Source organism: Anser cygnoides, chromosome 3 (assembly GCF_040182565.1).
Source record: "Anser cygnoides isolate HZ-2024a breed goose chromosome 3, Taihu_goose_T2T_genome, whole genome shotgun sequence".
Classification (NCBI taxonomy): Eukaryota; Metazoa; Chordata; class Aves; order Anseriformes; family Anatidae; genus Anser; species Anser cygnoides.
The window spans coordinates 47,541,698-48,010,724 of record NC_089875.1 but is presented as its reverse complement, the minus strand read 5'-3'; the positions used below and the strand labels follow the sequence as shown (position 1 = coordinate 48,010,724).

Sequence of the window (469,027 nt, the reverse complement as noted above, 5' to 3'; positions counted from 1 at the left end):
TTTAGGTGCTTGAATCTGCTCCTAATTAGACAAATGATCCAATGTAGAAATCAAATTTACTGTAAGAGGAAATAGTGCTAACTTTTAACTGGTGGAGGATGTACAATGTATGGTTACTTGAAGAAAGTAGGACAGAAGCAACTGTAGATTTTTGGAAATAAAAGCTAATCTGTTGACAAAGTGGAGAGCAATACTGCAGAAATATTAGCTGAAAGAGGCTGTATCGTGTACTGCCTTCCAACATTCATTAAAAAAAAAAGTCCTAAATGGGAAGACAAAAAACACAACAGAATCACAGAATCATCTAGGTTGGAAGAGACCTCCAAGATCACCTAGTCCAACCTCTGACCTAACACTACCAAGTCTCCCACTAAACCATATCACTAAGCTCTACATCTAAACGTCTTTTGAAGACGTCCAGGGATGGTGACTCAATCACTTCCCTGGGCAGCTCATTCCAATGTCTAACAACCCTTTCAGTAAAGAAGTTCTTCCTAACATCCAACCTAAACCTCCCCTGGTGCAACTTTAGCCCATTCCCCCTCATCCTGTCACCAGGCACATGGGAGAACAGACCAAACTCCACCTCGCTACAGCCTCCTTTAAGGTACCTATAGAGCGTGATAAGGTTGCCCCTGAGCCTCCTCTCCTCTAGACTGAACAACCCCAGCTCCCTCAGCTGCTCCTCATAAGACTTGTTCTCCAGACCCCTCACCAGCTTCGTTGCCCTTCTCTGGACTCTCTTGAGCACCTCAATGTCCTTCTTGTAGTGTGGGGCCCAAAACTGAACACAGTACTCGAGGTGCGGCCTGACCAGAGCCAAGTACAGGGGGACAATCACTTCCCTAGCCCTGCTGGCCACACTGTTTCTTGTACAAGCCAGGATGCTCTTGGCCTTCTTGGCCACCTGAGCACACTGCTGGCTCATGTTCAGCCAGCTATCAACAAAAACACGTGGAAACCTTAAGAGTACAAGCAGCAGCTAAACTTAAAATCCGTGCTCATAGAATTCAGTTAAAAATAATAATAAAAAACAAATAGTAGAAACATTATATCCCATCAGAAATCAGTAGAACAGAGGTCTTTTTGAAATCTCATCCCCAACAAAAATAGGGAAATGCTTAAGAGTTATTGGTGTAGTTATACCCACATTAAAAAGTGTATCACTGTTCACTTTGGCAGATAGCTGGTAGTAACTTAATAACAAGGTTTTCACTGCATACACAGGCAGCTTTACATATTCTGTTTTAAATTCTCTTAGGTAACTTTGACTAATTTCATCATATGTTTTTTTCTTTTTTTCTTTTTTTTTTCCCCCGATAACAAGACTGAGATTTAATTACAATATCTTACTACTATCCACTTCTTGCATTTCATTTTTGATAAAAATAAAAAAGACTGAATACACCAACTGTTCTAGGTTAAATAATTTGATCACTTTGGATAATGGCTTAATTAAATAGAAAAACAACATGGAAGAAATGCATGTATGGCTTTGATTGTATGTCATGTCCAGATTTTTGTAATGACTTGCGATAAGTAAGCCATTCCTGGCAGCTAGTTAATGGGGAATTACTTGCTCCTTTGAGAGCAGTATTGTGCTAGAGTCTCACTCACATAGAGTACTAGCATAGGACACATTAGCTTTGTGACAATCTAAGGAAGCAAAAGGAGCTCCCTTCTGCTCTCAAGTAAAGGAAAAGGGTAAGCCTTTTTTGTCCACTGATGCAATTTGCCATCCACAAAGTTACTATTATGAGTGGGAAACCAAGATTTCCTGACACAAATGAGCCAAGTAAACCAAGAGAAGATAATTGTAGAACTGAAAAATAAATAAATAAATAAATAAATAAATAAAAATTCTGTGGCACTGTGTAAAGACAAGCACTATATAACACAAAAGTGATAAGAAAAAAAAAAAAAACAAACAAACAAACAAAAAAACAACAACAACACCAAAAAAACTTCCTGGGGTGGATAAGAAATAGATATGAGTTAATAACCCTACAGAATGAACCATCAAAAAGGAGACTTTCTTCCCTTTCTAATGAATCCAGCCCAGAAAAGTCTTCCTCACTCCAAAGCCCTCTATGTGGGGTTCTGCCTTTGGAAGCAGATGCTCTTCACATTTTCCTGTGTTTTGCTGTTACAACGCACCATGTGGCAGTGACCAGTCTTTCTCTCTGCATCAGTTGGCCTATGATACTAAACTTGAAAATGAAATCCCAGTACTGCTAGCATGTTGACGAGAGCTTGGTCAGTTAAAGAGTTTTGCTTTTATTTAAAGCAAACTGCCTGTTGTTAGTTTTGTGTTCTTGTGAGTATTCAGAAGCCTTTGTCATTTCTATTATTTAAATGATGTTTCACTTAAGCAAAGGATGCAGTCTTCTCCCCCCATTAAAATGTACGCTGGAAACCTCTTGTAAGGCAATTCTCCTTTTGAAGACTGCATGAGGAAATCAGCCAAATGTGCTTCTAAGAGAAAGTTGTATTTCAGAAAGTTCTAGCTGTCTAACAGTCAGGAAAGTGAAACACATGATGAGGCAAGCCACAGAGGGTGAGAATATACTTCTCTATTTTTAAGATTTTAAGAACGGGATAGACAGGTGGTGCGAAGTCAAGAATCATGAGTACTCTTCCAGGTCTAGATTTCTATGATTCAGGCACCCAGTTCACTATTTTGATTTAAAAACCTTGTGAGTTTGAACTTGCTGGATAAGGATGGTTTGCCCTATCAGGATAAAATGGGGTAAAGAAAAAAGTAACCATATAAGGCTGTATCATCATTGACAGGGTGCAAGTAATGTTGACTTTAAACTTTGTTCTTCTTTCAATATGATTTCTTGTTTAATAAATGGCATTTATAAATTATTTTCTGGGTGCAGGAAAACAATACATCTGAGAAGAAAATGATAATTTTGCTACTGAACAGAAATATCTCTGTTTAAGAAAAGCTCCAACAGTACTGTCCATTAGGTCTGCTCTCCTTTGACCCAATGAGAGAAATATTCTATTTTAAGGGCCTGTGGAAACTTCTACCAAGATCTTGAGAGTTCACAAGAAGAAAATACTAATCATATAGGCAAAAGAGGAAATAACAAAAGACACTTTATAAGAGGTACAAAAATATGCAAAACAAAACAAACAAAAAACAACAACAAACCAACCACAACTCATTTCCACTTTGCAATAAGTTGGTATCCCAGAAATAGTACCTGCATTACAAACACTACTATAAACACCATAAACCCAGTATGAAAGCAGAGTGCCATGTCCACATCCAAGGTGGCTTTATGTTAGTTTTTTGACGCACCATTAAGGTAAAGAAAAGCTGACTAGAATACACAGTATTTACTAAGTGTCCATATTCTAAATGACAGTTATTTCTCCAGAGATTGTAGCTAATGTGCTTGCTCCAAAAGTTCTGTTTTGGAATATGGCTGGAATTTCTTACCTTAGCTCCTTAATCTCTAACACTTGGCTACAGACTCTCTTCTGCTAAGTTGCTTTCAGGCCTGGAACAGATTTCATGCTTGCAGAATGCATCAGAGCAGTCTTTTTTCTTTTAGTACTTCACTTGCACTTCAGACGGCTTATCCTTCCATTCTTACCTTTATCAAAAATCCCCTCTTCAGATCACCCTCTCTAGCTGATATCATGAATATTTTCTAATATTTTCCAAGGAAATAATATTTTATTTCTAATATTTTCCAGGGTGCTTAAAGAGCTGGCTGACATCATCGCGGGACTTCTCACAATTATTTTTCAGCAATCTTGGGAATCTGGAGAGGTCCCATTGGAATGGAAGCTGGCAAATGTTGTGCCAATTTTCAAGAAGGGTAAGAAAGAAGACCCTAGCAATTACAGGCCTGTCAGTCTCACGTCAGTGCCTGGTAAAATTATGGAGAGGATGATCCTTGAAGTTATTGAAGCGCACCTGGGGGGCAATGCAGTCATTGGTCCCAGCCAACATGGGTTCATGAGGGGTAGGTCCTGCCTAACAAATTTGATTTCTTTTTATGATAAGAGCACCCATCTAGTCGATCAAGGGAAACCAGCTGATGTCATCTTTTTGGACTTCCACAAAGCTTTTGACACGGTTTCCCATAGGATCCTACTGGACAAAATGCCCAGCATACAGCTAAACAAAAACATCATATGATGGGTGAGCAATTGGCTGACGGACAGGGCTCAAAGGGTTGTGGTAAATGGGGCCACATCAGGCTGGCGGATGGTCACTAGTGGGGTCCCTCAAGGCTCCATTTTAGGGCCAGTCCTCTTCAATGTTTTTATAAATGATTTGGATGTAGGACTAGAAGGTGTTTTGAGCAAATTTGCCGACGACACCAAACTTGGAGGAGTTGTGGACTTGGATGAGGGTGGAAAGGCCTTGCAGAGAGATCTGGACAGATTGGAGAGCTGGGCGATCACCAACCACATGAAGTTTAACAAAAGCAAGTGCCGGGTCCTGCACCTGGGATGGGGCAACCCTGGCTATACATACAGACTGGGCAATGAGACGCTGGAGAGCAGCCCGCAGAGAGGGATCTGGGGGTTGTGGTTGACAGCAAGTTGAATATGAGCCAGCAGTGTGCCCTGGCAGTCAGGAGGGCCAACTGTATCCTGGGGTGCATCAAGCACGGCATTGCTAGTCGGTCGAGGGAAGTGATTGTCCCGCTCTACTCTGCGCTGGTGCAGCCTCACCTCGAGTACTGTGCGCAGTTCTGGGCACCACAGTACAAAAAGGACATTAAACTGTTGGAGAGTGTCCAGAGGAGGGCAATGAAGATGGGGAAGGGCCTAGAGGGGAAGACATATGAGGAGTGGCTAAGGTCACTTGGCCTGTTCAGCCTGGAGAAGAGGAGGCTGAGGGGGGACCTCATCACAGTCTACAACTTCCTCACGAGAGGGAGTGGAGAGGCAGGTGACCTATTCTACGTTATCACCAGCGATAGGACCTGCGGGAACGGTATTAAGCTGAGGCAGGGAAAGTTTAGGCTGGACATCAGAAAGAGGTTCTTCACCGAGAGGGTGGTTGCACACTGGAACAAACTTCCCAGTGAAGTAGTCACTGCACCAAGCCTGTCTAAATTTAAGAAGCGATTGGACTGTGCACTTAGTCACATGGTCTAAACTTTTGGGCAGACCTGTGCAGTGCCAGGAGTTGGACTTGATGATCCTTATGGGTCCCTTCCAACTTGGGATATTCTATGATTCTATGATAATTGTAAAAACCAGAAGTTTTACGCTTTCACCAGTAATTAGATATACCATTGTTGGTCTGAAAGGGGCTAAAAGTAACACAGTAAAAACAAACAAACAAACAAAAAACTTACAATGGAAAACTCAAAAAAATAAAGTTAGTAATCAGTCTAAGCTGAGTTGTCAAGTGTATAAGAATCCACAAATCCACAATAGGAAAAAGCAGCTCCTCATCATCTTGGGCATACCTTATCAACCACTACCATAAAAATATTTGTAAGCTGAAAGGCTACTGTGCAAGCAAAAATGAAACTAACTGGGGAATATGAGCATAAGGAATTGATCCAAAAGCTCCCATTGTCCTGTTTTCAGTGGGAACAAGTCTTACAAAGAACCACAAAAACTTATTTGTGCTTTGCTTGCTAGCATTCTGTGCTAGCAGCATACACAAATGTTAGAAACAACCAAAGGTGATGATAAATATTTTCTTTAGCTATAAATGCCAGCCTAAGTATGCAAAAGCTTTATTAATATACAGTGTTGCCAAATTTTGGATGATTCAGAGGAAAAAGAAACAGCAACTTAGTCCATTAAAAACAGACTCAAAATGTAAATAAACCATGTGGCAGCATGCTTACTAGTTAGTCATGAGTAAGGAACTGGGAGACAGTGTGAGAACTCTTCCCAAACTACTACATGATCCACACCAAGTTATTTAACTCCTATTTATCTATCTGTAACATGGGTGCAAGAAAAGTTATTTCCCAGATGGCAGTGTGGTGAAAGTTAATTGATGTTTGTAAATTTCTGCCAGAGTCCCTGATGAAAGGTGAACAGAAAATAATATTACATTCACCTTCTGGGAGCCCCTATATTTATTTCATAAATGCAATAAAGAGAAACTGAGGGTTACAAAAATTATTAAAAATCTGCTGTAATAATTAGTGATTTCAAAATGCACATTCTAGTTCACAGAATATCAATAATTACTCATATGTTAATAGAGAACATTTCTGGGTTAATGACAGTTTTATACTGAGAGATGAATGCATAAATTTTTACCAGAAGAAAGTTCAAATCACATTTCTATCCTTTCCCCTGCTGTGACTTCATTGAAATGATCAGATAGGCTCCAAACCACAGGGAGAGAGAGAAAAAGAGATTAAATATGGAATTTGGGTTTTGTGGTTACTGTGTTTTACTTTACCATCCTAAAGTATATTCCTGGGTAATCACAGCTGCTCCCAATTTTCCATCTCTAAAATAAGGACATGGGAATTGGCACCAGGGACCCAAATTCAGGAAGCATTTTCCACAGAATTCTGTCTCCAGCAGTGAGCAGCACCATATGTTGCTACATGAAGTCCCCTTCCTACTCCACAGATTAGATATTACTGAGGGATTCTGGCTTACTTCCAACTTTCTTTCTGTTTTAAACAGGAATTGTTATAATTCTGACTACTCTTGTTACCTGTAGAAATTTCTATCCTTCTAGCACTTCTTGGTAACAATGTCATTCCATGGCAGGTTTCCACAGTCAACTGAAATCTTAGGCGGCAAGTTGTGAAGATAATAATACTATCTTTCTCTATTCCTTTTTCATCATGGCTTGTTTAGTTGCTCTTTAACATGGACGGCAAAAGAGTGCAGATTCAAACAAAAGTAGTTCACTAAAAGGTGGGAGAAAATGCTAGGGGGGGATATTCTCCTAACCATTCCTTTTCTTGTGCTCTTCCTCAGGGAACAGACTAAAGGGTCTACATGTCAAAAATAAATACAGGAATAAATAGCATATTTTGAAATACAACTCCTAGGACAAGCTGGAATCCTTCTCTGAGATGTCCATGTGTTAAAGACAGGGACAGTAATGCCTCAGCAGCATATCCCATAGGAGTACAATGTGACTACTACAGAATTTGGACTTCATGTGTATCTAGTCTTAGCAGCTTGAGACAGAAGGAAGCAAAATATTTATTTTTTTTCTGGCAGCTACAGAGTTTTATGGATCTGCACCTAAAGAAAGGTTAAAAAAAAAAAAGTCAGCTCTAAGAAGTAACTTCTCCAACCTGACACCTTGCAAAGTCACCTACTACAGTGACAACCTACTCATTAAATTTGATGAAACCACCTTATTAAAAAAAAAAAAGGCAAAAAGTAATTGAAATAGCCATTAAATTTTCTCAAATAAGAAAAAGCTTGAAGAAATACCAAGACCCCTGTGTTGGGGGTGGTTTTTCTTTTTTTTTTTTTTTTTTTTTTTTTTTTTGGGTGGTCATGGTGGTGGTGGAATGGTGAATTTGGTTGTTGGTTTTGTTGTTGGTTTTAGCTTGTTCTTGTTTTTTGTTGGTGCTGTTCATTTAAAAAGTCTTCTCATAGGTTGCCAGCAGTAGACAGGTACCTTGGTTGAACTGGGATGTACAGTGTATGAGTCTTGTCACGAGTGTGTCTGGATTTGTCTTGCTTGCTGCTAAGTGTGAATGTTCTCATGACCCCTTTCTCTTCGATTTTTTTTTAAATTAATAATAATAAAAAAAAAATCCATTTTCCCCAGGTTGATCCTGCATGGGCCTAAAGATGTTTCTTTAGCATGGATACAAATAAAAAAAATTTGGTATAATCTTTTTCCTTCCTACTTTTTCTTCACATTCATTCATAAAGATAAACAGAACAATCCTCATAACATAAGTTGAATTACTGGTATTCATAACTTCCCTTCCAATAGAAAAGGACTATTTCTTTTCTTTGACTTGTTTTCTCAGACTTTCTGTGAAATCAGGCAGGTGCCTACTTGATCTGAACCTGACTTGTGCTTTCACAAAATTTCTGCAGCCATAGTCAGATTTCGTAAAATGAAAGCCAAAATTTGAAGATCCTGAAAAGGCTGACAGAACTGATGCTCATGTTCCAGTACATGTCACCATAGTTCAAGGCCTGGTTCAAGATTAGTATTCATGTCTTATTTAGAAGATGCAACTTCAGTTTACTTAAATAACTTCCGGCTGTGAGTTTTGTCCTGGGAGTTTAATACCTGGTATTCCTCTAGAATTAGTTCCTCTAAGTAGAGAATTTATGACAGGATGAGGGAAGTGTCTAGTGAAAACTTCACAGAAAAACACAGCTAGTTAATTAAACCATTATTAGCACTAGACGTTTCCTTAAAACGGTATATGGAAATATCTTGTTATGCAGACGGTATAGCAATCAACAATAACGTATGCAAAAATGGAATCATGTTCCCAGTTTTGAAGTTGTGTTTTAATATTGTATTCTAAGGTCCAACAGTACATTTTTCATGCCTCGGTTCCACTTGAACAACTTCAGGATGTTAAGAGTCCTTTTGAAGGGGAGAGTATTTATCTTCCTTTACTTCATTACTCTTCTGGATTTTCAGAAACTCTGTCTTCATCTTCAGGTAACAAGAATTTCTGTATCAGTTCCCATAACTTCCTAAAAATATATGGCATATAAACAACAAAATCACTGAGTAGAATCATCGAATGGCTTGCGTTGAAAAGGACCTTAAAGATCATCAAACCCCAATGTCCCTGCCATGGGCAGGAATGCCACCCGCTAGATCAGGTTGGCCAATGCCCCATCAAACACCTCCAGGGATGAGGCACCCACAGCTTCTCTGAGCAACCTGTTCCAGTGCCTCACTACCCTTACAGTGAAGAATTTCCTCCTAATATCTAATCTAAATCCATCCTATTTTAGTTTAAGACCATTCCCCCTTGTCCTATCATTATGTACCCGAGTAAAGAGTCCTTCTCCATCCTTTTTATAAGACCCCTTTAGGTACTGAAAGGCTGCAAAGAGGTCTCCCCAGAGCCTTCTATTCTCCAGGCTGAACATCCCTAGCTCTCACAGCCTTTCGTCATATGAGAGGTGCTCAAGCCCTCTGGTCATCTTTGTAGCCCTCCTCTGGACTCATAAAAGCAAGATCTAAATCAGTGACAGCCAACACTTTGACGAAAGTACAGACAGCATTGGGGAATCTTCCCATTATAAGCCATACAAAAGGAACTAAGCCCTATCTCACATAACTTCAGATACCTGCAGTTGCTTATACAGAGAGAGAGACTCATATCCATAGGGAGAACGGTTCATTATTCCTAAAATCATGCTACCCCAGATGACCAAAATTGTTTGGATTGGATCGGATCTAGGCAGAAAGCTACCATACACCTGCCCAATCTTCTCAGTTGGATGCATAAGGTCTGAAACATAAAGATGTGCTGTGCCCCTTTAGACCTTTCTAAAGAATAGAGGCCAAGAGAGCAAACTTTTCTAGATCTGGCATTCCTTGTTGAAAACAAGAACAGTTTATATTCATGGCACTGGTCCATGTTTTTATCATGCTGAGTGTGGATGTCGTCATATCCACAGCATAGCTTGCTTGCCAGCTGTATCCTTTCCTACTCTGACTTAGACATTGATCAAGCAGTGCTATTAAAACTTGGAAATAAATATAGTGTTTTTTTCCACATAAATATTCACTGATATTAAAAAGTACATATTTCATCTCATTTTTCTCCTAGCCACCTTCTACAAAGTCTTGAGAGAGACAATTGACCAACACAAATGCGAATGGAAAGCTAAGTCCAAAAGGAATTTCACTATTTACACTAGAGCTGTGGGTACATCCCATCTAACCAGGAAAACAAGTAAAAACATGTGACTTAATCCATCCAATTACAACTTGAGAACAGAAATTAAACTTTTGTATTTTGAATATTTTTATTTTCTTAATGGAGTAGTAAAAGTGTTTTTAATTGGCTGCTAAGCCTGAACAAATCACATCCTTGATGCAGAAAGAGTAGAAACTAGCCTGAGTAAATTGTTTGCTGCAAATTATTTATTTAGCTGCAGACACAGGCAAAATATTTGCCCCCAAATCACTGGACAATCTCTTCGCACCTAAGGGAAGCTTCTACTGTAGATATTAAATAAGTATTAATCCATGCTTTGCCTCTAATTAAATGTCATCTAAGTTATCTTATGTGCATTAAGGGCAAAGGATGATACAGTTTTGACTTCAGTTAATTAGACTCCCTCCTTTAATTATGCCTCAAGATAGACTTTGATTCAGGAATCACATGCTACTGTCAATGTTTTAGTTTCCCTGATCTGTCCTGGAGAAAGAGAATAATGTCAACTCTAGAAATATGACTCATAACATTAGAGGGGAAGAATTTTGGACATCCATTTTATAAAAATTTTATCTTATTATGCAATTGTCCCAAGACAGCGTACATCTTTGAAGTGTTTATACCTAAGATCCACTGGAAGCAAAATGTAAGTCTTTCTGTTAAATTTTTTCAACATTTAGTGAGTGTGCTTCTTTAAGTATCCTAGGGCTGATTACTTTTAATAATTAATATCATAAAAATGTGACTAATTAACTTTGTAGTCAACTATATCTACTACTAATTACCTTGATTTTTGACTATCAATAGCTAACAGACTTCCGTGTTATTTTGCATAAAGATCTGTAGCTGTCCATTAGCTTCTAGATTCTCTAGTACTCTGCTCTGGCAAAGCAAGGCTTGCAGCTTAAAGTAGGAAACCAGAAATATGCCACTGTCTGGAATCTGCTCTCCTTGCTCTTTGTGGGGACATGGTTTATTCAGATCACATACATTGCTTTACTGTTCTTTTCCAATTCCTCCCCTTCCCCTCATTAAGCTAAATGAATGCATCCATCCAGGAAATTTTAACAACATAATATACAGTAACTTTATATCATAAAGCAGGTTACTTTCCATGTTTGTGAAATTATCGTATATTAGTGGTCTTAGATCATTAGGTAGCAGCTCTTGAACTGAGAGCTATTTGCACTGCCATCCTCCAACAACAAAATCTACTGTGTCTGTTCATTACCACCTTGTGAAATCTGATGTTGGCATTTCTCATGTTAATTAGAGAGCCACAAATGTAAAATAATTGAAGCTTAACCTTAATTTTAGAAGTCCATAGACTTCTAGAATTCATTATTTTCTCTTTTAACTTAAAACTTAATTGGAAATATTTATACATCGTAAGATCTGAGTTCAGGGTTCTGTTTTGCTAAAGTTTTTAGAATTCTGTGGAACATTTTTATTTTTTTTTTTTTTACTTTTCTAATACAATTTTAAAAGTAAAAAATAAATCTGCCTTTGTCAGCTAATAAAACATATTCCCTTTAACACCAAATGTTGGCAGTAAGTTCAAAATAAAATCATTCTTATCTGTATCAATGGATCATTTTCTTCGGCATATATTGGTACTAATTTGGATTTTTATTTTTATTTTTTACCAACAGTTTCATATGTCTACATTAAAGCATACAGCTCACAGATTTGTTCTCACACACACACAAGAATCTGCAGTGATTGTTCTGGGTTATATGGCACAAAATACCACCTGCCATCTAAGTTTGAGAAACCACTCCCTTACATAGCATCATGTTATAACAACAGGAAACAATTCCACAATGTCTGCTTGAAGTCTGAAAAACTAAAAGGCTAATCCAAAATGCAGTAAGGTCAGTGAGCCATTCCATGCGTTGCTCAGGCCTTTCACTAACCTGTGACATCTGCCTCCAACTGATAGATGAAAATATTTGCATTGCACATGCAAATATCACCTAAGAAATTAGTCATGCATCAAACTAAGAATATAAATAGGTTACAGCCTGCCACTACCCGATTTGCTTGGATGCAGTGATTTCTTACATGGATAAATTGTGACTGCAAGAATCCCTATGGACATTGTCAGGACACAACTCCCAAAAACTACCTTAGATTCTGACAATAATCTAGAATTTTCAACTATTTTATGGATCTATTTTTTCAATTCATATTAAGCTTTATGTCTGATATTTACTCAGTTTTTGTAAAACTGTATTGCAGGTCTTAAAAGCAAACCTGTGAGCAACACTTCCAACTCAAAATCAATCCAATGCTATCCCACACATGTTAAAGCCTGTACTAATCTGTGTTTGTGCATTTCATAGCATTAACAGTAGGAGAATAAGTAGAGACAGCCTCTCTTCCGTGCTGTTTCATCTTGAATGGCTCCTCATCCAAGCTTTGGAACATTAAAAACATAGTAAGAAAAAACAGTCTTTGGCTAGACCTAAATACTGCAAGCACCACAGCAGCAAATACATTTAGTATTTACTTTTAATAGGTGGCATCAATAAACAAGTCTGTATTCTTTAACTTCTTAAAGCATGCTAACTCTGTTGGCTTGAGACTGACACATAATCCTTATAGCCAAAAAAAAAAAAAAAAAGAGAGATGAAAGAGAGAGATGTGAAGCAAGTCTGGGAATCTCAAGCCAGTTCCCAATATGAAAAATTCCACTTCGAAAAAATTATCTAAACTGACAGTAGTGAACAGTGTCAGAAGAGACAAGAAATGGAATTCCTCCATGTCAGGTGCGGAAAAATATAGTCAGGGTACTGTCAGAAAACTTAAAAGGCTTTAACAAGTACCATAGTGTGTCTGTTCTATATGTAAATAAACAGCTGAATCAATCAGGGATGTTAATCAAAAACTATACATAATTCCCATTGATAATTTTTCTCAGTTTAATTCTCTGGGCCTTATCTAAGTCAAAACTATAATCTCTGTTTCTGTCTCCCTGCTGCTATTGTGTGTGCTATATAACTAACACCTGAATGCAGCACAGCTGCTGTTAATAACTAATTTGTCTTATTTTAGTCTAACAAGTTGTTAGGACAGGCATTTGCATCACGCTAACACTTTTTGTATAACCACACTGACATAGATATTTGAACATTTCAGACTCACCTTTGATTTTCCTGAGTGATTCTGAGTTTATCTAAAATTTCTGTGGTATGTCCTTCAACTTCCTGTAAAAAATAGATTCATTTTTGAGAAATATCAAAATATCCTATTACATAAGAAAAAATCTGCAGTGATACTAATTGGCAACACATCTGATCAGCATTTAAAATACTCCAATACTTTTTACTCCATTAACTTTGACATAAATTATAGTAAGTGGTTCCTGTGTGACAGGAGTTTTAATTTAACACTACATCTCAAGTTACACACGTCTTTGAGACTGACATCAAGCCTCATTTCTTGCCAGTTCTTACACCCTGAGGGAAATCCAACAGACAGTAAAACCAGGTCCTACTGTGTAAACAAGGAAGGGTGTTTATAGCATTACTTTTGTTAAACCAATTACTTTTATATAAATGAGCGGACTTTTGTCTTTCAGCATACATGTCCTTTTCTGGCTCTTAGATTGAACTGGTAAAACAAACTCTGTTTGGGTGTAGTGAGTTTTGTATTTCACATTTCACTGACATCTGAAACAATGCCTGCTCTTTTGGCTACTAACACAGAGCTTCAGGCTTCAGTGTGCAGTGGAATATCAACTGAACCAAAGACTGTTTTATTCAAGCTATTACTCACTTTTCTTTCCTCAAGACATCTGTTAGTCCGTATATTTTACAGAAATCTGTCCAAGTTCTTCTTGCTGAGCTGTTCCATGGATTTCATATATTGGAGTTATCTACCACAGGCTCTTTTACCTCATTCCAGTGCCTTCAGTACAATTGGAAGCAGAGAGTTTTTGCAGCTTTGATTTAGATATTCAGATCAAAGTACCTTAATAGCTTGTCACAGTAATTAAAATGATAACAACAATAACAATAATTAAATAAAAAGAAAAAAAAAAGTGGAAATATATCCAGTACATTTCAACATTCTAGCTGGTAGCATATAGCAGGCCTAACCTGGAACCTGCTGAAGCCAAAGAGAATCTTTCCAATGATGTGTTATTAGAATTACTGAAGGTAACTCATGTACAAACTAATTTGCACTGTGCCTGAAGCACAATGGGTTCTAAGGAAATAACTTACTTCTATTTGGCCTTGGAGAAACATGTGTGATGCATTGATTTTCTTAGTTTCAGCCTGAAAAGACAGTAAGAGATCAGTTAAATTATCACACAACATAGCAGCAAAACCAAATGCATCAGATCCACGTATCTTTAAAAAGGAAAAATGCAATCTGTATGGGAACGAACACGTTGTACTTATGTAGCATTACAAAATCATGTTTTTTTAAAATAACAGGGAAACGCACTAGTTTAATTAGATTGCTCTTCTTAAATGATAATGGTCTTGTCCTTCCAAATAAAAGATTTTAAACTTTGAATTGTTATTACAAAAAACAATCAAAACTCAATAAGTCTCCACAAACATTCAGCCAAAGTATACTTAGAGGGCAAACTCTCCACTGGCCTAGAGCGACCGATCCATTTTCTAGATAGGCTACTTATGGTGTCTCCAAGATTTCCCTGCCTTGCTGCTGCGACTATCTCCTGCTCTAAAAACTATACAATATTGCCATCTGCTGACTCTTCTTCTTCATTACAAACACGACGAAAGCTCCCCAAGCCCCTCCAACACCCTAAAAACTAACCATTTACATTTAATACCTTTTGAATGTTCGTATTAGATAGATTTAAAAAAAAAAAAAAAAAACACGAAAATGAACAAACAAAAAACACCAAAGAGAAGAACTTCTCAGCTTGGCTGCATCTTTAGAGGACCAGATTTCATATACACATTTGTTATTATGTTTTGGGAGGGTATCTTACAGGGTATACAGTCTTAAATTTCTGAAGGCACAGAGAGCATATGAGCTCTTGTTTGCCAGGAAAAAAAAAAAAAAAAAAAAGTTGTGAAGATTCATTGCTTCTATTCATTGTTCTAATAGCTTGATAGCAAGGAAAATTGTCTAAATTAATCAAGAGTTCACCTCTTCCCCCCAGGTTTTGGTGCTGGAGGCCTTATAAATATTTTCGAAACAAGTGACAGACTTCTGTCTTGTACTCTAAGGTAGTAGTGCAAAAGGCTATTTGAAAAAATTTACAGGAAAAACAATGAGTTTCAATATATCAATTCAATTTAAGGGCAGTCAGGTATGGTACAAGAACACAACAGCTGTATCTATACCTGAACTTGTAAAGACAGAAATACAGACTTGGGGCAATTTTGGTTATGTGTTTTTCTCAGCTTTCCTGTGATTTTCTGGCAGCTTGGCTCTACTCTCTATACAATTAATTAATCAATTTGATGTTCTGTCAACAGGTAATAACTCTGCTTCAGGGGACAGAAATTTAGAAGAGATGTTTGACCTTTTAAATGCTTATCAAAACCTAAGATCTATGTAAACATTTTGCTGTTTGCCCACCATTAAAAGTGACACATTATTCCCTGCTCATGTGGACTGTACTTTTAGCATCTATTTAGCTACATGAAATTACCTCCTTACTTCACACAGCTGGAACACTTATTAGCATAACCAGTGACAAGGACAGGTTAAAAGTGGTTTTAGTGAGATCACGTGCTATTTCTAACTACACAACTGCCATTACAAAAGGTATACTGCTTTTAACACTGAATCTGTTAACCCTGCAGAAATTTGTAAGCATTTAACTTTTATAGTTTAAGTGGTCCTCACACAAGCCACTCTCAGTATGCAAATTTTAGCACATAAATAAATTACTTCAAATTCTGTACATTGGATTGGATTGCACAGTTTTCAATACAAGCCTGTCTCCTACTGTTTGCTTTGTACAACACCAATCACAATGACAGCTCAAGGAGTAACAATAGAGCCTAGTGAATTCTCCCCCCCCCCCGCCCCCCCAAAAAAAAAGCAATAACACTATTCTGTAACAAATATTCACACTAGTATTTGTACTTTTATTAACAATCAGTTATTTGATATCAATGATACATCATAAACCTCTTCTTCAGTCTAGAATTAAACCTGGCCTCCTGCCTGTGTTCGGAATGTGTTCACAGATATGGTCATTAAGATACCCCTGTGAATAATTTGCAGTCACATTCAGTTATTTGAGCATCTAGAAATCAGATTTCAAAGATAATCAGAACTGCCCTATCTTTGCCCCATTGAAGTTACCAGGTATTTCAGAATTTCGTTCAAGCATAGATGAGTTAGCCAACTTGGGATTCCTAAAAGATCCCACCTGGAAGCATCCCATTGATAGACATAGTTAGACCTAGTTATTACCACTCTCCAGGCCAAGAAATACAAGAGGTAACAACTAACGATAATCTAGTTATTTAATGTATATTTGGTTACAAATGCCCAAAGTTGCAATATAAATGCAGAAACAACCTCTGTGTCTGTAGACCATCATCTGCCACAGTTGGGATAAAATTACAATCCTCCTATTTCAGGGGCAGAGTCTGGACACCGTGGTGATCACAGAGCACCTTATCCAGGTGCTCCTGTGCTCTAAGAACATACTACGTTCCTAGAGAAGAAAATGAAGAGTGCTGAGTGCCAATCTCAGTTCTAAAGTTTCCATTGTTGTAGTACCTAGATAACAGTATTTCTCAAGAAACGATGCTAGGAAAGGTTTAGAAGAAGTGATTTCTTGGCTCTATTTCTTTAAGGGTGTTTTCCATAATATCTGTTATCCCAGCATAAACCATTGTTTCTTTCTTCTTGGTCTCTAGCATTTTCATTTCCTCCCATTTACTGAGAATTTTACACCTCATAGATTCATGCTGTTCAGAAACAGAAAGAGGTTTTTGTGCTCCCTTTGTCTCCTGTCGTCTGCAGGTTTCTGGAAGTATAAAAACAGACACACACAAAGACGTAGTTAAAAGGACAGAGCTGGGAGTGGAAGTTACCTGACATCTAAGGCTGCATCCATAGCGCTTTCAGCAAGCATACCCAAGAACAAGATGGAGTTAACCAAGCCAAACAGTACAGGACAGGAGCACCCACGACATTGCCCTAGCTCAGCTGATGCTCACACCCACTGTACCCACACTTAATTTCCACCTGCAAATGTCTGAACACTGGCACATGAGCTAGGCCACTCACCTTTCACTGTCATCCCAACCAAGGCCCTTTAGCACTTGATGCAAAAATATGGTCAAACTCTGCATAAAATGAGAACATAACCAAGGAGAAAATTCCTGCTTCCCACACCAGCATGGCAAACTGATAACAGCATATAAGGAGCAGAATAAACATGCTGTACTCCCTTAGGAGTTCAGAAAACACACCAGTATTTTACAGGCCGACTTCACTGCCACCACATCCATTCACCTCACTAAAACAAGTAAAAGTGTGATCCTACAAGATCCTACACAGCCAGCTCATGGTCCTGCCTAGCCAGGGTCTCACTCAACTCAAAGCACTTTTCAGCTTTTCATAGCTTATCAGTGAGCTCATCTGCAGCCCTCCACTGTCTGTTCTGCTGCGGTGGGAGCTGCATTACAGCTGCATTACCAGCCACCTAGCTCCTCGCTATACATCTAGGGAATGAGGGAGTCTGCAGGCACAAACTAATAGCTTCCTTCACTCCAAGGGTCTGGTCTAATACAAATAAATGGGGCAGCCAGGAAAGGTGTCAGGGTGTGTGGTTATACCTCCAAGGCTCTGCAGTTGCAGAGTAGGTGGAGAGAAGAACAAAGGAGGAAGGGAATGCACTGGCAAAGGGAACTGGAAGGGGAAGAAGAACAACTCATCTCTCCACTGTATGAGACTTCCTAATGGTGTGGCCTGGCTTGTCTGACTGGTGCAGTGAGCAGATCAAGAAAATCCTAGTGACTCAAGGGCTACCCTGAGACTGGCAGGGGCTTTTGAAGTCCACCATAGTTCACATTAGGCATGTTTGAAATCTAACAGTTTTGTGCCATGCTGTCTATCTACTTCAGGACTACGCCACTGTGTTGGGTAATGAGGATGTTTTAACGATTAAAAACTGCCTGTTTTGATCCCAGAACACCTACATTTCCTGCTCTCTGAGCAGCCTGTCAATAGGCAGCCAGCTCCCCCTGCCTCCCTCTGGTCTGCAGCGCAGTATCTGTATGCAATCAATAGGTTCAGCAAGAGCTGACAGCTTTGATGGAAAGCGAGACAGCGTGGAAGAAGAGAGTGTAAGCCTGACTTAAGCGATGCACTGACTTGTGTGGGAAAAGTACCATACCCTGCTGTACTTCCTACCTCCCCCCATCCTGGAGGCTAACAGCTGCTAGCTTCTCAAAAAGTCCTTCCCTTTCATGTGAGCCAGTGAAAGTGAGACACAGAATATCCTTCCTGTGGATCAAGATGGCTACTGGACCTGGAAGGACTTTACAGAAATGCTACATTGAGAGAATCAAATAATGCCTTTTTATTTAGAAAAGTTTAGGAAAATGTTTTATTCAATTAAAAAAAAAAATCCCCATTTTTTAGTCTGGAAAAATCATAAAATTCTCATTTCAAGTTAACTTTGAGTGAATACTTTTTTTGATTGCTTAGTATCCCACCTCCCAAACCAAAAAAAAGAAAATAGTATTTTCAGAGCCTTGTTCCCTGAAGTGCCTGCACTTATGACACATTCAGGCCCCAGTTTCATGGCTGAGGCTTCTAAATACAGCTGTAACTTAAAAAGAAGAACAGCAACATTTACATCCTTCTGACATGGCTGGTTTTGATTCCTCAATGTGCAATTAAGTAAGGTGGGGAGGGGAAGTATGATGTTAACTGATTAAGTACTTTTGAAATTAGTACCTGGTAGGGAGGAGAAGGGGAGAAACCTTTACCCACTGTTTAAATGTCTTTATATCATTTTATGTAAAACTATTCCTCAGAAAAGCATTGGCGTAGAGAGTTCTGATTGTTTTTATTTATTAGTCCTGCAGGAGATTTAGAGCAAATGACTGCTTTATTTATTTATTTATTTTTAGTGGTTGTGTGCAAAGCTCTGAAATTCAAAACCTGTAGCATGCTGTAGAAACAAACATATTCAGGGAAGCTGCATTAAGAAACCCATTCACTGACGTGAAGACAGTTATACTAGGGAGGAATTTGGACCATTTAAATGCTGAGGGAAGGAAAAACAAGAGCAAGCAAGCAAAGCAAGCAGAAGCTGATTTGATTGTTCAATCATTGTTCCTACTTAGAGTGTGTTTGTAAAAGTGAGTTAGATGCCAGTAGTAGGAGCTGCACATGGTGAGGTGAACAACTGCCCACAGCCTGGAGTAGGACAGTGGCACACAGACACTGAGCATAAAGAGTATTTATATCTTTCTCTTCCCTCTAAAGGAAATGCAGAAGACATTTCATATCACTACTTTAACCGCTATTTCCTTTTTTACCACCTTATAATTTGCAAACTGGCATGTTCTCATACTCTAGAACAAAACTATACTTTGAGTACTTTTTTCAATAAAGGCATACAATAAAGGTACAGTGTAGTCTGAGTAGTTATACTGTACTCTATCCTAATGGAATTTTGCAGGATTTCCCAGTTCATCATCCATTAGCTTTCTCTTCACCCTTCCAAAACTGTCCAGATTTACGTATTTTATCTTACTATGGCTAATTCAAAGATCCTGATCCAGATTCCACTGATCGAAAGCCTTATCAAAAGACGCTGCTTTCTCAGGCAGCACATAAACAGACTATAAACTTCATTTCTGTTACTGAAACATAGTACTCTGCAAGTATCCAAAAGAGACTGGACAATGTTGTGACTCTAACAGCGACAGAATCAGTCACAGACTCAGAGATGACTTGGCAGTTCCCTAGGTTCCTTCAGTGCTAGAAAGTCTCCCATTGACATCTTGCAGTTATAAATAAGGCCAGGAGTGAAAGAAATGTAAGAAAGATGTCACATGACTAACTTCATTAGATGTCAGCACATTTTGATCATACTAACAGGAACAATCTCAACAGCTGAGGATATTTTTTTCCAGCCATTTAGAACACCTTAGAGCCACAATTTGCACCATATTTCATCTATACTTTACTCAGAACTGTCCTATCCCTTACCTGTTTTATCCTCTGAAGTCTGGCTTATCCATAGCACCATCTCTAATTCATTCTTCAATCTAGAATAGAACAAAAAGGAACAAGAGATTCACAAATACATTTTCAAGATCCTTTACAAAATATGTGAGCACATAGTTCTTACATGTAAGGAACGTTATTATACCTATGGCTAGTGAAATTGCATGCCAAGCCACTTTCAATAATTTACCAGCAGTTCTGGCTAACTGTGGAGGCCCCAATTGACTGGAGTTCGGCAAATATGAGGGCAGTAAGGATGATCCAGGAAATTACAGGTCTGTCAGTCTGCCTTCAGTGCCAGGGAAGGTCATGGAGCAGACCATCCCAAGTGCCATCACATGGCACGTACAGGACAACCAGCTGATCCAACCCATTCAGCATGGGTTTATGAAAGGCAGGTCCTTCCTGATAAACCTGATCTCCTTCTATGACAAGATAACCCACTTAATGGATGAGGAAAAGGCTGTGGATGCTGTTTACTTGGACTTGGCAAGGCATTTGATACTGTTTTCCACAGTCTTCTCCAGGAGAATCTGGCTGCTCATGGCTTTGACAGATGTTCTGTTCACTGGGTTAAAACCTGTCTGGATGGTCAGGACCAAAGGGTCATTGTGAATGGAGTTAAATCTGGTTGGCCACCAGTCACATGGTGTTCCCCAGGCCTCAGTACTGGGCCAGTTTTGTTTAACATCTTTATCAACAGCACTGATGAGGGGATTGAGTGCACCCTCAGTTAGATTGCAGACAACATCAAATTGAGTGAGAATTTTGATCTTCCTGAGGGTAGGAAGATGGAACTGGATAGGCTGGATTAATGGGCCACATCTAATTGCATGACCTTCAACAAGGCCAAAGGCTGGGTGCTGCACTTGGTTTCTCACAACCCCAAGCAGTGGTATTAGGCTTGGGGAAGAGTGCCTGGAAAGCTGTCTGGCAGAAAAGGACCTGGAGTTGCTGGTCAACAGCCAGCTGAACATGAGCCAACAGTGTGCCCAGGTGACCAAGAAGGCCAATGGCATTCTGGCCCGAAGCAGAAATAGTGTGGTCAGCAGAACTAAGGAAGTGATTGTCCCTCTGTACTTGGCACTGGTGTGACCTCACATTGAGCACTATGTTCGCTTTTGGGCCCCTCGGGATTTAAACAATCTCCCTCTGCTTCATTAAAACTGCAGCTTCTTTTCATAGGAGAGGAAACTTCTTGCTCACTGTATGAAAATACTGAAGCAATTACACATTACCTACACACATAGACGGGCAGCACAATAACGTAAGTGGACAGTTTAGTTCTGTATATACTTTAATATTCTTACTTCCCCTCTCCTTATCAGATCTCCAAAATCCTATCAGATATTCTAATATCTACTAACCAATGTTATTTACAAAACAAAAGACATCAGTCTTGTATGAAAGTCTTTTCTTCTGCCCACCCTTCAAGTTTCCCTTCCCACATGGTCCGTTGTAAGAAAAATTTGGTCTTAGGCTCCCAGTAGCAATTAATGCATGCAAATATTTCAGATTTTGATTGTTAATTTTCCTGCAAAGCTTGAATTTTATCATTACAATATAGCAAGATTCTAAATTTCTGTGGTAACAGATTACTATCCAGAATTGAAAGGTCTTCTAGGGTATTTATTTATTTATTTAACCAGAGCTGTCAAATCTCTCAAGAACTCCACTAGATCATTCTAGGATGTTTATCATTATTCTCTTTCAGCCCTTTGGCAGAAGACAAACGTCGTATTTTCCCCCTTACCTTTAAATACTTATAAGACCTTGCACAAAAATCAATCTCTGTAGCCTAGACAAAATTTATATATGCATGATCTATAAATATTCCATACTATGCCCTGACCCATCTTAACTTCATGCCAGTTTGACTTTATCCCACAGTACTAGGTAATAATGCATTCTCTCTGTACAGAGAAGTGTACATGTGTAGAGTGCTGGACCACTATTATCCTCCTGTTTAGAATAGTAGAAACTAGGGAACATGAGCCTCTTTCACACTTTATCTCAAATGCAGAATCATCCAAACTACATTTTGAAAGCACAATGTAACACTAATGTGTACACACCAAATATTATGGAAACAACAACTGCAATGACTTAAAGACCTCTTAAGTCATCTAGTCTAGTTAGAAAAATGTTTACAAGAAAAAGGGATGGATAAGTCAGGCAACCACCAGTTTAGTGAAAGAGTGATTTCTGAATTCTTCAAGCTGTTGAAAGATAGTGAAGGGGGAAACAAGGGGAAAGCTGGTAGGCAAGATCTCCTGCAGGATAGTTTTCAAGCTTAAAGACTAGAGCTCTGGGATTAACCAGCCATAAATTCCAACACTGAGGGCAGCAAGCTAGATCAGAGTTTGGAGCAGGAGAAAGGAGATTTAGAAGCTTTAATGTATAACATCAGCATCATGTAACAGAGTCATGGAAACACGGGGCCAGTCCAATGATGGCAGAGTGCCTGAGAAGGTCTGAGAATTAGCTAGTCAAACCAAGTCTTGTTTTAGAGGACAGGACACAGGCAATCAACAAAGCGCATGCTTTGTTGCTTCCATTATAAGGAACAAAGTCGGGTTCCAGCAGAAGTCACAAGTCTGAAATCTCATGATGCAGGCTGCTGCCCATGTGGTCAGGAGACTTCTCTGTGATGACATTAGCTCCTTGAATGGCATCAGTCAGGAATGGCAAAAAGGGAAACACTTTGGGCTTCAGAGCCTTAGCTTCGAGGCTAAACTATGTCCCCCCAGTGTGACTGGTACAAAAAAAAAAAATCAAAAATATATATTAAGAAAGCAGAAAGATATTTGCCTAGAGTAAGCCATCCACAGGGTCTAATCTTTTGAAGTTTCTGAAAACTTCTAGAACTCTGTTTATTTGTTGCTGTTTTAGCTCGTTTAGGTAGTTGCTACCAGAGGGGTAGAAAGCATTTGTAACACACTTACTCTTTGCTTCTTTCCAGGGCAGTACTAACTTTTTTTCATTAGAACCTGCAGGTATTTCCTGACAGACTGCATTTCTGAAGCCCCTGAGGACATTGTTTCCATCCCTTTGACCTGAGACTTTAGAGCCTGTAAGAATGCATAAACAAGAGTAAAATGTCAAGTCATGTAGCAGCATTACTTCCTTTGCTAAACACGCAGGTTCTGGTACCATTTTTAAAATTACATTTTTAGTAAAAATAAATTCTGATGAAAATTTCTGAATGAGATACTCATGAGACTAACAGCTAACATAGCCAGGCATGAACGAAAAAACTATGGCAGGTTTTAGAGTTGGCCAAAGAGTCTCTTTCCATTTGTAACTAGATTAAAGGCTTGTAACAGATTATTAATAAAAAAAAAGGAATATGGACAATTATACAGACAATTTCTTTTTCCTTTGCATGTCTCAACCAGCCAATATGAAGACTCAGACCCATGCAAACCCCTAATTTTCCAACAATCCTTTCAGGTGCTTTGCCATTGAGTGGCACGTCACTTATGCTAGATGAAATGTTTATGCTGTAAGCTGTGCTGCATTCATCATTAACTTTCATTTTCATTTCAACAGACTGTCAATATCACAGAGAAGCTCCCAGGCTCAACACCAAAGAGAGTGGATAACTTAGGTGAAATCCTCAGAGCAAATCCAAATGGTCTACTCAGGGTCAATGGAGAACACCAGCCTAAAAAGCTAGCAGGGCAGAAAGGGGCTAGTTTTAGAGTAGGGAAAGTTAAAGAGGAAGAATGCAAGAGAAGGGAGCAGGGATCACAGGTCCAAGCTAGGCTAAAATGGGGTCCTGGCCACAGGCAGGGTGGGAGGAGACCCTGGGAAGGCTCAGCAGGGACAGTCAGGGCTGGTAGCACCCAGTGTCAGGGTCTGACACCTCCTCTGTGCTTTTCTTCTGTGGTGGAGCACACCTTTCCTGGTGCCTTTTCCTTTTTCCAGAGATGAGACGATACTGACAAGGGAGTTAGGAGGAAAGGGGGGTGCACAACCCTACTCCTGGCAGCCTGAAGCCAACGTCACCCCCTGTACAGCATCACTTCTGCAGTAAGCCTGACATGGAGCCACTGAAGAGAACATTGGATTGTAATAACCACACATCCCTCTGCCACATTCATCGCATGTCTCCCAGCAGAAATTCAAATTTGGCCACCTCTACAAAGAACAGAGAAGACATTTACCTGAGGCCTCCTCACTCTATGTGCCTTCAACAGCTGTCTATATGTCTGTAACCTGCCTATGTACCATAGCCCTAAAGGTTTGGACACAGAGGAAAAGCAACTTTTCACAAGGTTGAATGTGCCTGTTCTAGGGTTGAGAGTGAAGCCACTTATTCTTTTCAGAGACCACCAAAATAGTGCTCAGGCCAGCCTCTTTATCTATTATTAGCAGTGGGGGACACATGCAAATAAGTAATAAGTTTGATACAAGGACAATAGGTCTGATACTTCAGAAATCCAGCAAAGGCTATTCAGCCAATTCTCTGCTTATTCTGCAGCAGCTACTCTCTCAGTTATTATCCCTAAGGGTTGCTCCTACAGAAACTGTAAGTACTGAAGCAAAGGCACTAGATCTCCCATGTCAAAGGTAAGTCCAGAAAGTGCCCATGTCTGATTTCAAATACTTCGTTTCTCTGTAGCATACCCAAAGAAAAATTCACAACTGTATGTGAATCTGAAGACGCCTATTTTCAAAAACATAGTCCTTAGGCCTTATGGAGTAATTAGGAGCAAAGACTGATAACCAAATACTACCTTGTATTGTGCTATAGGCAGAGAGTCCAGAACCATCGTTATGTACAGCTCATACTCACTCTGAACAAATTGAGAGGAAAGAACATCAGAAAATGTTTAACACAGTCCAGAGATTATAGTCTTGTTTCACTTTGGTTCCAGAAAAATCCTAACTTTTGTGCTGGCATGAGGAGATTACTTCTGCTGCCACATATGGTTTTATTTAAAACACAGAGTTGGTATTTGCCAGTGTTATTCCCAGTACAATTCAATTACCCAGCTAGCTCCTCTTCCTCAAGGATTTCTTGCTCGTAATACCTATCTTTCCCTCACCTATAACTGCTGGATTTCAGTGCGTAATTTTTTGTCAATAAATATAGACGAATTACGTTTTTCTCCTCGGTTCTTACTGAGAAAGTTGATGTAGAATTTATTGTCATTAGCAACACATTACAGTGTACAGAATCAGTGTAACTTCATTTTTATCCTGAATATTTTATTTCTGTTTCACAGGCAAATTACTATCTTGAGTGCCCAAAAAGAGAAACAGATTTGATTCCCACAGAAAAGGCTTCAAGCCTCATCCTTCAGCACAGTGAAAAATCAAAAAACTAGGAAAAAATAGGAAAGTCATTAATATACATCAGGTGAGAATTATCACTCCTCACATGTAACTGTCATGAGTGAGAGGTAGAAAGCTAATTCACCTGTAGGTTACAGCTAGATTTTTTTCCAAAATATTTTATGGACTTTAGAATTAGGGCTAGAGTTTCAGAAAAAAAAAAAAGTTAGTGAAAGTTGGGGCTTAGTTTGTTTTGTTTTTAATAATGTCTTTTTCAAACTGTTCAAGTTGTAGCCAAGTGTTTTTTGTCTGTGCAACTCACGCAGTAAATTAGGGGAAAACCTAGAAAAGAACTTACAAATCTTTCCCAAAAGCTGACTGCTCTTCCCACCTGATCAGGTACATTCATCTTATGTTGTGCTAAATCTTTGGAATAATTCTTACTTTAATTTCCTTGAGAATATCACCAAATATCAGAGAACTGTTGCATATATCTTCAAAAGCCTCCTCAGCAGCCTGTAGTCGCTTGAAATTAAGGGGATCACAGCCACAGATGTTCTGAAGCTCCTGGTAAAAGCATCAAAATAAACAACTACATATCCACATGTGCAGAAGGTGCTCTACAGCAGTTACTGTCAGAATAAGTTATTCAAGTTCATGTCATTTCTCCTGATAGTATGCAGTAAGAAACCTTATGAGAATCCAGATCAAGTTCATAGTCATAGCATGAATACTGCATTTTGATCACAGTAAGAAGAAAGATCACATTGAAAAAGACTGGATGTACTGATTATCAAAAAAACTAGTAGAAAGCAAAGAAGTCACTGATTTATGTTGCAGAAGACAATTATGACATTATACCTCAACCTATTGTTGAATGTCTTGCTTACATATTTACAGCCAACCCTCACATAAGCATAAATTAGTTTCTCTACTGATTTCAACAGATCATCTCCAGTTCGGAAGAAACAGACCTTGGAACATATTGCATCCCTTAAAGCAACCGTGGTTAGCTTAGAAAGACATAATTAATATATAAATAACCTGATAAACCCTATCTAAGGAATGCAACGCTTAAAATCATATGCTTATAATCTCATGGTTTTACATATCAGCTCTGAGTAATAAACCTGAGACGGCAAAAGAGTCTCTTAGGAAACCTCCTCTGTCATAAAAACTCTTTCTCCAGAGTGCTGATGACATCACTTCAAAGTGCTCTGTTCTTAAGACTAACTTTTTCACAACAAGCCTCCTAGGTAGATAATCGACTGTGGCAGTTTTTCACTTTGTGAATATCCTTATTTCAAACCCTTATCCTTATTTCAAAAAGAAATTTTGACCATTTAATCAAAGGACAAAGATTGCCATCACTGTGCAAGGCTTACCCTATCTCACAAAAATTTACTGATTCAAAGTGTTTCTGGGAAAATGTTTTCTGGGAAAAAATGTTTTAAAAAATACAAGATCGAGCTATTACGCTGCTATAATACATCACTTTGCCTTAAATGTTTTTCCCGCATCCCTTCTTCCCTTTTCTCTGGCTTCTTAAACCAGAGGCATAAGAGAATGTTTGCTTGAGATTATTTATCGGGGCAGGAAGCGACCCTTTTGGCCAGTTGCTTAACTGCATGACAGATAGACTTCACAGAATTCACTGGAGAATGGAGCTCTCACTCACATTACCTGTTTTGTTAGTTTACCTACCCTAGGCTGCTTTCATTAAGTTCCACCGCTAATTTCTATGACTCCAGAACCTTATTCTCACTCCCGCAGCTGTTTCTAAGAGATTGCTAATGGTTACCCCAGGGCAGTAACTTGGTAACTTCTACAAGGTGTATTTGCTTTACTCACCATATTCAATCCCCCATTCCACCCATCACAGGAGGCCAGCCAGAATGCAGCAAATATCTGTGCATAAAGACAGTCTACAGCATGCACAGAGAAGGTAGCTTTTACAGTTTATCTTAAACATGCTCCTAGACAAGAGGTAGAGCTGCTGCCAAATGATTTTCCCATGCAGATCACTAGCTTGCAGCATCCTGCTTTACTGCTTTACTGTATGCTTAGCATTTCCACAAGACAAGAGGGGGAAAGAGAAAACAGTGGAGTACAGTTCTGGTTCAAGGTTTTGGAACACAGAGTAGATGCACCTTACAAGAGGGCAACTAAGCAAATACATGCAATTAGCTCTCTGAAAAGAAGCAAGAGGGTGATTTTGTCTAGACGCATTCATTCAATTTTCCTGGCACACACATAACCAATCTACCTAGAAAGGTAACCCAAAATTTACTTTTCCATCAGTTTTGGAACTCTCTTACCTTAGCCAGCTTCCTTTCGTGCTGTTCTGATACTTTTTTTCCTGTGAAATCATTCTGTAACAATTCATGCTTTGCTATGAACTCCTTCTGGAAATGTAGGAACTTGTTAAACTGATCAGTTTTAGTTACACCAGCCAAATATAAAGGTATGAACTGGTATTCTTTGGCAAGCTCAGCAGCACACTGTCGGCTGTTCTTAACTGGTTTGTTTTTCAGCACCATAATCTCTGACATATTTAACTCCTTTCTTTTCAGACGCATATGGAATCTGTCAGTTCCCTCCTCCACTTTCTTTTTCAGTGCTTTCAACTTTAATATTTCCGGTACAGTAGAACTTGCATCTGCTGAGGCACCAACACTGGTCACAGGTGACTGTGGATGTCTGTTGTTGGGGAAGGAAGATTCAGCCTGTGCCGGAAGCAGAGGAATGCTGGAAGAAAAGTTACCAGAACAATTTTTCATCTTCCTTGTTCTCTCATTTTCAGCTAGGAATTGATTTCTTTCTGTCATGAAACTAGTTTGCTTCCTGGCAGAGTACCATCATCCCTGTTTTATTTTCTCTGAAGTCTTATAAAGCTTGTTACGATTTAAGTGTCCTGAGGTGTACAGTTTAACATCTGTTCTGTAGGCCAGTTCCACACTATTTAAGAGATGAGCCAGGCTCCTCACTTCCCAGTTTCTCTCCATGATGAAATGGACTCTTGTACCACGCACTTAGAAGAAAGAGGAAAGATGAAATACACTTGAAAAAGGGAAAGCTTTAGATGACCAAAAACTTTCACAGATCAAAACTCTCCTAGTTCTATAACAGAGCATTTTAAACAGACATGGCCTACAAAACTATGCTACCTTCCTTCTTATCCATAGCAGTATACAAATAACCAAACAGACCTGGACACACTGGTAGGTTCCTGCTAAGCTCAGACTCTGCTCACACTGCTTGGTAACTGTCTCTGATTTTTTTTTAATTTGATTTATTTTTATTTTATTTATTATTTTCTTTTTGCCAAGGGCTCTCCATGCTTTTGCTACTCAAGAAGCCTCTTCTGCCTATTCCCTAACATTAGACCCATGGTTGGTCAGATTCTACTGTATATCAAATAATCCCTTTCACAAACTTTCAACATTCTCATTAGCATGTTGCTTTAGAAATTCAGTCTTCTAATTTTAAAACTTTGTTGATCGTCAGATTATATTTTGTTACATGCTAATCTTGTCCCAGTTTCTCTACTTTTAATAGTTCTCCCTGTTATTTATTCCTTACTGCCTTCTACAGAGAGAAATATTATGGCTCCTCTCACCCTTCCTTTTAGCTAATGAAAGAAACCAAGCTGGATATATAGTTTTGTTTTTGTTTTAAATCTATGAAGTAATTTTTGTGAGGTAGACTCACAATTCTTCTAGTTATCTCAATAATGATGGCATGTTCACATGAGATCACTGTTAAAAACTGCAAACTTTTATGAAACTCAATATTATTGTACTCTGGCACAAAATGATCTAATAAATGAGTCACTGTTGTGCTCTGATGTATTTAGTAGTATTTAGCCTTATGTACACATATACCCTGCTCCTGCAGGACCTCGTATCCCTAGGGGATGAGGCAGTGATGCCCACAGAAGCAGAGTTAGGAAGACAAGAAGTTTGTGAGCTATCTCAAAGGGGGAAGCAATTTGGAGGAAAACAGTGCAACTCCTTTCAATGCGGCATAGAGACTGAGTGTCAGGAGGCAACCAAGGGGCCTATGGGTGCTTAGGACAGCTCTCCATACCTGTACACGATCTTAAAATGGCCACACAGCCTGACAGATACCTGCACGATATATGAAAGCAACTGGTACCTGTAGAAGGCCATGATAGAAGGGCAGGGGACCTCAACATCCTGCTCCAGAGATCCACTGGCCACCCATGAGAAAGCCAATGAGAAACAAAACAGTGCATTTGTATTAACTGTCAGCATGTGCCAGGGTGACCAGACACTTGCTGTCAGTGCTAGCAACAGCAAGGCCAGTTACAATGGACTAATGTTTCCAAGTAGCTCTTCTTTTTGTCTCCTTAGTACAGCCTGCCTCACCTTCTCAAGATGGTGACAACCTAGTATGGCTAATAGAGGTTCCTCTTAGCCCCTCCTGCCTCCCCAGCCAAGCCAGTCTGCCTATGGCTGCTGGATTGGTGGCACAACACGTTTTTTTTCCTGGCAAGCTGTCCCTATCCAGTGGTGAACATGGAGGGCTTAGCATCAGTGCTTGTAGAAAAAGGACCTTCAAGCCGGTGAGCGAACATTGCCAATACAGTGACACCTCCAGCCAACCATCCTGAAATAGAAGGACACATCTCCTCATGGAGGGACACAGGGCCTGCAGAGAAACATACAGAAGCACCACCTTTGCATTTCTACCAGTACAAGACACCATGATTAAAATACATTAACATTAATGGGTAAAGCAAAGAAACATGGCCACTCTGTGCAGCAGGGAAGGGAAAGAGGGGGGCCAAAAATGCCAAAGTAAACTTTTATCCTTCACTCGTCACTGAAAAGGGGAGCAGGTGGCTACTACAGGAAACATCAGTGAGAGAAGGGTAAATAAATGTTAAAAAAAAAGTTATAGCCTGAATGAACAGATTAGACAGTACTTAGAGTAATGTGTTGCTGATTTGGCTGAACCTGATGAACAGCTGTCTAGAATATGAGAAAAACTGCCTGAAACCGTCTCAGATGCATTAGCAGATACTTTTGAGAAGACAGCTGGAGACAGATGACCCACCAATGACAGGAAAAGCTTCAGCACAGGGTCTATCTTTAAAAGAAGTGGGGAAGAGATAGCAGAGAGGAGTTAAAGCTCAGCAACTTTACCTTCAACTTCCAAAGAGAAAAAGTATCCTGGAAAAATAAACTTGCTCTGAGAACCTGAACAACGAATGACGAGCTGAATAACAACAGCATGGTGGTTTAAGGGTGTTAGTGCAGGGGAGAAACAGCAGCAGCTGTGTATTTTGACTTTACTTAGGCTTTTAGTATTGCCTTGTGCAGCGTTCTCCTAAGTGAGAAAAAAAAATCATCTAGAAGTAGGTAGGCTAGCCTGGGTGTAATAAATAAATAAATAAAATAAACTAGCAAAAACCACCAAAATGTGTAAAATTATATTCAAAGAGGAATTAAAAAGTTTCCTTATTCAAATGGAAGAGGTACCAAGCAGTATTCTGTGAAGATTCGCCCTGAATCTGGACCTAATTTTCCCAGCATTTTTATTTATACTGTGGATGATGGAATACACAATATGCTTGTTAAATTTACAGATGACATGAAATGGAGAGGGATGCAAATAGTCTTAGAGATAGGGTTGGAACTGAAAATGCTCTTGATAAATTGGAGACATTCTGAGAACAGCTGCATGAACTTCAATATGTGCAGAAACAATCAGCTGCCCAGCAGCCAGCAACAGCTGGTTCAGTAGAAAATTATTTAGAAAATATCTTGGGAATATGGTGAATGATAAGGTCAACACCAGTCAACAGTGTCAGTGTGGTGAGCAAGACAAATGCCATTCTGGGATGTACAGACCACTATTGAAGGTGAAATACTCCTGTCAATGCGAGCAGCACAGAGGAGGCTTCAGCCAAGTGTTGTGACCAGTTTCAGCCACTGCTCTTTGGGAAAGATTTAGAACTGGAGGACTCCAGACAAGAGTGAGCTGAAACCATGACTGAGAAGAAAAAGTATGTGGGTGGAGGAATTTAATTTAGCCTGAAGAAGAGACTGTATAAAGTCAGAAAGAGCAAAACCCATCCTTATAGCATGGCTGCTCTTGCTACCCAGGAAAACAGACCTAGGAACTCATACACACAATCAGAAAGTCAAATCCTGACCCATCAGCTGAGATAGCATGTTAACCACCAGGATTCCCACGCTGTTAAACAGTATTAGAAGCCCATATTTAAGAGTGATGCAGTCAGAGCCTTGACTTACATAACAAGGAGCAGTAAATTTATATGGGATAGGCTCACTGGAAGAGGGTACACTGGGGAGAAGTAGGAGAAAGAGTATAGATACGCATAGGTTTTAAGTAGTACAGAATAAACGTTATAAACTGACATTTACTAAGGCAGACCATATCATTCCTTCAACGACAGGGATGCAGGGAGTGAGGAGTGGGGGAAATAAAGCAGTTAATTTTCCCTTCTTGCCACTCCAGTTATTTCTTAATTTCTTCCTTTCTAAAAAAAAAAATAAAAAATCTTACTTCTAATTCAAGAACCATTTAATTGTTACTGTGATTGATTTGTGCTGGAGAGATGGAAATGAACATGATAATAAGGTCGTGATTTTTTCATAAAAACATGTGAGAGAAAAAAGAGCATATTGCAGCATGCTGAGTGGAAGAGAGGCAGTGGCAGCTGCTACTGAGAAGGATCTGCCTAACTGGTTATATTTGCTCCCCTTTTCTTTCTTTAAGCACACACACAAACCTCTTGTGAAAGTTACCTTTATTTATTCTAGAAACGTAACAGTATGCTGGCTAGGTGTAGAGCAGATAAGGAGACTTTTTTTTTTTTTTTAGCCCATTCAAAATAGAGCCTGTGATTGCCCTGAGGAGACATCTAGAGTTGGAGTGGGATAAGTTCTTACTCAGATGCTGTCCCTTAATTTCCTCTCTGAGCAGACCACAGTAGTCTCAAAACCTCGGTAGAGGAGCAGCCTTGAGTTCAGCCCTCTTATAAGCTGAGGCTTTAAGCTCTAAATGGATGGGAGATGAGGCAGAGTACAAGGTAAGGCATGAAGCAAAAAAAGCCAGATGTTTGTAATAAGAGGGTTTTCTTGACCTGACCAGAAGCAGGAATTCTCAAATTTGTCTCCCTAGTGACTATATCAATGAGCAGATAGCAAAGATGAGCACCTCAGGGCCTGTATTTCCTGCTAGGGGACAGGTCTGCATCCTATTACCATCATTTCTGGTGGTAAGTGGGAGGGTAGTATGACTAGTGTACAAGTGTCCAAAGGCACTGAGCAACAGGCTGGACAGCACAGGACCTTCTCTATCCAAAAGCATCTCTACTGCAGTTAAGTGTAGGCTGCTTCTAAAAACCCATCCCACCATGCCTGTTCAGTTTATAGTAAAAGAAACGCTGCCTTGTGGGGGAACAAGGTCTTTGAACACATTTATATAGCATAAACACAAGCACAAGAGGCTGGGGAACCACATGCTTAACAAAAATTGGGGGTTGAAAAAAAAAGTTAGAGACCTTGACAGGCTGAAGGAACGAGCCAACAGAAACTTCTTGAAAGTCAATCAATAAAAATGTAATGCCTACAGTCGAGGATGACCTAACCTCACAGAGCAGTACAGGCTTGGGGTGAACTGGATAGATAGCAGCTTTGCAGAAGAGTACCTGGGGGTCAAGGTGCACGAGCCAGCAGTGTGCCTTGAAACAAAGAAAGCTAGCCACACACCGTGTTGCCTAAGCAAATACATAGCCAGCAGACATACTAAAGTGCTTGCTCTCCTCTACTCCACACCAGCAAACTGTGTCCAATCTTAGGTACTATAGTGCAAGAAAGACATTGATAAACTAGAGAGACTAGCAGAGGAGCATTGAGATTTCCAAGAGATTGGAGCACCCCAGAAGGACTCATTTTGTATAGACCAGAGATCAGACTTCTAAGAGGAGGCAGGAAAAAAAAAAATAACGTAGTCTCCCACTACCTCAAGTGGTAGAGAAGCAAGAACCTCTTCTCAGAGGTGAACAGTGAAAGGTCAAGGGGCCGCAGCTACATGATACAGCAAGGGAGAAATAGGTTGGACATAAGAAAAAAAATATCTTCACATCAAGAATGGTTCAGCACTGGAGCACGTGCTAAGAGAGACTGTGAAATCTCCATCCCTGGAAGTACTCACAGCTTCACAGAGTAAGATCCTGAGGATGTCATCAGAATTTGTTAGCCCAGTTTGTCAAAAGGATTGGACTGGGTGACTGCCAGAGATCCCTTCCAACCCAACTTTTTCTGTTTTCAGGAATATTTTCAAGCTTGCAAAATGAAACAATGGGAAAAAAAAAAAACAGGAAATACCCCAATATGCCTTCCCTCATCTTCTGCCTTGTGCATTCAAGTTGTGCACTGCAGGTGGCAGAGAAGCAATAGGAAAGAAGTGTTATTGTAGACACAGTGCCTGAAGGATGTAACCAAGGCAAGATCTGTAGGACGAGGCAATCTCTTTTATTAGACCAACTGATAAAGTTAGAAAAACTTGGAGATTGCAGGCACGCAAACACTTCTTCAGCCCTAAAATAGAACCAGTCCACTTCAGTGCTAAACACAGGTTGAAAACAGCCTGAATTTAGCTGGCTATATTTATAGCTATATATATAGACCATCTGAGTGGGGAAAAGAAAGGTAATTGACACTTGCGGAGTGGAAGAGATGTTAACTACATTTTCAACTCCTCTCTCAATACCTCCTGAGGGAGGCAGAGGGATATTTTTTGCCTGCAGAACATGAGGGTGGAAAAGAGTTTTGAAGCACAGTAAAACACTTCAGTACAGTTCAGCATGGCTTCCCAGACCTGGGGAAATTCAGGCTGCCTGTAGTGAAACACATACATGCACTGGAGCCTGGTGTGATGTTTCTGACAAGGTCACCGAGGGCAGCAGCCCCATGGTGGCATGCACCACACCAGTGATGCTTGGCTTTTCCCACTGCATAGGAATCCCGAGTTGGCCATCAGGCTGGGTGAAATGGCTTCCCCACCTTACACCAAGTGTCCCAGCTGGCACTTCAACAACCACCAGCTACCTCCAGTCCACCAGGGCCCAGCCATCACCACAGACACCAGCCGGACACCCTGCTGACCCCAGGCCCCCGCCCAGCAACACAGGCCTGTGCCTCACCCTGCCTCAGTAGCATTTCAGTCCAGGCCATGAGGAGGGAGCTGGAATTGTTCAGTCTGGAAAAGAGGAGGCACAGGGGCAACCTTATCACACTCTACAGGTACCTTAAAGGAGGCTGTAGCGAGGTGGGGGTTGGTCTGTTCTCCCATGTGCCTGGTGACAGGACGAGGGGGAATGGGCTTAAGCTGTGCCAGGGGAGGTTTAGGTTGGATGTTAGGAAGAACTTCTTTACTGAAAAGGGTTGTTAGGCATTGGAATGGGCTGCCCAGGGAAGTGGTCGAGTCACCATCCCTAGAGGTCATTTAAAGACGTTTAGATGTAGAGCTTAGGGATATGGCTTAGTGGAGGACTTGTTAGTGTTAGGTCAGAGGTTGGACTAGGTGATCTTGGAGGTCTCTTCCAACCTAGATGATGCTTTGATTCTATGATTAACCTGGGACCAGCCCTGCATGGGGCTTCCCCACCATGGCCCCAGCAAAGTCACCTCCTGAGGGCCCCCTATCCCCTCCCAGATCTACTGTGGGTGCCCTCTGTCCCCATGCAGGCACTATCCTTTTGTTACACACTGTCCCCTCCCCTCCCCAGCAGGTCCTCCCACGCTGCACAGATGCAGGCCCACTCTGGCCCTCCAGGCACTTCTCATGCTAATTACCACTGCCTCCTGTGCTAATTACTGCTTTCTTCAGTTTTGTCCAGGAGCAGCCCAGCTGACATTATTTCAAACCCCTGCAGACAATCATGCTTCCCTGGTCTAAAAGAACAGGTTACCAAAGAAAAGAGAGGAATGAGAGAGGAACAAGTCTGCTGTCCTTAAATACAGGTAGTACATTTGCTATTTTCCAGTTGGATGACGACACCCTTCGTGTGATACCCTTTTTTTAAAAAAAAAAAAAAAGCTCCTGTAATTGTAACCCTGCACCCCTGCCCTCCCCACCATGAAGTTTCAGCCTCTCCCTTGCACATGAACGAACAGCAGCGCTTCCCATTCAGGCAGGCTGACTCCCTTCCTCTTCGCTTGTGCTCTGCCCCTTCTCCTCCCCTTTCCCTCATTTGTCTCCATTCACTTCCTCATTTAAAGAAATCAAAAAGGCTGTGACAAAGTAGGCCTGACTCAATGCTGCTGAGCAATGGGGCTGCAGTAAGTCTGAGGCACCCAGCACCCACTCATGTCTCCTAGGCACCCCCCCGCTGCTTGCTGGCACCAATTTCTAGCACAATGGTGAGACTGGAATCTAACAAGCAAAGGAAGCTGAACAACCAAGACCTTACATCTAATCATGTGGCAACTCTTTTGTTTTCCCTGCCATACTGTCTGACCTCCAAAAAAATATCTGTTCTTGTCTGAGGGGGTGCCTTTAGTTCACTGAGCACCAAAACTTTTCATTATATATCAAAAGTATTTTAACTTTCAAGGAAAGAGGACTTCCTACTTTACTCTGCTGACAGCATTCAGGGACTGAAGTCTTTTAGCCCTGGACTGAGCTGAGGTTTATAACCTGTTAATAGATGCATTCCCATATCCTTCCACAGACAGGCCAGTATCTAGTGAGAGACCTGGATGCAGGATGAAGTCAAGTCACAGGCTTCTCCAGGAACTTGAAGTGACATGAGGTAGATGGTGTACCAGAAGGACCCATCACATGGGATGTGGGCTGCAGGTGAGTCTGTACACCAGGAAATGGCCCATGGGAGAGGGTGAGAAAAAAAAAAACAAACATAGTGGTAGTCTTAAACAGCATGATACCTAGCAAAACCACAGCCAAAGCGGAGCCTCCCTAAGTGTCAGACCAGAATCCGAACCTGCACCAAGTCATCAAATCAAAATACAGGCAAGCTGATGACCAGGGAAATAAGGGAGAAGCTAGCCTTTCCCTGACAGAAAACAGCAGGCACGTCTGATGGCCTATAAGACCATATGCAATGCCTCATCATCTTATGATGGCCATTCGGTTACATATCCCTTAGCTTGAAAATCATATACTCTGTTCCCAGTGCAAGTAGAAAGGTAGAAATTAAATAAATACCACCAATGCCTGTACATTAATCCCACAAGCATACTTAGTGAAATCCACTTCTCCAGAACCTCAGGCAATATCAGACTACGTGTCCGATTCCTGGCAAACTAGGTGACAAGCACTTTGGTGATTATCAAGCACAGCACCAGTCATCACATCTGCCTGACTCAGAAAGCTGTTCTTCAGTTGGTAGCCATTCTGCAGGCCTGCACACAACAGCCTGAGTTCCTCCTTCCAAAGGCTCTCTGGTTTATGCTCGGGAGACACAAATGAGTTGGATCCAGCTATAGTTTATAATAAACGTGAAACCTCCCATCTGCACAAGGCAGTGATCACTCCCAGCCAGCATTCCTATGTATGGTGACCACAAATCTGACTAATTCAATATTGCTTTGTTACTAGTGAAACATGTAGGCGCCAAGCTGCAAAAATCTCTCTTACCCCTGAGCTATTGCTCCTGCTCCTCAAGCCATGTTTGCATAAATGGAAAAGCTGCAGCATTCCTTCCATTACTGTTGGTACTACAGCGGGACTTCTGTTTGCAATGAACAACAGAAAAAGCTGCCAAGAAATCAGATCTATTGCTACAAGTTTTATGGCTATTATCTTTCCCCTCAAATGCCCTGAAATGCAAATATCTTACAGTTGTTGCATACTTTGTCACAGTAATGAGTTCCATTTACTTTAATTTATATAGTTATTATATAAAAAGGCAGAATCAACCAGAGTGTAGGGGTCTGTGTGAGGAGCTTGGAGCATTTGTTCTGCAAGCTTTCGCAGGGACCTTTGTAGCAGCCTACTGCAGCAGGAGCGACCCTGTACTCAGGTCCATGGGACCTGGACTGGGTAATTCAAACCTGTCTGCTGTGCAGGACAGCCTGTATACAAAAGGCAACAGAACCCTTAAGTCAAAGTGTTTACAGGATCTACGAACACCATCACATCAGTACCACCAGGAAGGCTGGTATCAACATCAGCAGGCTCCAGGATTAGATTTAAGACAGTTTATTAACCTAATTACTTTAAAAAAAAAAAAGCCCTTAAGTCAAAATTTAAAATCATTTAGAAAAATGTGTTACTTAGACGTTTGTCTCCATCCCAGTTTCACGATCACACTTCACACACTTCTGTCTCAGAAATATAACCTGTAGGTAATCCAAAGCACTGCACTCAGTCTTGAAACCCAGTTTCATCCACTAGGAAGTATTTTTTCCTGCTGTAGACAGCAGGAAAGTATCTATAAATAAAGCATCTTAAACAGAAAAAAACAAGGTAAGCTCAGGCTTGTTCTGAGGTACTGCAGGCAAATTGCTTTGTTTAGATTGTGTGTTAGGAATGCCAGAAATAAAAGCTTGCTGGTATTCATACAGCATGTAGGGTTTCAATATATCTTTTTCTTTTACCATAGCTCTACATTCAAAGTATAAATTGTAAAACAGTCTGACATCTTAGGTGATTTTCTAGTAATATCAGGCAAGACCTCGCTCTCTCCCTGGAACCTTCATTCTCCTCCCATAAGGCTATTGAATTTATTGGCTGAATTCATCAAAGCTTCATAGGGGAGCAGTCTCAAATATAATGAAGTTCTATGTTTCATAAAACTGGTGCCTGTTTAGAGAGACTGTTGGGGGTCCATCCTGTAACTTTTTATTCTGTACGTCAGCTTCTACAGAACACAGGAGTCTGCATATCACAGCCAAAGCCCTGACTTCATTACCCCCCATGGTGAAGAGGAGCACTGTCAAGGTTCAAGCCCTTTAGGTAAGCTTTCAGATCATCTCCAGTCTTGTAAATTTCACCATCTAATGTTGCTGGGAGCAGAGGTAAGACCATGGACTCCTATTCCAAACTCTTTTCTGCACAGATGTATATTTGTTTGGGTGCCTACTGTTTATTTTGGTGACTGGCAGGGATTGCCTTAACAGCGGTACTTACCTCTTCCTTGACAAGCAGGGAGGACTGCATCCAGTCACACTGAACACCCTCTGATCCAATCAATGCAGTGAAAGGCATGCAGAGCAATTTAATGGTTAGATCACTCTGAACAGCCCGTGCTAAGAAGTGAGGTGCAGTATCTCACAGCTGGATGTAACTACAAGAGAGAAAAGCAACTGCAGCTTCCTTAAAATTTTCCCTTCCCTGCCAGCACCCCATTTCCAACAAGCTGGAGACACGCTACATGCTAAGGGTGGTAGAGAAAGTTATGTCTCAATATTTCAATATTTTAAAACACCAATGTTTTTCTTGGTGTAGTCCATTTTATTTTTCCTGGTTATGATGTTTGTTTCTGTGTGTTCCCAATAAGTTATACCATGTTGAGTTTACATTATTTCCAGTTTTCATAATGGCTGTTCAGAGTCTATACAACCTTGAAAACCAACATCAAGGAAGTTTATTATCAAGTTAAATGCAACATTCCTCATCGTAAAAATGTCACTCTCTATTTAAGAGTTTTTCCACAAGAACCTCCCTCTTACCTTTTCTTGGCATGGAGAAATTATAGCACGTTACATTTTTCTGCTGGGCTACTTGTGTTTGAAACAGATAGCGAATGCACCATAGACACAGTGCTGGAGAACCATAATGGCTGTGGGAGAAACATATATCTTAAAGATTAATAATTAAGCAGTTCATTGAGGATGGTCAAACACTGGAACAGGCTTCCTAGCAAGATGGCTGATGAACCATGCCTGTCTGTCTACAAGAGGAATATAAAAATTTATATATTATGCCCTAATATACATATATATTTATGCCCTTAATTAAATGCTTTAATTTTTGGTTAGCACTGAAACGGTCAGGCAGTTGAACTATATGATCTTTGTAGGTCCCTTTACAACTGAACTATTCTACTCTACAGTTTCTAATCTTATTGCAGAATATGACACTATGCAATACTGTATACAAATTATTACTTTCAGGGCTAAAAGCAACTAGGGTTTAAGGTCTCCTTTCCACAATTCCAGCCCATTAACTCAGTGTTTTGTACACATTTTGCGGTTTATATAAACCTTGGAAACATAGCCCTGCAGAAGGGCTTTACACTTTTAATTCCTGATCATGGGGAATTAATAAAGACCAAGAAGTAGAGAGGGTAGAAGAAGCTGTAGAGACGGTGGTCTGATTTACTCATGGAGTCCTCAAAGGTAAAAGAGAAATAGAAATTACTCCACCAGGAAAGCAAAATTATACAACAGAACGGAAAAAGGCAACAGATGAAGAAACTACCTTATCAGCAAATCCTACATAATAATTTCAAGGAGTTGATTTAGAAACTTTCTGATAGCAAATAGGACATTAGTTTTCTGTGTGAAGTTTTCTGTACAGTCTGCAATTCAACATAACACTGAGATTGATGGTCATGGGACTTACATATCTTGTGGTGTAGGACAGAAAAAGGCTTCAACTGATGCACCACCAGCTACAATGGTGACTATCTCTGAACACTGGAATGGTTTGATCAAACTCTGATCTGTTTGCATTGGTGGCTAACTCTGATGGCAATACAATATGCAGGAAGAAGTCATGAAAGATAGCTTTCAAAAAGAATATATTCTGATTTTTTTTTTGTGCTATTTTAAATACATCCCAACAACAACCAACAAGAAAAAGGGTATTTATTCCTTAGAAACTTTAGTTCTACCACAGGCATGATTCTAGATTACCTAGAAGATTTACTGGTAACAGGACTTTTTTTTTTTTTCTTTTCTCTCATTTCCATGTTTTTAAGCAGTATTTATTATGAACTTATGTTGTTTCTCTAACTAGCATAAAGACAGCTCTAGGAATAGAAGTAGCTCTACATCGTATTCTTACCTTTATTCACAGGGTTTGCATTGCTGTGAAAAGTGATTAAGGCCAGCTGAACGTTAACAGACAATGTGATGAAATTTGTTCAGCCGTTTTAGTAACATTATATAAAAAAAAATAATAAATAAATAAAAAATCTTTACCTGGTATAACTCATTCTTTTCTCTTCAAATATATCATTTGATCTGATTCATATTCTTGACTCTCAGGCTCTTTCCTTTAGAAGACTTTTCTTTTGAACAACAGATCTTATGCACATGCCAACTAGCTTCTGACAACTTTCTCTGTAGCTCTTTCTTGACCTAGAGTCAAAGCTCTTCATCTTTGTAAGCAACACCTGTAACACAGGTAGCACTTCCTAGAGCACTATAAACAGAACCATTTTGAAAACAAAACAAAACAAAACAAAACAAAAATTCTCCCTAACCTGAGGAAGCGCTTGCAGACTGAGGAAGAAGAAATAATCCTCAGTAATTGTCTTCAGCAAAATATGTACAATGAAGTAATCTGCAACACCTGTTGATCAGGTGAAACTCATTGAAGCCATCAGCCATTACAATTGACTCAAATGAGCACAGAACCTTACCGAGAGCACTTAGCTACTTACAATAGAGCCTGATTCATCCTAGTTCATTGAAACTAGGATGTTCATTGATTCAGCCTACTTCATTGAAACTAACAGTTCCTCCGCAGGTTTTAATAAGCTTCAGTGGAGGTCTTTTACATTTACGTTTTCCAATATCTACAAGGGGATATATTCAGGTATTGTTTTAATAATTTTCTGGTGATGTTTTTCAATAACAAATGACAAAAAATATTAGGAAAAGCATATAGACTGTGCAGTGACCATCAATGGCAAAGCACCATGCTCTACTACAAGAGCTGACTGCACGACAAGCAGAAAAGTATGAAAAGGCATGAAATTGACTGCCATCAATTTGCCATCAAATTACTTGACCAGAAAGGGATTGACTTCACCCCACAGTTCCTGGCAAATATCACAGAAACAGGTAAAAAGGACCAAATTAATAGTATTCACAGTAACATTCCTCTTGTATTACCAGTCCCCCCAAAACATTCGGAAAGTTTAACTTAAATGAATTATCCCTAACAAATGCATTAAATCTCACTGTACTTTGTTTCATCACAAGACTTAGCCCTACCAGCAGTTTCCTTGCAGCAAAATTTTGTGGAAGTGTGGGCCATAATAGCACAAATCCAGGAATACTTTGTGAAACATGTTTTTGACAACCATAGGCAGTAGCTAAACAGTTGCTCTGGAAACCTCTTTCTGGCCAAGTCGTGCTAGCAATGCTCCCGGTTCCTTCAATGGGGAGAAAGACCAGGAATATTTGGAGGCTGTGCTGAGAACAGGAGCACAAAGTCTGTCTGGAGCCTCTTTCCCAAGCACAATGTCTGTCGCTGAGAATGGAAGGGTCGTGCAGACTCATGATGACACAAGACAATTTTGAGGGCTATAAATGGTGAATATCCTGTTTACTGAGCATGAACAATACAAGGAATCTTTGAAGCAAATCAATACGCTAAGTAGATAAACACACAAGATTTTTTGTTTTGGTTTGCTTTTTATAAATATCTGCCAATGTACAATTCGGAACTTTATTTTACTGTTCTCTGAACCTATCCTGTATTTTCAGGGTATTGACCATTGTCAAAGCCCTATATCCTTTTGGGGTAGCAAGCATTAAAATTTGGGTGCAGAATTATTTTTCTAAATTCAGCATCTGAGTATCTGCATAATTCCCAAAGGGTAATAAATTATTCTGCATTAGCTACATGCCCATTTGGCAGTGCCAAAGCAAGGATCTATGTGAAATTACATCAACAGCAAGGTAAGCTCTCTGGCAGCTGGAGAGCAAATGGGAAAACGGATCGTTTTGCAGTTTGTGACAATGTAAACTCACAACAGGTGATTACATAAAAAAAAAAAAAAAGAAAGAAAGAAAAAAAAAGAATGTGTTTATGTTGGCAAACATAAATTATGGGACTCCATTATGTTTTGATTCCATTTCTCCTGTGGTTTACTTGTGGTATATGAACACATACACGTGCGCACATGCGGGTGCGCGCACACACACACACACACACACTTCACACCCCTCACTTCCACTCCCAATAATAGCAAAAATAAACATGAAAAATAATATTAAAAAACTCTGTATTCAGTAATATTCACACCAAAGAATATGTATAGATATATCCATTAAAATTATGAACATTTCTAAATATATTTTATGTATCATACATATATTTATATGTATAATTACATATCCACAGAAGTAGTCTTGCTGTGCTAAAGCCAGCAGTAAAAGCAAAAACAGGTTTCACAATAGGACACCCATATATGCATATGTACTGGCTGTTTGGTTTGTGAATTTATTTACAACTTAACTATATCATAATAAATGCTTACTGTTCTATTGTACAAACGTAATAGTAAAGGTTTAGGTTTGTTTTTAAATACAAAGACTGCAAATGAATACATGAAAAAAATTACACACCATGTACAGTATTTATAATTTATAAATGCAAAGTTAAGACCTCTTTAAATTATTGCACTTGCATATTTTTTGTTTTATTTTTACAAAGATAGTTTATATGTATCATATATATATATATGTATGTGTAAATATATATATATATAAAACAAATCTTTCAGCTCACTAAATGTAGTAAAGTTGAATGTTACCTTGAAGTTCTTTCTTATTCACATAACAGCCCAACCTGAATTTTGAATATATATGAATCTACTCTACAAATCAGTTTGACCTACCTTAGAAAGCAGTCCATAGTTTTAGGTTGTGTTTTTTGTTGTTGTTATGTTTTGCTTTTGTTTTTTTTGTTGTTGTTTTTGTTTTGGCAGAGTATACACCCGTATTACAATCGAGCACAGTTTTTGGTCAGAAAGGAAAATAAGTGTTGTAATGTGCCTTTGCTAGATTGGGATATATAACCTAAAGTTTGAACATGAACTTCCTCATAGTAGTGTGCAGAAAGTCTCTTCTGTATTTAGAATGAACAAATGAATTGTACCACTTCACAGAATTGTTCCTGTATCACAGTGTTAGAGGCAAATGCATTATTTCAAGAGGGTCATAATTGTTTTGAGCATCTAACAAACTCTGTTTTTAACATGAATAGTGCTATTTGCAATCCCTACGATTTTAACACTAAACGGTCTAAATGCAGTCACAGCAAACTGATCACACTATTTGAAGTTTAAACACACGAAAGAAGTCTGTGCTACACAAAAAGATGAATTTCACACTGCATGTCTCCTCCAGTGTAAATATATTTTAGCATATACTCCTACTAAAAACACTATTGTGTTTTTCTAATGGAATAACTTACTAAAAATAGATCACGTATTAAAGAAAGTACTGCCATGAGTTGAACCATTACAGCAAGATGTTGTACTACATTACAAAATTCATAGACTAATTATAACAATGGAATTTCTGACATTGCTGTAATAAAATATGCAACATCTCAGATGAATATCATGCTATGTGAACTATTTTTCTCTCTTAGTGCATATCTTTCAGGCATCATTTCACAATATATTAGAAATGCTCAGATATGGCTTCAGATAGTCCTTTTACTTCTCCTGGGCTTAGAAGCAAAAATCCATTGAAATCACTAACAAAACTAATGCTGTTCTGGGAATACAAAGTCTAACACTTCTAGGAAAAAAATCTGTGTTTGTTGTTGTTGTTGTTGTTATTTTTTTAATTACTTTTTTTATATATGTTCTTATTGACCTTGTACAACATCAGGTTTTAGCAGGATAAAAATGGCTTTTGGCAGTTTAACTTAATGGGCAGATTTCTGAGTTCAAGTTCACGCTTTTGAACCATTAAATTTCAACTTGTACTTGAGTTGTGAAATTCAAATTCAACTTCAAAGTTTTAATTTTTGGTGGGTTTGACTTTGGGAGTACTGATTTTAGTGTTTTTTCTACAAAAAGTTACATCTGAATCTGTACTCTTTAAATGCTGAGACTAAATTTTCTTAGAAAATGTAGCCCACTATTGCTAATTTTGTTATAGCTACAGACAAAAAGTAACTTTTTGTCATGATTTTTTCCTACTTTCATACACCAATCCACAACCACTGTAACTGAAGTTTTTAGTTCTAGTGGACATTATACTATAATAAACATGTATTTTAAATGTTTCAGATAGTTCTGCATTAGAAAAAACAAACAAACAAAACCATCTGATTGACTTGGGACGTTAATAGAACAACTTATGGCCAATTCGATGAATTTGTTAGGGAACTATGTTCCATATCAGTACTTATAAACTTCAAAACATAACATACCATGTGATACGGCAAATATTCTGAATAGTAAGTAACAGAACTAGCCAAGTTGTCTTTACCAGCAATGACTAGAAGATGAATTAAAACTTTGCTTAACACAGACACAGTGTGATAAGGAATATTTTTGCAAAGCTTGTAAGATCATCATTCTAAGAAGAAGAACAGCAAATATACTTAACCCATGAAGGAAAAATATTCAGTTCAGTTGGTAGCATATCTGAATTTCAGAGAGTATTTTTGTGGTCACTGTAGATTTAGATAAATTTCCATGTGAATTAGGAATGATTGATTGTGTATCAAGTACTCAGCAGATGAAAGTCTGCATCTGTATGATTTCATTAAAGCAGAACTACTAAGTAATAAAGCAGAAGACAGCATGAGATACTATTCATTCTACTTTGGTGTTTCTTTTTTTTTTTTTTTAAATCCAAAATGATTAAATAATTTACTGTGGTTAGAAATGAATTTCTGCACTTAGAATTAGCAAAGCACCTGAAAAGAATTATGGGGCTGCTGCTAGGTAACCTGTATCATACAAATAAGATAATTTCATATTGAATTCTCGACCTCTGGGATATCTATGTACAGCAAAGGCTTAGGTGCATTTATACATTATGTGATTACGCATCACATACTGTACACATACTGGTATGTGCTCGACCATAACAGAAGGCAAAACTCAAGAGTAATTTAAATGTCGTTTAAATAAAACACAGAAGATGACATGCTTATTCGAGCAATACAGCTCAACAGGTGTGAGAAGGAAAAAGAGAACCTGCATCCTGTCTTTAAGTTGCTACTGTTATTAGTTGCAGTTACACAAATGGCCATGTTATCACAGAACCACTACAACAATGTATTATCTGTGAAAAAGCATATATAATGCAGTATAGGCTGTATGTGAAAGGTATACAAAGACTGTGTTTTCACTTACTGTGTGGATCAATATGAAGAGTTTTTTCTCATTATTTTTAAGAGAAAGATGAAGGCAAATTAACAGTTCTTGAAAGATACTTTGTACAATTGCACTAAATTCAAAAGAGTGGCATTAAATGTAAGGTCTTAGTCTGTGCATAAGTTTGTAAGGCTGAAGCCTAACTGAAGCACAGAACTGTAAACACAATATTTTAGAGTACTTTTCTTCTGTCAGCTGTTCTTTCTTTGAGAAATGCAGTTCTAAGTCTGGAAATTTTGCTGAACTAAGGAAAAAAAAAAGCAAACAAAAAGGGAGAAGTTTCCTAATTTCACTTATCTCGGGATGGGGATAAAGAGTAGAAGACGACATGCAGTGTTACTGTGCAACACAGAAGCTAGTCTATACAAAAACATTTTTGATTTATTGTGACGGTACCACAATTTCTCTTATGAGACCTGACTTTTCTGACAGGGCTTTTGTTCCCAGCAGATAGCATACTTCAGGTATGTCTCTAATACCTTTTAGAATACAACTCAGCAGGTAGAAGTAAACATGATGACTTTAGTTATTTGTGAGCTAGGCAAGGAAATCTTTGCTGTCACGTTTAAATTTTAATCTGATGCTTCTGTCACTATGGATACAAAAACTCCAACCTGAAACTATGCCTACATCTCTCCTTATTGGAGATAAACATCCAGTACTTCCAGTGTTTAAAGGGAGGAGTTGTCTAGGTTGATAAATCATTCTGGAGAACAAAGCATCATCACTAGTTCTTTCAACATTTGCCTTGTGAGTGACAGACAGTTTGCATCATGATGCTTAATTAAGTACTGTAAACCTTTAACCTGAATGTTGGTTTTCTTTTGTTTGCAGCAAGAGAATTCACCGTAACCTAAGCATGAATTATAGTCTCCAAGGATTCTGCTGGAGTTCAAACTGATTACAAGTAGATCACACATAAACATTCACAATAGCAATGGATATATTGTTCTATTTATAGCCAAGAACTCCCAAGTGACACTGGTGTTAAAGCCAGGCACAGTACAGTATAATAAAAGTACCATTGAAACCCTTACTAGAAAGATACAATTTAGAAGTACCCCCGAAGATTTTTTTTCCCCCATCAGTTTTAAATTAAGGCCTCAGCAATGTAGCCCATGAGATAAGGCCAGTCTTTTATATTCACAAGTCGTAAGTTTTCTTTTGATAGCTGATTCCAAAAAATCTGGGTTGTCATTTTCCCTCTGTTCACGTTGTGTCACTGGTGTAGGTCAGGAGATCGGCTGCCAGAGTTGTTTAGCTGAGTCAACTCCATGGGTGTTACCTTCATTGGCAGATCTGCTTCTTAGTTAGCATTTTGTAGCTTTTCTTTTTCCTTTGTCAAATAAAAACAAAACAAAAAACAACCCCCAAAGCAAGAAGGGATGCTTTTAGGGTTAAAGCAATCTGTTGCTGCTGTTCAGTCATCAATCTTCACAGGAAGCGAATCTGAAGTCCCAGGAGTGATGGACTGGGAGGGAATCCATATAGAGGCTTCCTCACCTCTTGTTACTTTTTCCCATTGGTTGAGATTGTCCCTGGAGATGCAAAAGAGTTAAAGAGGTAAAGCACTGTTCATAAGCTTACCGGGATTTCTTCCTAATAATATTGTCTGCTGTATTATACCTCGAGGTGTGGCTTTATGCTGTATATAAGTGCCAGTATGTCATCAAGCTTTTATCTTCATTATATTCTTTCACCTTTTGCCTTCAGTTATCCCATTTTATAATTGTGTGGCTAGTTGACTATGTATAAACCTATGGCACCCTTACCCCAGAGTGAGCCCTGGAGCTAGAGGCTAGCATGGGCTTCCATTACAGATTTGGAGCCCTCACAGATACAGAGAAAACCCAGTTGGAACCATGTCTGCAGAGACTCTGAAACAGCAGTCTGCAGACAAACAACCTTCCTCACTTCAGACTTCAGGGATTTTACAACAGCGTGCTCTGACCCTTTTTAAAAGCATCACAGAGATTAGTACCCTTGCCAGGAAACTTCCCTCATCGGAAACCACAGAATCAAATTAGGTCTTCTGAAACTTCTTCACAAGGGCTGCCTGACAGTATATAATATGTTGCATGACAACATCATAGTGTCAACTTTCAATTACTAATGTGGTGATCATACTATCAATCTTCCATAACAAGAGTACCTGTTTCTTAAGACAGATTTTTTTATTTTTATTTTTTAGTGTCTCACAGCCTGGCCAACCCCCAAGACCAAATTTTAGTTTGTGAGCCATAAAATATTGAGAAATTAAGCTGGTAATGTTCTAATAATCCAAAGGGAGTATGGACCCATAATCGAAGTTGGTGTAAACTAATATCATTCCAGTGACTTATAAGTCAATGTTGATGATATCCAATAGTGGACCATACTTTGCAACCTCTGGTCCAAATCTAACATTCAGTTTTCAAATGCAGAGACAAAGAGCAAGCTCAGATGGCCCTTAAACATCTTTAGTAAACAAACAGAATGGTAAACCTATGAAGGTCCTACATGTTGTGTGTCATGTTATTATGTCTGATTATATGTGGCAGAACTCTTCTGCTTTTACGTCACAGTTTTGCTGAAACAGTTGATAAAACACAGCAAATAATGAGCTAGAATCACAGTGAACAGGTAATGTTGCACTGTCTGGGGTTGGAAAAGGAAGGATCTGATGAAGTCTACCAAAGAAAGCTGGTGCCCTCTAGGGGAACAGCTACACCATTTCTGCAGGGAGATGGAAACCTGGTCTTCTAGTGCTCCAGGCCAAATAGAAGACAGGTAGCCAGCGTTAAAAAGGCACTGAATGTCAGCTAATACAATCAAGTACCAAGGATTAGAAAAACTCAACCATCAGTATTCCTAGCTCCCTTTCCCAAAACTGGGAAAGTAATGAAGAGAATTGCAGCCAAAAAAAAATTGTAAATTGTATGTACTTCAGCAACAATTCAGACACCTGAAGAAGGCACATGGAAAAATGTTTTAAAATATTTGGTCAGAATTAAAGGAAAAAAAAATGACTGCCTCATCCTCAAAATAAATATACTGTTACAGATTTGTCACTTTGGTAGGCCTAGTGAGTACATAGGCTACAAAACACTTATATGAATTATTCTGGAAACTATAACACAGGTGGCTGGTAGTTTTGATCCACAAAGAATACACAACATACTAAGAAATATTTTCAATGAGAAAATAAATATATTATAGACAACAGAGTATTTAAAAATGTGGAATAAATTATCAGACAAGATAACCTTCTAGATTCTTAGATACTACCTTACCTCTGGGAAATTGGTGACTTATTATTTTATTATTATTATTATTTAAATTTATTTATTTACTTATTTAAAGGTGTGGATAATACGATTCATTTGCCTTTGTACTCCCATTGAAGCCCTGGCTCCTAAATGTCTGGAATAAATGCTAGGAGGCTCTCAGAATAAAAACCTTGATGGTGAAATGCTGCATTGGCTGCTTCTGTTGCTATTATTTGCAGCTGGTGTCTGCATTCCAAATGACTCAAGGACACAGCAGTTTAAACACTGCGTTCCAAGAACGAGCACTGCTAGTGAAGGAGTGATATCAAAAGCGGTCCAGTCAGCAGCTGAGGCAATACCAAACAGGAATGAGGCTGTGTTCCTCTCATGACACTGAATAACATTTGCTACTCAAAAAAACCTGTAGTGCAAAATCAGCTATTTGAAACACTCTGGAGTAATCTAAACCTGGCAGGAACACACATTTTAGTAATTAAGGAGTTGAAGTCAGATCTGTGTTCTTGAATTTCTAGTCTGCATCTCCAGATCTGAACTCTCAACGTTTTCTCAATCCCCACAAACAGATCACTTCGGGAGGGTCTGCACAGGGTAATTTCAAGTCAGAGCAATTAAGTTCTAAAGCTACCAAACTGTTAATCAGAAGACATTAAGCCAGGGTATAAATTTTCAGAAAGCTCTTTAGTCTTATGGAAATCTTAAACTCCATCCATGCACCAGTTTTGCATCACTGCAATCTAAATTAAGGAATTCACAAGATCAGGGTGGAAAGCTGGGTCTGTACAGAGCTCTGCCCAGTCCAGAGATGATGTCGCTGTAGGTTTCAGAAATATCTGTATCATATATGAGTTCAAAGCAATAACTTCAATTTCTAGAACAGAAAACATTCACATAATATATACCAGGAGACTGGTTGATATTGCTACAGACATCATACCTTTTGCAGAGAAACTTACTATTGAAAACATGTTCGTGCTTAACTTTCAGAAGTATGATAGACTTTGCATCTAGAAAATAAGCATATGTGCATGCTTGATACACTAAAATTCAACTTCACATCCCTTCAGTTGAGTACTGAAAGATGGACCATCAAATATTACAATCCACTTTTGAAACTAAGTCTATGTGGCTAGAAATCAAAAGATATGGGTCTTCCAAGAACCTTGATCCTTGAGGTGATGCTGTGCCATCCTAACCACTCAGCCTAGCTTCTCAGCCTCAGTTCTCATTAAGATGAATAGCAATGCTTACTACTTAGCAAAGATACTGGCAGGCTTACAGAAATGTTTCTACAGTAGCTACAAACCCATTTTTAAGACCTCTCATTTGACTGTGCTAGTAAGAGAACTTTTTTTACATTCATCACTGGCTTTTCTTCATTAATAATAAAGGCTCTGCAAGACATTTTTGTATAATTATATAATATTGTGAGTTGGGAGGGACCTTAAATATCATTTATTTCCAACCCCCACTGCCATGGGCAGGGGCACCTTCCAGTAGAAGGTGGAATGTTAGAAACATATAGATACAGACTTTAGGAGTAAAATTATACCCAAATGTTGACAAGTATGTAATTTAAATAAATAAATAAATAAATAAATAAATAAATAAATAAAAATCACATACATGTTAAGCAGTTTGATAATATTCATTAGCCTGAGTAGAAACAAGCAAGTGAAAACACTCATGGTAAGCATCACTGCATTTCTAATGCTTTGCATTATACTTGATGCTGTTTAGTCCATGTAAACATATGAAACTGTTTCTGATTGAAAACACGGTTATGCAACACAGAATCTGTGTTCCAGTTATACGGACCAAATAAGTGACCATTTAGTTCTCAACTGTCCATAGAGCTGAAGCAACATGCCTTCAAACAAAGATTACAAATCCAGCAGTTAGAAAACTTCCAAGATCTGAGACTACCTCTCAGTTAAGTAGTTGGATGAGTCACGACCCTGTAAAGATTGAAAGGATTACAAGTAGTTCTATAGTTTACTTCATGTTCTCTGATTTCACATTGAAAGCAACTCTTCTTCATTTGTCAGCGTACACATGATTCAATTATCTATAATCAAACTATCAACAAGTATATATTAGGTCAACATGGCTCAGGGAGTATGCATTCCTACCCTGCATTGTAACTCTGAATTCCAAAACAAAATTTGGACTTTGACAGAAACACACTTTGCAGCATTTTGAAACTAAAGAGTTTAATGCTGTATTACAATTGATGGAACTACTAAAATATGCACTTATGAATACTTCCACAATACTCAATTTAGGACAACAAATTACTGCCTATTATTTTCTGCACATTGTTACTTTCATAACTTTTAAGGACAAAAGACACTACTATAAGTATCGACTACCCTGACTGGAAAAGACAGGCCTCAGCATTTTCATCATAGTAACTGTACATCGCTCTTGTATCCCTCTTACCTAGCATATTTAAAAAGTATACCATAATTTGGTTTATGATCTTCAAGTGATGTTATTCCAAATGTTAAAAAAAAAAAAGGCATTCACCATACTACCAGTTTGAACATTTGGGCTTCAGCTTCCAAACACATAGTCCAAACACATTATCTGCTAAATTAATAAGCTTTGTCTAATCAGAAAACTTCCCATGGAGACAGCCTTTGTCATTCTCTCGATTTTTTTAGTCTCTTGCTACCAAGACCTCATTCTTCGGGTCCTTTCTTAATCTTCTTTTATTTGGTTGTATCTTTATTTACTCTTCTAAAAGCACATACACTAAACAAAATTCCAGCTGTAGAGACACTAATGCAATAACTACAGAGGTGTAGTCTCTAATCCGATGTAGTATTTCCTCCCTATCCATCTAGGGGTTGCAAAGCCATGACCAGTAGGGGGAACTTAGAGACAACTGACAATTAACAACTCGTAGATACTCACTGTTTTTCATAACATAGTCATTTGCCCCTCTGTACAGAGCTACATAATCTTCTCATAGCTAAATTAAATAGTATCTGGCTGGAAATTAAATTATTTTGCTAACCACTATGTTAAATTTTGTGATGGTTGACTTTAATGAGGCCCACTCTAAAAGCCTCTTGTCTACTTGAAATCTTAGTGAAACACTAACTCTGCAAACACACAACATGGGTTGAATTTCAACTGACACCCAGAGGACCAAATGAACAAAAATGATGAAAGCTGTTTAAAGTTTCCCAAACGTTTTAACTGTGACTTTAATATCTCGCATCTGGAAACAAGATTGAAGGTCTCCAAATTTGAAGGAAATACAACAAAACAAACAACAAAACTGAAAAACAAAAATCAGTGTAATAATAAAAACATGGTAGGCCGTAAGACCACCTGGTGTAAACAGCAGTAGCCTGGGAAGACCAAAAAAGGTTAGTGACAGCCACAACTTGATATGCAGAAGATGAGGACAGATTGGATTTCTTAGGATTTGAAAAAGATTTTGAGAGGGATGGAAAGTTTTCTTTGTTTAGAAGCAGGCAGGAGGGAAATGAGAACAGATTAGGTTGGAGAGAAGACAAACTGCAAGTTCACGTGTGCATGAGGTAGTGGTTTGCATTCCAGTATTGTCCAGAAACTAATAAATCCAAAATTTCACCATGTTTTGTATACAGTGGGCATTCTTCTGTTACTTCACATAGCACACAAGGTCAGGCAAGTGACAAAGAAAAAGGTCAATGCAAGCTAGGACCACAACAGAAAAAAAAAGTTTATGAGAGAGATGCTTTTAAGAACATTGAGAAACTTAACTTCTTGGATGTGATTAAAGAATGCTGACAATTTACCAACCAACTGCTTTCCTTAGAGAATACTGATTAACCTGAAACTGGAACATTTCTTTGAAGCATATTGATTTCAACATACGTTTTGTCAGTGACGATTGCTGAAGTCCAGGATATAATTATTGGACTGAACTACCTACAAAAAGATCCACCATCATTCCAGGATAGAAGCAGTCAATTGGTGAAGGACACTTTCCTCTCCTCCAGAAGATCCCAAGCTACATCCTTACTGCTTAGAAATAAAGTTGCATTTGCCTTTCCCATATCCCAGTGGTATCCCCCTTATGCTGAAAATTACCGACCAGTCTAAGTTGGTGTGCTTTTTTTCTCTTCTTTTTTTCAGAAATGTTCTGACGTGAATAAAGCCACATGAAAAAAAACTTTTTTTTTTTAAATGAAACAGAATTCTTGTTTTCTGCCAATCTTAGTTGTGAGAACTATGTTGAAATAAAAAGGACACAGTGAAATTGCACTGAAGCAACATAGATAGAGATACATAATCACTGAAACTGTTTCTCTCTGAGTACTTTTGGCATCAAACACACTTTAATGAACCATGTCTGTAGATCTGCATTGGATAGTCCCAGGCAGTAGTTATTGCCTCTGGGTTTCTGCATGGATTAATATGAGATATATATCCCCCATTATCTGCATGCAAATCCTCAAATTAAAGGTTTGTTTTTCCAGACAAACTAGTCAAGCATGTTTGTTTTTTCTTTAACCAAGCTATCTGCTATGCAAAAACTTGCACGTTTACTTACCTGCATGCTCGGAGTAGTGGCCCAGTTGGAGGAAAGATTTGTGCAAGTGTCGTGTAACATGGGATGGCTACAGCATTGTAGAACCCAATCTATGAAAAACAGCAATGAAAAAAAGAATAGTTAATTGTTGCCAAATTAAAATACTGAAAATTAACAGCCAACTAGAGTAAAGCTGTTGACTACCTATTTAATTACTGCTTATCTTAGGACTTCATACTTCTGCATCTCATCTTAATATCTAAAGACTTAGCATGAACATTAACAGTGAAGTGCTTGACAGCTGCAAGTCGCTTGCTTGCCTCTCTCTAATGATTATGGTGGCTGCTTCAGATAGCAGACCTGCTATCTACAAGACCTTTTAATATTCTATTGATTTAATTGATTTGCTCAGTATCTCTGGATTTTTGGTAGTAGTGGCAGAAAATAGGTGTAGATGACAGAGTCATTTCTACAAACATTATTCTTGTGATGGAAAAAAAAAGAATTTTTTTGAAAGCAGGAAATTTGTGCAGCATTTCCAAAATATGGTTGAGCTCTGGATTTTTCTGATGTATGTATTCCATAGCTCAATTTACTTGAAATGCTACAAGGCTTCAAACCTTCATAAAGTTTCTGTTTTCTTTTCATGTATGTAGCGGAGAGATATATTTTTACCATTATCATATAAATCTGTTCAGAGAACAAGCACATTTTCAATGATATCAGATTCACATAGGCTGAGAACCTTATGACAGCTACCATGTTACAGGTGATTTACCATGACACATGGGAATTTTTAGAAAATGCTACTTATATATAACCAAGGATGGAAGTTTAAATTCAGATTCACTATAACATCATTCGTTTACCCCAGACTCTCATGATAGTCACTGTAGTCCACTATGATCCCTTTGGAAGAGTTTTTAGACGTGTCTTAGTGAAATAACCACATGTACTGAAACCAAAGCATTTTATAAAAAATCTCTTGTTAACAGTCTAAACATTGGCCCTTATTCAGAAATCAAAGAGCAACTCTTGTCCTCACTTCCACCAATAGATTCCTCCCATATTGCTATGTAAATAAGTCCATTTTGTACTTAAAAAAAAAAAAAAAAAAAAAAGACATTTCTCTGACCTAAGAAGACCTAGAAAGAAGACCTAAGATGACCTAAGAAGACCTGAGAACCCAGCAGTCTCTGTTACAGTAATTATGGTATAACCAATAGAAACAAAATGCAGAAGACCATAAGGCAAAGCACACAGCAGTCGTGTCTGTTCATCATTTAAAATAAATAAATAAATAAATTTCTATTTTGCATACTGCATTCTTTTCATGTTTTTATCCTATGTATTGAGTGTTTTGTTTGTTTGTTTTTGTTAAGGGGGTATTTATTTTACTGGAAAATATCAGATTTGCTGCATATCTATCCAAAATTATAAATGGGACATTAAATACCGTCACACTGTAGACCTTCCTGCTCGATGAGAAGTGAGTTTTCATCGCAAAATGTGAAAGATTTCAACCAAACTAAATCAATTTATAACATAATCCAACAAACCTTGTTTTTGGAACTCTGGTATTTAAGACAAAATATGTCCTTTAAGACACTGAAAACTCTTAAGTTAAAATGTACATCAGTCGAGGAGAAAAAAAAAACTAACAGACTGAATGGATTTAGTTTCTGAATAAAGACAAGCTAATTAAAAATGTCTCTTTGCAAGAGTTTAGATTTCTGACCAGAGCATACTCACACAAATCCTCTGGTAAAAGGATTAGATTGCCTGAATACATAATTCTAGACTGAGTTTTATGTTGCTATGGCCAGAGAGAAAGCCTGAAGTTCACTCAGGAATAAGTAATCCATTGAAGTCACTGCAGGAGAGGCAGCATATGTATATCCTAAGATGCATAAGAAGGAAGAACTAGAAAATATCTTTTGTTTCTGAAACAAACTGCTACTGTTAATATGTTAATACTGTTAATATGTTAATATGTTAATACTGTTTTAATATGCATTGTGCATATTAGAAATTATTTATAGCTTTGAAAGCTGGATCTTTACTGTTCAGATTGGAGTATTTCAAATAAGAAATCACTCCTAACATTTTATTTTTTTGCATAAAACTTCTCATTTTCAACCTAAAAACTATATTTCTGAGTTAAGTTGTGAATGGTTGGATCTTGTGAACCATTTCTCATTCCTTCACTTCTCAGGTTGCCTTGACTTGCTTATCTAAAGAGTTTTCAGGTCACTGCATTCTTTTGTCATTTCTATTTTCCTCACAGGTTCCAAAATTCTTAGGCTGTGAAGATGAGAGACATTTACAGGTCTAATGGAAGCCAAAGCAGAAAACATCCTTCAAGCGTGCAATCTTGGTGTAACCCGAAACACTGATTAAATTCTCAAGGAAGGGGCAGAAAAGAGGGTGAGGGAATCCTTTCTGAGTAAGGAACAAATCCTCAGTGCAGGCTCCACAGTAGGAAGACACCAAACTCAGGGATCCTTCATGAGTTGTACTGCAAAGGGCAACTGATCCAACCACCTAGATGAGTATCTTTCAACCAGTGAAAGAGCCAACCACAAAACCATTCTCATCAAAGATGAGCATTTGAGGCACAATTATTTTTTTCTGAGATTGCATGTTTATACAAATCCTCATTTCCTAAACATCATTGTCATTTAAATAAGGTGTTAATGCTTTAATTAAAATCCACATAAAAATATGGGATCCTAAACTCATTAATACTTTCTGTTAGAGCCCAAGGAAATGGATGATAATGCTCCATTAAATTCTTCTGTCTCTGCAGAAATATAAGAATAGTTACTTGCACAGAACTATGTATGTCCTAAATCTCATGTTTTGCTGTAGCGCTGTTGTGAGATATAGCAGCTGCAACCACACTCTGAAGTTGACTTTTAACCTCTTTATTTTGCTTAATATTTTACTGCAGAGCACAATGTAAAAGAACCTATGAAGATTGTACTTCTCTTTAAAAGAGAAAAAAATAGCTTACTTCTTAGACCTGTACTTTCACCCCATTAACAATTCTTTCATAAATACCCAGAAGAGTAAGTACTATATGTACTGTAATACCATGTACTTTTCAAGATGTTCAGAGATAACTAATACAGTGTGTGGAAAAATAAACCAAGTACAGAAAAATATTTCTTCTCCTACTAGGCTTACACTTGACACATGAATTTAATAAATTAATGCCAATTCCTCACTATAATAAGAGTAATAGATATTATGCTAAAATATGAGATAACATACAGGGTTATTTTTCAGAATATAAAAATTTCCTTAGTCTTGCTTAACAAGTAATTAATCTACAGCATTTTTGATAATTTGTTGTTTCTAGTTTATTTTAAAATTATCGTTCCCTTCACAGTTCATGAAATGTTTTGTGATAGCCATTGACAATTAAAGTCTCAGAGGCCACTAAAAGTAAATAAAATCCTATATGTATATGTATGTATATATGTATATAAATAGACAACAGACCATTTGCTTTTCTTTGTTCACACAAACAAAGAAGAGCTAGCTTTCTTGTTTGCCCAAAACAGCTGACTCAAAGACCTTTTTTCTTCTTGAATTTATGTTTACAAAACACCTATTTTCCCTAGGAAAAGCAGAAAAAAGCAATAAATGCTGCACATTTTGCTACGTATTTGTGCTCAGGAAAATCAATACACAAACACTTTGAGAAACAGACAATTGATGCTCTTAAAAATACACTACTTATTGCTTATCCTCAAGAAACTCCTCACATATTCCTTTTGTTCATTTTTAAAGGAATGTCAAAAAGCAATGTATGTAGTTATCCAAAATAATAATGAAGAAGTATTGGCCTAAAATCACAAATATTTGAAAATCTGAACCTGAGTATTTTAGCCAGGAGCAAGTGAAAGCAATAGTCAAATTTGTAGAACAGCAAAAACTTTTAGCTAAGTTTAAACTTCTAGCAATTGCTGAATTGAAAAGGTGTCATTGACTTCTCAGAATTTGATGTTACTGTAGCTTTAGCAAGAGTTACCAGTACCAAAAAACAAACAAACAAACAAAAAAAAAAAAAACAGTCTGTGAAGATCTCTATCCTGCTACAGGGACAAACTGCTTTTTCCTTGAGTTGTCCTACATGACTTTACTAACATCGCTTTAAGTATTCCTTAAAATTTTCCTAAGACATATACATTATATGATACTGATCCTTTACACAGTGTCTCACGAAGGTCCCAGAGCTTGAAAAGGGTAGCACAGGCAATTGCTGGTGATCACCAGTGTCTGAGTTTGGTCATTGGCAACTAATCTCCTGTGTTATCTTACCACATATCACCAAGTAATTGATGCCCTTGTAGATTTTTTCAACAACCACTTTGACAGATATTAAAAATACTTGAGAAAGAAACTTCACATCCTTTCCAGAAATCCCATTTAGTCTTTTGTGGGACTGATAGACAGAGGCATCGAGTGCACACTCAGCAAGTTTGCAGCTGACACCAAGCTGAGTGGTGTAGTAGACACAATAGAAGGAAGGTATGCCATCCAAAGGGACCTGGACAAGCCAGAGAAGTGGGATCGCATTAACCTAGTGATGTTCAACAAGTCAAAGTGCAAAGTGATGCACCTGGGCTGGGGAAATCCAAGAGAGAAGTTCAGACTGGGAGAACTCACTGAGAACAGCCCTGCAGAGAAGGACATGGGCATTCCGGTGGACGAAAAGCTCAACATGAGCCAACTGCCTCCTGGGCTGCATCAAAAGAAGTGTGGCCAGCAGGTCAAGGGAGGTGATTGTCCCCCTCGTCTCTGCCCTTGTGAGACTCCACTTGGAGTACTCCATCCAGGTCTGGAGCCCCCACCACAAGGATGTGAAGCTGTTACAGCAGGTCCACAGGAGGGCTACAAAGATGATTAAAGGGCTGGAGCACCTCTCCTACAAAGAAAGGCTGAGAGAGCTGGAGCTGTTCAGCCTACAGAAGAGAAGGCTCCAGGGTGACCTCACTGTGACCTTTCAGAACTTAAAGGGGGCTTATAAAAAAGATGGAGAACGACTTTTTGCTCAATCAGATATTGACAGGGGACAGATATTGACAGGACAAGGGGGAATGGTTTTAAACTAAAAGAAGGAAGATTTAGATTAGATGTCGTGAGAAAATTCTTCACTTAGAGGGAGGTAAGGCACTGGAGCAGGTTGCCCAGAGAGGTTGTGGATTCCCCATCCCTGGAGGTGTTCAAGGCCAGGTTAGATGAGGCCCTGAGCAACCTAATCTAGTGGGTGGCATCCCAGCCTATGGCAGGGGGGTTGGAACTAGATGATTTTTTTATGTCCCTTCCAACTAAAACAATTCCAGGTAGAATTCTATCATTTGTTGCTCATTTATCTTGCAGATAGTCTTTAACATATGTGCTATTGGCCAATACCAACGCTCACCTGCCCCAAAGAGTGATAACAAGCTGGAAATCACTGCATTGGGTATTACAAGAATAAAAAAGAGTATTAAGGTATAATCAGAAGACAGACTTCGTTTTTCTCATTGAAATTTCATGACGATTTTCATGGCAGAAATATTGTATCATATCTAAATCACTCCTGAAGCCTTATCATGTTATAGGAAGTGGAGCTATGTTATACAGTAACATGTATAACATGTATAGGTATGTAATTCAGGACAGCAGCAAAAAGTTTACTATCATTTCAGTAATGTCTTTGTAAATGAGTTTTCCACTGTTAAATAAAACAATAAAAAATAATAAAAAAACCATTTTGCATACAAAGCATAGAATTCAGCAGCTCACATACCCTAACATCAAATGCAATATATGGTAATATATGAAATGTTTTTTTCATACATGTTTTATTAATGCTATAAAACATGTATGATTTTACAGAGAGAGTTCATACTTGACCCTGAGGGACTTCATCTTTCTTGTCTCTGTCCATCATAGGAATAGGCTGAATACCCGTTTTCTTCATTTCATCACCCTGGAGAAAAGCAAAGAGAGAGATTAACATTATTCCATGTTCTAATGCATATGGATCTAAAACTCCAGAATTAAAAGTAATGCAACGTACCAGTCTAAGGCAATCTCAGAAAACTGCCTAAGGAGTCTCATTTTATATATTCACCTAAACGATAATGTAAATAATAGATCCTGAAAATCAAATTTTTGAGTCAATGTACACATATTGTCCTTGTTTGCAAGGGCCTATCCATAATAAAAGGCAATTGGCAGAAAGAAAGAAACAAATAACAACAGAAATGGCATAAAATACATCAGATTGACCAGTTATATTCATAGTTAGTCTCACCTTTGAAAACGTTATCTGTTTAAAGTGCTATACCACAATGAAGAACATAACTCACCCAACCAAGACAAAGCTGAGTAAAGCAGATGAATTTATAATGCAGCCTCTTTGTCAACAATCTAGTCTTTCTGACCAAAGATGAGGAGCATATTTTTTACAAAGCTGCCCGTCAAACAGCCTTCTTAAGTACACTAATTATTCTACATGCATAAGAGGAATACTGGGAAAAAGCAGCATATCCAAAAACCAGATCGATGTAACGTGCAAGAGAAAACTGTCTCCTTCACAGAGCAGCCAATACACATTTCTGAACAGTATACTGGGCCTGAACATGATTACTTCTTACAAATCTGTAAGTAACTGGCTAACTTCTGTAAAAAGTTGAAATTTTCAAATAGACTTATGCTTCAGCTGCATTGTTAAAACATCATAGATGCTTAATCTTGAGGTTATAAAGGCAACAACAGCTGTAGCAATGGTTGCTTTTAGCTGCTGCTATTTTCTGGGCTTCCAAAGTCAATGCAAGGAGGCAATGTAATCTTCAAATCACTAACCTGAGTAAGGGAGAAAGTTTAGGCAGGATAGCTGCTAATATCATATTTGTCTATTTGTATACTTTACTATAAGATTTAGCTTACAGATGTTTAGCTGAAAGCTTGGTACATTCCTTAAATCAATGGTCTGTTTCTGCCACAGTTAGTGAAGGCATCTCTAGAAGACAAGTTATTACTCTTTTCTCATATGATTTTATCAAGACAAATTCCAAGCACCAGTGCCCAAGTCCCTTCCAAGGGAGGATTTTGGCCCCTATACTCAAAGAGAAGTTTGCAATACAAAAAAATGATTCTGGTCTAAGTAGAGCCATTAATGACCACCTTTCTATTTTACTGCCTTGCAACTACCTGGAGCGTAGAAAAGATGAGAGCTTGTGTGAGCTTATGGATTTTTTTTCCCCTTGCATATGTGGCCTGATATCAGGTACTGATTATGGTCCTGCTGCAGTCAACCAATGAGTGATGTAATCAGGAACCCACTTCTGAAGTACTGTCTGTCTGTACTATCATCTTGTGAACAATATTTGTCTCATCAAGTAGTTAGATGACAGACTTATTAAATCTAGTCTCTGTTAGACATTCTACTGTCAAAACTTGCAAAGAAAGTCAGTGAGTTGCTGTTTAGCACCTGTAAGCAAATTTGTTTTTTGTGTGCTTCCAGTAAATAACATTTAATTTATTTATTTATATATATATTTTTAAGTACTGTTATCGATTGTTCGGGACTGTCTGCAGCTACCATACTCTCAGTGCTAAGACCCTCAACACTAAACCATTTAGCATCATATGATATGGGCTTTGTTTAACATAATATCAACTGTCCGGAAAACTCTAAAAGTGAGCTTTGAGGAAACTATTCAGCCTCTGGCTGATTATGCCCAAACTGAAAAAAAAAAAATCTCAGAATTATGTTCATCATTCTACCTTGAAAGAAAAGGGTATCACAGAATCAAAGAGTTGTTTGCATTGGAAGGAAGCTCTTGGGATCACCCAATCCACCTCACTCACCCACCCCAGAAAGGTAAGCTACAGTGAGTTGTCCAGGACTGTCCATTCAGGTTTTGAATATGATGAGACACCACAACCACTCCAGGCCACCAATGCCAGTGGTTGACTACCCTTCACAGTAAAAAAGTATTTTCTTGTGTTTAGCTGGAAAACAAGTACTAGAAATACAAGTTTTGTTTTTTTTTTTTTTTGTTTTGTTTTTTTTGTGTGTGTGTGTTCACTGTGTGCAAACATATATGTGATACACTGCTAGACAAAGCTTGCCATAAAAATTACGGCTTTTATCCTCATTGTTATGAGCATGATCAGAAAGTTATAGAAATTCTTAACAAAGATGTTCATATCATACTTGCAGGGCAGCTATAGAAATGGAGGGCTTATAGCAAGTCACTTCAGAAAACACCACAGGATGTTTAATAACTACCTAGTGTCTCATATCCCACAAAAAAATTGCAGAAGACACAAACTTATATGATCCTATACAATTGATCACCAAATGTATTACTTTGCTCAAGTTGTATGACTGTGCTAAAGATTCATACTGAAGTGATAGCAAGGTAAATCTTAGCTGAAAACACTAGCTATACTTGGCTTCATTCAGTGAAGAAAGATCAGTGTGACATACAACAAAATTGCTGCAAACTCTTCTGCAGTTATTATTTAACAATTACATACAGAAGAAACATTATAAAAAGAGTGATTAATTCATTCCACATATTAAGATTATGAACTCAAGTAGTAATTAGGAACAACATTGTGTCCTGTGTATAGAATTTACCCCCCCCCCCCCCCCCCCCAACCCTTATGTAACAATTTCTGGAGTGAAATTCAATCTAATCTTTATATTCATATAGCCTTCCTAGAATTTTCCCTATGTTTGACTTGGTTTCCTGGTTTACAGAAGCAGTTAGACCTATGGTTGATTTGTCAGCCATCCTGAATGGATCGCAACATATCCAACTTCTGTTATATATCACTTAATCTCTTAAAGCGGATGAAGCAAAATAGCAAATAAAGAATTCCATTTCTGTCAAAAACGTCTAATCTACATTTGTTCCATGAAGCAGCAATATAATATAAGATGCATCTTTATTAACTCGAATAACAAAACAACTTAAAGTCTGTGCAGGCTCAGTTATGTCCATAATTCCATCTCTAATATTGCTGAGTAAGAAAAGTCAAATTGATCTTTCACTTTCCACTCAGTTCACAAGACTTGAGAAAAATTATTGTATTTTTTTAATTATTTTAAAGTCTTGTAAGCAAAACAAGTTGAGCATGTAATTAGTGAAGTACATCAACGTTATGCCTCCAATATATTGCTCATAAGAACACTCACTTTCCAGTGCTGACATTTTAGAAAGTGAATACTAAACTACATCTTTGAGCTCAAAAAGTTTACGTTTTAAACATCTTATCATAGACTGATGTGTTCATAACTAAAAGAACTAGAAAATTTAAATAATAATAATAATAATAAAGAAAACAAAGACATGCCATGCACATCTTGAATTTCTTAATAAACATGCAACACGCAAAACAGAAATCTTCACATTATATGCATGCTACATCAAATCTGTGGGCCTGATTTCCATTTTACACCTATATAAACCAGAAATAAGCCCACTGAATTCTTTAGACTTCCACATGGCACATAAGAGAAAAGGACACTTTATGATACACACGTACAATAACAGTCTTGAAAATACAACATATCTTCTAAAACCACACAATTCAACTGTATGCAACATGCTCAGAACTTATTCCTTATACCCCTAAGGTAGTCACTTTTTCACTTTAAGAATTAAATGATTAAATCATTTCATCCTGAGCATAAGAAATGTTAGAGATTGTATCTTTATTTCTGCATATGATTACAACTCAATGTCATGTGTCAATTCTCAGTACATCTTATCTGTGGAGTAACATTCACTATATTAAAAATCAGCTCTCTCTCTTTGAGACACAGTTGTTGAGCTGCGTCACAAAGATGCAAATGCTGGGATCAGAGGAATTGAAAGGACTGTCATATTTGCTTTAGCATTTCCTGGATTCATACTGCAGCTTCATAAGTGTGTGTTTTAAGGCAGTTGGCCCGGAAGCTGCTTTCATATTTTGGATTTCTAGAATACAAATAGATCCTTCACAACATTGCTCTTAGTGACTCTAAGAAGAAACAGATTTTCTTGTATGTTCTGTTAGGACATAATTTCTAAATTCATCTTTAACAGAGAGAAAAATTGATGCCCGAAACTTAGGAAGCTAACTTAGCTTTTTAAATAGTTTCCAAGTAAACAACAAAACACATGCCGGCTGCAAAGAACAATCTTTAAAATGAATATGTTATGAAAACATGTAGCTGTTGAATTTTTTTTTATTTTTCTATTTTTTAAATTATTATTATTATTTTCCTACCCAGATATTTTCTCTTATAAAAGAAAGTGAGAAAACAAAAATGCACATACCTCAGCCCAGAACTCTGCATATATATCATTGGCTGTCAGTCTGGTAACTGGCCACAGCTTTGTTACAGAACACAAATCACAAGCAGTCATCATCAGACCAATCACTCTATCTCTAGAATAAAATAGCATGAAATTGTAAGTTTGGTAAAGACTTAATTACCATATCCCAAGGTTTTTATTTGCCCTTCCTCAGTTCAATCAGCAATAAATTATAAATACTACAAATTTTCTCCCACTTTGCTTGTTTCTTCCGCACTTGTTTATGATTTACAGATAAGGCGTCACACAAATTATTTTATATACCTTGTATTACTTCATTGTTTGCAACCAGAGTTCATCTGCAGAATTACAGGAATGTATACAAGAATGCCTCTCAAAACACTCCTGTACCTCTAGTTCATTTTTTGAGAATACAGTACAAGTCTATAAATAAAAAGATGGCATATCCTGTTGCTGCATTTCTTTCCATTATTTAAAGAGAAATGAACACAGATTACAAAAAGAAGAAAAACTGGTTTTATCTCAAAGATCTTCATTTACAAGTAAGCTCTTATTTCTTCTTTTACTTCTTCTCAAAAGTATTTTTTACTTTTTCCTACTTCTGGCAACAGCCAGTGACTGGATCTTCTGTCTCAGTTTCTGTCTGAGAAATTATTCAAGAACTGCCTTAGCAAACTGTATTGTTGATCTAAATGTAAGGTATGCTGCAGCAATATTGTAGCTTTAAAGAGTGAGGTCTCCACAACAGCCCTAATACTGCAATAATCAGAGTACACCTATGGTATATTAAAAGAGAAGTCATTGCTTTTTTTGGAATGAATTCTCCTCCTATAAGGACAAGACTCCCACACATAATTCCATCCTGTACACTGACTAGCCTATTCACAGAATAATTGAAGAGGATTGGTAGGATTATAACGGTCATTACTAAGAGTTTTTGTGTTTTGTTTTCTAGCACTTCTCTACTACTCCTTGAATCTATTGTTTGTGTCTTATAAAGAAAACAGTCAAATTAATGAATGAATTAATGTGATTTCCATCTGATAGACACCTGCATCTTTGTTAATACCTATCCCATGAAAAAAAGCACACAACTTGCTAACTTTCATGACAATGTGATGGCAGTTATAGAAGCTGTATCAATAGACAAATTACCATTGAAATACACAAATACACAATGTAAAGAATAGATAAAAGGCAAAGTACAAATTCCGTGAGTTATAAAAGAGGATTTATCAGCCACATACGGGCCAATTTTAACATCCTATTACTTTATTTTTATTGTACAATACCAAGTAGAAGCCTTGGATTCTTTAGCCACGTTACCAACTAATGCTGTATCACAGGGCATGTGGTTTTGCACTGAAAATGGTTAAAGGGGGCAGGCAGGGTAAAAATTTTAAACATAATAGAATATTCAATCATATACTAAATAGTTGTGCAATATTCAAAATTGATAACCCCTAAGTTCAAGATTCCTCATAAGTTTCATTTTGAGGTTATCAGGACCTAACATACCCTTAAGATTTTGAGGCTTACTCAAGCCTGGTAAACTTCAATTCCATACTGTGACTTAAGCTTTTAATAAAAGCTTAAGCTTTTATTTAAGCTTAAGTATTAAACTGTGTTGAGATAATGTATTCAGAACTACCAGCAAAACCTTTTAAATTCCTCAAACAGTTAAAGAAGATCCAAATTCCAAAGTTCTTTCTGAAAAGAATCAGAATCATGATTCGATATACTCCTATCTCACCTCTCCATTTTTTCTCTGCCTTAGATCAAAGCCATTTTCCAGTAAAGAAGCTATCAAGGGAGTATGGTACAGAATCATAGAATCATTAAGGTTGGAAGACACCTTCAAGATCGTCTGGTCCAACCATCACCCTACTACAAATGACACCCACTAAACTGTAGTGCTGAGTGAACACTTTAATCAACCCTGTTATGACACATATCTGCCATCCAGGGTACATTATGTTTTGCTTATGTGGACAAAAAGATTCATGTCTATATGAATATGAATACTTGTATATTTTGAATAGTTTTAAAACTTAGAACAATCATAATTCACACAGGTTGAGAATTGACCAGAATTCTTTCCTGTTTCTCTGTTTGACTTAGGGATTTTTTCTGGAGTCAAATGTTTCATCAAAACAGAAAGTTATGTAAAATCAGTAGCTGATTTGGCTATTAAATTATGTTCTGGTGTTGTTACCTGCTTTATAGAGAGGCAAAATGATTACAAAGGGCTTGATTTTTTCCCATCCAACAGTGAAGTGGAAGTGACTTTGCTTCTAGTCAGGACTAATCTTTCAGAAAGCATGCATACAGAAAAATAAATGTATTGACATAAGAATGCAATGAAATGATTATTGCACTTTTTTTTTTTTTTTTCCCCACTACTTAACTGCCTATGCACTAACTTCCTGGTGCAGATAAGCTGTCAGTGAACTGTGTAGATGAAATCCAAAGCTAGTGACATGCAAATATAAATATATATATATATATATGATTACATATTTTACACAAAGTTGGTGTTTGAAATCTCATCTGTAAGATCTCTGCCTACAGAGAATAGTGTTGTTTTTTTTTTTTTTTCTCTTACAATTCCTGGTTGTGTTCTGTGAAAAGAAAGGTTTTTCTTTCTAAGACTAATGCCCTAGTGAACTAAATCTGGTTTGCTGCTTTACCTGTGTGCTTGGTTCTTAAGGTTTAATGCTCCCGCTTGATGCAGCTCTTCAAGCTGTTTTCTATTTCCAAAATACAGCGCAAGGTCTGTAGCAATGATGGCTTTCCGGATGATCTCAAGGACTTGCTCATATTCACTGGAGCTCAGATTGGAGAAGACATTGTGCCCTTCCAGCTATGAAAAAGTAAAAAACCAATAAAAAGCACAAGCTCTAATTCTGAGATGATTTCAGTCATTACTTCACCAGACAGGTTACAACAGTTCTACAGCCCAATGACAATTTTTGCTGCAAATTCAGATGTTGACAGCCTGAAATTCCCATTTTTTATCTTTGGTTTTTAAATGCTGTCATGAAACCTATGACTAAACCACTGATTTGCTTTGGGGACTGCTCCTTCTGAAGCCTGAAGGTATTAATAGAGAAAAATGATAGCTTTTTCTGCTGTGATTTATAAGCACTACATGTACTGCACTTCCAGACACTATTAGCTTGGGAACTTGTGATTTAATCCTGATCCAGAGTATTGCACTGCCAAGTTGGTAAACTGAATGTCTGATTCACTCTGAAGAACAATTTTTGATATTGCATAATAAGTAATACAGAAGAAGAAATATCCAATTTAAAATCCTAAAAGATTTTAGTATGACGGTGTTGCCAATGACATGTGCCTGCAATTGCTTCATTTATTGATACAATTTTCTCTTTAGAAATAAAGTTAATTTCAGTATGTTAATGTATAAAAACATTTAGGGGAAAAAAAACCTGCTTTGTTCAACCATAAATTGACTGACCGATAAACTAAAGACAATGTCTTCCACTATGGAGGCTCTGGCAACATGTCACTTTCATCCCTTTGCAGTTTCCACTATGTATGACTGCACTTTTAACTGACAATATCCATGCACTGTGATCACTCATAAAGCTGTAACACATTTCAAGTCAACACTGTTTGCTGTCTCTAAGCTTTTGAAAGCAACTTGTCAAAAGTCTTCCTACTGTTGAAAGGAAACAGAGAAAAATAAGAAAGAATGAACCAGACATGTCAAAGTGTGGACATTCAAAAATAGAAAATATTATTAAAATATAACAAATTCAGATGTGTTTTGACATTTAATTGGCATTTGGGCTGAAGCTCATCAAAAGTTTCCCTGACTTTTGTCAAGCATTTACATAATTTTTTCAAAATAATTCCTCTGTGGTACAAACAGGCTTGGTTTCTCTCACCATCCGGAACATAAACGTCATTTCCCAACATTTTTACTTGGAGAAGTAGATTTATTGTGAATAATGAATAGAAAATACAACCTGTCTGTCTCAATGCTCCTTTGACAGCCTCCTAAGCTGTAGTACATGTTAAAAAAGAAGCTCAGAACATTTTAACCCATCATCAACACTTTGGAGCGAGGAAATTACTGTTATTTATTGTCACGATTTGGGGTTTTGGGAACTCTGTACTCCCCAGCCTTGCTGTATAACATGCTATTCACCCTACTACTTAAATTATGCTAGATTTGGAGGTGTCACTTCTAGGCTTTAGAAGCTGCAATAAGACGAAGACCGCTGTGAGAAGTCCTGTTCATTCTACTAGGACAAAAAAAAAAAAAAAAAAAAAAGATTCCATTAAGTACCAATAGAAGCTGCTGGCTCTGAGCATGTCACATAGACTTCTGAGAACTACGTACAAAGTACAGCTCGTAAGATTTTATTCTTTCTCCACTGAGCTAGAGCTAGTGAACAGAATCTTCTGTAAGTATGGTATACAACAGAATTACAAGTGGACAATCAAAGCACCTATAAAGTTTCAAACAGTGAAAAGTCCTACAGGTTATTAACATAAAATTAAAACTCATTGAGATAAATCATAAATCATAACTTGTTTTTGTTTTTCTTTTTCTTTTTTCCATAACAGTCCTGGAAGTATACAGAAAGACTTTTTGATTCAGTTGAAAAAACAGCAAGTCCAAAAGGCTGTTCTCATCTGCCTTTGCTGCTAAATATCACCTATTGGCACCTGGATAGTCAGTGTCTGAATCCACTCTGTAGCCCTGACCACTTATCCACCTTTCCTCACTTACACTTGGCTGTGACAGCCAAGGCTAACAGGTAGCAGGGAAGCAAAAGGGTTCCCCACCTTCTTAGCAAATGGAACTTTCATCAATTGCACCATTTCTGCAGGAAAAATGCATAATGGTTATTAAAGAATGACCAAAGTCTGCTTCACATAGCCACAGAGTGACAGAGAAGCGTTACTGACTGAGGAGCTTGCTCACTGTGCACAAAGTCACATGAAGAATGAATACTAAAAATCTAATGCCATACCGCCACTGAAGGATTCAATTACACCCTCCCACATGGAGGAATATTCAGAGATAAAGCTTCCATTCTCTGACGAAATGTGTATGATACCTAAAACCATAATATCACAAGGTGTGCTTCTGAATACAATACAGAATATGTGTTTTCTAAAGGGTGATTAGGTATTTAAGAAAAGAAATATCTTCCCCCTGAAAGACCAGAAAGAAAGAAAAGTTAACAAGTAATTAGTGGCACAGTAGTATGGCAAGGCTATGCATCAGGCGTGTGCACAGTAAATTAAAAACAGTGAGCACAAATATGTCATGAACTGGCAGCTGTTTCACTGGTGAGCGTTCTCAGTCTTCTAATTGAAGATGAACAAATTTTTCACTGATGAGAAAATATCTGTGTGTCAGCAACACACTGATTTCCCAAAATGTATTTGCATGCTTTCCTCTACTTTTCCATTAAACATACAGACAATTTACCTTGTAGTAGGAACTATCACAGAATATTACCTTATTCATTTTATTCCAATTGCTGAAGAACAAAAAAACATGTGATAACATAATGAAACAAGATGAAACTTTTCATGCGTGCAAAATTAACATTTGCTCCCATGTAAAGAATTTATGCATACTTCATGCCACACATTTAATGTTCACGGAATTTATTACAGCAGGTTTTCAAGCTTCTCATACAGACTTTTGACAGTTCTTTAGTTTTTGTTAAAAAATTCAGGACAGTTGAAGACTTTGTTGAAGCACATTTTACTGAAAATATGTAACTAAATGAGAAACTGATTTTCATTTTCAAAGTTCCTGATCCATAGGGTTGTAGTAGAAATTCTTATTGATCCAGAAACTGACAACTCAAAGGAAGACCGTAAGTATAGACCTTCAAATGCACTGTATTTCTACAACATCGAGGTTTTGGGAAAGCTATGTTTTGTGCTATTATTGAATGCTTGGGTTGCTAATATTGAATGCCTGGGAGCTAGATTTGCTGTAATAAATCAAGGCAAATACTTCTTACACACTTATAGATGAGCACTACAGTCCAGAAATAAAAATAAGCATGCTTCAGAAAATCTACTGGCTAATGATGTGACTCCTATTTCCAACACCAGACTCCAGTGCACAGAAGATACAATTACAATAATCCTACCTGCAGGATGGACACAGTCTGCGAGAAGTGGTGCTGTTCCATTGTTGATGTGGAATAGAGAGCAGCTAGAGGGTGATCAAATTTCTGAAGATAGCTGTTGCTGTAACCTCTGTGATCCAGGTCATGACATAGGCATGCAACTAGAAGACCTTTTCGCTATTAAAAAGTGAGTGAGAGAGAGAGAGAGAGAGAGAGAAGTAAGATATATTTCCTGCCCCTAGATGTCACTCTCTTCCCAAAATACTCTAAGTGTTGCACTAGAATTACACTGTCTTCAAAAAGTACACAGAATCCTTTGTGCTATATATCAGATCTAGCAGACATAAGCTTTTCTGTCTTGCCCCATAAGTTTAATTCTCCTGTTGCATCCTTTACAACCTGCATTTTTTCCAGTCTTACAGCCTTCATCAGTCTGTCTCCTTGTCCCAGATAGTTCCCTTTGTCTAGCTCATCCCAGTCTACACTTCTCGGGAAGTCTTTCTTATCTGTTGTTCTGAAATATAGTGCCTAATTCCAGTGCTTTTCACCATGAACCCATCTTCCCTGCTTGGATCCCAACTCTTTGACCACTCCTACCTGTTGGATCTGTTTGTTTCTAGATCACAGTCCCTTTTACAATGTGTCATACTGCTCTCCACAACTCTAAGTCTATCTAGATTCACGGCACCATCCCTCACCTGAGACCAGCCTATCCTAGTTTCCCAAATTTTCCTTTAGTAGCTTCCTGTATTCTTGCTGTATACTTCTCCAGTCTCAAGAGAGGAGACTGCCAAAAGGAGCTGAAACACAGACAGGGGTAAGGCATTTGAATAGGTGGAGGCTGGCTGGAGCTTGGCAGTCTCTTGGCTAAGAGACTGTTTCCATGTCTCTTAACAGCTGCCTCTTTTTCTCTCCCAGTCCCTCTCACTCAATTCTCAAGAATCATAGAATCATTTAGGCTGGAAATGACCCCTCAAGATCATCAAGTCCAATCATCAACCTAACACTACCAAGTCCACCACTATTCTATGTCCCTAAGTGCCACATCCATATACGCTCTTCTGTACTTCCAAGGATGGGAACTCTACCCAGGGCAGTCTGTTCCAATGCCTAACCACCCTTTCTGCAAAAGATGGGGTTTACCACTTGGTTAACACTGAAAGTTATGAGACCTTTAAATATTCCCTGAGGGTGCAAATCCACAGTGTTTTTTTGTTTTGTTTTGTTGTGTTAAAGAAACATTGATTTTTCAAACTTGGACAACTTTGCCATTTGCATGGTAAATGCCACTTTCCTATTTCAGTGCCAATTTTCAAGTCCCTGCTTGAAAGCAGAATAAACTAGACATTTTCATATGAAAGACCACCAAATTTTATTTTACTCTTATACACTGCACAAAAACCTGGTTTCTCCTAACATGCTTGTCAAAAAGAATCAAACAATTATGGCTGAAATTTCCCCAAATGAATCAGCCAGATGAAGCCAGGAAACTTGGAAAATTACAGCTCAAATGGCTAGTATTTGGCAACGTTATTAGCAACTGAAAACAGGTTCTCCTAGTTGGAAGTTTCAGGTAGCATTAATAAGACAGCACTCCCAGTGTACCTACAGTAATTCAGAAGAAAAACATGTGGCAGCTCTTCACAGTGTATGTTATATAGAATTTAACCATTCTAAGCATTCCATTTTATTACCAAAACTTTCACAGTGATCTACTGAAAGTATATTTTTTCTAATTTTTCTAAGTCCTTGCAGTTATCTTAGAAATAGATACACACATGCTAAGGAAAACTGTTGTATAATAAAAGTTGACCGGTCAATAAACATGTTTGGACAACCATTTTCTTTCTGTCCTTTCTGCTGCCCTGCTTTACTAACATATGTCAACCAGCTCTGCAACAACAAGCCTTTCTCCATTGTCCTCCTACTCAGGATCTCCCAGATCTTGCAGGGTCCGAGATTCAGGGTGTCCCCTTCCCCTCAGCACAGATCTGACAGTTAATTGAGTAATTAAAATACAGATTGTGGTTGTGAGTAGGCAGGAAGAACCTTAAAATGTGGACACAGACTTATAGGAAATCTGCTAACACTTCTTCAATGTTATGAAAAAATATGAAGGAAACAATGGAGTTAAGAGTCTGAAGAATTCTCCTTTCTCAAAGTCCCTACTCATACCCATTCCAGTACAGGGACCATGAGATCCTTTATATACACTCTGCCCAAGCTGACAGGAAAACTCCAGAATAAAGAAAGTACTTATAAGATGGTTGGTACCTCTAATGAAGGCTAGTAACTGATACAAATCATCTCACCTACCTCCAGGTCAGTGAAAAGCCCCTGGTTGTTCTGAAGTATGGCATACATGCAATGTGCAACTGTAACTGCATGCTTCCAGTTGTGGTAGGGCACACGGCGATAGTTCTTCTTTACAGACATAGTAAATCGGCATAGCTTTTCAAGTTCAAAGCTAGAAAATAATGAGTTTGGTGAGAAATAAAAATGGAAAAAAAAATAACCAACAGAGGAGTGAGTATGACTCATTGCTTATGAGAGTCATTCAAGTTTTGGCAAGGACAAAAGTGTGTGAATACTTGATAATATTCATAGTTTAATTTGTAAATTTCTGGAATGTAAACCAAACTACCCAGCTCACACAACACAATTACATAACCTTATCTGCTTCCAAAAGCTTAAAGTACTGTTTCTTTAAATTGTTATCTATTCAACCTGTAAAATAGTGAAAACCTGTATCTAACTGACAATTTGAAAATATAATTTTATCAAAACATAAAATTGGAGGGGGGTTGGGGGGGCATGCAAACAACATTGAAGAAATAATCCTGTTTAAACTAAAATCTCAGTTAAATACCAAATACAAAAATTGTTTTGATTCAAAAATGTTAAGATGCTCCATAATGACATCGTGAAAAACATACCTATATATATATATATCACTTTTTCAAGATGTATAGAATTTTTTATTTTTATTTTTAATTTTGGCCCAATGACCAGAAATTCACATTTCAGTGTTTCTGCATTTTTCATCAAAATAATTCATTGTTAAGTAATTGCTTTTAAAGGATTTTTTTTTTAATTTTTCTTTTCTTTTTTTTTTTTTATCTTCTTGATGTTATTATATGCAAGCAAAGTGAATCTATTTTCAAAAGTATTTTCACTAAGGTAATATTAAAAAGTAGTTAGAAAGTAATTGTTATGTTTGACTTATGTGCTCATTAAGAATACTTCTGAGACACTTTGTATCCTCCAGTATTAGAGCTCTGCACAACCTTTGAAATGAAAGAAATCTTTTTGTTTGCAGATGGGAAATTCAGGCATGGATTAGGTATCAGGTAAAATTTTCTAAAGTAATTAGAAGGCTGTCAGGGTGAAAAAGGACTACTATGCCCAGAAGTGAACAGAAGCTACCAGAGTCCCAACTCACTAACTTTCTCCCTCATGAAAAGGTCAATTTTCCTTTATTCTCTCTTTTTTTTTTTTTCCCCCTGTTAACGTGGTTTGACTTTTTCCATGTTTTTATCATTTCTTGCATGGCTCATGGAAGCTTTAATGGAAGCAGTAATGTCCTAGCTGCAAGTACTTGTTTTGGACAGTTCAGAAGATCTGTACTTTCAGAAATTAAATATAAGTCTGTCAGTCCTCCTTTTCAAATATTTTTCTCACTTTTATTTCTTTAACTTTGTATGTGAGACTTGAGACATTTGAAAAATGTAAAGTGGATATCAATTCTTTCCCATTAATTCTTACACCTGGGCAGAGAGAATGAGAAAAAAAAAAAAAAAACTTAGTAGAAAATTTGAACCCAAATCTTGAAGCCACAGCCATTCTTTCAGGAATGGAAACAACCTAATTACACTCAGAAGTAGAGAACTGCATTTAAAACAATCATCCAATTCATAATATGGAAGAGAAGAAGAGAAAGACCCTCAAGACCCTCAGATTTGACTATATTCAGGCTTTGAGGGCATGGAGATTCTTCTAGTTATTAAGATGAAGCAGACACCAACAAATGTTTCCCAAATGTTTGTTCCTCCATTTTGCCAGGAGACACTTCCCCTTTCAATTACTCATCTGTGGATTTTTCCACAATTCAGAGCAGTTCCTTTCAGCAATGGAAGGATACTTAGCCAAGACACTGCCGATCTTGGTAATGGATGCTGAGAGAAAGGACAATAAATGAAATGACATTTCATTTCCAAATCACTCATTTCCATACTTAATGCACAATGATTATAGAATCAAAGAATGGTTTGGGTTGGCAGCAACCTTAGAGATCACTTAATTCCAACTCACCTGCCACAGGCAGGGACACCTCCCACCAGACCAGGTTGCTCAAAGCCCCATCCAACCTGACCTTGAACACTTCCAGTGACGGGACATCCACAGCTTCTCTAAGCAACCTGTTCCAGTGCCTCAACACCCTCTGGTGAAGAGTTTCTTCCTAATATCCAATCTAAATCTTCCCCTCTTTTAGTTTAAAACCATTCCCTCTTGTCCTATCGCTATACTCCCTGACAAAGAGTCCCTCCCCAGCTTTTCTGTAGCCCCCTTTAGGTACTGGCAGGCCACTATAAGGTCTCCCAGAGCCTTCTCTTCTCCAGGCTGAACAACCCCAACTCTCAACCTGTCTTCAGAGGAAAAGTGCTCTAGCCTTTTAAGCATACTCCTGGCCCTCGTCTGGACTTGTTCTAACACATCCATGCCCTTCTTGTGCTGGGGGCCCCAGAACTGAACATAGTGCTCTAGGTGGGGTCTCAGGAGAGCAGAATAGAGAGGGAGAATCCTGTCCCTTGACCTGTTGTCCCGGCTTCTTTTGATGCTGATAACAAATTTATTTTGCAAAATAAGGTCCAACCTGGAATTATTTTAACTGTTTATTATATTAATTTCAACAGCTATATATTTGAAAAATAGTAGTTATGGACCATCTCTCTTTTGTGTGTGTAAAAAAGAAGAAAAAAATTAATGCCTCCAATATCTTCACAACCTTCTGACTGAGAAGCAATTTCAACTCAGAACCAAACTATACTTCTATATATTGTATTGGAAGAACAACTTGAAGAACAACTTGTTTGGACAATATCACGACTTCTTTCATATCCTATGAGGATACGCCTATGAGGCTGAGGACATCTGGGTTGTCCAGTCTGGAGAAAAGGAGGCTGAAAGTCAAACTTGTTGCTCTATGAAGCTTCCTGAGGAGGGGAAGTGCAGAGGTGCCAGTCTCTGGTCACTGGTCACAGGATGTGCAGGAACAGCAGCACAAAGCTTCACCAGGATAGGTTTAGACTGGACATGTGGAAAAATTTCTGCACTGGACAAACACTGGAAGAGGCTTCCTAGTGAGGTAGTTGATGCCCCATCAGTGTTCAAGAGATGTTTGGACAATGCCTTAATCATACTTTAACTTTTGATTAGCCCTGAAGTGGTCAGGCAGTTGGACTTGATGATCTTTGTAGGTCCCTTCCAACCAAACTATTCTAATCTAATCTGTCTGTTCCTAAATTTTATGAACTGGAGACCAAGAAGCTAGGACAAGAAACTCAGCCTGCTTTTGACAGCCCTGTACAGACCAGGCATAGTAAAGAAACTCCAGAGAAAATATGACTGTGCATTAGGAAATAATGACCTTAATATTTCCTAATAAACAAATGCATAAACAATGGAATTAAAGCAATAAATAATGTAGTTCATACCAGGCTGTCCCACAGGACTGGTGAACCATGTAGACAAAAATGGCAGGCCAGACATCCTCATAAGGGCTGATGTCAAAGTGGTATCTAAGAAGAGAGTTTCAGCTTGGTAAGAAAAAACACCCTTTCTTACTTAAGAAAGTGAAAATGACTAGATAATGTATATCTGACAGCATGCACTTGTTTCTGAAAATACACAGAAAACTGACTTTACAGGGTATACCTTCCTCCAATGTAGAGTAATATTTTTCTAGTAAGGTCAAGGGATCTATGGTGGTTAGCCTTTGGCTTTGTTTAATTAATAGAAACATAAACCTTTATTTAAGAATTCATTGTTTAATAATGTACAAAAATCTGTGTTCACTCCTAAAATTTACTTTTCTCCTGAGAATCTTAAGGATAGCGTGTCTAATAATACCTTTACCATCTTTTTTCCCAAAAATTTCTGTCAAGAGTTTGGTGAGACTTGCTTTAATTTTGATACAGCAAATGTCACCTTTTAGTGGCTAATAGAAATTAAGCACAAACTTCAAAAATCAAACTTTTTTTACGACTGCATTTTTTATGTTTCATTAGCTAAGGATTTCCCCTCTCTCAGTATCAACACTTAGGCCTAATGCTAGGTACTTGCTCAGCAGAACTGTTTGTCCTTCGATTATTAATTAACCCCTTTCCCTGCACCTGCTGTGCTGCAAGTCTTCTATTTACTTTCCATTGAACCCAGCTAAACACTTGCTCGTGTATGTGACATACTGAACAGCACAGCAGGTGCAAGAGAGCTGAAGGTAGCTGAATTGCTTGAAAAATGGTTAAATGTATTCAGAGTTCTCAAACTAAAGGATGTTAATATAATTTAGAATGAAACCTGTCATCTTTACAAGTAAAAGTCATTTTGGTGAGGAGGTGGGTTATATAATATCATCTAACAAAGCATAAGGAATTGTGTTGCAAAGAATAAGCTTCTGTTAGGGTGTAATCCTGCAGGCTGCTAATACTCTGGCTTTCAAGCAAATCACTTCAGCATGTAATGAACTTTAACCGAAAGAAGTCTCTGTTAAGCATATGCTTGTATGCTTTGCTCAGTCACGGCTGCAGTGCATAACACTTGACAGGAGCGAGTTCTAGAGATCAGGTTAATGAAAACAGTTTAGATTTTGTGACTCAAAACTGTGGAGTTTTGATGTTAGGCACCTGGTCACTACTGCAGAATTTATTGTCCTGGGCCAGAAACGGTGACTTAAAAACTGAGATGAGTCCCAATGTCAGTACTGAGTGGGGAATACCAATCAAACAGATAAAGGCACATCTTCAGCACATGGAAGACCCATGAGATCTGACAGCAGCTGAATTATTTCAAAGTCTTAGACTATTCAGATATTGCAAACTAAGGAATGGGAAGTCCTCCAAATTTTGGGCTGTAACTTTAAATCCTAGCACACGGGACTCATAACACTGAATTATTTTCAGAGGTTGAGTTCTGTATCCGTTTTTCCCTCCCTTGAGAAACACAGTCAGAGGCAAAAAACACAAAGGAAAAAAAATAAAATAAAAAATAACACACAGGGAGGAGCTGAATCTTTTATTCTAAAACATATAAATGGGAATGATGTCTTGCATTTGGTCTTAACTACTCACGTTACAACTCAGCCTCCTTTCTGGCTCTGAGCTGGTGGTGACTTAGGAGTACTGGAAAGTAAATTCAGCTCTACAGCCCTTAGATATAAATTAATGCTTACTGCAGCTACTGTAGATATGCATGTCTGTGGAAAACGCTACCAATCTAGGTAGGTATTATTTTACATCTTTGATATATACAGTTTGTTCATAGGTCATAAAGTTTAACTGGGTATAAGATTGTCAGAGGTAAAGACCTATGACATTGGGATAGTTCTATAAGGAAAGTGCTTCCTACAAAACCCTCAGCTATACCGAGGGAAAAACAATAATATTTTTCACAATCAGATACCAGTTGCAACTGTTGCTATATTGAAAACACACTTACAGTTCAATTTCTTTATAAATATGTGGAGGCAGTGTACAGTGCATTAGGTTTTGCCACTCTTCAGCTGTACAAACACTGTGGTAGGATAGTTTCTCCATTGTTACACGGTAAATACACTCTGAATGGCGAATTCTGTGGTACATCTGAAAAAGGGAAGTCATTCATTAATGTGACATTTTAATCAAGGTAAAACACCATTTATTTCCTGTATCCAAGCATTTATTCTTAAACTACATATTTGCAAAAAAAAAATGTTAATGATTTTGGCTGCCCAACACATCAGAAAAGATAATAGAAAATTTGGAACTTCTGAAAAAAATGGGCCTTCAATCACATCATTCAGCACCTACTCTCTCACAGGTACAAATCTAAGGCTTGTCTGACTTTTCACTGTGTCTAAACTCTCCCAAGAAAAAGAATTAAAGTTCAGAAATTAAAAATAGATCTTACATTATGGTGACAGAAATAAAACTGATGGTGGGGCACAATTCATATATTGTGTCACTACATAAATTCAACTATTAATTGGTACAAATAACTGCTACTTATGTACAGTAAAAAGTACAAGAGATGTTTGTCATATCTACATTACCTTGCAGTAACAGTGAAATATTAATACAGTTAATTACTGAGAGTTTCAAACAGCTATTGTGGACATGGTATGTTTTGTAAACAAGTGAGGACAGAACAAAAGTAAAGATAATCCTTTGGAGCAGCGTGCCCTGAATAATAAGGCTCACCATTTAAAATGAGTAAATTCACACACAACAGACTGTATAGTCCCAAGTTTCATTTATATGCAGGCCTCTTGTCTTGAATCGTGTGGAACAAGTTTAAATAAGTGCAGATAAAATTTACTGGTTCAGAATACTGACAGTGTGATGTAAAACAGCTTAAAGTAAATCACCAGGTTTAACTGACATGGTATCTTACCTCCCATGAATATGACACATTTCTTCTGCATTGCATTTTTATTGCATTTTTGTACTTACATAGTAATGAGCATTAAATTGTTTGCACTTTCTACATGAATAGTAAATTTTGAGAAAATAAATAGTTTATACACAAAAATAGTTATCCACCCTTGGAAGCATGGGTAATTACGACTATAGCACAGTATATAAATGTATAAATATTTTTAATATTAAGCATATGGAATGGAGAGAATACATATAATCTCCATCCCCCTGATAAATTTGTAAAACGTGATCTGAATTTATAAAATTAAATAAGAATAATATTTTCTAATGGAAAAGACTAGACAGTTATCATTCACATTTCAGTTTGTTCTCTCAATTTAGCTACATGAAATGGATGCATCCAGAGCACAATTATTTCAGAAAGCATCAAACAAATCCCTACTGTTCTATTAAAACACAACTATTCAGTAAAGAATTCAGTGATTCTTCAATGATTCTGTTTCCTTATTAATTCAATGGAACAGATTTATGGATTTTAGTAATCTGGATAATCAAACAGTAGATTAAGTAAGATTCTAAATCTTAAGTAACATTCTAAATCTTCATATTATAACAGCTTACAAAACTGTAGATAAAACTTACATTAGCACAGTGTAAGGCTAAAGCACAAAAGACTGCAAACATTTTAAAGTTGTTCTCATCAGTTTTAGAGAAGGCACTTCCACTTATTTTGTTCACCATCTGCACAACGCCTATTACACTTCCTCGGCTCACAATAGGCATGCACAGGATATTTCTGGTTGTGTAGCCTGTATAGAGGTCTACTTCTCTGGAGAGCCAGACAAGAAAAAGAAAAAGAAAGAGAGAGGGAGAGATAATATTAATTAGTATCTATTCCTTGTTCCCTAGAAATGTTGGTGTACAATACAGCAAATAGTTTTAAGGTAGACGTAATTAGTACCTGCAAGAAGTTCACCTCTAAAGTTCTCACATAGTTTCATCTACAGTGTCAGATTTAGAAAGAACTTTTAAATTCTTTAATCTCCATTTGCAAGACAGAGAATAAGCGTTTCCTCAAATGTATAGACAGAGCATTCAAAAAATCGAATATGTTTAAGTACTTACCATGACTTTGTTAGGAAAAAAATATATATATATACTCATTTACTTTTTCTCCCCTAAAACCATTCAGATTCCAGGAAGGTTAATAGAGAAAATCAGCAACAGTTTACCTAACTGTCAGAATTCCATAACAGGAAATCAACAAAATATTTCTCCTGATATTTATGTTAGATAAAACTAATACTTTTTATTTTAATATCTTCAAAATACCTCCAATGGCAAAAACATTTAAAGGGATATCCATAGGTTTACTTCTAATCAGAGTATCACAGCTCCATGAATGCATCCTAATATGAAACTTAAGTAGGAAATTTAAGTACAAAGTTTACTGAGCTATAGTTTTACCCTTACGAATAACATGCTACCTGTTAAAGCGTGGATCTGCATAGGCATCAGGGATGTTAAGGACTTCCCCCGTTCTTGCCACTTGACCAGCTATTCCTTTTTCTATAGAAAATCTGCAGAAAATAAAAATATGTGTTAGCCACAATATGAACTATTTGGAAAAATGTTTTTCCACTGGAGTCTGTCTTGAGCACGGTAATGGATATTTGTTCCCAATCAGCGTCATTTTGATGCTTTTAGGAGAAAAATCTTACAAGACAACAACTAGTAATAAATGATAAAATAAAAGGCACGTATTTAAACAGATACTTTCTAAAACCATTTTATATAACTATATAGTTGAAAACAAATGATGCCATAGTACGACATTTTAGTGACAGAAAATTCAATGTCTTCAATAATGCGGGAAGTTATGTCTAAAAACATGACTTTTTTACAAAACCTTTGACTTGTGTTTACCTTTACAAGCTGTCAATTTTATCATTGCTTTTACATATTCATTGTTTGGACACATCATATGCAATAGGGAACTTGGTTATTTAAAGGGCAGGTGATTTTCATAAAAATAAAGTTTGGAAGAAGACCAGTGGAAATGTCAAAGCCAACCATCATAGGCATTTGCTATGTACACTTCAGAATAACTATCATGTTTCATCTCATGACGTTCAAACAATACCATGATACTAACTGTACCACCTCCTAATTACCAACAGAAAATTAAACACAGCAAATATATTCCAGAGTTGAATCAGAAAATCTACAAGTCTGTATTGCTAAGAAATATTTTTCAATTCCTCAACATAGAACAGTTATGATATACAAGCACAAAAGATTTTGTGGGGAAAAAAAAAAGTCACATGGAACTCTTTCAAATCTAAGCATACCTCCTGCCCCTGCTGAAGTTGGTGACAAAGCTGACAAGATTTCACCCTGTACACCTGGATTAGTTTCTCCTGCTATTTCTTATGATATGAACATCACACCAACTCAGACGTTTTCCTGATGAGTGACTCAATGTCACTTTCTTACAGATAATTAAGTTATACTTTTCTCTCAGTATACATCACCCTTGAAATGGCTCATACTCTTGTACTCAGTCAACGTTTCAATAATTTTCATGCAGAAAAGACAAAGATATAAGCAAGAAAAGCAATTATCGAGAAGGAGTATGAAAGTGTATGTTAAAACAGGCCACCTTCCTACTATACATTGCCTCTTTGCTTGTCAGTATGTAAACTGCACTAATTTTTAACTCCTTCCATTTGCACTAATACAATGTAGTAAGTGGGAGTAAGTTTGTCTAAAGGAGTCCAAGTGAAGACATGAATCACATCTCACTTTGGCCCAGAACTTCAAAAGTAAAAGGAGGAATTGAAAAGAATTCTGAGAAATTCACTGCTGCTTGAGTATTTTAATAAAATTTAAATGCAGTATATTGTCGTACATTTTTAAGAAGCTGCAGGTTTCAAACCTGTATATCTATTATTTGTCATTTTCGAAAAGCGAAAAATGTTTTAATTACTTTTGCATTTCACCTCTTTCATTGAAAATGTTCATATATGTACAAACTATACACTTGTGGCATGAACCAGAAGTACACATCAATTTCACCATTCCGAGCACACTTCAGAATCACAGCTCTTTGAAAGTTTTAAAATACTCTAAATTCACATGGGAAAAATTTAAACTAAAGTAGTGGACCTAAAATTTTCAAAACCAATTATCAGTTCATACTAGATTCTACATATGCCTAATCCATCTGTAGGAAGTACAAATTGTGTTTCCTTGCTTTGGATGTGCTTGAATAGCACTAATTTCAATTCCTCTTGGGAACCCTCTTGGGAAAAAATTGTCCCACACTGGCAGAACTATGGATTAGGTGCACCTTTACCTGCACCTTTACCTACCTCAGAACACCTCTGTTTTTTTCCCAACATGATTTCCAAAAGGACCGCCTCCGGAAGACGGCATTTCCAGGAGTGACGTTATAGCTTCAGAGACGTTGTTTCGATGGCACTGCAATGTCATTCCCAGAAGTACTACCTTCTGGAGGCGGGTCCTGGTGGGAATGATATCACAGTATGACAAGTATTGTCAGGGTACCTGCAGATAGGCACAGAGACTGGGTAATAAAATGCCTGCACATCTGTAGTTATAATGAAATGGCATTCTTCTGCTAGCTACTCTTACCTTATTTCTTTGGTCTTCTTAAAAACCGGTTTCCCATCATTTTCTTCTCCAATATCAAAAAGGTCTGAATACAGTTCCTTGTTTTTGTGGTCAACCTGGAAGAGTGCACATCTATCTGCATTCACCAGGTTTTTTGCATATATCTACAGACAAAAACAAAACTAGAGTTAACGGTCATGGATTAGATTATCTTCAGTCATTTATCTGATAAAAACATAAATCCTTAGAAGTCTGAAAAACTTATCCAATGTGAAAACCTGTTTGAAGCAGCATCCACCTTCACAGCAATATTTTAGGATACAATTCAAAAGGAAAGTGTGATATGTTTTTTCAAAACTTTCTGTAAATTAATGTGATCTTTCTGAGAAACGCAGACCTATCTTTAGAGGCTTGAATGTTTGCTAAAAGAGAAAAGGCTTTGCTATTTAACTGTATTTCAAGTACAAGGAATGCTTTTCATAATGGTACCTTTCCCCCTATTTTTAGAAATTATTCATCTTCATGTGATTTTAAATAGACAGTATATAGCAAGACTTAAGAACTTTTTTTTGGCCTTTTTTCTGTGTCTTCAGGGCAAATATACTGGTATTGAATTTCCAGTTAAGAAAGACATAACAGAGAGTTTAGTGTTTGTTTCTAAAAAAAAAAAAAAGAAAAAAACCTAAATATGCCTGAGACACTCAAAAATAAACAGAGGAAAATTAGAAGTGTCATGATGGATTGCCACATGCAATGTGGCAATGGGAAATAGCTGCAATCTCCTGATACTAGGGACAGTTCTTGGACAAAAATTCAAAAATTGAGAGCTAGTAAGTTCTTCATGAACTAATAAAGGCCCCAAGATACCACCCATAGTCAACTACCACAGCATAATAAAATACCTTCGTGGCCTTTATCATACTTCGAGCTAGCTACTTTCATCTCAGCAAAACTAATCGCCAGTCAGCACAGAACTTTGTCCCAGGAACACAGCAGAATTTCACTGAAAGGTTTCTCAGACTTAGGATGGACTTTCTGAGAACACTAGGAAAGACTGTTGATTATGTCACATGAGTATCACTGTGTTAAGATGCCATAGACTCAGGTTCAAGAATGTGCTCTATCCTATTCAGGTACAGCTCCTGCTTTTCTTATCTGCTCAGAAAGTACAGTAACTGCATAGTATAGAAAGGTCTAAGGAGACACTCTCTCGCTCTCTCTTAATTGTATATATTCAGTCAAAGAAAGAGACTGATTATGATTACACCTTGGTCCGTAGGACATGCAGGTAGGACAGCTGAGACTTCTCAGGCCTTTTGTATGAATGAATAAACTCATTTTTTTTCCCTCTCCCACTCTCATCTTTCAAACAACAACAACAAAAAAAAAACACCCACCTAAAACATTTCATTTCGTATTAATGGAAGTAGACAAATGTTAGCCCTTGGCAGGAAGAACCTGTGAGATGATAAATCACTGGCAGTGAAGCTTTACTCCACTGTCGTATGAGCTATGTAACGTGCACTGCACAGAAACCATCTAGACCAACTTTACAAAAGCTGAAGAGCTCTCCAATATTGAAAGAATCTGTGGCTAGAAAGATCCTGCTGTTTTCTATCCCTTCTGGTCCATCAGAGCAGGAAAAAACAGGGAGAGTGCAAGCTAAGATGTAACTTCTGTGAAATATCAAAGTAGTGAGGTGAAACTGACTGTCACTCTTCTCTCCCTCTGAAACACAGAATATGCCACATAATGATACAATCACACTCCCATAAAATGGCAATAAGTGTGCAAATGTAATTCAATTAATTGGCCTAAGAAACAGCTAACCACTACAGATTAAAAAGGAAGCTGAGTATGAAGCATCTATGCAGGCTAAAATGCAGAACCAGGATACAGCCAAGTGTTTGAAAAGATGAGGAAAGAGTAAGCATATTTTACTGCCAATTGTGTTTTCCATCAGAACTCTCTTCATAGTGAAGAACAAGGAAGAATATGAATATTTGTCCTCAATGCTGTATGTTATATTACACCAGTTCTTTTAAATGTCAAGCAATTATTAAGCAGTTCATTTAAACTGGAAAGTCAGTGTTCAGAAATGTATCCTATGTGCAAAAGTCTTGACAATGTACTAACTAGAATAAGACAAAAACTGCAAAATATTTTCTATAACTAATTCAAGTTTCTAAGTAAAACCACTTTTATATTGTTTGCATTCTTTGTTTCTTGTCTTTGAATATTGCTAAGAATATCACATTGAAGAGTAGGGCATATGTTGGAATACTCTTGGAGAGTACATTTGAATATGCAGATTGAACTAATAGTATCAGAGATCTGATTAAGATTTACATTTAGGGAAAAGAACTGAAGTATTAAATTAATGTTCCTAAAGCTAAAAAGTGTAATTCATTTCTTAAACATTCAAAATGTGCTACAACCAACCAGTCCACCAGATATTTGTAGACACTGTTCAGGAAATAATTCCAAATTTGAAAATGTTTCAAAAAATTATGATCTGTTTCTAGACTGTACTTCATGAAATTCATTGATTAAACATACTCTGTTAGCTATTTCATTGGTTTTGGCTTTCAGTTTGTTTTGTTTTGTTTTGTTTTTATAAAATATTGACTGACTCTTTTGTTATGGGTGTAAATACTTCTGCAAAGCAAAGGGAATGTAATGTCTTGCACATCTCATCCAGTGGCTGGAACAAATATGCTAGAAGTAATGTTTGATCTCTAGTCCTTCCTACAGACAACAACTTCCTGAGGAATGTTTTGCATCATGTTGAAAATTTGAATTTAGGAAAAAGGAACAACAGGCTGAAATAAAAAGAAAAACAGAAACCTTTTTGTTGCAATTTTCAAACCTTCAACACACAATAGTAATGATATAGCTCAGGGACAGTATTGTGTCATTACTTAGGAAAGCTGTGAAATGAAGTTACTGCAACAATCAAAATTGAGCTGACACCTTACTTTCCTCTTCCATATAGAGTTGTTAATTCTGTTCGTATTATGTGTCCATCACAAACAGCTCAGACATTTCGACGATGTGTAATGTCTTACTTTAAGGAAAGAGAATGGAGGACTTTAATAACCAAGATTAAACAAATTCAAAGTGAAAAAAACAACTTACCATTATATGTTCAAGTAGAGAATCTATTGCAACTATATTATCAAAATATGTTCTGTAGAGAAAGAAGGCTCAGTAAATATTTGCATTTAGTTAAACACTTCTCAAATGACTGTTGTGGGATTTTGTGTCACCATAACTTAACAGTTAACTGAAATAGGTGAGAAAAAACTTTTGCACCTTGAAAACCATTTACTTGCTTTCCATTGCACAAGGGAATTCAGCAATGGTCCTACTAGATCTGTTCCTTTAAGCCATTATTCAGTAATAACAGAACTCCTTAGGAAAAGAAAAAGACTACCAAACATTGCCTGCCTTGAACTGAACAGGCCCTGACTGGGCAACACCAAAAAGGTATCAAAATACTTTGCCACCTTTTACACACTTAACATTTTAAAAGGAGAAGCAAAAAGGGAAAACAATCCAGAAGATATACATTAAAAAAAAAAAAAACACAACCATTGTTCACTTCCATTGTTCACTACAGATACATAACATTATCTACATGTTTTCAAAATATCTCATTAGGTTTATGCATAGAGGATTATGTACTGAGAACTTGTAAATACTATGTGTTGTAACTAAATTCATATCATATTCTACTTAAATACTATTTAATAGTATTTAAAAGCAGCAATTTATGAAACTCTTAATGAGTATTCTTTATTAGCCCAGGTGTTAGTGTATTAGTGTTGCAGAAGACTAATCTTGTGACTTTTTAAAAAAAAAAAAAACGTTATCTCAGTTTCACAGTGAAGTGGTAACTGTCCAAGGACAGTCAAGAACATTGAATGATAAAGGTCAAACTTATTAGAAAAAGAAGTCTAAATCTTCCACATGCCAAGTCTTAATAACCCTTGGATTACAATGTTCCCAAGAGACAGAAAGACATTGTCCCATGGCCTTGAACATATATATACAGCTCATTTCTGTTTGGGTCTAGTGAAAAAGAAGGTATATAATACATGTAATACAGGTATATAATACAATGTCTTACAATTTCAGAGACATGAAGAGGTGGAGCACTGTATACCCTGCCCTTTCTAAAATGCTACAGAAGATGTCCCAGTGACACTGCATGGTAGCAATTTTCTCATTGAATAGGAAATCCTCTTTCCATGTAAGAACATGTACAGACCGTGTCTAAAAGCAAACTGAGTATTTCCTTGCCAGTGCAATTCTTTACCTACATGAAGTTGATAAAGGTGTTATTAAATGATGCTCCTATTATTTTTGGCTCAAAGCATAGGCTTTCTTTTTTGTTAAAACTAAAATATTCTAACAGCTGATAAAGCTAGGGTATTTGCTTACAGAAATACCTATTAAATATTTGCAATATTTATTGTAAATTTATCTTAAAATTTTAAAATACAAAATTCTTTAAAACAAAGTCAGTATTATGTACCAAAAGTAAATTGCCAGCCACTAAATTTGGCTAGATTAACCCAGAGTTCATTGGTAAACTAGCTCAGTACAGATGCTAGCAACAGACAATGACTGTGCAAAGGAATGTAATGGTGCAAGACACCGCAGCAAGAGGATAGCTCTGGCAAGGGAATGATGAGAGTGGTCTTTAGGAGATACGCTCTAAAACTAAGCTGAAATAATAATAATAATAATAAAAAAAATTATTTCTGGGACCAAAATGTAGGCAAAACATCTGGGTACAGCCTACTTGCCCTCCATGCAAGAGGCAGGCCCCTTCCTCCAATCTATCATCTCCCATTGCAGCAGAAGTGATTCAACTCCCTGCATTTGCATTTCTGAGTTATGGCAGAGGCTTGCTGGACACCCTTTAATCCTATCAGCTTGAGAACTATTCATCGAGACCCAAAGAACAATACCACCAACCCATTATTATTTTAACTTACTATCTCTATTGTTTAAAGATGCTTGTATAACAAAGGAAAAGGGATGAAGGACAAGAAGATTGCCTAGAACACCAAATTGACTTCACCAGTCTAAGAACAAACTTTCATACTTTTACAGGGTTTTCAGCTTAATCTTTCATTCATCATGATGAGAAATTAAAATAACATATACCATACCCAGTTACAGTTCTTTGAAAATGAAAACAGAGTCTCCAGAAAACACAGAGGAAGAACAACTGTGTGGCAGTCCTGATTATTCAAGGATATAGCCTTGAAGTGTGTATACTTATGCACGTGTATACTTATGCATATATACTTATACATGCATGTAGAGGTCAAAAAATAAGGAGGGAAGTGCTGAAGCAAATTGACTAAATTTTCAATTTTCAAAAAATGCATTCAAACCTTCTAAAACTGACCCTGAAAAGAAACGACGCCTGGTTGTTACTTTGGCATGGAGGGCCATGTTTAAATCCGGGGGGGGGGGGGGGGGGGGGGGGGGGGGGGGATGACAAAAACAAGTAAAAAAACATGCTAAAGACCACAAGAGTAAACAAATTCTGTACATTATAACTGGATTTTACATTTTCTTCTGCCATAGGAACAAAGCAGTTTAACAGCAATACACCACTGCCACCCACATCATTCATTCTTAGCCCTGTGCTGAAGTTTTCTTGCTCTCCACACCTGTTCAGATTGGAAAGCTCATCAAAATAGACTGATGAGGTTATAGTGCAAATCATACTTACTTCGATACATCAAGCAAGAAGTCATTCAGTTCAGTCTGTTTGGCAAGGCCTCTGCACACCTGTGGAAGAAAGATCACGTTATCGTTTGTTCCAAGGGAACACTGAAGTCAGAGGGAACCTGAAGTCATGTGGTCTACCCGTTTGATTTGTATTTAAAAAATACCACTCCTAGTGCGTATATATATATATATATATTACACCACTGTATAAAATTAATAGTTGTATTTGTGTGCTGGGCTTCAATCTTAGCTATCTGTTTAGTAGCCTAATAGGTAAGGCCTAATCCCAGATCAGAAGTCCCACATTCTTCCCAAGCAAGAACCTGGGCATGGTGAGTCTTCTGCTTTGGCCTGCAAGAGCTGAAGGGAGAGGAATGAAAATGAACAACGAACAGGCTTAAAACTAAGTTTTCTAAGTTTTGTTTTCTTAGATGTGAAAGACTTCTGTTAAAGAGTGAGTCAGTATTATAAAGTGATGAGAAATTGCAACTGCATGCAATTGCAATTCTACTAGTGCACAATGACCAAGGCCAGCAAATTCTTCCTGAATGTACCAAGGTGAATGATCACCCTAAATGAAGTCAATGATCTCCAGCAATGAGGTGGCAAATATTAGTCTTGAAAAGAAAAGCAGGAAATTTTGTGTGAGTCTTCTGTGAGGTGCATAAAAGATATCTTGAAAAAAATAATGTAATAATCTTCCTTCTGTGAGTTGACAGATGAACCTGTTTCAGCATCTTCTGTAAGCTGATGGAATATGTTTAGATTCAGTGTTACCATCTTCTATTAGCTGAAGGAACAAAACCTCTCAGTAAAGCTGTTGGGATTTGCTACAGGAGCTAGCTGTGTGTGGAGCTTCATTAGGCGCATCTTTAGTTAGAGTAGTTAGAGGACCATGAAGCAGCTAGCAAGGATAGCTTAAAGCAGGCTTAGCTAGCAATACCTAATAATTGCAAACTGATTACTATGGGAGGAACCAGGTGGCCTAGAATTTGCCTTCTTCCAAGGAAAAAAAAAACACTGTAAAGTTGTTACAATTCCACTTTAATAATTATCTATCTACTTCACTAAAATTTCTTTTTCCTTTAAAATAAAAGGAATAATAAAAATGTTATTTATTAACTCATTTGTTCCATGGTTGCAAGTGGAGAGAACTAGGATCAATAAACACCAGAAACTTTAGCATACTTTCCCCAGGATCTGGGAAGGGCCTTAAATCGATGTTTTAGTAGTGACCCCATTTAAGTTTGAAAATAATCCATATTTCTACTAATCAAGTTCTGGCAGAAGGGCTACATAATGGAAAAATGAAAACCAACCCACACTTACTTGTACTTGATGTATTGCTACTGAAGCCCATGCAAGATTTGCTGTTGCAACCTGAAACAAAAGAGAAAACAAACAAATCTGAACAAACCTTGAAAATATCACACAATTTAAATGATAGTTTTCTCTATACAGCTGAGTGAATTAGACAGACAGGCAGCAACAATTTGTGAGGAGATAATTATTTTGTGAAAGTCTCTGTATACTTGCAATAGCTTCAGTATCAGTAAGATGCATTCAGACACAGGAGAACATTCCTCCACTTCTGTGTCATAAAGATGGTTATCAATGCTCATAAGCAGTGTTATTGGCAACCCATCAGGTCAGAAACATAGCATCAAAACAAATGTCCCATGAATCAAGGACATTAAAAATTATGTTATGTATATTTTTTTGAAAGACATCTGTTATAGAAATAAAATATCTCATAACATCTTTCTGAGGCTGCATCTCTTCAGCCACAACTATTTCCAGCTGTAAACAGGCACTGTCTCTTTCACTACCATTTTGGTGGCAGAAGAAATAGATCTGATCCCTCATCGCAAGACTAGTGTTTTAAAGCATGACAATTTCCAGGCAACATTTCAAGCAAATGTCAGGTAAACTGCAGTTAACTAAGATGTGCTACCATGCATAATCTCCTGTCCTTGAAACACATAAGCTTTATAAGAACACAGAGGACACAAGTACTAAAAGTCTGCTGCTGCATTCCCTCCCTCCTCATGTCCTTTTTTTTTTTTTTTTTTTTTTTTTTTTAAGCAGAACACATTGTACAGATTTTATAAAAACTGCTAATGGTATTCAAAGGCTTTCTGAAACCTGAAAACAAAAAGAATGCTTTAGAACACTCAGAAAGTGATCTTTAAACATTTTTAATTTACTAATAAAATACTTTTATTTAGTAGTCTGTCTTTTCCAAGTAGAACATTCATGAAATTCAGTTAAAGAAGGTATTTAATATAACATAAAAGATTCATACTGCTTTGCACAGAACAATGCACGTTTGAGACTATCTGAATTGTAGATTGATTAATGTAATAGGATAAAATTTTAAAAAATAAATACATTGTGTGTATTATTGAATTAATGAAGCATGGTATGTGTATGGTCTGTTCTTTGTTCTGTGAACAGGGACACTGACACCACCATACTAATCCAGTCCCCTACCATGACCTCTATGTACTGGAAAAAAGACACCAGCTGAGACATTGAGGCTGAAGCTACACATGTGCTGACCGCCTAGCTAATATATAAATATCTGCATCCCACTAAGCTACTTAGGTTACTGATAAACAGAATATATGGTTGACAAATATTACTAGTTTTTTTCCTTCCTTGGGAGGACTAGTTTAATACCTCTCATTGGCATGCTTTCTGCTTTTTGCATAAGAATAATTACTCTTCAGTACAGATAAACTGCATAGCATTTGTGCTCCGCGGTACATCTCGTAACACTATCAAGACAACAGACCTTGCTAAGACTCACCCCATTTTGTCCTAATCTCTGAGTTTAGGTTCATTTCCCAGAGGAAAGGTACAGATAGAATTGAACAGCACAGTTCTGAGCCACCTTAGCATGTAGATGGGACATAACAAGGCAATAATCTCTGAGACATCTAATCCATTTTCAGATTCATTTGTCCTTGGCTAACAACTCAGTGTCAAATGACAAATGGACATGTGTGGACAATTTAACTGCACAGGCCTTATATAAATACAGTACACCATATAGCATACAGAACTGTCATGGAAATGGGAAAATGGATATGGATGGGAGTATCTGTGTGAAGAAACACCAGAATGAAAAATAGTAGAAGAGGCTTTTATGAATGGCATGTAGTGATGGCATCTAGATTAGCGGGTCTTCCAGGTACCAGCATATGAACACACAGTTTTGAAGGACATCTAGGTCAGGAGAAAAAAGACAGTGATGACACGTCAAAAAGGACATCTTGATGACTCACAGAGGTGGGACACACTGGAGAGACAAAAGATGTCAGCTCCTAAAAGCTAAAGAAAGGCAGACTCAAAACCACCACATGGCTGTCAACCTAGAAAGAAACCAGGAGACAAGAGGACTCAGCAGGTGGCATCCTTTGTTCTCCATGTCCCTGAGAGAAGTCCTGGAGAGACTATCTGGATACCCATATCTCTTGTGCCTGACTCTTGGAAAGGACCACTTAGACACACACATCTTGGTGCCTGCAAGTGTGTGGATATAAGAATATAAATGCAAATAAGTGAAATCTCTTTTGCTTCATTTATATTTTAAAGTAAAATCACTTTCTCCTGTGAGACCTTACACTGAGAGTTTCTACATGATTGCAACAACATAGCAAAATTATATCCCACAATAGGGCTCATCCCCTTGAGAAACAATATCAAAAACAAATCAGCCTAAAATATCTTTTCCATCCTGTAAAATAAAGCTTTTTCTGGAAAGTTAAAATTGAGGCCCAGTGTAACTTGAGTGTATAAAGTAACTTCATTTTTCTGACATTTGATGTACATTTGCATAGATATGCTTTATTTGGCAGTTTTGCATTAACTTCTTTAATGACTTCGTATTGAGTTTATAATCAATAAAGACAAATATTTGATGATAAAATTCACATATGAAAAAAGTATAAAACACAGAAGAGAAGAGTGAGAGAAGAAAGTTTGGAGGGTGGAGGGCTGGAGTGCTGGCCATTGCAGAACAAATTCTGGAAAGTGGTGCCTCACCTCTTGGTGACTTAGATGGAAGGCTTCTTTGCCCCAGTGACGATAAAGCTCCAGGATACCAATCAGATCACCAATTGCAGTGACGATGGGTAAACAAAGAACAGATTGGATACGAGTCCCTGATTCCAGTCCAGTACCTTTAGGAAATCGTTCATCCTAGAAAATGTAAACATAATCTGATAAAACGTAAATATCATAACATTAATATAAAAGATAAATTGGTGCTTTTCTCCCCCTCTTGACTGATCAAATCTGCAGGAAAATATATTTAATGATAAAATTCACTAAATATCATAACTCCCAGCATAATTTACATGTAGCATTAAGACATTTACTAGCAAAGTTCAATAAAAAATCTTCTCAGCATCAATTTATATGTATAGATAACCTTAGTGATGCAAAGTTAGAATTAGTTGTGATATTAGCTTCAGGTTTGCTTTTATAATGCATTTTTTCTAATCTCACAGGCAGCAAACCAACACTTCATTGTTAATGCCATTCCAGATTAAGAGAGAAAGAAAGAAACATACAAACAAAAAAAGAAAACTAGAGCATTTGTAATTATGAAGTGGGCTGCTCAGATTTCAGCGTTACCAAGCAGCCAGCAGTGCTTGCAAGAGGATAAAAATCAAAAACTGAGGCTAAGGCTTTAGGTTATACAGAGTTATAATCCTCAACTGACTCCTGAGGAGAAAAATATTTTCCAGAAAAAAATTACATGAGAGAAAGTATTTCTCCTTCCCTTGCTTATGCATCCTGAATAAGCCCATGCACAATTTATAGAATAAATGTTAAAAATAACCTACCAGCTGCTATAAAAAGCCCAAATGCATAACATTTGCTTTAAGTAGGGAATATGCAACACTTTATAACTTCAACTCCTCATGAATAAAAACTCACAAAGACCAGAGAAACTACCTGGATGTTATAGTCGGTGAGGCAGTAACTAGCTGACCTGAAGCATGCCAGAAGCACTTGGTTACACACAGTCCTTCTGTACATGATTCCTACTAGATGTTCCCTGTAGACTCTGCTTAAGAAAACTCTCTCTTCTTCATGGCTGCTCCCACTTGCACTGGGGAAGGGAATCCTTTCCTTTCTCAAAGAAAACAGCAAGTAATCTCTACCTTAATTACTAAGATGACAATCACCCTGAAAGTCTAAGAACAAATGACAGCTTCACACAAACTGGAATGCAATGGAGAGTGGGAAGCACTTTTCAACACAAGCCTCCTGCATTCGCTTTTTAATTCTTTCTTCCACAAAAGAGGGTTGACGAGTCAGTTTGCATCCTAAAATCACAGGAAGGCAAACTATGTCACCAAAATTAATCTTCCTTTTCTGGAGGGGTTAACAGAATAAAGAAGGACCAAACTGAAAGGCCAGCGTGGGGAAATTATACTGGGAATCAAAGAAGCCAGTCCCCTGCTGCAGTGAACTGCCATTATTCTGCATAGCCTTCGCAGAGGTTCACAACTTGAATTTCACAGTGAAAGGAAGTTAACCTTTTCTTCTTAGTACAACCCACTGGGGTACATTAGGTGTTCTCTATGTCCATTTGGTCACTTCAAAAGAGGAAATTTGTCTGGAGTTCTGTCAATAATCTGCTTATACTGTAAAACAACAAAGACCTCTAAACTCTTCCCCACTAGTATTAAGGATGTAAAATCAACACATACCACCTTAATATACAAGCCTATTGTGACATTAATTGGAAATTACCAGTGACAATTTAAGCCTTTCTATTGTCTGTCTATGTTATAGACAGAAAAACACTAACACCTTAGAAACCCTTTATAGTCCAGGTAAGTACCAACTGCTATTACAGAGAAAGCGGTGTCTGCTTCCCCCCACCCCCCCGCCCCGACATGTAGAACAGCATCCCTTCATCAGTACGGGAAAAATTCAGGGCCCTTTGGGCTACCTTCTTCAGCACCTGGCACCTGAGAGGTCCACCATGTAGCATGTGTATTTGGCATTTAAAATAATAATAATAATAACTTAAAAAAAAAAAACTTTTAAAAACAGAAATAGAAATGCCCAGTTTTGACCATTTTGACCACTGTATAGGATTCTTATTCTAGATCAAAAGAGCTCAAAAGAGTACTGAAAACACTGAAGAGTAACCAATTTAAACAGTCTTGATTTTCTCACAACCAGTCAATCATAAAGCGTCCTCATAAAGTACAATTAACTACCCATTTGATGCAACTGCATAGACATGATTAGAGAATGAAAGCTTTCAAAAAAATTAAAAAAGACAGACATACAGAGTGCCAGGAGTTATCAGAATATCACATACAGATTTTCTGAATATTAAAAAAAAAAAAAAAAGACCTGAATTCCTGAATTTTGCTATCAGTTACATTTGTAAGTCTTGTCTAATAATCAGAACTGTGATTGACATACTTTTAAGCATGAGACTTTAATTAACTATATGGAAGTCTTCTTGTTTGGGATCAGCAAACCAATTGAGTATTTCAAGACCAAGAGGACAGAATTTTTGACTGGTAGGGTTATTTGGTTTTTTTTGTTGTTTTTTTTTGTTGTTTGTTTGGTTTGTTTTTTCCTTTCCAAGTAACTACAATACCCTTACTTCCATTATCTGACAACAAAAATCTGTTAGAAAAAAATAAAAAAACCTTTAAATTTAAAAATGAATGAGATCTTCTGAATTTATTCCATGAAGCTAATCCAAATTCAAACTTATTTCCTTGGTAGCAAGACAGATGTAAATTATATTGTTATACATTCTGCTCAATAAACATTTCAGCACCAAAATATTCATCCCATTAATATGTTGTATTCATCTCATTAAAAACAGAAAGCTTTTTACCCCCAGAATATCTTCTACTAACAACGTTTTTCTGGATCTGGCTACATAAGCAGATACTGTAGTGCCATGTGCAATGGGCCCTGCCGGAATGAGCCGTGGTTGTCCTTCTTTAGCTCCTGGTGGTGTAAATACACACAGACTCTAGTTAGAAGGAAAAAAAAAAGGGGGGGGGGAAGAAAAAAAATGTAATTAGAGAGCATAGCTACATTTACAGAGTTACCGTGCTACATATGTGATGCAAAGGATTGAATAAAGTAGGTAACAGAGAAACAGTTTTTGTGCTTTTGAAAATGAAAATTAGTTGGTAAAACTCCATGTAACTCTTTCAAAATCATATAAAATCCCATTCTACATTCAATATTCAGATAGTGAATAACTCTTCTGCTAGTCAGTCACCACTTATATCAGTTGGATTGTGTTTACCTTGAACATCATACATAGAGTCACAGAAAAATATTACCTCTTATAAGAAAGATTTTTTCTAGAATGCAGTCACTTACTTCAATAGAGAATGCTCAGAAAGTACAGATAACCTTTAAATTTCTTGTTTATCTCACCCAAATGAAAGGTAATTTCAAAATGCTCTGGTAACTATACTTCCTGAAATCCAAGTGACTGTATTCATCCCCTGTACTAAAAGGGGACACAACACTATACAGCATATTACTAGAGCTCCTAGTAAGAATGGCCACTCCTTTGTACTGATTTGTTTTAATGTTAGACTTTGCTTTCATTACAGCTGTTACAGGGGTTCATCTCCCAAGATTCTATGGCATCAATGGTTATGATAATTAATAGTAATTACATCTAATCCTTCTGCTACATATATCGTTTCCAAAATTTTCTGTTGCAGTAAACAAAAGCAGGTGCACATGTACTGTAGATACCAGTTGCTCTGGATGCAACGTTGCCTTGAAAGACTGAAAAAATAACTTTTTTTTTTTTTTCTAATAAGATTTCAGCTTCGGCTTAGTAGTATGCAGGGAGCTTTGCTCTGGAATTGTCATTATATGTATAGCTAACTCTCTGTAGGAGAAACAACAAGAACAACAACAAAATAATAATAATAATAATAATAATAAAACATAAAATCTGTGGGCCTGGTTCCTTAAAGAAATTAAGTGAATTCTATGTACTATGAAATCAATAGCATTTCTGTTATTTCACTCCCCTCTACCTAACTTGAGAGACTTGTGAGGTCATTATTACTATGGTATTTGAATATCTCACAATCTCTAACTATGCCTGTAGTCTCTAACTCCCTTGTATTGTGGGCAGTGAAACACTATCCTTGTTTCACAGATAGGAACTAAGATTTAAAAAACAAACAAAAAAGCAAACAAACAAAAAAACACCTTTTATTTATATGGTTATTTTAGGTGAGGCTCCAATTACCATTTGAATACAAATTTCACAGATCACTACTCAGAGTGCAGAATGCCTTGCGTTATGATTTAGAGTCAGAGCAAGCCCAATGGATCACAAGACAAAGAAAACTCAGGTATGAAGGAACGGAGACAGACCTCAGAAGTCAATAGCCACCATCATGAGCCCTGTGAAACAGAGTAAATTATTAAACAGGGGCTGTTTTCATAGAATCATAGAATCATTCAGGTTGGAAAAGACCTCCAAGATCATGTAGTCCAACTTTTAACCTAGTACTAAAGTCCACCACTGAACTATCTACTAAGTTCCAAATCCACACTTATCTTGAAAACCTCCAGGGACGGTAACTCAACCAGTTTCCTGGGCAGCCTATTCCAGTGCTGCACAACTCTTTCAGTAAAGAAATTTCTCCTAATATCCAACCGAAACCTCTTATGGTGCAAATTGAGACTGTTTCCCCATGTCTTATCACTTGGTATAGAATTACAGAACATAAAACACATCATTTGTATGTGAAAATTCTGCATCTACTCTCAGTTGTAGAAAATGAAGTGATGATATGAGATGTATCCTTTCATAATTATTATTTACTTATTCTACAAACATGCATGGTGCATCATAAAACATACTAAAGAAATCCAAAAAAGAACACACTGAGATGTTCAGAAACTAAGGAGATGCAATGTAATGCACCATCTCTGAAGTGATTAAGGTATCTTAGCTAGAATAGACAGCATTTGGGAAGGAGACAGTTGGACTTTAGGATGAGGTGAAAACAAATGGTCAAAGAAAAGTATGGAATTCATGGTCAAAGCAATAGTGAAATTTATCCAAGAAGATTTAGTAGTCTAATGGTTACAGTGATTAGTGAGTGTAAAAGAAAAACACTCAAGATTCAGATAAAACTAGAAACTATTTGTTTTGTTAAGGAGAATGTCAGGAAGTCTTAAAAAGTTCCACAAGACAAGGCAAAGTGTTTTCCATCCAGTTCCTCACATGCTACTAATGTGATACAGATGGCAATTAAACTACCTTAAGAAAAGAAAATAAAGCTGCCACAAAGTATTTTAGCTCTGACAAGACATTTTAGCATACTTTATTTCATACTTCTCATGCAGTTGGAAGGAAAGAGATTTTTTTCCATGGAGTAGCTCTACTGAACTTGTACTGTATACACCTCCTTTTAGCGTCATAAAATCATAGAATGGTTTGGGTTGGAAAGGACCTTAAAGACCATCTAGTCCTAACACCCTGCCATAGGTATGGTCACCTCCCACTAGATCAGGTTACCCAAAGCCCCATCCAACCTGGCCTTGAACAATTTCAGGGATGGGGCATCCAAAGCCTCTCTGGGCAACCTGTTCCAGTGCCTCACCACCCTCTGAGTAAAGAATTTCTTCCCAATATCTAATCTAAGTCTACCTCTTTTTTTTTTTTTTTTTTTTTAATCACTATACTCCCTGATAAAGAGAGCCTCTTCAGCTTTCCTGCAGGCCCCCTTTAGGTACTAGAAGGCTGCTATAAGGTTTCCCCAGAGCCATCTTCAGGCTGAACAACCTTAACTCCCTCAGCCTGTCTTCATAGGAGGGGAGCCCCAGGTCTCTGGTCATCTTTGTGGCCCTTCTCTGGACTCATTCTAATAATACTGGTTCTAATTCTGATGTTTTGCATTATGGTACAAGTGCAGAAAATATTGGATTTCTCTGTTTATTCTGATCCCAAACTTCAATCTTATTCTTCAAACCCTTTTACACTCACAGCTTCTTTAAAGAGCGGCCTTTAAGAGTCAAGGACGTGGGAAAAGCCAGAATGTTTATTTTATGTACCCTGTACAAGAATGTGCTACAAAAAAAAAAAAAAAGAAAAAAAAAGAAAAAAAAGAAAAAAAGGCAACACAAACATACAAAAACAAACAAACAACAACAAAAGCATTGCATTGGCACACTGAATCTGCCAGAATACGCATGCTCAATTTACCAGAATAAAAAGCTCCATTTATTCTTACTTTCTTGTAATCTAATAAAATACAGATACATATAATTCTTAACTGAAAACTTAGTTTTATTATTACTTGCCTCATAAACTTAAGTTTCGTGATTTTACATGTACTTAAATAGAATGAAAAAGAGCATTTCACATAACAGATCCAAGAAAAGCGCTTCAGTATCTGAAAAAAAGTACATTATGGGAAGGGGAAGCTACTAAGGGGCTTAGGGCATTAAGGGCACAGAAATACTGAAATATATATTGTTGCAAATATTTGACCTGCTAAGCTATATGCTTTGATTAAAACAAACAAACAAACAAAACAACAAAAAAAACTACTACTAAAGTAGTACTTTCATAGTAGGAATAATAACACTATATGTTCGATACCAAAAAGTTGATTCATATTGCAGAGTATTGCAAAATGCAGGAGATAAAACACAACCTCTGAATTACATAGTCAAAGTAGTGGAACAAATCAAATTAAATTAACAGGACACTAGGGACCAAAGCTGATCTTTCTAAAGATTAACACTTTTATTCACACCATTCTTCTTACTTTTTCTCAAGACATATTTGGTTCTTTATGCCAACAGAGCAATATGTGATGCTAAGCAGAGTAATTGTTTAATTTAAATTATGTATATAAAGAGTGCTTCTCCACACTGGTCTCCTGAGCCCTACCCACAATTAAATATAAAGCAACAGACAAAACTTTCTCTTCTCAGAAATACCTCAGAACAAAACAAAGGAAGAAAACACAGACACATATTCTTGTCCAGAAGTGGCCTTCACTGGATCTTCAATGGCTAATAAACTGTGTTTACACAATGAAGTTTTGCTAGCAAAAGTTGTTTTTGCCAGCATGGTCTTTTCTGGGTCCTTGTGTAAATAACAGTTTGGCTGGCAAACCCCTCTGTTGCTACTACAAAGAAGTACAGCTGTGAATATGCATTTTGCTACTGGAAAAAGCACATGGACACTATATTACTTCTACAAATGGAAAAGTTTCTTAGAAGTGATTCAAATTTTGTTTCTTTTAGAGGGAAAAAAAAAAAACAAACACATTGTTAAGAGGTCAGTGAAGAAAACCTCTTCCAAGTACCTAGCAGGTACTACATTTGAAACTATTCCTTCTTACTCTCTACAGGTAGAAAAGCATGACTCTGTTCAAGGACAAACCACCAACTAAACATTATCAAACAGTCCTTGATCTCCAAGGTCACTGAACAATCTGAAATCTCATTCCAACTGTGCAGTACTATTCAAAAGACAGGCACATTTTGTCATAACTATATATAAGCTGCAATTAGTCCATAAACTTGTACTAATCCACATTACTTCTTTCATGGAATCAAAAAATGGTTTGGGTTGGAAGGGATCTTAAAGATCCTCCTGTTCCACCCGCCTGACACGGGCAGGGACACCTCCCACTACACTGGGTTGCTCAAAGCCCCATCCAATCTGGCCTTGAACACTTCCAGGGATGGGGCATCCAAAATTTCTCTAAGCAACTTTTTCCAGTGCCTCACCACCCTCAGAGTAAAGAATTTCCTCTTTATAGCTAATCTAAATCTCCCCTCTTTTAGTTTAAAGCCATTACTCCTTGTATAATCACTATACTTCCTGACAAAGAATCCCTCTCCAGCTTTCTTGTAGGCCCCCTTTAGGTACTGGAAGGATCAACATGGAGCCTTCTCTTCTCCAGGCTGAACAACCCAAACTCCCTCAGTGTGTTGTCATAGGAGAGGTGCTCCAGCCCTTTGATCATCATTCATGGCCCTCCTCTGGATTTGTTCCAACACTTCCAAATCCTTCTTGTGCTGGGAGACCCAGAGCTGAACACAGTGCTCCAGGTGGGGTCTCGTGACAGCGGAGTAGAGAGGGAGAATCACTCCCTGGACTCGCTGGTCATTTCTCTTTTGATACAGCCCAGGGTATGGTTGGCTTTGTGGGCTGCAAGTGCACATTACTGGCTCATGCTGAGCTTCTCATCAAGCAGCGCCCCCAGGTCTGGCCACTGGTGAACACAGACAAATTTAACAAAACTCATCCTTTCATATTTCATAGGACTTTTAAGTGAATGAACATATTGTAATCTCTCATGTCTATTCTATAATATATTAATAATAACTAATTAACAACTAATATATTAACAAGTCTTTCAGTCTACAAGAATCCATAATGACGTGCACTGTAATCTGTTCATGAAGAATATAATCATGACAGCATTCTCAATTGCAAGTAAAACAGCAAATTTGGCTTTCAGATGCATAACAAAACTAGTATGTACCCAAAAAGCCACAATAGTATGGCTCTTGATGGTCATTTCTTGGTGCCTTGCACTTAGTCTGTTGAATTTACAAAGCAATTTATCTTAAACCTCTTTACTATGGCTGAAACAAACCTCAGCACTCCTCACTTTCAACAGATAAGAGAATCCACAAGAAGCACAACTGTTGCTCATCTTGTCATGCTGTCATACCTTGGCCCCACAATTTTTTTTATTATTTTTTTAAATTTTTTTCCTGGTGAAATGTAATGCTTGACAGAGACAGAAGATTAAAATCCCAATAAAAGAAAAGATGAGGAGGAACAGCCCAAGTCTCATAACACATACCATCAGCTTCTCCTGATAGATGTTCCTTCAGTGATAAGAAACTACCCGCAGTTTTCAGGTGCTTTTAGTCTTAGTCTTTGGCTCCTCTGATGAGGAGGTCAACTATAAATGTAAGCAATGTTATTCTTCTAGTGGCTGTTGGGATGTAGCCCATGGGAATACATCAGAACATCAAATCCCAATCCAAAGAAGTGAGGCACCATTCAACCAACTATATAAGGTTTGTCGGGATTTGACCTGCAGAACTGCAAACATGTATTGTTTGCATTTCCCAAACTGCTCAGTTGTTTCTTCTCTTTCAACAATATTTCTTATAACAAATACCAATCATAATTTTTTTTTCATTTTTTTTTTTTCCTAAGATATCTTTGCAGCAAAGAGGTCTGGATAAGAACCAAGTTTAATGATAAGAATGAGGGTTAAAGTACACACATCATAAGCATTCCATTAACTAGCTGTTTTGGAGCTACAGGTGACTCTCACAGTGAGTTTTGCAGATAAAACCAGCCCTGAAAATGCTTAATGGAAAATGATTTAATATTCAATTGACATCAAGTGAAAGCCTTAATACTCCAGCATTGCTATACAAATTGATGCTTGGGAAAAAAAATAAAAAAATAAAGAGAAATTAAAATTCAGCAAGTTGACATTAAGTGAGCTTAATGGTATTTGCAGCTCACATCCCTTACTGTTCAGTGATAGTAACAATTTTTTCCTCTTAGTAAAAGGAAGCGACAGCCTGCAAACATAAGACCACACAGCTTAGTGATGATACAATTAACTGTAGATAGGTATTAAGGCTGCTCCTTAAGACCAGCTTTTGCAGAAACAAAGCTTACCACAATAACCAATTATGACCAAGAAAACCAACAAAACAAAACAAATTTGGGAAGCATCCACAGGAAAAAAAGCTTGGATTTGTAAGCTGGCTAAACTGACATAGCAGCCAATGTTACCATGCTAAAATCTTAAAGAGCTATAAGCAATTGTGTCCTGGGTTTACGCACAAGTGCAGCAATTCTGCTGCAAGAAGCGCACAAAGGATAAAAGGAAAAAAATACGCCCATTTTTAATCATTTTAATAACAATCTCTTCTTTCCTTCTTTAAAGCTAACCGAGTACTTGAGAGATTTGCATTTTTAAACTATATACTATGCAAGTATGTTGGGAAAAGATACAAATATTAGATATTTGTGAAATGAAAACAATGCATTTATATGCTGTAAAACAACTAGTAATTGTTTTGTTTTTAATATTCGTATCCTTTTAAATGGTGTTAATTTCATTTAATTCCTGAAAACTCTCCAGTTGATTCATAAAACTGAAAAACACCTCTAGAGTTACGCTAGCTTATTGACAGGGAAAACTACAGTGACTCAGCTCTCTTCCACCCTCATCTGTTTTAAGGCATGGTCAGCTAAGCATTTTTCTGAAAGATGTTTGTCCAAACAGCTCTCAAAAGACTTCCAAGGATGAAGGTGCCTGAGCTTTCACAAGCAACACACTGTAGTGTTTCATTACAAATGCAACTGAGGAAGCTTTCCTAATGTCAATCCAATCTCCCTACTTCTTGCCCTATATACCATAAATATAAAGAAAATTCTCTTCCTCTCTGCCTTACCCAGGCATATCTTCACCCTTCAACTTTTGTTGTTGTTGTTGTTGTTGAATTGCAATGACAGTTCTTCTGTTTCCTGACTATTCTCTCCGCTCTCTTTTGGGCTCTTTTCAGCCCTTCCACTGTTTAATTAAAGTGAAGTGCTTAAACCAGACATATTTTTCCACCTGAAACCACAACGAGCGTACAGAGTAACAGGAAAATTACTTGTGAAGACTAGACTTCTGCTACACAGCACAATGTCTCTTTTACAATACCAATTATATTGTTGGCTTATGTTTACTTTCAGATTCACTTCAACTCTCAGAATCTTTCTCAAAGTCATCAACTACCCTACATATACTACTACCCCCAGATATACAATCCATGCAGAGTCTGGCATTTGTCCTCATCAAATTATTGTCTGGTTTCTTCAGACCATTTTCTCATGATAATTTTGAACTCTAATCTTCCTGTATAAGCATATCTGCAGTCCTTCCCAATTTCATGCCAGATGCAAGTTTAATAAGCCTATATTCTTCTTTCACCCATGCATTAATGAATATACTGAGCGAAACCAGATCCAGGATAAATGCTTGAGGATTTGCACAAAATAACCTGCCATTTTGATAGTGAACCACAAATTACCTAGTCTCTGTCTAGATCTGTGTTCTACATGTGGTATTTTCACCATGACCATTGCACCAGTCTGCCTACCTGAATAGTAAATGAAACAGGACCAAAACTTCATTAAGACTTATCTTGACAGTTACCCATCTCATTTTCTTCCAGTTTGATAATTTATTAACCCAAAATTTAACTGTTAAACAGTAATTGATCAAGAGCCTTTCCTCTCTGCTGAGCATCACTATTCTCTGGCAAGTAGGAAAGCAACAGATTTCTTTCACTATGTCTATACAAAGTTTACATAGTGGTAAAACTAACTCAAGGATAGAGATTAAAGTTTTCTGAATTGGCTTGCAAGTAAGAAGAGTTTCACCTACAAACATGTTTAAAAGACTCATATCTCAGAGAAGATGTCTGCATACTCAAAATCATGTATGTCAGGTTGGCACAAAACTTGAGACAGTTAGCAACGAGTAGATTCTTTTTCATTCTCTTAATAATTCACATCACCCCATAAATTCACTAGGTGGCACTGTATGTCAAGCAGCAACGACATTCTGTATGACTAGAAATTCTACAGTAGTTTAATAACATACACTCTGAAGCACAGAATGTGTGCATGGATTTGTGGCCCCACATAATTATTTCTTAAAACATAAGAAACTTCTGCCTGAAGCAATGATAGTCTGCTTGTCAACACAATTTGCAGTTTCAGAAGCTAAGTAACATGCACAAAAACTAGTAAAAGCTACTTTAAGTGTATGCCGATTAAATTCAAACTCACAGCTTTACATAAGAATCAATGCGATCCTGTGTTGAATTACACAAGTAAGTACGATAAACAAGAAACATCTGAAGAATGAGATAATATAGTAATACGTTAGAAACTCTGTGTAAAGTATTTTAGAAATATTGCCTGGTAAAGATATCAGTTTATGAGTTTAAACCCATGCTCAGCTAGCATGGTACTTGGGCACATTAATTTACATACACACCCTGTCAAATACTAAGACTTCAATAAATCCTTTAAGTCGTGTTTAAAGATGATATTTAATTAAGGTAATAACATGAGAACTATGAACTATATTTTCATCCCCATCAGTAATAAAACAGAAAACTAACAAAGTAATGGCCTTTCCTTAAGAATTGTGGAGCATTTCTGTTTGATTTAGAAGCGTTTCCAGTCTACAAGTATATAGTATTTGCAAAATGAATGTTACCTAACTTAAGATCATTTTATTTGCATAAGTGCACTAAGCCATGGACAAAGATAATTCATAAGAGTACATCTACGTGGCACAATGTAATAGAATTCAAGAACCAGAAGTAGTGAGCACAGTTCTGTTCAGATCCTTTTACCATGATGAGAAAGCTATGCTGTTTCCAGCACCTGCATATTTTGCTCTCTATTTTACCAGATGCATAACATATGCAAAACCAGATTCTGAAACACAGAAAGACTTTATGGGGGGAGCAAGGAGTTGGACATGTGAGTGGTACTTACCTGCTTGGGGGCAATTATTTAAGAAGCTGAATCATACTATCAGCAGAGTCGAACTATCACTTAGCATGGAGCACACCAAGTGCCAGTACTCCCAAGCAATCTGAACAACCAGAAAGTCACTAAAATTACTGAAATACCCACACTCATTCTAGCACCAATTCTGAGTAACACTTGCATAAATAAATGCCCTATAACATGTAATTGGTGCGGCACCTTCTATTTCAAGCAAATTCACTCAGCTAAAGATCCCAAAGGCATTCAGTCTGACACATCAGCTAGAAATTTCCTCATCCTGCTGTTATCTGACTCAAGGTATGTTTCTACCTTCAACAGAGAGAAAGAAAACAAGGCTATAAAGAAACCTAATACGTGATCAGGTATTTTAACAAACTCACAAAAGTCCAAAGTAACGATACACTTTCCTGTTGAATTCTGCAGTGTCCTTAAAACACCTTCAGCAAGACACCCTGTCCTGTTAAATGGCAAAGGAACTCTCTATAAAGCAAGGTCCTCCTTTAACGGCAAATGTCTCACCTATGCTTTGTAAAAAGAAAAAGGCCAAGCTTATCTTTACATTAAACAAACATGTTTTCGGCTCTAATATAATAGGGAAGTGCTGTCTATATTAAAAATTGCACCAAATAAAGATTTACAAAGAATTCTTAGTAACCCATGAAAAAAGATTTGCAATGATTGTATTTGCAATCTCTCAATATTAAGAAATAATAGCACACAGTATGCAGTAATCATTTGCTTGTTTTCATTCTTGAAATGCCTACAATTTCTGTGAAAGGAAGCTAACTTTTATCTTAATTAGAAACTCCTTATTTCATTTAGGCTAAAAGCAGTTACGGAAATCTTGTATTACGAAAATGTTCCCCAGCTGAACAGATTAAGGAACACTAAGGTGCTCCTTAGATTAGCACCTCAAAATTCTCAAGTTTGGATTTCTTTAAACAGGCACAAGTGTACCTATACACACGGACAGCGAGAGCTGAAATGAAGCAGAGTTAATACTTTAGCTCCGGTTTTGATCCTATGGTCCCTTACAGAATTCAGTCAGAACAAATATCACTAGAGAACTATTCATGAGAAAGTAGGTATCTAACTTATTATCAGGCTTCCTCCATTTTGACACAATCCCCTCTCAATACTTAATTCTCAAAAATAAATAAATAAATAAATAAATAAATAAATAAAATCTACACCCGCTCCAGAAAAGCAGTATTCAGACCCAAATTATTTGTTAGAAAGCATGGTGAAAATAACTGTCACATCAGGTGTACATAAGGTTGCTGACTGCATAAATACAAGCAGATCTATGCATATTTTTTAATCTAAAAAACAAAAAGTCAAATGCTAAAATGGAAACATTTAGATTTTTCTGGATTTGAGAAATTAAAATCTCAAACCAAGCATCAAAAATTGACACAAAAAAAAATAATAATAGAAGCTGTTCTTTAATATGTGGCCATACATGTTCAGCACTTGCTTTACTTTGTCTACACTAATTGCAGGGTTTTGTAATTTTTGAAACAAAATAGTTAACTTCAGCTTAAAGAATTAGCCCCTTTCTGCCTTTACGCTATGTGGAATCTTTTTATTCCCATTTAACGGAGGCTTATTTAATAGAAATACATTACCAGTACTTGCTGACCAATGGTTAATATCTTGGACACATCCTTTAGATTAAATATTCAAGAGACAAAGATAACCAAATTAATTTTCAATGGCAATTTCCTACAAAAAGTAGGTTAATGCATTACCATTTAGTTACCAGACTACAAACATGGGTCTGGCACAAAGCCCACTAATGTGAATGGAAAATCTCACACTAACTTCAAAGAACTTGGGATCAGTCCCTATAAAAACTACATCAGGAACATTCCATTTTGGGAGATGCAGTTACATAGCAGTGGTTAATAGAGTCAATGTGTGTTTTTAGTGGTTGGAACTTTATGCAGGAAAGTTATACTGGGAAGCAGATTCATTCAACTGCTTGATAGGCTACTAAGAAAAAACAAAGAAACAAACAAACAAAACACACACAAAGCAGAAGGTCAGGAATTGCCCATGGTAGGGAGACTGGGAAGAGTCCCTTTTGCCCCATTTATGCCACACAACTCTAACTTTAAAAACCTCACCATAGTAAGAATTGTCTAGGTCTTATTCTGTAAAGTTAATTTTACTGTAATGTAAGCATTTATAAAAAGCATTTATAGAGATGTACCTATTGCTTAGTTGGCATGCAATTACTGCCCCTGAAGCTGTTCAGTACTGTGCATTCAGAATTGATGGTTTCAGTTCCTACAAGTTCCTGTCTTCAGTGACTGCTTGCATTAAAGTGAACAGTCATCTACTAATGAGATGATGTCATCTACTAACGCAGAGGATGAATACATTACTTAAACTATCTCCCTTAGTAAAGCAGTTGTTAAAATACACACTATCTTTGTATTTACAGAACTGAGATCAAAACTAATTTCTAAAGAATACAGCTGGTTATCGTCATCATATTAAATAATCTTGAAATGAAAAAATACACAGAACCCATTTCCATTTCTTACTTTGAAGAAGTTTCTATATGGGCCTTCTAATTAGACAGTCTATTTGAACAAGTTGAAAATATTCTCAGGCAGGTCTTAAGTCACCTACAGGTTTGTACCTCTTCAATTCATTTTTTGTTGTTTCAAAAATGGCATTCTTTCCCTTTTTCTGAAAGCAATCATTTCACAAAGAGCAAAGATTAATGGACTTTGCTCTTGAATTGATTAATGGGCTAAAAAGGTAAATTGGCTATGTAAAGTAAGGAAACAAAATCAGTGAGAAAAAAAATATTTTCCCCTCTAGTCAGTTAGAAGAGTTTAATTTGTTTCTTGAACAAATGAAAGATACAAAGTTTCTGCCAACTTGTGATTTTTAAGTTGATGGAACTTAGTGAAGTATAAACTGCATTTCCTTCTCTGTAGCCATTTAAAGTAACTACAAAATCTTGTATAATGGTAACTGTACAAATTGACTTGGATATATATAAAAAAAAAAAGGAATTCTAAATGTTAAGTGTCAAAACAGTATTGCAGTCATTGCTATTCAAATTATTAAACCAGAAACTAATCTCATTTGTGAATTTTAAAAGTACAATTTATCTCATGCTAACCAAAATCTACACCTGAACTTTACATTATCTTATGGTCAAGTTGCAGCTGACAGTTAACAGAAGACCTGATACTATTTTAAAAATCAGAAGTATAACCAGATGAAAAGAACAGGTTATGCTGAGAGCAAATTCACATTACTTTGCATGTTTGCTAAAGATAATTTATAATGGAGCCAAATCACAACTTAAGTTGATACAGTCAAAGAAAGAACAGCTGCCTACTGTCAAATTAAAAAAAAAAAAGGCCAAGACACAACATGCAGAAAATATATTTTTTAATTACCACTATGTTCAAGAAACTTCCAATTTACAGAAAGAAAACTAACAGACAGCTAGCATTTAGCACTTAGGTAATATTTCCTGCTAAATGAGGTACAAAATAAATTCAAAATATTGTAAAATTGGAAAATGCACTTCTAACTGTATAGAAAAGCAGTATCTTAATCCAGAATACTTACATTATTGCATTCTCCCAGGAAATATAGTGCAAATCCATCAGCTTTTGTAGCTGCCAAAGCAATAATAAAAGAAATAATTGTACTCAGAGGGGGAATTGAACTTATATGAGTTCTCTGAGGTGAAACCACAAATTCAATTCTACTTAGGACAAATATCTACAATTCTAAAGGTGAAAGTCTATTACTGTGTCCTTTGAAACTTCCAAGATTCTACAAAATTAGAGGTAGAGTACAATACTCGCTTACAGCACTGTCATTTGTTACAGTCTAAAAGATAATTAGAAACAACCTCTTTACACATCATGCTCCTATTCCAAGGCCTAATGTCTGTAAATTTAAATTGGTTCATGTGAGAGTATAGAAGTAAAATAAGAACATGAATTTACAGTATGATCAGTCAGATAAGATTATAATTTCCATGAGTAAAATAAACACTGTTTGTAGATGGTAAGCTATATTTATCCTTGCCTTAAGACAGAAAAGTATGGGAAAATGAAATGTTGCAAATATTGCCATAAAAATGTGTTTCAAAACAAACAGTTTCTATTTTCTGCACCTGTCCAATTCCAAAAACAGTGACACACACCAGAAATTTTGCACTTGCCCAATTTTTGCCAGATTTACATTGCTGTATGAAACCGGATAAAGTTGAATTCCTCAACCTTTCAAAAATTCAACCAACAAGCAGAACTTACAGCTGAAATGAAAAGTCTCAGAATCAGAAAGGTATTCTCTCAGATACTCAGAAGAGTCTCAGTTTCAGAAGAGCAGGAGGTCCTTTTTTTTTTTTTACTCTGCTTTACACAGCAGACTTGATATTTAACCTAAGTAAAACTTTCTTTTCAACACTTAATAACCATTTTAACCAGTACATGTACTTATCTGATACACTATTTTTATGAATGAACACAGGAATCCACTTAGTATACTTCATGGGAGTAATTAGACTTCTGTGTGATCAAATCAGTTGGCTTTCTGCATATCTTTGACGGAAGGAAAAAAAAACCTACTCTGTTATTTGCTCATTGTCAACTTTGTAATATACTGAGAGTTTAGGACATGGTAATTTACATTCAAATTTTAAATCCTTCAATTGCAGCACATAAGCACATTGAGCTCCGTGGTAAAAAAAAAAAGCACAATAAAAGAAATATAAAAAATCTCAAGCACTTTAGGAAAGAAAGAAAAAAAAAAGTAAAAGATAAGCAGACCCAGTCTCTTCCACTTGCTGTGTATAAATAAAACCCAGTTCCGATTTGCTGTGAGCTCAACATCAGTATCCAAATAACCACTTAAGCAAATACAGTAGACAGAAGTGGTCCTTTCAAAACATCAAGTATTTAAATCAGAACAATTATTCATTGTTACAAAACAGTGATGTACCAGTAACGGGGAAACCTTTCTAAAGAGCTGCTTGAAAGCTATGTTGAGCATAGCTACCTATTCTTCCTATAGAAGTCTGAGTATATCAACTATGGCTAAATAATTAAATACAACATATAAATTACACTTACATTGTTATTGGGGATATTTTCTTTCTTTTCCTTTTTTTACTTTAAGTTTTGGTCACGTGTTTTTGTTGGTCTTTTTACTACAAATGTTACTTAAATCTGACAGAAAAAAATGCTTATATAACTGAATGCAATCTGAAATCATGCAGAAGACCTAGAACACCAGAATAGGTTGGGTAGGAAGGGACCTTAAAGATCATCCAGTTCCAACCCCCCTGCCATGGACAGGGACACCTCCCACTAGACCAGGTTGCCCAAAGCCCCATCCAACCTGGCCTTGAACACTTTCAGGGATGGGGCACCCACAGCTTCTCTGGGCAACCTGTTCCAGTGCCTCACGACCCTCTGAGTAAATAATTTCTTCCTAATATCTATTTTAGATCTACCCTTTTTTAGATTAAAACATGCTGTCAATAACATCTCAGTTTTGTTTGAAAAGGGGTGCAAGTATGCAGTGATATTACTGATAAATTTCTTTTTACTTTCAATATTGATGTTGCAAAACCATCATAACCAGAATAACCTATTATTCATTTAACAGAATCACGGAATTGGTTGGAAGGGACCTCTAGTGATCATCTAGTCCAATGTCCCAGCTCAGGCAGGGTCCCCTAACAGGGTGTTCTAATTTTGCAGTTGGATACAGAGCTTTCTCCAAAGATGAAACTCATTTAGGTACTGTCAGGTATTCACTGAGGTACTGAAGTTCATGCTGACACAACATCTGAAGGATATACTGTTAGCCCTCAATACCTGTCTTTATAAATTAAACCACATAACAAATGTGCTGTGCAATGATGTTAAACAACAGCTCAGAGACGTCTGAATCTGTTTCTTACCTATTTTAATGATGCTGCTCAGTTCATATAAAAGTAGTTGGTTATCTCCTCCTGTATCCAGGCGTTGTTCTATGTAGCTGTTCAATTCATACACTACACCTTGCATATTCGTATCCTGATACTAGTGAAGCAAAAAAGTAAGAAAAACATTTTAGAGTAACTCAGAGGTATTTGGCAGTTTTCAACATACAAATTCATTAAAAATAATACATTGAGATTCAATACTAAGTCAATATCAATCGTCCTATTGCAGCTACCTAAAGAACTAGGTCACTGCCGAGTAAGAAACATTTCACTCTGCTCCATTAGCCATTTGTTCAAAATGTACTGAGTAAACCAGTGAGCAATTACTAATTGCCTAAACTTGGCCAAGGTCACATAACAACGTCTCAAGAAAAAACTCAGAGCTGTGACAATTAGAAGGTAAGCAACCTTCAACTCCTTTCTTTCAAGCTCCTTCTCCAATAGGAAAGGAGGCAACTAGCTCCCTTTATCAGTATCTTCCATCTCAAACTCATGAAACAAATGTCAGAAATGTGCAAAGCACCTGAGCTTTGAGCCGGTAGCTTGAGTAGATCCATCTTTGGAATACAGAAGCAATTAACAGCACCCGAATGAAGGACAGATATTGTATGAGTCAAAACCATGCTAGCCATTGTGCTAACAGGCATTTGTCTCGATTGAAGGTGGTAGACAGAGCAAGAAAGAGATTACAAAACAATTAAGATATTTAGACAGGAGAAATGAAACAGCAGCACATGCTAGAATTTCATGAAAAAGGAGAAGCAGCCTTCCTTCAGGGGCCCAGCTGTATTTGGTTATCCAGTTCCTCGGTCCTGAAGGGCTGATAAAACTGGCAGTAAATGTGCATATGTAGCGTAACAGCATCACAAACAATAATTTCACAGAAAGCAATACTTGGCAGTAAATACAGATTCATTACCCTGCCCAAAACTGGTAATGCGGTGACTGAAGAAAGTAATATGGTCAATGACTTATTGAACTCAGTGATGCAGTAAATTTTGTCACACTAAAAATGAAGCTGGTGATATTTAGACAAATTAACCTTGCTTGAAAGACTAAGACTTATTCTCTTGCTCATTCATACGTTAGAGCCAAATGTATTATAGAGCAGACTAACGTAAGCAGTATTACAGAAAACGCCACAAAAGTTCAGAGTATCACAGTCTACCCACCTCTCCCACTTCCATGTGCACACATGTAAGTCTGCTTCATATTTCTGTAGATCTTCTCTGTCTGTATCTTTGTGTACACACATACAAGTGACTCTTACTGACGGATTAGGCACATAACCTACACAGAGTATTCTATGACATAATTTTTGTTATTACTTTCATGCATTTCTACATACAGCACACTATGTTGTGAATACAGAGCCCATGGCTGTATATTTAGGCTACACTTGGATTCTTCACTTCAAACCAAAATTAAAAAAAAAAAAAAATCAACAAAGTATTTGCTGGGTAATGCCAATTCATAATTCCTTTAAATTAAGCAGATCTTAATCTGGACCTAAAAATGGCTCCTGAGAACATACAACCTCTGCCATGACCCCTTCTTAACACATGCTGCTGTATTAATCTATTGTCCAGATGGACATATTGGAACATCTGAGACCTAGTGAGTCCAAAATGTTTTCACTGTATAACAATCCTAACACTTAATAATTCTTTCTACAAATTGATGTGATTATTATAAATTTTGACAGCGATATAAGGTCACACTGCATACATGTATTTACTGCTTGGGTAAGTCTTGATTTTATAACACGGATTGCCATTACCATTATTAGCACAGTATGGCAGCTGGCAAGCTTCCATTTGCAACTGACTGTCCTCTGCTGTGTCCCACATTTAATAGTGTATACTTCTTCAGAGGGAGAAAACAATGGCATAGTTTCATCAAAGTGGAATTTTTATGAACAGCTTTATACTTACGGTACAGCTGTAAGAAGCAATAGGAAAATGTTGAATGAGAAGCTCTTTTATTCCTATCTGTTAATCCACATCTGCAAAAGTATGTGCAGTATGTGTATCCTAAATCCAAGACAGGTAACCAAGAACAAGTGCATAAAACCTTTATTATATGGGAAAATGCCTTCTCATAACTTGGGAGTGAATACTTTTCACCTGTGATACACAGTCAGGATTTAAATCAACTCTTCAGAGGTTAAAGCTAATACAGTAACAGGAAGCATCAGCAAAATGAGTCCACTGGCATAAGAGCAGTGGCATAATAATAACTTTCACCATAATCAAGCAGCAGTTCTGTGTGCATAGTAATTACATAATAAGCTCTGTGCCCTTTATCCTCACCTCTACAACATATGCTTGCAAACATTTTGTAAGCAGGGAAAATTATTGCATACACTGATGTTACTAAAAGATAGTAGCCTCATAATACATACGGTTGTAATACGGGAGATTTCTATTACTGACAATTTGTGAATCCACAACTGGCCAGATGGACAAATTCTGTCCAGTTTCACAACTAAGTAATTCTACAACTTAGATCAGTCACCAGCAAGGAATTACTCTGTCATGCTGTGAAATGTTTTTGATTTTTATAACAGTGCAGTGAAAGAGGTTTATTTATTTGGTTTTAGGTTGATAACCACAATATGTTTGGTTGAAAAGCCACAATACTCATTATGAAACCATATATTTAAACATTGAGTAAGTCATAAGCAAACCATGGTACAAGCACTATTCAATGTAGTTACTAACACAGATCTGCATGTATCTGCTGTCACACTTAATTTGGAAAGTAATTCCTAAAAGGAAAATTCAACACACTCAGTGGAAAAAAAAAAATATTTATTTGTCATCAGATTCTTTTTTTTTTTTTAATTTCTTATGGTAGTTTATTTTGCACTTTAAACACTCAACTCCCTTTAATTAATCCATTCTTCCCATTGCTGCTGATTTCCTTCTAAAATTCAGTGTCTACATGTATTTTGGTATATTTAGTGTAAACTTCTGCATTTTGATGGCATTACATTAAAACAATTCAAGTGAATTAGAAAATGGTTTGACACTATCATACCACTATGTTACTGGCATCATCATGTTTCTAATAGTTGCATATATCACAATGCTATGAAAAAACTAATAATTTAATAATTAAGAGAGGAATCATGTTATAAGTATTCATATTTTAAAAAAATAAATAAAAAGGAGAAAGTTTTTAGAGGATTTGTATAAAAAATATTTCTATGGTTATTTGTCTTTAGAAGGTTGTGGTGCAACAGAACACAGCATGCAATGACGGATGATCTAAGAATAACGCCACGTCTTGTGTCTAAACAAAAAGGCTGAACATCACAAATATTTTATTGCATGAAAAGAGATACTGAAATATCATAGAGTGAGATGAATTTAATGCATTCACTCTGAATAATTAAGTCATAAAAAAGGCAAGCACACAATTTAATATATAAAGAAAATTTGATCTATGACAAACTGCAATGAAGATTAATGCACATGCTTTTATGCTTATAGAAAAGCTGTGCCAAAGGCATTTCATGATACTGCAGAAAAGAAAAAGCCCTTCCTGCTGCAACAAGAAGGCTTCAGTAACAGAGCACGGGGTCAGTAAGTACAATTACAATCCAGAAGTTTATCTGTTTTCTCTGTAACTTCCTAAACTGTTTTTTAAATAGCAATTAGAAGTTGCTTTATAATACTTATTCCTACTAGAGAACACTTTCTCCAAATCAACAACCACAAGCTGCCGCAATAGAAACATTTCCTTTTACAGACTTCATAGCACATGACGTTATCACAAGCTAGGAGGAGTTAGAACAAAAGAACAGCTGGATTTCCATGTAACATGTAAAGGGGTGGCCAAATGTACTTTGGGGATGCAAAATTGCACTGGATGTGGATGAGGAAAAACCCTGCAAAAGCCACAAAACATGGGGAAAAATTAGCCATAGACAGAGAGTTGATGTTGCTTATTTTTCATCTGCAGTTTGGGTATCTTGGGCTGGTTTCAGAGAGAATCACAAGACAGAGCTCTTTGTCAACTGATGCAGAAGACCTCTAGCTGACCACAGGGCTATGAGAGCCAGAGGAGTATTTCTTTCTGGGAGTTGGCTGTAAAGTCCTGTTTTGCTACAGACTCAATAGGGCAGGAGAGCACAGTTGTTTTGCCCAGGAGAATGGAGAAGGTATTGACCTGTCATATCGGTATGCCTTGGAACCTGACTTCTGGGAAAGCAGGAACCAATCCTTGGTCACGCAAACATTTTCTTGTACGTTTTTAAGGCTCCAGGCCCACCCTTATGAGTATTACTAGACTGAATTGCAGAGAGCAATGGGAAATCAATACAGCTCCTCATAATCAGTGCTTCTCATCCAATCTCTGGTCCCGATATGCAAAAGAAGTAAAGAGACAAGGGACACGGCCTAACCCTCACCACTATGCAGGCCAGCTGGACACTGAGCATACAATGAGGACACCAGCAGGTGCTGAAAAAGCTCATGATATGCATGCTGCATCCACTGCCACCCTATCTGTTTGCAAGGCACTCTAGAGGTGCCAAAGGGCCTGCAGCATCAATGGGTGTAGGCTACTCTGTCCCAAGATACTTTGAAACTGAGGTCATAAATGTTATGCGATATCTAAAAAACCTGTTCAGGTAAGAAGATCCTAATCCTCTTCCAGGAGTTGCTGTTGGGAAAAGCAGAGACTCGATAGCCATTGAAGGGTGCTAAATCACTAAGAACAAAAGAGGTACCTGGACCAGGGAGTTTGCATGTAGGCATGGGAATATAAAACGCCTATTCTCTCTTTGGTTACACAGGTAACACCTCAGATAACCAGCTAGTATTTCATCAAACCACCTTAATTAATCTCTCAATAACAGGTTAAAGACTTGAAGATTCTGCACAATGCCTCATACACGACAATGTCCTCAGGCAGGGACTGGATTTCATTACAAACATTTAAGTTGTGAGATCTGAAACGTGACTGGAATCTGTACCCAAACTTCTTCAGTCTTCTCTTTACACTGACAACTATCCTCTTTCTCTGTGAAGCTTACTATAGGAACTAATATTCTGCTAAACCCCAAACAACAGCTCCTCAAAAATTTGTTCCAGGAGCAAGTTTTCATTCCTTTAATACTAAAGTCTCAGCAACAGAAGTGTCATCAGGGAACCGATCCACAATTTAAGAGATAAAACAAAAAAAAACCTCTTCAAATAAAAAAGTGCATTCATTTGCAGTCTTAATGATCTGAACATTTCCTTGACATTTGACTGAGATATCGGTCTGAACTATTTTATGCTAGATATGTTCATTCTGTGTCAGAAGCATAAAAAGACTGGTCTTACATGTGTAAGTTGTCAATGTAATTGCTACCTGCTTTATATTAAAAATAAATAAATAAATAGATAGATAAATCTAACAACAACACTTTTTTACTCTTTGAGTATATCAAACAGTATATCAGTTAAATAACTTTGGGACCATTAGTTTATTTGTCCACACAATAAACATATTTTTAATTTGAACTGTATTCTTGCCCCCTCCCCTTACCGGAAGGTAGGAGAGAAGGAGGGAAGGAGTGAATGCACAGAGAGGAACATAATGGTGACCAAATGCAGTCCCTTGCAGGCACTGGCAGTCTTGTAAGAGACGTCTTGTTTAAGAGTACTTAAAAGAGTACTTAAAATATTCCACATGTTACTGTACTTTACTATAATAATTAACAAGTATCAGACATCTAATTTAGAAACAAAAAAAAAAAGGCCAGTCATGTAAGTATCACAACAGTTATTTACTTTTTTAAGTGTGAGAAATGAAATACTGATTTCATTTTAGTTATAGTACTGTTACTGCATTTCTGATAATCAATGGGTATAATGAAAGAAGTATTTGTAGAAAAAGACAAAATATTTTATTAAGCCAACTAATAAGGCTGGGAAAATGACATATACTTTTATTTAGGTCATTGCTGTATGTATGCAAGTTATGTGGTATACATCTTTAATGTGAATGTTTATGTGTACATCTACCTTCTGTAGGCCCGGCACTTTCACAAACTGCAAGATTTTGCATTGTTTAGGTGCACTGACAGCTAGTTCACATCTTGTGTAGAAACTGATATTTCTCCTTTGGGGCATGGTTAGCAGAGATAACTGCGGCCCAATAATAGTGAAACATATTTCACAAAAGTGAAACACTGCACATGTGAAGAACTAAAATATGGGTCTGGACCTCATTCAAAAAAAGAAGAGGAAAACCACAGAAAGGGAATAAAATTGCTTGCTTTCTTCAAGGTAGAAATGCTGAGCCAAGGATGTCAAATCCTCAGACTGAAAAATAAAAGTAGAGAGAATGTGGTAAGCAAGCTTACGGTACAGAACTGGCTTTCAAAAGAGCAGTGCACTTGGAGAGGATGCTCAGCAAAATCTCTCAGCTCCAAAAAACCATGAGAGGTAACTAGAACTGGCTTGAGTAACCAGTTTGGTTTAAACTTGGACATTGGAAAGCAAGAACCTATAAAGGGCAGAGTTAGCTGAAGTGATTAATTTTAATGCTTATACATAGCCTCAGAGAAAGCTGCTTCTACACGCATTTGTCTGACGTCTATTCTTCTTGTTTTGACTGGAGAGAACATGGGTTATAACTTGCTCAGTAAATAAAGTTCAGCACTGCAGTACCATACACAGGTATTTATGAATTGTTTATTCACACATCAAATGCCGTTCATGACAAAGCCAAAGAGGGGAAAATATGAAATGACAGTTGGCAGGAAGGCCCTGTTATTATGTCAAAAGATGCAAAAGAGCTCTCACTATGCACAGAAAGGGTTCACAGATATTGAAGGCACATATTTCCCAGCCTTTTTACGTAGCTGATTTTCAAGCCCTTAAGAGATGGTGAACACCTTACTAGCAGAAACTTCTTGTCAAATAGCCCCCATTTGCAGGCATCCCATTCAAATCTTTCCATCAACTCCTTCCCCATTATCAAATTGTAACACCAAAATATTGCTTCACTAGTAACAGGAAAAATACATAACAAAAAGCAAAGGCTTGGCTTAAAAGAACAGAACGTTATGATTATATAGAAGTAACCATATAAGCTGTGATTAACTGTAAAGCTCATAAAACTGCATATCTTAATTATATCACCCCTCTAGATTATATAATGCAATAGCATAATGTCAATTAACAGCTTAATTTTAACTTGACAGGGCTGAATACAGCTCCTGTTCTTAAAAAGCTTTTTATAAAATCACATTCTCTCCTAATAGTTGACTTGTGAACACTCTAGAAACATCATGTGCAAAATTAAAAATAATCTTCCTCATTTTCTTTCCACTGTTGCTCATCACTACCATAATATCCACAAGACTTTCCCTATTAAAAATAAAATATCAGCTTATACAAGCATCTTCTTCTCATTACAATGGGTGCAATGCCATTTGTATCTAAAGGCTGAGTATATGTTTGTTCTAGTTCTCCCAACTTTTTGATTAATTCATTGCAGTATTCAGTTCTGGGACAGTAAAAAAAGGCTTAAATATACAATCTTTAGTAAGGAAATCCTACAAAGAATGAACTTGCTTTGTCACATCTTTAATAAGGAAATCCTACAAAGAACAAGCTTGCTTTGCCAATATATCATAAAAAGCCTAAACTTTTGTTATCAGTTGCACAGTGGAGATGCATGCAATTATTGCAACTGTTCACTGAAAACATACTCGCTAATTCTGTAACTGTCAGTGACACACTGTGCTGGGTGCTAGCTGGTGCCAAGGCAGCTGCCAAAAGCTCCAAGTCCAAAAACGGGAAAGGAGAGGATTAAAGTATTATTCCTGTTTCCAAGAATAAAGTACGGTAAATGAGCTAGTCACTTGCTAGGTAATAATTTTCTGGTGTTTATATGGCAAACCTGCAAAGTGAATTGCTGTTGGCATCACCAGAGTTTACAAAGCATAGGTACTTGCCAAAATGCAGCTTCACTAAAAGTATTGTTCAAGTAAACATGGAATGGAAAGTCATTAAGTGAAATGAACAACAGCTAATTTCACTGTGATCGTATCAGGAACATGAAGTATTTTTCTTTAAACTTCAGAATCTGAGGTACAAAAGAGCACATAGTGATCATGGGAAACTTAACAGCACGTAGAACAAAATCCTGGCTATAGTTCATGGAGGAAAGGGGTTATTTTTGCCAACTCAAAAGAATAACATGTCTCCAGCATGCACTGTTTTCACTAATACCATCAAAGAAACACATCTTTGGTCTAGATATACATGAATAGATATGCACTTAGTGCCCAAACTCATATTCCTCTATTTTCTTTTCTTTAGCAGATACAACAGGGAACGCAGATTACAACATTCAGCTGGAGTTTTCTTGATTAAAATAGCTCAGTAGTTGGTTTCCTTTCTGCCCAGAAAACCACTTCTGTAGCTAGGACAGGATCAGCCAGCACACATCTGCACAATAAGTAAGCAGAAAATGCTCAGCATTTCCAGGGAGGTTCCCAAATACTATATCACATGAAAAGGAGATTCTGACCTTAGTTACAAATATTTCATAAATACTGGAATAGAGAAAAAAGTTCACAGGTTCACTGTTTGGTCACAGATGCTCATGAGCTATTTTGTAACCAGAATATTTTTCATGCCAAACACAGCCTACAGGAATCAGGAAATCATTTTTTTTTCTCCTTCACCCCACTGGCCATTAGTTATGTCAAGCCAATTTAAGTTATCTTTACATACAACTCCTGATCATCAAAATATTGATGACATTGCTATTATTGCTATTGGTGGACTAGTTTTAAAGATAATAAATCTATTTTGAAAAGCTTTTTTTTTTTTCCTTTCCTATTCTATAAATCTCAAAATGAATAATTACTGGAGGTTTTCTGCTATCTTCTTGTTTCAAAAAATGCAATGCAATAATGATATCTGAGACTGCTACTCTATTTTGACTCTGAGCTTCTAAAAATGGCAAAAGTCTAAAAATGCAATTCCTACAACTACAAGATTTTTCAAAACTCACTCAAATTTACAAGTGTGAAACTACACTAAATACCCTTGAAAATACTGAAAATTCCTTTCAATAATTCAAGAAGTAAGTTTTTGTTTTGTTTTGTTTTCTCAGAAGTGCTAGATGTCATTCATCCTATTGTAGTTTGCTAGTTAAAAGAAATAAAGGCAAATAAATGGCAAGTTCAGTATTTGGAGCCTCTAGAATAATCCTATAATCTTGTATGTTTGTAAATAAAAAAAGTGAGGCTTTTCTGGAAGAGTAAGGGGTAAGATAAATTTAATTAAAAATATCTTCTCTCCAATTTAATTCTATCATCCTGTGTAAGCACAACAATAAAAGCAACTGAAGAAACTGATGTTAGCATATGACTACGAACATTTTAATGTTTTTACTCTTGCCCAGTGTTGAAAGATGGTGTGCAGAAAGATTCAGCTATGCAAAACACATGTTTTCAGCATATTTCTATCCTGGTTCTTTACTAATACAACAATTTTAAACTATTTGGTAATTTAATTCTGGAATAAAATTCTTTTCACTAGGCTTGACTTTTGCTTCCCTATGATACAGATAAAATTTTCGTCTTGACATTTTCAGGAATTAAAAATTAACAGTTAATGACTTTAAAACTCATTAATTCTTCAGTCAACATTAACATGTCTTTTTCTCTGAAAAAAATTACTCATGTACAGCACTTTCCTAATTTAAATTCTAATTTATGTTCAGATTTCAATTAAACTGGCATCTGTTTGAGCTACTGTTGAAAAAAAAAAGAGAGAGAGAGGAAATATTACAATGGTCTATATTGTATTATTCAAAAATGCAGCAAACTAAAAAATGTGTCCATATGAGGTGTGGTGCATTACTAAGTGCCAATAGGCCTTCACTCAACTGCCATAACTGCTGAATACTAAGAAACTAGTAGGGGTTACCAAAATGTGTTATAAATTAATAAACAACTAAAGCATTCACTTTTGCCTACATTCTGTACACCATGGAGAATCCGTATATCCATAGCATATCAAGTATATGGAAAACTTCTGCTTGCGTAAACTTATTCTAGGCATCATTCAACCTCTTTTTTTGCAGTCTTGTAAGCAGTGAACTTCACTTCCCTCTTAGGCTAGCCTTCAGCACCCAAGGTTACCAAAGCGAAGTTCCCACTACCAGTCTGTTTCTATTCCTTCCATACCCCAGGGTTTTCTAAACAACTTTACTGACAGCAAGACACACAGCGTGCTTTTGCAGGCATTCAACCAGCCTTATTTCTAATACTTCTCTGATAGACTTGTATTTCTCCTGGGAACATGAGACAGTTTATGCAGGAAGTTCAAGAGGAAGAATAAAATAAGACTATGATTCCACATCACAATGCTGCAAGTGGCCCTCTAATCTTACATGAAAAAATAACTGGACACTTCAGGCTGACTGGGCACATCTGAGGGCAGCAGATTGTCCTGTACTGATCTTTTGTCATCCCCTAGCAAAAGCACTGGTTTCTAACAGGTTCCCCTAATTAGTTCTCATCCATGGACTGAGATTCTGCAGGACACTGTGTCAATCACATGTAAGGCTAGAGTCAGGAATTCACTACTGAATATGCATTTTAAGATTTTATATTACTTTTCATATACACCGCAAAATATTTCAAATTAAAGAATTGAGCTGATCTGTACCATAACACATCTCAAAGGGAATAATTAGATAGGACATACTCCTTCCTTTGTTTCCTCTTTTTATGCATACCACCTCTTGAGGCAGTAACACTGATTAGATAGTCTGCAGTTATGCCTAAATTCAAAGTCCTGTAATTTTCCTGCTTTCTGTGAAGCACCTTTTTAAAACTGGATCACAAAAATAGCACTGAGAAATATAAATTTGTTAATGCAAAATACCCTTTAATTTATTTCCAGGCAATCAAGTGTTCTTAATATTTGTTTTCCTTCTTAACTGTTCTGTAGTCAGTCAGTACACCAACTTTTTCTCCAGAGATCCAGTTGGTACAGGGAATAGAGTAAAACCTTGATCAGAGACTGCATGAAAATCATCTCAAGTGAACAGTGGGCCTCAGAGATTACACTACTTTCTAGAGGGGATGGGGAGCAGCACTTACCCTGCTGACTTCTTTAGGAGTCGATTCATCTATGAGGAAACAAAACAAACAATTAGGCACTCCTGGAAGTTTCTAGAATGAATGAACAACAAGATACTATGCTTCAAATAACTGGTACACTGCTGTACAGTATTTTTCTTGCATAGTTCCATAAAGTAAGTGTAATCTAGACTGGTGCGTATTTACAATGCTAAACTCCAAGATCTAAAAATTAATTATAACTAGGTTAAAGTATTCAAGAATTCTGTGCTGTCTTAATACAAATACAAAGTTTACTATATTTCATAAGTCAGTTCACAGGCCCACTAAACAAGAAAGTACTGTATTATTCTCCTACTTTTATATTCCAACTCAGTAAGACTAGCTAGCATTCCACAGTATGAGAAGTTAAGGCTCTCTGCTAACAGATATACCACCAATGTCCTACATATAAGAGCAAATAGGTGCGTAGACTGAGACTTTCTGTTCCCAAGACAAAAGATGCTATTCCTGTCAACTTCTTTAGATGTGGAAAAAAAAATATCCTTGTGACCATAAGACTATAAGAATATAACCGACTTCAATATATTACAATACATATAATATGTTAAAAACACACAGATTACAGGCATATATATGCTACTATGTTTTTTTCTTCAAATGCCAACCATCATGCATTTTTTGTAATTTAAACATGCACTGATCAACACAGGTACAATAACAGAGCACGAGCTAAAACATTGCACAGTATTTCTGAAAATAAAGGGAAAGCAGTTATACAACAAGAATACATCTACCACAGGAAGAGTTTCTAACTTCCAGTTCAACCACACCAAAAGTAGCTTAAACACACTCTTACCCTCCAGTTTTTTCGTTTGTTTGTTTGTTGTTTTAAACTAGTGCCACAGTCCTCTGACATTTACAATATTCTCTGAGTTCCACAGTTGAAATACAACTGATGAGAAAAAATATCTCTTTTATTTTGAATCTGCACATTTTGAATTTCATCTGATGCCTTCTATTCACCTTATCTTCAGAGCCTATGATTCTACAAATCTGTCCAACAAGTCCTTCTTTGCTTCACACCCTGTCAAAACTTTTCCTGGCTTAAGAATTCTGCCTTGCTTTGCTGCCACTCGCCACTGCTGCTCTCAATGCTCCTGCACCTCCTCCAGTACCACTACTTCTTTCCAGGACAGGAAATCCACAACTGCAGATGATACTGCAGCTGAGGAAAACACAACAGAGACAAATAGAATGGCACAGAGATGATTTAGGGGTCTGTTTTCTAGTTGAAAGAAATAATTCCAAACATTTTCAGATATTTATACTTTATAATACCAGTATCTCTCTCCAGAGTGCTAATAACTAAGAGCCCATTAATGTATATATAAAATTGCAAACATTTTCCCTCAAGTTCAGCAGTCAGCATTTGTCAACATTAACCCCATCAGTTGTGTTATCTCTCAGTTACTCCATGCTTTTAGTATCATGAATAACTTCATACTAAAAAAAAAAATATTTATAATTTTTCAAATTTCATTTAAACCTCCTTCCTTACCCAAATCATATATGTATATACTCAAAAGCACAGGTACAGCATGCTGGTAATCCACTAGTGACCTCCCTCTGGTGGAAAAAAAAATAATTTATTGCAATATATCTGCTAAAATAACTACCATCACAATCTCATGGCTTTCACACCACTTTGAGACCAAACTGCTACTGCAATTTCCAGTGATAGGTAGAGGATAGATTAAATGCACTAAATCTAAAGCTAACTACACAGTATAAAAGTCTCATAATCTCCATTTGAGGCATGATAAACAAATTTCCAGTGCTCTAACATCAAAAAGCAACTAATAATTTCATATTTTTAGAAATCCTTGACAATGTAATTTCATAGGCTTAGAAAATTTTACAAATGTCATCTACCCAACACGATGACTCCCATACATAGATAATATTGTGCTTTGATTTGTATAACATGAGACACCCAGGTGTGACTCCTGCCCTGCAATTCACAGTTAATTACTTTACTAGAGATAAAAGAATCATTATATTAAGAAGTTATATAAAGGTAACACACGAAGCAGCCATGTGGGTACCCATTTTGCAGGGTACAAAACATGAAAATGGACAGATGGTCATTATGTCAAAAAACTTTCAATTTCTTTCTGTGAGGAAATTAAAAGAACTACACTAACAGATCAGAAAGGAAAATATAATACCTAAAGGTACTCAATAAGGACAAACTTCATGGAAGGATTAGCAGAGACAATACCTTTTCAGAATCAAAAAGATAAAACCAATATGCCATTCTTTCTCTTTCAGAAGAAACATAAAAAGTGTTCGGAAGGTTTGGTATTAGATCTCCACAGGTAAAGTTTGCTATTCAGGGATTATGAATGGAGGGGAAAAAAATGAAGACTTTCTTATGGGAAGGAGGAAAGTAAAAAATAGAGGGAGAAAGGGAGAAAAAAAAAAAGGCATCAAATACTACATTAATACATCTAGATGCAAGTTAAATTTCTAACACAATAAGATAGAAAATCATCTAATACATTCAAAGAATCCAAAGGCCTAATAAAAGGCCAAAAGGCCTCCTTTTTTTTTTTTTTTTTTCTTCCCACAGTAAAGGAAGAAACATGACCTCACGAATCTCGAGTGTACTAGATCATTTTTCTGGAGCAAAGGTGCACACAGAGTGACTGGATGCTCACACACCTCCACACCGATACCCATTTGCTGTATTTTTGTCTGTACAGGGACTCCACACTGTAGGCTGTGGCAAAGCCCTTATGGCTATTTTATACCAGCTAAATACAGAGAAACTCATTGAAACAGCAGATTTCCCACAAATTATTAGTGAGCTCCCCTAGCCAAAATATGGATTAGTTAACACATTTTATGTAGTCGTATGTATATATATGATATATAGTATATGTGTTATATGTAAGTATGTATGTACAGTTTTTTTTTTTTCCAAGAGTTGATCACTTATATGTGAAACTATCAACAATATTAGTGCATGTCAGAACAAAATCATACACATTTTTGGTACTCTGTGTTAATAATTTTTCAGGTATCAAAAAACATTAACATGACACTTAATTTCTATGAACTGCAGTTTTGCTGTGGGGTAATGGGAGTAGCTGGGAAGAGCACACAACCCTAGCCAGAGGCAATTTTGTGATCCGGAAACACCAGGCACATGTCAGTAACCAAGCAGAAGACCATGGTTTAGCTGGCGTTAGAAACTGTTGCATTCATGTCTTGCTAATTTGAGCATAAATGCTCACTGATACCATAACTGGAAAAACAGGAAACTGTAGGGAACAGAACTAAATGTCAAGGGTTTCCCACCAAGCACGCAGACCAAAACCCTTGTGCCAGCAATGATATCCATCTTGCCCCACAGTGAGCCAGTCCAGTCCACTAACACTACAGGAAATGGTTCACTTTCTAAACTTTCAAAACCAAATAACTGTCTTACACCATAAAAATAAAGTTATGCTCTGTTTTATCTTGACAATTTTGCAAATATGACTATCTTAAATGGCCTCTTCAGATATTAGTGACATCAGGAGAAGTGTATGGAAGACTGAGATGAGTTCCATGATAAGATTCCGGTTTTAAGAACAAAATTACAGAATCACAGAATCGTCTAGGTTGGAAGAGACCTCCAAGATCACCTAGTCCAACCTCTGACCTAACACTAACAAGTCCTCCACTAAACCATATCACTAAGTTCAACATCTAAATGTCTCTTAAAGGCCTCCAGGGATGGTGACTCAACCACTTCCCTGGGCAGCCCAAATTGCAATTTAACAGCCTTTAATACCTCAACTTTGCTATCTATACAATTATAATTCACATCTGGACACCACGCTAAATTTATGCATGATAATTGGTATGATAATTAAAGGCAGCATCCATCCAAGAAAGCTTCCATACTAAACCAAGAAAAGCAAAATTGTAATATGCAGAAAGCTTGTTATTTGGCACAATATACACAGTCCACGTTTGGTGTGGGTTCTGATTATCTTTTCTATCATAGGGAAAAGGGAGAAAAGTTAAATTGTGTAGTATTTCATGCAAGGGAAAATCAAGTTAGATTTGGCACATACAAAATCTCATTTCATGTACGTATGTCTATGCACATTTTTTACTTTTTAAACAAAAGTGAATGAACGTTCAAGAACTGTAAGATGCTAAGACAGAGTAGTCACAAAGATGACTTAATTCAGCATCTCAGATATGATATTATCATGCATTTATCAAGAAAAAAAATATATTTCTAATGCCCAGGAACATCCAGTTAGATTTATCACAGGAATCTCTTTCAGAAAAACAATACTGTACTTTCTCTTTGGTCTTATGCAGTTCTTTGTTCTATGTAGTTAAATATTACTGCGGATCCACCATCGCTGATGATTACAAACAACTTCTTAGGATTAATTCTGTTTATGAGATCCCAGATAGCTGTACAGTCACATTTTCCCAAGGAATGTTTTCCCACACAGCAGATGTCAGATTGACCTAATAATTTTTCTCTTAAAAAATTGTTTTAGGCTTCTTTTCCTTCAGCTAATAAGACACAAGTTGTTTTGAATGCAATTAGACCAGCGTAAATATCTTTGCTGCTTTTTTTTCCATGAGAAGTGACATACACCCGCATGTCAATAAAAATTCCACATCAGTAAATGTAGACCAACTAAAGACTACTCTGACAACCATGAAAAGCAGTTTACTAGGTTTAATTTAATTCTTCCTTTAGAAGAATAGCATCAGATTCTTTGGTCAGTCAATTTTAATTCCAATTTGCATTCTTATTTTAGATGCTTTGCATTTGGTATCTTATGCCTCCACTGGATTTGCAAGATCTTTGCAAGACACCTAAACTGAGGATGTTTCCTAAAGTGACAGCTATCATATTCCCATAATTGACATGTTAAAACCATAATTGAAAAATATTCTTGCTTCTTAATGCACAATCTCACCTACAGCATCTGAACAGCTCTCCTGACATTCAGCTGTCTGGATTTATGTCACAATTCAGAAGCACTTGTGAATATTTAATAGACAAACTGAATTAGACAGTTTGTTTAGACATAGACTTAGACATTAAAAGGGAATAATCATTAATATTGATCTGTTGTGCCACACAAGGTTTCTTTCCTTGAAGCAGGACAAAACATGAATTCAAGCTTCTTGACATCAGCAATAAGATCAACATAAGTTCCTGAAAAACAGGTCAAAGGGATGGTCAGTTCATCCTCTTTCTAAAAACAACATGCTAACATGGATGAGAAAGTAAAAAATCCTGAACGAAGACTTCATTGCAGATGGTAGGGAGAGAAACACGTTGTTTGTCAGGTGTCCTACACTCTTTTGCATATAAGCAAACAGGGCATTACACAAAGTAGGAGCTAGGAGACAGCACGTTTGACTTCATTAGAGACAAAAAATGTTTGGAAGCTCAATGTTTTCTCTGACCTTAGCCCTCATGGAACTGATAAAACATTTGGAACAATTTGGCTGGACAGCCTGATCTGGCCAGTACATTTCTAAAGGACTGTCTTCTGAAAGCATCTGTTGTGAGAACAGAAAGGCATATGGAAGATTCAGATTTTGTTCATTTCTGAAATTGCTTAGCCATGCAAAGCATACTGATAGTAGCTGTGCACTTTCGATATCCACAGACAAGAAAATATCCACTATATTGATGTGAGAATTTAAGCTAATCTAAGCAGTGTATTTCTGCAAAATGATGAGAAGAAAAATTGCTTTATTGTTAACATACTTCCTTTCTCCCTTGCTTAAATGACTGGATGATGGATGTACTTCTGAACTTGTGGAATGATTTCTTTCCCACCTTAGCTGAAGTAGTTTTGTAAAATTCTGTAAAAGTTTCTCAGGTTGAATACACCTCAGCAAAAATCATGTTGGAATCTGGTCTCTGACCACTAGAAAGAAACTCAATAAGAAACTAGCAGTGAAGTTCTTCACCAAGAGAGTCCACAATTGTGTTTTAAGGTCATTTGCCTATGACTTCAGATCCTATTCAACATGACTGTTGAATGAAGACATTGTTAAACGTTTAGCTCATCTGTCTTATCAGTCAGTGAGCTGCAATCATTGTTTATTACTGGAATACAGCCACTAGACAATGGGCTGAAGAGCATGCATAGCAATTTAGAGGTTTTTTGTTTGTTTGTTGTTGTGTTTTTTTTTCCATGCTTATCAGTTTACAAGTACATTTTCTTGGCTATATCTACCACTGATACTGCTTGCCTGATACTGCTTTGTATTTGCTACACAAGCTGTTGTAGGTAGCCTTCTTTAAAATTGATTACAAGTCTTGCAAACATGTTGGGTATAGGAAGTCTCTCACCCAACAGTAATACAATTTCTGTATTACTCTTATTACATCAAACTTGAATTTGTCCTATTTTTTGGCCCCAGAGGATGCTGCTCATTTCTGAGTATCCTCGAAGTTTGCTGCTATTGCTGTATCTCAGGAACAGCATTAACACAACTAAGCTGTTCTCCCACTTCTGAGCAGAGCTGTTCCTTCACTTTTTACCGTTTCAAACATACTGCACAAAGGTTGAAGCTTTTATTTTTTTTTCATTCAGCAGGTGTTTTCAATGAGATGGAAAAAATTACATTGCTGTTGGCTCTAATGCTACTCAGACATATACCTTAGGCGATTCTATTGAAATCAATAGAACTGCTACAGCATGCATTGGAAACCAGCAATGCTTTTATGTATTAAATGTCTCAGCATTCCTGTTATGTATAGTAATCCAGGGCTGAAGGGGATCATTACAAGAGAACGCTATTTGAAGCACTTCCCGCACTTCCCACAAAGCTCCAACAACCTGAGAAAGCCACACTGCATCTTGCCCATTGCAAGAAACTTGGAAATTCTAAAAACATGTACTATCGTATATACACTTTGGAACCTCCTGCAATTCTCAGGTTTGACTGGTTCACATGTAGTCCATAAATGCCTCCTCATGACTGATAAGCTGACTGCAGGATTTCAAAGAAAGGCATTTCCTCCTACTTCCCCAACACCTGAATACAGCGCATCCTCCTCCATTCACAGCTGCACGTGGCAGGGCGCACAGCTTACTGCCATGAAGTTCCCATCCCTGGCATGGAGTGATGCCTCAGTGTTTTAGAGCCCAAATGGGCAAGGAAATTTGAGCAGGTTTGAAGTTTATAGAGCAGGAAATACAGCACAAGGTTCAGTGACAGCAAGAGAATGTAATAATATTACACTTGTTATCAGCAAGCACTTCATGTAAGCCTCGTGGGGGGGGGGGGGGGGGGGAGTTAGCCAGACCCCAATGGTTTTTACTGTGGCTATATATTTTTACCCTTAATTCTTTCTATTTTGTTCTAATCCCTCCCTTTTTGCTTTGCGTGGTTTCACCTCTTTCTGTTTAGAAATGTAGAGGGGTATTTTTGTTGATGTTGGGGTTTTTGTTTGTTTTAGGGAAAAATATGTCCAGGTAATAAATGTGTAAAACATCACTCTCATGAAGTTGTTTCATATTTTCAGGTTCCAGAGTTCTTCTATACAGAAACTGAATTTAAAAAAGAAACTCCTGCCTGCCTCCTTTTCTTGTTTCTGTCTCTCTGAGCACACTGAAAACAAACATAGTGTCACTGAACTTTGCAGTAAAATCCTCTCAGCTTCTGCAGAAAAATCAAGACCGAGCAGTCTTCCTCTCTTTCAAACAGCTGACAAAAGAAACAAAAGAAAATGCCCCAGAGGAAAAGTTTGCTAACGTCAACAAGGGTAAAGGGATCATTAGCGCTTGAGATGATAGGTTACCACATGGGAGGGTGTAGTGATCCGGTGTGAAACATATTTACGTCAGGGAATCATTTCAATCCCTCAGAAGACACCCTACTGTAACTACAACATACTTACATTTGTATTAGAGATGCATTTTATTTATTTTACCCTGGAGACTGAAAACTGAGAAACTGAGAAAATGTTCAAATTAATCTTGATAATACTAAAGAAGAAGAAGTGACAGCATAAAATTTACAAATTAAGCCTCTTTGCTTTTAGGAATTTCAGCTGATTTATTTGTAATCATAATCAAGCTCTCAGTGACTGTGTGTTGAGTGTTACAGAATAATGATGTGCAGATAATTCAAGATTTTGTAGTCTTTGAAAAATGACATGTTAAACTAACACGATAAACAGATTGGAACTAAGAGAAGATTGAACTATTTACTACTTATCAGTACCACCACTATGAGTGAAACATTTTGCTTACAAGGAGGAGACTGTTAGAACAGAAAATAATTATAACTTCAGTGAGTATAAAGGAACAGAATATATAACTACAAAATTATACATAGCTCTCTGTGAAAGGTAATGACAGTAGCATCTGAATTTCTAAACTACATGGTTTTACTATGAAAAGATTTATAATGACAGATAATGATAAGGCACAGGAATTATGCAAGAAAAATCAAAAAAAATAATGAAATTTATCTTCTTGACTGCTGCACAAAAATAAATAAATAAATCCAAGATACTTGTTGTGTTCAGTATTCTTGTGCTGGCATTTAAACAAATGCAAAATTTTAGCTCTCAGTAGTAGTAGACACAGTATTAAATATATTAGGCCAGATTTAGAAAAGTTTTCAGGCAGCAACACATGCACTAAGTTTTCCAAAAAAAATCTCTAAACAAGCCAGGCACACAATTCCTTGAAATAAAAAGTTAAATACCGCAAGAGTAGACATAATGATTTACCACAGCTCAAGTGACAATGACAACCCATTAAACTGTGGGGACTCAGCCACTTGTGACCCTATAGCATGATAATGTAAAGCCTTCAGATCATGCTGTATGTAATGTATCTCTGGCTTAATGCCTGAAATCACTGATGAAGATTATAATATTGGACAGCGAGCTTACTAAAAAGTAACATAAAAAAGTAACACATACCACTTGTTTCTGGCTGAAAACAAGAACTTTACATGTAAAATGCTGCTTATACACTGCCATTCAGTCTTGCATACACTTCAAGGATACCCCATGACAGCAACATCAGATACTTGAGCACCAGAACACATTGCAAAGCTGTGGCATAACTCCTGGTGAGTGTGGACTTAGGTTAGCTAAGTCCACACTCACCAGGAGTTATGTTCATTAAATACCTTGGCACATCAGCACTCAGATTACTCAGTCATTTTATCCACAGTGGTTCTGTAAGAGATTCTATAAAAACTGATGATTAGAAACCAGTCCTGAGTGGACAGATGATTTTCTCATTTCTGAATATACCTGCCAGCACGTCCTCGTGCTCTGTTAGGTCAGCAAAACTATGCACACCAACTTTAAGCACAGAAACTTTGGCACAGGCTCCAAAGAGAGAAGTGGCTGCACTATCAGGAACCTGGCTGAATGGTCAGCTCGTTTGTAAGGAGCTGACCATTCAACCATAGGCAAAGGAGGTATCTCCACAGTTGGGAACATGAGAAAGACTTGGTGACAGAAACCTCCCAATTTGCAGAGGTTGCAAGGCAAACATATCTCAGATACACACCCTTACAGGGAACCAATCCAATGGCAGTTTTGGAAGGAATTCACTGCTTGCAACCCACCTGACAGACAGAAATCAAGGAAAAGGGGGAAAAAATGTAGAAACATTCAAAAGAAAACTGCAAATACAAATGCACAATATTATCATGAATGAAGAATTGGGTGTGTTAATGCAACACAAAATTACTTTCATGTGCTCTTTTATTAAACTAACAAAATGCAATGCAGATGGTAAATTAATTGAAATACTAATAAGAAATCAGGAAATATATAAAGAAATCAGCTGGGAAGCTAATAAACTATATCTAACACAGCAGTAACAGAGAGTGGAAGTACCACTTCTGTCAGTGGAATAAAAGGAACCAGAGCCAACTGTACCTCTTCAGCATGGCTGAAGTTCCCACCTGCTGGGATAAGGAGCTGTATCTATCTCCCAAATTGTCAATCTAAGAGAACTACTAATGATCACACACTGAGAGCAGGCAACCAAGTGAGAAATCTATTCCCGCATGTATGAAAAGGGTAATTCATAATCTAAGTCCCTTCTCTCCATGCATTCAAAATAGTTTTGAAACAGTCATGATTGAGGAATCTCATATTTTGTCACTTACAACATTATTTTTCCAAACCTCCTTCATCAGGCCTGCTGTATAGTTCTGTCAACACCAACATGAGATTCTTAAATAAGCAACTACTACACAACTACCTGGAATAGGAATATGGAAAAACAACCCAGTGATGCAACTGCTCCAAAGACACTTTATATTCTGCACCTGCCTAGTTAAGGAACACCAGAACTACGTCAGATAATCTGCTTGAGTCTCACACCCATTTAGGCTTACATACAGGCCATCTGATTTCCATAGACAATAAATGGTCAGAAGCACTGCTTTATTCATGAACTACTAGGCACCTGACCATTGTTTTGGCACCTAATTATACAATAGAGATATCAGCTTACGAAACTACACCAAAGAGACAGTCTAAGAATTACACAACAAGCTAGTGGTTCAAAAGACAAATGGTAAAATAAGTAAACAAAACAAGATTGAAAATGAAAAGAAGAGCCAAAGGAGAGATCTTCAAGGCAGTGTTGTAAAAGGAGGAGAATATAGGAGAGACGGAAAGAGATGCTGGGATGAGTAAGAAGCTTGGACAAATATGTCAGACGCTACTAGCTATAATCTACTTTACTGAGGTCTCTAGGATAAATTTACTCTCTGCTATGGTAGCAAAAAAAAAATAATTAAAAAAGTAATACTGTATATCAAAAAATTAATTGCATCAAAAGAAAATAGTACACATAATACAGAAAGCAAGACATATAAAACTTATCCTTTTGCTTGCAATATTGTTCACTGTCCCTGTTAAAGAAAAACTGTAAACTTACATCTTAAGCTTTAAAAATACAGCTGACAGGAAAAAAAGTCAGTTACTTTAATGTTCTTTGCCACTTTTTATAAAGTGAACAGATGGCATTATTAAAATTCTAGTAGAACAAAGTATTTATAAGTTCATTTGACAACACCAACTATACTAAAAAGACAGTAATATTGCAGATAAAGCTGCAGGATTCAAAATAGCATAAAAGTACAAATAAACCCACATTCATGAGTTAGTATATATTAAAAAAATAATTAATGCCAAACAAAACAAAAGTGCACATGAAATATATGAAAAGGGATCTAAAACTGCAATTTATTTTCCAGGGTCACTTCCAAGTTACTCCATGCACTCTAAACCTGAATTCTATACAAAGAATTTCAATTTACATAGCCTATAAGACAGCTGAGAGGCAAAAGCCTGTTGGTTTTGCTACATTTACTTTTCTTCAAATATGTATGGAAAATTAATAATACGATATACAATAAGTAACAATGAAATTACACTACAAATAATCCCCGCAGAAAACTCATGCTTATTCTCAGAGGCAGTGTTCTGAGAAAACAAACAAAAGGTCAGCCAAATGCGTCTAGCGTGCATGTGTCAATGGTTTTAAATGTTGTGCCAGACTGGCTTATTTGATACCTGAGAGATGTTTTATTTGCTGTTCTCTTCATCATCTTGAATTATTAGCCTACAGAGTACTCGCTTTGGAATTGCATGATTTTTAATTGTTTGTCTTTCTTTCGTCTTTCTTCCAGCCACAGCAATGTCTCAGCTCAGTAAGGTGGTATCTTCTAGCATTCTAATTTACTTGAAAAGATGCAAATTCCTGTCACCTTCAAAATGTGACAAAATGGGCTCACTATAAAAAGAGATAACTAGCACTCTGAAAATTTAGCTTTCACTCTAAACTATTATATGTTCTTTCCCATATGTGCTCATTTATTCAGATATGCACCATTTCTCTGTCCACAATTTTTATTAGTAAAATCTGTATTTTAGCGATGTTTATCTCCTTTAAGCACACTGTCCACTCTGAGTGTATTTCATCCATTCAGTGTAACACATTATTCTTGAAAGTCCTTACTTTGATATCTACAAGGCAAATGATTTAAGAGGGCTCTATATTCAAAATGTGTGTTTTTCCACATTTTAAAGACTTGCATGGACTTTTTTTTTTTTTGTTTTTCTTTTGATGGGTATGTTATCCAAACCTTACCTACTGTTTTACCACCATATGCCTATTATGGAATAACCTACAACTGATGCAATCTATCAGTGAGAGTATTTGAAACTATTTCTTCCTGAAAAGCCAAAATGATCTAGAGAACAATTCCAGTGTGCAGCTCCCTGCCACCAGGAACACATTTAAGCCTGAACTGCCACTGCTGTGCTCTCCCCACTGCCTCCTGATGGCACGTGTTCCAGCCTCGTGCCTTTGTCCAGCACCAGCACAGGGCTGACCACAGAGGGCAAGGAAATGGTTCAGGCCACACAGTCACAGCCTGAACACCTTATTTTGTTTTGTTTTGTTTTTTTGTATGGACTATTTTCAGCTTTGGTAACTCAGCGAACTGTAGAAATAATCTACAATTACATAAGCATGACAACTAATGCAAGGGAAAGGATGGATATACACACCCAGGGATGGAAGCTGAGGGCAAGCAGCGCAGGCTTAGATCACAGAACTGTGGAACTATTTAGGTTGGAAAAGACCTTCAAGATCATCAAGTACAACCATGACATCATTTCCTGAGAACCAGCAGGTGGCTACAGATACTACTTGAACAGACAGGACTTACTGGCATTTCAGTTTCTTAATGTTTGGGTTACTCAAGATTAGCTGGTGCCTACTGAAGGTGCCTGAAGTTCTGAAAGCAGCTAAGAAGGCATTAGAAGCTGTCTTTGTTAAGGTGATGATTATGATTATTATTGAGCTTATATCACCTTCATATATGATAGTTGCATATTTAATTAAAAAAAAGAAAAAGAAAGAAAAGGATGCAATTATGGCTACCTTCAGGCAGGAGAGACTGACAAATCTCTTTAGAGAATAGTAGTGGTTGTAGATATGCCTAGATTCAATGGATTCTTCCATTTAGAGGGTATGGTGATCTATATTCATTTCTATTAAAATAGCTTCCTTTAGCACATTACTGAAAAGAGTAAGAATTTTTAATATCTTGTAGATATAGGTACAGCATGTAGAGAAACGCTTATGTAAGAATAATCTTCGAATCATAGAATGTTGCTTTAAGATTCAAGACGAACACAGCTAAGTCATACCACCAAGAAGCTTCTGTTGATCCATTCTGCAATTTAATGGTTTAGGACTGACTCCTCTAATGAGAAGATTTTAAGAACAGTCAAAGAAGGGAGGGAATTAAGATTTAGAATTATTGTTAGCTTCCTGGTTTAGATTTAGTCAAATCTCAAGAAGAAAACAAGCACAGAGAAGAACTTGCTTTGACAGCAAAATGATTCTACAATTCTAATTACTTATTTCTACTGTATTGTTTCCTTTACTGCTTTCTTTTTCCATAACAATTCCAGGTATAGTGGAAAAAATGCAAAAACTCCCTAATTTACTTTTGTTTGCTTGCCAGTTGTATTATGGCAATGAAATTGGAGAAAGCATGCCTACCATAGCAATGACAGGGCAAAAATGTATCCATTCTAAGGAAAATCACAGCTAGAGACTACAGTTTTTATAAATACAGTTTAGAAATGAAATGAGTTTATTATATTTCAGTTTTGGCTTGGGAGAAATATGACCTATGTGACTAGAGGAAATGTATTCCTGTGAATATCTAATGCAAAAGATTACCATAAAATAAAAAGCTATGACTGAATGCTTGTAAAGAAGTGGATGCAACCTACTGCGCAGTAGAAAGCAGAAAATAATAGCTGGCTTTCCAGTGGAAGGACTTGGCAGTCAGCCATGTGGTACAGACTGGATTCTGTCCCCAAAGGCACATTCACGTTGGTAACATATTGGGAGGTTGTTTAGAGTCTAGAGATTAAGAAGAATAATCTTTCAATTTAATCTATCACCTAGTTAATGCTAGTCATAACCATATTGGACATAATTTGATCCAAAGAAAACACATCACAACAAATACTCAAGCAGAATCACTTTAATGACAGAATTCTGTGTTCTACTAAACATTATTTTGTAACTCTGAAAACAAGCAAAAAAAAATTCTTATTAAATGCTTGTTTCATTTTAAATATTGTCAGTCACTAGACTTATTTCTTGTTCCACGCATTGTTTAGTAATACAGTATCCTTTAATTTGACACATGAAAGGATTTCCCATAATCTTGAAACAAGTGAAGTATCTAACTGCAGGCATTCTTTTACAAATTCTATGTTGTCTGTTTAAGTTAACAGCTAATATTAATATAAAAACCAAAACCTATTACTTGAATTACATATAGAACTGCTTATATTCTGGAAATTACATTGTTGTTAAACCCAAAGAAACCCAGCCTCTGTAACACATGACCTGATAAATCTACTAAGAGTTGGAAATGAAAAACAGCAAGAAGATGAAAAACAATGATAAATATTCTGCATTCGTTGGAATGTGTGAGGCATTAATTGAAAGGGACGAGTCTCTCATACAACAACCAGCAATATATTATACAAGCTGCTCACCCTTCTTCTAGCCTAAGTCTATCTACTCCCCAGTTTTGTCCATTTCTACTTATCTTATTCTACCCCAAAAGACTCAAGTTTCGGTACATCAGGGAATCCTTAAAGAAAACTTTTGATAAACCATTTAATACTCTCATCTTTACTGGGAATGTAGCCAAGAATGTTTACAAAAAGCCTAAGTGGCATAAGTAGGTAAGTTGTTTTTTAAGCTTCTCTACTGACAGAGTAGCTCAGTTTATGCATTATGCCACTATGCCTTTGAAACTCTTATCTTCAGAGCAGTAATTTTTCTAGTAAATATTAAACTCGGTGGAAAATTTAGAAGATACTGAACTTGTACAAGGATGCAACGAAGTGAGGATTTACAAACTAGCTAGGAGGGTTCTTCAGGTACAAGTTCAGTACAAAAGGCAGGAGTAAACACTTAGGTACTATCAATTTCTTGAACACAACTATTCTTTGGATACAGTATCTTTTTTTGGCCAGAGTCACCGAGACTTCATCTTCAGATGGGTTTTAGAACCAAAAGAATAAGACCTCTGTACCATCAGCTTGAAGAAAAGCATCGCTGATCAGCACACATTCTCCTGTGGTACTTCAATTTACCAAAAAGAATTCCAGATATATTTTCTCTGGAAAAAAACATTATGCTCTTGCATAGGCCTAGACTTTTCTAGTACAATTTATGAAACAGACTGTAGCTATGTGATTTCTTTCAGACTATGTGGATGTCAGTACTTAGAACAGAACATATATTTTGTGCAACTACTAGAAGGAAAAACAGATTAAATATGTCAAATGAAAGAAAATAATTAAATATTATCGCTCTTGCAAGTAATCAGAGGTATTTCCAAAGCAGAGGTCAGGGTGAGATATGACAATACAATTACTGGAAGGTCAGAACTGAAATTCAGTACTGTTCTCCAGATTCCACATCTGTTTCCTCAACAGAATGAAAGAAATGCAAGAGTTACCAAGTCAGTTTTCACTGATTCCTCCTCCAGCTTTGGATCTTGGATGTGATCTAAAAACATTTTCAAAAAAACAAGTGGTATCTGATGCAAAAATCCAAAAAGCAAAAGATGTAGTCCTGTAGGGCCCTGGTAAGAATGAAGAAACTTCTGCCCTCTTTTTCTGGATTCTCCTTATGGAAGTGTGTGTCCTTGTCACTTACCACAGCAGGGGTTTTTCCTAACCCTTTAAGAAGTACAGATGGATCTTTTAGGAAAACAGGAATAACAGAACTTTTCTTCCAAGAGGTAAAAGTAGAGTCAGAACTCACCAGAATTTTGTTAAATAAAGCTTGCCATCAGTCAGAAAGACCCTGATTGCCTGGCTCTGAGATACAACTCATCTAGATGCTGTACATAAAAAGGCTTGAGAGAATTATCTCTTAAAGAAAATCTAGCTCCAGATTGAGCACTGGTAATCATACAAACATGTCTAAAGGATTTGGACATATCAAGAGAGAAAACCTTGAAACTAAGGAAATTGTTCCATCATTGTGATATATAAAGAGAAATGGAAGACCCTCAGATGAAAAACTACTGAACCTACTAAAAATTGCATATCACCCAATAATCCTAGAAATACATGGGTATATATATAATATTTGCCGAGTCTAGTGTGGTGAGATGAAATTAAGGAACATTGGGCTTTATTCCACCCATTATGTCAAAAACAAACAAGGTGATGCTGACATAAGCAGGTGTACATTTGAATGCCTGAAGGGAAGGTGTATACACAGGCAAAAAAAAGTAAAAGTAAAAATACAAATAAAAAATCGTTCAATCATTTTTTGCCAATTCATAGAAAAGAGCTCTACAAAAACTGAACTAAAATTCTGGAGTTAAGAAAACTCCCAGAGGATGTGCTCTTTTATTTGAAATAAGCTGTTCCTTTATATTTTAAGATGGACTACAATACTACAGTAAAACAAGTGTAAAAGCAACTAAGACAGTTATATTTTCTGTCCCTTCAACTACAGATGGGAATGGGAAGAAAATGGGAATGGGAAGAAAAACAATAAAAATTGTTGAACCTTTAACCTGAATTCCACTCCTGAGAATTCACTGTATACGGCTTCGTTTCTTTCATTGTTCCTAACCCCCAAAAAATTGCTCTGCTAAAATCAGAAACCTTCCCAATGAATTTGTTTCAGCTGAGTTCAAAAACACTTCTAGATTCTCTCAGCATTTCTATATTCCTAGAAGTGCACCAGAAGCACTTCCAGGTGAGTAGCTTCCAGACAGCTATATAAATTAACAAATGACAAGTTTAGAATGGTGACAAATTGTCCACATCTGTGAGCAGAAAAGTCATCTCCACTGTCACATTGCAAAAAAAAGAGGTTCAGATAATATACTCCATTCAGGAAATGCATACATTTGTTGAATTTCTTCGAGGCACATTTAAAAGCATCTTATTTATATCCCTATATGAGAGGGTCAGTCTTGGCAACACTTGAATATTTGGGAGAGAAGTTGTAGTATGTATTCCATAATTCGAGTTCATCCATTCTCTAATCTTAATGACTTATTTGTGAAATACAAAACTGTTTTTATAGGCCAGTAGTCACCACCTTTCAGCTCTGAAAGTGGTCAGTAAAAGATAGAGGACCATAACAAACAACAGTATTTCTGAGATATCCTATGTTTCCATGACTCTCCAATCCTGCTATATGCTACTTACCATGAATGGAATTAAATAAATGTTTCAAAGAGTCTAAATTGTTTTGCCAGACCTGAACAAACTGTGTTGATTTTTAACTTGATAATTGCTATTAATTAGTGCAACCAAAATTTTTTGATGAAAAAAAAAAGAAAAAAGGAAAGGAAAGGCTTGTAATATCCTTTTCCTAGATTATATGCTGCCATTTTCATTATACTTGGTGTATACAGTTGGCTGCTATAGCGGGTACCACAAATATTCATATATATCAGACATTTACTGTCACTTCTGACTAGTCATAAGCAAAGCTTTTTGAGGAAAAAAAAAAATGTTGGCAGAGGAAAGGATAATTATTGTTCTATAAAAGTACATTTTTGGCCATAGCACATTTGGAAAAGCAATCTGGTAATAGTGCATTCCTGTAAAAAATTACTAGCATTTGTATAACTAATTTTTTTTCCTAAGAAAAGTAACAGGCAATAGATAAAATGTAGATTATTATTAAGGCATTTTTATTCATATGATATATCACAAAATATATACATGATGATAAGTCATCAAGTGTCACGTTGACACAGTTTCCTAGGTTGTACAAGGCAAAAAGAGCACATTTCAGTAATTTAAGAACTTCAGATTAAATAAAACTGCATATCTCCTGTCATTCTCTGTGCGGGTCATGACAGTTCTGATTCAAAAATATGGGTCACAGTGTAGTTACTAGCTTTAAAAGTTGTTTTGATAAATCTCCAAAAATGTTCTACAGTAACACTAAAATCACAGCCCAGCAAGTCCCCATGAATAAATACCTCTATTACTTTATAAGTTCCTGGTGCACAGTGTGAAGACACTTCTAGATGTTCACAATAAGCCAACTTGAACTGAATTTATACAGTTGTAATAAAAGTCTTTGCCACATTCCCAACCCAATAACCAAAATCTAATGCCATTGTTACATCAGTTACTATAAACACTTCAAGAACTCAACACATATTCACCCTCCCACAGCTATTACTGAATTGTGTTCTTAATTTCCTAACCCTTACTTCTCATCAGCAGAATCATCTCTTTCCCTTTTATTTGCCATACTTATTTAATGACAAATCAAATGAAACTGTAGCATTTCAGAGGGAGGACCAAACAACTAGTAAAGTAGCTTCCTTCTGTTAGCTGAACAATGAAATAAGCCCACAAAACATTCTAGGGTTGCATTAAAAAAATAAGAATGTGATTCTATTGCTCAGTGTTACTTGGTGATTTCAGTGGGATACAGATAAAACTGCTCTTTCCTTCTGCAAGAAAGAACTTCACTTATGGGTAAATTTGTATAAAGCAATTTGGAAAAGAGCATAAAATAATTGTGCTCAATATTGCAGAAAGCAACATGAGTCTGGGTAAGGTGCTTTCTCCAAAGGATTTGAAAGATGCCTTGGTATTACAATTGAAAAGTCCTTTTACAGCCTATCTAAAATGATCCATAAGCAATGTGTCATAATATTAAACACAATTTCTTTTTCAGTATATTCCAATGTGTTAATAAGTCAACTTGACTCAGAATATTAACAATGGATATCATATATATATATATATCTATCTCCTGGAGAAGAAGCAGAAACAATGATAGAGAAGACTGGCCCTACTCTGTTGAACTAGAAGTTCTTCCATCCATGTTTGCTGTCTTTGACAATGGCTACTAACAGCTCATTACGGAAAGAGTATGAAGAAATTATTCTACAAGAAAAGAGAGAGTAAACACACTAAAGACGCACAGAGTAAGCTTACTCTGGTATGTCCTCAGAGTAATCAGAGGCTTATGAATTTTCTCAGCTGGAGGCTGCATCAGGATCATAGTATGTAACAGCTCTTGATGAAATATTTCTTCCTTGGAATGTGTCTAATCACTTTTTGAACCCATTTACATTTTTAACATCTGAAATATCTTATGCTAATGAGTTCACAATTTAGGCATGTGTTGTGTGGAAATGGACGTCCTGTTGTTTCAAATCTGTGGCCAAATCATTTTGCTGGGTGCCCTTCAGTTCTTCTGTCATGAAGAAGGTAAATAGTCAATTCATAATTGCCTTCTTTGTGACAGCAATAATTGTAAAGCTTCTGCTACTGTTTAGGTCTTTTCTAGATTGAAAAATCTCCCTGTTTGGTAGCAGCATCATAAAAATCATGAGAGTATAAAGATAACAAGTAAGGCAGGCTCTACAAAGAGCTAATAGTATTATCAGAAACAAGGGTGATTTTTTTGTGGCTGAATTGACCTAGATGCACTAGCTACTGCAAAGAATTCAGACCTTGGTAACTTCCATACACCACAACAAAAAGCCTTCTACAAGTGAGCATTAAAATCTTCAGGTATTAAATGTGCATCCTCAAATATCATATATTTAGCTCAACAGACCTAAATGTTGATAAAATGTTACTCTTAAAACACCTAATTCATTTTCAGCCGGATACTCAAAAGATAAGTCTTTCAAATAAAATTCATACCTGTTATCAAGTCAACACCAGTTGGCACCAGTTTCATAACCCATTATATGTTTCTCTAAAATGTGCTTTCTACTGAGTTTTAAATGTTCAACAGGAAAGAAAGATCTCTCTCTCACACACACAGAGGAGATTATGATCTCTAGTCTCCTTCTGCTCCATAATCGATAATCACTCGCTTCACTCAAATTGTCTAACTGATTAAAATAATTAAACATAATTAAACTCAGTGTGCTGTTATCCAAGCACAATCTCCATTGGCAAATCAAGTTAAGTGGTTATTACCATCCTCACATGCTGTTAGTCAAACAGTTCATTGCCCCCCTTGAGTGTGATGATAGAACCATCAGCTCATTGCATATTAGATCAGTAAAAAGATGTAAATTAAAAGAATAATTCCTTTCTTGTTTGCTTTTCTGACTTTCAAGAATACAGTTTGTAGAATTCTATCCATCTGGACATCTTTGTCTTTCTGTATATGTTGAGATGGTGGCATTACCTGTACAGAGCATCTGAAATTCAAGCTAATCACAAATTTCCACAATGACTTAATGATGTTTCCTGTCTGGCTATATTTGGCTGAACTGTCTATCTGTTGCAAAGCACTAATAGGGTTGATTTTTTCCAATATATTCCCAGCACCTCTTCTTGAGCTGCACTAGCTAGTTCAGGCTAGGCATAAAGTAACAGAGAAAATAAGGCTAGGTTAACTGTTTGCACCCTTGGCATGACTCGGACCATGTCAATTTGCCCATTCCCAAAACAACTTATGGGCTCAGTTCAGAGGACTAGTACTTGCCCAGGACCATTCTAGAAGGTAGATGCAGCATCCTATTTGGAAGAGAAAAGCAGTTTAGCCTTGTAGCTGTATCTTGTGTCATGCAACTTGGCCTCCAAGGCAAAGATCAGTCAAAACTGGTATTTATCCACTACTTTGTTTTTCAGCTACTTAGCTTTATGAGATTCTTTTGAGACTCTATACATCTGGTTTTAATTTTCACTGTCTGAAACTTTATCATACTAATATGCATCCCCCCCCCCCCCCTTTTTTTTTCCTGAGGAGCTTAAGACAATGGAAATCCCTCTCAGATGACTGATTACTTCATGCACTATGAAATCTGCCTAGGCATTCATATATTTTATTCCCCAGTTTTTAGCAATTTAGTAATCCATAGGAGGACTTTTTCTCTAATACCTATATCTTTGACTGTCTTCAAGAAAAGTCATCTCAAAGCTTAGGTGTTTGTTGTTTGTTTTTTTTTTCTAAAACATGAATACTCACTTTGAACTAAGCAATTTTCATCCATGTGCTTACTAATATCTTCAAAGGATTTGACTAATATTTGTGACATAAGTTTTCCTTCAACAAAATCTTATGGCAGCTAAACAGAGGTAGCCATGTTCATTTATATGCAACATGTCTCCTCCCTGTAACATATATAACCAAGTATTGTCACCTGAAGAAACAAGTTAGGGAATGCATAGCAGTAAAACAATGGGAATGAAGTCATACTTCGGTCTTCCTCTTCCAGACTTAAGCAGGAATGCAATTTAACATGCATTCATAAAATATAAAGGAAATATTTGCAGGTGGTGGGAACTAGGTGATCTTTAAGGTCCTTTTCAACCCAAGCCATTTTATGAGATAATAATTAAAAAAAAAAAAAAAAAAACTATTTTATCATAGTCTAATTTAAAGTTAGTTACTGGGATTTATGAAGAAGTACTACTATGAAGAAGTTTGTTTTAGACAATGTTGGCTCTTGAAAGTACTTACCTGCCAATGACCACTTGGACAAATAAAGTGAATGTCTACAGCTCATCATGAAAAATAATCTCTTTGGAGCAACTGTACTAAACCACAACAAGATGACAAATGGAGAGCCCATAATGTGGATATACTGATGTTTGTGCTTTACTCTTCAATCTTTGCAATGAGTCCAAAGTCTTAAGACTAGAGACCAGAAGCCCACTGCTAAAAATCTTCACTAACAGATAGTATGCATTTAAGACAAACATCTTTATTCAATTCCACCCACAGAAATATAAAATCATCTATTCTCAGAGTACAGCATAACCATCTAAATCCGCTAGCCATATCCACAGAAAAAAGATGAGTTTTCCTTCATCCTGTGGCCTACCTGTGCTTTCTGGAAGATTAAGGAGATAACAGGTTTTTTAGACATAAAATATAAATGGATGGGGTATCAAGAACTTTGCTGAAATGAATTTTCACTACTGGTATACAGAATATCCATGAAGAAATATGTTACTCATCCTTTCTTTGTGCACATGTAGCACAACAGACTATTAAACTGCATGATCACATGCTGTCTTTTCACCAGAGATGCAAATCTCATTTAATGGACAGAACAAGCAATGCTAACATATATAGCTATTTCACAGTTTGTTCTTTATATCCTTGCTGGTCAATGTGTGATTACAGGCCTTGTCTACCCAACATTTTCCAGGTTAATACTTGTGTACTTGGATTTAAAAGTAATGGTCCCATAAAGTTAATGACTATTCTTCTCTTGCTCTTATTTATTGCTTTCTCAGCTTACAGACCATGGGAATGTTCCTACTCCTATTTAATGCAGGTAAAACAGGTTAGCTTACATCATCATAAATCACCATTATTAAAAAGTGTTGGCTATGTGGGTATACATTCTCCACCCATGTGATTAGAGTGGAGCTTCTCCATTAAACAGTGAGAGACCAAATATTTTTGCTTGCTTGCTTTTTTTTTTACTCTAAAACCAAAGATCCTGTGTAAAGGAGAGAAATGATCTGAAAATAAAGAGCAGCAAAGCCAGACAACAATAAAGAATACTGTCTTGAAAAGGAGGGACATGGTTTTATATTGCTAATGAATGCATTATTGCAACATTCTCTCTCTTACACTGTTCACACTTTAAAGAAGACGTTGATCACCTGGAAAGGTTCAAAAGGTGAACTGATGAGAAATGATAAGAAATCTGGGAAACTTCTTTCTCACTAAGATACTAAAAGAAGTTCCATGCCCTAATGTACCTAAAAGGTTGTAACATGTCAAAATCACAGACTTCTTAGTTTCTATTATAGTTCATTCATATGGGCAAGAAAATGATTCAGTGATGCAAGGCTTATAAGGAGAAACACTAATTTTTGAATAGACAAAAAAAAAAGAAACATTATCAGCCATAAAACCTCTTAATTCAAGTCAAACATAGACACAACAAAAATCAGTGTAAGTACATGGTGAGAATAATTGGTCTAGATATAATGTGATTAGCATAATTAGCTCAAGAGAGGACTCAGACCAAGCAGTGACGTCTGCTCCCTAAGGCCAAACATTTCATCATTAGAGGATTACCTTCTGCAAATCTCTGACCATCCAAACAATTCTAAATATGCACAAGATTTCCAGAAAAAAAATCAGCTCCTTCATGTAACCCACTCATAAATGAAAACAAAACAAAACAAAAATTTAAACAAGAATTGTTACAAATTATAAGAAAATAATCCAGAAACATATTCAGTAATGTGCCAGGTTTACTTCTGCATTTGTTTGGAATTTGCTAGTGACAGCCATTCAGATAAAAAAGAATGAAATCAGTAACTGCTTCAACGTCAAGATACATTCTGAACAAAAATCATGATCATCACTCAAGACCTCACACCATATTTTCTACCAAAAGGCCACTGTTCAGTATTCTTGTATTATAAGTATATACAAGCAATTCCTGACCTATATATCCTTTCCACTCATCTTTTCTCTGCCCAAAGGAACAACCTGGCAACATAAGCTTTTTCACAACTCCACCTCAACAATTTCACAGCTAAAATGAATCAATTTCTAAGGTGGCTCTGTTTTGTTTAATTCAGGGAAAACAATAAAATATAAATAAATAATCTGCTGAACTGTACGCATGGGAAAGAAGCAATTTCACTTCAGACAATTATACCAACTGGGGAACTGACTCTGATAAAATGACTTTTAAAAGCAGTGGCACAATACAACCATCTCCTCAAGAATCAGCTCCAAAATTATTCCTTATCTGTGACAAATGTATGCCACTTTCGTCATCTGAACTAAAATGACATTCCCATGTAGGTTTCTTCCACAGCTCTAAGATGTGCCATCACTTTGTCTGTCTACCTCTGAAGCACTAATATACTAACATAGACTTCCTAGGCACTATGACTGACATGAAAAATGGCAACCCGTAAACTACTTCATACAAAAATCTACAGATCAATTTTATCTCTACAGAAGTAAGAACAAAGTACGCAGACAAACAGGATCTACACAGTCAAATCTCCAGATATTATTGCAATTTTCCCAAGAAAAACATTCACAGTATCAATCTTGCAAAGCTCAAGACAACTGCTACCAGTCTGGTTATTCTCCCAGAAAAGTAGCACCCATTAGCATAACAGTCATACTGGTTCAGACCATCAGGATCACCTAGCTCAATGCCTCCTCTCCAACTGGCCGTTAGCAGACTCTAACAGAAGAGTAAGAACAGGGAAAGCGATTATGCTGCTTGCGTTGAAGGGGACTGGAGGATGGATCCCTTCTGTCTTCTACAGAAATGCTTCTAACAGATGCACCAAAATGTGTAAATAGTGGTGTTTGGTAATAAGAAGCACTAAGAGCTACTAGGTTTGTGTCCATGCTGCAAGTGACACACTACCCAAATCATTCCCACATTCACTTGTGCGTTTTGGCAAGTATTCATGTCTGCTTGGATATCACATAAACATAAACGCAGCAGGGCTGCATCAGAATGAAACAGCATGTTTGCAGCATCAATGAAATATTGAGACAGACTAATTATAAATCAAGGAGATCATTAAGATGCTGCCATGATATTTCCTTTTACCTAGGTTGGGAAGATGTCAGAATCACAGCAAGCTGTGGAGTATCACAACAGTGACACTCTCCAGCTTCCAAGTATCCTTCATTCAGTATGCTACAACTACTGTGTTACACTACAGAAAAGTTATTTCTGATTAGTTAGCATGGAACTGCAAAGTTGTAAAAAATTAGAAAATTCAGCACAGGCTCTTTTTTTAATGTAACAGAGAGATGACTGCCATAAAATTTAAAGCACATCATGCTGATACCTTAAAATCTGAAAGTGCATCATCAGAAAAGAAATTATTTTCTTTCTATTTCAGATGACAGTTTTGGGGGGATTTTGTTTTTAATGTTTTTATGTTGCAGCTTTCTCTTTTAGTATTAGTGCTAAAGACTAGTAAAGAAATTCTCTCTCTGTACATTGTCTCAAAGTCAGGGTATGATGAGGTGTTTTGCCACAGATCCTATTCTTCCAATTCCTTCTCTAGTACAGAGAAAAAAAAAAAAAAAAAACAAGAAAAAAAAAAAGACCTGAGGGCTTTAGACAAAGAGAAGGCATCAAGCTTAAACAAACTAGCTCAGGCACAGAATCGTTTCAGTCCCTGAAACCTTCAGCTTAGCACAGACCATACAATAAGAAAGAGGTTTTCCTAACCTACACTCTATTAGAATAGAGTACATAGAGAGCTCTATTCTCTCTATGCTCAGTTAGCTCATAGGCAATATCTTTGATAGCTTTCAAAGCTCTCTGGGTCTCCTGGGAAGACCCAGAGGAACAACATTCAGGTGAGGGTTTTTATGCAGACATCTTTCCTCTGGAAGCCTACTCAATTTTCTACCAAAATGAGGCTACAGTGGTTTTCAAAATTATTAGAGTGAATGTACAGAGATAACTATTTCCAGCCTTTTACCAAACTAAAAGCTATACAGTGCACCAAATCTCACTGCAACCTTTGCGCACTTCTGGAACACATGGTAGATAGGAAAAGGGTGAAAATCAAAATGGCTGAGCTTAGGGAAGAATGGCATCAGGGCTTAATCTGCATTCTGTACCCACACTTTTGTCATATTTGCTTCACAAGAACCAACACAGGAATGAGACACCACCAAAAAATTATGCATTTAAATGACTAATGAAGAATTCTATTTTATACTGCAGTCAGACAGTCTGCTTATAGTAATTACATAAAAGTAGCAATGAATACACTCTGATTTATTGAATAATGATAGATAAATAAATAAAAAAAAAAAGAAAAAGAACTTTGAATGTTGATGAATGCCCTTTAACTGAAACAACCGATTACACTGATTTAATCATTTGCATCATATTAGCAAAAGAATATCTGTTGAACAGCACGTTTAACACTGACAGTAAACTAACAGATACAGGAAAGCATAAAAGTAAAAATCAACAGTTTATAAAAAGAAAATATCTAAAATTACTTAAAAAGTCATTTAATGTTTCTGTTTATAAAACTTATATAAGAAAATGCTAAAGCTAGGGTTTCTAAAGAAGCATTATTTTGCTCACATTACACAATATTCTCTATTATTGCTTGAACATACAGCAGATTATGGCATAGACACACATTACAAGGTCCGTAATTGGAAATACTAGTAGTAGGATGTCAATACTTTCGACTTACTCTAAGACAATCAATCGTGGTTTTTTTTCAAAGTCCAGGAAAAAAATTATGGGATGTCTTCTTAAGGACTACACATCCTGAATGAGCATTACAATAACATCACAGTAACATCATATTAAGCAATGACTTTTCTAGTTTCTTTACATTTTTCCTTTTCTTTTTTAAACAAGTTAATTCTGAAACGTTGTATTTCTTTAAATGCAGTAAGTCAACTGCACTTAATACACAGCAACTTATGACTGTGTATAATCAGTCACACAGTGTACTGAATGTACCATTTTGTATAAAATGTTTCCATTTAAAAAATGTATTCAATAATTACATAAGAACAGCATTTGTATGGTATGAAAGCACCTTAAGTTCCCCTTATACATAGCTTTACATGTTTTTGGCAAGTGTTCTTGGATGAAAACAGTGTACAAAGTTGTTGACATGTCCAGATCCAGCAATAATTAAGCACACACCCATGTGCTTTGATGAACCAGTCTCTGGAGTAGAGAGAGGAAGAAGTGGCCAAGAAAACAAAAGTACAGACCAGAAAGAAAAGTCTAGAACTGGCAGGACAAAACTTTGTGGATGTTGCTGTATGGAAACATGGGGGGAAAAAAGATGAATAGCAGACATGAGTGTAAGAAAAGCAACAAAGAGATGGATATTTCAAAATGACTGCTTCCCATAATCTTCATTTTTCTCTTCCACAAATGCACTCCTCCCAACAGATATCTGGACACTCAGGCAGAAGATACAGTGCCCTGGGATGTTTTCACTTAGCCTCATGGAGAAGCCCTGTGACACTTCAGGAGTGTCTGTGAATGAGACTAATCTGAAGCCACAGATTCCTATGCAATGCAGTAATTTTAGAAACTCAGATAAATTACTGTGGAAACTTCAGTCTGCATCAGAGTTTAATGTCCTACCAAGAGAAACAATTGTGGAGTTCATTATGTTTTTTCTTAGAATATGCTCATCAAAAAGATTAGAAATGTAAAATTAAGTGACATAGCACAAACAGAAGCAAACAAATGCGATCCTTTCTCCTTCTATATTGGAAATACTTTACTCTAGTCAAATTGCAGGCATTACCAACCATTTTCGAAACTTAACTAATGAACATATTAATAAATAGGATCATTAATGAAATTTCAGGTTTTATATTTAACTGATATTTACAATGTCTTCCACATAAAGTCTGTTGGCCACAATCCCTGATCAAGTTTGTCCAGAATAACACAGACTGGGCTAAGTCAAAAGGTTCCTAGGTTTATTATATTCTTCCACCACTGTGAGCAAGTATTTATAATCATCTTCATGCATGAGTTATAAAAATCCTTTGTTCACATTCTTTGACACATATTTGACAATGATAATGTTGATAGTCACTTCTGAACTACTAATTTGGAATCAGTACAATAATTTTCTTTTAAATAGTTGTTTTGTTCTCTCTCTTCCCTACATTGTAAGAATTACATAATTTTTCAGAACAGCTATATCTTTGGCTTAGACAAGAAGAACAAGAACATTCAAAAAGAAAGATTATTTTTTTGATAAAATTAAGAACATCTGAATCCAAACTACTACTCACTGCAATTGTTTTGAAACCTTAACAAAAGCGTTATCTGACAAGGGAACACCAAATTTAATCACAAACCCAACATATCTGGAATATCTTCTCTATATAGATCAACATCCAAGGAAACCATTCTAAATGTTGTGATTTGTTCAGAGATGTTCAATACTCTTTTTATTTGCTGATAAAAAGGAAAATGGGACAGAAGTGGTGTCCCTTCAGCTGCCAGTAAGAGTATCATTCTTTTCTTCTGTGTCTGATACCCACCACCTTAAAAACATTAGGACCACCTGCTTACTGAAGTGATACCTCGGCTCCCACAGAGCAAGATATGATATAGTTCTCCATGCAGAAATTATTTGTGTCAGTACAGTTTGCCCTTTTTTTTCTATACAGAAAGGCCATTAACAGTATGAAAGACACCCGTTAAATTTACTATTATCATTGTAAAAGAAGCTCATCTGGATTACAATCAGTGTGTTTAGGATCTTTTTATTGTTGCTGCAGTGAAGCTTTGAATAATATATTTAAGGTTGGAGTCAGTAAATATTTTTGTGAGAAATTTGTGGGAAACCTGTGGGCCTAAAACTTGCATAATCTTACAGCTCTTATTACAGTCACCTTGTTACTTGTGCTTGAATGACATGGAAGAGGACAAATGGAAGACATTTTGTGAGTTCTGCAAGTACTATATCTAAGTATCTGGAAAAGAAAGAAACTCCTTGCAGATACTCTTAAAGTCCATTGGGGAAAAAAAAAATCTCCTCTTACCCAAACATACCTTTAATCTTTAAATTAACATCATGTAACTTAATGGTATAACTTATACCGGCACACCAGGAAAGATGTATACATCTTGTATACAAGCCAAGGCACTTTCTTCTGTTACTACTGTGTCTATATGAAAACGTTTTTTCCGATCTATAAACTTCATAAAATATCCCCTGAGTCTATAGTGCATGAAGCACAGACTACAAGTAGTGGGATTAATTTGTAAACAATCTTATTTCATAGCTAATATGTAAACTATATTGAAGCAGAATTAAAACAAAGTCCAAATCTGTTTCTTTACTCAAGACAACCTCTTACTTGTCTGTGTTGCTTTAAAATAAAATAAAAACAATATATATTTTGCATCAATCGCAGTCCACTTTGTGCTCCTATTTCAGCAAGTCTCCTGTGTAAGTCATGATCTGGACACACACAATTTAAAACTCGAGTGTTAGTTTATTACCAGTAGGATTGTTTGGAAATGCTGTATGCAACAATACAAGACCTGGATGTGTTTTAAGTATGCATTTAGTTGGTAGAAAACAGACAGGGTCCAAAGATTTTCAGTGAATAGCCAAGCACTAGTATCAACAGTGTTCTGTCCCTGTGCTGTCTATGCAGGTTTACTACAGTAAACTATAAATAAATAAATAAAATCCATAATCCCAGGTAGATCACTGTTGTCATGGGCCACTTTCAAGCTAGCATTTACTGTGATAGATATAAGATTTACCTGGTGCGCTGAGATGACACAATTTATGGTGTTTTGGAATGTAAATCTTTGTTATACATGAAGTATTGCAATATTCACTGATCTCATCCCTTTTCAGTACTTTGAGTTCAACAAAAAGGAAATACAGCTGAAGTAACTAATTCAGTGAATTTCAGTCACAGAAAAATTTTAGTTCATTTAAGTTCAAATCAGACATTTCAGTTTACATTCACGCTAATGAAATTCAGATAAATTACCCTGACTGCAGGCCCACTGACTTCTGGCTGAGAAGCACACACAGCTGGATGCCTGTAAAGCAGGCAGGACACAATTTCTGCATATAAGTTAATGACTGTTCTGCGTCACCAACATATAAGAGTACAGACACTATGCCAAAGATCTCAAAAGAGCATTTTGCCTGCCTGGCAACTTTTTTATAAAAACAGGGTTTATTTTTCTGTCCGTATCGGATTACTTGATGTAAAAATCTGAAAGCATTCTGAAAAATCTCTAAAACGAGAGGGGTAGGGGAAAAATTATAACCCTATTTTAAAGTGACTTAAGGTACGTGTTCACTTGAATTCATCACAGATCTTTGCTGACACCAAAAGAGTCAGTGCTCTTCTTATTTGTCACTGCCACCATTAGTCTGGTAGTAGAATTGGCACAGACATAACGCAAACTGGGTAAAAGATCTAGCAAGCTTTTTTTTTTTTTCTTTTTCTAGAAATGTTGCATTCTGACAAATTAAGATATTTTGCTATCAGTAACGTTTTATGTGGCTACAGACTATCTTCCTAAAAGAAATCCACAGATAAGACTAATCATTATCTATTGCATTCTAAAAAGGAAATGCATTCAAATTATTCTTTTTGACTTGGCAAGTGTAATTCTGCTTATTTTCATCTAAAATCCAACACTAAGAAAGCCACATCTGTACAACTGCCTTTACTGTAATAAATACAGACACCTTAATGATTACTGTCAGCACCAGGGAAGGTGCTTTCTATCAGGGAAGACAGAAAGACCCACCTGACAACAGATACCAAGTTGAATTTAGGTGACAGCATAACTATTTCTCAATGATTTTAAGTTAACAGTTTTTGGAGAATTAGTCACAAAGCAGTAGTTTTAAACTTTGAGAAAACAGTGGGCAAAATAACCGTTGCAGTTATTCATGTTCAAACTGTGCTAAGTTAATGGTCAACAGTTACTTTGCTTTTGTATTTGGCTCAAAAATTTTCATGAGCATGTTCACGAGCACTTTCACAGAAATGTATTTTCAGGTCATTTCCCTTCCCCACCTTGCACAAGCATTACAAAGAAAAAATAAAGTGAAGCAAAACTAAAAAACAACAACAACAAAAGGAAACTTAAGCAACTGGAATCCACTTAACAATATAGGATTCCTGAAGCTGAAATGCAATCCAAATCATTCATTCAATTTTTGCATCAAGATCCCTTACCCCAACTATAAATTGTATTTTAAACAAGGGTTTAAGTGAGGGATTATACCTAAAGCCAAGGACCCCCCCCCCCCCCAGAATTCAACAGACCGTTTTGTAATCTGTGTGTCAATGTTCCTGTCTAAAACTGACTTAAAATGTGTTGCAAACAGGAACTTCTGTGATGGTGCTGTGCGTTACTGAGGTTTACATTCTTCAAGTACAACATAATTTTATTCAAAACTTGCCAAATTCAGATGCAAGAAGCCCATATTACGTTCTTAAAACACACAGTAATGTTACAGATACTGCACTTTAGTTTGATACCGATTTTGAGTTACAAATACTAAACTGAACCTCGCAAATGAATACCAGTACATTCCAACAAGAAATGCTTAAAGGCTGAAAAGATTGAAGAAAATAAAAAATTTTAACTTCTTTTGCCTTTCAAAAAACGGTGGAGCCTATATGTAAAAATTACAACAGCCAAGTTTCTACCAAAACAGATTTCTTTTTTAAATCTAAAAATAAGAGCTAAGCTGTTCAAAGCTAAATATTAACTGCAAATAAAACAAATAATTGCAAACTTACCTTCCTGTCTGTTATTTTTCCTTTTTAGCCATTTTTCAACAGTTTCTGCACTTACACTTTCTGACACAAACTCATCCAGTACCTGGGGATGAAGAGAAAGATAGGCCTTCACTTTTTCATCTGTTAAACCTGCAAGAGAAAATATTAATCAATTATATAATTGGTATAAAATTCCCCACATGAAACAATACACAGATGCCAGTAACAATCCTCATCCTTTTGTTTAACATGCTGATTGAATACATGCCTATTTAAATAGTTTTCCCAGAGAGAATGATATCCAATCAAATAAAGTAAATTGCCATATAAAAAACAGTAGAAGCAAAACACATGGATGCGAGATGCTGTGTATAGAAAGCACCCTGTAGGAGTACACATAAGCATTCCTGAGAGAAATGGACAGGAAGAAATCTGTGATATAGAACATGGATGCTGGGGCAAGTAGTGAAACGAGCTGGGCAAGCAGCTTTTAAAAGGAAACAGAAAACACAAACAGTTCCAAAAAACAGAAACATGCCTCTAGACAGCAGCAAACAACAAAGTCTCCACACCCAATTTTGTTGAGCAAGTGACATGAGACTACAGCAAAGGGGGAGTAAAAAGCTATTTGGGATTTCTTCTGTGAAAGCAAAAGACATTTTAAACATGGTAAGGAAGGAAAAACTAGCTATGGGCTCAGGCTGGGTGTATCATAGCACGGAAAGGATAACACAAGGGTGTGCAAATGCTAGAGGCTTGCAGTCAAGAAATAATCTGGACTTCTGCTTTGGCCACTCTGAAATTATTTAGTTGCAAGATATGCAAGAGAACGTATCAGAGAGCTGATAAAGAAACTCTCTTTAAGAAGAAAGTGAACTGCAGCAAATTCAGTATTCTCACGGCAAGTGGCAGCAAAAGCAACCAAAACTCTATTATGCAACACCAAAACCAAGTGCAGCTTTTAAATACTGGAGTTAATTAAGTAACTTTTGAAATATAAACCGTTTCCACATGTGTGCTTCCAATGCCTACAAATTCGGTTATCAAAATAAACATAACTGTAGATAAAAGGGCTTTACAATATCTGCCACAAAAAGAATCACACCAGTACACGCTTCAGAAAACAAAGCAAAAGTCAAACTCTCAAATCCCTGATACGATCATAAATAAATTACCGAATTCATAAGGTGACAATCTGATTGAACTCTTCACAAACACACCAAACAAAACCACCAGCTTCAAGGATAGGAATATGAGTACTGAGGGTTTTCAAAGGAGAATGGGAAATGAGTGCAAATGCCCTGAGGGACTAAGGTTTGAGCTGTCTCAAAGGGAGCATACACTAACTACAAAGCATTAATTAGATCCGAGGGGAAGAGGACTAACAAGTGCTGTAATGACTCTAAATACTCGTCTCGTGGTGTGTGTATATAAACATAATTGTTTCAGTACAGCTGAAAAGTCACCACAGAACGCAGCCTAGGTTCAGCAGAAGAGAAAGTTCCCACCAAACAACGCTGACCTCTTTTGGAGAGCATTAATGCTCTACAACGAGATCCATTTTCCTACTTTATGTTTAGTACAGTCTCAGAATGTGCTGAAAAGAGCTACAGGGTATTTAAATGCTAGTCAATGACTGTAACCTTTGAGGTCTCTGACAAATATTTACTAGGAAAACACTCAGGAAGCAACACCACAGCACAAACTGGGAGCCGCTGCCAGCAGAGCACTGCCCACCTGCTCCACTCGCCCTGCTTACCGCGTTGACTTCTCTTATCCACCAGAAGCTGCAGCCTACCCAGATTACCAGAGCCTCAAATATTAGTGTTCCCACTTACACACAAAATCTCCAATCTGGATCACTCAAATTAGAGAGCTAAATGAGCATCCTGATCTTCATTAGTAAAGACGGAGGATATTCATCAGTTAGCCATCAGAAAGATAATGAAATTTATCTGCTTCTTAAGTTTGGGATGAAAAATGATCAATACAGGCTTGTCACAGAATGCCAGCTAGTTCCAGGTTGTCTTTAGACTGCAAACAGATGAACACTTCTCCCTTCTATTAAGAAAAAAGGAACTGGAAAGTCTGTAAAATTAGCAATGGAAATTCAGCAAGGTTTGATTTGTCTCTGAAGTGAAAATAGCCTCTGCTTTCTAATGTGTGCAGTCTTTATTCCTTAACTTCAATGGAAACACTTGATTGAAACCTTTATGGGATGTGTTTTTGTAATATGCCCATCAAAATTCAATAAAATGTCAATTTTGGAATAAGAGTTCAGTCCACACATCATGGGTTTAATTGCTACTCCAGGTATCCTGCAATTCCAGCAAACTATGTTAACCTTACATGAAGAAGCAATTCATGAAGCTGCTATAAGAAATTCTACAACAATCTTTAAATTATGCTCTGTTTCACAAAATACACCTATGCAGATGTATTTTTTCAATGTCAGATTTTTAGATAGGAGCAAGCAGAATAGGATTTAAAACCAGATGTAGAGTTTTTAAAAAAATGTAATTTAAATCTACTTTCTACATACAACAGATTTATTGATCCTCCTGATCTTTAGTCTAATTTGTTGAAAAATACTAGCTACAGCCATACAAAAACAAAACAAAACAAATGAAAACATGGCAAAAAAAAAAAACAGTAATAAGACACTGTAACTTCACATGTAACTTCACAAATTATTACATTAAGAAAATGCAACATTAATAGAAAGTAAACCTTTAAAAGCAACTCAAACATTTTGTACACTTGTATATACATTAAGGAAAAAGAGTGTCATAAAGAAGCTTGAGTACAAGAGTACAACTGAGTGTAAAAAATCATTTTATGGCATATATGAAGTCCTCTACATTGTAAGGTATACATAAGAATAAGATTTAGATTTTTACATAACAAAATGCATATGGTAAATCATTGACACACTTGCTCTCCATTTACAAGTTCCTGAAAACTTCTGGTACACAGATTTTTGCTAAATATTGCCAACTTCTCTATTGAACTTTTATAGTCTTTTAATCCTGAAATATGCAAAAAAATGCATTTAAGAATAGAGTCAATTATTAATAATATTTGAATGAATGGGACAATGCTACTTACACACAAGTTTATGAACTAGCAAGTTATCATGGGTATTATTTACAGAAATAAAACAAACAAAACTACAAGATAATGCTAGTTATTCATTTTTCTATTAGTAAGGTAAAGTATTGGTCTTAAAGACTTTGGGCAGTAAACTTTTCTCCATCCATTCACATTAGAAACATTTCTCTACTACTCCATTCTTCTTCCCTTACCCAAAACTACTTTTGGACTAGTAGACATGGATTACTGTGTCTGCTACTTCCACAGTGCTCCATAGACTCCAGGGATGCCTTCTCTTGTTCATCAACTCTGGAAAGGACCACGAAGTATACACAATAGTATCTAATCAATAAAATAGATAAATAAATAAATAAATATAATAAAATAAAAATTAAGTAAAAAGGTGGTAACGAATTCATATTTATGTGATCCATACGCTTTCTAACAAGCAGCCCAAATAAAAGCTCACTTCTTTTCATGCAGCCCCTGAATGTCTCTCATCTTGTATCTGGTGAAAAAGCAAAGACCCATAACCCTTGTTTCCTTCCAAATCCTAGTTCATCATTCATTATTTTTGCCAGAAGCACCATTCTTCTTTCCTGGAAATGAATTTTTCCTCTGAGAGAGCTCTGGTAGTATAACAAGGACCATCGCTCCAGAGGGCAGAGTTCTGGCCAACAGCTTAGGATGTATCTGTTCAGAAAACACAGAATGACTGGAGTGACCTTATTTCTTCTGGGAATAAAGGGAAGAATCTGACATTATGGTTGAGTATCTTTTTTTTTTCTTTATCTACACAGCTGAGCATCCATTTCTTCCATCTATACTTCAGAGTCTGCCTTCCTGATTCATCTTGTTTAATTAAACACACACACACCAAACAACCTCTTGTATGCTTATTTTTAAGTGAAAAACCCATCTTCCAATGCCGTTATCTTTTTGGCACAACTTGCTAATGCCTGGTTTTATGCACACGTTAGCTATTTGTTCTGGATTTATGATAGAACTATGAAAATTATAATAAAAGTATAACACAAAAGGATACATGCATATCAGATAAGCACATCCTTTTTTCATTTCCCTCAGAACAAATCAGGCAAAGGAACTGCTCCACTAGGCCTATGTGTGCACCAGGTCAGCAGCTCCCAGCTTCCAGACCAGCATGTTTGTTTAGGTTCTCTTTGCAGATCTCAATTTGAAATGTTCTCTTTGGCCATGCCATCTAAGCTTAAAAAGCTAATGCATATGCATGGCAAACATTAAATCAAGGCTTGCTTGGTTTTGTTCTATCCATTTCTTGGTTATCTTTGTCTGAACAGTAAGTGGAAAGATAGACTTTCTATAAATGACAGGTTTTATGCAAGTGTTTCACTTTATTGTGCTTTTCATATCATTCAGTATAACTTGTTTATTTTAGGGCATGTTGATCTAAAAGTGGCAAAGCTCCATAACAAGCAGAGGGTAGAAACAGCCTGCAGAGGCAATTCCTTGATCAGTGAAAAGCATTTTCACTGCCAAGGGACAATATTATCTGGCAGTATGCTCATTCTATGATGTTAGGAGTGGGAAGGGAGAATCAAATGACAGAAAGGAAAGAAAACAATTATATTTACCTCAAGATTTCTATAAACTGATGCATCTTGGTCTGATGTTTTGGTGTACTCTACAAAATAGTCACGTACCTATTTTTCCATTTTGCATATGCTGTCCATCTAATTTGACACAACTCATGCCAGTCTATCAAAGTTTTGGTTTTAAAATTTGTTTTCTTTTAAATAGCTCCTTGATGTTCAATGGAGCATGTAAAAGAGTGTTTTGTTTTACTTTCCTTTAGAGGCTAGGTTAAATCGTTTCTTTTCCTCTGAACTTAATGTCAGAAATGCATATAGTTGAAGACAGAATTATGGATGAATTTCTCCCCTTTCTTGTCTTAGTAAACTAACTACAATATTGCTCTTGAACACCACAGTCCAGTAATTTCAACAGAAAATAGAAAGTCAAATGATTGTGATAGTTATTGAAACAGACTATCTCTTCATTGGCCCTGTGACCATTACTTAAAAACATGTTCCCTTTCACTAAGTAAAAAGAATAAAGAAAACCTTTATCTGAAGATCATTTAGCAAGTTTAGTAGAGTTATTTAAAGAGATATAGTTTTTTCATGTAGATTCTTAACTGCTACAAGAAAATCTCTTTTCATTTATTTCAACAGTGTACCCAAATTAGGTAATTTGGGCTTCAAAAGCATAACTAGAACTTGGATTATTTTGCAATTATTTCTACTAAAAGTCAAATGATAACAAATACCTCAGCACCACCAAAAACTACCAGTATATCTGCACTTACATGTTCTAAGTGTCATACAAAACCAGATTGAGTATTGCAGATTGCTTGATTTTCTGGTTACCTGGATCTCAAGCCTGGGTTATTCTTGTCATCTACCAGTAATGCTTACATTTTATTAACTCCAACATTTCACTAGTGATAATGTCAGGCACAACCTAAAAGAGCTCAGCTGAATTCACACTACAATTTCCCACTATTCAGTGGGAGAACAGTTTCATAACTCACAAACAAAATCTGTAGTGCTGAAAAGAAAGAAGAAGAAAAAGCTAAATGCTAATCATAATAAGAGAAAATTAGGAAATGTTTATTGCAGCTGGGCATGCTATGCAAGGGCATCATTTTACTGTAAGATTAGTGGGTCTTCAGTTCAGTGAAACTGCTTTCAGAACTGCTGTCCAAAGTAAGATTTCTGACTTACTATTTTATACTAATTTGGAAATATCTGCAAAAATATGTACGCATATCCTTTTCAAATTAAAAAAAAAAAAAAAGATATGGATAAGACTCAAAGATTCACAAATCTACCAACCTCATTACATCTATGAACATTTCTAACGTAAAGCTGGCCTTCCAGAGTAGCAAACTAAATTCGACACCACGCCCACCGTGACAGTGGGCAAATATATTAGTCATGATGCCCTCTGCAGCAATTTGCACACCACTTTGAAAATGAGTGTTTTTTACTGAAAGCAGAGTGTTGACCAGAATACTGACATTGACTTCCTTCTTTTCAAGATCTGAACCATGTGTATCCATACCTACCTGATGAAATCAGGCACTGGATATTCTCAAAAAGAACTTAGGGTCAATATTCCATAACGAGTCCAGAACCTTTAAAAAGAGAACAAAACCCTCTACAATCGCAGAATTAAAAGAATTGGTAGTGGCACAGTGACTTTTGAAGAAGACTGAAGCGAATGAAGACAGTTTCCAAATCAAATGTAAATTTGTATGACCAATGAAACAATGAAGCATAACAGAGGACAGAGCTTATGGAATAGGAAGATTCATGTAATAAATCTATTCATGTTTTTCCCGTTAATTACCACAGTACTCATAATTTTTATGTTAGGGCTTAAGAGAGACAGGAACTGTAAAAACAGTCTTACATCCTGCACTCCTCTTAAGATGCAACTCTTTGGAAAATAACTGGATATCAACACTTTCTTTATTAAAAAAAAAAAAAAAGGAAAAAAAATAGTAAGACTCACTATTACTTGAAAGGGTAACTGCTTTTTGAGTAGGTGCAACAACATACACCTAACGACACCTAACATCATAGAAACTCACTTTACAGGCTTAAACACTGATGGTTCTTAAAGGCAATGTTATAGGCTTATCTGCACCAATAAACAGAATATGCCTAGGGTTGTTCACTCACCTCAAACCAACTGGCTTAGAACTTCCTACATTCATATTAGTAAGCTATCCTGACCTCCAATAATGAATATGAGGGAACACTGAAATGTGAACACATGCAAACTGTCTGCAGGAAACCATCCCTGGCCAGGCCCTCCTCCAGAGCAATACCTGGGAACAGTCCGGGATATCACTATTCAGCTTTAACCAACTCACTGCCAAGAAACCCATCTATCAATTCAACAGCACAGACCAAAAATTCTAGTACATAAAAATGTTCCTTTGCATTATTTGTTTACTATCCCAGATATAGCATAGCTGGATTCCAAAAGAAACAAGATGTTCTCAAAACCTCAAGTAACAGTAATTACTCCTTGCTTTTGAGCCAGTCTCCAACAGCCTTCCTTTAAATAATGATAATAAAAACAACAATAATAATAATGCAGCCAGAAAATAACCTGAAAATCATATTTATGTTTTCTGCTTTTTTTTTGGGGGGGGGGGGGGGGGGGGGGGGGGGCTTTTTTTTTTTCGTGCAAAATATCTAAAATATTCCTTAGGTTCCTTAGCTTCACTGAGCTCAGTGTAAAACAGAATCAACTGAGAATGAGCTGAAAGAATTGAAGCCTAGAGCTATGTTTCAAAATCTGCTCCATTTAGCAGCATGAGTCAGTCACATCATTAGCAATTTCTGAAATTTTTTCATTAGTGCTGTGATATTTGACCTTTTTCTAAAGCCACTAGCTTAATCAAATCCCATGATTAGGCAAGAATTTTAGTTTTCACCTAAAGTTTCTGGTCCCGCTTGTAGAGGAAAACTTGAGAACAGCAAGCCTTAAGAAACAAAACAAAAAGGCAAATAAAAAGATTGCAGGTTGGGGGGACATGGAGAGACAGAAAAGAACAGATAAGAATTGTTGAGCTGGTCTAATAAGTATTAGGGCTCAACATTTTACCTTAGAATCGCTATGCTTATAAAGATGGCAATCACTGCTTTCCTCAAACCCTTTGCAACACTGTCTGATGCATATGGCAGACGTTTCACACAGTTAGACAGGACACAGTGTTTTGAAAACCCATTGTGAGGGTATAGATTATTTAATAGGAGAAATCAAATTGATTTTAAGCATACGATGCTTTTATTAATAAAGATGGACAGAAAAACTTTAAATTTTACATCTGTAACTAACTTTTTTTTTTTCAATGAAACACATGGGGTTATTTGTTTTTACAATGTCTCTGCAATCAGAGGGGCCACAGAGTCACAGCAAATATGAGCAAAGTCATAATGTCTTCGTATAAGTAACAGGATACTGTGCCACAGAAAATCTGCAAGCCGAAACCAACCAACCAACCAACCAAACAACAAACATGATAAACACTTCTCAGATAAGGTAATACCATATCTGAGACAGAAAACAACCTTACCTCAAATACACTTTAAAAAGCCCTAAAAATATCTGAAAATAATCCAGGAAAAGTCAAGTTGAACACAACTTTGCCTCTACAACCTCCTTTAGTTTAAAGCACTCATGTGCCATCACTTTCTAACATAAAGATCACCTCTCCGTATCTTTCTAACCAAACCTAATAAATGATATTTGTAGTCATTCTCCAAAGCATTCAAGGCATGTGTGCACGTTGCCTCATTTGGATTAAGCATTAATCCCATTAAATCAATCCCTCCTTTGTTCAAAGCATCAGGATTCAAAACCACAGGCACAGTCAGTTTTAGAATATCCTTCTCAAGTCAGATTTTTTATCTTAATCCATTTAAGTATACAGGAATGTAATGCAACCAAGTGCCCAAACTCTGTGAAACCTGACATTACTGGTCTGGCAAAAAAGGTACAGTCACTGACTGTAAGCAGTCAGCATGTCCAAACCCCTTTTTCATTTTTCTTGTCTTGAAAATTTAATTCACATTTAAACTTAGCTGTGAACAGCTCCATTCAAGTTTTTTTCCCCCTCGTTCTCCAGCTCAGCTTGCATTGCTATGAGAAAAACAGTACACAGCTCCTGCATTCAATACTTGAAAAAACTGTGTTAGCAGTAAAAAACAATAATAATGCAGTACAAAATACCACTAAATTGCAGATCTGGGTATTTATAACAGGTATACATTTGTTTCACATCATAAAATCTATCATTAAACATTTCAAATCTTCATATAGATATGAAGAGTTAATTTTGCCAGCCTCAAATCACTGTATCAAATTGCAAGCTCTGTATCCATTTAGATCACAATTCCATCCTCAATCAGATGCAGTCACTTGTTCAGAGGCATACAGCAGGCAGCAGCATGCTGTATGATGTTTCAGTCAGAAGACCAGCAGTCCTGATTAAGCTTTAGAGAGAGAAAACAAAGATCAGCTCAGTCAACCAAAGCTAGAATTCTTCTATAACAAAAGAATATCAATAATCACTTTATCTGGTACACTGTAATTCAAATCCCTTAGTCCTGATGAAAAAGCCATGGATGGGTCTATGCATCTGAACATACCAGATGCCGAGCTACACATGGACATACACGCCTTTAGCTTCTACCAGCTTCCACAGTGGTTTTTCAAGAGGCTATTTCCATATAAGACCTGCATCTTGCAAGCTTGAGCCCTAGAATCAGATTGGGACTCAGATGGTTATGTCTTCCAAAATCCAGAGCTCAAGAACCACAAACTACTGGCAGCTCTAAGCACTGATTCACAGAACTAAGGTGAAAAGCAAAAAGCCACCTGAGTGCTTATATAATCAGTTTTCATTAGCTAGAGTTAAAAAGCCTATAATCTTTCCATGGGAATTATACATAGGCTTAATGAGATGAATAAGTGTTCCTAATTTGAATAACCATTTTTCACAGGGTATCAATACACACTCCAAATTGTACAAACCGCATAATGCTGCAGAGCATGGACAACGTTACACTGTGATACCATCCATTACCTGGATGTATGTGGCTTGTTAAAAATCTGAATAGTACTTTCTTGGTTTGATAGCAGTTTCTCCACAACTCTAATTAGCACTTTGGAATAACTGAGAGATCTGCAACAAGCTTTATTCTCCTTCCAGGTGCATGACGGGACCAAATTTTGGGATTTAATCAACACTCTGCAAAAGCTAACAAAATGAATATAGACATATTTTAGGAGTTGCAAATTGTAATTGAATTAATTTCAAATCTTTGCTTGAGGAAAAAGCTATGTGTCATCCTAAGGTTACTGATAAAAATAATTATCAACATACTTAAAAATAATGCATCACCATGAAGTAAGCAAAAAAGATATTTATAGACTTATAATGAACATCTCTGTATGATTTATAATTAATTGCTCATTTTTATTCTCTTGTCCAACACACAAAGCCAAGGTATCTTGTCTCCTACCCAAAATACATCTGACCAGTGAGACTCAAATTAACAGTGATAAGTGCCAAAATACAGCTCATTCCTAACTCAATATGAAAAATGTCAGGTCATTCACGACTACCTACTACTCACCTACCTAATCTCAGGAAAGATTATATACAGCTGTGAATTAGACTGCTTATAATTATACAAGGTAAGAATACCTTAACTTTTCCCTTGAGTACAGGTGTTGGGACAAAGTTCTTAATTTATGACTTTTCCAGTAATATTTTCTGGCTGATGCAATACCTTCCCCCACCTGACACCTGATCCTGAAGTAGCCCCATATTTGAGTAAACTCTTCTGTCTCAAAAATAGCCCCATTGTCTTTACTACCAAAATTTTACTGCTGATTTTTTTTTCTTCAAATGAACTCCCACAAATAAATTTCTGTAAATCATTTATAATATCAACTCATAATACTCTTAACTAAAATGCTACTTAACTTAGTGCACAGACAAGATCCAGTATGATGAAACCTCCTCTGAAGGATACTACATATATGCCAAGTCTCACTCATTTATTTCACTAAATAAGATACAGAGAATGTACTTCCTCCTCTTGAAAGGATCATCCTACTTAGTCTTAACACTTACATTAGTAGACCTGTTAGGACAGTTTCGCAAGGCACAGGACTCTTCTTAAGTAAAAACTACACATAGTCAGGTAACATGGTACATGCCAACGAGATCATATACGTGAGTGTTCTCTACTTTGGCACTACTAGGACCAGATCTGCAGCAGCACAGATCAGGATTTGTCTTTCCTTTTAATTCTCCCCAACCTTACCATCTGAGGAGGTTCAAACAAAAATACAGTCAACATTCTTTACAAACTGGGAAAGTACAAAATCCAGAGAAATCAATCACTTTTAGTGTGATAGCTTTTAGTTTCTTTCTAGATACTATCTTTTGAGAAAGAAACCTAACACAACTGCATCCGCCAAGGTTTGGTCTGGTTCATGAGAAGTGAGGTCCCCCAAAATAAACCATACCAGCCCAACTAAGGCATTTTTTAAAACATCATATCTAAAATAAAATGTAAAGAATATATATCTCTGTTACTTAAAATTATGTATTTCACAGATCCTCTAACTGCAGTACAAACAGGCCCACTGTGTATTTGAATATTCGGAAGACTTCATAGAGGATGCAAGGAGCAGGCTGTAAGGTAGCATTCTTACCAGATCTAAAACTTAGCCATGGTGTTCATAGGTTCATTTATTTTAAGGCAGACAAAAAGCACTGTCAAGATCCTGCCCTCCTGATTAACAAAAACATGTCATCTGTTAGCTTATATTAAGCACAATAATTTGAAGGCTTAAGTGGTGAATACCTTTTAAAAAGACATCTGATTTTAAATCAAAAAAATAAAATAAAAATCAAGCTGTAGAAGAGTTTAGCATGTTTCCCAGTTAATCTCTTCAGGTTTGTAATAAGAATGGCTGTACCCATTAAAAAAAAAAAATCACATTCTAATTCCAGCATCAACTTTTCTTATTTCAACTTCCATCTGTCTGTTTGTTTTGGTTGGTTGTTTATATTTTGGCTATTAGCATAAAAGTGTTTTCATCATTAAACATCATGTCTTTGCAAAGGTACTGCTAGTCTGAATGAGTAACACCTATCATCTTTACAAAGCGAAACAGGCTCCCTTTTCTAAATTATAATATTTAGAGCATTTCACAATTCTGAAGTGGTTTAACTCCAACTATTCATATGCACTATCTCACAGTACTTTCTGGAAAGTCTCTAAACTAATTCAAGCACCTTGACCAAATTTTAATATTTGCAAAAAGAAAACAAGTTTTAAAAATAAAAACTTCTACAAGTCTCAAAAAACAACTCTTGTGACAGAGGTTCTAATTTTACCACTTGAATGTTAAAGACTACAAGACAGTCTCCCCTGATCCCCACCAGAAGTGATGCAACTTCAATTGACATTAAAAATTAAAGCAAACGTATTTAATTCTTTTCTAGGGAGAAGAAAGCCCACCTTCAGGCTTAAGTATTGAAAGTTAAGCACTGACACTATCCAACTGTCAGAAAAAAAAAAAAGCTAGAACCTCCAATTTATTTAAAACACAATAAAGGAAAAGCAATATTTTCCTTTTCTACCACCCCTTATTTTTTCAGCTGAATAAATAAACAAAAGGAAAGATTATTTTTCAGAGGTGATAGCTCTGCTGATTTTTTGGGTGATGGATGTAACGATATCTCCACATTAGTAAAATATGGCCTAGGAAAGGCAGTGTAATTTCAGATATTTAAATGAATATGCTACTGAAGTAAAAAAGGCTTGAAGTGATAATTAAATACTGTGTTACATATGTTTTTACATTAGAGACAAGGACATATTGTGCAACCCTTGCTTGCATTGGTGAATACTTACATATAGGAGTATTCTTACTGACGTCAGTGAGACTACTTACGTGCGCAAGAGCTCACTAACACGTAGAGTTGTGCAACAGAGCTCCAAACATGTTTCATTCCACACATAGTTGCAAGCTTTATTTCTCGACCACAAGTTTTTGCCTAATAACGTTAATAATGTTATTTCATTAATGTTGTTCAGAAAAGCATGTGAGAACATACAACTTGTTCAGTGGTATCTGACATCACCGAGTACTTCAGTTAAACACCAAATCAGAGCCACACAAGAATCACAGAAGCACCAAGGCTGGCAGGCACCTCTAGAGATTGCCTAAGCCACCTCCCTACTCAAGCACGGTCAGCTACAGCATTTTGCCCAGGGCCACGAACAGATGGGTTTTGAATGGATGAGATGAACGGAGAGTCTCCAAGGACGGAGGCTCCACAACTTCTTTGGGCAACCTGTGCTGGGACTTGGTCACCCTCACAGTGAAAAGAGTGTTTTCCTGTGTTCAGGTGGAATTTCCCGTGTTTCAATTTGTACCGGCTGCCTCTCGTCCTATCACTGCGCACCACTGAAAAGAGCCTGCCTCCGTCCGTTTCAGTTTCCCCCACAGCTATTTATGCACATGGATAAGATCCCCCTGATTCTTCCCAATGCTGACCAGTCCCAGTCCCATCCACCCTCATGGGCCTTCATTGTGTCTCCTAGTGTGTTCATGTCTCTCTTGTACAGAGGAGCCCAGACGTGTCTCACCAGTGCTGAGTAGAGGGGAAGGATCACCTCCCCTGACCGGCTTCCAATGCTCTTCCTAAGGCAGCCCCAGGATGCTGTTGGCCTTTTTTGCTGGAAGGACACATTGCTTGTTCAGCTTCAAAAGAAATTACTTCAGAACAGCCAGCTAGGAATTACAGAATCCAGTCCTTCAGAGATTCCTGCTTCCTAGCAGGTGAAATAAACGGAATTACCTTCTACTGACTTGGATGTTAACATGGCAGAACAAAAATCAACATGTGGGGGTTGGCTGCTTTTCCAGAAGCTTCCACTGGTGTGGCAACCTTCTACTCAGAACTCATCTAGCAAAACATCTTCCATTAATAATGTTTCAGATAATAATTCAAGTAATCTATTTGTTACTGCTTTAACATTCTCCTGTGGCAACCACAGTAAAATAAAGTTGCACTTTTTCAATTAGGTGCCTAGTTTTTATCACAAAGCTTAAGAAAATACCACAGAATTCAAGGCTAGTTTCAGAAATTAAAAATGAGCAGCTGCATCTTTTCCCTGTCCTCCTCCCCGTCATCATCTCCCCACCCTCTTTTGTTTGTTTTGGAGACAGTGTAGCTCACTACAATATGTTCACCTCCAAAAATCATCCTTAGAAGAAAAGAAAAAAAAAATCGAGAGAGCAGAAGTGAAAGGAAAACAGAAGAGCTGGGAACTATGAACTTGTGAGAACTTGAGGACTCAAAAAACACACACACACAAAAAAAAGGCTAAAAAAAGGCTCTTCAGGCATCCTGTGAATGCAGGAAAATAAACTGCTCTGCGCTGCACCTTTGCTGTAATGACTTACATAAATGCTTTTCACAGGCAAGGATAACAAAGTACTCATTGAGGAAAAAAATCATTTCACGTTTCAGTATAACTCAGCTTTGTAATAACCTGATTTTACCTAAAGACTGGTTAGATGTGACCATCTCCTACACTCAGAAAATACTTTAAAACTATAAAGATGTCCATATAAGACAGACAGTCTAATGCAGGAAATTAAGGTACATTTCAACAGTACTGATCATAAATTTTCACTTTAGTATGTTAAGGTACTGGGAGCTGTGATTCAGATTTCTGCCTGGCATGCTAACCAACTCTAAGTCGTCTTCTTAGACTGTAATGGCCCATTACAGTATCATATAACGACAACAATTCTAAAAACAAAGCTGAAAACCACATTGATAACATAAACAGATTGATCTGCTGTCAAAACCAGCCGGTTAAAAGCTGTGTCATAAGATATCCAATAATGAAGTAAACAAAAAATAAAATAATTTCAAAATCTGTTATTAGACAAATTAAAGAGATTTAACAAATTGGTAGCTTTTCAACTCTTTCATATAACTCTGGGAAGGTATCCAACTTCTGTAGGCTTGAGAATATAAATTTCTGTACAATTCAGTTTACCTGACAATGGCATGAAGGATCTGGAGAAAATGTCGGTACACCCAGATAACTAAAAAGTGACTCTGCGTTGTGCTGCAGGAAAAAGGGCATCATGAGTTCTTTCAAGGATATTGCATCAAAGATAAAAAGCAGTCATAGACAACAATACATTCCTGTTTCTCCTTTAGCACCACTGATGCATTACTTTACAGAATAAAAGCTTAGTTATTTTGGTGAGCAGCAGTTTTGGGTACTTAATAGCAGTGGCAGTTTGCTGCACATGTTCCTTTGTGAGCTAACAAACACACCAGACATTCATATTCACACAAAGCCTCCAGCCTGGCTTTCCAGTAAACAAGCAATCCCGTAATGCTTATGTTCAAATGACAGTGATATATGTACTGTAACTTGCAAGATATTCAAAATATACAAATATTAAAGTCAGTAAATACACAAAGTATTTTCATAAACTGAGTGTACCCAGCATGGCAGCAGCCGATGAAATCTTAATCTGCATGAGGTTTTAATTCTGAGGGGCCAGAGAGTAGCAAAAGGAATGAAGGCAAGCAAATTGTGATAGACAGGCTCTAGAGGATACTGAAACAGGTTACAGTGTGCCATCTGCGACCACTCTTTCATACTGGCAAAACAGGCAGAGCAAAGTTGGGAGAAAGCACAAGGAAAAGAAAAAAGTAAATTTCAGGGGCATGAGGATGAACACAGATCGGACTGTATGCAGAAGGTATGGGCATGAAGCTCTCTGTGGGTAGGCAGCATACAGGACTGGAAAAAAAAAAGTAAGAATTGAGACAGCTCAAAAAGAGGGAAAAAAGTAACACTTTTTGCCACAGTCAAGTTACTGTGTCCACCTGCATGATTTATGTTGGCACAAAGAGTAGCTAGTGGGCATAAACAACCAGGGTCGGGGAAGGCAAAGGCATGTTCTTTTCCTAAAGAACCAGTGTCTAGCTACACTGCTTTGCAGGCATTGTGAAATTACAGCCTAAAACACAGAAGAATGAGAGCATGCCAGCTGAAAGGCCAGGCAGCTACACTTTATCTTGCAAATATGCCACATAGAGAAAATATCTTCAATAAAATAAACAAATAATTTACACGACAAATCGTTTTACAGGGTGAGTCCATTGTGTAGAGATTTTTTTTAAAAAAAGACAAAGATTACTAGATATCTCCTGTACAGCAACTCAAGCAGCTCAGCCTTTCTGGAACATAAAAATAAGCAGATGCAGACAAAACCAAAATTTTCTGATAATTTGATCACTGTACAACATTGTCTCACATACTGCACATTTTTTCCACATCAACAATTATAACAGCAAGCTAGTTTATTCTATATAGTCTACCTTATTAAACTCCTTTTATTTTATTTATTTTATTTATTTTTTTTGACAAAAAGAGAGTTGTCCTAACCTTGAAAGTCTCATTTGAAGGTTCATTACATGATCCCTGTTCTATAAACATAAGGAATAAGAGTATTAAAAATCTGAGGCAAACTGTGCAAGGAATTGCCTTAAAAACCTTGGAAACCTCTCCAGACACCTGCAATGCAAGAACAAGATGACCATGCAAGTGTCTTCACAATCACCTGATTTAAAAGGACTGTTTACAAGTGAGAGAGCAAAGTTAGCAACTATTGGTCAGTGATGACTATCTTTAAACTCTTTAGAGAACATGTGGTTTTCCAGCAACAACCTAGCTAAGTTTGAAATTTTAATTTATGAATGCTATTATGCTTCCACCTCCCTTTCTGATTCTCTGGAAAGACAACTCCATTGCTCTGTACATTGTGAAATCCTGGGACATAGGGAGGTTGGATTTCATTTTTGAGATGGTCTGCAGGCAAAGGGATATATCTCTCCGATATAAACTTATATACCTTTTGCTCATAGCTTGTACTATTCCTTTCCTATGATCACTTAAAACTCATCTAACATCTGATTACCACCAAACGGGGCAGTGCTGCTTCATCTTCCAGGACCAACTGCATATTCCAGGTGCTTTCTTGTATTTTCACAAACTTTTGAGTAACTATGTGGTGAACTGCATGGAAAATCCATCCGTCTGAAAACTGATGCAACAAAAAAGTTTGATTTCAGCAGATCTCTTCACTGGGAATAAAAAGAGTAGTGAGGACATCCCATGTGCTGTCAACCTACCTATGTGTTACCTATTTTATTTTATTCTGTTCCCAAAGTCCAGTACACATAATATTAGAATATGTAACTAAAATAACCAAACTTTTTACCACTGTCCGTGAAAAGAATACATTAGAACTAAAGACGGACCAAAGTCCTTCATTATAGCAATCTTCAAATCTGGAATAATCCAGAGCTGTATCTGAATTTCTAGTGCCAGACTCAGTGCCTCCTAATACATAATGTTCACTTCTCTCTTCTCAAGAAAGACATTTTAAACCAGTGTTTTCAGAATATAAAAAATGCTTACTAAGAAAGTACTTACTTACTTTCAGACAAAGAAAAAAATTAGCCAAAGCAGTGTTTTTCAACATCAGTAGGTTACCTAGTAAAGCTGAAGATGTCATCCAGGAGATGCAGACACAGTGAAATCAAAACTGCCATTCAAGAACTGCAAGAACTGCTTTATGCATGACCATTCCTCATGGCTTAGTTTATTTAATAATAAATTAAATAATTCATTTAATTATAATTTTTAAAAGCTTTAGTTAATGTAAAAGTAAAAAGTATTATTTTAAAATAAAAAGATTAAAACCCAATCCTTGTTTCCGTGTTCAATTAAAGGTTTACTAGCAGAGTTTTATCTGGACCACCATTTACAGCTTTTCTCCAGGAAAAGCACAACGTAATAACAAAATTCCCTGCCCATAGAAAGCACTGAAAAATAAGTCCCAAATATTAACTCAAATGATGCATGAAAAATGAGTGATTTTACTGATGTAAATAATAGTTATATACAACAACCAATTACCAATTTAAGCAAAAAACATCATTTTCTACATATTCCAACTGCTGCTAGTGAAAACTAGTCCTTTGTCACTTCAATTTTGCAATTAAGCGTAGAAATGGAAAAAAAAAAGGCGCATTTTTTTGTAACACTTTTACATTAAGAAAGTTAGCAGATTTTATCTTGTTGGAGCTCTCCAGCTAACATCAAGTTTATCTTGAATTTAAAGCAGAGTATAAACCTTCTTATCAGCAACAAACATAGCTCATACTTTCCAAGCTTACAATTACCATGAATGGAGAATGAAATGCCTGGGTTTTGGTTTTTTTTTTTTTAAATGCTAGATGATAACAATTTTATATCAGTTCCAACTCAAAATGTCTTCTTTGGAAGACATAGGCATTTCATGCATCTCAAATAATTTAAGCCCTAAATGTAAATAAAATGTATATTTTGTGCAAATTTTCCACAGAGTAAAACAAATCAGTTGATGTTAAAAATACTCCCAATAAGAATATATCAAGTTTTAACTGAGCAAAAATGTAACCCTAAGCCATTAGCATATCCTGCATTCCTCTGATGTGGCATGGCATGCCTTTGAATTTAAAATATAATTTAGTAGATTCATGGCCAACATGGCATTAATTCAAGTTATCAAAAATACTACAAAGTAATCTAACAGATTTCTACTTTGTGGTCATCTTCAGTTTAAAAATAAAAACAAAAAAAACACACCAAATGCCAACCAACCAACCCAAAACCAAGAAAATCCATTGCAAGAGATCACCTGTTACGAGATTCCTTGACAGACATCTAGGAACTTATTTAAAGAGGACAAATATTTCTCCCGATAGCCAAACCAGGAAAACAATTTTGTTCTACAAAATTGAGAAAAAACATGTTTGAGCTTTGCTTTTCCTCATGCTCAGGGCACACAAACACTAAAGCTTCTAATAGCAGCTCATCTCAGTTTCCTCCAAATCAAAGAAACAACACTTGAGAAATTTCCAAGGGACACTATTGCCTGCTCTTATGGTTCTAAGACAAGAGGGTTGCAAAGGGATACCTAAACATCTAAGACAGCATGAAACAACAATTATGCTCTCTAAATAGCTAAAATAGAATCATATAATAGAATGGCTTGGGTTGGAAGGGAACTTAAATATCACCTAGTGCCAACACCCCTGCCATGGCTAGCTGTCCCAGATCAACTCCTTGTCTTGCATGTGCCTTGACATTGCTTCCAGTAGGATCTGTTCCGTGATCTTCCCAGGCACAGAGGTGAGGCTCACCGGTCTGTAGTTCCCCAGGTCTCCTTTCTTACCCTGACTTGCAGTAAGCATCAGTGTCCCAGCACAGCGACCACAGCACTCAGCTGGCAGCTTTGTTCTCCTGAAACTACTTCTGGTTTTCAAATAGAGACTTTCTACTGTAAAATTTATATATAAAATATAACAACTTCGAGTACTGGGGTTGGTTTTTTTTTGCTCTTTTAAGTATGCCTCCTAGAGCATCTGAGATCACATCCATGCTTTACACACATACACCTTTTTATTGGGCCTTTATTTCAACATGTACCAAGAAGAAGTACTGAACTGCTGTATCAGTTAAGGACTACACTTTCCACTGTCCTACTAGAAATTAGATGCTCATCCTGGAAAGATATTCTGCAGTTAAAATAAACATTTCAAAACCAGTGATAAAATATTACTACTTTGCTCTCAGGATCTAGTGCTCAATCTCGCCCTCCCCTCCCGCTCCAGCACCTCATGAAAAAAAAATAAATAAAATCCAATTTTTCACTATATGAGGACATTATTACTAGGAAGTTACTGTATAGATATCTAGTGTGCAGACATGCCACACACACACACTACAACAACTGCTCCCTTGATGGAGCTTTAATGAAACTGATAGAATCCTACCAAGGATTTTGCCCCTACTGTAAGGGTATATAGTTATTCTTGCCAAACTAACATACCATTTAATAATTTTATACATTTATCTGCTTATTTTATTATAAAAATGCATAAAGCTTATTTCATTTTATCAAGTAAAAATATTAACAGAAAAATTACAATTAATATAATTCAGTACATATGCATGGCATATGTACCTGTCCTGCCATTTAAAGGGAAGAAAAAAAAAAATAAAGAATATAAAAATTGAAATATTGCTGGACAGTGTGATGATTAAATCAGGGCAAGTGAAAGAACAATCAGAGCTATGTTTATTCACATTAAGATAACAGATTTTTTTCTGTGAATCACAGCAACAAGTTGGAAGCTGTATACAGTCCCTGTTTCAGAGAGCTTTTGATTTTAGATGAGGCACTAAACAGCTTACTTTGGGGAGTATCAGAAAGCAGCTAAACAACTGAATCCAGTATATTAAAGTCTGGTTCTGACTGCTTGGAGTATAGAGAAACCTCAGCAGAATAGTGGCGCTTTTGTTGGAACAGCACTACCCATGGTCACAGGAAAAAAAAAAAAAAAAAAGCTAATGCTATGGTATCTCGATGCTGAAAGTTGCTTTATACTTCAGAACAATGACACTGAAATTAATAGAAGTGTCTTCTCTGTTTAATGTCTTGCTTATCAGAGGCAGCATCTTCAAAACATTAGGTTTTCTTTGAAAGAAATATGTCCTGTGCTGCTCTGAAGTAAAATTGTGGGAAATGCAGGAGAACAAAACTTTAAGAACTAATTATTGACTATGATTAGATTCATGTTGTTTAAAAAGGAGTTTTATCAGAGTATACTAACCTCTGGTACACCCTTTTTTTCTGTCTTCAGAGCAGCATAGGACACTGTCACTAGCTTGTTATTTCAAAATAAAGCGCTGACCTCTCTTATAATATTGAAATATGGCATTTCTATCTTTGCCTACAGAATAGATTCTTTTCATTTAAGTATCACCTCAATGTATAATAAACATTAAATAATGAAATCACAGATGATCAAGCATATACATTTTATGAACATATAAAAGAAAGAATGAAGTTAAATGATTTCTGCACTTTGCCTTCTTGTAAGTTTGGATGAGTCCAAATTACTACTATTTCATTCTATGAAAGAATAAATTCAAACATATTGAAAAGCTATGATAAAAACTGTTAATATTCCTGACACTGAAAGATGAGCTCAAGATAGTATTTTAGTCTTAATGTCATTGCTGTACACTCATATCAAATAAGATTGATTTCAACATTGATATATCTTTTACTAGAAACCACATCCATTATTTACAACTCCTAGACACCGTCTAACAGTATATATACTTGTGCACACAATGACTTTGCTCTACGTACCCTGCAAAAACATTTTCAGATGTAATTTGTGTCAGGTCCCTTTAATCAACTAAAGAGCTCTCTCTCTCTCTCTCTTCCATATTCCCCAAAAAATAGTATAGATAAAATATTGGCTGCTCATAAACACTAATCTCCATTAGTTTAATCATATGCTGTTACTGACAACAACATATAATCAGAAGAAATATTTTTGCATTCAGTGATCATCTGTATGACAAAGTGACAACAACCTAGTCTGTCCAAAGCCAGAAATGGAAGCTGCTGACCTTAGTCTTGAGTGTAGTAAAAAGCTCCAAGTTCACTAGAATTCACTTCCATGTGAAAAGGACCCGTAATAGCATTCAGAATGGCAGGGTTGAATTTTCATTCTTTGGTCTTACTGTGCCTTGCTGGCAAGCATATCAGTAAGCCTGAGTCAAGACTTCAAATTCCCCCAGCATAGGGTACTCACTTTCTATTTAAAAAGAAAAAATAAAAATAAATAATAATAATAAAAAAACACCACTCATAGAATGCAAATATTTCTATTGGACATTTTCTTCTACTTTCCATATTCCTATGCACACAGTAATCTATTCTGAGGGCTCAACACCAATCAGATTATAAGTATGAACATCAATTCCCAGTAACACACAGAATTACAGGAAAATACATCTCAAACATCAGAAGAACAATTTTAAAAACAGTATATGAGGGGGCTTGTACTTAAGGGCCTAGCATCCTAAGACTCTCATCTAATTTATCCTATTTTCAGAACTGGAAAGCATTCCTATCAACTCTCTCTTAACTCAATGGGAGTTCTCTGTGTAATGTTGCCAAGTCCTAAATGTGCAGTCCACTGTTGTTTGCTTTTTTTTTTTCTTCCCTCCTAACCCCCAAGCCCACCCCCCCACTACAACTTAACCCAGAACAGTATAATTTAAAAACAAAACAAAACAAACAAACAAACAAAAAACATATTCAGGGTCTAATGATTTTTCAGATCACCCATAAATTCTGAGAGAAGCAACAAGTTTTCACACTTCAGCCTAAAAAAGACAGATGTATATCCAACAAAATTAGGGCAGTCTGAAATGCAGCAATGATTATATGAACCTTTCTAAAACAGTATTATATTGAGTAGAGATACAGAAAAATTCTTGCTTGCATCTAAATTTGTGAATTCACCTATAAAAAGCATCACTGATCTTTACACCTGCAGAAAGTTATAAATTCTCACTGAAACATCTTCTGTGATGAGATAAAGGAAGATGAATCAAAAGCCTTACCACTGCTTTTGGATAATTCCCTCAGATGTCACATTCACAAGAAAGCATCCCTATACTTATTACAGGAAGCATAGGGTAGTATGACAATAACAGAAATTTAATTTGAGACTTTAAAACAGTACTGTAAAAGACAACAAGACAAATTTGTGGAGATTATATCCTCACCTAAAGATGGCAGATGCTTTACCAAGCTTTTTAAAGATGATATAATCCTGTAGAAGCCTGAGAAAAAAATACTTCTATGACAGTCATCCAACCTGCTTTGATTCTTTCGTAAATCTTACTGCTTAGTGGAGAAGAATTGTACATATTTGGATAATTCATACCCAGTTATAATAACGTGCTGTAATAACATTCTGGCCTTCAAGTGATAAAAGGAAAAGTGTCAGTTTAAATTATTTTAAATCATGAGCCTCCAAAACTTTTCTTTTTGATGTGCAGGCAGTGCAAAAAAACAGCTAGAGACTCTAGGCAACAACTGTCCCTTCACTGCTTCCCTCTAATCCACTCATTGCATTCCCTCAGTCCATGAAATTTGAGCTTGCACCTTTAATTATAACCCCACACCTTCTTTTGAAATGAAACCTTCTATTAACCAGTTTTGTTGTTTCAAAATATTTTCCTCAGTATTTAGTAAAGGAAGAAAGAATGTGTTTTGTCAACCACTGGTAAAACAAACAAACAAAGGCACACACAAGCAGACTGCACATGTCACCCAAGATAATACGCAAAAACACACCTGTTACCTCCAAAGCTCACGTTTTGCATTTACATTCATCATTTTGTATCAGTGTAGAAACAACAATACAATGTAAGTGTGCACTACATTAGCCATCACATCAGACCGCCTTGTTAACTTTATTCACGCCTAAATTGTTTCCTGCCCAGACTTTGGTGATTCCCCATATACAGTATTAAATGAACACATTTTTCACAAAGCTTGAATGCTGTGGCTACATTCTGTTGTCATACTAGTTTTTAAGTTTGTGATTTGTTCATTTGTTTGTTTGTTTTGTTTTGTTTTAATCATCTCTCTTCTCCCTCTCCACCACAGACTTCCTACAGCCACAGTCAGGGTGAAATTTTTTAAGTGACATATTGTTTTTTGGACTTTCTATGGTCAAATTCTCACTTTCTGAAATTCAAGCATTCACCTAATCTCTTTGTCTCCTCATTTTGCATCTTCCACCTGGGCTCCTCCTTCATCTTCACCTGGCAGTTTTCCACTACTGGGGACTGAGATACTGAACTTTCAGTTGTGTTTAGTCTACATACACATCAAGAATAGTTTGTGCCCTCTGTAAACAGTAAGTTCCTATTTGAAGTATCAAATATCTAAATACTGCCCCAATTCTTTCCTTTTAGATTTTAAATTACTACTAATGCACTTTGGAAGACACAAAGAAAGTAAAAGCAAACCAAACTGCTTAATCACATTAATTTAACAACAGCATAATGTTCACATGCCAAATTCTGTTTTCGAAGAAGCAAAAGACCTGTAAAAGAAGTTTAACCTATTGTTTTATGTAAAAGTAAAAAGAGAAGGTGATTTCTAATTTTGTATATCTTGCATTTTCTGCCAATCTCCACAGCAGGGTCTAAAAGTCTTAAATGCAAATCATTCCTTAACTGTCTTTTTAAAAATTATTTAATATTTTAAGTTAGTGAAAATAAAGCTGAAATGTCCATTTTTGCTATTACAATATGTGGATTTAATTCCTTATTTTTTATAGATTTGAAGTTATACAATAGAGGTGATCAAAAAAACCAACTCAATTGCACAGTAACCAACACAGAACATGAAAGAATTTCTCTTATCTGAAGCAAGATCACACAAGCACTTTTAAGTGTATCCCTCTTCAGATACTATTTGAAAGCTATTTTGAAAAATCTATAGTAGTAGGCCTTCCAGTTTGTATTGCTCTCATGTCCACATATTCCGTACTATTTAATCTGTATCTCCCTGATCAAAATCCTGCATTTTCTCCTGTAATACCGTGACTTCCTATGGAAAACTGTTTTTTTCCATGTAACAATTTCTGTCAGATTGACTCATATTCTACATCACCCTCTTCACTTCATCTTCTCTTTTCTAGACCAATTAAAGCTTACTATGTCTTCTAAACCTCTTACAATTTCTGCTGCTTTCCTTTGGATTCTGACTCATTTATATCCTCACAGTTTGGCGTTCCAGTGTAAGCATACGTGTTAGTTTAGCTAGAGCCTCACCAATGGTAAATAGAGTGGAAATGTTATTTCTCATTGCACCTGTAATATTTCTGCAAGTAAAACTTTCACCATACTTTGTTGACTTACTCATTCTGCTGCCCAGTAGGAATCTATCCCCATATCTGATTCTGTAGTACTTCTGCCTAGCTATTTCTAGTTTTACATTTGCATATACTGTATTTAGTACTATTTATCATACTTTGCTTTGTTCATTGCAAATCACTACTCCAGTTTTGAGATTTTCAAATGATAAAGATTCTCACTTTCTTGGTAGCATCCACTGATTTCTGTGCATGTATTCCTTCTTCCATGAAAGACATAAAACATACCTAGGCCAAAAGAAGATTTGTATTGCCTGTCAGGCTCAAGAACAAGTGACTAATAATTTCTCTTTGAGTAACTTTTTTCAGTTGGTAAAATAATCTTATTATAACAACTTAAGCGAGAGTTTTCTGTTTTACTTATGATAATGCTAACGCACCCAACAGCATTAAAGTTGAGATAAAGTTCTGTAGGTCACCACAGCAGCTCTTAAAGCCAAGAGCAGAAAAGCCTGAAATGGTATAGGAGGAAGAGAGTAAAACAGAGCACAAGCAGCATTCAATTTATCATCATAAAGTCCACTGCCACATAAAAGTCAGGGAAATGACAGACAGCTACTGTTGTTATCCTCCTGAATGCCTAAGGGATGAAAATTTGGGAGTGCCTCTCTGAAGGCACACCAAGAAAGCACACAATGGCACTGTCCCCATGCTGCGAAACAATTGCCTCACAGGGAAACTGCTTCTCTTGCTGCCCAGGACAGAAACACAACACACCCAGGCAGAGTTGCAGGTGAGCAGCCCTTGCTGTGGGACAAAGAGGAGGAGGTAGGCTACCGAAACCCAGTATTGACTGGAAGGGAGGGTACTACATGTAACCCATACAGAATTAGGGCCTGGACAAAAAAGATCAAGAGGAATGTCATCAAGTCTTACTGCCTGGACCACACCTAGCTCCATAAATATTCTTTGCCTGTTGTGTTCCTACTATGCACCATTAATACAACTATCTAATGTTTGGTCAAAGAAAACCTTTCTAGAGTCATTACTTCAGTCCTAACTGCTCACTGCATCTGTGAATTTTCTCTGACTCCACTGTCTAGCTTCTTCTACAGAACATCTTGGGTTTTGTTTCACACAAGCTGTAACTCATCTCTCTCCATTTTCAATTCTTCTCACAGTGGTACATTTTTCCAGTTACTCTTCATAACTTAACTTCCCTATTCCGCCATTCATGTCAAATGAATGTCCAATATTAATGTTATAAAACATTTAGAACATGTTAAATATTAAGAATGTGTCAAATATTAAACCACCCACTCACACAATATCATGTCTTTTTAAATAATGGAGTTATTCTAAAAGGGCTTTGATTAGCGAAATTAAGTATTTGTCTTATAGCAGTTTTTATTCAGGAAAAAAAAAGATTTCATGATTTCTATGAAGTAATATAAGCAATAGGAAAAAAAATAAAAAACACCATAAGAACAAAAGAAAAAGAAGAATACAACACCTGGTGCTTACCTTAAAGACAATGAGATCATGCTGTTGACTTTAATGAAATCCTTTTCAGCCTCCAAACAGCAAAAGGACAAAAACCTGGTCCTGAGGGAACTGGCTGATGTAGCTGCCAAGCCTCTCTCCATCATATTTGAAAAGTCCTGGCAGTCAGGTGAAATCCCTGGTGACTGGAAAAAGGGAAACATCACTCCCATTTTTAAAAAGGGTAAGGACGGAGACCTGGGGAACTACAAGCTGGTAAATTCCACTTCTGTGCCTGGGAAGATCATGGAACAAATCCTCCTGGAAGCAATGCCAAGGCACATGCAAGACAAGGAGGTGATATAGGACAGCCAGCATGGCTTCACCAAGAGCAAATCGTGCCTGGCCAATCTGATGGCCTTCTATGATGGAGTGACTACATCAGCTAATGAGGGAAGACCAACCGATGTCATCTACCTGGACTTCTGCAAGGCCTTGAAGACAGTCCCACATGACATCTCTAACACAAATTGGAGAGAGAGGGATCTGAAGAGTGAACTGTTTGGTGGATAAGGAATTGGCTGGATTGCTGCAGCCAGAGAGTTGTGTTCAATGGCCCTATGTCCAGGTGGAGGACAGTGGCAAGCAGTGTCTTTTAGGGTTCCATCTTGGGACCAGCACTCTTTCATATCTTTATCGATGACATAGATAGTAGGATCAAATGCAACCTCAGCAAGTTTGCAGATGACACCAAGCTGAATGGTGCAGTTGATAAAACAGATGGAAGGGATGCCATCCAAAGGGACCTGGACAAGCTTGAGAAGTGGGCCTATGTGAACCTAAAGAGGTTTAACAAGACAAAGCGCAAGGTGCTGCACCTGGGTCGAGGCAATCCCAGACAGGAATACAGACTGGGAGAAGAACTCATTGAGAACAGCCCTGCAGAGAAGGACTTGGGGGTTCTGGTGGACAAAAAGCTCAACGTGAGTCATCAGTGTGTGCTTACAGCCCCAAAAGCCAACTGCTTCCTGGGCTGCATCAACAGAGGTGTGGCGGAGGTGATTGTCCTCCTTCTGCCCTTGTGAGGCCCCACCCAGAGTGCTGCATCCAGCTTTGGGGCCCCCAGCACAAAAAAAAGACGAGGACCTGTGACAGTGGGTCGAGAGGAGGGCCAGGAGGATGATCAGAGGGCTGGCTCACCTCTCCTATGATTACGTGCTGAGAGAGCTGTGGTAGTTCAGCCAAAGAAGAGAATGCTTTGGGATGACCTCATAGTACTTAAAGGAGACTTATTAGAAAGATGGAGAGTGACGTTTTACTTGGGAAGATAGTGATAAGACAGGGAGGAATGATTTCAAACTAAAAGAGGGGAGGTTTAGATTAGATGTCAGGAGGTAATTCTTCACTCAGAGGGTGGTGAGCCACTGGAAGAGGTTGCCCGTAGGCCAAATTAAATGGGGCTTTGAGCAACCTGATCTAGTGGGTGGCATCCCTGCCCATGGCAGGAAGGTTGGAACCGGATGATCCTTAAGGTCCCTTCCAACTCAAGACATTCAGTGATCCTATGAAAATTGTAGAATTACTTGCACTAAAACACAATTTTCTTTTCACACGGTTATAAAATTATGCTTTTTAAATGAGATTTTAAAAGTTATTTTGTATTTTATAGACATTAACATTTTGTGGGTAAAAATAATCAGAATCACAGTACATTGGAAATTAATACTATATATGATAGCTTCAGAATGCAGACTCAAAATGTTTTTGACTTCAAATTCTGTCAAAAATTATTTAGAGGATAATCATTCTTGAATACATAGGGTGAAACTTCATACAATGGAAGTTGCATGGTGGAATTAGGCCTCTATTCATTACAGTATCAACGTATACTTTCTCTTGCAAAGTTTAAGCAGAAGAGAAGATTTTTCAGAAAAAGGCTCTCTCTAGATGTGGCAGTTATAAAAAACATACAAGTATGTATACAGTGTTTTGATCCTTCTTTTTATACTATTTTTGTTGTCAATATTTACCTCATTATCAGCCATTGCAGCCATGCTTCAAAACACATTTTCTTGAATAGTGTTCTACAGGGAATACAGTCTCTGGAAACCAGAAGCAGCAGAGAGCTAAAATAAAACCTCTCCTTTCTTTTCCCTAAAAAGGACCCATTAGACACTCTTTTTCCTAGGCATTGCCTTGAGAAGAATGTTCTATAATCAAATTTGAAAGAGGAAGAGAGTGAAGAGAGATCCTCCCAGAGAACCAGGAAACAATGCCCACTGTCAAACGGGAGAGAGCGGAGGAGGCAGGAGAAAAACACTGTGTATTAACGAAATTTGCTGTGTAATTTATTTCTAAATAATAATTCCCAGACGTGTCAGAGTTGTACATAATTAAAACCACATTCTATTCATTCCAGCTTCTTACACAGCCAATGAAATACATAATGGATCACTTGGTGCCAAATTTCATTTCAGAATAATTTAGGTATCTCTTAAGACAACTACTTGCTTGAGAGGTAACATGGTCTTTCACAACAAATATTATACCTAATGTTGCCATCGTAATAAAAGACTGCATAATCTTCCAATAACAAGAGTCCTACTGTTTCTAAAACATTTGTGTACCTAATCCTAACAGAAATAAAACATGTTTGTGTCTTAGTCCTAGATGCTGTGCATCCAATCCAACAGAGTGTCTGGGGCACAAATCCCGCAAGCTCCTCACAATTAGAAATTCAGCTGAATTTTGCAACCATTGCCAACATAGTAGGAGAGGGCGAGCCCCAAGAGAAGTAATATTTTGAGACACACAAGCCAGTACTTTGGTGATTTCTGTATCAACAATGCGATGAGCAGTACTGAGATCTAGCACTACCCTGATATTCTGAAAAGCTCTTTCCCATCAGACTTCCATGTCTGGCATTTTAAATATGTACAGACAAACATAAACCTCTCCACATGCACACACAACTTCTTAGTATTTTTTTTTTGTTAGTTTGTTTTTGTATTTTTAATCTATGAAACTTGGAGTAAATTCTACAAATACATGGCAAACAGGATACAAAGACTTATATAGAAAGAAGCCCCAAACGAGTCCAAATATTTTAATAACTTCTGACTAATACCTGTAACATTGCACACATACCGTGTTCACTTATGTTCTTTTTAGCACCACTTAAAATGACTCCGTTGGATCTTAGCATCAGTCCTGCACATCCCAATGCAAGTACCGCAAAAAGTGGAGCCTTAACAGTTGTTTGGGTATTGCTTTAGACTGTAAAGCTTCCCAAAAAACCTTGGATAACAATTTCATTTTTTAGCCCATGCTGCTACTGCTTCACTACCCACAATAGCAGCAATTTAAGGTTACTTCTAGCAGCCTTATAGGAGTTCAACAACAGCAGCCACTGCAGTGGTTGCCCATGCCTTGATACCTGCGATTAACACAGTCATCTTGGCATGTCTGGTATGGATTGGGCTTTACATTGATGTAAAATCAAATAAAATTTTCCCTGCATGTACCTATAAAGACATCTGCAAGTACACTGAAGTGTTAATAAACAAACATAAAAAGAAAATTCAAATTACTTAACGCAAATTTGGAAACATTTATACACAGATGAATGTAAAGTTTGAAAACAAAAGGTTTATACAAAGATACAAAAAAAGCATGTGATATGAAATATGTTCAATTTCAGACCTTAAAAATACCAGGAAACTTAAAAGTTTTGAGATTGCGTAAGTTAATGACACCATCATACCACTTAGTTTTAACATTCTGCAAAATTAACACAAGAAAATATGATGCTTTCAAAGTATGTGCACATCTTTCAAAATCCAAAGTACTAAACTCACAATTTCATACCGAAAGCTATACAATAATACTTATAAAGCTGAAAAGAAAAAATTAAAAAGGTGAAGGGCTTCAGAGAGAGTACTAGTCTTCTACTAGTCTTCTGTATTTACTGTGGACTCATTCTGACAACTAATTCATTATTTATCATAGATTCTGTCTTAATTTCTATTATTTATTTATTTATTTCTGTATTTTTTTTTTTCATTCAGCCCCATGGTATGGTATCATGTTCCTGAAAAGCACGTCTCTTATAAGCTTTAAACAGCATTGTAAATTGGGCCTGCCTGCCATGTTTTACAAACACTATACGCGGTATTTTACATCTGATGCTGCATCATGCCTGATGAATTAAACACACTTTTTTGAGCGGACATTTATTCTCTCCAAACAATTTAGAAATAATACTAAATAGTTTAAACAGACAGAACTCTGGCCTCAATTCAAGAAAAGCAGCAAGATAAAAAAAAAAAAAAAAAAGAAAAAAAAACCACTCAACAGAGCTGCCTTTTCCAGACAAAGAGCCTTTTTTTCCTTCCTTTTGGCAGAGAGCTTTGGGCACTAAGCCAAGGAGCTACTTATCAGCTGTTTGACATCAGGGGAGGCCCACGTGCGTCAGCGGGCCCAGCAGGGACCCCGGCTCATGGCAAGGCACCAAGTGGTCCTTATCTTATCAGTCTGCAGGGTCTGGCACTTCATCCACTGCAGTGTGAAAAGAAAAGAGAGAATAAAAAGGGGGGGAAGGAAGGAAGGTGTGTGTCACTGGGAGGGAGGAGGCCAAAGGGGACCCATGAGCCAAGCTGCACTGTAGAATAGGGCTGGATTACACTTCAGCCTACCGTGCTGCCTGCTGCTGCAGAAAAACATGGCAGCGATTTCACCCACTTTCCCCATACACTTCGAGAGGAGAAGAATGACTTCTCATTTAGCTTCAGAGAAGGCAGAACAATGCAAGATTGGGGGACAATGCTACCTTTCATACACAGCTGGCTGAGAGGGTTGCCAGAGAAATGGGGAATACGATACACTCATTAAAAAGCTTATCAAGGTAAGCACGTCCTCCAGGAAAGTTCTGAACCGGCGCAGTTGCTTATTACTAACAAGATTTAAATGGCCTAGTTTATTGCTTCAAACACACAGCTTCAACAAGATTTATTACTTAGGCAAATTATTCTTGGGGAGGTACTGTAGCATAAGTCTTGTTTAAGTAAAATCCCAAGCTTAAAAATTGATTGCACAAAGGAACCTTTGTTTTTAGTACTTAGAAAAACATTCACCCAGGAAGGCAATCAAGTAAAACATCTGCTTTCCAAGGTTTATTCCACTGAAAAATTAATATAATTACTCAGAAAAATATGATTTGTCTTACCCTGCCCTTCCTACACAATATGTATGAATCAGACTGCAAAAGCAAAAGTCACCTCCTTCAGATTAATTTGCTTAAATGAAGCACTATTCTACCTCTGAAGCTGCATCACAAGGTATAAATTACAAGACAAAATGAGAAGCTGTTAAAGTATCTGAAAATTAGTGGTTTTGTACCCCAGACCACTTTTTCTAATTATTTCCAGGTATTTCCCTTCAAAAACTTTTGATCTTACACTGCAGTGAGCCAGACTGACATCAACATACAACAAAGCCAAACTACTCAACACTTGTACAGAAACTTTATTCATTAAGGATTCAGCAGAGCTTTGTGAACACTCACACCTCCTTGTCAAAGGACCAGGACTGGGCACTCTCTCATGGATTTGGTTCACTTCAATGAAGGTTCTAGGTTTTCACAGAGAGCGTCATCAAAAATTGTTATGTTTTGCTGCATACTGCCCTCCCATGCTTCAGAAGTTTCATTCTTCATGTTAAGTCAGCTTTCTAAACCATAATAATACTGTTTAGTTTGTGGGACAATCATTCTTCTGAAGAAGCAATACGCTTTTATGGTCAAATGAACTAGCAGAAATGAAGAACTAAATGAAAACACTTCCTAAGCCTTTGTCAACATTGCCAGTAGGAGAATAAAATCTGCACTATGAGTTTAGTGTATTTTGGGAAATTTTCTAGTACGAGCAGTACACTTTCCACTCCAAATATGACCTGACTGTTTATTAGGTAAATACCAATAATGTATTCTTACATAAAATACAAAATAAAAAATTATGATCGAAGATCCTGACATTTAAAACACTGCTACAGGATGAAATACTACATATCCACTGTTTTGCTATGAATATCTACAAAATTATTACAATGTGACTTTTTTTTCCTGATTTTTTATGATTCTGAATTATTTTTCTGTTTTCCTACTTGTTATTTAAAATAGAAACCTGTTTGACAAAAAAAAAAAAAAAAGCTATCAGGTTCTATCAGGTTTAGTAGATGGGAAGAGAAAAATACAATCAGAAACCTGAAAAGAAACATCATCTTCCTACAACTAATCTGCAATCTGACCTTCACAGATGGATTTCTGCACTTGGATGAAATGCATATGGACTGGGATACAAAATACAAAAGCTGATTTCTTTTATAATAACAAAAATTCAAAGCGACATTCAGCCTATCAATTTTTTGATAACACCTTTATCTCAACCTCTCTCAAGTCCTGTAGAATCAAGTTAGGCCTTAAGGAATAAGTCAGATGATACCCCCTTGCATACTTGTTTAGTTTTTCATTTGGACTGTATTTAAATTCTAATTAATGAAAATGTCATGTCTACCAAAGATTTCATATCACAACAGGCACATTCTTGCCCATCGAACTTCTGCTGTTTATATTGCGATGACTTAAAAAGAAGGAACTCAATTTAATTTTCGGCTTCAGATTTTACTTCCTGCCAGAAAGAAAGAAAGTTGGTTGAAGAACTCTGCTGTTGTTTTAAAGTATATTTTTGGTTTGTATTCAGATTTTAGGGGATTTCATTTTTTTTTTTTTTTACTTTTTCTTTTTGCAGGGAAAAGAGGAGGAAATTAGGAAAAAAAAGGAAGAAAACAAAGGCTTTTTCTAGGAAAAATAGAAAACAACTAGAATTCAGGTTATTTACAGGGAAGGGGTTACAGTTCACACCCAGTCTAACTATAATCAAGTAGTTCTCCTGTGAACAAAACTCCATAAACTAGTATAAAGCCTATTGTAAAAGCTTATTTGGTAGTAAAACGAAATAGAAAAATAAATCAAAAAATAGAAATAGAGAAGTATTGTAATTGAGTTTATAAAACAACCAGATGCCTCACTTCTATCCCAGAATATGAAACAAAAACAGGTATAATGTTTGTTTTTGGAGAGCTCAGTTTGGGTCTTGAACTCTGGATCCGGTCTCACAATCCACTGCAAAGACACCACAGTCCTCTGGAGGAGGCTGCGCCAAACCTTTCTTGCTGTGGCCAGATTCCTTGTCAGCGGAAGAAATACGCTTCTGCCAATCACAAAGTTATCCCAGAGGAAAAAATCCGGATGACACATTGGCCTAAATGCCGGAAAAAAAAGATATTAAAAAAAAAAATAAAAAAAATCTGGACCTCTGTATAAGAGCATGACCCGCCAGAATGACACAGAATGGGAATACTGGAGATGCAGCCACAGTACAGCTAGTAATCTTATTCAGACATGGCCAGCATTTCAACATAAGTACTTGTAGCTGCAATCATTGAAGAATTACTACCAAATTTCACAAGGAGGTGGCAGTTCTGGATTAAAATCAGTGATTTTAAAATTAAAAAATTTCAAAATATTTGTTGAAAAGTATCACTCAAGCTGGTGGGGGAAGGATACATTTTAGTTATTTTTTAAAGGATCAAAAATTCAGTTTAATTGCTGATATTAATGTACCTGTATGATATGTTACATATTAATTTATCTGAAATTTGAAACAGATCACAAATTAGCACAGATGATTTTATATTCTCTGTAACTGAAATCAAATGAAAATTATAACTGAGTAACCAGGGTATTTATTCTTCCATTTAGGTGACAAGTTCCATATGGGGGCAGGGAGAGCATGTTATTTACTCAACTACAGAATGTTTCATGCAACAAAGTCAAACTAAGCTGAAAGAGGAACAGTCCTTTGGCAACCTGAGAATCAAAAAACTTAAGTTTCATTTCCTAATTCTTGTGTGTGACTACAGAACATTGCTTCACTCCATATGTATTATTTCTCTACCTGTAAAATGGAAATTTTTTCTCATTCAAAATTCATCACTTTCTCTTCAAGTAATATCCCAACTCGTACATCCTAGTTTGATTAATTTATTTAGTATGATAATATCAAAAGAATCTCTTCACATGTTTAAAGATAATTACTTCTGTGGTCCACAAAAAGGACTTCTGTTTGTACTCTGCACAGGTTGAACATCCCATTTAGCACAGTGAGGCTTTGATCTTGACCACATCTTCTATAATAGTCTAACAAAAATAAATATTTCCATTGATCATTCTTTTATAAACACTTTTATTGACCTCTTTACTTTCCATGACTGTTTTCTCCAGAGATCTTCAAGTTGTGCGATGGATAAAGCCATCCTCAAACTTCCCTATCTTGTCAAGAAACTGCATCAGACCTTGAGATAACACTGCTTTTTCGACATCCTGATGTAATTCTGTTCAATAGCCTTACATATGTAAAAAGGAAAGCATTAGGAAACCAAAACTGCACAAAGAATGTAAGTCAAAAGGAAAAAAAATTATGTGAGCTAAAATGGCCATACCTTAACATAGCTAATTAAGAGCCATGAGAAAGTTAACAACCCCATGTGGTATGAATTGTTATCTTATCCAAAGATAAGACATGTCCACAGTTAGAAGAATGATTCAGCAGAGACTGAAGGAAAACTCTGTTTCCTTAACCATATCAAATTCTTAAAATAGTCCTTAGCTTGAGATCCCTCAAAAGATCATACTACAAAAGGTATGCACTTAAGCTAATAATTTCTAAACAAACAAAAAAATCTATAATATGCTCAAAATATATTAGGAGAGCAACATAAGAAATCAAAGTATAAACTCGGGCTCCTTTTAGGAACTGTAAGGTGGATCTGGGACTTTTAAGTTTTCATATTTTACATACAAAGATCTCGGTCAGCTTTGGCAAGATAAAGAGCTGTAAGGATGAACAAAAATGACAAAATTATTGTGCACAGAAGGAATTATGAGTCTATTATGACCAAGTTGAATTTGTTATAAGTATCACTTTTGAAAGCTACCTAAGATATGGAATTACCAAATGTTTTGCTCTTCTTGCATTCCATCATAGAAAATACTACAAAATTAGCAGAAAAAGTCTACTGTGCTATTATTTTAATTCTGAAAGCATGGAAATCTACAGGGGAGAATAAAATAAAATAAAATAAAATAAAAAACTAAGTAATGCCACAAAAAAAAGTATTTTATGCACTAAGTATTATCTGTATTATTATTTTTTTAATCTTCATTGAATCGGTAAGACTGCCCCACATGACATTTGTAAAACTAAGCATCTTATAAAGCATATACAGTAGCAGAGAACCCTTTACCTAAATTGCTGTTTAGGCAAAATGCTTATTCCTCCACAAAAAATCATTAATATTATCTGAATTGGTTACTTTCAAGGAAACACCATGGATATGATGAAAATTATAACTGTTCTTTTTCATTCTAACATACAAAATTACAGATTGCCTGGACACCCATTCCTGTTTTCTTAGGGAGAAACGCAGTTTATAATATTAAAAGCACAAACTAAAAAATTCTTGCTTCAAGACAATTTTAAAAGGACTGAATGAGCATTCATACCCAAAACATTAGCTATTAAGTGTTCCGGTAAATCATTTTTTCCACCTTAACAAAGTCTCTTTCAAATCAAACAATGCTGTCTTTACTTCAACATTGTCAAGCAATAGATTTTGTTCCAGACCTACACATTGCATTACCTGTCTTCATATTGCATGTCCAAATCACATTTTTCTGCAAATTTAGACCCTGTGAACCCTAGAACGTTTGACAAAAAATCAACTAGACTCTTACTAGTGACCTAAGTGCTGCAGGAGAACATTTCCATCTGGTTGTCTTTGCTTGGGCTGTCTTCACAATATCAGATCAGCCCAGCTGAAGAGGTCTGGCCTTATTTGTGGGAACTCTTCCGTCCCATTTGCTGCCAGGTAACTTTCCCCTTTGGGGAAAACTTCCCCAGGACAGCTAAAGCTGATGCAGCATACTGCAGAGTACTATTACATCCTTGCAGGGAACTGTAGCAGGTTGCAGTAAAACTCCACAAAACTCTGTTTCAACCTGTTGAACCTTTTCATCTCGTTTTTCCTTGATACGTAAAACACAGTGAAATATAGAAAGCCATAAACATTCACTCTGCAGAAATAGAATAGCAAGCAAGCTAGCTGTTTGGCATTGTTAAAGCAACACTGTAAACTGGATCAACTACCATCCCATTCAGTGGTGACGATAACTCTACCTGTTCTCAAGAGTTCTCAGTGGCTGACTGATCTGGTACAATTTTCATGCCAGTTTAACTTGCAGGCTATTGCCCAGAAGCTCCACACTACCTTACTGCAGTTCATCCAGTATCCTTTCGGACACCCGCAGTGATAATATCATCACAATTCAAAATGACACCGAGCTGCTCACTTCAGGGGCAAAGTATAATTTTAAAGTGTACTCTAATTTTTTGGAATACTGATAGGGACTGTACTGTTCACAGCAATCTCAAGATTGCAGAGTTTAAGATTTAACTAGAACATTCATTTCTCCAAGGTGACTACATTGTATGTTCATCACTGGAGTAAGGGTTTTACTGACACAGGTACACGAACATTCACAGAACTAGTACAGTAGAAAACTGCTTCTGTTTGTTCATAAAATTGCCAGCAAATTTGCCAGCAAAATCTAACAGCTTTTTTTTTTTCAGACTCAAACTTTTGAGTGGAGAGGCACATAAAATGCTTACAGAATAAAATCTTTGCTAAGAAAATGTTTTCTGTTCTGAAGCCTAGAACACAAAACCTGCAAACATGTCAGCATGTGTCCAATTTTAAGTATTACTGACTTCAGTAGGCATATTCACATATCTAAGAAATTTTAAGCAACTCCCACACACAAATGTCTACAGCACTACAGAAATTGTGAAAGGGATCAAAATTGTTGTACAAAGATGACTTTCTGTCTTGAAGTTTTGAAAAAGCTTGCAACATTTCTTAAGTATTTTTAAAGTGGAAAAGATAAAAACTTCACATAGCGAAATCTAGCCACACAACTGGTATTCTGTAGACCTGCAATAGCACTGGGTGTTGCTTCTTTTTAAAGGAACAGCTCCCTAAGAGGGGAGCAACACTCCTGGATTTGGTTTTATAAGGTTGGCTTTTCCTCCCAAATCAGGCAGAGAAAATCCAAAGCTGGGCCAAGGGATGGTCATAAAGAGTTATTCCTCCTCTTGCACTGCGATACTAGCTTTCTGCATCTCCATGTAGACAGTAAGGCCTTGTCTACAACAGGCTCTGAAACCTGTCAGCCTTCCAGTTTCAAAAAATAAACTAACCCATGGTGTTCCAGACTTAAAAATTGTAGTGGTTTCTCTTTGATTTGTGGGTTGTTGGTTTTTGTCATGTGTTTTTAAACCGAGTGTCAATTAGGTAGAAGTAATCAACACATTTGTCACACATGCCTCAAGTAGTTATCCTAGGCTCAAGAACTTGTGGTTTTCCAAAAGGATTTTAAGGCAAGCCACAAATGTTTGTAGCTGGGAACAAACATTTGAAGAGTGTCCAGATGAGCCTTTCAAATGTGTTGACAACCTTGAGAAAGGAGCATGTAACAGCTAAACTTACAGGTCTGTGAAGACAAACGCTCACAGAACAGTCCTGGGAAGCAGATGCCAGTAATTGCAAAGGCCTCTCTGTAAGAATATTCATACAAGTGGCAAGACCCAAGGAGCCCCCAAAGGTTCATATAAACTTTTAATGAATTCGTCAAACTGGTCCCACCCTTGATTTCAGATACCAACTCATTCATCCATTTTAAAACCACAGCCCTCTACATAGCAGAAAATATACTGTGCTAAGAAATCTAAGACTGATATAGGTGTACCACGTGAAAAAGAAAAAAAAAGTTAGTCTTGCATCTTAACAGTGGATTTTGTAATACTAGAGTTATCAATAATTTCATCTGAACAATGGAGATGCAGTTGTGTTGAATTCAGGCCAAGTTTCACAATAGTAGTGCTCAGCAATTCCATATAAATTGGTGGAAAGTATATTTAAAAAATGACAAGATTCAACTCCAAACACCCAGGATTTTACAGAGGCGACAAGCTTTAATTTTTAGGTTGATCCTTTTTGAATGTAACACAAAGAATAAGAAGAATACTCAGTGTGAAAATTACAGGACCTATATTTGATTCAAGTTAACACGTACTTAAAACACAAAGCAGTTCCATGAACTGATAAATGCTACAATGGACTGTTATACAAGAGATGAATTTTTAACTCTTCAGACACTGAAGCCCTAGCTATCTGCATGCTTGGCACATTTGATCCTTTAGTTTATTTCCTTTGCTTGTTCCTAAACTGGACTGCCTGTTTTTTTTCTTCACCGTATATGTTCATTTTTTTCCCCCATTCTCCAAACCCGATTTCCCCTCCTTCCTTAACAGATACACATCTATTATTAACTGTTATATGGGGCAAGTGGAGCTTGGATACTTGGGAATGGTGAAAAGCTCGAACAGAGAAACCTGGTGAGGAGGGTGAAACAAACTACAAATACAGCTGAATAGCTGCAGCCGAAGCTAGCCAAAGTCTGGCACGGATTGCAAGACCAGAAACACTGAGGAACCAGAAGAGATATCCAATATTACTGCAGTACCCAGCTGTGTACATCTCATCTATTTCTCCGTTATGCTAGAGCGGCTCACTTACTTGTGACTTCAAGCTAGCCCTACAGGTACAGCCCTGCTAGGTCGTGTCTGAGCAAATAGCCCAAATAGATTCCTGTAGGTTTTGTACAGAACAACCATCTTGCATGAGTATCTTCCATGTAATTTCACATGAAACACACCAACAGTAACTGCTCACTAATACCACTCAAATGGTTTACTATAAATCGTATTTCCTGGGTCATTCTAAAAATGTTAAAGACAACAAAATGACCCACTTGATTGAGATTTATCTTAGCTGATCTTAGTCATGTAAGAAGCCACATGAAAGCAGTCTCTAAATCTTTTCTTGACATCACATCAATACAACAAACCTCATGGCAAATACAAGAATTTAAAGAGGCAAACAGAATTAACTGATGTAGTACAAGCAAGGGCCAGGCTCTTAAAAGCAGGAGGAAAAAAAAAAAAAAAAAAAAGTACAACTAACATTTAACCTTGGCCAAGCTGTATGCTCCTTGCTTTTCCAAGCACAAAATGTCAGTGCATAACGCATGTACTGCAATCGGTGACTTCTATTTGAAAGCTCAGCTTGAGCTTATGTAATATAAGTCATAAGTTTCAGTTCCAAGTCTAGGCTGACCCCAGCTTCAGGCAAGGAGTGAAAAGCTGCTTGTTAAACATATGTAAAGTCACTAAGTATTAAGCATATGTGGTTAACTACACTCAGACACTTTTAGGCTCCTTTTAATCAACCTTCTCCTACACAAATGTTCCCACTTGCATACAAAAAATTATCACCTACAATGTGTTAACAGACAAAGATTATTCCTAAATAAAACCATTTGGTTTTATGCACTTCAATAATTAAGGGGAGACTCTTTCAACGTTAAAAAGCACATAAAGTTATACTTTGACCTAGCCTATACTCGACACACTTCAACTCAGCTTACATTCTTAAGGTTTTGTATCAATCAGTGTTGTGAAATTCTACTGATAATGCTTGCACAACAAGATTTTTTCTTTTTTTCAGAAAAAAATACTATTAGAAACTTTTTTAAAACTTTTTTTTTTTTTTTTTGCCAATTAGTGTTATTTTGTGGATATACATTTTGGAAGTCATGTATTCAATGGGATAATTAAGAAGATATAACAAATACAAAGTTGCAGCCCACCTTGACAGCAGTGTTATCTAAATGTCTGAAAGAAATTACGTTGTGGAAAGAATGACACACCAAAAACCAAACAAACATACAAACAAAATCCCACCACACATTTTCTATATGCCCATGAATTCTTCCACTCATTTTTGTATATAATAATTACGACCTCAACTCACATTTAACTTTGTTGTGTCACATTCTACCTTCACCACAATGTTCAGTCCCCAAATCTAATAACAACTGTCCTGCAACTGGAAAGCATGAATATAGTATGGTCTTATAGAAATAATCAACACTAAACACCTGTGAAATTTCTCACACAAAAATGACTTACACAGTAGTGTTATTTTTAATAGAGTATTAAAGTTCCTACCAGAAAATAAATTAAGATTAATAAAATTTAAAATTGCAAAGTGTATCCATTTTTACAAGGAACATAGAGTACACACCAACAGTACTGTATGCATGTGCTGTATGACACTATGGATTAGGAGGGAGTATTAAAAAGTTCTTTAAAAGAATGCTGGCAGTTTCTCAACAAATGCATTAGTACCTTTCAGCTGATGTTCCTAAGCCTTTACATACGTAAGTAGTCCATGACTGCAAGAAGTCTGGAAAACTATACATTTTAAATCCAAAGCATATTTTCTGCTCTGATCCATAGATTTCTAATTGTTATGGTTAAATCTACAGTTCCATACAGAAACACAGCCAGTCCACCCTGCGTGGAAAGAACTGCTGATTGAAAAAAACTCCTTCCTCTGCAGCTGTTGAGCACCTCTAGGTAGGAAAACCTCTTCAAGACAGAGATATGAAATCTGTGAGGTGGCATTCTTTGAGCAGTTCTCCACACCTGAGCTACAAGCTTTTCATTGACAAACACCTTCACACACTAGGAAGAAAGAAAAAAAACAAAAGCCAGAATATACTCCACAAATGAGATCTAGTTCCATATTCATAGCATTCAAGGGCAACACGTTAGCTTTTTCTACAGGGTTATAGACACCAGCATTGTGTTATTTTGTCACATGTTACTTATCCTTATTATCCTTATACTTATCTTATTTTGTCACATGTAACTTATCACATGTTGCCAGTATTTGCGTTCAGGTTTTCAGGTTCCAGCATTTCCTCTACTATAATTGAAGAACCTAAATCAGCAGAAGGAATGCAATTCCCTAATAATTTAGGTGTGAGTGATGTCAGTGGCTGTAAGAGAAGAAAAACAGTAAACCTTTGGGCTTTGCTCATCTGAGGAAAAAGCCTTTCAATTAAAATTTAAAATTGAAAGCTGCAGCATTATTTAATTAAAATAATGTGGCTATTTTGCTCCACTCTGGCCATAGTTTGTTAGTCCTCTCCTTGAAGTAGACAGCAGTCCTGGTTCATATACATCCTTCAAAAGGATGAGCAGTAGCACAAGGAGAAGGAAGTAGCATTTAAAACAAAAGAGAGACAAAGTTCCCAACTGGCAGGAAGATCCAACATTCTCAAGTTATTTTGGAAGGGCTGAAATTATTTTCAACTCATTAACTTCAAATCAGATTCTGAACTGACAATTCATAAGATTACTCATGTATCAGAAAAAAAGCCATTTTCAGTTAATTGTAATTTTCACTGTTCAAGACACATTTATCAAAACATTTACAACCCATGGAGACCAGACTTACAGATAAATAGTTCAAGTTAATACTTTCAGAAATGGTAAAATAAAGTATACTTACCATTCTGTGAAGAGAAAGAAAAAGCTGTCAACAGCACCTCAAGTACTGAACTGAAGGATTAACAAACTGAATTTTAGTTTGAAGACAGACCTCCATTGGTGAGAATCTGTTTTGCATCTGGTCATGTTGGAAGACTTTCAAAAATAAGAATACGTACATCTACTTTATATTTTTCCATTTTTACTTCCTTAACTAACTTGTCAAAAAAAATGTAATAGAATTTTAGATGATGTGAGCATAACATTTCAATACCTGATCTTGAGATGTGAGACATGAAAATGCTTATCTGTTAAAAAGTTACTGAAACATATAAGCAGCAGACTCTCTCTGGATACTCACTTTATACACGTCATAAATGAGTGCTTCAGAGAATCCTGCACATACATTAGTTTTCAAAGTTTGTACTGCAGTCAAATCAAAACATGAAACTCTTCCAAAGGTATCTCTTTAGTAAGTACAAGTTTTAACATTTGACTCAGAGTTTTGCTTTAGAGTTAATTAAAAAAAAAAATTGAAAAAAAAAAAATCAGTCATTATTCCCTGTCTCTCCTCCCTCCCAGGAAACCCTATTAATGCAAATTCCCAAAATAATCATTCCTAGCCAGAAGAAAAGCCTGGGAACTGCTACCTAAAGAGCTCAAAATTCTAGAGAGTAATGAGCATCTAAACCAAGAACTTTGAGTGGAAACCATGATGAAGCCTTAATTATTACATTTTTGTTAATAAAAATAGACTTGCTCTAGAGAACAAAATTCCATTTCCACTTCTGACATCATCATCCCATGAGATGTTGAGGAAGTTAGAAAGGCCAAACCACTCAGTAGGAACCAGCAATTCCAGATGTCACATTCTGGTACCCACTGAAGACTTCTTCAGCCCATTTGTTGGAACAGCTAACTTGTTTTCTATTTAGTTTCACTCTGTTTTATGAAAGTGGTTAAATATATATATATGTATATACACACACATATATATACGCCAAAATAGTCAGGAGGGCCGTTCTAGCACAGAGGAATGTAAAATGTATGGCTACATATCAGAATACAGGCCTAAATCTCTCAATTCCCTCCTGTAAAATGGCCATTGTATAAAAGACTACAGTAAGGAGCTCGACCAGAAAAACGTGTATGGCAAACCAAAAGACAGTTATGATCTTCACTGCCATTCACTTATTTTTAGAATTTTTCTTGGAACTCTTTCACATGGAGGAGTGGCTGCTGAATACAGTGATTAATCTATGGTGAATAATTCCATTAGTCAATCAACCAAGCAAGAATATGAAAACAAAAGTCTTGTTTTTTCAGTCAGAATCATCAAATAAGTTGTACTGAGTCAGGATGCAAGGAAAAAAAGAATCATAGAGTTAAGTAATTTGAATTAATTTCATTGCAAAGACTTCAATGTTTTGTTTTGATCTTATTTTTAAAAATCTTTAGCCTTTTAAAGCTAAAATGTTTTGATAAGTAGCCAATGATCAACTGCTGCTGTGGTACAGCACTAATGAATTGGTGTCATAAAAGCTGCAAGCTTGGTTCAGATTCTATAGATACTAAATAAGAACTTTTCAAATACATATTTTACCTTAATTAAGGTTATCTTCCCCTATACTTTTTTAAAAGCTAACTAGACCCAAACATTTGATTGTTACGAATAATAGTAATAACGAAAGACCAGAATCAGAACTGCCCAAATTCCTGAAATGTTAGGTTACTCAAGAATATTTAATACAAAAGCATTAATAAAAATATGTAAAGTGTCTCCTCTGTTCACTCATTACACGGCTTACAAAATGCATAACATTGGTATGATTTTTATTCTGAGCTGTATTCTGGGGGCTGTTAGCTTTTACAAAAACAAGCAAACCACCACCAACAAAAAAACTATGATTACCAAAGCCTGTTTCTAACCTGCTAGACTGTACACTTGGTAACTGAAAAGAAGCAACATTTATGTAATGACACATCTGTTAAAAACTCTTGAGATTAACATATAACTAAGAACAGGGAATCAACTGGATTTATGCTTCACTTTAATTTCTTTGGCCTAATGAATAGTTGTCACCTGTAATTAATTTCATTTAGCAATGCTGTAGGAGTATATTGTGGCATTAATGCTTCAAAAAACTGCATGGAAGTATCACTGTACAGAGGTTGAAAACATGAAGGAAAATTAAATAACACAATACACAGTCACGAGGGTGTTACTGTGCGGTTATCAGGACCCAGAGAAAGCGTCATAAGCTCACGAAAGCACATTCCAAGACATTTGAACAAAGACGTAGACTAACTGTATTACTCTAACTAGTAGACTAGTCCTCTTCTCTAACAAGCACTGAATTAAGCATGAGGATTTAGTTTTTACAGATATATGTATCAATTAAACCTTAAAGTAGTCCTTTGAAATGGAAAGTAGGTAAGATTCTCTCCAAGATTTCACACAAAAAAAGATAGAATAACACAACTCAACAGGGAAAAGAAAACAATAAGGTAGTTTCAAAAGCACACCTAGTGCAGTAAAACCAGATAACCAGAGGACCCCAATTACAAATACTTGCCACTTACAGTTGTTCCTCTCCAGTCATAGATTCAACAGCACAAAATGCACTCCAAGTAAAACTTATGCTTATGCAGACCGTGTATTACTACTCTTGTTAGTAAGGCTTAGAAAAACATTACTTGACATTGATTGGTCAAATCATACCCATTATTTAACACTATGCAGTAGCACTACTTTATTATTATTGCTATAACCTCCAGTACACATAATATTGAAATCTAAAGAACTTCTACAGATGCATCTGCTGGTAAAGAAAGACCTACCAGTACCCTTGCATCAGATTAGGTTTGCAGTAGGGTTCCTTACTGAGCCCATAGTTTGATGCGCAGTCTTAGCTGCAATGTCTAGAAGTATTTAGACAGTTAGCACAGTGTAACCAGGAAAAACTAAAAGCATGTATCTATCCTCTATAGCCTCATGTGTCCTCCACGTGTTACTTCAGCACAGTGCAAACTATTCTCTTCTCACTGCTAGTCTGTCAATACATGCCAGGTTGTTTGTTCCTCTTGCAGCCCCACGAAGTCCACTATCCTTTTAGGAGCCATTAGGATAACTGTTGTTGCAGCAGTAGTAGTGGAGCCATTATATTGCTCATAGCACTCCAATTCTGATAGCCCAACAGAAAAGAAAAATGTGACCACAGCTGAAAAATGACACGAGACATAGAACAAAGTATTCCTCTGTTATTACTCTGTTACTTAAAGCGGAAGACATTAAGATTAGACACAGGTTGTCCTGCTTGTCCTTCCAGCCCAGCCCATGCTGCTATGACCACAATTTATATCAGTAAGCGAAGCACAGGAATGGGAAATCTAGTCTCAACACTGTGTGCAGTCCTTCCAGTATCTGAGAAATACATGAACTTACATCTACAGTGCTGGCAGGAATTATATATATTTTCAAGTGCATTTCCGAAAGCAAACTATTTTATGTCCTGGAAAAGTTTTTGTTGTTTTTAAATAAACTTTCCCTTCTGTTCTTGCACATGTGCATACAGAAGGTGAGTATATGAAAATACTATGAAACCTCAGGAATAACATCCAAAAGCTTCAACATTTGTTTTTGATCTGGCGTTTGAAATACCACCCTGTCTACACGCTTTCCCATATCCATTATATGCCTCTTCTTATATTTGATACTGTTGCGAGAAGTTCATGAAATATAGTATTATATAGTAAAACACAAGCAGTATTCATTTTTAAACAGCAGTATGGGTTTTTTGGTTGTTTTCATTGTTGCTTGTTTACTAATTTATTGATTTCAAAATAATGTTACATGATTCTCTTAATTACCAGATGTTTTGGATTAGAACAGTTTAAAATAAGAGCAGGAGGGTTTCTTTTCAAAGCTGGGTTTGCTTTATATTCTACCACCTACCCCAGAAGTTTAGTAGAGCAACTCCGTAGGCATTTCTATAAAGCATATAACATTAGTCTGAGGGCAAGGCTTTCAGAAGAAAGCATGCACAAAACTCTGTGGATTGGACAGACCTAAGAAAAACGCATACAAACACACACAAATTGTTTCTTTGCTTTAATACAAAAAATACCAGTTAATTCTACTGTGTTACTCCTGAACACCACACAATGAATGGTGAATTGTATCCAAAGGACTTCTTTTTCTGCCAATTTTTTTCTGCCTTTAGCAGAGAAGCAGAACTGGAATAAGAAATTAAGAATTTCTTAGTCAACATATAAAGTTGTTGCCATTGTCAAGCTGATAATGCTAGTTTGTTTTATTATCCCTAACCTGCCAGACCCCAGCTGTTGTCTTAGTCAAAACCTGAGTTTTCCAATAACTAGAAATTGCAGCTGCTCAGAATGGTTCGCTGGGGATTTGAACCACCACAAACATTACTCATCTGGTCCTGCCCTGATCAGACTTCTTTGGCCAAAATGCAGGGTTAGGCCTGCTTGAGATTTAAGACATACAAGTTAAAAGTTTTTTTGTTTTGTTTTGTTTTTTATCCTCATCAAAATAATATTTCTCATTTAGCCTTTGAAAAGTTATCCATAATTCTTACCCAGCATGTGAATACAATCTGGTAAGGTCTACTTTTTCTAGATACTCTATACTAAAATGCTTTTGGAAAAAAAAAAATAAAATCATGAGTTATATCTGAAGATAACCACTGCGTGTTACTGCTCTCATCTATCATTTTTGTTAATGCCAAAAACTTGGAAACAAGAAAGTCTTTCTTATTTCAAACATCTTTACTTAAATGAAATCCATGAGTTACTGTGCTACATATTTGCAGCTGCATGTAACAGGTGCAACCATAAACATTAGGAAATGCTGCATTTTGATGGGCAAAGAGCCAAAACATTGCCCAATTTAAGCAGTCCAAATTGGAATTAGTTTTGTTTAACAAAGATTTGTTTAGTCAGATGAAGTTCCCTTGGCAGAGCCCCAGAGCTTATGGAAAGTGACTATTCAATGTTTAACATTTCACTGATAGCTATTGTTGTTTTCTCTCTCATATATTAGTTTCAGATGGGAATCCTCGCAATAATAATAATAAAAAAAAGAATGAAATAAAATAAAACACCACTAACTTTCCATTCCTCCAACTCTCATTGACTTTTTCTGTTTGGATTACAAACATCACACATCCTAATTTCTTCCTTTCCTTTCACCAAGATTCACTCCAAAAATATAAACAAGCTATCCTGCTTCCTGAGCCCTGCAGCCCTCTACAACTTTTCCTTCCTCCTCCATATTGTCATTCCTACTATTTCTTAGAGACTTTATTCTGACTTTAACTTCAGAATACCACCCTCCTTGCATTTCTTTACTGTTCCTGCATTGTGCATCATACCAAACTGTCGTGCAAAGTAGAATTACTTGCTAACAAGCAACCATCTCTAATTGGAAAAAAGAAAGTAGCTTGTTCAAGCTCAGTGACACAGAGGTATTTTCACCACAGAGACAACATAGATACACAGTTTCCCTGGGGTTCTCAACATAGGCATACATGTGCTGTACATAGAACAGACTAGAAACCACCCAAAAGACAACTGTTTTCTGCAGACTAGTAACATGCGAACACTTACTTGCAAACTCATATGAATATTTATTAAAAAATTGACTGAGCCCTTGGTTTCATCTTAATGACTTCAATATTCAACAGCACACTAGCCTTTAATATTGTGCTAAGATAATACTTCTTTACAGACCCACAGAAAGAAAGCCAGGCACTGGCCAAACCAGTTCCAGCAACATACTGGATTTCAGCTGGAGACCTTTTTTCTTTGGTGTTGCAAGACTTTCCCTGCTCAAAAGCTGTATATGACTACAAGCTGATACTGTCCTTTGCAGCTCAAAAATTTTCACATTTGATAGAAGAAATAAATTATTTATTAATCTCCATGCAATAGTAGGCAATTGGCAGTGGTAGAAGTGACAAGTAAGTCAAGCACATATGCAAACTATATCTTTTCCAGAGGCAGGAGGAAGAAGAGGGTTCAGGGACAGAAACCCCTTTCAGAGTGAAAAAGTTTGAAGGCTTTCCCATTTGCTTAATTAAAAAGTCTGAAAGGCAAATAAAGTTTAAATAGGAAAAAAAAAAAAAAAAAAGAACAAACAAACCTGGAACAGCAAATTACAAAACACACCTTTCCTTTTGGAAACTGAAATAGTAACACTTATGAAGTTTAAAGCCATTGAACTGACTTCTGCAAAGAACATGAACTGAACCTTCTTCAGGCAAAAAAAAAAAAGTTAGTCACAACTGAACCAGCGAGGCATGCTTATTAGCAAAGGCTTATCACTTTAAGTCCCACGGTCTCTAAACAAAATGCCAAAGTTTTTAATCCTAGATAAGCGGATAATTCATCCCATTCAGCTGACCAACGCTACCTTTCTCCCCCAAAGGAGCTAACACCTTCCCTCTCACCATAAAGCTCACTAACTTCCCTATAGGAAGCCAAGGCTCTGAATGGAGTTACTCAGCAACAGCTCTTTTCTCCTCACACAAAAGATTCATTTTTCCATCTACCAAGATCTGGCTGCCTCTATGTTTTCTTCTTTCAATTCTCATGAGCTTTCTCTCAGTCACATCTCACTTTGCCCTGCTTTTGTCTTTGTATCATTTGGTGGTCTGCAAATACCTGCCAAAACCTGTCATTGGTTGAAGTACTTCTTGTTTGAGATGCGTCCACCAAGTTTGCTACTGAGGGCTAACTGCTAATGCCACTGCACTGATCTTTGGCACCCTCACAGCTACCAAACCTTGGAACTTTTTTTTTTTTTTTTTTTTTAATGATTTAAAAGCAGAGAAGTGAAAAGTAGTTTCTTTTAAATCCACAGAGTTAACTTAGAACCTAGAGAGCCTCCTGGAAATAGAAAGCAGAGAGAAAGTATGTATTTATTTCAGCTAATAGGCTTTTGAACTGTCTTCTCATCAGTGGCAAACATTAATTTTACAATTAACCAACCACAATGGCTGAAAGAACTTGAAATGCAGTTATGCCTGTCCACTCAGGCAACAGATGCATATAAAGCAAAAAACAAACCTGAACTTCAATATAAGAGCTTTCTTCCCTGTTTTCTCCTTCAAAAGGACTGAATTTCCATCATTTTTTTCTTCAAGACACCCATGCCCACTTAGTGCTGCCCACACACCCTGGCTTCAACTCATTGTTTCTTACCCAAGCTTCCCCACCTACCCACCAGTGGGTCTGGATATCACCTTCTGATCCCTTCTGACACGCTGCTTCATGCCACCCTGGTGGTGGATCAGGGGTCGAGGACATCATCACAGCACACAGGGCTGGAGCTGCACTCAGGCCACTCAGCCGGCAGAAAGTGTGTGAGGGATTGGGTTGAGCAGCAACGTGGAGCTGCAAGGCCCCAGGCCTCGCCTGCTGCCAGCCAGCGCTGGTGCAGGGCACTGCCCATGCCACAGGCCTCCAACCCACTGTGACTCTGGAAGCCCTCACTGAGGGCCTTCGCAAACTCTTTTCAGCCTAGTGCTCACGCAGTTGGGCCCAGCGCCACCATCCCTGCAAACCCATCAATGCAGACACTTTGCACTTACTACCCTTTGGTTCATAACATGGAGCCATCTCAGAGGCTGTGAATGGAGGCTCCCTTCAGGCTGAGCTACATGGGAAGACACACTCCAGGAGTCCCCAGACTGTTATCACGCAGCCATACCAAAGTAAACCCACCAAGACATGTAGGATCAGTGGTGAATCGTTAGCACAAACTGTTTTGCCTTACAATTCCACTTCTCATCACAGTACTTGCTCTATTTTCCACATCTCCTTCCCTGCAACACATACCCCAGGCACTTGACCACATGACCGCTGAGCACCAATTCCCATCCTCCACCAATATATTGGGAAGCCTTGCACATCCAGCTCTTGCCTGAAACAGCGTTTTATGTAATAGAATCATAGAATCATTCAGGTTGGAAAAGACCTGAGATCATTTAGTCCAACCTTTAACTTAGTACTGACAAGTCCACCAATGAGCCATGCTACTACGTTCTACATCTACACATTTCTTGAAAACCTCCAGGGATGGTGACTCAACCACTTCCCTGGGCAGCCTATTCCAATATCACACAACCCTTTCAGTAAAGAAATTTCTCCTAATATCCAACCACATCTTTAATGGAAAAAGCACTGAAACAAATATTGTGGATAGGGACTGAAAACAAGATTACAGATGGACTACCTCTGAAGCTAACAGAATTCAAGTCCATTTAATCATGTGAAACACGTCCTTGGAGTCACGTATTAGGCATGCCTCTCTGTACACCGGGTCATGCAATAGGAGAGGATAAGCAGATTTTAACTAGTTACACTGCAACACTCTCACATCCACTCTGCATCACAGGTGCACTCTGTCTGCTGACCTGCAGCATTTGGTGCCAGGCATCCTCAGGCAGGAAAGCAGCAACTCCATGCTGCCCTGTGGCCTGAGATCAGGGACACAAATGCCAAAACATAGGAGTGTGGAGTGGAGGCAAGAAAGAATGAATCTCCATTTGCCACATGAGACTTAGGCAAGTCCAGAAGGATCCTGTGCAAGCCAGAGCCCCTGGAGGAGTCAAGAGGAGGAGACACCCAGGCTCCACATTATTCACACTTTCAGCTCAGTTCCTATCTGACTGGCCAGATTAGCAGTCTCACCACTTTTGTTCCTTAATAACTTCTGGCTCATTAGCCAATTTCAACTATAGCCAATGCCAGACCAGAGATGTCAAGGACAACTACATTCCTGATAGTTTTAAGGCCAATGGATAAACTGGAGGGCCGTGGTTAAAAAAGCTGCAGATTTTCTCTTGCCTGCCCAGGATTCAGTCAATCAGCACAGATGCAGCCAAGCAGCCCATACATTCAGTCCTGCCACGTGCTACGTCTTCTCACAGCTGTTAGGGACATGGCAGGAGAGTATTTGGAGACACAGGAGAAGACCAAAAGCATTATGCTGGGGAAGAGGTACAGAGATATTAAGTTCAGAATATGTAAAAGGACAGAAATTGCCATTTACCTTGTCACAAAACAACATTGTTTCTCATGATTTTCAAAAGAAATTAATAAATAAATAATAAATAGATAATACATGTGCAAACATACACACATATGTAAGAAGTTATTTTCATTTACAACTGCAAATATTCACCTCCTACAGGGTTTTAATCTGTTTGAGATCACAATATAGTACTTTTATAAACGATCTACCTCCTAGAAAAGGGAACATACCTGTGGCTGCAACATGGCCTACATCCTTACAACCTACAGGAACATCTACAGAGTGGAGGGGTAGCCACAAGGCAAAAACAGAGGGGGGAAAAAAAAAGTTTTATTAGTCCCACTGTTCAGTCTCATGAGGCTATTTAATCACTCACTCTCTCACCCAAGAGCTGACCAAAGCTAACTTTGCCCAGCCTGAGGCTAGCTCAATGCAGAATGTGAGCTCATATATGCCAGCATCTCTAGAGCAACTAAAGATTCAACTATTCGCTCCCCTCCCCACAAAGCCTCCCCTGTTGTTCTTAGGCACATAACACAATCCTTCATTGGGAAATGTTTTACCTTGCCCACCCTTGAGCTAGCAAGCAGAAGATCTCAGAAATGGCAACACTGTTCAGCATATGCTGTCTTAAATTATGTCAGGCTACCCTAAAACACCAAACTACAAAGTCACCATAGTCCAATTGCTGTCTAGCTTTTTTCTTTTATTATTGATATTTGTCTTCACAGAACTAAATGAATACAAGCAGGCATCACATGCAATTATTCTTACTATAATTACTGCTAAATCGTTAAACAATATTTCAAAATAAAAATTAAAAAAAAAATCCATCCACAGTTAAAAACTTCTCCAAAATGGACAACTGGATAACAGTGCCCACCTTTATGGCTTTAAGGGACTTAAAGGGACTTAAGACAGCTCAACATTTCTCTTTAAAAATCACAACTTTATAAACCAGATTTTAAATAGAGTTGGTTTTTTTTGTGACTGGCTGTATTTCAGTGGAACTTATGTTGAACACAAACAGCAAAGAATTACTTTCAAAAACAGTGGTAGAAAACAAACAAACTTGCCCATGTTCAGTAAATTCTGTTCATTCACATGTATGTCTAATTATTTCCAATGTCTCAAGGGCTTAAAAATAGGAACGGGAATCACAAAAGAAGTCAGAAGATACATAGCTATGCATTAAGACTTGACCAAATATGGTTAAACACCCCACAGAAATTCTTAATTGATTATGCTCCTATCTTCAACACTTGTCCCCAAAACTCCTTGATGTTCCATGTGCATAATGTATGTTCCCAAATTCTCATGAAATACACCCAGTTTCAGCAAAATCATAGTAAACTTGGTAGCCCTGCATTTTATGCGCTTGTTAGTCTCACAGCACAGTAGAACAAGTTCTCTTTAAAATCCATGTTACAATGTCCAGCTCAACTTCCCCTCATGCTCTCTTGGGTTGAAGTTTCACCCCACAACCTCTGTTAACAAACAATGCCATGTGCTGCTAGTTTAAGAGGCCCCTTTTTCCGAATGGAATATCTGAGTACTTGTTATAAAAGCCATATAATTAAATTGTGCTCATTCTTCAGTTTTCTTTTTTTTTTTTTTAATTTATTTTTTAAAAGGGAAGCTTAATACAAAACAACAACAAAAACTCTTCTATGTCATCACTGCTCAGTTGTGCAATGCCAAAATTTAAAATTTAGGACACACCAACTTCAGACTCATCATTCCAACCTTACCCCACTTTCCTGTGCCTATGTCATCGTTATCATTTTTAATTACATAAGCATGTACCACACTATCCTAAGGACCTCTATCTTAGTGGGCACACAAAGCGTAAGTTTCTCATGGAAAGAGAAAACTCTGCACTCTTTTTAACCTCCATGAAACTGTGATCTCAGTACATATGACACAGCAGTTAATACAAAGAATATGGAATCATTATTTTCTCTTTAATTTACGTACAATGTTGATTTTATACATGGTGCCATTAATGAACACTGCAGTCTTCCTTTTGTTTGAAAGGTTTATAGCTGTATGCTTCCTAACTTCTGTCAGAAGAAATGGTATTGAAAAGAAAGTCCTTTATCACAGCTGGAACTTTCAGATCTTGCGAAGATGGCAAGCACCTAAGCACTACACACTTTCAGAATTAGAAAGTACACTGAATTTTGAAGTATATAAATCAGCAAGACTATATGCAAACTAAAATCTTCACATTACAGTGAATTATGTGTATTTTTAGTACTGCATCATTCATGCAAGCTCAAGGAAACCTGTTTCAAAAGCAGGTCATGAGTAACAGACAAGACCTCAAGTCACAGTGAATTGAGTAAAATATCATCTTCAGGCTCTTTAGGCAACATTGCCTCCCTCCCCACACCCCTCAAAATGGTGGGAAAAGGCTTAGATAGTAAAGGAGGTTGCAGCAAGAAGGGTATCAGTCTCTTTTCTCAGGTGACAAATGAAAAGATGTGAAGAAAAGGTCTCAAGTTACACCAAGGAGATTTAGATGGGATATCAGAAAGAATTTTTTAATGGAGAGGATGGTCAAGCATTGGAATGGGCTGCCCAGGGAAGTGGTGGAATCCCATCCATGGAGAGGTATTTAAGAGACATGTGGATGTGGTAGTAAGGTTTAGTGATGGGATTCTATCAGTCAGTTTGATGCTTGACAATCTTGAAAGTCTTTTCCAACCTAAATAATTCTATGATTCCATGATTTCAGTGATTACTGCCTTTGTAACAGTTAGCCTACACTGTGGGAGTCAAAGGCAGCCTTGGATAACTGTAGTAAATGCTTAGCAGTAGAAGCTTACAATAGGTTGTAGAGTTCACAACACTTTAAAGTAACTTCACAGCAGAGTATCTGGATATCAAAAACTATTAATAAACTGCCTTTTTTTTCTAAAAAAAAAAAAAAGAAGGAAACAAAATTCGTTAATGTTAATAGCACCAAACACCTAATTGAAATATCTGCCAGTGTACATGATACTTCATGAATTCTCTACTTAACTACTCCAGGAAAAAGTGAGATAACACCAAGTTTCAATACATTTTTATCAGTGCAGAGCTTGCACTAGACTTTATAGTGTTAATAATGGAATACATAAAATTACAAGATGGATTAGTGATTTGTTATCAGTCAACAGCAGAACACTTGTAAATAACTGTTACATGTAAATAACTACGGTTACATAAAGCATCAGCATCAGAACACGCTGCACCTGCTGAAGGTAGAAACAGTGATTTACTGAGAAAAAAAAAGAAAAGAGAAAAACTATTTAGGAGTAAAATCAATTGCAATACAGACATGATTTTTATTATTTTGTCTTACATGGCATTCCAGCAAATGTAAAAAAAAAAAAAAAAAGGCTTCTCTCTGAAACACAAATTATTAAACCCCAGCAAGATAGTAGCTAACACCACCCCACAAACTTCTTACCATGCCATAGAGAGGCAGTCTGTATCAGACCTGGATGTAGCCATCAAGGGATTCATCCCAGCTCCCAGCAGTCAGTGAAAGCTTCACCATGAAGTTACAGTGAGAGTAAGGTATAGCTCTTGCTTATTATAATATTGGTTCTGTGGTGGTTTTTGTTGTTGTTGTGTGTGTTGTGGGTTTTTTTGTTTGCCCTTTTTTTTTTTTTTTGCTATACATGCCCATTCTTGATAGTAAATATAAATTCCAGTTATAATTATAATGTTATAATGATCAATGGCATGAGATTTCAAATCAGACTGATCTTAACACAAACTCAAATCTAATTAAAATTGTACCGGCATAGCCCCCAGCAGAGGATGCGATGTTCAGTTTTATTTATTTTTGCAAATATGGATGGTTCCTATGGCCTGCTGGTGACACTGCACTGCTAAGTGGGAAGCCAGGTTTAAAGCTCTGAATTGGCCTTTTGCTTTTCTGCTTAGAAACATGGAAACAGTAAGTTCTGATAATGATTGTTACACAACACATTGAACACCATGCTCTTTCTTCCAATGGCTGCTTTAAGAACCAGGCAAGCTTTGGATGATTCTCATTTAGCTTATCTAGCAAGAAACAACAATAAAGTAACAAGCAGTGAACACAAAGCAAAGCATATTTATACTAACAAAGGACAGTTTGAAGATGAACAGAAAGGTTCAATTATAAATTGTGTCACATCACTGGAAATGGAGAACATGTTCACTGGAAGTACTCTATATGTGAGAAGTAGCAGCTCATGATCTAGATCACATAGATCACGAACATATGTACTCTTCAGTCTTTTCTGACTAAGGTTATGTTATTTCTAACTAGGTTAGACAGTGAAGAAGGCAAAGGTGTGTCTGTTAACCATTATAAAGCTAGGGAAAAAATGCAGTTGACTAAATATAGGGAAGAAGATTTTCAAAAAATCATAATTTTTTGTCAGGAAAACTCTCATTATATGGTTTAAATTAAGACTTCTAACAGATTCAATACTGGTATAAATAAAAAAAACCTGCACAAAACAGGATTAGTAGTTCAGTCTACAAAATCAGTTACAAGCCAACAAGAACACTGAATGACCCACTATTATTTAAGCATGGGAAAGAATGTAATATTCCTCTCTTGTCATTTGTGTTTTGAAAGTATATTGGATTTATTTTTTAGATCCTATTTCAGAATCATAGCATTTCATAACCACATTTATCCTATCTTTCCATAACTATATCCGACAACCCATAATCCTTTTCTCATGAAATAAAAATTCTGGTCGTCTTTGCAAGTAGGCTCAGTTCAGCAGGATCAAATTTATAACATTAATAAATAACCAAGACCCAAGATAGCATCTCAAAACAGTGTAATATATAAATCTTAGCTATATTTTACATACACATTTATCATTAACAGATTGAATAGGCCCATGGTAAAGTGATTCTTCATCTGCATCCATCTGATTTCTTTCAATAGTTGATGAAATATTCTTAAAGTAAAACTCTCCATTATTTCCACCACACTTTGCCAAAGGTGTTTGGCAGACTCTGATCTTCATGTCATTTTTCAGACACTTACATGCAAGCAAAGTATCAGTCACTGCAGATACACACATCAGGTCCCCCCTTCCGTTACCACCACCATCAAGGATTCCTATAGGACTGCTGAGTGAATGAATGTCATTACCTTTGAGTAAGGAGATCGCTAGAAGGAGGACATTCAAAGAGAGATGTAAGGAGAGAGAGAAATTGACACAAGAGAGTTAAGTTGCTGGGGACAGAACAAAAACAGATCCTAGAAAGTACTACACGCAATGTAGAAACATAAGTGAGACAATATATAGAGAACAGATGCAGATAATTCTTATGTCTACTTTTTTTTCCATTGAAAAACCCTAACATACTCTGGCTATTTTTTAACAAATGCTTCCCACAAACATGTCACATAATTTTCAGTTTAGAAAAGAGATTGGGCTGGAGGTGGAATACAGTCAACCTGTTGCTCAGCAATAGTTAATACATCATTTAATTGAGCTACTTTATATAACCTGTTGGTGCAATGTATGGGAAAAAAGCATAAAGATGTAATGTAAAAATTTTAAAAGAGTGACAAAAATAAATACACACCTTATTATTTATGTATGTCTTCATATTCATTCTCTTTGACAAATTAAGCTATTACAGTAAGTTTCCCCTCCGATAAACACTTGTGTAAAAGGGGGAAAAAATATTTGATTTTATTGGGCCCAGTTGCTTTTTGATAGCTGAACAAAGCATAACATCAACTTTCCCCCTAAAGAAAAAGTGATCCAATGTTTGCTACAGACCTATGAGCAGACAGGGATTTTCTTTTCAAAAGGTGATTAGGTATTTCTGAAAGCAGGTGGTAGTAATAAGATACCACTTTGCTGTATTGTCTTCTGTTTTCCACAAAAGGTGTAACAGTAAAAATAGGAAAAGGCTTAAACATGCTCAATTTAAAATGCAACAGAAGAAAAGGCAATAATAGTTCTTACATTCGAAGATCTGTAAAGAGATCCTAAATCAGCTCTGCAAGATGAACGTACTCTAAGACGAAAAAGAAACTGAGACACTCACTGCTAAATTTAATAGGCAAACCAGAAAAGAGAGAGCTCTTTCACAATTAAAAAAAAAAAAAAAAAAACCACAAATCAAAAAATCAGAATCTGTATGTAAAAACCTTGCAGAATAAAACCACTTCCCCCACTGCATGGAAAAAAAAAAAATTAAAATTTAGACCAGAGATGATGAGTTCAACCCACATCAATTTTCTCTTGGTCAAGGACAGTTAAGCTTGCAGAATCCCAAACATTTATAGACAGACTGAAAAAACTGCATTATTTGAAGTTTAGTCTGATAACACAGTCAGTCTGGGCACCATACCATAACACTCTGGTCTCAAAAACAGGACAAGTGCTCTCTTCCTCAATATCCACTTCCCCCTCCCTCTCTTGAAACTTCAATACTTTCGGCAGCCAAAGGTATTTTGATAACCTTTTTTGACCCAACCTCTAAAACAACAAAAATACATTTGAGCTTATTTCATCTCTTTTGGGAAGACTGCTGTCATCAAAGAGAGTCACCATTCAGTTTCAAATATCTGTCAAATCTAAGCAATCTGCTTTATTTCTGTGTAAGAAATTCAGCTGGAATTTTCAGTGATGCCTAAAGCAATCAACTGCTTGTTCCCACCGCCCTTTATATAAATATATATGCAATTATAAATGCATATATCTTACCTACTTTCTCTTATCTACCTTCTCTGCCCAAAGACAACAGGTAGGAAGAGAAAAAAACAAAACAGCTCCAGGCTTTAATTTGCCCCAAAATGTCATTACCTTCAGGACCATCAGTACAACAACTCTAAGTAAACTTTCAAAGCAATCTAACAGTTTTCTGCAGTCAACTCAAAATTTGTCTAGTTGTTCTTGGATCTCCTATGTGATAATGCTTAGCTTAATCCCCCAAATCATCAAGGAATACTATTAAAGGTCTTCATAAAATGATAAATAAGTGTACAACTGAGCCACAGATGGTCAAAGAGAGAAATAATCTTTCTTGTATTTAACTTTACCTTAAATGTCTTCCTGGTCGTTAATCCAAAACTAAATAAAAAGGCAGTGAAAGGCTCCAGGTCTGGTCTAGAATCAGCATTGGTCCTTCACAAGGACTGCCAAATAACTAGTGTAAGAATAAACACATTTACATGCTTAACATCTATAGTTGCAATTCTTCTCCAACACACTTCCAGGATACAACCCTGAGCCTGTGCTGTTTTGAAATGTGTTGAAGCAAACAACCATCCATTATTTAAATCTAGACCTCTGCTTATAAAACCTTCACTTTCCAAAATCCTGTAACATTCTATTCTTTTCTGAAAGATGACTGGTTTTACTCAGCCCGGCAAAAGATTTGTCCATATATGGACAACCCTGAAAACAACAAATGGCTCTTTTCCCAGTCTATTATCAAGCCAGGAAATTAGACTGCCTGAGGTACTCTGCTTTACTTACTCTACTCAGAGCCCAGAGGAAACATTCACAAGTTTGTCAGACATCCAGTTTCACACAAAGGTGAATGGATGCTTTTCCTTTACAGTTTTAGCAGCAAACACCACAACCAGTTTTATAGAAGATTAAAGCCCTCATGACGCCACCTGAGGCAACAGTGCTAATGATGACAGTTGAAGGTACATAGCAGACAACTGCATCCACTACTGTTTGGCAGAGGGAAAAAGTTAAAACAAGAATCACAAAACAATAAATTCAGCAATACAAAGAGGGGAAACAGGAAGAAATCAAATACCTTCTCTGTTATTCAGTAAAGCCTCAGACATACCTATACCATTGCTAATATTTAAGTGCAATACTGTATAAAAATAAAGTGTGAAGAATGCTATCGGTATGAAACATTGTGCCCTCTGATACTTGGCTGTCTATAAAGTTCTTTTGCCCTTTCACACTCAACCAGCAGTTGAGCTCACTTTCTTCAGTAAGAACACATCTATATGTGGAATCTATATCTTAAAAGCTCTCAAAAACAGATTTAAGTTCCAAATACGTAAAATCTTCCTAAGTAGACCAAGAATTACCATCTTCCTTTTGCACTGAAAATCCTGCAAAGAAACCCCTTCCACTGCGTCAGCTCAGCTGCCTAGAAACTTAGTGGCAGGCAAACCTATGCCTTTTTAAGCTGCAACAAAGGAAATGATTAAGGAAGCATTAAAACCTAAGTGCACCATAAAAAGCATGTACCAGAAAACTAGCTGCTATTTGCAATAAAGAACGTGCCTTATTTACACACACACACACAAAGAAAAAAAAAATCCACACCACCACAGTCCCACTGTCCTCTTAACGTACTTAAAAAACAGCATCACAAGAAATGTGAACAAAGGTTGATATTTCAGCTACTGGCAGAATTTCTTTCAGTAACTCGAGTAGGTGGGACTGTATCTCTTCAATGGAAAAATATGAACTGATGTGTCATGCTCTATTTTTGTTTTGTTGTTTTTTCTGTTTTGTTTTTAATCTCCCTCTTTTGCCAGAAAATTCCCTATTGCCCCTTCCATTTTTTGATGTCCCAATTGTCTTTTCAGCTTTGTTTATTTTCTGATTGGCAAGGAAACTATGAAATTCTATCTTGTTTCTTTTACATGCTTTCTTGCTCTCTTCCGTTTTCCTCCTATTAAGACATCCGGCACATGTTAATATTTCAAAGTACACTTCGCAGTAGAGTCAAGCAGCTATTTATGTTGCCAGAATTAGTCAAGACAATAAATAAGATGGCTACTTAAAACATATGCATATATGAACCAGTCCTGAACATTGCAAGTTGGTTCAAAGGCAAGCAGGGAGTTGGCTATCTGTAGCACTTGATTGAAAACCCATCTCTATGCTATAATATTCCAAATGCTATAGTATCAGCACTGTTCTTAATTCATTTTTAATACTTGCCACAAACACTGGGGGAATAAAAAGCCTGTTGTAAGCCCACAATACAAGTTATGATTCAGAAGAGCACCTCTAATGTATTTTATGTTTGCTGCCCCTGTTTATAACAGCTACTTAATGTGTTGGGTTTTTTTAGCAATTGCCATAAAAACATCACAATCTTTGTTATAAATAATTATATACATATATATATATATATATGTATCATAGAATCATTAAGGTTGGAAAAGACCTCCAAGATCCTCTGGTCCAACCATCATCCTACCACCATTATCACCCACTAGACCATGTTCCTAAGCACTAAGTCCAACCTTTCCTTGAACATCCCCAGGGACGGTGACTCCACCATCTCCCTGGGCAACCTGTTCCAATGCCTGACTGCTCTTTCTGAGAAGAAATGTCTCCTCATTTCCAACCTAAAACTCCCCTGGCACAACTTGAGGCCATTCCCTCTAGTCCTATTGCTGACCCCCAGCTGAAGAGGCCTACCCCCAGCTCCCCACACCTTCCTTTCAGGTAGCTGTAGAGAGCAATATCGTCTCCCCTGAGCCTCCTCTTCTCCAGACTAAACAACCCCAGTTCCCTCAGCCACTCCTCACAGGACTTGTGTTCCAGGCCTTTCACCAGCTTTGTAGCCCTTCTCTGTACACGCTCCAGGGCTTCGATGTCTTTCTTGCAGAGAGGGGCCAGAAACTTACATTGCCACCCCCTGCACCCCAGTCTGCTGGCCAGCAAGGAAAATACGGCTATTTTTTATCGGGGGGGAGGCAGTGAAGAAGAGTTGTTCTCCATTTTCTATCAGACACGCACATAAGGAAAGATGAGCAGCAGAGCTGTATAAAAGTTTCATTAGAAGAACCCATGACCACTTGTAACATCCTCCTTTCCCTTGATGTCCATTTACTTTATAAACACAAAAAGCTGTTCGTGCCCTTACACTTGTAAAAACTTATAATTCTACAGAAAGGCCATGTGAAAAACTTAATGGTTTAATGTGTTTTAAATGACACAAAAGTGACTAACCGGATGACAGTTGTTTTAGATGAGATTTCTATGAAGTAGAAACAGAGTGCACCAACATCCAAAAACAGGCTGTGATTAAGAACAAAGCTTTCACCAGTTGAACATGACTTATTCATTAGTTCAGACCACCTGATAGCATCCTTTGAAGTTTATTTTCCTGAAATCCAAAACTAAGCCCATCTTCATTTAATTCATTAATGCAGCTAGAGTGATATCACTGCAGTTTAAAAAAAAAAAAATCTATTTGAAATTTGTGTGTGTATATATTTGTGTGCATGTGCACGCTCCATTCTTATCTGTGAACACCACTCTTTTAGGGAGTTTTGAAGGAATTTGAGTTGCAAATACATTTTTGGCATGGAAAAATTAATAAGCATGAAATGACCATAAACAGAATAAATATCTTCAAGCTGTTACCAAAACATACTTTGTTTTATTTTAAATAATAATAATACTAATTTTATCCTACTGTTTTTAGAAGTGTTCTCCAGCAAGATTTATGCTGTTAAACACACAAAAACTTGACCATTTAGTGTTTTGCCCTATGGCATATAGTAAAAACAACTGTCTGTCTAGTTACCATTCCCTTCCTGTCAAGGCTGACAAAAGGTTCATTCAGTAGCTTGCAAACTTCCTTCACAGGCTATACAGGCAGCATGAGGAATTACCAATAACACAAATAATTACCATTTTTTTTAATAATCAAGTTCCATCAGAAAGCCATTATGATGGAAAAAGTGGGGAACATAACCTTTGCAACTAGTCATTTCTGCTCCCCTATCTGCATCTGTAAGTATCTGATAAAATGAAGTGCTTAAAAAAGGTAAGTTCTAAACAACATCATCCCACAGGTCTGTCTGAATTCTAAAAACATCTCTGTAATGGAAGTGTCTCTACAAAGTACAGGCTTTTTTGTTTTATATATATATATTTCTTATTGGCTGCATGCGTTCCTACTCCCCCATCCTACCATTGTCTTTAATACAACAAAAATCAGAAAAAGTAACTGAGTGCCAGCCTGTCCTGTACTCCACGGCAATGATACCCATCCAAATTAAAGGTAAACCTGAATCAGTAAAAGAAAAATATAAAAAGAAAAAAGAAAAAAAAAGTTCCTTTGTAGTGTTCCCAAAGATTTTCGGGTCACAAATCCTTTACCTATTATTGCTCACTCCATGAGTTATTTCTAAGGTAAGTTTCTGTCTATTGTGTTCTGAGGACTGCAACCAGAGAAAACATTTGGACACCCCAGTCAGTCAGACTAGCTATTTCAATAACAAGGAGCTTATGTTATACCATCTATTAATATGACTTTCTGAAGTCAGAGAGAAAGCTACTTCAAATAATCAGCAAATTATTTTAAAAGTCATCATTTTCTGGAGTCTTAAAATAAAATTCAAAAGTCACTGGACATTACTGTTTTGATTCTTTGAGGAATGTGCAACAGTTCTACAAATGATGAAATGCAATGTGTTCCTGCTTCAGATTAAATGAGTTTTAGACAAAATAGCTCATATATAACAGGCTTGTGTAAAGCACTGTAGCAGCATACAGGATCAAGGTGATGCTGTTTCAAATTAAAGCATGTCAGTTTCCAAGACAGACTGAGAGAAAACAACATATCTTCATCAGAAAATTTACCACTGCTAGTAGTAATACATATCAGATAAATATTTAATTCATCTGAAGACCCATCTATCAAATTCATACAGTTTTATGCATTTAGTCCCCTTTGCTGTATCAATTAAGTTGACTCCCCTTCTTAGCACTGTCTACAGAGAAAGAGAGTAGAAGTTTTGTTAAAAATCAGATTTGTCTTTGACATATTTCAAAATAAAATCTCTCTATTTTTGTAAAATACTCTTCATGAATTAAAACTTTCAACACTGCTGTGAGGGACTGATGTCAGGAAATCAGATTCACAAAGCATGACCAACCAGTTACAATGAAAAGATCAAATGACAGAAGTAAATATCATGGCAACTGAAATCAATGACAAATCTTGCATTAAACCAAGCGGAGCTGCAATTTTATTCTGTTTCCAGGAAACACAAATGCATTACATCAGTTGAGATGCACTTCCCATCACAATGACTTGATTGCAGACTCCTTTGGTAATTTATACTAGAGAAGGAAGAAGCTACTGAAAACAGCGTTGACCTCTCCCCCAGAAGCAATGTATCTTTGCCACAGTGGAACAAAGTTTTGGGAATCCAAAGAAATTAGAGCCATCGTTAATATAACCTCAGTGCTACCAAGAGAACTAATAAAGATGCAACACCCCCACCCCCCACAAAGGCTTTGGAAAGTCAAAAGAAAGATATGTAATTATCTTACTGGCTTTTCCACTACAAAATCTGTACCTACTAATACATTTTGACCTTATGATCACTTCCAGTCAAATTTGACTCAATAGTACTTGTATCAGTTGAGTTCATGAAAATCAGCAGCTACAAAGACCAGTGACTCATGAATGAGTGGCCACCGAAAGACAACAGGAGCTCTGTCCACCTTATTTGACAGCAGGGATTCCACAGAGCACAACGACTAGGCAGAAAAAAAAATGGGTGGAAGAAATGAAGAGAGAAGAAAAAGCTCCAGGAACATCTAGATGTCAGAAGGACTAGTAGCCACTGACCTGCTTGGCTTTCAGAGGTTAATGGCCTCTGCCTTATTTAATTTAAACTGTTCTGTCACAGGTGCATAGATGAGCAGATTCCCAATGTTTCAGCAGAAAAACCCTGCAAAGTAGCTGAAGATATGAAGACATAAAATAGGACGGCAGTGCTTGGGTGGTACCCAAATTATGTATTGCTCCAAAAAAGAAAGCATTACAGCACTAAGATTACAGTATCTGTATTACAGTGTTTTACAAAAATAATTCATTATGACATAGCTAATTGTTTTGTTTTGTTTTTAGTACAGCGTTATTACCAAACAAGAGTGGGGTAGTAATAGCCTGATAAAAAAATAAATGTAAAAATTTCCAAAACTGAATTCAAAAGGCTCATTGAACTGTGCATCAGCTGATATTTGAGGTGATAATTCTGAAGGACTAAACCTTGATACACAGAATTTCACAGCCAAACAACATAAAAAGACGAATACCAGTAAAGGAACATATATAATGCAGCATTAAAAGATAGGAAGCCTCTGATACTCATGCTTTCACATGTAAATGAGAGTGCACATTCTGAATAACACCACAGAAAGGGATTGGTAACCATCATATAGACTGAAGATATATTACCTCATAATTACTATACAATTTTAAACATGCTCATCTATTTCTCCTTATTTTCACCTTTTACTGACACTCCTCCCAAAGGGCTAACAATCATTTTAAAGGTTAATAGCTCTAAAGTAACTTCACAAATATTTCTCAACTGAAGCAAAGATGCAGGTTTGAGTTTGATGAAAACATCTATGAAAAGCATCTTGACAGAACAGAAGTTCTCCCTCAGTATGGCGTAACACCTCACTTCTTAAGCAAGAGTACTGGCTGCAGCTCAATTACCTGTGACTAGTCCAGTAACTAAAAAGAAGGAAGAAGTTATGTTGCTTCTGTAGCTAAATCAATATTAAAAGGTGAAGTAAAATAGCTGCAAATTCTAATGCTTAATACAGACAAGAGACAGAAAATGGTAAATGCCCAGAAAACTATGAATTACAAATACAGCTTAAAAGTATTCGAAGGGTATCATCTCTTCTCTGTTTAGTCCTACATTTTTTTCTCCTCCCCATCGGCCCCTGGTAAGGTAGACCTGTTGACTTCATTTTTCTTGATGTTTCTCCCAAATACAATGCAAAACAGCGATTCTTCTATCGATGGGAATTTATCTTAGAGAAGTGGCAGCAATAGTTCTAATCAAAACTGGTCATTACATCACTTTGTGGTTTTAATACAAGCACATTTAAATTCATTTCACTGACGGCCCTGAGCTGAACAACACATCATTATAATTTTCATTCAAAGGTCCTAGTTTCCCAGTGCCTGGAACCTGGTTGTGGAAAAGGATAAACACTCACAACAGCAAATGAAGTCCTTGGAAGCCATGGCAACTTTCTGCTTGGATCACTAAAGCAATGTTGCCATTATTTCAGATTATCTCCAATTACTGATGTACCTTAAACTAGCGAATATTCTTGTACTTATGTCAAATCCCTTCTGCATTCTTCAGTAACATGCAGCTCAGCACAGGACTTCTTTATATTTAAACAAAGCTTAAGCCACTACCACTTAGTGTTTTAACAAAAGAATTTCTTCTTAATATTTTCCCAGTATAATTGGGTAGCTGTTCTTAAGTTCTCTTTTCAATTATGGTATATATAGCAGATTTCAGCTTCCTTACCATTCCTCTTTTCAGCTCCATAAGCACCAGAAGAACTGTTGTCAAACAAGAAAAACAAAAACCTCCTTTTACAAGTGCTAGGGAAGACATGTTTCTTGGCACCACAGAATGGCTAAATGCTTTCATTCAGACATAAGGTTATTAAACAAGATGCTGAACAGTGCTACAAAAGTGATTCAATACATTTTTAAAAGCACACATAGCTGAATGAAAACAAACAAAAAGTTACTCTTGCAGCCAAATCAGAAATAATAACCGCAACATCATCTTGTCAACAAGAATCAAGGCTTGTCACAGACAAGATCGCCATCAGCAAAAGTAGCCAGCCACATTGATGCTGGCTGTACTCACAACATAGTCATGGCTCGAGCCATCCGAGACTATTCATGTTAAGAGACCCAGAGAAAGGACATGCACTGAATGTAGACAGATTTCTGCTTTAATAAAATGTTGAGAGAGGGGAGACCATACATGAACAAGGTAAATAAGATACAAATCACGCTTACAATAAAACACAGGGTAGAACACTAAAAGTTTCAGAGTGACGTAGGAAAACAACGGTAAAAGACATGGCCTGAGATTGTTGATCGGCACTTAGTTGATCAGTGAAGATAACAGTAGACCACAAAACGTGAAGGAATACATTAAAAGGTTATCTGTAAATACATTCATTAAATACGTAATATTCAAGTTTATGTTGTTACTGAATGGAGGGGAAAAAGCAATTAAAAAAATAGTTAAGCAGAAAGAAAACATTTTTGACATTAAAAAGATAACTCATACGTTAAAAAAACCCTAAATCTTACATTTTAATGAAATCTTGTACACCACTGAAAAGATTTCTTCAAAATCAGACAATTTGCTGAGAGATATTTACATAGCAAGTTTTTCATCTACCCCAAAAGAAACCTCTCAGAGTTTAGAAATAGCTTTCCCTATAAGGATGAACATTTCCTTCTGTTGTAATCACATTCCTTCAAGCAATGAAAATCTTAAACTTACCATTCCAATTTTCTTTTTTTGATTTCTACCCCTTAGATGATGCTGCCATAGATGGATAAGCCTCCACCATTTTTCTTCAACATGAGATATGTGCTAACAACGCACACACTTCAGCCATCCTTGTTAACTGATTTTTGTCAGAAGACTTTGTCTCCTCCTTACCCTATGAGCACTCGTTTAGAAATTTCCACCACAACATTTAAGATGTCCTCCAAAGCAGCAAGTTGAAGAAAAACACTGACAAGCTAAATACTTGCAGTTAGGCAGCAAGCCATGTCCTCCAGCAATGACCCCCAATTCACTGGATGCATCTTTCATTCACGACTCTGTAGAACCTGTAGTTGAGTCCCAAGAAAAAGGTCCATAGAAACAAGGTCTGCCCTGCTGCCACAAGCTGTATAAAGCTGTACTCTGCTGTCCATATGGCTATGTCCCTATACAAGTAAATAAAATGTACCAGAGCCCGTTGTTCAGCCACGAAGTAGACGGGAATGATACAGCTTGCGTCCACGTAGATAAACACTTCTCCATACAGGATGTCAGAAGAGACAAGCACTTTCCCCACTGCCCCTTGGGAACTGTCGCCCTTTGCTTTCTCCCAGCTCTCAGGAAGACAGTTAGGCACAGGTCAGGACTGGACCAGGGAGCACACTTAAAATTAAGTAGACGGACAGGGATAGAGCTTGAGCCCATGGCCTCTCTCTGCTTGAAAGTATAAGCACTGCATATAGCTCCAACAAAAGTCCAAAAAAGGTTTGAAAGAAAAGAGCAATCTACGAGCACATTCCTACTCACAACCAGCCTACGAACGTCCCTACAACATGCCAGACTATCCTGTTCCCTACCACAACAAGAGCTATGCCAAGAGTTGTAAGGGGAATGAGTTGTTCTCTAAACAGTCGAGACTGCAGGTCACCCATACTCTCTCTCCTCTTAAAAGCACTTCTTAAGAGGACACCTCTGGTCCTAAGACCCTCTTGTATTCATAATTATGAACTGAAGGCCACAAAGCTACAGCTAAGATGAGACTCATGAAAAGGCATTGTCCAAAGGGCAGTTCTCTCAGGAGTCTTTACCAGAGAAAACTGATGCCTGAAGAAACAGAACAGTGAGGCACATCCAGAAAAAAAAGCAATTTGCTCACAAGCATGAGACACAAGAGGCTGGCAGGATGAAACCTGAGTGTACTGGCTAAGGCAGTGCCTGTTTCGAGAACAGATTAGTTCAGTTTCCTGTTACATCAAACAGTAACTTTCATCAGTCCTACGTTCACTTAAAAAAATAGAAAAAAAACTCTACTGACATCACACTTAGGGCTGGGCAGAAAGTGGCAGATTAGGAAATACCATGAGTCACTGCAAATACAGAACACATACAGTTTTAAAACTGCTGTGCAAAATCTAGTGTTACAAAAAAAAAAAAAAGGCAACACAGCCAAAGTGAACTACACCACAACTAGAGTAAGAGCGGCGGTCTGCCTTCAAATAAACGAGACTGGGGAAAATAAGAACATTGTAAAAACGACAGGGTAAGACATAGGCAGGCTGCAGGAAGGAACAAGAGCAACACAATTCAGCAATCAAGAAGGAAACATCAGCTAAAATAAGCTGATGGGTAGACAAGGAGGAAATAATATTAAGCCGAAAAAAACAGATACAAATGAAAGAAAAAGCAAACGATGCAAAGAAAGCACAGCCAACAGAGCTATGCTCCCAGAAAGAATTCACTCTGGACAAGTTTCCAATATATCTTTATATGCATGAAAGAAAACCAAAATATAAACACACACACACAAGCATAAAAATGATTTCTTATAAACTTAGCTGCAATGTATTAGAAAAAAAAAAAAAGCACTAGTGGAATACTGCTGCACATAAATATTTTTAGGAATAGTTGAAAACAATTAGAACAAAGGGTAGCAGCTTTACCTGGTCTGGAAATAAGTAAGACATTAGAGAAGAAATATAATGGGGAAATAAAAAACAGGCAGTGAAGAAAACTACAAAAGAACAAACGGACACATACTTATCCACCATAGTTCCAGCTCAGCATCTTATTGTCTAAACCAGCAGAACACCCCGGCGTTGCAGAAAGGCTACTAAGACACCTAGGGCAAAGAAAGTGGCATCTCTCCTAGCAATTATAAAGTTTCCCCACAGGGTGAAGCAAAGTAAACTGTATTATTAAGGTGGACATAGCAATGTTTGTCAGCAGCTAAAAATTAATGTTATTTTGAGAGTGTAGTTCAAGATGAATCAAGATAATTACAGATGCAAGCTTTCTGTATAAAGCTATTAGAACTTAGGATGAAAAAAAAAATCTTTCCTTTAGGAACCATTTCTGGCTTGACTTCAGGGGACTTTTTTCAATGCAAGTGGAAGCGTAAGAGGAAGGAAGAATGCTGGAATTATTAACAGCTGAATAAACGTTGTTAAGAGATGTACAGCTCAACTGCAGAGGAGTTTGTTGATAATACAGAAACAAGGAATCAGATCAATAAGTGCTAATGAAAGCATTAAATCTTCATATTTTCCATATGGAAGGTGGATTAACTGGTCTCATAGATCCTGACAGTCCCTTCTTCAGGTCCCAACATCCAATAAGGTCAGATTACTACCGCTGCCTTTATGTTAATGGTTTTTATTATTACTTTAATTATAAACCACCAAAGCGAGTATAAATTCTCTCAAGGCAGCAAGTACTATCAGAAAGCCTTCTCTTTTTCTGATTCTTGAGACAGAACTACTTTGAAAAGCCTCCAAGTGATACAGGAACCCCAATTCCAGTCCTATCAAGCCGTAAGATTTAGACATTTTATTGTCAACAGTCTCACTCGCACAGATTAAAACTTGCTATCAATGTCTTTTCTGAGAGAATATGAAATTTGGAAACAAAGTAAAAAAAAAAATTCTCCTTTCTGCCACCTATTACACTCAGGATTTGGGAATTTAGAAAGCTTTCTATGGTGATAAATCACTGGAAAAATGATATATAAAAATTACTTAACTCCAGACTAAAGGAGTTCCTTGTAAATATGTTGATAATACGCTTTTCTGAAGTAATTCATACTCTTGCCAAGCTTTTTTCCCCTAAGAACATAATTAGCATACTTCTAAGTTGGAAGAAAGAATTCTCAGTGTGCAGTAAAGATCGATTCATCAATTTACCATGAAAATTTGGAACTTGTTAATCAGAATATCCATCTCCTCTGCAAAAACAAACACATCGTGAGCACTTTGGAATGTCAATGTGTTAACAAAATCATGACTTTGAACCTGTTACCTGCTTTTTGAACCAATTCATGTGTGCAACACATCAGTACATTGTCTGGCACAACAGAAGCCAAGGTCTTTTATTAACATCAGCCAAGCTAATAGTTCCTCCCACACTAATTATAACAGTTTGACACGAAATGGTGATGAAACAACACAAATATGCTTCTTTTTAACAAGCTTTTAAAAAGGGACCAGAAGAAGAAGAAGGGAAAGAAAAAAAAAAAAAGTCCACCTCCCAGCTGAAAGTCCTGTTTTCTCACCTTGAAGCAAATTAGGAGGAAAAAAAAAAAAAAAAAGCACGTCATTTAATGGAGGAGGTCAAGGCCGAGGCTTGATTTAACTCAATTGACACATTTAACCACATCAACTTGCCACATCCCACAAGAAAAGTCAGGCTGAGCTGTGAGAGGCTGCAGATGGGAAAAGACGAAGTACTGGAAGGAGCTGTCAATCAGTAGGTGGCACTCGTCGAGCTCTGCCAGTAGGAAGCCAGGTACCAGCACAAGTGAAGACACATTGCACAGAAAAGTCTGGATCTTTAGGAGAAATATGAAAAAGAAATAATGAGCAATCCTAACCATACCTGACATCCATGGGGAACGCAATGGCTTTGTTTCAATACTATAGACAGCAATCCTTGTATCTAGTCTCCAAAGTTCCTAGGAATTATAGCTTTTGAATGCTGTAAACATTTTGGATGAATGCTGCTGTATACCAGAGTACTAAAACCAGTACTTCACAAAATTCTCTATTACATCTGCACAGTCTTATAGCCAATTATGCGGATAGAACTCAAACTGGTGAATGATAAAAAGATATTTTAATGTAATAAAAATGCAGCATAATTATTTAGATTTTGCCACAAATGTTTTTCAATGCTGTCCAGCAAGTTCATTACACATGACATAGAACATATGACTAAATCTTTTGGAACAATATATGTATTGCTACTTCTGCGATATGTACTAGTGAAAATGTAGCCCGCGCACTTAAAGATTCAATTGTTTTTAGAGTTCAAATCAATACAAGATATGATAAAAATGAAAACATTGCTCCCTAAAACAGGTGTCAAATTTTCTGTTCCTCCAAATAGTCTTTCTTCATTTAACACTTATAGAATTTTTTTTTTGTATTTTAAATACAGATTCAAGTCAATGCACATTACTGCTCATTTGATGAAGCACTAAAGGAAGAGCAGATTTAGTAACAAAGTTTGAGTACAGGTACTTGTAATTGAAACAGCCAGCAGAGGGAGTATAAAAACGAAACAAAAAAATGCAAATGCTTTTTTTCTTTTTATATTTTGTTTTACTTACAATGTTAGGTTTCTTTTAGAATAATGCAAAAAGCACAAAACAAAAATATTTAAAAATGTATCATATTAAAGCATTAAACATAATGACTAGAAACGATAACATGTTTCAAAGTAACACTAAAAATTTTTGCTCATATTAGCTCTGCCAAGCTGAATGACAATTTTAAATCACAGACAGGGTTAAATATCGATCAAAAAGCTGCATAAGCCAGTTCCAAGTTGTAAACCCAGAGACAAAAAGACTCTCATTCTTAGTTTATGAATCCAAAACCAAATTCATGCTTCAAGAATTGAGAGAATAGAAGGTATGATGTATTTGTATTAGAATGCAGCACAAAATCTTAGAAGTGAACAAAAAGGTACTGTTGTACTGATCTGTACAACAGAAGGATTTTATAGAGATTAAGCCAAGTACATGCCCCAGATCATACGTGGAAATGAACATTTGTATGATTGTTTCAAAAGCCACAAAGTCACATATATGCTGATATAAACACCCGTCTTTACACTTTCAGATTCTCACCATATCCGGCTTAAACACCAACCAAAGGAGGAAGGACATGAACAGGGGTGTCTGAAGCCATCAGCTCCAGTTTAAAAACTTAAGTTTAAGAACTTCGGATGATCTGCCGCCCTACTCTCAAAAGGGACAGAGACACCATCTCCCAAAGCATTTGCACTGTGCATAATTATTCCTTCCATGGTCCTTCTGAAACAAGGGACAAGCTTACTGAACTAACTAGAAAGGTTTTACCTACTTTCTTAAGGCCTACGAGCACTATGTGCCTGTAAGCCACGAAGCAAATGTAGACAGCAGAGCTGAGGAGGCAAAGGGACTGTGGATTAGTTATTTCAAAAGTAAACTGTGTGCTTTATAGGTATTTTTACAAATGGTTGCTTAACTCAGACAAACACTCCTTCACTGTTAACTGGGTGCATTCCCTTTCTATGCTGTAAGCTTGTTCCCTCTTTCTCTCAGAACAGAACAGTAGTGCTTCTGAGCAGGATGCATGGTGGGACCATACAATAATGCAAACCGGGGTATTACGATGCCCCTGTCCTGATAGGAACTGTTGATTGACACCACTTATCATCATAACTGCACACAGCTTTGGCCACAATTCTGTTTCTCTAGCCAAGGTGGAGCCAGAATCCCTGGGGTGAAAACCAGGGATAATTCTGTTTTCTACATTAGCACCTACATGTTAAGGATGGTTTAAGTGCAAAAGCAAACTCTGTCCACCTGTATGCATGAGATTCATTGCTGAAGATCAGCATTTGGTTTACAAGACCCTGACTGCAAGTAATGAAGAGACAGACCAGAAGAAGAAGAAAAAAAAAAAAAGAGAGAGAAAGTCAAGACAAGATTAACTTTCCCACCATCACAGGTGATGGGAATACTTCTAACTTTATTTAAACCTTAATTATTATTTTCTCCCGCAATTACAGATCTTATTGCATCTACTTTTTGTTATCTGAAAGTCTTGACATCTGTCATATGTAGGTGCAGGATAAACTTGCCACATCACAGAACGAGCAGATAAAACAACTCCACATAAAATATCCATACACTGGTAATACTCGCACCAAGCAGAAAGCTCCCACACTGTAAAATATTCATATCTGATTTATGGGACACGGATGAAATATACTACACGTGCACAGCTTGAGAGACCTCTCGTGTAGAAGGAACATGGGACATTCCCCTGCAGGTAAGACATTTCACAAGAACCTGGAATGCCTGGCAACGGGCAGTATCTTAAAAACAGCAGAACACCAACAGAGAATTGATCCAGGATGGTAGATATTATACATTTCCCAAAACACTATGTTATGCAGCAAGTTACAGATTTAAAAAAATTCAGAACACACGCCATACGCAGTCCATATAAGCCTCTTCAGTCCAGTGCTTTAATCAGAGTCTTAAAAATAGTCAAATATGGAACAAACTGAATATTGCAGGATCTAACCTTTCAATAAAATCAGTAACTTCTAACAAAATCCTGATAGGAGTGCATACACATCAAAAGAGGTCAGACAAGAAGAACACATCTTCAGCAATTTCATTGATTTTTGGTCTTGAAGATTCTGTTTGGTGACTTTTAAGTCTCTCACCCAAAGAGTGCATCTCAATTCTCTTCCCTACAGAACTCACCAGTTTCCCTCTGTAAAAAAATATTTAGACTTTTTTGTCTTGAGCGTCAAAGACTGTATGTATGTATATGTGTATGATTTAGAACTTAAAATACAATTCAAGAAACAAAGCCCATGAGATGCAGCACATAACCTTCATTATCCTATATCATCTCACCCTCTTAAGCACAATAATTATTTTCCTGCCATACTGTAAGCAGGACTGCGTGCAGTACTCCAAACAGTTGGATGAGTGGTCTTTGCAATAGCCACATCATAACCAAATAAAAGAGCATCTTGTTTGACTTCCCTCTGCTCCTCTTTCTTCAGCCTGGTTTCCAAGGGAAATCAGATTTATGCAAACACTTGGGGGGGTGGGGAGGGCTGGGGAGCACTGTACAGATATGTATGCATGCACACACGTGGATGTCTGTCTGCCTGACCTCACTAATACTTTTTGAGCCCATTGGCCAGTTTCAACCACATTCAAGAGAGGAGTCGAGATATCACGCATTTAGGTTCTTGAAAGTTTCATGAGAGCAGGCTGCAGAGCACAGAAAAGTGTCTCCCCAGAGAGACAGGCTGCATGTCTTATTAGATGTCAGAAAACTCTCAGGGAAAAGAACCATTCTGCCCCTTTCCTGCCTGCAGGAAAATCTTCAAAGGTCACAACCAGTCAAAGATGACCAAGTTTCTTCCGTTCAAGTGTTCACAAAATAGCTTAAATTGAATTCATCGTTCCTTTTAAAATGTTGTTTTGAATAAAGCTGATGTTTTCCATGCCTTCTTTCTCTTGGTCTAGCTTAAGAGAGAACTGCCCTATATGACACATGTCCCCCGGCTCGCTCGCTTGCTCCCAAGTCTACTTATTTTAAAGCATCAGAGTTGTGCTACTTGCACGACTAGTGCTGCACTCCTCTCAAACATGGAGAAAATAAAAACTAGAAAAGCTTAAGAATCTCTTCAGGCCTTAAAACTGAGCAAGTATATGGTTCTGTAGCATAATGAAATATTGCATGAAGTTTCAAAAGGACAATGGGACATGTATATAGTGGTCTTTATACACCTCTACCATATAACAGAACAAGTACTACCACGCTTGATAAAGAGAACTGTTGGGCAATAAGGAGGTTTCAGCTGACATCTCTATAGCTCTTCTCACATCCTCCAGAAATACATACACGCGTGAACTAAATACTATGTACCTGTATCTGAAAAGCTACCCAACAAAAGTGAAAGTGCGCCAAGATACCAAATTACGAGTTCAGGGACACCTTAAGGCATAAATCTGTGACTTAAGAGATAGTCGGGAGGAAAAAAAAAAAAAAAAGAAAAAAAAAGTCACACCAGCCACAGCTGGTGGAAGCCACCCTAAAACCGTACCGCTAGGCGACCGGCGGTGCCCGATGAAGCAGCGTTTCATCCCGAAAGCCCCGTGTGCCCCGAAGCACTTCGCTCCCGCGGCTCCGCCGTAGACCGGGGACCCCGAGACTAGGGCCGAGGGGGGGCGCCCCCCCGAGATACCCCCCGAACGGGGATCGTCGGCCCCGGCGAGGCTCGGGGCGCTCCGGCGGCACACGGCGAGAGCGGCCGTGCCCCGGCGGTGACGCCTCCCCCGGCGGCCCCGCAGCGCAGCCCCGGCCGAGGAAAGGGGCAGCCGGTGGCGAGGCCGGCTGGGGAGCCCGAACCCCCCGCGTATGGCAGACCCGCCGGGAGGTGCGGGAGGATGCGCGGCGCTGCGCCCCGCTCGGTCCTCCTCCTCCTCGTCCTCCTCAGCCGCTTTTCTGCCGGCTGCCGAGACCGCGAGGCTTCCTCGCCGCCCCTCGGAGCGAGCGGGGGGGCAGCCTCCGCTCCCCCGGTGCCGTTGGCGAGGGAATTGAGCAGCACCAGGTAGCAGGCTGCTGACACGCACACCCGCGGCGTTACGGAGCGATGCGGAGACGGCCGCCACAAAGCGCTCGGGCACGCCGAGCATCCCCTTTGTCCGTGCATCCTCGCCGCTCCTCCATGCGTCCACGCACGCCCCGCGCACGCAGCCCCTTTGTGTGTTCGCCTCCCCCCCGCTCACAAAGAAAGCGATGCCCTTGCCTTTCCTCGCCGCATGCACCCAGCCTCGGACACGGCCCTTCGCATCCCCCCATCCTCTCCGCCGGGCGGTACCTACTTGGGTTCAAGAAACAGTCCGTAAACCTCCTAAAGCAGCTGGCAGAATTAGATCCATCTTCCATGTCTGGCCCTAGGAGCAGGGGAGCCGAGGAGGAGGAGAAGAAGAAGGCGCCTCTCTGCCGCTGCTGCCGCCTCGGAGTCCCGCTCCTGCCGGGGCCGTCGCCTCCTCGGATCCCGTCGCCGCGGGCTGCTGCCGCTGCAGCCCCGAGGGAATCGCAGGACCACGGGCGAGAGGCGGCCGGGGGGAGGAGGAGCCGGGAGTGGTGCTGCCGGGGGCCGCCGGCCGTGGAGCGGAGCAGCAAGCCCTGGATGGAGGAAGAAGAGAAGAGTCTCCTCCTGCCGCTGCCGCCTGGATGGGCGATCAAGTGAGCTGCTGCTGCCGCTGCTCCGCCAACATCTCTTCCTCCTCCTCCTCCTCCCCTCCCTTGGAGACTCGTGAGGTTAAAGGAAGACGAGGAGGGGAAACGAGGAGGCGGCGGCAAGAAGTAAAAAGAAGATGGAGAAGCGGAGGAGAAGGAGGGGATTGGAGCGAGGAAAGGAGCCGCCGCCGCTCTGGGGACGATGCCGGCGGAGGCGGCGGAGGAGGCTGTCCCTGCAGCGCGGCTCCCGCTGCTGCTGCTGGTTGTTAGGAGGAGAGAGAGGGAGCTGCAGGCAGCCGAGCCGCCTCCGGGAGCGGGGGGAGGAGGAGGAGACCCGCCGCTGCCTCCACCTCCGCCGCTCTGGCCATGGGAGTGGAGCGGGCGGCTGCCGGAGCCGGGCTTTTCCCCGGGTGCCGCAGCCAGGGGGGCCGAGGGGCGGGCTAAGAGCCGCTTCTCCGGGTTGGACATGCTTCCGCTCTTCCCTCCCTTTCGCCGTAGTTTAAGGCAGGACGTCTAGCAGAGACACCGGAGTAGGCAGAGAGGGGAAGCCGCGCAAGGACGGAGCAAAACGAGAGGCGACCGCGGTCCGGTCCTTCGCTCCCTCCGGCAGCCCCCGGCCAGCACCGCCCGTGCACCCCGGCCCCCTCCGTCCCGAAATCCTCACATTCCCGGTCCCCCTTTAGGCCGGAGGGGGACGCGGCGCTACCGACCGCCGAGCGGCTCCGATCCCCTTTTAAAGTCCGCTTCTCCTCGTGCTCCCGCCTCGCCTTCACAGCGAGAAAACGCTAACAAGCTGTATTTTCTTCCAGCAACGCAAATATTGCCCCGTATGTGCGTGCGCGTCTGCAAAGAGGCAGATAAAATCACTGCAGTGCCGCTTCCAATACCGAGCCCGGCCGCCAGAAAACGCCCACTGGCGGAGCGATCGCTTCCCAAGCTGCCTCCCTTCCTCCCGCTCCCAGCCGCACACCCAGGAGCCACGGCACAGCGCTTACCTAAAGGGAACGCAGGCAGAGACGCGAGGAAAAGGCACTCCCTATGCGGCCTCGGTACCCGAAGCGGCGATTTCCAGCCGCCCCGGGCGAAAGGCGGGCGCCCTGCGGCGCCTGGCACGAAGCCGCCGGGGAGCGAACCCCGGGTGCCCGCGGAGCATCGCCCCCCGCTCCCCGGGGACAGGCTCGGGCCGCTCCCCCCGACGCCCCACACCGCACGCCTGTGCCCTGGCCCCCTCCCGCTCTCCGCCGGGAGCCGGCAGCCCCCAGCCCCGTGTCTCTCAGCCCCCCGAGCCGCCCCCCCGGCTCCCCGCGGTCTACCCGGGAGCCGGCCCCGGGGGCTGCAGCACCCCCGTGCCCTGACCCCGCTCCCCGGCGCCCGGTGCCCGCCGCTCCGGAGCAGGCCCTGGCGAGCCGCCCGCCCGGAGGGGTCCCGGGACGCCGCGGGAGCCGCCCGCCCGCCCGCCCGCCGTGCCGTCCCGACAGGACCGGGACGGGGATGGGGACGGGGACAGGGACCGGGAAGGGGCCGCCCAGCACTGCCCGGGGCCGCCCCGGTTCAGCCCTCCCGGGCCGGTAGCGCGGAGCCCCGGCCGCGCTCAGCCGTCCCGCAGGCGGCACCCCCGGGAGAGGCCGGCCCCAGGGCAAGCCGGGGGGGACCCCGAAACGGAGCGGGGCCGAGGGCAGCGCTCGGAGCCCCCGCGGCGCAGATTTCGTTGTCGCCCTGAACCCGCTGAGCGCCGGGCGCAGCTGAGGGGAGACGGAGCTCGGAGCCCGGCGGAGGTGCGCTCAGACCGGCCGCCCCCGGGCTGGGCCGAGGGGGCGACGCGGGGAGCAGAAGAGGTGCCACGGGGAGCAGAGGATGCCACACGGGAAGCCGGCGGCCCGCTAACGGGGCTCCCCCTTGCCCGCCCCGCTACCCGGCGGCGGCGCTCACCTGTGCTCCCCGCCCGGCTGGGGCTCTCCCTCCATCCCTCCCTCTTCTCCTTCCCTCCCTCCCCGCCCGCCGCAGGTGTGTTCCCCTCGCAGGTGTTCCTCTCCCCGGCTGTCTCCGGCAGAGCTCCGTTTCCCCGCGCCCCCCGCCATCCCGGCTCCGCTCCGCTCCGCTCCGCTCCCGAGAGCCCCCGCCGCCCTCCCGACCCGGGGCAGGAGGGTCCCGTCTCCGCTCCTCGCCCCTGCTTCAGGCACGCCACCAACCTGTGCTTCTCGTCTCGATTTCAAAGTCTTGCCGCGGTTTAGCCGCACGGTTTCAGGACTCCTGTTAGCGTTCGAAAACGGACGAGTTTCCACGTCGGGGGGCAGATATGCGATATGGCCATCCGGCAGCACGCGGCATAAGGTGTTCCTCTACAAATAATAACGCTTTCAAGTTAAATCGTGTGTGCAGCTCGCTGAACGTTAGCTGCCAGCGGGAGACAATCCCCGGAGTTCGCAAAGGGGTTCGAACGCCAAACCAGATTAAAGATTCATTTAAAAAGAAAAAAAACAGAGCGAAACGACTCACAGAGGGGCAGGTTTTACTGAGCTGCTTTCATCTGTATGGTTCTTGAAACCTGCTGCTGCTTAAAAATCCTGAACCGAAATACAGAAAGATGCATCTGCTTCTGCGATGCATTTTCCTGCAGTATACTTGACTTTATCAGTACAGTTTAACAACTTCAATTTCGGGTACCTATTCGTGCGAGGTGCTTTTATTTCTTTAAAACCAGCCATTATTTACCTGCTTTGCATAGACAGCTTTCCTCTCGGAACTGCTGGAGGATGACAGGGGAGCCAGCAACTATTTAAATTCTCTGAGAAAAAAGGCTTAGCGAATGGAAACAAAACTTCAGTGAATTGTGCTTAGTTGTTGCAGTCCGTTTGCTTAGCAATTAACAAATTGTATTTTGTTAGTATTAGAAAATCTGTAATGCCAAATTATTGAAATTGGAAGGGAGAATGAAATTGAAATGACTGAGCATTCACCTGAAAAAGTGAAAGGTGCTCCTTTACACAGATTAGTCCCAAATTGTTCTTCTGTCAATACCAAATTACTGAAACTACATTGTCAATTTATAATTGTAGAAATCTTGTTTGACTATGCTAATTTATGCTGAATTCCTCTATTGTTGGTCATCCAAACTACAGTTGTTCAAATATCACTGCCTGAAACTGGATATCTGAGTATTTATATAAGGAATGTGAATTTTGCATACATAAATATGCATGTGCATATTCAACAAAGTAGGCAAAATACATTTTGATTTGTAAGAAATCAAATCTTTTAGACAAACAGCTTTCAGGTTAAGGGTTATTTGCAAACTGTTCATTTGATTATTATTCATTAGCCATTGGCAATACATACCTGATTGGTCACCTGCTTCTCGGCAAGGCAGGCAAAAGCAATTATAGAAGAAACATTGGATGACAATGAAAATTAATTTTCAAGATAAATACATATGGATTTGTAAAATATACTGATTTGCAGACAGACAAATATGCTTGGTTTTCATCTAAATGTTTGGGAATAAATTAGCAATGAATCGTATTTGCTTGTTCCCCCGTTCCCCCATATATCTGTAAATCTGAGTTTTCATTGTTCAGAGCATAACAATTTGCATTGCCAGAGCAACGATGCCACTGATGCAGCTGTAGTACTAACCATGCATCCACTTCGTTTGCCAGAGAAGTCTCAGCGACTCCAATAGGAAGTTTTGATCTGGAACAGTAAGGTTTGCTATATCATCCCATAAAAGGATTTTTTAAACTCTGAAACACAAATAAATGCAAATTAGAACACTCTCACGCATCCACTTGCATTAGATGCAAGGGCTCTGTTATCAATGTGTTGTGTCAGGGGAACTATGGGCAAAAATCTTTGGTTGTATTTGCATGTTTAAATGCAATTTCACAAAAGTTTGGAAGCTGGAGCTCCCACTGAGGCTGTCAGTCTTTTTAGCGCACATTGTACTTACAGGAAAAGGCCTGTTTAGAAAGCAGCAAATAAGTCTGTTTGGCAATAATTTGGCAATATTAATCAAAATACTTACAGGAAAACATTGTTATAATTCAATTTGATTATTTTCCCATAATTTTTTTTTTTTTTGGGGGGGGGGTGGGGATTAAATCCAGCTTAAAAACAAACACCTATTCCTTCCAGATCTGTCTGCTACATTTCACCAATGACAGTGACTCATCTTTTATCTGGTCCCACTCTTTTGCCTCGTAAATTACCTTATCTCACTCATCATCCTTATATTCTTAGAGCCCCCTCTATGATGCATGATCAATTCCTTGGAAGAAAAAAAGAAATGGGATAAGACACATGATGGGGAAAGACAGTTTAGAAAGATCCAGGGTGGCAGCAGTACAGGAGCTGACTGAACCAGCCACCTGAAGGTGCGTGAGGCAGGAGCAGCAGCAATGAAATACACAGAAGGCAACCTGCTGGAAAGGTGGGGGGGCTGCAAATTGGGGAGGGAGCAAAGGATAAATGCAGCTAAAACCCAAGCCAGGGTTGAGTAAAGAGAGCCCCAAATTAAATCCCTTATGGAAAAGTCCTGTGCAAGTTAATAAAAATAACTGCATTTTTTCCTAGGTATTTTCAGCTAAATGATCTTACAGAATCCAGTAATTATTACCCAGCTACTGAATTGCTGTCACAAATGAGAAACCTACAGGAAAGACATTGTTCCCTAGTCTTATTCTGTAAACCTTTAGAGCAATTTATACAGAACCTTATTTCACAGGGGATTGTTTTTACAAAGGATTCTTCTCAAACACTGTACGCATGCAAGGAGTAAACTTGTTTAAAGGCTATGTGTCAGTTGTTTTCTCTGATTCCTACCAGCACTTATATAAGTCACTGCTTTTCCACAAGGATATTAACTGAGTGCTGACACCATGCAAACGTGCGCTCATGCTGCTGTGCGTGCCAGCAGCCATCTTGGGAGTGCTTTGTGGAGTTGGGAATTACCTAGTCCAGAAGCAAAAGAAATACTCTGAGATCCAACATGAACTGCAATTCGTTCAGCAAATCAAAACAACACAGTTTTTAAGACGTCCAGGTCTGTTCGGAGATAACTGACATATAGAAAAAGAAAAAACGAAAAGTAAATATATTGTTTACTTTCAGTAGTTTGTTCAGCTCTGCTTACGTTGCTTCATTTTCTGCTCTGCAAGGTGGCAACTGAAAGGTTATACAGCTAGAACCATAAGTAATACAAGTTTCTCTACAAGTGACACAGTATGTGATGTATGAGGGTTAGTACCTCAGTTATTAAAGCTGTGAAGACCATGTCTTTTCCTGGCATATTTTTTCCTTTTAGAAACAATCAAAACTATGCAAAATTTTCAGTATTTTTTTTTTTTTTAGAGAAAAAAAATACAAGTCTTTATGGAGAAAAAAAAATGGTACTTCATGTGCAAGGATATTTTAATCTGAAAATTTTCAGGTAGATATAATGCTACATATTATATTGTTAGGAAATGCAGAAGATTGATTTAAAAAGAAATAAAAATCTAGTGTTAGCTTTGTCCATCCTGCACAAAGAATGCATTGTACTGTGGATTTGTTTCCTTTACAAGACTACATGAGTAGCTAAAGAAAGCCATCTTGCCATCTACAATCTTGTGCTGTCCAATGCAGTACAAAGATCAGATATTTATGGGTTTTATTATAGGCTGTTCAGTAAAGCAAACAGTTGTTTAAACTACTTTGTTAAAGCACAAGGAAAAAAAAGAAAAACAAAAGCATTTTCTAAATAAATTAAAACTTCAACAGTAGCTATCTTTACAGATGCTTTACAGATAAACCAAAAGCACTGTAAACAGTATAAGCTTTTTGCTATAAAGAACATCTTTTGAACCACGTCTAGCACAACAGGATACTGGCTTGGGACCAGGGCCTCTTAGGTAGTAATGAAATACAAGCAGCAAACAACATAACAGTTGGCGTGGTAGGCAACATCACTTTGTTACCTAACACTAGCAGAATAACAAATTTTATTGCAATGAAAATAAATAAGGTTATCAGGATTTTTGTAATTTTCTATTTCCATATAGAAATCTTCTAGAGTTAACGTATGACTGAAGAACATTGTTATAATTTCCAATCTGCTAGAGAAAGAAGTTATTTCAGTTATCTGCTTAATTAGTACATACAAATTCTAGCCTTTACATGAATTAAAGTTGCTTTAGACTTTCTTGTTAAGTAACAAACTTAAGAAAAATCCAAAAGAAATACAATGTTAATAATGCCCTATCTTTTACTCCCCCCACTTTGAGATGTGCTAGCACGTAACATAGACCAGACGCTGCTATTGTTGCAATAGGGATGCCAACGTTCCCACATAGCCCTGTCTTGAAACTCCCCTCTTCATCTTCCCCAAAATTTCCAACCTCTAAAAATAAGCAGACTTTTCCCTGACACAGTTTGCACAGTTCACAAGAAATCCTACTGCCCCGTCATTGGCAAACTGATAGAACTTGTAGTATCAGCAATAAGCTTAAGAGTAAGGCTTTGTTCTAGCCCAAACCTACAGCTGACTCCTCTTTGATATTAACAGCAGGTGCAAAAATAAATGAATAGACTGAGCCCAGACTTTAGAATTACCTACAGAGAGAAGCAAAATTTATGTTGAATTCAAGTACCCTGTTGTGAGCATCACTCAGAGGGAAGCAAGTTTCTCTTTTTAGAACAATAGTTCCTCCTTTTCATTTAAATTTCCCCTTTGTTTTCCACTTTCTGACAAATCCCATTTCTCTCAGTAACTAATGTGTTCCCTTCTGGGAAGAACAGGACTATTGCTCCCTCCCCATCTGTTAAAAAGGTCAATCCTGGAACTGTGTCTGCTGATAGTTAAATGTAGTCATTACCCTTCAGAGTTAACACTCTGATGAGACAAAAAGTACGAAGAAATGCATACTTCTAGAAACCCTGGGCTATTTAACTTGTTTTCTAAAGCATTTTTGTTTCAATCCTTGCCCTGTTTCTTGGTAGAAACATACCCTTGCCATCCTGAAAGCTAGAGCCCTTGACTTTGAAATGAAAGCTTGGATTCCTCAAGTTTGTGGTGCAGCCCACAGCTCTCCAGTGTGCACTCAGGCTGATGGCACTGTAACATGCATTCATCCAACACTACAGTCAGACTAGTAACATTGAGAAAAGTTTAGTCTTTAAGTAACTTTTATCTGTCTCATCCTCATTTTAACAATCAACAAATTCAACCCAACTTACCTCCCTACAGCAGCACACATGAAAACATTGTGAATATATCCCTGCTGTCTTTATAGCCCAACCTAGGACATACTTCCTATCTTTTTCTTTCCTGTTGTTACACCTGTAGGTTCTCTCTGTCACTCTTCTTTTTCTTTCTCTCTCAAAAACACAGAGCCAGTATTTCTCTAGCTGCAGAATCACTATAATGGTAGAGATTTCCTTTGGAAAATGTTTTAAGATCAACATGAAAAATAAAACAAAACAAAAACATGAAACCATGTAGAAAGCTGGGGTATTACTGCCATTATCCCTGAACAAATACTGTCTCACACGTGCAATCCCAGACCACTGCAGACAAGCTTTATTTGATTCAATACAATTCTCCTCCAGAAAAAGACACCACTGCCATGCACTTTTATTCATTCTCTTTTATCTGCTTGTCTACTTATTCCCCATTATCTCCTTTGCCATGATCCAGCAGATCCTTTTACTCTGAGAGATTTCTATTCCCTGTGCAAGGACCCTCACTCCAGTTCACCATTTCTCCCCACAGTGCCACATCTCAGCAAACAAATTTCACGCTGGCAGCTCTTCACCTGCCTTCTTTTTGTGGCTTCCCAAGTCTTTCCCCAGCAGAGGCTCTTCCTCCTGCCCCTCTGCTGGCAGGGCTCTGTGGGGAGCCCTGGCCCTGACGAAGGCATGGGGACTCTTCTCAAGCCTTGGGGCAGCTGCTAAGGCAGAGGTAGAGAAAGGACAGAGGCTGCTTGTGCTCCTCCAGAAGCCCAGGGCTGCCTATGGAGGTGTTAGGATGGTAGAACGGAAGTGCTGTTATCTCAGTTGGTCTGGTCACAGAGACACACAGAGACATCTCACCTGCTGGACATGGGTTACCTGAACAAAAGACTGGGAGACCGAGTAGAAGTCATGGAGCTCAAGCAGAACAATAAACAGGACACGTCCTACCCCACAGGATAATACAGGATCAGCAGCAATTCCAAAACAGCCATGGAATGAAAGCAGCACAAATTATTTCTTTACGGATTTTCTTTAAAAAAATATAAATTAAATTCAGTAGGTATACCTGACTGCAGTCCTGTTCAGAGTAGGAAGCTTGTTAGTCCTGTTAGCCACCCAGGTTTGGGATTTTAAAATATATTGCTTTATTATGTAGAAATTAAACAGAGTAGTAGAGTGCAAAATATTGCAACTACTTTTGGACAGAACAGACCTGGGTATCTAGCAGATTTTTACAAATAGTTTGTTTGAACTGATCATTTAAGGTTTTGTTTGTTTGTTTTCCTTATTTTCCTGCAAATCCCCTGCACCTGAAAATAAAAGCAGAAGAGAAAGCACAGTGTTACCCACTCTACACCATCCCTAGCTCAGCTTTCTCTTGCTGGATACAGCCTGCAGAGATGGAAATGCTGCACCTGTCCGACTGTTTCCAAGACAAAGCAGTGATGAGGTTCCCACCTGATCACAGAAATCAGAATCCCAAAACTGAGAAAACTTTTTTGGCAACTGTTCACAGTTTCTAAAAGCAGAAGTAAATCATACAGTAGTCCCAACACCCGAGTTACATCAGACTGTTTCTGCATCTGATCTTGGCTCATGCACACGCAGATATAATTATCTATCATTACATTTTTTTTTTTAAGTACAGATTGACATCCAGACTAAACAAGCCATTAATGCAGGAGCAACTCTGCCTTTATTTCTGGAGAAAGGGTTCCTTTGTGAGACCGCAAACCGCCCATTTAACCTAAAGCTCTATGTGGGGTTTTTCACCCGTGGTTACTCTAACCTAAGTTGTGGTTTAGCTGGATGTGGCTTCACTAAACAAAATCTAAAGGATTTTGTTAGAAAAGCAGAAATTCTGGTGCCAGTAGCTTTCATTGCCCGTCAGCCCTTGTCCTACCCATGGCTTTGCACAACACAGACACAAACGTGAATGTCATTTCCCTCGCCTACAAAACTATCGGAGTTGAATTCCTACCTATTTCAGCCCCTTCGAGCTCCAAAATAGCAGACTACCTTCAGCCCAGCTTTAACTGATCCACGGGACAAGGCTTTAACTGAGAGGGTAGGGGAACCACAGGAGCCTTTAAGCAGGAAGGAAACAAAAAGGAGACAACCAGGCAGAATTTCAATGGGAGGAAGCAGGGCAAGCTATGGAAGCAAACCCAGCGCCTCCCTGCCTTGTGGCTGGGCTGAGGTTGCTGCTGCACAGAGCCCATCCTCTGTTCCAGATCAGTAAAGCTCTGAACCAGTGGCCTGACAGCAATCCCCAGATCCCTGAGGTCAGTCCTTGCTGTCATGGATTGGTCACACATTGGCTACACTGCTTCCAGTACGCCAGCAAAGTGGTCATTCAGAGTCTTGCTCTTCCTCCTCATTTCCAGCCAGAACAAACGCATGGTCATTTCTCTTGGATCAGCTTTTTCTTCTGGCTTTCAATATCTCCTCTGTCTCCTTGACATTTGGTATTTAAAAGGAGCAGTAATATCTTCCTCAGACTTCATTTTCTTTGATTAATCAAGGCAAACTCTTTTAGTTCCCTCAAGAAATAATAGCTCTGTGTCTCCTGATCATCTTATGAGCCCTTCACCACACCTTTTCCACCTGGAATTCATCATTCCTCTCCACAGGTGACTACAACAAGACTCACTGCAGTGAGCTCTTATTAAGGTTTTACAGATGGCTTAAGCACTTCCCCAGTTCTTCTGGAAAAAACTTTTGCCTGGTACATCGTGGTTGCAATAGTGTGGGGAGTAGTCATTGTTACCCAAGTCATTTTGTGATGAGCAGTCATGAGGGCTTTCTTCTTGTTTGTTTCTAAGTGATGAGCTCAGAGGCAAAATTCTTAGAGGTCCCCAGGTGAATGATTTTGCACTTTGTACTGCTACGTTTCAGCTTGTTTCTATTAGTACAGACTTCAGAGTTCTCTGAATCATTCCAAAATCTGCTTCAGTTCCCCTCTGTGCAGACAATGGGCTCTCAAATTTTATAATCAATAAACTCTGCTAGCACACCCTTACTTGCATTCAGGAAATAAAATATGAAAACAGCTCAGTCTGTGTGTCGTCCCCCCCCAGAATCTTGCTAAATTCAACTCATAACCTTCCTTATGCCAGTGTTGCAATTGTCCTCCCTTTAGCTGTAAGCACTTAACTTTATTCACAGGTAGTCTAAAGCACCCAAAGCTTCTGCAGACTTGACAAACACTCAAAGCATAGCCTGAGACCCTTGCAGAACAGGGAAGTATTATTCAAGAATGCTGTCTTGCAAAGGGAAAAACAGCAGTTTTTCCCCGAAGTTGTGCAGGAAGACTTAAAAAAGAGCTCTGAAAGAGAGCTGAAAGAATGAGACAGAAGTGTCCTGGTTCCCCCTCTACTCCTCTGTCTGCAACATCACTCTCTGTTTTCTCATCCATCGCACGTATGAGGAAGGAGCCCAGGCTGGGGCTGGCTTTAGGCAGAGGCAAAGTAAGCAGATCCCAAAAGCCGCAGACTGCCAGAGGGCACCTGGCTGCCTGCTCTGCCCTTCCAGGAAGGCGAGCAGACGAGCTCTGCAAGCAGGGTAGCCACCCAAGGAGCGCAGCTCCAGCCCTGCCTTAAAAGCCTCCTGCTGTTTCAGCCGCTGAGGGTATGATCACAATGCGTGGCTTGTCCTTACTGCCTGCTGTCATTCTTTTTCAAGGAAAACAAATTTGTGCTCTCTTTTGTTTTCCCTCTTCCCATGGCCGTTTTTCTGTGTTATACGTGACACTAAACAGTTTTTAAAGCAAACCCTCAGATCTAACAAAAGTCTAATTCTTCAAATCCACATTCAGTGCTGAGATCAAACCATCCCTCCTCAGCTGTGAACCACCAGCCTTGTGTGCAAGACGCCTCTACAGAACATTAAATTACAAAGAACATAAATTTAACTCAATTTAATCTGAGAAGAAATTTAGAAACTCCAAGCAACAGTAACCAAACTGTTGTTTGATGAAAAAACAACAAAAAAAAAAACAACTCTTGGTTTGTTTGCTTGTTCGTAGGGAGCTATAAAGCCTCCACCTCCCCATCTCCTTTGGTGATACATACCTTCTCGTAAATGAGAGCTTGTTTTCTGCCATCAGATACCTGTCCTGTCCTGAGCACAGAAGGAAGATTCACACTAGAGATTAGTGTCAATATTAACGGCTTTCATGAGATTGCTGCCTTATGCTGCCAAGTGAAAATATTTGATCCACATGAACTGCGTGGAACCATGGCGCACAGTCTGATGTGCTTCCAAAGTTTCGCTTAGACTTTTCTAATATTTGGGTTTCAGGCAGCAATGTGAATGTAACTGACAGGGCAGCAGCTGATACAGTTGTACTGACCTGCACTCCATTTTGGGACACAACTGACCCAACCATGGCAGGATTTAATACAGCTGCTACTTCTGTGTACACTGTGTCAGATTGGGTTTTTCAAGACATTTTGAAATAGCTGTTGTTTTGCCTAACAACAACAAAAAGGTAATTCACACTATCACTCTTCCATGAAAATCAGAATAGCTATGTTTCAACAAAAATATTTCTCTATAGAAAAGGGATCTCATTTTATAGCCCATACTACTTCCCCCACTCTCTATAGTACCTTAAGGAAATGCAAGAATAAATGTAGGAAGGAATATAAGAGATCTAGAAATTTGATGTATGAAAGTATACAAAGGAGAAAGGAAAAAGAGCTGTGTTATCATATGGCAGGTTAAAATTCAGGAGGAAGGGGAATGTAGAGAAAGGTAATGGAAAAGCAAGTGGGGTCACTATCCCCTTTGCGGGAGCCCTGGAAAAGGACGCACCATCTTTATTTAAAAAAACAGAACAATTTTTACAGCTGTTTAGCTTGCAGTTATTGTAAATCCTACCACACCCTTGCAGTAGATTCAGGAAATCAGAAATAGGATTGTTTTAATGGACCCTTCATGTTCTTACTAGCCAACCTATAAAACAGTCTTCCTGATGAGGAGTTGAACAGTGATAATTCACTCACTTATCCATGAGAAAGACTGTGTCTTCACTGTGTCTGAAACCCCCGTGCCTGCTTCCTTTCTGCTTTGAGCCAGCATAAAGCCACGGACTTCAATGGATTCAGTTATTTCTACCGCAATAAAAGAGTCAGACCACCTGGTTTTGGCCTTTCCTTCCATCCCATCCCTTGCCTGCCTACCTTTTTCACTCTTTGTACTACTCTCTTCTTTTCAGTTTCAAAGCCTCTCCAACTGTGGCTCACAGGGATCTGGCTGAGATGAAGTCCTCTCTCTTTCTAGGGCAAAAACCACTGCAAGTTATCTAAGCACTATGCTGCAGGCAAGTACTTGCTGCAGTTACATGGGGAAAGAACTAGATATGTTGCCTGTTGAATGCTGGGGAGTGGGGGAAGACTTCAGGAGCCCCCATACAGGTACCAGGGTTAGAATTGTGTGAAATGAGCAGCAGTGAACAATTTCAAGCCCACCACTCCAATTAGATGAATCTACCAGATGGAAAACTACTTACAAAGCTAGCACGACTGTCATATTTTGCTGATTCTTCAACATGTGCCTTCCAAGCATGTTTGAAAACAAAACAAAACAAAACAAAATCTTTAGAAAGCCAGGGAAAGCAGAATTACAACTGGGCTTTTCACACATGAGAGCAAAACAAACTACCCACATTGTTAGACTCAGTCTTCACTGCCTAAGGTAAATTTTTCAAGCCCCACATTAACTGTTGAATGAAAGGGATTTCTTTAGAGTTCTTTTCTTTCTAAAAGCAAAACAGGTGGAACAAAATGAAGAGATGCTATATGAAAGCCAGTTTGTACTTAATACATTGAAAAATTTGTTTAAGGTTAGTTATTCCCTGGTGTCCCTGTCTGATTAGGTAACACCACTAGTTACAATGGGGATAATTATGACCTTGCAAACATCTTCAAAACTATTATATCCTGCTGTTTGGGAAATATTTTGTTTGGTTGCAAAAAGCTTTTTTGAATTTTACTTTTGGTGTCATTTTTGTATTGTATTTCCCCTAACATCCCAATGGAATGGGCTTTTAACTCTACTGGTACACATTTATGATCACACTTTTGTCAGAGGTTTGCTTATTCCAAGCGCAAACACTGATCATCCTCGTCTGACAGGTCATTTCAGCCCACGTTTAATCCTTGGAACATTTTGTTCTTGTGTGTTTAAGGACTCTGTGAACACTCGGTACATACAATCGGCTAAGCACACTGAATTATCTAAATAATTAACACTAAATACTGAGGTGTAACCAAGTGCTTGTGCACAGTGACTGTACCTGGTTGTTTTCAGAAAGTCGAGCAGTCAGGATACGTGGAGTAGTTAATAACAAAAAGGGTTCACTTCTTTTCCAGAAATGCTAAAACTGTATAACTGGTTAAAAGAGTTTAGAATATGTAATGTGCAACTATGCTGCTGGAATCATTGGTATTTTAAAAATGAAATGTTTATACACAGCTAACAAGGTTAAGCTAGAAACTGAAAAAGAAGTTCACTTAAGTTTCAGAATGGGGGCTGGCAGTTCAGTGAATAACGCTAGGAAAAATCCTCTCCCATAAACAGTTCATTCCTCAGGTGCCTTCACTAAGATTTCTTCCAGATTCTCCCAAAATTTCTATGAGCAGACCCTCTCAGAGCAGGGCATGACAATGAGGCAGAGTTATCTGTATTGGCCTCTCTTATGTCTCTAGTAAACCTAGCTTCTGGGCAAAAAAATACACACAAACAACAACAACAAATACTGGGAGAAAGGAGGATGCGTGGTTTAGCCAAAGCAATAGAACATTTGACATGAAAAAAATAAACTTGGCTGAATAAAAGTTGAATGAGGATTTCAGATTATAGCCTGACGAACAGACTGCACTCCAAAATGGTACCTGGCTGAACAGTTGGTTTAACTTGCTCTGTGTGATATAACAGTACCTAGGAGTAGGAAGTGATCTAAAAATATTAGTGTTCATATGTTAGCAATAGTGTTTTTGCAAAACATTAAAATATTGTCAGAAAGTAGAGAGCAAAGCACGCAACATAGCGGTTGCCAAATGTCTCTGTCCCATATTGTTAGAAACTTTGAAATGTGCCTGTTCCCAAATGCCTTCTGGACACCAATTTCCTGCCTCACTGTCTCACTTCTTCCCCCGCCCCCAATAAATCAGTTTTCCTTCTCAGCTCCGTGAATCACAAAACTGAATGCACTCTGAATCACCCCAACACTCATCCAAAAGGTAATTCCCCGAGCAACAATGCGCTTGATGCGGTGTTCGCAAACAACATCTACGTGGCTGAGGCGCAAGGAGCTGCGTGTTACCACCAGGCAGTCCTGGCCACCAAGGCCAGCTGAGCTCACTTGGGAGAAGCACTCCACCTTTGAGAAATTTCAGCTGTTTTCACCCCTCAATTTCTGCCTCAAAATGAATCTTTTTTCAAAAAATGAAAAAGGTTTTCTTTTTTTTTGTTTGTTTGTTTGTTTTTTAAGTTGTCTGGAATAATAACACGTAAAGAAGAGACTGAGAGGGATACGTGGATACAGACACACAAAGTTCCCCAAAATCTCCCGAGATTTTAACCATTAATGACTGTCTTGATGTTCAAGATCCTGTACTTCATAGTCGTGTGGGCAGACATTTTTATGACATCTAGGTACATCTCAACATAGGTATCAGTTTTTCTGATTTTGATTTCACAAAATGGCTTCAAAATGAAAAAAAAAGAAAAAAATAGGAAAAAAAACCACAATACCAACAAACAAAAACCACACAACTTTCTCTCCAAGTAGAGGAGCAGGCCTCTCTGGCAGGGTGGATGGGGTAGGAAAGGATACTCAGGGGACAGAGGGGATGACACTCTGCTCCAGAAATTGCTGACCCACCAACAGCCTATCTTCCACTCTATAGGGCAGGAATTTCTCTCTGCTGCCCGTCCACCTCATTCAGCCCCTGGAGGACACTCCATCTGTAACTCACTCTCTGCTGCCAGAAGGACCGTTGAATTTTACCTACCCATCAACCTGCTGGCAGTTTTGCCTCCTTCCCTCCACCGTATTCAGTAATCGATTGCAGTGATGAGGCAAAACTGACAACCCCAGTTACGATGCTGCTTTCAATTTGTGTCGCTTATCCCCAATTAAGTCAGGCAGGGAGACATCGCCTGCGCCATAACTCAGTTGTTGTTCCTCAGCAGGAGGTGATGGAAGTCCCTTACACCTTGTTTTTATGTTGAGAACCTTTCAGGTATGCCTGCTCTCCATTTCTGCAAGTATGAACATCACTGAGCTCATTTTTATCTCCTTCACTTTCATGTCTTTGTACACGGAGTGCTTTCTTCTCTTCCTTCTAAGTCAGCCCCTTGACAGTTTTTGCATGTTTGAATCTCTAGGAGCTGGTGCCTTGTTTCATGTTAACAGTGCTGCGACTGTGCTTGAATTACAGCTGCGATGCTGAGCAGCACAATGAAAGGCTCCTCAGAAAGGGCTTAGATGAATCCCACTCGCTGTACCTCTGAACACTTTGACCTTCCTCTCCATGCACCTACCACAACTGTGGAGCGAGGCCTTGGTCTCCTGGGTGGCGGAGCAGGCTCTGGCCCCTGACACAGGCTGTACCCCCCTCCTGACCCCCCAAACTCAGCCTGTGGTGCTGAGCTCTGCACCAGCACCCAGGAGCTCCCTCTTCCCTGACCTCAGCCAACACCAAACTCCATATTTTCACTTCCCAGGGGCTCTTTTCAAGTCAGTCCCCTTCCCCAACCCCCATCCTCCTTCTCACTGCCTCCATCTGCTCAGCCTGGGCCTCCCCTGTCCCCACTCACCCCCTGCCTCCAGCCCCTTTGTGTTCCCCTCACATGCCTGCTTGCAGGCTCTTTTCACGCTGCCTCTGTGCCTGGATTTCTCATCTTAAACCCCATCTGGCAGGCATTTGCTCTCTCTTCCTCCCACCTTATATCCTTTCACAAAATTATCTTCAATGAGACTTAAACAGTGGACTCTGCCACATTCATAGTTCTTTTAAATGTAGTCACATTGTTCTGGAAAACTCACAGGCTCCAGTCATCTGAATGAGTTTTTCCAATAATCAGGCTGGTCTTGCCTTCACTCACTCTCTCCCCTCTTCCCTCTCACCCCCCTCCCCATTGCCCTTCCCTCCTGTTTGTTCTCCATTGAACTTGGGCTGGAAGCTTTTCAGGGCATCTTTATCTCGATGGGAAGGTGCCATGCATATCGATGAACGAGAGGATGGAGCTGAATGGAACCAAAATGTCCCCCTAAATCTTGGTACTGCAGGAGATGGTACATCTGAGCTTTCTTAACAGACGACAGCCAGAAAGGGTGAGTGGAGAAATTAGGGATTTTGCATGTGTCAAGGAGTGATTTCCTGAGGTAAAGTGTAACAACCCTGTCTATGACAACAACTGGCATTTTGCCTTTCCGACTGAAGGCGACAGAATCTGCCCAGGAACTTCTCACCGTCTTTTGCACATGGGAGCAGCAGACCAGACCTGCAGCAAATGACCCTTTTCAAAACTCAGAGTGACTGCATTTTGCATTCTCCCCACATTCATGCCGGATCTGGCCTTCCTCTCCTACAAATGCCAAGCACTGAATTTCAGGGCTAACTCAAGAGCAACAAGCGCTGTGCTGCCCAAGTTTTAAAGGAGGTAACCACATCTACCTGGCCCACTTTCTCCAGTCCATGCTGGAGATAATGCATATATACCCAAAAATGGGCTGTGAAGATTATTTTTTTCCCTCCTAACTTACAAAAGTGATTTAGATGCATATATTGCTCAATTATTTGTATTACTATAATTCTCAGGAGGTCTTGCGGGGACCTAGACACTGTGAAACCCTTACCCTGGTGACTGTCACCCAAATCCTCTTAGTATCTTCCTAGTGGAGGCAATTATACTGCTGGGAAAAGCACCCTGGGCAGGAGGACAAGGAAGGTGCAGAGCCATGAGACAACAACAAGGGGCAAGGATAGCTCCTGACCTGCTGTGAAGGCGGAAAGGACCAATACTGTGACAGAGGCATCATTCACTCTCCTGCCTATTTCTTGAGCAGTCCCCAATGGCAATTTAAAATCAAGCAATTATTTCAAAATGGGTTGTATCAACATAGTAGTCTAGCATCAAACATAAAAAGCAGCACATTTTTGCATGTTGGCAGTGCATTACTCAATTAATTTCTTCATTAACAACAAAGGAGAAGTGAAAAGATACCAAAACAACTTCTTTTGCAGGGTATAACACCAGAATCAATGCAGTGGTACAAAACCAGAGGGGAATGGGTATCTCAGGAGGCTGATGCTAGTAACAGCATTTCACCTTGAGGCTGACCAGATTATTATTGCAGTTAGTGATGTCCTAAGACTCAATACAGCACTCCTCACCCCTTCAGAAAAGGGGGTCTTGTTTCATTCACAGGAAATGAAACAGGAAGCTTCTGTCATCCACAGCTAAAACCTTTCTCTGTGCTCTGATGGCTTTCTGGTTGCCTGGAGGGCATTAATGGTTGCAATACATTTCTATAAAAGGCAGGACAACCACACTTCAAAACTCATTTCTAGAATGAAAAACTATTAGCAAGCCTTCTCAGTAATTTCACTGGAAGAAACTCGGGGCTGAATTGGCTTGCAGACTTAACTCCATTCATTTATAAGAGTCCTTCCAGCCAGAGTGGAAGAAAAAAGGGTGACAATATTGCTTCTGTGCCTAAATCTCAGTCCAGGTCTGCCAGTCTCAAAAGTAACAGTGAGGAGCAGCTGGAGTTTCCACACCTGGAATGGCCTAAACGTCTTGGTGGCATTCTTATGGGACAGAATTTATATCACAAAGAAGAATCCCAACCTCCTATCTGAAAAGTAACTAACTTCTGGCAGGCTAGTTATCATCAACCATTACTCTGAGAGGAATCTCAAGACTCCTCATTCTGATCTATTAACCTGAAGTTATTAACTGTTTGTCAAGAAGAACTGGATTATTTTTTTTATGGGAAATTTTTATAAGAGGGTATTATTAATCTATGCAGCTAACTGCAAGAAAGTGCAAACACCCATGAAAGCTAATTTTCAAGGACTTGTAAATCCTCATACGCCTTTTCAACAGTACTAGAGAAATCTATAGTAATAGCCCAACAATTCATTCCTGAGCTTTTATCTCTGTTGTGCCAGCAGAACCCCAGGGACTGTCCTGGAGTTTGACGGAGTGATGAGAGCAGACTATGGTCAGCAGTCGCTGTACATTTCTTTAAAATGTCACCAGCATTTTACTGCAATATTTTTTCTCCTTCATTAAGAACAATCTTGAGTTGTAGGGCTATGAAATAGAAGTTATATGTATCTAGCTTTACATGTTTTGTTTTCTTTTAATTGCATTTAGACTATGTATTTACCAGTTTGCTTGTCAAGGCTTTGAAGCAGGGACAATCTACTTTGAAGCAGTATGACAAACTAGCACGACAGACCTCTGTTCTGGATTAGTCCAAGGTAATTCTGGAAAAAAAAAATAGCAAGTGATCAGTACAGGGGATACAGAGCACCTTAGAATCACCATTTTCAGTTGACCTTTCTTCTCTGCACTTAGGAGCAACCTCTGTCACTGGGTTGCAAACAGTAGCACAGCAATCTCCTTACAGCATCTACAATGCCACAGGCACAAGATATTGGCACAAGCAATTTTTGCCAGTGGAATACCACGGTAGAGAAAGACTGTCCTGATCCCCCAACCATGCACACAGTGTGGGTGAATGCCAGGGAGCTGGAGAGATTAATGAAAACCTGCTTTAAAACACCTTGTTACTTCACAGTAATAGTCCAAAATCCTGTAGCCATAACACAATTTTAAGATGTGGTGGGTTTAGCCACTGCTGTGAAAGACTAAGTTTTATTCTGGTGCTTTTTAATAAGAGGGAAGGAAATGCCTTGCATTGCTCAGCAATGATTCCTTTGGGCAATTAGGAACGACATCAACAGGCTAGAGGGAGGTTTGCCCAGAAAAATGAAGGGTGCGGGCCAGAAAGCAACAACAGCAGACCCTTGGAGGTTTGAAAGTAACATGAAGGATACCCAGAGGCAAGACCGGGAACATCTTAAATCAGAGAAAACAGCAGTAGCTGTACAAAGCCCATGCTGTTTTCTGTTTTCAGGTTTACAAAAGCTTCTGCAAATGAGTAAGCCATATGAAAACGTTAAAAGGTTACAGATAAGACACGGAGTAAACTCAGCTGTATCTGTGTCACAACCAGCAATATGCTGCATTCCTAACTAGAAGATCCTGGATACATTTTGGAAGGGACTCAAGCTGCCAGGCTCTGAGCCAACACAATCTGTGGGTGGGTGCTGGATGCTTGCCTTGAAATCCTCGCCTTGCCAGCTAACCTATGGAGTAATAATGGCATCAGTTTTGGAGGGAGATTTCATAGTGTTTAAAGCTAGAAGAGCCCACAAGTTGATCTACTGTGACCTCCTGTTTATCGCTGGCCATTAAATTTCACTACTGTCCTTTCTGTTAAGAATAACGATTTTGGTTATAATGAAGCAATTCATTCTTCAGTCAGCAGCACTATCTGCATGCTGCAAGACCACAGGCAGGAAGGGAAGAAGCAGCTCAAATCCTTGCAACCACAGGTATGGTAAGACCACACATCACTTGTAGGTGATCCACATACCTTTCTGGAGAGGAAATCAGAATGCTTCCCAGGACTCAGGTGAGTGACAAGGAGAATCGTTTTTAACCCTGTCTGATCCAAATCTGATCAGCGTTTTCACATGAGGTATGAGACTGAGAGACACTAGGCAGCTATCTTAAAATGAGAACTCCCTCTACTATCTACCCTATCTGCTCTCTCATCTACAGCTGTGGCCTGTCTTTGAGGAGCCAACGGAAGGTGAAAAACACCTCCAGTACGTATCTTGCTAACTGTGCATCAGAGGTAAATATCTTGCCTAACCCCTGTGGGCAGCCAGCTGAAGCCCTGGAGCATGAGGCTTTATTTTAACACCAGGATGTCTTCCAGAAAGGAAATTGAGGAGGACAACAGGATGGAAAGATGAAGTATGAAAACACAGCACTGTCTCAATTCCAAGTAAATCTGCCACCTTCCGACTCCTGCACGCTACGCGGGAGATTTACAGGATAGGTATTTTCAAATATCACACTCAGAGGTACAATCATGTTATAAATTCCCTGTCTCTCTTTCCATCCCTATCCAACATTTCCTATCCAGCAGCAGCAGAAGGAACTTCTAACAAAGAACTTAAAACAAGGTAGATTAAGCCCACTGAGATTACGGTAGCATGAGAAATAAACATAGCAGAAAACTGGAAAATAAGAGAGCAAACTAGGCTCGTCAAGAGGCAACAAAGCAAGCATTAATTTGAAAGGGAGGAAAAATAAGCCAGCTTATTCCATATGTGAGGAAATAAATATTAACAATGCTGACAACATTTTTAAGTGGACTAACGAGGGCAAAGGAGCAGAAAACTAGTAGTGAACGAGGGGTAAGTAAGCATATTTTATGGATAGAGGGAGATGAAGCATTGTGGCAGCATGAGTTACCTAGAGATGAAAGATGAAAAACATGACTCATTCACTATTTGTAGAAGTATTTTCCAAGTATTTGGAAACAGACACCATAGTTCCAGCATTTAGCAAATAAAGATTCTAGAAGATAGGTTGACATTATCTTCCTAAAAGACTAACACCTACATTTTTTAAAGCCCTTTGAGATATTTATGAGTAGCCAGGGGGTGCACTTGGAAATGTGAAATTTAATTAGTGAGTCACTACAGAATTATGAGGCGTAAATCAGGTCAGATTCATTTTTATGCAGTAGCTGTTGGTCTTGATTCAGGTGAGGAACCAAGAGATCCAACCAAGCAAATATTCAGGGATATTTGTCTTTTAATCAGGTTCCATGTGGACTGGACTGCTGAATAATCCACTTCATTCATTAACAGTAATTTTAAGAAATGAGCCTGATTCTGTAGTCGGCACGCTAGAAAGCCCATAGATTATCACCACTGGGAAAGTTTTCTATTTTAAGAATGGGAGCAAGGAGGTGGAAACCTAGATGTGGAGGGTTTGTATCCTGCTCTGGAGCTGGAGAGCAGGAGGGCACTGAGAGGGCTCTACCATCATCCATCACTGAGCAACTATATCAGCTAGAACTTCACCGTCCCTTGTGCTGTACTCTCCAGACAAGGCTCTACCAGCACTTTTCCAAAGGTGGATGCACACACAGGCACCAGGAGCTGGGAAAGGCTTGGTGCTTTATCTCAAGTTACACAGCAAGTGTTTGGATTTGTGCTGGGGCAGTAGTCATGGTGTGGCTGATGAAAATGATGTGCATAAACCATCAGCAGATTTCAAGGAGGTGCTCATGACTATAAAGGTCATGCTCAGTGCTGTTGCTAGCATCATTCCTACTCTGCAGCAGCAGAATTTCTTCCCTGAATCCCTCCTGTGCTTCTAGCTCCTTTTAATGTGAAAAATCATGTGATTTTATTCTTATCTTCAGAAATACTCATCTCTGCTCCTGTATTCCCTGTGCTCACCCATCTTTTCATCTCCTTCCATCAGTCAGTCCCTGATCATCCTTGCAGGTGCTGCCTCCTGTTCTCTGTTCAGAGCAGAACAACATTAAAGAAGGCTAGCAAGTACTTGTTTGCAACACGGAGAGCATGCTTTATAAATCCAAGCCCTTGAAAGAGTGAAATGGAAGTAGTATCCAATCACATTTTGCTGCGGCTCTCTGCTTTCAAAAATGAAGGTATATGAAATACCTAAACAAGATAAGGGCTATTTCAGCTCTTTACATATTTCCATTCAAAACTTTTGCACTGAATACAGCAAGTCAGAACAAAACAACTGCCCAAAGAATTCAGTTATTGTTCGGTTTCTTCATTTAATGCAGCTGATAGTGGTTGCTATACACTTATGCATTCTTCTTTTTTCCTTTTGACCATAAACACATACAGAAATGTTCCACTCAGAACATTTTATTATTTTAAAGTAAGGGTGCTTGAGCTGAAGCCTGAAAACAAATTAGTCAAGTTTTAAAATCATGTTAAACTTGGTGATCTGAAGGAAGCCGTCCAGAGCACAAGGCAGGAACTTTGGATGTAAATTGAATGAAACTCTACACACACACACACACAACACTACTCTTTTACATCAGTCTGTGAATAATTGAAGCTGACTTTCCTAGCAAAATGGCAGCAAGTTTTTTATACAAAAACTGGAGGACAATACAATGTGCATCAAGAGGATGCACTCACAGGAAGCACGCAGACAAAAAGCCTTCCTTGTGGATTTACCAATTTTTGCTCTGCTCTGCCACCCAGCCCAGCCTCTAGGGTATTTTACATGGCAGAGTTTCTGCGGTTTTTCTTCCAGAGATGCTCTAGACACTTTGACTTGCTGTGGATGGCTCATTTTACTCCCTGGCTATGAGGCATCAGCACAGGACTCCTGTGTTTGGCTTAGCAAGATGAAATGGAACATTTTGTAAGTTTTAAAATCTACTTTCTGGCCATCCCCTCGTTCCCTGAAAAATGAAGACTCGAAAATAGCTTGCTTCAGACCAATTTTGTAAAGCAAGGTTCTAAATTAAACTCAACAACTAAACACTAGGCCTCAAATAAGCTGGTGCTGTATTTTCTTATGTTTTCACAATCACTGCTCTCAACAGAATGAGAAAGTTGTACTCAATAGTCGCAGACTAGAAGGTAGTTAAGCCCCCACACATTACTAAACCAACACCATTCAAAAGCAACTTCCGCAAAGGATCCCTAAGGTATTTGCATGTGCAGTCATCAGAAGACACCAGAATTATCTCAAAACTATTAAACAAATTAAGGCAAACCACTTGAGACCTCTGTGTTTATTAATAAAGAGCTGTGGGGAGACTATTCTGTGTTTTCAATTCCTCTGTATATTTTTGTTGCAGTGAACTGGATTAAAAGATGAATGTTCTGGCTCAGCCTGCAAAAGGCAAGCACATTCAAAGATGATATTCCTGGTGAAACGCACAAAAGGTCATCTACATTCCCTGAACTACCATTAGGGCTCACACACACTGTCCTGTTACAGGAGTGGGAAAAAACACGGCCCACCATTTGAACACACACACACACACACAGGTGAGACAGCAACAGAAGGTTAGATAAAGGTAATATAATTTGATTTTGTAAATGCACAACGAGTTATCTTCTCTTCATCGGTACATAACAACTCAATGGTTAGCCAAAGCCCATAGCAATAGCTACCCATACTCTGGCCACACAGGCACGAGCAGTAACGTGGACAGCCACATACAGCAGACTTCAATGTTTTTTAGGTGCTCTGCAGCCCAGATGCGGTGCAGATGGAGCAGCACTATACATGTCCTTGTTCTAATTGTCAGCTCTGAGCTTGGGAGAAGAAGATCTTCCAGCTTTATTCCCACATGTATTTATCACGTTAGCACTTCCATTTCCCCTGCATCATTATTAGGTGATTTCACCACCTTCATCAAGTAGATAGATCATATTGTTAGAAGTGGCAAGTTTCAAAGTTTTTCAGAAGCAATTCACATGATACTTAGATTTTGTAATGATGGGGAGACTCAGCAACTTCCTTAATGAGTGCCAACTGCCGGTAAATACATGCAACTATCTCCTTTACAGGTACGGTGCTAAAAAAGCAAAGCAAGCCCTACAATCCCTTTGCATCAGCTCTGAATCTGAGGTGATTGCTTTTGGATTCCCATACTTTCAATATACAGAGTCTAAACAGGTTTCATTCAGTTTAGTGGTCATAAGAGTATCATTATTAAACATTGGCAGCAAACATTTTATCAAGGAATGAAACAAATAAAATACTGCAGAAATCAGAGCTTTCCCATAACAATGACAAAATAAATAAATAAATGAAAATCCCAAAACATCTAGTCTGGACACTTCTGGATTTGGGGATCTATATTCTCCATTCCCACAATGGATGAAATTGCAGGTGGCCTATATTCTACACAGGAGCAACTCCTAACATCTTGACTTTTAACGTTCACCTGGGCTCGCAGTATTTGGATCATGGTCTTAAAGGCATACCCTCCATTAAACCACACCGACCACTATTCCACATCTCCTTTGTCAAGAGGAGGCTGTGGGGCTTCCAGGGCTGCACATCCCCATGTTCATCCCTTCCCTGCTTCTGTGCATGAGAGGGATGCAGCTGGCTGCCCTGAGACCCCAATCCCCTCCATCCCTCACCCTGAGACACCCCTTTTGAGGAGCCTGTGCACACGCTTCTCATCCCAGCCAGTTCTTCTGCTCTGCCAGCTCCCTTTCACAGGCAACTCTTTTCATTTCCTTATTGTCTGGTTCAGCAGAATAGCTAGTTTGGGGAGTCTGGTTGTTTTTGCTTCTTGAGACAAGTAAGTTTTTCTGGTAATGCACTGCCACATTTCCCAAACAGCACAATAAAATGGAGAGTTTCTCTATAGCGTGACTCACTACCTCACAGGGCCATTCTACAGAGAAACAAAAAATGACAACACTGAACTTTGAAAGAGTTTTCAGTCATAGGCTTCCAGTTAAAAAAAAGAGAGAGAGAGAAGAAAGTTAAATAGTGGTTAGCCCAACTTATTTATTTAACTCCTAGGGACTGAATGTGCAGAAACATTTTTAAGTGTGTTCTAAACTTCTGTTGAGGGTTTGGAAAAGTGGGAGCATTAAAAACCTTAGTCATCTTCCGCAGCCTAATAAAAACTCCAAAGCAAAACCCCAAACGCAGCAAACAAAACTGAGCAGAAAGGGGTTTGTGATGGCGTTCGCTACACCATGTCTGGCAGCCACAGACCAGTTTGACTCTCCCATTTCACTCCCGATCAGGGCAGTTCAAGGTGAATGCCTTCTGAAACAAAGAATTTTACTGCAAGTCAAAATTGCAACTATAAACAAGGATGAAGAAAAAAAGTACCAAGAATGAAGAAGGTGAGTAACAAGAACAAAGACTATAAGTCTCATCTATTGCTAGGAGCAGAGCTTTTCTGCCTCCTCCTTTGTCTGAAAGCTTTGTCCCCACGTTGCTGCCTGACCCTGGCTGTTGAGATGGCTCTCAGGAGGCACGGTGCTGTGCAGCCTGGTCAGGAGGAAGCAAGCACTGCAGCTCTGCTGGCACAGTGTGTGCCACCAGGACTTGGGGCCAGCATGGAGAAATGAAGCATCGTTGGTGCCGCCGCATCCTAAATACAGATATTCATGGACATCTGAGGAGGCAGGGAGGGGAACACTGTCCTCATTTGAAGATGGGGAAGCAAACTAATCCCCTAAACAAAATTTTATATGCCTTCCCTACCTGCTGCTCCCCATCAGCTATCAGGATGCCCAGCTGACTCTAGATGATGATGGGCATCACTGGTGGCTTACGTTTATAAACAAGCATCCTTGAGTTGCTCCTGATATTTGGGTGGGAGCTTCCTATACACATCCACAGACAAAAATAGACACCAGTCTTTCAGCAAAGCCACTAGAAATCTTATCCAACGTTGAATCCAGGTTGGACTGGTCAGAGACTGAATCAGTCGGTATACAGCATCAGTACCATCGCTATGGGAACGGGGCTGCATGGAAGAGTCTGAAAACTCTCTCGCTTTCAGTTCACTGAAGATCATATTAAACTCTCTTGCTGCTGTTTCTTTTAATCTGCCAGAAGACTTTTCACTGTTGCTGCTCCAAACCACATCGAGTCTGCACCTCCAGAAGGAAAGTTCATTTCTTTAAAACAGGACACAAAACTTCAGTACCAAGGAGCTACGTCACCAGTGAAGTTTGAAGTGTGATGGGCCTGAACTTTCTTTAGTGCTTGCCCATTACCATTAACTACTTCATACTTATTTACCACCTAGGATGAGAACTAGCAGGAGCTACAGTTTATAATCCTGTTGATGAGTTAGGCTGCCACAGGGGCAGCATGCTAATCAATTTTGCCCCCTCATAAGACAGAATGCTTTCCCAGAAAAGTTGTTAAGAACAAAACCAATATCAAGCCTGGCTCACAAAATGATCTGCTTGCATATTGAGCTACTTTCCCAATAGCATTTAAAATTCAGTCTAAAACCTCACAAACAGTTCTGTGAGAAAGGAATCTACCATTCCTGAAGGCAGCTAAACGTGCAATTACTTTTTTCCACTGACGGAAGAAAATAAAAATCAGCCTTGGAATCACCAGTCTGTCACATGGGCGAGCAGCGCCCGCTGACACAGGCTGCAGTAGTGTCACACCAGAGGCAAAGAGGCAGACTCAAGTCTCCAATTCAACAGCAAGCAATCAGATTGTAACCTGTGAGAGATTCCTGAACCATTAAACTACTGTTCAAACCGGAAAAACACCCATGGCAAAAGTAAACAGGAGTTTACAATTAAAAAGGCCAATTGCTCACTTTGCAGAACTGTTTTTGATTTTTTTTTTCATAAGAAAATACACAGAAATGCAAAGCCCATGACCTGCGGCCGCGTGCAGTTCTGCAAGCACCACACACACAGGCACAGTCTTCAGTCCTTCCTCCACAGACAGAACCAAAATATTTCACTTACAGTGCAGACTCTTGCTATGGTTTTAGAGTCCATAGGTTGTATCTTGATCTGAAAGCATGCTTCAGTCTCCTCGGTAGGAAGCTGGATTAGACAAGCACAGAACTCTTTGGCCTTCATCATCTACAAATCACCTGTACGTGGTAGGATGGTGCTGTGGTTTAGACATGGGGAAGCAAGATATGCACATTTCACAAGGAACTAGACTGATACCCCACAAAGCAGCCAGGGTCACGTTCACCCTGTATGCACACAGGGACCCACGAAGCCCACGGGGACTATGCTCGTGCTGAAAGGTGGGCTTTTGCCTCAGACCCATGCTGAATTAGGACCTGCAGCCGTAACACTGTAATGAGTTTTACATATTCATCTTTCATGCATCATACCACTGCCAAAACACAAGTGCCTTTCACATGTGGATTCAGCACCCACGTTTTATATCAAGATACAGCCAGGGTGCTGGATAGAGCAATTCCTTTTGTTCTCTTCTATTCATATTTTTTCATATGGCACCTTCCCATCTGGTCTCTAGGTGCTGAGCTTCCTTTGGTAACCTACATTTTGCAGCTCCTCAGCCTCACACTTTGCTGCCTTCTCTCCCTACAGTAAAAAATAAAAGAAAAACTATACTGCGTCTTCCATCCTGCTCCAGGAGGAACCTCATAGAAAGACAGAAAACTCATAGATCCTGACAGAGCAGACTTTCTACAATGGCTTCAAAGGAAGGTTGTACTTACAAACAATTTTTTTGTCCTAATTCAAATACAGTATATATATTTTTGGTCCAACTATATTCCAATAAGGGAAGATACAGGGTAATCTGCATTTTTATTACTAACTCTGCTTTATCCCCACTCCCTAACTTGACCTGGAGCAGATCCTGCACCATCCTCAGCAGGAGACAGGGTGGGAAGGGAGGGAACTGACTATGCTGTTCAGGATTGCATCACATTAAGGTCTCACTCCAAGGGCCCGTGCTAACTAGGGAGACGAAGCTCTCCTCCCACCTCTGCTCCTGCTAGTGGGAAATCTCTGCCTGACTGAACCCTCTTCGCTGGTCTGCCTTTCAATAAAACCAGGCAATTAACGTGCATCGTGAAACTACAGTCACAGGGTCTTCAGTATTGCTAGCATGCCCACCTAACCAAAGCACGCTTCCTAATCTGCCACCTACACGAGGGTACTTTGCTATGAACACAAGCATCACAAATCACACACCACGAATCCTAGCCTCAGTTCTGCCCGACAGCAGCATCACTCTGATTACCCATTGCTCCTGCTCTGACTAAACGCTGTAGCCAATACCTGCCACTGCCCGTGTCTTGCGTGGGGAAGGAGCAGGAGCTGGGGAAGGGAGTGCAGAAGGGCAAGCTTGCTCTCTGCTAATTAAGTGCACAGGCTTTGCAGTAACGGTGAGGGCTGGACATGTGGGTGGAAGGTATGCACTGCCTTCGTTTTCCAGATTCTTCCTTTTCTTTGGTCCTGTGTCAGCAATGCTGCATGTACACCAGCTTTTGATTTTTATGCTTTCGTGGCTTAGGGCCATTAGGGTTGCTATATACACACAAACATACAACATAGCCGTTTCAAAACAAAGATTTTTGTGCATTAATATGCAGAGGGTTTGCCATCAGAAAGTGTTACCGCAGACAAGAACACCAGATTTAGCAACAAACTGATACAAAGAAGTGTTATTTTAAAAAGCAACAGAGAGGGGAAAGAATGGGAACATGAGGAGAAAGGCAATACCGAATTCTTTTGCAGATATTTATTAAACAAAAAGGATATAATGGATGCACTTGTCCAAATAATTTTCTGATGTAACCACACAGGCTTCAGAGGAGGAGTGAGAATCAAACTATCTGCTCTGAAAATGCATTATCTGGTCACCATACTCATGTAGGTGGGCAAATTACCTTTACAACTGAAAATAAGAAATAAACTGAAATTATTGGATTCAGCTAGCTCCAGATCGATCAGCTTGCCTATATTAATCTCGTTTTCTTATAAATGAGTCATTAGAAATGGGAAGGTTCATTTTGTGGAAGTCCAAAAAATTCAGACATGATTCTAAAAATCATAAAGCTTAATTTAAATAATTCAGACTTCAGCCTGCAAAGCTGGGCTGATCTTGTAAATGGGTTAATTTCCTGGGGTCTCACTTCTTGGAGTAGACAGAAATGACCAGAACCACACGGGGAAAAAAACAAAACAAACAAAAAAACAACAGAGTGAACACAGTCTCCTCTGCTCCATAGCCGGTTCTCTCTCCTCATCTGCCTTCATGAGAGAAGGGACAGTGGGGCACATTGGGTTCTGCACTTTCTTCTTTCCCCCAGGTTTGGTCATGTTTCCCTAGTCCTGAGAATCCTGACTGGGGCTTACTGAGGAGTACTCAGAGGAACAAAAAGACATTTTAAGGACTGTCACTACAAATTTGTATTTGTTTCAAAAGGGCTCTCTTATGAAGGAAGAACATAGCAAACTTAACAACCCGGGCTACATAGTCTGCAATTTGGATCTCTCTTTATTTCGTTTCCACATTGCATGTGACAATGAAAGGTTGTGACATTCTAAGTGGTTCCAGACTCCATCAGGCTGTCCACAATGAATTAAAAAACAATAAAACCCAGATGTTTTCTCAAGTAAACACTTCCTTTCTCAGCAAAGTGAACCAAATGCAAAGGATACTGCTGAAAGATTTTTTTTCTAGTATTTTATTTTATATAAAGGTATCTTCTACTTCACTGGCACTTCAGTGTTCTCCTTCCAACACAGTAAAGCCTCTGGCGCTCTTTTCCTGTATTTCTGGTGCTGAAAGCCAAATTCTTGAGAAAATATCTCACTTACATGAATGACTTTAATTTGCTTGTAGATATTTAACAAAGTCTACATCTAAAATAACACTGACAAGTTAAATTGGCCCATAGAACACAGTTTGCAATGAGATAAAGGAAAATGAAAAGATTTCTTCTTCAAAAAGTCAACTTTTAAAGCACAGAATTTGTGTCCCGAACAAGGAACATGGAATTGCTTACCAGAAAAGAAAAGCACACCTACTTTTTATTAGCCAGTCTGAGAGGTACGAAAGCAAAAATGAATAAAGCCACAAAAGCTACAAGTAAATTGACTAGGTGAAACCATTTGCTTTAATCTTTTAAAACACTTTTCTTAATAACAGAGGTAAGGACTTTTAAATGAAGTATAAATATTAACCCGACATGGAATTGTGTTTTTGAAAAACACTTCAAACATGAGATCCCAATTGCAACGCATTGCAATTTCCTTAGTAAGAATAAATCAAAACCAAAACCAAAACCAAGACCTCCAAGCCCAGGCCTGCAGATGACAATGGTTTATCAAACGTGGGCATACCTGAACATGAATACAAATAACTCAGAGTGGAAGCCTGCAATACCAAGAACTATTCAAAGAAAGGGATCCCCATAGAGGCTACTTCTAAACCCCTTTTTCTTTGTCGGAAGGGCAGTTTCATTTCCACTGTCCTTCCAGAACTCCTGGGCTGTAGTGGGGAAAAAAAAAGGAGGGGAAGGAAGGGGAGGGGAGGGGAGGGGACTGACTATTTGCACAGCCAGTCTCTTTCCATCAAAGCCCAGTAGCATAGCAGACAGACACGTCTAACATTTAGCAGCACCAGCAGGTATCTGTCTCTCAGAAGACAATGGTTTCATTCCTCTTTTCATAGGTATGGCCTTTTATAGATCCCCCCCTCCAGCCCCCAGTGAGCTTCAGCAATGGCTTGGTGGAAGGCAAAAGCATTAGAGTAAACTTATTCTAAAATGCAGTTCTTGTTGTAAGCTCTGTAGATGGAATCGTTTGATCCGGAAGCAGCTCTGAGAGATTAAACAATTCTATACCTACTCACCCTCCAATATCAGAATGTGTTTTCAAGCTTAAAGGATTGCCAGGAAGTTTTTTGCTTTTTGATTTATGATCTTCAGCTGATATGTATCAATCCGCCTAAGGGGGGGAAAAAAAAAAAAAAACAGCAACAACAAATCTTATCCCTGATATTGTCATCTGGAAAGCCAATGAGAGATTTCAGTAACAAGGGATCAAAAGAATCCAACTGTACTCGATATACAGCATGTATATTAACATGACAACAGTCAGGGTGATCCTGAAAGCCAAGCAGAGTTTTCCTTTTTACTGGATGCTTGAAGAAAAAATAAATAAATTAAAGAGATAGTGGAAAACATGAAAAACAGCAGTAACAAACAAGTGGAATGAGGTAATCCTTGGTGAAAACTGAAACTGTGACTGTAGTCATTGTTCTATGACATTAGAAGAGCTGAAAATATTTTTGCCTGCTAAAACCTGACATCGTAATCCCAAGACTCTTTCTGAAAGGGTTGCCCTTGCTGCCATTAATAGCTGATGGCCTTCTTGCACCCAGCTGGCTTCCTGCAGCTTCAGGTAGTACTAAGGCAGATCCTCCCCTCCCTCCCCTCGCTGCAAATCCACGTGAACAGCACTTAAACCACCAGTAGTGTTCTGGAGGGATAGCACTCGCCGAAGAAACAGGCACTGGTCCCACCACAATTTTAGAATGAGAAGAATTTCAAATTACTTCATTTTAGCTGTTAGACACTCTCAGTTTTGAGAAAAGGGGCTTTAAGTCTTGCAAACTGTTGAAAACATAGCCTTTTCGCTTATCACACATTCTGATAAAGTGATTTGGAAAGCCTTAAAAAAAAAATCCTTGAGAGGAAAAAGGCAGTGAAACGTTCTTTACCGACGGCTTAGATAGAGAGAATATAAAATTCTTCTGACCAGGCCACATCACAAAGGTTTACTTGATAAAAGCAACATGTTGATTTATTCCATTCCTTTCCCCTGCTGCCCAAGCTGTGAAATACAGGCAGATGATGCAATCCCTCTGAGAGAGAAGGAAAAAAAAAAAAGGAAAAAAAAAGGCGAACAAGCAGGCAAGAGACTATTTCTCAGTGTAGCATACTGCTGGCATGTCCAAAGTTACGTAAGCCATTCCTGAAGGGACTGCAGGAGCGCCCGAGTTCACTGCACTGCAGGCAAAGCTGAGAGCAGGGCGCTGCAGCCCCCGCCGGCTCTGGAGGGCTTGGAGCCCACCGCAGGAACGCTCCCGAGCCTTGAGCCCAAGCAGGAAAAGCACCAGAAACAGACAGACAATCTTGAAAACCAAACAAAGCTGTCATCAACATTTGTGTTTATTAAAAACAGAATCAAAACCAACACTGGTGATTTTTCCTAACTAAAGATTAGCAGAAAGTCTTTTGTTCTGGTGTCTGAACTCATCAACCATGCTTACCCTTTAAAAACAAAACAAAACCAAACAAAAGCAGAGGCAGGAATTAGTTTCTTTTAAAACCATGTGTGATCCTTACCAATTTCTGCATAATATGTTTTCAAGACAAAATCACCAAAAATTACTTGAATTCAAGGTATTTTTTTCTAAGTGAGATATTAATTATACAGTGTTAATTTACCCATGAAATAACATCAAATTAGACTAGAATCATGGAATCACAGAATATCTAAAATAAAGTTAAAGCTTTAGATGATTTCACAACATGACGGGATCTTTCTTTTATTTCAGTGTAAGAAATTATTTTAATGTAATTTATGTATCTGTTACCTACATATGGGCCAGATCAAATTCCTCATGAAGTCTGGAAAGGCTTGCTTTATTTCAATGGGGCTTTGAACTAAACAATATCTTGGGTATTGCTAAATTCCCCCCACTTATCCCATTCTCATTTTACTGCAACTTTGGATCTCATGATATTTAGCCTTTTAGGCAAAACCGCTTGCTTCTGGCTTGGACGAAGCAGCTTAAGACAATCGGTTTTCATTTATGTAAGTTAAAATAAAAGGTACATTAGCTTTACTTAAAATGTACAACTGTTGAATCCTTCATTTTCAAAGACCAGAAGGCATACTGAAAAAGAGCAAGCAACCTCCATTTAAAAAAAAAAAAAATCATGAATTTCTCTGTAGCATGAGAATAACTAAGGTCCAGATCATTCAGTTATTTCCAATTTCCAGATAGGTACATTCATTTTAAAACTATAGTGTCTTCCTAGACTTCATCTTGCCTGTCACAGCCAATTAGTCAAGGACAATTATCCACAAGGGCAGTGCATAAAAAGGAAGACAAAAAGGAACGGGGCTCTAACAGCACACACACAGGAGAACAATAATATCTGGGATATGAATTATGCCTTCTCTCAAAGAAATCCCAAGGTCTGTAGACTCGGGAATCATCCCACTCAGTGGAGATCTGATAGGCATCAAACAATGGCTAGACACACAACAGAACAGCCTGCAGCAGGAAGTGAAGAAGACCTTGGTCAGCTGAAATAGCAAAGGAAAACAAGGTAGAGGGAGCACAATGCTCAGTGGTGTTCTCGTCTGTGGAGCTTCATGCCAAAAGACCGTGACAAAGCACATAGGTATGTCCTCGGCTGTCTGAAAATACAGTACGGTGCCAGCTGTGGACAAACACTTCTTTTAGCATGTATCTTCCAACAAAGAAGTCAGCCCAGATCTCAAAGGTCAAACCAGCGGAGGAGGTGACGCAGGAGGGCACTGGTGCGGATGTTCAATTGTTCAGTAACCATGGCCTGCTCCATCCCATCCCAAGCTTCCCATCCCGTTGCAATCGCTTCTCTAAAATATTTATAAAATATGGCAAGAAGCTCGCAGGGCTGAAACACCGTCTGAAGCCATCAGATCTAACTTTGCTGAACCTATAAACATGTTGGGCTTCAGACTGCTCGCTGCACAGAGCTAATGGCCAGCATCCCCACACTCCAACTGGTAGGTGTGCCAGCCCAAGCAAACCTCGCCTGAGGAACATTGTGCTGTACCAGTACAAGTGGAATCAAATCAACAAACAACATAAATAACAGTTCCTTGAGAGAAAGCATGATTGTGGCTGGAGGGTGGGATCGCAGATGCTCTATCTGTACTTGATTTGGGCACTACACTCTACATCAACAGTGCTGTTCAGCCATTTCTAAACCTTTTTGGAAACAGTACAACTAGAACAGTCAGCCAGAACCGAACAGTGGGACCTGAAAGCCTACATCTGCACTTCTGAAATGCTCCTCAGATCTGGAAAGACCAGCCCTGCCAAATCCATCTCCAGACACCAGATAAACACTGTAAATCCCTTGCCACCACCCTGTCAGAGAAGCATCAATCATATCATCACTGAAGCAATTCCAAAAACCTTCAGCACTGAAATTGCAGACAGAACCTTAACTGACCCTGACCCAACCTTTGTCGCACAGTACGGGGAACGAAATGGCTTTTGGGTTGTGCACTGTCTGACTTGTGAGTGAGAAGGAGGATTTCTGCTCCTCTGCAGAATCGCAGAGCAGAGGGTACCTCATGCTCAGCCCCAGCCCTCCGGCAGTCAGGAGGCTGGTGACAGCAGCCAGGGACAGGACCTCTGAAGCTGAGATGTACCCTTGCTTATCCTCTTATGGGAAAGTAACCAAACCCCCCTCCATTTAAGTTAAGTGGATCACAAAAAAAATTCTGAAAGTGAGCAAATGTCTCTTGGACGGGCCATATTTCGCCACACAAAATGAACACAGTTACAAGCCCAAAAATTTCAGGTCAAAAGTTATTTAAATTAATTGCACAAAGCAAAAAAAACAGTCATGTCACTTCCCACCTTAGATACAGACCTTTTCTACTTCTCCATCAAATGAAGACCAGTTCTGGTTTAAGCACTGGCTGCAGCACAGAGGCCAGAGGGTAACCTCAGGTCAGCATAAGCCACAGTCTCAGGGCCGAATCCAGGATCTTTACTTTCTCCATCTTGTCAGCTGATGTCCACCACTGTCCTCGGTGAGCAACAAATGTTCAGTATGACTAGATTTCTGGCTCTTTCTTGTTTAAAGACCTTTAAGTAAATTTATCAACAACTGTGTATGACATGATTTATGCACAGACCAAAGCAGCCCAGACAGCAGAACAGGAATTGAAGCTTTTTCCCAGGATCTCTCCTCTCTTCTTTCATGCCCAGTAGCTCCGCAAGGAAAGCTACCACTACTTACACTGCTGCTACCAAGCTGCCATTGATGAGCAAACAGAAACTTGACCCCAAATATTCTGTCTCTCCCACCTCATTACATCTCTCTAAAGCAGAAGATGTAGGAGAGTTCTTATCTGTTACACAGCATACAGGTTGAGGCCCATAATGAATGTTAAAAAAAAAAAAAAAAGATAAAAAAGGAGTAAGAAAAAGTAGGAAATGAAAATCCAGGTAGTCAAAGCAAAAGAATTGCTTGATACTGCATACAAGGCACTGGAGAGAGACCTTAAGAGCTTCAATCCAGGAACATTTCTGCTGCCCCTCTTTGGAGCCACTGCTCTCAAATGGATGAGCACTGCACAGTATCAAGACTAAAAAGAAAGCCTCGGGGGCCTGCAGAACATGGGGCCAAGCATTTCTCCCTGATCTGCAGACTCACAAAGCTCAGAATTAAGCTGGAGTTTTATTTACATAAAGAAATGAACAAATATCTAATACCTTTCTTATGCAACAACAGCCCCAGAAATGTACAGCAATCAGTGGCAGCGACCACCGTGGCTGTGAGCTCCGGTCTCTTCATCCCTTGGGAGACCCTTGGCTAGATGGCATTAAGAGCAGAGTCCTGTTACTGCATTACACTCCTTGCTCGTGAATTCCACACCAACATGTCTCCACAGCTGAGAAAAACAGCTCAATGCCAAGGATTTATGTAACAGGTGTAAACAGCAAAGGAAATTCTCTGGCAAACCTACCTACTCAGCCCGAAACCCATCACCAAGACAATAAAAACAAAGAAACTAAATAGGAAAAAAAAAATGCCACTAATTCTACAAACACGCTGACTGCGATGTTAAACAAATACGCCAAATTGCTTTGTGAATTGCCAAGTGCTGTACTACTAGGTTTCCTCCTGCGCAGCGTCAGTGTTGTGACCGCAGGTCTGGTTAGGATCACTGCCGTGAAAAATAAAACTTGCGAGATAGGCCACACGGTTTCTTTGAGCAATAAATTATCTTCAGCCTGGTTTGAACAGCAGCGAAGTGCATACAGGATTCAACAGTGACATTTCAGCCTCTCGAAAGTCAGTGATAAAAATCTCATTTGTGTAGGCACGATCAGGTTTTTACTCCAACCTCACGTTATACTTGTTTCAACCCTAAAAATACGATCTCAGACAAAGCAAGCAAAATGGCAACAAATGCACCAACAATACAGCAAACACCCTCTACTTGGGAAAACCATCCTTTAGAAACTAATATTTGTAAGGTCAAACCATGTTGTAATCTGTTCCCAACAATGATTTTGGACAAGCCACTTCAGTTCTCTATGTTTCAGTGATCACAGCTGTAACAGGGGGACAAAACAACACCCTACATTTCATTTTTTTTTTAATGCCCATCCAAACCAAGTACAGAGGAAAAGTTACATCCAGAGCTGCAGTCCCATATCGTTAAGTGTTGACAGTGAGTTTAATATGACCAGCAAAACTTTTCCACTTCCACTGAATTCTTTTCCTTTCCTTTTGTTTTACAGCCTGCTGAAACAGTGATAGTCCACATCTGGATAGTGTCTGGTTCAAGGCAGACACCAAATAGAAAAGGCCATGTTTGGGATTAGAGGCAAGCATTCAGCGCACAGGGCAGAAGAGCCATTTAATGCTTTTCTGCACAACAGTGCGGCGAGGGGGGGAAGTGGGCTGTAATGTCGGTGACATTTTATGCTGCTTTCTGAGCCCCAAACACTTAGTTCAAATTTAGTTTCCTGATCCTTCTTTTCTCTGAACAGAGACTGTACCTAATAAAAACGATGAAACAGACCATAAAGATTAAGTTATTTCAAATGTTTCCAGCAACTACCATATAACATGTATAAAGGGAGAGCATGAATTAATTCTGCCGCGATAGCCTGATCATAAATAACAGCTCCCAAGACCCCTTGGCGTTACTACCTAGGCACAGTAGGAAAACCACGTAGTAATATCGACAGAGGACACCAGCAAACAATGGAAATAACCACCTTGTAGGCATACTAGCATAGAAAGACACGCAGCAAGGAAGTGATGAATACTGTAACAGAAAAATAAGCAGAGATCAGTAAAGGGTGCAAATGAGGATGGAAATTACACTACTATCCATTAAAAACAGCGAGAAAAGCAGCTTAATGTGACATTTCTGAAATTTCCGTATCTCCTACATTATCAACATATTCTCTTTACATATCAGTTTACTTATTGCCACAATTGATGAGTAATTACTTAAGGCTGTAATGAACTGCATTAAATCTCTTTGAAATGTGATGAGTCTAACAGCATTCCAGCATGCAGGAAAAAAAAAAAAGAAAAAAAAAAAGGCATTTAAAGCCAACAACAAACACCCAAAAAACTCAAAAACATAATCAGCTTCATTCTGGAAGAAGGTATGAGAAACAAAGGCAATCTCCTCCTTAAATAGAGGCAAACATCACCCCATGAACATAGGGATATGCTATGCATGTGAAGGCAAAAAAGACCTTTCAGTGGCTATTCATGTGAGAGGAGGATGTATGAGGAAAAAAAAAAAAAAAGAGAGAGAAGAGAAAGAAAAACAAGCCAAAGCGAACCACCACAGAGGCAGACAAGCAGAGGGAACACAGCATGACTAAGCACTGGGCTCACGGACCCCACCCCCTCAGAGAACATTTTGATTTACAAGTAAATAGCGTCACTTTGGGGTTTTGCCCCATTCCCTCAATTTCCCTACCACACCCCCCAAACATACACACCCAGCAGTGCAGCAATATAGGGTTTTGCGTATTCTTTGCTGACATGTGGGGCAGTGTCAGAGATACACAACTCTCACCATCATTTACTTGTCCTCATTAGTACAGCCTGCTTTGCCTGGAAATTTTGTTTAGCTGTTTGAGTCCAGGAAGGCAAATGATACTATTTGGTAACTGCAAAAAAGATGCTCAGCGATGTGAGAAATGAAAATGACCATAAATTTAAAGTGTTACATAGCCATTATTTTTGTGATTTTTTTTAATGCCATGGGGACACCCTTGGACACCTGAAATGTAGGGCTCACATTAAAAAAACAAAAGCAGCTATACAACTCCTAATGTACTTAGAAAAGGAACTCATTTTTCTAACATGTCTTCTAAATACATTTTCCTGTAGGATGTGATTACAAGTACTTGAGGAACAAACACGTGGCCATAAGACAGCACACCTCTGAAACCTGCCTACTGCTTTACAATGAACTGCATCACGCTGTATTCACAATTCTCCACATACCTGCTGACTGCGATGCTGTTAACGTCACCTTGCTCACAAAGAACTTAACAGACAATAAAATGAATTGTAAGAACAGAATATCCCATGATAAATGAAGTGCATTAGTAAGAATATTCAAAATTCTGCCCATGTGGATGAGAACTGGGTCAGAGTTTCTCCCAGATATACCTGCCAAAGCTATGTAACAAATACACAGTTATAAAATGAATTAAGCAATCAAAAGAGACAAGATCTAAACTCTGTTATTCATTTCATTTTATAATAGAGAAAAGAATTGAGACACTACTGAATAAGAGCCACGTCATTTTCTCCCACATTATTCTTCATCATGACATACCGTGAACAGAGATTAAATAGAAGCCCAGATAAGTTCAAATGATATAGCTATCAAACCTAGGTGTTTCTAATAGGTCCTTCACAATGGTATCTGGACTATTAAAAAGAAGTGACACAAAGACTGCAAAATAAGTCAGAGACAGAGTCAAAGAGAAGGAGCTACTCAGAATAGCTTAACAGGATAACCACAGGGAAATGGGGATAGGAAGGAAGAGGCAACACTAACATTGTGTTTAATTTTGTCTCCTCCCAGTCAGCAAAGCACATAGGGTCTGATTCATCTCTCGTTTCTATTAGTGTAAATGGTAAAGGACCCCATGGAAGACCAAGAAACTACACCAATATAAGTGGAAGAGAATTTATAGTCTTTTAAATCTCTCCAGATTGCCCAAATTATGCTCATGCTGAAATGAAAAGGGCTTCTCTCCTCAGGGGCATACAGGGAGAAAAGTTGGCTTTATTGACTCCCTGTTTGAGCCACGATGCAGGAGGTCTCTGCACAGTGAATCAGGGGGAGAACGGGGCTGCCTCTCCACTCATGCCTCCTCTGAGAGCAAACGTGCCAGGCAAGTACAAGCCTTATCAGACGTCCGAGAACCCACCAAGCTGCAGACCACACCTGACCTTCCCCAAAGACACAAAACCATGGGGAACCACTCTCCATTATTTCTAGATCTGCTGCCTGTGGGCCTGCTTGTCCTTTAAACGGGATGGTGGAGGAGCCCATTCAGAGCCACTGTTCTTGTTGCAGTCACTCTTCATTACTGCTCCCAGTCACAGTCAGTAAAATAAGGGGAACCCTCTGAGACACTGGATGCCAGCAGAAAATTATCAACAGCCTGGTGTTTAATAGCAGCTCTGCTCGTAACTACTGTGTATGTTTTTTTTTCTCTGTGAAATGTGATTTCTTTAGGATAGTGATTATAAAGCACTGTGTTTGCTACAGAACTACCACAGTAATAAAAATAATAATACAATCAAATGGCAATGCTAATAGTGCCTTCCTTTCACAGATCTGAAGTTTAATGACTCAAACCTGGCAGCACCCTGGGAGACTTGAAAAAAAAGAGGTTTTCCTTGCTGTTAAAAAGGGCAAATTAACACACAGATGGATTAAATGGCGATTCCTTCAAAGGCAGGAGCAGAACCTGCAGCCAAGGTGGGGAAACAACCCCAGTTTTCAGACCAGTGGTTACATGCTGCCCTTCTCAGTGGTATCATCTTATCAAGGAGACTCATCACAACACACTTCTCTGTGCCAACCAGAAAAGTTGTACCAGCATAAAACAGAGAGAGAAGGTAGGTAGAGATATTCCAGTGTGACTCCTGAAGTAAAAAGGCACTTCTTAATTTACTTTTGTCATCTGAGATATGTAAGTAAGCTGAGCCACTATTACACTGGAACAAAAGTGTGGAAGGAATGATCTTTCTAACCATCCTACTATAATTCTGTGAGTACAACTGGCAAAATTTCCCTATATGAACAACCTTCTACCACCTCTGGTGATAAACGTAGGGAATTGACTAAATGGGAATTAAACTTGGTTCCAGGCAAATTAACTTTTTAGCAGAGGCGCCTTTACCCTGAGTGTTAAATATTTGCCATTGCTGTATTGCAGTGTGTATGTCTGCGTACATACACAGTGCCAAGAGCCACTGGTACAACAAACTTTCGCCTGCACTTTCTGTGAGCTGGAGCAGGTGAAACTTGTGAGGCACCTTGCTTGTTCTTGAGCTCCAATAACAGTGCTGCCATGGAGCCAAGCAACTCCAGAGCAAAATGGCAGGCACCCATTTCCAGTCCTGTTACTCACAACCTGCCCACAATGCCATGTCTCTCCTGCAGCGACATTTAAACTCTTCTGTTTACAGGTATCACCCTGTAACTCGAGGTGCTGTGAGGCTGCTGCATGTGAGGCCATCCGATGCAGAGCTTTTGTGCTTTTCGCATGCGGGGGGAAGATGTGGTATGCTTTGGGAAGACATGCTACTATGGTCTCAATACATGTCACCATGATGAGCCATATTTGGTAAAGAGAAGGGACTTTTCTGGAAATATTTCCAGCTGTTGTATTTACAGTTCCCCATGGCAGTTCAAAAGCATAAGAAAAGAAATGACAAGGGGGTTTCTCGGCTACCCTGTGCCAGCAATGCAGCACGGAGTGACCATTTTGATCCTACTCGTTCATGCCCTGCAGCTTCCTCACCAAATCTCTCTATAGACAGGCTGGGCCATACATTCTGGGGAAGAGAAGGAGCAAAAGTTGTTGGTGGTACTTACAGCTCTTTTTATTTTTATTTTTAATTTATTTTGGTAATGTTAATATCTGCTGTAGAGAAATGCATATGGACCCAACCATCACATTTACCTGAACCACGGATTTGTGTGTCTGAGATTCTGCTTTCTGCTGCTCGGTTTAAGACCACTTAAATCCCCTGGTACTGAGGGACCTGCTGAAGGTTTACAGTGAAAAGTAAAATCAGACCTCTACATTTAGAAAGAGGAATCAATGTAAAGCTCTGCAAGTACAGGAAATACATCTAGGTGGAGGTGTGAAGCAGCCTGCTGTGCTTCATTACCAAGCGAGAAAAGGTTGGGTGGGCTCCCACAGGTGGGGCTGTCTCACACAAAGCTCAGCACGGCACAACACCTCTCTACCAGGTCTTGGGCCACTAGAGTGTTTTATTCACTGACTCAGTGTTTCCCAGGCAGATACCTCATGAGGCTGAATCCCACCACTCAGCATAGCTCCTTGAACTGAGGAGTTCAAGAGCTGGCTTCAGCATGACCATGCACACGCCCCAGCACAGATCACTGTGCTAAGGGGAAGACATGAAGGATCAGCAATTTGGACTGCACATTTTACCTGGCAGCTTGGTCCTTAGCAACTAGACCTGCCTTCTACTTCAGAAAATAGATGATGCTCCAGCAAGGACAGGGATTTCAGGAGTCCCGGCACAGACGGCACGCTGCAGCCACGCATGCTGTTCCCAGCAGTGATGCCTTCACCACCATAAGCTAAAAGAGCAAACACAGGAGGAGGAAAAACCACAGGGAAGACAGAGCAAATCTTCCATCCAACTAGCTGCAACCATGGACTTTGAAATAAAAGGACCCCTGATACTATGACCTGACACTGAAAACACACCTGTGACCTCTAGCATTTCTGAAAGTAGAGGTGAGCAATAGCACAGACTGTACCACAGACTACTTGTTAATTATGACAGAAACTCAGTAATGCAGTTAGAAAGTTTCTATTCTTAGCCTGAATTTGGATGTCCCTCTCTTGTGCACATAGACAGTGGTTGAGAAAGTTAAATAAAATCCATTGCCTTATATAGCAGAAAGCTTTTAGGCTACAAGCATCCCATACCAGAAGGCTTTTCAGCCTAAAAATTACATTACGATGACAATTCACACACTAATTCTTTGTTAAAGCCCTGTGGATTAAGCAGTTCTTAAAACACAACACTTTTAATAAAAATAATAATGAACAATAAATCCACGGATATATGGAAAATGATTATGGAAAAGTCTCTCTTTAGGAGGTAGAAAAGGAGTTGAACAGAATTTACTGAGAACTTATAGTATTTTATAGTCCGTGATGCTAGTCCAATATTTTTCTTTAACATTATCCTATAGCATAGCAGTAGGGGACAAAGTGCTTCATAAAAAATCTGTACAGATATACTTTTGTGTAAAGATTAGCCTTCTTCTATGAAAGTTTATTTTTTAAAACAGAGCTACAGTTAAAGAAAGAAAACCAGCCAATTCTCTCAAAATGCAGCCATGTGTGGAAGGTTTTACTTGCTAAAACCCCAGGAAACACCATCTCAGTAATGTTTTTTTACAGGATGTACCTACTTCAGCTCAAGCGTTAGTAAACAGGGGGAACAAATGTCCTAAATAATCTGTGGGCCACAATCCCCACCCATTACCCACAGAATAGCTAGGGCTCAGATTCTCCCTTGCATTGATAAAATCTGAAACTCGACTTCTTGGTCTCTCTTTTAGCCACCAGACTTGTGGCTTAGGTGGGCTCTCACAAATATATATCTACTCAATGGTGTGCATCAGTAATAGCTGAACAGCTCACAAAAATTAAAAACAATAATAAAAAAATCCAAGACCAGCATCACCACTCAGAAAAAAAAACATCTCACATTGAATTCTGAGCACAGGAGAGTAATTTTTAAGCAGCTCTGCTAAAGGTGCCCAATCAGCACATACAGCCCCTGCGATAATCCCAATCCACCGCATCCACCAACCTCTGCACGCGGGTCCACGCGGCGACCACCAGCGCTTGTGGTGCTAAACCACAGAGGGCCAGTCCTGTCAATGTCCCTGAAGGCCAGAAATAAAAAGCTGTTAAAATGGGACCTTTGCATTTATTAGGGTAACAGAGCAGGGAACACCACTGGGATAATGTGGTCACACACTGGTACAAGAGGTACAAACCAGCTGACTTGACAAAGCCGTGCCAGTGTGCGCGGCATTCACCCCTTGATACTCAGGTTTATAATGGGAGGCTGCACTCCACAATGGCTACTCCTGAACATAGTAAAGCAGGGCAAAGCCTCGTGTCCTGTTACAGAGAAACACATGCTCTCCTAGCACTATCACAGCAGCAGCAAAGGATGCAGAAGAGCCCGTTGTTTCTGTGCCAGCTGAACAGCCATTTGCTGGGAGGGAGCAAAAAAGCAGAGTGATGCTCTGTGATGAAGCTCCCGGTTGCCCCAGTTTAAGCCGGGTCTCCCTACATCAGGTACTCTTCGTGCCCAAGGGCAAGTGTGGTGAAGGCAATCAAGAGAAGGTGTTGTCTACGCTTTACATCAGAGGAGACATAACGCTGGTGTCGTGAACTTGAGCACTTCATCCTAAAAACTCCCCCCAAAGGTTGTAAAAATCTGTGAATTTGTAGTAGGAGAAACGGAGCCCTGGAGAACGGAGCAGGTGAGAGCACCGGAGGTGAAAGCACTGTTACATGCTAGCACCTGCACGCGTGAGGGTGGAGAGAAATGCCCAGGAGGCACTGCAATGAAACCTCCACATCTCCTTGGCAATAACATAGACATTGGTTTTGATCGCTGAGTAGAGAAGCAGTGTGAAAGGCCCAGAAAGTCATCTGCAGAACATGAAGCTAACCCAACAGCACTGACTGGCAACACAAGCTGCTAGACGATTCTGGATTAGCTTAATGGCCTCATGTCTCATCAGATGAAACAAAGGAGCCCTTATTATTAGTAAATATTTTAAATTAAATTAAGATAATCAAAAAAAAAAAATCAGCATGAACATTTAGAACAAAGGCAGAGAGTAAAGGATGTGTCCTTTTAAGATAGCCTGTATTTCTTAGGAAATGTATTACTGATTGAAGAAAATAAAATGGGAAAACCTGTATCTACCAACCTTCTTGATTGATACGCAGAGAATCTGAGAAAACAACATTAAGAACTGATTCCTACAAATTTCCTTAATAAATGCAAGTCCCTCAGTCTGAGATGAAGAAAGACACGGAGTAAGGAACCAGGCCCATTTTTTTGGCAAAGACATGTAGTTGGTGTTCTTGGCTAAACTCAAGATCTTAAAATGATGACATGCGCGTATTTATTTTGGTGTGGCAATTACCTAGGAACTCAGACCAGAACAACTGCAAACAGATTTCAGCCCCATGGGCTTATATAATGCTTGAAGAAGACACGTAGGAATTATAAAGGTAATTCGGAAGTACTTTTAAGTTATTTTTCATAAATTTCAGTAGAAGAAACAGGAGTTTAACATCTGGTGAGAGAGTTTGAAGCCAGCAGCTCAGTCTTATCAAGGCATATGTTAAATATATGATAAAAAATCCAGCTAGCCCATTATCTCTAACAGCATCTGTGAATTTTTGAAACTGCCATTTCTGTAGACATCTGAATTGGTCACTGGAGGTGGTAAATAAGATGATTTGCCACAGATGCAAGGAATCAAATCCTGGATCTGTGCACAGAACAAATGAGAGCTCTGTTTGAGCCAAGATGGAGACTTCCCTCCTCGCTACTTGAGGCCAAGTGCACCCACAGACAGCTGCACTAAAGCCCTCACATCAGTTACGGCCTGACCACTGCTGGGGAATTTCACAAAGTTGTATTTACTTGTTAAAAATGATTGATTTGAGCTCCCCTCCATCTCTGTGCAATTCGCCTGCACGCTGTACCATCTGTTGTAATTCTCCCAGGTTGGCTTTGTCATACCGTAACACACAAAAATCAATCAGAGCCTCTTGATACGTCAGTGCCCGAGGAAGAGCGGCCGCATGCATGATCTCACCATTCATTTCATGCTGTACTTTTGCTCCCTGCCCAGCGAGTTTGGAGATGGTACGTTGCTCCCCTTTCCAACAATAAGATCTTATCGCAGGCAGCTGGCCCACGTTCTGCACTTTCATTTTTATTGTGTGGGTTCTGAAACTCTGATGCAAATAGTCTGCTGAACATCCTCCCTCCACTGCATGTGGTTTTTTTTTTTTTTCCCTCTTCAACCTCCTTGCATGCAGTGTGCTCCAGCGTCATGCTGGCTCCAGCCAGCTCCCATTGTTCACATTGTTGTTTTTGTGTCAAGGGCGTGAGAGGAATTTTTTTTTTTTTTTTTTTTTTGCCAGAACAGCAATTTAAAGCTTAGGCCTTGAAAATACACTTGCCATTTGCAGGAAAACAGCTACTGGACTCACCGCAAGGCCAAAGATGAGGGAAAGACCCACGTGGCTAAAATACGATAATATAAATTAAAGAAGGACTGAAGAAAGAAGCCATTTGTAGAATAGGATGAAGACACCAAAAATTGAATTTGCTCTGCAATGGCCTACATAGAAGAGGAACTGCCACAGCAGATTAGATGAGTGTCCGCTGGGGCTGCCGTGCCAGCAGTGCGGTGGTTATCTCTAAAAGCGTGAGAGAAATGATGCGTGTGACTGGGAGTGACAAACGGGACGAGGTAAGCAGCCAGCTAATTGTGCAGCGCTGTGCATGGGTTACGCACGAGATACTTCCCGATACCTGCTTGCGAGCAGCACTACTTACTTCTTCATCTGCTACCGCACAGATGTTGCATTCTGCCACAAAGCTGCCAGTCTTCCAAAAATAAATCCACAGCACATTTCTCTCCCATACCTCCACCTCTTGTGACTGCAGCCTGTAACAGTTGATGAGGTGTTGGGACAGGAAGTGCATCCTTCGATTAGCTGCTCTACATTTACTAACACCAACTTTACAGTATGGAGTGTGTCATTTTTTTTTTTTTCCTTTAGCTTCATTCAACAGGAAAAACAAGAGGAAATGAACATGTTTCACCATTCCCTTCACAGTTTTGTTTTTAATTTTTAGATACTGTTCTCCTTCACAGTTCATAAAGCCTGAGGCCTGTCTCCTGTAACCTTTCTTCTTTAAAATCCCGTCTATGTTGATCCTGCCTCCTCCTGTGACCACTTTTATCACATCTTTTGCAATTGTTGCAACTGAAGACAGCAACCTTTCACGTGACACTCCAGCCTGTCCTCAATGCTATGCCCTGTAGGTTTATACCTTCTAGTTGACTTTTATTGCCCTCTTAAATACAACCAAGTATCCTAGGAACTGCAGTGGTTATTGTGGTTTCCCCAAAGCTCCCCACCACGTTAGCACCAAGAAGTCCCAAGTGTCTAGGGTGAAGCCCATAAGAGTTCTTTGGAAGCACTGGACCTCTGTGGGGCTTTCTGCTGACACAAAAGCTCTCCTACTTCTCTCTGTATCTTCAGTGCCCTTCCCCCTCCTCCTCTCCCCATCTGCTGGCTGCACAGATATTTGCAACCCTTCAGGTGCTTTTCATCCCCTACACTCATGTTTTGATCTGAAGCCCAAGGGAAGCCTTCCCATTGATTTCATAGGGCCTCAGGCCAGTTCCCAATTTACTTTCCACTCCCTTCTCTAAATCCTTCAAATCCCTACAATGCTCTTTTTCAAGTACCAACTTCTCCTAACTACAAGTCCCCTCTTAATTTTGCTCTGCTCCGAGCTGCTGCCAGTCATCATTTGTTTATTCTGTGGCTTCAGAGCATGCCCTTTGTTTGGCATAGAAAACACCTACGCTTCCAAATCTTACCTCATCAGTTCAGGATAAATGAATGCTCCTTGCCTAGTAGTCTGTATTTTCTTTCAAAGTTTCTTACAAAGGGCTACACCAAAAAGGTCATGAAAAACGGAGGCACTTGGCCAGGAAATGGTCCTTCAAGACCCTACGCTGGCCTTTCCTCTTCCTAATTATGCTCTGCAGTGCCTCAGCAAGCAGTCAATAACAGGCCCTACACTAACAACTTCCACTCACCACAAACAGCTAGCCATAACTTGCTGAAATACAAAAGTTATTCATAAAGCTGTCTGCTCCTTTAAAGAAACCAACAACTCTGTTTGTTACACACTTGGGATGTTGTCCTCCACCTGTAGAAGTGCACTGAGACTCCCCCGGACTCCACCAGGATTGGGCTGAAGCCCACAATTCATTATTTTTGTGATTCCATACTACTTATTCCAAAAGCCTTAGATGTATACTGGTACCTTTTAGTCTTGGTAATTTATTGAACTTCAGGTTCTTAAGAGGCTTTACATCTTCATCCTTAGACACTTCTGTCTCTGTTAAAGAGACATAGATAGGTTAAAATTGTGTTTACAGAAGTCAGCTTTCCTCTCCCTAAATCATTCAGGACTCACACCAGCTACTGACAGTACTTCAAGTTTTGTCTTACGTTGAACATTCTGTACAAAGCATGTGGAAATTATGTTGTTTTCCCTCAGAAGTGCACTGGAGACAATGTGCATGCACCCATGCATGCAGGAGTACAACATGGAGCTAACAGTCCTTTTTCCTAAAACCTTACCTTATGCTGGGGAGCTGGTGACTCTGGGACTGACTGCAGGAGAGGAGCTGCAAGTCTTTGCTATTGGTCTGTTACTGTAAATAAGAGCAGAAATATGATGAGGGAAATAGAATTCCCTCAGAACTTGCAGAATTCATCTGATGTGAGAAGAGATCAGGTCATCCACCTCAAACGTGCACATGCTACATGGTCTTTGAGTGAGATGTACTGACACCTCATTTTAAACAAAGTCTGTAGCCCCGTACAGTTTTCTCTGCATACACTCATCAGTCCTCTAAATGCTAGAACCTTTGTCTGAGGTTTTGACTAAGAAACCATTGCTTTATTTTATGGGCTTTGGTTAATAAACCACCGTTTTATTTTACTGCTAGGCCTGTCTGACACCGTGCAACAAGATGAATTAGGATAGAAAAATAGTAACGGAAGAGGACAGCTATGACGCAGGAGTGATGTGCACACCAGAAATATGCTGAAGGAGCTCGGGACAGGAAGATGGGAGGACAGGATGTCTGCCCATTGCTGTAATAACACAAATCACATCTTGTTTGTCCCTCCTCTCCACATTCCTCCAAAGCAGCTATTGGGTTAAGGGCACAGAGATCACCAGAGACATCTCCCACCCCTTCTTTCATGTTACTTGTCACACCATTGCCAGAGATAGGCCAGGACACCAATTCACTTCCAAACCTTAAAGAGGGGTACATGTATTTTGGTAGGCATAAAACCATCTGTCCTTCATGCACCTGGTCTAGGTGACACATTTCTCTGATAGAAAGATGTCAGGGACTCCAGCTCTGCCCCACACCCCAAGTCTGGGCCACAAGTCCAGAGAAGGTGAAGGACTCCACTGCTGTACTCTGTTCCAGTAAGCTTTGTTTCTTCTTTCAGCCTTATGCTCTGCTGTCCTCATAAAATTCAGTTATAAACTTATAGCCAGCATCAAAGTGTTGACGTTAACATTAATTACTCAGGCTAGCAATGGTTGCAGGTCCCCAAAGAGTCCTTTCATTTTTCCTGGTTTTGGACATTGGCATCACTGAGGAAGAGGGATTTCTCAATAAAGCTGGAGCTAATCCTTCTCAAAGTTTAACTCATCCCCCTGAATTTTGATCATGCAATTGATCAGATTGGTGCAAAGAACAGAAAAAGCTTCTAAAAATATATATATATATAAATAAATAAATAAAGAACACTGGATTCCATTTTCAAAAGTGTTATTGAATACTCTTTGGATTTGTCAGCTCTCTAAAATAGCTTGGTCTAAAAATTTCACATTCTTTTTATTCCTGCTAAGGAATGGTGCCCTTGACTAGTCTCTGGTGTATTTCTTTCTTTCCCTTTTTTTTTTTTTTTTTGGGTGGAGATTACATGAAGAATTAAACAAATTAATAAAGTGCCCAAAGAACACATTAGCTCACAAGCAATATAAACGACACATCCAATCAATCTGACACATTCACTGCAGACCTATTCCTGTCTAGCTGGTTCTTGGGAGACCTAATTGGCAAGGGATCCCAAGGGAGATAAAAAGGGAGAAGAGTGAGGATGGAGTGTGGAGCACCATCTGATGTCTTGGAGGCAATCACTCCATTTCCTATCAAGGCTGAGTTTCAGATCCCTTGAAACAAGTAAGGGATGAGAATGTGAAGAAAAGTGAAGAATGAGCGTGGACCTGCTAGATGAGGACGATCCCATGGGAAGCCAGCAAGGTCCCTGTTACAAAATCATGATTTCTCCCTGTGCCCCCAGGTAACAAAGTGCTATCAGAGGCACTGTTATGCCTCTCCTTATTTTCTCCTGCTTTAATGCAGAAGATGACATTTCTTAGACTTGCTTTCTTGACCTCTGCTACTTACTAGGTGCAGGAATAGCTTGAATTTAAAGCAGTTTTTGTGTCAAAGACAGACTTGATTAGGAAGGGTTAAGTTCCTCTGTAACAGATGCTGATATAATTTTTTTAAAATCATATCCAATCCTTAATTGCTGATGACAAAGACTATTTGCAGCACACAGGGATGCCAGGAATACCCTTCCATCTCAGTGTTACAGGCAAGAAAAACATTGGTCAGCACTGATCATTTTCCTGTGGCACACTTTGCACACGCTGCTTTGGCTCACACCACCAGGGATGACAATGCTGATGAGAGGGGTACACGGAGTGCCTGTCAGAAAGCTGCCTCACCCTAATGTAACCATAAAAACAACAAAACCATGGCCAGAATAACTGCCTCCAGATACACTCCAGCTCCTCACAGCTGAGGGCTCAGGAGGGCGTCTCCTCCTTGACCTCCTTCCCCCTTATTCCTATAACTCCTCTGTGCCCATGAGCATTTACTAAAGGGGAAGAAGGCCACTGGGCCTCCTCAGTGGCATGAGCTCTCCGAGGGAACCATCCTGCTACCTGCAAACAGGGAAGAAGGTCCTGAGCTCAAGGACTGCTGCTGCGTGACACCAGGCCGCAAGGAAAGGACTTTCTCGTGCCACGCAGCCCTGGTCCGCATGAGGGGCGGCAGTGTTGGCATGTGTACAGGGAGAGGGGAAGGGTGCAGGAGTCCCAAACCCACAAACTTTCCTATTCATTTTGGTTCAAAGCGACAACATGCATTCTCCCCTTAGCTTCCATCTGGGCAGAGGCTTTGAATGCCACGTTTCAGTTATGCCCAGAGCAAAGTGCTTAGTCCTACCTCTCATGAACCAGCCACTAAGTAGGAGAGAGGTACAGGGGTGGAGAAAAGAGGTTGAAGAAGTCGGCGGGAGGATAACTAGGTAGGCAGACCAGGTGGTTGGGGCTGTGCAGGGGTACCTGTTGGGCAACCTTGGTCTTGATTCCCTCAGCTGGGAGCCGGACAACACACGAGGCCTGCTGCTTGCACCACACCCGACTCAACAAACCTGCTTCTGCTGCCAGGAGGAGTAAGGGGGTCCCAGCTGCCCACCCCTGCTAGCGGGGGAGCACCCAAGACCTAGGAGGAACAGAGCGAGTGAACCACAGCATCTGTGCCCATCCAAGGCACCTTCCTGGCAACTTCCTGACATGCACACCTGTCTTCAGCATCCCTACTATGCACAAGAACAGCTGACCACTGAAGACTTGATCATTTCTCATTTTTCTCCATCCTGTTGGCTGAAATGAACATCTTGCCCAACTAGCATCAGGGGACATGGCAGATGTGTCTTTTTGCAATGACTGTATGTATAGACTTAACACAGCACCAAGCAGTAGCTTAAAAATAAGAAATAATTAAAAAAAATATAAAATCAAATTTTTGGCAGCACTCATCAATTGCCAAATTTTATCTCTCATAGGAAATTTCCAGAGGGAGCTGGTCGTACACAGAAGCCACCCCTTTTCAGCCCATTGCCCTTCAGTCCCCCCCACTTCACCTCCTTCCAGAGCAGGCTAATGCCTTGCCCCAGGGGGGCACTCTGTGTACTTGGAGCCACCGCCTTTAGAAATGCTCATTAATCATCTTTCCCCATGATCATTCTTTGTCATCTGGTGCTCTTTTTCTTGTCTCCTTCCTTGTTTTTAATCCTCATGGCCTTCAGTTTCCCCTTTCACAGCTTACCAAAGATCCCCCTGCCCCGTGGGAAGGCCTCCTGCAGCCCATTGCCAACCGTGTGAGCCTTCTCATCCCTAGCACTCAGGTTTGCAGTCACACAGGTGAAATGCAGATTGAGGCCTCCCGAGGCATCAGACTAAACATATCCCCTGACTTTCAGCTAACCTTCCACTGAGCAGCACTGTAATACTCACTTGCACATACTGTAAGTGCAGAGGCACATTTTAATAGTAATAAAAATAATGTTCTTTTCCCTCTGCTGAAAACATGGAAGATTTCCAGAAGCAAGTCAGGCAGTCAGCCTCCCCTGTACGCCTACTCCCGCAGGCGTGCGTAGGGAAGAAGTTCACTTTGTGACATGGAAGCCTGTCATTCCTCCAACCCCTCTTTCTTCTCTGATGCCCACATAGACGCTCTTATATTTTTTCCTGGATGCCTTTCCTCCTTCAGAGCTAAACTGAACCTCCCATCCTGATCACAGGCCTCTGCATTCAAGGCACAACACAAAAAGCAAAAAGAGCATTTTTAAAAATTATTATTTTATTTTTTATAACGTCCTAGGCTCTGGCTCAGTGAAAGAAGTGACTGGTCAGTCTCTCCATCCCATCATAAATTTCCTTTAAGTGATAAAATTACTCATTCAGTCTTTACTGCCTCCTCTGACGAAGACTGTGGTGGTCAATTATTTCAAGAAATGTCACATTACAAATGGGAACTCATTCACTGACTTGTTTTATAGACCAGTGTACATCAATTTTGCATAGGCTATTTTGTTTTTAGAGCTAATTCCTAATCCTAACTCACATCACAGACACATCTCTCTGCTTGGATTAATTAAGATCTTAGAGAGAACCTTCTGCTCCATTACCCTCTGTTACTGATTTATAAAAGAGGCCACGAAGCAATGCTCTTAATGATAACGAGGGGAATATATTATCCCTTAATGTCGTTCCTGGTTCCTATGCTTAAAATGTGAAGAGAGAAGAAACTTGGACGTTTCAGGGAACAAAAAGAAAATCTTTGTCAGCTGCATGGCATTCTTAAGTGGCAGATGCAACCTTTCAGTAGATGACCTACTTAACTCTCCATAACGAGCACTTTGGTCAGTGATTCCTCAAACCTTAAAACAGTAACTGGGAAGAGGAAAGAAGACTACCAGGAACAGGAAGTTACAAACAAAAAGAGGCTCTTGTTTATACCGCTAATGACATGAAGCAGCTCGACAGAACCAAAAGCACTAAGGGTCAAAGGAAGATGAAGCTTTTTTGGAGTACACTGAAGGCCAGTACTAACTGATGGAGATAGGAAGACTGTGCAGACCCTCCAGGTAAGGGAAGGAGGTGTGTGGGAAAGTGCAGAGGAAAGAACCCAGGACAAGTTCTCTTGCAGGGACCAACTGAGCTGCTGAGCATCCTCAGGTGGGAGAAACCACCCCGGCTGATTTTATAGAACCTAAGTAAAAATAACCACATCAGCTAAATAACCACATCAGCTGTGACAAAACAAATAATAATAATAATAATAAATCAGTAAGATGAGTAGCATAACATTCAGGATTTGCCCCTACCAAGCTTCCTGCTCTTTGGTGAGACAGAAATCCATCTTCTGCAGGAAAAGGCACCAGAGCAAAGGTGGAAAGGCCCAGTTACAGCAACAGGGCTGGACTGCTGAAGTAGTCAAAAAAAAGGCAAAGTCCTGGCTCACAGGACTTTTCTTTCATCACTGTTTGAACTGTAACCCAACACAATCCCATTCGCACCATACATTTACCTTAAACAAAAGCAGCAGCAAAACTGATAAAAAATGATAACTTCTCAGTGCTGGGGAGGGGAATCCCAGGATGCTTTTCTCATAAGCAGTCACTGGCAAATGCCAGAGAGATGCAGACCTTGGGAGGGCAGCCTGTTATTTCCAGACATTGAAGCCTTGGTAAATAGGGTCACCTTTTCCCCTGGCATGGCCTTCACTGCCTGCTTGTCTACACATCCCAGCATCTGCCCACAGTTATTTTGACTTAGAAAATAAGACTAACAAAAAAAGTCCAGTTATCTTCATTTTAAATGGCTTACTTAATCTCATCTATTCCAAATGTTGACTACGATATTTTTGCAAAGTTGTGCAACTTTGGCAAACTGAAAGCATTTGCCTTTTACCTATCTATAACACCATCACACACAAAATACTCACACTGTCAAAAGCACGTCTGCTTCTTCCCAAAAATAAAGAGGAGGTATCTGAGTAGCCCACAGAGCTCTCTGAAGGATTTACCCAGGGCTGGTCTGTAGCATCTAGGCACATCTGTCTCTGTTTTATACTAATTTGGTAGAAATATAAACCAGAAGTGACTTCCCTTAAGACAAAAAAAAAGATTAACAGGGAACAGAACGGAGAAGCCTTGGCTTCTTCAGAACATATACATAACAGCTAAAGAGGTGAATACACCCATTTAAATGGGTGTATGCAAGGCCAGGCCTACAGGAACTGTATCTCACTTGCTAATGTGTACAAATTTGCTGGAAAAGGATGTGTATCTCAGCATGCAAACTGTTATTTGCCATTCCTAAGAAATTTTTAATGGGAAATTGTTTACCATGACCCAGTTATTGCCCTTGTTTTCAGAATCAGGAATAAGAGTTTTTACAATTTTTGGATTAAATACTTTTGGAAAAGTATTCTGCTGTACTACATTTTTTTTTCCATATTTTCAATTTCTTTGTACTGGTTTAATTTTGGTAAAACATGCAAACAAAGGCACAAACTGAAGCACTTATGTTTGTAACTACAGAATAAGAGAGCTATAATCCATGCTGCCTCACACTTCACCAAAAACTTCTCAAGCCTCTGAAGTCAAGGATCATTTTACTCTTGCTGAAGCCTCAATCTAACTGGATTCTTAAAAGACCAGGCAGAGTTGCTCTGTCTCATAGCATGAGGAAGACATGTATATATTCACCAGTAATTTAATAAACTAAACTTATTTTGCAATTAAGATGGGTTTGGCAGGTACAAATAGAGTCAGATTAATTGGTTCTGATTGATTTATAATAGTTTCTAATCTGAGCCACCAAAAGGGAATAAAAGGAGAAGCTTCTTTCATTTACACAGCGCTACCTGGAGGCCAGATTTCCTTTCCAGCAGTGCCTGGCTACTGTACGCTGCTGATTCTGTAGATGTTTAAAGCCAGACCAAACTTTCCACTTCTCCCCTTGGCATGGCTAATGGGACCGCCACTGTGCTACAGAGCTGCTAAAAGATGATGGCCTTTACTACAGGACTGTTTAATTGATGTTGATTCCTGTAACTTCTGCAGATGAGTAAAGACAACAAAGTTGGACTCTATAATTGCAAAATACAGCTGATGTTCATTGCCTGCATGCACCTTTGTTTCTTATCCACCCATGTACCTGTGCATTAGCCAGAAGGTCTCAGCTCCCAATGGCCAGGTCTTTCCATCTGGGCCTAGGAATGGTCACTTGAAGGAATCTATCGACTAACCAAGGACCTCACAGCAAGGAGTACTTCCAGAAACTACTTGCAAAACAAAAATGCGTGCACATGTAAACAAACAGATGGTGACATACTTCAGACTACCTGGACCTTATACAGCCCCATGATGAAGCACCACAAAGCAAACATAGCAGCAGTTGATCTGTGCTCAGAAATACTCTCCCAGCTTATGGGGAGATGCCTGGTCAACATGAGGTGAGTGCAGAGCTTGTGCTCCATCAGTGCCTCAAGTCTTCCCAGCACAGGGATTGGCAATGCTACAATAACAAACTGGAGAAACCACTGCAAGGGATCAGTCGGAGCAGCTCAGTGACTGATCTACTATGAACTGAAAGACAAATCGGCCCCCACTCTTGCTACAAATTTACAGATACCTAGGGCTTGCCCAGCTCTCTGGGCATGTGAAGCCCAGCCAGCCCAAGGAACTTTGTCCACCTTTTCCAGTTTCATTATAATGATGGTAATTTCTCACATCAGTCTGACAAGATGGCTCAAAAGCTAAGCAGTAGAGCAACCAGAGCTAAAAACACTCCTCCTGGGATTATTCCCATATTGTAAGCAATTACCTTTGCTTCCATTTTATTCCTACACAGTCTGAGATTTATTTATTTATTTTGTTTTGTTTATTTTAATGGGAGAGGTGTAAGTGCTCTATTTTCCATTAATTTCTTCGGAGACATATTTTCCAGCTGCTTCTGATCGTCACCTCTTCATTCAGATCTTTCTTTCCAAAGACAAGATTATAACAAAAATGCCATTTACTGTCCCCATGTTTACAGCATTTTTAAAGTTGTCAGTGCGTTCTTCAGGACTGAAGGGAGTGGAGGGATAGGGAAGTTATTTGTTTAAAAAATGAAAACACGCAAGCTGTTGGAACAGAGAGAATAAAACCTTACAGGGCTCAAGCACTCAAGAAATTCTACGGAAGCAGTTTAATAGCACTGAAGGTTGATTCACGTAAGGAGTGATGCATCAAATGCACGTAATTTTTGCTGTAACATCAAGAGCTTGGTCTACATGTATGTCCTCATGCATAGTCAAAGCCTGCAATGTAAATAAGGCTGAGTCAGACTGTAAAAAAGGCTGTTTCATTCTCTAACATAAAGCATATGTTAAAAGCATGCTTTCTAAAAATTTCAGCAAAAATTTTAAGTATGTTGGTTTAGATACCAACATGAATTCTGAAAAAAAAAAAATCCTTGAAGATATCTCTATTTGTGTCTTTCCAGGTTGTGTTCTAAGTGGCTGCATCCCAATAAAGAGAAAATGGGTAGCAGATTCTAAGGCCTTAAGTTTCAAAGTACTTAGTAATTTTAGATGCCCCCTCTGATATGCTTTGGGTATGCAAAAGTTGCAGAAGATGAGAGCTCAGCATTTTCTAAAAGTCAAGCTCTCTCCAAACTCAGATGTAAAAGCTTAGGCACCTAGTTCTATATTTGGGGACATTCGAGTTTAAATACTGACAGTTCCAACACATAGTATTAATTCTTACTTTTTCACAGGATACAGCTTCCTATAGTCTATATAGTTAATCACTTATATGTAAGCAACTTAGCTTCTTAGGTATTTACTGGCTTCTCTTTCAGCGTCTCTGAAAATCATAGTATTTTTATTTAGGAGTCCAAATATAGAGTTAAGCTTAGCATGATATTTAACAGTCACACAAGTGCTACTGACCAGAGCTCTCAATACTTCGCAACAGAAATGAAGTATCACAATTCTTTCACATATGTTTTCTTAGACAAGAAAGCTTATGGGAGAAAGAGATCTTATTCCAAGTGGAGATGGTCTTAAAAAAAAAAAAAAAAAAAAGAGTGGTAACATGCAAAGACTGCAGTGTTACAAGCTTCTATACAGATAACACATTGAAGACCCTTCAAAAGCCAAATACATCACTCAAGTTAGGCAAGAAATTAGCAATACTTAACACATGAAAGACTTTCTTAGAAAACTAAAGAAAGCTACATTTTCTCAGCAAATCTGATCATTATCATCAGAAAGCAAAATAGCAAAAATCAAGCAATTCACTAACCTTCTGACAAACAGTCCTAACAGGGAATTTCACCAACAACAAACTTGTGAACCAAGTCATGTGCACTACTTAAGTGGCTCATCTGGGAAATACATTTCTCTGCTTGTTCTGGTGTATAATAGCGATCTCCTAAAGTGGCTGAATGTTAGCAAGTCCTATGCACCACCAAGGACTCTGATTTAAGAGTGTAAGGATAAAATACAGTACTGGGAATTCCCTAGAAGTGGATCACCTCCACTTTCCAAGAACTCCTTAGGAAGTAACGATTCAGAGAAGAATTTTGCATTGCTGAGTTAAAAATAACAATCAACGTGATATCTGCTTGAGATCTCAGTTAAAGCTCTACCAAAACAGCTAAATACCAGTTCATTTAGGTAGCATGCTGATTTGTTTTCTGGTTTTCACACTTTCAGTTGAATGCGAAGATGTACTTTTCCCAATTCCTTTCCTGCTTCATCTTCTGCATAAAGACAGTGCTAGGCATCACATAACAGCAGCTGTATCTTCTTTTCAAAGTTTGACAAGAAGTATAAATTGTCATACTAAATGAACAGGAGTATGCCATCCTGATGAAAATTTGCAGACTGTGAAAGTAACTAACAGAATGTGGCCAGAAAGTCAAGACTTAAAAACACTGCTTCAACAATAGCTTCAACAAGCAAAAAGTTGCTTGTTTTGGTTGGGGTCTTTTGAAAAGAAAATGGTATATTTGAAAGTGGCATGTTTTATGTAGTTGTCAACAGTATTCTCCTCCGTCTCGTTCAGTTGCTGTTTTGTATTAGAAAGAATGATTAGTCAGGGAAAAGATGAACTTTCAGAGCAAAAGAGGATACCAAGTGCATGTAGACATAGGATGGGGAAATACTGTTTTGTATGGGGTAGCTCTTCACTCTGTGCAGTGAGAGATGAACAGGTTCTTCTTATTTCTGTTGGCGTTATTTCCTGCACTGTCACTGTGCCAATATGAGGAGCCCTACATCTTCATGGGCTCCAAACAGCTCAGACAAGAATAAGTTTCTGCAGAAGAGGAGCCATATTGCTCACCTTCTCCCTACACAAAATAACAATTTCAGTCCAAATCTAAACTAACTATAGGGTACTCAGGGGACTTAGTGAAGATTTATATTAACAAATGTGAATAATGTGAATACAGGATCTGTTCTACCCCACAGGTAAACAATTTATTAGAGGGAATGTAACAAACCAGACATAATGCCTTAATCACATTTTTTTCTGCACAGGTCTCCACCCTTCAAAATAACTCTAGCCATGACATCTAATTGAATATTTCTGCCCAAGAACTCAGGTAGGTAGGTTGCTTGGTTGGCTTGCTGGCTGGCAACCTCACAGCCATGCTTAAAGGTCTTCATAAATTAACGTCAATGCTTCATGCAATTGTTTTTTCAACCTGGTCAGGTTTCTGTGCACTCTAATTGTTCTATAGCAATGTGGTAAACACTTCCTGCAGACAATTTGTTAGGAAGTTTGGATTTTATATAACCCAGGAAATGAAGTCATCAGACCTGTGGGCTGCCTGTAATGATTCAGTCCCCTGGTTCCTGCAACAAGCAAGCACTTCAGACGCAAAAATCCAGAGGCAATGAAAAACTAATGGAAAGAAAAAGTGTGCACAACAGTTTCTCCATTCGTATTCAGAAATTCAAAAAGTTGTAAGGAACTTCCACAGACTTCCAGTTGTTTATTTTTATCCTTGGTGCCAAAAATATAAATAAATTTTGATCTTTCTCCTTCTCTTGTCTTGATTACTTTCGGGAACAGAATGGGATAGGACATGTAGGCGGGGACTGAAGTTTCTGTCGATACTCTTTCACTGAAGCAGCACTGCTTTTTTTCTTTGCCTCATATTTCCATTGATTACAAAATACACATTTCCATTTTCCTTATCTTCCCTGCTTTTGCATCATCAATCACTTCATCAACACTCTGGAAAAATGCTATAATACTACAGCTTGCGCAGCATTCCCTGAAATGGCCTAAGGGCTCTGAAATGCTCATAGCTTCCTAGTTCAAAACTAACTTGGATTTGACTATCTTTGGCACTTGCTGCAGGTCTCGTTTATTTCAGAAAGCCTTTGAGAAAATTCAGAGAAGTTTAAGATACTTTCTGACTTATAACATTATTTGCATTTCGCCTGAATAAATGTTCCCTGGGAAAAGGGATAATAAGATCAAATCAAAGTACACTAATGTTTCTGGAACTTGAGGCAAGTGGCAGACTGCTGGAATCCTCCAAATTACTGCTTTCTTCAATGCACACCAAAATAATTTCAATATGGCTACATTTTGAACCTCAGTCATGGCAGTGGCCCTGTACAAGTGATCAGAATTAGATTTATACTTCTGTGCCTATTCCATGCCTTCTACCTCATTTGTAACCTTAATACTATCTCTTTTTTTTTTTTACGTTTGTTTTACATAGTAGAAATATTACTACCTTACGTAACCCTTTTTCTGTCCCATTGCTAACCTGTCTTTATGAAATCTAAAAAGTTCTCTCTCCCCCTGTGACTTATCTCCTGGGCCTTACCATTTTGCTCATGGAAGCTCTTGTCTAGACTTCAACGCCATGCAGCTGTGGTATGTGACCTCAACACAGTCTTCCCCATAGTCCTCTAGATATGTAAGAGGAACCAAAATATTAGTAAGCAGAACAACATTTCCTCCCAATAGTCACAACAAACGCCACTCCAAAGGAGGAGGAAAAGGAGAGACAAAAGAGAAAATGTAAAAAGACTAAAAGGAATTTCACATCGCAGACAACGAAATAATCCTTGACTGCCTAATATCCTGGAAAATATTCCCCATTTAATCAAAATACAAGTTTAGACCAGGAAATCTGTTCAATCCATATATGTTCAAGTGCTAAGAAGAAATCGCATCATCTGCTTCTGAATCAACTGGCTTTGGGGATAGTTACTGGAACCTGGGGACTTCTTCGGGTCTCAGCTTTCTACCAGAGGAGGAGCAACTGCTCTGCGAGCCATTGTCAGCTTATTTTTAGCCATACACAAAGCAATTTCAACACTATATGACCTCCATTTTTGATGGAGGTGGGTGCACTTAGGTTTTTCTGCACTTATCTATCCAACATGTAGGCAGAGGGTTGTATTGGTACAGCTCATAGTGTCAGCCATCCTATTATTGTAGTAATGCACCTCTCCCAGAATTATACAGCAGCAAATCTGGGTCTGCCACTGGCATGCACAGTTTAACAAAGTGCTACATTATCCTTACACTGCTGCAAACGTTATTAGGGCTTAGCACAAGCTAGTATTTGCCTGTGAACTCCATCTGACTCCGAATTCAGTGGAAAGTAGCCTGTCCCATATCTGGCAGGTTTTCCTTTTGGCTGGGACAAAGAAAAATCTGAGCTGGAAAGGAGGAGGAGGAGAAATCTGAATGATTTGACTGGGGCCTAAACAACCTAAGTGGTAGCACACAGATGAGAAGACAGAAGGGGAGGTCTGAGGGGCATCTGGTGCACGTGAATCCTGATCTGTTGGATGGGGCTTGACATTACCAGTGTTCACCAGGCTTACATATATCCATAAACACTACACATGAAGGGAATGAGTGGATCACAAGTATTTTTTTGAGTTTCTTGGGAAATACCTGTAAAAGCAAAGAGTAGAAAAAAACAGATGGGCCTGGCATGTGTGGAGATAGAAAACAGGTAATGAGAGATATAGCACTGATGGTCTCAGGAGAAATAAGGAAAACAAGGGAATTTCAGCTCCCCCATTACAGAATGTAATCGTCTATCATTAGATGCCATTTAGATGTGCTTACCCTACTCTGATTAAATGTACATAGCCTCTTTTATTATCTTTGATATTCCAAAGCTATTAGCTATACTGCACAACTTACTTTATCTTGTTCAATTTTGCTCTCACTGAGGTTCTTCTCTTCAGAGGTCACTTGATCCTGAAGCCAATGATAAAATTCATCTTCAAAAGAGGAGTGGCAATAAAATTAGAAGAAGAAAAGTCCTTCTGGAGAGCATCTTCCTGACAGCCTGTCCCACTGAATTTGATAGGAATACTCCTGGAAATTAAGCAAGCCTGGTTTATCCTTCAATTACCTTCAATGCTGACATTTATTAATTCCCAAGCATAACAACAATTCTGTTGCATGTTTTTACATATTATACTTGCACTCACACTGCTAAGTTCTTCACAGCTGGAAAATAGATTCAGAGCTCAAACGGGTAAGAGAGGCAACAGTCACAAGTAAATCCCAAGGGAGAAATAAAAGGACTTAATAGCAGGCTATTATTAAACTCTATTTGATATATTAAAAAATCACAAGGAAGCCTGTCAAAAAAATTACCATGATCAAATAAATTACAAGGCAAAGCTGCCAGTCATGTCTTGCGAACTGGTACAGCAGAGACACGATGGGAAATAAAATACCCGGAGCTCAGAACAAAATCAGGCTTGCGCTGTCAAAAGGCCTGTCCTGTCCGCAGCCTCCCTGCCTCCAGGCAGCCACCACCAGCTGCCACCTCTGCACCTTGACCATCGCTCCGGGCCGGCTGAGGAGAAGCTGAGAGCGCTGTGCAGTCTGCACCAAGGCTAAAAGCCCCACTCCCACTTTGTTCCACCTCCTCCCCAGCAAAACCATTCTTCTCCTCGAAGCTCCTCGTTATCTCCTGCCTACACACTCGCTGCATTCGCATGTACTTTGCCACTTTGCAAAGTGCTCTTGGGATTACTTAGGTACTGCAGAAACCCAAAGTTGCTCTGCTTTACAGCACCGCAATCCTGGCTTCATAAACCTCAACCTCGCACAATGGAGAACTGCTGGAAAATTAACTTCAAAATGTTCCCCTCTGAGTGTGTGACGCCAAAACTCTGCATAGTGCATCGCAACAAGGGTTTCTGCAGTGAAGAAGCCACTCCTCCCTCAAGAGGTTTGCCCAGAGAAGCACCTAAGGGGCAGGCAGCAGAAAAGCTGAGGCTGGACACGCAGCCTCATCTCTTTCCTTCGTGCCTGCTCACAACAGGAACTCCTGGGCAGGGCAGTATAGCCTGAGCAATAAGAGGCACTGCTCTTTATGAAATTCTCCATACATGAATTTTGCAGAGACACGTGACTACGAGTTTAAAGCAGTAAGTGTTGTAGCCAAATGATCTTACAGTGTAACGGGGGAAAGGTTGGAGCAAGAAATAATATTTGTCCGGGTCAGCTGACAACACTAGAAGAAATGGAAAGGCATTTGGGCACAGGAGGCCTCTTTCAGATTTTAGGAAGACAAAGACTATACTATGGGAATTTGAGAGTTAAGATTGATTTTCCTTTTTTTTTTTTTTTTTAGCTTGAGCCTGTAATATCAATGTAGTCTCAGGCAATTTCCCCCCCTCATTGCATTTACTAGACATTTGTTTGTCTGATTTTTTCCCAAGTTGCAAGCAGCAAACTGAGAATCTGAAACCCTAACAATTCTAGTAAAAAAAAAAAAAAAAAAAAAAAAAAAAAAAAAAAAAAAAAAGACAGCCAGAAGCCTGTGCAGCTCCAGGGCATGTATGTGTTTCTGCATCTGGGTGTCCCTCTGCATTTAAGTTATTCCACTTAATAAACAAATGTTTAGGGAGCAAAGACATTGCCCTGCTTCCATTTTTAGATGCTTCTCGCTGTCCCCCCACTCTCGAGTCCTGCTGCAGTTAAAGGGACATCAAGAGTTTCTGTTTAGCTGCTTTTTTTTTTTTTTTCCATTTTCCAAATGGCATAAGATCTTGAAAACCTCTAACCTAGCTGTCAAATCTAGTATGCTTAAGTGAGAGAACCCACTGACATCAACAAAGCTACTCACATGCATAGTTACAGCTTCATTTGGCCTTAAGGCTTTAGATGTATTTAAACCATTTAGATCGATTCTAGGTCTCAGATTGCTTTTGCAGTTTCAACCATTTCAAACAAGGAGGAGCCGGAGGAGGCAAGAGGAGAAACACTGGGAAGACAACAGAGCTGCCACCACTTCATTCATCCTGGAATGCAGTTAATGGCATTCCAGGTGCACTTGGAGGAGCTGAAGCTTTCTCTCTCCACCGTACACACCCTGAAAGGCCCTTCTCCCAAGGCAAAACGTCAGACAAACCAAACCCTGCCCCACACGTTTGGTCCACAGTCATTCTGCAAACACTCCTAAAGGTTTATTTCAAAGCAAACAGAAAGTGCTCTGCAACTGAGCACGACTCCAAACCCTCTCAGAGGTGCCAGCTCTGTGCAGGCTCCTGGGAGAAACCCTGGGGCAGCAAGAAGCTGTACTAACAGCATTGCAAGGCAGGAAGGCCCTCGCTGCTGGAGATGCAGTTAACTTCCTGTGGTGAGAACAGCTTCTAGAAACCAGCCATCTTCCCCTGAGGAAGCCTGTGAGATTTAAAAACAAACAAACAAACAGACAGACACTGCAATGACTGTCTATCTAATCTCTGGGGAAAAGATGGCATAATACATCCAGCATGTGAATCACAGTCCTGCAAATTGGGTGTTCAATTTCAGCAGTCCCACTGGCATCAATACACCTAACCAATCGATCAAGCCAGGCCAAACTGTTACATGACGTTCAGCTCCTAGCTTGCTCTATATAAAAGGAAACATTTGCTCCTTGGGCTTTAGCAGTGGAGGTTTTGAACACAGACCTGTTTTGAAGAGCAGGTTTTGTTACCCTCCTCACTTTCCTTCAGTTGCGTTGAGCTGTCACTGACATTTATTCTTGCGTGTTGCTCAGAGTCCTTGGGACAGCTACTGTAATCCTTTAACCAGCTGGCTCGCTGCCAATGGGTTTTATGCCGTATTATAAACAGAATCTGTCAGATTACTCATCCTTGCATGTCCCTCGCAAAGAAGAGCCCAGGACCCTACAAGAAGAGAGTATGCTTGTTGGCGGAAAGGTTGTTTTGCCCCAAGGTCCTTCCTCTGTCCGTCTCACTTTGCCTCCACGTTCAGCTACACTGCCTGTAGCACTCAGAGATTCACTAGGCACTGCACAACATGGCTGTCACTTGGTGCTCCTTAACAGAAAGGTGAAACGGGATGGAAGAGCTACTGATTTGTATATGGCATACGCTATCCACAAGGAACACAGATATTTCCTAAAAGCAAACTAAACACCTCACACCAAACCCAAGGTCACTGCAATCAGCAAAAATATCCTATCTGGGAACATGCAGACCACATCCCTACCAATCACCTCAACAAGCCTCAGTCCTGCAGGGCTCCTCTATACCCCCCGAGCACTCCAGCTCTCTGTCTCAGCCCTGACCTCATATGCCGGCACCCTGTGTCCTTTTCCCATCCCCTACACATCCTCCTGAACACAGTCTCCCTCCAGTCTCCAGCCTGGCTCAGTTTGGTCCAAAGGCCAGCCAAGAGGCAGCACACACTATGACAGGTTCAGAGCCAAACGTGTGACAACCTCCTGGTTCCTAAACACTCTTTTGGCCAGTTCTGCCCAGCTGCCAGGGAAGCCCCAGCAGAAGTATGGGCTAAGCCCCCCTGAATGTTTGTGGGGTGTTTGTTACAGGTTCATTACTTGCTGCTGAGTCCTGCAGACCTTCCGGGAAGATCTTGCTTCCAGGCTGCTTGAATGCGGCCTAAAAGCCCGTGTGCTGGACTGAAAATCAATCAGGGAACTTACACAAAGAGAGACAATCTGACCCTGGACATCTTTTTTCCTCAGGCAACCCCCTTTAAATTACAGAAAATTTTAAATTATCCCCAAACCAACCACTGCAAGGCCAAGAAAATGTTGAGGTACAAGCATGTTAATGCATTTGTCAAACACCTAGTAATAAAAGCACAGCTGTAGCATCCAGATGGCCCAAAGCAGGCCCTGAAATGATGCTAGACAATAGATTTAGGACAATGATTTGGGCATCCTTCTGCCAGTATACCACCTTAATGACCTTGAAAACCTCAAGCCTGTTAGTACTTTTCTCTGTATTTGCTGGTAATTTCACCATTTATGAGCCAATTTCAGGCAAGAGAGTGGAGTATCGTGACTACTTCAAAGAAAGTACAACACCAGCATTGCTTCAGCATAATCTCTGCCTGGACCTATCTATCATCACAGAAGTGAGGCTATGAAGCACTATTTTAATACAGTCTCACTGAAAGGCATTCTTCCATCCACTTCCTCTTGTTTATTATTCTTTCAAATATCTGATAAGATACTTTTCAACTGTGGCTATTCACTTTCTGTTTGCGTAGGTCTTGGGTTCATCACAAGCTACAAGGTCAGCATTAATCTAAACAATGGTTGGTTGTGGGTGATTTTGCCAAGTGGAAAACAGTCTAAAGGCTAGATTGTTATCATCAATAGGGCAACAAGCAGGCGGGAGAAACGAGCCCTACGTACACGCGTATGGATGAAGCAGAGCTACTCAGATGCCAGGTCATGGGTGTAGCACATGCACTGAAAAGCCACAGCTCCTGCCTGGGAACCGTTAAGAAGGAAAAGTAGGGAATGAAGCAGGAGGGGCCTCCGGTCTGCCCTAGCACATCAGCCAGGTTGGCCAGCTGGGCACCTATGAGGAGGACAAAGGAGCCTTTCAAAAGGTGCAGTAAGCTATCTGCTTCCTACCTGAAGACCACATTTAGCCAGTGAAATAGCCTGCAAAGCATGGCTCTTCTAGCTCTGACCCACACTGTCAGCCAGCCCACAGCAAGCTCTTTTGTGGGCAGTGTACTGACGGAGTGCCCTGAAGAAAAAACAACAAACAAACAAACAAAAACCTCAGTAAACAAGCAAAATGATGTCTGCATAAAAGCTTTAAAAGTAATTTCTTTGAGGACTGTTGATTGACAGCACAATCAAGAGAGCAAAGCTCCATCAGTTTGCAATATGAAAATATAATAATTGTATTCACAGCTTGTCAACTGTAGAGCCCAAATCTTCCAAAATATACTCCCCAAACCTGGAAATCATGCAGTTTCTCTCTTATCCTTTACATTCCCTTCTTTGAAACACACCCCTTCCTGCAATCTCACCAGCAGTGACTCACAGCAACCTAATCAAAAAAAAATTAAAATGCCAACAGTAAAGCCTTGCTTATGCAAGCAGTTTCATAGCCCTGTATTATATGAATCTGTTTTCTCCAGGTCATCTGTCCATGGGATGTACTGAGTTTCTCCTTGCCTACATGCATGTTTCTCAGGATGGAGAAAAGTGTGATGAACACTGTAGCACTATTACCACTAATGGAACAAACTGCAATTGACATTTGTTCTCCAGGTTTTGTTTGATCTCCAGATTGGTGAAACAACCTTTCTGGAATCTAAAACTCTTCAATAAAGGGAAGGTAGATACAAGCACTGGTAGTATGGGCAAAGAGTGCTAACTCCAACTCAGGAGAACAGCAGCTTAAGAGGTAAAATCTCTATGGCAATTTAATTGTTGGTTTCTCTAAGAAGGACGGTAGCTAACACTCTTTTGTTATCAGTATTTTGCGATGAGTGAAAAAAAAAAAATCAACAATGATTTATTTCTTTTGCTCAATATTCAGTTTGCAGGAGCTGCTACCTGAAGAGATATCTGATCCGGAGGCCTTCAAGGGAACCACTCCTGATTCTCTTATTAAACACCTCTGAGATATCCTGTTCTCTATATTGCTTTTATAAACACCCAAGGTAAAAATATTTACATGATGAATTAACTATTCTCTCTGACTGTGCAGTAACCTTGGGCTGACAATCCATATTGTGCTTCGAGAATTCCATTTTGTTCAGCAATTGTTCAACACACAATGGTCTGATGGCCCAGCTGCAGCCAAGAAGCCTGCTACAAAGCAGAGGAAAAATGCAGACATCCAAAATTGATTCTCTGGCCAACATCACACCACCACCCACCTAGCAAGGCCAGTTATCTAGTCCCTCTCAGTCAGACCAGCTGCCAGCAGCTCCAAAGGCCAAAGGACTTGCTGATGATAGCTGGGCTGAGAGCAAGTCATCGTGACTTCAGCCATTGGTAGCAGTATAGCAACGACTGATTAAAAGCTTTAATACCATGAAAAATTGTTCTATGTTGAGGTAAGCCTCCAAAGCAGCCAAGGATGAGGACTAACCTCTTGTAACATCAAAGCTGTTGTATTTGGGGTGATTATTTTGAAACGGTGAATGTGAAAGAGAAAAAGGTGAAAGGCTAATTCAGTTTGTATTATAAGTAGCTTGCTACACTTCACTTCTACAGCTATACACATCTCTACATACTTCTAGCACTCTCGCTGAAGCAAATTTCCTACAAGGATATTTAATCCTGTTCATCAAGAACAAGGTCAATGAAGGAAGTAAGATTAGATATTTCAAAAGACGTGATAGTTCCCTTCTGTTGCCATAACAAAGAAAGGTACTTTAAATCAACATTGCTACGCTGAATACAGATTTAAGCAGCCTTCCCTGCAGAAGAATCATCCCCTCAATGTTCTTTCTCCGGTTATGAGACGGGCTGCTGCAGTCGGGGTTACATCACGACTATACATGGCCTTCCCTTAGCAACCGGCTTCACTTTATTGATTCGATCGCTGATTATTATGGCAACAAGCTCAACTCTTACTGTTCATACACTTTTTAAAAGGTCATCAAGAAAACAGAAATAAAAGCAGTTTTTCTTGACTATTTTTGTGGCATGCAGAACCCATGAAGCTATTGAGAGAAAACAAAAACGTTACAAGAAAGGGAGACAAAAGCCCCAAATCCCAAACTACATGAGGGAGGCCGTGCCCTTGGCTGTGGCAGGGGTACCTGTATTCTCTTCTCAGCTCCGCCATAAGCTTCCTCAGTAACCTTGGAAAGGAGCTGAGACTCACCACCATTTATGCTTTGGAAATTCTCCCTTTTCTCAGAGCTGTGATCCTCACCTTAATTTTTATTTTAGGGGGTGGTTGGTTTGTTCCCCCCACCCCAGTCCCAGAAGGAGGTTCTGGATAACTTCTCTTAATAATAAATAAATAAATAAATAAATAAATAAAAAGCTAAGAAACAAAAGTGAGTTTAATGTTTTTAAAAAAGTATGGAATTGCAGGCTGATGGTTACAGGGTTTCATCATCACCTGGCAGAGAAACACTCTCCCACAGCTGTGCAGTTACCCAGTCAAAAGTGCACATCCAGCTTTCAGTACCCCAAAATGCAGTGAACCGTCTTTCTTCAAGTCTATTCTATTATTCTATAGCTCTGTCACGAAGCCCAACACAAACCGTATCAGAGAGCTATGAAGTCACACACAATATTCCCACTGCAAACACTCAAAGCTGATATTCCTCTGATGGCACTGCTGAAGTACTGCAATTCCACCTGCACATACAGTGTACTTTTAAACCCCACAAGAAACACAGCAGCAAAGTTCAAGCATTTTGTAAAGTAAGCAAAGAGCAGACTATATGGTGGCCAATTTCTTGTTCAGAGGTTTGTCTGGGAAGAATTCCAACCCATGTGATGCGTGAGACCCCATCTTATCGTTAAAAGGAAATATCACTTAGCAATGTTTTAAAGTTCAAGACAAGGAGTAGCTAACTAAATATCAATATTTTTAAATAAAAGAACAGCATTTCCTCTGCTTCACCTGAGTTACTCATAGGTAGCTCATATCATTTGTGCTTTCACACGGAGTTCTCAAAATATGATTCGATTCTATTTCAGAAATTAAAATAATGGCTAGTTTTACACCATCATTTGAATTAGATCTGTGTGAGCAAACTACTGCATTTCCTGAACAGCACGAATATTCTCCTTATGAATGAATCAACTATGTCCAAATATGGATTGGAAAATATTCAGCTACCAGATATTTGGAAGAGCAAGCACCAAAACAGGCTCAGAAGTCTGATACAGATGTCTAGGACTCAAGAAAGCATTCCATCCAATCAGTTGCTGGATTTAGAGTCAGTCATTTCTCTGAGTCATCCATTTCATTGCTATTCTTCATTTATTTTGGGTGCGGACTGAAAGCAGTTGCTCTTAGTTCCTGAAAACTCTGTGTTGTAAAATTCCCACACCCCAAAGCAAAAGAAATAGAGAAGAAACGATCACAGTTCCCTTCTGCGATGAACCTGCTCCCTTTAACGAGTGGCTTCTTATCCATCTCCCCTGTTGCTGCTGATGTACATGACTAATGCCTGCTGCCAACTGGTGTTGCCCATCTCCTAAGCTTTCCAAGTTCCTACTTCTCTGCTCTGTTCAGCAGGAACTATTTATTGCAGGGTTTTGTACTGTGCCTGTGACTGCAGACTTTGAGGCCTTGCATCTGTTAACCGTGTTCTCTCATTAAGGTTCCCACAACAAACAAAAGCCTCAGAAGACTCCTTTCTTCCTGTTCTTTTCATAATGATGTCCTTCATTCAATGTCCATCATAATTCATACTTTATCCATCTTATTTCCATTATAAGTTCAAAATCTCAGCATTCCAAAACAGCATCCAAACAAAAGGCTCCCCAGATATGAATGCCATCTCAAATCAATTACCAGGGTATTCATCCTTCACAATAATATCTCTATTATATTCCCCTCCTATTGAATTCAAAGATTACACTGCTGACACGCTTCCAGGGTTTTGGGAAGGGGGCGAGGAACACCACTCTCACATCTAGTCAAGAGAATCATGTTTTTCAAGTTCCTTAAAACTTAAATCCTAAGCAATAAGGAACAAGGAGCATCTTTTTGTTACATGTGTACTCTGTACATAACACAGAAGCACTTGACACACCCGCAAGGTGCTGCCAGAATGCAGTCATCATCAGACAAAATCAAATTCAGCGTTAGGAGGATGACATTTCCATTGGAGAAAATAAGAACTGCACCTGCATTTAGCCCTCTCTGAATCTCATTATTCTGAAACAAATGGAGACAACAGAGAACACTTGCCTCTTAAGAAAAGCAGCAGGTCCAACAAACTATCAGCAACCAAGCATTAGTTATCATAATTAGCAATTTTAAGGCTCAGAGTTTTTTAATTAAAGGATGGATAGTTTGAGTTATAGCAAACTAACTAGAAGATTCAATAAAATATTCTAATATCTGTGCATGCCAGGAATCCCTATTTAACTATCTCTTAACGTTTTGATTATGCGTGAAAATTTGATTAACAGAATAAATGTATAAAGCAGCCCAGTGTGAGCATGAAATTACTTTTGTATTGTATTTAAAATAGCCAATCCCTTGCTATAATATACTGAACATTACCAAGATTATGCTGCTACCTCACCAGTACAGGTAACACTGCACTGACGACTAAATTCAACTTGCCCTTTTCTAAATACCTTTTAAAATGTTTAATACATTCCAGACTGTATAGTCATGCATGTCAGCTAGGACTGGGTACACTAAAACCGTAAAGAAATATCTGCAGCCTCCAAAAACTATAGCATGCTTCATGATTCATTCTCTCTTATCAAACCTCCTTTTGTTTCTTGCCTCTTCCTACTGTTTCCATCTTACGTTAAAGCCCTTCACAGCCAAGTTTCTGCCATTCCTTGTTTTGTAATCCTACTTCTAATAAAGCCCTTTGGCACTGTATCAACACCAACAACACAAAAACAAATAATAGAGAGTGCTGATTATAGGCATGTTTATCAGACCTCCGAGTCCAATACCCATTAACCACAGTCTTCTATGACACTCAATATCTCTTCAGAGACAGCCAACATGATATCATAGAGGTGCTACAAAGACCACATCATGAATCACTTTGTTAGCTCACACAGCTGTGTCTTTGGGAACACAGAAGTCAACTGAAAACTCCAGTGCTGAATCAGCTGCGATGCTGCTCTTGCAGCTAGTAGTGTTAGAAAGGCCTCGTGGTTAGTACCCAGCAGTTAGAGTTGATTTATTTGGGTTTTCAGTATGTGCTTTGGATAAAAAAGCAAGCCTTGAGGAAAGGATTATGTAGAGTTTTCTGGACAGGACTTCACGTTTCCCTCCCTAGCATAGGACCATGCATAGCACATGCTCAGGGTGGGTGCGCTGTCCTGAAAACACGTATACAACTACATGCTTATAGACTGAGTTATTACTCAAAAAAAAACCTAAAGCAGCAAGAAAGAAGCATGCAATATCTCATCTTTCAAGTGAACTCAGAAGCAACTTTACATTGGCTATGGGGTATGTCCTATATCTTTCAAGTATTCAAACTGCAGACATGTTCTGGACTAGAAGAAAAATGGCTAGCTTACCCAGTCCTCCCACCTACTATAGTTTAGCAAACACTTTTAATGTATTAATAGTACTTTATTACTTTGCTGTGATTTTTAATTCACGTGTGTTAGTCAGTAACGTTTTGCTTTTTTGCACAATTTAAACTTTCATTCTTGCCAAATTGTAAGTTAGTAAAAGATTTTGCTGAAATATCTAAAAAAAAAAAATCTTCCTGTGAGAAAGTCAGAAAGAATACTTTTTGTTCAAAGAGAAATTTGTAAAAGGTGACAGCCAATGGACTATAATATAAATAATTTCATAACTTTTCATATGGTATCATGAATGTTTTTATATGGTATGATGGCTGCTGTTGTCTACGTCAACCACTATAATGTATTTTGATGAGAAACTCCTGAGAAGTTAAGTCAGGATGTGATCCAGTTCCCCCTGAAGTTTATTTCTGAAGAATAATTTTCTGAAGATGAGACAGAGAGGACACAACAAGAATTTGTATCAGCTTTATACATACTTAAAAAAGAGTTCTCCATATTCTCAGTGGACAGGCTAAGCAGTAATAAGCTTAAATTTAAGCAAGAAAGATTTTCTTTCAATATTAGGAAAAACTCCAAAGCTGATGTTAGTGAAACATGAGTAGATTGCCTGCGGAGGTTGTGGGATGTTTGTCACAGAAGGCACTGAAGACAGACCTCCATCACAAATCATTGTGTTTAATGATCTCCAGCTTTAAAAGAGGTGGACCGGATGGCCTCCAGCAGCTCCTGCCCAATCTTCCTATGAACCTGTGACCCCAAAAATCAGTTTTACAAATAGCAGAACTAACGTGGCATAGTTTACTACAGATTTCTGTTCTACAGCTCCTAATGCTTCCCTGCTCGGTCAAATCTCTCCCATGTGCCAAGAGGCTTTCCTTCTCTGTTTGTTTCCCTCAGCCATCTGTGTTGGGCTAGCCAAGTGACAGCACAGGCCTTGACAGCCTGTGTGCTGCTGGCAATGGGATCACTACCTTTGAGAAGACAGAAAGGAGAAAATGTTAATGGAGGCTTGCTTTTGACACTCCCTTCTATATGGAGACATCCATTTTTTCTTTTTACTATCTTTATTTCTTCTAGCCCTCCAACAATATATGTGGAAAATGGATTAAAACAAATAGAAAAGCTATTTGAGGATAAGGGGAGGGACTGAAAGACAGATATAAACACTGTGAAAGAATTAGCCTTGTTACAAATGGACTTTGGATCAATCTCCAGTAGGGTGAGTTTGTTAAAAGTTATGAATCTTTTCCAATAATTTTTTGTAAAAATATACACACAAAAAAGCGAGGAAATTTTATGACACTAAATTTCCTTAGCGAAGTTACTGTAACACAAAGAGCTTTAAGTCATCACATGAATCACTGACAATTTAATCAGCTTCTCAGAGTTTGTCATCCTCATCAAGAGTTGAATTTAAGACCTTCAAAAAGTTCTTTCACTCCGTTTATGAACTGCTGCACCTACTGATTCAGCCACCCACACCACACTTTACCAGAAATTCAGCCAAGAATCCAGAAAGCAAATATTCATCCTAGAGACTAAATATGCTCCTACCGATGTAACCCCTAGGTCTTAAGAAGCAGCAGCACATGTTCTTCAGCTGGGAGAGATACGGGAAATCATCAATACCCTAAAATGGAGCATCACCAGGTGAGAGCTCCTTTCACCCAACTGCAGCAACCTTCACAGTCATTTTTTGAACCCCTGCATGTGAACAGCACTGGGAGACCCCATACATTGCAAGAGGCAGAACAGATACAAAACCCAGTGCTAAATTCAGTTCATCCACATTAGGGCTCGCCTTGAAAAGAACTTCAGACTGTTAACATGCTTAGACAAGGAGGTATTTTTTAAAATAAAATTACTTAGCATGAATGCCTTTGGCACCTAGCAGGGACAGCTTTTTAAAACTAAAGCTCTGTAGGTCACAGCCTGCTCTTATGCCAAACTAAATGAATACTGCCATCAACAATAACAAAGCCTGCCGTTTGGAGTTCTTGGGCTGAGAGATCTTCAAACCCTAAAACATGAACATCTCAGTTCCCCCAACACGTACTTCCTGATCCTTCTTTGAAGTGGAATAATAGCACCAGCAGTGTAGATGTCCCGTTTCTGACCTTCTTTATTAGTTGCTTGATTTACATTATGTCTGACAATGTCTTTGCAGAAAAGCTAGTGTTGAGATTTCTTAGCATCTCTGGGCAAAGAATCTTGCTGAAGTACAAAGAAGTGCAGGAACGACCAGCAGGTCAGCTATTTCTTCTGGCTTCTTTGGAAGAAGTCTTGTCAGTCAGTGCCAAACAAACTGTGACCCTTTAAGGTGAAGGAGAACACAGCTGAATGACTTTTATGGTTCAATTTTGACTAGTCTGAAAAGCCCTTGAGACTTTTTCTAAGAAAAGGGCTTGTGTGTCATTGAAAAGACAAGGGCAAGGTGTTCAGTACCCCATAATTTGAGTACCTGGTACAATGTCATTCCACAGCCTGCAGATTTGTGGATAACACACAATTGACGTTTCATTGTGAATTGGATCAACATATTTGCAATACCTCATTTTGTTTTCTGTTTCTTGACTTTTACTGACATCCAGTGGAGACACACTCAAACCTTTTTCAAGTGCTAACACAACTGCTTTCTTTTAAAGCACCTCTAAGTTAAGCTGTCAATGGGAAGGAAAGGCTGCCTGGAACGTATTTGGTTTTCAGAAGGTTCTTCCTTGTTTAGTCTGTTTACAAAATACATTCCTTTACAAATTCAAACCTTAAAACTGTTTCATTATTTTCAAACACTACTTATTCCCCGTTCAGATAAACCCATCCTCATGGGGTTAGTTTCTGTTGCACTGGTGCAATTTCATATTCTCCCCCTGCTGCTTCTTATCAACCTACAAATATAGGAAAACAGGCTAGAAACAACGTCTGTTTCAAAGCCTGTGTGCTCATCTCTGTCAAATTAAGCCACCTCTATGTTCTCATCATAATTTGAAAGAAGCCCAGTGTTTTATTTTTGTATGTGTGAACTCTACTTACTGACTGGAGGAAGACTGTGAATATCATAACTAAACCCTCACATAAGAACACACAAGACTCGGATCCCAACAATGGAGCATGTGGGATCCATTAACCAGAATCATTTTATGAATAACTGGAAATTAAACCTGAACTCTTCTTCTCAACTAATCAGAGCTCCTCAATTCTGTACTTACTACTGATACTTTAAACCCCACCAGTGCAATGCAGTGTATTTGGTTAGGCAGTGCAGAGCAAACCTTAAATCCACACTTCTAGATCCTATCCACACAGTACTGAGTGCCACTGCACGGTATATTCAGAAAAGCAGGGGTGCTCTGAGATTTACATCATCTAAAATCTTTTATAGCCCTTTCAAGAGAAAGAAAAGGGAAGCATCTCCAGATTTAAAACGTGATTACTACAAACCGAAACACACTTATCTCAGGGTGGAACAAACTCTTCCTTGACTATTTGTGTGCAAAGGCCACTTAGATTAAAAGGAAGCTCTGGACAATGAAAGGAACAGCTAACACAACCTCATATGAAAAGTCTGCGCTCGACCATCGAATAGGTAAAAGCATGACACAACTCACTAACTGTGGTGAGTCACTTTTCACCATGGAAGGGTGTTCTTTGCCTAGGTAATTGTTAATTACCAGAAAGAGTGGGAGACTTGATCTTCTTTCAAAACACTTCTCTTTTCTTCCAAATATATAAAATATCTTTGTATACTGGAAAGGGTGGTTCAGGCCTCAATTTCACAGGTAAGTGGGTTTGACCTGGATAGCTTAGGTTTCAAAGCATTCACATAGCTTACAGTGCTATATGAACCACTCACAATCTGGGTCAAATGGCCAGCAACAACAGGCAAGATAGCTCCCACAATGGTACCAACAGACCAGGAGAGACAAGAGCTCACATTGTTTGAGATACAGATCTGCTAACTAACTGAACAGCAACATGAAAACTAAAATTGTCAGTGAAGTTATTGTAAGATAAACTGACATAATGGGTTCCTTGCATTTTCTCTTACCTTAAAAATAATGATTGAAATTACAATGGCAATGTCAAAGATTGAACAGGTTCAATACTAACACCAATCTCAAATTCAGACAAAACTCATTTATGGACTAGTGTCCAAACTGTATGGTTCAATTGCCTCTAAAGAAAAAAATAATTCTACTAGATTCTCCTGATCTCGGTTCCAATAAGACAAAACAAGTGGGTAGTATAATCACTTGCGTGTCTCTGTGAGCGCGAGAGCAGAACATGTTCTCTGAAATACGTAATCATTCTCAAGACGGCGTCCTGGCATGTCTCAGATAATCCATATGACCTTCTGGCCTGTACCTCAAACAGGAATGCCCTCTTTGTTTGTTTTCTTTGGCACGGATCTCCCTCTTACTTCACCTCCAGTTTAAGCTCCCTGCTTTCAGAAACTATTTCCCTAACAGAGACAGTGCTATCTAGCAAGGTTGGAAGAGAAATTTCTTCATGGAAGAAAATAACACTTCCTGGAAAGACTGGGAGCCATCCTGTAGCCATCCCGCTCTTCCTCAGAGAGAACTCTTTTCAAACAGTTTGTCATGTATCATAGGTATCTTGATCTACAGAGGGGCTATGTCACACCTGTTCATGTCAAAATGGCAGTAGGATGTGACCCTGACACTGATCAGTTATCTCATTAGTAGTCACTAACCAGTCAGACCATTGACAGCCTGGGCACATGGTCCTGTTAACCTCCCTAGGGTTCTGCAGCCTGAATTCCTCAAGGGAAGAGCTGACAGGAAGCAGGTCATCAAGGTGCAATCCCAGAAAGTGGATGTAATTCCAATAATACCCATGTCCATCCTTCTGTGAAACCAAGGAACAGCAACCAAAGAGGAGATGATTTCTTGCTGCACTGGAAGGGATCCACATCACCTTTCCATAGATATTTCACCAAGGTGCCCTAATTACTAGACCAAGGTTTACAAACTACATCCAGTTTCTGCAGTTCTGCTCCTCCTACCATCCCACATCACAGCTACAGACTGAGCCATGCCATCTCTCCAGCAAAATCTAGGTGGCCATCACCTGCTTTTGCTTTGGGTTGGGACACACTGCTACTGTTACATGCTGCTTTATGGTGGAGTCCAGCTTTTCCCATACTTCATAGTTAGAGCAGCTTAAATGATGTTTTAGCTAACAACAATATTACAGGCATGGGTGTAATACCGAAAAGAAAATGCAAGGAAAGCTACACAAGGCTTTTACGTGAAGCTTTACAATTAAAACAGAATCTGAAAAATTAGAACTGAAAGATGACAGATTTGAGGAGGAATACCACCAGAAAATAGTAGCATTTCTCTATCTCAAAAGTGTGAAAACAAGCAGAAGTGGCAAAATTCAGACTCCAGCTTCAGGATTCCATTTTCCCACATTACATGCAATTAACTTGAAGAGTCAACTCCACCCTCCTTACCCACTCCAAAGTCCTAACACAGATATACAGGCATGGTGTTCAAGTTTTCTTTTTAATAGGAAAGTAAATGCTTCTAAAGTGCAGTGCAAGCCAGCAGACCATTTCAGACAGACAGAATTGCATTGTTCTGTTGTCTTTGTTTGGATACTAATCACATAGTACCGAAAACAGAGGACGCTTGATCATTACTTGCTTTCAGCTGCCAATAACTAGGGGAGAAAGTGGAGAAGTTAAAAAATAAAAATAAAATAAAATAAAACAAAACAAAAACAAAGCAGTCAAGCCAATAAGATTGTCTTTCAGAAAGGGCAAATACAAATATTTATTAGAGCATTTATTTTACACACAAACTGCCTTGATGTGTACCATACTTCTCGGTATTTCAACCCATCTGAAATACCAGCTGTAAGCAGTATGTTAAATACATTGACAAGCTGTCTCATTTCATTTTACATGCAGCTCTTTGTCTTTTGTAAGTACTTTCTTTAAGACTTTCTGCATTTTTTTTTCCAGTGAATTATCTTAAACATGCCTATCCTTGCTGTAGAAGTTTTAATGTGGCACAGCCTACATCCATGATTTTGTTACAAATGATTGATTAATAACACCACTCTTAACACGTAGGCCACCATCACAATGGAATTAAGAACAAATTATTATTAAGTGCCTCAGTGTACCTTTTTTGAAATATACACTGACATTTGGATTATGTTCTGTGCAATCCATAGCACAAAAGGACTCAACCTCGTACTGGAGTGTAGATACAAGAACATTATATGAGTCGCATTTTAACAATAATTGTTCTGCATGTCTTAGATTTGGGGTCTAAGATAAAGATAAAGACTTTTTCTTAGATAAAGAAAAAGTCTAATTTTCACATGATCCAGCTCTTTGAACAAAATCTGCCTACCTGAAAACTCCAGTTTGCCAGCATGCCTGAGAATTGTGTATCACCTTTTTAAATATTAAGTATGCCACATTAGTGCAAACACATCAGTAAACATGAATTTGTGTGACCTGGTCAATATCATGCAAGTTAGACATTGGCAGAAGGAATTCTTAACTCCCTGTTCCTTTCTAAAAAAATTCTTTCTCTTAAAGAAATGACATGGGTTGATCAGTGACTTTTACCATATTTTATGCTCCTTAAACAAGTTGTCATAGGAGACAACTATAGTACTTCTAGGGGCTTATATCCCCAAAGATCCCTGTGGAGAACTTCTCCTGCTGAACATCGCTCGTCTGACCTCTCTCACTTGACATTGCCTCAGGCTGGGCACAGAAGTACCTTGGCTTGGGTGGCACACTGAAGCTATTTTTGTTTTATATAGCCAGTATGGCCTCCGTGAGTACAACTACCGCAAGGCTACTGAAAACAGTGGACGCAGGCAGCTACCCCACAAAGCTCTGATTCATGATTACCAATACCTCTCCTAGCCACCTGCAGTATCTTGGCTCAGATATAACTGAGCTCCATGAAAAAATTCTGGTCGAGGCATAAATAGCACAAATGATGTTAAACAATATATCTCACGATCAGTTGTTTGTTTTTTTTTTTTTAAAGAAACTAATTATAACCATGAGAAAATAAATTCAGTAATACCTGAACACAACAGTGGAGTCACAGATGACTTATACAACATTATACAGTGACTTATACACTTGTGCAGTTTTACTTGGGCTGCACATGTGCCATTAGGTGTTGGGAAGAAAACAAAGTTTTGCCCTCTCATACAATGAAAGTATAGACAAGTGCACATTTCCCAGGAGGTCTAAGCAGATTCGTGCTACCACCAGGAGAAGTGTGCATGGAGTGCACACCTCATAACGCATGATGTAGATGCAGCCAGGTAGGTCTGCATTTGAAACAAGTCAGATTGCTCTGTCCCTGACAGATTAATAACCTCAAATAGAAAATAAATTAACAGGCTACAAGAAAACTTTTTAAAATGAAATGAAATTGTTGTAATTCGAGAGTCTAAAGACCCTCAAGCTTTAATTTTAAGGAATATGCAAGATGTGTGCAAGCAAACCAACAAACCCAAGAAATGCCTTCCTGTCACCTAAAATATTTAGAAAATAAAGGTCTGCAATCAATAACAAATGGTATGATGCTGCTATAAAATTAAAAGTCTTCATGTGCATCAGGAAAGCAAAGAACGAATTTTCAGATGAGTCAATACAGACATCAACTGCAAGAAATCATACATGCGGTACAGCCCAGCTTAGGGCATGCTGCACTGGTTTTCTAACATACACAAGCAATACCATTAAGACACATTTGGGTCAAATTCATACTACACCAAGCATATGTAAGAAACATTCCAGAGTAAAGCCAGAAAAAAAGTTTCCCCTTAACCAACTTTCTAGAAATAAAATGCAAATGCTTTTAATTATCACAGATTACAGAGAAGCCTATTGAAGTTTTTGTTTTGTTTTGTTTTGTTTTTCCTTAATAAAACCATTCAAAGCTGTTTGCAGCTGGTCTTTAAGCAAACATACAGCAGGTAGGAAAAAGGAAAAAAAAGCAGGCCCTTCTCCTGACCTACTGTGGGGAACAATTTCAGCTTCTGCTTGGAAGAGCAGCAGCAATCACTCTGTCCCAAAGCATGCACTGGGATAAACACACCCCAACAATAAAAAGGCATTTATTCAAGAACAGGAGATATTTCACCAGAACTGCTGTGATGTTCCATACATAATGCTCCGAGTTAAAGCAGGCCTAAGTCACAGCACCCGGATAGGTTGGGCAGCAGAAGACCAGCCCTAGGCCTGAAAGCTGAAGCCAGATGCAAGTTGAAAATAGGGTGCAAACTCTAAAGAGAGGAGATGATTAATAACTGGAGCTAGCTACCAAGAGAAGCAGCAGACTCTCCACCCCTTGAGATCCTTGAATCATGTCTGAATGCTTCTCTGGACAATCTGCTTAGCCAAACGAATGTTTCTCAGTACAAGACAGTCGAAATGGGTAACATGAAACTGGCTGTACTGCGGAACAAATCCCACAGGGCGATCTAATGTCCCTTCTGGCCTTACGTCTTGGATCATTCTATGAATCACACACAACTATTTCGGCAGGGTCAGGACCTTGGACTGCAAGTTACTGGTGAGAAGAGAAATGCCTTCGTATTTATTTGTAAAACACTACACGTATATACATATAACACATAAAGAACACAATTTCCAAGGCCATTATGAAACAACATGGCTTATCTGTTACGGTTTTGCCATCCTGACTCTTAAGAAACATACTGGAAAGAATATATGGTTGTAGTTAACTCCTGGGAAAATTATTTTTCCCAATTCTACAATTCCACTTAAAATTGCTCATCTGTACTTACATATAATAGAACATTTTTTAAAACATTTTATACTTTATTACCGCTATTTCTGTAGTGACTTCATACAATCTTAAGACTGCCGTGCAAAACCTAACACGACTGAGTTCTAAAGGCTTGATAAATCTGTCTTCTGCCATGAACATTACAAATATGTGTATCACGTTGCTCTTTTAAACAAATAAAACTCACTTACCTTACATATCTATCAAAAATCTTAAAAACTAAACTCTTAAAATCTTTAGATGATCTCTTAGAATAGCAATCTTTGCTTTCTTCCTGTAGTTTAGGTCAGCAGTCAATCATCCCAAGTCATTTTAATTGTCTGGTGCTTTTTTCATCATGTTACAATTAAGAATTTAACATTTGGAAAAAAAAAATCCTGTGCTCATTACATTAAATGAATGATGAGTAAACCTGTGTGAATATGTATATATTTTTTTCTCATTTCAGCTGTTGAATACTAATAAAAATTCCTGGGCTTGCATTAACTTTTAAATGTATTTCTCTTTTGGAACAAAGGCAGGCATGTGAAGGAAGACAAGAGAGTGCCCAGTAAAATGAACCCTTCTCACTTCCAGTCTTCCCTCCTTGTATTGAAGGAAATAACTTGCCACTCACACCATAACCTGATTTAATTTGTTTTGAACAATTACAAGAGAGAAGGAGGACAAGGAAGGGCCAGATTCACAACTTCAAAGAAGGAGAGGTTGCCAGTCTCTTTAAACAATATGTAACTTGGTAAAGACTGGTCAGATGACACACACACACTGTCCTTCAATCTCAATATCCAGTTTAAATTCTCTTTAGTGCCCAAGGTGATTTGAATACGTTTATTTTATCTGTAAGAAAAATGTCTAAGTCTCCAGTAATGGAATATCTGTGGAAGTCTCCACAATCTCTTCTCCTAGAGCTGTTCTGAAAAATTAAATACACCTGAAGAAAATGACCACACCACATCACACACACCTGGGAGCTGGGGAACCCTCCATCTAACTAGGACAGCTTCTACACAGGAGATGCATTCTCTCTAGCCCAGAACATCCTCTCATAATCTGTTTACAGTTCTCTTGGCAAATAGAAAATATGAAAATTCAAACCTCTGCAGGAGAGAATTTAAGATTTCCGTTATGCTAAAAGATAGAAAGGAAATTCTTTTTTAGTCCTGATCATTTTACCCAATCTCCTTTCCCTCCTCCCTTCCAGTTAAAACTGAGTTCAGAATTTAACCCCAGTTTTCAAGTTGTCTCAGGAAAAGAACTTGGAAGAAAGTAAGTTCATTTAATAGAAGCGAATCTTGGAAAGAAAGAGAAAGAAGTCGATGTGTGAAAAAGCAGCAGGAAAACCCTTTCTTCCCAAACCTAAGGAATAGTGGGCTGTTTTTTTTGGTTTGTTTTGTTTTTCCTGCTTCAAAACAGAATTACTGAAATTTTTGCCCCTTCTAAATGCATAGGCAACTAGAACATGCAAAGCTCTCATTTTTTTCTTGCTACCCATCCATCCTCCTCATTTTGTTCTCCAGATGCAGCTTTTACAGCCTAATCCAACCCTTCACGTTTCAGTAACACTTAAACTCACACTTAATTTTGGGCGTGGATTTTCAGAGCCATTTGTCTAAATGGACAGATTAAATTCTTTGAAATCTGGCTTAGCTGTACTGAAGCGGAAGGAGACATAAAGCTTCCTAGCAGGCCTTTTATACAAATAGTCAGCTTTACAGATTCAGTCTACAGACCAAAGAATGGATGGAGAAAAAGAGTCAGGGTTGGTTGGGAAGAAAAACAACAAAAAAAAATGTTAGGCTAAAGTTTATATTCTTATATTACACTTTTGGCAAAGTCGTGATTCAGGAAGAGGATAAAACAGACCTCATGAAAGGTGTATAAACGGTAACAGAACACAGCAGGAAAGTGACTTGTCTCCATCGACATTTTTCTTTTGCACATATAAATCAGGCTTGATCTTTTAAGAGACTACAAAGTCAATGTAATTGCATACACCAACAATTTAAACATGCTTCTAAACCCACAGGAAGTTTTGCTACCAATATCCGTGGCAGACGGAACCATGCTTGGAAAGCATAATTTATGAAACTCACATTTTAAGGAGTGCTTCTAACCGAAATCCTCTCTCTCTTCTTTCATGTTAACAAGCATTGTAGAGAACAAAAGCAGGAGAATAAAAAGCCTTGAATTTATGACAACAAATCTGAAAAAATGGAATATATCCCTACATCACATACATCAAAAACTGGACCAATTAGGTAAACAACTGTCTTTGAAGAGATTGAAGAATTTAAAACAAAGTAGTAATGATCCATAACAGTTGTGCAGCACATTATAAATATTTCTCTTAAATAGTTCAATATTTTGTAACAGAATATCAACAAAAATAGTATGGTCTTTTGTTTAAAGATTTTTTTCTAAATTGTTTCAAAACGGTTGAAATAATTTAATTATGCCCCTCTGCAAATTAAAAACAATATTATAAATGCTGCTAAATCTGCAATAGCCCCGAGAAAATAAACTGAAGAGCCATGCTAAGTGATATAAAATGTTGGTGTTCTTTTTCTTTATCCCCCTCCCTCCCCCCCCCCCCCCCCCCCAAATATGTCAAACCAAGAGTGGAGAAAATTACCAGTATTTGAGTATTTGGAATTTTCAAAGAATGTGTATCCCTTCAACAGATGTTTATAATTTATGGAGTTAGATAAAGGGTGCCAAGTGATCTGTTTCAGTGGTCATATACGTTTTTATTTCTATGTAGTTAAACTACAATGCAAGATCAGAATTCAAAATGGTCATAAACAAGAGGCAAAGTCCCAAGGCACCTCCCAGGTCTGAACAAGGGTATGACAGCTGCTCTGCATCAGAGAGAAAACAATTACAAGAGAGGACACCCAACGGTTAATTGTTACTCACAAATATGACCAAACTCACAGAGTAATTCTGGATGCTTAGTTTTCTGGTGGAGACCTATAACTTGTAAAATAGAAAGAAGCAAGACAGGAAAGAGAAAGAGAGAGAGAGAAAGAGAAAAATAAACTAGACTTTTTTTTTTTATTCTTCTTTTCAAATAAAAGAAGTAGTACTGGACAAGCAGCAACAAGCAGACTGTTTCTGGAGAAATAAACCTAATCAATTCTGAACACTTTCCCTCTTTTCTACAAACCAGAAGATTTCCATTACACCTTTGGAGGTTAAACACAGGCTTTGCTTTAGTCATTTTCTTCAGAAAAAAAAAAAAATTATATATATATATGTATGTATATAGAAACTTCTTCTCAAAATTCTTCCTTCATTATGGACTTTACTGAGCATCTCCTCAGACTGCCACTTAACACTGCTACCTCAATTGTCCTCTGTAGACTTTTATTTTCCAGGTCCCTTTTCTGTCCTTGCAACGTGCCTTTCCATAGCAGTATTGTCCCTGCAAATTTACCACCAAATTTATGCAGACTCACTTTGTGGCAGTGTCACAGTACTGTGGTGCCTGAACCCCACTAAACCACTCTCTGTCACAGGAAAGTTCATCTTGGTGCACTCTGAAATCACTCTGAAGGTTTTTTGCTCTTTGTTCTCAGCTGATGCATCACATCCCGCATCACAAAATGAGCCCCCAGAGAGGTACAGCTTCACCAGGGGTCAGGAGACGACCCCTCTGCCCCCGCTGTACCATCCACTGCTTGATTTTTAGCAAGACACCACCCTACCCATTTTACTCTGGATCTCTTTTTGGTAAAGACCAAGTCTCTCCTGAATCTTTTGAGCAAACAGACAAGTTTTAAAAAGCAGGAAAACTCACCTGTCTGGCAGATGGGAGAGATGGGTACATGCTAAAGTGGCCACGTTAGAAATGGTAAGCACCATTCATCTGCATTTCCTCTCATTTTCCTGATGAGCACCCTGACACCAAAATCGCTTCTTTGTCCCTTAAGCTCAGTGATGCTAGAAATAACAACACAGACCTCCAAAGTCCTCCAGACACAACCCTCTGGAGCCTCTACCACAGCACAAATAAAAGAGAAAAGGCAAGAGACCAGTCAAGCACGAGGAGAATCCATTATGCTAGGACCCAACGGGACAGAAATCATTTTGTGGGATCGCAAGGGGGCAGTATTAGAGGTCCACCAGAGAGGGTTGGGAGGAAGTCTATTATTGTGGGTTTTAAATTCATTCTGCAGGACTGTACATAGCCCTTGGAAAATGTATCATTGCATTTTTCAACACATTTGTTTTGAACATATAATGTATTGTATTAAAATGTATTGTATTAAAAATGTCTTGTAACGTATTACATTATCAAACAACAAAAAAGCCCTAAACATTTGAAAGTAATTTCTCTTTCTCTCATCTGATAGCCAAAGGAAAGTTACAAGCCAAAACAGATTAAAAGGATGTAAAGATCTAAAAACAGTACAACTTGAATGTCATATTCCCTTGCTGGGGACAGTAAGCCACATGCCTGCCTATAACTTCTTATTAGGAATAAGTTTTAAATATCTTGCTCTAATATCCTTCTCTCTACCTACTGGTACACAGTACTGTATTTTTGTTACAGCTGTCATGATAACTTTATATTTATCTTCAAGCACCAACCCACAGAATCAGGTGAGTCAGGTGACTGTATAAGAATTTGAACAGTCTTTAAAAATAATAACAATTTCTAGTTTTTGTAGTTGTAGAGGAAAAAAAATCCAGAAAGTCTGGCTCACTGATGACCTAATGACTCAAAACTCAAAATTGTATTATCAAACATGCTTTGTTACTCCTAGATGAATTTGTAGATCCCTCTTCTTAGTTACAAGCCTTTGGACAACAGTAAATAGGCAAGTCATCTTCAGCGTACTTCCCAAGTATATCCCCCCCAAACAAAGGGGATTGTCTTCAACACATGAATGATTTATATATATATTATAAAATATATATATATATTTTTTTTTACAGGAGAAATGTATTAATCACTAGACAACACAGAAGTAAAACCCATCATTTCTCAAGCTGCTTATATAAAGGTATAGAAAAAATAAAATACAAGCCTTTGTACTTGTATCAAGTCAAGCAGTAGTTTCCTCACAGAAGCAGCCTTCCTGAGAAATTCCCATATTAGAAAGCTTTGAAAATTAAAGGCTTTTACCTTTTCTATTTCATTGAACTCTCAAAAAAACTACTTTAGGTACTAGCTTCCCACCCCCAGAGCAGATGTTGCTTCCCTTCATTAGGGATTTGAAGTCCGACAAGATTGGTATTTGACTCAAATGTGGTCATTGCATATTTTAAAAATGACTTCATTGAACAATAACTGCATTAAGCAAAAGAACAAAGTGACAGTGAAACACATTTCAGCCCCTAAATGTTAAATAAGGCTGGTTTGGACTGCAGTTGTCAGTGTTTAAAAACAAAACAAAACAAAACAACAACAAAAAAATTATACATCTTATTTACATGAGTGTAATCAGTATCAAAGAGAGGCATTTCCAAAAATGCGAGGGGTGAGAAGTCATCAAGAAGAGTTATATCCAAATACAATTTATGTACATTCTTGGCTCTAATGCTGATGTTGCATGTGAGAAGGGCACTCACCAAAGGCCACAGGGAGCACATGAACACGAAGCTGGTCTGTAAGAGTCACAGCAAAAGAAGCAGATTAAAAAAAAAAAAAAAAAAAAAAGAGAGAGAAAAAAGCTAACTTGAAAAAGGCAGCTCAATGAAAGCAGTAATTCCTCCATTATAATAGAGCTATATATATTTATTATCACAGAGGGTCTTAACAGCTGTGGTGAAAGTTAAAATTAGGCAACAAAAGGGAAAGCTTTGCAGACCACAGCTAAGTTGATTACTGTAATTCATATCTGGAAGTGGAAGTACGCATCCTGAAAAACTCTCCATCTGGCATAAGAGGTGACAGCCTGTTTAGCAATACAGTTAGCCCTGAACACATCATCTTTATGCTCTCATCAAACACTTAGTCTCATCAAAAGCCGAGTGGCGATATTCAAAGACCTGCACAGAATCTGGCCAGAGGAATAAATAACCTTTTGTTCCAGACCCATGTCCATCAACTACATATTACTGGAAATACATAATTCTTAATCAATGAGGAACAGACAAAAATTTCACCAGAAAAAGGCCTGAATGTAGTTTACTTTCAAGAGGTAAATGAATGAGCAACAATTTTTGCTACTTGCCAAATGCATGGGAGTCAACTTTCTTTCTGCAAGGTTTTCAGTTCCTTACCTACAAATGCATCAAAGTAATCACACCGTAGTGTTTACATTAACAGCAGTGAATTAGTGGCAACACCTGAATACGCTCATAGGCAAAAGTTAAATAACAATATGAAGAGTCCATCAGTTCCTCCCCAGCATCAATCCAAAAAAAAGGGGAAATTTTACATTTACTATCACATTCCATTTACAATCACACACCACATGAGGTCTAATATAGATAATTCTGATGTTATAATTAATCAGGCTGATAAACACGTATAAATTCATATTTTTTTTTCCATTGGGAGATAATGTCTGCCCCTGTTTTAAAATAGGAAGAAATATAGTCTATATGATTTCACAGACAAGCTAGAAGCTTAAATGCAATGCGTTTCTAAACTGAAAATCACTATTATGTACATAAATTAAAGGAACAGAAAACACCACCTCTGAGATGGAAAGAAACCTAGGTGTGCTTGCTGCAGTTTTATAAGTAGGGACTGGAGAATCTCCCTCCCAGAACACTAAAACACCTGACATAGGAAATTGCAAATCCAGGAGAATATATTTTTAATACTATAAATTCTTTCTGTAGGGATTCCCTCTAGAATTCCCTTGAAAGAGAGGGAGATGGCACTACAGTTGTCAAACACTGAAACAGGCTTCCTGGTGAGGTGGTTTATGCCCCATGTCTATCAGTTTTCAAGAGACATTTGGACAATGCCTTTAATCATATGCTTTAACTTTTGGTCAGCTCTGAAGTGGTCAAGCAGTTGGACTTGATGATATTTGTAGGTCCCTTCCAACTGAACTATCCCATTCTGTTCTACATCACTAGGAAGCAACACATAGCATCTGTATTAAATAATAAAAAAATAAAATAAAAATAAAAATAAGTGAGGTAGCCACAAACTAAACTTCAGGCCTAAGATTCTATTAGTTTGTTCCCAGTAGCATAGAAATCTTTATAACCAATGTAAAATACAATTAAAGAGATAGAAAAAAAAAAAAAGGAAATTGATAACATTACCATTTATCAAAACAGGTAGTGCCAGAACAGCCTATTCTTTCAGAGGATAGCTAATTTTATGGAGAAATAAAAAATGGTAGACCTTACCTACACAGATTTTAATAAAGCATTTGGTGACATGCCACAAGGGAAAATTGTTAAAAATGGAGACTGATGCAGAAATATTACATGTAGGAAGATGGCTAAAGGGGATATCATGAGTTGTTCTCCAAGCCAGAGAAAGTGTAATGGAGTACCCCCAGACTTAATCCTGAGACCAAGATTTTTTATAACAACTTTGGAACAGAAAATAGTTATGAGATGATGAAATCTGCTGAAAAGGCCAAGCCCTGACTCTCACTAATACTGATGTGATTGAAGCATCGTTCAGGAAAAACTAGAGGATTCAGAAACAGGCTGAAATACGATAATAAGAGCATAAAGTGATAAACTTAAGAACCCCAAAGAAGAAGTTAATTGTTTGGAACTGACAGCAGAGGCAGAGCAGGGTGTAATCACTGGATTGATGAAGAGATGACAGTGAGCCACCATGGATCAAACAGCAATGAAAGAGGCAAATGCGATTTAACCGTGTGTTGGATGAGACATCTGACACACATATTTCTCCTCGGCAATGCTGTATGTAGTTCTGGTTACTCACTTACAAGAAATAAACAGTCAAACAGAAGAATGATGCTGTGAAAAGCAGAACTGAAAAGCTTACCTTGCTAGAGGAGGCTAAAGAGAATTTGTCTTACATAGCTCTGCAAAAAAGAAACTGAGAGGGAGCATGATTGGTCCCTGAATATATTTGTTAGGCAGCAAGTTGGAGGGAAAGGAATAGTCTTTAAGCTAAAGAAGAGGACATGTGAAGCACAGTACAAGCTGATTCTGCATAGTCCCAACTCGCAAAGAAAACCTCCAAATCTATCTTGTTTAACAAAAACTAAATTTATTTTGGAATTTGTCAGAAGGGAGTGGAGGAGGACTGGCCACTTTTCAGACCAGGGAGTTGAACTCTAAACTAACCTCAGGGTGTATCTTCAGCTGATTTTGACTGTCATAACCACTTTCAAAGTGGACGCTTATGGTGCAATGGTTCAGTCTCCAAATTTCTTCAAAGTAAATGTTTTACCAGGCTGCTTGAGTGAAGGAAGCAGCCTCTGCGACAACTGCAGAACTAGTGACTGTTGTGAGGTTAGAAATAATGCATCTAGATAAATTAAATTTACCTCAGAAGAAAAGAGTATTCAAGTATCACATGAGGAGCACTTCTTCAAGTCCTGTAGAAGCTCTGCTTTCACAGCAGTCTGAGCTGCAGACAACAGAAAGCAAAGGAAAGCTTTAAAAATATTTTAAACAGCAGAAATGAAGTTAGAGCTAGGGACTGCTTAGGAACCATTTTTTACCATTTAATATGGCTCTTAGCATCAACTTTTGGAGGGAGTTCAGCTAGAAATATGAGTAAAATAAACTGTGTAATCTGAGAAATACAAGAGAAATAAACTGGCAAAGCTTATTAGTGATATGCTGATAAATTATTAAAATCTGGCTAAACTTTAAAGACTTGATGAAGGTGGCTCAGGGGGAGTGTGTACCATTATGCAAAATTAAGCACAGAATTTCAAAACCAATAAGTCTGAGTGACAAGTTGGTTACATTAATTGCAAGTAAAAATGGAGCTCTAAAAATTACAGGGAGCATGAAACTACAGCATTGTTACTTCTAAAAAGAAAAATCAAACGAATGTAACGATGGTACTTGAGGTGCATAAAGGAATAATGAAGCACAAATAGCTAGGAGTAATAAGACTTAACAATAAGGGTTTTCAAAAAAATATATTGGAGGATTGAAAAATGCAAGAGAACAAGTAGTTCCATAAATAAGGTGACAGAGCACAGAAATATTTGCTATCAGAAAGAAAGAATTAACAGAATAATTCATTCCTTTCTTGTATTTATATTTCACAAGCAGAATGTTATTAAATATAAGACCAGAGAGAACATATTGCGGTCACAGAGAAGTTCTGAAGGCTGAGATTAACCTAATACTCTTGTTGAATTCTAATGAGCATCTGAGATCTTGCTTAAATTAAAATTTTGAAGTTTATTTATCTTGACCACACCTTGCATCTTCCAACATTTGAAAAAGGTAAATCTTCTTTTTAGGAGAAAAAAGCTCTACCATGACTTGCATCAGAAACGTGAATCTAGCAGGGAACTCCTGTGAGGTCCGCAGTCACTTGCAATCCCTATGAATATTCATTCAGAAAGGATCACGTTAGGAGCTGTAGTAAATCACCATCTGTTGACCACATTAAGCTCAGGCTTTAGTAAGATCTCTAGACATTCCCTCTGACTAAGCATGTTTCTCTGCGTCATTCCCCATCAGTAACAGGGAAAAACAGGCATGGTCCACTGTAAGTAAAAGTAAGGACTGTATTCTCCCAAAAAGGATGATTGTTTCAGCTTTCCTTGGCAGACTTAAAAACACACACACACACACACACAGAAAAAAAAAAAATAGAAACAAAGCTTTCCCACTGTCTAAAATGCAGCTTCTTCCCGCTGTTTCGCTTCTTTCAGTGCCTCCTGGATGCAGCTGGTCGCTGCCAGTTCTCAAACACCGTCTCCGTGGGACGGCTGCACGCCAGCTCCGCTGCAGCAGGGCCGAGCAGAGTGCTCCACGTGGGCTGGGGGGAGAACACTGGGGACGGGACAGGCCATGAGGTTTCCTGCGAGGAGGGCAGGGAAAACGGCGTGGGTGCACAAGCACATGAAGGTTATTGTCAAGCACACGGATGAGGTGGCAGAATTAAAGCTGCAGGGGTATTCACTCTTAAATTTTCAAATATAAGCCGTACTTTTACCATCAAAAGGCTCAGTGTTGTTTTTGTTTTGGGGTTTTCTTCCCTTTGCTTGCTCACGTTGAATGAGAGAAGCATGGGTGGAAGGGAAATGGTACAGCACCAGGGAGCTACTTGGAAGACAGAGGAGAGAGAATCGTTCCCTCAGAGGGTAGAGCTGGACAAAAGAGACTCTGCTTAATCGAGAGGGAAAACCTGTTCCAGAAGGTGACGAACGCACAAGTATTGAACACAGACATAGACACTTTCAAATAAAACTTTCTTATTTGTTGGAAGAGCTCAGTGGACATATCCGAGCAAGAACTCTAGGAGTATAGTGAGCAACCCCTAGTTGAGGAGAATCAATGGAAGTGATGTGTTTAAAGAAGTGAATGGTTATGTGAGTTGTAATAAGATTTAGTCCATTCTTTTGGATTTGCTAATTAAGCTTTTAGAGATTTTGATTAAGATTAATTAAAGATTAAGGGTCTGCAGATTGCTTGCCTTGGTGATTTTCTTTTCTCTTTTTCCTGAGGGGGGATAAAGCAATTGGTTTTTGTTTTGACTTGTGTTTTTCTTTCCTAGTATGAATATTTAATGAAATAAAGAAACTTTTAAAGACGTGAGAACAAAAACACTAAAAAAGGAAGAGTGTGGGGCGAATACTGTTTGCATTTGTTCCTCAGATGGAAGGCCCTTGGCGTGCTTCTCTTCCTACACAATGCTGGGGCTTGTGGTGGCTGAAAAGGCTGTTGTCCGAGTCATTAGCAGCCAAAACAAACATAAACACAACAAGAAATAGAGGAGACACTGAGCCATCAACATTCTTGTTTTAAGACAGTGATTCAAGAAGTTCAGTGTTATTAATCAGGGCAAGTGATTCTCCACAAGCCAAGCTATAGAAAAAGAGCAGTATAGTTCAGAAATCTACACAAATATGGTCTTTAGTGTTTTCTGACTGATCCCCATAACCTTGCAGCATATCTGGGAGTATGCCGTCAACCTCCACGACAAAATTAGTCTAGTGACTGACTCGCTTGCTCTGCTTCTCTTTGTTAGCTCAGCTAGCATGTTAATGCGCTGCAGAACAAATGTGCTGGTTGCCTCCTCCTCCAGCTTTTACTTCAGCTATCTGCCCTAACGCGGAATGGATAAACAGTTTTCTTGCCAAATAGTAGTGGATTAGCTACAGCAGTGGTGACGACAGCACAGTGTGCGGAAGGATAAGAGTTACAATAGATACTCCCAAAGCAGTAATGTGAGCTGGGATAAGGCAGGAATGAAATGTCATCATCGAGATGAACATTTACACACCATGGAAATGATGACCAGTATTTGGATTGAGCAGAAGGGCGAGTTCAACGTCACAGCAACTCCCAACGAAGTTCATCAGACAAAGGTCATGTATGCTGCACTTTAACCCCACGATCCATTCCTCCAGCTTGAATGCAGACTGTGTTGCTAAAACTCATTCTATACAGGAAAAAAAAAAAAAGTCTAATAGTCATACTAAATTGTCCCTGATTGGAAATATGTTGCCTTTGATATTCTTTCACGCTGGGTCCAATCCTAAGAACTACTAAATATCTTATGTGCCTCAAAGCCCTGCCAGTCCTCAGAGCTTCTCAGCTCTGAGGACTGAATGCTCATCTGAGAATAAATGGAGCATGCAAGATTTGAAGGTACCTGGAACAGCTGAAGTGAAATTCACAATTTGCTATAAATAAAAAAGAAAAGCATTGTGGCATTATATCCATGTTCCTAATGATGTTAAAATGAATGCAGTATTTAACAAGACAAACAGAACATTTTATGACTTTTTCAGTTCTGCTACTTCTGTATATACATATTAATGTAGTAAAATTCTCTGCCACCTTCTAAGCTGGAGCATGTTCACTCCATTTTATACATAGTAAGAATAATTGAAGCACAAAAGCTCCTAAGAGCAACATCTAAACAAGATCCTGAAGCTTCAAGCCAGTTTCCAGTCCTCCTACAATTTTTCTGTGCAATGGTACAGCCAGTTTCCTATCCGAAACCATGGAAAACAGTGACACAGTGACAAAAAACATATTCTGGCTTGCAAGGAGCTCTGGCGCTGCTGGGATGGAAGTGGAAAAAGGGTCCGAAAACCTTGTCCATGGTGCCAGAGAGACCTGCTGGCAAATGTGAAACTGGAAATAAGTTTACAAGCATCAGCCTTGTACCTTACCAGAAAAGACTACTACTTCCCCCCAAGAAATGTTTATTGGTTGATATAACCCCAATTATTTCAAAATTTGTTGGTGACTCCTGTGTCATAACATATTACGTTATTCCTTGAATTAATTGATACTGAACACTCTGATTCACAAAACTTCCTGGGGGCCTGGTAAGTTTCATTAGAAACGATTTCTTGCAATGTTTTGTGGTCCATTATTTACTTCCATTTTGCTTTATGAATTTCTACCTGTCTCATTAGTGGATGTCCTTCAGCTCTTTTCAGCTGGCCACTTATCCTCTCAGGAATTTCTGGTGCTTATCCTTTCTCTCCTAGTCTCCAGCAAGTCTGGAGCTCTCTCTGGTTCACTGCCTGGGTTATATTTCATTACAGCTGCCACATTATCTGCAGCAACCATCATTAAAAAGGCTGCTGCATTACCACCAGAAAGGGAGCAATATTTCAACAGCTTTGTGTAGTAAATGCACTGGGGGAGGGTTTCTGCCACCTTTTGCCAAGTTCCTGTTGCTTCACTTTCCCCATTGGTTCTCCTGCTTTGTAGTTCTGGTTCTGAATTTATCTCAGGTTCCCTCTGTTTTGCTCTCATTAGGAAGGCATTCGGGCAGCATTCTTTTCCCCTCATGCTGGAGAATTTGTTCCAGGTCACTGCTGAGCTGTAGACAGTGTCCTTGAACATGTAACCTGTAATGAAATGAATGATTGTCCTATTGGCTGCCAAACTTTTCATGCAGGACTCCCACCCCCAACGGTCCTGCCAATGGTTCCCCGCTTGTCTGGACAGATGTAGTATAATGGTAGAAAGAGAAAAGTGTAAACGAGAAATTGGAACTGTTCCTCCCCTCTCAACATATAGTTAGTAATGTGTTTTGGGCAAGTCTCCACTCACCAAAGCGAGGCTTTGAAAACTACAGAATAGCTGTGCTATACACCCAGTTGTTGGCAGAGTGGGACGTTTTCATGGAGCTACCAGCCATGTGAACATGCCTTAAATTCTTAAATGTTAATCCTGCAGTTACAACTACAGAAAAAGGTCCTAGAAGCACTGGATATACCAAAAGTGAAGATTATTTCTCAGAGATGTCGTAGCCTAATTCACAAAAGAGGGATCTTTTGTGACAAATGCCTATTGCTAGAAGAGGCATGCTGCCATCCTCTCCTAAGCCCAAATCAAACTGCTGTGAGCTTAAAAGAACTAAGTTTTCACTTAAACCATATGTAGTACAGATGAACAAGGGTGTACTTTGAAAAGTAAAATCTTTTGCCTCTACAATGTGTTGCTCCGGAGCATTGTTGGCTGTACCACTCACAACCACTATTGATCAGACAATCTACAGAAAATCATCACAAGACAGCAACAGAAACTGCAGACACCATCCACCGTACTGTTGCTAGCTCGTGAACAAGTGAGATGGGGGATATCTCTTCTCTCAGCTGGAGATCTCTTTGGAAGAGGAGAGGACAAGGAGCATTCCCAAACTTTTCAGACAAGGCTCATCCCACCCAATGTCGGACAACTAAACCTCTCTGCTTAAAGAGAGGTGCTGCTGCTGCACAAACAGAACCAATTAATTTAAGAAGGAAGGTTCTTACTAGGCTCTGTATGCTGTACATGTGAAAGGAAAATACTGTATAAGGTAGTTTAGAGCAAAAGACTGTCCCTGGAGGAGTTACACCATGGGCTGGTGCCTAAACTGAGATGCAATGAGTCCAGAATATTCTCTCTTTCATAGTTTAATTTTGATTAACACAATGTCTCCTCATTCCTTTCCTTGGTCTCTGAGGTTCCCCTGAAACCTTACTTGAGAACTTGTTAGGAACTTGTGGGGGGGAGTTGAATCATGAATATGTAACCTGTTGACCAATGCAGCTGGACATTACCTCCTTCAACGGTTCTGTTATCATGGCTGAAACTTTTGTTCTAACTTGGCTCTTCTCCTGTGCTATGAGGATTCCAGGACTGCATGCCAGCTGTAAAGAAACCTCTCTTGCAAACCTTCTTATCTCTGTCAATTGACCACAAAAACCAGCCCAACCAAGAGTTGTTTCACAACCAGCTGTGCTCAGTTTTACTTTTAACAAATTACTACCTTTCAGAGATCTAAACTGAGACAGTTTCATGGGTCCCCCAAAAGAAAGCAGGAACAAGCATGCTGCAGCTGTTTCTCTGCAGCATTTCTCTCCCTCTAAAAGTATTCTCAAGTTAATTTTGACGAGGTTTGAAAGGAGTAGGCTTGTGCTCCACATTGCAAATGTTTTCAATTTGACAGCTTTGTCGGTGTGGGGGAGGGAGAAAGATCAGTGATATCTTTAAGTTATGCAATAAAAAGTTCGTTGTCTTCTTTGAATGCAGATTTCTACTGAAGTTTTAAATAGTCCTATTCTCTCAGGAAAGGATTGGAAAAGGTGGTTAACATAAGTCAGCTGAAGAAGCCTGCTGCTGTTCTTCTAAATACAGCTGACCTTCTGGAGTAGTGACGGAGACCACTGACCTTTTTTTTTTTTTTTTTTTTTACCGCCCTTGCACCAGTAGCTGCGTACCCTTACATGAGTATCTTATTACCAGCCAAACAGCCAGCTCCCACCCATGGCAGTACAGAATAGCACACAGCTCTAGCGTTCACTGAAAGGAAACTCTTGCTTTCAGAAAGGTGAAGAGGATTCAAGCCTATGCTGAGCTTTGCATTAACAAAAAATTTCCCAAGAGATGGACAACAGATTCCTGGGATTTAAAAGGAAAATAGCACCAAAGATTCTGCAACACATTTCAGAAATTACAGGCCATGAAGTCTACAACGCTGTAGGTATAGAAGCCATGATGCAGGAAGACATTTTCTTCTTCTGTCATGTCACTATGCCACTATTTTGGAGTTGCAAGGAGAAGGGAAGAGTGTGCTTGCAATACTTTAAAGAAAACCACCTACCAAAAAGCCTAACAAGATCACAAGTTTAAATTAGTTCTCTTTAGCCTTTTTCCATCATCCAGTACACAATTTTCTATTTGCAGTAAGGCAGCTCATTCAAGCAGTTCTGTTTCTTCACAAAGGTTTAGAATTGAATATAGAGCTAGCACTCTTGAAAGCGATGGGACTCTCTCTACATGGATTTGTGTCGTCCTCATCAATGCAATATCAACACTTGTATCCATCACATGAATGAGCTTTCCCCACATCATGTCCCTGCAAGGCAGGAAATGCTTGTCACATGTTACAGATGGGGCTTCAGGACAGACAGGATTATGTGATTTATCAAGACCACAGGTGAATTTTGGTGGCTGAGATACTTCATTTGGCTTTCAAGCCTAAACCTTTTCCCTTTTGCTAGTAATTTATGTTTACAAGTATATGTCTGTGTATATAACAACCTCACCTTTTACTCTATTCTTCTACTCCTCCACAGTCCACTAATATAAACTGTCTGTTCTTCCTCACTGCTAGAAAAAAAAAAAATACCACCAACAAAAAACACATAGTAATGACAACTTCTCCTGTTCCAGCAGGAACACTGTGGATGCAAGAAGGAATCTGGCCTGTTTTCCCATCCCTTTTGCCTACCTCCTCCTCCTTCCTAAGATCAAAAGAGAAGCTCAGGAAGAGCTGTTGAAGACACAAATTCCAAAACCAGCTTTCTTTTTCCAGACTCCCTTAGAAACAGTGAAGAGATCATTGCAGGACCGCTGCATGCAAACAAGCAAGCTGGTTACGGGAGTCCTATCAGTGCTTCCTGCTTCCATAGGAAGGATCCCAAAGTTGTTGGCCAGAGCCTGCACCCTGTTGTCACCCAGCCCAGAGGCCAAGGAGGAGGGCACTCCATCCAGATGATCAGACTCAGCCCCAAACTTCTGCACATGACAACCCATGGCAAAGTCCAAGCAACTCTCATTGTGGTGACTGCCCTGCACCTCCACAGTGGCCAACACCGTGAAAATAATAGGGACATTAACTGATGGGCTTGTGGGAGGAATACACTTTACCCCTATCACATTTACTGCAGGTCTGGTAAAGAAAAAGAAAAGAGGCATTTAGAAGAGAACGAAATATTCTCTTTCATAACAAAGAGCAATATATTTTTAGACTTTAAAAATGATATTATTTCTACATGTCAATCTTTCAGAAAATTTTTTATAATAGATATCTATTTCAAATGAAGTCACTTCATTTTAAAAGTTTTGATATTGTGCATTTACTTTTCTTACATTCTGTGGATATTTATCCTGTAGGCAAGTAATATGCTGCATTAATCACATTATAAGTGTCTAAAATTGCACATTTCTTTTTGTTTATTTAATAGAACACTACTCTTGAGCCCTATGGCTATAACCTTTCTTTCCACTAATTAATCTACAGCTTTAATACTATTTTCAGCATTATCAGTCCCCCAATTTACAAAGTCTGTCAAATGACAAAAAAAGCACTGAAGAACCTCCAGGTACACCAGAACTCCACTAGCAGAAAAATTTGTAATTATTTAGAAGTCAGTAACTTATAGCGCATTATTTTGTGAGTAAGTCGAGCAGTACTTTCTATGTAACTTCAGATTTAGGCCTTGCTGAGTGGAGGTTGGGTCAAGTGACCTTCAGAGGTCCTTTGATATCAGAATTTCAATAATTACAATTTAATCTGAATAAGCAAGTAGTTACTGCAGGTATTTCATCCTTTCTTAGTATTTTTTTTCCTTCTTGGAAAAACATATAGGGAGAGAGAAATTTTCCTTTAAACTGTCCAGCCTAACAGCCCTACAATCACCACCTGTGCTCTAAATCAGAAAACATACAAAGAATTTACCACTTTCTAGACAGAGTAATAAGAAAGGAAGAATTGTAATTCTAGAAAGCATCCAAGATATTCTTCCTTCATTTGCGCTTCTCCAAGGAGCTTTTGAAATGCAACGTGATAGAGGTGGAGTTGCTTACAGTATGTCTTGTCTTGACTGAGTGGGGCTGTCCAGCCAGTGAGTAAGCTGTCCTGATGCGTATGTGCTCTATGGAGATTCAGAGAACCCTTGCGTGACAGAAGGAAATAAAGGCTCATCCCTTTACACACATCTGACAGCCTCTAAGTCTCCTTCCAAACACTACGCCCTTTATTAATGTCACAGCTAATTGGGAAAAGTACCATCCGCCAGGCTCCTTGGAGCACAGGAGCTTGCCTTGCCTGAGGATGCATTGCATCTTTGCAGCCTCTGCTGGTGTGCGACCCCAAACCTGTGGCCACCCAGTGTCCGCCTGTCCCCACAGGGTGATGGGATGGCTCTGAAGCCACAGCACAGCATGAGCAGCCAGGGAGACACAGCCCCAGCTGCAGCACACAACCCCCTCATGCTCAATGTGTGAAATCTGACATCTTGCTGCCCGTGCCACTGGGCAGACAGTCTGAAAAGATTAAATTTTCACTCAGCAGGGTGGGAAGAGGAAGATATGGAACCTTTCTTACACAAGAGGCACAACGAAGGCATTTAAAATAAAAGCTTCTATATTAATCCAAGTAAAAAACAAGAGTATATGGGAAAGAAAGGATGTTTTAAAAAATCATTAAAAATAAAGGAAATAAACATACCCCTACAGTGCCAGGAATTCAGAAAATTCCAGAATATCTTTGGGAATAAGAAGATCAATATTTTTGAATTCTCAGAATGAAAGCTGAAAAAAAGCACTAAAAAATCCCAAAACAGTAATGCCAGAGAAGAGCCCATTTTACTGTATTTACTTCCAGTCTATACATTAATAACCTGAAATATTATTAGAAAGAGTTTCATACTCTAGAGGTCTGGGAACTTGATCTAGTTTCATATTTTAGAGGCAACCAAATGGTGGCACTGAGAAGGGCTGGAGCCCCTCCCCGTGTCCGGCAGGGAAGCAAATGTCATCCAGCTGGGAAGGGAGGGTGGGTGTATTCCAGAGACTATTTGAAACGACCCTATGGAAATCTACCAGGTTGGTGGGACTCTTACACTTAAATCTGTCTATACTGACAAACGAGCCAAGGCCAGGGAGTGAGCTCAAGCATGGGATCACAGATCCCCCGTGCAGCTTTAATGGTTGGCATGTTCCTTGGAAGGGTTTTGACTTATGTCAGTTAGCACAGCGCCTGGACGCCGGGGCAGTTCCCAGTGGGAGTATAGACAAGGCTGCACCCTGCCTGGCTTCCTATGCCCCGCAGAGTCCTCCAGCACTACGTAGCAGGTTTTTCCCCACCCAGCATCTCCTCGTGCCACAGCCCAGGGCACACAATGCCCTGCCCCATCTTCCTGCTATAAAACCATCAGGCTGCAATGTGGACCAAAGGGCCTGAAGTCACCTGAGAGCAGACCCCCCCCTCAAACCACCACTCAGACACCAATCCGACGTCCCGGGACCAGTGGCGCACAGCACTGGCTCACGTCAGATGCAGGCCCTTGGGCTATGTAACACGGACCCGGTGGTCTGTGCCACCTCGTCTTGGGGCTGGAGAACTAGCCCTGAGACATTGTATTAGCAGTACAGAGGTAACCTGAGGCAATTTTACTCTGACACCGATGAAGACTGTATGTTCATCAAATAACGGGGTTAGGATTTCTTCATAAGGGACATCATTTCAGAGATCTCTTCATATAAGGGATATCATCTGCCACGTTCATTAAAAGGGGGGAGGGGGAGCACTCCTCCCTCAATTTGGTAACAAATTTCTAACTGATTAAATTTCTGCAGGGTAAAACAGCTTTCACAGACTGCTCTACAGAGCTGTCAATGAACACCATTACAAAACAGATTGACAGGTGCTAAACAAAGCACTTTTCAAGAGAAATTACACCCAGTTTCCAAAATATCCATAAAGCTACTCATCATATGAACCTATTACCACAGTCTGAGGTCTACTGTTTAGTTTTCCTTACTCTGCCATCCACAGGGAAAGCATTTCAAAGGATAAGACTAATTACCCCATCTTCTATAAAGCTTTCTGAAAGATTTCAGGGTATTTAAATTAGTAATAAAAGACAGAGACAACTAAGACAAGCTAAAGGACAAAAAGATAAAGAAATATGCACTGGTTGTTAACTGTAAGCAGTGTAATCTAATGCTTCCACCAGATGCCAGCAATAATGATAAAACCTGCCCACAAAAAGGATAATTCCCATTTTATGGTCTAGATATGGTTGACATTCACAATATCTAAGCTGTCAGTATTAGTGATGGAAGGGGGAGAGGATAGCAAAAACATCTGGAAATAGACAACGTTGGAATAACTAACTTGGATTGACAATGATTAGAAACTCAAGGAGAGAAGATTTTTATTCCCTAGATCTGCAAGTCTAGATATTTAGAAATGAAATTAAGACAGCAGATTTCTGTTGCAGAAAATATTCACAAATGAAAGTATAAAAATTTAAAATAGATTTTTTAAAATAGATTTTCCTGTACTGTACCAACTTGAATAAAAAAAGTCCTTAAATATTTAAAACATTTAATTTAAAGTCTACTCCTATTGATGTATTGTTATAACCTAACTAAAAGTATTTGGTCTCTGTATCAAAACCTGAAGTTTTGAAGTTCCATGCATTCAACTACTATGTTAGATGTAAACGATCTTTGCTAACTTCTGTCAGCCTCATCCACTTGATCTCATTTAGTCAAGTAGTTTTTATAGCTTTTATTGTTCATCAGTCCAGAAAATGGCTGTGTAAAAATTATGTGCAAAATGAAATATTCTCTGTACATACATACATTCATACTCAAAATGAAAACCAACCTTCACTAGCAGAAAACAAATTTCTACTTCTAGTAATCTTGAAAAAAGCATATTTTTACTGTTCTATGCATTGAGAATATCATCAACTAATTACATAATTATACAACAGAAAAAGGACATGATTACTTAGCAGATTTTTGCTGAAGGTGGGCAGGGAATCAAAGGTGTTTTGTTTTGTTTTTCTTCTGTTTTTATGCACTAAACTACAGGAAAGCAGAAAGATAATAGCAACTCATACCCATATCCTTAACGTTGAGTATCTCAAATCACTGAGAGGTCTAGTTTGGAGCTGTTTTGAAAGAAGATGTTTGCAAACATCAGATGTAGCTCTCACACAATTTTTGGAGACAGAAATCCACACAAGCCAAATACTGTATTCTGTGAACACTATTCAAACAGAACCACCTGGAAAACATATTTTTGGACTATAATAAATACAGTAATTATTCTAAAATCATCAGCAAACGTCATGTCTTACAAAATTAAAATAAAGATTATAAAAATTTTGCAAACTTCTGAATTTGCATTTCCTTAAGACCAAACATATTATTAAATTAATTTTAGCACACTATTAAATTGTTTGTTGATTTAATAATAACATTGAGATATTCAGCTATGCTTACTATTTGCAGAAGATTCTGTTGCATAATCATTTTATGCCAGAAATGTATATATAGCATTTGTTATATAAATATAACAAATGAAAGAAAAATAAATATTTACCTAACCAGGACTAATGTTTTCTTTATCCTGCCACCAAACCCTCTACTGATGACAATTATACAATGAAATCTGAGTAGAGCATAATTGGGCATATAAGCTATGATGAGATGATACCACATCTCCAAAAGACATTCTTTGAAACATATTTGGAAAATGTAGTGCAATTCTGAGTTCTCCATTTTTTCACCTTTGTTAAAAGAAGAAAAAAAAAAAAGCAAATTTACTAAAGGAGTTCAACTGAGCTATTTGATGCTAAAGAAATGAGATGGAATAAAAAATACCAACATGCATTAGTTCCCTCAATTTCTGTCGAGAACTCTTTTTATGATGAGATTACATAAAACTTGTACCTTAGAAACACAGAGAAGTGCTTTAATCAGTCTCTTTCTGCCTCTGACAAACTTGAATATATCTTTCTTCAACAATGCAGCCCCTTCAGATCAGCCCTTCCAAGTGGCTTTCTACTGCCCATACCCTCCAAGTGGGCCTCTAGTAAAAATGGAAAAAACAAAACTTAGTGGTTCTGAGGTAAGAAGGAAAATAGGAAAAACAAAAATAAAAGACAATAAGATAAATTATTTCGGGCATTTATACATTATTAAGCAACTCACTGATGTTCTCAGTGCCCCAAAGGAAAAACTTGCAGCTCCTTTTCCAGATCACTATACATATTCTGAACCTACATCTGCTCCAGACTCAAAATCAAGTCAAGATGGTTTAGATTTTTATAAATGACCCCACCAGCTTTTTTTCATTTCCTGCCTGCCTTCTGCTCTTATGCAATGCACTGCCATATACATTCATATTTTCTCATTTCCCAAATGAAATGTTCAGATATCAGAGAAATCTGCTGTTTGGGGAAATTTAGTGACAAGTTTCCCAAGTCATTTCAAATTTTCCATGCACGTATGATTAAAACATTAAGATTTTTGAATCCAAAGTGTAACTATATTACACAGTTAATAAATACTCTCGAAAGCTTTCTTCTAATTCTAAAGAAGAATTTAATCAAGGAGTGACTGAGCGAGACTGAGAAAATTGTTGGACTCAGTTTGGTTGTTTTGCAGACAGGCCACTCTACACAAATCATTTGAGAAAATAACCTTCCTTTAGAGAGAGAGAGTAATTCCCTACCAGGGGTATGCAATCAGACCGCTGTTACAAGTTACTTACTAAGTAATAATAATCTAGCAGCTCCAGAGACATTCAATATTCAATAACCTGGCAAACTACAAGTCTGCACAGGTTCAGATCTGTTTAGGACACTGAAGATTACACTATAAATTGAATTTCTGAAGAGTCTGATGCTTGTTTTATATTTTGATACTTAAAAAAGACAGCTCTGAAAACCATAGCTCCTGGGTGGAGGCTTGGAAATGGCTGAATAGATAAACTTTTGTAAAATTTACCCTTACTTTCTCACAGTGCAAGAGGATGAGACAGTTTACAAAAGCATTTGCTAATGAATTGGAAAAGGATCTAAGCCTTGATCCATGTTAAAGAATTCTGCTCTCTATATTGAATATTATATTACAAATATATTTATATTATATATTACATTACATTGTGTCCTATTCTCAGATTCTAATAACTTGTAGTTTTTGAATTCTTGTTTCAGACCTAAATTTCAATGCATAGTTGATCACAACTTAATATGAATTTGGCTTTTAACTTTAATTTGAGTTTCAATTAGTGATACCAGATCTCTTAAGATCAAAAATCATTTTTGTTATCGATATCCAAGCAGTCAGGGTGTGAAACCCAAAAGAAAGCATAAATGCATAAATTAACCTTATTCAAGTCAAGTTTCTTCTACTTAGCAAGGAGCGTTGAGGAGGGCACTACAAGCACTGATACAGAACTACAAGTGTTTCCTACCTTTAGACATATTTCTAGTCTTAGGATTGCCTATACCATCTGATTTTCATAATCACTAAGGAAGAATACTCCTAAAGAATTCCACGTCATCCACATCTTCCTTTCCTAACATCCACTATTAATCAGTTTTTTTCAGGCATTTGTTTCCTGTTCTAGCTTCCTTTCCAGCCCCTCTCTTCCCTCCCCCCCACCCCCCCTCCCCCCCCAAAAAAAAAAACACGAAGCATCTGAGAGAAAGAAAACATTGAAACCATTAAGTGAAAAAGACTAAGAGGCCAGAGAAAAACTTAGAACTGGAAAAAAAAATACAAAGCTACAAATCTTAACTCCTTTTAGTGTATCCCCAGCTTCTTCTACCAAGCTTGTGCCACCTCTGTGCATGTCCCATTAAAATTTATAAATCATTTGGCTGCATTACATGCTCATGCTGCAACAACTTCTCCTACCAGAAAAACAAAGATTGAAATGTTTTACAATTATTTTGTTTGCATTTTGTGAAAATAAAATGCTTCATTTTAACACACACCGTATTTAGAATTTATGTCTGACTCCCTTTAGGTTTTAATATAATGAAATATTTAAATTCTTTCATACAGCATTTTGTCAAAACAAGGTACTGAGGAGATAAACAAGCCAACAGGAAATGGGGCAAATTTTCATCAGAATTTTCAAAATCACCATATTTTCCATAGCAAAAACCTATTTGGAATTAGTAAAATGCCCTCGAAAGACCAAGTGTTTTTACAGAACTGAAAACTCGATCTGAGTAAAGTTTTCACAGCAAAGGCAGTTTTGCACTATGTAGAATCATCATGGAATCATTTAGGTTGGAAAAGACCTTTAAGACCATTTAGTGCAACCTTAAAATTTGCAAAATCTTATTAACATATGTGGAGGATTCTTTGTCATTTGGTGCCTGCTATTTAATTCTCAATGTCTTTCTAGAGAGCTGCAGCAGCACAAAGGGAAATTATGGACTTGAGACAGGAATCGGAAAACTCGGTTTGCCTTATGCAAAAAATTGGACTAAGGTATTGCCCTGGATCATTTGGTTCTAACACTGAAAAATGACAGTACAAATATTTTTCCCTGTATTTACAGATAAATGAGTGACCCCTCAGGAAAAGAAATACACACAAAGAGATGAAGACTCCTAGCAATAGCTTATAACTGTGGTGCACATAATCCAGGGATCTCTAGACAAATTTGAAAGCACACAAAAATGCAAGTGCTAGAAGGGGTTGTGACAAAAGGTGTCTGTAGCTCTACTTAAATGTCTTGAGAAGACCAAAAGCAAAAATATTTGATAGCCACCAGTTACCACTGCAGTAACAGGTATCACGTTATTCCATAAGTCTATGCAACACACAGGTTTTTACAGCTGAGATTTATGGCATCCAACATCCAGCTCAGCAAGTCTGTTCCTGGGTTCCACCAGCACCATGGCCAGTCAGTTGTCTAAAGCAAGCACTGATTTTGCCATCTGCTCTTATTGTGCTATTCTGCTGTTTTCCCAGAGCTAACTGCTACATTTTCATTAGAATATGTAAATATCTATAAGTATGTATAAGGATAGACATACATGTTTTATATTTTGTGTAATTTTTTTTTAAGGAAAAAAAGTCTGTCTCTGAACAAAACAGCTGTAGAGACAATGTGTTAGTATGGGAACAAGTTGCCTAAAGGGGTTGCACGGTCAGTGGATTGAGGCCGGAGCTAGCTGGTCTCATCCAAGAGCTTACCCTGCTTTGAGAAGGAAGTTGGACTAGGGACCTGCTGAAGTCCCTTCCAACCTGAATTACTCTATGTTCCTACAAAAAGGCACTGAAGAGATCTGGTCACCTTTCATTTCACACCTTTCACTCCTTTCAAGTATCACTAGAGTATGTCTTGCTATTTAATTTAGAACAATTCCCATCATATTTGCATGTGTTTCTATACAAACATAATGACTTCCAAGTTGATTGTGGTTTTTTTTTTGATTTTTTTTTTTTTTTTTTTAAGAATTGTAGGAGGTCTTCAGAAAAGTTAAGTATCAAGAGTCTTGCAGAAACAATTTCAGGAGCTGCTAAAATATTGGTGCAGAGAAATCTAAAGGCAGGTTGTGTCTCATTCCCATGATTGCATCCATGTAGCTTTTCAGAAGAACAGGCTAAAACTTCCACCAAAAAACTGTAGGGATATTTGCTTGCAGATTGATTTGAAAAGTTCAATGGAAACAGAAAAGGAATAGCAGGCTTCTGTGCATTTAATCTCTCTGCATTTTCCTACCCTTTCAATTTTCAGGCTGAAAGGGTAAATTCTTCATTATTGCAGAATTTGATACTGTTATGAAAGGAACACCTACAACTGAAATACAGCATCAGAATAAGGCAACTACATAAACACTTATCAGAAATCCTTGTACTTTAACTGCCTCACCCTGCATTTAGGGGACAAAAGAATCAAGAAGCTATTCTGTTTGTTGTCATCTATTAGAGAATGAATACAGCCTTCTCGTAATGTTGTTGATTTGCTAAATGTCCCTGTCTAGCACAAAAGCCTGCCATCCAGTTTGCATGCCCACAGGTGTTGCAGCCTTATGGCATAAGGCCCAAGCTACCATTTTGCGACATTCTGGTAGTGATTTCAAAGCATTTTCCGAGGTCTAAATACGTTTTTGTTGCTTATCTATGTAAAGATACCATTTCATTTTCAGGCAGCTTCTAGGCCTGTGTTTCTCAGCACAATATACCCATATATTCTCCACTTGTTTTTGCATTCCTACCTTATGTACTTATTTTGACTTAGTGGTCAAGCAGCTTGCTGAACTCATGCCTATCAGCTCTTCTGGATGTGTATTATTCAACCTCGATAACTCATTTTTTGCACTTCTAAGTGTCTCTGTGACGTACTGCAAGCAGTTCTGGTTACTTTACATCTCTGAACATCAGCTGCACAGTCCTATCGAGCTGCTCCCTTGCTTTCTCTCTCTCTCTTTTTTTTTTTTTTTAAATCAAGCTGCTGAAGCAAAGCCTGTATTGCTATGGCCTTGCTTCTTTTGGATTGCTATGCAGCAATACTTCACTCAGCTGGTTGTTAAAACAGGCTGCACTTCACAGCATGGACTACGTCTCACCTACTTCCTGCAGTATCCTGTTTCTTGTTTTACTTGGTAAAGACATATTTTTCTATGTCTGCATTATTTTCTTTTTCTTGTTAACACAAACGTCAGTGCCAATGGAAGTGTTGGACTGGCAGTTTAGAGAGAGCAAATGTAATGACCAAGCACAGTCTTAGAGTCATAGAATATCCAAGAACATCCCCAGTTGGAAGGGACCCACAAGGATCATTGAGTGCAATGCCTATCTTTCTCCTGCCTCGCCCCTGGCCTCAAGTGGCTATCTTTGGGGGATGATGAAGCTCTAACAGCTCCCACTGCGCTTCCCAGACCTCTCTGGTGCTGAGACAGCCCAAGAGGACAATAGCCCAAGGAGTGACAATACTTCTGATGCTGAGGAAGGACACATCAGATTTGGATTAAGACAAGAAATAGGTTGGTTACAAATTGCCAAAGCTCCTTTGCATGACAGTGGCTTTCAGCTACAGTTTGCTAGGCCAAACTTACAAGAATTAAGCCATCTGTGACCGCAGACAGAGATCACACCCCACACACCCTCACCAGCTCTGAAACCTACACAAAATTTTCTTCTTTCTCTACCACTTTGAACAGATGAAAACAAAACCAAAGTGCCCCTTCATCACTAAAAAAATGTCTCCTCCACTGCAGGAACCAACATCAGCAAACTGGAGAGAACAGGGCAGTGATGAAAAGCTGGCTACAGTTCTCCCCATCAAAAGGGTGGAAGTCTGTGCTGTGGGCAATATCAGCAGGGAATTAGAATCATAGAATACCCTGAGTTGGAAGGAACCTACAAAGGTCCCTTCTTTCTCTCTCTCCCCTCCACTCTTGTGAGACCCCACCTAGAGTACAGCATTCAGCTCTGGGGCCCTCAGCATAAGACAGACATGAGCCTGTTGGAGAAAATCCAGAGGAGGGCCATGAGGATGATCAGAGGTCTGGAGCATCTCTCCCTGTGAAGACAGGCTGAGGGAGCTAAGGTTGTTCAGCTTGGAGAAGAGAAGGCTCCAGGAAGACCTTATAAAGGCCTTCCAGTGCCTAAAGGGAAGCTACAAGAAAGCTGGAGAAGGACTTTTTACAATGGTTTGCAGTGACACGACAAGGGGTTAGAGATTTAAACTAAAAGAAGGAAGATTTAGATTAAATATAAAGAAGAAATTCTTTACGCAGAGGGTGGTGAGGCACTGGCACAGGCTGCCCAGAGAAGCTGTGGATGCCTCATCCCTGGAAATGTTCAAGGCCAAGCTGATTGGGCCTTTGGGCAACCTGGTCTGGTGGGAGGTGTCCCTGCCCACAGCAGGGGGTTGGAACTGGGTGGTCTTTAAGGTACCTTCCAACCCAAACCATTCTGTGATTCTATAATCATTGAGTCCAGCTCCTGTTTCCACATAGAAACCCCCAAAATCAAATCACATTTCTGAGAATGTTGTCCAAGTGCTCCTTGAACTTCGGTAGGCTCAGTGCCATGACCACTGCCCCGGGGAGCCTGTCCCAGTGCCCGACCCCCGTCTGGGTGCAGAACCTTTCCCTGACACCCAGCCTGACCCTCCCCTGTCCCAGATCCATGCTGTTCCCTCGGGTCCTGTCGCTGTTCCCAGAGAGCAGAGCTCAGCGCCTGCCCCTCCGCTCCCCTCGTCAGGGAGCTGCAGGCCGCCATGAGGCCTTCCCTCAGCCTGCTCTGGGCTGGGCTGAACAAACCAAGGGACCTCAGCTGCTCCTCACACATCTTGCCCTCTAGGCCCTTCACCATATTTGTTGCCCTCCTTTGGACACTAATAGTTTTATGCCCTTCTTATACAAAACAGCACGGTACACAAGGTGAGGCTACACCAGCACAGTGGTCCATTCAGATACATCAGGTCCCTTTAGATCTTTTCTTACAATACTGGAAGTTGCTGAGTGGCATTTTCACATTACAAGTTTCTTTAGCTGATTGTGACATCTTTGCTACCCTACCCCCATCCTTCTGAACAGAGGATAAGCCCCAAAGGCCACCTTTTCCAAAGGTGGGCCCAAAGGCCCACCACTCCCAAACCGGAGTATTTTCTTCTGAGCCTTCCGAGGCTGAACATTATCACAGATCTGTAGCACGAGCGCTGACGTTAGCAGCAGCCCCTCTCATGATGGAGGAGGTTTCAGCTTACGTCTAGCCTGCACTTCAGATTTAATCGGAGGTAGCTGGTGGCACTTGAACTACATCTCTGGAAACCTGCCCACTTTCATGGCAACAAGGGAAGGGGCAAGGACATAGCCATGTCTCTCCTAAGTGATGCTTGCTATTCAAACCGCTACGAGGTGGGGAGTTTAGGGAGGGGAGGCAGCGAGGGGGAAAGAAGAACCATGTACAAACAAAAGGTGCATGCTGACGTTAATCTCCGTTAATGAAGCCTTTACAGAGCCTGTGTGTTCTGAGTCACCCAGCTCAGCGGCAAGCCGAGAGAAAGCTCATGAATCAAACCGCACCACGGCAATGAAACGGCGCAGAGGGGGACAGGAAGGAGAGCAGGGCAGGGAGGAGAGCAAGGCAGGCCTTGCGTCAGACCCACAGCCTGTGCCCCTGCCTCTCTCTCCCTGCCCAGCTCCTCTACACGCCTGGGGTGTTCCTACCTGCCTGCAGCATAGCCTGCCGGTCACATACCCTGCCTGCCACTGCCACAGCACCATTAGAGCCTCTGTAGAGGCCCATGGAAACAAAAGCTCACGGCAGTGGAGCAGATTGAGGAGGGCCCAGCAACCACAAGACTCGTGCCACCGCCGCGTGTCAGCGCTGGCACAGGCACATGCCATGCTCCCAGACTGCTCTCAGCCAGAATAGCGTGCAGCTCAGTGCAGGGCAGGAATCGAAGCCAAGGGCCTACAACAGAAATTGCAGGCTTCTGTACTGGCAGGAGCAAGGGCCTCTGCTCCCAGCTACTCAAGCTGCTCCTTGAGGGGGAGGAAAAGAGATTACACTAACAGGAGATGCACTCAAAGCCTACATGCCCTGCAGAACTGGCACACAGCACAGAGCAAATTGGCTTTCAGTAAGGACTGAAGGACTGCAGTCAGGTTTTTCTTTTGTTTTTCTTTCATTTCTTTCCTTTAAAAAAAAAAAAAAAAAGAAACTAGGCCGTCTTGCTGACTGGTACTGAGGGGCCAACTATACAAACTCCATAGCAAAGCACACCCTGGCAGCCAAAACAAATGTGCCTTGGGAGCAGGAGAAGCATCAAGAGCTCTTAGCTACTGTTTCTTGGCAAGGATCTCAAATGCCAGTAAATATTACCCTCTTCCTGAAGAAGGGCACCACAGAAGTTATCGGGAAGGAGTTGGGAACTCTTCTGTGTGAACGTGGTGCTTTAACACTCACCTGCAAGACCTGCAAGTGTTTTTTGTGACTACTAGCAAGCATAAGAAGCCTTGCTTGGGGGATGTTCGCTTGATAGATACTGGTTTACTAACATTTTCAGAAGACACAAGCAAGAAGGAAACGGACTGTCATGAAAAAGCCTCTTCTCTGCAAGCATTTGAGAGCCGTTAAGACAGTGCTAGAAGACAACCATGTGCATTTGAGATCAAAGGGCTCCAGTGTTTAAAAGGGCCTCTCTCAGGGGGAAGAAGAGTTGCAGTTGCACATGGAAAAGAAACACAGACAAGAGTACATGAAAGCCTGCTTGGGTTACCTTCATGGAATGGCAGATCCTCAGGAACAGCTATTCACATATAGTTTTTAACTGTCTGGTTTCAGTGCATTATTAAAATCAAGTAATAGCTGCATGGTATCATTTAAGTTCAACAATCTGCAGACAGAGATCACTTCACTCTGTCCAGTCCTGAGCTTGCTATAAGATGTTTGGCTCAGTTATTGTAGTCTCCAGCAAAAACTATATGCCCTACCTCTCAGACAGGTTTGTTAACCGAGGCTCAGTAGTTCACTGACTGCCACTGCATGGCTTTCTTGTAGAATGAGCTCACATCTGTCCCACAGATCCTGCAGGACAGATGGGTCCGGCTCACTGCTCGTCCAGGACAGCAGGAAGAACTGCAGGTGTCTGAAATTAACTGGACCTAATGGATCAACAGAGTTGATCTATAGCATGGATCTGTCTACGAGCCAGGGTAAATGAACATGAGGGAGATTTAGACTAGAGGAACGCAAAAGATGTAGCCTCATTCCTGACAATGACAGTGTTCGAAGTGAAACTAACTGCAACTAAAATTGATAAGGATTTTTCCAAACCTAGAAAGTTCTGCAAGACATTAAAACTTTCCTCCAATTTAACTGTGACAGTTTGCCCAAGATTTGACACTACGAGACAGAGGCAAAAATAATTGAGCTGCACTGCCTTAATAGGGAAATTAAGTATTCAGAAAGCAAAGGTAGTCAGTGCCATCCTCCTGGGCTTAAAATCCTTATCAGCTTGAAGCTAATTCTGCTTATTCCTCCTACAGAGTCGGAATTTTTACTTAGACAATTAATGTTCTGTACCTGCTTCTGCTCTGAAGCTTTGAAACAGAGACCTTTCATCTCTAGAGATGTGGAGAGCCTGCAGCTTTCGCTCAAGCCTGTTTGCAACCACCAGGTTTTGTCAGCTTTGGAGTGGAAAAAGCTGAGAGAGGAAAAGAAAACAGAAGTGGTCCAAAAGTGACTTCAGAAGCTTACTGGAGTTTGCTTGCTTGCTTGTTGCAATCTGAAAGTGAAACTGTAAATCAGGGGGGAACAGAAAGACTATCTGAACTGCTACCACTAGCTTCTTTTAAGCTTTTAGTTATCACATATTTGGTAATTTCACACCACTAACTCATCAATAAACTGACTTTCCAGCATTGCTATAACAGCAACATGCCAGGCAGACAAAAGCTTTGTCTTTATGGGGGAAATGGCCAACACAGCTACAGCAAAACAACTTTCTTCTCCAGCTTTTATTCTGATACCACAGTTAGCAGGGTTGTGGGTTTCTTTTCTCTGCCTCAAGCAGACTCTTGCCACAGAACAGTTAGAAGACAGGTAGGAAATTTGTCCCACTGCAGCCTGGCTAGAAAAGACCAGGTTTCCTCCGCTACAGTGGCAGGGAAAAGCACCCTGGCCAGAAAAGCTGTGCTAGCTGAAAAGGAGAATCTACAAGAAGTAGTTTTAGCTCCAAAAACCAGAGGCTTGCCAATACGTTGACTTCACGTTGCTGGCATTCAAGCAGTTAAACACAACTGTGAACCCTGGAAGTTTTCCCACTCTCACTGAAGCTCCTCTCCAGTACACTGATAACTGGTAAACAGATGGTACAACAGACACAGTGTCAGCTCCCTCCTTATTGGAAATGCAGCTATCCAACATTTCGTCAACCTGCCTACAGTGAGAAGTGACTGAATTAGAAGTAAAAACATGCTTGCATTTCCCTTTCGTTTTTAACTACTGCACATACACAGCCTGTGCCTTTTGAATCTCTAACGGAGTCCAAATTTGATTTTTCAAGGCAGTTTTCTCTAACTTTCCCATCCTGGCTGTTATGGCAAAAGGTGGTAAACTCCCCCTTATGCAATCTCCTACAACCAGTCTAGGATAAACAGTCATTCAGCCTGGCAGCATTCTCTTCCTCTAAGCAGCATCCAAGGAATAATATAGACACTGCAAACAGTGTCATGAACTCCAACACTCACGAGCCAGCAAGACTGCCAGAAGCATCTGGCACTGTTTTCAGGAAAAGTTTTCAGTTTGTTTCTAGTTGGGCTTCCTCCGTGCTTTGCTGCCATCTCTAACTTCCTTCCAGCCATTTGCAGGGGCTTCACCAAACTGCTTCTGGATAAACACTTGCTGAACTCTCCAGCAACTGCTTTGCTCTCTTCCATGATGATTCCTGCATATTTCCCAAGCTGCACTCACTTTCATCAGCCTCCCGTCATTTTTTTTTTGGTCCTCTTACAATGAGGCTTCTTTCTCCTCCCTCGATGTAAGACTTTATGTTCATTAGTACTGCACTTCCCTCATTGCCCGCTTCCCCCAGAGCGCTGTCCCGGAGCCAAACAAAATTCGCATCTTGTTCTGAATTCTGCACTTCTAGCAGAGCATACATTTTCTCTCACAAATGCCTTATATCAAGAATCAACTATGATTTGGGACAACTTGCCAAGCAAATCTCCCTTTTCTTTATGTACCAAGCCATTTAAAAGTTGCTTGACGTGGATAAAAAGCACAAGATTTTAAACAGGCTCTATTATTTTTGCAGCAATGGATACAGCAAGGTTTGAGGATTTTTATGTGTGTGTGTTTTTAGTTCCAGGCTGAGTCAATATATTATGGAAAACAGACCTGCCTCCAGTTACCTAGAGACTGCTTAACCATGGGGTTCAAGTGACACTGTAAAACCACTCCACAGGAATGCCACTCAATTGCTTAATTCAGCAAACCCTGTTAGTGGATTTTTCTCCCTTATAAATCACACTTGCCTATTCATTATTTCCCATATTGTACAAGAAAAAGAAAAGGAAAAAGTTTTATTAATTGATAAAGATTTAGACCCTTATTAAGCTGAGATTTAAACATATAATTAAGTCAAGAAAGTCAGAATTATGGTTTTTTTTTCTGCTTTCCTTGCCTTCTCCATTATTTCTCTATAATAAATTTATGCCTCCTCTCCTATGAACATTGCCATCAGGCACACATGCAGCAAAAGTTTTGTTATTTCCAAAATGCCACTTGCAATACGAACTTCAGTAACTCAGCCTCATTCTACTTCTGTGATGCAGCAAAGCATTTATCGCTATTTTCACATGAGTGAACTGTGCCCTCAAAAGGGTAAAGTTACTGCTTGGGTGCCTAAAGCTTCGCTTATTTTCCAGAAAGGCCAAATGCCTATAAACCCATTCCCTTCTCATGGAGCTGCACCTCTACAAAGTAAACAACATTCATGTGAAAGCCTAAACACAAATCCAAGTGCCTATCTTTAGGCACCCGTGTCTGGAGGTGTTGGCCAGAGTGAATAGACCCTGCCTGCAGCATGAATCACTCTACAGAGCAAGGTTAGGACAGAGGAGTTCCCAATTCTTAATTTAATTCTCTAGACCATCCTGCTGCTTAAATGAGAAACCCAACTGGGAATCTTAATTACCGTAATATACTCACCAAACATATTGTATTCATTTACTTGAATTACTTTAGGAATGGCATCACCAGCCAGGAGAACAAACACAATCCTGCACAAAAATGGATTAAGGCCCCACAGCCTGGCATAAAAGGAGATCTTGGATCCTACTACAGTTGGATCCAAGGACCCCCATGGGCCTCTTTAGACACTAAGCTGTGGGAGCCCCAGCAGCAGGCAGCTAGCGATGCCACACTTCCAGACCCACTCCCTTTCTCAGATTTTTCTCAGCTATCTCCTCTCCTACCTGCATTCAGATGGCCAAGTCATCAAACAAGACTTGTCATCATTGTGGGTGCACAATTTTACACTGTTTCCATTCCCATCCATGCTGCCCACAGGTCCCACATGCTTCCCTCATTCATCCACTCCAGTAAAAGAGCATGCTAGAGCTGACACTCCATTCAGATTATCCTTCAGAGTAACCTTCATGGTATGGTAAAGGGGGGCATCTTTTAACCTTCTTCAGTTCCTTCCCATCTCCCAGTAGACACAGACCAGGAGAGAGGACAGTGTGGCAGCTACCAGAAACTCTTTGAAAAGAGCCCACTGACAGCAGAGGCATGGCTGCTCTCCCAACCCTGCAGAGGCAAAGCTTAACTCGCTCTGCACACAGCCTGGTGACAATCCATAGCCAGAAGTAGTTCACTTCAATAGAAACTGTCAGACCGTCTTCCTGATAGAGATGAACCAACTGGAAATCAGACACACATTTGCTAGCGAAAATGTTGCAGATCTGAAATTAGGCCTTTTTCTTTTTTTTCCCCCCACAGGTTGGTCTGTCAGCTCCCATTTTCTCCAGGAGCTGCCTTTGGGGACACCAGTTTCCTCCTTCCCTTACAACTGCAAGAGGCAACCGCTGCAGAGACTAGAGAAATGTGTAGAAAGTCTTTGCATAAAACCCTTCCCAGCCAGCGGCTCTCTGAAGAGCCCACAAAGAAGGACTATTTGAACGATATCATCAGTTTGCTGGGTCTGTCAAGGCAACACAATCACTTGGACGTGACTGTGTTTGTTTGTCTCACTGGTAGCACGGCACTGGATCCTGCTGTCACATGCCTCTGAACACTTCAGGCCAGGGAATGTCTCTCAAGATTGTTGGTAAATTCTTATCTGTATTACAGTTGCAGAGGTGACGCTTGCAGACGTAACCCTGAGCAAATCTGAGCCAGGCGGTAACCCTGGTAATTCGCAGGGGGATGGGGAGAGCAGCAGCCGCCAGCTGGGAGCTGATCAAGATGCCTCACGCACAACCCTTCGCCTTCTGCAGCTGCTAGGGTTCAAGCTAGGACCTGCAGGAAGCTAGACAGGCTACGAGCACGCAGGAGAAATATGATCGCTGGCTGCAAAGAGCTGAAAATGCTCCTTGCACCCTTGACGTCGTAAAATAAATTAATACTTTGTTTAATTCCTTTTTCTTGGTCTGCACCACTCACCACCACTACGATTGGGCTCGATTTGTATTGATAGCTAGCTGAAATGTGGGACGAAAGAGCGCGTGTGAAAAACACGCCCTTTGGGTTCACTTCAAAAGCTTCCCAACCGGCTGTCATGGTGGCCTTTATTCACACCATCCCTAAGGGCCGCCGCGCATTTCGGCAATAGGAAGATCCCTCTCTGATTACTGGGACTCAATGATGTCAGCTGAGCGTGTTGAGAGTTCGCTCGCAGCTTGCCGTGACCATGAGGGAAAACACATTAGCATAAACCTCAGCAAAAGAAGCTCAGACAAATTTGTCTCACCTCTTGCTTGCCCCAAGCTACCAGATCAGTTGACTACTTTCTGCAACTCAGCGAATGTGTAATAACTCCTCCAGCCGTGGTAACTCAACGATACACGCGAACCCAGCCAGGACTGGGGTGAAGTATTTCAGCCCTTTCACAATAAGCACAAAACTGACACAACTAGTCTACATTTATGTTTACTTTTTCTCCTTTGAACCAGTTTTGTTTTCCCCCGCCTACACGTTGCTCCTTGACCTCTAAAGATCTGAGGAGTGGAAGACACCATTGAGAAACCTATCTTCATTTCACAGGGAGGACAAAGTTTATAAAAGTAAGTGGTGAGTACAGACAGACTTGGCTATTTTTCTTGTCATATACAGCTAAAATTAGCCAAAACCTACAATTTCAGAGGAGAGGAGGGAGGGGCACAAACAGGGAACCATTCCCATTTCAAGTCACATCTCATGAAAATGTTTGGCCAGGAAAAAATGTTTTAAACAACGTAAGGTTTTCTTTCAGCATTTTCTAAGCATAATCATTCATTTCAGAAACGCTGAAATGTTTCATTTTCACTTTATTACATGTCAATGTTTTGCTATAAGACAGAATTTTTCAATTCATTCAAGTTTAAAAGAGGAAAAGAAGATAAAATATTAAATTGAAAAGTGAATGTTTCATTTATGGTTACACAAAACATTTAGAATTCCCACTGTACTTTTTTTTTTTTTTTTTAACTTGACAACTAATCCAGGAAATCCCAGATTTCACTCCAGCAGCACACCACCGGTTGTGGGAACGTTGTAATTTATGCACCCAATCTCTTTGCTGAAGTTTTGAATTGAATGTGGAATCAAAGGGTCTGTTGACTCCTCTCCCTGGGGTCACTTCACCTCATCTTGAACACAGCCAGCAAACAACAAATAGTGGGGTGTCTACCAATACACCTTAGGTGAAAGGTTACTAACCCAATTCACTCGTATTGGTGTTAATATTTGTACCTGACAATAAAGTGCTCTCAAATCCAAGCACAAACTGTTTCAGAGCACCACTTACTTCATGCATCTCTAGAGAACTACTCTGGGAAAGCTCCTCTGGGGTTTTCAATGAAAAGAGACAAAGTACAGCACTTAGTGAGACTTCGCTGCTATGTCTGGGCAAAGGACTTCTCACCAGCTGGGATTCACCAAGAATTATTACCTTCAATTCTCTCCTGAAGGAATAGGCAATTTAGGGGCTAAAAAAAATCTCTTCTTCCTACCTAATCACCTATGCAGCTCTGTGCAAAACAGACAGTGGATAATATGAAATGAAACTGAGAACAGTTCTCATTTTCATGAGTAACTGAAGTGCAGTTTTAAGCCTGGAACAGACATTTTACCTTTACCATTAGCAAGCAGAATATATAATATACAAGTGCCTTGATACCCTCTGGGCACTCAAGTTTAGTCTTCCATTAACAAACTCATTAACAATAGGAGGTACACAGTACATTGCATTCTGAAAAGGATCATAAATCTGTGCTTTTGGGAGCTACAGTATGCAAGCTGTATGTCTTTGTCTCTTTGAATTACAGACTCTAACCGTAGGTAATCTAATCAAAATGCTAACGAACCCTTTTTCGTATGATCACAGAAAAAAAACTGTACATTAAGAAACACAAATGATAAGCAACAGATACTCAAAATGTCCTTTTATACATATCAGAGCAATGCTCAAAAAGACATCTGTATTCTGAGGTGAGCAACAGCAAAATCCCCAGACATGACTGTAATCAAGAAATCGCAGTCTAACACTCACTGAAGCTGGTGTTAGCATCTCCAGTAGCTCGAGTGGGCTTTTGATGAACTGTCAATCAACCCCTCCTTCATCCCCACGTATTCCTTGCACCAAGGAATGTTACACAGAGACAAACGTTAACAGCAGCTGAGCGCCCAGAAGTCCCCCTAAGCCAGTGATAGCTGAAAATGGTCAATATCTAGTAGGATAAGGATTGTGTTTATAGCAGTTGGACATTCCTGGAAACCTGAAAAACTATCTTAAATTACAATGGCAAGACTTCCCTTCTAAGAAACATTAAAAATGATAGATCAGTAGAAAAAATTTTGGGTGGTGGGAACCCAAACCAAGAAGAACAAAGAGCAACATGAGGATTTATTTATTATATTTTTTTAAAGTTTTCTAGTTGAAAAACAGTGTAAGATCCTAGTGCATATCTCACAAGCTTGCACTTTAAAGCACAGTGCTTATAGGCACAAAAATCAGAGGAATGAAAGCTCTGAGGCAATGTTTTTCCACCATAACAACATGAAGAATAAACTATTTCTCTGAATATATTTAGGGGGAAAAATGGCTCTTGGGCAGGCTGTTCGTGTGCCAAGTTTAAATTCTCTGCAAATCATGATTGCAAAATTGCCCACCTTTGAAACAACAGTTCATAACACAAGTAATGCATCCTTCACTGTGACACTGAAAACAGTGATGCTGGGAGAGAGAGTGAATGCGTGTAAATTAAAGACATATTGCTAGATTTAATCAGTCCTGTCCAGTATTTATAAGTGTTCTTAAAACACAAGATCTGAGCCGACATCATACGTCTGAATACGTTTGTTTAAAGTTAAAGGTTGTTTATTAAATGTTATTTATACGCTGTTAAACCTCAGAGGGAGAAATATTAAACATGTCTGGGATTCACTGAGTACACAAAACAGGCACTAAATTGTACAGTTTGATATATAACTTCCTATAGTGGATAAATCCACCAACATCTGCTAAATATGTAGAAGATATATTACATTTTCAGAAGGTTTACGTACTATGTAGACTTCACGATTTGACAAACAAAACCTGAATATGGCAAAAACTGTTATTTCATTATTTTAAACTACTCTAATATACGCTTTGGAGGATGCAAGAACATTCCTTCACTACCCTCCCTGTCGCCTAATGGAGGGTATGGTCTCTGAGCTGTTGAGCTGGCTGGGAAAGAGAGAACTTGTGTCTCGTGTCTTGTTTATAGGATGGAGTCTTTGTGCTTCTCTTGGCAGTTCCCAGAGCAAGGTACAGTCCTGTATATCATCTCTCTCCAAAACTTTGCTGACAGACTCACAGAGTCAACAAAGATCCTAGTGCAGTGCAAAGACCCTCCCTCCTGCTGCGGGAGAGCTCAGCAGGCTCTCCTCCCAGGGAATAATGAAGTCAGACATTTATTTTGGCATCTGGAAAACTCTTTTTGAGATCTGCATGAAACTTGGTAAGTTCCCATAGGCTAGGAATCTTTGATGAAATACTGTAATTTTTCTTATAAATAAAAATGGAAAATCTGGGCACAGTGAAATCCTGTTTTCAGGATATAAAGGAAATTGTATTGCATCCCCTTCCCCCCCTCCAACCTCACTTTTGCGTTTCTGTTCATATAAATTAGCAGTCAAGCTTCCACAGCAGCTTTAGAATTGATTTCTCTGGTTTTAGATGAAAAACCGAAAGTGAAAGAAGCTCAGAGCCCAGAGAAAACTGAGATTTTTCCCTATCAACATTAGACATGTGCATCTGCAGTATCTAATGAGAACATGCATGAAAACATATTGGACAGAAGACAACTTACAGAAGTTAAACTAGGGGTTGCTGCCATTTACTTCACTGCATGAGCAAACTGAGCTTTTAGGAGCAGATTTTAACCCAAGAATTACAATAAATACAGGTAAAATATTCCTAAACAAAAATGATAGTTTCCCTTCTAGCAAGCTCACCATAGATATCAACTTACTATCTTGGGCTGATAAATCATTTCCATGAACTTCCATAAGCAATCCTTCATTCCTTGTTTCTGTGCCTCACTACATTCCTTTAACCCTTCTAAAAAGTGGGGTGCAGTGTCAAGGAAACATTTGTCATCAGGAATTTCCAAGTGGTTCCTGCAGGAAGCAGAATGCAGGTACAGGTGTATCTTGGAAGGAATCCAGCCAGTTAAGGTAACCCAACAGTTCAGTTGAAATGCTGACTTATTGGTACAGACCTCCGCTTCCACAGTTGCTTCTTTCTGGAGAGTTATTACAAGGTAATACCTTTACCTGTAACTGGTTGCTCTTAGCCATATGCATGCTTAATGTAATGCATATTCAATTCTTCTCTTAGACCGTTTGGTCCAGCTACACCCAAATCTCTCAGTCATGATTTGGTGTCATAGCACACCATCCAAGTTTTACGGGACAAGGACCTATTTCTGTCATTTTGCAAACATTTACTAGGTCTGTGTGGACTGACTAGTGTCAGAGACCGATGAACAAATATGTATACTGATAATATGGACTGCCTCTTGCTAACATACTTAACTTCTCAGCATCCTAGTGAAAAACATGCCTTTGAACATATGAAGCACAGATTCTATTACTGTATTTATTATTTAACATTTGTGTGTTCGAACTACAGATGGGCAAGTGACAAGCAATAGATATTGGGGGAAAAACATTATTACTCCTTGTACAAATACATCCCCAAGATAAGTTACAATATTCTCCTGCCAAAATGGAACAGCTAATGATTTTCTTGCAGTCTGAGAAGTCCCAGATCACAGATGGCCAGCTGAATAGTGGCTCAAGTAATGCTAAGCAATGAACAGCTGCTAACAATGAGGAAATTGTGCTTGTAAGGACTGATTCAATGCCCACTGAAGTCAATGAAAATCATATAAACAGCAGTGAGTGCTCCAGTACTATTCTTTGGCAAGAAGCCAAAAGGCAGATAACAAAATAGTGTCCAGTTCCCCCCACCAGAATACTCACTCAATGCTTTTACAGAAAAAGTGAGACTGATCTCCAGGCAAGCCTAGACGCATCGTAGTGAATGCAGCTGCATTTAAAATGCTGATGTACACTAAAATAACAGACTGTTATATATCTTACAGAGGAGTAGGTCTTTATTTAGAATGGCTGTGGACATTAAGAGGTATAGTTAATTTTCTCCCAGATTACAGCACAATATAGAAAGCCAACACAATTTTTGTAGACCACTACCTGCAAGTCTGAACTTTCAGTAAATGCTTGCTTTTCAACACATGGAATTATTATTTGCACCATAGGTACTATTCCTAATAATATGCATCTATGAAGCACGTAAAAGAAATCAAGTGTCTGCCCCAAGGATTTTGTAGTCACTGCTTTAGCTGGACTTAATGAAGGTTAACAGCTGAAAAGGAAGAAGGTCAGAGAGCTGGGGACAACTCAGTTTTTGAACAACATATGAAATAAAAGTCTTTTATGGGTTTTCTTAAACCAAAAGTATGAAATAGCATATATCTGATTTATAAATAGCTAAAAATGAGAAGCTCTGAAAACCTAGACATATTTATAAACTTCACAACACAGTCTGAACCTGAAGCAGTGTGGACCTGAAGTGGACCTGAAGTGAACCTGAAGCTCCATAAGCCCACTGAGACAACTGCTTACTTCCCCAGGAGCTCAGGACAGCAGGGACCTGCCCTTGATGGGTGTGACAGAGCTGGAACATGGCAAGGCCTGGGCACTTTATGGGAACAAAACAGGAGGCTCTTTAAAGCTTAGAGAGAACTCATTAAAATTCATAAATGTGTTGCTGATGAATAACGTCGGTGTTAAATGCATCTCTCTGTCCATTACCTCCTTGATAAATATACTCATAAAAGAACCACTGAATTCAGGGACAGACACTTCTTACAGTCACTTTCCTGATCTCACACAAGATTTTTAACCATCCGATGCATGCTGAATCTTAGCTGCTTTAAAAGCAAAGAAGTACTGCTTAGAAAGAAGCAGAGATCAAAAGACAACTATTTCTAAGGGAGTGTTTTTGTTTTTAAATATGCCTGAAAAGTGTCTAGTAACACACTCCAAATGTATTTCTCCAGCTTGCTCAAATTCTACCCTCTCCTGGGTGTCTTTGCGGTCTCAGAAACAGAACAGGTACTTTTGTGCTTCTACTAGATTTTCCACTCTACTGTAGAGTCTGTTTATGTTCCATAAATGCACAGGTGCACACAGTTAAACATGAATGAAGTCAGGTTGTACGGAAGCAAGGAATCGTTTCTCCTGCTATTTGCACAGGCTAGAGGCAAGCATAGTGCAAATAATTCTTTGCAGCTGTACCAACACACTCCAGTCTACTCACACTGTCCAAACGATCCTGCTCTGAGACACCTCTTCAGAAAGAGCTGGAAGACATGGCCAATCACCAGTTTTACTAACAGCATTGCTACAAATTTTAAAAGATTGGAGTGGGAACACAGAAGGGACTAGAGGAAGCCCTGCAATGACAGCCGTGATGGAGCTCGGGCTCCCCGAGGGAAGCATATTAACCCACATAAGGCGGGTGCTAATACCAAGGGAGCGCTGCCGGCATTTCCGACTGTCCCTGTCACTCGCAGCGGGCACCTGCCCCTCCTCACACCCAGGTTCCTCACCTGGGGCTGCCAATTTTGGTTCAGAGCCGCTTGGCCCAACCAGCGGCCCATGGCGTGGAGCCAGCTCATGGGGCCCCCCAGGCCACAGGCCTGCCACTGAGGCCCTAACACTGTGCCCAGCAGAGGCCCCAGCCACCTCCTGCCCAGCACAGAGCTGGCCTGAAGCCTTGCTGCCATCACCACCATGCTCTTATGCCTGCAGGGAGAGCTTTCCCAAAACAGAACACTCTTCCCCCAGCTTCCCATTTGGACTGCCCCAGGCAAAAAGGCCAAGAGCGCAGGCCAGAAGCTCTGCTCTGGCCACCGCTTGCCGTGGAGGAAAGAGCACCTTTCGCCGCTCTACACAGACACAGGCTGCTCCATTTCTAGTTTCCAGTCTGCCATCAGCTCAGTTCAGCTTGACCTCTTCTTGAGGGAGCCAGACTGATGATAAGCACCCTTAACAACACTTTCAGGGTACTTTCAGGTATCCTGAACTCTACTGAAGTTCCTGAGAGTTAATCCTCTCTGAAGGCCTTACACCCAAAGCACCAGGACATTAATGTCTGCAGGAAGCCAGTGGCACATCTAGGGATTAACCCTGGGCCTCCTATGTCATTGCTATCCTCTAGGAGCACTGGACCAGCCTCACTTGCTAGAAATAAGAAGTTGAATGGCATTCCTGAAATTACAACCAAATTTTATTCACTTAGACTGATCACTGTCTAATTCTGAAAGTAGTTACATGTGCTGACAGCATGATTACAGCTTTATTCACTGGTTTTCTACTCAGATTTAAAATAAAACACACTGAGATTGTATCACATGATAAATTGCAGTCAGCTCTGAAGTCTACTTCTCGATTTAACTCTAACACTGTGAGGCTGTCAGCCTCACACAACTCAAAAGAGTAGTGTTACACTTTGCTACACCAGAAGCTTGACAAAGGGAGACATAACTACTTGCTTTGAGGCCTGGCGTGTCCCACAGTAACAACTCTAAGACCACAGTCTGGCAACAGATTCATTCCAAAATCCACTGACAGTTCAGAAGCATCCACTTGCAAATTCACACTTACAGGCTTGGCCAGGAGAGGCTAACATAGCAATAATTTCACGGATGGCTTAGAAAAGTCTTCAGGTTTAGTACCAATAATTTATCCCTGCAATTCCATACGACCAAATCTCATAACAGAAGAACACCATTTTACAAGTGAAGAGAACCAGACAGTCAGGTAAGTAAATGGTGCCATATTTCCCTGTCCTGTTTCTAGAACAATCTTTCTACAGAGCACAGCATACAGAAATTAATACATCGTATGAAGTTATTTTGATCGCTGATAGTTCCAAATGAGCTGCTTAATCCATGCAATCCCTCATTCATACATAAAACAACTGTCATAAACATGCAGTGGCAACACACTGTCAACACGTGGCCTTGCATTTAAAAATAAGAACGCAGGTGTGTACCTCACACACGTCACTGACACAAGTTCACACAGTACAACTGTACACACGCTGCAAGCGTGAGACACTTTCATCTGTGCTTTCAAACTCCTAGCACATTTACTTTCCCTTTGCTTTCCCTGTGAAATTTTGTGTTTGCTTTTCTAAGCTTGGCTGTATTTAGACTTGTTTAAATGTTGGCATTGACAGAGCCCGAAGAGACGAGACGACTATTAGAGAGTTTGTGCCCTCTGGTGTTCAGCCCTGGGTAGCAGCCCCCTGAACGTGCCACCTCTTTGTACCACCGCAGCACCTTCTCTCCGCCAAGCCTTGGCTGCCTGTAATGCAGCCCACTTTAGCAGGATAAATTATTTAGCCCCGACCTGCTAATTGTACAAGTATTATCTGCAAAATTGTAGGCAGAGACTGGTGTCTCCTTTTAAGACCATCTGCACACTTAACAGGCAAGACTTTAGCTGTGGGTGCAATTTCAGCAAGATCCACACCAACTCCGCAGTTTCCAAAATGGAGGATAGCTGTTAATGTGGCACACCTCTGTGTTTTCATATTAGTTCAAATCAGCAAAAAATAAATTAAAAAAAAAATACAGTGCATAACTTCATAAAACTAAAACACTTATCAACTGAATCCTCTGAATCTCCAAATCTGGAATAATTTGTGCAGCCAATACTAAATAAAATACAGAAGTGCCCATCCATCTAGTTTTCAGATAGTTGGTTCACATTTCTTTTTACCATGCCTGGACCACACTTTTCAAAATCCCAACTAAAATCACGCTCCGTTATGCCCACAAGCACTTAATCTGTACCAGAGACAACTCAATTACAAATTTAATCAGGCAAATTCTGAACAGAATGTTGAGCTTATTCTCCTTCTGAAACCCATCCAAACTTTCCATGGTTCACTCTGAAGATGCTCTGATGTGGCATTGTTCCCTGCGGTGAGATTTAAGGTAGTTTGCTAGGATTTTAGTGATCAGACTTTTCGATCTGCAGACACTCTGCTCGACCATATAAACTATATACTTGCTGTGCTGCCATTCCTCAGGAGCTCTTGTTTTGGGAGAACTGCTCACCTCAGCACCCATCCCCAGCTGAGATACCAGGCAGGTTTACCTCTTACTTTTGGGAGTAGCCAAGAGCCAAGACCAGTAGATGAGGTTTTCCAGGGAGTCCAGTGGCATTTATACTGATGACCTCTCAGATAGCCGCTTCTGAACAACCTACACCTCCAAATGCACTAGAACAGCTCCTCTACGCTGTGTGCTGACAAGTGATGAAGCTAGTTTAAACTCACGTTCTGACCTAAATAAGCAAAGTCCTTTTATTTATCCTTTGGGGGAACCATTTTCCTTTGATTCCCAGAACCCTCCTGCCTGTGCTGACAGTGCCATTTCTTCTTAGGGTATTAGAGAAAAAGACTATGCTGAAGATCCCATTTACAAACGTGACTCTGTCAGCAAATGAAACTTTCGTGATGACATTCAAAACAGCATACGTTACTAGTTTCCATCACTGTAAGGAACTACCCTAAAAAGAAAAAAGCTCTCAGAAATGCCAAAAAAAAAAAAAAAGGGAGGGGGGGAGCTAACAAAGGATCTGGATTCAATAAAGCGTTTCAGCAGAAAGTTAGGAGCCTAAACACTGAATCTGAGCCTAATAGTCCTTTGCTACAATTATATTCACTTGAATGTTGAGGACTGTGTCATTAGATGAGAGCATTCAGACAGCACACTGCAGTAATAATTCACAAAGTGTTTACATTTCAACAAAGCCTTCTCTTCTCTGTTCTTCTAACCATAACAGCACGTTTAGACATTTTATAAACACAGCAGATTTGTTTTTAATTAAGGAATTTCACAGCAGCGAACTCTGATCACTTAATATTTCAAATCCGAAAACATCACTATTACAGTATGCTGGGGATTATTCTCTATATACTTCATACTCTAGGTGAGTAACATTTGCCCCAAATACCACCCTGCCAGCAGACATTGCATGAAGAGAGCAGCAATGTAGACCTCCCCTGGGGCTCTGCAAGAAAGTGGTAGCTGGGGCACAAGACAATACGCACGGAGATGCTGCTATCAGGATCAACGCTGATCAGCTTCCGAGTCTCTGACAAATTCTCTATCTTTTAAGCAAACCATAGCTGAAATCAGTAGCCTGCCAAGAAAAGTGGAAAGACTTCACTTTAGTGCTGTGGGATTCATTTTCGTGACTGTCAATCATATGGTACTTTTCACAATTCCAACGCTGCAGTCTAACGAGTGCAATAATCTGTGGCCTAGACTTCTTGCCAAGCAGGAGTGATCTAAACTGAAAGACTGTGACACAGAAAAGGAGGAAGGGAGTGCATGTTTTACCCGATTTGACCAGTATGCAATTTACACTTCAGAGGAAAACTGGGGAAAGCTCGATCTGGTAAAAACTGTTGGCAGCAGGGCCTGTTTGCAGCTAAGAAGCCAACAGAAGGATTGTATGGCAACAAGACTTCTAGTTCCTGCATGAATTTCAAATCACAGCATTATGTTTAACCTCAAAACATCTGAAAGGAAACGATGAACAAGCATCAATCACTGACCAGCCATTATTTGTCGGACAGTCTGTGGAAAAAAAAGGGTTCTGTGTCAGACCAGGAATTAGGAGCTGTAATGACTACCACGGGACTTTCCTAAGCAGCCTCTAGCTTTTCCGCTCCAGCTGGATGTGTCCTGCATTGTAAAGCCAGCCTACGTGCAAGGTGGAAGCCTTACCCTTGCAGTGAACTTTCCGGTGTCTCACATCAACTGGGGCACAGGTTCTCTGCAGGGATCACAAAGCCTAACAGAAACAGCACACCTTCAGGAGCATTTTATGAAGGAATACCCTCTGACCACTTCATAGGCAAAGCTGTTTATAGCTGCCTTTCAACAGAGTGGCTTGCAAGTGTCCTCAGTTTCTTATTAAGTTTATGGCCAGTTTGCAGCAACAAAACGAAGAAGGGAGCAGAGCAAAAATCTCAGATCAGCCTCACTAATAGCAATATGAAATGGCCCTTCGTGGCTTTACACCATGCTGGTAGAGATCAGAAACAAAGCTGCAGCATACACGGGTGGGATGCAACTCCCAGGCAGCAGCCAGGATAGAATACCAACCCTAAAATACATCTGTAATATATCCCATATGTATTATACACACTCCCCAAACATTGTGAAGGCAGATCTGAGGTACAGGACAAGCTATGTGAAACACTTAAGAGTCTTAACTGCTTTTCAACACATTTGCAGTATCGTTTGCTGTGACAGCCGATGTTGCCTTGCTCTGTAAATTCACACAGATTTCTGCTCACTTGTTTCCACAGAGCAATCAGTAACCCCTCCAAAAAGCAGCTTACTTCCACTGCCAACCTTGCTACCAAGTCAGCAGGATGTTATTCATCTCAGCCCTTCATCTGTCATTCACAAGCATCTTGTTCCTGAGTCCTGCATTGTTACAAATAGGCTCTTTCATCCAGGATTATGAAGTCTTTCAGGGAATTTTAAAACCAAATCAGGAAAAGGACATGACAGGGAACTTCCAGGGAACTGGACCCGTTGCTTCACTCGGAACAGCAGATATGAAACAAATCAACCCTGTGAGCAACCAACAGGCTGAAAGTAATTTACAGAGAGAGATCGTATTCTGTCTCTGTAACAACTTTGGTCATTCCCTCTCAACTTCTGCTTGCTTAAAGGCTTTAACAATAGATTTGGCAAAAACACTCCATTTAAGCTTAAGCTCATCCTTTAATAACACAGATGGCTTATTTGACCTTTAACATCAAATCTGGATATCACTGACTTAACGTGTGTCCTCTACGAAGTCCTAGCACTGTGTGGACATGTACACAGCACGATGCTGACCAACGGTCAGGAGCTCTTCATTTTGCCTTCTGCAACTCAGAGGTAGTTTAAACTTTGTTCCTAAGAATGTTCCTAGATCTGAAAACTGCTTCTGACACTGATGAGGAACTTATAGGGAACACGGATACCCCAGGAGCACATTCACAGCAAATGTTTGTGTCACTGTTCAAAATAAGCCTTTAATGCATATTACATTATATAATTTAATATGATATAATAAGCTGTAATAAGATACTTCATGTGTAATATAAACTGAATGTGGTATAAGTGCCAAAGTAACTAGAATTGATTAAACTGGATACCGTTGCTCAATGTTTACTGCTAAAACCAAGGGTTTTTGTTAACATAACATACAGTCCTGATGATACTTCAAGATAGTTTTGTTTACATATATTTATCAAACAGTCAAAATCATACATTACCTTCTATTTTCAGTGGTTAAAGTGATCAAAGTAAAACAACAGATTTCTCTAAAATAGAAAAAATAATTATAAGAAGAAGATTTTAAAATATAATAAAAATTCTATCAAGTGAAAATATAAAATTGTATAACATAGAAAGCACATATGTGACTCTCTGCAACATCACCTGACAGCCAAATCCCATGAGATTTTCCATATCCACAGTCATCCTGCCTGTGTTTGGACAGAAGTTGTTTCTGTAACACTTCAAACTAAATCTGTTCCAGGAAGATTCTGGAAGAGGCAGTATATAATAGAGTTTCATAATCACACATTTATTACAAGAAATACGAAAATTAAGAAATGTAAGAAAACAAGACGGTCTGTTATTAATTGCATTGGAACACAGAAAAGCCGTAGTATGGGCTCTGAACTGAGGAATAAAATTGCACAATCTCCCCTCTGCTCTTATATGAGAAGTTTAGAAAATGCATCCGACAGAACTCCATCTGCAAACTATCACAGCCAAGAAACCTGCAAGCGAGGCTGCGTCTGGTCTGACAGAGCAACGTAAAATGGATAATATCCACGAGTCCACGCCACGGAGACAAATGCAGATAAGCTCCATTACTCCAATGGGTACATTTTGTTTGCTAATATAGAGCAGTTGCTTGTACAAGTTGCCTGATCCTTTTCCCATACCTAACTGCAAAAGTTGTCCCACAAACTAGGCAAGATTATTTTTCTGCCAGTTTGTGTCCTACACCATTTAAGGCTTTCTCACTCCCATGATAATACCAAGCACTCTGTCTCGGGTGTAAGAGGCAGTATGTGTTGTGGCAGCTCCCTGTCCAGCCTGAGAAGGGAAGGGCTGGCCGGCTGAATACTCTAATACAGCACAGAGAGGTTGAAGTTTGCCCAGTTTTTCTTCTGCCAGGGCACTAATTTAGGTCTTTCTCTTCCACCAGCATTGCAATGGAAACTCGTGAGGTTAATTCTATTTAAAACTTCTATCCCTTTTTAAACTTCAGTTAAATATAGCCTGAGAGTCCAAAAGTCAGGGGAAATAGAGAAAAGGGAAGTGGAAAGGGCAAAGGGAGGAGAGACACAGACATGCAGCCATATAGCCAGATAAGAGATTAAAAAATTAGGCTTAACTACAGCTGGATCCCTCTCACCTGAGATGAGCCATTGTTGCTTAGGGCTACTGCACAAGCCTCTCCCTCAGGTAAGCGTCACCAGATGACTTCAATGGGACTACCCTTGCTGAACAACTTCTCAGCAGCCAAACTACGTGCACCACAAACGGGACTTTCAGACAGGGCCACAGCTGCTAATTACGACAGCCAGCAGCAAAGCCAAGCAAAGTTCACGTTCTTTTGTGGAACTGAAGAACGAAGGGCTCACGCTGGCCACCTTGGCAAGTTTTGTTTGCTGGCAGCGAGCCCACATTAAGGCAGCGAGGAGAGCACACAGTAGGCACACAGAAGAACAACAGTGGATGCAGGGAACCAGCACTGTTCTCCCGCCAGCTTGTTACCAAGCGTATGGCGCGCAAGCTAGGTTGGAAACTAATGAGGCTCAGCAAACGCCTAACTGAATGAGATGCATTTTAGCCTATCAACAAACAATAAGCAAGTAAAGGTATGCTGAAGAGTTAGCTATAACAGCAAGCACAACTAAGAAATGGAAATTCTTAGGAATGGAAGGAGAGGAAAACAGAAAAATAAGGCCTTTGTATTAGCTTTCTTCACAGGTTGTATTAGGAATAGTGTAGCCAGCAGGAGCAGGGAGGTGATCGTCCGCCTGTACTCTGCTCTGTTGAGGCCGCACCTCGAATACTGTGTTCGGCTTTGGGTCTCTCACTACAAGAAGGACATCGAGGCCGTGGAACATGTCCAGAGAAGGGCTACGAAGCTACGAGTGGCTGAGGGAGCTGGGGTTGCTTAGTCTGGAGAAGAGGAGGCTCAGGGGAGCCCTTATTGCTCTCTACAGCTACCTGAAAGGAAGATGTGGGGAGCTGCGGGTCGGCCTCTTCTCACAGGTAACTGGTGATAGGACTAGAGGGAATGGCCTCAAGTTGCACCTGAGGAGGTTTAGGTTGGAAATTAGGAGACATTTCTTAGAAAGAGCAGTCAGGCATTGGAACGGGTTGCCCGGGGAGGTGGTGGGGTCACCATCCCTGGGGGTAATTCAAAGAAAGGTTGGACGTGGTGCTTAGGGACATGGTTTAGCAGGTGACATTGGTGGTAGGGTGTTGGTTGGACCAGATGATCTTGGAGGTCTTTTCCAACCTTAATGATTCTATGATTCTAGGTTTCCCCCCTGACCATGCAGCAGTCCTACAGATTTATTAAGTTTCACCTCAGAACCAGTATTTTTTTCCACTATTCACTTATATGAGCTACATAACCTCTCTCAGTTCCAAAGGCACCTGCAGAGAGAAGTGTGATAGCTGTCCTGTTCAGCTATGAAATAACAGACAATGTAAAACAACAGACCTCTAAAACACTTGAAAACCCTCTTGGAGACTTCTCCAAAAGGCAAAAAAGGCATATTTCCACACACACATACAATATATATATAAAATGTCTTCCTCATCCCTTCAGTTCTTGAACTGCTCAGAGAATAACCATACGCAAATATTTGTTAAATTATATATCCACCATATATGCACACAAATTTTCTATATTCTGCAGATGCCTAAATTATTTTTGCAATTTTTTCAATGAAATCTTTCCCTTAGCCATTGAAGTAAATGAGAATAAAACTTGAAGAACATTTATGCAGCACCACTGCAGTGGTTGCTACACAATACAAAAAAAGGATGAGTAGCCTACAGAGAGAGGAAAAGAAAAAAAAAAAAAAGACAATTGCATTTGGGTCCACTCATAAATTCATTCTCCCAGAGCCAGGGGATCTGCCAGAGAATCTGTCTTTTGTTTTAAATGTGGCATTAGCTGCTGTAGTTCACTATAACTCCACATTACATTTATATCTTCATGATCAGAAGTACTTTCTGATATGACATGATTGGCAACTGGCACAGTATTGTCTGAACATAGCTGAAATGACAGTGAGGCAGAACCGGTCCAGCTCTTAGTTATAGTGATCTGTCTCACTCATCCTTCACTAAAACTCAAATCTTTCTCACCTACCTTATATGAATAAAAAGGTTTCTCTACCATCTGCGTAGTAGACGCCTCTGCCTGGGGTGACCATGCCATGACCATTCAGCAAAATGTGAGGGTGACCCCATTCTAGCCAGATTAGATAGAAAGTCGTGAGGAATTAGGTAACTGAAGAAGAAACAGGGAGTCCACCACTTCGGGTCAAAACCTGAAGGATTGGAGTGCCTTACCAGCAGGTCTCTGAGCTTTCTGGGGACTGTCTGCTTTGCTAGAAAGGCGTTGTTTGTCTTATGTCCCACACCTGGTGCTCGTTTGGCCTCAGACAGTAGGTGAATTTAGAAAAATTGCTATTCAAACAGGAGAGCCACAACCAAAGTAAAGTTTTTTCAGAAAGAGTATTTCTTAATCTGAACATCCTTGATGTTGGGATAACCAGCCATTTTGAGAGACTTGTTTAAATGCTGAGCAAGGTCAAAAAAGCAATGAAACTTCCTAAAACAACTGTAGCAGCAAAATAACCTCAAAATAAACTGAATTTGCCAGCATATCAAGCTATAGTTTGGCAGAAACAAATCCTTTAATATTCTAAATTACTTTTTCTTAGAAAAGTAATTTCTTAATCTAATCTGAGGAGAGAACGTACCCTTGACCAATTCCCAAGTAATGCACAGGAGAGGAGTCCAAGAAGCAAAAACAACCAAACCACTAAGTAAGTGACCACAACATAATTGCTATATTCCCTGTGGAGAAATTCATAGCACTGTTAAAAAGTCTGGAAGGGATTCTGCGCAAATAGAATGGTTAAAAACAGCACGAAGTAGCAAAATGAACATTCTTAGGCTCCAATTTCAATGCTGACGCAAATGATACTCTCAACTAAAGAAGCTGCTGCACCTTTCAGCCCAAGGGTTCATAAAGGGTTCATACATACTCATAATACTTTTTGAAAGAACTAAAGGTGGTGAGGGAAAATCCTGTGCTGAATTCACAGCTACACGAGTTAGCGTACCTCATTTAGGAAATGGTGACCAAATAGAGCTAATATACTTAGTTGTACATGACACTCATGGGATACTGTACATGTAAATTATTATCTCACCTGCTGAGTTAGAAGTGAGAGACAGGAAAGTGAAGCACTCTGTCCATTACTTTTTCCCAGTTTAAAAAATTAAAACCTACTTCCAAAGAGAGAGGAGGAAGGGGATTAGATAAGAACACCCCTAGCAAACTCTTAAAAAACTATACTTTTCACAACTAGCTAGCTTCACCTCCCTTCTTTGGTTACACGATAACATGTCAACTGATATGCTCGTCTTGCACTCAGACTTTGCTGCCATTTCTACCTATGCATTTTGTATATAAGTCACTTACGAATAGCTGATTTAAAATAGCTCCACAGATTGACTGCGCTCTGGAAGAGTGTTAAACCATAGTAAAATGAAAAGATGTGAAAGACAAAGACGTGAATAGCCCTCCTTTGAAAGTGATTCTTTAAATATACTGTGACTACTTGCACTTCTTTAACTCAGTATTTTTCAAACTATATAAAAGCCAATTGCACGGTTACAGAATGCATGATTTTCATGGTTCCAAAACCACCAGCAGAGCAGCATCCCGGTCCCACACGGGGCTCTTGGAGGCTATCAGCATTAAACTAATGTCTCCTCTGACATTCACATGCACACATATATTTCTTAAGTCTGAAGTTCTTCCCTCTGGTTCTGCCATTTAAAGCTACTGATACAAATATGTACAAGTATCTATATTTAAATATGATTGTTGATGTGAGGTTACAAATTATAAAGTTTAAAAAGAAGATGTTTCCATGGATTTAGAAGACCCTGCTATTAACAGGCATGAAAGAAAACTCATATTCCACAATACCTTCAGATCAGATCTGTATGTACACTTCTAAAAATAGATACAAAAATCACGTCCCTTGTGGCAGGAGACAGCTCATAAAACTCTTTGCATCTATTAAACATATTTTCAAGTAAGAACATTTTGCAAAACTCTTTTCAGTGCTGCTCAGGATCAACCTGCTAGCCAAAAGAAGAATTTACTGACACCAAGGAGAAATTAACACTTTTCTTACAGCTGCTGCTGTCCTTGAGGTGAATTGCATGTAGATTTTCCACTGGTGATATACACGTTTAGATTCCTCAGACCAGCAGAATTCACTGGGAATCAAGTTTCTATACCAGGTTTCTGTACCTTCAAAAAGATATCAAGGGTAAGGAGATCTTAACTGTTGCTCTCTCCAAGACGAGATGCAGAACTCAACTGCTTAGCAATAGATTGCACGGTCACAAAATACAGATGGACAAGAACACCTCTGCACAAACCATTTAGTGACACACAAATCACCACTTCTGCTAGTGCTACTTAGATTTATTTTTTTCTCTGTATAAATGCTACCACTGCTGATCCACTGTAGCACAGGAGACATGCACAGGATCTGAACACATTGTAGCACAGCCAAAAGTATCATACAAACCTAACTACCCATTAAGGAACGACGGGTAATTTTTTTCCATTATTTATTTACTGAGATTCCCACGTATCTCTAGCACAACATCTTCAGTTCTCTAAAGACTTATTTTGCAATGGATTAACCTTTCACATTCTTCCCATAAATTAAAAACAATGGGAGAGATTTAAGTAGATAACCTAATCCAGGTAAAAACAGAATTTCCTGAAGAGGATAAAAATTTTGAAATTTAGTTTTGTCCTTTTTTTCTTCCTGTTTTTAAGGAAAAACACAGTATAGCTCCTTAATCTCAGCTATAATCTTTTCCTATCTATAAGGTAAAATGTGGTGAAGATCCAAAAAAGCAATTCACCTTTATAAAATACCTCAGATGATGTTGCTCTCCCTATATTCCTCTCTCACCTACCTGTCTTTCTGCTACAGTTTCTAACATAAAGACTGTTTGGCTGAAAACAATGAAAGTCATAACACAAACTCGCAGTTCAAAAAAGTGGGCCCATTAATCCTATGTCAACATCATTTAGAACAGAGGAAAGGAAGAATAAATAAGTGCGCTCTCTCTCTCTCTCTTTTTTTTTTTTTTTTTAATAAAACAGTTACTCTTGCATGAAAAGATGCCCTTAACTAGAGACTGGGAAGCTGAGTTGGCAGTTATGTGAGCACTGGGAGAGCTCAGGTTCCTCCAGTATTATGATATGATGACTGAGCTGGAAGAGAAAAGATGAATGTTGAACCTGAATATTTAAAAAAAAAAAAAAAACAAACAGCACTAATTGCTAATTTGAATAGTTGCATATTGTATAAATAAGAGAAGAATCTCTGCATGCCAAAACAAAGAGCTCTTAGCTCCCAAAGTGGAGTTTCCTGAAAAATGGACATGACATACTCTTAACTGCCTGTATGCAGCCTCTTGCTGATGTAGAAATGTGTCACCAAAACCTCTAATAATGCTGAAAAGAAGGGCACTCACTTACAGAAACTGGTGTCTCTACCAACATAATACCTTGATTGTAAAGGTATTACCTTGCTGAGCTGCACATACCTGGAAGCCACAATCCTTGAGTCACAAAAGAGTCTTTATCAACTCTGAAAGATTTATAAATAGGTGAGTACGGTTTGAAGTCTTTCTTGGCCTACCATCACCACTGCTGTGGTGCAGAATAAAGCTGTTCCTATGAAGATTATATTCCAAACTGAAGAAAGCATCAATTTCTCTTCACTTTTAAGCCAAAAACAAGATGAAGAAAAAAAAAACCTTCAGAATCTATAAGTCAGAAACTGTTTCAGAAGTGTCCTATAACACAGGAAAAGGAGGATCTCTGTTTTCTGATCCAAGCTGCAATAATAAACATTATGTAAATAATTTCTTTATTTTTGATACATTAAATGACAACATCCTGAACTGCTAGTGGAAATCATTTGGGATTTCAAGTGGACCATTTCCATAGACTGCATGAACACTACATAGAAACAAGCATCCCAGAGGCCAGCTGCAGTGTTCCTTCCAACTAGAGCTGAAAGCCAGGATTGCCTTCTCAGACTTAATGCTTTGAACAGATGTGAGAACTGGTCTCAATACAGAACACAGTGTCAAGTCGCCCTTCCCAGGAGAGGGTGAGGGAAGTAGGAATAGAAGGAAAGAAAGAAATGAAATGACATCAGAAAGCAACTAAAAGAAATTCTTATTTTCCCTGTGTTCCGAGACACATGTTCATCTGCTGAAGGACTCCAGTGGGCCACACAAGATGTCAAGTTAGCAAAAGAGGCAAAGTATTCAGAAGCTTATACATCAAATATATCGGCCTGAATGCACATACACATTGAGCATCTTCTTGTTATCTGGATCCAATGTAAGTAACTATTCAGTCTTGCAAGATAACAAGACAGTGACAGGATAGCACAGCTTTACCTAGCTAGGATTCCTCCTCAGAGTGAAGAGTTGTCTTCAATTAGTGTTGAAGAGGACAAAGATGAACGGTGAAATGCCTTTGTGTGGGACACAGGAGCAAGCCCTACTGGAATGCAAATATCAGCTTTTACGATGACAAATTCCAGTCAGTGCAGTCATGAGAATAATCAGAAGACATGTCCTTCTCCGATCTTGTGCACCAAGGGTAACAATTCAGTTCATTATGGCCGTGGCAGAGAGCTTCCCAATGCCTGTGCATGAACGCACACTGACTATACTTTTGCACTATGATCAGAAACACAGCAAGCAGGTTTCCAAAAGTAAAAGAAGAAAGGGGGAGAAGGAAGAACAAAAAAATACGTAAGAGATCCAATGTTTCCCAATAGGAAAACATGAGCTAGGACAAGGATAGCCTTTATATAAGTTCTGAAATGATGCATAAACAAGTGGGAAACAGGGAGTTCAAATGATGAAGATGGATCAGATCACTTGAATTCAGAAAGCTTGCTTTTCAACTCTCTAATTTACTTCTAAATTGTCCTACTTCTTAGTACATTAAGATCAATTGTTTGAACAAAGAATTCTTACTGAGCTTTAAAAGTAAGAGAGAAGAAAAGATACTGTGTAATGTTTCCAATTTACATTAAAGTCTATGCATTATTATCTTCTTATTATCTCCTAAAGATTTTTCCAGGCATTTAATTAACATATGACAAGATACCCAAGTTGGCAAGAAAAAAAGTCACCATTTAGTGCACTATCTATAGCGTCTCAGAAGTTAGTTTCCCATTGTTTTTCCTTCTAATGCACTACCTAGTGAACATCTATTATGCTATTTTAATAGTGAAGCTCTGTCACAGAAATAAAAGGAATAAAGTTCTCAAGGTACCTACACTCCATTTTCTAATTTGACTCCAGAACAAGTGTCTTTCAAAGTCAGCGAAACATAGGTAAAGTTTAGAAAAAAATTACCCAAGGACTCTGCTACTGCAAAGCAAGCTGGTATCAGCACACTTTTAGGAGTTCTCACCGGGAGCTTAACCCCATAGAAATCCACAGGAAGCATGAACTTTAAATGCATGTAAAGCAGTCTCAGAACATCTCTAGGAAGGTGGTGGAGAATTGCCAGAGACGCAGGGGGGCTAGAAGCTCCCCGCAGGTCCATCAGGGCAGGGCCTGGAAGCCCAACCTGTCCCCCCCACCCCACCAGGAGCAGGGCACAGGGGGCACCAGGGCAGCCCCAGCACCAGGCACCTCCCTGGGGACACGGCTCATGGCCAGGCCAGGCAGGGCCAGGCCCAGCAGGACTGTGGGGAGCTGGAGCCCAGCCCTGCTGCGGTCTTGCTGGGGCAGGGGCTGCGGCCCCAGGCTGATGTGGGGTCCTGGGCCTAGGGGGGAGCCAGGGACAGTCAGGGCTGGCAATGCCCTACAGGATATCATTATCCTTGACAACAAACACTGCGGGCCCTGTTCTCAGGAGTCCTCTGTCTTTCCTACACGTTCCCTGAATGCAGATAACTGGCCTCTCCCACTTTCAGCAAGTCCCAATCCTGCCAGAAAAAGCACCCTTGAACAAGTGGCAGGATATTCAACACGCTTCATGGTTATGTTTTATGCATCCCCTTGCTACCAAAATCATGCAGCCATTGGTGCTGCTGATTTGAGGGAGATCTGTGAGTACTGCTTCACTAATATGGCAGAAAAAGGCTGCAGCAAGTAGAAAAAAACAAGACTTAAGGATGAAAATATAATGTTTGATACAAATTCCCCCATTGAACATGAGTTTCTGTTTCTTTGTGGACCCATATCTAGTACCTTCCACAGCATAAAATCCCTCTGCTTTGTGTTTTTGCCTTGAGAAAGTGCTTCTCTCAGCATTTGCCAGCCAGTCAGCTCAGCAGTCACAGAATCACAGACTGGTTGAAGTGGGAAGGAGTCTCTGGAGATCACCTATGTCCACCCCCCTCACCCAAGCTACAGCAGATTGCTCAGGGCCACATCTAGTTGGGTTTTCAATATCTTCAAGGATGGAGACTCCACAACCTCCCTGGACAACCCGTGCCTGTGTTCAATCACCCTTAAATTTAAGAAGTATTTTACTTACATTTAAACAGTATTTTTTGCGTTTCAGCTTGTGCCCGCTGCCTCTTGTCCTGTTGCTGGGCACCATTGAGAAGAAACTGGCACCACTGACAAGAATCTGGCTCTCTCCTTTACTGCCCTCCATCAGTTATGTATAAACATTGATCAGAGCTCCCTGAGCCTTCTCTTCTGCAGGGTAAGCTGCCTCAGCTCTCTCAGCTTCTCCTCGTATAACAGATGTTCCAGTTCCTTAACCATCTTCGTGGTCCTTTGCTGGCCACACCCCTGTATGTCAATGTGTCTCTTGTACAGAGGAGCCCAGAACTGAACCAACACTCCAGGTGATTCTCACCAGCATGGAGCAGAGAATAACCTCCCTCAACCTGCTGGTAAGGCACTCCCCTCATGATGCCCACGATGATGCTGGCCTTCTTTGCCTCAAGGGCACCTTGCTGACTCATGTCCAACTTCTTGTTTAGCAGAAACCCCAGGTCCACGTCAGCAAAGCTGTTTTCCAGCCAGTTAGCTCCCAGCATGTGCTGGTACTTGGGACTATTTCTCCCCAGGCTCAAAACTTTTGCATTTCCCTTTGTTGAACTTCACGAACTTCCTGTCAAGCAATGGGAATTTCAGCCAATGTCTCCAGCTTACCTGAACAGCAGTGCAACCATCTGGTGCACCAACCACTCCTCCTACATTTGTATCATCTGCAAACTTGTTGAGGATGCCCTCCATCCCATCATCCAGATCATTAATGAAGATTTTAAATAGTATTGGCCACAGTGTACCCCAAATGATGGGCCTTCAGCTAGACTTCGTGCCACTGGTCACAACCATTCAAGCCCAGCAATTAAGTCATTCCTCAGTCCATCTCATCATCCACTTATTTAGTACTTCATCAGCTTGTTAATGAGGATATTATAAGATAGTTTCAAAAGCCTTGTTAAAAATCAAGATAAGCATCACCCACTGCTCTCCCTGCAGCCACTGAGCCAGCCATCTCACCACAGAAAGTTATCAGGATGGACAAGCATGATTTCCCATTCACAAATCCATGCTGACTACTCTCAATCACCTTCTTGTCCTTAACACTTGGAAATGGCACGCAGGAAGATATGCTCCTGGAGTGCACTTTCCCATCTCATCTCTTCCTAGAGAGCTGGCTCACTGCTAGGCTGTCGTGGATCTTCTGTGTAGGGCTGTTAACATTTACTACCTCACCCAGTCTTTGCTAGAACTAATAAATGTTCTGATCTCCACCCTTTTCACCTAGAATAAGACAGACAAAACTTTTTCCAGTCACAACAGCCAACCTTGCACTAAATCCAGAAGCAACAAGTACTTTGAACAGCACTCACTAGAGAACAACATGTTCAGTACTCTCTTCTCAGTTGAGAAGGGGAAATCTGAATGTCTCCTACCTTGCCAGGAGACATTTCAGTCTCTTGCTTCTTGAAAAGGCAAGAAGGAAAGAGCAGTCGTGCAAACCTCACCAAGAGGAATAAGGGGACAAATCTTACAAGACTAATGGCAGGTAACAGAAACTTGATACACACAGCCAAACAGTTCTAGACTCAAGTTTAGTGCCATTTCTCCTAGATCCAATTCTACAAGATACCACTTTCCTGTATATGACCGAGCCTACATTTGCCTCAGGAAAGGCACAGACTGCCTACTTCAACATCTAAAATCAGAACAATACTATTCATGGATTTTGCATTTATTGTCACCCTCTAGAAATTTTTGACCTCATATTTCACATATATATACAGTCCTTCACTGACAGTCCATATTAATCCATTTATCCTGAAATGCTTTATAGTATTGGGGACCACTGACTGGGTCATGGTATGATCTAGGAGTCACAAAGAAATCCTTTGACCTGTCTAGCATGCAAGAAACTTCAGAGAAGCCCTGCCCGTGCTGATCCTAGCTATGAGGCTGTAGGCTGGACCCTTAGAAGGGCCAGTATTTTTCATCTTTCAAGTGGTAAGAGCTACATACAACTGTGAAATATTAAAAAAATAAAAATAAATACTACTTTTATAACTGATCTGAGTTTTTATTTTAAATTATGTCATCAAATTATGAAAATTTGTTGAAACCAAAGCCCTCTGCAAGACCCATACCATTCATAAAGCAGGCTTCCTGGACTCAGGTTCAATTCTATTGTTAAAAGCAACATGGAGACATTCCTATCCTCTGTCATCCTTAGAGTACCATCCTCCTAGCAGAGGTAACAATCACACAAGACAGAAAAGATCCTAGACATATCTGCTGGATCTTGCACTGTCCATGTAAGTACATGAGACACTAAGAAACCAGCTAAAGCCCTCTTTCTCAATTTGTCACAAAAACGGGATCTATGTTTGCCTTATAATTGCAGATCAATCCAATATAAGAACCTGGCTTTCCTGCTCAGCAGCGTTTGCAAAGCTCCCTTCTTTGTAGCATTGTGACTTTTTTTTTTTCCAAGCATCTGATACTTGACAGAGCTTAAAGCATTTACCACTGCAATAACTAAGCTGTAAGAGGGAAGGTGTTAAGGATTTTTTTTTTAAGAACCCCTCCCCCCGCCCCCCCAAGAAAAAAAAGACAAACCTGAGACATTCTTCACATCTTCAGAGAAGACACATAAAACTTTTCTTTTTCTGTTCTTGCAGTGGCTCGTAAGTCTTCTTTCTAGTAGCTGTCAGAAAAACATGCACTCTATACTGCTCAAACTAGCAATAAATGAAGACTGTTTGCCTTCTTTTTTCCCCCTCTTCTCAACATCCCTACTGCTTTCTTCATCCTGTATGTTTAAACATTATCCATTTATGTTACTCTACAAACATTTGTTTGCGTATGTGTGCCTCTCTCCATGTACCACAGGATGGCAGCATACGTTAGAAGATAAAGAAAAAAAGCTGAGGAATAAAAAAACAATACATACCACAACTGATTTTTATATATATAATATATATGTATATATGTATATTATTGTTACTTAAAACAAAAAGACTAGTTTACAATGCATAGACCCAGACACACATCCTCAGGCACATAAAAGTAGTAATGCTTGAATCCATACCATAGCAGGTCAAAGGCGTTCAAAAATTATTGTTAAAGGGAAACAAATTATACGGGATTCTATCACAACAAGTAACTCAGGAATTAACGAGGTGTTTAGTTTGATCCAAAGTAAATAATACTTGGCAAAATTGAGATTGAGAACAAATTTGTATGACATGACAGTAAATCGTAACTGAAGACTGTACCCCTTAAATGTGCTAATGGCAAAAAGGTGTCCAAAAATGAAACCAAAATAAAATGCAAATTTTGAATTTTTCAATATTTTCAATATTTCAATATTTTTCAATAGAGAAATACTCTTCCAGCTTTGGATACATTAAAAATATACATAAAATAGCTGAAGTAGATGGGTTCGTTTGTTTGAGGGCATTTGCTACTGGCAATGAAAAGACCTTGTTTATTTTAAAAATTAAGTTGTACATCTGTCTTGCATGGGAATTCACAATTGGTGCCTCAATATTTTAATTTTTCTTTAAAGCTTTCTGAGTAATGAGGAGGTTAAACAGAAGACAGCAGAAAATAGAATAAAGTACTTGGAAAAAAACACCAGACAATCTGATGGCAGCTTTTTCAAATTTTCACGTGAGATGTTGACATCAAAAGATGGGATTTCAAAGTCCATATTCGTAATTAAATTAAAAAAATAGGAAACTATAAAAAAATACAAGCAAGTAGGAATATTTTTAGGATGGAATGGGATATGGTTATATTTTTGCAGAGCAACCTTTAACTGAAAGTTATCGAGTACTTTCACAGGGAGTCGTTCATAAAGCTTCTAGGGATGAATAGCTTTACAGAGGGATGCTTCTACCATGCAAGTTTTTCCTCTCTGTGCCTTCAAGCAGTTTAACAATGTTATGATAAATTTAGATGAAGTATTTATTTTTAATTCATACCACATATGCTTCTTCTCATATTTTTTTCCAATTTCTTCCTACCTCACCACTTTGCTTCTCTGTCCAATGCCAAACTAATCAAGAGACATGCTAGCACAGCTGGTACATCATCAGGATTTTGAAGTTGTGGGCTATGTCAGTTGTTTGCAATGACCTCCTTGGTAAAAAAGACTGACCAACCCCCATCAGCTTTGAAGAAGCCATAGCTGGCACAGCTCTGTTTGCTTTCAGGACTCCAGGTAGTCGAACTTGGGATATTTGCACTGTATTGGCCAGACTTGACTCTCCCTCCTGGCTGCTGTTAAGTGTCCCCACAAGCTGCATGATTAAAGTTGCCCTATTCTGGACATAAAGTCAGTGGGACCAGAATTAGGGTGACCTAATCAGGAAGTTCTGTGAAAAGAAATGCTGGTAAAGATGACCACATCCTTTTCTCAAGCACAGAACAATTCATGGAGCAGACATCTTGGCTGAAGAAAATATATGTCAACCTATTTTGAACTTCCTAAAACAAGAATATGTCATATATCTGATGTACACGGAAAAAGTGATGTCTGGATGTTAAGGGTAGTTCTGTTTCTCTGCTCCATCTGCTTGTGTTACAGCTGTGGCCTTTTTCCCCCCCAAAAAATATGGGATGACCATAATAAATGGCTGTTCTAATTTGCTGCTAACTCCTGGCCATACAGCGAGGCAACTATAAGGGCACAGCTACTAACCAAGCCAGTACAGTATTTCTTCCATTCAGGCCACTGTCATCCCACAGATATGAATAAGGATCTGGAAAATAAATGTTTTCTATAGTCTTCTGCAACCTTCTTGCTGTAAAAATAGATTGCAACCATGCTTATGTCATGTTGTTGCTCAGCAACCTTTTTTTTTTCCCCTTAATCTCCCTGTTCTCTAATATCTTATTGGTCTTCACAGTGATCAGTCTGCAAACTATGACTCACTAGTCAGAAACAGCGCTGCCTGCTAAGCTTGCAGGACATTCTGCCCTCCAATGATTACATAGGCTTAGGGAGATGTACCTTATAGAGTAACCAGAGACAGGACATTGACCTAGGTGGTCAATGAAAAACATGAGGGACAGGGAAAGAAGTTGAAGTTTATTTTTTTATTAAAAAATAAAAATAAATAAAATTAAAAAAATAGATGGAAATACTTTAATACTTTTTCCCTAATAATAATACTTTTTCCCCTTCTGTCAAGGTCAGCAAAGAGGAATCAATGACCTCATCACAGTCTCTCCTTTTCCCTGATGAGCTTTGGAGGAGGATCTCTCTTAGACAGAAGAATAAGGACTGACAAGCAAAACAGCAAGGACTCAGAGCTCTCATAGCACCTGAAAAATTTATTGCTCAAGACAAAATGACAGGAAAATGAAAACCCATAAGCACAGCTTTTGCACACACAGTCATTTGTGTGAATGGACTCAGCAGATGAGCATCCAACAGAGCAGTGACAGACAATAAAGGGTAAAGCCCAGATCCACAGCACTACCAGAGACAGACTCAAGTGCTTAAACTTAGATATATAGGAGCATTTTATAAGTTATTCAGCCTGGCTTTCAGCTGCTGCCTTAGAGAAGGGTGTGTCCCCCATAAACCCTGCATCACATCCACTATCTCCTTGACAATGTCTCAGATACCACAGAACATCTAAAACATGCATGTCTGTTCTTTGGTCCCTGAATCACTCCTCAAGAGTCTCACTTCTATCCAAATATTTTAATCTTCATTTGTTTTAATTAATGCCAGGAAGAAGCATTCTTCCAACAATTAGTGTTTAACATTACCTCAGATATCTTCATTTAAGCACCTGACAAAGGGGCACCTTGCATCTGTTTTGTTCTTATTTTGCTGTATCATGACTCCACCTTACTATGCAGTTCTGATCAGTATCCAGCAAGGAAAGCTTGTCCTGATCTATTGGTGCTTACTGTTCTCCACAGTAGTTAGAAACCTAAAAAACATCTACTTGAAATCATCTCTGAGTGTTAGGCTAAATAAACAAACAGTCTTGTTCTGGACCAAGATTTTCTACCTTCTTTGTGAAGGTTTAATCCTTTCCAGCGAGCCTTGTGACTAATCTGTTATTTCATCTCTCTACTAACCTCACAACATCTCAGCTGACTTGAGGCCACAGACAAGAGATTACCTGCCAGTGGTTAGGTTAGTCAGAACCTTCCAAACCAGCAGCTGATGGGAATACTGCCAATATCAAGCTTTACAGGCAGAGTTAATAGCGAGGTAGTTACTGAATTACTTTACATTTCCAGATTAAAGATTCCTCAGAAAAACGTACAAAAAATGTCAAAGGAGAAATCCTGATGTCCATTTAAGTTAGCAGTAGCTTAAGCACAAGTAGTGAAATACTGCAATAGTCCACACCATCTTCTCAATATACAGGAATATATCCTTTATATTATGTATATGTCAATATACATCATCTATTTTTGTTGTGCATATATTATGAGTTGATCAAGAATGAAGTCAGTACGTGGAAACTTCAGCACTTACACTGAGTACATAAAACTTAAACAGATGCAAAGTCATGAGCTGTTCTAAATTACTTTCTTCCATATTGTATCAGAAATTAATTTCACCATTTTACAGTGAAATAAATACACAACCTCACTGTAAAATTATAGGTTTTGTTCAACAGCATTGGCAAGGAGCGATAATATTAACAATAATAAGCCTTCTCAAGCAATTAAGGAGCTAAAGATGACAGATTCAATCAGCTATTCTGATCTCTTCAGTTATTCAATGCAATAACAAAGCCATATCTAGATTTGATTTTAGTAAGAAGTAACGCTATTACAGAAAATCTGGATGTATAATGTGACCTTGGACAGAAGAATCACAAGAGCTCCGTTTAAATTAACTGGAAATATAAAGAACCCAAGTCCACACTAGATTTCAACAAGGAAAACAGACAGCTTTGATAAACTCTATTAGTAAAATCAGATGGACTGAGGATGTCTGGGACTTCACTGTAAAGTAGGTCTGGAATTTCTACAAGTCAGAGGTGCCTAGAGTATAAATACTGAAATTATATTTTCAGTAATTAGGAAGGCTTGTATTAAGGGGCATCATATCTAATGGATGAATGAAGGAAAATACTAAGAATAAGTGGAGAACCTAGAAAGGAATAGAAGAGAGAATAAAATGTTAAGGAATGCAATCTTCTTAATACCAGAGACTGATAATTTTCACATATCCTTGCCCTGCTTAAAAATCAAGCCACGACATATTTTGCTATGTGTTAAAAGAAAACAAAAATATTTTGCTATATAAATAAGAGAATAAAGAGAAAGAAGGGGCACAATGCAGTTGGCACAGTGTAAAAACTGGTACAGGTAGGATCTCAAATCTAAGTGAATGCTTTGTCTGAGTTACCAATAAGAATGATAACAAAGATGTCTATTATAGCAGGATGACTAAAGAGAATGAAGATATGGAATCAAATTTTGCAAGCAAGCCAAAAACTCAATGTACTTACAGATGTGTCAGTAGGTGGCAAAGAAGGAGACAGGTAACCATGCTCGGATTCTGAAAGATCCAAAAGCTAAAACTGACGGTTCAGCTCTACACCTTCCTAATGAAGTCAGGCATAGGAAAATATCAGCTGAAGAACAGAATACATAGGACCTTTATTTCACAAGTGTGGTGGGGAAGAAGGACCAAAGATGACGTGGGATTCTTATTTGCACGCAAAGCTTTCCAACAGATCTCAAAATGAAAAACAAACAAAGATATGGAGCCAAACAGAAAACAGGATAAGGATAGACTAAGGATAGGCCATGCTAGTGTAACTTGACAGAGATTTTTAAAAGTATCTTTCTAGAGAAAAATAAAAAGAAAAACAACAAAACAAAAACAGAAGTGGTACTTCTCATCTGCTTGAGAAGTGTTTGATACAATGCCACATAGGAAATAATTAATTAATGGAAGAACATGTCTACTGGAAGTATTAAAAGGGAGGAGAAATAGCTAGCAACAAGTCATGCTGAAAAGCACTACTGTCTCTAGAAAAGAGGTTGTGTTCCTCACAGGTTGGCCCTAGCATTTTCACAAAAACCTCAGTACAAAGCAGCAGGGAGTCCTTATGTAAACATGGAGAAAACATGAATTTCAGAAGTACCATTAACACCAACAAGACCTCAGACAGCAAAAAGACACCTGAACAAACTGAGAACCCTCCTTTCCATACAACCTCACTAAAGCCACGCAGGTATGGGACATAACCCCATACAAACAGCAGCAGGTGCTGCGAGGCATAAGCTCTCATTGCTGCCTGTGCGCTTCTCAGCAAGAAGCCTCCCCTGAAGCTTTTTCCCCACAAACGACAAACTTCAGCACTTGCTCCCTACAAATCTGTACCCATTGCGTTGACTGGCCTGGGCCTCTGCGCATGCACAGGTGCTGCCAGTAGGACTGAAGGAAAGATCTGAGCAGGTAACAAAGAAAAATACCATGGAAAACAAATACTGAAGAAATGCTGAAGGCAGCATGTAGCAAGCACGTCTCCGTTCGTGCTACCACAAAATGAAGGGTTCGTTTTCCAGTTATTTACATGGTTACAAAACAAAGCTACAGTTTACAGCTGGAGACTTTCAGAGTGATTCAAACTATGTAAAAGGATCCAGCAAAATAATTTCAGGAGCTGTCTGATGATTTAAGCCAACTGAAGTGCCATACACTTCATTAAAATTACCTTCACAGGATCTGGAACTATTTTAAGAGGCAGCGGAGTCTTTTAGTTAGTAAAACATTCTGCCTTTTTTTTTTTTTTCTTTCCCCAAAGGTTTATTTCCACTAAGCATCATGAGTTAAATATATGCCTTTCCCCTGACTGTTTCAGATTAAATAACAAAGCACATTTATTAAGGGGGGAAGAAAAAAAAATAAAGAAAACTTAGGGGGGTGGTATCTGAAGAGGCCTTTTTCCAACTGTCAACGCTCTGAAGCTGAGTAATAATGCAGCCTTGGGGTTGCCATGGGAACACGTTTCATTTCCTAGGTGACAGCGATCCTATGTCGTCACCAGCGAACCGCGCCAACTCTGGAAACGTGGCAAGCTTCCTCCGGGTGCCGGCATCCCGGCACTCGGCCCGGGCGGACCCGGGGGGCTGCCTCCACTCCTACGCCTGCTGCGGCCTGCACGGCGCCAGCCGCCGAACCCACACGGCTCTTGCTGCCCTGGGGAGCACAGCCTGGTTTGGCCAGAGCTCCTAGAAATGTCGATTTGGAGACCCTCAAAAAAAGCAGATCCTCCTTTTCCTTCCCTAGCTTACTCCATTGCCCAGCTGACCTCGTGCGGGCTTGTTTTCATCCTCGATTTGCATGGCCCTTGGTAAGGCCCATCAGCAGGGCTTCTTCAGAAACCTCAAAAAACTTTGGGTCAAGGTACTAAGGGACACATTATTTACATCGATTCCTTCTGAATCACCTGTACTAATAACCAACCTTTAAAAATAACTGTAGGGCTCAAAGATCTGTTACACTAAGATGGCTTTTAAATTGAAGCCTTTGGTTGTGTGACCAAAGACGTCTCTTGCAGCACATTCGGTCCCCTGCACAACCTCGCGGCATGACCAGCAGGATTCATTTGCCTGTGAAAACTAGGGAGGGCAAATAGGGTAGAATAACTTCTCCACAACAGCTCCTCAGTGCTCATACACTAGTCCAAAATAGGCAACTCTGATTTGGTAACAATTATTCTGCTCTGGAAGCACAGTGATTATTTTATTCTGGGATAATTACTCCACTTCCAAAGTGAAATAATTGTTACAGAATAAAATCATTTTTATTTTGGAATATTTCATCCACGTGTGGGAGTTATTCTGGAACAGTTAAATTATACCCTAATAGCTAGAAGTGAACAGTCCTGCCAGTCAATTTTCCTCAAGAAGGCGAATCCTAACCTGTGGTGCCACTAGCAGGCACAGAACAGAAGATCTTGTTGCAGAACTGGAGACCCCTACTGTTTCATTTCAAGCAGAACCCGCATTGGTTTACAAGGAAAATGGCTCATAATTCCCCTAAATCATCTACACAGAACTCACTGAAGGAAATCACAAGTACATAAGGGATTTCCAAAGAATGCTATGGGTATTAGAGCTGACAGCCATGCCTCAGCACAGGATATGCCATACTACTGATGCTGTTGAATGTCTTCTCCTCTACATTTTTCTGACCATAATTTCTATGGTCAGAAATTGTTGCCAAGATTTATACCAGAATAAATCCTGCCTGCAGAGGTAAACGTTGGTAGCAGTACACTGTACCAGCACTTGACTTCTGCAGGAACTGGGGGCATGCCCTGAACTTTGCATCCATCATCTGTCCTAGATAATTAGCTTAGCTAGCTGTACAATTTAAAACCCTTTACTCAAATACATACATTCGGAATCTCTTTTGACTTTGCCCTGTGTTTTCCAACACAACCTGCTCTTGGAAAAATAAGAATGGAGTTCAGTATTAGCACCATTTTTTCACAGCAAAAATTTTAAATTGGTTAAACTAGCCAAAGAAGTCAGGAGGCTTAAAAGTTTAGGTTCCCACAGCAACAGTAATTCAGCCACACTTAAGATATATAACAGAGCATAAATTAACAGTTATTGAAAATACTGCATATGTGCAATGTGGCCATGTTAACATTGCTATGGGAACATTAACTTTTGAATAGATGAGCACTCTACCAAAATAAAAACCATACAAGAGAAATAATCATTACAGATTTTGCTGGAAAAGACTACAGCCAATTCCTCATCTGCAATCTGTTGATGCCGAGCATAAGGACTCTAAAGACTCAGAAAACCAAGCAGGTGAAAAAAACACATCACTAAAAGCACTGGGTGCCAGGGCCATAACCATGGCTGACACTGACACAGTAGCTTCACTTTGCATTTGAATTTATGATCAAACCGTATGTAAAATTATTCCAGAAATCACAATAGGAAAAAAAAATAGAAGCCCGTGTATAGCTATCACCCTTTCCTCTTTTCCTCTCATATTTTTGATACAACAAATATTTTGGAAGAACAGACTGTAAATTTGCTACTTGCTTTAGTCTTTTTCCAGTATATTTCAATTTAAAAAATAATTTAAAAAAATCAAGCTGTGTTCTAGTATTTATTATTTTGATATCAGCAAGTGAGCTTTGTCTTTCTCGTATTATTTTAAGCAACCCACCAAGTTTTCATTTCAAAAAAAGTTTGATTTGAGATTTTTCATGTTTTTATACAAACCGGGGTACAGCAAGGCCACCAATAAGCGATACTCTCCAGTGGACTGGATGTTTCTTGGGAGTAAAAAAGGAGCATTCTGCTCCTGGTTCTACCATTCCCTCTGATTCTCCATGCTGCATGACCTTGTGCAAACGAAGCTCTCTTCCCTACACTCCAGTTCCTTGATCTGTGAAACAGGAATAAGAACACTCACCTTCTTTTTTATCCACAGGTCTAGAGCTTTAACTAAGTATATTTTCCTCTCCTGTTTAGAAGAACAACAAAACCTTCAAAGTGGTCCTTTCACAATATTTGAACAGAATTCCAGCAGCATCTACAACAATTGTTCTTCAAAGAATTCTGCCAACTTGCCACCTACAGAGAGAGAAACAAACCAAAAATCTCCTCTCTGCCCCTCCACCCTGTTGTTGCTGTCTGGCGTGTATGGTTAGTCCCATCCAAAATCCTGTAGAACAAATTTCCTCCTCAGAGTGACCACAGGATCACCAAATAGTGTGAACCATCAAACAGAGCAAGTTCCAGAGTCCTGGAATTGTAAACACTAGATAAATAAGTGTTCTCCGATTTGAGTCCCTGTGACAAGTCTTCTCTCTGATATCCTGGCATGCACACTTGGAATTGTACTGACATCAGCAGGATTTCCTTGCTCATAGGAAAAGCAGGACATTGGCACTGAAACAAGCCACACAGTTCAAAGGGATTTTAATCTAAATTATTTGAGGTGACCCTGATTTCTTGCCATTTATAGCATATTCTTTATGAAGATTATGTGGGCATATCACTTATGTGTAAGAACATGTTTTCTGTGTATCAGTAAGATTTTACTCAGGCCATAAACTTGCTTTTCTGTAGAGTGATTTAGGGAAAAAAAAAAAAAAAGAAAGAAAGAAAGAAAGAAAGGTTACAAGCTAAAATGCCAATACGGAATAATGCTGCCTTTTACAGAGACAGAGATACATGCTTAAAACAGGTGCTGACATCCTTTACCACTAAATGGGAGACAGGCAGACAGCAAATTTTGCCTGCTACATGGACAAATGAGTTTCTCAAACTTTACTGTTTTGTCAAATTGGAAGCGTTTATGTTCCTTGATACAAAAAAAAACACTGATGCCATATATTCTTCCTCCAAACTCTCGCAGGCAGAGTACTGTATTTTCTAGAGCAGAAGAAATGAGACTGCTATGAATGGAGTTCGTGAAACAGAAATTTTAGGTGGAAGAATTGTATTTTCAAGCCCTACTTACGAGTTTGCCTGAGAAGGAGAGAAAACATGGGTTTATTTGAAATTCTTGCCATTTCAAGATGTTTGCAAATACCCTTGAATGAATTACAAAATGCTTTGACAACCAGCTGCTTTCTGCATTTAGTCATCCCTCCTAAATGGTAACCTGCACGTTTCAGCCTCCACACCTATGAGAAGTACACTGACACCACTCTTTCGCTGTAGCCAGGACCTGCACTGTCCCTGCTTGCCTTGACCCCAGCCCAGCCTCACAGTGCTCAGGACACGACTATTTGGACAGCCCCTGTTGCTGCCAGATTCCCTCCTGAGACAGCTCTCTTCTTAACTGCTCCTCCTACATGGGTGATCCCACGTACTCAGAATGTCCTCATGTATTGTTGCATCAGCTGTGATAAGTCCCGTGTTCGTTCACTCAGTCCACGGAGTGAGAAAAAAGCCATCACATCTGATAGTAAAGCTCGTTAATAACTTCAGTTAGTCTGAAGTTACTTAAACTACTCTTCATTCATCAGTAGATCTTAAGTGATTTCTTTCAGGCAGTAATTTTTTGAACAAACACTTTCCCATCTCATACTTAATCCTAACGTATCAGTAACATTCCTAGACTTAAAGTCTCACATTTACAACAGACAAGAATTATTTAGCTTGGTTTTCTCTGACAGCAACACGAGTCACTGACAAAGAAGATCCTTCCATGTATTTCATGTTTGTATGACAACACCCATCAGTTTGTCATGATTTTGTAACTACTGATACCACTTCACCTGTTCCGGTGTGTTTTCAGCCATTACTCCTGCTCTCCTGATCTCCGCTCTCACTCCGTTCTCAGAGACATCTTCTGATCCCAGCACATATAAAGCAATTTTCTCTGCTGTCTGACATACTCTGGGAAGTATGGTGTAATGACACCCTCCTACTAGTCTGCAAGTCCCCTGTTCACTTCAGCATCCAGTGCTGGTATGACTTACATGTGTTTTTTTTTTTTTTTTCAAAAAAAAAAAAAGATTATTTAGTAAACTGCATCCAGATTCCAGTACTAATCCAGCACTGCCCTCTGCCCTACATATAACATTGTGACTTTTGGTGAAAATTACTTCCTACTAGCTCTTGCTACCTCAAATAACCACCTTATAGCATGCAAACATTTTAAATAGACAGCGTCATTTTTTCTCTTGCCCTTAGTTTTCTTTTTCCTTTCAACCCCATCCCTTGTTAAATACAAGCAAAAAATAGCTCATGACTGTTTCAAGCTATTCTCCCTCTCAATGGCATAACATAGTAAGTACCAGAGCACTGTTAGTGAAACAGATTATACATGCAAACGCAGTGCTCCATTGGTTAGATGCAGATGGGTTTGATTTTTAACCTTGTCTAAAAGCCACATATCCTGTATGCAAACCTTTCTGTTCATTTGTTTTATTGAGTATTCAAATTCACGACACTAAAATGTTAGAAAAAAATGAAGTTGTTTTTGAAATGTCAGTAACGTTAAGCTTTGCCAAGATAGTACTAAGTGCACAATGACATGTATCTTAATATACATGAGTTCTAATGAGCATCAGAAAACTAGATAAATCCTTGTCATCTTACACGTAAACTCAGTGCAGGCTTGTTTCCCTTCAGCTCTCATTCCATATTGCTTCGTAGTGCTTCTACCACAATAACATATTGCTGTTCTAAAATTCTCCTGAGAAATTAGCAAGGATTACACAAAGTCCAGATAAAGTTTCCATTCTGCATATCATTTAACTGTATGTTTCTTTTATCAGCTGAGATATCTAGCCTACTTTTTATTTTGTTATCAATGCCAAAGATGGCAAATATGGAAGTTATGTTTATTTACCACCTGGTCTAATTCTGTATCAGCCAACAACAAATTCCAAAATACAGTGCACAACTGGAAACAACCCCAGAAGGCTCTTAAAGTGCTCAGAATTTCAGACAACAGAGAGAATCACTGACATATTCAGGATAGTTTCATTAATGTCTGGTATCCAAGTTTCTTCATTCTCAAGCTCCAAAGATGTAAAGGAAAGGGAACACTGGAAATCCTGAACAGTTTTCCACAATCTGGCTGTTACATGATCCAAGTTTCAAATAAAGCTTACAAAATGTACAGGAACAAGTGAATGACAGAATTTTCCTTCATGAATAAAATTATTTTTACGTCATTCAAGATGTTTTCCATCATCTAAAAGTAATGCGATATTTCTTGCTCACTCTGTCCCAAGAATAAAATTTGCTTTCCCATCTTCCCTTACAATTGTAGTTGGTGTTTATAACTGTGAAAGAGTAATTAAATAAAGAGGACATGAATAAATCCACACAACTCAAAAGATGATGTACCATCACCAACCAAAGTCAGTCCCAAAATCCACTACAAACCAAACCATGGCACTTTGGCAGCAGCATACCACTAAATTTATTAAAATCTATTTCTGCTTTAAAAAGAACTACACTAACTACCATATCTCAGACAGCTAGGCCTGCAGACCTGTATCTGTTACATGTTTACTTGATGAGAAAAGGACCAGAAAGAAACTTCAAATATGACCTTTCTCTCTGCATTATTAAATTTTATCCCATTTCTACTGTTATTGAAGCCCTCAAGATAGTTCATTTATCTCTGTGTGATAGCCTAACCCTCCTCTGTATTACAGTGCTTCTCAACTTGTTGCCATCATCCAATTTCATCATTACTCACGATTTTTGTGCCTGAGGTCAATATCAAAAATTACATGCAGGAGGCCCAAGACCAGTCCTCAAGGAATCCCACTAGTAGATCCCCAGCAAGGACTGATGCTTCCTTCATAACCGCCTGCTGCCCTCACAACTTTATTGAGATCCTGGTGCATCATCTAATACCTGTTTCTTCCCATTTCCTTCTGACTAACCAAAAGTTCTGTATGTGGCACTGTACTGAAACTTCTACTTTACCGTCTTTGGAGATGGCAGAAATGTTTTCCTCTCCTTTCAGTGGGATTAGATATCCACCTAGCCACAGAGCAATAGACCAAGACCAAGTTGCTAGTTCCCCCAGTAAAAGCACTGCCTTCCTGACGGAGGGCTCACATGCAGGAGGACGACCACGTACAAATGTTCCCTTCACTGAAGGGCTCACACACACATCACTCTGCACAGCCACAGGGGGTGACTGCTGTGAGCTGGGTGGGCAGATGGGGGGAAGCATCCCCAAGCACAGCACCCAGCAAAACTCCATTCACTAGTTATAGCTGCCACCTCACCTGACCCATCTTCCCCTCTTTTTGGGAACACTAGTGCATGGCACAGCAGCCCTCACTACACAAGAGCTGCAATGTGTGATCATTTCCCTGCTTCCCGCCAAACAAACAAACAAAAAACATAACCTAAATCTTCAAAGCGGCAACAACGCAAGTCTTGCCCCTGCTCAGCGTGAGATGACATCAGCTCCAGGGAAGGTTTAGTTAACAAACAGGATAAAGCCAGCCACCAGTAAAGCAAAACCATCTAACCAACAAACAGCTGGTCCTGCCCAAGCTGTCAGTAAACAGGGGGTTGCTTTCAGCTCTTGTAGGCACAAGGCAGGATCAAGCCCCCAGACAGCAGCATCAAAACAGTGAGACAGTTGTTTTTAATTATATACCCATTCTAATCCTCTTTATTGAAAACATTTTGAGGATTAGAATATATGACATTGACCTAGCCATGAACTACAACAAGAGTAGATTACTCACTACAGTTATATTTTCACTGCCAATATCATTTTCAGAATCCTTTTATGTTATGAAATGTTTGGGAGTTTTCACCAAGCCAAAAGAGAATTTTCCACATCCATCCCATATAAACGATCGCTTATAACAGGGATAAGCAGTCTTACCTTGCATAACTTTCCATAGAATAAACAAATGTCTCAAAACATCAGTTTTGCAAAATGTTTTTGTTACAAATCAAAACCAGAAGACTACCGGCCAAGCACACAGAATACGAAGACAAACCTACCCACCTTACAGAGATCTTTCCATATGTTTGTTTAACACTTGGAGTGTGAAGGCATCCCTCTTCCGATTACGCTGAAGAACAGCCACAGACTCCAAGCAAGCAAGCAGCGTTGCTCAAAAAGTTATTCTACATCTGTCCAGTAGAGGGCAATGACATACACACAGAGAAAAGTTGCATATGAAATGCACGTTTGGAAAACCAAAAACAAATAAAAGCTTTGTAACTATAAGTATATATGTTTTTAATTGTTTTCTTTAAAATATTTATCTTTGTGGATACATAGATCCCCGTCCCCAACTTTAATTAATGCCTCAGAGGACTTCAAATTTTAAAATTATACATTAAAAATCTTAGTTTTTGCAAAACTAACCATACAGCAATAGAATGTATCTTTATTTTTACATTTGACTGCAGGATGAATGCCAGAAGAGTTTTCATCCGTTAGGCAACACAAGTTTTGGTTGAAAAAAAAGCCTTAGCTTTTTGTTTAAGCTTGGTCCAGAAGGATACTGTTAAAGCACTTTCTTTCTGCTACACACCCATTTACTGCAAAGAATGCTCACAGCCATTAAATAAGATATCATGTTTACATGGAAAGCTGCTGCAGCAATCCAACTGTTTCTTTTTACAGTTTTCAAAGAAGATTTGTGCTTATTTTCTCAATAACGCTTAGAAATAATGCAAAATGTCTTCAGAGGTCTGCAGCACATCCTCCTGAGTTGCATGCACAAGGTGGTCGGGGTGTAACCCTTGCTGAAGTCCTGAGCCACCCCTGACAGCCCCTCACTGAATCCTAATGAGGCATGACCATAAGCAGTGCCCAACAGCCCTATTTCTCCCAGGACAGAAGTTGGAGATAAAAGACATGGCAGAAAACATGATGGACACAATATAAGGACTCTTCACACAAGCCCCCACAAGTGGCTGCTCATAGCCAGTTGTGACTTGTTTCAAATGCTGTCAGTTGTGGTTATCCTAGCTCCTGAAACTGTCTGCTGCAGAGCTTGGCATGACCTCAAGTCAGCTTCCTAGGATTCCTACCTCCCAGTTGCAGAAATGGGGAAAAAAACACTTGAGAAAAACATACCCCACTAGCAAGCATGAAAATGAGAAGTTGCTCACAAGTAATGACATGTTTTCTAATTTTCCTACTTTATTTTTCCTCTTTTTTTTTTTTTTTTAAATCTGGGCAATGAATGGCTCATGTCAACGCGTGTCAACAGCTTAGCAGTTTTGTCCAGGGTATCCAACTCAGTTGGCTAGTTGCAGTAGTTGCTAGGACAGCTGGTCAGGACTCACAACTTGCTTCAAAGAAACCCTGCAATGTGCTCCCTCCTTGACAAGAGGAGCAAACCTCCCGAAGCCTGAGTGCACTGGCTGCCGCCAGAGTTCCCAGGCAGCTGGCAAGGAGCCTCAAACTCCTGATATCAAGATGTTGATCTCATGGTCTACCAGTTCCCAAGCAGCTGCCCCAGCTGGAAGTGCGAGGGAGTCCCCAGCCTGGAGAAACAGCCCTGGGACAGCTGCCCAGTCTGCAGAGCATGGAGGCCCTGGAGTCTGCAGTGCAGACAGCAAGCCAGCAAGAAACATGGGTTTCAGTGAAAGCGTGTCAAAACTGAAGCACTTCTGGGACAGCCTTACATTTTACACCGTTTGTATGCGCCTGTGCAAAAAAGGCATTTTAGAAGATACACAACTTGCTTTAATTCACACCTCACGGAGTTACTGTTGCAGATTATATGGTGACCCCTCCTGATCTGGATACATTCAACTCACTCTTTTCCACAAAGACACCTCAAAGTTGTTTTGTTTTTAACAAAAACAGATGCTGGAAGAACTTGATCATAGTTTCAAAGAAGCACAGATGTGGCTATCTACATATGCCAAACTCAACTGATTTAAATTCTTGGGTACAGTCACATACAAAGCACCCATGAAATTAACTAGAAGGAAAGACAGGAAAATTATCTTACTATTAAGAAATGATTTCATTTAAAATAAAAGGGAAAACCCCTAATATACATAACATTACTGTTAAATTCAAACTCATTGAAAGATTTACTTTATATATACGCAGAAAAAAAAAAGACCATTTTTTCATACATTAGATGTTGACTCAATCTATTTTAGGAGAATTTTTTTTTTTTTTTTTTACACTACTGTACTCTCTCTCTCTGGCACTGTTACCATAAGAAGTATTAAAGTCTTCACATGATACATATCTTAAACTGAGTTAGCTACTAGAATGCTGATTAAGTATCATCAATAACTTGAAGGATCAAGAATTTCAGAATCTTGAATGAGGGATATACCCCATTTTAATAGAACAGTGCAACTTTCACTATTGCAGGCTTACATTATCAGGAAAGCAAAGTAACTAGATATATCTAGAAAGGCTATATCTAAAACCTGCAGCTGATCATCCAATTTCAATCAATTCGTATCTGCCAACAAACAGAGTTTCTGTATGCTTGGGATTCTGGAAGCTTGACTGAAGGAAATCCCTTCAAATTAGGCACTTGAGCACTTCTCACCTGTACTGCAAAAGCACCTGTGCCTCTCACTCATGGGCTCAAATCTCTTTTTGTGAGATACTGTGAAAACACCAAACAACAGATGAAGGTCCTACACTTCAGAGAGCTTTTGGCAAACTATTAGGACAGAAAACAAAACAGCAAACAAAGTATGTCCTCTGTGATACACAGGACCCCTGCCAGATGGCACCAATTAGCATGAGGTGCAACAGCTAGGCTAAGTACATCACAGGGTGGAATTAAGGTACAGCTTGCTGCGAATGAGTCAACATGCAGAACATGTGTAGTAGGAATTTCAAAACATACAGGTTAGCCAGACAAGAATGCACAGGACAAAGCTCAAATGCATGATCAGGGCAGGTGTTATTAACAGTCTGCAGCCAACAACCTCGTACTGCACAAGAGGTCCTGTATCAGGTACGTAGAGAGTCACATGCAGCCTTGCCAGGCAGTTCCAGTACTGTTACTCAGAGGTGAAAAAGCTAAAGCCACCAGCTAGGAAAGCTATTTTATGTTTTGTTTCTGAATGGGAATTTTTTTGAATGGTGAAAAATAATTCTGCTATACTGCCAGAAGCGAGGAGTCTCTATGTGATACTGTATACTGTCCATGGGTCCAGCAAGAATATTTCCCTAGGCAAAAGCCCAGTGAACCATCTGTTCTTCAGGCAAAGATATTTCTGCTATAATTAACACACCTCAAAATAAGCTTTCCATATATTCTAGTGAAGTCATTTCTTTTCCAAATGGGCAGCAACATACTAACTCTCATAAAGCTGACTCCAACTAAATCTCATTTGCAAGGTCATTTCCCATCCAACCCAGATGAGTACTGACCCCCATCTCAAGGTGAGACCTGGGCATATATTCCCTCTTGCCCCAACCTTGGCTTCCCTAGGAAAAGAATACGGGAATGCAGGCATATATGGAGCTGCAGCAGGATACATCTTCAGTCTGGGCAATCAGAAGGCCCACACCACACCTGATCCATGTCCTAGATGCAAACATGTTGACACTGTTTTAAAGATGATGAAAATACAGCTTTGCTACAGCATAAACGTGCTAACAGGTAGCTATGCTAACAAGTGAGCAGGTATATGGCTACAGTTTTGCAGAATGGAGATTTGTAGCTGGCTTGCCTACAGCCTCAGGAAGCTCAGTCAAGTGGTATTAACCACACAGCTTTGGGGAAGCCAAGAAATCCTTGAAGCTGAGAAATCCTCCAATTTCTAGGCAGTTTGGAAAGAGTCATACACACGCAGCACTGATCAGCTAGGACTGATGAGAACCTAAGTAAAGAAACTGCCTTCCCCTTCTGAAATTTGTTACCAGGGTCACGAGCATCCTTATAAGACTTTCATGGCCTACCAAGGTCTGCCAAGCCTCCGAGGCAGTGACTGGTACAAAACATTCTTTCTGGGGCTGATTTTAGCCCTTTAAGACAATTTCACATACCCACTGAGTGAGGTGAAAGATTTAGGTTGGTTAAAAGAGTAGAAACAGCCCTTTTACTCCTCTCCAACACTTACATCTTCTCGCTCTAGCTAAACAACTTTGAGTATGAGATGCTGGATGGTGTTGCAAAGAAGATTGATAGACAGCAAGGGCCCCCTTTGGATCAAGACTGAACATGAAATTATGTTCATCTGGGCCTTCATTTTAAAGCATGCAACATGTGTAATTCCACACTCAAGTATTTAGCGCTTACTTCCTGAAATAACCCACTAGCCTTAGCCATTAATATCTAAAGAACCTATTCAACTGCTTCTCTTTTTATACCCCGCTAATGCTGAATCAACGAGATTGCAGAGATATGTCTGAGATTGTAGTAACTGCAGAGCTGAATTTAGCTGGTGGAATTTTTGTGTTAAGGAAAAGTGCAGAATGGAGAAATGCTGTATTCATAAGTGTTTTGGACTACATGAAGGACAAACTCATTAGGCTGAAAAGCAATATTTCTATCTATACCCAGTAAACGTATGGACAGCATCTTAACCAGTTCATCTGAGGGTTCTTTCAGCAACTAATGTTTTCTAAAGAGACCTTTTTATAGGCCATATTGCAATAAAAAAAAAAAAAAAGGAACACTGAAATTGAAATATACTGAAATGTATTAAATATGACATACCTAAATGTCGTATTTTCACCCATTAACATACTTTTTCCTCACCTCTCACTCAGTATTTTAAACAAGAAAACATAGAACATAGTTCCTGCACCTATGTTCTCTCCCCAAAGGGAAGAAACAAAAATAATTGTAAAACATGAGATGAAGGTGATATATGTAACTCATCAGATCATATAGCAATTCAGGTTGTTGGGATCTCTGGAGACCTCTACTACAACCTTTTGCTCAAAGCAAAGTCAACTGAGATCATATCAGGTTTCTCAGGGCTTTATCCAGATAGGTCCTGAAGACCTCCAAGGATGGAGGCTTAGCAGCCTGTCCTGGTTCCAGTTAGGACAGAGTTAATTTTCCCTCCTAGTAGCTGGTAGGGTGCTATGTTTTGGATTAGGATGAGAAGAGCGCTGATAACATGCTGATGTTTCAATTGTTGCAGAGCAGTGCTAACACCAAGCCAAGGACTTTCCAGCTTCTCGCTCTGTCCTGCCAGCGAGCAGGCTAGGGGTGCAGCAGGAGCTGGGAGGGGACAGACCCAGGACAGCTGACCCAAACTGGCCAAAGGTGTATTCCATACCATCTGACATCATGCTAAACAATATATAGGGGTGGCTGGCCGGGGTGGGGGGCCGGCTGCTCGGGGATAGGCTGGGCATCGGTCAGCGGGTGGTGAGCAATTGCATTGTGCATCACTTGTTTTCTTACACATTATTATTATTAATACTATTATCATTATCACTATTATTATTATTGTTATTATTATATTCCTGTCTTAATAAACTGTCTTTATCTCAACTCACAGGCTTCACTTTCCCGTTTCTCTCCCCCATCCCAGAGAGGGAGGGGGGAGGGTGAGCGAACGGCTGTGTGGTGTTTAGCTGCCAGCCGGGTTAAACCACAACACAGCCCCTCTGGGCAACCAGCTCCACTGCTCAGCTCTCCTCAGTCTGAACAAACTGTTTCTTATATGTAAACTAAACCTTACGCCTATTAGCTCCCATTCTCCTACCATACACTACTATGAAGAGCCTGACTGTCTTCTCAACAACCTCCTGCAGAAATTGGGAGGCTGCCAACATTTCCACCAGACGTAACCTCTTTTCCAGGACAAACTAGCCCACGTCCCTCAGCCTCTTCTCACCTGGCCAGCACTCCAACCACAGCCATCTTGGTGGCCCTCCCCTAAACTCATTCCAATTTATCCATGTCTATTTCTTACTTGGGGATCCAGAAATGGATGCAGTACTCCAGGGGCAGCCTCACAAGTGCCTAGTAGAGAGGGATAATCATGTCCCTCCGCACCACACTTCTGGTAATATAGCCCAGGATGCTGTTGGCCACTGCCTTTGCTGCCAGGACACACTGCTGACTCACGTTCAGTTTGTCGTCTGCCAGACTCCTCAGGTTCTTTCCTGCACAGCTGCTCCCCAGCCAGTTAGTCCCCAGCCCATACTGTCACAAGGGGGTGGTTCTTTCCAAGCGCAGGACTCAGCCTTTGTCCTTGCTGAATTTCAAAGTTCCTGCTGCCCAATCCCTCCAGCCTACTTCCATCCCTTGATGACAGCTCTGCTCTTTAGCATATTGACTTGGCCCCCCAGTTTGGTGTCATCTGCAAACTTTAAGAGCCAGCTCTAAATCACCTCCTGCAGGTCATTGATGAAGATGTTAGACAGGACAGATCCCAGGATAGGCCCTCGTGGCACTCAGTCCAAGCAGGCACATTACTGAACACACCCATCTGGTACATCCAAACTGAGTATTTAATAAGCAGGCAGGATTCCAAGGCTTAAGTACACAAGTATAGCAATGTATCCAAATTCCACAGTTATTCAAGTCATAGAAATCAGCTTTTAGGGTGGTATTTACGTGACTTTAACATTTAAGTCTAGTCACCATAGACTTCCTTTACAATTAGCAGAGAGAAAAAAAAATCAATGCAAGAGAGGGACCAGTAGGTTGGCAAGACTGCAGAAAAAGACTTTGATACAACTGGGTGTTGACACAGTAGAGAGAATCCAGCAGGGGAGCACTAAAGCACTAAGAAAGTTGCAAGTTACTTAAGCAGTTGGCGGTACTGGGAGATATACAAGGAAAGACTGAAGTAACTGGGTTAAATTTAGTCTGGAAAAAAAAAAAAAAAGAGAGAGAAGGTTAAGGGGGAACAGTTTCCCAATCACTGAATTCAATGAGCTAAAGGTGAGATGTAGAGAACGTGGCACCTCTCAAAGGCACACAGCAAAAGGACAAGAGACAACGGTCACAAATTGTCATGCTGGAAATGCTGATCAGACAAAAGGAGAAAAATGAAGTGAGAACAGTTCAGCACTGAAAAAGGTGCCTAGAGAGGCTGTAAACTCTCCGCCCTTGGACATTTTCAAAACTCAACTGCACAGGCCCTGATCAATCTGATTTAGCTTGGAAGTGAGCCCAGCTTTCAGCCAAGGCTTGGACTAGTGACTTCCAGAGGGCCCTGCTAGTCTAAATTTTTCTGTGATTCTGTGAGAAAGGCCCCTTCACTGGGTGATTCATCATGTCTTAAAATAGGTGTCTAAAATAAATTAGATGAATCACCATCTGGTGGTGCCTGTGTTTCACTGAACTTCACTGAATATATTCTCCACCGAATACAAAGGCAACCTAAGCTGACCAGCTATGATTACACATCTTGAAGTGATACGTCTGTAATTTGAAAGAGATAGGGCTCATCATTAGTGATTTGTGCCCCAAAAAGATAAAAATCTTGCCTTATTCTTATTTTACCATTTTAAGGATTACTTCTTAATAGTCAGCCTCTTAATTTTGGGTGAAGGTGTATGAGACCTTTGCATAACACACAAAAAATTAAAAATGAGAATATCTTAGAATTTGACCTACGCAGTTCAATATTTTGTTGCAGTAAGAACAACTCCCTTCATAATGCAATGGCTACAGTTTTACAATCAGTTATACAGATTATAATATGTAGTAGATTTGTCTTTAAATACTGTCTTTAAATACAGCTGATTAATTAGAAGCTGATGGCATCTTTTTCCTTAGCATGAGGAAATTTCTAGTTTGACAGCTTTATATTAAGACCATAATGGATAAAGGAAAAATGGGTTTAATGTTCATGTCAGCTAGAAAAAAAATACATTTTTCTTATTTTATGTACTGTAAATTATTTAAGAACTTTAGAGCTGTCTGAAAATTTCTTTGACAAAAAAAAATTTACTTGAACCTGTAGAAACAGTTGAAGTTCTAGGCATAATTTTTCCTTAGAAGCAGTCTTCAGTTAGAACACATTTCTTCCTTTGAACTTGGAGGGAAAGAAGAAATGTAAACAATAAAGAAAAATTTAGTCTTCTTTCAGACCAATCAATTATTCCAATTATTATACCAATCAATTTCAGACCAATTTTATCATCAGAACAATTCCATTGTCTTTTATCTGAAAAGGTGAAATTTAATGGTAAGTATTACACTAACTAAGAGTCAAATTAAGTTTGCTGTTGCTTTTCATCTTCTCTTTTTATCAGTATTTTCATCTCATGCCCTGCAACAAGATTGTATTAGAGCCCTGGACACCACCCATGTGAATTCAGTCACAAAACATAAAACAGGCAGTATTTATTTATACTGTTAAGTGTTTTGTTACAAAGGACAGGGAAGGTCAGAGAGCATATCATGGGATATACACATCGATCGAGAAGCAAAGTTAATAAATATTAACTTTTGCTTGTCATTTCTTCAGTTTTCCTTCAATAGGGTTTTTACTTTTGATAGATAGACTTGAAAAACGCCTCAGCGTTTATATACAGCAGTTTGAAATGATAAAGCTTCCAAACAACATTGAAACTTTTGAAAAGCACTTATATGTTGGAAAGGTAACTTAGCCACTCAACTCCCAACAGCAAGTGTAGAAACCCAGCCTTATTGCTTTTCATGGTTAAGAGGCCATAGCAACCCACATCTTTCACTAGGAAACTTCCCCAGACACCTTCAGTCTACAGTCACATTTACAGCACTGTCAAGCATTCACATCTAGGGTTCCATTTTCTGGATAACTTGAAGACAGTTGAGAGACTACTTTAACTCACACCTTCATCAACAGATTCCATTAGCAGAAATGGCAAGCAGTAGCAGGGCCGAACTTCCCTGTTAGCCATGCCCTTCCTTTGTAAAGGCAACAGAAACCAGGATGAGCATATCATGCCCTAGTTTTCCAAAGACAACAGGAAGATAACTCTCTTTAGGCAGCCCATAGGGTGAGTCAGATATGAAAGCTGTATTTTTCTATGTAGGCTTTCTTGTACTGACCCTGAACCCGTACCCCAAAAAAGCTTTCTTGAGCCAAGATCTTCAACTAAGATAAACATCAATACATAAACAAGAGTTAATTTTCCCCTCTTTAATATTGAAAACTTACCAGAGGCAGTAAGAAGTCACGTTCTGTGACAGTGGGCAGACATTTCCTCAGAACAAAGTATACAGATAAACAAATATTTGTGGTCTTGGAAAAAAGCAAAACACATCTAATTATTATTGTTTTTTTTATACCCAAAGCAATGTCCCATTCCAATAGACAACTAATTCCTCTACACCTTTTGACTTCTACAGGATTGCAATATGCTGAGACTCAGAGTATACAATGGAAAAGAGGACAGCAAATACAGTTAGACATTTTGAGGTAACCACATGCAGCGAAAAATAGTGGATTTTTGGATGGATGCTTTGCAAGATACCTCCATAATTGTTGTAACAACTAGGATACTGTAGCTGTGGTATATAAACAGGATATAAACAGTTTATAGGGAAAACAGTTATCAGACCAACCAATAAAGACAGAAAACGGCACAGCTTTCACATACTCATTTTTGTGTTCTGAAGGTGTTTCTGCTGGAGCAGAAGTACTTTATAGTGTACAGAAATGCAAAATAAATGTTAATGTATATAGTACAGAATTAATTCTCAAAAGACACTAATGTACTTTTGATACATGGCACATCTGTAGCCATATACAGACCCATTACTAGTCAGTTATATAAATGCATGAACACACATTTATATTGTACCACAAGATTTTAATTACCAGGTATTTGAGAACCCAGGAGGCACAGTAAGAACTTCTATTAAGGAAAAGGAGTTTTAACACACACAGTAGTTCTATACTTAACTATGACTTTCTTTTAAAATCTATAGATACAAACCTTTCAATGTATACTTACTTTGCAACAAAATTCTCAAGAAAATAATATTCTTGAAATTACTAAAGCAAGTCTACATATTATAGCTGTCAACTAATAAATACATAGGGACACTTCTGTGCAGGGTAAAGTATTCGTTAAAAATGTTCTATTTTCAGTCATATCTTTCCCATTAGCTTCTCAAAGGTTTCAACTCATATCTTCCCCAACAATGGGTGGGCCTACATGCCCCAGCTTAAAATTGATTCTTAATTTTTACCCCCAACATAAAGAACTCCATTCCACGTAGCATAATAAAAGCATGAATTACCCCAGTGCACCCTTCATTTCAGATCTACCACAGCAAAACAAGATGGTTATTTGAGAAAATGCCCTCCCATGAATGCTTATGGGGAAACAGCTAAACCCTAGCTAATAGCAACCCTATGCACGCATGTGTGCATTTTGCCACATATGATGGAAATTCAGGTCAGAATTAACAATTAAGGCAGCAGAGTTAAGAGAGCCAAATCTGAGACCTGCTCACAAGTGGGTTTTACATTCAAACAGATAACTGCAGCAAGGTTCTGCAAGATGTGTCCAGCTTTGTCCAGCACTCCTCTTTTCCAAAGAACTTACTGCAGGACACAAAAGAATATCATTCACTCCCTATCTAACAGACTGCCAACGCTTTCGAATTAGCTATTAACCTTATTAAAAAAGTAAGAAGTTAAATGGACTTCAGTTTTGCCAGAACAAACCCAGAGGGAAATAGAAGGTATTTATAATGGAAAGTTTGAAGGATATTTTGAATGAACCATAACAATTCTTATGGGGTAAAGTCCATGTCCTGAAAGTTCGTACAGAATATTATCCTCACTGTAAAACCTTTTAGGTTAATTTTAAAAGAAAACCCATAAAAATAACATTATTTTCTACTGAATAATTAACGTCATCAAAGAAAGTCTATAGAACTGTATTGGTTACTTGTCTAATAAATTCAGCATAACTTTTTCCTAAAGGAAATGTCATCTTTCCTATACATACTAAAAAGTTCCCTTCTCCACGTTCCAGAGGTGATTCTCCCAAAGCCATTTTCCCTTTCATTAATTGGATATCCAGCATCCAGCTGTTTGGTACATCCCACAGAGGAGAGGAAGTTCCCTGGCCACAAAGAATGACCCAAAATTAGAGCATAACCATGGAACACTGCAGTTGGAGAGAATGTTCAAAAAGGTCGACAGCGACTAAGGACAAAGATCCTATAGAAGTCTATGACAAAACCACCAAAAATAGGATTTTACAGTTGACTGCTCTTTCACCCTTGGAAGGTTTAACATTTCAGCTATGCAAATATGAAAACTTTATTCTTTTACAATTAACAAAGACCAATACACACATGTTTATTCTCAGTAAGTACCAGTCTTTACTCCAGAGGAGTTCTGTTGGCTAATTGTAAAATAGGAAATTACTCAGTATGAACAAAAAGATTTCAGAGTCTGGGCTTTATTGTAGAGCATTAAGACTTCTATATTGACACATACCCAATACTGTCAGATCTTATTTTTCTTTTGAGCAAGGAACTATGAAATATTGTTTCCTATGTGAGAATGTGCGTAACACATCTGGTTTTAAAAGAAATTTGCCCATGCTTTTCCTACAAGACCAAATCAAAAACTACAGGGGAAGGCTCTTAGAATTTTGAATGAGTTGTAGTCTTGCAAATATACTCAAGCATGTTCAGACAGTCAGATTTAATCCTGTATTCTGGGAAAATATTTTTTCCTGTATTGTTTCTAGTACTTTGTGCTGACAGCTCTTATGCTTTATTATATTCTCTGTCTTACCCTGAAATGCCATCCTATTTTGCATGACTGAAGTTTTGAAAGCTCTAATTGATTCATTGTAACTGCAGTTAAAATCATCACATATTATGTTATGCTATGAGAAGTCCCCATTTCCCTCAAATAGAAGGGAAAAAAAAAAAGCCATAATTATGAAAGAAGAAGAGAAGAGGCTTATATAAGGTTGCCTTTTACCTGGCTTGGCTATTCAAAACTTTTTCCACTGTAATCTCACAGATCAATCGAAAACCCACTTTAGGGCTTCCTTATAATTTCTAGTGGTTAAACATTAGCAAGATCCCAGTACTTGCTCTCTAAATGGGGCAATTTTGTGCTATAACTTAACAACAAAGTCATCATCATTTCACTTCAGCAAATTTTACTAGTCCTGATTGTGGGGGAAAAAAATAAATAAATGGTCCAATCTGAAAGTTAAAACATTTGTTTAGGTTTGGAACAGTAAAATGACAGAAAGTTCACTTAACAGACATTAAAAATAGGTAACAATACTCAGCAATAGTTAAGTAAGTAAAACTGCCATTTATCAAAAAACACGCAGACAGAAAGACTAGCTGTAATTCAGACAAGCATTTCAGAATATCAAATATTACTTTGAGTCAAAAAAAAAGAGAAAGTACCACCAGATTTTCAAAACCAAGGTCAAAACCAATCTTTTCAATCTGCATGAAGTCCAGAGGCATATTGACATCCCAGTTCACGACTGCAGCTTTTAAGCACCACTGACACATAAATAATAAACCACTGAATGCATACAGAAGGCAGAGGCTCGAAAGTAAAATGGAGAGACTGAGCCATTCAGCAAAAGCTTTGGTGATTTTCAGACCAAGGCCCCAACTCTCTACCCAAACTTTGCAGAAACTACTCCAGCATTTTGGCCTGTCTTTAGATATGTAAAAGAGCACGATGCTGCAGCACAGAATCCCAGAGTAACAGGGATAAAAGCTCTAGACTTCTGTTTGTATAAAGTCACCCTTAAAAATTTACAAAATAGAATTTTATGTACTTTGTAACAGCGAAACAAGTCAGATTACCACAAGCTATGAATTTTCTAACAGAAGCCAGCACCTGACAAATTCCCTTTTCATAGTAACAGACACAGTGGAATCAAAAACCCTGAAGACAGGTTGTAGTACCAGTACATGTAAAATTGTATGAATTCCATAAGCTATATGAAATAGTTCTGAAATGTTTATAAGTGAGCTTTAATAGGAACAGGATGTGTACAGTTAAACAGTGTAATATTTCATTAGATATTCCTTTTTTTTTCCCCAAGACAATTGGCAAGGATTGCAGCACGTTTCAGCTGCTTCCACCCTTCCTACATTTAAACAATGTTTTCTGCAACATGCATATGCTGCATCAAATATTTTAAAACAAGCACACAGGGTCTGATTCAAAGTCCACTGAAGAAGTCAGTAAGAGTTGTCCACTAAATTCAGTGGCATGTAGAAACGTTGTTGACAATCAGCATTTTCATAAACTTACACCATTTTCCCTCTGCTTCTCACAAAAGCTTGATTTTGGCTTCCAATTGAGTTTTGTTTGTTTAAGATACCAGCACAGACTCAGCACCAACCAGAATTAAATAAAAGAAATGAAAAAAAGAAATTCACTTCCGTTGTGCTTTGGAAGTTGCATCTTTTGAGTCTGGGGAGGCAGGAAAAGGCCAGTTACTACCACAGAACTTGCTAACAGCAAGTCAGTTTTGAGATCAGTTAGCAAGATGAATTTCCTTCATTTCACAGTTAAAAATGGAAGATCAGAATAAATTCAGAAACCATTTTTAATCTGAACAATCTTTTCAGTTTTCAGCAATTAAAATAGATATTGTACCACTATAACTTCCATTAACGTGCTCCCAAATAGCATATAAATGCTTTTTGTCCATATAGGGCTACTTTCTGTGGTTATATACAACTCAACATGAGATGGAAGTTGCAAAGTTGGGTTGGGTCCTATTGTTGACTTTGGTAAGGGTTCACTAAGGTAGGTTAACTCTTAAAACCAAAAGGAAGCCAACCATTGATCTAAGATTTTAAAAAAAAAAAAGTCCCTCCCCCTAAAAAATAAATAAATCACCACACCCACCCACATAAATCCATTGAGTCTGTAATTGCCAACTCTGATCATCTGCACCTTCTGTCAAGAAGCAAGGTGCTAAACCAGGCAATACCAAGCACTCGTAACTAATCTATTTTGTTCCCAATGCAAGAGTGATGTGATAGGACAGGACAAAAGGCAGAAACATTTTAGTAAAGATTTAATTTTATGGCAGAAACATCTTCAGGAACTCATTGTGCATATAACAGCACCAAGGGCAGCAATTACGTCTTTAATCAGTCTTTTCCTCCCTCCCTCCCCCACCAATGCAAACCAACTCAAGAAGCTTATTCCCCATGTAGTTGCACTGAGGTCATCATGAATTTAGTATCAATCAAAATTACTAAATGTGAACAATGAGAATATTCACTCAAACCAGGCAGGAGCAATCTTTCCAGTCCGGAGTAGAAATCAATCCTTTGCTGACAGGTGTCAGGGACTGCCCCCACCATCCTGTTTACCCACACAGGGACTTCTTGACTGTTCTTTGGCAGCATCCGAGTTTTCTCGAGACTGCAGTTCTATCAGCTGTCCAACACCAACCCTTTTGTCCCTGAGGAGTCGAGACCTTTCTCCCTACCTCAACTACAACTTTGTGGGAGCCGACTGCTCTCGGCAGCATACAAGGGCACTGCTGTGGCACTGACAGGAATGGCAGTGCTGTTTGTGGACTCCCCAGGTGACTTCTCATAGTACCCAGATCTGGCTCGAAAGCTTCCCACTGAACAGTTTTCCCTGCTTAGCTGATGGGGGAGCAGTATGACTGCAGCAGAACGCATAACTATAACGTGTCAGACTATCTAATAAGTTAAAAAAAGAATAGCCTAACTTTATTCTCAACACCTCTCTCTCTAGCTGTTCTTGGCACACTATTTATATATATATATTAGAATAAAAAAGTTTACAATGTGTTCACTATGCTAAGAGCCAAAGTGAGGCCATCCTTAAAATATGTTCAGTTTCCTGCTCCCAACCTACTGCTCCTAGATTAATCTCTGCAACTAGAATCTTAGTAATAGGATGGAGTTTTAATTTTTCACAGATTTTTTGCTTTTGTTTTAGTCAATTAGAATTACAGAGGAGCAAATTCAAAGGCTGACCTATAATTAAAACAAACAACCCAACCCAACCCACCCCCACAAAAGCAGAACAACCTCTGAGGAGATGTTATATTATACCTGGAAGAAGTTAGGGACTGCAGGACTGCATATATTTCTCAGAACGAGTCTAAGGTGCTGATCATGAATTAAGAGAAAGTACGCCTCAGGTCTGAAAAGGATGGTAAAATACACAAGAAAGACTACAGCAGAAAGAGAATAACATCAAACTGATTTTGATAAGACGTACTCTTAATTTGTCCCAATGTTATTTAATTGCTTTTGCTCTTCTAAAGTATTCTGATTGAACAACACTTTTGTAAGGAAGTCATAAAGCTTTGGTATAATCATGACCATCTTCCACAATTACTTTCATGTCATATCAGTATTGTCCAAGTAATCTAGCTAAGTAAAATGCTACTACACGCTGCTATACTTTATAACATGACTGGAAGACTCTGGATAGAACCAAAATTTCCTGACAGACTGTCAGCAATATCAGATTCTTGTTCATCATTGCACAATAAATGTACAGACTTGACTGTTTTCTTATTGTGGAAAAAAAAAAAAAAGCCCATAAAAAACAGTAAGAGTTCAGGAAGTGCATTTCAATGTTACTACAATACTGTTTGGGTAAATTAAGTCACAGCCTTTGGCCATAACATGACCCAGAGTATGTTGTAATGGTCCACAAATTAAGTGCCTTCTATATGTTATGACTTAGGTATGTACTGCGAAACTTGGCTTCATCATACTTCAGAATATCAGAAGAGAAATTTTTATGTCTTCTGACAGAATGCTTTATTAAAAATAATGATGTTTCAAGAACTTATAATATTTGCAGGAAAGAGCATTTCAGCAGGGAAATACATCTTTGCAGCATTTATAGTTTTACAGTGAGGGAAGTTACATCAGCTTTTTTTTTTAAAAAAAAAAAAAGCACAACAAAACTTACCAGCCTACACAAATGTGTTCTCGTCCTCTCTTTCTACAACATAAGAATCTCCCTTCTGTACACACACGCACACAGAGCTAGACAAGTTCTCACACACACGTCCTTTGACACAAACGCTCTTGCCTCTGCATGCTTGCACACAAACACTGTGCTCACATGTTAAGCTTCTCACACGTAATCAATCCTCCGAGCTCTGGCGCTCTCTCTCACGAACACAGACTTGCTTCATACCTTCTCCTGCATTAGAAAACCATGTGAACCATCTGTCACTATTTAATCTCCCACCCCAAGCCAGCCAAATATGCCCCATCTCAGCCCCAGACACCCCACTCAGCCTTTCTAGCAATGCACTCCTCACAAGCAGACCATTCTTTCAGCTACTCCCTACCTAACATTAACCAGTTTTCCACTCTCTTTCCATTTCACCACCACATGCCCTGTGGAAGAAGGAGCTATACCACTGCCCTTGCCAGCAGTCAGGCCTCAAGCAGTCCAGTGCTGTATGCAGCAGAGCAAGGACCAAAAGATGTTTTGTAGTGTTAAGCATGCCAAAAACTAGCCGCTGAGATCAGTAGGCACCACAGGTTTCCCCCTCAGTGAATAAGTTCACCCTATTCTTTGACTGACGGATGCTTGGGTAAGTGATCAGAAAAAAAGAATCTTTAAAAAAATAAAAATTTAGTAATCACATGAGGAACAAAGAGACCTAAACTTCAAAACTTCAACTGAATATACTTTCATTTCATAGATAAAAAAGGAAAAAGGGACAATTTTAATGTTTGGGGCAAGCACTTCATAATGCAGCCTAAGGAGAGAATAATGTAAGAGGGGCCTAAAAGCTCTGGGTCAAGTATGTAAAAGACAGGCCAGCCAAAACACTGAATTAAGGAGAAAGACCTCTGTGTTGTTAGGGCCCTCAAAACTCCTGCCAAAGGCAGCATGCTGGATGTTGGAGGGATGGGATCAAAAGCAAGGCTTAAGTACTTTGGGCTTTTCAGGGAAAGCTCCAGTACAGCCCCCCCCAACCAGTGCAGAAAGTTGCTATTACTCACAAAGATGTTTATGAAAGACCTCTCCAGCTTAAATGTCACTTTAAATGGCTTCTCTTTCTCTCACCAAATGCAGAACAGAAGTTCACATCTACACTTTGTACCGCAGATACTGCTCATCATACTGGTGGTGATACTGCCACACGGGAGCTTACACTAGTCCTGAAGAACTGGTGTAAATTCATACCTGGAGACAGAAGCATAAACAGAGACACAAACCTCAGCATTTCAAATACTGAGAAGTCTCCAAACTCAGGACTAAGCCATGGGGTTTCTGCTTAGCACAGAGTGGAACAAACCGCACAGTTTAAGAAGGGCCTGCATCCGTCCAGAACCCCGTTTTACTTAAACATTCATGTTATTACCAGGGTTTGTTTGTTTGTTTTCACCTTGCAAACTCTTTGAAGAAGGAGCTGTTATGAGACCTGTGTCGGTACAGCACTTGGCATGATGGCGCCTACCAATGCTGTGACTTACAGCAAAGGGTATGGGGTCCCAAGAAGATGTGAGAAAAGAGTCCACTTTCCACTTTTGGGAGATAGTGCCAAAGTCGGGGATCTCTTCAGGCAACCACATCATTTTAACACAGATAAAAACAGCCCACAGGGGAACCTGTCATTCAACAGCCTGGGAACCATACTTTTCCAGCAGGACTATCAAGCCACCTTTACACATTTCTGCAAAACAGGGAGTTTGGGGGCAAGACAAAACTGAAGAAGTATACGAGACCTCTGTATATCAGACTTTGTTGAAAGCAAAGCCCCTAGAAATGACTGCCTGTCTTCAATACATATTGCAAGAGGTATCAGTACACATATGCAGTGATATGAGCAGACTCCAGGATAGAAAACAGAAACATGTCTGCTCTGTGATATCCTGACCTCAGTAAAACTGGGGATCACATTTTTTCCATGATATTACGTTTCTTTCACAATTCACACCAAGCAGCACATCTCACCTAACTGTACCTAGTTTCTACTAGGGCACAGACACCACATGGAGAAAACCTGTGCAACTAACAAGGATTATTAAAACTCTCAGTGAAATAAATGCCACGAGGACTGTAAGCAACAAATGAAAGAAGCATCATTCCATGGTGTTGGAACGCCAGAAAAGCTGGACCTCCTACCCACCACTTGGACATCCAGTGAGCTTGCCGGGAAACAGCAGGTAACATTTCTCAGACTGTATTTTGTCTGTTCTTAGGATACAAGAAAAGCCTAAATAACGTAAGTTGAGAAGCATCTAATCTTCTCTTTTCCAATGTTGTCCTGGCATCAACTGCAGGCAGAAACTACCTCTTTGAACTCTACTTACACTTGAAAACATGAAAGGAACAAAATCCCTTAAGAGACCATCTTGTCTCTTAAGGGAACTACCATTAGTGATAGTGCTCCTCCAAGAGATAGTTCCAGTACACACAACAGAAGGCATGCCTCACATGTCCATATTATTAAAAATAATAATAATAATTAAAAAAAAAAAAACACATCTCCCTTCCTCTCATCCCATGGTGATCCAGAGGACTTTCCACAGAGGAAGAGGTTGTTTATACTGTCTGTCACTTAGGCAAGAAGCAAGAGAAGTCAGTAGCCATGATATAAAACATCTGTTTGAGCTACCGTAAAAGAAATGATCTGCTACTGGAAGGAAAAAAAAAAAAAAAAAAAAAAAAGGACTGACTTCCAGAATAACATGAAGATGAAACTGCCAAAATAGAAAACATGTCTGTTTGCAACTTCTGCTAAAGAAAGAAGCCCACTCACAATAAGGATAACCCAGTAATTTGTCTCCTGAAGTGAAAGGACTCTCGCAACACATACAAGGTGTTTGAAATGTAAAACTTCCATGGAAAGACAATGACAATATTCAAATGCTGTAGAAGTTTACTACAAAAAAAAATTGTTCAACAAACATTTATTAAGCAGTATATTCAAAATGAACATTTCTTCCCATAGTGTTGCTTAGAATCTCATGCCACAGCCAACTCAATCACCTTAACCAGCACACCAAGAATATTCACAGTAGGCCTCTCACCACCTCATGCAAGGGTGAGACCCTTGGATGAATGATGGATGAATGTTCATCCCGATCTTGTTTTCCCAAGCAGTATCAAACTGGTGCTCTAGAGTAGTTAAGCAGAACCCGATTGTACTGGCCAATTGAACACCTCTAACTTTGATGGCTTTCACTACATAAGGATGTAGCTTAATGTCATGTACTATATTCTGTGCCATGTCAGAAAAAAACATTGGTTTCAGAAGTAAAATGCTATTACTACATATACTCAAATTCAAAGTATTACACTTAACCTCATGATTTGGAGAGCAGGGCTATATATCAATATACGATGAATCACCAACTTAAAATCAGTTCTGGTAGGCTAGCAGAAATCATCTTCTTTAAGAAGAAAAAAAATAAGAAAACAAGAAACAAAAATATTGTATATTTCTACAAATACCTACTACTCAAACTATCTCTTCTGGTAGTTAGATGAGTTCTGTCCTGCAGTTAACTAATACCAACAGTCAAGCTGAGAAATTCTGAAATAAGTGAAAGAAAGGCAAAAAACAGCCTTTTCACAGAGAGAGCTAAGACTTAACAAGTACAGCAAATCATAAACTCTATTAGTAATATATATATATATATATATATATAATCTCACTACACTCTTATAATTGTTTTCCACATCCTTTTAGAACATCCTTCAACTCTTACTAAGTATCATCTGCTCCACCTGGATAATTCAATTAGCTTTTTTGAGCAGGTGCTTCTCATTTTCTGCTACCTGACAGAAAAACTCCTGAGTTTAAGTTATTTTAAAATACAAATGTCCAAATGCAACACACCACTATGTGGATACGATAATTAGGTTTGCAGAATGAGATGAAGATGACATCAAAGGTCATCTCTTCTTCCTTTTCAGTTCCGAACCCTGCTTCTTACCAAGTCCCAAATCTGACAAGATGGTGATCATTCATCTAGAAAGCAAATTGGACTAGATTTAGAAAGAGGAGAAAAAACAAGAGAAAACAAGATGAGCAAAGATAGGTGTAATTATGACAACCTGTAGCCAGCACAAAAAGACATTTGGGTTTAGTTCAGCACTGCCTAGTCATCTTTGTGCACTTCAGTGCTTAGCAAATTGTGAGAGAAGGTCTGCTGTTACCAATCTCACTGAGCTGATGAAACAGCTGAAAAAGTTAATAGCTTCTGACCTCAGGTGAGGGGCTGGTCATGATAGCATAAGACTCACCATGTCTGGTCATCATTTAAATAAGAGACTTCTGAGACAAAATCTGACATAAATAAAAGGAACAAAAAGCTAATTATAAAAAAAAAAAAAAACTGGTATTAATACTATGTAGGCATGTTGTTATATCAAACATCAAAAACATGCAAGGATTTAGTTTTAACTTGTGGAGTTTTACAAACACCATGCTCCAGACTGAATCCGTCTCTAATAACTCTCAGCACAGTTGAACAACACTTCTAACAACACCAGCACGGCATTCACTTTTATGCAAGTATCTGAAGTAGATGAGAACTTACTTAATGTCCTTTATTATTTTCTAATAAAATGTGAAAAGTTAAGAATACTGAAAGTTACTGAAAAGTAGAGCTGTGCCAGCAGTTTCCAGTGATGTCCTTACAAGATTTTTCCTCCAAGTGACATCCAAGTAGTTACAGAATTTATATATTCCGGCCCAGCACTCATTTAAAAACAAACTTTCTGTACCATGTGGTACTCCAGAGACATCTGGAGGATGAAAGAAATGGCTAAGAAAAATCACTACAATGTACTACATTATCACAGCACTAATTTAGGTTTCCTAAATTAGGCATAAGCAATTGGAGAGAAGGAAAGCACAGCCAGTGTCCTGCCACAGAATGTGGAGAGTCATTTTAGAGACAAAAATAAATAAATAAATTAAAAGGGAGGATCCAAGATGAAACACCAGAAATATTGTGAAGGGTGCAATGAAGTCATGGCATTCCCAGTTTGGAAACTTTCCAGGATTTCCATACTCAATAAATCTGTCTAGAAACACATATTGTGTCTTTATCGTGAGGAAGCAATTTAAACTCGTGTTTCAAGAGCCACACTGGAGCACAGACACACATTTTACCCACCACCACAACTAAAAGCAGAGATCTCCAAACAAAGATCCAAAAAAAAAAAGAAAACAAACAACTCTGCATTAAATGTGTTCTACTGCTAGAGTCTTATCTGTGTCCTCCTCAGTAGCACTTACCCAAGTCACTTATCTGTGGTAAATTCCCCTGCATGATGCCAAAAACAATACAGTAAATCATCACCATGTGGATTTATTCTCCCTCCACTAGATTTACTGGGCAGCAGCAAGCAAAAAAACAGCCCCAACCATCCTAAAACAATACTCCTTCACCATCAACAGGTCTCTCTAAATACCCCAACAAGGTGCTTCAATGACTGAATGATTTTTTCTTTCCTTTTTTCTTTTTTTTCTTTTTTGATGAGAGACTTTTCACAGCAGAATAAAGGATGAACATTTTAAGTTTATTTTAAAGAAAAGTACATTCAAGCAATAAAAGAAGAAAGAATGATGAAACAAGATATCCTGTATGTTTAATACAACTACTTTCAAAAATAAATAAACTGACTTTTGCTTTTAGTAAAAAGAGACAGGTTATTAAAGTCAATGAAATAGAGGCACCCTCAAATGCTAACATAGTGCAAAGGGCCACCTTACCATACCAGATTGGACCAAGACCTATGTCCCAGCTGAGTTTGTATAAACTAATTTGTAACATTCATGCTGAGTCATGATATACCTACAAAGACTTGAGCAGTCCATGTGCATTTGCAAACACAGGCCATTGCATCAAAGGTCAACAAATGCCACCTAAGATGGTTTGCCATCTTGCCATGGTTTGCCATGACTATGAACATAAAACATGGCAAGAGACTTTTTTCTGAGCTTTTTTGACTTAGAAGCTCTAAAGAAAAACATTCTGGCCCAATCCTGCTTCAGTGTGTTTGGCTTTAGATATTTTCCTCTCACCTACATGTCCTCTTCCATCCCGCCGTTTGAACAGCAACATTATCACAAAGCACAGGTGCAGCTGACTACCACAGAGACAGGCATTTCTGAGGAAATGGGAAATAGTACCAGAAAACAGCACATAAAGTAGAAGGCAGGAGCACAGAGACAGAATTTCCTTGGCTCGTGCTTCCTGCCCGCTTTGCTGGCCCACCACAACACGCTCTGTCCCCTGCTTGTTGCTTCCCTTCTGTCCCCTCTTGGTTGTCTGCTCGGGACTTAGTAGTATTTCTGCGTGGTAAAGAGAAGTACTTTGCATAAAACTGGCTTGCTGGATTACCAAAACAGAGAAGAGATGCATAAATAGAGGGAGACATAGAAGGAAGAGCTCAATGACTTAAAAGAAACACCACCACACAAAAACTGAAACAAGACATTTTAAAGAAACCAGCCCTGTACGTATGTGTCAGATTTACAAGACTGCAGGCTCTTTGGAGCAGGGACCACGCAAGACAAGGTGCTTATTCAGTGCTCATGTACAAGCTTGCCATCAGCTGAGGCTGCCTTTGGACATGACCTCACTCTAAAAACATCCCCCTTCATCACAGTGGTCCTTGAAAACTGCCTCCTGGCTAGTTGATCCTTATTATGGATTTCACAGTAGCTATCGGGTATATTTGTATAAGTCTTTTTTTTTAAAAAGAGAGAGAGAGAAATAGAGATACCTGGAGAGTAGCGGGGGGAGAGAAGTAAAAAAGCACGTCTGAACAGATGATCTCTACCGTCCCCCCCTCCTGCTGCTAGAAGCTTCCCACTCAGCTTCTGCTCCTATTTGTTCATCTTTTTCTGGCAAGAACTGCTCTTAACTGTGTTAATTTTCCTTTTTGTGGGTTAATGTTGGGTAACGTGCTTGCAATTGCCCACAACTAATAGATTTCCAGTGATTGACTTTACTGCACTCCTGGCAGTAAGTAGGGCACATTTCTTGAACCGGGGTCATTTTAAGGGATTCCAGAAAGTACCTTCAGACATTTCATGGCTTCATTTAAACAGCTACTTTCCTGGCTCCATGCAGGATTTTGAGCAGGAGGACAGTATCTTCAAAGGGAGGTCACTATCCCTCTGAATATTAAGTGAGAACCGTTTCAAGAGTTTGTACAAAGCATGAAGCATGACCTTTTTTCATTTATTTATTTAAGGCTAAACTTGGCAGATATGAAAATATCCAACTGTAGTTAGACAGCCATGATCTCAGCCTCTGGCTGTGCAAAGACATCTTAAATCTGTAGGTTCTGTGCAGATCCAGGGGATTTTGCCAAAATCTTTCCTGAATAAAATTAAATATTCCTTCATGTTGAGCTTTACAATTTTTGTTCCTCTCTCCTTCGTAGTCTATTATAATCCCAAATTAAAAATACATAATGCTTTAGGATTAGCAGTGCTTATTCTGCAGTTTCCCAGCCAAAAATGATTGCTATCATTCTTTAACGATTAAAAAAGGCTAAAAGTGTCACACATCTGCCTTTAAAAAACCAGCCAGGCATAGCCAGTTCCTAATTAATCTCTGTTTACCTGGAAGTGATACGAGGAGAAGGTGGGAACACTTTGTCCTACCACAAAATCTCCAGAATGCTGACACCCGAGGCTGGGTTGTAGTTACAGAATAAATGCAACCTGCCAAGATCATCCTATAAGAAGCTGCATACTCGAAGCCATTCACATCATTAGATGCAAAGGCCTAGATTAAGGATCTTACAGATGCTTCGGCCTTTCAAAACCTGATAAAAGCATTCCAGACAACACGTCTGTATATGTATAGCTGCATCAGTCTCTTCCCCTCCTTGGATTTAGCAGCTTCACATCCTCACGAAAACCCTTCCAAATCTGCATGTGCAGTATTAGTTGCACTGTAATTGAGGTTTCTTCGTAAATACTGGCTACCACTGGACAAGACCATGATTTCATATTTTACAGGGCAGAGAGAAGATGACTACCTGTAGCTTTCTGTCTATCTATGCAGACAAAGAGCAGTGGGTCTCTTCCCCGAGATGCGGCAGAGGAAGGCGTGTGTCTAGGTCATAGTTGTCCTCCTGTGTAGTTTTACATCTTCACACTGCCACTGTTGCTGTGCCAGCTGTAGGTTTCCCATCTAGTCAAATCCTGCATCTCATGTGCATCTTCGACTCTCTGACTAAATCTTAGCATGTAGTTCTTAGATACTACAGTGAAATCCCAAGCACTTTCAGACTTCCTCATGCTAATTCAAGCATATACAGTTTGAAAAAAAAATAGTGGCATACCATGCACTAACAGGCCACGCAAGCCAAAGGACTAGTGGTGCAACAATGCTGAATGTCCAAATAGGACCTTCTGAAAACAAGTATCTCTATATCAGGAATCAGCCTATTTCACGTACCAGTACCAAAATCCAGTGCAATTTCCATGATTTGCCTTAAAACCCTGGGTGGGCCACAGCACTGTCATCTGGACTCAAAAGTCCCATTGCAAGAAAGTGCTGCAGTCCTTCACATACCGTAAACAAAACAAAACCAAACAACAACAACAACAAAAATCCACCAACATCCCCAAAATACTGAAGGCAAGAGCCTTGAGTTATCCGATGCAAAGTTTGGCCTGTACAACATTTGTTGCATTTTCAATAAGTTACTGAACTTCATAAGAAGACAAGTGTTCCTTAAAATGAGGGAGAGTGGCAGAGCAGAGAGAACTGACCACAGCTCCATCCACACAGCCAGGGACCGAGGACACTTCATGTCCTATGGGCATGTTCACCTGTTAGTTACCACTTCCCAGACAAACTGTGATAAGACTCTTTAAGCTCTTTTTTGATTTGGCCTTGGAAGAGACTAGGAGCACTCACAGAGTCTTACGTTAAATATTGTCTGGAAATGGAAAATAAAAGCAGAAAAGCAGGAGGAAGGCCACTTACTCAACTGCCTATTAACAGCCTCTATGTATGAGTGCTCCCAGTCTCCTTCCTGGCAATGTCACACAGAGCTGAAACCACCTGTAGGTTATTAAATTTTCTTCCCAAAGACAGCTGGAGAACTTGCATGGGCAGTTACAATGGAGACCTACCATCTGATCTTACTCATTTGCAAACTGTAGTTACTAAGCATAACACTAGAAAGAGATTAATAATATACAGACTGGATCTGCAGAGCCTGAACAATAATTATAGCCAACATAAACCCATCTTGGCTGTAGTCAAGCTAAAGGAAATATGACAGAAAGACAGTGCAGGTGAAAAAGGATTAAAAAGTGAAACGTAAGTCAGGACTTTCCATGGGAATGGTCAAGAAAGCTAACCTGATCACAAACAGAACAGTCAATTTGCTTACCTTACATAGATACTCCTAATACTTGGTTATGCTAACCTAAAAGCTACATACAGATTTAGTAAATTTTGTAAAAATTATTATAAAAAGGTCAGAAGAACACTATCTTTGAGAATAGACATTTAGTCCATGCTCATGCAGAGGCTGCCATCTCCATACACCCTGCTATCTTTGCTTTCTGGCTTTTGCAGCTTTAATCTCTAAGTTAAGTAAGCTTTCCCTTGAAGACTGGCCATCTATCAGCGATTTGATTTCCCAGTATAATCTGAGGGTTATCTTTATTTCCTCTCTCATTTATTTATCATTATTATCATTTCATATTGCTGTCATGTATGACTCCTCCACCTCCGATCTTCATGGCACTGTTTTTTATTTTTAATTCTCCTCTATTAAGTCTGGGCCCAACACTAACCAGAAAACAGTGTAAGAGTCAATCTATTACTAATGGACCCTCAGCTGACTTGACTAAAACACAGTGTGGAAGGCTTGACACACGAAATACAGTTGCTTACTCCACATGTTAGCGGACATACTAGGAATGAGCTTAGGAAGACAAGCTCAATTGCCTAATGTGTGGGCACACCTTAAATGTCAACATTATTAGCCATCACACTGTGACTGAAGTGATAAACACACAAACCTAATGTATTCAAGCCCATCGAACCCCGACAGTGTCCCTCTTCTCCTCCTCCAGCATAAGCCACAACTGTTGCTCAATGAGTTGCCAAGGTTTCTGCGTTATCACTAGTAACTCGAAAACATGATTGTGCCCAAATCGTACAGAAACTTTAAGGCCATGGGGGGAATGCACAAAGCAGCTTTATTAATATACTAGTGCTTTATTAGTGATCATTACAGCCTCTGTTTTTTCATGTTATTAACACAATGCCTTTTAAAAAATAAATAAATCATCAATTTCATGTCACTTGGTGTTCGCAGCTCTCCTCCTTTCCTATAGAGAAGCACCTGACTGTGATATATTCAAAGACCATGGCAAGCTGGTGATGAAGCCGTAAAATGCAGACCTCTGACAACACTGTGAGGTCAGGTGAAGGCAGACACAGATCCTCTTGTACATTAGTAATAAGGGTAGTAGATACACATTCCTTCGCTGACCAGGAATAGGGAAGCTGCTTCATTTATTCTTTTTTTAATAACAGAAGAATAGCTAAGGAAAACAAACACAAAAAATACAACACAAGGTCAGGGCAATGCAGGCAGATTCATATAGATCTTCACTCGACCAGAAATCAAAGAAAAACTGCTAACTTTTTACTTTACTTCATCTGAAAGATTAGCCACGTGTTTTCAGTTTCACTTCATTTTGATCCTCCCACCTTTATGATTTTCCTTTAGTTTTAGAAGGTATTCTAAATCAAGAGCCTTCCTTCTGTGTCAGCGAGGGTCTCTCTTGCCCAGGCAATGCCACTAAAAGTCGAGGGAGCACCTGAGGCCACTCAGGCTCCCTGCACAGTCCAGGGGATGTCTCCCTGGAAGATCTTTTCCACAGTAGCTCCCTCTCCATTGACGAGGGCAGGGAAACAGCAAGAAGCAGGCGTGGACTCAGCCAACTGTACAACCTGACTGCATCTAACAGCAGCTGCTGCCTTGAGTCAATGCTCACTGGTAGGCTGGAGCATCGCTGTCTCAGGGCTGGGGCCAGGACAGGAGGAACATATTAACGAACATCTTGTGCTCGCAGCCAGATGGAAACAGGGCTACAGCATCATCATGGCAGGAATTATCCTACAGCTTCATGGAGCCATAACTGGAGTCCCAAAATCCAAGAGATGGTTTTCCAGGAAAATGGTTATTTAATCAAAGTCCCGCTCTCAAAAGTCACTCATGCACTCAGGAGACTTCTCCGCTGTTTTTCACTGAAGCTTCAATTTCTGACACTCTAGGCATTTTTATAGCATTACCATACATGCTACATGAGCAACATAGCTGAAATATCTAAATGCCCACAAATAATTAAAAAGTCATCCCTATTTTTAAAATGTTCGGATAAATTTATTTCTAGGGCAAGTCCATAATTCATCCAAAGTAACACTTTCCAACCAAAGCAACTATGTCAAGTACTTAAAATATCAGCACTGTCCCTACGGCTCTGCCTCATGACGTTGGTCAGGATAGCTTTTTTCCCCTAGAATATAGATAGTGACTTCACTTCTTGCTAGCAGCAGCTCCAGACCGAGCTGTGCTATGCAGTACTGCACATGTCCTCTCCTGCATGGAAACAACAACTCAGCAAAATGCTTAAGAGCAAGCCTTTTATTTTACTTCAAACAAGGCTCATAAATTTGTACCTCGGCACACACTAACATACCTTTCTGAAACAAATGGGAACAGAAGAGCTCCTCAACAACCTTTATGAGCCAGTGGATGGGAAGGCAAGTCAGCAACAACCTGAGGAAGATACTTTTTTTCCCAGGACTGCTTACAATGCTATTTTACAGCATATGTACCTTGTCCATTCTCTCTTTCTTCCCAAGCATTCTGAGTTTTCCTTAGCTTTACATCTTTCCAGCATTCTGTTTGCAGCTCCACATACTTTGAAGTGGGTTGGTACAGCTGTCTTCCCTTTCAGCATGTTGCATTTGATCCTCTGAAACTAAAAGTTAGACCCAATCTTTCCTTTCCTTCCACAGCATCTGGAAGGCAAATCCTTGACTGTTGCAGGACAAAGTAATGAAAAAAATCAAAATCTAACACAAGAAACAATCCGTAACCATCGAGCTAATCAGCTTGGAAAGCATGGTTTTCCCCCCCTTTAAAAAAAAAAACTTAAAGAACCGTTGTTACGTTTCTGTGCCCCTCCCATCCCCCCCTCCCCCCCCACCCCCTTGGTGACAAACTTTGCTGAACAAAGTCAAAACTATCACTTTTTTTTCCTTTGTATTACAATATTGGCACAATAAATAAATAAATAAATAAATACATCTGTACAATAGGTCCCTTCTCTTACCCATGCCCTCACAAATGCATAAGCCTCTCTTGTTAAACTTCTTAACTCCAAGTAGGCAGATCTTCCAGAGTGGGATACAGAGATACGGTGGGCTTGATTATCTCATGGATCAGAAGCTAAGTGGAAAGAAAAGAATTACCCGAACACAGAAGATGGAGAGGAGGAAGTACAGGAGAAACAGAAGCCTCTAATAGCACTCACAAGGGAAGAACTGCTTTGCTTTTCCACCTGCCTCACAGAAACGCGAAGAACAAGAGCATGCAGAGCTCAAATCCCAATTGCCCCATATGTGATAAAACCACTAATGGAGTAAAGACTGTAACTGAACCGATAATGACAGAGCACAGGGTTAGGGGCGGAATTCCAATGCAGAATTCTGGGTTCAACTCTGATTTCCATTACATCAATGCAAACCTTGAAAAAAAGGGCAGAACTCAATCTTCTATGTCTGTTGATCCCAAATTAAGATTTAATAATAATCAATAGCTTTATACCAAAGTTCAAGACAAATGTGAATATTAAGCACTCGCACAGATTATCTAGTATTAGTCAAAGACTAGTTCAGTATTAACTGCTCCCCTAGTAATTACTAGGGAAGTATCCTTTGCATAGAAGTGATTCTCCATAGGGCTATCCTTATTAATAACTGGGACCCTCAAAATGCTGCAAACACTTCCTTATGCACATGATTAACATCTATGCACATGGCTGGTCACATTGAATTCAAAGAAATTAATCGTGTATTAAAAGTCACTCTTGGGCAGAGGTGTTTCTAGGAGTTCAACTTTGCCTCTGGAAGTGCTTTGCAACAGTTCTCTCTCTAGAGACCAGTTTTGCAAAGTGCAGAAGTCTCTCAACTATCACTTATATTTATGACAATAGAGACCATTCAGCACCCTCAAAAACTGGACCACAGGGGAGCTGGAGGAAGAAATGCATTTATTTATTTTCATACACAATCCAAAAACAAAAAGAGCAGCCCAATGAGAATTTAGAGTTTCTTCCTTCCCTGAATCCGTCAAATCCATCACACTCACAAATCTCTGCCAGAAAATGTCCAAAATACTGTATTCTTCTATACCCAGAAACTGCTGGATAATGATGAGCAGCATTACTGAATAATTTAAGCACAATGTCATGTCCTGAGAAGTGTCCATATTTTGTTTGTTTTTAAACCAACACCCTCCATTTTTGCATCTTCCACGCTAGCTTTCAACACATTCGTAGACAACAGGGATTCACAGAAAACAAGATTCTTCCCTTGATTTTTCTGTGCCACTATTTTGAGTAATGGGCTTATCACAGAAGGGAAGCCCTCTGCTTCATATGCAATTGAAAAATATCTTTGCCATCGGCTGGCACTGAAGCCAGAAAGAACTGGTCAAAAGGCAGGAGTCATCTGCTGAAATACAGTTGCCTACATCTATGCTAGATGTTTGGACTACTTTTGTATTCGGTTGGCAGAAACTGCACTTCTCAGATGTGATTCTGCTGACTAAACGTAGACTTTCACTTTGGGAAGAGATGAATAGCACCCTGGAAATGTTCTGCTTCCTGACAAAAAAGGGAGGCCAGAGAGCTGCATTTCAACAGCCGAATCCCCCCTTCTCAGTGCTGGGTGTCACTAACAAGGTGCCACAAACACACTGAATGACCACACCTGGTTCCTCTGGGGAGGCCCTATCAGCTTTGCCAGAGTTTCTGCAGATTAGGTAGGTACAAGTAAACCAGTACAGTTGCCCTAGGCTCCATGCACAGTCATTGGGAAGAAAGGGGCACCTCTGAAAGACAATTCAGCCCACGTAAAATCTGAGCACTCCCTGGTAATGCCACTGTGTCTCTACAGACTCCAGGTACAAGCCTTAGAGGCTCACCTCTAAATACGGTGACGCAGTGAAGTGCCGTGGGTTAGACACATGGTTTCAGGCTCTCGCCGTCGAGAAGCTGGGAGATGCTGAACGCTCTCATCCCTTACCTCCTCTCCACAACAGCGAGGCTTGAAACATGTGGCATCCATAGCGTCAGACCCTACTATACCAGGCGAGGTTACAGTATGGATTACAGAGCCCTTCACAGAATGCTTTGAAGAAGAGTAAAAACAAAACCACACCAGAGAGGTTCAAAAAAATCCATATCGTGGCCTACATAGAGTCTGTCCACCCACAGCTTTGCCAACGGAGGATAAACAAGAGCTGAATGAAACTCCACAAGCACACGCTTCAGTTGGCCACAAACCCAACGGAGTCTGGAGCAGCTAAGAATGAGTATGCGCCCTCTCACGATTTAAAAACAGAAATGCAGACCCTCAAAAAAGCAGCAATGGGCTTGTTAGCGAGGTGTGCCCTCGCTTTACCGAGCAACAGAGAGACTTAAGATGGCAGACCGGGGCCCAGGCCCTCCCGCCCTCAACGCTTCTGCCGCTGGGAGAAGTCACCTCATTAGCCGAGGACAGCAGAGCTCCTGAGTTCGAGTTCTGCAGGAACACAGCATTTGGCAGCCTCCAGAAATCTGAGCTCTCTATTTTTCTTCCCTTCGTTTACTAATGCCCATTTCCCCTTCCCCGCCTCCCTGCTCCCAGCGCACACACGTTTTAACGCTAAAGCCCGGCGGTTACATGGCTTTTCCATACTTCTGGGCAAACGCTGCACACGCTCACTCCAAACTAGCAAGCATGCCTCTCTACAGGGGTAGTAAGCCTACTGCAGGAACACGGTGCTTTGCACTGAAAGCCTTCAGATTAATCCAAAAAATCACCTGTGCACCTCACGCCTGCAGAAAGCCTCACACCCACCAGCTCACACAGAAATACGCTCACCACAGCATTGTGATACATGGCACACTCCTAATGGTTTCTACAGCTACGTACCCACAGACAATGTAATTAACAAGCCACATTCCTTCCTGTGAAACGCAAGGCAGAAAATAAACAGAAGAAAAGTTCATAAAAATAAAATCTGAGCTCAGAAATACAACTAAATTTTAATTTCAATTTCACCATTTACTGTGCCAAAGACGACACAAGCCCGGATTTCCTAGGTACAGCATAGGTTTTCAACCAGTTTGATTTACAAAATATCTTGTGTCCACTTAGAAGGAAAATGATACCTTATTTTCTCTCTTTGTATACACATCAATGCTTAATTAAAATATTTCTTCAGTTTCCATTTCATTTGCTGTATGCACATTGAAATCAAGAAAAAAAATCCAATTTTAAAGTTACATTTTGTTTTCTGTTTCTTGTTACATAACTAGAAGTGTCATAGGAAATACTATTGTGGAGTTAGGGAAAAAAAAAAAAGGAAAGAAAAAGAAAAAAAAAAGAAAAGGGAAAACAAAAAAGGAAAACCAGACACACACCACTGCATCACAATAATTTGTAAGGTGTTCCTACACCCACTAATGGCATACATTTAAATTAAAATTACATGTAATCTATAGCCAAGTTTCAGATCTCTGCTGAATGCCCTTCCCGTGTTTAACCTCATCTATTGCTGACAAAGAGGTAAGATTTTCCAGGTTAGTAACAGCAAAATTCCACATATTGCAAAAAAACATTGAATGCTGTCATGCAAATAAAGTAATTCACAGTGTCTGAAAATGTCCCTCAAATGTCAAGATTGGTCTTAAGCAGACAAATGATAAGAAAATCTGGACATGAATCTTATTTTCTTGTGGGAGAGCCAAGCAATTTAAAACCAACAACCATATAAACCCTAAGCCATATCTTTTGAAAGAGATGGTGAATCACTAGGAGTGCTCCTTCCTAATGAAACCAGAAGAGCACACCAGTCACTGTAGTGGAGACATTTCATTGCAAAAAGCAAAAACATCCATGGTGGTGAGTGAATTTCATGATCTGGGCGACTCGTGACACGACGAGCCTCCACATCCTTCACAAAAAGGGCCCCGGACTCCATGTTGGAGAACACACTCCTGCCATCCCTGCCGGCTCTCTGCCCAGGCTTACACCTGCCCGGACAGAAGCTGCGTATTTCTGAATCCGAGCAGACAAAGAGACACGCTCGCGGGGCCACCTGAACCCACCGCACCCCCACCGCCTCCCATCGTGGTCTCCAGAGCCATTTGCAACAGCCTGAAACACTGCTCTGAATCCAACTGGTATTTTTGTCTCTCCCCTGCAGTACAGCTCCAGCCCCAGAGCACTGTAGCTGAGCTTGGTTCATCTGGGCCCACTTAGTCGAAACAAACACAAGGAAGGGAACCCACTGGGCTGTCTGAGCAGCAAGAAATTCGGCTGCAGAACGCCCTCCCTCACACTTGTGTGCATAGCTGATTTTACACCACCCAGCCTCTACATCGATATTATCTTGTCAAAAAAGTGCAGAGCAGCTTTCACCACAAATACTTGGAGCTTGAAAATTACAGCAAAGCACCAAGGCTGGGGAAAAACCAACTTTAGCTGGATGCAAAGTGCGCTGCAAGTGCAGCATTGGAAGCCCCGACATGACGCAACCGAAATCACACCAGGGATGGGGGCTCACCGAAGGAAGCGGGACCCACGCGAAACCACAACGTCTATATCAGGTGCCTCCAGATCACCAGCTGCCCAAGCCGAGAACAGCCTGCGAGCAGATTTACACGAGCTACAAATCAATGAGGCAGCATGGCTATACCACCGCCCGTGACGAGCAGCGGCGGGGAAGGCAGCCGGACCTCCCGCCGGACCCGCAGCCCCCCTCGGCTCCCCACCCTCGCCCCCTTCCCTCTCCCCATACCCTTGCCCCTCTTAACCCTTCCCCTGGCAGAAGCTCGCCGTCGGCGCGGGGGGACCAGCCCTGCTGTGTGGAGCCCGTCGTGGGAGCAGCCTGGCCTACGCGCCCAAGTCACCCCGCTGTCGGTGGGCTGCGGGAGGCCAGCTGGGCCGACGCGCTCCTGCGGTGGGCTGCCGGCTGCCCACCGCCCGGCCACCTGCAGGCCTCCGCCGCCCTACCTTGCTCCTCGCCGGCCCCAAAGCGGGCTCTGGGGTCCTCGGGGGGGAGCCGGGCTCCGCCGCCCTCCAGGGCTTTGCGTTTCTTCGACATCTGGTCGGTGTTTGGGAGTTGAGTTTCTCCTCTCTCTCTCTCCGGGGAGATGAGTGTGTGTGGAGAGAGAGGGAGAGTGTGAGAGAGAGACACGGGGAGGGAGAGAGAGAGAGATTGAAAGAAATCGCTGCTTAAAGAGAGGGGAAGAGACTTTGGAGTGGCTGGAGAGCAAGTAGGAGGCAGGGACTAAGTGGAGAAATCCTACAAATCACAATCCCATCAATTCAGCCCCACGTCTAAAGGGGCTGTTTAGGTCCCCCCCTTCCTTGCTCATTCATCTGAGCGTGTGTGAGTGAAAATTGGAGAGGCAACAGTCCTCTGTTGTTTTCCCAAATGTTAGCGGGTGGTGCTTTTTTTTTTTTTTTAATATATATATATGGGGGGGGGGAGGGAGGAAGGAGGGAGCCGATTGATATTATTTTCCCCTGTTGGGATTCCTCCTGGTTAAAAAAAGACAAGGGGAAAGAAGGGGAAAAAAAAAAAAAAAAAGGTAAAAGCTGAATGGATTGGGGGGGAGTGGGGGGGGCGGGGGGGAAGCGGGGAGGATGAGAGGATTAAAAAGCAAACCGGGAGCAGAGGAGGAGGGATGACAAGAGCCTGCAGGTGCAGGGAGGCTAAATTCCCTGCAGGGGTCATGTGCTGCGGGAGCCGGGGATCCTGGGCTCCCCGGGGCCGGCGGCGGAGGGCCGGGGCCGGGGGGCGGCGGGGGCGGCTCGGCGGGGGCTGCGGCTGCGGCACCTGCGGGGGGCTCGGTGCTGCGGGGGGGCTCGCACCCGGCCAGCTCGGCTGCCAAGCCAGCACCCCCGCAGGAGGTCGGTCGGTCCCTCGGTCTGTCTGTCTGTCTTCCTCGGTAACCCTTTCGGTGCTGGGCGCGAGATGCCGTCCCCTGGGGGTCCCGAGCACCCCCCCCCCCCCCGCCACCTGCCCCCTCTCCTGGCGCACTTGGAGGCTCGCTAGCGGGTATTTTTCGCGGTGGGGGGGCGGGAGGGGGGAGGACACAACTTACCCTCCAAACTATGCACAAGCTCGTCTCTGCTTTCCCCTTCAGATCAACTTTAAAGAGCAGACCGCCGGTCCGGGAGGCAAAGAGGCAGGGGAGGAGAGGGGAAATGGCTTAGGAACAGCGGCTGCCAAGCGGGTGAAGTTCAGGGCACAATCCCGGCTCGTCCACGCTCCGGCAGCCCAGCATCTTCCCGGGGTCTGGAGAACAAGGTGTTCAACAAGTCTTCCTTGTTACCCGAAATTGATTGATGATGGCTTTCCCGCCCGGCTGTATTTAACAGAGCGATGCGGAGAGCTACTCTGATGAGCAGGATGTTTTAGAGGAGCTTGCTCTACAGCAGCAGCTTTAATTTCTCTCTCTCTGTCTCTCCATATACATACATACAAACACACGTACACACGCACACCTGTGTGCATGTGTATGCATAGATAAATAAAAATATAGCACTGTATCAGTACAGTGGTGGGTCCATAGGATCTTAGAAAAGCCTGCCTGTCGGCTGCGTGGAAGTTAAAGAGTTTTTCTTAAGCAAAAGGGGCTGATGCTTGGACACATCTCACGTCCAACAGGAGGCAATGACGTCTGTAGCTTCATTGCTATAACAGCACCAAGGCTGCAATTGCCATTCACTGAAATGATAAGGGGCGCTCAGACGTAAGCAGTCTGGACCTCTAGCAAGAGACTGAAGCGAAGATGATTTTTCCCCTCCCAAAACAAATAATAATGCTAAAAAGCACCTAAGGAAAGAGACGGGGGAGCGGGGAAAGGAATCTAGGTCTTGCAGTCACACGCTTCTGCAACATGATCCTCCAGCTCCAGAAACATTTATTTTTTGCAGCTGACTAGACTTTGGGAAATTTCAATGTATTATGATTGCTCGGGCGGGGGGGGGGGGGGGGGGGGGGGGGGGGGGGAGGGGGGAGGGATTTTTTTCCCCTTAATTATTTCTGTCTCTCTTCAAACAGGCATTGATGAAAGCCGGGTAAAAGTGCCCTCCCCCCTCCACCCCCCCCCCCCCCCCCCATCTTTCCAAATATATTTAGGATCGGGTGCATGCTGAAGTGTTTCTGATCTTCTCAAGTAGCAATTTTTTGCTGTGCAGGCTGCAGCGATATTTATTTTTTTTTTATTTATTTATTTTTTCCAGCGCTGGAAGGTGCTTAGAAAGGCAAAAATAAAAATAATTATAATAATAAAATAAAGCCAACCGACAGCCGATGCGAACCAGCCGGCTCCCTTCCACCCGGGGTCACGCTCGCACCGCCACGGCTTTGACCGCATGCGGGGGCTGCCGATCCGGGGGGGGGGGGTCCCGGGGGGGCTCCCCCCGGCGTCGTGCTGGGGGCGGCCGTGGAGCCCCCCCTCGGCCCCCAGCTCCCCCGGGGGCGGGCAGCGCCCCTGCCGGCCGCCCCGGCCCACGCGTGTCCGCGCCGCCCCCGCGCTGCGGAGCGGAGCCGCCCCTGCTCCGCGCCTCGGCTGCAGCCGCGGGTGCCCGGCGCCTGCTGCGGAAGGTCCTGGGGTGGCCCCGCGGGCCGGGGGGTGCCCCCCAGCTCTCCGCCCCCGGCTGCTCCCGCTGCAGTACGCAGCCCTGGGGCACGGCTCGTTTGTCCTTCCAGCGCTGACAAGCAGCCGGTGGCTACTTGCCCAAACCATTAAGCCGGCTCTGCGCTGGAACAGTTTGACACGCCGGTGATGTAAGTGGGATCACTACAAGCCTGAGTCAGGTTCGCTGTCTGCTGGGAACACTGACAAGGTGCCGAGTCCTTTCTCCTCTCAAAGTTTATCTTGGTGAGAAGGGAAAACAGCAAGCAGCGCCAAGCAGCAGAGGACGCGTAAAGACTCTCTTGCTAGCATGGATGTTAAATTCGGCATTCACGATGGCCTTTGATATATCTGTTATCTCCCACATAAAGCTGTGGTAAGATTTGGCTGCAAAGCAGAGGAGGAGGTTTTCAAATCGGCAGCAGGAGATGCCTGCTTTCTTACGCTGCCTGATTTAGTAAAATGCCTATTTTTGTGAATGATTTGCGGAGTTTTTCAGGACCTAGTAGCACATCCCTTTCCTTCAGAGAGAAGCCCTAAAAATTTACAGGGAACTGAACATACTTGTAAAGTTTTAGAGACAATCCTATGCCACTCTATATTTCCTCTTAAGTACTAAATTTGTACTTAATTTATTTTTATTTTCACCCACCAGCACACAGAAAGCAATACTCTACCACAATACAAAACATTGCATTATCCCACTACTGTGTTTTAGGAAGTTCCCATCAAGATCTGCCTTTACACAAGTATTTCCAGCAAGTTACTATCGTGCTGGCAGATCAGGCTCTTATTAGGGAATCACGGAAATCAGGGGTGGAAATACAGCACACAGATCATTGCCTGGGGGTGAACAGGGTAATTCCATCCACAATAGTCTCTGAGGCTGTACCAAGTCAAGCTTTATGTCTAACTCCCTTTGAGACATTATTCCATCCTATTAGATCTTGCCAAAGGAAAGCTTTCCATCATTATCCCCGAGCGCTCTTTTTCTTTAATTTCTTCCCACTACGTACAACAAGATTTCAGCCGTTTAAAGGAACCACCTTCTCCATCAGTTAAACTCTGACGTGTACAACAGGAGCAAAGGAAGAAGACAGCAAGGCAGTGCCAGTTTCCATGTTCCGTACCAACAATGGCTTTCTTTACTCACAGTCTGGCACTGACCCTGCACTTCAAAACCCGCTGGGACATTCCAGAGGGAGGATGAAGGGCAGAAGATGGCGTGCTGCTCATTGGCTGCATGCGGTCATACCTCTCACACCCACCTCCGGATGAAGGCTGCCTCCCTTCTCTGCCTGGCACTATGAGTAGCTACCCCTCAGGCCTCAAGGAACAATTTATAATACGGTGCCTGAGAGCTCTGCTATTAGTTCATTTTTCATGCTCTGAGAAGTAATTAATTTCTATGGTCTCCCATTTAAATTTCAGTGACTTTGGTAACTTCTCTCGGGTAGGACTACACGCACTGTTTTCTTTTGGTGGACTGGGCAAAGAACCGCTTAATGTCACCAAACTTAAGCAAGTGGCATTCAGTGTATCAAGTCCAAAGTCTTTTCATTAGAAGAGAGTAAGGTCCTGATCTAAACCTTGTGAAGGTGAGTAGGAACCCTTGTGTCACAGTCATCAAGCTCCAAAGACGTCCACACTTTGGGCTTCCAGAGCTAGGCCTTGCGACCTGGAGTTAAGGCCCTGCTAAACACAGTCATGCTCAGAGATAGACCTGAAGTGCTTTCAGGCTTTGGACTGGGTATTTGCCTCACATGAGTCAATAACTGAAATCATCAGTCAAAAGACCTTCAATAAATATAGCTCAGTTTGCAAACACTTTACTTTTTGCTTTATTTTTTAAAGTACTACCAGCCTCGCATGTCAATCATCTTCACAAAGGACCGTTCATGGTGTTTTTCAGTGACTAGCCTGTCTAAATGCAACATATTTTAAAAGAACATAAAATTTAAAGTTCAGAGGAGATAAAAATAGCATTGGTTAAGGCAAATTTGGCTCTGTACAATACACACTACACAGAACCCAACACCAAAGACATAAGACCCAGAGAGATCTTACACTGCAAGTCTGCTTTCTCTTGCTTTCTCCTCACACGGCTAACTCAGTTCAGAAATATTTGACCCAGCAATACTTACCAATACTTAACAAGCAGCACAGTGAAAGAATCAATTCTCTTTCACGCCGTGCTATACTATCACTTTTCCTGAGCAGTTTCCAATTTTTACTTCTTATGTCTTCAGGAGGTGACTTACAAAACAGCGTTCCAGATATTGCAAACATCTGTATCATTAAAGCCCTCTCCCAACTCAAAGCAGTTATTTTGGTAAAGTGTCCCTGAACTGTGAATACACTCCTGCACATCTTGACAGAATACTTAGCATTTATATAGCATTTGGTTTTGTCTTCAAAGTGATTTGCTAGAATGAGCTAATGTATCCTTACAACACCCAGAACAGTTGGTAAATTTTATTATCCTCATTTTATAAATTTGGAAACAGGAGCAGAGAGGTGAAGATTCTGTTCTATCATCTTTACTCACACTGATTACTGCCGTAATCCCTGGCTAGTTCCACTGCTTTGAGTAGGAATCCTTGCACAATAAGATACTACTTGATATGGCTGAAAACCATGGTGTCTTCCACTGAGGGATCTGAGCAAGGCCTTGCAGAGAGTTTTGTGCAGGTTTAGAACTGAAATGTCTCTCTCGCTTTTGCTTCACCCACTTTCCCAATTTAAAAAACAAAACCCAGAACATGCCTCCATATCTGTCATTTTTTCAGCCCACAAGCTAATTTGCAGAGGTCATAATGATCAAGTAGCCCCACTGCACTGACATTACATACAATACGAGTTGACACACAGCACAAAGAGAACTCAGAGGACTGACGCAGTTCCCAATTTCTTGTGCTATGAAAATGACCGCCTGTTTGATCTCCTAATTCAACAATTCAAACAAGGGGGGTGAAGGCACATTTAAGTTTCATAGGAAATTAAGCACTACCAGGAAGGTGGTAAAAAGTCAGCTAAAGAAAAAAAAAAAAAAAAAAAGCAAGCGCCTCTGTTTTTAAATACTGTTCTTCAAGCATGAAATTCATACTCTGATTTCATAACATTCATTTGAGTTTGCATAGAATACATGAAGATCAGTACATTAATCTAAAGATGCTGAATTTGCTCCATTAAGTTGTAGAGAACTGGGTGTTATCACCTTGAACAACAAAGTTATTTTGTCCACTTTTCTGTCTCCTGCAAACACCTCCTATTTGTTCAACATCTATGGCCACCGAGTCTTGATCTATGTCCCCTCATAAACTTTAGCTATTCTATCAAGAGATACTACTTGTGTAGTAGCATTTTTAATTGTAAAAATATGGTGGCTGATTTTGCACAGTTTGAGCCTTAACCAATTTTTAGAACTGTGAATTTGTTGATTGGATTTTCACACACCTCTCTGCTGGGAAGGATGGAAGTGTTCAGGGCGGCAGCTACTGCTCAAGATCGAGGGGGAAGCATACAAAATCTCCCCCCATCCCCTAGTGGCAGCAACTCTGATTCTCCAGCACTTTCCCCCCATTCCCTGTCCCTGTTCCAGCTCTTTCCCCTCCTCCTCTGTTCCTATGGCAGGAATTTCACAACTCCTCTGCTGCTGGGAGGTAAAATACACTATCACTTACACAGCTGAGAAAGCAGGAACCTCCCTTACCAATGTCCATGGCATCATCGTGAAATGAACCAGTAACTATGATAAGTTTTGTAAAAGGCAGCAGGTCATCCTGCTTGCAAGTTTTTAGGTACTTAAACACTAGCCCAGCATTAGAAGGTCAGTACTGAGAATTTCCATGATGGGGGTATGTGAAATACTATATGCTTTAAAAATAATCTGTGGTACATTGGGTAACCAAAAGGGTTGTAATAGGAGAAAAGAGCCTGCAAAGGTCTCTTGTCCTCAAACGCTGCCACTCTGGGCTTTGTCCCTGGCATTTTCCATGACACTTTCTCCCAGTGATCCAAGACCCATTTGTTTAGCTACGTATTTACTTCTACAGCCCTCTTCGTTATAGCCTCCTTTCCAGACCACAGTCTATATTGTACCGCGAGACATGACAGCCCACCCTAGGCCCCTGGGGGATGCAGGCAGCCCGTGGCAGCAAGGAGCTGTCCCTCAGAGATTGCCACCAGCGCCGCGCTCTACTTCCCGCTCCCCCGTGGTGGCACCGGCTGGCCTGGGTCTGCTGGGCTTTTCGGGGAGCATTCCTCACCTCAGAAGCTGTTGCCCAGGAGGTGTCAGGGTGGTTTATAAACCTGAGCTGTCTCCCCACTTCCTCTGGCCTACATGTTTTGCAGCACAGGGCCTGCCTCGGTATCTCCCGAGCTCAAATATTGCGAGCAGTGAGTTTAGCTGGGGTAAAACCTCTCAAATTCAAATGAAAATCAGGTTCTCCATGGCTTTCAGTCAAAAACCTTCATTTGAGATTGTAAAAAAAAAGTTGTGGTTGGGAGATATTTCAGTCAATGTGAGTAATTCCAATACCAAAAGCACACCATTTCACTTACTTTTCATTCAGCTTTCATCCTGTTCTCTATCTGCACCTCGTTAACCATCTTGGTGGCTCATAGGTATTATGCTTTTAAACCACTGCCACAGCGTCCAACCTACAGGATTTTTGTTTCTTCACAATTTTCTGTGGAAAGAGAGAAAAAAAATCAATTCTAACTGTATGTTTCTGCAAGATATGTTACACTGTATATTTCCAATGTTTTTTAACCCTTTATTTAAGGAACCCAGGACAGAATTTAGTGCTGTCAGAAACAAGTACAATTCCTATTACGATTTCTTCTCCACAGCAGATCGCCTACCCTTACTATTCTGTCTCTCGGAGACTTAATTTTTGGTATTTCTATCTGAATATATATGGCAACAAAAAAAAAATTAAAAATAAACTGCACTCTAAGTGTAGCATACAAAAATACACGGTAACATTAAAGGAGTAGTTATAACAAAGTATTCTCATAGGGAGAAGAGTTTCCCCTTCAAGGTGTATTTTGATTCAAGAGCACTGTTTTCTTCCTTCACTTATGTAGCTGTAAGGCAGAAGCAACTGCACCCATAGCCAAATAGCATAAAACTACTGTGAGAGAAAGAAGAATCCAGCTCCTACTGATCAAGCCTAAGACCAGTGGCAGCTCTGCTCTCCCAAACTAATATATGGGAGAAGAGAGCAATTTTAGCTGAGCAACCTGGTCTCATCTCCTTCCCTTCCACCAGTGTCAGTCTACTGCTTTGACCAAAAAAGTCCCTGAATTGTACTGGTGGATGAGATAGGACAATCAGATAACATGGGATCCTGTGTGCTCCTAAAAATGTCCTGCCTGCTGGAAAATAATAATAATAATAATAAAGATACATGCTGTGTCATTTGTCACCTGGCACTAGCTGGGACCCAGACCCCAGCAGCCTTCTTCCAGTTCAGTACTGCAGCAGATTGTGCCGCCGTTGTTTGCCTCTGCTTCTTCAGTCAGGGCCTGTGCGCTACATTTTTGCTTTCCCTCAGAAATCATCTTGTTTGACAGAAGGCAAAAAACTCTTTCCTGTACTGTCCTTTTGATAAAAAGGTTGTACTGAATACGGTGCTGGAAGTTACTGGGCTGATGACCCCAAAATGTGAGGTCCTTCCTAAGCGCTCTCTGGGAAGAGCACGCCGGTCACGCAGACAAGGTATTTCCAGTGTTGCTTAACAGCAGTTGGAGCACCAAAGGCAGGGAGGCACAGCAAAATCCTTACTGTTGCCACCTTTTATTGCTGTAAGGGAAGCCTTCAGGTCCTGAAGACAAACGATTACATGGCAGTCGCAGGGGAAAGCCTGTGAATGGGATTCGAGTTCACTGTGAGGGCTCAAGTCAGCTTCAGAGACAAGTAAACCCTAAGTGTTTTTATTATCAGCAATACCACTGTCTGATTCTGCATCTTGGAGACAGGGCACAGGGGAAACCCTTGGGAATTCTGCGGGAAAGATGAGTCTCTCCCCCAAAAGGCGGCAGTCCCCCAGCTTCCTACGAGCCGCGAGAACCAAACCGGAGGGACAACGTTACCAGTGCCATGCACTATCGGCTTTCCGCCTCGCAAACGTGCAGCCCCCACAAGCAGCGCCTACGCGGCCAGGGCCTGAGGGCGGGGGGGGGGCGGGGGGCTCCCCTCAGCGAACCCCGAGCCGCCGCGGCAACGGCCGCCAGCCCCGGGCGCGCGCGGCGGCGGTTGGGGGAGGCGGGAAAGGGAAAAGGGCGGGAGGCCCGGCGCGCGGGCACGGCGGCGGGAGAGGAGGCAGCGCCTCAACCGCCCCAACGGCCGCGCGCGCGCCCGCCGCTGCCAGTCAGCCCCGCGCCGTCCCCGCCGCGGCGGCTGCTGCCGTCAGAGCTGCCTGCGTCAATGCTGCCTCAGTGACACGCACCGGGGCCCTGCGCTCCCCCGCCCCCAGCCGCCGCCCCCTCCTTTCTCCTCTGCTGTTTTTTTCTTTTTTTTTCTCTCTCTTTTTTTTTTTCTCAATGAGACGCCTAATGGGATTTTTATGATGCCGCTTATAAATCAGGCCGTCAGGCGGGTGCTACCGGCACGTTCGCAGCTAACGGTTCCTTTGTGTGCCCCCCCCCCCATACCCTTTCTAGTTTAAAATAATAAATTTTGAGAATAAGGACTGTAATTCCCCCCCAACACGCGTTTATTCTCGGTCCCTCATGCCCCACGTCACGCGTGTACGTGGGTTTCCTCAGGTGCCTGCGGCCACCCCCCCACCCCCCCCGTGCCTCTGCAGTGCTGGCAGCAGGAGGCCGTGCCCAGACCCCAGCAAAATGCAGCCCCCGCACTCCCGGCTTGATGTACAGCAACGGGCTTTCCTCTCAGGAAGGCGAGCAACCTTTTCTTGCACACACCACACCTCCATTTTTAATAGCTTACTTGTTCAGCATTTTTACATTGTCTGAATGTAAAAATCACTGTCATTTCTCATCTTCCAACTGTACACCCCTCCCCCCCCCCCGCCTTTAATCATCAAGTCCTGGGCTCTAAAGAATAATGGTTTGTAAAATGGTTGCTCTGTGCGTGTCCTCAGCTGCACACCCAGCCCCAGCCTTGAGCCTGTGTTCCTGTCCTGCTCGGCAAGGTCAGAGGGAAGGCTTGAGGGCACAGTTAAACCCAGAGCGTATTTAGCGTATTTATTTACATTTTCTGCCCAAGCCTTGCCTTCCACCCAGTTTCTTTTCCTCAGGAGAATTTGATGGCAAAGCTCCCTGGATTGTTGTAGGGTCAGACCTTGCCCTACTTCAGAAGGTATCTGCGCTTAGCTAGGCAGAGGAGGCAATATCCCGGCCCTATTAAAGTCAATGGGAATCAGTGAATTCAAGCGTCACTGGATTTGGCTGGCAGAACACAGGGCTCCGCTCCGGCCAAACCCTGCCCCGTGTCGATTCAGCTTCACCGCGGCCCTGCCAAGCTGCTCTGACGCTGGCAAGTGCTGCTGGCGCAGCTCGCACTGCCCTCCCGTGCAGGAGCCCTTGGTGACGCTGAGCAGCTGGAGCAGACCCTGCGCCCCCCCAATGCCACCATGCGAGCAGCGTGAAACAAGCCCCCACCTCCCCCCACGTCCCCAGCAGATAAAGGTCTTTTGAGGTCGGGGATCAGTGGGATAAATCGGAGCAGCCTACAGACTACATATTCAGACTGCAAATGAGCCTGGTGCTGCCCAGGTCCCTGTGGTAGAAGGTATTGCCAGTCCTACAGCCTCTGAGCTGCACCTTACCCCTGCTCCCTTCCAGCTTAGGACTGGCTGCATTAACAATTGTATTGTAGTGTATTTTTTTCCCTGTCCATTCTAAAAAAGCAAGTTTAAGAAACAGTTTAGTTCCATAGTACCAACTACTCTGAATAACCATTTTGCCTCAAAAAAAAATCTAAAAAGGGCAAGCAATTAGACCATAAACTAGATTTTTGAAGAGGAAAAAGGAATCTAACAGCTGAATAACTAATGCACAGCAAGGGCTCCACTGCGCTTTTGAAACTCATTATTTGTATTTTTTTATATACAAAAAAGGGAAACATAAACCTGGTGTCTTAAAAACAATGCTGCATGGCAATAGGGATCCAACAGGAACACGCTTATGCATTTTAATACCCAAGTTACGTGTAAAACTGCATTTACATCACCTCCTTGTTAAGACACTTCATTTAATGTATGAGTGGGGATTCTCCTCCCCAAATGTCTACCCGCCAGGCCACAGCACCCCGTAGGGACAGAGGTTCTCAGGGAAGCGACCGAGCATGGCCTGGTACATGCTATCCTGGCCAGCAAGCAGTTCTGTGACCTGAGCTGTTCCAGGCACAGCCCGAGCAAGGAGCAGCAGCAGCAGACCCTTGGAGGAGATCCCATGGACTCCCAGGAACAAGCAAGGGCCCACACTCACCAGATCATCCAGGCTGCTGCGACTCTGCTGTTTTACCATTTTCCTTACTCTCTCATTCCAGGGCAACAAAACCAATCTCAGGATTTGATCAGGCGCTTTGCTTGTTATGAATGATGCAGCCATCAGTACCCAAGCACATTAAGTGGGAGACGAGGCTGATAGCTTGCACGCATACATATTAATAATGGTGACTTTACTATTTATTTCCCCAGATTAAAGCTGACCTGCGAGAGCGAGGGCACCCACTGCCTGTGTGTGCCATATGACACTGAAGGAGGAACACTGCCTGCGGAGCAGGAACTGGCCTGCTGTCTGTTCAGAAATAGTCTCTCCTTCCTGTCGGCGCACCAGAGGGGAGCGGTGGCAGCCTAATGGATGCAGGGTAGCTCCCTGCCTTTGCACAGAATATGGAGCTGCACTTACTGGATCTGTCTTCGGAGAAGCGGGTTTGAAACAAGTCAATCTTTGCTCTGCCTTGGGAGTTGCTCCAAGTCTTTGGCTGCAGATTGCAGTGCTAAATTGAGACCATTATTTTGCATTGAGCTATTTTCATCCCAAAGTGCTTTAAAGGCTTAGCAGATACACAGGCTATGGTGCTATATGCACAGGAATCACTTCAGCCACTAATGAAATGCAGCCACCTATTAACCAGAGCAGTGTGATGCCTGGTCCCTCGGTGTGATGACTGCCAGAAGATTTTGTTTTGTCCAGCTGAGCAGACACTAGTTTTTGGCTAGCGGAATGCTTTGTGCCATTTGAAAAAAAATAAGACTGGCAGGATCTCTATATACAGAATAGGAAGAGGTATAGACAGTTATGTGAAGCCCTGGAATTTGAAATCCCACCTGTGAGAGATCTCTGGAGCTGTGCTTTGTTCCATCACCAATATTCAATATTACTTCTCAAAACAGCCCTCCTTCCTCCTGGTGGTCCAGGGAGCTGCGAAGGAAATCTGGAGCCTTATTAAAATGCTTCCAGGGCCACACATGGATGAAACATCATGGTGTCTATGCACAAAGGAATTAGTAGTTTCACTGCAGTTTTCCGGGGACAGGTGGCTGCATCAGTAAAGCACCACAGCCACCTCCACAACTGGCCTTAACTCACACTTGACTGCTTTGTCTAAAAGGGACAAGGAAACTGAACTACTGCATATTTGCTATTACGGAAAATTCATTTTAAAATGAAAAAGCACTGCGAAATATAAACTGTGCCTAAAATGAGCTATATAATATCCACTCAGTACTGTACATACACCTTTGCATAAGATTGCATGAACCACATTAAATAACCATGCCTCCCTGTCTCTAGTTAGGGTAGGGAGGGAATTGTGTGGTGAAAGACGTAATTTGTACATTAGGAAGTCTCTGTTGCCAGATCAGCAGCAGCAGCACTGACGTCTGTACTCTCTCGCTTTGTTCCTGCTGCTATAAATCAAAATGACTACAGTCCAAATGCCTCACTTGTTTAACTATAAGCGCACTGATAGTCAGAAAGATCCACACCATGAGAGACCTAGATAATCCGCATATACTTTAAATTGATTAAATAGAGAAAGTCCAAAAAAAAGATGAGTAACATTTATAAATTTATTGTTTCAACAACAAAAGAAACTTTTAAAGATTGGAATCCAGCAGAGCTGTAAAAATTCTGTGTCTACAGGCACTGATGTCTTTGCTACATGAACTATCAAATTTGCCTTTCTTAATGTGCATTGGGATTTTTTTTTCAGATTAATGCAATCTCTTTAGAAACCTATTTTCCCCTGTGTCCCTATGTATTTTCCTGCTTGCATAAACTACTGGAAGCAAATTAAAACAGGATAGATGAAGTGGGACAGGTTTTACTTTCCCTGGTTTTATATGCCTGTGTATTTATAGTAATAAATGCAAACATATATAGCTGAGGTTGACTCCCATTTATTTGGGGTTTTAGAAAGCTGAATATCTTCTTTGCAGATGAAATAAACCCTCAAAGCCTAAAAATACCTCCTAGATCCCTTCCAAGTTCTAAAAGAGGACTCGACTGTTACATAAAAATGGTGGTGCCAGTGCCTGCTGCTAACCTGTTGGCTGGGGGAGAGCAGGGGAATTCTCATCCTAGCACCTACCGAGAACCTGGAACCATTTTATAAAATGCGGCACAATTTCTTGACTAAATGGAAAGGGAATGGGAGAAATTAAGAAGGTAGCCTTCCAACACCAACATTAGCTCAGCTGAGCTGTAAATCCTGTGTGTTGGGCAGCATAGCCAGAAATATGTTCAGCTATACTTCTGAAGAGGAAATAACAGGATCAGAGAACAGCAGGTGAGCACGTTGTCAATGCCACGCTCAGTGCTATTGGAGCCACTGTCTTACATTTCCTGAGACCACCAATTTATTTATTTTTTTTTTATACCAGCAATAAGACATTCAAGGAGTATTAAAACAAAGTCTGAAGGTATTTGGTTTGTGGAGGCTGTCCTGTTAGGCCTTGGCTAATGAATTTGCAACCAGATGTTCGTTTTAAGACCTGATCCAAAATGCACTGAAGTCAATGGAAAGTCAATTGGAAGTTCCAGATTACTGGAAAAAATCTCCTGTAGTGCCAATATTATGGGGGGGAAAAAGATATAAACAGGATATAGCCATGGGTCATCCAGCTTGGCAATGATCCTAGGCAAAACAATGGAAAAGCAAAAGAGCAGACCCAGGATCCCCAATTATCTGCCACCAGAGGTGTGGTAATTATGCGGATGGGTAGAGCCTACAACAAATGGAAAATAACTGGATTGAGCTCACCTCTCGCTCACTGCAGGCTACCCCAGCCAGTATTCCCCCTAATTTGCCATTAAGAGAACACACACATGGTTACTATAGCACAACAGCAATGCTTTAGAGGCAGTAACTATGCAAATTAAAGGAGAGCAACATGATCAACACTGGTTAAAAGTTTGATAGAAACAGTCAAACAGGCCTCAAATAATACTATTTTTTGTCTTTTAGTTTATAAATGGAACTGTTGAAGGAGAAACATCTTGAGGTGACAGGCTTCTGCAGGTCTTTGGGATTCACTTCCATGTGATGCTGATTAAACAAACTATAAACACTAAATAATATAACACATTAACGAGGCAGACTGGGATCCAATGCCTGAAAAATGAAGCTAAACAAGGTCATCCACGTTTTAGAGAAACTAACCGTTGCATCTGCTTCCCCAGGACACAATTCAATCTGTCTGGAGTTTTTAGCTCAAGACTTGTTGGACATCGTTCCAGAGGTTATAACATTACTGCAGAGTTTGGGGGGTGAGATTGTGGGCTCCACTATTCCAGGAGTCAGAAGGTCATCCTAACAGTCCTTCCAACTTCAAGTACACAACATTTGGGTACCTGGTGAGCAGTGAGCATGGATTAACCTATTCTTAGACCTCTTAGGTGAGCTTTCACTTGAGCAAAGTTTGCTTTCCTGTTTTGCATATATTTGCATCTATCTGGCTTGCACATGGATCTTAAAATAACTAGCAAATCATGCAGTGTCTTAGTATTACAAGGAGGCTGTAGGTTGTTGGACAGAAGATCAGTTTTATGGCAGAAGAGAGAAAACAACAAATTCCAGGGTTGTTTAACTACAGTTTGGTGCAGTCCTCCCTCACATATACTGGATTATACTGGATGTGGAAAAAAATTGAATTAAAACTAATAAATAAATGTCCGTGCAAGAACTGGTTAGAACTGCAGTGGAGTGGAGACATCTAGCTGCCTTCTGTCTACCAACAGCATCTGTGAATCAGGAAATCCTGGCTCTGGAGAGTGTCTATAGAAATCTGCTTCTTTAGGAAACAGCGAGCAAGCCGTTCCTTGCCCAAGAGGGAGCATAAAGCTGGGATGGAGAGTAGATTATATGCACTGTTTACATTTCCTCTTGTTCTCTCTGGAGCGTTCCTGAACAAAAGCTTATTTCCTTTAATTTCTGAAGTTTGGTTTCTTACGAGAGCTTTCTGGTCTGGCAGTTTTGGTTACACAGTCTTAAAAAAGCAGCTTTGAACGTGTAAATTACCACGAGAAACAATGCTGAAAATACCTCCTTGATCCAGAACCAGAGAGGATTGCAGCGAGCTGATGGAGATGCTGTGAATAAGCCTGATTGCCATTGTTCATGCTGCACCCCGTCCCTGATTAGAAAGTCTAAAAAAGGGGCAGTGTGTCATTCCTGCTCTATGCTCTCCCTTGCAGCATAACCAGAGCCAGTTAAACCTGCCTCCACGCCTCCAGGGGTCCAGTAAAGCATAGCCGCCCAGCAAGGTGGGGCTGCAGGCAGCATGCCATGCCTGCAGCCCCAGCAGGGGAGACCAAGCAAGCTGCATGATGCTCTGCCTACAGAGGTACCTTTGTGGCTCTGTCTGTGAACAAGAGCCTGTGTCCACACCTGCAAGCACAAACACCACCTGCTGAGGGGCCGAGGACTGAGAAGGCTTGCTGCATGTGTACTTGAGGGCTTCAAAATGTCAAATGCACCCTCTGCTTGGGATGGCCCCAGCTCCTAAAGGCAGCTGTCACAGGCTCCAGGACTGCAGCAGTCAAAAGCAGGGTGTCACAGTCTGCAGCCTTATTCCCTCTGCTTATCTGCACTCTTCCTTCCAGTTTCAGCCTACGCCTGCTCTCAGTGCACATAAACACACGCACGTGCTAGCTCAGGCAGCAGCCAGACTTTCTACACTCAGAAATTATGACTCCACAGATGGGGAACTATCCAAAATTGCAGTTGGAGCCCAGCTGTTCCCTACCATCGCCCGGTAAACAAAGGCCACATAATTCTGCGTCTACGCTTCCCCAAAAGACACGAACTGGGAAGCTCTGGACAGGTGTTGCATAAGAAAGTACAGGGATTATACCAGGTACAAGTATCTAATCACAACAAAATAATCCCTGTGATTGCAGAGGTGAAGCCAATACTCAGATAATGACATATCTAGAATGAAGTAGGAGATTTAGGACAGCAGGACAAAGGAAGGATAATAAAAACACTGGCCCAAGCTCAAACACTAATGCATACCAAACATTAATGCATACCAAACAAAAACCTCTTCAGAGGAGTGTTTTTGATTTTCCCAGGGAAGAGATGGTACCAGCAGAAGGAAGTCTGTAGTATTTTTTTGGTAGGTGAGGAGGTAGCTTGTGTTCTGAGGCATGAACCATACCCACGTCAGAAGCAAGCACCATGAGAAGCAACATTAGGTCCATGGTTCAGACAAAGGAAGGCACATCTAGCTCAGAAGTCATCAAGTTTGCAGTTATCTCTGGCAGCATAAGCAGCAAGGTCACAGGTGTAGGTGCGGGAACAAGTACTTTTCTTCTCTAGAGGGCTCCCTTGAGAATGAGTTTGAGGGTGCCCTCATGGCAGCGTATCAAGCAAGGAAGCTTGCAGTGCAGCATCCACTGCTTTTTCTGTAGGTGGAAGTCTTCAGCCTCCAGGGATGTCAATTTAGCTGTTCTTCACTTCTCCTTTCTTCGTTATATCAGCCCAAGAGTAACAAATAGGGCCAAAGGAGATCTACCAGCTCCTTTGGTCTTTCTAAGCCAGTGCTTGGCCAGTACTTTCTGGCTTGTACCTCTGGTACCTGGGATTTTCACGTGTCTCCCCCCATCCTGCAGCTGTCTGAGAGTGCTTAGCATCTAAGATCGAGTGTATTCATTATAATATAAATGAGGCTTAACACTTTTAACCAGAGCTGAATTTATCAAAAAGAAATCATCAAGTGAGCTAACCGTGAAGGTCATTATTCTGGAAGGTAAATGCTAGCACAAGGACTAAAAGTTTACCCAGAAATATTTGAGCATAACATTTCCCAACTATTAGGGGAACAAGAAATTGAGGGATATATTTTCAGAAAGCCGTGGAGTGAAACACCGGCGGATTCTCACCATTCTGTTTATAGGTGCCAATGTAAGCAACTGTGTGGTTTGCCAGTGAGAGAAAGATAAATGAATGAATGAATTTGAGTTCAGGCCTTACTTGTAAGGAGCCCTCGTATTGCCATGATTCATTTTGGCAGCCTACCAAACCTGAGAGAAACTCAATGGACCAGCATAATCTCTGATCACTGAAGTTAATTGAGGTTGAGTCACACCTGGAACAATCTTGCCCATTCATTCATTAAAAGCAGAGGATACTAAAAACACTGTATAGATTGTTTGATCTGTCTGGGGCAAGGAGTGCTAAGAAAAGACATTTTTGACTTACAAGCACAGGCCTGCCTTCTGTTTTTCCCTAGAGGACAAAAATGCAGTTTTGTGAGAAATTTTGATCCAGCCAGTCAAGGAATGCTTCAAAGTTGTTCCACAGCTCTCCCATGTGCATGTCCAAAGTCTTCGCCACCTGACCAAGGCCACAATAGCTCTGCTTTTTCCTGTACCTGCTGCACTGCACTGAGATAATTAAGAGCAATTAAGCTTAGTCTAGTGTAACAGTACTGTAACACGGATGAAGCCCATGGTAACAACAGGAGAATATTGGTATAGCGTTCTACCACTGCTTTGACTCAGTGCTTGGGACTGACAGATACTTTATTTATTGCCTCAGAAATGTGGGTATCAGTGAAGGATACCACATAAAAGATTCCTTTATAAACCAGTTCTGACTTAGCTCATTTTCAGAAACATATAGACTCAATAGCATCCTCCAAGGAGGTGTTTACCTTGGGTTCTTGACTGTCATGGAAAAGAGAGCCACTGGGCTGGGACTTCACATCAGCAACACAACTCCTGTTTGTTCTTATCACTGATGGAGTATGCTATTGTCTTTAAAATGACCTGTTTTGATGTTTTGCTGAAGCCAAGGGTCTTTTTTTAAAAAAAGCTACAGTTCTTTGAAAAATCTATATTACAGATATTCATTTGGAACAACCAAAGAAAAGACTAACCATAGATGTTCCATCCCAGGTTTTACTCAATACTGTACTGCTTCTGGAACCGGATGTTTTGGGGGTGTTTTGTCAATTCCGTGTAGATATCCGGCCAGGATGTATGAATTGAATAAAAAACCCTCAACTTGCTGCAGCAAAGTACTTTGGTTAGCTCTTTACCTGAAGTAATAAATTAAAAGCAACCCATTATCTGGGTTGCAACGCAGCTCATTCTTCTTTCAAAAGCCTGACATTTACAGTAGATGAACTCAAATATATAAACATTTCCCACTTTTACTAATACAACTTATCTCCTAATTCACTTCAACCACAAATGATTTTAAATAGCAAATAGATCTTTAGAATCACTTTTATTTGTGCTTCTGGAATAGTCATCTAATGCCCTAATATATCTGCAGTAAAGGAACTTGTCCAGAATACAGTTTTAACCAAAAAAATAATTAAAATGGGAAAAATATTTGCAACCATTCTAGTAAGATTTTTATATAAAAGCTCTTTCTGCAGGAATAAAAGGTTGCACTCAGGAGTTGAAAACCACCTTAAAAATATTTGCAACAGACTGGTCAGAAGAAAATTAAACTTGCCTGACTTTAAAAAGTTATCTGCTACTTGTTTGTGGTAGATCCAGACTGCTTCCTTCCATAGCAGGTTTATATGGAGAACTAATTATGAGGTTGGGAAACACCGTGCTACTATTCAACACATTGCTGAAGTTCTATTCTCGTAGGATTTAGATGGAGGAAGGAAAAATAGGGACTACCACATGCATTCACATGGAAATTATCCACGCATATCAGAGGACTAGCACAGTCACTGAAACATCTCTGTAGTAGCACACAGCATGTCAAGAGTGTAGCAGACAAGGTGGAAGAGTTTCTAGCAGAGCTGACTAGGAACTAGAATTCCAGTCCTAGGGAAAATCCCAATACAGATTTTTGTCCCATATTACAACAAAACTGCCATTTCAGATTTTCCTCACATTAACAGTTGTGAGAGCAGTCAGAAGAGAAAAACAAAACATTCTGTTCCTTTTCATTTTCACAATAAGCTCTTGGTCCTTCTGTGTTTCAATGGGAACAGCATTTGGGTGGTTTTGGCCCTCTTTTCTTCAGAAGCCCATGCCCCATCTAGATCCTTCCTCAGAAGCCATAGCAGTCTGTGACTGCAAAAGGAGAACCAGTGAGCCCCATGCAGACGAAGCGCCTAGGAGAAGGAAGGGAGCTCTGATTGCAATAGAAATCAATTAGCATATAAGAGATTAAGTACAAGCCCAGAAGCCTTCGATGAACACCCAGGCAGAGTCTGCTTGCACTACATCTCTTCTACATACTCATACTGTGTGTGCCCGTGTCTAACTTTTACTGCCAGATTAGCTTGAACAACAGGGTTTTAGAACTGGGTTATGATTATAGCAAAGCAGAGGGAGTGTCAAAAAGTGGAAATATGTCACTTACTGTATTCTTGTCTCAAAACCTTATGGCTTGCTACCACAGAAGGAGGCGAGGGAGCTGGCAGCTAACAAAGTCTTCCATTGTGAAAGGAGTGACAGGTCTAATCGTCATTTCTGCTTCAGAAATTTTTAAAATGCAGTATGTGAAAACATGCTGACCCTTGGGAAATAAGTGAGGCTGTTAAAAATAAATAGGTTCCAGCTTTTCAGGAAGAACAGATTCACTACAGTGACGTAAAAACACCCAGCAGCTTGTCCCAGCCGTTTCCCATGAGACACGGATGATTTAGGAAGAAACAGCAGCTCACACAGCTGCCTGGAAATTTAAATGCTAGGATGTTACTTCTTGAATCTTTTATTTTTAACACATGTCACCTTTGACACAGTGACAGTGTCTGCACAATCCCTCTATATCCTCAGAAAGACCCTTCGAAGATTTAAGAAAAAATAACCTTAGTGGAGCATCCATCCCCATATGTCCTGGAATAAACTACAAGACACTAGCAGCCTTAGGAATATCCTCTTATTGCTGGAAAAAATATTTCATATTATTCATCTGAGGGTTTTTTATTTTCCGCTGAAAGGCATGAGTCCCAAGCATGTTTTGGATGTTGTGCCCGCAGACTTGCCAGCAGAGGCCCACTGCTGCAGTATGACATGCTGGTGCACAGGGATGCAGCACGTCCATGGCCTGAGCCAAAGCAGGCTCCAGGTCAAGAGTGAAGAAGCCAGTGCTGAAACAGAAGTTTCTCTGTGAATGGACTTACTAATTGGCAGCCACATCTACCAGTTACAGCAGATTACATCTGTGATGGTATAGCTGCGGGTTTGATAATGGCAAATAAAGTCTCATTTCAAAGCATACATTTGCATCTTTAACTCAGAGTGGTTCACTAGGGGCCCAGGTGGAGACTGCAGGGGTGAAGTATTAAGTCATTTTAGTTAAGGTGATATTTCTTCCAATAAACATTTTATGATTTTCTCCTGCATTAATTCATCAGGATCTAATTCCTTTACTGTTTCCTTCTTATATTTCCAACTCACTCTTTCCATTCCCCCCAAATCCTGTTAAATCATAACCAATGCTTTCCATAAAACAGAATGCACAAATTACTGTTTGTTTATAAAAGAGCCATAGGAATTACATTGCTGGACTAGATTCTTTACACTTCAGCATGTCTTACCACCCCACTTGCAGTCTTACTGCAAGTGATGTTTACTCCTCTACAAGAAAAAGGAAATTGCTGGTTGGTTTTACTTCTGCTCAGAGAGAACTAAAGACAAACGTTTGTAAGCATTAACAAAATAAAGATCGATAAAAAAAATACGAAGCCATACAAGTATATGTCCAGAAACTGAAGGAAAACCATCTTCCCCAAAGGCTCTCTTTATTGATAGATAAGGAGTCAGATAAATACGTCAGACAAAATCCATAACCTTGCCATCTTGCTATTTGCCCTGAATAGTATACACCCATTTGCTAGACCAGCCATAGAAACCTATTCTACGGACCAAGACCTTTCACAGAAAATAGTCTCTTCAGAGAACTCCTGGTAGCAACACCTAATAAGAATGAGACAACCAGAGAAGCTTGGAGGAATATTCAAGTTGCACAGCTTTGTGGGGAAACTCTGATTTTTACTGAACAGGGGTTACACACTCAGGCAGGTCATTATATGCTCAGTGAATAGGAGAGCGCAATAACCAAACAAAATCCTGTGGTTTCTACCCAAAAGAACTTTGCTTGGCCAATTCGCCACCACCTAAAATCTTGCCTTCTCATACCTCTTCATCAGGAAAGGGAGCCCTTTAAACAAAAATCCAGCCACCTCTATCACAGGAAGATCGATATTGTCTGCAACGATTGCAAAGTCTTGTTGGCCTAAAGAAAACTGCAGGTAGTCCTCAGGAGAAATCAAACACAACAGGAAGGCCATCAGTCTTGCTGTTGGCTTCAATGTGTCCAAGGCTTTTTTTTTTTTTTTGCTCACCAAGCAACACCAGAAACCAGAAGCAAGACGTCTCCATAACTGGTCTCGCTCAGAAGCTGCTCTACAAGCAGCACAGCTAGAAAAGTCTGGTTTCCTGCTGGCATGCCGGGAGCATTACTTTTCCAGCATCTTTCCTGGCACCAGCCCAGGCTCCCCCTGCATCCACCCAGCACCCCTTTGGGGGGTGAGAGGCCGTGACAGTCACCCATGGGCTGGCTACCATGCAGGATCCTGGGCTACCCCTGCTCCTCTGCCGGCTCCTCACGCCCCCCAAGCTAGTGGGAGTTTAACGGTCTTTGAAGCTTTCTTTCAATACTGGCGGAAACTGAGCAGTGGAGTTAAAAGTTATGGGAGGGGACTGGGGATGGATAAACAGACAGTGAGCTCACATGTCTTGTTTTCTTAGCAATTCAGGCTAAAAGGAACATTTTATATACACACATATGTAAGGGGGGTGGGGAGGTAACTGGCAAAATCCTCGGTATTGGAAGAAGTTTGGCCCTCTCTCAAGAAGCCAACAGCCTATTTGAAGTTAGCGGGTGTGTTTTTTCCTCTGGTAATGACTTTAACAGCGTTCTTACTTTTACTAGCCACACTGGGCACTAGTCCATCTTACAGACTGAAGCTCTCAGTTCTCCAAGTAACTCTGCAAACCCAATAAGATTACCCCCTGAATTCAACCAGAGATGCCGCATTCCTTCCTGACGTGCCCCTGTTGCTGGGGGGGAGAAGGCCAGCCTGAATCAGAACAACCTCCCCAGCAAAGACAGCAAAATCACTCACAATTTGAAAGTGCCCCTTGTTTTGCCCTGCTTCAGGTGGAGGCGTTCCAAATCCACCGCGATGGCCATTAATTGGAGCAATCCTACTCTAAGGGGCTTCGCTGGTGCTAGATGCCAAAGGAAAAATGTTTTCCAGGCCTTCAGCACAGCTGGAGCATTCAGCTTTGGGAAGTCTGGCTTTGATTCACAAAAGGGCATAAATGTCACAACACTCACTACTGGGGCCCCTGGCCTTTTTGATAAATTATTGGCTCATCAAATCTCTAATGCAGACGTAGGAGGCAAATAAGTGGGTCTGGGATCTGTTGCTAAATTGGAATTGAAAAAAATACTTGGAGGATGAATAATACACCATTCCTTTTCTTAATTTTGAAAAGTTTACTTTTCCTGATTACTTTAGATTAAATGTATTCCCAAAACAAATAAAAAATCCTAAACTTAAAATAGAAAAATCAGTCCTTTCAGGAATTTTCTTATTTTTTTTTGTAGACAATAGAAGCTGTTCATGACATTCAACATGACTTCATGACTAATTCTGACTAGGCCAATCTGCAAGAACATGAAAAAATTCCCTTCTGTCATAACAAAAGGATGTTACTGGGGCCAGATCTCCTTAACTTATGAGTACTTGCTCATCCCAAATGGTTACTTCTTCTGAAATTACTGGTATTAGGGCTGACTGGATGCCAAAACTCCATAGTTTGTTATCCACTTTATCACACAAGCAAGAATTCACACCTCACCATCTGTTACAACAATTTAACCCCCCTCCCTCCCCAAATTAAATGAAGATGCAGAGGTAACCCAACTTTATCTGCTCTGGGCCAGCAACTGTGATGAGCTCCACTCCTTGCTGTGTCACTTATGCAGCACATGATCTTCATGCAGCTTTCATGCCCAGCTGCCCTGTTTATAAAAGTGGATGTCTATTTCATAACACTCAACGTCACTCAGAACAGTGCTGGGTAAAAGACTGTCAAAATTCTTCTTCTATCCTCAGCTTATCATTCAGCCTTAAACTTGCCACTAAGTGGGAAATAGCCCTTAGAAGTTTGTCATCTTCTGTTTAAATTTCATAGATGATCAGCTTAACCATCTACTTGAACAAAAATTTTGAGTCCTCATTAAAGAAAGTACACATGCAGTGGTTACATAAAACACTTTTCATTTTAGCTTTCCCATCTCTAGGCAAATTTGAGACTTCCAAGTTGCCTGCCATATTTTACATAAAGGGCACTCAGGAAATGCAAGATCTGCTCTATTGTGTTGCAACTGCACTGTTATCCAGCTCAGATTTCTTTCTGTATTATGTTGTCAATGAATCTGCCTCGGGAAGAAAGCACCTGCTGTTTCTGTACTAAGTTCTTGTATTTACAAACAGGGACTGAAGCCAAGCTCTGATGCTCAAGTCCTTATAAGCACTTACACACCTGGGTGAAAAGCAATGTTTGGATTTGGGGTACTAGGAGCTTTTATGTTTGTGCAGAAAAAACACAATCAAAAAGATCATAATGGAATATTCTTCACGTAAATCCCTATTTTCCTTTGAATCTGCTAGAAGAATCAAGTCTCCTTTCAGAAAAAAATATTACACAAAATCATGGTGTCCATTTGGAATGTAAAATGAAAAGTTACTTTTACAATTAAAGAACAAAGAGACCAGAGTCGTTCCCCTACATCAGACCCATTCGCTTCAGAAAGGAAGAAAAAAAATTCAATAAGCACTTATGAAATAACTTCTTAACTGAGTGATTTCTTTTTGACTCCACTTAGCTTTTGGCTCACATCCTGCAGCATGAATGTTTACATCACATACAAATAACCCTCACAGCTTTCAAATGCTTATCTTTTTAAAGCCCAATAAATGAAAGATATACGTATATTTAAGTTCCTGTTAAAGTTAGGGATGAATGATTAATCTGCGGTACAGGAAGCAAGCCTGTTAAATCTCATTTCAACATGCAAAAATTAATGTATTTAGTTCTGTGGCTCTGCGTGCAGTGGGTAACTAAGATGATGGTCATCAGGTGAACAGACATGGTAAAGTGAACTCCACCAGGATACCACAAACCAAACAACACAATTTTCCAGTCAATGCCAGTGTGCATTGACTGTAAAAAGAGTGAAAAGCAACAATATAGGATAAAATCCACACTCTACAGTGTTTTTATAAGTTATATCCTCACATAAGCATACAGCTCGTCTGATATCAGTCAATGAACGGCAGATCTGACTGTACCACTTACACGACAAGTTCAGTTTTATGCAATTTTGTAGTCATTCACCTTTTAAATTTCTGACAATTTCTTGCCTTCCAAGAGATAGCTGCCCTCTTTCTCTCACCTAAAATCCCAGCCAGATCTGATATCTATATGCATTTATTGCTGCAGTGCTGAACTTACAAGTCAGCCCTGAAGTGCAGCAAGGGTTGGTATTAGAGACCACCTTGAATTAGGCTCTTTTCATGAATATAAATGGAGAAGCCTTAAGCTGTGCCTAGAAAAGGCATGCTTTCAGTAGACACAACTTTATTAATCTTCCTTGAAGAATGTCAGCTATTACAAAAACATCTAAGAATGATTCTTAGGCATTTTTTGTTGTTGTTACAAATAAAAAGGGATGTGAGGTACAGAAATACTGAATTCAGCCTACCCACCTGACAAAAGGATTATCATTGTACTGTCATTAACTGACTTATCACTGATTACTGCAGTTGGGAAAGCAGGGAAGGGTAACCCCCCCTCCTACATCACCCAGTAGGTTCAAGTTCTCCCTGAAAACACACAGAACTGATGACTTGATTGCAATCCTGCCCGGAAGCCTCATTCCTGAATCAGGCAAACATCAGATAGGTGTCCTTCTGACACAGCGCTGAAGGCTGATAGCAGTTTACAAACACTGAGTATGCTTACTCCACAAAATCTATACTCTAGTGTTAATAATCTGTATAGAATATACATACAGCTCCTATTGTTATGACCGATATGACGTTTGCTTTGGCTTGGCTATCAGCTGATCTTATGACTTTTACTCCAAGATGCAGAACTAGTCCAGAGTGCAGATCCAGCCTGGACAGTTCCCCAGCTCATGAATGAGGGATGCTGCTGGAAAGTGGAAGGCAGACTGAAAATAGCTGAACACAGAGCTATAACCTCCTAGGGAGAAGGTGCAGATAGCTGCCAAGCCACTGCACAAGAGGTGAGCATCGGTTCCTTCTCCACCCTTTTGCATCAGAGTAGCACAGACAGCGTGCTGCATGTTTGGTGTGTGCAAGCAGCAGTGCTCCGAGCATATTGAGGGGATCCAGCCCCTCCTGAGCTTTCAGTCACAAACACGACCTCACCTCTAGGTCCTAAAGGCACCCAGGTTGTCACAAGCTTCCCAGGGACCCAGCTTCCCAGGCTGGGCTACCTGTGTGCATGCTTGCACATCTAGCTTTGCATGCGAGGAACTTTGGGGACAAATAAGAAGGAACTAGCTTAGTTTTACACATCTTTATTTAGGCAGCCACTGAGTGCAGACTGTAGCTTGCTGTCTTTGATCTAGACACCTACATAGTATGGGAATCCTGCTTTAGGTGTCAAAGCAAGCATTCAGGATCTCACTCCAAGAACTTTGAATTAATGGGTCTTTTTCATTCCTGTAAACTCATTTTTATAGAGGCTATCACCAGAAAGGGAGCCTTTAAATCAAGGATATGCTTCTGTTAACCTGAATATCCAAAACCTCAAGTCTCCAAAGATGGAGACTCCACAACCTCTCTGAACAACCTGTTCCACTGCTCGAGCACCTTCACCATAAAAGTAGTGCGATATTTTGGTTATTTGTTTTCAATTATGTTTAAATAGGATTTCTTGTATCTCAGTTTGTGCCCACTGCATCCTGATTTCTGGATTTTTTCAGTTCAGGAAATTCAGCAAGTGAAAGCTTGCATCTCTAACAAAAATCCTTACCTATTCTTCCTATGGGTCTTAGCACCAGAGGAATGGCTATCAGAAGGGCACTGGAAGCTAAGCATAACAACACTACAGAAAATATTATCAATTCAGAAACATGTCCTCCCTCCCAGGGCACATCTGCAGAACTGTCACCACCTGCACACAACTGCTAATTCCAGCTCCACCCCAAGAGGCTCTTCACATTTCTGAGTGCCAGCTCTCTACATGTCAACAGATAAACCACCCTTCCTTCGGCCCCTCCATAGCATAGTAGGTGTATGGAAGTGCTGCCTCCTGAACAGGACAAAGCACTTTACTCTGTGACAGTATGTCAGCACTTGAGCTTCCTAAATTCCCACAGTTTGGAAATTCCACATGTAAATGGGTACCAAAATTGTGAGCCCAGAATACGCATAATATTGGTGCTACTTTCATTTTCTTTAATGCTGTAAGCCCTTCTACGTTGGAGTAACAACGTGCATAGGGGAGAATTCAGCAAGAGGGAGAGCTTGGACATCATTTTAGGACTGAGAATACAACAGCAGAGCAGTTTTTCCATCAACAAAAAAAATATCCTTCTTGCTTGTGGAACTTCTATCAGATTTCCTTTGGCATGGCAGTTATAGTCCCTGAAGCGTATTCCAACATTTTTGTCATCTGATCAGTCCTGCACAATTTACTTGATAGCAGCTGTGTGCACTTTCTTCATACTTCCCCCCAGTGCATTAATAGTTCTGTTCTTTTTGAGAGCTTTCCAGGGGGTGTGAAAAATGTCTTTTGTTTCTTCCTTTTCTTACACTCCTCCCACACTCTAACATGGTGAGCTTTGCTTCTGCCTAATGGAAACCATCCAAGATACACCTTTAAAAGACAATAAGAGATTCTGTAACTGTTGAAAATTAGGAAAAGGGATATTTGCTTCTGCTATGAGAGACCAGAGCTGAGTTTCTACTCTGCCACAAATATACCATTTAGCCTCACCTGATCCTTGCCTATTTCCTGGAGAAGTATTTTAAGTATACCTGAAGATTTATTGGGATGAAGCACCTTTATATCACAAGCATTTTCCTAGTATAACTTAGCACAGTTTTGAGAATTAATTTCCAAATTTTACAAAAAGATAATAGAAAATAGCAATAAAATTTCTCTCAGCAAAACAGACTTGAAATGGCAGCTGACATGTTGATTTTAGTGATGTTCATACTGGGACAAATCAGAAAAGAACAGCAGTGGAAACGAGCACATCACCTGTAGAGTTATGCTCAGTAAGAGTCTTTCTCACAGAGGTTACACAGCTGGCGACTGAGATAAAGCAGAAAGAATATTGCAAGCAGCGTGCATCTTGCATGGAAGAGTCAACAGATTGTAATGTGGGCTATTCCTGCAATTGTTGTACGTGATGAGTTCTCCAAATCACACTACAGCTTATTAACCAGAGAGGAAGGAGAACAATGGGAAAATTGTTAATTTGTGACCCAAATTCCATACACTTTTTAAACCACCTTCCCCTCAAACGGAGTATCTGAAAGCAATATCCTGGCATGAGTTTAATCAAATTTAAAGTAACACAGGCTAATCTTCTGAGGCCTGTTATGTCTGTGAAAAGTTATTTCTTTCCTTAAGGCCTGCTTCCCTTCTGGAAGTCTGTAAGTCATGAAATGAGCAAGCAGCAGTGTCTGGGGCAGTAAACACAGCATTGTCCCCCCATCCCACCCCCGCCCAAGGTCTGCTTACTGCCTCCCCAGAGGATACCCCACCAAATTCCACTAATAAAACAGCTCTTATTTTCCTCAGGTATAAAGGGCAATGAACAAGAGAATGGTTGATATTGGTGGTAACTATCACAACAAACAGACATTATAAGGCTTTGGCAATCATTTTCAAGTACTGGAACCAAAAGTTGAGCGCTTTCTATGGTTTGAGGAGTTCAATCTGCAGCACCATTTTCTCTCTTGCTTTTTTAAAATACATTTTCCTTAGCATATGGATCCCGTGCTGATCCACATCTGGATTTCTGGTTAACTGGAATTTCTGGAGAGTTCCTAAAAGCCCTCTTGTGCTTCCCCTTCCCCCCTAGTTCTCCTTACCCACAGAGCAGGATCTGTTTTCTTTCTTTATGCTCTTTTCTGTTTTAAAACAGCCAGTATCACCAGCAGAACCTGTCTTGGGTTTGTTTCCATGCTTTCCCTTCCAGGAAAGAAGGCTTGCTCCCATTAAACCTTGCTGGCACTGGAGCAGCCAGGTATCCCAGTGGGTACTTGCTGCATTTGCGTGACATCCCTCCATGCGCCAAGGCTCAGCAAGGCACAACAGCCAATTGCCAAATGCACCTGTCTTGCTGTTTTCAAATTTAAGAAGCAATTCCTACACCTTAGGTCAAAGACTGCATCCAAGTACTATCAAATCTGCCCCTTCATTCTTAGTGTAGTCATCAAAAAAATGCAACTCAAAACTTAAAGAGGAATGGAGATGCACATGGAAGACATTGCTTTTGTCTTCTTCCATACGTCTGCTTGGAGGACTCATCATTCTTCACATTAATCCAAGTGTGAAGAATGTCAAGGGTGGCATAGGTTTGCCACAACACTGCGGACAATTAAAAAAAAATAAAACCTTCCACAATCTGGACCCATCGTAGCTACAGACTCAGAGCTCCTCACTGCTTCCAGTGAGAGATCCCACACAGAAAAGATGACCAAGGTCAGTCCCTTGTGGAACAGGGAAGGTCACGCACAATCCCTTTGCTCTAGCTACCATCAGTGCAGTGGAACTTTCTGCACACATGGTTCTCCCTCCCATGAATCTTCCTTTTTTCTTTCAGCTCCAGTTTCTGGGCTTTCTGTCCTGTTATTTCCCCCTAGGCATGATGCTGTTTGAGCTTCTCCTTCCCTCTCCTGTTCCCTTGCAACCTGCTGAGAGCATTGCAAGAAGAATTATAGCCAATTCATTTGCCTGCCTGCCAATTAGAAGTATACTGTGTCAGAGGCAAGTGAGTAAATACCAACAAACAATATGACAGCTATTGACCCTCAGACAGTTTTCAGTGCTTTCCACTTTATTAAAATGAGGTATTAATAGAACAGATATGTTTCACAAGACATGGCACTGTAGTACTTTGAATCACAGAGCTGATTTTTATAGCCAGAAAAACAGATCCTTTAACATGCTTCTTTATGCCAGATACTGTTAAATCATGAAGTTTTCTGAGGGCATTTTTTTCTAGTGTTTTTAGTAATAAAATAATCACACTTGTGAGTAGATAGCCTCTTAACTCACTCTAATATTTGATTATGAATACCTGGGACAGGAACCAGTTCATACTGTTTCCATATCATATAGCATCACAAAGCCTCCAGGTCTAGACTTAAGTACCGGGCCCTTCTGTAAAACACAATAGTTTAGCAGACACTATGTCTTAGCAGATCTTAACAGATGCCTTAGATGTAAATAGAAGGAGCAAGTCTCTCTTCTGAAGAGTTAGTGATAGAAGACCCCCGGCCCCATATAGTGCACAGTGCCAAAGAAATTCTGCTTGCCCAGAAACATTTTTATTTGAAGGAGGCTCAATATCAGCACAGAACACAACTGCACACTTCTCAGTGAGGTGCTGGAGCACAAACAGACTACAACTTGGAAAAGGCAAGCAATCAGACATATGGTCTCATGAAAAGATATCTATCTCATGTCACGCATTGTTGGATATTTTTAATGCAAGGCAACAAGTTGACATAATTCAAACTCAAGCAAGTTAAATCTGTTCAGCAAGCTCACATTTAATATGTAATATAAGTTGGTAGTTGTAGAAGCATGAATGCCGTGATTTGCTCTTGTAAAGAAATGACCTTATGCTGCATCCATTTATTTTTTAAAAACATTGCAACAATTATTTCCAGCTTACACACATTTGAAAGTCCACCCCCAAAATATGGATAGCTGAATTCCTGGAGAAAATCCAGCCACAGCTCTAAGCTATGCAACCGAGCATGAAGTGAGAAAGGTATCAACACCCCAAAGCACAAGCACTAACTCATGCTCAAACCAGGGCCATGTAACAGAGCAGTCTCTTCACAGCAGTAAAAGCAGTCAAGTTCTAATATGTGCCAGCATGAGTAAATAGCAAGTGCAAAGCCTAATGTGAACAAGGCGCTGTACTAAAGGATGCTTTGTGAGCTTGCAACAAATGAAAGACTGCTCTTTTCTTCCAAAATTAAACTATAGCAAGTAATTTAAACTATAGCAAGTAATGGAGTCAGGACATCTTGCTGCTCCCTGGCTACTGCTTTTAGATAAAAGACTTTCTTTTACTACCCCCATGCTTTATGGGAAGCGCATACAGAATGCACATTAAAGAATGTTCCTATTAAAAGAGGATGCTAATACTGACTCACTACCAGAAGATCAAGGTTTCCCTTTAGAAATGTTGTACTTGTCCCTCTAGACCTCTCCCCAGACCCTTCCTAAAAAGCTCATCTTGTGCTGTGGGACGCAGAAAACCATGCAGTATTTCCATGCCAGCTATTCAGGAATTTTACCAAGAGCTTTCTCCCTTGCATAAACACTGATGGAGTCACACCTTCAAGCAGCCACTTCAAAGCAGCACGTCCTGTAGCCCCCAGAAGTGCAGCTCATCGATACCCAGCCGTTAAGTGAACCACTGCTTTATGCCCCAGCCCAGCCATCCTTTCCAGTGAAACCCTTGTGTAAGCAGTAATTCTCTAAGCAAGGCACAGACAATCATTATTTCCCCACAATTAAAAGAAAAGCATGTGGTTAACAGACCCCACTAATAAAGCAGTCGAACAGCTGTACTCAGTGCTACCAAGCAGATTTAACTTACATGTGTGAAAAAACTTCCCAGCCATAATTCTCCCTGGAATAGCGATACATGTTGCAAAACTTCCATTGCTTCCCTGTGTAGGTGCTAAACAGATTAAAGCAAGTCACACACTAGGTAAAGCGTGACTGCCTCACTGTGGATTAAAGCAAAGCCTGCTTGCATTAGGTTGCTATTGCCACTGAAATACTGGAGCTTTTTCTTTTGCCCCTCTAAGAGATTGATGTTTTGTTCAGATGAGCACTCCAAAGTATTTCTGGACATAAAATACTTATATTTTTTATAAAATATAAAATATTTGTATTGGCTGACAAATAGCTTGCAATAAATGAAGCTGAATTATCAGTTGATCTTGGCTGAAATCAGAACCACGCATCTGAAGTGTGTCTTGAAGCTTGCATTTCTGATATGTGGTTTTATTCAGAGACTTTTTTTAATCAATACATTTGCAAAAGCTGTATTTCAACTGTGATCGACTACTCTCCATTACATAACCACATACTTTGAGATATTTTTAATACCAATACTTTATTGCTATACCCAAGTTCACATTTCCTTCCTTTGAATTATCTTATGAACTTCTCTTCCTTGGAAGCACAGTCTGGCTAAGCTCCAGCTCTGAACTTCCTGGAGGATTTGCTTAAACAAGTAATAGCTTGCATCTGATCGGATGGATAGCAACAAACCAGATTGTTTTCACAAGAGAATAACATTCTAGCCCTCAGAGTGCAACCTTTGCACAACTTGTGACCCACTACATATCTCATGTAAGTCTTTTGAGCCTAGTTCAACAGCAACAAAAAATTTTGAGTTGCTGTTGCATGGACTTATTTCCAGATCTTTTACTGAAATTTCTGTAGCATCCCAGGCTGTATACAGTAAAAAAAAAAAAAGACTGCTTTGACAAAGCAAGGACATCTTGTACAGGGGACACCGGTACCTTGTGGCATACTGAACACTTTGTTTTATGTTGAACCTTGGCATTGTAGCTGGGTCTTGTTTAGTTATTTTAGTCATGATTTCATACACAATTTCAAAAGAATCAGAGTAAGCTGAATTTTGCAGAGTACGGTACTATTAAACACATCCTTGGCAATCCATGCATATGACTTCTATATGGACACAATCTGGTTACCAGATGCAATATTTACCTAGCTAGATCAGCAGCTCTAGCTGCTGGTTGTCACACTATTGTATCTAGTTACTGAAATTACCTCTACTGATACATATATAGGCTATGCTGCTCAATCAAGAGAGGTTTTCCATCAATTTTTATATGCTACCTTTATTAATGGAACTGCCTGAGGAATATATCATTTCTTCTGCTACTACTCATTTTGTAGCAGATCTTTTGGTCACGGGTCCCAGTGTTAAACACCCATTTTTGTGCTCTTTCATTTGGTGAACTGTTTTTGTGAGCCTGCATTTTCCCTTGATTTTGGAATGTGAAAGTTCCCTGCAGAAGGGAGAATCCAAAACAAGACTGCTCTGCTGCAGAAGTCATCCATAAAGTATTTTTTTTTTTTGAGTATTTCTGTTTAAAATTTAGAAGCCATGCCCAAGCCAGGAGCCTTGGAAGGGTGCTTGGCCATGCTGGGGTCAGGAGCTGTGGCCTTCCCAGTGCAGGAGCACCTTCCTCCCCACCTAGCAACCTGAGGACACCAGGCATAGCATCCTCCAGGGCTTTGCCTGTTCTTCATCACCACACCTCCATTTCTTCAAAATATCATCCCCCAAGCAAGCAAACAAGAGCTGTTTTATCAGTGAATTCCTGCCCAGTCCCATTATTGACTCGAGTTTCCATTCCCTTGACCTGGCCTCATGAGCAGCTATTTAGCTAGAGTTTAAAAAACATCAATGACTTTCAAGTTCACTTGTTGTGCAACTTCCAACTGCTCATTAAAAGGTCTTGCTTCCCCAAGAAAGCATATAAACAATAAAGAAACAAGTTGGATGGATGTATAATGCTTTTTCAACCCCATAACAAGGCACTCAAGGCTTAGAGAAAGGTCAAGGACAGAAGCTCTGGAGTGATGCAGAGATCAGGGCAGAGCAGCATTAGGGATATCTTCAGCTTAAGCACTCGTGGAATATTTGTCCAGAAGCAATTTCTCTTCCTCAGGCTTTTCCCGTGTCTGATGATTCTTATTAACATTATGGAAAGACTCAAGAAGTAGCTTGCCTTGTCCTTACCCAGGACAAGCCTGCATTTTAACAGCCCCTGTGCAAAGTGATGGGATAAATAATCTCAGTTGCAGTAGCCCCTGAAACTCACAGGCAGGCTGGTGATCAGCATTCCTCTCAAGCCATGAGAAAATTACAGCTTTATTTTGAAATTAAGGTGACTTCTTTGCAGAGAACAGATGGGGGTAGGTAACCTCTTCTCAGCAACGTTCATGAAAGGAAAAACATAAATCCAAGTCTTAGCCCTGACCTTCGATTTTGCTCTTATTTACTTCAACCTCACTGAAGTCAGTACCCTTTTGCAAACAGGTAACATCCAGGTAGCATGCCTCACATCGTGGCTGCTTCCTCACCTTGGGGACAGCACCTTTGGTCTTCATGTTCACATGCCACTGAAACTGAGCAACAGGTCCAAAACCCTTAGGACAATGCTGATCAACAGGCTGACAGGCAGCCAGTAAAGCCCCACCACTGCTATTTCCTTAGGAAACAAGAGGGAACGTTTGGTAAGAGTTGTGCCGAGTGGCCAGAACCTCAAGGTTTGATGTGGGAAGAGGAGGAGGGAGAAGTGTGCTTGAGGATCCCTTTTTGTCCTTTGATCTTGGTGGTTCACATACACATTTCTTGCAGTAACTCTTCCTAGTTCTGAAAATTCACTTTTTAATTTTACACCTTTCCAGTCCTACGAGTAGCAATAAATTCATAACCAGCACTGCCAACAGAAAGACAAAGTTTTGGAAGGCCAATGTGCTCTGTCCCTGAACAAATATATGCCTTTCCCACATATGCAAAGCATCTGGGGCTGAAACAGCTCCTGGAGGAAGCTCAGGGAGGAAACTCAAAACTTACAAGTTGAAGCCACAGAAAGAGAAGCTATTCTTCACAGCAGAAGGATACGGACACCTTTTCCTGCTCTTAAAAAAAAAAAAGTAAATGCATAGGACAAGAACAATACATAATCACTGAATTTCAAATAAATCTCACTCCAGAGACATTTTGACCTGATGTGCCTTGCTCTGTCCTGTGCCTTGCTCTTCCCCCAGCCCTCAAGGCAGAGCCTGCTCTGGGAATTATAACAGAAGGATTTCCAAAGAAATTTGGTTGCTGTTTGAATTTCTAGCCTGGTTTTCCAGGGAAAAGGGGTTCAGTTGTCCATCTCCACACCTCTGCCCCCCTGAGAGCGCAGCACATGCGGCCAGCACAGAGCAGCAGCACGGAGAGGATGCAGATGTGAACCAGAGGCACTTAAAAACGGGGGGGAAAAAAGGAACAGAAACCCACGGGCAGTGGGGTTTCACCGCTCAGGCTGCTTTGGGCAGCCCCTGATGCCACGGAAGGAGCAGAGAAGCGGCTGCGGGCGCACCCTGGCGGCGGAGCGGGGCCGGGTCCGTGCACCCACCGGGCTCTGCCTGCACAGGGCACACCGGGGCCGTGCCCCCCGCAAGAGCGGCTCTCTTCCCTCCGGACAGCAGTGACAGAAACCGCGGAATTGAAATTAAATCGCGATCTTAAAGTCACGGCTTTCCAAAAGATTCGCATCCCTGCCGAAATGTGCCTTTGGAAACCTGAACAGGTTTCAGAAGCGGCAGCAGCTTTTAAACTGACCACGTACTCGCCCAGCACAAAGCTACGGGAGTTATTAGACACGCGTTTCAAAAGTGTCTCGTGTATTTGCTTACTTTTTAAAAAAATAAATGCTTAGACTAGAAATATGCTTAATGAAAAATGCTTAAACTCAGAAAAACAGCTTTTACACTAAGTGATTTGCTTCCTGTTGCATTTCTCTGCTTCCAAAATGGAGATAGAAGCTGCGTAAGCATGCAGTAAATAATGAAGGCATTCCTGAGTCTCCAGTGGTCAAGCCCGGTATGAACACTATTTGCTAGCAGCAAGTGTCAGTTCCCCCATCCCCAAATTCAATGACATCAGGAGTAACACTATTGCAAGGGCCAGAAGAAGCTTAAAACAAATTGAGGGACAGGTAACGAGTTAGAAAACTTCATCGCAACACAGAATTTAGAGCAGAGAACAGCTGCAACAACTCTTCCCTACCCCCTAACCACACTTCCCATGTCTCATCACTCGGTGAGATGGTGCAGCTGTGCCTTCTGGAAGAGCAAGCATCTCATCTCCCAGACAGCAACAAAACCTGTGGGAGCAGTGCCAAGAGCCCACCTGGCTGAGGAGCACTCCCTTCTCCTCCATCCATCACACTGCTCACTCCTTTAAATTTGAGATGCTTCTTTACAAGATGGGAAAGCTTCCTGGGTAGCACCCAGGAGCCCAGAGGGAAAGCCTTGTTCCTGGCAGGGTCAAACCCAAGCAACCCAGCCCCAAGGAGCACTTCAGCCTCCTTGCATGGCTTTTTGAGTCCAGGCAGGCTGAGAGGCACAGAGAAAGGACAGGTTTCAAGTACAGTTCTTTTGAAGGAAGTCACCTAAAGCAGAAACATTCATGTAACAAACGTTCATGGTTTTTTTTACCAGGCTTTAGGATCCATAAGGATGGCACCAAATCCTGACTGGTGCAAGAGTGGCTACGCTTTGCTGTATGCAAAATCCTACCCAGCTAAACACTATCCTCTGTCCTTGGCTAAGCTCTACTCTTTAAAACTCCAGTCAAAAGAAATTTAAAATTACAAGAGAAATGGCATGAAGCAAACTTAGATGGGACAGGGATCTCAGTAGGGCAAGCCTGGAGGTGCTGCCACGGGGGTTGTACAAGTAGCAGCCACGGGAAGGAGCTGCAGCACTTATATTGGTATGGCAGCAGAGGCAGCCAACAGAGCACCCACAGTGCAGGCAGAACCGAAGTTACCGTTCTTGCAGCTTTTGTGTAAGCCCTCAAAGCAAGTTTTTTTCCGTCTGTAATAAGTTACTAGAAAATTTACAGAGAGTTCAGATGCTAAAACGCAACATATCAACGGGGGGAGGGGGGGAAGGCAGCAAGCGACAGCCAAACCCGAGGGGCAGCCTCCGAAGCTGTTCCCTCTTCCCAGCGCCGGGTTTGTCCCGGGGGGAGCAGCCCCGCGGCGCCCGGCAGAGGGAGCCGCACACCGCCGGTCCCCGAGCCCCGGGGACTCGTCCCTGTCCCCCGTCCCCCCAAAAATGGGGGCAGTCCAAAGACGGGGCTACGCGCAGCAGGAGGGTTTCCATCCCGAGTTACTCCACCTGGAGCACAAGTGCAAAGCTGCAGGTGGACGTAGCACAGCCAGCGCTCCCAGCCACACAGGTCAGAGTTGGGATAAAACCGGGGATCAAGGAACAAGCCCTTGATATGAAATCAGTCAAAGTGACAGGCAGTACTGCAACCTTCCTGAGCGAGCACATCATTGGCCAAGACTCACTCAATGCGAATTCCCACAAGAAAAAAAAGGAAAGCTGGAAGCATGGTGGGAAAGTGTTTGGATCTCTGCCTTAACCAAGGTTGAAGCTTGCAGTGAAGAGCGGATGAAGTTTGCCTTAGTTACCTAACAGCAGAAATTCAGCAACAAATAAAAATAATAAAAAAAAAAAGACTTCCTTAATCTGGCAAATTACCAGGCTGAGAGAAGGCTGTCATCTGCACACTTGCAAGAAGAGGCATACCAAGAATAATTCAGCTGTGTTTGCTGTCACCGGTCAGTTTAAAAATACCAACCCAGCCTCCTGACAGGCAGTTTTCCAATTGCTACCATTTTTTGGCAGCCAGCATGTTTGCAGAATCCCTACTGGCATTCCCTCCCAGCGACCACCCTGGGGTTTCCAGAAGCCTCTGCTTTGAGATGAGCACCATTCCTCACCTAGGCAGAAATATGTGCCAAGTCAAAAGGCAGAGGAGAGGTGGCTGCACATCCAGCTGCCCAAGCCCATCTCTCCATAGCCTAGAGCAGGAGGTGGCACTTGCCTTGCACTCAAATTAGGGTCCATAGGGTCCAGCTGCTGGGTGGCGTTAGTCTGCTAGGAACTAACCCTAGCCAGGGCAGTCCCTCTGGCTCTCGTTAATTTTGCATTAGCATCTGTGCCACAAAACCCCAGTGACACTGCTCCAGTGCTGTTTCCATGCCACGTGAGGAGACCGCAGTTGTTACAAAGCTACTCAGAAATAAAAAAAAAGTTCTCTTTAAATGAGAGATGCCAAGAATGTACAGGGCTCATTTTCTTATGTTTCCCAGCTGGGTGCTCCCCTTCCACCTACACATCTCACCTCCAGCCTGGATTTCCCCCTTGCCCTACACAGATCTCCACGCTCCAGCTCCACCAGCATCCCAGTCACAGCACCACAGAAAGGTGACACGTTCCCACTGCCAAAGGGGCAAGAAACGAGTCCAGCCCATGCCTATCTTGCATTGTTTTGTGCAAGTTCGTTTGTGCCCAGACCAAAGGGAGAAGAAGAAGCCAGAAGTTTCCACTCACCCAATGGAAAGACTTCATTTCATCTTGTAGAGACACAGTGGCTACAGGAAATGCAAAATCCTGCTGCTGGGGCGAATGGAAATTTCTGTCTCTTCCCTCCCACCCACCAGAGTCAATTTATATTTGGACAAAGAAGCAGCAGATGATGGAAATTCATACGAACCATCCGCATATTAGTAAGAGAGGGGCTATCCTGGGTTACGGGTATTACAATCGTCTCACACAGGCCACAGGCCTTGGGCATAGGTTCAGGCAGAGAACGCAGTAGAGGAAGCGTGTTGGTATAACTCTGCTTCTCACATATCAAAACAGAAGTTTTCATGTGGGAAGTCCTCAAAGTGTTTGAAGTTTCACAATTACTATCATTAATAGTGCATTGAGATGAAGGACGGCAAAGCACATCACAAATGAAGTGTCGCATACTCAATACCGTGCCTACAACCCAACTCTTCAAGTCAAACCTCTGCAAAAAGAGGCCAGTGGTTTTGCAGGAGAGCTGGTAGCTTCTAAATTAACACAAAAGCCAACAAGTTGAGCCCAAACTAAGGTAACTTACAGGCCTATTGCATCTTCTCTTGGAGGAACCTCCTCCCAGGCAGCACCCAGCTTTCTGACGCCAGGACAAGCGCACACAGAGCCTACAGCTCCCCACCGCTGCCTCACCTCTGGGGGTGCCCCTTCCATCCCCAGCACAGCATTTACTCCCCACCTACCTGCAAGCTCCAGGCTGCCTGCTCCTGAGACAAGGGGCAAACTCCTGCCTACCCCTCATACCCAGCTGTATCTGGGCTTCCCTCTCCCCACCAGCGAATCAGCCTCCCCTGCCATCAGGGCTCTGCCTCCGCACCTGCGCCAGACCTGGCAGCCCCACCTCCTTCTCCCCCTTCCCCAGGAGGACATTGCTCCTGCCCTGGGGCTGTGCCACCCGTGTGTTGGCCCTGCAGCCCCAGCACCGGGGCCCTGCAGACCATCATGGGCCAACGGGCCAACCGTTCCCTGCACTGGGATCCTGGATGACGAGTATGAACAAGTGGGCAGGTCTTGGTTAGGAGCTGATGAACGTTCTGATCGCCTTTCTGGATGCCCCATTAGACTCCTTCAGGCTCTTCCCCCCCCTTTTTTTTTCCTTTTTTTTTTCAGGTTACCTGTATAAACTGCCTAGCTCTCCCCATACTCACCTACACACCTTGTGTCATGATTAACCCTCCAAGGAGAAGTCACTTAACATTATTCAGGGAGCTCAAGAGCCGCTCTGGAGCTAGAGGAAAGGGGAACCAGACAACCTTCATCTTGCTCTAGTGTCTGCAGAAAAGCCCACAGACCCTAATCACCAAAAGAAAATAGGGAGAAGCAGGGTTGCTGTGCCGTTAGGGCAGGATGGAAATTAGGGATATTACAGGGCTTCTTCTCACAAGCATTCATTAGTCTGCTTCTGTTCTCAGGAAGAAGGAGGAGGTATGATGTCGGGGCTGACAGAGAAGCTAATGGGAAGTAAGGCTGGGGAATGGTCGCCACTGAAATACCAACGAAACTCAAGCAGGTTAACTTACTTGAGCTTGGGGAATAAACATGTCATTTCTCTTCCAGCATTTTCGTACTCAAAATCATGTTCCAGATGCAAACACTTTTTCTTCAGAGCTGTCCTGGTGTTGCACATTTAGCAAAGAGCAGACGTAGGAGGCATACTTTCAGAGGAGGTAGCAAGAAGCCGCTTGACCTTACAGAGTGAACAACATTGCCACAAAGTTTGACAGAAATGAGAATTAAGGATAGGGAACAAAAGGGAAACTGGTGCGGCCTCAGCTGAAGCACAAAGGCATCTCTGCTCCCCTCCATCCCTCTGAACCCCCTGCACTACTGGTAAGGCCAGGGGTAATCCACAGTGCTTGGGGGGTTTATGGAAGTGCTTCTTTCCCCTCAGTGCCATTTATCCTGATAGCCCTGCATTTGCAGATGGCCCTGGCAGGGTGGCCGCTGTCCCCATGGGCACAGGGCTGAGACCCTTCTCCTAAGTCACAGCGAGCATGCCAAATGTCCTCTGTGCCAACCGACAGCTTCCTTCTATGAATGGTTTTTATGAAAAAAAGTAACTCTCATCTCTCCAGATGCCATTGAGAGCATTTGTTACAGAGTGCCATAAGAAATTACCAGATGGAAAAAATGTTTAGCAAGTGAGTTACGAACCAGGTAAGGGCATAGCTACTGGGGAAGGACCAGGTTAGAGAAAGGCTGCTAGCAGAGGACTTGGGCCTGTCTCGATTTAGCACTTTCATTAATGACTTGGTCCAAAAATTAAGAGATCATTGATAAAATCTGATGGAGAGATGGGTTTGAGAGATGTCCTGGTGCAATGGAAGTAGCATAAATCTAATCAGGGCAAGAGCAAAGTCACAGTCAAAAGACTCATAACAAAGCTTGATGCTCCAAGATTGGAGTTCATCAGCTAGAAATAGCTAAAGAGACTTGGATGACCACCACCATCCAGTCACTGATGTAACTCTAGGCGATGAAAATGTGGTTTTCAAAGGCATGGAAATGGCTAATTTCAGTGAAGTGTGGGAAGCATCATGCCATTGCATGGGCTCTTCTGCAATCCCGCACATCATAGCTCGCAGGCTCATGCCCGCCTCCATCGAGTCCAGCCGGCAGCAGCGGGATGCGAGCAGCTCTGCACACCCCACCAAAGGAGGGGCAGAGGCATCACTGCCTACAGCACACATCAGCTTGAACGTTGCCTGAGGGGTGAACTAATTAAGCTGGGGACAGGCTTTGGCTCAAGAACAGATGGTCATGACACAAATTTCAGCTGACAGTTAAAAGATGGCTCCTCAGCATGGGGAAGTGAGGGGATTAAAACAGTCTCCCAGCAAAAGAAGCAGACGCCACTTACCACGGGCACACATGAAACGCTCCCTAGAATCTCACCGAGTGGCTTTGAGACAAATCCTGGTGCCCTCAGCCAAGGCCTCAGTGAGGGGATGGTACATAATAAGAAACCAGATCCAGGAGACCCCTTCCAGCTCTGTGCAGTGAGAGTCTGGTAAGTGCGTCTTGTGGATGAATTATTGGAGCTGCTGGATGGACGGAGGCAGTTAATTAGCTCACTAGCAGCAAGGAACAGTAACCTCCTTCGGCAGTGCAGCAAGACTGGGAGAGGAGAGGACAAGACACGAAAAGAGCTACAACTTGCTCAGCAGTTGCAAGCAGCCATCCGTCAGGAGGACATGAGCTCCCCAAGGCACGTACCTGCTGCTCACCTTTAAAAACTACTGCAAGCATAGTGCAACAGCAGGAGCAGCCAGCTCTGGCATTCCCAGCCACTACACAGGGATTTCTTCAGTGTTTGTGAGTGCAAAAGCACTGGTGGCTCTAGGAGGAGACCCCCCCCCCCCCCCCCCCCCCCCGAGAAGAGGAAGAGCCTGCAGCTTGTGTGTGTGAATGTGCTGCTCATCTAGAGAGTCACAAAACCTCATGCTTTTAAGCCCACAATGTCCATATCCTTGGTATCACATCCATGTGTGCAGTGGAAAAACTTGGATTTGAGTTTATTCTTATTTTCTCAAGGAACGTTTGAGATTGCCACAAGTAAAGACATCTGTAAGGTGCTCCTAGGCGCTAAGAGAACTACCAGACCTGCACCATGCACCACACAGACTGGCTCTCTCACTTTCTTTATCTCAGCTTCCAAAGGCACAGAAATCTGGGAGCAGCTGAAGCCAGACTCTCTTAAGAGGAAATTATTTTCTCCACAGATCTATGCCACTGGAATGGGTCTGCATATGATTTAAATAACATATGTGCTTCTGCTTACTGTCTTCCTTATGACTGCCTGAGAATATATTATGTATTTATTATTTTTTTTTTCTTTTTACTGCTTGGACTACTGACACCAGTGGTGCAGGAGCAAAATGTGTGTTATCATACTTATCTCACAAATCTAATTGACTTCTATGGGGAAGATGTGGGAGGGAGAGAAGCATGGGAATACCCAGCCTCATGCTTTACTCCTGCATGGCAATAAACACTTGCATCGCTCTTGCAGACACAGCAAGGCATTTCTGTGCAATAGGACTGTAAGGTCTACAGAGATTTTTGCAGCTGGAAATTATTTGTTACCCAAAGGGAGGAAAAAAAAAAATGAACATGCCAAAATGGCTTTTCCTAAAACTCCTGATCACTTGCTGATGGATAGCTCCCTGAGCATTCGGCTCTCTCTCCTAGCCTGCCGTAAGTCCTGGCCCCAGAGTTTGCCTGCTGTGTGGCACAGTGACAGGGGTGGTGAAGAATTGGCAGGGGAACCCCAGAGCCCCACTCACCCGTGGGCAGGCCGAGGCTGGGCTCATCATCCCCGCCTTCCCCAGAGTCTGGAAATGCGGGGGGCGTTTCTGCCCCTGCCTCGCGACCACCAGAGGCCGTCGAGGCGCCCAGCGGCCGGGGGCAAGGTGCGGCACTGGTGTCACGGGCCCACGGGTGAGAAAACCCTCTCCAGATGAGTCACAAGAAATCCACGCAGTGTGTTCATGACAACTTGAGTGCTGGTAGTCTGCTGGGTCTGGTTCCCCCAGCAAATGCAAATCCGGCTGTAGACGTAAGGTAAACTTGGGTTGCCTTTGATGGATGCTGGCCATGGGAAGCCTGTAACTGAAAAAGTACAGTCCAGGAACGAGACGGTGGCAGCGCAGGTGTGAAAAGAGGTGTTCAAATGCTCAGGCTGCTTTAAAGATCCATGCAACTTACGTTCATTGGCTTGAAAGGTTTTGGTTTCTTTAATTCAAAAGTAAGGGAAGGAAACAAAAACCCACACCAAAAAAAAAAAAAAAAAAGCAGATTAGGCAAGGTCTGTCTGATAAAGTACTGGGCTGCCTGGAGATGTACAGTGCAGTGCTCATGAAAGACTTGTGTGCCTGCGTGGCTATTCTTCATGCTCACAAATCTTGTAAGGGTAATTAATTGATTTTAAGGGTAATCTGCTCTTAGTGGTAAAAGCACTTACCGCACTTGCATGAGGCCTGCTGGACCTGGCTGAAGTACTGAAACAGGCATTAGGGTTTGAAGAGCAGAGGAGTCACCCAGTGACGTTACTGAGATGATGAGCCAACGCGCGCTGCTTTTATGTGGCGCAGAATTCCCCCCTCTGCATCACTGGGGAAAAAATCTGCCTTTACTTTTGATTTGCTTATTGAAAGAAAAAACATCAGCAGTAAACCCAACAACCTGCGAAAAGACTTTCCTAGGGACATCCAGAAATGCCCACAGCCCCCAGTTTCGCGCTAGGCCACTGGTGCTGTGCTGCCACATCTCCAGGCCGCGTCGTGCACGGCCTTGCTGCCCTGACGCGGGCCCGGGCCTGGACAAGCGACCCCGCAGCCCCTGGCCCATGGCGGCCTTCAGCTGGGGAGCCCTCACCTGCAGCAAGCACAGGGCCACGCGATGTGTCTGAGCCATCAGTGAAATGTGGGGTGGGGGCTCACCGCAGGGGTTGCCACCAAACAAAAACACTTGCTGCAGCAAGACCCTGGCCAAAGGCAGGGCCGTGCTTCTGGACCTTACCTACAACTTCAGTCCTCATCAGAGAATTACCTGAGGTGTTGCACACAGGAGATTGTTAAAAATGCACAGACATATCCAAGTGTGCCTAGCTGCCTGGGGCTGCCTGCCCTTCCTGAAGGGGAAAAGCAGCTAGCAGCAGTGTATCGCTAGCACCTCAAACATTTTAGTCTTTCATCCCAGCCACGTTAACTGATTCTGCCATGTAAATGAATATCTGTGCATCTGGGGTCATGTACTCTGAAAGAAGCATTTCCGAAGTCTGAGGGTTTATTTCCAGACTCATGCAGACAAATTAATGCAGGAGTCATAGCACGTAGGTGTTTTCTCAACCTCATTAGTAAGGCGCTGCTGCTTCTGAAGAAAATCCAACGTTACTGCAAATAAAACCATGAGGCCTGAGCAGCGTTTTTGTAGGGTACTGCATTGCTCAGGCTCTGCTTCTCCTCATCTAATATCCCACTGCAAGGATGAGGCAATTATATCCTTCCAATTAACTCCTTCCAATTATATGTAAACATCAACTAAAAGTAATCAGAAAATTAAGTTACAATGCAGGTGATAAGGGGAAAAAAATCATGAACTAGAAATGCTGAAATTTTGATTTTGAAATTCTAAATACAGTTTTGTGAAATGGAGCCTTTTCTGGTAGAAACTTACTCCAGCAAAAAATGACAGATAGATTGAATACTAACGCACTGGTTCCTATTGCTCCCCAAAGTATATAGCAACTCCTCGACGAGTAAAGGAGTCACCTCAACTGCCCACCACACAGACAGGTTCTCTTGTACGTAAGTATTGGATTCTTTCAGGGGCCAGAGTGGATGAGAAATAGTTTAGCTCCCAAGTTAATTAATATCTTATGTGCTTCCAGTCATCAGGAAGCTTCTGCTGGCCTTAAGTGCCTATCTGCACTGTCACAGAGGCCTCCAAGGCCATGCACCAAGTTAAGACAAGAAATGGGTAAATTGCTCCTCCATGTCACACCAGGCAGTGCCTATCTGCAAGCAGGTGAGTTGGCAAGCTCCAGCTAAATCAACATGGAAAAACTATTTCGGTCTGCATGGATGGCAGTCATTTCTTCGGTGGAAGCTCTGCAGAGTCTGTGAAACCATTGACCCCTGCGCTGGGCAGCAGCTGTGCAGCAGGGACATCCTGCAGCCCTGCCCTAGCACTTACTCCACACCTCTCAGGTCTCTTCCCTTCCACTGTGTGTCCGTCTTCATGTGAAGAGCCTGCTTTGAGGGCACGGGTATCCTTGGGGTGAAGGTTAAAGCTGGCTCCCTCCGCAACATGGGCTAGGCATGCATCCCGACCATATGGCGCTGCCAAGCCAACACCAGCTGCAGTCCCACCCCAGTCAGTCAGAGAGGGAGAAATAAAGAAGGAGAAGCAGATGACGAGGATGTAGCATCTCACAGTCTTCCTATTAAAATGCTCACTTCCACATTTAAGATCTTCACGACTACATAATCATCAATTTGGGTGCAAAGAACTCTCTGACCCTTCGCCCACGGCCGGAAGATAAGCTGTGCAGCTCGAACCGTTTGTGAAACCACGCTGTGGAAGTTCAACATACTGTAGGTTCAGCGTGCCTGGTGTGCATTTTTTCAGCCTTCCCCTCCGCCCCCCAAAAACTGAAAATTAAGCACTGAGTTTATTTAAGAATCTTTATTCATTTTGTTTCCAATTTAAATTATGCTTCCAAAGAACAAGTAAAAAATTACAGTGAAATGCGTTGCTAACTTCTACAAAATATTCTAAATAATAATGCACTTACATCATTTACACAATTTGCTTTCACAATAAAATAGGAGAGCTTATATCAGTATTTACAGTATTGACAGAGAACACAGTCGTGCAGCTGTCTGCTTCTGGTTCGGTCTCTTGCCGGAGCACCTCCAAGAGACCGCGTCCTGCAGTTGCACACAAATCTTTCTGCAGGGAAAAAATCCTGCCAAAATCTTTTTGGGTGCAGGGACCTGCCCGTAGGGTTCCAAAGAGACCGACATGGTGGCTAATACTGCTTCTTCAGCTTAAAGCTGCCACTGTAGCTCTTGTGCACACATTGGTAAGTTTATTTAAAGAATTCCCTGATTCAGATTTTTGCTTCAGTATATTAGGCACTTCATTTTAAAAGTTATCTACTATGGCTTTTGCAAAACAATTCACTTTCCTTGGGATATGCACTTGCCAGTCAGTGGGAGAAACAGACATCTCCAAGGGCACCCTTTGAACCAATGTTTTGAGTTGGTCTGTGAAAGAAATTTAAATCTTAGTACTTAATATCAGTTCTGAAGGTAGGGTTTTATCAAGACCTGGCCTTTCCATCAAGTCAAGCAATGTATTTTAAAGCTTAGTATATCCATACTTTTCCCCCAGTTACTGCTAACTAGAGTTTTCCTCTCTTCACAATAATTTAACTACTTACACCCACATAGTTCAGTGTGCCATTGGGTGACATATCCTACATATGATTGTCTTTAAAAGTACACCGTGGATTGATGGATTATTTACATATCTTAACATGTAGACAACAAAGTTGCAACTTACCAAATAATAAATAGATCAGAGTACAACATTGAAATAAAATAAATTAGAATGATTCTCCAGGTATTGAATTCCCTCCTTTAAGGCCTGAGCCAGAGACCATCAAAATCAGTGATTTTTTTTTCAGCGACTTGAAAAAGTTTTAGACAGGGCTCCTTATTAGACACTGGCTATTTGAAATGATGTTTAGCAAAGCTGACAGGTGTCTGAATATGATCAAACAGCAAAACGTACCTGACAAGACGGAAGGAGTCTTTTGGGTAAAACAGTTTAGACTAAACAATAATACTGCAATTAATTAGGAAGAAAACAGTTCTTGCAGATTGTCTCAACATTAATTCAGCAGCAAGGAAATAAGCATACAGTTAAGAACACAACGTATTTGTGAGACAAATACGCGTTAGTGCACGTGATTTTCCAAAAACTTCTGTCCTCAGCTACATTTGTGCAGATTTCAGAATGCTTCTAACTAGACAGTTAATAACAGTCTTCTCATGGCTATACCTAAGTTTGCCATTAAAAAACAAAACAAAACAATGACAACAAAAAAAATGAAAAACAGTAACAAGTAACTTACTCAAAAAAGTTGTCCAGGTACCAAACTTCAGGTCCAAACACATTGGAACACTGAGAAACTTGGAATCTAAGTCAAAATCTTAAAAATTAGACCTATCAAACTAAAAAAAAAAAATTAAAAAAGCAGTGAATCTGCTCTCAGAATTGCACGCTCACCAGGTTTGTAAACTCTACATGAAGTTAATGATGCACTGCTCAGTACCAGAGGCATGACTTAGATGCTCTGTGCAAAGCAGTGCAGATGCTTTATCTGTAATTTACCTCACGTCTTCTTTTTCTCTTCCTTGAGGGTTAAGCATTTAAAGTAATTCAGTAGCTAAGCAGTCTGTTTTGAAGGAAAAGGCCTGGGTTTACATGGAAGGTGGGGTGACAGGCGTCCATGTGGATGCCAGCCGAGCGTGCGCGGAGGCATCGTACTGGCTGTCAGGGAGGTCCGTGGGGGCCCCGCCGTCGTACAGCGGGGATGCGGAGGTGGTGGCAGCGACTGGGTGCGGAAGGGCGGAGTAGTGCGCTGGGGAGCCACGTAAGAACTGCGAGCTCAGGCCGTTGGACATCCCACTCGACTGGGACACCGGCGTGATGGTGCTGTTGCTCACAGACCACAAGTTAGGGTACTGACTGGAAGACAAACACAGGAGGTTATCAGTGACTGCAGGCTCTGCTGGCAGGTGCTCAGCTCACCACACGGCTCCCACAGGTTTGTTTGCTGTACACAAGCACACAGGTAAATTTTAGGCAAAACTAAGGAATTAACAGACCAGCCTAAAAAAATGCACAGGTCTGAGAGCTGATTCCAGAACCGTGCCATATCCTGGCCTCAGGGGAAAGCGATGTGACCTTGGGGTAGCTGGACGCAGCTCGTGTGGCACCCAGACAGGCTTGAATTTACTGCCACGAGTCTGTCAAAGCCCTGATCCCCCTTGGGTCCCTCTATAGTCAGAGAGGGAGACAGACAGGAGACAGCAATTTGGCCTTCCTAGGACCTTGTTTGTCATCTCATGTTAGAAAAGGAAGAGCTATATCAATGGATGCAGATTGCAGGGATAACAAAAAAAGGGTTGCTTCAAAGGGGAAAAAAACCTCGACCCTTGTCAGGGCTCTGCAGCCTCCACTCTCTCTCACCCTCTGGGTATATATACATACACATGCACACTCACACTTTCTACTTGTACATTCCAAGCAGTTTACCAAAAAAAAAAAAAAAAGAAATATTATTCTTGCTTTACAGGTAGAAGCTTAGACAAAATGGATGGCAGAAATGCCTTCAAGGTCCCAAGGTCCCACAGTTTCAGCTCTACAGGTTTTATCTACTGGGCAAGTCCTAATGCAGCAACCGAAATTCAGTGAACTTTGCAACTTTCCAAGTGCATATCCTGGGGGGCAGCCTTGGAAAGAAATGCTAGGAGTACCTGTTAACTTGTTAACAGCCATTCAGGACTAAAACTTCTGTTCAGTAATACAGCTATCTTACACAGGGTAGTGGTACATATTCTGGCTAACATTTAAGTGTCAATGTGCATGGCTCAAAGAAGAATGTTTTCCACAAACCAAGTAGTAGGTATGAGTTGCCAAAAAAGATGCCCAAACCTCAGTCCTCTGTGGTTAATAGCAAAGATTTTACCATCTTAACTGTATTCCTTTGAATTTTTAAGTTTAGCTCCAAGGGACTGACTGTTAGCTGAATCATAGACTCATATACTCATAGAATGCTTTGGGCTGGAAGGGACACTAAAGATCATCTAGTTCCAACCCCCCACCATGCAATTGTTTAGGTTGGAAAAGACTTTCAAGATCAAGTCAACCAGAATCTCTGCTAAAGGACTGAAATTTTAATCAAGATAGTAAGTACAAAGAGAAGAACAGAAACATTTATGCAATCACAAAACTGAGGTTTTCGCCAATTACACAATTTGATGTTACGCTGGCTTATCAAACAACACTTAAGTAGATATTTACTACCCCAGCCACTTGTTCCTTCTCCACACTGCAGTTCACTGACACTTTGTTTGTAGCAGAACAGGGGTGTGTGAAGGTGGAGGGGAAAACAGTGACTGGCTAAAACAAGACAGATAAAAAAAATCTAAATTGCGTTTTGCTTAAAAGCAAAATGAGATGAAATTTAACAGACCATCCTCAAATTCTGTGGATGCTTGTCTAAATGATTTTTGATCCTTAATCTATAAAATATTGTTGTCAGAAGTAGCCACATTTCCAAAGCATCAAAACTAACTTATCTGTTTCATCAATCTGTTTTCCTTGTAATTAGACCTTCTCAGTGCCTCCCCTGCACATACAGTGATTTGCTTGTGGCCATACAAATTTTTTAATTTAATGGTGACTCTCTACCTCCTCTTTCAGCCTTTTCTTACCAGCGTTTCTGAAGGATGCCTACCTGGAGCCAGTAGCTGTGCCAGTGCTGTGACTCATGGGCAGCATAGTTGTATGTGTGGGAACTCCAAGCGTAGACCAGTTGTCGTGGGACTGGAGCATGGAAAGGCAGGCAGAGGAATTATCGGCATAGGCTGCTGAGAAAACAAGCAATCACTTACACTAGAATCAGAACAAATAATCTTGTGTTCAAATGCAATGGATTGCTTTAAACCACCCCCCACACTACTGCCTTGAACTGCACACACACACACCCCCCGCAACACACACACACAGAGAAAAACAGAGTCATCTACCAGTTGTGCCAAGCTTACAAGTTCACTGTATTGCCCCTACTGAAGTGATGCTTTCCTCAACTTACAACTCCAAAGTCTTACTTAGAAAAAGCTATCTATCTTCAAACCACCTGCTAATTCAGGCCATCCTTCCTTATTCAGTCAATGGAAAGAGGTGGGCTCCTTACTTATGCTACCCCAATCTCTCTTCCAAAGTACCTTCTTTAACTCCGTACCTCCATGGGCAGTAACAGTCTAGCAGCCCTGGATAATAAACAGTTTGAACCACATATCCCAGTGTTGAGTTAAGGATGCCACCACAGGCTCTCAAGTCTGCCTTAGGTGTCATCAAGAGCGACTGGACTGTGGCTTAAACTACTCAGCCTGTGACCAAAACTGGCTCTCCAACACGGCAGAGGCATTAGGAAGAAATAAAGGGAATCCTATACAGCCATCAATAGCCAGAAGGAAGTTGCTTTGGTAGCTGGCTAAATGAAGGAGAAATGGTTTCTTGTTAAAACTGGGGAAAGAGGAGGAACACTGGAAGTATTTTGTTTTTATTTTGTTTCAGGTCATGGATCTTGCATAGAATTTCAGGATGCAAGAAGCGTCCATGGAAAGCTAGCTTTCTTCTTTAAAATAAACTACAAAGCTAGATATAAGATGGATTAGGCTGCACCTGGAAGCCTATATATTCATGCACAATTCAAGCTATTAAATATTTTTCTAAGTGGAAACCTTCAATATCCATTAAGGGCAAAAATTGTTAGCAGGCTTTTGTCACAAGGGTGAAAAAAATCACTATTAAAAATGACCTGTTTTTCTCTTCTTTATGTATGTATGGCTTAAGGCACTGAGCATTAAGCTATTTGGCTGTTACTGGGCACCACTGATAAGTAGCTCTGCAATTTACTCAACTCCACATTATTAACTTGTATCCAGTTGTGAAACATTTTTTGAGGACAATCTTAATGCATTGATGTAAACTACAGCAATACATCAATAAGACAGAATCAGGCCCTCAATAATTAGCTTAAATGTGTTAACAGCAAGTAATCCCACTGCCAGAACTGGACCTGTATGATTTCATTTCATTGTCTTTCCTAAAACTAGCAATTCAAACCCTCACTTTCAAACTTAACTTTAAAAAAAAAAGTCAAAGTTTAACCTCAACAGTCATAGCAATTCAAAAAGACACAGCAAAACTAGCACAATGCAATCTAATCAGCTAGCAGCCACCAGTTCTGCACAACCTCATTTCTTTCCACGGTAAAGACTGTGGAGACACATACCCATCGTTACTACTTCTTTGCAATGCTAGCCCCAAATCCTGTCTGCCAACTGAACTAGACAGTGACCTCCGTTTCCGTGGTGTCACTCTAGATGCACACTGCTCAACGCTCGCATCCCGTGCCTAATTTCCCATCTTCACATAGCTGCAAAGTACGACTTACTTGGCGAGTTGTTTCTATGGGTGTAGGGATTGGGGTAAGGGGCAGAGCGGTGGTTCCTCAGCGATGAGTACCTTTCACAGCTGTGAGCAGGGGAGAGCGACAGGGGTGCTCCAAACTGAGGATGAGGATTGGCAGGAGGGCACAGAGTCCCAGTCCCAGGAATAAGCCAACTACCTACTGTGAGAAAGCAAGAGTTTTGTATGATGAGTATGTAACGCAGCCAAGCACTGAAAGAAAGGCATAGCAATGAGATAAATAATGACCAGGGAGGAAACGCACATTCGTGAAAGGAAAACAGGTTTCTATACGGCTGAAAAGTCTGGATTTTACAACGTTCTTAAATGGTCGTATGAAGGAACATTCAGAGAACAACTTAGAAAAAGCCCCGTGTCAAGCTAACATTTTTTAAAACCACCATTTAATTACAATCACAGTAAGGAAACACTGAAACGGTTAAACCATCCCTTACCTGGGTAGGGTGCGATCATTTGTGTGCTCAGTAACAGTGTAATTGTCAGTTTTAAATTGCCCTTTTGGGGGTCTCAGCTTATAGCTAAGCTCTGACATTTCTCAGGTTGCTAAGAACTCTTAAAACCAAGTGCTTTCACTGAAAGGAAGCAATTCCTACTACAGCTCAACTCCCCCTTTTATAGGCTGCAAACAATTTTTGGCAATAACCTTTTAAAACACAAATCGTTAAAACACTACTAAGTGCTTTTTGTTCATCTGACATAACTTTTTAAGCAAGTGTTCCTAGTTGTCTTAAATAAGAATTATTTTGATAGTTGTCTGCTGTATTTTAACAGAACTTTAGTCTCCATATCCATATGACTATTGCTGTCCTCAGCTGTCTTTTTGGAAACAATAGTCACTGCAAAATTCTGTGAAGGAATTTTGATGGTAATACTGCCGTCTGAACTACACACACACACACGTATATATCATCGTGTTTAAAGATCACAAACCTGCATGAACGTCAACCCTAAAGATCAGTAATACTATTTTCCGTAAGAACTAACAAACCAACCAGCAAACGCTGCTCTCAAAGTTTTGATTAATTAACAGATGAGATGGAAAATTCAAAGTTACAGGCGTGATGCCGAATGAAAGGAAACATACACTGCGAATACCCAGACTGCTGGTTGTCTCCCACTTCCTCCATCATATCTTTGTGATCACTTCTGTAAAAGAAATCATGCCAAATTAGTTAAGAGCATGTTTTTGTAAATCTGAAAAAAAATTCCACAAACTTTAGAATTAAGAGCTCTCACCTTTCCTTTGCATCAAGAAATGCCTTTGCAAATGGATTGTATTTAATTTTTAAAGCTGTGATCTAAAAGCAACAACAAACATTTTTATTTGCAAGTATTATTATTCATCATCATAAAGAAATTAAAGACTCAAATTAATACTTTCCGTTCAAGTCAGAAAAATCACATATTTTTGAAGGAATATGGTTGGGCCTGTGATACCTATATATATCAATTAAAGAGCACCTAATGTCTGAAATATTAACAGTGGGCTAGGAATTAGTCCCTAATTCTACAAGACTGAATTGCCTGAGTTTATTTATTGAGTAAGGAAACAGTTAAGAAGGCACACTGAAGTTAGAAGAAGTTTTGAGTTTCAGGACAGAGCAAAAGAGGCATCAACAAATCTCAAGAATGGTAACTTACAGGTTCATTGAATACGGATGCACACTTTGGCAGATAGAAAATTCTGCTCTGAAAACGGCGCTTCCAGTTATTTCATGATTCAGTTGAAAATAACAACTGTGCTTCTTACCATAAAGGCTTGCCCTAAAGAATCTATTAAGAAGTACTCTGGCAGTAAGTTTGCAGTGTATATTGAGACGGTGAACAGAACTTTGCGTTGTTATAGATTGACAGTGTTTTCACATTTAACTTCAAATGAAGCACAGAAGGAAGGGAAAGCACAGAGAAAGAAAAGCTGTGCCAGGAGCCCCGCTATTTTGCTTTGTAACAGCACTTTGCCACTTGAAAGGGTGCAAGCTCCGGGAGGTTTCTCCCCCACCGGGCATACCTCCTCGTTCTGGTACGCCGTCACGGCTATAAACTGGGTCTCCGGGAAGGAATGGCTGGTGATCATCCGCTGCGGGCCGCCGACTCTCACTATGTGAATCCGAGGCTCGTACTTGTGGAGGGAGTTCAGCATGATCTGCGAGCAAGCGGACAGGGCAGGTGAGCAGGGGCAGCTCTCCACAGCCGGTGAGGGAGAGACAACAAACCCTACACACATATACAGGGCTGCATATAGGAACCCTACACACACGTATAGGGCTGTTTATAGGTACCCTACACACGTATATAGGGCTGTATAAAGTAACCCTGTGCACATATAGTGCTGGCAAGCCCTAAAAGCGAAGCTGTGGGCAGGAAGGGGCGCTGCAGGTGGGCTTTCTGCCTCACCACCACGGCCCCTCAGCCCCGGGGGGCTGCGCCAAGCGCCTCCTGCGGCAGCCCCCGTCCCGGGGCCGGCTCCCCCGCCGAGCCGCCGCTTACCTGCCCGCCGCCGTTGAGCTTGTTGGTGAGCTTGACCTTGCTGAAGGAGACGGGCGCCTTCATCCAGTGCGCGCCGAAGTTGGGCGAGTCGGGGTGGATGTAGACGCAGCTGGGCGCCTGCGGCTCGGGCTTGCCGCCCGGCACCCACTCGCCGTTCACGTACTTCCAGCGGTGGCCGTCGGCCGCCACGAAGTCGAGCAGGAAGGAGTACATGGCGTGGGGGTCCAGCCCCGACACGCTCACCTTCAGCACCGGGAACATCCTCCTGCGGGGCGACACGGGGAGGCGGTGCGAGGGGGACGGGGATGGGACCCCAGGGCGCACCCCGGCCCCCCTCCGACCCCCCCCGGTCCGTACCTGCCGTTCTTGGTGACGATCATCTCGTTGGTGAGCTCCTTGAAGCGCAGCCACAGCTCGCCCTCCTCCAGGCTGACCCGCAGCTCCCGCTCCGTCGGGTCGCCCTTCTCGCTGCCCGCCCGCAGCTCGCTCTCCACGGCGCTCAGCAGGTGCTCCACGCGGCACGGCGCCGCCTTGCCCGCCCCCTCGGCGCCCGGCGAGCTCATGGCGGCCCGGCCCGGCCCTGCCTCGCCTCCCCGGGGCACCCGCCCGGCACCGGCACGGCCCCGAGCGGCGGCGGCGCTGCGGCGTCCCCGCTGCCTGCCCTCAGCGCCGCGGCGGCGGGCAGGGGGCCGCGGTTATACCGGCCATAAACGGCCCCCGCTGACATCACGCGGCCCGCGGGGGGCCCGCGCCCATTGGCGGGCCGCCGCTTTGAAGTGCCCGCCCGGGCGGCGCCATTGGCTCCCCGCGGCCATATCAGACCGCGGCCGGCACCGCCGCCTGCCCGCGCCGCCATCAAAGCCGGCGGGCGCGAGGAAATGGCCTCGGCGGGACGGGACGGGCAGAGGGAAGGGAAGGGAAGGGAAGGGAAGGGAAGGGAAGGGAAGGGAAGGGAAGGGAAGGGAAGGGAAGGGAAGGGAAGGGAAGGGAAGGGAAGGGAAGGGAAGGGAAGGGAAGGGAAGGGAAGGGAAGGGAAGGGAAGGGAAGGGAAGGGAAGGGAAGGGGGATTCAGAGCCCACCGCTCTGCCCGCCCCGTCAGGCTGGGGCTGGATGTGGCCGTGCTGCTTGCCCCACGCTCACTTTTCACATTTTTTCCACTGATTTTGTCCCAAAGTCTTAACACACGGCCACGTTTCCCAAAACACGCGCTCGCTTTTCAAGCAGTCCCGACGCAGCACGTGTTGATTTTGGTTTGCTTTGCCCTCAGCGAGCGGGAGGGCAGCAGAGCGGCACCCCGCGTCCCCCCGAGGTGGCAAAACTCCCGGTGGCTCGGTCAGATGTGTGCCTGAGTACTGCTAAGTACCCTCTCCGGCTCAAGCGCTCAGATCCTGAGCCTTCCTGCATGAAAGTCAATGATCAAACTTCCCCTGGCGACAAACAACTGGGGAAAAACAACCAAATAAACTGAGGCTCGCGTGAAAGCCCTTAAGGGAGAGGCTGGCTAAAAGACGGGTTGCATCAGCAAACCTGCGTGCGGATTACTTTCGACTCAAAATGTTTAGCTAGAATATCCCTTCCAGTACCTGATGATACCAGTTATGACACTACTCAAACCAAATAATCTTGTGAGAGCTAGCAGGAGCAAGCAGATGACACAAATCAGAGCCGCCCACCCCTCTTCACAGGCCGTTTCTCTAAAAACAAAAAAAAGGATCGGGCGCGATGGACCACTGGGGCTGCAAAGGGAAGCAGCAGAGCAAGGGATGCTGTTTGCTGCTTTATCCTGGCATAAAGGATAATCTTTAAACAAACAAACAAAGCAAAGCCCACACTGAAGATGTAGTCTGCCTCAGGAGTACAATGACAGTACTTGCCTCATCATAAGCATCCTACCAGGAGTCCTGCTGAGAGACCCTATCATAAACATGTTTTCTATGCCTGAGCCCACACAGTTCCCAAAGCACACTACAGTGAATGTTTCTTGCTGAGATACGTCAAGGTGAGCTGAAAAGTCAATGTTCAAGTCACAAATGCATGTGTCTTCAGATTTTTTAACAACCAAAACAACATATTTTAAGGGAAATATTCACCTATGCCCTAAGGACTATTTCTCTTTATCCGAGTACACAGTGCTAAGTATCCATACTCCTTTTGCAGTTCTTTTAATACCAAAAACAGACTTAAGGGCAGTAAAGAATCCATAGTTTCTCCTTTCCCTCTCCTTTGAGCACTTCATGGAGATTACTGTACGGCTTGAGACAAACTGGGTGCTTCACAGCTACAAAATAACAAGGCCTCTAGAAAAACATAAAGATGCAAATCCTAATTTGTAATTGCAGAATTTTAAGAAGAAATCATCATCTTTTCCATTTTTTTTCCTCTGCCCTTTTTGTTTTAACCCTTTTCTTCCTTCCTCCCTCACCATTCCACAGGTAAGGTAAACACTGTTTATTTTATAAATAAGGCTAACATTTTTCCTATTCAGCTGGCTACTTGTACCTAAATCTTG

At 39.8% G+C, this 469,027-nt stretch overlaps 3 protein-coding genes and 4 long non-coding RNA genes across 18 annotated transcripts; 1 reads left to right on the top strand and 6 right to left on the bottom strand.

Annotated features, from left to right (window-relative positions):
- Positions 1-8,455: 8,455 nt before the first annotated feature.
- On the bottom strand, positions 8,456-29,422 carry C3H6orf118 (chromosome 3 C6orf118 homolog). The gene is given in 10 exon segments (XM_066993185.1): positions 8,456-8,649; positions 12,999-13,060; positions 13,632-13,763; positions 14,081-14,136; positions 16,642-16,827; positions 20,031-20,089; positions 20,529-20,776; positions 24,752-24,850; positions 25,776-25,898; positions 27,650-29,422. Coding segments are annotated over 8 exon segments (1,470 nt in total). The 5' UTR covers positions 28,337-29,422; the 3' UTR covers positions 8,456-8,649; positions 12,999-13,060; positions 13,632-13,751.
- A 5,708-nt stretch (positions 29,423-35,130) lies between these two features.
- LOC136790424 (uncharacterized) lies at positions 35,131-38,310 on the top strand. The gene is made up of 3 exons (XR_010830307.1): positions 35,131-35,353; positions 36,064-36,191; positions 38,212-38,310. It is a non-coding gene; the product is annotated as an uncharacterized lncRNA (long non-coding RNA).
- Positions 38,311-42,520: 4,210 nt separating this feature from the next.
- PDE10A (phosphodiesterase 10A) lies at positions 42,521-414,081 on the bottom strand. Of its 6 annotated transcripts, none has more exons than XM_066994132.1 (22): positions 413,633-414,081; positions 153,018-153,146; positions 121,669-121,697; positions 110,517-110,637; positions 108,167-108,216; positions 94,832-94,972; positions 91,996-92,151; positions 89,275-89,325; positions 87,947-88,005; positions 85,330-85,381; positions 82,213-82,355; positions 80,043-80,135; positions 79,198-79,384; positions 77,636-77,778; positions 75,637-75,720; positions 72,239-72,389; positions 69,944-70,099; positions 66,482-66,654; positions 63,792-63,903; positions 59,360-59,440; positions 53,476-53,564; positions 42,521-47,195 (listed from the first exon to the last, which is right to left on the bottom strand). In XM_066994132.1, exons 1-22 carry the CDS (start codon positions 413,721-413,723, stop codon positions 47,078-47,080), a joined length of 2,409 nt encoding a protein of 802 aa, XP_066850233.1. In that variant the 5' UTR covers positions 413,724-414,081; the 3' UTR covers positions 42,521-47,077. The 6 variants fall into 6 exon arrangements, with proteins under 6 accessions (XP_066850233.1, XP_066850232.1, XP_066850236.1 ...); XM_066994131.1 differs by lacking the exon at positions 413,633-414,081 and adding an exon at positions 227,841-229,180; XM_066994135.1 differs by lacking the exon at positions 413,633-414,081 and adding an exon at positions 167,750-170,299.
- Positions 395,392-413,622, bottom strand: LOC125183208 (uncharacterized). 3 transcript variants are annotated; one of them, XR_007164783.2, is made up of 3 exons: positions 408,682-413,622; positions 408,182-408,386; positions 395,392-406,881 (listed from the first exon to the last, which is right to left on the bottom strand). It is a non-coding gene; the product is annotated as an uncharacterized lncRNA (long non-coding RNA). The 3 variants fall into 3 exon arrangements; XR_007164784.2 differs by having other exon boundaries at positions 408,182-408,367; positions 408,682-413,621; XR_010830306.1 differs by having other exon boundaries at positions 408,182-408,327; positions 408,682-413,620.
- Positions 414,082-416,108: 2,027 nt separating the features above from the next.
- On the bottom strand, positions 416,109-422,507 carry LOC125183209 (uncharacterized). Of its 2 annotated transcripts, none has more exons than XR_007164785.2 (3): positions 422,368-422,507; positions 420,832-420,959; positions 416,109-416,655 (listed from the first exon to the last, which is right to left on the bottom strand). It is a non-coding gene; the product is annotated as an uncharacterized lncRNA (long non-coding RNA). The 2 variants fall into 2 exon arrangements; XR_007164786.2 differs by lacking the exon at positions 416,109-416,655 and adding an exon at positions 418,115-418,192.
- Positions 422,508-431,053: 8,546 nt separating this feature from the next.
- LOC125183210 (uncharacterized) lies at positions 431,054-452,369 on the bottom strand. Its single transcript, XR_007164787.2, has 3 exons — positions 451,920-452,369; positions 451,207-451,247; positions 431,054-432,836 (listed from the first exon to the last, which is right to left on the bottom strand). It is a non-coding gene; the product is annotated as an uncharacterized lncRNA (long non-coding RNA).
- A 7,283-nt stretch (positions 452,370-459,652) lies between these two features.
- Positions 459,653-467,429, bottom strand: TBXT (T-box transcription factor T). 4 transcript variants are annotated; one of them, XM_048067882.2, is made up of 8 exons: positions 466,876-467,422; positions 466,519-466,783; positions 466,040-466,174; positions 465,268-465,329; positions 465,116-465,177; positions 463,997-464,173; positions 462,272-462,404; positions 459,653-460,497 (listed from the first exon to the last, which is right to left on the bottom strand). In XM_048067882.2, the coding sequence occupies exons 1-8, from the start codon at positions 467,079-467,081 to the stop codon at positions 460,230-460,232; spliced, it is 1,308 nt and encodes a 435-aa protein (XP_047923839.1). In that variant the 5' UTR covers positions 467,082-467,422; the 3' UTR covers positions 459,653-460,229. The 4 variants fall into 4 exon arrangements, 2 of the variants coding, with proteins under 2 accessions (XP_047923839.1, XP_047923840.1); XM_048067883.2 differs by having other exon boundaries at positions 462,272-462,401; XR_007164847.2 differs by having other exon boundaries at positions 460,360-460,497; positions 464,068-464,173; positions 466,876-467,429.
- Positions 467,430-469,027: the final 1,598 nt, after the last annotated feature.

Coding starts and splice junctions, on each gene's coding strand:
- PDE10A (XM_066994131.1), bottom strand. CDS start 228,669: ATGTCCAACCCGGAGAAGCGGCTCTTAGCCCGCCCCTCGGCCCCCCTG. Junction 94,973..108,166: donor TCCTGGGAGAATGCAATAAT/GTAAGTATTCTG, acceptor CCTTCTAACTAG/AGTCTGTGTGTATTTACACC. Junction 72,390..75,636: donor CAGTCCTGTGGGACAGCCTG/GTATGAACTACA, acceptor ATTATTTTCTAG/CTTTGAACTTGAAAAGCTAT.
- TBXT (XM_048067882.2), bottom strand. CDS start 467,081: ATGAGCTCGCCGGGCGCCGAGGGGGCGGGCAAGGCGGCGCCGTGCCGC. Junction 466,784..466,875: donor ATCGTCACCAAGAACGGCAG/GTACGGACCGGG, acceptor GTCGCCCCGCAG/GAGGATGTTCCCGGTGCTGA. Junction 460,498..462,271: donor GGCACAGCTACTGGCTCCAG/GTAGGCATCCTT, acceptor TTTGTCTTCCAG/TCAGTACCCTAACTTGTGGT.